Source organism: Trachypithecus francoisi, unplaced genomic scaffold, assembly GCF_009764315.1.
Source record: "Trachypithecus francoisi isolate TF-2019V2 unplaced genomic scaffold, Tfra_2.0 Lachesis_group9, whole genome shotgun sequence".
NCBI classification, from domain to species: domain Eukaryota; kingdom Metazoa; phylum Chordata; class Mammalia; order Primates; family Cercopithecidae; genus Trachypithecus; species Trachypithecus francoisi.
The window spans coordinates 36,958,609-37,435,282 of record NW_022681474.1 but is presented as its reverse complement, the minus strand read 5'-3'; the positions used below and the strand labels follow the sequence as shown (position 1 = coordinate 37,435,282).

The following is a 476,674-nucleotide window of genomic DNA, read 5'->3' as shown; positions in this document are numbered from 1 at the left end:
TTACTATCACAAACTAATAAAAACTAAATATGGCTGGGCATAGTGGTGGGTGCCTGTAATCCCAGCTACTTGGGAGGCTGAGGCAGGAGAATAGCTTGAATCCGGGAGCTGGGGGTTGCAGTGAGCCAAGATTGCACCATTGCACTCCAGCCCAAGAGACAAGAGCGAAACTCCGTCTCAAAAATAAATAAGTAAATAAATAAATACTAAATATACCGTACCCCACTCCAATCCTTTCTTTTCCTAGTGTTCACTGAAGTGAACTAAGGAAGAGGGTGTTACACATTGACTAAAGTAACACATCAGATGATATTGTGCAACATTTTAACATTTTAAATAATAATTTTAAATATATTTTTATTGTTTGTTTTGAAGCTACATTTCTCATGTTAAAAATGGGGTCCAGAATGCCATCCCAGCTCAACTATGAGAAAAAGGTTTCCCCCCATTGCACTTGTGGTACATTAGGTTTATCTTCATTGAGGATTAAATATTGGGTAGAGAAAGGGTGATAGGCAAAAATATAAATGAAATTTTTTTTTATTCCAGTTACCAGGACTAACTGACTTTCACCTGTTTTTCTATTCTGCATCATGGATCCAGATGAGTTATATTTATCCTTAGCACCTTCATAATTCATTGCCCACATATATATTCTCAGGTCAGGTAGGCCCTATACCAAAGTTTCTTTTATTTATCTGTCATTTTCAGTATCCCAAGCCTGTTCTTTTCTGCCTCAGCTTTCAGATATCCTTGGAGTTCTACAGCAAAGTTCTTTTCCCACTCACTACTGAGAAGCAAAGTTCAATGTTGCAGCTCCTGCTGTTAGCCACTCTCATCTTTTCTTTCCCAAAAACACATTAATCAGAAAACAAACAGTTACTCCATGGTAAGTTTGGGAAACTCATAACCAGGAACTCCGCACACTCCCCTTTCTATCAGTATTTTCAGATTGGGGATGTGTACACATGTGCTCACAAACACACCCACATAGAGATAGAAAAGATTGGGAGATGGTAATACACATGGACCCTGAACTGTTTTCTTCTAACTGCAAGATATGAAGAAATCTCAGAACCTCTCTTTTGTGAGTGCTTTACCCTTCTGCATGCTGGGTTCAGCCCAGGTAAAGGCAAGCTGCCAATCTAACAAGACAATCAAGTCCCATCACATATTATCCCTCAACATTTCCTGATGAAGGAAGGCACTTTGATTTCCCCAAAGCAATGATGGTTTGCTGGCTGTGGAGAGAGCAATGACCTTTTAGATCAAAAGGAAATTCAGTGCTTTAACTTTTCTAGTTCTAGAATCTCTTTAGTCCTATGGGACTTTGACGTGTAAATAACCTTAGGGTCTCTGGAGCTTGTGTCTTTAATCACAAATTAGTGCCTAGAATCTTCTGAAGATATGATTATTTCCTCTTTTCAGCAAGACCTCTAACATTTCTCCTGCACATTGCTTCAGTTGTTGCACTGACTTGAAACCTGCCTGGACTTAATTGTTTAATTGTCACCAATAGGGATCCTTTCCCCTACCCCCAAATTCTCACCTTGTAAAATTTTCTCAATTCATAGAACAGAAAAAGACGTCAGAACAAAGGTGTGGACATTTATTTTATTTTCCCCAAATAAACTCTTCTCCCTTATGGCATCATATATGAATGATGAGAAATCCTAAATTTAGTTTATTCCATAAAGTTTAAGAAATAGGTCAGGTTTGGCATCTGTTTATCTCCACCAATCCCTTTGTTAAAGTTAATCAACACATTGTGGATGTGCAAATGCCAGCAACTGTTTTATTTAGGAAAACAGGCATGGCAAAGCGAGAGTCTTTTCCCTGGGTCACAAACTGAGCATGTGACAGAGCTGAAAACAGCAAAAAAGACTTATTGTCTGGAGTCCCATTGAGATTCTACTACCTCAACAGAGCCTCATGGCATCTGATTTATTATAAAGTACTCTGAGTCATAATGACTTAATTATGACTTTTATTTAACTACCATGTACATGTAACTAGAATGCACCTGTACATAAATTTAAAAATATTATACTGTGCTATTTTTCTTAATTCTGTAAGGGTAACAAGTAACTCAGTAATGACTTGAAACTTGCTATATATTTTCAATACTAAGATAAAAGTTTTAACCAAACTTACAACAGGCACATTTTGGCAGTTAGTGTAAACACAACATTAACAAGCCATATGCTAGAAGATGTTTGTTTCCAAGGCCTTGGAGAAAATGACCGAACAAGGGCCTACATCCAAACTAATCCTTCCGCTTTCCCCCTGAGTTTTGACAGTTGACAGCTCATCAGTTTTCTTCTCACACTGGCTTTTTTGATTGCCCATTGGTAGGAATTTCTTCCATTAACACTGCTGATAGAAGTGTCTTACTGTAGGCTCACCCTCTGCTCTGCGCTTCTGAGGTCCTTCTGTAGCTTGTCTTTTGTCACTTCTCCTTTGTCAACTGATCTCTAGTTTGTCCCTCAGGAATACCAAGGAGCGATCTCAGTTACTTGGTCTGGGCTAAGCAGGCAGGGAAGAGCAGGTCTGTTTTTCCACCCACTCCTTTATCAGTTGGTGGGAGATGGCTAACTTAGGGGGCAGCCAGAATGGGAAAGTCCCATTCTGTTGCTGAGTATAGGAGCCCTTTCTCTTCAGGGCTGTGGCTACCTCATCATGACTGAACCAGGCAGCTGTCTCTAATTCTCTCAAGTTCACCTGGATCTGAAAGACAGAAGGAAGAAAAGGATGTAAGGTCAGGAGCTACAAAATTTAGAATACTATGGCCAAAGGTCAGAAAATGATTCTAGAACTAAGCAATCTTAGAAGATAATATGTGGGATCTCCAGGTTAGATGAAAGTCAGTTCTAGGTACTGCCCAGAAGCAAAAGAGGCATAATTAAGAAATGAGAGTTAAATATATTTTTAACATAGTAAAAAAAAAAAAAAAAAGATAAGATACATTAAATAAATCCTGGAAGTACAAATACTAAAATGTTGAGAGTGGTTAACATTGAGAATAAATTATGAATAATACCTATTTTTCCTTGTGTCTCTATTGATTCTATAAATTTTTCAATTAAAAAAGAACATACAAATATTACTTTTTTATTTATTTATTTTTTGAGATGGAGTTTTGCTCTTTTTGCCCAGGCTAGAGGGCAATGATGTGATCTTGGCTCACTGCAACCTCCGCCTCCCAGGTTCAAATGATTCTCCTGCCTCAGCCTCCCGAATAGTTGGGATTACAGGCACCCACCACCACACCTGGTTAATTTCTTTGTATTTTTAGTAGAGATGGGGTTTCACTGTGTTGGACAGGCTGGTTTAGAACTCCTGACCTCAGGTGATCCACCTGCCTCCCAAAGTGCTGGGATTACAGGTGTGAGCCACTGTGCCCAGGCACTCTTTTTTTTTTTTTTTTTTTTTAAAGGATAAGGGTTAACGATAGTCAAAAGCATAGTCTCATCTTTGCAAGAAGCAAAGTAACATGAACTTCATGCTGAGGAAGCTGAAATAGATTAGATATTCTATAAAAGATTCTATAAAAACCAAAACATACAATAGGCAAACTTTGGCAGGCAGAGACCATCGGTCAGGGATGCTAGAGAAGTGCAAGATGAGATTGGATAAGACAATGTCTAGCCAGGCATGGTGGCTTATGCCCATAATCCCAGCACTTTGGGAGGCCGAGGTGGAAGGATCACCTGAGGTCAGGAGTTCGAGACCAGCCTGGCCAACATGGTGGAACCCCGTTTCTAATAAAAATACAAAAATTAGCCAGGCATGCTGGCAGGCACCTGTAATCCTAGCTACTCGGGTGGCTGAGGCAGGAGAATTGCTTGAACCCGGGAGGCAAAGGTTGCACTGAGCTGAGATCGTGCCACTGCACTCCAGCCTGGGCGACAAGAGTGAGACTCTATTTTTAGTTCCCAGCATCCTAACTGACTTGAGCAGTAAGACCAATCCTGCAGTCAGTCATTAAATGATGCCTGATTGTGTGCCTACTATATGTAAGACACTCTTAAGTCCTGACAATAAAAGATAAATTGTCTCATAAAAACTGTTGGGAACATCAGATATCCACATGCAAAAGAATGAAATTGGACCCTTATCTTACACCATATACAAAAACCAACTTAAAATGGATTAAAGACTTAAATGTAAAACTTGAAACAATAAAACTCTTAGAAGAAAACATAAAGGAATAAATTTCTAGACATTAGACTGGGCAGCGGTCTCTTAGATATGACACCAAAAGCATAGGCAAGAAAAGCAAAGATAGACAAGTAGGGATTCTATCAAACTAAAGCTTCTGCAGAGTCAGGGAATCAATCAACAGAGTGAAGAGACAACCTGCAGAATGGGAGAAAATATTTGTAGACCCTGTATCTAATAAGGAGTTAATATCCAAAATATATAAGGAACTCCTACAACTTAATACCAAAAAATAAATAAGCCAACTTAAAAATGGGCAAAGGATCTAAATAGACGTTTCTCCAAAGAAGATATTCAAATGGCCAACAGGTATGTGAAAAGATGCTCGCCGGGCGCGGTGGCTCAAGCCTGTAATCCCAGCACTTTGGGAGGCCGAGACGGGCGGATCACGAGGTCAGGAGATCGAGACCATCCTGGCTAACACGGTGAAACCCCGTCTCTACTAAAAATACAAAAAACTAGCCGGGCGAGGTGGCGGGCGCCTGTAGTCCCAGCTACTGGGGAGGCTGAGGCAGGAGAATGGCATAAACCCGGGAGGCGGAGCTTGCAGTGAGCTGAGATCCGGCCACTGCACTCCAAGACTCCGTCTCCAAAAAAAAAAAAAAAAAAAAAGAAAAGATGCTCAACATCACTAATCATCAGGCAAATGCAAATGAAAACCTCATACCTTCTTTGATGGCTACTATTAACTTATACCTTCTTTAATGGCTACTATTAAAAAAGTACAAAGGACAGCAGGTATTGGTAAGGATGTAGAGAAAAGGGAACCCATGTATACTGTTGGGGGGAATGTAAGTTGGTGCACCTACTATGGAAAAAGATATGGAGGTTCCTCAAAAAGTTAAAATTGAATGACCCTTTGATCTAGCAACCCACTTCTGGATATATGTCCAAAGAGACTGAAATCTGGATCTTGAAGAGATACCTGCACTCCCATGTTCACTGCAGCATTATTCACAATGGATGAATAAAGAAAATGTGGTATATACATATAATAGAATATTATTCAGCCTTAAAAAGGAAGGAAATCCTGCATTTGCAACAGGATAGATGGGTCCAAAGGACATGCTAAGTGAAATAAGCCAGACACAGAAAGACAAATATTGTATGATCTCACTTATATGTGGAATCTAAAATAGTCAAACTTATAGAAGCAGAGAGTAGAGTGGTGGTTGCCAGGGGCTGAAGGGAGGGGAAAATGGCAGGGGTGGCCAGTGGTCAAAGGGTACAAGGGGTCAGTCATGCAAAATAAGTTTTGAAGATCTGTACACCATAAGGTCTACAATTAATAATACTATATTATATACATAAAAATTTGCTAAGAAAATAGATCTCACATCAAGTGCTTTTACCACAAAATAAAAAAAAAAAGTGGGGTGGGAGAAAAATAAAAGGTGGGAGGACACTTTTGTAGTTGATGAGTAAGTTTACGGCATTGATAGTGATGATGGTTTGATAATTTCTTTTTTTTTTTTTTTTTTTTTTGAGACGGAGTCTCGCTCTGTCGCCCAGGCTGGAGTGCAGTGGCCCGGATCTATCTCAGCTCACTGCAAGCTCCGCCTCCCGGGTTCACGCCATTCTCCTGCCTCAGCCTCCCGAGCAGCTGGGACTACAGGCGCCCGCCACCTCACCCGGCTGGTTTTTTTGTATTTTTTAGTAGAGACGGGGTTTCACCGTGTTAGCCAGGATAGTCTCGATCTCCTGACCTCGTGATCCGCCCGTCTCGGCCTCCCAAAGTGCTGGGATTACAGGCTTGAGCCACCGCGCCCGGCCTGGTTTGATAATTTCAAGGGTATATGCTTCTCTGCTGAAGCAGGAGAATCACTTGAACCCAGGAGGTGGAGGTTGCAGTGAGCCGAGATTGTGCCACTCACTGCACTCAGGCTGGGTGACAGAGTAAGCCTCAGTCTCAAAAAAAAAAAAAAAGAAAGAAAGAAATTATCTCATGACTGACATATATGCAAGGGAGAATGGAGATTATCTGCTTCCTTTACTGGTCTGCAAATTCCTTGAGGGCATAAATCATATTTAATTTAATTAATTAATTTATTTATTTTCGAGATGCATTCTCGCCATTGCCTAGGCTGGAGTGCAATGGCTCAATCTCAGCTCACTGCAATCTCCACCTCCTGGGTTCAAGCAATTCTCCTGCCTCAGCCTCCCAAGTAGCTGGGACTACAGGCACCTGCCACCACGCCCAGCCAATTTTTGTATTTTTAGTTGAGATGAGGTTTCACTATCTTGGCCAGGCTGGTCTTGAACACCTGGCCTCGTGATCCACCTACCTCAGCCTCCCAAAGTGCTGGGATTACAGGCATGAGCCACCCGCGCCCGGCCTTAATTTTTGTGTTTTCAGTAGAGATGGGGTTTTGCCATGTTGGCCAGGCTGGTCTTGAATTCCTGACCTCAAGTGATCTGCCCACGTCAGCCTCCCAAAGTGTTGGGATTACAGACATGAGCCACCGTGCTCAGCCCTAAATCATATTTTACAAATGTTTATATAATCTAGATGATGCTGGACTAGACAAGTGCTTAATAAGTACTTGCTGATGAGCAGATTGGACGAAGCAAAATAACTATCACAGCATAAGGGAAACATAAGAACTTACTTCTGTTTGCCCTGGTTTCACAGTTGCATGGCAAGCAATCATGAGTGAGCCACTAGGAAAGGGCCAGTGCTGGGATGCACAGTACTGCAGGCTTTCCACCTCCAATCCCACCTCTTCTGCAACTTCTCGACGGATGGTCTCTTCTACACTTTCACCTACAAGCACTCAGATTAATTCAGGACAGCCCTGTAGCTAGAAGGGTGATACAGACAGCCCATTTGAGAAAGGCACACAACACTGGCTCCAAAGTTTCAATGAAACGCTCTTGGGAGTGTCCTAAAACTCCTCTAACAATAAGAATCAGGTCCAGAGCTGTGTGTTGTACCACAGTGCTAAAGCCTGCTAGGTTAGTTATTGTAATGCAAAGTAAGGGTGACAGTAGGAGGGACTACTGCCCTCAGCTTTCATAAAATTCCACTTTTCACCATTTGCAAATTTGACCCCAGTAGACTAGAGAAAAAAACCAACCTGTAAATAAATACTGAATTTTAGCTAATGTTATGCCTGCTGAAATAGGAAGAAGTGTACTAATATCTTAAATCTGTGCATCAAAAAATAAGATTAATTAACGTATAGATGAACAGCTTTGTGATAAAGTAAGTGTAGTAAAAATTTATGGAATCTAGGGGTGTGCTCAGAGCAGGGGGCCTAAAGAATGGCTCCTCTGTTTATAACACACCCAACAGGAATCTGGGGTAATTGTCATGAGAGGCACGAAGCTTGTGGCCTCCCTACAAACAACTGCCTACAGGTGAAGAGGAAAAAAAATTATAGAATCTGGGTAGTGGGTGTATGGGTGTTCACTGTATAATTCTTTCAACAATCTCCTATGTTTGAAAATTTGCTTAAAAAAATAGTATGGCTCACACCTGTAATCCCAACACATTGGGAGGTCAAGGCAGGCAGGTCACTTGAAGCCAGGAGTTCAAGACTGGCCTAGGCAACACAGCGAGATCCTGTCTCTACAAAAAATTTTAAAAATTAGCCGGGCATAGTAGCCTGCGTCTGTAGTCCTAGCTATTCAGGAGGCTGAAGTGGGAGGATTGCTTGAGCCCAGAAGGTTCAGGCTGCAATGAGCCATGATTGTGCCACTGCACTCCAGCTTGAACAACGGGGTGAGACTCTGTCTCAAAAAAAAAGGAAAGGAAAAAATTTTATATATATGTGTGTGTGTGTGTGTGTGTATAGTGCCAGAAATTTTATATATATATAATGCCAGAAGGCAGTTTTCTTGACATGATAGAAAAGAATGTGCTTGGGAATCCAGACTCCATAGCAACAAGACAGAGAAGATTGTATTAGTAAGATTGTATATCTTCCAGTGTCACCTGTATATCCCCTTAACTCCTTACCTATATCACAAAAACCTGCCAAGGCAGAATACATTCCCTTGGGAAAAGAGCTTTGGCGGGCAAGCAGGCATCGGGTCCCATCTGACACCAGCGTGATCACCACAGGAGCCATCTAGGAAAGGGGAATGGAAACAGATGCTGGCACTTGGAGGCCTGCCAATGAGCTAAAGCAGTGTATAATTAAGGAACTGCACAGGCTTTCTTCCCCAGGACAAGGCAGTGCACAGTCTTCTTGGATTACTGTCCTCTTACAGCAATACTTACCTGTGGATAATAGATGATATTATTGGAAGGGCACACACGCTTGCTGCCAGCCACATTCTTCTTAGTGGGCTGCCCACTTCTGCTGCAGAACTGATGAGCATCATGCCAGCGGAGAAGAGCTTGAGCCTAGGGACACAAAGATGGGCCTAGTTTCATTTGGAGAGAATGCAGGGCTCATCTTTAACAGCACTGGGCCTACTATCTGGAACAACTCACAGGGAAATGCCAATCTCTTTCCAGCCCACATAATTTAAATGGTTACTGTTTAAATTTTAGGACAAGTAAACTAACTGAACATATTCCTCTAGCATCAGAAATCTGAATAAAAGAAAGCATATTTTTAAATGTATTATGATTTAAAACATATGAAGTATATAAGGTAATAAAATGAACACCCATGTATTCACTAACCAGCTTAAAAATAAAACATTCCCAGTATAGTTGAACATCCTAAAATGTTCTTCTCCCCAGTAAAGTTGGAATTTTTTGCAACTAAAAAAATATTTAGAGGTTTCTTTTTAAATTAAATGCACAATCAAAATACTTTAGCAAGTGAAATCTAAAGCTGTGAGGGCAAGTCATTAAAGCAATGTAAAGTACTTTCTCTTAGGGAAAGCATGATGCTGTATATGTCATGCTGTGTGGGTCATTAAAAATGTTTATGAGGCCGTCAGATCCTATTGCCATAGATCTGCATGTCTTTAGGGGACAATGATCTTGACAGTGGTTCTGCCAAAAACAAGGGCAAAAGAAGGGAGAATAAGCAATCTTCCTACAGCACATTGTCCTGCCAGTGTTTGTAGAAAGGACTAGAATCTGCAAAAGAAGAAACCAAACGTCACTGTAGCCTTGGATTTACACATGGATTTACCCACACATACTGCTCTACTAAATTTCCTGCAGAATGAGAAACCAGAATCTACCGTGGACAGCATGGAGGCATCCCTTGCATTGAGTTGAAAGAGAGCCTTTCTCAGCTCAATGAAAGACCCCTTGAGCTCTGTCTCCATTTCAGGTTTGTGTAAGGAGGCTAGAAAATTAGAAAAGATAATGAAATTAAACAATGACAAACTTTGCCTCAGGGTCTCTCTCCAGTCTGTCCTGTTAAAATAGTGTTTCCCAAACTTGCCTCATGAAATTCAGCTGGAGAAAGTAAAATATATCGGGGTTCTCAGCTGGGTGTGGGGGTGTGTGCCTCTAGTCCCAGCTACTCAGGAGGCGGGGGCAGGAGGATGGCTTGAGGCCATTAGGAGTTCCAGGCTACATACAGTGCACTATGATCACACCTGTGAATAGCCACTGCACTCCAGCGAGACCCCATCTCTCAAATTTAAAAAAGGCCAGGCACGGCACTTTGGGAGGCCGAGAAGGGTGAATCACGTGAAGTCAGGAGTTCAAGACCAGCCTGGCCAACATGGTGAAACCCTGTCTATACTGAAAACACAAAACAGCTGGGCTTGGTGGTGGGTGCCTGTAATCCCAGCTACTCAGGAGGCTGAGGCAGGAGAATCACTTGAACCCAGGAGACAGAGGTTGCAGTGAACCGAGATTGCACCATTGCACTCCAGCCTGGGTGACAGCAAAACTTCATCTCAAAATAAATAAATATATACATAAAATTTTTTTAAAAAGCAAGATTCTCAAGCCCCTACCTGGAGATTCTAAAGCAGCTGGCATGGAGTGAGGCCCAGGAATCTCTACTTTTTAACAAGCACCAGGTGATTCTTATATTCAGGCCAGTTTGGGAAACATTAGCACATAGTATGTCTCAAGATCTTCCTCAGGGCAACAAGAACATTTGCATTAGCTTATCCTTGGAAAAGAGATGAAGTGGGACCTTATGGCTCCTATCTGAACCTCATCCCAGCATCACTACATTTATACCTAGACCATTAAAGACAGAAGGAAAGCCTGACAGGAGCCATGAGCCAATAGCAAAGTGGTTCCCAACTGCAGGTCTGTGGAGCCAGAGCTACTCTGTGGAAACATTTTTATTCACCTGTATTCATAAAAGAAATAAGAATGATGTCATAAGTTTTTTTAACATTTCTTATGAAATATTGAAATATACAAAATGTGACCGGGCGCCGTGGCTCCTGCCTGTAATCCCAGCACTTTGGGAGGCTGAGTTTGAGACCAGCCTGACCAACATGGAGAAATCCAGTCTCTACTAAAAATACAAAACTAGCCAGGCATGGTGGCACATGCCTGTAATCCCAGCTACTAGGGAGGCCAAGGCAGGAGAATCGCTTGAACCCAGGAGGTAGAGGTTGCGGTGAGCCGAGATTGCGCCATTGCACTCCAGCCTGGGCAACAAGAGTGAAACTCCACCTCAAAAAAAAAAAAAAAATATATATATATATATATATACACAAAATGTATAGGCCAGGTGTGGTGGCTCATACCTATAATCTTAGCACTTTGGGAGGCCAAGGAGGGAGGATTTCTTGTGCCCAGGAGTTTGAGAACAGCCTGAGCAACATAAGGAGACCCCCATCTCTATTTAAAAAAAAATTAAAAATTAGCCAGGCATGGTAGTACATGCCTATGGTCCCAGCTACTTAGGAGTCTGAGGTGGGAGGATTACTTGAGCCCAGGGGGTCAAGGCTGCAGTGAGTTGTGATTGTACCACTGCACTCCAGCCTGGGCGACAGCAAGATATTGTCTCAATAAATAAATAAATAAAATGTATAACGGTACAGAGACTAATACCATAAATATTCATGTACCCATCACCTAACTTAGAAGGCATTAAAATATCCTTTATTTTCATTTAAATGATGATAGCAGATGACAGTGTTTTTAATGTCCTTTTTTAAAAAATAGAAAGTTGATAACCTTTCATATTCCCCAAATTTTCCTTTAAATTTTACCATTATGTGAAATCCCAAATTCTGAAGACCACTGGGAAGTACCCATTAGGAATAATGTTATGTACCACTTATGGGAAAGGAGCTATCCAGACCTAGATCCAGAGCAAACCATGCCTCCTGCTGCTCAGAGCATCCAATCAACACAGAATCTTCTATTCTTTGTGCATCCTGTCCAAATTTACCCAGGAGCCTTTCCAACTCTAAGAAACAGAAGGGAGAAAAGCAAAACACAAAGGTTTCTATTAAATCACTACAGCCATGTTAGACTCAGGGAAAATCATCTACTTCAGCTTAAAGTAGGTATACTTGGCTTCCAGCTGCAACTAATTAGCTATGTAACCTTGGTCTAACCATTTAACCTTTCCAGGCCTGTTTTCTCCTTAGCAATCTGAGGACTTTAGACCAAAGAAGGAATTCTTGTATAACATTGTATTACTCTATGACTGTATCATGAAAGGAAAATATCCCCTAGATAGTAAGATGCATGATAGTTAACTTATTAAGTCATTGAAAAAAAAATAAGTGTCACACTTAAAATGGTAGAGACCAAGGCTGGGGGGCAGGGAGGATTGCTTGAAGCCAGGAGTTTGAGACCAGCCTGGGCAACACAGCAAGACCTTGTCTCTACAAAAAATAAAATCAGCTGGGTGCAGTGAAGTGCACACCTGTAGTTCCAAAAACTTGGGAGGCAGAGGTGGGAGGATCTCTTGAGCCCAGGAGTTCAAGGCTGCAGTTAAAGACCAATCCAGTTCTGTAATTAACCTCCAGAATGTGCTACTTTTGTGGACCAAAGTAGAGTAAAATACTCATCTGAGATGCCAATCTCTAAGAGATGAGTGCTGTGTAGGGAGAAATCCTATACACTTGTTCATGATGGACTCATATTTATTTGTTCATAATACAACATAACACACAAAAAAATCATAATACAACATAAACATTGCTAAATCTCTAAATAATGTATAGTGCCTTCTGATGGAGTCCTCAGATTCTTCTGCACTGCTAGAAACTACCTATCCAAGTGCTTTAACTTCTGACCTATGGGGGAAATTCACTGGCAATACAGAAATTAGTCAGTATATAGTGACTCATATAAAACTGAAAGTTCACATTTTGTTTTCTGTCTTTGAGACACCACCAGGCTCGACTAATTTTTTGTTCCTGGGTAGAGATGGGGTCTCACTATGTTGCCCAGGCTGGTTTTGAACTCCTGGGCTCAAGCAATCCACTGACCTTAGCCTCCCAAAGTGGTGGGATTACAGGCATGAGCCACGCAACCCAGCCAAAGTTTGCATTTTGAATGACAAATCCCAGTGGCTTAGATATCTTTAGTTATATATGCTAAAAGAGTTCTAGAAGCAAATTTATTTTAATTCACTTTTAATCTTGACCCTTCTAATAAAAATGAAGTTATGATGGAACTCTTTTTTTTTTTTGAGACAAGAGTCTCGCTCTGTCGCCCAAGCTGGAGTGCAGTGGCACGATCTCGGCTCACTGCAAGCTCCGCCTCCCAGGTTCATGCCATTCTCCTGCCTCAGCCTCCCTAGTAGCTGGGACTACAGGCGCCTGCCACCACATCCAGCTAATTTTTTTGTAATTTTTTTTTTTTTTTTTTTTTTTTTTTTTTGAGGTGGAGTCTCGCTCTGTCGCCCGGACTGGAGTGCAGTGGCTAGATCTCAGCTCACTGCAAGCTCCGCCTCCCGGGTTTACGCCATTCTCCTGCCTCAGCCTCCCGAGTAGCTGGGACTACAGGCGTCCGCCACCTCGCCCAGCTAGTTTTTGTATTTTTAGTAGAGACGGGGTTTCACCATGTTAGCCAGGATGGTCTCGATCTCCTGACCTCGTGATCCGCCCGTCTCGGCCTCCCAAAGTGCTGGGATTACAGGCTTGAGCCACGGCGCCCGGCCTTTTTTTGTAATTTTTATAGAGACTTGTTAGCCAGGTTGGTCTCAATGTCTTGACCTTGTGATCCTCCTGCCTCAGCCTCCCAAAGTGCTGGGATTACAAGTGTGAGTCACCTTGCCTGGCCATGATAGAACTCTTAATTAGCATAACAGTGTATACCTCAGTGGAGGCTGGAATTCACTGCTCTAAGGCAAAGATGGGCAAACTTTCTGGAAAGAGATACTAAATATTTTAGGCTTTGTGAGTCATACAGTCTCTGTCACAACTGCATTGTAGTGCAAAAGTAGCTATAGACAATATGTCAATGAATGAGTATGGCTATGTTCCAATAAAAATTAATTTACAAAACAGGTAGCAGGTACAATTTGGACAGCAGTTTTACCAACCCCTGGTTTAAGGCATTAGTGGTTCATTTCATCACCAAATAATATTTGACTGGACAACTAGAGTTCATAAAATAAATTATTAGTTGGCAGAAGCAGTTATACAAGCATGAGACTCAAAAGCTTTTTGAAAAATCTAGACTCCAAAGTTCAAGGATCTTTCTTAGAATTCATTATAGGCTGAATTCTGCTCAGTGGCCACAGGCTGGTCAACACCACTGGTCCACCCTGGACTTACCTAACAGGCTATGTCGGGGGGCCAGGTATTGATGTGCTGAAGTCTGAAGCAGAGGAGCCAGACCATGAAAGAGGTAAAACGCTCCTGTTTGCTGGGCTTTTTTACATGCATCATCATCTTCCTTCAGTTCAAATAAATACCTGTATTTGGGAAATAAACCATTACAAAACCACCCTTAGTTACCTGTATAGCGTTCATCTTTGAGAATGCTGCCGCTGCATCCCTCTCCTACCATGGTTATTTCCCTTTATTTATTTACAACCTAATTTGCTCCAAAAAGGGTTTGAGGTAGCTATAGGTAATCATTCATTCCCTCCTTTGTCTTACTGTGTACCTCACCCATACTTCTGTGGTTGCACTATTGGTTTATTTGTTCATTTGTCTGTCGCCTCTGAGAGACTATGATCTCCTTAAGGGGAATGTATGCTTTACTCAGCTCTGTATCTCTGTAGTTAGCATATTGAATGGCTCGATTCAATAAATATTTATTGAATTGAACTTCAAGGGTAATAAATATTTACTGAATTGAACTTCAAGGTACTCTGCCAATATTATACTGTGAGGCAAGAATTTACATGAGTGGAGTGAAAGGAAAACAAGTACAGTGATAAAACATCAACCACAAAATACCTAGAGATGGGAACAGACTTTTTCACAGCAGACAAAGAGTAAACACTGTATCTTCAGTGACCCTCATTCAATCTAGGGAAGATAAAGAACAAATTTTACCTTCAATGTACCCTTACTTCAAACATCTAGATCCCAAAGTAGATACCATTAACTCCTTATCTCTAGCAAAGGGAGCACCTGGCCGGGCGTGGTGGCTCACGCCTGTAATCCTAGCACTTTGGGAGGCCAAGGCAGGTGGATCACGAAGTCAGGAGTTCAAGACCAGCCTGGCCAATATGGTGAAACCCTGTCTCTACTAAAAATACAATAATTAGCTGGGCATGGTGGCATGTGCCTGTAGTCCCAGCTACTCAGGAGGCTGAGGCAGAAGAATCGTTTGAACCTGGGAGGCAAAGGTTGCAGTGAGCAGAGATCACGCCACTGCACTCCAGCCTGGGTGACAGAGCAAGACTCCGTCTCAAAAAAAAAAAAAAAAAAAAGACAAAGGGAGCACTGATGAAACCTATATTAACCTATTTAATAAGGATAGTATTTTCATTTTCTTTCTTTCTTCTTTTTTTTTTTGAGACAGAGTCTCACTCTGTCACCCAGGCTGGAGTGCAGTGGCATGATCTCAGCTGACTGCAGCTTCTGCCTCCCAGGTTTAGCCAATTCTCATGCTTCAGCCTCCTGAGTACCTGGGATTACAGGCATGCTCCAGCATGCCCAGCTAATTTTTGTATTTTAGTAGAGATGGGGGTTTCATCATGTTGGCCAGGCTGGTTTCGAACTCCTGACCTCAAGTGATCTGCCCTCGGCCTCCCAAAGTGCTGAGATTTACAGGTGTGTGCCACCGTGCCCAGCCATAGTATTTTCAGTAGCCAAAATGAAAATGTGGAAAAAGGGAATACCCTCCTATTCTTGGTTTCTCAAAAAAAGGCAATAGTAATGGGGTAAGTACAAGGCTTTTCCAGTACCTTCATTAAAGGTGGGCTGAGTCTCTCCCTTCAAATCCTTGTGATCAGCAGGGACAGAATGCAGATTCCCCTGGGGCCTTGGGGCTAGCCATTTTTGCCTGTCAAAAGCCCTAAAACAGACGCTCAGGTAAAAACTGGCTTCTTTTGTCAAGTTGGAAAAATAGTTTGCAGATATTTCCTGTGGGATCTGAGAACTCTTGTAATACCAGTAGGCAGAGCTGGCTCAACATGAAAATAAAAAGCAAAAAGACAAATGCACCCAGTGGTATCTTTCAGAATCTATTCTGACTGTGATAAAAGGGGTTACAATGAGCTCTTTATAAATAGAAGACAAAAGAAACCTGATCTTTTAAGACTTGTGATATTTTTAAACTTACTATGAGTCACTGTAGCCTCCTGGGGCAAAGACTCAATGCATGCCAAAGGAGAGACATGTGTCACTCAGAAGTTACCAAATATAAACGATAGAACAAACACTGCTGCCGTCGTAAAAGAACAGAAAGAGTGGTACAACCTGTACTTGCCCTAATGACCCTAAAAAGCAAAACACCTACAAAAACACCCAGGTTAAGGTCTTAGACCCAAGGCCTTACTGGAACTGGAATTGAGATCCAAAAGTTCCTTACACTCCTCTGGATCAGGAACTCTTATTTTCAAAAATTCATTTTCCCTTTTCAGTTATAATAGCATGGAAATTGCTACGATGATCAAAGCTGAAAATATTTAGATTATTTTAAAACAAAGTTTTCCCTTATTTTAACAGTAAAAAATAGTCTTTAATAATCAGAATATACAATTGTCAATTTTTTTAAAAGGAAATCATCAAAATCCCACCACTCAGGGATAATCACTGTTTACACCTTGGAATTCTCTAAGTGATTAATATTATATATCAATACATATATATTTAGAATCCATCAAACCTACTAATTTGTAGCCTTTTTTCTTAAACATACGTAAACATTTTCACATCATATTCTTTATTGATAGACTTTTATTCTTTTCTCTTTTTTTGTTTTGAGACAGAATTTCGCTCTTGTTTTCCAGGCTGGAGTGCAGTGGCGCAATCTTGGCTCACTGCAAATTCTGCCTCCCGGGTTAAAGTGATTCCCTTGCCTCAGTCTCCCAAGTAGCTGGGATTACAGGTGTCCGCCACCACACCTAGCTAATTTTTGTATTTTTAGTAGAGATGGGGTTTTGCTATATTGGCCAGGCTGGTCTTGAACTCCTGACCTCAGGTGATCCACCCATTTTGGCCTCCAAAGTGCTGGGATTACAGGTGTGAGCTACCGTGCCTGGCCTCATTATTTTTATTCATTCTTAAATAGATTTATTTAATCACTTTAACATACTTAAATTTTAGACTCTATTCAATAATCATGTTACTATTCTTGGCTGGGCGCTGTGGCATACTCCTGTAATCCCAGCACTTTGGGAGGCCAAGGCGGGTGGATCACAAGGTCAAGAGATCGAGACCATCCTGGCCAACATGGTGAAACCCCGTCTCAACTAAAAATACAAAAATTAGCTGGGTGTGGCGGCGTGCATCTGTAGTCCCAGCTACTCGGGAGGTTGAGGCAGGAGAATCACTTCAACTGGTGAGGCAGAGGTTGCAGTGAGCTGAGATCACGTCACTGCAGTCCAGCCTGGCAACAGAACAAGACTCCATCTCAAAAGAAGAAGAAGAAAAAAATTCTTGTAGTTAAAGGAGTACAAGCAACCTAAACATCCAACAATATCTGAAACAAGTGTCACAATTTTGTTGTTTGTTCACCCTTGTTCATGTAGGATTTTACGCTTATGTGCTTCTAATTTTTTTTTTTTCGAGACACTCTATCACGCAGGCTGGAGTGCAGTGACACGATCTCGGCTCATTGCAACCTCCACCTCCCAGGTTCAAGTGACTCTCCCACCTCAGCCTCCTGAGTAGCTGTGACTACAGGTGCACGCCACCATGCCTGGCTAATTTTTCTATTTTTAGTAGAGATACGGTTTCACCATGTTGGCCAACCTGGTCTCAAATTCCTGACCTCAAGTGATCTGCCCACCTTGGCTTCCCAAAGTGCTGGGATTACAGGTGTGAGCCACTGCACCCAGCCTTTATATGCCTCAAAATTTTGGACTGGGCACTCATGCTTGCTAGGGCTTTATATGTAGGAATCACTGGTTGTGAGTATATACTTCCTAAGGAGTTTTATATTTGTGTTTACATGGTGCCCCAGGGGTATTTTCAGTCCAAGGTTACTACTTAAATTCATTTATTAGGCTGGGCATGGTGGCTCATGCCTATAATCCCAGCACTTTGGGAGGTAGAGGCAGGAGGATTGCTTGAGCGCAGGAGTTTAAGACTAGCCTGGGCAACAGAGCAAGACCCTAGCTTACAAATAATAAAAAAAATATTGGCCGGGCGTAGTGGCTCATGCCTGTAATCCCAGCACTTTGGGAGGCCGAGGCAGGCAAATCACGAGGTCAGGAGATTGAGACCATCCTGGCTAACATGGTGAAACCCTGTCTCTACTAAAAATACAAAAAATTAGCCGGGCGTGCTGGTGGGCACCTGTAGTCCCAGCTACTCGGGAGGCTGAGGCAGGAGAATGGTGTGAACCCAGGAGACGGAGGTTGCAGTGAGCCGAGATCGCGCCACTGCACTCCAGCTTGGGCGACAGAGCGAGACTCTGCCTCAAAATATATATATATATATACCTCCAAAAATAAAAAAATATATATATATTAGCCAGGCATGGTGGTGCATAAGTAGCTATGCATGTGATGCTAGCTACTTGGTGGGAGAATTGATTCAGCCTGGGAGGTTGAGGCTGCAGTGAGCTATGATCATACCACTGCACTCTAGCCTGTGTGACAGAGCAAGATCCTGTCTCAAAAAGAAAAAAAAGAAAAAAAAAATTATTTCTTAGATTAAGGGTTCTAGGACCACACCACACAGATAGTATAAATTTAAACCCCAAAACTGTATGAAAGCAGTCTAGTGATTTCAAATTCACAGATTTCTAATTTCTCCAGGCTGAGACAAAAAAGTCTTTATCATCTTTATGTGCTATTGTAGATTTTTATTTCCTACTCTACCTTTCACTGAAGTTTAGTTCTTGGGGAGAGGGGGTGGGGTTATCTACCTTATTTACAGGAAACTTCATGAAATATTATTCAATAGTTTTTCTCATCTGAAGTGACAGGTATAGAACAATATAGTTTTAACTTGTTTATTATTCTATTATAGTACCTTAATTTACTTAATTTCTCCCTTACTGTTCATTCATTCAACAGTACTTTAGTGCCTACCATGTGCCAGGCACTGTTTTATGAAGTAGGGGTACCATGGTGGAAAGACAAAGTCTGATCTTAATAGAACTTATATTCAAGTGTGTGAGATATTTTAGATATCATTGGATATTTAGTTTAAAATTTTTTGGCCAGGTGTGGTGGCTCACGCCTGTAATCCCAACACTTTGGGAGGTCAAGGCAGGTGGATTGCCAGAGTTCAGGAGTTCAGACCAGCATGGACAACATGGCAAAACCCTGTCTCTACACAAAGATACAAAAATTAGCCAGGCATGGTGGCATGTGCCTGTAGTTCCAGCTACTTGGGGTTTGAGGTGGGAGGATCACTTGACCCCAGCAGATCAAGGCTGCAGTGAGCCAAGATTGTACCACTGCACTTCAGCCTGACAGAGTGAGACTCCATCTCTAAAAAAATTGAAAAAATACTTTTTTTATGTTTACTGGTTTATTATAAAGGATATTACAAAGGATACAAATAAAGAGATGCATTTAGGCCAGGTATGTGAGGGGAGGGTGTGGAGCTTCCATGCCTCCCTGGGTGCGCCACCCTCCAGGAACTTCCATGTGTTCAGCTATCCAGAGGCTCTCTGAACCCTGTCCTTTTGGGTTTTTATGGAGGCTTCATTACATAGGCACGATTGACAACCATGTAGAAATGTGATTGGACAAAATGGTTATGATTTCATACTAACAGACTGACCGGAAACGCAGCAATGTCTGTCTGTTCAGGTTCTCCTTGGCCTCTCTGTGCAGCCTTCCTTCCTCTGGAGTATGGGGCACAACCCTCTCTGGAATTAGGGTCTTTGGACCCACAATCAGATTAGAGTCCTGCCATGGGCAGGTAAAAGGAGGACAGGAGAAGGTACAAGAGATTTTGTTTCCTAAGGCCTGCTCCTGAGGTCTAAAGTGCCCCACATTATAACAAAAGACTGTAATAAGGGCCATAGGAATTATGAGCCAGAAAACACAGATCAATATATATACACACACACATATACACACACAAATATAATAATATATAATGTATATATAATAATCAAACAATTATATATGTAAAATCATAATATCACAATAATTTAATGGGCTATACAGAATAATCAAAGCTCAGGTTGGCTAAAACTCACCGTGTCTTAGTAACATAGGTTGACAGCGGTCTATAGCACCAAAAAAATTTTCTCCTGCAAGCTATTCCACAATACAGGAACATTGTCAGGTCCTTAGGAAAAAAACAGGAGTTTTAAAAAAAAGTCATAATATGAAATTTAAAGTAATGAATTGCCAAGAGGGTTATATTTTAAGCCAGAATGGGATCACTTTGTAATATTAAGGAAAGACAAACTCAATAGGAGTCAGGTGATCTTGTTTCTAAATTGCATTTCTACCCCTAAGTAGCTATGGGATCTCAGCATTTCAGTACTTCTTTCATCATCTAAAAAACTGAAACCTGTTCTACCCACCTAGCATAAGAATGAAGTAGAAGGAATCCTGTAGATAAGAATATATAGGGCCGGGCACAGTGGCTCACTTCTGTAATCCCAGCACTTTGGGAGGCCAAGGTAGGTAGATCACGAGGTCAGGGGTTCCAGACCAGCCTGACCAACATGGTGAAACCCCGTCTCTACTAAAAATACAAAAATTAGCTGGGCATGGTGGCAGGTGCCTGTAATCCCAGCTACTCAGGAGGCTAAGGCAGGAGAATTGCTTGAACCTGGGAGGTGGAGGTTGCAGTGAGCTGGGATAGCGCCACTGCCCTCCAGCCTAGGCGACAGAGCAAGACTCTGTCTCAAAGAAAAAAAAAAAAAGAATATATAAAGTCACGGCATTAGGAAATTTTTTCAGAAGGCAGCTATGCAAATTCACATGGATCCAAGATATTTTCTATTTTTCTGTAGCTCATTGGGAAAGAAAAAAAAAAACTAAAGAATCCATTCTGGCAGAGATGATCCCTTTAAATTGTGTATCAGTATTTTATTCCCCATGAAAAGTACCTTTCACATTGGCAGTAAAAAAGTCAAGAATTCATTACAGTTAAATAACCAACCACCCTTTTCAGTGTGTCTGAGGAAAGCAAGTTTTGACACTAAATGACTGAAGAACATCTAAAATTTAGTCCTACTTCTTGGTTGCATAATTATGAATCACTGATGATGAATCCTTGGATAGTTTTGGCTACAATCTATGTCCTAGCCATAAGTAAAATATATTTAGCAAATGACATTCAACAAAGTATTTATTGAGTACTGACTTTATTCAGGGTCCCCTAAAGAACACAAAAATATAAAGGAGGGAAATCCCTGCCCTCAAGGAACTCTAGCAGGAGAGAGAAAACAAATAGATAGCCAGCTTTCACAGAAGGCAGTATGCAACATGTGGGTTGCAAAGCACTCTAGGAGGTTGTTAAAAGTATTATTTCTACTTTAGTAACCCCAAAACTAGTGTGATATACTAGAAAAAATGTATTTGAAGTCATTATTTCTGGCTCATACACCACTCAGAATGTAAACTCGTATGATATTTTTACAGGCTGATTTGGAAATATCTATTAAAGTGTCAAATCATAAGCCTTTTTCCTCAGCAATTCCATGTTTAGGAAATTTACCCTAGGAAGGAAAGGATATGTACAAGAATGTTAACTGAAAATTATGATAAAATGGATTAATACGTGACTTAAGAACAAATAGAAGGGCTGGGTGCAGTCCCTCACGCCTGTAATCCCAGCACTTTGGGAGGCCGAGGCGGGCAGATCACCTGAGGTCAGGAGTTCAAGACCAGCCTGACCAACATGGAGAAACCCCCGTCTCTACTAAAAGTACAAAATTACCCGGGCATGGTGGCACATGCCTGTAATCCCAGCTGCTCAGGAGGCTGAGGCAGGAGAATTGCTTGAACCTAGAAGGCAGAGGTTGCAGTGAGTCGAGATCGCGCCATTGCACTCCAGCCTGGACAACAAGAGCAAAACATCGTCTCAAAAAAAAAAAAGAAAGAAAAAGAACAAATAGAAAATAATATAACAGTGAAAAAAATATATATAGTAACAGGGAGAGATACTTACAATATATTATTAAGTAAACAAAAAAAGCAAGGAGGACTTGGAGGAGATACTAGTCAAAGTGTACAAAGTTTCAGTGAGGATGAATAAATTCTGGATATCTATTGTGCTGGTGTGGTAACTATAGTTCATAATGTATTATATACTTGGAAATTACTAAGAAAGTAGATATTAAATGTTCTCAACACAAAAAAAATTGTGAGGTGATAGATATATTAATTTGCCAGATTTAATCATTTCACAATGTATACCTGTATCAAAATATCACATTGTAAACTATAAATATATACATTTTTGGTCAATTATACCTTAATAAAGCTGGAGAAAAAACAAGAACAGTTGGTTAACATGACCTAATTAATTTATAAAGAAAAGGACACAGACATACCAATATACATAAATTGTATGTATTTAATTATATTTTTCTTTCTTTTCTTTTTTTTTTTTTTTTGAGACCAAGTTTCGCTCTTGTTGCCCAGGCTGGAGTGCAATGGCACAATCTCGGCTCACCGCAACCTCCACCTCCCGGGTTCAAGTGATTCTCCTGCCTCAGCCTCCCAAGTAACTGGGATTACAGGCATGTGCCACCATGCCCAGCTAATTTTGTAATTTTTTAGTAGAGACAGGGTTTCTCCATGTTGGTCAGGCTGGTCTCGAACTCCTGACCTCAGGTGATCTGCCTGCCTCGGCCTCCCAATGTGCTGGGATTACAGGCATGAGCCACCACCCCTGGCCTTATTTATATTTTTCAAATGACTAGAAGTATACATACCAACCTGTTAAGAGTGACTAATTTGGGGGAGTGGGATGACGGTAAAGATTGAAAAAGGTGCCGGTAATTTTTGCTTTATTCATTTTTCTGTACTGAAAAAAAAAAAAAGCCATGTGTACTTACTCCTTTTAAGACAAAAGAAAAGCCTAATAAAATAGTAGTTCCTGAGACTAACTGGTTAATGAGGCTACCTCCCATGCCACTGTTCCCCAAAACACCTCACCATATTCCGTGAGCCAAAGGGAATTCATTTGGTGAGTTTCTTGGACCCTGGGAACTGTTGCCAGATGTTTTGCCTAGTTTCTGCTACTAAATTAAGCTTAGCCAGTTGTAGATTATCATGGCCTGCTGATTCATGAGCTGATGGTCACAGAGCTATTTATGTTTTTAAAAGTACAATGTTTGATAGAGATGAAAGGTAATAGCAGTCTTACCCAACTACTAAATGATGAGGCAAGGTGCTTTAACATTAATAGTTTCTCTGAACCCCCCATAACAAATGATTCACACGTTTCTTATCCTGTTCATCTTTCCAGAAGAAAGATTAATTAAGCACTAAGAGCATGACAAAAAAGCTCATCTTGAATCTAGTGGTTACTTCCACCGAGAAGAGGCCAGGTTCCCTAATATTTAAGAAAGCTCTTTTAGGCCGGGAGCGGTGGCTCACGCCTGTAATCCCAGCACTTTTGAGAGGCCGAGGCGGGCGGATCACGAAGTCAGGGGATCGAAACCATTCTGGCTAACACGGTGAAACCCCGTCTCTGTTAAAAACACAAAAAAATTAGCCGGGCGTGGTGGCGGGCGCCTGTAGTCCCGGCTACTCAGGAGGCTGAGGCAGGAGAATGGCGTGAACCCGGGAAGCGGAGCTTGCGGTGAGCGGAGATGGCCTCACTGCACTCCAGTCTAGGCTACAGAGTGAGACTCCGCCTCAAAAAAAAAAAAAAAAGAGATCTTTTTAGAGTCCATTTCTCCACGACTGTGGACCTCTGTGGGATGGGGAAATATGGAGAACTGAGGAACCACGGGAAAACAACTTTGAAGGTCTCACTGACCTGCTTCATAATTTGCTTTCTAAAGAATATTTTTTCCTCCCTTTAAAAAAAAATAAAAATTAAGGCACAATGTGAGAAGTTAGCAAGTTTCATTTTTAAATGACTCTCCAAAAAAGTATCAGAAAATGATTAGCTGTGGTTACTGAGGTAGCTCCACACTTATGAGGCAAAACTATGGTTATATCCGTGGTTTCTGCAAAAAGGAAGAGATTAAGCTAACATGTTAAAATGCTGTGACCACGACCTTTTTTCAAGTTCTGATCATGCCTCCCTGTGAAGTCCTTCCTGCACTTAGAAGCTGAGCAGGTTTCTGTTTCACTGTACTCACTCTGAATTCTTTTCGGGGTACCTTCCTACTCCTCAGGAATCAGCACAAAGGAGGAAACCAACTGTTCACGTTCAAGGGCTTCCGTTCCCCAGAGGGACCATTGCAGCTTCTGCCACACTTCCCAGAATCCTCGTAGAGATGCACTCTGGGAATTGTAGTTCAGTTCCCAGGCATGCCGCCGGGTTCTCCAACTGCAAGTTAACCATGATTGTCAAAAGCATGAACATCTAAGATCTTATTACCAAGAGAACTACTGTATCCTTGGAGAAAGTAAACTAGTATTAGATCCGTTTTTTAATTAAAAAAAGAGACAGTCATTAAGTCCACCCTCGTACACAGAAGGCATATATTATGAGGCTGGAGAGAGGATGAAGTAGGGGTGGGAATCAAATACCTCTCAACCTTAGTATATCTCTAGTTCTCTCTCTGCACACTTTAGAACTAGCTCTAAAATTTCATAAAGTTCTTCCAAGTTAAAAGGATGGGACTCTGTATAGATATGTTTGAACTTATGGTAGGATTCATTTCTTGATCAGAGGAAGAGCATTCCATTTGACTAGAAGCAGTCTCCTAGCAGTGTGTCTGGAATTGGTTCCTTCTGGTGGGATCTTGGTCTCGCTGACTTCAAGAATGAAGCTGCAGAGCTTTGTGGTGAGTGTTACAGCTCTTAAACGTGGCACGGACCCAGAGTGAGCAGCAGCAAGATTTATTGTGAAGAGCGACAGAACAGTTTCCACAGCGTGGAAGGGGACCTGAGCAGGTTGCCACTGCTGTCTGGGGTGCAGCTACTATTCCCTTATTTGTCCCTGCCCACATCCTGCTGAGTGGTCCATTTTACAGAGTACTGATTGGTCCATTTTACAGAGTGCTGATTTGTGCATTTACAATCCTTTAGCTAGACACAGAGTGCTAATTGGTGCGTTTTTACAGAGTGCTGATTGGTGCATTTACAATCCTTTAGCTAGACACAGTGCTGACTGGCACATTTACAATCCCTTAGCTAGACACAGAGTGCTGATTGGTGCATTTACAATCCTTTAGGTAGACACAGTGCTGATTGGCACATTTACAATCCTTTAGTTAGACACAGAGTGCTGATTGGTGCGTTTTTACAGAGTGCTGATTGGTGCATTTACAATCCTCTAGCTAGACAGAAAAGTTCTCCAAGTCCCCACTCGACCCAGGAAGTCCAGCTGGCTTCACCTCTCAGCAGAACTACTTTGGTGCTGCTCTCTTCTCATTTCACTTCTAAGGTTACTTGCCTATGAGAGAAGACACTTTTTTTTTTTTTTTGAGACAGAGTCACTCTGTTGCTCAGGCTGGAGAGAAGTGGTGCAATCTTGGCTTACTGAAACCTCCTCCTCCAGGGTTCAAGCGATTCTCCTGCCTCAGCCTCCTGAGTAGCTAGGATTATAGGTGCATGCCACCATGCCCAGCTAATTTTTGTATTTTCAGTAGAGCCAGAGTTTTGCCATGTTGGCCAGGCTGTCTCAAATTTCTGACCTCAAATGATCCACTCGCCTCGGCCTCCCAAAGTGCTGGGATTACAGGTGTGAGCCACCGCACCTAGCCAAGAGAAGAAGAAGTCCACTCATTCAACATGTGTTTAATGAGTACCCAATGTGCCTAGGACTGTTATAGAGATATAGAGATAGGTTACAGCAGGGAACAAAACATGAAAATCTCTGTCCTCGTGTAACTTACATTCTAGAAGGGGAAACAAGTAAATATACAATGTGTCATGTGGCTATAAAGCTTACGAAGAAAAATAAAGCAAGGTAAGTAGAGGGATTATTTTGCTATTTTATATAGGATGGTCAGCCTCACTGTTAAGATAATATTTAAACAAAGATGACCCTGAAGAAGATGATAAAGAAACCAAGTTTATATCTATGGAAAGAGATTTGTAGACAGAGCAAAATGAGCATATGCAAAGATGCTGGGGTGGGAGTGTGCCTTGCACGTTTTAGGAAAGGTTAGGAAAGAGCATGGTGATCAGAGATCACATTAGGCCAGGTACGGTGGCTTATGCCTGTAATCCCAGCACTTTGGGAGGCCGAGGCGGGCACATCATTTGAGGTCAGGAGTTTTAGACCAGTCTGGCCAACACAGAGAAACCCCACTAAAAATACAAAAATTAAGCCAGGTGTGGTGTCGCATACCTGTAGTCCCAGCTACCTGGGAGGCTAAGGCACAAGAATCGCTTGAACCCAAGAGACAGAGGTTGCAGTGAGCTGAGATTGCGCCACTGCACTCCAGCCTGGGTGACACAATGAGACGTTGTCTCAAAAAAATAAATAAATAAATCAGATTGGTTCATTATCCTTAAGGAAGACTCAGAAGATTGTAGGGAAACAAGATATAAAGTCAACGGATTCTAAGGAGATGGAGAAACACGCTTAGGGGGAAATTGGGGCTCTAATAATTTTAAAAGTCAAAATAACTATTTTTTGTAGTAATTGTTAAGTGCTATAATAATACAAATAGCTCAGACTGAGCATTTGCTGTGTTCTAGGCACTATGCTAAGTGTCCCACATTTGTCATTAATCCTCCCATCCTATGAAATCCTCATTAAAATCTGTACTTTAGGCTGCGTGTGGTGGCACATGCCTGTAATCCCAGCACTTTGGGGTCTGAGGTGGGAAGACTGCTTGAGTTCAGGAGTTCAAGAAACCAGCCTGAGCAACATGACAAAACACCATCTCTACAAAAAATACGAAAATTAGCCGGGCATGGTGGCATGCACCTGTGGTCACAGCTACTCAGGAGGCTGAGACAGGAGGATTGCTTGAGCCCAGGAGTGAGCCGAGATCATGCCGCTGCACTCCATCCAGCTCAGTGACAGAGAGACCCTGTCTAAAAAAAAAAAAAAAAAAAAAAAATGCACATTACAGATGAGAAAACACAGGCTTAGAAAAATTAAGTAGGCCAGGTGCAGTGGCTCATGCCTGTAATCCCAGCACTTTGAGAGGCCAAGGCGGATAGATCATAGGGTCAGGAGTTTGAGACCAGCCTGGCCTATAGGGTGAAACCCCGTCTCTGCTAAAAATACAAAAATGAGCCGAGTGTGGTGGCATGCTCTTGTAGTCCCAGCTACTCGCAAGGCTGAGACAGGAGAATCACTTGAACCCAGGAGGCGGAGGTTGCAGTGAGCCAAGATTTTACCACTAGACTGCAGCCTGGGTAAAAGAGCGAAACTTCATCTAAAACAAAAAAATTAAAAAGATAAGTAATTTGTCCATATTTACACAGCTAATCAGTAGACGGGATGGGATATTAACCTAAATCTGTCTTAAGAAATAATCTGTGCTTTTGACCACCATATTATAGACCTGGATTGTATCTCTGTCTGGGTGTGAGGTAGGGAAATTGAACATAAATATTGGAAAATATTGGAATGGTGGAAAAAATCCCATGTTTATAAATAGGAAGGCCTAATTTGGTTAAAATGGCATATTCCCCTAATTGATCTACAGATTCAATGCAATTTCTATTAAAACCTCATCTGGCTTTTTTTGCACAAGCAACAAAGGGAAAAATAAGACATTATCAAAATTTTAGGAACTTTTGTGCTACAAACAATACCCATGAAGAATATAGAAAGACAACTCATAGAATTGGGAAAAAATTATTGCAAGACATGTATCTGATAAGGGACTTATATCTAGAATATCTAAAGAACACTTAAACAACATAGTCATAAAAGGATAAACAACCAAATTTAAAAATGAGCAAAGGATCTGAATAGATATATCTTCAAGGAAGATACAAAAATGACCCATAAGCACATGAAAAGATTTGCATGGGAAATGCAAATCAAATCATAATGAGATATCATTTTATACCCAATGGATAGCTACAATCAAAATGCAGATAATGACAAGAAGTGGTGAGGATGTGGTGGAACTGGAATCCTCATACACAGCTGGTAAGACTGTAAATGGTGCTGTTGCTTTTGAAAACAGTTTGGTGGTTCCTCGTAAAGTTAAATATAGAATTACCAAATGACCCAGCAATTTAACTGCTGGGTTTATATTCCCAAGAGAATTGAAAACAAACGTCCACACAAACTTGTAAATTAATTTTGGTGACAGCATTATTCACAATATCCAAAAAAAGTACAAACAACCCAAATAACTATCAACTGATAAATGGAGAAGCAAAAGGTGGCATATCCAACCATACAATGATATTTTTCTGGCAACAAAGAGGAATTATATATACTACAATACGGATAAAGCTTGAAAACATTATGCTAAGTGAAATAATCCAGTCACAAAAGAGTACATATTGTATTCATATGAAATGTTCATAATAGGCAAATCTATAGAGACAGAAAGCACATTAGTGATCGGCTAGGAATGGGGGCAATTTATATGAAATATACCTAGGGTTGTGATTGCACTTACGTGAAATAGTCAGAATAGGCAAATCTATGAGATAAAAAGTGCCTAGGGATGGGGACGAGGTAGTGTTCAAAGATGATGAGGAGTAACTGCTAATGGAAACAGGATTTTGGTTTTTATGGGTTTTTTTTTTTTTTTTTAAGTCAGGATCTTGGCCGGGCGCAGTGGCTCACGCCTGTAATCCCAGCACTTTGGGAGGTCAAGGTGGGTGGATCACGAGGTTAGGAGTTCGAGACCATCCTGGTCAATATGGAGAAACCCCATCTCTACTAAAAATACAAAAATTAGCTGGGTATGGTGGCGCATGCCTGTAATCCCAGCTACTCAGGAGGCTGAGGAAGGATAATTGCTTGAACTGGGACCCGGGAAGCAGAGGTATCAGTAAGCCAATATCGTGCCACTGCACAGCACTCCAGCCTGGGCAATAGAGTGAGACTCTGTCTCAAAAAAAAAAAAAAGAGTCTCGCTGTGTCCCCCAGGCTGGAGTGCAATGGCGCAATCACGGCTCACTGCGGCCTCAACCTCCCAGGCTCAAGTGATCCAGCCTCAGCCTCCCGAGGAGCTGGGAACACAGGCACCCACCACCAAACCGGGCTAATTTTTGTATTTTTAGTAGAGACAGGGTTTCGCCATGTTGCCCAGGCTGGTCTCAAACTCCTGCCCTCAAGTGATCCACCCGCCTTGGCCTCCCAAAGTACTGGAATTACAGGCGTGAGCCACAACACCTGGCTTTCGCAGGATTTTTAAATCGGAGTGATGAAAAAATTGTAAAATTGATTGTGGTGATGGTTGCCCAATTCTTTTTTTTTTCTTTTTTTTTCTGAGACAGAGTTTTGCTCTGTCTCCAAGGCTAGAGTGCAGTAGTACGATCTTGGCTCACTACAACCTTCGCCTCCTGGGTTCAAGTGATTCTCCTGCCTCAGCCTCCCGAGTAGCTGGGACTACAAGTGCCCACCACCACTCTTGGCTAATTTTTTAAATTTTTAGTAGAGATGGGGTTTCACCATGTTGGCCAGGCTGGTCATGAACTCCTGACCTCAAGTGATCCACCCACCTTGGCCTCCCAAAGTGCTGGGATTATAGGCTTGAGCCACCGCATCCGACCAAGTTGCCCAATTCTAATTTTTTGGGGGGGATATTTTTAGTAGAGACAGGATTTCACCATGTTGGCCAGGCTGGTCTCAAATACCTGTCCTCAAGTGATCCACCTGCCTCGGCCTCTCAAAGTGCTGGGATTACAGGTGTGAAACACTGCACCTGGCCCAAGTACTAGATCTTATTCGTTGTATCTAACTATATGTTTGTACCCATTAACCATCCTCATTCCCCATGCTGCCACACACACACACACACACACACACACACACACACTACCCTTCCCTGCCTCTGGTAACCATCATTGTATTCTCTATCTCCATGAGTTCAATTGTTTAAATTTTTAGCTCCCACAAATGAGTGGGAACATGAGAAGTTTGTCTTTCTGTGCCTGGCTTATTTCACTTAACATAATATCTTCCAGTTCCATCTGTGGTGTTGCAATTGACAGGATCTCATTCCTTTCAAAGGCTGAATAGTACTTCATTGTGTACGTACCACATTTTCTTTATCCTTTTATCTGTTGATGGACACTTAGGTTCTTTCCAATTCTTGGCTATTATGAATAGTGCTGCAATAAACATGGGAGTGCAGATACTTTTTTTTTTTTTTGAGATGGAATCTCTCTCTGTCACCCATGTTGGAGCGCAGTGGTGCGATCTCGGCTCACTGTAACCTCCACCTCCCAGGTTCAAGCGATTCTTTTGCCTCAGCCTCCCAAGTAGCTGGGACTACAGGTGCCCACCACCATGCCTGGCTAATTTTTGTATTTTTAATGGGGACAGGGTTTCACCATGTTGGCCAGGCTGGTCTCGAACTCCTGACCTCAAGTGATCCACCTGCCTCAGCCTCCCAAAGTGCTGGGATTACAGGCATGAGCCACCGTGCCTGGCCGGATATCTCTTTGATGTACTGATGTGTTTTCTTTTGGGTTAATAACCAGCAGTAGGATTTCTGGATTATATTAACATGATAGTCCTATTTTTAGTTTTTTTTTTTTTTTTTTTTTTTTTGAGACAGAGTCTCGCTCTGTCGCCCAGGCTGGAGTGCAGTGGCATGATCTCCGCTCACTGCAAGCTCCGCCTCCCGGGTTCACGCCATTCTCCTGCCTCAGCCTCCGGAGTAGCTGGGACTACAGGCGCCCGCCACCTCGCCCGGCTAGTTTTTTGTATTTTTTTTTTAGTAGAAACGGGGTTTCACCATGTTAGCCAGGATGGTCTACGATCTCCTGACCTCCTGATCCGCCCGTCTCGGCCTCCCAAAGTGCTGGGATTACAGGCTTGAGCCACCGCGCCTGGCCCTATTTTTAGTTTTTTGAGGAACCTTCATCCTGTTCTCCATAGTGGCTATACTAATTTACATTCCTACCAATGGTGTATGAGAATTCTTCTTTCTCCGTATCTTCACCAGCATTCATTATTGACTGTCTTTTGGATAAAAGCTATTTTAACTGGGGTGAGTTGATATCTTGTAGTTTTGATGTGCATTTCTCTGATGATAATGATGTTGAGCATCTTTTTATATACCTGTTGGGGCAAGGTTTATTTTTTACTACATAGACATGAATACAGAAAGTGGAGAAGAATTGGATTTATTAACGCAACCAATCTGCCACAGTAGTTCCATTAAAAGTATTCCTTAAATTGGCCAGGCTTGGTAGCTCACGCCTGTAATCCCGGCATTCTGGGAGGCCTAGGCAGGTGGATCATTTGAGGTCAGGAGTTTGAGAGCAGCCTGGCCAACATGTTGTAACTGTCTCTACTAAAATTACAAAAATTAGCTGGGCCTGGTGGCACATGCCTGTAATCCCAGCTACTTGGGAGGCTGAGGCAGGAAAATCGCTTGCACCTGGGAGGCAGAGGTTGTCGTGAACTGAGATGGTGCCACTGCACTCCAGCCTGTGTGACAAAGGGAGACTCTGACTCAACAACAACAACAACAACAACAAAGTATTTCTTAAATTGATACAGGATATGAAGCAGTGATGTTTCACTTCTGGATTGACTTAAGAACTAACATTAACCTTAGACTAATTATAGATACCACAAGTATATATCTCTCTCCTTTACTCTTTGCATTAAGATTAGTTATAATTATTTTTTCATTTCATTATTTTCTCACAGTCACTGAAACAGGTCTAAAACTTACCAGCTTTGGCTCTATGATTAACAAACAACAACAAAATAAAATACCACACAATTGTATATCATACAGCATCCAATGATGATTACTCATATTAATCTGGTACTTCATACTTTTCCAAGAAATTTCAAAATAACATCAATTGACTTTTATAATGTCTTTGTGTGGATGGTGAGGCAAATATTATTACGGCCATTTGGTGAATGAAGAAATTTTTGCATAAAAGTTAAAAGAATTCACTCAGATGCCGTTAATGGTGGACTAGAATCTGGGTTCACTGATTCAACTACTATTCCTTCCAAATAAGAAGTTATACTTTCTACCAACTTCTGTAATTTTGTGACTGAATGAACTCTAGGTTCTAAACTCTGTGTTTTGCTTCACCAAAGAAAACTGAGATTCCTGGCATTCTTGCCTGGTTTGTTTGAGCTCTTGATAAGTTCATTTGGGTGGAAGAATGCATGGACCAGCCAAGGTCTAGAAATCTTTCATATAGCCAATTCAGATTCTGTTTGTTTATAAGCAGAAGCAGTCTTCTGAAATGTAGCCTATTGTTTTGAGTAAAATATTCTTAAAATTTATAAATATTTTCTATGGTTGATAGAATAGCTGTTAGATATCCCACAATAAATTATAGAACTAGAAAATATTTACTATTCAGGACTCAAACTATTGATATTGAAAGAATAATGTATAGTGAATATATTACTAAGGAAAGATGCTAGAAAATGGAAAAGGAGAAAATGGAATCTGCTACACCTGTCATGGTATTCATAATTTTTCACAAACCAAAATTAACCAATATAATTCTAATACCTAATACAATTCCTGGCACATTACAAGTGTTCAACAACTATTTCTTGAGTGAATGAACAATATGATATGGAAATCTGCTTCATATGGACAAACAGTAAATTGGAAGATTGTGTTTCAACCTTGTGAGGGCATCTGTCATTTCAAACCCAGTAAGATTCAAAATCAAACTTTTTAGCTTCTCTACAGACTCAGCTCAATTTCCCAATTTTTATTTTAATTTTTTTTGAGGCAGGATCTTGCTCTGTTGCCCAGGTTGGAGTGCAGTGGTGCAATCACAGCTAACTGCAGCCTTCACCTCCCAGCCTCAGGCAACCCTACCACCTCAACCTCCCCAGTAACTGAGACTGCAAGTGGGCGCCACCATGCCTAGATAATTTTTCTATTTTTTTGTAGAGACAGAGTCTCGCCAAGTTGCTAAGGCTGGTCTCAAATTCCTCGGCTCAAGTGATCCTCCTACCTTGGTCTCCCAAACCGCTGGTGTTACAGGCATGAGCCACTGTGCTCAGCCCCAGTATTCTTATTTTGGTTGTTGATACCATTATTTTGCCAATTTTAATTACATCTGCAAAGTTCTTTTGCCATGTATGGTAATATATTCACAGGTTTTTGAAATTAGGATGTGGACATCTTTGAGGGGCCATTATTCTGCCTACCACAGTGAGCATCCTGATTGAGACCACAGGACGTAGGTGGTCTGGCTACCTCACTGCTGCCATCTCCCACAATGCCAGAGTGCCAGCATGTTAGTGACTAGAGTCGTTTCTGGTTTCAGCTACATTCTAGAATCCCTTATGTCTTGATTGTCATGTCCCTATTCATAAGCAAGGAAGAAGTCTTTATCACTTCTACTCCCAAGGCCCATCCACACATCCGCTGACATGGCATTCACAGGTAAATCCATCCTCTTATATTGAGTTTATTCTCTCTTAAAGGTAAATAACATAAGGTTACTCCATTGCTTGAAATACTTTAATGCTTTCCCATTGTACTTGTTACAGTACTTAACAGGTTGGCATGACCTAGCTTTTGCATACCTCTCCAATCTCCTCTCATATGGGTTCCTTCCTTCCTTACTGCATTGCAACCACATTGAGTTTCTTTAGCTCCTCAAATGCACCAAGTTGTGTGTGTGTGTGTGTTGCTACATGGACCTCACATATAAAGATACACAGTAATATTCTCTCTCTCTAAATTCACACACTTCATCTAGCTAATTCAGTTCTCAGTTTAAATGTCATTTCTATAGTGATACTTTTCTTGTGATATCAATCTAAGCCATGTCCCTTGCATTATTCTTTCCCATAGCACCCTGATGGTTTCTTTTTTTTTTTTTTTTTTTGAGACGGAGTTTCGCTCTTGTTGCCCAGGCTGGAGTGCAATGGCACAATCTCAGCTCACTGCAACCTCCGCCTCCAGGGTTCAAGTGATTCTCCTGCCTCAGCCTCCCAAGTAACTGGGACTACAGGCGTGCACCACTACACTCAGCTAATTTTTTTGTTTTTTGTTTTTGTATTTTTAGTAGATACCAGGTTTCACCATGTTGGACAGGTTGATCTCGAACTCCTGACCTCAGGCGATCTGCCCATCTTGGCCTCCCAAAGTGCAGGGATTACGGGTGTGAGCCACCGTGCCCCACCAAACATGCTTATTGGCCATATATATATATATATATTTTTTTTTTGAGAGGGAGTCTCATTCTGTTGTCAGGCTGGAGTGCAGTGGCATGATCTTGGCTCACTGCAACCTCTGCCTCCTGGGTTCAAGCGATTCTCCTGCCTCAGCCTCCCAAGTACCTGGGACTGCAGGCACGTGCCCACCACACCCAGCTAATTTTCGTATTTTTAGTAGAGACGGGGTTTCACCATGTTGGCCAGGCTGGTCTCAATCTCTTGACCTCATGATCCACCCGCCTTGGCCTCCCAAAGTGCTGGGATTACAGTTGTGAGCCACCATGCCAAGCCTTTTTTTTTTTTTTTTTTTAAGATGGAATCTCACTGTGTTACCCAGGCTAGAGGGCAGCTGCATGATCTCAGCTCATTGCAACCTCCACCTCCCAGTTTCAAGTGGTTCTTACACCTCAGCCTCCCAAGTAGCTGGAACTACAGACATGCGCAACCATATCCATCTAATTTTTTTGTGTGTGTATATGTATATATTTATTTATTTCTTTAATAGAGATGGGGGTTTCACCATGTTGGCCAGGCTGGTCTCGAACTCCTGACCTCAGGTGATCCACCCACCTCGGCCTCCCAAAGTACTGGGATTACAGGTATGAGCCACGCCTGGTTTCTTTATTATTTTCACTTGTCAAATGTGTATGTATGTATATTTGTGTGTGTGCGTTTTTTAATGTTGTCCATACATACTTTTTTTTTTCTTTTTTACTCTGTTGCTCAGGTTAGAGTGCAGTGGTGTGATCTCAGCTTACTGCAACCTCTGCCTCCCAGGTTCAAGCAATTCTCCTATCTCAGCCTCTGGAGTAGCTGGGATTACAGGTGCATACCACCATGCCTGGCTAATTTTTGTACTTTTAGTAGAGGTGGGGTTTCACCATATTGGTCAGGCTGGTCTCAAACTCCTGACCTCAGGTGATCCACCTGCCTCAGCCTCCGAAAGTGCTTGGATTACAGGCATAAGCCACCGTGCCCAGCTGAAACATACTTTTTTATGTTGTAGGTTTCCTTCAAAGGACTCCAAATTCTACAACAGCAGGAATGATGTACCCAGCACTTAGCATAGTCTGGCTTATATGGGCAGGCAATTATTTATGGATGAGTGAATTTCTATTGCCACAGTATAGGTTTTAATTCTTTTCAACAAAGATTATAAGCTCCTTAAAAGTGGAGATTGTCTAATTAAAGTTTGATCTTCCACAGCTCAGTAGGCAGTGTCTTTGACACAGAAGGTAGGTGTTCTAGAAATATTTATTCTATGAATCTTGGATTACTAACCCAGACTCTCTTTCTCTTCTAATTCACATAGCATATGTGATTGATTAAAGTTCACAACTCATTCTTGGTAATGTCAGATACATTATTAGGCTTGTTGTCCAGTTTGGAAAAATCTCTAATAAGCTATTTATTTATTTAGACACAGGGTCTCTTTCTTTTGCCCAGGCTGGAGTGCAGTAGTGAGACCACAGCTTGCTGCATCCTATATCCTGATCCTCTAGCCTCAGCCTCCTGAATAGCTGGGACTACAGACACATATCACCCAACTGATTAAAAAAACTTTCTGGCCGGGCGCGGTGGCTCAAGCCTGTAATCCCAGCACTTTGGGAGGCCGAGACGGGCGGATCACGAGGTCAGGAGATCGAGACCATCCTGGCTAACACGGTGAAACCCCATCTCTACTAAAAATACAAAATCTAGCCGGGCGAGGTGGCAGGCGCCTGTAGTCCCAGCTACTCGGGAGGCTGAGGCAGGAGAATGGTGTGAACCCGGCAGGCGGAGCTTGCAGTGAGCTGAGATCCGGCCACTGCACTCCAGTCCCGGCGACAGAGCGAGACTCCGCCTCAAAAAAAAAAAAAAAAAAAAAAAAAAACTTTCTTTGTAGAGACAAGGTATCACCATCTTGCCCTGGCTGGTCTCAAACTTCTGGCCTTAATGGATTCTCCCACCTGGGCCTCCCAAAATTCTGGAATTACCTGGGAGAGCCACCACATCCGCTTCCAATAGATTATTTCATATATGACTTAAAGAGTTCAGGACCCATCAGATTTCTTTAAACTATAGTTTGTTGTGGATGTTCTCATCAACTTCTGAGAAAAAAATATAAATTTCTTTTTGGGGCAGGGCCCGCAGCTCACGCCTGTTATTTCAGCACTTTGGGAGGCCTAGGCGGGAGGATTGCTTGAACCCAGGAGTTCAAGAACATCCTGGACACATGGTGAGACCCTGTCTCTGCAAACAAAACAAAACCCTACAGAAAACCTGGACGTGGTCATGCATGCCTGTAGTCCTAGCTACTTGGGAGGTGGGAGGATTGCTGGAGCCCAGTAGTTGGAGGTTACAGTGAGCTATGATCATGCAACTCCACTCCAGCCTGGGTGACAGAGTGAAACCTTGTCTCTCAAAAAAAAAAAAAAACAAAAAAAAAACTTTTTTGGCTAGGTGTTGATAAATGCTAAATCTTAACAATTTTATACATCCAATAATTGGAATAATTTCCCACAGATTAGCTTCAGGTTCCCAAAATTTCAACCCTGCTTCTCTTCTACTATCCACATAGCTGTTGATGCTAGAACATTGGACACATTAAAATAACTTTAAGAGTTCTGGCCCTGCACCTTTGTTTTACAATGCTGGGTGGATCAGCACAATGGGCAATTGGAGTATTCTTAGAAGCCACTGGGACAGCTGGCAATATCTTAACTACACATGGAAGTGACTGTGGGTTATAAAAATATATCCCAGTAAATTCAAACCAAATGTATTCCTAACTCAACTTCCCTTTAGCTAAATTTCAAAAATGTTTGCTTGCCACTCCAACACTAGACAAAGAGAAACACGGTGGAGGAAAGTCACTAAGGACTAAAGATTGTGGTTTAAAATACATTACTTTTACAAATTTTACAAAAGCATAGGACAGTGTAAACATATTACTAGGGACCCCTCCAGGGACTTGGAAAGGGCTAGTGCAAATGAGGGCCCCTAAAGTTGAAGCCTCCTTAGCTTCACAGTAAATCTGCTTCAGAGTCTATGGCCATTTTAATTACTGAGTAAACTGTCAACTTTCAGAGTCAGCTCCATATAGAGCCAGTGAATATGTTCATTACAGCTCCATCTGAGGCAGTTTTTTTTTTTTTTTTTTTTTTTTGAGATGGAGTCTGACTCTGTCCCCAGGCTGGAGTGCAATGGTGTGATCTGAGCTCACTGCAACCTCCGCCTCCTGGGTCCAAATGATTCTCCTGCCTCAGCCTCCTGAGTAGCTGGAATTACAGGTGTGTGCCACCACGACCAGCTAATTTTTGTATTTTTAGTAGAGACGGGGTTTCACCACATTGGCCAGGATGGTCTCAATCTCTTGACCTTGTGATCTGTCTGCCTTGGCCTCCCAAAGTGCAGGGATTACAGGCGGGAGCCACCACGCACCCTGCCTCTTTGGTCTCATAATTATACTCCTAAAAAGTATTGAGGACTCCAAAAAGCTTTTATGTGGATCACATTTATCAATATTTACTATATTAGGAATTAAAACAAACGTAAAATATTCATTTAAAACAACAATAATAAACCCGATATATGTTAACATAAAATAAATAACTTTTCTTTTGAGACAGGGTCTGGCCATGTTGCCCAGGCTGATTTCGAACTCCTGGGCTCAGGTGATCTTCCCGCCTCGGCCTCCCAAAGTGCTGGGATTACAGGTGTGAGCTACTTCACTTGGCCTAATAACATATTTTTAATGAAAAATAACTATTTTCCAAACCAAAAGAATTTAGTGAGAAGAGTGGCATTATTTTACATTTCTGCAAATCTCCTCAGTGTCTGGGCTAATAGAAGATTCTCATATCCGCATCTGCGTTCAATCTCTTGCAATATCACAGACATATAGTCTCTGGAAGACCTCACTGTATTGTTACTAGAGTGAAAAAGGCAAAGTCTTAGTATGAAAATAATTTTGACCTTATGGATTCCCTGACTATACTTTCAGAACCATTGATTTAGACATTATATCTACTTTTTAGTTGCCTCGTGCTCCCACAGTACTCTCTCTTTCTGTAGCTACGTAATCCACCTCACCTCCTGCCTTTAAGAGTCAAATGTTAATTATTGCTATACTTTTTAGCATACATGGAAAACTTTAGAAACCACAATTCTTAATGAATAACAAGTCTTAGCAACTCATTTTTCTGTTTCACTGACAAGGGAAAAATTATCTCCTTCATTGTATTCTCCCTCATAGTACAGGGAGATATAAAGAAACCCTTGGTTTGGGGTTACTTTATAACTAAGGCAAATGTTAGACTAAGATCAAACGCAACATTGGATGCCTTATATAAATTAATGTTACTGGAAAATCTCATATTTACCAAGTCATTTCTGTGTGTGAGGCATGTGTTAAGTGCTTTACATACATTACCTCATTTTATTCTCACAAGCAGCTTATGAGATGGGTAGTACCATCATTCCTATTTTACAGATGAGTAAATGGATACGGAGACGTTGTTAACGCCTACTGTTACACACAGGACTGAGGCAGGATTTGAATTCAGATAACCTGACCCTATTCAGATAATAGAGCTCTCAGTCTATTATCTACTGATAAGGTATAAAGGTAGGAGATAGAGCAAGGTTAGTATAAAATGAGTGCTGAGATGTGAGAGGGAGTTTAGCAAAGCAAAAAGCCTTTAGGGACAAGACAGCTGAGATACCAAGACAGAATCTCTATTATTTTCCACCCTAGAAAAATTCTGTTTTATTTTCTACACTCCCACGTTCCTCTTCTCAATTTTAAGATACTTTAGGCCGGGCGCGGTGGCTCAAGCCTGTAATCCCAGCACTTTGGGAGGCCGAGACGGGCGGATCACGAGGTCAGGAGATCCAGACCATCCTGGCTAACACGGTGAAACCTCGTCTCTACTAAAAAAATACAAAAAACTAGCCGGGCGTGGCGGCGGGCACCTGTAGTCCCAGCTACTCGGGAGGCTGAGGCAGGAGAACGGCGTAAACCCGGGAGGCGGAGCTTGCAGTGAGCTGAGATCCGGCCACTGCACTCCAGCCTGGGCGACAGAGCGAGACTCCGTCTCAAAAAAAAAAATAAATAAATAAATAAAAACTTTATTGCTGGTGGCCTCGTCGCTTAGGCCTGACGCGGGCCCTGAAATCAAACAGGCAAACTGAACAGGAGCGGGGAAACCCCGTGGTAACTACGGTAACGGTGGCGGGGCGAGAACCTTGCGCAGGCGCGTTACATCCCAGGCCCGTTTACCCACACCACGGCGGCCGGTCCCACCCACTCCTCTCAGCCTCAGACTCCACGGGCCGGCCACGGGTGGGGGCAGCAGGAGGCCCGGGCTTGGCGCCTGCGCAGTCGCCGGAGCGCTGGTGTGATCGAGCTCACGTAGCGAGGGCTGCAGTAGCCTCCTCCCTGGCGCTGCCGTCGCGGCCTAGAGGTTATAAAAGGGCTAACGGGCTCCCTCTGCTGCCCAGTTGCACCGCCAGCGGGCTGAGGGCAGGAAGTAGCCGCTCCGAGAGGAGGCGACAGGACTGAAGAGCGCGCCGCCCTCCTGTCCCACTTTCAAGGTACGACGCTTCCTCGACCCCGGAGACTGAGGCTGAGGCCACGGGGCAGCCGTGGACCTTCTTGGACGGCTACGGCGATCCATTCCTCCCAGCTGTGGTGGGACTTCTGCGCCGGGGGTTCCCCACGTTACCACAGCAGCCTCGGTACCTTCCCCTCGGGAGACTCGGCCCCTCTCCCTGCGCCACGCGACTCCCAGCGACCCTGCTCCTTCCTACCCTCCTTGCCACCTCCGTCCTCGGTGCGCCTCGGATCGCTTGGGCTGCTGCAGCCTCAGTCCCCGCCCCACGGACCAGGACTTTCTTGAATTTTCCTTCCTGGGGAGGAATCACCCTGTTGATTTTTTTTTTTTTTCCAAGTTTCCCTGCACCTGGTCCTCCCTAACGAGGCTAAGGGGAACGCGAGCGCGGGGCGTGGGTTTTTGACCGCCACAGCCGCAGATGGTTCGCATGTGGCGGTGGAGAGCGGATTTTAAGGCTTGGAGCTGAATCCGAAACGCGCCAGGCATTTTTGCCCTATCGAAAGTCGCCGGGAGCTGGGGGGACCTCCCCAGAAAGTTCCGGCTGAACTCATCTGTTGCGCGCAGCGGTGCAGTATTAGCAGCCAGACGTAGCCCGGAGCGCCGAGTTTTGTGCTCCTAGCACCAAGGAAGTAGGCTCTCAGGTCACCTCGTCGCCAGGGAAGCTTCCTTCCCTCTTCTTCCCCACAATTTTTTAAAAAAAGAGATAAGAGCTTTTCTCTCAATCTCTGTCTCTGTGTCTCTCTGGCTCTCTCTCCCGAGAATTTGCTGCTTTTAAAAGTCCACATCAGTCCAACAAATTACATGGTTGTGTGAGGATTTTGAGTTGGATTACATGGCTGGCCCCCGGATGTATGTTTCAATGGGGAGGAAGGACGGTATGATAACTATGAGTCTCTTTCTCCTAAATAATCTAATCTGTTGAATACAAATTCAATGTTTAGATGCTAACATCTTACGCGTTCCGGATTGAGTGAAGACTCTTTGAATTTTGCACTGTTTTCTTTAAAAAAGAGTTAAAGAAGCAGCTAAATCCTCTTGTAGGAATTGATCTAAAAGACCAAAGAGACTTGCCAATTTCCACTTAACTGTTTCTGGTTTCTCCGAGAGCGGTGGTTCTTGGACTTTCCCTTGGAATGCACTCGGAGGGGATGAAATAGCCACTACGTGAAGGGGGGGAGGGGCAAAGACGTGGCAGCAGTGTTCTTTCATCAATTTTTTACTCTCTTTTTTTCAAGTTCTGGTTAGAAACGTATTTCCCCTTTTAGGTTTAGACGTAGCTTATGAATGAGGCTTGTCTTTTCCTAAAATAATCAGATGAAAAATTCAGTCTGCAAAGCAGGAACATTGGAAGTTAATTTAAACATTTTAAAGGGATTTTTAAAATCAAGTTTCTATGGAGAAAATGGGTATCCTAAGAGGGTGTATTCAAGAAGCTGAACGTGAACAACCTCAACTATATTTTATCTTGATTTGAAATGTGAATACACACCCTGTGATTTTTTTTTTAAGCTTGTGAGCGTAATTTAAGAATCTGAAACGTGAACTTCAAATTTTGCTTTTTTCTTTATGTGGGAAACAGATTTTATCACTTACCTTTAATAAAAGTCATAGTCAGTTTTGGTTTTGGGACGTTGTGCCTTAAGTCCTGCCATTGTTTTTGATAGCTGCTGGCAAATGCCTCTTAGATTTACATAGACTAACTAGGAAAAGGATCATTTCTCTTTTAAATGGGTAGTGCTGTTTTTATTTACATTTTGAAATGAGTTTCATTTTGAAGTACTGAAAACCAGGACTTTGGTAGGAGGATAATTACATTGACCATTTTGTGTTTTGGTAACTTAGATGGTAAAACAGATGAAAAATGTGTACAACTTTTAATTATGCCAAAAAAAATTAGTGCAAAAGACAAAAGTTTTATATTGCCTGTGTGGTCTGGGTTGTTGCAGATGAATCTTGGCTTTTCGGCAAGCAGCTGTTACTGTTACTGCAGAGGAAGTTGTATACTGAAAAGCAGTATTTTTCAATAGGGCAATTAAGTTCAGACGGCATTTATTCCAGGGATGCAGCAAGAGCTGGGACAGCCATAAAGCTTGTGAGCCTTCCTTTCTGTGGAAGGAATGCTTTATTTTACTTAGTAACCAGTTATCAACTAGGATATAATTATTGCTCTTTGATTGACCTGTGAGATACATAATAGTGGTTCTCAAACTATTTTAAGGTCATGAAATCCTTTTGGAATCTGATGGAATCTGTGTTCCTAGGTCAGAAAATGCAAATACACCCTTCATGGAATGTTATATGTCACTTCCTGCTCCCCCACTCAAGTCCATCCATGAACTCTATTATAAGAACCCCTAAAAAGTAAGAGATGTGAAGCTACTCTTGAAGGGTATCTAGGTGTCTTGAGGCAGTATTGAATATTTCTGAAAATTGATTTGGGCATGTAAGTCTGACTGGACTCGTATATGTGGGTAACCCTAATACATTTTTGCCAAAAGGGTTTTAGCAAAAGTTAATAGGTTGTTAGAATTGTTAAACTGCTAAATTGTGTAGTCTGTAAAAGTATATCACATTGCATGCTCTCTCCTATATGTAACTTATCTTTGGTTTTCCATGATGAAAGTGGAACAGGCTTGGAAGTAAACAAAAATAAATTGCACAGGCTCTTGGCATTAAGCTTTATTGCTTTTCTTGCAGTGAGATCTTGAATCTTGTAATTAAACCATAATGTGTTGTGTGTGTATAAATATATGAATATATATAAAAAATCCAAATAAAATGAGTATATGTGTGTGTGCATATATATATATTTTTTTTTTTTTTTTTGAGACGGAGTCTTGCTCTGTCACCCAGGCTGGAGTGCAGTGGCGCCATCTCGGCCCACTGCAAGCTCTGCCTTCCGGGTTCACGCAGTTCTCCTAAGCCTCCCAAGTAGCTGGGACTACAGGTGCCTGCCACCACGCCCAGCTAATTTTTTGTATTTTTAGTAGAGATGGGGTTTCACTGTGTTAGCCAGGATGGTGTCAATCTCTTGACCTTGTGATCCGCCCGCCTCGGCCTCCCAAAGTGCTGGGATTACAGGTGTGATCACGCCACCGTGCCTGGCCAAAGCTTTGTGTTTCTATTCAACAGAATTTATTTGTATAAATTGAAGCTGCCCTGTCATTACTTTTTCTCTAGCTGAATAAGTATTATACCTAAACAAAAGCTTTGGCAATTCAAAAGGACTCTCATTTAGGTTACTCCAGCAGTTTTTAAACTCTGTGTGATGAAAAACATTCTTTTTCCTTGTCTTCCATTGGATGATCAGTATGACTGTTAGTATATTTGGTTTGATATTTGCTAAAAATACATTATAGAGATTCAGACTTCTTACCTAGTTGTCAGTGAACAGGTACTATATTGGGACTTCCTCTTCCTCATGTTTAGTGTTTCGTAAAAATGTGTCCATATTTTGTTTGTTTTATTCATTTCTTAAATAGTAATATGTGGAATTAGTACACTCAACCTTTCTCTCTCTCTCTTTTTTTTTTTTTTTTAAAGAGAGAGGATCTTGCTCTGTTGCCCAGGACGGAGTGCAGTGGCGTGATCATAGCTCACTGAAGCCTTAAACTCCTGGGCTCAAGCAATCCTTCTTCTGCCTCAGCCTCCAGGTGTAGCTCGGGGTCCAGGTGCACACCACCATGCCTAGCTAATTTTTTAATTTTTTATAGAAATGGGATCTTGCTCTGTTGACCAGGCTAGTCTTGAACTCCTGGCCTCAAGTGAGTCTCCCATCTGCCCCACAAAGTGTTGGGATTATAGGCATGAGCCACCATGCCTGGTCATCCTTACTCTCTTGTGGACACTTGAGCTGTTTCTCCATTATAAGTAGTGCAAAGAGAGGACTGTAATTTAGTGGTTTATTTTATCAACCTGTATAACTACAGTAAACTTTAACCAATTTTTTAATTTTTAAATTTATATTTAAATTTTTTTTTAGAGACAGGGCGTTACTATGTTGCTCAGGCATGGTGGCTAACGCCTGTAATCCCAGCATTTTGGAAGGCTGAGGCAGGAGGATCACTTGAGGCCAGGAGTTCAAGACCAGCCTGGTCAGCATAGTGAGCCCCCATCTCTCTACAAAAATAATTTTTTTTGGTTAATGGGGCATGAGGTTGCACACATCTGTAGTGTAACTACTTGGGAGGCTGAGGTGGGAGGATTGCATGAGCCCAAGAGTTGGAAGCTGCAGTGAGCTATGATAGCACCATTGCACTCTCGCCTGGTAATAGCGCAAGACCCTGTCTCTTAAAAAAAAAAAAAAAAAAAAAAAAGCATTTACAATATGCCCAGTAGACTGTAGGAGAATCAAGAATGATGAGAAATGTTTCATAGAGAAGTAGGTCATAAAAAGTACATGATGTATCACCATGTGGCTAACATTTTACTAGATATTAAATTTGTAGCACTGAATGGAAATGCATATCTAGATTCACATCCTCTGCAACCACTAATTCATTTATCCCTATTGTAGTATATATGGTCTTATTTTGTCTGTCTTTACCTCAACTTGATAAATTGGATCTGGCATTAGGATAGAGAGAGAACTGAAGGCTAGAAAGAGAAGGGGTAGACTGGGGTAAATAAAAGTGGAATTTTGGCAGAATAGCCTTGGGAGGGATGAAGCTGTGTATACCTGGGCCTCAGAGCAATAATCCATTTGTTAGGAGGAAAGGGACTGCTAAAGCTAGCTTTTGAGTATTTTACTCCGACCTGAGTGGGCTTGGTCTGAATAGCTCATATTCAGAGATAGAGTATATTTGACTTTTTTGTACTAAGAATAGTATTTGAGTAATGTTATAGGTACATATGAGAATTTGGCCTTCATCTCTGCAGAGTCAGTTAAACACAAGTTTCTCTAGATATTTCCATTACAGGAATCAAAGTTCTTTGATTTTTGGAACTTCAGTAAAACCCAAGAATAAATAGCCGAGAACTATCATTGGAGAAAAGATAGACATACAGATCAATTGAACAAAATAGAGAATCTAGTCACACAAAAATTGTCAGTTCGTTTTGAAACAGTGTAAGGGCAATTCAATAGAGGATAGTATGGAACAGTTGAATATTCATATGCAAAGGAAAACAAGAATCTTTGTTTTATTTGGACACCAAGTATCCACTGTTGGACACTGAGCAGTCCCTTGCCCAGGAATTTATATGAATATAGGTACAAATGACATGAATCCACCAATGGATATGAAATAAAGTTTACTTACACAGTAAACAGCAAAAGGATTCCTCAAGGTCAAGGACTTAGGTTTAGTCCAGAATGAAGCAAAAGTGAAACAGGGTGGGAGGCTTTGGTTTTCATTGTGACCCGAAGGTGGAAATTGTTTGATGGTTCCCATGTGTGGTATTTACATGGTTGCAACTTCACACCAATACCAAGGGAGGGAATACCTGGGCTTTCTTAGACTTACCCAGATGTGGGACAAAAGGGAGAGAGGTGTGGGACTTGAAAGCAATCCGCACTCAAACATCAAAATGAAATCTTTTTCTTTATTAGAGCTTTAATCTGTACTTCACACTCTATGCAAAAATTAGTTCAAAATGGTTCATAGGCTGGGTCTGGTCGCTCACATTGGTAATCACAGCATTTTGGGAGGTTGAGGCAGGAGGATTGCTTGAGCACAGGAGTTTGAAACTAGCCTTGGCGATAGAGTGAGACCCATTTCTATTTTAAACAGGTTCATAGATTGTGAAGTAAAATGTACAGCTATAAAATATTTGAAAGAAAACATAGGGAAAAAAAAATATATATATTTTTTGAGACAGAGTCTCGCTCTGTCATCCAGGCTGGAGTGCAGTGGCGGGATCTCGGTTCACTGCAAGCTCTGCCTCCCAGGCTCACACCATTCTCCTGCCTCAGCCTCCCGAGTAGCTGGGACTACTGACGTCCGCCACCACACCCGGCTAATTTTTTGTATTTTTAGTAGAGACGGCGTTTCACTGTGTTAGCCAGGATGGTCTCGATCTCCTGACCTTGTGATGCGCCCGCCTCGGCCTTCCAAAGTGCTGGGATTACAGGCATGAGCCACCGTGCCCGGCCGGACAAAAATACTTTCTTTTTTTGAGACAGAGTCTCGCTCTGTCGCCCAGGCTGGAGCGCAGTGGCCAGATCTCAGCTCACTGCAAGCTCCGCCTCCCGGGTTTACGCCATTCTCCCGCCTCAGCCTCCCAAGTAGCTGGGACTACAGGGGCCCGCCACCTCGCCCGGCTAGTTTTTTGTATTTTTTAGTAGAGACGGGGTTTCACCGTATTAGCCAGGATGGTCTCGATCTCCTGACCTCATGATCTGCCCATCTTGGCCTCCCAAAGTGCTGGGATTACAGGCTTGAGCCACCGCACCTGGCCGACAAAAATATTTTTGACCATGGGTCAGGCAGAGATTTCTTGAACATGATACCGAGAACATGATTCATAAATGAGCAAACTGATAAATTAGACTTCATCAAAATTAAGAACTTCTGTTCTTCCAAACACTCTGTTGAGAGAATAAAAAGACTTCACAGACTGGGAGAAAATATTCCCCATCACATATCTGACCAAAAATAGACTGTATAAGGAACTCAAAGCTGGGCATGGTGGCTCACTTCTGTAATGCCAGCACTTTGGGAGGCCAAGACTGGAGGATTGCTTGAAAGTCCAGGAGTTTGAGACCAGCCTGGGCAACATAGTGAGACCCCATCTCTATTAAAAAAAAAACTCAGTAAGTAAACAACTTAATTTAAAAGAGCAAAAGATTTGAGTAGACACTATGCAGGAAGGTGTATGAACAGCAGATAAACACCCCAAAAGGTGTTAAACATAGACCGGACATGGTGGCTCATGCCTGTAATCCCAGAACTTTGGGAGGCTGAGGTGGGCAGATCACCTGAGGTTAGGAGTTCAAGACCAGCCCTGCCAACATAGCGAAACCCTGTCTCTACTAAAGTACAAGATTAAATTAGATGTGGTGGCACGTGCCTGTAATCCCAGCTACCTGAGAGACTGAGACACGAGAATCACTTGAACCCAGGAGGCGGAGGTTGCAGTGAGACAAGGTTGTGCCACTGCATTCCAGCCTGGGTGACAGAGTGAGACTCTGTCTCAAAAATAAAAAATAAAAAGGCATTAAACATCATTAGTAATGTAGAATTGCAAATTAAACCCATAATGAGATACCACTATATGTCTATTGTGAAAATTAAGATATTAAGAGAAACTAAGGAAAAAACGGCAATACAAAATGCTGGTAAGAATGTGGAGCAATGGAAACTTCCTTCCTTTGCTGTTGGGAGGGCAAATAGTATAGCTACTGTGGAGAAATGTTTGGCAGTTTTTTATGAAGGTAAATATACACTTGTAATATGACCCAACATTCCCACTCCTAGTATTTACCCAAGTGAAATGAGAACTTAGGTTGACTTCCTTTTTTTTGAGATGGAGTCTCACTCTCTTGCCCAGGCTGGAGTGCAGTGACACAATATCGGCTCACTGCAACCTCCGCCTCCTGGGTTCAAACAGTTCTCCTGCCTCAGCCTCCCGATTAGCTGGGATTTACAGGCGTGTGCCACCACGCCCGGCTAATTTTTGTATTTTTAGTAGAGATGGGGTTTCGCCATGTTGGCCAGGTTGGTCTTGAACTCCTGATCTCAAGTAATCTGCCTGCCTCGGCCTCACAGAGTGCCAGGATTACAGGCGTGAGCCACCGCTCCCAGCCTGTTTTCTTTTTAATTTTTAAAAACAGCTTTATTGAGTAGTAATTCTTGTACCATACAATTTTCCCTTTGAAGTATGCATTTCAGTGACTTTTAATATATTCACAGTTTTGTTACCACAACAATCAATTTTAAAACATTTATTTCACTCCAAAAAAGAAACCCCAGACCCAGTAGCAGTCACTCCCATTGTCTCTTGCCTAGCCCTGGGCAACTACTAATCTACTTTTTGTCTCTAGAGATTGTTTTACTTAATGTTTTCAAGGTTCATTTGTGTTATAACATATATCAGTACTTCATTTCCGTTTATAGCCAAATAATATTCCATTGTACGGATAGAACCACACTTTGTTTACCCACTAATGGATATTTGGGTTATTTCCACCCTTTCGGCTATTATGAATAATGCTGCTGCCATGAACATTCATGTACAAGTTTTTGTGTGGACATGCGTTCTCATTTCTTTTGGGTATAGACCTATGAGTGAAATATCTGGGCCATATGGTTACTCTGTTTAGCTTTTTTGAGGAACTAAACTGTTTTCCAGACCAACTGCCTCCTTTTACATTTCTACCAGCAATGTATCAGAGTTCCAGTTTCTCCCTGTCCTTGTCAATACTTGTAATTGTGTGTCATTTTTTGTTTTAAAGAGATGAAGTCTCACTGTGTTGCCCAGGTTGGAGTACAGTGGCCATTCTCAGGTGCAATCATAGTGCACTTACATGCTCAAACTCCTAGACTCCAGTGATCCTCCTGCCTCAGTCTCCCAAGTAGATGGAACTACAGGTGTATGCCACTGTACCCACTAATCATTTTTTACTGTAGCTATCAAAGTGGCAGTGAAGTAGTATCTCATTGTGGAATTGATTTGCATTTTCATAGTGATGAATGATGTTGAACATCTTCTCATGTACTTGCCCCTTTGGAGAAATGTCTATTCAAATCTTTTGCCCATTAAAAAAAAATTACTGGCCGGGTGCGGTGGCTCACAACTGTAATCCCAGCACTCTGGGAGGCCAAGGCGGGCAGATCACCTGAGGTCGGGAGTTTGAGACCAGCCCGACCAACATGGAGAAACCCCGTCTCTACTAAAAATACAAAATTAGCCAGGCGTGGTGGCTTGTGCCTGTAATCCCAGCTACTCGGGAGGCTGAGGCAGGAGAATCGCTTGAACCCAGGAGGTGGAGGTTGCAGTGAGCTGAGATTGTGCCATTGCACTCCAGCGTGGGCAACAAGAGCAAAACTCTGTCTCAAAAAAAAAAAAAAAAAAAATTGAGTTCTGAGTTCTTTATATATTTGGATACTAAACCTGATACTATCAGAAATGTGATTTGCAAATACTTTTTTGTGTTGTCTTCACTTTCTTGAAGCACAGCAGTTTTAGATTTTGACAAAGTTCAATTTGTTTATTTCTTTGACTTCTTGTGCTTTAGGTGTCATATCTAGGAAACTGTTGCCTAAGTGTTATGATTAATTGCCTAATCCAAAGTTATGAAGATAATTTCTTTTTTTTTAGTGAGATGGACTCACTCTGTCGCCCAGACTGGAGTGCAGTGGCACAATCATGGCTTATAGTACCCTCTGCCTCCTGGGCTCAAGCAATCCTTCCACCTCAGCCTCCTGAGTTGCTGGGACTGCAGGAGCATGCCACCATGCCTGGCTAATATTTGTGTTTTTTTGTAAAGATTGAGTTTCACCATGTTGCCAAGGCTGGTCTTGAACTCTTGAGCTCAAGTGATCCTTCCATCTTGGCCTCTCAAAGTGCTGGGATTATACCTCGGTGGCATGAACTACCAAGCCTGGCCAGTTTATTGTCTTAAACTTCAAAATGGTCTTAATGTGTTAATTTTAGGGCAAATTTAAAGTTTTCTTGTTTATTCCCAGGTAATTAAGTGTTGTGTTGCAAATTAGCTTTTTAAAATTGTTTCCTGTGATTGGTTATTGTTTGTATATAACGGTCATTTTCTAAAGAGAATGCCAGTTTTTTCCCTTAAATCATTTTTCAAGTAGTATAACTGCTGTGTAAAATTCATTCTTGGGCTGGGCACGGTGCCTCATACCTGTAATCCCAGCACATTGGGAAGCTCAGGCAGGAAGACTGCTTGAGTCCAGGAGTTGGAGACCAGCCTGGGCAACATAAGGAGATCCCAACTCTACAAGAAATAAAAGAAATTTTAAAAATTGACCAGTCATGATGGCACAAGCCTGTAGTCCAAGCTACTCAGGAATCTGAGGTGGAAGGATCACTTGAGCCCTGGAGGTCAAGGCTGCAGTGAACTGTGATTGCTCCACTGCACTCCAGACTGGGCAACAGAGCTGGACCCTGTCTCTGAAACAACACAATTAGTCTTGAATGAAGTTTCATGAAAACTGCTGAATTTGGAATTGTTTGCCTTACTTCACTTCATAATTTATATTTAAGTTTAAGAAATCTAAAATGCATATTGTACAAACAAAACTTTTTTTTTTTTTGAGACGGAGTCTCGCTCTGTCACCCAGGCTGGAGTACAGTGGCGCAATCTCAGCTCACTGCAACCTCCGCCTCCTGGGTTCAAGTGATTCTCCTGCCTCATCCTCCTGAGTAGCTGGGATTACGGGCACCTGCCACCATGCCCGGCTAATTTTTGTATTTTTGGTAGAGATGGGGTTTTACCATGTTGGCCAGGCTAGTCCTTGAACTCCTTACCTCAGGTGATCCATCCACCTTGGCCTCCCAAAGTGCTGGGATTACAGGCGTGAGCCACCGCACCTGTCCTTACTGTTATTTTTATGGGTACAGAGTCTCTGTCACCCAGGCTAGAGTGCGGTAGCCCATTCATGGCCCACTGCAGCCTCTACTTCCCAGGTTCAAGTGATCCTCCAGCCTCAACCTACTGAGTAGCTGGGACTACCACCACACCTGGCTATTTAAAAATTTTTTTTTATAGAATTGGGGTTTCCTTGTGTTGCCAGGCTGGTTTCAAACTGCTGGCCTCCAGTGATCCTCCCGCCTTAGCCTCCCAATATGTTGGGATTACAGGCATGAGCTACTGTACCCAGTTTAGGCTTAAGTATCTTTGAAAAAGAGAAAGTGAAATGTAGAGGCTTATAGAACTAGAAAATGGAACATGCTCAAAACCTTATATTATTTGTTACTTACTCTTTTGTTAGAGAGTAATTAACTACTTCTTAAAAGGTTTAGGGTATCTTAATATGATAATGCTTTAGGTTTATTATTTTGTATAAAGTTATTTTTTTTGTCACTATAAAAATGTATTATAGGAGGTCTGGAAAATATAGAGATATAAAAGAAAATTACCAGCCGGGTGTGATGGCTCACGCCTGTAATCCCAGCACTTCGGGAGGCCGAGGCGGGCAGATCACGTGAGGTCAGGAGTTTGAGACCAGCCTGGCCAACATGGCAAAACCCCGTCTGTACTAAAACAAAAATTAGCCAGGCATGTTGCCAGGTGCCTATAATCCCAGCTACTTGGGAGGCTGAAGCAGGAGAATCGCTTTAACCCGGGAGACAGAGGTGGCAGTGAGCCAAGACTGCGCTACTACACTCCAGTCTGGGCAACAGAATGAGACTCTGTCTCAAAAAAAAAAGAAAAAGAAAATTATCTACTGTTTTGCTACCCAGAGACAATTACACTTTGGTGAATTTCCTCTGCATATGTTCTTGCATAGTTATGACCATATTATGATGTTAATTTTTTCTTTGTTTTGACCAGTGTTAATTTATTTATAACTTTGTGTTGTGGTAATGAAAACATAATCTTAGTCAGTATAGATTCCACCAAGGTTGTATGATAATTTTTAAATCTTGCTTTTTCATTTAACTCTACAAGTTAAAGGATGTGTTCATTTTAAGTTTCTTGGCATATAACAACATTAAATAATTTTGCTTAATTGTTCACTTGATGGGCAAAAATGATGTCTTATGTCATTAATTACTAACAAGTTTGAGCATTTTTTGTTGAGCTAACAACTTTTCCTTTTTGTGAGTTCCAAATTCTTTATCCACTTGTCTATTAACATCTTAGTGGTTTTCTTATTGATTTGTATGAGCTCCTTAAAAGTGGTCTATTTTCTTTAAATGATTTTCTAGTTTGAGTTTTAAAGGTTTTTTTTTTTTTTCCACACATAAGCTTATTTTGTGTATTCAAATTCCATCTGGCTTTTGATAGGTTGTTTTCTTTCTCTCTCTTTTTTTTTTTTTTTTGAGATGAGGTCTCACTTTGTTGTCCAGGCTGGAGAGCAGTGACAAGATCATGGCTCACTGCAGCCTCAACCTCCTGGTCTCAAGTAGTCCTCCTGCGTTAGCCTCCCAAGTAGCTGGGACCACAGGTGTATGCCACCATGCCCAGCTAATTTTTTGATTTTTTTTTTTTTTTTTGTAGAGATGAGGTCTTGCTATGTTGCCCAGTCTGGTCTCAAACTCCTGAGCTCAAGCGATCCTCTTGCCTTGGCCTCCCAAAGTACTGGGATTACAGGTATGAACCACTGTGCCCGGGCATTTTCTTATTTTTAAGTTTAGAAATTCTCTGCTTTTAGAGATCTGATAACTATTCTGTTGTTGCTGTTTGTTTTACTTTGTTTTGTTGATTATAACTATGTAATCCATCTAGAATTTATTTTGAAACATGTACGGTAAAGATACTTATTCTTTCTATGATTGTTTTGAATTTTTACATAGGCTCTGTCATTCTTAAAATATTTTCATGCTATTTGAAGAAAAATACTATCTTAAGCTGGTTATTTTTAGTTATTTCTGTAGGCTAATGGTTTTTAATTCCTTGTGAGATTTAAGGACAATGAGAGATGACAAAAAACTTTAGTGACAATATATTTTAACAATGGCAAAATAACCTGTTTTCTGACAAATCTAAACTCTCTTATCAGAGTTAAAAGTTTAGACAACATTTGTGATTAGCCTTCTGTTAGTGCAGTGAAAACATTTGTATTTTCTGCAAATAGCATTTATCCATGAAGAAAATTAAAATAGAAATCTGTTCAAATGGAAAATTCTAGACTCTTCAGACAGCTCAGGCTTTTCAGAAAGCCTTGTGCTTTGGCAGGAGCCCAGGATAGGAAGTGTCTGCATCTGCTACATTCTAGAAGCCTTCCCCAAATCACTGTAACGGAGCCAAAAGAGCAGTGTATTTCATTACTTTGTGGTTCTGGAAATATCTGGAAGTTTGCCGCAAACTCGAGGGAGGAGTCTAAGGAGTACTTCCAATTTTTGTGGTGATCTGTTTTTATTGAGATTCAAGTTAGGGGGACGGTGGGGTTATTTTTTAGCTCTTGTAGAATGGGGAGCTTTCAGTTTGAACATGAGCCTTTTGGTTTAGCTCATGTCACATAGGAAGACGAGTCAGAGGGGCCTGCACAAAAGAGAAACAGGTTGACAAGTCAGTTTAACCAATGGGAGCCTGTTACTGAAGCAAACTATATTGTAATGGTAACTTATTCTCCTGTAAAGTAATAAGAAAGACAAAGTTCATGTTTGTAGGGGAGAAGGAGCAAGAGAAGAGTGGTAGCAGGGCATCTGAGAAAGTGAGGTAAAGCCTTTCTGTTGGTTAGTTTATATCCTCATTTGCCGTGAAGAATCCTCACTAGAAAAGACAGTGCTATCATGGATATAGAGCAAAAACACAAATGGGCTTTGCTGCCAGATTTAAAAAAAGAAAGATTCATAGAGGCCACAGACATGTCTTAGGCTAAGTTTTTTTTTTTTTTTTTTTACATAGAACACAGTTGATAAGAGAAACAAAACTGAAGTCTGGGTCCTTTGAGAGAAAATACTTGTTTAAATGGACATGGCTATTTATTCATTTTGGATTCTCTACAACTTAAAAAAAAAAAAAAAAAAAAAAGACATGTGCAGTGGTGCAGACCTGTATTTCCAGCTACTCAGGAGGCTGAGGTGGGAGGATCATTTGAGCCCAGGAGTTTGAGTTCAACTTGGACAACATAGCAAGACCCCGTCTCTTAAAAAACCAAACCAAGAGAACAGTGTCATTGCAATATAATTCATATACCTTATAATTCACCCATTTAGTATTTATGATTCAATGGTTTTTAGTACTTTCACAGTCATTCCACCATCAGTCAGTCACCACAGTCAATTTTATTTCATTTATTCATTTTTTTAAGAGATGGGGTCTTACTATCTTGCCCAAGCTGGCTTTGAACTCCTGGGTTCAAGTGATCCTCCTGCCTCAGTCTCCCAAGTAGCTGGGACTCCAGGCACCTGCTACTGTGCCTGGCCAGTCAATTTTAGAACATTTTATTGCCCCCAAATCTACAACTTTTGATTGAATTTATTTTAAAAAGTTAAGTTATAGGAAAAAGATGGGCTGGGTGCCATGGCTCATGCACCAGCCCATCCACCCAAAGCTTTGGGAGGATGAGGCGGGCGGATCACCTGAGGTCAGGAGTTTGAGACTGTCTCAAAAATACATATATAATATATATATATGAAAAAGATGGAACAAATTAGGAATTTTAAGGATTAATCAGCTCTGAAATCTTTTTCCTTTAAAATATATTCTAACATTTTGAAAATGTATTGGTAATTTTTAATATTTAAATAGATAAGTTGGTATATTTTTATGGGAAATTCATGGGATAGGTCCAAATCACAGAGAAAACTTGTTTTTCAGGCTACACACGAAAAAAACACCTGCTATTCATTTACTCTAATTGTAATAGTGACTAAGGAGAACAAACTAAGCATGAATTTTTAAGCACAAATTATCAGGTGATAACAAACATATATTCTTCTCTAATATGGGTGCAGTGGCTCATGCTTATAATCCCAGTGCTTTGGGAGGCTGAGGCGGGTATATCACTTGAGGCCAGGAGTTCGAGACCAACCTGGCCAACATAGCAAAACCTTTTCTCTGCTAAAAAGATAAAAAGTTAATGAGGTGTGGTGGCACACACCTTTGGTCCCAACTACTTGGGAGGCTGAGGCATGAGAATTGCTTGAACCTGGGAGGCGGAGGTTGCAGTGAGCCAAGATCGCACCACTGGACTCCCGCCTGGGCAACAGAGACTCTATCTCAAAAAAAAAGAAAAAGAACAAAACCACAAAAAAGAAATGTCATGGCAGTACTCTAATTATATGAAAAACAAAATAGTAGCTATTATTAAGTTATTACACAATTGATAACAACTGACATCAATTTTATGGGCAACCTTGGAATCTTTTACTTTTTCATAGAAATAATAGATAAGGAACTTTTCCTTCCCTCCTTTCGTATTTTTTAAGTAATGGCTGCATTTCTCTATTTCTGTTGTAGGTGTGTGATCCTGTAAAATGAAGTGTTCCAAGATGATCTGGTATATATTAATTATAGGAATTCTGCTTCCCCAGTCTTTGGCTCATCCAGGCTTTTTTACTTCAATTGGTAAGTCTTACTACTTGTTGATTTTTTTGGTTTTGCATTTTTTAATTTCCATTTTTTAGTGTTTTAAAATCAGCAAAAACAAATACAGTGTATTCCCAGAATATAGGTTTATTCGCTGCCCCTTTAAAAGGTCCTTTTTAAATAATTTGATATTTTCTTTAATTTTTTTATTATAAAAATGATACATATTCAGGTTAAAATAATTTAATGCGTATACTTAGTCTTTCTCAATGCACAGATATACAAGTAATATACTGCATATGTATCTAATCTGCTTTTTCCACTTAAGAATCTACTGTGAACACCAGTTTTTTTTTGTATTATAACTTAAAAAATATTTTATCATGATTATTTTGAATAGAGACAGGGTCTCACCATGTTGGCCAGGCTGGTTTTCAACTCCTGGTCTCAAGGAATTCTCCTGGCTGGACCTCCAAAGTGCTGGGATTACAACAGGCGTGAGCTGCCACGCCTTGCCCATAAGTATATACTTATGACTCTTGATTCCAATATATAAAATGATGGGTTCTCGCATCCTGTTGTACATAAACAGATTATTTGAAGCTTTTTTAGTGTGGCTTTTATTTATTAAATAAAAATTTAATTCTAATTAGTCTCAAAAACAAAGGTAAAGGGTTCGAGAAATGAAGTAAAGGTGAAGAAACATTAATTTTTGGAAAGTAATGTTGATTTGCAATTAAATAATACATTTGTAGATGTAAAGACAATTTGCCAGCACAGTCTAAAGCTTGCAAAATTAAGTGGCTTGAAAATTAGAACTGGAACTCTTGATTAGAAGTTTTTGGCTTTATTTTGGTTTATCTGGTAAAAAGGAAGAAAAGATCGTCTCCAGCATATCTGATTCATGCCAGTTAAATTGTCTCATAGAATGAAACAGTGTCAATCATTCTTATTCTTAACATACCTGTGTTGAAGGATATGAGTATTTGATAACCTTCTTCCCCTTCTACTAGGTCAGATGACTGATTTGATTCATACTGAGAAAGATCTGGTGACTTCCCTGAAAGATTATATTAAGGCAGAAGAGGACAAGTTAGAACAAATAAAAAAGTAAGCAAAGTGTTTACTTATTATGACTGACTAAACCTGGATGTTTTCTTTCTCGAGCTAAAATATTCTTTAAGTAGAAATGAAACCCATTTTTGAACCTTACAAAGCTGGTTGAAATGGCTAAAATAGGAGTATAGAGAACAAGTTAGACTTGGGCCAACTTTCACATGGAAGAATATGGGTTGAGATAAGAATATGGATAGATATTGGCTAGGTGCAGTGACTCATGCCTGTAATCCAGCACTTTGGGAGGCCGAGGAGGGTGGATCACTTGAGGCCAGGAGTTCAAGACCAGCCTGGCCAACGTGGTGAAAACCTGTCTCTACTGAAAATACAAAACTAGCTGGGTGTGGTAGCACATGCCTGTAATCCCAGCTGCTTGGGAGGCTAAGGTAGGAGAATCACTTGAACCCGGGAGGTGGAGGCTGCAGTGAGCCAGGATTGTGCCACTGCACTCCAGCCTGGGCTACAGAGCAAGAGACTATCTCAAAAAACAACAACAACAACAACAAAAAGGATGGATATGGGAAGTTGACTAATAATTTTTTTTTTTTTTTTGAGACAGAGTCTTGTTCTGTTGCCCAGGCTGGAGCGCAGTGACATGATCTCGGCTCACTGCAACCTCCACCTTCCAGGTTCAAGTGATTCTCCTGCCTCAGCCTCCCGAGTAGCTGGGACTACAGGTGTACACCACCACGCCTGGGTAATTTTTGTATTTTTAGTAGAGACGGGGTTTTGCCATGTTGGCCAGGCTGGTCTCAAACTCCTGACCTCAGGTGATACGCCCGCCTTGGCCTCCCAAAGTACTGGGATTACAGGTGTGAGCCACTGCACCCAGCCTGACTGATAATTTTAAAAGTATTGCTAATATCTTCTCTCCTCCTCTAACCTCTTAGTCAACCCACCTGCTGCTGCAGTTTTCCAATTCTACTTATCCTTTACTCCCATGGTTCCACTGTAGAGATTATAGTGATAAGTATTGTTAGTGTTATTTAATTGATACAGTTTTTCTCAAATATGAATTTAATTGACTCATGTTCATAGTTAATCCTGACCTGAGAATTCCTGTCTTTTATTTAATGGGTAGCTGAGTGTTCAGTTTTTTCATTTTAAAATATAGTTTCTAGAAACTGGATGTAAAGACTTAGTATAAGTTGATTTAAATGAACATGTAATTGAATTTGGGTTGGGCTAATTTGTAGTTTGTAATAATCAGTTATTTGGCCCTGGAACCTATGAGGAAATGAATTTTTAGACTTTTACTAGAGGGATTCAGTCACAACTTTTACTAAGACAGGGAGGCTCCATGTACTGTAACCATTTGGGAGAAACAAAACTAAAACAAAAAGTCCTATAGTTGTATTGATTCTGCCAAGAGGATCTTGCTTTTTAAAGAGACCTTATAATTTTACTTTAAAATTATAGGTAAAAAAGAAACTATAGGTATAGTTTAACTCAAAAAATTCTAGTCATTATTTTTTCTGAGCGTTTCACTAAATTGTGTTTTTCCCTATGAAATATACCTATTCTCAGTTTTTATGTTTTACATCTGTAGATGGGCAGAGAAGTTAGATCGGCTAACTAGTACAGCGACAAAAGATCCAGAAGGATTTGTTGGTCATCCAGTAAATGCATTCAAATTAATGAAACGTCTGAATACTGAGTGGAGTGAGTTGGAGAATCTGGTCCTTAAGGATATGTCAGATGGTAAGTCTGAAGAGATTCCTGAGTAAGGCAATATTACCACCATCTGTAGAAATAATAAAGTTAGTGATAAATTCAGTTCCCAGGAAACCAAGTGTTAAGTGTTGTAACTAGATTTTGCCTGGGTGCGTTTGGTTTGAATAGAGTTAATTTAGTCAAAATCCTGAATTCTTTGACTAAAAAAGAAGTAATTTCATTTATTGTTGACTTTTGTTTTGAAATCTGCAAAACTGAATAGATTATTTGGCATATAGCTTCATTTCTGAGGGTAATCATTTTTATTTTAGGATTACCTTCAAATTTTAAAAAAGTGTGTATCTGCAATCAATTTTAAAAAATGTTGGGAGTGTTACTATAAAGAGAAATATTAACTGTGTTCTATCTAGTATTTTGAAGTTTAGAAGTAGTTTGCTCAATGTAGAAAATCAAACTGAGGCTGCAAACCGTAATAGTGAATAAGTGATACAGTTGTAGTTGGAGTGTTGAAATGTTTTAGATACTTTAATAACAGACGTGGAAGACTAAATCTGGACTTCAGTAAGGAGGTAAAGGGATTATGCACCCCCCCCCAAAAAAAAAAAGAGACGGAAAAGAGCTGAGCTAGTTATGTAGATAAAATACTCCAAAATACTCCAGTGTTTGTAAGCAGTGACTATTATGCACAGGGGTCAGGAAACCTTGAAACAAAAAATATGGCAAGTACTTGTGAATACTTCTTTACTGTGAGAGGGAAGTGTCTGTGATTATTTTCTGTACTATATAACACCTTGGGAACTTTTTTTTTTTTTGGAGACAGGGTCTCACTGTTGCCCAGGCTGGAATACAGTGGCACAATCATGGTTCACTGCAGCTTTGAACTCCTGAGCTCAAACAATCCTCCCACCTCAGCCTCCTGAGTAGTTGGCACTTCAGGCATAGACCACCGCGCTGGGCCAATTAAAAAATTTTTCTTTTGTAGAAACAAGGTCTTGCTATGTTGCCCAGGCTGATCTCAAATTCTTGGCCTCATGTGATCCTTCCACCTCAGCCTCGCACAGTGCTTGGGATTACACACGTGAGCCCTGGTTCCTGGCCCCCCACACATTTTTTAAAGGAAATCCATATATTTATTCTCAAGTAATGAACTAAGTTTTTTATAATGTGAACCTTGGGACTTTGTTATTTTAATCTGTAGTAGTCATTCTATAATGCTATGCTATATATTTTTAATTTTTCTTAGAATTTTGTTTGTAGCATAAGAAATATTATAGCATTCTATAAAATTTGTAAAATTTGCTAATGAAATTTCCTATAGAAATTGAGACTGAGGCTGGGCGTGGTGGCTCAAGCCTGTAATCCCAGCACTTTGGGAGGCCGAGACGGGCGGATCACGAGGTCAGGAGATCGAGACCATCCTGGCTAACACAGTGAAACCCCGTCTCTACTAAAAAATACAAAAAACTAGCTGGGCATGGTGGCGGGCACCTGTAGTCCCAGCTACTTGGGAGGCTGAGGCTGGAGAATGGCGAAAACCCGGGAGGCGGGGCTTGCAGTGAGCTGAGATCCGGCCACTGCACTCCAGCCTGGGTGACAGAGCGAGACTCCGTCTCAGGAAAAAAAATAAATAAAAATTGCGACTGAGAGTTGGTCATAAAACTAAAAATATTGTTGGAAACAGAGCAGGTCAAAACTCCCATGCTCATCTAATAATGAAATTACACCAATAAAGAGCCACTGCACGTCAGCCTGGACAACATGGCAAGACTCTGTCTCTAAAAAGAGACAAAACAGCATAAAAATATGCTTGATATAAACTCTAGCCCTCTTCTAGTTATTTGTTCATTTGTACATTTTCATTTACATAAAAATGCCAGGTCTCAGCCAGGCATGGTGGCTCAGACCTGTAATCCCAGTAGTTGGGGAGGCTGAGGCTGGCACATCACTTGAGGTCGGGAATTCGAGAGCAGCTCAGCCAACATGGTGAAACCCCGTCTCTACTAAAAATGTAAAAGTTAGCCGGGCATGGTGGTGGGCACCTTTAATCCCAGCTACTCGGGAGGCTGAGGCAGGAGAATCGCTTGAACTCGGGAGTCAGAAGTTGCCGTGAGCCGAGATTGTGCCACTGCACTCCAGCCTGGGTGACAGAGCAAGACTGCATCTCAAAAAAAAAAAAAAAAAAGCCTGGTGTCTTGCTGTTCAAAATACTTAGTCAGCTGGACACAGTTGCTCACGCCTGTAATCCCAGCACTTTGGGAGGCCAAGGCAGGTGGATTGTTTGAGGCCAGGAGTTGGAGACCAGCCTGGGCAACACGGTGAAACCCTCTCTCTACTAAAAATACAAAAATTAACTGGGTGTGGTGGCACATGCCTGTAATCCCAGCTCCTTGGGAGGCTGAGGCATGATAATTGCTTGAACCTGGGAGGTGGAGGTTGCAGTGAGCTGAGATCGTGCCACTGCACTCCAGCCTGGATGACAGAGTGAGACTCTGTCTCACAAAAAAACCATATAGTTGATTATAAGTTAATCAGTACAAGAGGGAAGTCTCATACCTAATTTTTATTCACAAGCAATGATACTTACATTAAAATTTTAAACCACTTTTTTTGTTTCTTGAGTGTTTATCATCCATTCTCCTTGGGGTTATATAGTTATCAGTAATTGGTTTGTTAGTATGATTTTTGCTATACTTTATGTAAATCCTCTTTAAGATTAGCTTTATATATTGTAAATTTTAGTGGATCAATACCATGTTTAATAATTAAACTGATCTAAATATATTTTAGTAAACTAGCTGTTGATCTTAAATATATAATTAATATCTCTTCCTTGTCCTTGAAAAATTCCACCAAACTTTATATATTTACATATTTATATAATGTGTAATACATGGAAGAAGAAAACAACATTAAGGGCACACATTTTACTTACATCTGTTATCTGGAAGTATAATTGATTGTCAATGAATGTCATTTTCAGACCCATAAATGTGTTCATTTCCCAAACTTAGTGGATGCACTTTTGTTTTCTTGCTATGTTATATAACTAAAAACTCATAACTATTATGTTAGGTGATCTTTACTTGGTAATACAGATATAATTTATGTAACAGCATTACAGTTCTTAAACAATATTAGGCTTTTATAAGATTAAACAAGTTAGAAGTGTGCCAAGTCTCATTCAATGTATTTAAGTTGTTCTTGTTATGTAGAACTTTTCATGGTATGGTAGAAAATAATAAAATAGTTTTTGAACAGTCCTTATTAAGTCTCTTTATGGGAAGTTAATGAGGTTTTACAGTCTGTTTTTCTTTTATTTATCTGTTTCAAGGCTTTATCTCTAACTTAACCATTCAGAGACAGTACTTTCCTAATGATGAAGATCAGGTTGGGGCAGCCAAAGCTCTGTTACGTCTCCAGGATACCTACAATTTGGATACAGATACCATCTCAAAGGGTAATCTTCCAGGTAAGATCATTCTTCCATTCTATAAAATACCATCACCTAGCTTCTCTGTTGAGTCCATTAAGGCAATGTTAGTATAAAAAAGGCTTTTGCATTTTAAGATTTTAAATTGTAGTTTGTTTCATAGCCTTTGAAGACTAAAGAATCACCTTCCCTTTCTCTTAGGGCTTAATAGTTATGGGTAGGCTTCTAGTTTGTTACTCTGAAATCTTGTATTGATAGAGGCTAACTTAAGTAGGAAATTTTAGTGTGTAAAGAAAAGAAACTATCATTTTACCAAATGTTTTTATTCAGAACACCTAATACTATTTGTAAGGTTTGTATGTAAAGCTATAAGGGAGTCGATAGTCAAAGTTTATATGTTAAATAATTAAAAGCCAAGATGTTTTGGGTATCCACATATGTTTAAAGCGTTCCTAGTTTCTTACCTATTTTTTGGCAAAGTCCTCTTTTTAAGTTACAGTTACTTTCATGATAATTTACTTCTGCCATCCCTCACTTTTTCAAAGTTTGTGACTTATTAACACTACTATCTCCTGTCATTGTCAGTCAGCTGCAGAAATAAAATATGTTGTCTCTGTCTTCATACTGTAATTGATTTTCTTTCTTTCTTTTTTTGAGACGGAGTCTCGCTCTGTCGCCCAGGTTGAAGTGCAGTGGCCGGATCTCAGCTCACTGCAAGCTCCGCTTCCCGGGTTTACGCCATTCTCCAGCCTCAGCTTCCCCAGTAGCTGGGACTACAGATGCCTGCCACCTCGCCCGGCTAGTTTTTTGTAGAGACGGGGTTTCACCGTGTTAGCCAGGATGGTCTCGATCACCGGACCTCGTGATCCGCCCGTCTCGGCCTCCCAAAGTGCTGGGATTACAGGCTTGAGCCACCGCGCCCGGCTGTAATTGATTTTCTCAGCAAGAAAAATCAGTTTATCAAAATATTTTCTTGCTCATCTCCCTTTATTTGAGATGAAGGTATCTGTTGGTAAAGACTAAACATGGTATAATAGTAAATAAAATTTATGTTAAGCTGGAATATAATTCCATTAATTTGAACTTCCAAAAATGTACAAATTTGCAAATTTTATTTTCAGTTTCTACTAATATTATACATTATAACACTTTTGATAAGATTATAACCTTATTTTTAAAATTGGCTTCAGGTTTAAAACACATGTAATAGATATTAAATAATACGTGCCAGCTATTATGTTAGGTACTGAGGACACATAATGAACAAGACATACACTACCCTTGCCATTAGGGTATTTAACATTCTTTTTTTTTTTTTTGAGGCAGAGTCTCGCTCAGTCTCCCAGGCTGGAGTGCAGTGGCCGGATCTCAGCTCACTGCAAGCTCCGCCTCCCGGGTTTACACCATTCTCCTGCCTCAGCCTCCCGAGTAGCTGAGATTGCAGGCGCCCGCCACCTCGCCCGGCTAGTTTTTTGTATTTTTTAGTAGAGACGGGGTTTCACCGTGTTAGCCAGGATGGTCTCGATCTCCTGACCTCGTGATCCTCCTGTCTCGGCCTCCCAAAGTGCTGGGATTACAGGCTTGAGCCACTGTGCCCGGCCTAACATTCTTACAGTATAGTAAGATGAGTGCTCGGATGAGAGAAATTCAGGATACCACCATGTGAGCACGTCAAAAGAAACCTATTGCTGAACCTCATAAGAGATATAAAGGAAGAATTCCTGGAAAATATGACAAAAAAATTGAGATCCGGCCAGGGGTGGTGGCTCAAGCCTGTAATCCCAGCACTTTGGGAGGCCGAGACGGGTGGATCACGAGGTCAGGAGATCGAGACCATCCTGGCTAACACGGTGAAACCCTGTCTCTACTAAAAAATACAAAAAACTAGCCGGGCGTGGTGGTGGGCGCCTGTAGTCCCAGCTACTCGGGAGGCTGAGGCAGGAGAATGGCATAAACCTGGGAGGCGGAGCTTGCAGTGAGCTAAGATCAGGCCACTGCACTCCAGCCTGGGCGACAGAGCGAGACTCCGTCTCAAAAAAAAAAAAAAAAAAAATATGAGATCCAGTGGATAAGGAATTAGCCAGAAAAATGGGGGAGAGGGAGAGAGGAATGGGTGTGGGAGAAGTGTTCCAGACAGAGGGAACATGTAGATAGGTCAAAAGGAGAGAGCATATCATATTCAGATAGCTAACATCTAGTTTGTATGGCTTAATGTAGAGTGCAAGAGGTGAATGCATCAGGTGGATATGGGGGTTTGGCTTTGTGAGAGTAGTGAGAGCTGAGACTAGAGAGGTAAGCAGAAGTCATCTCTTGGAGAGCTTTGTAAGCCATGTGGAAGAGATTGAACTGTCCTGAGTGCAATGCGGAGCTATTAAAAAGTTTGTAAGGGGAATTTATGATTTTTCCTTTTAGAAATACCATTCTGGCTGCCAAATGGAGATTGGGTTGGGGCCAAGGGACAAAGAACCAGGGAGGAGGCTGTTGCAAATATTTAAGTAAGAGGTGATAGTGGATAGATTATCAAGCTACTTATTGGAGTGGAATAGTAGAACTTGATGATGTACTTGATCAGAATTTCTGGCTTCATCAACTGGATAGGTTCCATTTAACAAAATAGGGCTGGCATGGTGGCTCATGCCTATGTTCCCAGCACTTTGGGAGGCTAAGGTGGAAAGGATCCCTTGAGGCTAGGAGTTCAAGACCATCCTGGGCAGCATAGCAAGTCCCTGACTCTACAAAAAAATGAAAACTTAACTGGGTGTGGTGGCGCTTACTTGTAGTCCTAGCTATTTGGGAGGCTGAGGTGAGACGTACTCACACTGCTATGAAGAAATACCCAAGACTGGGTAATTTATTTTAAAAAAGAGGTTTAATTGACTCACAGTTCCGCATAGCTAGGGATGTCTTCGGAAACTCACAATCATGGTGGAAAGCACTTCTTCACAGGGTGGCAGGAGAGAGAATGAGTGCCAGCAGGGGAAATGCCAGGTGCTTATAAAACCATCCTATCTCATGAGAACTCACTATCACAAGAACAGCATGGGGGAACTGTCCCCATGATTCAGTAATCTCTTCCTTGTCCCGCCCTTGATAGGTGGGGATTATTACAATTCAAGGTGATATTTGGGTGTGAACACAGAGCCAAACCATGTCATGGGAGGATCACTTGAGCCCAGGAGTCAAGGCTGGAGTGAGCCGTGATCACGCCACTGCACTGCAACGCAACCTGGGCAACAGAGTGAGACCCCCATTTCAAAAAACAAAAAGCAAAAAAGAAAACATCCCACCTCAGCCTCCCAAATGTGTGGTGGTGGTTAATAAACATTATTTAGATTACTCTATGTGTTTTGTTTAAAACATTATATTCTCATCAAAATGGTCTTGAATATTATTTAACCCTGATTTCACTGTGTTTAGTCTTAGGGGCAATATTCATTCTTTCTCAGCTACTTTTTATCTCCTTGACTTTTTCCCCTCTTTTATCACAGTTTTGGGCTAGTTCTTACTGACTTTTCCTTTCATGCAAATTACTTACAAGTAAAATGACTGAAATTTCTTAATCACATTATATCCTATAAGTGGTAAAAATAATAGCATGAATGCTAGCATAAGAGTTTTTAGGCTCCCCCAACCCAGATTATTTTCTATTGTTAATAGTTAAATATCACAGATGTATTCAAAGGCTTCTTGTGCACTTTCCCTTCTTTAGAGCTAATGACTGTTCTGAACTTGATGTGTATCCTGTCATCTTTTTATACTCTATCATATATATTGTCCATTGTATTGTGTTTTTAAATTTTACGTGAATAGTGCATCACACCCTATGTATCTTTCTACAACCTTTTTTTAACCTAATATGTTTAGTAAATTTATCTATGTTGATCATGTTCATCTTACTGCTAATGTGGTATTGTATAACATTATTTATTCATTCTTCTGGGGATGGATGTACATTTATATTTTATCCGATTTTTTGCTTTATCAAATGAGGTTTGATACATCCTTGTTGAAATTTTTGTGACCATGTACTATGTGCAAGAGTTTCTCTTAGGGTGTAAGAAATCACAGGGTATTTGGTTTTTCATCTTGCTTACCAGATGTGGCCAGATTGTTTTCCAGAGCGTGTATTTATACTCTCACCAGCATTGTATGAGAGTTCCCATTTCTTCATATCCTTGCCAGCTCTTGGTTTTGCCAGACTTTAAAACTTTTAGCATTTTGGGTGTGAAATGGTGGGGGTGAGGGAGGAAGGATGGCATGTATTTTAAATTTTCTTCAAACAAAAAAGTCAGAGAAATGCTTAGTGGATTTATATTGATGCCACATCACTGCTTGATTAGTTTCATCTGTTTCTTTTACCACTTTGGGCCTACCTGTTGAAATGCTTTGTTGATATTTTCATGTAAAATCTGATAGGTTATATGCATTTCGACATCAATGTTGTCCTTATAGTTCTTAAGGACTTCCTTTAGTTTTCAGAGTGTTGGTTCCCAACCCTGATTTGTTGACTAGATCCGTATCTGCCAAAGATATCATGCTTTTTTTTAAAGCTGTGATTTTTGTTTTTTAGGTGGTGGGGGTCAGTAATAGAAAATGTCTTACATATAAAATTCAATTTGCTTCATGTGGAAATTGAATGTTCACCCTTCTGGTCACTTGCATCACTGTCTTCATAAGTTAATAAGGTAACTGCAGCAAGCAGTAGATTCTCCAGACATCTCTGGAGCTCACTCAGCTATGAGTGTACCACACTGCCTCAGAGGTGGGACATTAACTTCTAAGTATGTGCATTTTAAACATAATTCTCCCTTACATATTAAGTTTTGATCCATTGAGTGTTCTTGTGAAGTGCAAGAATTTTTGAATTACATGTCTCTCTCAGTTTAATGGATGAACCATAAAAATTTATTTCTTTTTCTTTTTTTCTCTTTTTTTGACATGGAGTCTCACTCTGTTACCCAGGGTGGAGTGCAGTGGCGCAACTCAGCTCACTTTAACGTCTGCCTCCTGGGTTCAAGTGATTCTCCTGCCTCAGCCTCCCAAGTAGCTGGGATTACAGGTGCCTACCACCATGCCTGGCTAATTTTTGTATTTTTAGTAGAGATGAGGTTTCACCATGTCAGCCAGGCTGGTTTCCAGCTCTTGACCTCAAGTGATCCGTCCACCTCAGCCTCCGGAAGTGCTAAAATTACAGGCATGAGCCACTACGTCTGGCTAAAAATGTATTTCTAAGTAATGTTTTTCCTATAGTGCCTGTGATATTATAGTTTCTTTTTTCTTTCTTTTCTTTCCTTTTCTGTATTTTTTAAATTTTTTCTGCGACAGGATCTCACTCTGCTATTGCCCAGGCTGGAGTGCAGTGGCACAATCACAGCTCACTACAGCCTCAACCTCCCACGCTAAGGTGATCCTCCTACCTCAGTCTCCTAGGTAGCTGGGACTACAGGCACGTGCCACCACAAGCAGCTAATTTTTGTTATTTTTTGTAGAGACAGGGTTTTGCCATGTTGCCCAGGCTGGTTTCGACCTCCTGAGCTCAAGCAATCCACCCCCCTCAGCCTCCCAAAGTGGTGGGGTTACAGGCAAGAGCCACTGTACCTGGCCTGATATTATAGTTTCTACTGTGACAATAAATTAAAGGACTGTTTTTAGTGTTACTTTCAGTTTGGTTTATTATATTCAATTTGGTATGTTAGTGTCTGTCATCCCTGCCTCTTCCTTTGAACTAAAGGAATTTACAACTCATTTCTCATCAAATTCAGTTTGCTTTTTTTTTTTTGAGACGGAGTCTTGCTCTGTCACCCTGGCTGGGGTGCAGTGGCACAATCTCGGCTCACTGCAAGCTCTGCCTCCCGGGTTCATGCAATTCTCCTGTCTCAGCCTCCTATGTAGCTGGGACTACAGGCGCCCACCACCATTCCCGGCTAATATTTTTTGTATTTTTAGTAGAGACAGGGTTTCACCATGTTAGCCAGGATGGTCTCGATCACCTGACCTCGTGATCCGCCTGCCTCGGCCTCCCAAAGTGCTGGGATTACAGGCGTGAGCCACCGCGCCTGGCCCGGTTTGCTTTTTATATGAAGCTTTTTATAGTCTCCTTTCTGCCCATACCAATTTCCTTGTTTCATTTTCTTCTTTGTTTTCTTGCCTATTTACTTCTTATTCTCATGTTCTCTACTTTGGAAACCGTCTTCCTTTTCAAATACTGCATTACTTTTCATTTATTTTAAAAATCAGATTCCCAGGCAGTCTGCCTTTAATATTGTTAATACAGCAGTAGGTAAGACAAGCAGAAATACTTTACCAAAGAAGAATAGCTAAAGATACTCTACTATCTCTGCCATGCTTGTTCAAATAATGTTACCAGAATATCCGGTTATGTAAAAAAATATTACTGGTGTTATCCACATGGATTAATGGCATACTGTTATCTCATGTGTTTTGCATGTCCCTAAGAGAAACATTTATAATTGCTGCATTATGAGCTCATCTTCTCAGTTTACTGGTTCTCGTAACTGAAAAAATAATAGCATTGTCAAAATTTAATATGCATCTTTCGTTTTTGGAACTAAGTCATGTTAAACTATTAAGAGGTTAGTTTCTTAGCATCTGCTATTATTGGAATGTGTCCCTCCAAAATTTAGGTGGTGAAATTTAATGGCCAGTGTGATAGTATTAAGAGGTGGGGCCTACAGGAATGGGATTTAAGGCCCTTATGAAAGAGGCTTTATGCAACCCCTAGCTCTCTTGGCCTTCCACCTTCACCATGTGAGGACATAGCATTCTTTTCCTCTGGAGGATGCAGCAACAAGGTGCCATCTTTGAAAAGGAGAGCAGTCCTCACTAGACAATTGAACTCGCTGGTGCCTTGAATCTTGGACTACCCAGCCTCTAGAACTGTGTGAAATAATTTTTTTTTTTTTTTTTTTTATAAATTATCCAGTCCTCTATTACTTTGTTATGGGAGCACAAGTGCACTAAGATAGTATCCTTTCCTAGAGTGGAAGGCGGGATAGAGACTTATTTAAGGGAAAAACATCAAAATGTGGGTCTTCATCTTCATTTTATGAGTATACTGATAATCAGTTACTGTCTGTAAGTGACTAATGGGGGGCCAGAAAAAATGCAAATGGAGGTGATTGATTTGAATATTTGATTATATTGGGTCATGTGATCCTCCAGTGCATACACCTACAAGCTTGGACTCTGTTTGATACTGGAATTCAACAGCTCATTGTCAGACGAGGGCATGCTTTTCTGTAGTTTGCAAATGTCTGATCATTAACAAAACGTGCCCATAACTTTACTTCCCTTTGATTTATTTCTCATGAATTCCTTTTCTGTTAGCATCTTTTTAAAAACATATGTGACCACTGTTGGATAGGTTATAGCTAAGTCTGGTTCTGGCCATTTTAATGACTCTTTGAAGGGTATTCAATCAAAATTTATTAAAGAAGCCACCAATGTGTTTGTTTCTCCACCAGTTTTCTTTGTGATGTTATCAGACACTTAAAAAATGTGTACGGTTTTATCTGTTTTATCAGAGAAAATGTAGGCTAGTCTGTCTTTGACCAGTAGTTTCTTTTAAAAACTACTCTTCTGGAATCATGACTACTAGTATAATATTGACTTAGTCTCAGAACTGTATATTCTGAGAGAAATATTTTTGGATAAGTAGTATTTTCTTGTCTAGGCTTGTTATTTTTTCACATACCTGTCTTTTTTTTTTCTTTTTTTATAGTGTCCGGGAACTATGTGATTTTCTGTATAAGAGCACAAAAAGAGCCCTGTAGGACATGACTTTCTCCTTTTTTCATTATTTATAAAACTTCTTTTATTATGGAAAATATCAAATATCACACACAAAAATAAAGGTAATAACATAACCTATGCCATCACCAAGCTCCAGACGTTTTAAACATTTTGTCATTCTTGGTTTATCTACTCCTTCCACCCTTTCTTTTTGTTTTTGTTGGAGTATTTTAAGAGCAAATCCTAGACGTCATGTCATTTTATCCATAAATAATTCAACATGCATATCTAACTGATCATGTCTTTATTAAAATTTTTTTTTTCGAGGCAAGATTTCACTCTGTCACCCAGGCTGGAGTGCATTGGCATGATCATAGCTCACTGCAGCCTTGGACTTTTGGACTCAAGCCATCCTGCTGCCTTAGCCTCCTGAACAGCTGGGACTATAGGTGCGTGCCACCACACCTGGCTAATTTTTAAATTTTTTGTAGAGATGGGCTCTTGCTATGTTGCCCAGTCTGGTCTTGAACTCCTGGCATCAAGTAGGTATTTGTAATTTATTTTTAATTTTTTTTAGAGACAGGGTCTCACTTTATTGCTCAGGCTAGAGTGCAGTGGTACCATTATGGCTCACTGCAGCCTTCAACTCTTGGGCTCAAGTGATCCTCCTGCCTTAGCCCCTTAGCCTCCCAAGTAGCTGGGACTATAGGTATAAAACACCTGCGCCCAGCTGGTCTTTTTAAAAAAGTAACATAACCACTTACTGTCACCCTGCTTAACAAATTGACAATATTTCCTTAATATAATTTAATATCCAGTCGATATTGTTTTTCTGGTGATCTCAAAGTTGTCTTTTTTTTTTTTTTTTTTCCCAGAAACAAGATTTAGTACTACAACATTTTATAACAATAGAGATTAGCTGAAAATACTACGTGCTAACACAGACAATACGATACACGACCTCAGGGGGGCAGGGAGCACGTGGCAGAGGCCATAGGTTTAGACTAAGAGCCTTTCAATGGACTGCTGAATGGATTGGATCTGCTGTTTCAGCTGCAAGCCCTCTTTGATGGTGACAGAACAGGCGATGACAGGCCTGGAGACCCCAGGCTCTTCCCAGGGCCTGCTTGGAGCGTACAAACACGTAGGGCACGTTCTTGTCTTCACACAGCAGTGGGAGGTGCAGAATGATCTCCAGTGGCTCGGCGTCTGCAGCCATCACGATGAACTCAGAGATGCCCCTGTTGAGGGTTTTGGTGGCCTCATTGGCTCCTTTCCGAAGCTGCTTATAGTTACATGACTGCTGAACGAGATCCAGTAGTTTCTTGGTGAGGTGGGCATCGGCAAGGGGATAGGCCTTCGGATTCACATGGGCCTCAGTCATGGCTGCTGTTCCGCGGGCTCGGCACTCCTAGGGGAGCACAGCCGACTTTTTTTTCAAAGTTGTCTTTTTACAGTTTTTTTTTTTTTTTTATGTCTATTAAGTCCCTTTTATCCCCTTTTCCTTTTTTTTTCTTTCTCTTTATGACATTGGTTAGCTGAGGAAGCCTAGTCATGTTTTTTTTTGTTTTTTTGAGACGGAGTCTTGCTCTGTCGCCCAGGCTGGAGTGCAGTGGCCGGATCTCAGCTCACTGCAAGCTCCGCCTCCCAGGTTCACTCCATTCTCCTGCCTCAGCCTCCCGAGTAGCTGGGACTACAGGCGCCCGCCACCTCGCCCGGCTAGTTTTTTTGTATTTTTTAGTAGAGACGGGGTTTCACCATGTTAGCCAGGATGGTCTCGATCTCCTGACCTCGTGATCCGCCCGTCTCGGCCTCCCAAAGTGCTGGGATTACAGGCTTGAGCCACCGCGCCCGGCACCTAGTCATATGTTACGTGGAATGTTCCACATTCTGGAGTTGACTACTTGGTGGTTAACATGTTCTTTTAATGCCTATGTTTCCTACACATTGGTTAGAACTTGAGGCTCGATTAGATTCAAGTTAAATTTTAAAGTTAACTCCATAGGTGGTGCTATGAACTTTCTGTTGAACTGCATGAACCAACACCTAATGTCCTGTCCCACTTTTTATGATGCTGATTGATGAGTGGAGTTCAGGTGATGAGAGCTTGATCCCTCCATGTAAAGTTCTCCTTAAGTTTTATCTACTGGTTTTGGCAGCCTTTGATGATCATTGCCTAGAACCACTATTTCATTAGGGGTTACAAAATGGTGATTTTTTTCATTCCATTATTCCTTTTACTTTTATTAACTGGAAGTCTATAAACAGGAACGTTCCTTCATGAACCTTTTGGTTACCCTGAACTGTATATAGGAAAGGCAGGATAAGTCTATAATTAGTCGTCTTTATCAGTTTTCCGAGTAATGAGTTAGTGTCCTAACCATTTTTAGTAGTGATACATAATTTTCATGACATACCATGAACTCATGGATTTTATTTTTTTTTTGTATTTCAGCCTATTCAGTATTACTTCGATCTCAGATTATCCCATTTTAGGTCAGTGGAGAGCATCTTTAGATAGGCTTGTTTCTTTGAATTGACTATGTTATTAATCTTTTGATAGAGAGAAAACTTCCTTGCTTTCTAGCACAGTTTTTTTCCAGGTTTCTTTTCTACTCCAGAGTAGCAACCAGGTATTTCTTTAATGAGCCTTGGTCCTTCCCCCACCACCGCCCCTGAAGAGATAGGGTCTTGCCATGTTGCTCAGGCTGGAGTGTAGTGGCTCTTCATAGATGTGATCGTGGTGCACTGCAGCCTGGAACTCCTGGGCTCAAGTGATCTTTCTGCTTCAGCCTCCTGAGTAGCTAGGACTACAGGTGTGCCACTCCTTGCCTGGCAAGGCTTGATTCCTTTGAACAGGGATGACATTTAAGCTGCAGAGTCTAGCTAGGTTCTAGGGGTGATTATTGCTATCAAGTTTGTCATAAACAGAGACAGGAAATATGAAGTTTATATTGTTCAATTCAAATTGAAAACCACAGGGTTTATATTTCTATCTCTTTTGAAAATTTGGTTCCTAAGAATATGAACATGATTAGTCTTTTATTTATACTATTAACTCATACTATTTTAGTCATACTATTAATAACATTAAGACTACTGAATACAGTTTTTTTGCACTTTATATCCTTAAAATACATGACTCTAGATATGATCAGTCAAAATCTTGTTTTAAAGACGTCTGAGGTAATTCATTTCTCTTTGTGGCTATGCCCTTAAAATGTTACACAGTTGGGTTCATTTATTTCATTTCCTCAGATTTTTAGGGATTGTCTTCGTTTTTTCTTTTGATTCATTGTTTTCATTTGTTTGCTTGTTTTAGAAACAGTATCTTGCTCTATTGCCCAACCTGGAGTGCAGGGGCATGATCGTAGCTCAGTGCAGCCTTGAACTCCCAGGCTCAAGGGATCCTCCTGCCACAGCCTCCCAAAAAGCTAGACCTACAGGCATGCATGTACCACCATACCTGGCTAATTTTTAAATTTTTTTAATTTAAAAAATTTTTTTATTTTATTTTTTATTTTATTATTTTTTTGAGATGGAGTCTTGCTCTGTCGCCCAGGCTGGAGTGCAGTGGTGTGATCCTGACTCACTGCAAGCTCTGCCTCCTGGGTTCACGCCATTCTCCTGCCTCAGCCTCCACAGTAGCTGGGACTATAGGCACCCACCACCATGCCCAGCTAATTTTTTGTGTTTTTAGTAGAGACAAGGTTTCACCATGTTAGCGGTCTTGATCTCCTGACCTCATGATCCACCCGCCTTGGCCTCCCAAAGTGCTGGGATTACAGGTGTGAGTCATAGCTCCCAGCCTTTTTTTTCTTTTCTTTTCTTTTTTTTTTTTAAATGAAGACATTGTCTCATTCTTTTGCCCAGGCTTGTCTTGAACTCCCTGGCTCAAGAGATCTTCCTGTCTTGGCTTCCCAAAGTGTCGAGATTACAGGCTGTAGCTACCATGCCCAGCCAATTTATTGTTTTTAATTATGTAAAACTTTTAAATTCTTTGACAGTCCAAACTAGACTAATAAGATACATTAACAGAAGTCTCACTTTCATTCCTGTACTTTTCAGCCTATTCCCTTCTTTTTTCTATGTGACCATTTTGTTAGTTTTACTATTTCCAGTTTTTTAAAATATAAGCAAATGTATGTGTACTCCTATGTTCTCTCAACATAAACAAAAGATAGCATACTGACAAGGTGTGGTGGCTCACACCTGTAATCCCAGCACTTTGGGAGTCCAAGGTGGGTGGATCACCTGAGGTTAGGAGTTTGAGACCATCCTGGCCAATATGGTGAAACCCCATCTCTACTAAAAATACAAAAATTACCTGAGCATGGCGGTGGGCGCCTGTAATCCCAGCTACTCAGGAGACTGAGGCAGGAGAATTGCTTGAACCCGGGGGGGAGCCACGGAGGTTGCAGTGAGCCATCGCACCACTGCACTTTCAGCCTGGGCAACAGAGTGAGACTCCGTCTCAAAAAAAAAAAAAAAAAAGCATACTGTAAATACTGTTATGTACTTTGGTGCTTTAATTTATTGATATTGATATGCCCCAGTCATTACTTCATATCATGTATAGAAATCCTCATTTCTTTTTATAGCTACATGTTATTACTCTATTTTGTGGAGTTTCTACAGTTTTTTTTTTTACTTATTGTCAGTAAAGGATGATTTATTGGGAAACTTATAGGTGGAAGCATGGTCTTGGGCAGCAGCAAGACAGGTAGATCTCTGCACCATTAGTCCCCAGACCCATGACTTAAATGCCATAGGGAAAGGGTATACATGCTCTATAGGGACAAAGGCAAGCTCCAGAACAGGCAAGAATGCTATGTGTGTCATAGCCTGTAATTTTTGTGATAACATCAAGGTTGCTTTGCTCTAAAGGCAGGATTTATAGTGAGTACATGTTCTTACACTAAGGACAGCAAGTAAAGTAGAAATCAGCAGGCATTTGTGGGACTGAGGTTAATCAAAAGTAAACATGGTAGATTAGCATGCAAGATGGAGTCACTGTTGTCTTCACACCCATCAGTTCTACTTTATTCATCCCATTTCTTTTTTTTTTTTTTTTTTTTTTTTTTTTTTTTTGTTGAGACGGAGTCTCGCTCTGTCGCCCAGGCTGGAGTGCAGTGGCCGAATCTCAGCTCACTGCAAGCTCCGCCTCCCGGGTTACGCCATTCTCTCGCCTCAGCCTCCCGAGTAGCTGGGACTACAGGCGCCCGCCATCTCGCCCGGCTAATTTTTTGTATTTTTTTTAGTAGAGACGGGGTTTCACCGTGTTAGCCAGGATGGTCTCGATCTCCTGACCTCGTGATCCGCCCGTCTCGGCCTCCCAAGTGCTGGGATTACAGGCTTGAGCCACCGCGCCCGGCCTATTCATCCCATTTCTTAATAGCCATCTAAAGATTGCCACCATGCTGCAGCACATCCCGTAACCATCCCCTTTCCTTTTTCCCTTAGTTTCACCCTTATCAATGTTGTCTTTATTCACCCCTAGAATTTTTTTTTCCCCCTAGACGGAGTCTCGCTCTGTTGTCCAGACTGGAGTACAGTGGTGCAATCTTGGCCCACCCCAACTTCTGCCTCCCGGGTTCAAGCAATTTTCATGCCTCAGCCTCCCCAGTAGTTGGGATTACAGGTGTGCGCTACCATGCCCGGCTAATTTTTTGTAATTTTAGTAAAGATGGCCTTTTGCCATGTTGCCCAGGCTGGTCTCCAACTCCTGAGCTCAAGTAGTCCACCTGCCTCCCAAAGTGCTCAGATTACCAGTGTGAGCCACTGTGCCTGGCCCTTTCTTTAATTTAGACTGGCATTTATGTATACCATTTTCATTGTTCATCATTGTTTGTTGTACCTCATTAGACTTTCCTTTTGGAATTTTCCTCCTTGAAACACATTCTTAAGAGGCCCTCAAATGTGCTTTGGCTTGGAATTCTTTGTGTTTCCTGAATCTGAACTTTCATGCATTTTAATTTTGGAAATTTTTCTACCATTATCTCTTTAAACACTATCTTATCTATATTCTTTCTATTCTCTTCTTCTAGAATTCCAAGTAGACATAATTAGACTTTAGTTTTTTTGTCTGTGTGTGTGGTTTGTTGTTGCTGTTGTTGTTGTTTTTTTAAGAGATGTAGTCTCATTCTGTCGCCCAGGTCTAGAGTGCAGTGGCGCGATCTCGGCTCACTGCAAGCTCCATCTCCAGGGTTCACGCCATTCTCCTGCCTCAGCCTCCCGAGTAGCTGGGACTACAGGCGCCCGCCACCACTCCCGGCTAATTTTTTTGTATTTTTAGTAGAGACAGGGTTTCACCACATTGGCCAGGCTGGTCTCAAATTCCTGACCTCAGGTGATCCGCCTGCCTCGGCCTCCCAAAGTGCTGGGATTGCAGGTGTGAGCCACCACGACTGGCCTGGGGTATCTTATTTGTTCATATTTTCTATTTTTAAATTTCTTATAATTTTCTCTATAGCATTGATATTATCTTTCTTAATGAAAAATGCTATTCCATTAAATTGATATATCTGCCTATATGTTTACTTATTTCCTTGCTTTTAGCTTATTACAGTTTTTAGCTATAATATGGTTCAGCCACAAAAATCTTTTATACAGGAAGGTCCCCAATCGCTAGTACTAAATCTCAATGAAATAACTGAAAAATAGTAGTATTGAGTCATAGAGTTTAAATTCTTCTTTTCTCATATTGCTGAATTTCTTAAAAGCAAAGTTGCCAGTTTATATTGCTACTTCCTTCCACTATTAGGTTTTGCCATTTAATGTTATAACATCAGGAGCACAAACTTCTGGAGTTGTATTGAACCGATTCCATTTCTTGCTTTTAAACATGTGACCTTGGGCATATTAGTTAACCTCTATTTTAGTTCCTCATCTGTAGTAAGATGGCTTTGAGGATTAAATAAGTGACAAATACTTGGCAGATAGTAAGACCTCAATAAATCTAGGCCATTATTTTAAAATATTTTTATTTGTGGTGGTTTTAATTTTTTATTTCTTCAGTGATGAATGAGACTAAGTATTTTCTGAAGTGTTTTCTATTTATATTTTATCTCATGTGAACTATCAAATACCTCCTTTTCTTAAAATGGAAGTTTCACTGCAGAAGCGAGTTGACATAATAACACCAAAAGCACAAGTGCTGAAAGATTAATAAGTTGTACTTCATCATCACAGTTTCAAAAGTGCACCATCAAGAGAATGAAAAGACAACACATAGAATGGGAAAAATATTTAAAAGTCATATAGCTGAGCCAGGCACCCACAGTGGCTCACAACTGTAATCCCAGCAGTTTGGGAGGCTTAGGTGGGTGGATCACATGAGGTCAGGAGTTCAAGACCAGCTTGGCCAACATGGTGAAACACCATCTTTACTAAAATTACAAAAATTAGCCAGCATGGTAGCACATGCCTGTAATCCCAGCCACTTGGGAGGCTGAGGCAGGAGAATCACTTGAACCTGGGAAACGGAGATTGCAGTGAGCTGAGATCGCGTCATTGCACTCCAGCCTGGGTGACAGAGCGAGACTCTGTCTTGATAAAGAGCTCTAACAGAGTGCAAGCAGTGGTGCAGTAATAGCTCACTGTAACCTTGAACTCTTGGGCTTAAGTAGTCTTCCTGCCTTAGCCTCCCAGCTAGCCAGGACTACAGGTATGCACCACAATGTCTGGCTAATTTCTAAAATTTTTTTTGTTAGATATGAGGGTCTCATTACGTTGTCCAGGTTCATCTCAAACTCCTGGCCTTAAGCAGTTCTCCTTCCTTGGCCTCCCAAATACTGGATTACAGGTGTGAAACCATCATGCCTAGCCACCAAATTTTTTAAATGGGCAAAAGCTTTGAAAAGATACTTTTTCCAAAGAAGATAAACAAATGGAAATAAGCACACGATAATAGGCCCAACATCATCAGTCACCAGGAAAATGCAAATCAAAACCACAATGAAATGCCTCTTCATACTCACCAGAACATCTATAATGAAAAAGAAGGCCAATAACAAGTATTAGCAAGGATGTGGAGAAGTTGGAATTTCATATCTTACTGGTGGGAATGTAAAATGTTGTAGCCACTTTGGAAAGCAGTTTGGCAGTTCTTCAGAACATTAAGCATAGGGTTGCTATAGGACCAATCAGTTCCACTCATATGTATATACTCAAGAAATGAAAACATGTTCACATAGAAACTTATACACAAATGTTCACAGTAGCATTATGTCCAGAATAGGCAAATTTGTAGAGACAGAAAGTAGATTAGTGGTCGTCTAGGGCTGGGGCAGGGTGGGGAAGGTAATGGGTGGTGACTGTTAATGGTTACAGGGTTTCGTTTTGGAGTGAGGAAAATGTTCTAAAATTAGATTGTTGTGATGGTTGCTCTACTCTGTAAATATACTAAGAACTACTGTAATTTTTCAATGAGTGAATTTCTGGTATTTAAATGATATATTAATGCTGTTTAAAAGAAAGAATCCAGTTGATACATTTACCTCTCCTCCTGTACATTCATCTCTTGCCCGGATTGTTGGTTAGAAGTGAGACAGATATATCTCATATGGTGGCCGGGCGTGCCCAGCACTTTGGGAGGCTGAGGTGGGTAGATTACCTGAGATCAGGAGTTCGAGACCAGCCTGATCAACATGGAGAAACTCCGTCTCTACAAAAAGTACAAAATTAGCTGGGGATGGTGGCACATGCCAGCTACTCAGGAGGCTGAGACGGGAGAATCGCTTGAACCTGGGAGGCGGAGGTTGTGGTGAGCTGAGATTGTGTCATTGCATCCCAGCCTGGGCAACAGAGCAAGACTCCGTCTCAAAAAAAAAAAAATGTATCTCATATGGTAATTCCTAATGTTTCAACTTAATGGATGTTTCGTTTTGGTATGATGGCTGATAACTTCAGTCTTGGGTTCTGTAGGTTCCGTGTCCCCTATTACCAGCTGTGTGATTCTTGTCAGTCTACATTATATTATAGATTGTTCCTTTGTTTATGAAATTAGAGTAATTTTTGCTTATCCAGAGGATTATTGTGAACTTCAAATAGAAGTGAGACAGCATTTTGAAAACTGTGTAGTCCTAAATAAATAGACAGTAGTGTTAAGATTCCTAAAGTTCTCTGTATTTTCTTTTCATAGGAGTGAAACACAAATCTTTTCTAACAGCTGAGGACTGCTTTGAGTTGGGCAAAGTGGCCTATACAGAAGCAGATTATTACCATACAGAACTGTGGATGGAACAAGCCCTAAGGCAACTGGACGAAGGCGAGATTTCTACCATAGATAAAGTCTCTGTTCTAGATTATTTGAGCTATGCAGTATATCAGCAGGGAGACCTGGATAAGGCACTTTTGCTCACAAAGAAGCTTCTTGAACTAGGTATGTTATCTGGGCCTAATTTAAGGTTATAGTTATATTGAGAGAGATATATTCTCTCTTTTTGTGTGTCCCCCCTTTTATATACTTCTGGTATTTTCTCATTTGTTATAAGTCAGGAGTTTCACTTGTTAAACATACATTATCCTCTTTTTCTTTATTCTCAAAGTAAATGATGACAGATTTTTCTCACCTAATAGTGCTGCAACAGTGGTTGTGTTTCTCTGCTCTATATTCTCCAGGAATTTCAAAATTGAAGCTAATGTAACTAAGTCAAAAATGTTTGTTTACCATGTTGCCATTTTAAATGTTAATCAGTTTCCTTTGAAGGGTGTTTTGTTTTATTGCATTTCATACTTTAAAATAAAGTGATTTAAAATAGATGGGCTCAAAATGTATTTATCAAATTCAAATGTTGGAAAAATATATCTTAGGAGAATTTTATCAGTAGTACTTTGAACAAAGATGTAGTGTTTCTTCAAGTATGGCCCAAGCACCACATGCATCAGAATTACTTGGATACTTGTTAGAAATGAAAATTTCTTGATCTCTACCCTAGATCTACTAAACTGTAATCTCTGGAGATGGAGTCCAGAATTTGTATGACAATAAGTTTAGGTGGCCTTTGGTATATAATGAAGTTTTAAAACTTTAAAAATTATTTTTACAAAATATGAAAATATGTGTATGTTAGAATCAAACAGCTCAAAAGGATTGATCTGCTGAAAATGAACTTTGGATAATTGGGTTACTTCTTAGTTGGGTGATAATAAATTAAGATATTGGTTTGAGTAATCTTTTTTCCTTTCAGAATTTTCCAGTGATATTTCCTCTTGATTTAAAATATGCTTTGTACTCATTATAGAAAATTTACTAAAACAGAAAAAGATGCAGAAGAGTCATCTATAAGCCAGTCACTCAAAGACACCTACTACACATTTATTTCCTTTTAGTGTATACTCCTCTTCCCTGCACACACGTTTCCTTTGCTTTTACAAAATCAGGTTAATATTGGATATCGTAACATTTATTGTGAGCAGTTTCTGAAGGACAAGAAATATTTTACAATCTAAGCCTAGGTAGCCTAAACACTTACTTACTGTCACAAGTGAAGTCTCTATATATTCTTCTGCCTTTTTATTTTTATGTGTGTGTGGTTCTTTAGTTTTTTTTTTCCTCTCAGATGGGCAGCTTAGTCTTCTTTTCTTCTACTAAAAGGTAGTTCAAAATTATGACTAGCAATTCTGAGGCAGTTAGTGGATTCTAGCTTATTTGAAAATTGTATCTTTAGTTTCCCTTTTCCCTCTTACTTAGAAATTTGGGACTGAACTTCATTCAGCCCTTAGAAGTAGACTACATTTATAATGTATCTGTGGTAAAGGTTGCTTTTGAATTGCTTATCCCCTGTCTTCCTTATGTGATTATTTTTCAGTCTTAGAAAAATCTTTTTCATTGCTTAAAATAAGTAGGATGAGTAAGATTTTAAAATTCATTTGACATCAAATTGAACTTAGTTCCTTTAGCTGATTAGTAAATTCTCAAAGTAAAAGCACCAGTTGCCACCTTTAAATAAATGAGTGTTTCTGTCTCTAGAACTGCCTTTTTTGAGACAGAGTTTCACTCTTTTTGCCCAGGCTGGAGTACAATGGCACGATCTTGGCTCACTGCAACCCCTGCCTCCCGGGTTTAAGTGATTCTCCTGCCTCAGCCTCCTGACTCGCTGGGATTACAGGCACCCACCACCACGCCAGGGTAATTTTGTATTTTTAGGAGAGACGGGGTTTCACTATGTTGGTTAGGCTGGTCTCGAACTCCTGACCTCAGGTGATCCACTCACCTCAGTCTCCCAAAATGCTGGGATTACAGGCGTGAGCCACCAGGCCCAGCCCAGAACTGTTTTTATATAGGTGACTGTATGTCCTGATTTACTTGGGGGCATTAGTAACTTATACCTATTATTTTGGTATAATAATTTTCATTAGTGCCTCCTTTCACTCACAGAAGCAGCCTGGTTTGGAAGATAAATTATAATGTCTCCTATTTTTATATTACTGTATTCTGATGCTTGAACAAGTGTGAACTTACCCGTGGACATGCTTTGTTTTTCTTCTAATAGATCCTGAACATCAGAGAGCTAATGGTAACTTAAAATATTTTGAGTATATAATGGCTAAAGAAAAAGATGTCAATAAGTCTGCTTCAGATGACCAATCTGATCAGAAAACTACACCAAAGAAAAAAGGGGTTGCTGTGGATTACCTGCCAGAGAGACAGAAGTACGAAATGCTGTGCCGTGGGGAGGGTATCAAAATGGTAAAGTGGAAAAGCCAATTGTGTGTATGTGAATGTGTGTGTGTATGTGTTTGTACACAGTTCTGGAGAGAATCAGTCATTTTATATTTAAGACTATGTGATAAAAATCAGAATGGCTGCATAAAATACAACAGTATGTCAGCTTAGGCAACATAAACCCCATTACAAAAAAATTTAAAAATTAGCTGGGCATGCTGGTGCACACTTGTAGTCTTAGCTGCTCAGGAGTCTGAGGTGGGAGGATCACTTGAATCCAGGAGTTCAGGGGTACAGTGGGTTATGATTATACCACTGCACTCCATCCTGAGCTACAGAATAAGACCCTGTCTCTAAAAAACTTTTTTTTTTTTTTTTTGGGACGGAGTCTCGCCCTGTCGCCCAGGCTAGAGTGCGGTGGCGTAATCTTGGCTCACTGCAAACTCTGCCTCTTGGGTTCAAGTGATTAACCTGCCTCAGCCTCCCGAGTAGCTGGGTTTACAGGTGCCTGCCACCACACCCAGCTCATTTTTGTATTTTTATTAGAGATGGGGTTTCACCATGTTGGCCAGGCTGGTCTCAAACTCCTGACCTCGTGATCCACCTGGCTCTGTCTCCCACAGTACTGGAATTACAGGCGTGAGCCACTGCGCCTGGCCCAAAAAATCTTTTTAAAAACAATTACGGTATACCATTATCTCTCTGTGGGTGCCACATTTAATATGTTCCAATTATTAGTAAAATAGCTTTGAAATAAAGCTTGTGAATCATATGCTATTACATATGTTTGTGCAATATTATCTTTTTCATTTGATCCTTCACCCTGGAAGGATCAGGTAAGGGTGAAGGATCAAATGTTTAAAGGAAGTGATAGTTTTTCTTATATTTAATGCAAGAGAGATTTTAGCAGTATTTATTTATTTATTTATTTATTTTATTTTTTGAGACAGAAACCCACCCTATCACCCAGGCTGGAATACAGTGGTGCAGTCCTGGCTCACTGCAACCTCCGCCTCCTGGATTCGAGCAATTCTTGTACTTCAGCCTCCCAAGTAGCTGGGACTACAGGCATTTGCCACCATGCCTGGCTAATTTTTTTTGTATTTTTAGTAAAGACGGGGTTTCGTCATGTTGGCCAGGCTGGTCTCAAACTCATGACCTCAGGTGATCCTCCCACCTTGGCCTTCCAAAGTGCTGGAATTACAGGCGTGAGCCACTGCACCCTTCTGTTCAGCAGTCTTAGAGATAATAACACTACTCTACGCATCTTATGAGATACAACAGATTCATCTATACAATAATCCCTTGTAGTTTTGCTCCTAGTTAACCTTGACAAGATTGCTTAGTGAAATGCTTTAGTCTATTTAATACTCAAAATGCAGAAAGTTTTTAACAGATTTTGTATTTATCTTTAATTAAATAAAATATTAAATAAATCTTTAATATTTCTTTGTTTATTGTATATTTATATTTATGTATTTGTAACTCAGAATTCCAGTTCTAAAGATCTTAATAGATATTAGGTCAAAAGCAAAAAAGAACAAAATCTGGGAAACATTTGTTAAAGTTGAACGTAGGTTTTTGTTTAGCCTCAAGACTTCTCAGAACCTTTTTATGATAATGTGCATTGTGATATGATATACATTCTTTCTCAATATTAATTGATTATGGAACTTTTGAAAAGGAATTTCATGTGGTATTAGTTTTCAATTGAATGCGGGCATGCATAGAAAGAGTTAATGAATTTTTGGAGTAAGTACTTTTAAGTGTAAACATTTGAAAAGCGTTTAACGTTTTCTTTACTACTAGTAAACTCAAGCTGGGCTTTACATTTTGATATTGATCACTGTTGACAGCTTAACCACTAACAGCAAAGTATATAATACCTATGGGACACTTTTGATAGCTAGATTCATGGAGTCCTAGGAGGATATGCTTCAGCTAATGAGTAAATACAAAGATACAAAGATAGTGACACTGTTAGACTCATTAAATATTTTCTTTTCTTTTCTTTCTTTTCTTTTTTTTTTTCTTTTTTTTTTTTTGAGATGGAGTCTCGCTCAGTTGCCCAGGCTAGAGTGCAGTGGTGCGATCTCGGCTCACTGCAAGCTCCACCTCCCGGGTTCATGCCATTCTCCTGCCTCAGCCTCCTGAGTAGCTAGGACTATAGGCGCCTGCCACCACACCCGGCTAATTTTTTGTATTTTTAGTAGAGATGGGGTTTCACCGTGTTAGCCAGGATGGTCTCGATCTCCTGACCTCGTGATCTGCCCGCCTCAGCCTCCCAAAGTGCTGGGATTACAGGCGTGAGCCACCGTGCCCGTCCCTCATTAAACATTTTCTCTTGTTTTATTTTTTTTTTTTTTTTTTTTTTTTTTTTTTTTTTGAGACGGAGTCTCGCTCTGTCGCCCAGGCTAGAGTGCTGTGGCCGGATCTCAGCTCACTGCAAGCTCCGCCTCCCGGGTTCACGCCATTCTCCTGCCTCAGCCTCCCGAGTAGCTGGGACTACAGGCGCCCGCCACCTCGCCGGCTAATTTTTTATATTTTTAGTAGAGACGGGGTTTCACGTGTTAGCCAGGATGGTCTCGATCTCCTGACCTCGTGATCCGCCCGTCTCGCCTCCCAAGTGCTGGGATTACAGGCTGAGCCACCGCGCCCGGCCTTCTCTTGTTTTATTACTAAATATTTTGGTATGTATCTTTTAAAGATACAAATTCAAAATAACTACAATACCATTGTCACCTAAAAATTCACAGGTTTTGTAATGTCAAATATCTAGTGTTCAAATTTCCATAATAAGCAGAAATTTTTATTGCTCTTAATAACTCTTAGGGAACAAAACTGTAGATATAAAACAAGAGTCTGCTAATTTACCAGTCTGTTAATGTAACACATACTCAACTTTGCCTAAGATCAAAAGAACATTCTTGCTGGGCACAATGGCACATGCCTGTAATCCCAGCACTTTGGGAGGCCAAGGCGGGTGGATCACCTGAGGTCAGGAGTTCAAGACCAGCCTGGCCAACATGGCGAAACCCCATCTCTACTAAAAATACAAAAAGTTAGCCAGGCATGGTAGAAGGGACCTGTAATCTCAGCTACTTGGGAGGCTGAGGCAGGAGAACTGCTTGAACCCAGGAGGTGGAGGCTGCAGTGAGCCGAGATCAAGGCATTGCAATCCAGCCTGGGTGACAGAGCAAGACTCTGTCTAAACAAAAACAAAAACAAAAAATTCTTTTTCTCAGAATAGCTAAATTCATCTCATCGTTATATAAAAGACTTACTAAAAATTAAAGCCTTGGATTTGACTCTAGATAAAGTGCATGGAGAATAAACATAAATCATTATTTGTTTTAGTATATTATTAGTATAATAATTGAAATAAACTACTCATATTCCTGCTTATGTGACATACTTGTTTTGTTTTGTTTTGTTTTTTGAGACAGCATCTTGCTCTGTCACCCAGGCTGGAGTGTAGTGGCATGATCATGGCTCACTGCAACCTCTACTTCCTGGGCTTACGCAGTCCTCCCATTTCAGCCCCTCAAGTATGTGGGACTACAGGCAAGTGCCCTCATGTCCGGCTAATTTTTTAAATTTTTTGTAGAGATGAGATTTTGCTGTGTGACCTAGGCTGGTCTTGGTCTCGTTGGGCTGAAGTGATCCTCCTACCTCAGCTTCCCAAAGTACTGAGGTTATAGGCATGAGCCACCATGCCAGGCCTGACATACTTGTTTAATTAAGAGAAGTAGGCAACAAAATAACTTATTAATTAAAATACATAGATGATTGAGGGGAATTTGTTTTGTTGACTGCTCTATTTTTATACTGCCTAATAAAAGCATCTGGCATCTTTGTTTAATAACTTTTTTCTTTTTCAGAGCTGTCCATTTTTTATTTTGCCCTTAAAATTTTCCTTTTTTTTTTTTTTTTTTTTGCCACAAGCATTTAACTGTGAAGTGTTTAGGAAAACCTAGTTTTTTTTTTTTCTAGAAACTTTTTGTCTCTGGGTGCTTGCCAATTACTTTGTGCCATTTAGAGCAATGCCGGGCATTTAATATTTTCATAAACATGGCATTATTTTTTTCATATTTAAACATTTCAACTTATTTAAGACCTCGCCTCTCTCACCCAGAAAATCATCATTAATACTGTATTTAAAATTCTGAACATCTTGTTTGAGGCACAATATTTGCAGTGTACTGCTTCTTTTGTCTATTTTTCCAGAGATACTCTGTATATGCAAGCATGATTATTGTCTTTTATCTGCATGGGAATAGATATTAAAAGTATTATTCTAATATATTCATCATATTCTTAACTCTAGACCCCTCGGAGACAGAAAAAACTCTTTTGCCGCTACCATGATGGAAACCGGAATCCTAAATTTATTCTGGCTCCAGCTAAACAGGAGGATGAATGGGACAAGCCTCGTATTATTCGCTTCCATGATATTATTTCTGATGCCGAAATTGAAATCGTCAAAGACCTAGCAAAACCAAGGGTAAATAATGTTTTTTTTTTAATTTCTCCTCAATATACTGTACCTTTGTATCAATTTTTCTTTGTAAGAAAATAGGATAATTGATATACTAATAACGCCACAGATTTTTTAAAGATATTGTTGCCTCAGCATAATGGAATTACTAATGATGCTCTGTTTATGCCAGTTTTTCCGTTTGTTATCAACACAAGTAATATACCCTTCAGCTGGGTTTTAAGCACTGAATTATGAAAATTATTGACGAGATTTTTATTCACCGTTAACAAATTTGTGTTTCACTGTCTTCCTGATAAACTTTTCTATATATTTTGGAGTCTTCTAATCTCAGAGGCTACTCAAAGCCCAGCTTCTTCATAACTTCTGTATTTTTATTGAAAGAATACCATGGAAGTATTTTTATTCCCTTTTAGGCACATTATTACTATTATAACAGGATATAATTGGGCACAACCATTATGTTAATTTGAAATGGTGATAGTTTTCTGACTTTAACCCACATAATTTATCTTAAAAGAAAAAGAATCTAATATAAACCCAATCTGTAAGCTTAGTGTTTTGCATGAAAACTCTTCGTTAGTGAGAATGTGGAAAAGACTACCCTTTATGCTCTTGCCTTTTCCCCCATCAGCTTGTTCTTAAAACATATTTGGTCTTCTTGATAGTAAAGTACAAGCTGCCATCACTTTCATAAAGAGATTGTTGAATAAATTCTAGGCATGCCTTGCTCTCTTACTACAAAGGAGTTGGCAGATTTTTTCCATAAAGGTCAATGTTAGATATTTTTTAGGCTTTGGAGGCCATATGATCTCTGTGGTGACTATTTAGTTCTGCCATTATAGTGCAAAAGCAGCCAAAGAAAATATGTAAATGAAAGAGTGTGGCTATATTACAGTAAAATTATATTTCCAGTGACAGACAGCAGGCTGAATTTGGTCTGTGGCCATAGTTTGTTAACCCTTATTATATCAAAGGTTTGAATTATCTGGGATATCTATACTACAAAATGAACTTAGAATTTCTTTTAGAGTTTTACTGCTTCTCCAAATTGGTGGGTTTTTTTTCTTTCTTTTTTTTTTTGGCCAAAGATTACATTATAAATGCAAAACACTGGTCTGACATTAATATGTATTATTGTTGCCATCCAAGGTAATTAATTCATTTCAGCTTGAAGATCAAGTTGTATTCTGGAGATTCCTCAATTTGGATTGTTTTTGGTCAATAAATTTAATGGCAATAAAATTTCATGCTCTTACAACCTCAGAATCATCCTTCCATTAAAAAAAAATTGAAATTATTATCTAGGCTGTCTCCTCTTTCTTACTGTTTTTAACATTTATGAGTTCTTTTCCTCTGCCTTTGTTCTCAGTCCAAGATTATTTCACTATATATGTTAATAAGTGGATATCTTGAAGGGACAAAAGATTGACCTTAAAATGAATTTAAAACATTAACCTTTGCAAACAGTTCCATCACTAAAAAAAATTGAAGTCAGAGATTTTGGAATGGATCATTAATTGCAAATAGCCATTCTTATTTTTTTTCCCCTTCTCTCCCCACCCCCAGATGGTCATTCTTTTAACTGTAAATTAGACTTCAAATTTCAGAAATGTCTCTTTTTCTCACTGTCATGTCCTTTCACGATTGAAAGAAATTTAATTTCCAATCTCTCTTGTTTGTATGTCCTCCATCTATGCAAAACAAACAAAAAATTGAGAAAAAAAAAACCCAAAACCTAAAAAACTAACTGGCATTCAAGGCTCAGCACAAGGTGACTGGAAGTGTATGGAGTTATTTTCTCTTTTTAGCCTCCTTTGTAAAAACCCCGGAATTCTGACTGGTTGGGTAAATGTGATTCAATTTTTTGTCTTGTAATGCAACTATTTTGATGGTTGGCTTCACAGCTGAGGCGAGCCACCATTTCAAACCCAATAACAGGAGACTTGGAGACGGTACATTACAGAATTAGCAAAAGGTAAGAGATGTGTATGCTGCATATTTTGCCCTCTAATGAGTGTTTTGTACATCCTTCAGGAATTATTCATTTAAGGGAAGTAGGTCATTTTCAGTCACCAGCTCAAGTTACCACCACAGGATACGCATGGGTAAACTGCTTTGTGTTTCACAGGTCTTTCTCCTTCACTAGAAGTTCTGTTTTTAATCTTTAATTGGTATGTTATTTTTCTGGAATTAATATGCTTTTTATCTTTCTTCAGATCAGGTGTCAAATATCCAGGAAGTGGCCTGATACTTTCCTTTTTCCCTTTTGTTGCCAAAAGGGGAAATAAAGCAGCAGACTCCTGAATCTGGGAGTGGTAGTCTTCACCTATGCAGTTTTCTCACATTCATAAATACTGCAGTGATTCACATCCTCCTTCATGGTGATTGTGTTGGCATTTGTTCATACATCTTGTAAAATACCGTTGTCATTATGTAGTAATCTGTATTCCTCCTGTTGGAGTTTTTTATTTAAAAAAATTCGCTGACTCAAAAGTTGGCAGTAGGAAGAACAGAATTACACTTCTGAGCTCTGTCTTCCAGAAATTAGTTGTAAACTTAGTTGCCTTTTACTTTGCCAGAAAGATTTGAAAACAGTTTTATCTCAGTGAGAGTTTTAAAAAATGAATTTAAGGAGTCTACTATTTTTTTTTCAAAATATTTAAATAACTTCTAGATCTGAGAAAGTTTCTGTGAAACCCAGTGCTGTAAATCATTTACATACAGCTTCAAATGATTTAAAAAAAAAAAAAAGTGAAAGGACAATAAATCTACAACAAAAATCTGTCAACTCATTTTCTCTTGATTTGGAAGTGGCTGTTCTTACTGCCACCTTTCTAAATGTTTTTGTGGATTTGAGACCATTACCCACCATCCAGACCAATCTGAACCCTTCCAATCACCTGTGGCTTGGCAAAACAAAACAAACAAAAAGCCCAAAATTGCCTGCTACTGGAGTAAGTCCTTGTCCTTTCTCTTTTTTTGTAGCTGAGCCGAGCTACAGTACATGACCCTGAGACTGGAAAATTGACCACAGCACAGTACAGAGTATCTAAGAGGTAAGGGAGTAATGGAGAGAACTTCAGTCATATTTGGACCATTTCTTTCTTGGGAATCTAATTTTCTGAAAACTCATGATATCGTTTCTAAGACCTAGGCGGTTAAGCATAGATACTTGATAATATCTGTGCTGGAGTTTTCATGATGGACTAATAAACATGGTTATGGGCAGTTAATAGAGGTTTTCCAAAGCAACATTAACTTATAAAATGTCTGTTGAGGCTCCCCAAACTTTGATAAATGAAATGTGTTCTCATATTGAACTAAGAGAAGTTCCCAAATTCCCTTCATTAAACAAGGCCTCTTTTGGACTCTGTAGTAAAGCAGGGGTTTAAAAATCTCAGGGTCACCCAGTAGCTGCAGGTATTGTGTAAGTAAGTGCCTTGAATGACTATATAACAAAGCTTTGCAAGTTCCTTGCTTTTAACAATGTTTAAAGAGAATCTTATTAGGTTGTTTGTTGATTGATCACTAAAATAATTTTTTAAAAAGAGTTCACTGTGTAACTTAGAGCTCACAGAATTGGGTGACATTATTACAGTAGAACTCCTTTTCCATCTACTTGTGAAGCTTTCTCGGCTCTCATGAAAATAGAAATATCTTTGTGCTGAATTTTTATTCTAACAATTAGAATATTTATCCACAGACACAATAACTAATGAAATATAACAAACATAAACCCCATCCATCTCATTAGGAACATCTTAATATATTTTCACTTGTGTATATTTGATATTGATTATTTAGTCATGTTATTTAGATTAACATATGTGAATAATAATTATAGTAACAATCCAGAAGATACTATCTTTAACACAGCCTTGTTATAGGACTTTAACGCAGACTTTTTGTTTTAGGAAATTCATATTTTTGTTAATTGTATAAATATTTTTAATATAGAGAAGTATAATGTGATAAAAGATTTTCAGGCATAAAAATGTGTCACTGTAGGACAAGGTTTAACCTTGTCAGTAATACTATTGACATTTTGAGTCAGATAATTCTTGTTGTTGGGGGCTATCTTCAGCTTTATAGGATGTTTAATAGCATCTGTGGTTCACTAGATGCCTGTAGCACTCTTCCTTAATTTGTGACAATCAAAAATGTCTCCAGACATTGTCAAATGTCCCCTGGTAGGTAAAATACCTCCCACTACCTCTAGTGACTCCACCCCTGTTGAGAATCACTGTTCTAGAATAAGAATGGAATGAAAATGTACCATCAAGAAATAAAAAAGAAGTAAAATGTCCAAGTATTTAAAAAAAATTTTGTTCACATATTTTAAGTGGATGATGATGGATAGCAAATCATTATGGTATTTAGACTGCAGTGGATACATTTTTAAAGTAATCATGTTTTAGAAATTACTGACATTTTCAATATGACAGAATTAAATCATTTGAAACTAAATTATGAAAAATTTTAGTTGTCAACTAAAAAAATTATGCAAAGGCGAACATAGATTTTTAACAAGCATTTTAGGAGGTACTCAGAGAAATTTTGAAGAGTACTGCTGTTTTCAAAAAGACAGAAAGATGAGGCTGGACCAAATGCATTGATTCAGCATTTCCTTTTTCTTTTTTGGGCAGAACCATATGCCTTTTATATATTACCCTTAAACATTACTGTACACATGTCTTGGTTTCTTGTCTCTGCTGTATAACACCACCTGCCCTTTTGCCCCAGTAAGAGAGAAAAAGTTTTTTTCTTGCCTATCACTAGCTTCATAGCTGAGACCCCTATACCAAAAGACAGATTAACAAGAGAAAAGCATACAAATTTATTTAATACAAAATTTACATGACAAGAAGCCTTTAGAAATGAAGACCCCAGCCTGAGCAACATGGTAAAACTCCATCTCTACAAAAAATACAAAAAAATTAGCCAGGTGTTGTGGCATGTACCTGTAGACCCAGTTACTTGGGAGGCTGAGGTGGGAGGAGGATCACTTGAGCCTGAGGAGGTTGAGGATACAGTGAGCCATGAGCACAACACTGCACTCCAGCCAGGGTGACAGAGTAAGACCCTGTCTCAAAAAAAGAAAAGACATAGAAAAAAATAAGCACCCAAAGAAACAGGGAAACCTGTGTATTTTTTTTTTTAATGTTTATTGAGAAACTCATATTATTCAAGAATTATGTTGAAAACTTTAGAGTATCCCATTAAATCCTCTCTAGAACACTTTGGGGAGGTATTTGTAATGAACATTTCTAACTTTTTAAAAACCAGGATGAATATAAACTTTCATTTTTCTTTCATTTCTACAAATAAAAGATAGTTTCTAGTTTTAGCTCAACACAAATTGAACTAACAAGAATCAAATTTACATCTGTCAGAAAAATAACAAGTAGATGACCGTTTAGTTTTAAACTTTTTAAAAATTTTTAATTTTTATGGGTACGTAGTAGGTGTATGTATTTATGGGGTACAGAAAATGTTTTGTTACCAGGTATACAATGTGAAATAATCATATCATGGAGAATGGGGTATCCATCCCCTCAAGCATTTATCCATTGAGTTGCAAACTCTCTTTAAGTTATTTTAGAGTTAACTTGCTATTGACTCTAGTCACCCTGTTGTGCTATCAAACAGTAGGTCTTATTCATTTTTTCTTTTTTTAAAAATTATTATTATACTTTAAGTTCTAGGGTACATGTGCACAACGTGCAGGTTTGTTACATATGTATACATGTGCCATGTTGGTGTGCTGCACCCATAACTTGTCATTTACGTTAGGTATATCTCCTAACTATTCCTTCCCCCTCCCCCCTCCCCATAGGACCCAGTGTGTGATGTTCCCCTTCCTGTGTCCAAGTGATCTCATTGTTCAATTCCCACCTATGAGTGAGACATGCGGTATTTGGTTTTCTGTTCTTGCGATAGTTTGCTGAGAATGATGGTTTCCAGCTGCATCCATGTCCCTACAAAGGACACAAACTCATCCTTTTCTATGGCTGCGTAGTATTCCATGGTGTATATGTGCCCCATTTTCTTAATCCAGTCTGTCACTGATGGATGTTTGGGTTGATTCCAAGTCTTTGCTATTGTGAATAGTGCCGCAATAAACATACGCGTGCATGTGTCTTTATAGCAGCATGACTTATAATCCTTTGGGTATATCCCCAGTAATGGGATGGCTGGGTCAAATGGTATTTCTAGTTGTACATCCTTGAGGAATCGCCACACTGTTTTCCACAATGGTTGAACTAGTTTACAGTCCCACCAACAGTGTAAAAGTGTTCCTATTTCTCCACATCCTCTCCAGCACCTGTTGTTTCCTGATTTTTTAATGATTGCCATTCTAACTGGTATGAGATGGTATCTCATTGTGGTTTTGATTTGCATTTCTCTGATGGTGAGTGATGATGAGCATTTTTTCATGTGTCTGTTGGCTGTATGAGTGTCTTCTTTTGAGAAGTGTCTGTTCATATCCTTTGCCCACTTTTTGATGGGGCTGTTTTTTTCTTGTCGATTTGATTGAGTTCTTTATAGGTTCTGGATATTAGCCCTTTGTCAGATAAGTAGATTGCAAAAATTTTCTCCCATTCTGTAGGTTGCCTGATGGTAGTTTCTTTTGCTGTGCAGAAGCTGATCGTAGTTTCTTTTGCTGTGCAGAAGCTCTTTAGTTTAATTAGATACCATTTCTAAATTTTGACTTTTGTTGCCATTGCTTTTGGTGTTTTAGTCATGAAGTCCTTGCCCATGCCTATGTCCTGAATGGTATTACCTAGGTTTTCTTCTAGGGTTTTTATGGTTTTAGGTCTAACATTTAAGTCTCTAATCCATCTCGAATTAATTTTCATATAAGGAGTAAGGAAAGGATCCAGTTTCAGCTTTCTACTTACGGCTAGCCAATTTTCCCAGCACCATTTATTAAATAGGGAATCCTTTCCCCATTTCTTGTTTTTGTCAGATTTGTCAAAGATCAGATGGCTGTAGATGTGTGGTATTATTTCTGAGGGCTCTGTTCTGTTCCATTGGTCTATATCTCTGTTTTGGTACCACTACCATGCTGTTTTGGTTACCGTAGCCTCGTAGTATAGTTTGAAGTCAGGTAGCATGATGCCTCCAGCTTTGTTCTTTTGGCTTAGGATTGTCTTGGCAATGCGGGCTCTTTTTTTGTTCCATATGCACTTTAAAGCAGTTTTTTCCAGTTCTGTGAAGAAAGTCATTGGTAGCTTAATGGGGATGACATTGAATCTGTAAATTACCTTGGGCATTATGGCCATTTTCACGATATTGATTCTTCCTATCCATGAGCATGGTATGTTCTTCCATTTGTTTGTGTCCTCTTTTATTTCACTGAGCAGTGGTTTGTAGTTCTCCTTGAAGAGGTCCTTTACATCCCTTGTAAGTTGGATTCCTAGGTATTTTACTCTCTTTAAAGCTATTGTGAATGGGAGTTCATTCATGATTTGGCTCTGTTTGTCTGTTACTGGTGTATAAGAATGCTTGTGATTTTTGCACATTGATTTTGTATCCTGAGAGTTTGCTGAAGTTGCTTATCAGCTTAAGGAGATTTTGGGCTGAGACAATGGGGTATTCTAAATATACAATCATGTCATCTGCAAACAAGGACAGTTTGACTTCCTCTTTTCCTAATTGAATACCCTTTCTTTCTTTCTCCTGCCTGATTGCCCTGGCCAGAACTTCCAACACTATGTTGAATAGGAGTGGTGAGAGAGGGCATCCCTGTCTTGTGCCAGTTTTCAAAGGGAATGCTTCCAGCTTTTGCCCATTCAGTATGATATTGGCTGTGGGTTTGTCATGAATAGCTCTTATTATTTTGAGATACGTTCTATCAATACCGAATTTATTGAGAGTTTTTAGCATGAAGGGCTGTTGAATTTTGTCAAGGGCTTTTCTGCATCTATTGAGATAATCATGTGGTTTTTGTCTTTGGTTCTGTTTATATGCTGGATTATGTTTATTGATTTGTGTATGTTGAACCAGCCTTGCATCCCAGGGATGAAGCCCACTTGATCATGGTAGATAAGCTTTTTGATGTGCTGCTGGATTTGGTTTGCCAGTATTTTATTGAGGATTTTTGCATCGATGTTCATCAGGTATATTGGTCTAAAATTCTCTTTTTTTGTTGTATCTCTGCCAGGCTTTGGTATCAGGATGATGTTGGCCTCGTAAAATGAGTTAGGGAGGATTCCCTCTTTTTCTATTATAGTTTCAGAAGGAATGGTACCAACTCCTCCTTGTACCTCTGGTAGAATTCGGCTGTGAATCCGTCTGCTCCTGAACTTTTTTTGGTTGGTAGGCTATTAATTATTGCCTGAATTTCAGAGCCTGCTATTGGTCTATTCAGGGATTCAACTTCTTCCTGGTTTAGTCTTGGGAGAGTGTAAGTGTCCAGGAAATTATCCATTTCTTCTAGATTTTCTAGTTTATTGCATTTATAGTATTTTTATACTATAAAAATGTTTATAGTATTTTATACTATTAAAATGTTTATAGTATTTTTATACTATAAAAATGTTTATAGTATTTTTACTATAAAAATGTTATAGTATTTTTATATATAAAAATGTTTATAGTATTTTTATACTATAAAAATGTTTTGTATTTTTATACTATAAAAATGTTTTAGTATTTTTATACTATAAAATGTTTATAGTATTTTTATACTATAAAAATGTTTATAGTATTCTCTGATGGTAGTTTGTATTTCTGTGGGGTTGGTGGTGATATCCCCTTTATCATTTTTTATTGTGTCTATTTGATTCTTCTCTCTTTTCTTCTTTATTAGTCTTGCTAGCAGTCTATCAATTTTGTTGATCTTTTCAGAAAACCAGCTCCTGGATTCATTGATTTTTTTGGAGGGTTTTTTTGTGTCTCTATCTCCTTCAGTTCTGCTCTGATCTTTGTTATTTCTTGCCCCTGCTAGCTTTTGCATGTGTTTGCTCTTGCTTCTCCAGTTCTTTTAATTGTGATGTTAGAGTGTCCATTTTAGATCTTTCCAGCTTTCTCTTGTGGGCATTTAGTGCTATAAATTTCCCTCTACACACTGCTTTAAATGTGTCCCAGAGATTCTGGTATGTTGTATCTTTGTTCTCATTGGTTTCAAAGAACATCTTTATTTCTGCCTTCATTTCGTTATGTACCCAGTAGTCATTCAGGAGCAGGTTGTTCAGTTTCCATGTAGTTGAGCGGTTTTGATTGAGTTTCTTAGTCCTGAGTTCTAGTTTGATTGCACTGTGGTCTGAGAGACAGTTTGTTATAATTTCTGTTCTTTTACATTTGCTAAGGAGTGCTTTACTTCCAACTATGTGGTCAATTTTGGAATAAGTGTGATACGGTGCTGAGAAGAATGTATATTCTGTTGATTTGGGGTGGAGAGTTCTGTAGATGTCTATTAGGTCCGCTTGGTGCAGAGTTGAGTTCAATTCCTGGATATCCTTGTTAACTTTCTGTCTCATTGATCTGTCTAATGTTGACAGTGGGGTGTTAAAATCTCCCATTATTATTGTATGGGAGTCTAAGTCTCTTTGTAAGTCTCTAAGGACTTGCTTTATGAATCTGGGTGCTCCTGTATTGGGTGCATATATATTTAGGATAGTTAGCTCTCCCTTTACCATTATGTAATGGCCTTCTTTGTCTTTTTTGATCTTTGATGAAAGTCTGTTTTATCAGAGACTAGGATTGCAACCCCTGCTTTTTTTTGTTTTTCCATTTGCTTGGTAGATCTTCCTCCATCCCTTCATTTTGAGCCTATGTGTGTCTCTGCATGTTAGATGGGTCTCCTGAATACAGCAAACTGATGGGTCTTGACTCTTTTTTTTTTTTTTTTGAGACGGAGTCTCGCTCTGTCGCCCAAGCTGGAGTGCAGTGGCCGGATCTCAGCTCACTGCAAGCTCCGCCTCCCGGGTTCACGCCATTCTCCTGCCTCAGCCTCCCGAGTAGCTGGGACTACAGGCGCCCGCCACCTCGCCCGGCTAGTTTTTTGTATTTTTTAGTAGAGACGGGGTTTCACTGTGTTAGCCAGGATGGTCTCGATCTCCTGACCTCGTGATCCGCCCACCTCGGCCTCCCAAAGTGCTGGGATTACAGGCTTGAGCCACCGCGCCCGGCCGGGTCTTGACTCTTTATCCAATTTGCCAGTGTGTGTCTTTTAGTTGGACCATTTAGTCCATTTACATTTAAGGTTAATATTGTTATGTGTGAACTTGATCCTGTCATTATGGTATTAGCTGGTTATTTTGCTCGCTAGTTGATGCAGTTTCTTCCTAGCATTGATGGACTTTACATTTTGACATGTTTTTGCAATGGCTGGTACCTGTTGTTCCTTTCCATGTTTAGTGCTTCCTGCAGGATCTCTTGTAGGGCAGGCCTGGTGGTGACAAAATCTCTAAGCATTTGCTTCTCTGTAAAGGATTTTATTTCTCCTTCACTTTTGAAACTTAGTTTGGCTGGATATGAAATTCTGTGTTGAAAATTCTTTTCTTTAAGAATGTTGAATATTGGCCACCACTGTCTTCTGGCTTGGAGAGTTTCTGCCGAGAGATCTGCTGTTAGTCTGATGGGCTTCCCTTTGTGTGTAACCCGACCTTTCTGGCTGCCCTTAACAGTTTTTCCTTCATTTCAACTTTGGTGAATCTGACAATTATGTATCTTGGAGTTGCTCTTCTCGAGGAGTATCTTTGTGGTGTTCTCTGTATTTCCTGAATTTGAATGTTGGCCTGCCTTACTAGGTTGGGGAAGTTCTGGATGATATCCTGCAGAGTGTTTTCCAACTTGATTCCGTTTTCCCCGTCACTTTCAGGGACTCCAATCAGACGTAGATTTGGTCTTTTCACATAATCCCATATTTCTTGGAGGCTTTGTTCATTTCTTTTTACTCTTTTTTCTCTACACTTCTCTTCTCGCTTCATTTCATTCATTTAATCTTCAGTCGCTGATACTCTTTCTTCCAGTTGATCGAGTCGGTTACTGAAGCTTGTGCTTTTGTCACGTAGTTCTCATGTTACGGTTTTCATCTCTGTTAGTTCTTTTTTTTTTTTTTTTTGAGACGGAGTCTAGCTCTGTCGCCCAAGCTGGAGTGCAGTGGCCGGATCTCAGCTCACTGCAAGCTCCGCCTCCTGGGTTTATGCCATTCTCCTGCCTCAGCCTCCCGAGTAGCTGGGACTACAGGCGCCCGCCACCTTGCCCGGCTAGTTTTTTTTTTTTGTATTTTTTAGTAGAGACGGGGTTTCACTGTGTTAGCCAGGATGGTCTCGATCTCCTGACCTCGTGATCCGCCCGTCTCGGCCTCCCAAAGTGCTGGAATTACAGGCTTGAGCCACTGCGCCCGGCCCCATCTCTGTCAGTTCTTTTAAGGACTTCTCTACATTGGTTATTCTAGTTAGCCATTGGTCAAATCTTGTTTCAAGGTTTTTAGTTTCTTTGTGCTGATTATGTAGTTCCTCTAGTTCTGAGAAGTTTGATCGACTGAAGCCTGCTTCTCTTGACTCGTCAAAGTCATTTTCCATCCAGCTTTGTTCTGTTGCTGGCGATGAGCTGTGTTCCTTTGGAGGGGGAGATGCACTCTGATTTTTTGAATTTTCAGCTTTTCTGCAGTGCTTTTTCCCCATCTTTGTGGTTTTATCTGCCTTTCATCTTTGATGATGGTGTCATACTGATGGGGTTTTGGTGTGGGTGTCCTTTCTGTTTGTTAGTTTTCCTTCTAACAGTCAGGACCCTCAGCTGTAGGTCTGTTGGAGTTTGCTTGAGGTCCACTCCAGATCCTGTTTGCCTGGGTATCAGCAGCGGAGGCTGCAGAAGATAGCATATTGCTGAACAGTGAGTGTTGCTGTCTGATACTCACTCTGGAAGCTTCGTCTCAGGGGCGTACCCCACTGTGTGAGGTGTGAGGTGTCGGTCTGCACCTAGTAGGGGATGTCTCTCAGTTAGGCTACTCAGGGGCAGGGACTCACTTGAGCAGGCAGTCTGTCCGTTGTCAGATCTCAACCTCCATGCTGGGAGATCCACTGCTCTCTTCAAAGCTGTCAGACAGGGGCATTTACCTCTGCCGAGGTTTCTGCTGCTTTCTGTTTAGCTGTGCCCTGTCCCCAGAGGAAGAAACCTGTGTATTTTTATGCTAGGTTTGATGAGTGGATAGTCATGCAGAAATATGATGAACAAAGAGGATACGATCTAATGGTAATAAACTGGGGGGAAATTAGCAAAGCCTGTTTGTTCAGATACTTCTTGGTATCTCTGTGTCTCAGGATAAGGATGTTCCTTTCCTCCAGGTAGAGAGAAGATACTTCTGGATTGAAAGCCTTACATTGCTTGAGAGGAAGGTCAGATAATTCTTTTTTTTTTTTTTTTGAGACAGAGTCTCACTCTGTCTCCCAGGCTGGAGTGCAGTGGCACGATCTTGGCTCACTGCAAGCTCCACCTCCCAGGTTCACGCCATTCTCCTGCCTCAGCCTCTTGAGTAGCTGGGACTACAGGTGCCCGCCGCTGCCCGGCTAATTTTTTGTATTTTTAGTAGAGATGGGTTTCACCATGTTAGCCAGGATGGTCTCGATCTCCTGACCTCGTGATCCACCCACCTCAGCCTCCCAAAGTGATGGGATTACAGGTGTGAGCCGCCACGCCCAGCCCAGAGAATTCTTTTGTGGTCTGCTTAAGGGGAAAAGAATAGGAGAAGGTCAGAGAGACTGCTTCTGCTCAAATGATACAGTGCCATATTTTAGGGTAGAGTGTCCTGAACCCCATTAGAAGACAAGAAGAAAATTTAAATTTGCCATAATATGCTTTTCATTTTAATCACAGGAGCAATTATCCTTAAGGAACACTAATAGTAGTAAGGATTTGCAGAAACTAATTTGCGTAGACATGTTTTGATATGTGACTTACAGTGCTTCTGAACATTATAATTAACCCAATTTTTACATTAAGCTAATTTTCCATTCTGTTACAGAACCTAATTCATAGCTACAAAAAAATCCTTTAAAAAAATAAAGAATAAACGGTTATAGATTTTATCAGATTATTGCATGGTTTTACACATTTTTTGTCATAAAGTTTGTAAATAGCTAAATTCTCTAGATTTGCATGCTTCTAGGAAGCATATAAAACAAAATTACGGCTGGGAGCGGTGGCTCATGCCTGTAATCCCAGCACTTTGGGAGGCCAAGGTGGGTGGATCACGAGGTCAGGAGATCAAGACCATCCTGGGAAACATGGTAAAACTCCATCTCTACTAAAAATACAAAAATTTGCTGGGTGTGGTGGCACACCTGTAATCCCAGCTACTCAAGAGGCTGAAGCAGGAGAATGGCTTGAACCCGGGAGAAGAGATTGCAGTAAGCCGAGATCGTGCCACTGCACTCCAGCCTGGTGACAGAGCGAGACTCCCTCTCAAAAAAAAAAAAAAAATTCATGAATTCAGTGTTTTGGAAGACTGTTTTTTGGGAATTTTCTATATATACAATGGCCCTTTTGGAGAAATATCCAGCCCACAGTCAATGGACTGTTGCCAATAAGTCAAAACAAATCACTGTAGGAAAGTGATCTATACACTTAAAAAAAAAAATACTAAATATTTCTAAACATTTCAAACCTATTTTTTAAATATTCTAGTTTTGTAGCTCAAGCAGTTTTATTGAATTTTTGAGAAATGTACAACCATTCTTACATATTATAAATCACAGCAGAAGGTATTTAGCTACTAGCATTAGAAGGCCAGGCATGGTGGCTCATGCCTGTAATATCAGCACTTTGGGAGGCTGAGGTGAGAGGATGGTTTGAGCCCAGGAGCTTCAGACCAGTCTGAGCAGACCTTGTCTCTATTTACAAAAAATTAAAAAGAAAAAAATTAGCCGAGAGTAGTGGTGCACATCTGTAGTCCCAGCTACCCAGGAGGCTTAGATGGGAAGATCACTTGAGCCTGGGAAGCAGAGATTGCAGTGAGCTGAGATTGCACCACTGCACTCCAGCCTGGGTGACAGAGCAAAACTCTGTCTCAAAAAAAGGAAAAAATGTATCTCAGTTGCCAAATGGAAAAAAATTTGTGTTCTGATGTCAGTTAGTTTAATCCCTTGTAGCCTGAGAACATCTGTATTTTGAATGATTTAGAAAGGAATTTCAAATATCTGTATTTAGAGAACTGTCTAAGCGATGACATCACCTTCAGTGGAAGTAATAATTTGTTCCAGCATTTCAGCAAATAGAATTTTTTTGGCAAGATATTTTTGGAACTCCTTTGCTATTTAAAAAACATAAAACAGGCCGGGCACGGTGGCTCACGCCTGTAATCCCAGCACTTTGGGAGGCCGAGGTGGGCAGATCACGAGGTCAGGAGATCGAGACCATTCTGGCTAACACAGTGAAACCCCGTCTCTATTAAAAATACAAAAAATTAGCCAGGTGTGGTGGCGGGGCCTGTGGTCCCAGCTACTCGGGAGGCTGAGGCAGGAGTACAGCATGAACCCAGGAGGTGGAGCTTGCAGTGAGCTGAGATTGCGCCACTGCATGCCAGCCGGGGCAACAGAGCGAGACTCTGTCTCAAAAAACAAACAAAAAACCCCATAAAACAGGCCTTTTTTTTGTTTTTTGTTTTTTAAAATAGAGGCAGGGTCTCGCTCTGTCATCTGGGCCTAAGTCCAGTGGCATGATCATAGCTCACTGCTCCCTCCAACTCCCGGGCAGAAGTGATCTTCCCACCTCAGCCTCCTGAGTAGCTGGGAATACAGGTGCACACCACCATGCTTGGATAATTTTTAAATTTTTTTTGTAGAGACAGGGTTTCACTATAGCCTAGGCTGGTCTCAAACTCCTGGGCTCAAGTGATCCTCCCACATCAGCCTCCCAGAGTATTGGTATTACAGGCGCGAGTCATTGTATCCAGCCAAAAAAGGCTTTACTTATGTTACTGACCATCTGTTAACTTTTGGCAAGTCATCTCTGTCTTTTCCGGTATTAAAAAGCAAATAAAAACTCTAAGAATTTACTACAGCTTGTAAATGGAAAAGCTAATAATTTTGACTAGAGCAGAGAAATGGAATTTGAAGTTTTTGAAATGTAAACATTCAATTTTGTGCCCTGAAAAGATAGTTAAGTGAACTCATAAAGTCTAGTTAAAGTAATATAAATAACAACTTATGCAAATAAACAATAATCTATTTAGAGTGGTAGAAAAACTTTTTTGATTCTGGTGGGGAAGTGATTTTCATTTTTTTTCTCTGAAGTAATTATTTCCTACAATATGGTATTTATGATATCATAAATGTAACATGATATTTATATATGTATTTGTGTATTTTATTTTACTTTATTTTCTTTTGGAGACAGGGTCTCACTCTGTCACCTAGGCTGGAGTGCAGTGGCACAATCATGGCTCACTACAGCCGCCACCTCCTGGGCTCAAGCAGTCCTCCCACTTCAGCCTCCTGAGTAGCTGGGGCTACAGGTGCACACCACCATGCCAGCTAATTTTTGTATTTTTGTAGAGATGTGGTTTTGCTTTGTTGCCCAGGCTGGTCTTAAACTCCTGGCTGGGCTCAAGTGATCCTCTTACCTTGGCCTCCCAAAGTGCTAGGATTACAGGCATGAGCCACCATGCCTGGCCTTAAATATATCATAAATATGATACTTTGGCTTAAGATTTTGTTTACCTTGTTACTAAGGAGCAAATTAGTGTTAAAGTATATATAAACAAATACAAAAAGTTTTGAGTTATTCAGCTTTTTTTTTTTTTAACGGCATAACTTTTAACAACACTGCCCTCTAATGGGTTGAACTGTGGTACTCAGACTGAGATAACTGAAATGGGTGGATGTACAGTATTATGGTATAATTTTCCCACTAAGAAGCAAAGGGACTGGATAAATTCCCAGTCTAGATTATTAGCCTTTGTTAACCAAGCACCTAGAGAAGAATTATTGGAAAATTTGCCCTCTGTTACTGGCATTTTGGGGTGTGACTTATCTTTTGCCTTTGTAAAAAAAAATAAAATATAGTGGTTTTAGATTAGCTAATCATAGAATATTTTTATGGGTGTGTCGGGTTAGAAGAAGAAGGTAGTGATCATGTTCAAATTATATTACTGACATTTTTCTTTTTCTTTTTTTTCTTTTTTTTTTTTTTTTGAGGTGGAGTCTCGCTCTGTCGCCCGGACTGGAGTGCAGTGGCCGGATCTCAGCTCACTGCAAGCTCCGCCTTCCGGGTTTCCGCCATTCTCCTGCCTCAGCCTCCCGAGTAGCTGGGACTACAGGCGCCGCCACCTCGCCCGGCTAGTTTTTGTATTTTTAGTAGAGACGGGGTTTCACCGTATTAGCCAGGATGGTCTCGATCTCCTGACCTCGTGATCCGCCCGTCTCGGCCTCCCAAAGTGCTGGGATTACAGGCTTGAGCCACCGCGCCCGGCCTTTTTTTTTTTTTTTTTTTTTGAGACGGAGTCTGGCTCTGTCTCCCAGGCTGGAGTGCAGTGGCCGGATCTCAGCTCTCTGCAAGCTCCGCCTCCCGGGTTTACGCCATTCTCCTGCCTCAGCCTCTGGAGTAGCTGGGACTACAGGCGCCCGCCACCTCGCCCGGCTAGTTTTTTGTATCTTTTAGTAGAGATGGGGTTTCACCGTGTTAGCCAGGATGGTCTCAATCTCCTGACCTTGTGATCCGCCCGTCTGGGCCTCCCAAAGTGCTGGGATTACAGGCTTGAGCCACCGCGTCCGGCCAACTGACATTTTTCTTTGGAGGTTTTGTAACAATCTGGAAAACCTCCAAAATGGTCTTGTCTACTTCAGTGTGCCTTCCTTACTCACATATTAGAAGTGTAGTCTTGCTGTGTAAGAATGTTGCTCCCTTACTCTGCGCATTCTAGTGATATTTTACAAAATCATAAAGTTTTGTTTTGTTTTTTTTTTTTAACAGCAGAAACTCAGTAGAAAGGAAAAAAGCATAGAAATGTTACTCTAATTGAACGCGCAGCTTTGGCCTCAGGTCCTGCTATTAAGGCCAAAAGGAAGATACTTTGGGCTATTTAATTTTTAATGGAAAAAAAAGGACACATATAAAGTTATCTGAAGAAATAGTTCTTTTTTTCTCCTGGCACTAAATTGTGTTTTATGGGGAAAAACACTGTATAATTAGTTGACATTTTCAATTACAGTTATATGAAAGATAAATGATCTTCAAATGGTTTTTCCTATTAAATGCTATAATGTTAAAAAAAAAAAAAATCCCAACTCAGTTAAAGCACTGAGTACTAGAAAGAAAAACCTCTGGATTTCTTAAGATTTAATCTAACATAGGAGTAGGACTTCCAGGTCCTAGAAGAATGGACAGTTAAAATACATTACAGTATAATGATCTCCATTGAATTTTTACTAATGTTACAATGTAAATTCAGAGCTGAGTTTTTAGATAACCTGATATGTCTATAATAATGTCACTGAAGACAGATTAGCAGTAATGGTTTGTTAAGGATGGGATCCTGATGAATAACTTGAAGATAGTTCTTAAACTAAGGAAAGTCTTAATATATTTTGGGCCAGGTGTGATGGCTCACACCTGTAATTCCAGCACTTTGGGAGGTCAAGGCAGGTAGATTGCTTGAGCTCAGGAGTTTGAGACCAGCCTGGGCAACATGGTGAAACCTCATCTCTACAAAAAATACAAAAATTAGCCGGGCATGGTGGTTCATGCCTGTAGTTCCAGTTACTCGGGAGGCCTGAGGTGGGAGGATTGCTTGAGCCCCGGAGGTGGAAGGTGAGCCAAGATAGCGTCACTGCTCTTTAGCCTGGGTGACAGAACCAGACCCCATCTCAAAAAAAATGGAGTGTTACTATATTTTGGAGGGGATTTTACATGAAAGTCAAATGAAATAACTTCCCATGCATCAGTAGAATTCATTTTCCTCTGTAGTAACTACAACAGAACTACAATTAAGATGACAGGTTGACAGTTTTTTGTTTTTGTTTTTTGTCTTTTAATCTACAATCAACATTGGCTTTAACTGCTAAGACTCAAACCCTTCATTGAGTTTTTTTTTTTTTTTTTTTTTTTTTTTTGAGATGGAGTTTAGCTCTTGTTGCCCAGAGTCAAGTGCAGTGGTGTGCTGTCGGCTCACTGCAACCTCCAGCTCCGGGTTCAAGCAATTCTCCTACCTCAGGCTCTCAAGTAGTTGGGGTTACAGGCGTGCACCATCACACCTAGCTAATTTTGTATTTTTAGTAGAGACGGGGTTTCACCATATTGGTCAGGCTGGTCTCGAACTCCTGACCTCAAGAGATCCACCCGCCTGAGCCTCCCAAAGTGCTGGGATTACAGGCGTGAGCCACTGCGCCTGGCCGAGATATGTTATGATATAACAAGAAATGTGCAAATAAAAACTTAAAAAATTTAAACCATTAAAATATTTTTGCCTTGCTAAGATTGTCAAAGAATAAAAGGATTGAAACTGGCAAGGTTTTTATGAAATGGGTAGGTGTAAATCATTGCAACTGTTTTGGAGGGAAATTTGACATTTATCAAAATGGAAAAGTCATTTAGCAATTCCACATCTAGGAATTTATCCTATAGAGATACTCCCACAAGTGTGCAAAGATATAGACACGGCATTTTTTGTTACAATATTGTTTATAATAGAGAAAAATTAGAAATAACCTATTATTTAACCAGTACTTAATTGGTAGACTTTCATGGCCACTCCTGGAATTAAAGGTTTGTGTTGTTGTTCCATTGTTTTTTTAAGAGATGAGGTCTCATTCTGTTGCCAAGGTTGGAGTGTAGTGGTGTGGGCATAGCAACCTCGAACTCCTGGGCTCAAGCAATCTTCCTGCCTCAGCCTTTAAGTAGCTGAAACTGTAGGCATGTGCCACCACACTTTGCTCGTTTTTTATTTTTATTTTTTTGTAAAGACAGGGTCTATGTTTCCCAGACTGGTCTTGAATTCCTGTTCTCAAGCGATCCTCCTGCCTTGGCTTCCCAAAGTGCTGGGAGGTTATTAGATTTTTTTTTTTTTTTTCCTAAAAGCAGTAGTTTAAAAGGCAGTGAGGAATGGGAATATAAAGTGATATCACTGCTGTGGAATATAGTCTGCGAGCTCCTCAAAAAGTTTAGGGTTACCACGTGATCCAGCAATTCTATTTCTAGGTACATACCCAAAAGAATTTAAAGCAAGGAGTCAGATACACACCAATGTTCATAACAGCATTTATTCACTATAGCCCAAAGTTAGAAGCAACCCAAATGTCTATCACCAAATGAATGGATAAACATATGGTATATATAGATAGTAGAATATTATTCAGCCTTAAAAAAGGAAACAAAATTCTGATATCCTGCTTAGAACATGGATGAACCTTGAAAAAATCATGTTGGCTGGGTTTGGTGGCTCACACCTGTAATCTCAGCACTTTGGGAGGCGGAGGCAAGCAGATTGCCTTAGTCCAGGAGTTCTACACCAGCCTGGTCACCATGATGAAACCCTGTCTCTACTAAAAATACAAAAAATTTTGGTGGTGCACACCAAAATTTTTTGGGACTGGCTGAGTATTATAGAATTCCTCAGTGTAGCAAAAATGGGAAGAATCAAAGTGTTACGGTTACAGCTGCTTAAGTATATTAAGAATTTTCTTCTTCTAATTCTGCCCCAAGTTCCTGGTAGCACTAATCTGGTATATGTCAATGTACCTGTCTTTCCTGCCTGGCACTATTCGATGGATGTCTGAACTTTATAAGCAACCAACCAACTACTGACTTGATTTTTACAGGTAATTGCAATGCTAAATTGGCAAGTATTCTAATAAAGCTTCGAAAAGCTAATAAAGTATTCTAATAAAGTTAGTTTCATGTTGGGTTAGTAAAAACTTCTTTCTTCTCCTAGTCCCAGCTACCTGGGAGGCTAGGTGGAAGAGTCATCTGAGCCTGGAAGGTTGAGGCTGCAGTGAGCCAAGATTGCATCACTGCACTCCAGCCTGGGCAACTGGAGTGAGACCCTGTCTCCAAAAAAGAAAAAAGAAAGCACATGTTAAGTGAAATAAGCTAGAATTGACAAACATTATATGATTCTTATTATAGGAGATACCTAGAATAGGCAAATCCATACAGAAGGAACGTAGAATAGAGGGTTACCAGGGGTTTGGGGGAGGGAGAGATGGGAGTTGTTATTCAGTGGGTACAGTTTTCTATTTGGTTTTGATGAAAAAGTTCTGAAAATGGATAGTGCTGATGGTTGCAAGGTATTGTAAATGTACTTAACACCAGTGAATTGTACACTTAAAATAATTAAAATGGTAAAAATTTCTATTATATATATTTTACCATAATTTAAAAAATAGTCTAAATGGCTAATTTTATGTTACATATCTTTTACCACAAATTTTTATTTTTATTTTTTTAGAGACAGGTTCTCATTCTGGGGCCCAGGCTGGAGTGCAGTGGTGTGATTGTGCTCCCTGCATCCTTGAACTCCTGGGCTTAAGTAATCCTTCTGCTTCAGCATCATGAGTAGCTAGGACTACAGGCACACGCTACCATGCCTGGCTAATTTTTAAACTTTTTTTGTGGAGACAGGGTCTTGCTAGGTTGCCCAGACTGGTCTTGAACTCAAGCGATTTTCCTGCCTCGGCTTTCCAAAGTGCTGGGATTACAGATTTGAGCCACCGTGCCCATCCTGTTTAACTTTCCTGATGTTATTCTTTGAAGCACAAAAGGTTTTTATTTGGATAATGTCCTGTTTATTCCTTTTGTTGCCTGTACTTTTGATGTCATAGCTACACCATTTCTTAGTCCAACGTCACAAAGATTCCTCCTGTGTTTTCTTCCCACAGTTTTTATAATTTTAGCTTTTGCATTTAGGTCTTTGATCCATCTTGAGTAATTCTTTTTAATATAATGTGAAGCAGAAGTCGAGCTTCTTTCTTTGCATGTAGATAACCAGTGTCCCATGATCATTTGTGGAATGTAATAAGCATTTCTTGCTTTTGCAGTTTTAAAGGAGTAAAGTGAAAGACTGGAGTGGTAATTTGCTAGAATGGCTAAAGTGAAGGTATTTTTTTTGGTAGCAGGAGACTTCAATAAGCAAGCATTGACAAGGAGGAGATTAAAGATAAAAGGGAGGCAATAACTGCTGGAGTAAGGCATCTAGAGTTAGGAAGGACAGTATCAAAAGCATAGATAGAAAGTCTGCCTCTATAAGGCTGAAGGACGATGATTCCACCAAAGTACAAGAGGAAATGATAAGACTAGATATTTAAAAGTTGTTGGTAGCAGGGAGGGAAGTTGAAGATATCAGAAGACAGGTTCTCTGTGGGTGATAGGTTCCAGGATGGAATAGGAACAGTTTGTTCATGAGGCATTTAGTTCGAAGCTTTATTAGAATACTTGCCAATTTAGCATTGCAATTACCTGTAAAAATCAAGTCAGTAGTTGGTTGGTTGCTTATAAAGTTCAGACATCCATCGAATAGTGCCAGGCAGGAAAGACAGGTACATTGACATATACCAGATTAGTGCTACCAGGAACTTGGGGCAGAATTAGAAGAAGAAAATTCTTAATATACTTAAGCAGCTGTAACCGTAACACTTTGATTCTTCCCATTTTTGCTACACTGAGGAATTCTATAATACTCAGCCAGTCCCAAAAAATTTGCAAGAGATCACCAAGCAAGTAATTTTAGTAATATAGGATAAACCTTAGATTCATCTAAGAATCCACCCTGTTTGTCGTGTTAGTTTCATGTTGGGTTAGTAAAAACTTCTTTCTTCTCCATGTCTTCCTCCTGTTAAAGAAACGCACACACACTCTCTTTTGCTCTCTCTCTCTCTCACGCTTGCTCGCTTCCTTTGTCTGCCTCTGGAAGCTTTGGCTTCATCTGGCAGGGGGAGAGGTAAAGGAAAGCTCCTCTAAACAAGTGGTAACTAAGGTGATATCCAAAGTCTTAATTTTGCAAAGTGAAAAAGAATATTCTGGGCAGAGAGAAGAGCATACTCGCTAGCCTTAGGGCTAGAGGAAATACGTTCTTGAGGAAATGTTGCTGCGGTCCTGACAGGGAGGCAGAATATAGTGTTGGAGGCTGTAAATTAGGAGACCAAGACAAAGCAGCCTGAGACACTGGAGGAATGCCTGGAGAATGAGTGTTTGAGAGAGTTTCCAAAAGGATGAGTGTTGTCACAAATGTTACCAAAGGAACAAATACAATAAGAATTGAAAAATGTCATTAGATTTAGAAGCACAATAGGGCTATGGGTAACATGATCAAGAGCAGTTTTGAGGGAGTGATATAAGTGACTAAAGCTAGATTACAATGAGTTCAGAGATTAGGAATCTGACAAAGTTAGCTTGAAGAGGGAAAAGAAAGATGGGTAACTGGAGGGATATACAGAGTTGGGGAAATAATTTTTAATTGTAAAGGCATTTATTTCCTCTGAAGTAGGAGATACATTATCTACTGAGTGAAGGGAGAGGCTGAAGTGAGTTAGGGTACAGAGTAGAAGAGGAAGTAAAAGTGAAGAACCCATTTGAAGGTGGTATTCATGAATTTTTAGTGGGACATAGCTGCCCTATTTCATGACTTTCTCCAGTAGGGTTTGGTGACACAGATATAAACTTGGAGAAAAGAGATTTATTCAGGATTGTTTTTGCCAGACAGTTGAGTTTAGACATTTAGAAAGAATGTTGTTATAAATGATGAGCTATAGAATCAAAGCTCAGTGAGAGGAGAAGTGAAGAAAGCAAAGGACTGATTGGTTAAAAGCATATGTGAAAAAGGGATATAGTTGAATTTGGGGGTACCATTTAAAATTGAGATGTAGTTCCCGTATCATAAAATCCACGCTTTTCAAGTATGCATTTCAGTGGTTTTTAGCCTTGTGCAACTATAACCAATGTCTAATTCCAGAACATTTTTGTCACTCAAAAAAAATCCTGTACCCATAAGGAGTCATTTCCCAATCCCCCCCAGCCCCATCCCCTGGCAACCAGTAATCTATTTTCTATTATCTATGGATTTGCCTCTTCTGTATATTTCATAGAAGTGGCATATAACATGTGGCCTTTTTATCTGGCTTGACTTAATATGATGTTCCATCCATGTATGTAGAGACAGGGTCTCACTCTGTCACCCAGGTTGGAGTGCAGTGGTGTGATCATAATTCGCTGCAGCCTCAAACTCCTATGCTCAAGCAGCTCTTGCCTCAGCTGCCAGAGTAGCTGGAACTACAGGTGCATGCCACCATGCCTAGCTAATTTTAAAAATGTTTTGTAGAGTTGGGGTCTCACTGTGTTGCCCAGGCTGGTCTCAAACTCCTGGCCTCAAGTGACCTTTCTACCTCGTGCTGGGATTACAGGCATGAGCCACTGTGCCTCACCAGTACCTTTATTCCTTTTTGTGATACAATAATATTCCAGTTTATAGATATACCATATTTTATGTTTCCATTGATAAATTGATGGATATTTGGGTTATTTCAACTTTTTGGCTATTATATGTAATGATGCCATAAAAAATTCTGTACAAGTTATTGTATGGACATAAGATTTAATTTCTCTTGGATATATACCTAGAAGTAAATTGCTGGGTCATTTGGTAGCTGTGTTTAGCATTTTGAGCAAGTACCAAACTGTTTTCCAAAGTGGCTGCACCTTTTACATTCCCATCAGCAATGTATGAGGGCTCCAGTTTCTTCACATCCTTACCAACACCTATAATTGTCCATCCTTCAGTAGGTGTGTTTGGGTACCTTTTTAAAATTTAGGCAGTAAGCAGAATTTTTTTCTTACAAAATATTAGCATTATGTACCTCAAGCTGAAGTCATGTACCCATGACTTCCACCATAGTCAGTTCCTGTACCTTACCTGGAAGGAACGTTGTTTTGTTTGGTATGGTTTTTTAAAGAATTTTTTGAAGTTCTCAACGTAGGTGGCTTTCAATGTAGCCTCCTTACATCAATCCAACTGTTTTCATAGAAGTGTTATAATAAATTTGATTAGTTTTTTCCTTCCCAACCTCTAACAGTAGAATGTGACATTTTAAAAAAATTACATTATCCATTCATAAAGATGATAGTAAGCAAGAAAATGAACTAAATGCCATCAATAAAGGTTTATTGTCCTATATATTATACGGCTTTCAAAATAACAGCTATTCGTCTCCATGTAATGAAACATTATCAATAAAGCTAATATTCTTCTTATTCTTAGTGCCTGGCTCTCTGGCTATGAAAACCCTGTGGTGTCTCGAATTAATATGAGAATACAAGATCTAACAGGACTAGATGTTTCCACAGCAGAGGAATTACAGGTAGGTAATCACATTATCCTTAAGTCATTTTTACTCTTCAAGAGATGCTTCAGGGGGCCGGGCGCAGTGGCTCAAGCTGGTAATCCCAGCACTTTGGGAGGCCGAGACGGGCGGATCACGAGGTCAGGAGATCGAGACCATCCTGGCTAACATGGTGAAACTCCGTCTCTACTGAAAAATACAAAAAACTAGCCGGGCGAGGTGGCGGGCGCCTGTAGTCTCAGCTGCTTGGGAGGCTGAGGCAAGAGAATGGCGTAAACCCGGGAGGTGGAGCTTGCAGAGAGCTGAGATCCGGCCACTGCACTCCAGCCCGGGCGACAGAGCGAGATTCCATCTCAAAAAAAAAAAAAAAAGAGATGCTTCAGAGGAGATTTCCTTTACACTGAACAGGTAGTCCTCAATTTGCATGATAGTTTGGGACCTTAAAAAGTGACCTGTAAGCTGCAACCATGCAAAGTGATTTTAATAATGGGAAAAATTATGATTGTTCTGTGACTTTTAAATTTCTTGTCAAAACATGAAAACTCTCTCTGTTGAGTATAGATGTCTAGGGAAATGAAAAATACATTATCACTAATATTAAGTACACTGTAATTTTTTTTTCTATCCCCCAGACCTCAGTTTGCCTGTCAAGTGGCCAGGGTGGGTTTTAAAAAATAGTTTTGGTTTTTTTTTTCTTTTTATTCATTTATTTATTTATTTTTAAGCAAATAGTTTTCCTTTATTTGTAATAGTGAAACATAGGACTTTTTATATCACTTCTCTTTTTCTACTGTTACTTTTATGTCTATAAATCATTTGTCATCAAAAGCAGCTGTCTCAAAATAATTCTTCACTCTGTCATAATCACAGCTTGACTCAGAATATCTGTAGTAAACATGTATATATAGGAATGTTAGTTATAGAGAATAAACATAAAATCAATGTATAATAATCTCATTTGGTTTCAATAGTAAAAAATAAATAAATAAAAAAGCATAGGCCTGTAAACCAGAGAAAAGAAACAGCTTAGTCTTCCCCTTTGTCAGCATTATTTCTATTCCTTAGTCTCTCCCTATAGAAAAATATTTTTAAAAATATTTGAGTTCTCTTTTCTGTATTAGATTTTTTTTTTTTTTTTTAATTATCAACATATGCACTAAAAAAAAACCAATGCCTTTATTATAGCCTTTCTGGTTGCAATTTTTTTTGTGTGTGTGATGGAGTCTGGCTCTGTGGCCCAGGCTAGAGTGCAGTGGCATGATCTCGGCTCACTACAACCCCTGTCTCCTGGTTCAAGCAATTTTCCTGCCTCAGCCTCCCAGGTAGCTGGGATTACAGGCATGCGCCACCACACTGAGCTAATTTTGTATTTTTAGTAGAGACAGGGTTTCACCATGTTGGTCAGGCTGGTCTTGAACTCCTGACCTCAAGGAGTTCAAGAACTCCTGACCATGTGCCTTGACCTCCCAAAGTGCTGGGATCACAGGCGTGAGGCACTGTGCCTGGCCTGGTTGCAAAATTCTAAGACAGATACAGTCAATATGCAGCTCATAAATTCATTAGAAAGGTGATACTTTTGCTTTTGCTTCTTTTCAACCTTTTTTGTTTTTCTTTTTTTTGAGACAGTCTCACTGGAGTGCAGTGGTGCAGTCTTGGATCAATGTGACCTCTGCTCCCTGGGCTCAAGTGATTCTCCTGCCTCAGCCTCCCAAGTAGCTGGGACCACAGGCACATGCCGCCACGCCTAGCTAATTTTTGTGTTTTCAGTAGCTATGGGATTTCACCGTGTTGGCCAGGCTGGTCTCGAACTCCTGGCCTCAAGTGATCTGCCTGCCTTGGCCTCTCGAAGTGTTGGGATTACAGGCATGAGCCACTGTGCCTTGGCCTCTTTTCAATTTTAAATAATAAACTGTCATCCGGGTCTGGCCAAAAAGAAGAAGTAGATTGTCTTGGCAGTATGGGCTCTTTTTTGGTTCCATATGAACTTTAAAGTAGTTTTTTCAATTCTGTGAAGAAAGTCATTGGTAGCTTGATGGGGATGGCTTTGAATCTGTAAATTACCTTGGGCAGTATGACCATTTTCACAATATTGATTCTTCCTATCCATGAGCATGGAATGTTCTTCCATTTGTTTGTGTCCTCTTTTATTTTGTTGAGCAGTGGTTTGTAGTTCTCCTTGAAGAAGTTCTTCACATCCTTTTAAGTTGGATTCCTGGGTGTTTTATTCTCTTTGAAGCAATTGTGAATGAGAGTTCACTCATGATTTGGCTTTCTGTTTGTCTGTTAATTGGTGGATAGGAATACTTGTGATTTCTGCACGTTAATTTTGTATCCTGAGACTTTGCTGAAGTTGCTTATCAACTTAAGGAGATTTTGGGCTGAGACCATGGGGTTTTCTAAATATACAATTATGTCATCTGCAAACAGGGACAATTTGATTTCATTTCCTAATTGAATACCCTTTCTTTCTTTCTCTTGCCTGATTGCCCTGGCCAGAACTTCCAACACTATGTTGAATAGGAGTGGTGAGAGAGGGCATCCCTGTCTTGTGCCAGTTTTCAAAGGGAATGCTTCCAGCTTTTGCCCATTCAGTATGATATTAGCTGTGGGTTTGTCATAAGTAGCTCTTATTAGTTTGAGATATGTTCCATCAATACCTAGTTTATTTAAAGCTTTTAGCATGAAGGGCTGTTGAATTTTATCAAAGGCCTTTTCTGCATCTATTGAGATAATCATGTGGTTTTTGTCATGGTTCTGTTTATATGCTGGATTACGTTTATTGATTTATGTATGTTGAACCAGCCTTGCATCCCAGGGATGAAGCCGACTTGATTGCAGTGGATAAGCTTTTCGATGTGCTACTGGATTCGGTTTGCCAGTATTTTATTGAGGATTTTTGCATCGATGTTCATCAGGGATATTGGTCTATAATTCTCTTTTTTTGTTGTATCTCTGCCAGGCTTTGGTATCAGGATGATGTTGGCCTCATAAAATGAGTTAGGGAGGATTCTTTCTTTTTCTATTGATTGAAATAGTTTCAGAAGGAATGGTATCAGCTCCTCATTGTATCTCTGGTAGAATTTGGCTGTGAATCTGTCTGGTCCTGGACTTTTTTTGGTTGGTAGGCTATTAATTATTGCCTCAATTTCAGAGCCTGATATTGGTCTATTCAGAGATTCAACTTCTTCCTGGTTTAGTCTTGGGAGGGTATATGTGTCCAGGAATTTATCCATTTCTTCTAGATTTCCTAGTTTATTCGCGTAGAGGTGTTTATAGTATTCTCTGATGGTAGTTTGTATTTCTGTGGGATCAGTGGTGATATCCCCTTTATCATTTTTTATTGCATCTATTTGATTCTTCTCTCTTTTCTTCTTTATTAGTCTTGCTAGCTGTCTAGCAATTTTGTTGATCTTTTCAAAAAATCAGCTCCTGGATTCATTGAGTTTTTTTGAAGGGTTTTTTGTGTCTCTATCTCTTTTAGTTCTGCTCTGATCTTAGTTATTTCTTGTCTTCTGTTAGCTTTTGAATGTGTTTACTCTTGCTTCTCTAGTTCTTTTTTTTTTTTTTTTGAGACAGAGTCTCTCTCTGTCACCCAGGCTGGAGTGCAGTGGCGCGATCTTGGCTCACTGCAAGCTCCGCCTCCCGGGTTTTACGCCATTCTCCTGCCTCAGCCTCCCGAGTAGCTGGGACTACAGGCGCCCGCCATCTCGCCCGGCTAGTTTTTTTGTATTTTTTAGTAGAGACGGGGTTTCACCGTGTAGGCCAGGATGGTCTCGATCTCCTGACATCGTGATCCACCCGTCTCGGCCTCCCAAAGTGCTGGGATTACAGGCTTGAGCCACCACGCCCGGCCCTCTAGTTCGTTTAATTATGACGTTAGGGTGTCGATTTTAGATCTTTCTTGCTTTCTTTTGTGGGCATTTAGTGCTATAAATGTTCCTCTACACACTGCTTTAAATGTGTCCCAGAGATTCTTGTACATTGTGTCTTTGTTCTCATTGGTTTCAAAGAACATCTATTTCTGCCTTCATTTCGTTATGTACCCAGTAGTCATTCAGGAGCAGGTTGTTCAGTTTCCATGTAGTTGTATGGTTTTGAGTAAGTTTCTTAATCCTGAGTTCTAATTTGATTACATTGCGGTCTGAGAGAGTTTATTGTAATTTCTGTTCTTTTACATTTGCTGAGGAGTGCTTTACTTCCAACTATGTGGTCAATTTTAGAATAAGTATGATGGTGCTGCGAAGAATGTGTATTCTGTTGATTTGGGGTGGAGAGAGTTCTGTAGATGTCTATTATAATGGTCTGCTTAGTGCAGAGCTGAGTTCAAGTCCTGAATATCCTTGTTAACCTTCTGTCTTGTTGATCTAATATTGACAGTGTGGTGTTAAAGTCTCTCATTATTATTGTGTGAGAGTCTGAGTCTCTTTTTAGGTCTCTAAGGACTTGCTTTATGAATCTGGGTGCCCCTGTATTAGGTGCATATATATTTGGGATAGTTAGCACTTCCTGTTGAATTGATCCCTTTACCATTATGTAATGGCCTTCTTTGTCTCTTTTGATCTGTGTTGGTTTAAAGTCTGTTTTATCAGAGACTAGGGTTGCAACTCCTGCTCTTTTTTTCTTTCCATTTGCTTGGTAGATCTTCCTCCATCCCTTTATTTTGAGCCTGTGTGTGTCTCTGCACATGACCTGAGTCTCCTGATGGGTCTTGACTCTATCCAGTTTACCAGTCTGTGCCTTTTCATCGGGGCATTTAGCCCATTTACATTTAACGTTAATATTGTTATGTGTGAATTTGAACCTGTCATTATGATGTTAGCTGGTTATTTTGCCCGTTAATTGATGTAGTCTTTACAATTTGGTATGTTTTTGCAGTGGCTGGTACTGGTTGCTTCTTTCCATGTTTAGTGCTTCCTTTAGGAGCTCTTGTAAGGCAGGCCTGGTGGTGACAAAAATCTCTCAGCATTTGCTTCTCTGCAAACTATTTTATTTTTCCTTTACTTACGAAGCTTGGTTTGGCTGGATATGAAATTCTGGGTTGAAAATTCTTTAAGAATGTTGAATATTGGGCCTCACTCTTTTCTGGCTTGTAGGGTTTCTGCCGAGAAATCCGCTGTTAATTTGATGGGCCTGCCTTTGTGGGTAACCCGACCTTTCTCTCTGGCTGCCCTTAACACTTTTTCCTTCATTTCAACCTTGGTGAATCTGACAATTACGTGTCTTGGAGTTGCTCTTCTTACGGAGTATCTTTGTGGTGTTCTCTGTATTTCCTGAATTTGAGTGTTGGCCTGCCTTGCTAGGTTGGGGAAGTTCTCCTGGATAATTTCCTGAAGAGTGTTTTCCAACCTGGTTCCATTCTCCCTGTCACTTTCAGGTACACCAATGAAATGTAGATTTGGTCTTTTTAGATAGTTCCATATTTCTTGGAAGCTTTATTAGTTTCTTTTTACTCTTTTTTCTCTAAACTTGTGTTCTCACTTTATTTCATTAATTCCATCTTCAGTCACTGATGCCCTTTCTTCCACTTGATCCAATTGGCTATTGAAGCTTATGCATGCGTCACGAAGTTCTTGTGCCATGGTTTTCAGCTCCATCATTTAAGGTCTTCTCTACACTGTTGGTTCTAGTTAGCCATTCGTCTAATCCTTTTTTCAAGGGTTTTAGCTTCCTTGCAATGACTTAGAACATGCTCCTTTAGTGGGGAGAAGGTTTGTTATTACTGACCTTCTGAAGCCTACTTCTGTCAACTCATCAAAGTCATTCTCCATCCAGCTTTGTTCTGTTGCTGGCGAGGAGCTGCAGTCCTTTGGAGGAGAAGGGGTGCTCTGATTTTTAGAATTTTCAGCTTTTCTGCTCTGGTTTCTCCCCATCTTTGTAGTTTTATCTACCTTTGGTCTTTGATGTTGGTGACCTACAGATGGGGTTTGGGTGTAGATGACTTTTTTGTTGATGTTGACGTTATTCCTTTCTGTTAGTTTTCCTTCTAACTGTCAGGTCCCTCAGCTGCAGGTCTGTTGGAGTTTGCTGGAGGTCCACTCCAGACCCTGTTTGCCTGAGTATCACCAGCAGAGGCTGCAGAACAGGTTCCATCCCTGTGACAAGATTACATTCTTATGGCTGAATAAGAATGTCACAGGTTCCATCCCTGTGACAAGATTACATTCTTGGCCGGGCGCGGTGGCTCAAGCCTGTAATCCCAGCACTTTGGGAGGCCGAGACGGGCGGATCACGAGGTCAGGAGATCGAGACCATCCTGGCTAACACAGTGAAACCCCGTCTCTACTAAAAATACAAAAAAAAAACTAGCTGGGCTAGGTGGCGGGCGCCTGTAGTCCCAGCTGCTCGGGAGGCTGAGGCAGGAGAATGGCGTAAACCCGGGAGGCGGAGCTTGCAGTGAGCTGAGATCCGGCCACTGCACTCCAGTCCGGGCGACAGAGCGAGACACCGCCTCAAAAAAAAAAAAAAAAAAAAAAAAAGATTACATTCTTATGGCTGAATAGTGTTTCATTATATATAAGCACCACATTTTCTTTATCCATTCATCTGTTGATGGACACTTAGGTTGATTCCATACATTAGCTATTGTGAATAGTCCTGCAATAAACATGAGAATGCGGATATCTCTTCATCATGTTAATTTCCTTTCTTTTGGATATATACTTGGCATTGGGATTGCTGGATCATATGGTAGATCTATTTTTAGTTTTTTAAGGAACCTCTACACTGTTCTCCATAGTGATTGTACTACTTTACATTCCCACCAGCAGTGTATGAGCATGCCCCTTTCTCTTCATCCTTGCCCAGTATCTGTTATTTCTGGTTTTGTTTGTTTGTTTTTTCTTGAGATGGAGTTTTACTCTGTTGCCCAGGCTGGAGTGCAGTGGTGTGATCTTGGCTTACTGCAACCTCCACCTCCTGGGTTAATGCAGTTCTCCTGCCTCAGCCTCCTGTGTAGCGGATTACAGGCCCCCGCCACCATGCCCAGCTAATTTTTGTATTTTTAGTAGAGACAGGGTTTTACCATGTTGGCCAGGCTAGTGTTGAACTCCTGACCTCAGGTGATCCACCCACCTCGGCCTCCCAAAGTGCTAGAATTGTAGGTGTGAGCCACTGTGCCCGGCCAGGATGTTGATTTTTTTTGAAAGCTCTTTCTGCATCTGCGGAGATGATCATATGGTTTTTAATTCTGTTTATGTGGTAAATTACATTTATTGAACCAACCTTGCACCCCACAAATAAAACCTACTTGATTGTAGTAAATTAACTTTTTGATGTGCTGCTAGGTTTTGTTTTCTAATATTTTTTGAGTATTTTGTGTCTATGTTTATCAGGAATATCAGCCTGAAGTTTTCTTTTTTCATCATGTCTCTGATGAGTTTTGGTATCAGAATGATGCTGGCTTAATAAAATGAGTTAAGGAGGAGTCTTTCCTTCTCAGTTTTTTGGAATAATTTCAGTAGGATTGATACTAGCTCTTCTTTGTATGTCTGGTAAAATTCGGCTGTGAATCCATCCAGTCCAGGGCTTTTTTTGGTCAGTAGGTTTTTGTTTTGTTTTGTTTAATTACAATTCAATTTCAGAACTCCTTATTGGTCTGTTAAGGGTTTCAGTTTTTTCTGGTTCAGTCTTGGGAGGTTGTATGTTTCTAGGAATTTATCAGTTTCTTCTAGGTTTTTTATAAAAGTTTGTCTGCATAGAGGTGTTAATAATAATCTCTAAGGACTTTTTATATTTCTTTGGGGTCAGTTGTAATGTCACCTTTGTTATTTCTGATTGTGCTTATTTGGATCTTTTTCTTTGTTAATCTAGCTATCTTGCTGTTTTTAGAATTCTTTGATGTTTGACAATCTGACTAAAATGTGCTTCAGAGAGGACTTTTTTGGGTTGAATCTATTTGGAGACTTTTGAACTTCCTGGAGCTGGATACCCTTCTCTCTTCCCCAGACTTGGGTAGTTTTCAGCTATTATTAAATAGGTTTTCTATGCTTTTTACCCTCTCTTCTTCTGGAACTCCTGTAATACAAATGTTTAATGGTGTCCCATAAGTCTTGTATGCTCTCTTTGTCCTTTTTCATTATGTTTCCTTTTTTTTCCCCCTCTGAGTGATACCAAACAATGTATCTTCAGGTTCAGAGATGGTTTTGCTTAATCAAGCGTGCTGGTGCAGGTTTTTTTTTTTTTTTTTTTTTTTTTTTGAGATGGAGTCTCACTCTGTCACCAGGCTGGAGTGCAGTGGCGAGATCTCAGTTCACTGCAACCTCCGCCTCCCAGGTTCAAGCGATTCTCCTGCCTCAGCCTCCCGCGTTCATTGAATTCTTCAGCTGCAGGAATTTTGTTTGGTTCTTTTTTATGATATCTTTCTTTTTTGAAATTCTGATTCATATCATGAATTGTTTTCCTGATTTCATTGAATTATCTATCTGTATTTTCTTTTATCTGTTTGAGTTTCCTTAAGATCATTATTTGAATTTTTTTCTAGCTAGGTGTTGATTTCCTTTTCATTTGGGCCTGTAACTAGAGAGTTACATTCTCAGCAGTGTCATATTTCATTGCTTTTTAATGTTTCTTGTTTCCTGCATTGATGTCTTTGCATCTAGTGGAACAATTGGCTCTTTTAAACTTTTCGCTTCAGTTGGACTGTTTGGGAAGGGTGTGGTGACTCTGTTTCCAGGTAGGTTCAGTACTGTAGTCTCTTGTAGCTTCTTCAGCTGTATTCATTGTCAACAGTAATTGTGGGTGCCTCAGCAGCCTAGGCTGGAGAAGTTTGTGGTGGTGGTCGCTGTGGAGTACATTGTTAGTATCTTCAGTGGCAAGAGCTTTTGGAATCCTTCCATTCTTGTTTTCCGCACAATAGGGAGTTTTAGCCAGTGGGAGTCTTCTTGTGGCAGGTCTGACATATCCTACAAGCAGCTGCCATGGTGCTGCAATCCAGGTTCAAGTGTTTGGAGTGGCTGTGGGGCTAGGATCCTGGTCTCAGGGTCTCACATACTACTGTAACACCTGGGTCTTAGGGTACATGGTCACTCTCTATGGCAGGGTTGGATGTAGGCTGCCTATAGTGCCAGGATCTGTGACTCTGAGGCACCCTCTAGCTGCTTGGGAAAAGAGTGTCAGTATGTAGCTGTGAGTCTACCCCTGGCGGACAGGGCACAGCCCTGGCCCAACTCTAGGGAAGAGAGGATGCTCTGGAGGTTTGAGTCTGGGATGCAGGGTTTGGCTATGATTTAGGAGCCTGAGCCAATAGGGTTAGTGGCAACTCCTATCCCTGGGGATGAGGCACCATGTAGTAGTCACTCTAGAACCTGGATTGGTGGGCTCAGATGGATCCCAGACTCTGAGGCCAGGTACAGCAGGAATAAGCACCCCTGAATGGCCAACCATGCCTGTTGTTCGGGCCCTGTGGGGCAGAGAGCAGCACAGCAATGACTTCACTTCCCAGAAAGAGAATTGTCTCAGCAGCGTGGACTCTCCAGGGAAGCAGGGTACTAGAGTTATTTGTCCTGCAGGGCACATCTCTCAGCTTAGCCACTGCTCTGTTTCCCTGGGTCCCTGGGTACTACTTCAGCCCTGGGATGTGCAGCTGCTCAGCTTGGCCAGTGCAACAGTTCCCCAAGGGTGATGTGCTGTTTCAGCTCAGGCTCAGGGGACATGACTGCTCTGGGTGGCCCAGGCATCATTTCCCTGGGATGCAGTGTTCTGCCAAAGTACTGTTCTCTTGGGAGGGAGTACATGGCTCCAGCTCCTGCCTCAGGGAGTTGGAGGAGGGGTGGGTAGAGCAGTTCCATCTCCCTTGACCCCACCGGAAAGGGTGTAACAGCTGCTGGCATCTCTGCTTGGAAATGTCAGGCTTCCAAGTAGGCCTTAGGCCTTCATTCCTGGCTTAGCTTCAGGGATGAAGGGGTGCTGTGGCTGCTGGCCCCCAGAGCAAGACACACTCCAGCAGTAATTCCAGTTTCACCAGTAGCACTCTTACTTATGTTCTCCATTGAATTTGTCAGCATTTTATTGTGTTGTGTGATTGAGGGAAAGAGTTAAGTATCATTCTCCTCATTTTAACAAATAAGAAAACTGAGATTATATCCAAAGTTGAACTCAGACCAAATATTTTTCTTACATTTTGTTGCGTCACACTGGGACATTGTCATAAGCAACTGAAGTTGTTAGGGCCCCTCGGCAGGAATAATTAGATTGGTGTTAACTTCTTTCCTTTTTTAGCAGGGAAAAAATATATCTTTTAAGAAAAGATATTTTATTAAAGTAGATTGCAAGTTCACCAGCATTTGGGGCTTTGGAAAACATTTTTTTATTTACGTTCCAAAGGAAAGTGTTTAGTGAAACAAAATAATAGAAATATCAAATTTTAACTTATGTATTAAATTTTTTAACATTAGCTGGGTGTGGTAGCATGCACCTGTAGTCCCAGATACTCAGGAGGCTGAAGTGGGAGGATCACTTGTGCCCCCAAAGGTTGAGGCTGCAGTGCGCTCTGATTTCATCACTGCACTTCAGCCTGTCTCTGGTGGGGGGGTGGGGAGGGGTACATATATATAAATATAAATATATATAGATCTATAGATATAAAGATCTATATCTATAGATATATAGTAGCTGTCCTTTGTTTTTCATCCCTGTTTTCATAGGAACGCTCATTGATTTTAAATACTTTTCATTTCTCTGTAAATACCTGACCATGGTCTATAAAAGTCCAAAGAATGAGGTTCATAGATTTTTTTGAATAGTAATTTTTATAGTTCTTTTCTTTCATGCTTTGTGTCTCTCCTTCAGGTAGCAAATTATGGAGTTGGAGGACAGTATGAACCCCATTTTGACTTTGCACGGGTAAGTAAACAGGAAATGGAGAAATTCACTGAGGCGTATGCATTAAATTGTTTGTCTCAAAACAAAACAAAACAAAACAACAGAGTCTCACTCTGTCACCCAGGCTGGAGTGCAGTGGCGTGATCTTGGCTTACTGCAACCTCTGCCTCCTGGGTTGGAGCAGTTCTCCTGCCTCAGCTTCCCAAGTAGCTGGGATCAAAGGCATGCACGCCGCCACACCCAGCTAATTTTTGTATTTTTTTTTTTTTTTTGAGACGGAGTTTCGCTCTGTCACCCAGGCTGGAGTGCAGTGGCCGGATCTCTGCTCACTGCAAGCTCCGCCTCCCGGGTTCACGCCATTCTCCTGCCTCAGCCTCCCGAGTAGCTGGGACTACAGGCGCCTGCCACCTCGCCCGGCTAGTTTTTTTTTTGTATTTTTTAGTAGAGACGGGGTTTCACCGTGTTAGCCAGGATGGTCTCAATCTCCTGACCTCGTGATCCGCCCGTCTCGGCCTCCCAAAGTGCTGGGATTACAGGCTTGAGCCACTGCGCCCGGCCTAATTTTTGTATTTTTAGTAGCAACAGGGTTTCGCCATGTTGGCCAGGCTGGTCTTGAACTCCTGACCTCAGGTGATCCACCCACCTCGGCCTCCCAGAGTGCTGGGATTACAGGCGTGAGCCACCATGCCTGGCCGCATTACATTGTTAAAGAAAATATTATTCTTGACACTTGTTAAAGATGGTACAGCAGACTTCATTCAAGAGGGGACCATTGTGATAGGTATAGGGACCACGGCAATTGCAGTGGGATTTCGCAGTAAGGGAGAGAGATTAAGCCCAACTCCAAATACAACAAGGAAAAGTTGGAATTTATAGCCAATGAGCAAGGGTGGGTGTTAGTAAATGGAAAATTACTAAGAGGTAAGGGAGGATTCTGGCTAAACTGACCTAACAAGATCCTTGCTGAAGTCAGGGCAGAGTGATCATCACCCAGGGGATAGTGGAAGATGAAGAACCCAGTTAGATTTTAAGGGTGATCACATGGCAAGGATGGGGGATTCTGGCTAACATGACTTAGCAGGGTTCTTGCTCAAATTTGGACAATGCAGAGATAAATACTAGAAGTCCAAAGTCAGGGCCTACTTGAGAAGAAAGTTCAGAGGAGCCTGAGTAGTTCGGCCAAGGAGAGATTCTTTGTCAACATGTTAATTCTGTTCTTTTAACATTAAAGATTCATAGCCTATTTGGAATTTATGGAAATATGGTGTGGCAGATATTCTGTGAAACCTTTTTAGCAGTTAAAAAAAAAAAAAAAAAACAACACCTAGATACCAATAAAATCACTTAAGATACTTTTAAATGCATTGGCAAAACCTGGAAGAAAGTAAAGGATATTCTAAAAGGAAAACTGAACAAAGGTGATCCCAAACCTGGAGAATTAAAGAGGGGACAAAGCACAGAGGCTGGAGGTCTGTGCCTCCAGGAACTAGAGCTTTGGGAATTAACAGCTCTGTAAGAGGAGGATCTGCCACAGTGTAAGCTGCTGAATTTAAGACCCCGGCATAAAATCTAAATCTCCACAAAGATTACACCTTCAGTAAAGAAAGAATGGGTTTGAAAATAAATCTGTTGTGATGCAGGAGCCTTATGGGGAACTGTCTGTTTCCATCCTGGCTGGGGCATAGTGTGTATGATAGCCGCTTCAGGGAGTACTGTGTGTGGAATTTTCCACATGGGTCATGTTAGCACTAAAAGTTTTGAACTTCAGAGCATTTTGAATTTTGGACTGTTGGTATGCTCAACCTGTATTCCATGTTATGGATATACCACAGTTTAGCCATTCGCACATCGAAGGACATTTGGATAGTTTTTAGTTTTTGACTATTACAAATAAAGGTGTGTGTATGTTTCTGTATGAAAAATACATTTTCATTTTTCTGGGAGAAATGCCAAGAGGTTGTATTGTATTTTAATTTAGATATAAATATTTAGATATTCTCTAGCTTGATTAGAGTGCTGAAAGTCACTTTACTAGCATTATTAGAAAAATAATACTAGGGACCAGGCATGGTGGCCCATGCCTGTAATCCCAGCCCTTTGGGAGGCCAAGGTTGGGTGGATCACCTGCGATCAGGAGTTCAAGACCAGCCTGGCCAACATGGCAAAACTCCATTTCTACTAAAAATACAAAAAAATTAGCCAGGCATGGTGGTGCATGCCTGTAGTTCCAGCTACTTGAGAGGCTGAGGCAGAAGAATTGCTTAAACCCGGGAGGTGGAGGTTGCAGTGAGCTGAGATCATGGCATTGCACTCCAGCCTGGGCGACAGGACAAGACTCTGTCTCAAAAAAGAAAAAAAGAAAAATAATACTGGGAAATATTTCAGTAGGTCATGAGTTCAAAGTAAGTCTCAAAGTACATTAAGCTTCAGGAATGCAGCTAAGAGATGGCTGTCACGTCGTACTTTTTTGGAAGCTAAAATTGTGGGTATTGATTTTTAAAATAATATGTAGTCAGCAAATAATGGCTGTCATTTAGACTCATAAGTCTGCCTTTTATCCTGTAATCTTGTCTAAAGTATCCAGTATATAAGTTCAGTGAGCAAGTATTTGAGGCCAGGTACAGTGACTCACACCTGTGATCCTAGCACTTTGGGAGGCCAAGGCAGGAGGATTGCTTGAGGCCAGGAGTTCAAGATCACCCTGGTCCATATAGCAAGACTCCATCTTTACAAAAATAGTGCCTGATGTTTATAGTGCAGTGGACATTACAAGGGAAACTTTTAGGGTTGTTGGCATATTCTTCAGGATATTACTACTGATGTTTAGTTGCCACTAGAGTATTTGTATTACTGAATTTTTATACCATTGAATTTGCTGTGTTTTTATTCACAGAAAGATGAGCCAGATGCTTTCAAAGAGCTGGGGACAGGAAATAGAATTGCTACATGGCTGTTTTATGTAAGTTGTCACTAAAATTTTTAGGTTAAGTTGGGATTTGATCACATGATTCATTTTAATGTGTTAAGTTTGTTCTGTGTAGCTCTGATTCATCATCCTAGTTTAACATTTTTATAACTGAGTAAAGGAAGTTAAGAATTTTTTTGCATTTGCAACTTTTTCAGGCTGTAATATAGATGTTCATTATAGAAACTTTTGGACAAACTTAAAATTTATAGTGCCACTACCTGCAGATAATCATTAATAATTTGACATATAGGCTCTCTGTTTAGTCACATATAATATGTGTATATAAGAATCTCTCTATATTTGAATTTCTGTACATACACATTATTTCAGTAAACTTCTGAATTACATTTTTTTATTGAAGTAGAAGAGTGCACAAATTAAGTATTGTAACTTGATTAATTTTCACAAAGTGAACACTTCTGGTATATTCATTACTAAGGTGAAGAAATAGCACATTACAGTCCCCAGAAGCCCTATCTCAAACTTTTAAAACAGTATGATCATAATTCAATTTTTAAAATTGTTTATAGTGTTTGTTCTAGTTACCCCAAATAAATCACTCCAAAACTCTCTTTTCTGAGTGGTTTAAAATAACAACAATGATTTTCTTAATGTATCTCTAACAGTTATGAGGTTGACTGGGCTCAACTCATGGTTCCTGCTCCAAATCTGACATGCATTTGCCATCAAGTGTCTGGCAGTGGGGTATCTTGAAGGCTAAGGTTGAGGCTGGCTGTCAGCCAGAATGCCTAGATTCTGGCCAATACATGTGGCTGAGCTTCTTCACAGCATAGTGACTGGATTACGAGAGGAAGCATCCCAAAAGAACAATGCAAAAGTACATGGTATTGTTATGACCTACCCTCAGAAGTCACAGATGTCATCCTGCTATATTCTGTTGCAGCAATTACAAAGGTCTGTCCAGCTTCAAGGAGAGGGCACATAGACCCTACCACTGCAGACGAATGTCAGTGTCACATAAGAATAGCATGTAGGATGGGACATACTGGGATGTATTATATTTGGAAAACGCAATCTGCCATAATGTCATAACCTTTCTTAAAGATATTTTAGGCCAGGCACAGTGACACACGCCTGTAATTCCAGCACTTTGAGAGGCCTAGGTGGGCAGATCATTTGAGGTCAGGAGTTCGAGACCAGCCTGGCCAACGTGGTGAAACCCTGTCTCCACTGAAAATATAAAAATTAGCTGGGCGTGGTGGCACACGCCTGTAGTCCCAGCTACTCAGGAGGCTGAGGCACGAGAATCGCTTGAATCTGGGAGGCAGAGGTTGCAGTGAGCCAAGATCGCACCACTGCACTCTCCAACCTAGATAATAGAGTGAGGCTCCATCTCAAAAAAAAAAAAAAAAAAAAAAAAAAAAACCTATATATATATATTATATCTAGACTTAATTTTGGTTATTTCATTGCTCTTTCCATTCCTTAGCCCTATTTGAATTACATTTTTTTTTGCTGTCTATAGTATCTCACTCCCTGCCAAAATCTCTCTCTGTTCAGTCTATTTTCTTCTTCTCTCCCTGCCACCTTCCCTGTTTCCTTCCTCTCCATATGCCTCCTTTTCTCCCCAATTCCCAATTTGTATTCCTTTCACAATTCCATCTTGTTTCCAAAAGGAGGCAAGGTACATTATAGAAAAGAGAAATATCACAAACGGAAAACCAGGAGAGGGTTAGTACAGTGTACAAATTCATGCTGTGAAGGCTTGCATGTTTTCTAGAGGTGAGTCTCCTTAGAGGTTGTACCAATTTATATCCCAATTTTAAGTGGGATATATTTGTGAAGTATGTTTGTCAGCCTTTTTGATCTGCGTATCTTTCACTTATCAAATTAGCAGTTATTGTGGCTTTAATTTGCATTTCTCTTATTATGGAAGTTCAGCATCTTTTCAGATGTTTAAAAGCCATTAGCGTTTATGTGTTCCTGGTTCTCCTTGTATTTCTTTGTTTTATGAATATTGATGCTGTATTATTTGGTCCACTCTCCATTTCTCCCTCTTAATGTAAACACCCTTCCTGTTTTTCTAAAACAGTTGCATAGCATATTAATTGATTATCATTTTTCCCGTTATTTAAATACCTCCCCAGAGGGGCACATAGAATATCTCAAATTACTTTTCTCTCATGCACAACTTTTTAATATCCTCAAAGTCAGTTTTTTCTTTTCTTTTTTTTTTTTTTTTTTGAGACAGAGTCGCACTCTGTTGCCCAGGCTGGAGTCCGGTGGTGGTGCTATCTCAGCTTACTACAAGCTCCGCCTCCCAGGTTCATGCCATTCTCCTGCCTCAGCCTCCCAGGTAGCTGGGACTACAGGCGCCTGTCACCACGCCTGGCTAATTTTGTTTTTGTATTTTTAGTAGAGATGGGGTTTCACCGTGTTAGCCAGGATGATCTCCTGACCTCGTGATCCGCCCACCTTGGCCTTCCAAAGTTCTGGGATTACAGGCGTGAGCCACCACGCCCAGCCAAAGTTAATTTTTTCATTGGTTAAGTGTTCTTAGTTCTTTATTATTAGTTATATATTTATCATTGTAAAATACCTTTTATCTCATTTAATGCTTTTTACCTTGATTTAAACTGTGTCTCATACTAAGATCATACCCTTTTTTCCTTGCATAGCATTTGCCCCAAATCTTACGTTTTTGTGTTCTGTGTTTCTAAGTCACTTGTTTTAGATGCAGCTCTGATACAACATATAGTTGGGTTTTGCTCTGTGATCTAATCCGTCTATGCATTCTGCTTATGTTGCTTTAAAAAAAATCTTTATGATCCATGTTTCCTTTGCCTTGTTTTATGTGATTCTTCGGTTACTTTAAAAAGTTTCCATATTTTTCCTAGGTTATCTTTATGACCATAACTTTATATAATCCTTTAACTTTCTCACTTTTATTTAATATGTTTGATTCCCTACCATGAGAAATGGCAAAACTGATTTTAGTTTATTTTTCTCGTTATTTTTTACATTTATTTAAATATTTCTTGAGCACCTACTGTTCTTGAGGTACTACTGTTCTAGACACTAATGATCAGCAATGAACAAAACAGATGAAAATTCCTGCCTCCATGGAGATTACATTCTAATACAATAAAATACATATTTACATCTCTGTATTGATTTATTAGTTTTAAGTCATTTCTTTTTCCCTCTGGCTACAGGTTCCTGTCTCAAATTATATCCCCACTCTCCCATCTGACGGTTTTTTGTTAATCATTCCTTTGCTTTTTGTAGTTTTTTTACTTATGTGTATAAACCTAAATGGCATTTTATTCTTTAAAAACTGAGTAGCATGTACCAACCCTGCTATATAAGAACAAGTCCATATGTTCCCAATATTCTAGTATCCAATATCAAGTCCTTATAATGGCGTGTTTTACTTTATTCTACCAGCACTTTCGATAACACCCTCTTGTTTCTTGTAGATGAGTGATGTGTCTGCAGGAGGAGCCACTGTTTTTCCTGAAGTTGGAGCTAGTGTTTGGCCCAAAAAAGTAAGCCTGTTTGGTTTGTTTTTGATTTATTAATTTTTTCCCTAAGGAAGAGATGCACTTGTATTCATGGTCTAATTAATGAATTACATTTTTTTTTTTTCTTTTTCTTTTCTTTTTTTGAGACGTTCTCGCTCTGTTGCCCAGGCTGGAGTGCAGCAGCACAAATATGGCTCACTGCAGCTTTGACCTCCTGGGTTCAAGCCTCAGCCTCCCAAATAGCTGGGACTACAGGTGCATGTCACCATGCCCAGCTAATGTTTAAATTTTCTGTAGAGACAGTATCTCCCTGTATTGCCCAGGCTGGTCTTGAACTCTTGGGCTCAAGTGATCCTCCAACCTCAGCTTCCCAAAATATTGGGATTACAGGCATGAACCCCTGCGCCTGGCCAAATTACATTTTTAGAGGTATTTTTTATGGTCCTTGCCACAAGTATGTAGAGGTAATGAATGACCAGGAATTAGTATTGAAATTTTTTCATTTCTAAAATGGGTTCTGTATTGTTTTCCCCTCCATCTTGCTATGTGAGATATGTTAGCTTTGTTCTGGCAAATACTTTTGTTGTCAAGCATTTTTATGGTATTTTTCATATGATCAAAAACAGTTTTTAAAGTGATATAACCATATTTTCAGAATTATATTAGAGGAAGATAAAATGCTGCTATAGAGGAGTTCTTCCACAGGAACAAAGGAAAAATTAAGAAAGCTGCTGGACACAGTGGCTCACGCCTGTAATCCCAGCACTTTGGGAGGCCGAGATGGGCAGATCACCTGAGGTCCGGAGTTTGAGACCAGCCTGACCACCATGGTGAAAGCCCATCTCTACTAAAAATACAAAATTAGTCTGGCCTGGTGGTGCATGCCTGTAATCCCAGCTACTTGGGAGGCTGAGGCAGGAGAATCGCTTGAACCCGGGAGGCAGAGGTTGCAGTCCAGCCTGGGCGATAGAGCAAGATTCCGTCTCAAAAAAAAAAGTAATCACTGCCGAAAGCGATTACCTGGCATTGTATACTTGGGGATAATTGTGAATTGTTCTCCATAGGGAACTGCTGTTTTCTGGTATAATCTGTTTGCCAGTGGAGAAGGAGATTATAGTACACGGCATGCAGCCTGTCCAGTGCTAGTTGGCAACAAATGGGGTAAATATTTCATATATTCTGTGAAGAGAATGTAATTTTTGTTTTCTATTTTGAAACTATTATCTGTGTCTTAAAAACAAAAGCCCCCACAATGTTTGCTTAATATGATTTTAACATTGTACAGGATTCAACCAAACAAGTGCCTAATCTTAATATAAATTTATAATCAGAATTTTGATGACAGATACATTTTATTTTTAACTCTATTTTCACTTATTCTAAGAAACATTGTCTGACTCAAAATTGAGTAAGACAATATCTTCCCCTCAAAGGGTGAATAATCTGATTGAGACATAATGGATTATAATGTAGTACATATTATTACAAAAACATAAACAGAAGATGGTGACTGCCTAAGTTTGGGGAGCCTTCTTCAAAGCTTTTTCTTGAAATTTGGTCCAAAAGATAGAACAGCAGTTTTCCAAACATGTTAGACACCAGGTTCTAATATGAGGCTCGAGTAGCACCTAATGTGCAAAATTTAAAGACGCACTCACTTTCAGGGACATGCAAGTGCAGGAATGGTCACATTTAAAAAAAAAATAAAAAGAAACAGGTGAAATTAGTTTTAATATCTATTAATTAACCCCATGTGTCCATTTCGATCTGTGTTACTGGCCACATGTTTAGTGGTTACATACAAGACATAACAAGGTTAAGGAGTGAGGCCTGATCAGGATTTTAAAATCTCCCCTCATGATTATAGTGTTTAAGAACCACTGGACTAGAATGAGGAGAGGCTAGTTGGTGAGAGAGAGTTTAGAAAGTTGTTTTCTGTTGTCTAAGTGGAAGATGACAACAGCCTGGATTAAAGCATCAGTGAAAGGGTTGGAGAGCAAATAGATTCGAGAGAGACATAAGGAAAATTGTCAGGGTTTGATGAATAAAGAGTAGATACAAGGGTTGAAAAAGGAAAAAGGAGTTAAGAATTAAGGTTTCTGCTTTAGATATTTTGACTGGGTTCTATGGTACTGGAGACAAAAATAAATAAATAAATAGAAAATTAACTCCTTTTGGGATACATTTTTACGTGGTATACATTTTTTAAAGGTATTTTGGAAACTTAATGAGCATACAATAACAATGGTTGATTAGAGAGTTGTTCCTTTAGAGTGGAAAGTTTGTGTTTATTATTAAAATGTCTTTGTATTTTGGAGGTTGTACTTTGAAAACAGTACATAAATATTCTACTCTATCTGTACCTGTATCTTAAGTCCATTTGTGTCTCATTTCAAGCCTCACATTGAACACTGGAAACTTTAGGAAATGCACATAGACTTGCAAATATACACGTGTATACATACATGTATGTACATAAACACACACGTGTGTACACATATGTATATAGGTATATAAAATCTGTGTTTTCAGCATTTAGCCAAGTTTTTAAGTAGCATCTGCCTTTATCCGGTTTTGGTGTTGAACTTTTATCCCATGTTGAAATTTTGTTATAGACCTAGCTTTTAGAAACTAATTAAATACTGATTAGATTAAGGGGGGAAATTAATATATTACTTTTCTCTCACAGTATCCAATAAATGGCTCCATGAACGTGGACAAGAATTTCGAAGACCTTGCACCTTGTCAGAATTGGAATGACAAACAGGCTTCCCTTCCTCTCCTATTGTTGTACTCTTATGTGTCTGATATACACATTTCCTAGTCTTAACTTTCAGGAGTTTACAATTGACTAACACTCCATGATTGATTCAGTCATGAACCTCATCCCATGTTTCATCTGTGGACAATCGCTTACTTTGTGGGTTCTTTTAAAAGTAACACTAAATCACCATATTGCATATGTACAACCTTAAAGTTCTGTTGCTATCACAGAAGACAAGACAGAGTTTAAAGTGAGGAATTTTATATTTAAAGAACTTTTTGGTTAGATAAAAATATAATTTGAGCATCCAATTTTACTATTTCACTACATCTCAGTTGGTGGGTGTTAAGCTAGAATGGGCCGTTTGATAGGAAACAAATGCCTTACAGATGGGTCTAGGTGTTCTGTTTACCTAGTGTCTTACTCTATTTTCTGGATCTGAAGACTAGTAATAAACTAGGACACTAATTGGGTTCCATGTGATGTTTCATATGATTTTCTAAGTTGATTTTTTTCCTCCCAAGTCCTTTTTAAAGAAAGTATACTGTATTTTACCAGCCCCCTCTCTTTTCTCATAGCTCTTCTGTGGTGAATTAAACCTACTTGAGTTAAAATATTTCGATTTCTTTTTTTTTTAAACAAAGTCCTGCATAACAACACTGGGCCTTCTTAACTAAAATGCTCACCACTTAGTCTGTTTATCCCTTTTTTAAAATGACAGATGATTTTGTCCAGAAATTTTGCTGTTTTTCTTAATGCTAATACCTTGCCTCTTGTTCCTGCTACAGCAGAGTGGTAATATTGGCATTCTGATTAAATACTGTGCCTTAGGAGACTGGAAGTTTAAAAATGTACAAGTCCTTTCAGTGATGAGGGAATTGATTTTTTTTAAAAGTCTTTTCTTAGGAAGCCAATATGTTTGTTTTTTTAAGATTCTGAAATGTGTTGTGACAACAATGACCTATTTATGATCTTAAATCTTTTTTAAAAAAATGTTTGTTTTCTGTGTGGTGTTTTTCGTATTTAAATCCAAATGTATGATGTGGCAGTAACAGGTTAACTTACGTTATTTCTTTAGTATACATAGGGCTTAGGTTTATACTGTTGGTTTCCACTCACACTAATGTCACATGGTTAAGGAAGAAAAATTTGGGCTCTCTGAAGTTTTAGATATTTCATGAGTCAAAATGTGTTTCCTTCAAAGAGAGCTCTAAAATACTTTACTGTGGGGTTATGAAGTTATTACAGGCCAGGCACAGTGACTCATACCTTCAATCTCAGCACTTCAGGAGGCCGACGCAGGCAGATCACCTGAGGCCAGGAGTTCGAGACCAGCCTGGCCAACATTGTGAAATCTCATCTCTACTAAAAATACCAAAATTAGCTGGGTGTGGTGGTGCATACCTGTAGTCCCAGCTACTTGGGAGGCTGAGGCAGGGAAATAGCTTGAACCCAGGAGGCAGAGGTTGTAGTGAGCTGAGACTGCACCACTGCACTCCAGCTTGCGTGACAGAACGACTCTGTCTCAAAAAAGAAAAGTTATTACAATAATGATACTTAAGACTTTCTCCAATTAAAAAATGTGTGGTGATACAAAGCTGTGAGCTTAATGAAGTATGTTAATTGATGCTTTAGACTATTTACATTACTTATGGTGAATCCTACTTCACACAAGGGTTCCTTATCCTTTATGCAGTATTTAAATACTGAAGGAAGAATTTGGTTTGATTCTCTGGGAAAGTGGGTGTTTTTACCCATTTTAAAAGTGAACTCTGAAGTTCCTTTCTTCTGACTAGCCTTTGTTCCAACATAAGTATTTTAGAAATATAGAGAATTAAGTTCAGCACTTTCATCCATTCAGATTTTGTGACCATTGATGATTTTTTAAAAACTTTTTTAGTGAAGTAAATGGAAGCAAAGCTCAAAAATATAGAATATAGGGGTTCAAAGGATATAAAATACCGTTTATTGCCATGTGTGTCATAGAAAGTAGAATACAAGTATCTTTCAGAAGGAAATTACGTATTCCATGTTACAAATTTCATTATATTCAACTTGGAACCCCACGTGGGAATTATTAAATTCTTTCAGAATTAGATCATACAGTACCCTTTAAAGTTTTATAATTACCAATTATTTTTCTTTCCAAATGAAAAGAAAGAGGGAAAAATCCAGTATGAAGCTTTTAGTTCCATTACTACAATTCTTATTTCTTTTAATGCTGAACTTTCACACAAAGGAGGGCTGGAACTACCTTGGATAATGTGGAAAATGTGGAAGCTGTGGTTTCCTCACCAACCCTAAGCCTTTTCTTCCATATTGGAAGTTTCATCATTCATTAATTTTATTCTCATTAAATAGGGAGTTATCACAAATATGGAGTTAACTGAAGTATCCACCAGAACATCTTAACAGTGGGGTAAGCAAATGTGGTAACTAGGTGGTAATAACCTAGTAAGATTATAAAAAGAACAATGAACTGACTTTAGGATTCTTTGGAAAGCTGAATGGTAAATGCAATAAATGAAAGAAGTGATCAATCGTCTACTTCAGTGAAATTATAATAAAATGGTTATTGGCCGGGCATGGTGGCTCATGCCTGTAATCCCAGCACTTTGGGAGGCCGAGGCAGGTGGATCACCTGAGGTCAGGAGTTTGAGACCAGCCTGGCCAACATATTGAAATCCCATCTTTACTGAAAATACAAAAAATTAGCCAGGCATGGTGGCAAGCACCCATAATCCCAGCTACTCGGGAGGCTGAGGTGGGAGAATCGCTTGAACGTGGGAGGCAGAGGTTGCCGTGAGTAGAGAGAGATCATGCCACTGCACTCCAGCCTGGGCAACAGAGCGAGACTCCATCTGAAAAAATAAAAATAAAATGGTTATTATGGTGTGAGAGTGTAGAGAAGTTACAAATAGTAAACCAACACACATATATATGTATATAATTTATAAACTAATGTGTGTGTGTATAAAAAATCTTGCTGCCTAAAAGAATCTAAATATCTTTACATAGCCATGTGTTGACTGCTATATGTAACTTCCATACCACTTAAGTCCATATAGCTGAAAAACGAACAGGTTATATGCAGAGCCCAATAGACTTAAACTATTGAATGACTGGATTGCTGTTAAGAAATATATAGGCTGGGCACAGTGGTGCATGCCTACAATGTCAGCACACTGGGAGGCCAAGGTGGGAGGATCTCTTGAACCCAGGAATTTGAGACCTGCCTGGGCAACATAGTAAGACCCTGTCTCTTACTAACAATCAAGTTACCCAGCTGTGGTGGCATTTGCCTGTGGTTCCAAGCTACTGGGCGAGCTGAGGTGGCAGGATCCCTTGAGCCTGGGAGGTCAAGGCTGCAGTGAGCTATGCTTGTGCCACTGTACTCAAGCCTGGGCGACAGAGCAAGACCCTGAAAAAACTGTGTGATACTAAAACACATACACACACCAAATCATGATTAAGTAATTATAAATCACTTGAACAGACAGAATTATGAAATAAAGATTGCTAGGAGAAAGCAGAATGGAAAAAATGACATCTTAATCCAGATAGCAACACAAGGACCAATCTCTTCTCTTGGCAGTGCTTATTTTTACTATAGTAAAAGTTAGTGTTTTAGAGGGAACAATATTGGGTAACTTAGACAAAAAGGAATGAGTTAATAGAGAACCATAAGTTACCAGATTTATCAGAATAAAATTTCATAATCCTGTGTTCCTAATGTCCTTGGATATTATTCAATCACTTTAATGATGTTTTGCATAATTAACTGTAGTAGAGTTCTTTTGGTTGCCTACTTTCTTAAATTTGAGGATCTTAAAGTTTACTTTCTGTGTAAATGTAGCCTTAAGTTAAACACAAATTTCGACTCAGGAAAACTGGTAAGAATGCCTTACTGTAAGTAACTTATATACAAGCAGATGTTAAGTAAAAGGAGCAACCAAAAGGAGTGGAAGTCCTCCGTCATCTGCTTTTGAGGTCTTGTTGAACTTTCATTGTAGCACTATTCTGTTGAAATTAGTTATGTGTTGCTTAATGAGAGGAAAATGCCTCATCATTAGAAGATTGTTGTTGTGGGAACATCATAGAGGATACTTACACAAACTTAGATGGTATAGTCTGCTACATACATACCTAGGCTATGTGATACAGCATATTGCTCCTAGGCTGCAAACCTATACAGCATGTTATTGTACTGAATACTGTAACCAATTATAACAGAGCTAACAATGTATGTATCTAAAAGTAGAAAAAGATACAGTATAGAGTATTTTAATCTTACAGGACCACCACCAGATAAACAGTCTGTCATTGACTGAAAGGTTAGGTGGCACATGACTGTAGTGTTATACAGAGCAAGATACTCACATATGAAATAAGCTCTAAAATCTGAAAAAGGAAAATTTCTCCAATTTTGTCAGTTGGTCTTTTCAATTCATAATAGGCTTATTTCTAAAAGAAATCTGTTTCAGGCTAAGCACTTCAAATTCAGAATAGAACATTTTAAATATAGATTGATGTACACTTTTACATTTCAGTGCTTTTTAGGGAGAAGGATTGTGTTTCAAGTTAGAAAAGGCATTTAAGTCCAACAAAGAGTCAGAATTATTGTAATACCTACTTTAATAAGTATAGTTGAACTCCATTCCAATGTAGGTTTTACACAGGTTTCGATATATCATGAGTCATATACATAATAACTACATAATGGTTAACTTATAAGAAATACTAATGTCATCTTTTGATACATGCATGATAAATCATTGTTAAGTCTGAGAAAACGAAATAACTTACTTACATAACGGTTGAATTTAATTCTATTTTTACTTTGCTTTTAAAAGGCAAAAAAGTGAGGTTCTGTTACGTGAAACACCTTTTGACTTGTAAGACAGAAAAAAAGTAGTCCGTACTAAAAATAATCAGTGGTATCTTTCCCACATTCTTTTCTTATTTCTGCAACTATGGGGAAAATAGTCCATGAAAAGTTCAAGTAAGGGAATATTGAAAGTGCTCTGAAACAGTGCTAGTCAGTGTGGCTTCTAGATGAGCTGCCATGGGGTTTCTTCTCCACAAAGGCGTTTACATCAAAATAAACTACATCAGTAAGTACCTCTTTCATTTAATTCAGTTGACTTTGTAGCAAGTCTTTCTAGATAACGAAAAGCAGTGTTATTTACATTATAGTATAAACTTCTAATCTCAGTGAAAACCAGAACTTTTCAGTAGTGTTGCTCAATTCCCTCCCTTGAACTGGAGGGAATGGAGCAGAACTTATTTCCAGCATTCTAACTCATCTAGGGGCTTCCTGAAGGAGTGTCTGTTTCACTTAACAGAGCGCTCACATGGGGAAAGGCAACATGTCTGGGAAAAGCTGCAGGACTTGAAGCTGTCACCCCAGGCTGCTCCCAAGGCTCAGAACATGCCTGCTAATTAGTGAAGGAGGGTTGTCCTCATCATGGAACCAGTCTGCAAAAACTGGGAGAGATGATTTTTTTGTTTTGTAATTCCCATTTTTCCAGCAGAAAACCACAAGGCAAAAACAGGAAAACGTGGCCCATTCAAAGGGAGAAAAGGTGACAGAAACTGTCTCTGAAGAAACACAGATATTAGACAAATACTTAAAACACCTGTCTTAAATATCCTCAACAAGCTAAAGGAAAAACATGGACAGAGAGCCAGAAGAAGTTAGGGAAATGATATGTAGAATATCAACAAAGAGACAGAAAAGGAACAAAACGAATTCTTGGAGCAGAAATATACAGTACCTAAATTGAAAAATTCACTTTGACATCAGGCTAGAATTCAGATAGTTACGACATTAAGATGTAATCCTCATAACTGCAAAGAAAATATGTATTGGATATAGACAAAAGGGTATCAAAAATGTGTTTACTACAAAAAAAGGGTGGGGGAAGCCAGTAATAGAGGCCGAAAAAAAAAACTGCCAGGGGCAGGGGCTTACACCTGATATCAACACTTTGGGAAGCTGAGGCAGGAAGATTGCTTGAGACCAGGAGTTCAAGACTAGCCTGGGCAACATAGACGCCATCTTTTCAAAAAATTAGCCAGGTTTGGTGGTACATGCCTATAGTCACAGCTACTCTGGAGGCTGGTGCGGGAGAATTGCTTGAGCCTGGGAGGTAAAGGTTGCAGTGAGCTGTGTTTTTGCCACTGCACGCCAGCCTGGGCAACAGCAAGATCCTATCTGAAAAAAAAATCTTATGAAAACAAAATGGCAGAGAAGTTCTTCCCCATCAGTGACTAAATGGATTAAACCCGCTGATCAAAAGATATAGATTGGCATAATGGATCAAGAAAAAAAAAAAGCTAACTAGCTGCTGTCTATAAGACTCACTTTAGATCTAGAGACACAGGTTCAATGTAAAGGGATGGAAAAACATTCCCTGTGGAAATCCCAACGAGGGTGCTATGGTTTGCATGTGGTTTGTCCCCACCAAAACTCATGTTTAAATTTAATTGCCAATGTAATCATTTTGGGAGCCTAGGTCTTAAGAGATAATTAAGATGGATTAACGTCTTTCCCGTGAGAAGACTGGGTTAGTCGAGACTCTTGCAAGAGCATGTTGTCATAAAGTGGTTCCTCTTCCTGTGTCCTGTCTCTTTTATATACACTTCTTTCCCCTTCCACTTTTCCACCCTGTTATGAAGCACCATGAGGCCGTCACCAGATGCCACCACCATGCCCTTGTAATTCCCAGCTTCCAGAATTGTAAGCCCAGTAAATTTCCTTATAAATTACCCAGTCGTAGGTATTCTGTCACAGCTACAGAAAAGACTAAGAAGATTTTTGCAGAAATAGGAAAATCCATCATAAAATAAGGAATCTCAAGGCATTCTGAATAGCCTGTTATTCTTGGTAAAGAATAATATTGGAAGTCTCACAAGTCCCAACTTCAAAACTTACTACAAAGCTACAGTAATCAGAACTGGTACTGGCATAAAGACACATAGAGACAGAGAGCCCAGAAATCCTTGTAATTCAATAGGAAAAAAACTCAAAAATGGGCAAAGGACTTGAATGGACATTTCCCCAAAGAAAATATACAAACATCCAATAAACACATGAAAAGATGCTCAGTATCACTAGTCATTAGGGAAATGCAAATCAAAACTATAATACCACGTTGGGATTACTACTATTAAAAAATAGATAATAACAGGTGTTGGCTAGCTAGAATGTGGAAAAATTGGAATCTTTGCATTACTAGGGGGAATGTAAAATGGTTCAGGCACTGTGGAAACTGGCATGACAGCTTCTCAAAAAATTACACAGTTAACATATCCAGCAGTTCCACCTCTGGAATCGTATACCCCAAAGAAATGAAAACAGGGACTCCAAGAAGTACTTGTACATCATGGTCATAGTAGCATTATTCACAATAACTAAGTGGATGCAATTAAGTTATACATAGACAGGTGACTGGATAAATGTGATATATACACATACATAATACAATGTTATTCAGCTAAAAGAGGAAGGAAATTCTAAAGTTTCTTTAACATGCATGAACCTTAAAGACATAGTAAGTGAAATAAGCCAAACACAAAGGGACAAATACTGTATGATTCCACTTATATGATGTACCTAAAGTAATTGAATTCATAGAAACAGAAGAATGATGTTTACCTTGGGGGAGGGGAATTGTGAGTATTTAATGGGTACAGAATTTCGGTTGGGGAAAATGAAAAAGTTCTGAAGATGGATGGTGGTGATGGTTGCATAACAATGTAAATGTACTAAAAGCCACAAAACTGTACACTTTAAAATGGTTAAATTGGTAAGTTTTACATTATACATATTTTATTGTGATTATGTATGTATAACATGTACATACATAAATTCTGATTTTTTAATTGTTATTATGTATAATTTTATTGTGATTATGTATGGATACATATAATCCCAATAAAATATGTATCCAAACATAATCACAATAAAAATACATACATAATCACGATAAAAAATTAATCAGAATTACAATGTGGTCCTGCAATTCTGCTTTTCGATTTATACCCTACATAACTGAAAGCAGGAACTTGAAAATATATTTGTACATCCATGTTTGTAGCAGCATTATTAACAATAGCCAAAAAGTGGAAGTCACCCAAGTGTCCATCTACAGATGAAGAGATTAGCAAAAATCTTAAAAGTGAAAAACAGGATAATTAAGAAAAAAAATAGAAGTAAAAGACCTCAAAGAGACAGACATTGAAAATAAGCAAGGCAGGCTGGGCAACATGGTGAAACCCCATCTCTACAAAAAACTAGCTGGGTGTGGGTGGCACATGCCTGTAGTCCCAGCTACTTGGAAGGCTGAGGTGGGAGAATCACCTGAGCCGAGGAGATTGAGGCTGCAGTGAGCCATGATCACACCACTGCACTCCAGCCCCAGGCTGGTTGATGGAGTGAGAGCCTCCGATGGGTCTCAAAAAAGATTTAACATATAGATAATAGGAAGTCCGAAACAAAACCAAGGAAAAGAACAAAGCTTAAAAATTATATTTTAAGAAAACTTTCATAAATAACAGTATTTAAAAACCACATATTGAAGAGCATATTATATATGTAAGAATATTGAGTCAGAATGACCAACACGAATTGATTCTTACAAAATTACCAGATTTTAAAGAGGAGGAAAATCCTGTGGGGATTTAGGCAGTAAAAGTATGTGACTGGGCCAGGCACAGTGGCTCACACCTGTAATCCCAGCACTTTGGGAGGCCGAGGTGGGTGGATCACTTGAGGTCAGGAGTTCAAGACCAGCCTGGCCAACATGGTGAAACCCTGTCTCTACTGAAAATACAAAAAATTAATCAAGCATGGTGGCAGACACCTGTAATCCTAGCTACTCAGGAGGCTGAGGCAGGAGAATGGGTTGAACCCAGGAGACAGAGGTTGCAGTGAGCTGACATCACACCACTGCACTCCAGCCTGGACAGAGTGAGACTCTGTCTTAAAAAAAAAAAAAGCACATGACTTACAAGGAAGAAAAAATTAGATTATCAGATATTGATAGCAACACTTTATTCCAGAAGAAAAACAGGTATGTTTAAGACAGTCAAGGAAAGAAAATGTGAACAAAGAATTTTATATCCAGCATAACTAACCTTTAAGTATAAAGCATACAGACAAATCTATTAACATGCAGGAATTCAGAAAATCTTCTTTCTATAATCCCTTGAAAAGGAATCTACTAAAGAATGAGCTTCAGGCACTCAAATGGAAATTATGAAATAGATGTGAAAGAATGAGAGCATTCACTAGTTATCAAATCTTAATGTTTTTGGTATTATACCATAAACACTACTTAACATAAACTTAATGTTTATGGCATAGTAACAAAAAAAAAAGATTTAAAATTTGTGTATTCTATTAGAAAAACCCAAAGTAGGTTGAAAATAAGTAGTGCTTTGCTGAAAGTTTACAATACTAAATATCCATGTTAGAAGAAACATTCAAAAGTATTTAAGTTTCCACCTTATGAAGCTAGAAAAACCATATAATGGAATGTTGTTTGACTATAAAAAGAAGTGAAGAAATAAGGTAGTCATCATGGACCATGCAGTGAATGATTCCTTATATGTGAGATGTCTAGAAAAGGCAAATCTATAGAAACAGAAAGTAGTTAATTGTAGCCTTGGAATGGAGGAGAGAAATTGGGAGATAATAGCTAAGGGGTATAAGGTTTCTTTTTAGGGTAATGAAGATGTTTTAAAATTATGATAGTAGATGCACAGTTCTGTGAATATACTAAAAGCCATTGAATTGTATACATTAGGTTGGTAAGTTGTATGGTATGTGAATTATATCTAAATAAAGCTATTTTTTAAAAGCTAGAAAAAGATCAAATTAAACCCAAAGTAAGCAGAAGGATGGTGACAAAGAACAGAAATGAAAGAAATTGAAAATGGACAAACCATAGAGAAATAAAACCAAAAGGTGATTTATTTTTTTTTCAAGACAGGGTCTTGCTATGTTGCCCAGTCTAGCCTCGAACTTCTGGGCTCAAGTGGTCCCCATGTCTCAGCCTCCTGAGTAGCTAGGACTACAGTAAAAGTTGATTTCATAAATAGATTAATATAATAGACAAACTTTTAAACTGGTAAGGAACAGAGAGAAGAAATAAATTGCCAGTATCTGGCATGGAAAAAGGGACATTACTACAGAGTCTACAAACATTAAAAGGATGATAATGGAATTTTTAAAAAATAAGAGCACTTCTTTATTTTATTTTTTTGTAGAGATGGAGTTTTGCTATGTTGCCTAGGCTGGTCTCAAATTCCTGGGCTTAAAGAGATCTGCCCACCTCCACCTCCCAAAGTGCTGGGATTACAGGTATGAGCCACTGTACCTGGGCAATAATGGAATATTATTACCATATTTATGCCAATAAATTTGACAACTTATTTAAATGTACAGTTCTTGAAAGAAACTAATTACAAAGTCCATATACAAATTTACTCACAAAGAAACAAAGTCTGAATAGCCTCGCATCAAGTAAAGAAATTGAATTAATAATTTAAAATATTACCACAGAGCAAAGCTGAGGTCCAGATAACTTTACTGGTGAATTCTATCAAACATGTTGAATACCCATTCTATAGAAACTGCTTCAGAAAATAGAGAATGGAAAGCTTCCCACTCGTTTTAAGAGATGAGCATTACACCAATACCAAAACCAAAGACATTCAAAGGAAAAAAAAAAAAACTACCCATCAATATTTCTCATGATCACAGACACAAAATACCTTAAAAAAATACTGGCAGCAGGGCACGGTGGCTCATGCTTGTAATCCCAGCACTTTGGGAGGCTGAGGTGGGCAGATCACCTGAGGTTAGGAGTTTGAGACCAACCTGGCCAACAAGGTGAAACCCCATCTCTACTAAAACAATACAAAAATTAGCCAGGCGTGATGATGGGTGCCTGTAATCCCAGCTACTCGGGAGGCTGAGGCAGGAGAACTGGTTGAACCCAAGAGGTGGAGTTTGTGGTGAGCCGAGATTGCACCACTGCACTCCAGCCTGGGCGACAGGAAGAGACCCTGTCTCAACAACAATAAATAAATAAATAATATAATAAAATATTAGTAATTCTAGCCCAACAATAAACAAATGACTGAGTTGTATTTATCTCAGGCATACAAAATTGGTTTAACATTCAAAATTAAACCTATGTAATTTACCATAGTACCAGAAAAAATAAGGAGAAAAAAAAACACATGATTACTTCAATAGAGGCAGATAAAGTATTTGACAAAATTCAATATTGTTTTTATTGTTATTATACTTTAAGTTCTAGGGTACATGTACACAATGTGCAGGTTTGATATATAGGCAAAGGCAAACATGTGCCCTGTTGGTTTGCTGCACCCATCAACTCATCATTTACATTAGGTATTTCTCCTAATGCTATCCCTGATAGGCCCTAGTGTGTGATGTTCCCAGCCCAGTGTCCAAGTGATCTCATTGTTCAATTCCCACCTGAGTGAGAACACGTGGTGTTTGGTTTTCTGTCCTTGTGATAGTTTGCTGAGAATAATGGTTTCCAGCTTCATCCATGTCCCTACAAAGGACAGGAACTCATCCATTTTTATGGCTGCATAGTATTCCATGGTGTATATGTGCTACGTTTTCTTAAGCCAGTCTATCATTGATGGACATTTGGGTTGGTTCCAAGTCTTTGCTATTGTGAATGGTGCTGCAATAAACATACTTGTGCATGTGTCTTTATAGTAGCATGATTTATAATCTGTAATGGGATTGCTGGGTCAAATGGTAATTCTAGTTTTAGATCCTTGAGGAATCGCCACACTGTCTTCCACAATGGTTGAACTAATTTACACTCCCACTAACAGTGTAAAATCATTCCTATTTCTCCACATCCTTTCCAGCATCTGTTTCCTCACTTTTTAATGATTGCTATTCTAACTGGCATGAGATGGTATCTCATTGTGGTTTTGACTTGCGTTTCTCTGATGACCAGTGATGATGAGCATTTTTTCATGTGTCTGTTGGCTGCATAAATGTTTTCTTTTGAGAAGTGTCTGTTCATATCCTTTGCCCACTTTTTGATGGGGTTTTTTTTTCTTGTAAATTTGTTTAAGTTCTTTGTAGATTCTGGATAGTAGCCGTTTGTCAGATGGGTAGACTGCAAAAATTTTCTCCCATTCTGTAGGTTGCCTGTTCACTCTGCTGGTAGTTTCTTTTGCTGTGCAGAAGCTCTTTCGTTTAATTAGATTCCATTTGTGTATTTTGACTTTCGTTGCCATTGCTTTTGGTGTTTTAGTCATGAAGTCCTTGCCCATGCCTATGTCCTGAATGGTATTGCCTACGTATTCTAGGGTTTTTATGGTTTTAGGTCTAACATTCAAGTCTTTAATCCATCTTGAATTAATTTTTGTATAAGGTGTAAGGAAGAGATCCAGTTTCAGCTTTCTACCTATGGCTAGCCAGTTCTCCCAGCACCATTTATTAAATAGGGAATCCTTTACCCATTTCTTGTTTTTGTCAGGTTTGTCAGAGATCAGATGGTTGTAGATGTGTGGTGTTATTTCTGAGGGCTCTGTTCTGTTCCATTGGTCTATATATCTGTCTTGGTACCAGTACCATGCTGTTTTGGTTACTGTAGCCTTGTAGTATAATTTGAAGGCAGGTAGCGTGATGCCTCTAGCTTTGTTCTTTTTGCTTAGGATTGTCTTGGCTATGTGGGCTCTTTTTTGGTTCCATATGAACTTTAAAGTAGTTTTTTCCAATTATGTGAAGAAAGTCATTGGTAGATTGATGGGGATGGCACTGAATCTATAAATTACTTTGGGCAGCATGGCATTTTCACAATATTGATTCTTCCTATCCATGAGCATGGAATGTTCTTCCATTTGCTTGTGTCCTCCTTTATTTCATTGAGCAGTGGTTTGTAGTTCTCCTTGAAGAGGTCCTTTACATCCCTTGTAAGTTGGATTCCTAGGTATTTTATTCTCTTTGAAGCAATTGTGAATGGGAGTTCACTCATGATTTGGCTCTCTTTTTGTCTGTTAATGGTGTATAGGAATGCTTGTGATTTTTGCACATTGATTTTGTATCCTGAGACTTTGCTGAAGTTGCTTATCAGCTTAAGGAGATTTTGGCCTGAGACAATGGGGTATTCTAAATATACAATCATGTCATCTGCAAACAGGGACAATTTGACTTCATTTCCTAATTGAATACCCTTTCTTTCTTTCTCTTGCCTGATTGCCCTGGCCAGAACTTCCAACACTATGTTGAACAGGAGTGGTGAGAGATGGCATCCCTGTCTTGTGCCAGTTTTCAAAGGGAATGCTTCCAGCTTTTGCCCATTCAGTACGATATTAGCTGTGGGTTTGTCATAAATAGCTCTTATTATTTTGAGATATGTTCCATCAATACCTAGTTTATTTAGAGTTTTTAGCATGAAGGGCTGTTATATTTTGTCAAGGGCTTTTCTGCATCTATTGATATAATCGTGGTTTTTGCGATCGGTTCTGTTTATGTAATGGATTACGTTTATTGACTTGCATATGTTGAACCAGCCTTGCATCCCAGGGATGAAGCCAACTTAATCGTGGTAGATAAGCTTTTTGATATGCTGCTGGATTCAGTTTGCCAGTAGTTTATTAAGGATTTCCGCATCGATGTTCATCAGGGATATTGGTCTAAAATTCTCTTTTTTTGTTGTGTCTCTGCCAGGCTATGGTAGCAGGGTGATGCTGGCCTCATAAAATGAGTTAGGGAGGATTCCCTCTTTTTCTATTGATTGGAATAGTTTCAGAAGCAATGGTACCAGCTCCTCTTTGTACCTCTGGAAGAATTTGGCTGTGAATCTGTCTGGTCCTGGACTTTTTTTGGTTGGTAGGCTATTAATTATTGCCTCAATTTCAGAGCTTGATATTGGTCTATTCAGAGATTCAGCTTCTTCCTGGTTTAGTCTTGGGAGGGTATATGTGTCCAGGAATTTATCCATTTCTTCTAGATTTCCTAGTTTATTTGCGTAGAGGTGTTTATAGTATTCTCTGATGGTAGTTTGTATTTCTGTGGGATCAGTGGTGATATCCCCTTTATCATTTTTTATTGCATCTATTTGATTCTTCTCTCTTTTCTTCTTTATTAGTCTTGCTAGCAGTCTAGCAATTTTGTTGATCTTTTCTAAAAACCAGCTCCTGGATTCATTGATTTTTTTTTTGAAGGGTTTTTTGTGTCTCTATCTCTTTTAGTTCTGCTCTGATCTTAGTTATTTCTTGTCTTCTGCTAGCTTTTGAATGTGTTTGCTCTTGCTTCTCTAGTTCTTTTAATTGTGATGTTAGGGTGTCGATTTTAGATCTTTCTTGCTTTCTTTTGTAGGCATTCAGTGCTATAACTTTTCCTCTACACACTGCTTTAAATGTGTCCCAGAGATTCTGGTACGTTGTGTCTTTGTTCTCATTGGTTTCAAAGAACATCTTTATTTCTGCCTTCATTTCGTTATGTACTCAGTAATCATTCAGGAGCAGGTTGTTCAGTTTCCATGTAGTTGTATGGTTTTGAGTAAGTTTCTTAATCCTGAGTTCTAATTTGATTGCACTGTGGTCTGAGAGACAGTTTGTTGCGATTTCTGTTCTTTTTTTTTTTTTTTTTTGAGACGGAGACTCGCTCTGTCACCCAGGCTGGAGTGCAGTGGTTGAATCTCAGCTCACTGCAATCTCCGCCTCCCGGGATCATGCCATTCTCCTGCCTCAGCCTCCCGAGCAGCTGGGACTACAGGTACCTGCCACCTCTCCTGGCTAGTTTTTTGTATTTTTAGTAGAGACGGGGTTTCACTGTGTTAGCCAGGATGGTCTCGATCTCCTGACCTTGTGATCCGCCCGTCTCGGCCTCCCAAAGTGCTGGGATTACAGGCTTGAGCCACTGCGCCCGGCCGTGATTTCTGTTCTACATTTGCTGAGGAGTACTTTACTTCCAATTATGTGGTCAATTTTAGAATAAGTATGATGTGGTGCTGAGAAGAATGTATATTCTGTTGATTTGGGATGGAGAGTTCTGTAGATGTCTATTAGGTCTGCTTGGTGCAGAGCTGAGTTCAAGTCCTGCATATCCTTGTTAACCTTCTGTCTCATTGATCTGTCTAATATTGACAGTGGGGTGTTAAAGCCTCCCTTTATTATTGCGTGGGCATCTAGGTCTCTTTGTAGGTCTCTAAGGACTTACTGTATGAATCTGGGTGCCCCTGTATTGGGTGCGTGTATATTTAGGATAGTTAGCTCTTCTTGTTGAATTGATCCATTTAACATTATGTAATGGCCTAATTGTCTCTTTTGATCTGTGTTGGTTTAAAGTCTGCTTTATCAGAGACTAGGATTGCAACCCCTGTTTTTTTTTTGTTTTGTTTTGCTTTCCATTTTCTTGGTAGATCTTCCTCCATCCCTTTATTTTGAGCCTATGTGTGTCTTTGCACGTGAGATGGGTCTCCTGAAGATAGCACACGGATGGGTCTTGACTCTATCCAATTTGCCAGTCTGTTTCTTTTAACTGGGGCATTTAATCCATTTGCATTTAAGGTTAATATTGTTATGTGTGAATTTCATCCTGTCATTATGATGTTCGCTGGTTTTTTTGCCCATTAATTGATGCGTTGTTTTCATAGCATCGATGGTCTTCACAATTTGGCATGTTTTTGCAGTGGCTGGTACCGGTTGTTTCTTTCCCTGTTTAGTGTTTCCTTCAGGAGCTGTTGTAAGTCGGGCCTGGTGGTGACAAAATCTCTCAGCATTTGCTTGTCTGTAAAGGATTTTATTTCTCCTTCACTTATGAAGCTTAGTTTGGCTGGATATGAAATTCTGGGCTGAAAATTCTTTTCTCTAAGAATGTTGAATATTGGCCCCCACTCTCTTCTGGCTTGTAGTGTTTCCGCCAGGAGATCCACTGTTAGTCTGATGGGCCTGCCTTTGTGGGTATCCCGACCTTTCTCTCTGGCTGCCCTTAACACTTTTTCCTTCATTTCAACCTTGGTGAATCTGACAATTATTGTCTTGGAGTTGCTCTTCTCACGGAGTATCTTTGTGGTGTTCTCTGTATTTCCTGAATTTGAATGTTGGCCTGCCTTGCTAGATTGGGGAAGTTCTCCTGGATAATTTCCTGAAGAGTGTTTTCTAACCTGGTTCCCTTCTCCCCATCACTTTCAGGTATACCAATTAAACATAGATTTGGTCTTTTCACATAGATCCATATTTGTTGGACGCTTTGTTCATTTCATTTTATTCTTTTTTCTCTAACCTTGTCTTCTCACTTTATTTCATTAATTTGATCTTCAATCACTGATATACTTTCTTCCACTTGATCCAATTGGCTATTGAAGCTTGTGCATGCATCACAAAGTTCTTGTGCCATGGTTTTCAGCTCCATCACGTCATTTAAGGTCTTTTCTACACTGTTCTAGTTAGCCATTTGTCTAATCCTTTTTCAAGGGTTTTAGCTTTCTTGCAATGGATTTGAACATCCTCCTTTAGCTCAGAGAAGTTTCTTATTACTGACATTCTGAAGCCTACTTCTGTCAACTCGTCAAAGTCATTCTCTGTCCAGCTTTGTTCCATTGCTGGCAAGGAACTGCGATCCTTTTGAAGAGAAGAGGCACTCTGATTTTATTTTATTTTTTTAGAATTTTCAGCTTTTCTGTTCTGGTTTCTCCCCATCGTTGTGGTTTTATCTACCTTTGGTCTTTGATGTTGGTGACCTACAGATGGGGTTTTGGTGTGGATGTCGTGTTTGTTGAGGTTGATGCTGTTCCTTTCTGTTTGTTAGTTTTCCTGCTAACAGTCAGGTCCCTCAGCTGCAGGTCTGTTGGAGTTGACTAGAGGTCTACTCCAGACCCTGTTTGCCTGAGTATCACCAGTGGAGGCTGCAGAACAGCAAATATTGCAGAATAGCAAATATTGCTGCCTGATCCTTCTTCTGGAAGCTTCGTCCCAGAGGGGCAGCCACCTATATGAGATGTCTATCGGCCCCTACTGGGAAGTGTCTTCCAGTTAGGCTACATGGGGGTCAGGGACTTGAGGAAGCAGTCTGTTCCTTCTCAGAGCTCAAATTCCATGCTGGGAGAACCACTCCTCTCTTCAGAGCTGTCAGACAGGGACGTTTAAGTCTGCAGAAGTTGTCTGCTGCCTTTTGTTCAGCTATGCCCTGCCTACAGAGGTAGAGTGTAGAGGCAGCAGGCCTTGCTGAGTTGTGGTGGGCTCTGCCCAGCTTGAGCTTCCCGGCCACTTTGTTTACCTACTCAAGCCTCAGCAATGGTGGATGTCCCACCTGCTGCCCAGCTGCAGCCTCGCAGGTCAATCTCAGACTGCTGCGCTAGCAGTGAACAAAGCTCCGTGGGCATGGGACCCACTGAGCCATGCACAGGAGAGGATCTCCTAGTCTGCCGGTTGTTAAGACCTTGGAAAAAGTGCTGTCTGTATTTGGGTGGGAGGTCCTGTTTTTCCAGGTAGTTTGTCATGGCTTCCCTTGGCTAGGAAAGGGAAATCCCCTGACCCCTTGCACTTCCCAGGTGAGGCGATGCCCGCCCTGCTTTGGCTCGCCCTCCATGGGCTGCGCCCACTGTCCAACCAGTCCCAGTGAGATGAACTGGGCACCTCAGTTGGAAATGTAGAAATCACCCATCTTCTGTGTCAATCACTCTGGGAGCTGCAGACCAGAGCCGTTCCTATTTAGCCATCTTGGAATGCCCATCATTATTTTTTTTTTAAATAGCAAGGGACAGAAATTTCCTCAACTTCATAAAAGACATATATAAGAATCTTATTCTAGCATATTTAAACAGTAAAGGACAGAATGCCTTCTCCCTATGTTTGGAATAAGGCAACAACATCTGCTTTCCTCCATTCCTACTTAACATTGAATTAGAAATCCTAGTTAATGCAATAACGTAAGAAATGGAAATCAAAGGCACACACCTCAGAAAGAAAGAAGTGAAATAGTAGTCGTCATTCATAGGTGACATGATGGTGTTGATTAAAAAGAATCCCAGAGAATCTACAAAAGAGTTTTTAAAAATGAATAGAGGTTAACAAGAGTGTGGAATACAAAATCCCTATACAAAAATGAATAAAAGCTGAATTTTAAAAAACAGTATGATAGTCTGAAAAATGTTACACTTAGATTTATATTTAACAAAATACGTATAAGAGCTGTATATTGAAAAACTATAAAACATTACTGAGAAATATTGGAGAAGATCTAAATAAATGGAGATAGATATCATGCTCACAGATCAGAGGATTCAATTTTGCTTTCCCCAAATTAACCTATATATTCAAGACAATCCCAATCAAAATCCAAGCAGGTTTTTTTTAATAGATTCATTCTAAAAAAAAAAAAAAAATTAATTAAAGACACAGGGTATTGATTGCTCTGTTACCCAGACTGAAATGCTGTAGCACAATCATAGCTCACTGCAGCCTTGAACCCCTGGGCTCAAGCAATCCTCCCACCTCAGCTTCCTGAGTAGTTGGGGTTATAGGTATGAACTATCATGCTTGCCTCATCCTAAAATTTATTTGGAAATACAAAGGATCCAGAATAAAGATGACAATTGGGGGGGAAAAAAGGAATAAAGTTGGAAGATTCATATGACCTAATATAAGACTTTTTTTTTTTTTTTGTGAGATGGAGTCTTACTCTGTCTCTCAGGTTGGGTGCAGCAGCATTAGCTCACTGCAACCTCTGCCTCCTGGAATCAAACAATTCTCCTGCCTCAGCCTCCCAAGTAGCTGAGATTACAGGTGCCTGCCACCACACCCAGCTAATTTTTGTATTTTTAGTAGAGATGGGGGTTTCACCATGTTGGCCAGACTAGTCTTGAACTTCTGACCTCAAGTGGTCCACCCACCTCGGCCTCCCAAAGTGCTGGGATTACAGGCATGAGCCATTGCGCCCGGCCTAAAGACTTTTTATAAAGCAATGATAAACGAAGATAGTGTTATTATTCTAAGAATAGACATATAGATCAATGGAACAGAATAGAAAGTCCAGAAAGAGAGAAACACATACACATTCAATTGATTGTCCACAAAGGAGTCAACCCAGTTCAATAGAAAATGGATACCTTTCAACAAGTGTAACTGGAACAAATTTGTTATCTATCACCTATGTATCAAGCCATAACCTTTACTTCATGCTATATACAAAAAATAAGTTGAAATGAATTATATACCCGAATGTGAAAGTTACAAGTATAAAAATTTAGGAAAAAAATACTTTTAACTTTGGGGTAGGCAATAGTTTCTTAGGACCTAAAAAGCATTAACCTCGGCCAGGTGTGGTGGCTCATGCCTATAATCCTAGCACTTTGGAAGGCTGAGGCAGGAGTATCACTTGAGGTCAGGAGTTCAAGACCAGCATGGGCAATATAGTGAGACCGTGTTCTATTAAACAAGCAAACCAGAAAACAAACCAAAAAAAAGCATCAACCATAAAAGAAAAAAATACACTGGAGTTTACCAATATTTGAAAGTTCTTCTTGAAAGTCACTTAAGAAAATGAAATGGCAAGATGCAGACTAGGAGAAAATTGTGTGTGTGTGTGTGTGTGTGTGTGTGTGTGTCTGAAAAAGGACTTGTATCCAGATTGAGACAGTTCAATTTAAAAAGGGCAAAGATTTTAATAGACGCTTTCACTAAAGAAGATACATGAATAACTACAAAGCATATGAAAAGATGCTTAAGATCATTGGTCATCAAGGAAATGCAAATTGAAATCACAGTAAGATACTTACTACTACACACTCACTATACTGGCTAAAATTAAAAAGAGTGACAATGGAGGATGTGGAACCACTGGAACTCATATACTCTTGGTGGAAATGCAAAATGGCACAACCACTTTAGCAAGCAGTTTTGCAGTTTCTTATGAAGTTAAATATGCAGTTAACCCTTAACAACATGGGTTTGAACTGGATTTTTTTTCAGTGAAACACAGATGGAAAATACATATTTGCAGGATGCAAAACCCACATATATGGAGGTCTGACTTTTCAAATATGCATGTTCCACAGAGCTGACTGAGAAACTTGAGAATGCATGGATTTTGGTATATATGGGCGGTCCTGGAGGAATCCCCTGTGTATACCAAGGAATGACTGTGTACTTCTCGTATAACCCATGAATTCCATTCCTAAGTATTTTCCCCAAGGAAATTGAAAATGTGTACATATAAAGACTCATAATATGAGTCTTCACAACAGCATTATTCGTAACAGCCCTGAACTAGAAACAACCCAAATTTCTATCCACAGTGAAATAAGTAAACAAGCTATGGTATTGCCATTTAGAGTAATACTCAGTAATACATTGAACTAGTTATATATCCAATGATATATATGAATCTCCAAAAATGCTGAGTGAAAGAAGCCAGGCATGAAAGAGTAAATACTCTATAGTTACACTGATATGACACTGTAAGAAACAAATTTGTAGTGATTAGAAAGTAGATCACTGTTTGCCACGGGCAACAGTGGGGTGGGAGTAGGCTGGGAATTGACATGAAAGGTGCACAAGAGACATTTTGTGGTGATTAAAATGTTCTATATCCTGGTGGTTCCTCAGGTGCATACATTTAACAAAACTCATTTTATAGTATATTTAAAATGCATGCATTTTATTCTATGTAAATTATTCATTAAAGTCTACTTTTTAAAAATTAGCAAACAACCAGGCAATGTAAACCATGCATCAAAAATATTGTGACCAAGTATCATGTATCCCAAGAATGTAAAGATGGTTCCACGTTTTAAAAATCTGTTAATAAGGATGGGCACGGTGGCTCATGCCTATAATCCCAGCACTTTGGGAGGCTGAGGCAGGAGGATCACTTGAGGTCAGGAGTTAGAGACCAGCCTGGCCAACATGGCGAAACCCCATCTCTACTAAAAATACAAAAACTTGCTGGGCGTAGTGGTGCATACCTGTAATCTCAGCTACTTGGGAGGCTAAGACAGGAGAATTGCTGGAACCCAGGAGGCAGAGGTTGCAGTGAGCCGAGATAGTGCCACTGCACTCCAGCCTGGGGGACAAGAATGAAACTCGGTCTCAAAAAAATCTGTTAATAAAATCCACAATATTAACAGATATATTGTTGGGGAAAAGTATTTGATACCCACTTACTATTTTAAAAATAAGACAAAATACTCTTTGAAAACTAGTAGAAGGGAACCTCCTTAACTTGATTAGTAGGATCTACCATAAACTTCTAACGAATATCACACGTGATTGTGAAACTAATTTTGAAACACTTTAGATAATGCCAGAAATAAAGTCAGAGTGCTTGGTAGCACTACTTCCACTCAAAATGGTTCTAGATGTGTTGATAATGTAAGAAAAAGAAAAGAAGTAGGAGATAATTTAGAAAGCCTCACTCTGCCTATTCCAATTCTTACTTTCATATACCAAAGAGGCTGAAAGTTAAAATATTTGCAAGACTTCCATATCTGTAAGAATCTGCCTAGGCTTCGTCAAGCAAATATACGCCAGAACAATATATGGCATCAATTGCACGAGGAGACTGGATCTTTTGTGGCAAGCCTCCTGATGGTGGCATCTAGTTCTTTCAGAGCTTCTGTGACACAGTTTCTGGCATCTATCTATCTATCTGTCTATCTATCTATCTATCTATCTATCTATCTATCTATCTATCGAGAGAGGAGAGAGAGAGAGACAGGGTCTTGTTGTTGCCCAAGCTGGAGTGCAGTGGCACAATCATAGCTCACTGCATCCTTGAACTCCTGGGCTCAAGTGATCCTCCCACCTCAGCCTTCTGAGTAGCTAGAACTACAGATGCACAACACTGTGTCTGGTTAGTGTCTTAAGTACTGAGTGGCAGCAGTGGTAGGTTGGAAATTTTATTTGTCATCTAGCATCCAAGTCCAACACTCGCATAGATTTTGTGACCTAATTGATCATTTTCAACAAACTACCGGCCGGGCGCAGTGGCTCAAGCCTGTAATCCCAGCACTTTGGGAGGCCAAGACGGGCGGATCACGAGGTCAGGAGATCGAGACCATCCTGGTTAACACGGTGAAACCCCGTCTCTACTAAAAATACAAAAAAACTAGCTGGGCGAGGTGGCGGGTGCCTGTAGTCCCAGCTACTCGGGAGGCTGAGGCAGCAGAATGGCGTGAACCCGGGAGGCGGAGCTTGCAGTGAGCTGAGATCTGGCCACTGCACTCCAGTCCGGGCGACAGAGCGAGACTCCGCCTCAAAAAAAAAAAAAAAAAAAAACTACCTTTTGCTTAAATTGTTGTGTTCTCAGCAGTAAGAGTCTTACTACTTACTATTCTTGGAAATAAAAAGTAAAACACACCTAGCACCAGGCCAGGCATAGAGTGAGCACTCAGTAAGTGGTGGTCACTGTTAATTACAGTTAAGCTAAATAAATTTCATAGAAGAATGAGTGAAACTGAGCCATAAAGGATGCACCAGATTTAACCAGTTAGAAGAAGGCATTTCAGGAGAGGAGTATGGTAATTAAAGACTGTGTAGAAAAGACAGTATGCTATGCTTCTTTAGTCTGGAGGTGAATTTAAGTTACATGAAGCAAAGATAAGGTGATACCTATGAACTTGAATCTTTAAAAAGCCTCAAGTGGTCAGGTTATCTATTATAAACTTATAATATATCTATTATAAACTTATTAAAAACTTAAAAGTATTTTAGTATTTAAGGATTATATGTTCTACTTCCACTTAGGTTTTTCATTTTTTTTGGTAGTGTCTGGCTCCATTGCCCAGGCTAGACAGTGACACAATCTCAGCTCCCTGCAACCTCTGCCTCCTGGGTTCAAACAATTTTCGTGCCTGAGCCTCCCAAGTAGCTGGGATTACAGGCATATACCACCACATCTGGCTAATTTTGTATTTTTAGTAGAGGCGGGGTTCCACCATGTTGGCCAGGCTGGTCTTGAACTCTTGACCTCAAGTGATCCACCCATCTCAGCCTTCCAAAGTGCTAGGATTACAAAGTGCGCTACCACACCCGGTCCCACTTAAGATTTCAATTGAAGAGCAGCTCTGCTGCTTCTGGAATAGAGTATGTGGGGCTGTGAATTGGGAGAGCTGAGTTTTAGTCCCAGCCAGGGTCAGCTTCATGGGTGCCATTCCCCCAGAAGAACCCCATGGTTGGTTTAATGTTCTGCTGTTACTGTCTTGAAGTTCTTAAAATTTTTATCTTTGAACTCGTGTTCTGTACATGAAATCTAATGGGAGAATAGAGCATGTAGGTGAGCAGTGGACACACAATCGGATGTGTGGGCACAGGAGGAAGCTCAGGTACCCCTGGTATGTCTACTATACATACCTCAGGGCTATTCAGGTCTCTGCAGGAACTTGAGGCAGCTGGGATAAGCCTCAATAAGATTATCTTGCCAATTTATCAGCAGAAATCTTAGAGACCAGAAGCAGTGGGATGATTGATTGACTGATTTTTATTTATTTACTTATTTGAGACAAAGTGTTGCTCTGTTGCTCAGGTCTGGAGTGCAGCGGTGCAATCTCGGCTCACTGCAACCTCTGCCTCCCAAGTTCAGGCGATTCTCCTGCCTTAGCCTCCTTGGTAGCCGGGATTACAGGTGAATGCTACCATGCCTGGCTAATTTTTTTATTTTTAGTAGAGACAGGGTTTCACCACGTTGGCCAGGTTGTTCTCAAACTCCTGACCTCAGGTGATCCGCCTGCCTCGGCCTCCCAAAGTGTTGGGATTATAGGTGTAAGCCACCACACCCGGCCTAGGATGATACATTTAAAGTGCTGAAAGGAAGAGGAAAAAAAAAAAAAAAAAATCAACTGATGGCATCTTTGATTTTCTTGTTAAAAAAAAATATATATAAATTTAAAAATTTATAAATTTAAAAACATCAACTGAGAATTATCCAGCAAAGCTGTTCTTCAAAATTGAGAGATTAAGACATTCCCAGATCAATAAAAATGGAGAGAGTACATTTGCCACTACACCTGCCCTACAAGAAATGCTAAAGGGAATTCTTCAGGTTGAAATGAATAAATGCTAGACAGCGACTCAAAGCCACATGAAGACAGAAGGATTTTTATTAAAGGTAAATGCATGGGCAAATAGAAAAGATTACTATAAAAGATTATTATAATTTTGTTTTGGAACTCCACTTTTTATTTTCTAAGGGATTTAAAAGATAAACACCTGAAAAGTAATTATAAATCTATGTTATTGGGCATACAGTGCATAAAGATATAATTTGTGACATTCATAAAAGGATGGATAGAGCTAAACAGGAATAGGGTTTTTTGTATGATTGAAATTAACTTAGTATCAATTTAAGTTATATTATTATAACTTTAATGTGTTGTATGTAATCCCCATGGTAACCACAAAGAAATATCTATAGAATATACACAAATTAAATGAGAACGGAATAGAAATGTGTCACTACAAAAAAAAAAAAAAACACACACACACAAAAGCAGGCAGTATGGAGGAAATAAGGAACAAAAAAGTTATCAAACATATGCAGAACAAATAGCGAAATGGCAAGAGTAAATCCTTATCAATAATTAAATATAAATAAACTCTCCAACTAAAAGGCAGAGATTAGCAAATATGGATAAAAAAAAAAAACATGATCCAAGTGCATGTTATCTATTAGAGACTCCTTGTAGATTTAAAGATAAAGAGGCTGAAAATGAAAGGATAGAAAAAGATATTCCATGCAAACAGCAAGTAACCAAAAGTGATTTGAAGTGACTGTCCTAATTTTAGACAAAGTAGACTTCAAGTGGAAAAAAAAAACTGTTATAAGAGATAAAGGACAGTATATATTGATAAAAGGGTCAATTCATCAAAAAGATATAACAAGTATAAACATATATGCACCTAACACAATGCAAAAAAAAGTAAATATTGACAGAATCGAAGGGAGAAGTATACAGTTCTACAGTAAGAGGTGTAGAATTCAGTATCCCTCTTTTAATAATGGATAGGACAACCAGACAGAAAATTACTAAGGAAATAGAGGACTTGAACAATACTATAAAACAACAGACCTAAATACACATACAGAACACTCCACCTAACAGAATACACATTTTCCTCAAGTGTACACAGAACATTCTCCAGAATAGACCACATTTTAGGCTACAAAACAAGATTTGAGAGCTGAGATTTGACTGGAGTGTTGACAGGAGAGCACTAGAGTGCAGCAGGGGAGGGGAGATGCAGCCGTGGTAATTGGACGTTCAGGAAGACAGCATGGAGGCACCTGGCCACTGCAACCTTGTCCCCTACTCCACCTGGCAACCATTCCCCATATAGGATCTGCTCAGAGTCACTAGGGACTTGGTGTTGTGGGGAAAAGGTAAGCAGAAGATCTCCACCAGCCCCCTTTGCCACCAGAAACACCTACAGTCCTTACAACAGGAGAATCCCATAGGCCTCACAAGCCCTGGGCCCAGTTTGGAGAACTGCCAGGAATTCATGCAGCTGCATTGCCCCAGATTAAGGACACAACGTGTGCACTCCCCACCCCAGCCCTCTGTGAACCAAGCTGCTGCAGCATGGCACTATCTTGAGATGAGAGTCACCTCTGGTGTGCTTCCTGCCCTGGGGGCGCCAGTAGCCACTGCACCTTTCCAGCACTGACTCCCTCTTCATTCCACCAAGGCCACAATGGTAGCTGAATGCCACAACTCCAGCTGTGTGGAGCCTGGGCCCAGGATTGGCTGTGACTCTGACCCTGCATAGCAGGGAAACCAACCCCTGCCAATGCATTTCCATTTGGAGGATCAGCCTGGCAGTCTCACGCAGGGCAAACCTTCCCTTGACCTGGCCAAACTGTGGCATGCTCTCCCCCGAGCAGGAGAGGCCCCTGAGCAGCTGATACACCCCTAGGCCAGCAGAGGGAGCTACGCATATATACGCACACTCAGGACCCGAGAAACAGCCCTGCAGAGCCCCCATCCCCACAGACACACCTGTAGCCTGCCTAAAGGCCCTATTCTCACAATCAAGGCCTGAGAAACAGTCCTACGGGGTGTCCCTAGGAGGCATTCCCCCAGGCTGGCCAAACAGCTGTATGTGTGCCTGTGATCGAGGCCTTTGAAGTAGCCCCATGGACTGTCCCTAGCAAACACATCTGCAGACTAACTGAGCTGCCATGCAGCTGTGTCTGTGGCCTAAGAAAAAGCCCTACAGGCCATCCTAGTTAGGCATACCCCTGAGCCAGCCTAGCAGCCTTGCACCAATATTCCAGATTTGAGAAGCAGCCTCACAGGACACCTTCAGTGGACTCACTCCTAAGCCAGCCAAGTAGCTCTACGCCCGCATCCCAGGCCTACAAAACAGCCCTGCGGGCCATCCCCTGCAAAAATGCCCCCAGGCTAGCTGAGCAGCTGTGCAGCTGTGCCATGAGACTTAGAAACAGTCCTGTACCTGCTCCTGACAAACACGTCCCCAGGCCAGCCAAGCAGCCATGCACTCAAGTCCTGGACAAGAAAACAGTAACATGGGCCACCCTCAACAGACACCACCAGATCAGCCAAGCAGCCTTGTGCCTACATCCCAGGCCTGAGAAGCAGCCTTGTGGGCCACCCTTGTAAGACATATTCCCAGGGCAGCCAAGCAGCACCAAAGTCCTGGATCATAAAAACAGCCCTGTGGGCCACCCCCAGCAAACATGCACCCAGGCCAGCCAAATAGTCATATGCCCACCCCTGAGAAGCAGCCTTATGGGCCACCCCTGACAGACATATCCCTAGACTGGCCAATCAAGCAAGGGCTCATGTCCTGGACCTGAGAAATAGCCCTGTGGGCCAGCCCAGCAGACCTGCACCCAGGCTAGCTGAGCAGCCATGTGATCATGTCCCAAGCCTACGAAACAACCCTGTGGATCACTCCAGGCAAACACACCCCAGGCCAACCAAGCTGCCATGCTATGTCCCAGGCCTGAGAAACAGACCCCAGGCCAGCCAACCAACTTTGTGCCTGTGTTTCAGTGTAACAGCCCCATACCCCCAACCCCAATGAGTCAGACTCCAAGTTGGCTGACCCACTGTGTGCATGCACATGTCTCCAATCTGAGAAATAGCCTGGCAAGCCCACACTTGGCAAAGCTGCACCACAATCACCACAAACTCTCTCAGCCTAGGCCAGTAAGAAACACACAAGTATCATTAGTATGGATTACAGCTGAAGCAACTACATGGAGACTATACTACTACTGCATCCGCCTAGAAATCAATGCACCCCACCAAACCAACAGCCCAAGACTCATTCATACAAATAAATCTTTCCCTACAACACCAACTCCATAAAAATGGAAGAGGCAACTTCTGCATCAGAGGCGTAGAAATCAATGTAGGGATATATCAACCATGAAAAAGCAAGGAAACATGACACCTCCAAAGGAAAACAATAATTCTCCAGCAACAGACTCCAATCATAGAAAAATATATGAAATGCCAGAAAAGGAATTCAAAATAATAATATTAAGGAAACTCACTGAGCTACATGATAATACAGATAGACAATTCAATGAAATCAGGAAAACAATTCATGATTTGAAGGGCAAATTCACCAAAGAGATGGACAGTTATAAAAAAAGAATGAAGCAGATATCCTAGATAATTTAATGAATGACATAAAAATACAATTAAGAGCGTCAACAGTAGTCTAGACCAACCAGTAGAAAGAATTGCTGAAGTTGAAGACAAGTCTTTTGAAATAACACAAAAATAGACAAGAAAAGAAAAAAAAATGAAGAAAGCTTACGGGATTTGTGGGACACCATTAAGCAAACAAATATTTGTGTTATGGGCATTCTAGAAGAGAAGGGGAAAGGTGAGGATAACATATTTAATGAAATGATAGCAGAAAACTTTTTCCAAGTCTTGGGAGAGAGATGGACATCCAGGTCCAGGCATCTCAAAAAATAATATATTTCACCCCAAACAGATAATCTCTGAGGCACACTCTAGTCAAATATCGAAAGTCAAAGCCAAAGAAAGAATTCTAAATGCAGCAAGAGAAAAGCAGCAGATCATGTATAAGAGAGTCCCCATTAGGCTAGAGGTAGATTTCTCAACAGAAACCTTATAGGCAAGCAGAGAATGGGAGGATATATTCAAAGGACTGAAAGAAAACAAACAAACAAACAAACCCTGTTAGCCAAGAATATTATACCCAGCAAGACTATCTTTCAAAAATGAAGGAGAAATACAGTCATTCACAGACAAGCAAAAACAAAGTGAATTCATCACTAGACCAACTTACAAGAAGTGCTCAAAATAGTCCTACATCTGGAAGTGAAAATATGATAATCACCATAATGAAAATATGAAAAATATAAGACTCACTGGTAGTGCTGATATACCAAGAAAAAAGGAGAAGGAATCAAACTTTATCACTATAGAAAACCACTCAATCACTAAAATAACAGAGGAAGTAAGGACCAAAGGATATATGAAACAAAAGAAGACAATCAATAAAATTATAGGAATAAGTCCTCACCTGTCAATAGTAACCTTGAATATAAATTGATTAAATCCCCCCATTTAAAAGATATAGACTGGCTGAATGGATTTAAAAAAACAAGACTTAACTCTATGCTGCCTACAAGAAATTAATCTCACCTTTAAAGACACACAGATTGAACAGGAAGGAATGGAAAAAGATATTCCATGCAATTGGAAACAAAAATCAAGCAGGAATAGCTATACTTACATCAGACAAAAAAACTTCAAGTCAAAAATCTGTTAAAGACAGAGAGAGAAGGACATTATATAATACTAAAGGGATCAATATAGCAAGAGAATATTGTAAATAAATATGCACCCAACACCAAAGGACTCAGAAGCAAATATGAGATCTAAAGGAAGAGATAGACCCCAAAACAATAATAATTGGGGACTTCAACACCCCATGTTCAGCCTTAGGTGAATCATCTAGACAGAAAATCAACAAAGAAACATCAGATTTAAACTGTACCATAAACCAAATAGACCTAACAGACAGTTATAGAACATTTCAGCCAACAGCAGCAGAAATATACATTCTTCTCATCAGGACATGGATTGGATTTTCCAAGACTGACCATATGTTAGGACACAAAATAGTTCTCAAAAATTTTTTTTAAATCAAAATATATCAAGTATCTTATCTGATCACAATTGAATAAAACTAGACACAACAAGAGGTACACTTGAAACTATATAAATGCATAAAAATTAAACAACATGCCTCTGAATGACCAAGGGGTAAAGGAAGAAATTAAGAATGAAAATTTAAAATCCTTGAAACAAATGAAAATAGAAACACACCAAAATCTATGGCATACAACAAAAGCAGTATTAAGAGACAAGTTTATAGAGATAAATGCCTATATCAAAAAAGTAAAAAGGTTTCCAATAAACAACTTAGCAATATACCTCAAGGAACTAGAAAAGCAAGAATAAACCAAGCCCAATATCAATAGAAGAAAAAAAAATCAGACCAGAAATAAACAAAATTGAGACTAAAAATACAAAAGATCAGTTAAACAGAAAGGTTTTTTTTTTTTTGAAAAACTAAAATCAACAAACCATTAACTAGACTGAAAAAAAAAAAAAAAAAAAGAGGGAGAGAAGACCCAAATAAATAAAATAATTAGAACAGGACTAGCATGGTGGCTCATACCTGTAATCCCAGCACTTTGGGAGGCCAAGGCAGGTAGATCACCTGAGGTCAGGAGTTTGAGACCAGCCTGGCCAACATGGCAAAACCCTGTCTCTACTAAAAATATAAAAATCAGTCAGGCATGGTAGCATGAGCCTATGATCCCAGCTACTCAGGAGGCCGAGGCAGGAGAACTGCTTGAACCTGGGAGGCGGAGGTTGCAGTGAGCTGAGACTATGCCACTGCACTCCAGCCTGGGAAACAGAATGAGACCCTATATCAAAAAAAAAAAAAAAGGAAAAAGAAAAGAAACAGAAAAGGAGTTGTCACAACACAACAGATACCACAGAAATATAAAGGATCATTCGAGACTAATATGAACAACTATTCTAATAAATTTAAAAACCTAGAGAAAATGGGTACATTCCTGGACAGATACAACCTATCAAGATTGAACCAAGAAGAAATATAAAATCTGCACAAACCAGTAACAAGTAATGAGATTGAATCAATAATAAAAAGTCTCCAAGCAAAGGAAAACATAGGAACAGAATGCCTCACTGCTAAATTCTACTGAAGTTTTAAAGAATTAAAACCAATTTTGTCAAACTATTTTAAAAAATTGAAACAGAGGGAATTCTTCCTGACTCCTTCTATGAGGTCAGGATAACCCTGATAACAAAACCAGAAAGAACACAACAAAAAAGAATACTACAGGCCAATATCCCTAGTGAACAGACACAAAAATCCTCCACAAAATACTAGCAAGCAAATTCAACAGTACATCAAAAAGATAACACACCATGATCAAGTAGGATTTATCCTAGGAATGCAAGGATGGTTCAACATACACAAATCAATAAACATCATACATCAATAGAATGAAAGATAAAAGCTGTATAATCATCTCAATAGATGCAGAAAAAGCATCTGATAGACATCCCTTCACAGTAAAATCCCCTTTTTCTTGAGACAATGTCTCATTTTGTCACCCAGGCTGGAGTGCAGTGGCATGATCTTGGCTTACTGAAGCTTTGACCTCCCAGGTTCAAACGATCCTCCTGCCTCAGCCCCCCAAGTAGCTGGGACTATAGGCACATGCCACCATACCTGGCTAATTTTTTTTTTTTTTTTTTTGTATTTTTTGTAGAGACAGGGTTTTGCCATGTTTTCCAGGCTGGTCTTGAACTCCTAGGCTCAAGGGATCCGCCTGCTTCAGCCTCCCAAAGTGCTAGGATTATAGCTGTGAGCTACCGTGCCTGGCCCACAATAAAAACTCTTAAGAAATTAGATATACAAGGATATTATTTCAACATAATAAAGGCCATATGTGACAAACCCATGGCTAACATCTTACTGCCACCCAGGCTAGAGTGCAGTGGCATGATTATAGTTCATTGCAGCCTTGAACTTTTGGGCTCAAGTGATCCTCCCACCTCAGCCTCCCGAGTAGCTGGGACTACAGGCACATGTCACCACACCCCAGCAATTTATTTTTTGTATTATTATATTTTTTTTGTAGAGATAGGGTCACACCATGTTGCCCATACTGATCTTGAACTCCTAGGCTCAAATGACCCACCCACATCAGCCTCCCAAATCCCAGCCTCACACCTGGGATTACAGGTGTGAGCCACCATGCCCAGCCCACTCTCACCACTCTTATTCAGCACAGTACTAGAAGTCCTAGCTAGAACAATTAGACAAGAGAAGGAAATAAAGTACATCCAGATTTGAAAGGAGGAAGTCAAATTGTCTTTTGCACAGGACATGATCTTATATACAAAAAAACCTAAAGACTACTAAAAAACTCTTGGAACTGGGAAAAAAATTCAGTAAATTTGCAGGTTACAAAATCAATATACAAAAATCAGTAGTGTTTCTATACACCAACAACAAACTAGCTGAAAAAGATATCAAGAATGCAATCTCATTTGCAGTAGCTACAAAATATAAACACCTAGGAATAGATTTAACCAGGGAAATAAAAGATCTCTCTCTACAAGGAAAACCGAAAAACACTGATGAAAGAAATTGAAGAGGATACAAATGGAAAGACATCTCCATTGTGAAAATGACAATACCATTCAAAGGAATCTACAGATTCAATGCAATCCATATCAAAATACCAATTGCATCCTCACAGAAATAGAAAAAATAATCCTAAAAAGCGTTTGGAACTCCAACAGATCCCAAATAGCCAATGCAATCCTGAGCAAAAAGAAGAAAGCTGGAGAAATCACACTACCTGATACCAAAATATACTACAAAGCTGTAGTAACCCAAACAGCATGGTACCCAAAGAGACAAACAGATCAACAGAACAGAATAGGGAATCCCATAAATTAATCCATATTACAGCTAACTGATTTTTGATAAAGTTGCCAAGAATACTCATGGGTGAAGGATAGTCTCTTTAATAAATGGTGCTGGGAAAACTGAATATCCACATGCAGAAGAATGGAACTGGAACCCCACCTATCACTCTATAGGCAAATCTGTTTAATAATAAAAATGGATCAAAGACATAAATGTAAGACCCCAAACTATCAAACTGCTAGAAGAAAACAGGGGAAACATTTCAGGACATTCATCTAGGAAAACATAAATAAAACCTCAAACGCACAGGCAACAAGAGCAAAAATAAACAAATTGGATTATATCAAACTACAAGGCTTCTGCACAGAAAACCACAAAACAAAACAATCAACAGAGTGAAAAGACAACCTATAGAATGAGATAAAATGTTTTCAAACTACTCATCTGATAGGAGATTAATATCCAGAATATGTGAAGAACTCAAAGAGCTCAACAGAAAAAAAAAAAAAAAACCTCACTATGATTAAATAATGAGCAGATGATCCGAATAGACATTTTTCCAAAGAAGACACACAAATGGCTACAAATATATGAAAAAATACTCCACTAATCATTAGATAAATGCAAATCAAAACCACAACAAGGTATCCTTTTTCCCCCTAGAATGTCTACTATCAAAAAACTGAAAAATAACAAATACTGTCAAGGATGTAGAGAAAATGGAACTCTTATACATCGTTGGTGGGAATGTAAAATAGTTTTGGAGAATAGTATGGAGATTCCTCAAAAAACTACAAATAGAACTACCAAGTGATCCAGCAATCTCACCACTGAGCATTTATCCACAGGAAAGGAAATCAGTATATCAAAGAGATGTCTTCACTCCCACGTTTATTTCAGCACTATCCACGAGAGATAGATTCAACCTAGGTGTTCAACAACAGACAAATAGGTACAGAAAATGATATATATATATATATATACACACACATATATATATATGTATCTCTACTATTCAGCCATAAAAAAGAATAAAATCTCGTCATTGGTGGCAACATGGATGGAACTGGAGGACCTTATGCTAAGTGAAATAAGCCAGGAACAGAAAGTTAAATACTTTCTATTAAGTATAATAAATGAATATGTTCACACTTTTATGTGAAAGCTAATATATGTTTATCTCACAGAAGTAAAAAGTAAAAGAGAGGATACTAGAGACCGGGAAGGGTGGGAGGAAGGGAGAGTTTTATTGAAAGATACAAAATTACAGCTAGACAGGAGGACGAAGTTCTAGTGTTCTATATCACTGTAGGATGACTCTAGTTAATAATATATAGTTTCAAATAGCCAGGAGGGGGATATTGAATGTTTTCAGCACAAAGAAATGATAAATGTTTGATGATGGATATGCTAATTACCCTGATCTAATCACTATACACGTATCGAAACATCACTATGTAGCCCCCATGTATATGTGCAATAATAATTATTATTTTTAGAGATGGAGGTCTCATTCTTTTGCCCAGGCTGGAGTGGAGTGGAACAACCTAACTCGCTGGAGCCTTGAACTCCTGGGCCCCAGTGATCCTCCTGCCTCAGTGTCCCAAGTAGCTGGGACTACAGGTGCATGCTACCACATCCAGCTAATTTGTATTTGTTTATTTATTTATTTATTTATAGATGGGGTGTGGGGTCTTGCTCTGTTGCCTAGGCTGCTTTCAAACTCATGGCCTTACGCAGTCCTCAGCCTCCTGAGTAGCTGAGACCACAAGCATGGACCACCAAGCCTGGGCTATTATTTGTCAATTTAAAATAAAGAAAATTAAAGAATTTTAAAATATTGAAATCATACAAAGTATCTTTCCAACCAAAATGGAATTAAATTTGAAATCAACAGAAGAAAAACTGGAAACTTCATAAATATATAGAAATTAAACAATGCAGTCTTAAACAACCAATGGGTCAAAGAAGCAATCACAAGAGAAATTAGGAAATACCTTGAGACAAATGAAAACATAAATACAATATATTAAAACTTATGGGATACAGTAAAAACAGTGCTGAGAGAGAGATTTATAGTTGTAAGCAAATGTATTAAAAAAGAGGGAAGATCTAAGTAAATAACCTAACTTTATACCTTAAAGAAATAGAAAAGGCCAGACACAGTGGCTCATGCCTATAATCCCAGTACTTTGGGAGACCAAGGAGGGGGAATCAGCTGAGGTCAGGAGTTCAAGACCAGCCTGGCCAATGTGATGAAACCCTGTCTCTACTAAAAATACAAAAATTAGGCATCGTGGCACATGCCTGTAATCCCTGCTACTCGGGAGGCTGAGGGAGGAGAATCACTTGAACCCAGGAGGCAGAGGTTGTAGTGAGCCAAGATCATGCCACTACACTTCAGTCTGGGCAACAAGATTGAAATTCCATCCCAAAAAAAAAAAAAAAAAAAAAGGAGAGCAGGCTGTGTGCAGTGGCTTGTGCCTGTAATCCCAGCACTCTGGGAGGCTGAAGCAGGTGGATCACTTGAGGTCAGGAGTTTGAGACCATCCTGGTCAACATGGTGAAACCCTGTGTCTATTAAAAATCCAAAAATTAGCCAGGCATAGTGGCACACACCTGTAGTCCCAGCTACTCTGGAGGCTGAGGCAAGAAAATCACTTGAACCTGGGAGGTGGAGGTTACAGTGAGATGAGATCATGCCACTGCTCTCCAGCCTGGGTGACAGAGTGAGACCTCTTCTCAGAAACAAAAAAGAAAAGAAAAGAAAAGAAAAAGAAGAGCAAACTAAACCCAAAAGTCTAAGGGGGGAGGAAATAATAAAGATTTGAATAGAAAAAAAAATAGAATAGTAAAACAATGGAGAAAAATCAACAAAACCAAAGATGGTTCTATTAAAAGATAAACAAAATTGACAAAACTTTAGTTAGAATAACTTAGTAAAAAAGAAGACTCAAATCACTAAAATCAGAAATGAAAGTAGGGACATTACTAATAATTTTACAGAAATAAAAAGGGTTATAAGGGAATACTGTGAACAACTGTACACAAGAAAGTTAGATAACTTACATGAAACACACAACTTCCTTAAAAATGCATGATCTGCCAAAACTGAATAATGAAGAAATAGGAACAGACTTATGAAATAGGAACAGACTAATGAAGAAATAGGAACAGAGTATGGGATTGAATCAGTAATAAAAAATTTACCAGTAAAGAAAAGCCCTAGACCACATGGCTTCACTGGTGAATTCTACAAAACATTTAAAGAATTAACACCAAACCTTCTCAAATTTTTCAAAAAACTAAAGAGAGGAGAATACTTTTTTTTTTGAGGCGGAGTCTCGCTCTGTCGCCCAGGCTGGAGTGCAATGGCCCGATCTCAGCTCACTGCAAGCTCCGCCTCCCAGGTTCACGCCATTCTCCTGCCTCAGCCTCCCGAGTAGCTGGGACTACAGGCGCCCGCCACATCGCCCAGCTAGTTTTTTGTATTTTTTAGTAGAGATGGGGTTTCACCGTGTTAGCCAGGATGATCTCGATCTCCTGACCTCGTGATCCACCCGTCTCGGCCTCCCAAAGTGCTGGGATTACAGGCTTGAGCCACCGCGCCCGGCCTCTCACTTATTCTTGAGACAGAGTCTTGCTCTGTCACCCAGGCTAGAGTACAATGGCACGACCTTGGCCCACTGCAACCTCTGCCTCCTGGGTTCAAGTGATTCTCCTGTCTCAGCCTCCCAAGTAGCTGGGATTACAGGTGCCTACCACCATGCCTGGTTTTTTTTTTTTTTTTTTTTTTTTAAGTAGAGACAGGGTTTCACCATGTTGGCCAGGCTGGTCTCGAACTCCTGACCTCAGGTGATCCACCTACCTCGGCCTCCGAAAGTAACTTTCTCACTTATTCTAAGAACCCAGCAAAACTCTAATCCTAAAGCCAGACACACACTACAAGAAAACTACAGACCAACATCCCTCACAAATAAAGACACAAACATCCTCATCAAAATACTATCAAGTCTGGGTATAGTGGTTCACATCTGTAATCCCAGGACACTGGTAGACCAAGGCAGGAGGATTGCTTAAAGTCAGGAGTTTGAGACCAGCCTGAGCAACACAGTGTAAGACCTCTTCTCTTAAAAAATAAAAATAAATAAAAATAAAAATAAATTAGCCAGGCATGGTGGTGTGAGCCTGTAGTCCTAGGTACTTGGGAGGCTGAGGCAGGAAGATCACTTGAGCCCAGGAGTTTGAGGCTGCAGTGAGTTATGATCATGCCACCATACTCCAGCTTGGGCAAGAGTGATACCCTATGTCTATAAACAAACAAAAAGTACTAGCGAATTGCCAGGCTCAGTGGCACACATCTGTATCCCTACTACTCAGGAGCGAGAAGCAGGAGGATTACTAAAGCCTAGAAGTTAGAAACTGTAGTATACACAATCATGCCTGTGAATAGCCACTGCACTCCAGACTGAGCAACATAATGAGATTCTGTTTTTTTATTATTTTTGTTTTGTTTTTGTATTTTTAGTTTTTGGGTTAAAAAAAAATTTTTTTTTGTTTTGAAACAAGGTCTTACTGTCTCCCAGGCCGGAGTGCAGTGGCATGGTCATGGCTCACTGCAGCCTTGACCTCCTGGAGTCAAGTGATCCTCCTGCCTCAGCCTCCTGAGTAGCTGGGAATATAGACGCATCCACTGCATCCAGCTATTTTAAAAAAATTTTTATAGAGGTGGAGTCTTGCTATGTTGCCTATTGTCCAGGCTGGTCTCAAACTTCTGTTCTCAGGTGATGTTCTTGTTTTGGCCTCCTAAAGTGCTGAGATTACAGGCATGAGCCACTGTGCCCAGCCAAGACTCTTAAAAAATACTAGCATATCAAAATCAATAATAAATTTTAAAGGATTATACATCTTGATCAACTGAGATTTATTCCTGAAATACAAGGATGGTTCAATGTATTAAAAAATCAATTAAGGCTGGGTGCGGTGGCTCACACCTCTAATCTCAGCACTTTGGGAGGCCAAGGTGGGTGTATCGCTTGAAGTCAGGAGTTCAAGACCAGCCTGGCCAACATGGTGAAACCCTGTCTCTACCAAAATACAAAAATTAGCTGGACATGGTGGCAGGCTCCTGTAATCCCAGCCACTAGGGAGGCTGAGGCAGGAGAATTGCTTGAGTCCAGGAGGTGGAGATTGCAGTGAGCTGAGACGGTGCCACTGCACTCAAGCCTGGGCGACAGAGCAAGACTCCGTCTCGGGGAAAAAATAATAATAATAATGTAAACCCCACATTAATAGAATGGAGGGGAAAAAACCCACACAATCATCTCACTTTATATACAAACTGCATCAGGCAAATTTCAATACCCTTTCATGATAAAAACACTCAACACACTAGGAATAGACAGAAATCTTCTTAATGTGATAGAGGCCATGTGGGAAGAACCCACAGTTAACACCATACTCAATGGTAAAAGACTGAGAACTTTTTCCCTAAGATCAGGAATAAGACAATAATACCAGCTTATATCACTTCTGTTCACTATAGTATTGGAAGTTCTAACCACAGCAATTAGGATAAAATAAAGCAACAAAAGGCATCCAAATTGGAAAAAAAGAAGTGAAAGAATCTCTGTTCACAGATGACATAATCTGATATACAGAAAATTCTTAAGATACATGTGCATGTGTGCACAGACACACACACATACATACACACACATACACATTGTTAGAACCAAACAATGAATTCAGCAAAATTGTAGGATACAAAAGCAACACAAAAAATAAGTTGCATTTTATACATTAATAATTGGCAATTGATAAGGAAATTAAGAAAATAATTCCATTTATAAAAGCATCAAAGAATAAAATACTTAGGAAGAAATTTATTCAAGGAAGTGAAAGACTTTTTCACTTCAATGAAGTGACAGCCTTGCTCTGTCGCCCAGGCTGGAGTGCAGTGGTGTGATCTCGGCTTACTACAAGCTCCACCTCCTGGGTTCACGCCATTCTCCTGCCTCAGCCTCCCAAGTAGCTGGGACAACAGGCACCCGCCACCGTGCCTGGCTAATTTTTTGTATTTTTAATAGAAACAGAGTTTCACCCTGTTAGCCAGGATGGTCTCGATTTCCTGACCTTGTGATCCGCCCACCTTGGCCTCCCAAAGTGCTGGGGTTACAGGCGTGAGCCACTGCACCCAGTGTGAAAGTCTTATATACTGAAAAATATAAAGCATTGTTAAAATAAATCAAAGAGAATGTAAATAAATGAAGGCATCCTGTGTTCATGGATTGGAAGACTTAATATTGTTAAGGTGACAATATTAACCAAAGTCGTCTATAGATTTGATGCAATTCCTATTAAAATCCCAATGATTTTTTTGCAGAAATAGAAAAGTCCATCCTAAAATTCATGTGGAATCATAAGGATCCCCAAACAGCCTAAACAGTTATGAAAAAGAACAAAGTTGGAGAACTCCTATTTCCTGATTTCAAAACTTGATATGGTGCTGGGCGCCGTGGCTCACGCCTGCAATCTCAGCACTTTGGGAGGCCGAGGTTGGGGGATCATTTGAGGTCAGCAGTTTAAGACCAGCCTGACCAACACGGTGAAACCCCATCTCTACTAATAATACAAAAATTAGCTGGACATAGTGGCGTGTGCCTGTAGTCCCAGCAACCTGGGAGGTTGAGGCAGGAGAATTGCTTGAACCCAGGAGGTAGAGGTTGCAGTGAGCTGAGATCATGCCACTTCACTCCAGCCTGAGTGACAGAGCGAAACTCTATCTCAAACAAACAAACAAAAAAACAAAAACCAAAAAACTTGATATGGGGTGGGGGAGAGGTGTGGAGCAACATGGCAAAATAGGAGCGTACACCATTTGTCCTCTCTTCAGGAACACCAAAGTTTAACAGCTAACTGCACACAAAAAGCATCATCACAAGAACCAAAATCGGGTGAGCAATTGCAGTACCTGGTTTTAACTTTATACTACTGAAGGAGGCACGGGAAAAGGTAGGAGAAGCAGTCTTGAATTGCACCCCTCCCTGCCACCCCACACCCCCGCAACAACCATTCGGCAGGGAGAAATCTGTGACTTTGGGAAAGGGAAGGTACGGTAAATGGGGGACTCTCTCTGTCTCTCTCTCTCTCTCTCTTTTTTTTCTGAAATAGACTCTCGCTCTGTCACTCAGGCTGAAGTGCAGTAGCGCAATCTTGGCTCACTGCAACCTCAACCTCCTGGGCTCAAGCAATCCTCCTACCTCAGTCCCAAGTAACTGGGACTACAGGCACATGCCACCACACCTGCTTAAATTTTGTTATTTTTTGTAGAGATGGGATTTTGCCATGTTGCCCAGGCTGGTCTCAAACTCCTGTACTCAAGTGATCCACCCGCCTCAGCCTCCCAAATTTCTAGGATTACAAGCATGAGCCACTGTGCCAGGCCAACTGGGGGACTTTACCTTGGACTCAGTGCTGTCCTGACACAGCAGAGAGCAAGCTGTGCAGGGCTCAGCCAGTGCCCGTGCACAGAGACAGCATTAGGACCAGCCCTAGCCAGAAAGGAAGTGCCCATGCCAGCAGTAAGAACTTGAGTTCTCGCCACTATGGCCAAAGTGCTCTGGGGTTGTAGGTAAACGAAAGGCAGTCTAGGACACAAGGATTGCAATTCCCAGGCAACTGTTAGAAATCAGGTCGATTTCTAAGGTTTTTGACTCAGGACTGGGCAGGACTCAGAGCCAGTAGACTAGGGTGGCATGTGACTTAGGAAGATACCAGATGGGGCAGCTAAGGGTGGGCTTGTGCCACCCCTCCCCACACCTCAGGCAGCCCCCTCACAGCAATGGAAGTGTCTCCTTCCTTCTGCTTGAGGAGAGTGAAGAGTTAAGAAGGCTTTGTATTGCATCTTGGATACCAGCTCAGCCACAGCAGGGTAGGGCACCAGTCAGTCATGAGGCCCCTGTTCCCAGCCCTAGCTCCTAGACATTTCTAGACACACCCTCGGTCAAAAGGGAACCTGCTGCCTTGAAGGGGAGGATCCAATCCTGACAGGATTCATCACCTGCTTACTGAAGAGCCTTTGGGCCCTGAATAACCAACAGTGATACCCAGGGAATATGCCATGGGCCTTGGGCTCTGAGAAGGGCTGAATTCAGGTGTGACCCAGCACATTCCCGGGTATGGTGTTACAGTGAAAGACTCCTTCTGTTTGAGGAAAGCAGAGGGAAAAGTAAATAAAACTTTGTTTGTACCTTAAGTACCAGCTTGGCTACAGTGGGGTAGAGCACAAAGCAGGCTCTTGGGGTCCTTGAGTCCAAACCTAGGCTCTTGGAAAGCATTTCTGGACCTGGGCCAAAGGGGAGCCCCACTGCCCTGAAGGGTGAGTTCCCAGCCTGGAAGCATTCACCACAAGCTGACTGAAGAGCTCTTGGGCTTTAAGTGAACACTGGCAGTGGCCTGGCAGAACACCCCTTGGGCCACTGATGGTGATGCCCAGAGAGAGGCTCCTCTGCTTGCAGAAAGGGGAGGGAAGACCAGGTGGGACTTTGTCTTGGGGCTGGTACTCTCTTGAGGAGTACCAGCTTAGCTGCAACAGAACAAAACATCAGGTAGATTTTTAAGGTTTTTGACTCCAATCCCTCACTCCCAGACAGCATCTCTAGACCCACCTGGGGCCTGGGGGAGCTTGCTGCTCTGAACAGGAAGGGACACAAACCTGGCTGGCTTTGCCACCTGCTGATCGAAGAGCCCTAGGTCCTTGAGTGAACATAGGTGGTAGCAAGGTAGTGATTACAGCAGGCTTTGGGCAAGACCCAGTGCTGTGCTGGCTTCAGGTCTAAACCAGCACAGTCCCAACAGTGGTGGCCACAGGGGTGCTTGTGTCCCCTCAGCCCCAGTTCCAGGCAGTCCAGCACAGTGAGAAAGGCTTTGTTTGGGAGAACAAAGTAAGAGAAAGGAAGGGGCGGGGGGCGGGGGAAACAAGTGTCTCTGCCTGGTAATCCAGAGAATTCTTCTGGATTTTATCCGAGACCACCAAGGCAGTACTTCTATAAGTCTGCAAGAACCACAGTGTTACTGAGTTTAGAGCCCAAGCCCCTTCCAATACTGGGGAAACTTTTCTAAGTAGGATGGGTACAAACAAGCTCAGACTGCAAAGACTTCAATAAATGCCTAACTCTTCAATGCCTGGACACCCATGGACATCTACAAGCATCAAGACCATCCAGGAAAACCTGACCTCATCAAACAAATTAAATAAGTCACCAGGGACCAATTCTGGAGAAACAGAGATATGTGGCTTTTCAGACGGAGAAATTATTAAAATGAGTCAAGCAGAAATTATAGAGTTGAAAAATGCAATTTAAATACTAAAGAATGCATCAGAGTCTTGTTTTTGTTGTTGTTGTTTGAGACAAATCTTGCTCTGTTGCCTAATGGAGCGCCAACACGTCTGACAGCAGACTTTTCAGTAGAAACTTTACAGGCCAGGAGAATGTGGCATGACACACTTAAAGTGCTGAAGGAAAAACTTTTACCCTGGAATAATATATCTGGTGAAAATATCCTTCAAGCAAGAAGACCTTCCCAGACAAACAAAAGCTAAAGGCTTTCACCAACACTAGACCTATCCTACAAGAAATGCTAAAGGGAGTTTTTTAATCTGAAAGAAAAGGAGATTGATGAGCAATAAGAAATCATCTCAGCTAGGCATGATGGCTCATGCCTGTAATCCTAGCACTTTGAGAGGCACAGGAGGGCAAATCACTTAAGCCCAGGAGTTCAACACCAGCCAGGGTGACATGGTGAAACCTTATTTCTACTAAATCAATCAATCAATCAATCAATCAGTCAGCAAGCAAGCCAGAGTGGTAACATGCACCTGTAGTCCCAGCTCCTTGGAAGGCTGAGGTTGGAAAATTGCTTGAGCCTGGGAAGTCCAGGCTACAGTAAGACATGATTGTGCCACTGCATTCTAGTCTGGGTGACAGAGTGAGACCCTGCATATATATATCTAAAGCATCTGAAGGTATAAACTCACTAGTAATAGCACAAAGAAAACACAGAACATTGTAACACTGTAATCGTGGTGTATAAACTAGTCTTATCTTAAGTAGAAAGACTAAATGAACCAATCAAAAATAATATCTATAACTACTTTAAGACAGTACAATAAGACAAAGAAAAACAACAAAAAGTTAAAACTAGAGTAATGAAATTAAAGTGTACAGTTTTTATTTTCTTTTTGCATGTTTGTTTATGCAATCATTGTTAAGTTGTCATCAGTTTAAATAGAGGATTATAAGATAGTAGTTGCAAGCCTCATGTTAACTTCAAATTGGAAAACGTACAACATGGCCGGGTGTGGTGGCTCTCGCCTGTAATCCCAGCACTTTGAGAGGCTGGGGTGGGTGGATCACCTGAGGTCAGGAGTTCAAGACCAGCCTGGTCTACATGGCAAAACCCTGTCTCTACTAAAAATATAAAAATTAGCGGCCGGGCACGGTGGCTCAAGCCTGTAATCCCAGCACTTTGGGAGGCTGAGATAGGCAGATCACGAGGTCAGGAGATCGAGACCATCCTGGCCAACACGGTGAAACCCCGTCTCTACTAAAAAAATACAAAAAACTAGCCAGGCGAGGTGGCGGGCTCCTGTAGTCCCAGCTACTCGGGAGGCTGAGGCAGGAGAATGGCGTAAACCCGGGAGGCGGAGCTTGCAGTGAGCTGAGATCCGGCCACTGCACTCCAGCCTGGGCGACAGAGTGAGACTCCATCTCAAAAAAAGAAAAAATTAGCTGGGCATGGTAGCGCATGCCTGTAGTCTCAGCTACTCAGGAGGCTGAGGCAGGAGAATCACTGGAGCCTGGGAGGCGGCAGTTGCAGTGAGCCAAAATTACACCGTTGCACTCTAGCCTGATTGACACAGCAAGGCTCCATCTCAAGAAAAAAAAAAGAAAACATACAACAGATACCCAAAAAATAAAAAGCAACAAATTAAATCATGCCAGAGAAAATCACCTTTACTAAAAGGAAGATAGAAAGGAAGGAAAGAAGAAAGAGAAGACCACAAAGCAACCAGAAAACAAATAACAAAATGGCAGGAGTAAGTCCTTACTTATTAATAATAACACTGAATGTAAATGGACTAAACTCTCCAGTCAAAAATGGCTGAATGGATAAAAAAGCAGGACCCACTGATCTGTTGCCTACAAGAAACACACCTCACCTGTAAAGATATGCACAGACTGAAAATAAAGGGATGGAAAAAGATATTCCATGCCAAAGGAAACCATGAAAGAGCAGCAGTAGCTATACTTACATCAGACAAAATAGATTTCTTTTTTTGAGATGGAGTCTCGCCTTGTCACTCAGGCTGGAGTGTAGTGGGGCAATCTTGGCTCACTGCAACCTCTGCCTCCCTGGTTCAAGCAATTCTCCTGCCTCAGCCTCCCAAGTAGCTGGGATTACAGGCACATGCTATCATGCCCAGCTAATTTTTGTATTTTTAGTAGATATGTGATTTTACCATGTTAGCCAGGCTGGTCTCGAACTCCTGACCTCAAGTTATCTGCCTGCCTCAGCCTCCCAAAGTGCTGGGATTACAGGCATGAGCCACCATGCACCTCTATGCCCAAAATAGACTTTAAGACCAAAACTGTAACGAGAGACAAAGAAAGTCATTATATAATAATAAAAGGGTCATTTCAGCAAGAGGATATAATAGTTGTAAATATGTATGCCCCCCACAGTGGAGCACCCAGATATATAAAGCAAATATTAGAGCGAGAGAGAGAGAGAGAGACTGCAATACAATAATAGCTGGAGACTTCAACATCCGACTTTCAGCACTAGATGTGATCTTCCAAACAGAAAGTTAACAAAGAAACATTGAACTTAATCTGCACTACAGAACAAATGGACCTAATAGATACTTACAGAACATTTCATCCAACAGTTGCAGAAAGAACATTCTTTCCTTCAACACATGCATCATTCTCAAGGATATTCCATATGTGGGGTCACAAAACAAGTCTTTAAACATCCAAAAAATTGAAATATAAGCATCATTCTGACCACAAAATGAAACTAGAAATCAATAAGAAGAATTTTTGGAAACTATACAAACGCATGGAAATTAAACAATATTCTACTGAATGATCAGTGGGTCAACGAAGAGATTAAGAAGGAAATTGAAAATTTTCTTGAAACAAATAATGGAAACACAATATCCCAAAACCTACAGGATATAGCAAAAGCAGTACTGAGAGGGAATTTTATAGCTATAAGTGTCAACATCAAAAAAGAAAAATTTCAGACAGATAACCTAATGATGCATCTTAAAGAACTAAAAAGCAAGAGCAGAGCACACCAAACCAAAAGTAGAAAAAAGGAAATAATAAAGATCAGAGCAGAAATAAGTAATTTGAAAAGAATACAAAAGATCGATGAAACAAAAAGTTCATTTTTTGAAAAGATAAATAAAACTTACAAACCTTTAGACAGATAAATAAAACTTACAAACCTTTAAACAGACTAAGAAAAAAAGAAAGAAGATCCAAATAAATAATCAGAGCTAAAAAAGACATTACAACTGATTCTGCAGAAATTCAAAGGATCATTAATGGCTACTATGAGCAACTGTGTGCCAACAAATTAAAAAATCTAGAAGAAATGGATAAATTCATAGACACATATAACCTACCAAGACTGAACCATGAAGAAATCCAAAACCTGAACAGATCAATAACAAGTAACAAGATCAAAGCCGCAATAAAGTCTCCCAGTAAAGAAAAGCTTGAGACCTGATGGCTTCACTGATGAATTCTACCAAACATTTAAAGAAGACTTAGTACCAATTCTACGTTAACTATTCTAAAAAACACAGGAAGAAGGAATACTTCCAAATTTATTCTATAAGGCCAGTATTACCCTGATACCAAAACCAGACAAAAACATTAAAAAAAAAAACTATAGGCCAATATCTCTGATGAATATTGATACAAACATCCTCAACAAAAAACTAGCAAACCAAATTCAACAATACATTTAAAAGATCATTCATCATGACCAATTGGGATTTATCCCAGGGATGCAAAGATGGGTCAATATATGTAAATCAATCAGTGTAATACATCATATCAACAGAATGAAGGACAAAAATTGTATGATCATTTCAATTAATGCTGAAAAAGCATCTGATAAAATTCAACATATCTTAGCGATAAAAATCCTTAAAAAAACCCCAAAAAACAAACAAACAAACAAAAAAACAAAACTGGGGATAGAAGGAACATACCTCAACACAATAATAGCCATATATGACAGACCCACAGCTAGTATCATACTGAATGGGGAAAAACTGAAAACCTTTCCTTTAAGATATGGAGTACAAATAAGGATGCCCACTTTCATCACTGTTATTCAATATAGTACTGGAAGTCCTACCTAGAGCAATAAGACAAGAGAAAGAAATAATGGGCCTCCAAATTAGAAAGGAAGAAGTCATATTATCCTTGTTTGCAGATGATATGATCTTATATTTGGGAAGACCTAAAGACTCCACCAAAACACTATTAGAACTGACAAATTTAGTAAAGTTGTGGGATACAAATTCAATATACAAAAATCAGTAGTATTTCTGTATGCCAACAGTGAACAATCTGAAAAAGAAATTTAAAAAGTAATCCCATTTACAATAGCCCCAAATAAAATTAAATACCTAGGAATTAACCAAAGAAGTGAGAGATCTCTACAAGAAAAACTATTAAACACTGATGAAAGAAATTGAAGAGGACACCCAAAAAAATGGAAAAATATTCCATGTTCATGGATTGGAAGAATCAATATTGTTAAAATGTCCATTACTATCCAAAGCAATCTACAGAGTTAATGCAATCAGTATCAAAATACCAATGACATTCTTCACAGAAGTAGAATAAACAATCCTAAAATTTGACCCAGAATAGCCAAAGCTATCCTGAACAAAAAGAACAAAACTGGAGGAATCACTTTACCTAATTTCAAATTATACTACAGAGCTATGCTAACCAAAACAGCATGGTACTGTCATAAAAACAGACATATAAACCAATGGAACAGAACAGAGAATCCAGAAACGAATCCACATACCTATAGTGAAATCATTTTTGACAAAGGTGCCAAAAACATTCATTGGGGAAAAGAAAGTCTCTTCAATAAATGGTGCTGGGCAAACTGGATATCCACATGCAGAAGAATGAAACTTGACTCCTGTCTCTTACCACATGCAAAACTCAAACTAAAATGGATTAAAGACTTAAATCTAAGCCTCAAACTATGAAACGACTATAAGAAAACATCTCCAGGACATTGGTCTGGAGTGATACCCTGCAAGCACAGGCAACCAAAGCAAAAATGAGCAAATTAGATCACATCAAGGTAAAAAACAAAAACAACAAAAAACTTCTGCGCAGCAAAGAAAACAATCAACAAAGCAAAGAACCAACCTACAGAATTGGAGAAAATATTTGCAAACTACTCTGCTAACAAGGGATTAATAACCAGAATATATAAGGAGCTCAAACAACTCCATGGGGTGGGTGGGGAGGGGAGGAAGTGAATGATTCCATTTAAAAAATAGAAAAATTCTGAATAGCCATTTCTCAAAAGAAGATATATGAATGGCAAAGAGGTATATGAAAAGGTTCTCAACATCATCAGAGAATGCAAATAAAAACTGCAAAGAGATATCTAATCCCAGCTAAAATGGCTTTTATCCAAAGACAGGCAATAGCAAATGCTGGCGAGCATACAGAGAAAAAGGAATCCTCGTACACTGTTGGTGGGAAGGTAAATTAGTACAATTACTATGGAAAACACTTTGGAGGTTTCCCCCAAACAAACAAACAAACAAAAACCTAAAAATAGAACTAACACATGATCCATTCATCCCACTGCTGGGTACATACCTAAAAGAAAGGAAATCAGTATATTGAAGAGATATCTGTACTCCTCTGTTTTTTTGCAGCACTGTTCATAATAGCCAAGATTTGGAAGCAGCTAAGTGTCCATCAACAGATGAATGGATAAGAAAATACAGTACATATATACAGAACACTATTTAGCCATAAAAAAGAATGAGATCCTGTCATTTGCCACAACATGGATACAATTGGAGATCATTATGTTTGTTAAGTGAAATAAGCCAGGCATAGAAAGACAAACTTTACATGTTCTCGCTTATTTGTGGGATCTAAAAATAAAAACAACTGAATTCATGGAGATAGAGAGTAGAAGGATGGTTACCAGAAGCTGGGAAAGGTAGTGGGCATAGCGAGGAAGTGGGGATGGTTAATGGGTACAAAAAAATAGCTAGAAAGAATAAGACAAAGTATTTGATAGCACCATAGGGTGACTTTAGTCCATCATAATTTAATTGTACACTTTAACTAAAACAGTATGATTGGATTGCTTGTAACACCAAAGTAAATGCTTGAGGGGATGGATACTCCATTTTCCATGATGTGATTACTATGCATTGCATGCCTGTATCAAAGTATCTCATGTATTCCATAATTATATACACCTACTATGTACCTACAAAAAATAAACATAAAACACTAAAATTTGATACAGAGCTAATCAAAACAGTATGGTATTGGCTTATACACAGACATACAGACCAATGGAATGGAATAAAGAGCCCATACATATATGGTTAAATGATTTTGACAAGGATGCCAAGACTTTGATGGTGGAAAGGATAGTCTTTTCAACAAATGGTAGTAAGAAAACTGGATATCCACATGAAAAAGAATGAATTTGATACCTTACCTTACACCACATACAAAAATTAACTCAAAATAAATCAAATCCCATATAAATTAATCAGAATTTCTAGGGGCGGGCCTGGACGTCGTATTTTTAAAGCTCCCTGTGTGATCCTAAAGTGAAACAAGGTTTAGAACAAGGTTCTAAACAAGGTTTAGCCGCAGTGCAGTGGAACAGGCTACGTGGCTCCTAAAGCAGTTCCGAAACATTTTTGAGCTATTTTTAACAATGACAACACTGGGCCCCCGAGACAAGTTTTAACTAACTTTGAAGGTCAGTGTTCATTAGCAGATACATTATTGATGAAATTGGTCTCATTACTTTTCATCGTTTCTCATACATAAAGTAAGGGTATTCCGAAAACTTCTATATGGAAATAAAAGAGGGAGGAAAACTTTGTGAAAGAACGAAGACATTTGGAACCCAAGAGTTTGATAAAAACAGATGGAAAGTGTAGCTAGAATTCGTGAGACTGACATTCAGAAATACCCTGTTCTCTTCACTAAATTCCTAACCAAGTTGTTGAGTTAGAAAACCCATGGTATAAAGAGGCTGATTTCTAAAATATGCTATTAATTTAGGTAGTGAATGCTGGTTGTCACATAGAGAAAAGCATCTTGTAAATAAGTAATGCTCAATTTTCCTTTATGTGTTCCAACGATATTCTTCTGTTTCTCACTCAAAACTGACAGCATCTCTCATCATAACGATGGCATGTCAGCAACTGCAGAAGTCAAACGAGACGGGCGGATCACGAGGTCAGGAGATCGAGACCATCCTGGCTAACACGGTGAAACCCCGTCTCTACTAAAAAAATACAAAAACTAGCCGGGCGAGGTAGCGGGCGCCTGTAGTCCCAGCTACTCGGGAGGCTGAGGCAGGAGAATGGCGTGAACCCGGGAGGCGGAGCTTGCAGTGAGCTGAGATCCGGCCACTGCACTCCAGCCTGGGTGACAGAGCGAGACTCCGTCTCAAAAAAAAAAAAAAAAAAAAAAAAAAAAAAAAAAAGAGTCTAGGTAGAAACAACTCAGGAAGGGAATGTGCTATATTCTTTCTCTAGAAATCCATTTGCTTCTTTCTTTACAATTTTGAGAAAAACAATGGGAATCACAATAGGCTAAATTTTCTTTTTATTAAGAGAAAGCTTTGCTTCACCCAGGAGGTGAAGGCTGCAGTGAGCCATGATCAAGCCACTGTCTCCAGGTGACTGAGACCCTGTCTCAAAAAAAAAAAAAAAAAAAAAAGCATGTTTAAATTTTCAAACTAAAACATAATCATTCCCTCCTTACATATTAAAAATGTAATAGCTAACTCTGAAGCTACCAAGAAAGCTGATGAGCATAGAGGTGATTCAAGTATTAGAAGACCTGCTGGACGAGATTAACTTTCATATTCTTGCCAACACAGAAGATCTATAATTCCAGGCCAGGCACTGTGGCTCATGCCTGTAATCCCAGCACTTTGGGAGGCTGAGATGGGTGGATCACTTGAGGTCAAGAGTTCAAGACCAGCCTGGCCAACATGGTAAAACCTTGTCTCTACTAAAAATACAAAAATTAGCTGGGCATGGTGGTGGGTGCCCATAATCCCAGCTACTTGGGAGGCTGAGGCAGGAGAATCGCTTGCACCCAGGAGATGGAGGTTGCAGTGAGCCAAGATTGTGCCACTGTACTGCAGCCTGGGTGGCAGGGTGATACTCTGTCTCAAAAAAAACTATAATTCCAAAGAAATATACTTGTACCTCAATCCTAGCAACATAAATAAAACTATTATTACTATTATTATTATTATTTTGAGACAGGGTCTTGCTCTGTCACCCAGGCTTGAGTGCAGTGGTATGATCTTGGCTCACTGCAACCTCCACTTCCCCGGTTCAAGCAATTCCCCTGCCTCAGCTCCCTAAGTAGCTGGGATTACAGGCGCACACCACCACGCCTGGCTAATCTTTTTGTATTTTTAATAGAGACAGGGTTTCACCATGTTGGCCAGACTGATCTCGAAACCCTGACCTCAGGCAATTCACCTGCCTCGGCCTTCCAGAGTGCTGGGATTACAGGTGTGAGCCACCATGCCCAGCCTATAGTTAGTATTTTAATGGCACGTTTCTCTGCTTTTGGAAAAGGAGCTCTGTATTTGCAGTTTTGTTTTGGTGAAGCCCCACAAATTATGTAGCTGGCCCTGGTGCCAGCTTACCCATTGATAGCCTGTCCAGCTTTGATCAAGTCACTTACCCTCTGCACCAGTTTTCTCACCTCCCAAATGGGAATATTTACCCTGCGTGAACATTTGTGCATATGTGCATGTGTATGTCTCTGTGTCTCTCTGTGTATGTGTGTATGTATGAAAGTGGTTTGAAAAAGTATAGATGCTTTAAAATATTGGGTGGCATTGTTGTGACTGTGAATAATTTTTAACCACTGCCCTACCTGGAGTCTGACTCTTTAGCCAAACACATTTACTGGAAATGAAGAAATTAATTCATTTAATTCATTATTTTCCATGGGGCTTTCTAGACAAACATTTGAGAAAGGAGCTAAATGATTCATGTGGTCCATAAAGGTATCACTTTTATAGACTGGTAATTATTTTATTATTATTATTATTTTGAGATAGAGTTTTGTTCTTGTCGCCTATGCTGGAGTGCAATGGCGTGTTTTTGGCTCACTGCAACCTCTGCCTCCTGGGTTCAAGCGATTCTCCTGCCTTAGCCTTCCTAGTAGCTGGGATTACAGGCAGCCACTACCTCGCCCGGCTAATTTTTGTATTTTTAGTAGAGATGGGGTTTCGCCATGTTGGCCAGGCTGGTCTCAAACTCCTGACCTCAGGTGATCCACACGCCTCGGCCTCCCAGAATGCTGGGATTACAGGCGTGCACCACCATGCCTGGCCTTAGACTAGTGATTTTATAGATGGCATTTCTTCACACGACTAAAAGCAGAGTCTAAACTGAAAATGATGCCAAAACACTAGACTTCAGTCAACAGTCTTAAAAGCCTAAACTGTCAAATACACTATTTGATAAACCCTCTGACTTTTAAGTAACTCAAAGGAAAAACACCAGCAGGAGAGCAGAGTGCCCCCAGAATCGTCCTTGGGCCATCTGTAGATCTTGTCTCACGATTCAGTACTGCTGAGTGTAAACAGAGACACTGCTGTAAATAGAAGCAAAACTGTCCCTGCACTCAGATGGCTGCATCTGGGAGCTCTGCCAAATTAGAGGATTTATGGGTCTGAGAGCCAGGTGGGTTCCAAAGCAGACGCTAGGGTCTCACATCTGAACTTCTACTTAACACACACTTGGTACAAACTCTGACAATATTGTGACCCTTGGTAAAGTGACTATTAATCCCTATCACTGGGGCTTTCATGAGCCCTTTACACATCCTCCTGACTCTCCTTGGAGACCGTGTAGGTAGCTGGCTGAGGGGTGTGGCTAGGACCTTTGGGCAAGCTCTTCTACCAAGAGGCTGGCCCTGAAGAGCCACACTTGTAACTGATCAATAGGTTAACAGGCTGGTGGGGGTAGAACTCTGAATGCTTCACCGTTTCTGCGTCCTCGAAGTTGGTCAACATCTCCCTCCTCCAGGGTGGCAGAATCCACTTTGAAGTGTTCTCTCTCCCTGGCCCTCCCACTCCCTAACCTTTGCCCTCTTTCTAATTGCCCTGATCTCATCCCAACCTCCGTAGCTATGTTTAAAGTCCACCTCTGGGGAACAGACAGATGGAATGTTCCAGATAATCCCTTTCCCAGTCCTGCCTGACATCTGGGTAGGGGGTTTGTCCCTGGACTTCTGGGACACTGGCTGGGGTTTGAGGAGAGAACCCAGTACCTACCTGGCTGCAGGATGAAGCTGGCCAGTGGCTTCTTGGTTTTGTGGCTCAGCCTTGGGGTTGGCCTGGCTCAGAGTGACACGAGCCCTGATGCGGAGGAGTCCTATTCAGACTGGGGCCTTCGGCACCTCCGGGGAAGCTTTGAATCTGTCAACAGCTACTTCGATTCTTTTCTGGAGCTGCTGGGAGGGAAGAATGGAGTCTGTCAGTACAGGTGCCGATACGGTGAGCGTGCGCTTTCTCTTTCTGTGAAAACTGTCGCTGGTGGACCCATGGGTAGCCCCAGAGAGGCCACGATCTGTCTTGGACTTTTTCCTGTTAACCATTTAGAGCTGCCAGCTTTAGCAGATAAAAATGTAGGACACCCAGTGAAATGTGAAATCCAAACGAACAACAAATAAGTCATTAGTATAAGTATGTCCAGTGAAATACCTGGAACATACTTATCCTGACAAATTCTTCATTATCTCAAACTCACATTTCACTGAGCTTCCTGTATTGTATCTGGGTAACCTTCTCTGGGCCATTTTATGAGTTTGTTGTGAGGCTGTTCTTAGGAAAAGGTTACCTGGGGTGGGAAGAAGGAGGGTGGGTGTGAGAGGTCTCTGTGAGGAGTTCCCAGGGATGAAAACTGAAGCTGAACATGGAAAGAAAAATCTGCCACGGGGCAAAACTGCCTCTTCAGTTACTGTGTGCTCAGCTTGGAAACAAATTCTCCCTCCCTGCTGCTGCAGTTCACACCGTCCTCCCAGCTCTCGGTCCCTGACTGGCATCAATTTGCTGGACTTTCCCAAGGGAGCTGTTCCTGCCTGCAATGACAGGCCTGCTGTGGAGAGGAAGGGTTCGTGGCTCACCAGGGATCCCAAGGGCTGTACCCTGGGCTTGGTGCCAGATGTAGAATTGTGAGCTGGCAGGAGCACTTCCCCTACCTTGCCTGAGTAGGAGTGGGGTACACAGGAGCTAAGGTGCACACCTGACTGCCGGTACGGAGTCCCTGGCACCAGTGCTTCCTTCACCGGGCCCTGGAAATTAATGTAATGGGAGCAAAATGTGGAGCCCCAGGCCCTGAAGCTGGGTGGCACCTTGTAATTGCCAATGCGCATGAAAGCATACACAGTCTCAGGTCACCGGTAGCATTAGTTTTATTGTTTAATTTGTCAACTATCTCATCATGGGATTAGAAATGAAAACGGTCAGTTTAGCCTAACAGGAAAAAACATTTGAGAAATATTTCCTCCAAATAACAGAGAAAAAGTCAGCTTTCCAGAGATGCACGAAAAAACTACAAACTTCCCAGATTCACCCCATAAGTCTCTCTATTCGTTTCTGAGTGGGGAAAATCGCTTCCTTAGACACTAACAGTGACTAGGAGGTAATGGTTCATCATTGCATCAGGACCCAAAGTTTTGCAGCATAGATAGTTTAACCATCTATGGTTAAAATCTGTGGTTAAACCATCTATACTGCAGCTTCTTTGTGAAAGCTTCACAGAGAAAAATGCCTGGTCTGTTAGGACCCACCTGGCCCTAAAACCATGTATTTGTCCAAGGCAGTTAGACCAACGCAGAGGCCTTGCCACTGGATTATGCTCACCTCGTTTGCACAGATGGGGCAGGGAAGGGGTTGACTCACTTCAGACGCTGGAATCAACACAGGTGTTTTCCTTCCTCAAGGCAACACAAGACTAGTATCTGTGGTTCAGCAAATACGTAACAGCAGGAACTTTTATTAGGAAATCAAGAACCAAACCCTCTTCTTCCTTCTCTAGCAAAACAGCATTAAAAGACTTCAGCAAATTTTAGTTGCAGAGCCTCTGGCTAGGCAGGGTGGACGCCAGCAGCAACTGGTGGGGGATGGGAAGAGTAAATAGAAGAGGAAGGCAAGTAGCTCTTCTCACTTTGTGTAAAACGGCCTGCTCAATGAGAGGCCTGAAAAACACTTAGAAAAATAGGGGGCTACACCTCCTTACCTTGGAACCCAGTGGAGCCAAAAACCTGTCGGCTGTGCCCGAGAGTACAAAATATCTTCTCAAATTGATTGTGAATCGAGCAATCTTTGGAACAGACAACACCCACTAACAAGTCTGCTCTTCTGTAGTTTGCTCTGTGACACAGCTCTCGTGCACCGTGCTTGCTTTTTAAGTAGTGATTCTCCAACTCGCCTGTGCACTGAAGCACCTGGAGGGCTGATTTAAATAGGGCGCCAGGCCCCACTCCAGGTGTTTCTGATTAGTAAGAGTTTCTGGGCTTAGGAGATCCTCCTGCCTCAGCCTCCCAGTTAGCTTGGGCTACAAGTATGTGCCACCATGCCCAGATAATGTTGTAACTTTTTGTAGAGAAGGGAGTCTCACCATCTTACCCAGGCTGGTCTCCAATTCCGGGATTCAAGCAATCCTCCCAACTTGGCCTCCCAAGTTGCTGGGATTATAGGCGTGAGCCACAGCACCAGCCAGACTTTACCTTTGATAGGTACTAACTACTGTTTAAAACAGTGGCTTTCTAACTTGGGTACACTTCAGATCATCTGAGGAGCTTTAACAACACCTGGCACCAAATCAATTAAATCAAAATTTCTGTGGGTTGGTCCCAGACATCAGTAGTTTAACATTTTTCCCAGGTGATTGCCAAAGCACAGCCAAGGTAAAGGAGTGCCATTCTATGACGTCATTCTTAGAGCACTTCAGCCCACAGGTTAAATTATGCAGGCAGATAAAACTGTGTATGTATCCTGGTAGCCCACGATAGCATGTCAACATTCATATCTAAAGTAATTTGTTCTTGTGCCAACACACAAAATCTGTACTTATCAAACAAGTGGGCTATAAATATGACAAGATCCAGCGTGTGTCAATGGCATACCTAACACAGCTGTCATTAAGGAGTCTGTACCAGCCGGGCGCGGTGGCTCACGCCTGTAATGCCAGCACTTTGGGAGGCCGAGGTGGGCGGATCACGAGGTCAGGAGATCGAGACCATCCTGGCTAACATGGTGAAACCCCGTCTCTACTAAAAATACAAAAAACTAGCCGGGCGAGGTGGTGGACGCCTGTAGTCCCAGCTACTCGGGAGGCTGAGACAGGAGAATGGCGTGAACCCAGGAGGCAGAGCTTGCAGTGAGCCTAGATCGTGCCACTGCACTCCAGCCCGGGCGACAGAACGAGACTCCGTCTGAAAAAAAAAAAAAAAAAAAAAAAAGGACTCTGTACCAATGCAAACAAGATTTCCTTGAGAATCGTTTCCAAAATGTAGATACCCTTTTCTACCTCCAGAGATTCTGATGCAGTAGGTCTGTGGAGGGGCCTTGGTGATTTGTTTTTCTAAGACCACCAGAGCGAGCACAAAAGAACCAGCGAGTAGGCAAGGCTAAAAGCAAAACTGCAAATTTATTCTTTGGTCATCTAGCTCCAGAGAAAAAGGTATGGGGGTGAAGTCTGTTGGCCTCCGGCAAGGAGGCCGAGAGAGTCACCCAGTAGAGCTCTCGGGCAGAGTTCCTAATGCAGTCCCGACAAAGGTAGGGGCTGAGGAAGCCCGCCCCGTGCATCTGCCGGGAGTGGCTTTTCTAGGAGTGGAAGGGCAATAGGCGGGGCACGGACGTGTCAGGGGAGGGGGGAGGAAGGCGCCGCAGGTGCCACCAGGTAAATCTTGATCTCTTCGGATTGACATCACCTGGCGCATGCCTGGTTGGTCTGCACCTTCCCGGGCGCCAGCTGCATCCTCGCGCACACGGGGAAAGTTGGTGATGAAAAACCCGGAAATGCACCATCTTGCCTCCGTTCGTCAAAACATTCCAACCTTTTATTGGTAATAGTGATAAGGGTGCCGTGGTCTGTCTGGCTACTTCCTGCTGTTAAGGGGCGTCGTCGAGGTCGGGGCCCATGGTTGGCATTTGGACGTACGGATGAAGAATAAAATAAGGCACAGTATTAGTATAGGAATGAGGAATGGAAGCATTTGTTGGAATAGGGGCAAAACCCAGAAGGAAGGTCCCAGCAAGGTTGAGGAGTATGAGATAGTTAAGAAAATTTAGTAAGTTTGAGGCAAGTGGGGAAAGCCAAACTGATTTCCACTGATTGCTTTCGGTAGGGGCCCTTTTTAGCTGGGAATGAGGAACGAGTGCGCAGAGTAGTTGTTGGCCAGGCAGCAATGAAGGAGTGGAGTTTTTTTGTGGAGTGGATGGCTTTCCACTTACTCCTACTACAGAGATATTGGATGGAAGGCTAGGTCCAGAGAAGGACGGCAAAACAGAATAGGTAGCCTCGCTGTTGATTAAAAATTGTCTTACCCGCTACCAGGAGAGTTACCCGCGGCTCGGCGAGGGTGATGGGGGTCCCCGAGTCTCGGCACCTTCAGTTGCCGTCGTCGTCCAGATGTAGGAGCTGGAAGGAGCTCCCAGGATCCTGGGAAAGGGGGTCACGTAGAGACGCAGCACCTGTTCTCAGGGTGGGGCAATCAGACTTCCAGTGTCCTCCCTGCTGGCAAGCAGGGCAGGGGGCTGCTGGTGGACGAGGGTTAGGACATTCACTGGCCCAATGTCCTGATGCCTTGCACTTATAGCAAGGCTACGTTGGGGCTGGGGACCTTGCGGACACCTGTTGGCATAGTGTCCTGCCTTGCCACACTTATAGCAGGCTCCTTTCGTAGCCTTGGAGTCTGCGGAGTGTGTGCTCTCTGGTCTGGGGGTTTCCCGTTTGTTTCCTCTTTACTTACACAATGGACACAATGGAAATGGAAATGGATCCCTGCCTGGCTTCAAAGCGTCCTTTGGAACCAGCAGAGACAAACTGGAGGCTCTTGAAGCCAAAATGGAGATTACCTTCAGGCGGACGTCTCCGTCCTGAACGGGTCTCCCGAGCCACTTGGTGGCTCCAAATGGACCTCGGACCTGCGCAGGATTTTGGCCGAGGGAGGTAAAGAGGAGACAAGGGCACTTACCCCAGAGAGGCCGTGAGAGTGAGGGAAGCGGGTCTCAGGTCCTGGTCCGTCTGCCGTGTGGGAGCAGGAGGAGGTTCCTCAACCCTTAGAGGCCTGAGGAGGGGTCTCCTCCCGGGTCTTCGGCACCAACTGATTTGTTTTTCTTAGACCACCAGAGCGAGCACAAAAGAACCAGCGAGTAGGCAAGGCTAAAAGCAAAACTGCAAATTTATTCTTTGGTCATCTAGCTCCAGAGAAAAAGGTATGGGGGTGAAGTCTGTTGGCCTCCGGCAAAGGAGGCCGAGAGAGTCACCCAGTAGAGCTCTCGGGCAGAGTTCCTAATGCAGTCCCGACAAAGGTAGGGGCTGAGGAAGCCCGCCCCGTGCATCTGCCGGGAGTGGCTTTTCTAGGAGTGGAAGGGCAATAGGCGGGGCACGGACGTGTCAGGGGAGGGGGGAGGAAGGCGCCGCAGGTGCCACCAGGTAAATCTTGATCTCTTCGGATTGACATCACCTGGCGCATGCCTGGTTGGTCTGCACCTTCCCGGGCGCCAGCTGCATCCTCGCGCACACGGGGAAAAGTTGGTGATGAAAAACCCGGAAATGCACCATCTTGCCTCCGTTCGTCAAAACACTTGGAACTGCACTTTTTTTTTTTTTGAGACAGAGTCTCACTGTATCGCCCAGGTTGGAGTGCACCAACACTACGCCTAGCTAAATTTTTGTATTTTTAGTAGAGATGGGGGTTTCACCGTGAGCCAGGATGGTCTCGATCTCCTGATCTCATGATCCACCCTCCTCGGCCTCCCAAAGTGCTGGGATTACAGATGTGAGCCACCTCGCCCGGCTGGAACTGCACTTTTAATGGGTAGTCTTTGAACCAGACTTTGAGAAATAAGCATAGTAATGGAAAAATCATGGATTTGAATTTAGGGGAAAATATCCCATTGCTGGTGACCTTGGGTGAGTTATCTGACTCTCTCAACCTTAGTTTCCTCAAATATGTAAAAATAATGTTACTAATACCCACCTTGCAAAGGTGTTGTGAGAATTAAAGATAATATACATAAAGAATCAGTAGTATATAGAGAGCATGGTAGATACCAAACAAATTTTATAAACGTTATGCGAAAGACAGTCTAGTGAACAGGTTAATTGCATTCAGATTCTTCCAGTTTTCTTTCAACATAAAAATGAAAAATCCCAGAAATCCCAGTGGCTGGATAACAGCCTCTCAGCTTCTGGAAGAAGTCCCTCGAGGGAACGACGACTGGAGAGTTATCTGCCTCACGAAGGTCTCTGGAGCTGGGTCAATGGAGCAGAGTTTCTATGATGATGCTGTTCACGCTTTCACACTTTAATAAAAGATCCTGAAAATGAATTTCTTCCTGGATTTAGTTCCAAGAGTAAAAGTATCTTAAAAGTTTCTTTAACCATCAGTCTATTGTAATCCCAGGACTTTGGGAGGCTGAGGCAAGCGGATCATTTGAAGTCAGGAGTTTGAGACCAGCCTGGCCAACATGGTGAAACCCCATCTCTACTAAAAATACAAAAATTAGCCGAGTGTGGTGGCGTGACCTGTAATCCTAGCTACTTGGGAGGCTGAGGCAGGAGAATCACTTGAACCTGGGAGGCGGAGGTTGCAGTGAGCCGAGATCATGCCATTGCATTCCAGCCTGGACCACAGAGCAAGATTAAGTTTCAAAAATAAACAAATAAACAAATAAAAATAAATATCAGTCTATTTTTTAAAGAGAATTTTTATCTGAAGTTTTACAGCAAAATTTTATAAACCTGTGAGTTTGTATCTTTTTCCAGGGAAATAACTCACAGACTTCATCAGATTCTCCAGGGGATCCAGAGCCCAAAAAAAGAAAACAGCCGCTGGCTTAGAGGCAAACAGATTATTCTTGTTTTTGGGTGACTGACCTCCTAGTCTGCTGGGGACTCAGGAGTAGGGGAGATGCTCCTGGGATGTGGGACTTTCAGTACTAACACTGGGATGGTACCAGGCAAACCAGGGCAAGTTGGTCACCCTACCTTATGCAGTAACTTAATCTGTTTTCGCAACTGAAATATAGAGTTCTCTTCAGGAGAACTGCCTCTGTCCTGCTGTGTTCCGTTGATGTATTAGTCATGTTGCATCTGAGTGTTTCTGCGAGGAAGGAAGACATACTTTTCTTTCTTTTTTTTTTCTGGAATTTTGTTTTTCTTGAGATGGAGTCTCCCTCTGTCACCCAGATGGAGTCTCCCTCTGTCACCATCTCGGCTCTCTGCAATCTCCACCTTCTGGGTTCAAGAGATTCTCCTGCCTCAGCCTCCTGGTGTAGCTGGGATTACAGGCATGTGCCACCACGCCCAGCTACTTTGTATTTTTGGTAGTGACGGGATTTCACCATGTTGGCCAGGCTGGTCTCGAACTCATGACCTCAGGTGATCCCCCTGCTGGGCTTCCTAAAGTGCTGGGATTACAGGTGTGAACCACCGCTCCCCGCCTGGAAATTATTTTTTCTCATGTTTGAGACAGCTAGTTGGGGTTGTTGATGAAGCCATGCCTATAATAGTTTAGTAAATACTCTTATTATTCATTTGGCATCATTATCTGTTCTTTATATTAATAGAAAAATCATACTATTAAGTGGAAAATTGTAAAACAAATGACAAAGACATAATATGTATACTACAAAAAGGTTCTTATGAACTGTGAAGAAATAGGCGAAAGGTCTAAAAGAAAAATGAGCAAAGAATGGAAATAGGCAATTGACAGAAAAGAAAAACTAAATGGTTTGCATACAAATAATATGGTTGAATTCAGTATTGATCGGGGCCTACAAATTAAAGTAACGAGATGCCACTTTTAGCCAACAGAGTGGCAAAATTTAAAAGAAGAGTGATAAGAACTATTGCTGCCAGAGAGGAAAAAATCACTCCCGTGAATTTATTTTGGAAATATATATGTTAATCCTTTTTTTAATGTTGATTTTTAAGTTCTGGGGTACATGTGCAGGTTGTGCAGTTTGGTTACACAGGCAAATGTGTGCCACAGTGGTTTGCTACAGATGTACCTTTCAATAAAGTGTACTCACTCCCTGCCAGCACCTCCCGGGGAACCAGCCGGGTGGAGAGGATGGACGCACCCTCCTGAGAAGGCAAAACTCTTGCCCTGGGACACAAAGCCCTGAAAGTTTGTGCTGCTCTTTCCAGTGACAGAGATAAAAGGGTGGGCTCAGGAGGCAGTGTCCACCACTGGCAGGCAGAGCTCTTGGATTCTTGGCTAACTCTCCTCAATCTCCCTCCAGTTTGTCTTTTAAGACTTTTATGGTATTTCACTTTATTCAGAAGCTTTTAAGTTTTATAAGATCAAATCTGTCAGTCTCTTTCTTTATGGCTTCTGAATTTTATGTCTTGATTAGAAAACCATCCTCACATCAAGATTAGAACAGTCTTCTGCTGTTTTTTTCTGTGAAAGCAGCCATAGCTAAATCGTGAGTGTGGCTGTGTTCCAATAAAACTTTTTTTATGAACACTAAAATATGAATTTGAACAGGATCAAGTTGTCGGCCTCTCACTCCTATAAACAGCTCCAGCCAGAAAATAAAACATCTGTGGATATGATACATTATTAATGCCTAGACTTAAAACATCAACCATAAGCTCCTCAAACGATAATTTGAGGATATGGTATCCTTGAATGATTTCAGTTTCTGCCTAGACTGAAACCATTACCTTTTGTCTTAGAACTTATACTTTCAGCTTCATTTCTAAACAGAATTTCTGCAGTTAACATAAAACATTAAATAAAATAAAAATAACCATCATCAGCTGCAGGCTGGATAGGAATTCCATTCCGGTATCTTTCAAACTAGAATAGCAGAGTTTTCTCTTCTGTGAGTTATCAAGGGCAAAAAGGCAGAGGGTAACCCAAGAAACAGAGCCAAGTCTGTAGCGAATGCCCTTTTCAGCAAAGTTGTGAAAAAGATGTTTCATTCTCTGGCTAGGCGCGGTGGCTCACACCTGTAACCTTGGCACTTTGGGAGGCCGAGGAGGGCAGATCACTTAAGGTCAGGCGTTCAAGACTAGCCTGGACAACATGGCGAAACCCTGTCTCTACTAAAAATACAACAACTTAGCCAGGCGTGGTGGCAGGCACCTGTAATCCCAGCTACTCCAGAGGCTGAGGCAGGAGAATGGCTTGAACCCAGGAGGCGGAGGTTGCAGTGAGCTGAGATGCTGTCTTGAGTGTGGGGCCACCATGATGAGACTAGTGTCCTTGTAAGAAGAGAAAGAGAAAGAAGAGAAGACAAGGCCATCTGCAAGCTGGGAAGAAGGCCCTCACCAGACACGGAATGCACTGGCATCCTGATTTTGGAATTCCCAGCCTTCAGCACTGTGAGGAATAAATTTCTGCTGTGTAAGCCATCCAGTCTATGGTATTTTTGTTATAGCATCCAAACTGCCTGAGACAGAGAATGACTGCTGAGTGGGCACAAGGTCTACCTTGGGGGTGATGAAAATGTTTTTGAACTAGTTAAAGGTGATGGTTGTACAACATTGTGAATATATTTAATTGCACACTTTAAGATGGTTAATTTTATGTTATCTGAATTTCACCTCAATAAGAAAAAGAAGGCTGGATGCTGTGGCTCATGCCTATAATCTCAGCCCTTTGGAAAGCCAAGATAGGTGGATAGCTTCAGTCTGGGAATTCAAGACTAGCTTGGGCAATATAGCAAAACCCCATCTCCACAAAAAAATACAAAAATTAGCCAGGTGCAGTGATAGCACTTGTAGTCCCAGCTACTAGGGAGGCTGAGGTGGGAGGCTTGCTTGGGCCTGGGAGGTCAAGGCTGTAGTGTGCGAAGATCACACCACTGCACTCCAGCCTGGGTGACAGAGTGAGAGACCCTGTTTCAAAAAATAAAAGAAAAAAAGAAAATGAAAAGAGGCAGGGCACAGTGGCTCATGCCTGTAATTCTAGCAGCTCATTAACCTGAGGTTGGAGAGCTGCTTGCGCCTAGGAGTTTAAGACCAGCCTGGGCAACATAGCAAGACCCCATCTCTATAAAAAAACTTACAAGTTAGCCATGCATGATGGCATGCACCTGCAGTCATAGCTACGTAGACAGCTGAGGCAGGAGGATCACTTGAACCAGGGAGCGTGAAGCTGCAGTGAGTTATGATTGTGCCACTGCACTCCAACCTGGGTGACACAGCGAGACCCCATCTCTTAAAAAAGAAGAAGAAGAAGAAGAAAAAAAAACAAATAAATAGTTACACCATCAAAAAAGTGAAAAGACAACCCACAGAATGGGAGAAAATATTTGCAGATTTGCCAAGGCACTTGCTTCCAAAATACATAAAGAACACTTACAACTCAATAGTAAAAAGATAAATAACTCAATTATATAGTAGGTAGAGGCTTTAAAAAGACATTTTCCAAAAGAATTTATATGAATGGCCAATAGCACATAAAAAGATGCTCAACATAATCATTAGAGAAATGCAAATCAAAACTACCGTGAAACAGCACCTCACTCCTGCAGGATGGCTACAATAAAAAAGACAGACAATAGCTAGTGTTCATGAGGATGTGGAGAAACTGGAACCCTCATGCAGTGCTGGTGGGAATGTGGTGCAGCCACTTTGGAAAACAGTGTGGCAATTCCTTAAAATGTTCAACAGAGTTACCATATGACCCAGCAATCCTATGGAGGATGGAGAAATGAAACACATGTCCACACAAAAACCTGTCTACAAATATTAGTAGCAGTATTATTCACAATAGCTAAAGGGTGAAAACAGCGCAAATGTCTACTAACCAATGAATGGGCAAACAAAATGTGGTATGTCTATACAATGGAAGGTTTTTCTGGCAATAAAAATAACTTAAGTACTGATACATACTACAACATGTATGAAACGAGAAAACATTATGCTAAGTGAAAGAAGCCAGACATTAAAGGCCACCTGTTGTGGCCGGGCGCGGTGGCTCAAGCCTGTAATCCCAGCACTTTGGGAGGCCGAGACGGGCAGATCACGAGGTCAGGAGATCGAGACCATCCTGGCTAATACGGTGAAACCCTGTCTCTACATAAAAATACAAAAAACTAGCCGGGCGACGAGGCGGGCGCCTGTAGTCCCAGCTACTCGGGAGGCTGAGGCAGGAGAATGGCGTAAACCCGGGAGGCGGAGCTTGCAGTGAGCTGAGATCTGGCCACTGCACTCCAGCCTGGGTGGCAGAGCAAGACTCCGTCTCAAACAAAAAAAAAATAAAAAAAAAAAAATAAAGGCCACCTGTTGTATGATTTAATTCATGGGAAGGAGTTGCCTAGGGCTGGGGGTAGGGAGATGGGAGTGGTGACTAATGGGTACGGGGTTTCTTTTTGAGATTATAATGTTCTAAAATTAGATTATGATGTTGACTGGACAACTCTGTGGATATGCCAAAACCATCGAATCGTACACATTAAATGAGTGAATGTATATGATATATGAATTATAGCTCAATAAAGCTGTCATAGAAAAAATATAACAAAGAGATTAAAATCATAATGGCAGGCCAGGCAAGGTGGCTCACACCTATAATCCCAGCACTTTGGGAGGCCAAGGTGGGTGGATCACTTGAGGCCAGGAGTTCGAGACCAGCTTGGTCAACATAGTGAAACCCCATCTCTACCAAAAATACAAAAAGTAGCTGGGTGTGGTGGTGTGCGCCTGTAACCCCAGCTACTCAGGAGGCTGAGGCAGAAGAATCACTTGAACTTGGGAGGCAGAGACTACAGTGAGCCAAGATTGCACCACTGCACTCCAGCCTGGGCGACAGAGTGAGATTCCGTCTCAAAAAAAAAGAAAAAAAAAATCCTAATGGCAACTGAAACAGTTATATATTATTGAGCAACAAGGTACCTCGAAGCTTAGCAGCTTACAGTAGCAAAGATTATATCACACAGTTGCTAAGGGTCAGGGATCCTGGAGTGGCTTTGCTGGGCAATTCTGGGTCAGTTTCTCATAAGGTTGAGGTCATGTTGCCCAGCTGATGCTGCCATCTCTGGAGATTCAGCTGGGGCTGGAGGATCTCTTGTTAAATTCATGTGGCTATTGACAGGAGGTTTTAGTTCTTTGCCAGATGGGTCTTTCCATGGGACTGTTCATGACATAACTTCCCCTAGAGTGAACGGTGAGAGAGGGAGAGTAAGAACCCAAGACAGAAATTGTGGTCTTTTATAGCTTAGTCTTAGGAGGAACACACCTCCACGTCTGCAGTATTATCTTGGTCACAAAGACCACTCCTGGGGCTATATACAAGGAGGTGAATACCAGGAGGTGGGGATCATTGGAAGTCATCTTGGACCACAATGTTATAACCACATGTATCACAGCAACAAATACCCAAACTGTGGCAGAAACTGCTTAGTGTCCCCTAATATCCATTCTTCCTCTTTTCTACAGTATCAAGCCCCTCTTTCCACATTTTAGCTGGGCTCATGGCTGCCCACTTCATTTTCTAGCCCACCTTTGCAACCAGATTTTGCCATTTGATTAAGGTCTGGCGAGAGGGAAGTATGAGGAAGTGACGTGTATAACATTCTGGAGTGTGTTTACTGAAGAGAGGGGCTGGACCCTTCCAACTCCTCCTGTCCTGTTACAGGTAATATGGATGTTGGCTGAAGCACCATCTTAGACCATGAGAATCAGGGCTACACTCTAGAGCTGGTAGAGTAGAAAGCTGGAAGCAGCCTGGGTTCTAGGAAAGTGCAGATTTACTATACCAGAGGCATGAGTCTTAGCTCCGGATTTTTATGAGATATTCAATCTTGTTTAAGGATCTGAATAATATAGGTATATAGAAAGTATAATACACATATGGAGAAAATTGCAGTGCTCTGTTGAATGACATACAGGCAGACATAAGTAAACAGAGAACTATACCGTGTCTATATTTGGGAAGACTGAGTATCCTAAGAAAGGCAGCTGTCTCCAAATCTATACATTCAATGGATTTTTCAATAAAACTCTTGACCATCTTTCTTATAGAATTTACTAAGTTGGTTCTACAAATTCAAAAAAATTGCAAAATTCTTTGTGAGAGTAAAGGTCCAAGCATAATCAAGACAATTTTGCAGAATGACACAAAGTGAGGGCTTTAAAACATAAACTTAGTGTCTAAAAGTTAAAACTAAATGATGAGTGCAAAGAGGCTTCAACAGCACCCTGAACCTGTACTTTAACTGTCACATTTAATTAAAAAAAAAAAATTTATAGCAAGTTTGGCAAATGTTAACATTTATTATGTTTGTGCATTTGGTACGAGTTCTTTGTTTCTCTGACTTTTCAACAGTTTTGAAATATTTCATAATACGAAATAATTAAAAATTAATACCTGGTAGGAGAATATTGAAGGAAGGAAGGAAGGAAAGAATGAATGAACGAAAGAAAGAAAAGAAAAAAAGAAGCAGAAGAAGAAAAGGAAGGAAGGAGGAGGAGGAGAAGAAGAAGAAGGGAGAAAGAAAGAGAGAGAGAAAGAAAGAAAGAAAGAAAAGAAAGAAAAGAAAGAAAGAAAGAAAAAGAAAGAAAAGAAAGAGAAAGAAAGAAAGAGTGTCTTATGCCTTACTCTAAGGTCTTGTATCTCCTAAAAAGAGGCAGAGATGTGGTGAAGGAGCGTGGGTTTTGGAGACAAACAGGAAATCTGACTTTATATCCTATTTCCCCCACTTTTTCTATGATGTTAGGCAAGTCATGCGACCTCTTAGCTCGAGTTTCTTATCTGGATAATGGGATAAAATACCCACTGCAGATGGCTGTCCTGAGGTCATCTCAGGTCAAGGTTATCTTTACCTGTGGGCACTGCCGTTGATACAACTGATAAAGCTTCTCTCTACACATTTGAAAGATCATAAAAAAGAGAAATTCAAAAGCTGTTCAGATCATTTCTGCTTACTTCTATGAAATAAATGCCTAAGATATCACATCGGGGTGATTTCTTTGCTCTTTGCTCGATCATGCTCTAGGTTTATGGAATCTTGCTTGAATTTCCTGCAAGTTAAAACCCTTTTGTGGTGTTGTTACAATTCTGATTCCTTAAGTGTACGATCAAGTTGTGTTCTGTTTGTTCTTTGAGTGGTGTATGGTCTTGCAGTGGTTAAGGAATGAGGAAGCTTGAGCTTTAGTTGGATTTTGCCATGGCCCTTATCTTCAAGGTTATGCATTTAAAAAACATTAGAAATGTCAGTAAATAAGTGCTCACTGGGTGCGGTGGCTCACGCCTGTAATCCCAGCACTTTGGGAGGCCGAGGCAGGTGGATCACTTGAGGTCAGGAGTTCGAGACCAACCTGGCCAACATGGTGAAACCCTGTCTCTTCTAAAATTACAAAAATTAGCTGAGCATGGTGGCACATACGTGTAATCCCAGCTACTTGGGAGGCTGAGGCAGGAGAATTGCTTGAACTCAGGAGGCAGAGGTTGCAGTAAGCCAAGATCACACCACTGTACTCCAGCCTGGGTGACAGAGAGAGAACCTGTCTCAAAAAAAAAAAAAAAAAAAAAAAACCTCATGAGATTTTTTGAGATCAGGAGAAAAAGTCAAAGTCATCTGAAAGTCGTTATTCTTCTGTGACATCACCATCATCATCACCTGATTTGGATGTGAGGAACAGTGACTTTTAAAGAAAAAGTGAAATATGCTTTTAGAAAATTTTCATTTGATGAATGTTCCCAAATGCTTGATTTCTAAATATTTCTTCTTGCTTTCCTTTCTTCCTCCTGCAAGGAAAGGCACCGATGCCCAGACCTGGCTACAAGCCCCAAGAGCCCAACGGCTGCGGCTCCTATTTCCTGGGTCTCAAGGTACCAGAAAGTGTATGTACTGCCAGCATTACCTTCTTGGTTGATTGGTTTTGACTGAGAGCAATCCTAGAGTTATCCTTGATGGAAGTGATTGTTTCTGGAAAAAAGTTGAGCAATACAATTAAGTATTTTAAATTGGATATGAGGGAGAGAATTTTCAGAGAAGATATGTGATTTCCTTTTCCCAGGGACAGCTGTCCCTCAGATAAACCCTTGGTAGTGGATCAGAACTTTGAAATCACCACTGAAAATGTCAGCTGAGACTTAGGACATCATGACATAACTTAATTTGCGATAGATCTGACAGGTTTGACTTATTGAAATTAGTGGACCATTCCAGTGACGTGCTGGAGCCAGCTGGTGCTGGCCAGTGAGAGCTGATTGTTGCATATTGTCATGACTTTTGCAAGCAGCTGACTTCATGTTAGTAGTGCCAAACTGGCTATGTTTGGAGTGCTGACATCATAGAAATCTGCAAACACACAAACATACCCCATGCCCAGCTAATTTTTGTATTTTTGGTACTTTGTATTTGGTACTAATTTTTGTATTTTGTAATTTTGTATTTTTGGCCAACATGGTTTCACCATGTTGGCCAGGGTGGTCTCGAACTCCTGACCTCAAGTGATCCACCCCCCTCGGCCTCCCAAAGGTGACTGGGATTACAGTCATGAGCCACCACGCCCAGACACATGTGGCATTTTATGAACTTAGTTACACAGTTTATGCCACTACATTTACAGTTGTTTATAGGTTGCTTAGTAAGCATGGGTGTGTGTGAGATGTTGTGTTTTAATTACAGCCCTCTTGTGATCAGGAGCTGTGTGTTCTATACCCACTCTACTTTCCAACACATCCACACACACTCACACATACACACCCTTAAAATAGTGCTGTCTGGGATGCTGGTGATCTCTTGATGAACTGAGGCTGAATTTTTTTTATACTTCTTTTTTTTTTTTTTGAGACGGAGTCTTGCTTTGTCGCCCAGGCTGGAGTGCAGTGGCCGGATCTCAGCTCATTGCAAGCTCCGCCTCCCGGGTTTACGCCATTCTCCTGCCTCAGCCTCCCGAGTAGCTGGGACTACAGGCGCCCGCCACCTCGCCCGTCTAGTTTTTTGTATCTTTTAGTAGAGACGGGGTTTCACCATGTTAGCCACGATGGTCTCGTTTTTTATACTTCTTAGCCGTAGAATCCTTTGCTCACACAAAATCTCATATGGGAATGTTAAGTGTTAATTACATTTAGAAGCCCTGTGGCTCTGCTCTCTTGACTACCCTTCCGGTCTCTATTTTCATTACTGTAAGCTGCCTCTGGATTTTAAAATTATTAACATCTAAAAAAAAAAAAAAAAGGTGAAAAATGGGCCAGAATCGCTTATTGAACTAATAACTAAGTAACAATGAAAACTTGTAATCCTGTGACTGTTGGCATTTTACTGAGTCATTGGTGTTTCCGAATTGATCGGGATATGCAATAGAAATGTGAGAACTGGCTAGTTAATAACAAGGTGGGCAAGGTTGCCTAAGGTCCTTAGTCTAAACGTGGCATTTCTTCCCCTTCTTTTCCCTTCCTTCCCTTTTCCCCAGATGGACTTGGGCATTCCAGCAATGACCAAGTGCTGCAACCAGCTGGACGTCTGCTATGACACGTGCGGTGCCAACAAATATCGCTGCGATGCAAAATTCCGATGGTGTCTCCACTCCATCTGCTCTGACCTTAAGCGGAGTCTGGGCTTTGTCTCCAAAGTGGAAGGTAGGTATCTCAATGGCATGTACAATGCACAGGGAGTTTTGTTCCTGTTTTCACACCGAGATATAGCCAGAACCCCTTGACTCAAAGAGATCATCAGAGCTAACTGAATAATCTTGACAGAACACTGTGGCTGAGCAAGAAATGGTGAAGGAAAGATTCTGGGCACTCCTTCACTAAAGTTCTTGCTGTCCTGCCCGCGAGCTGCTGGCACCACTCCTGAAGGTAAACGACTACACCAAAGCCTTCCCAGAAAAAATAAAAATCTATCATTTAAGGCTGGAGAAGGAATTGCCCAACTGGCTTGGATTATCCATTCCACTGTTAAATAATTTTCCATATCAGGAATATTCCTTATAGGACCACATGGTTTGGCTTAAGCCTTTTTTGTTTGTTTGTTTTGTTTTCAGTCAGGGTAGGAATTCAAAAAACCTTTTCTGTGTAAAGATCTCCATACACTTGAGGACAATTATTTTATTTAAAATTTTAAAAAAATTTTTTGAGACAGAATCTCATTCCGTCACCCAGGCTGGAGTGCAGTGGTGTGATTTTGGCTCACTACAACCTCTGTTTCCGGGTTCAAGTGATTCCTGTGCCTCAGCCTCCCATGTAGCTGGGATTATAGGCATGTGCCACCATGCCCAGCTGATTTTTGTATTTTTAGTAGAGATGGGGGGGGTCTCGCCATGTCGCCCAGGCTGGCCTCGAACTCCTGAACTCAAGCGATCTGCCTGCCTCAGCCTCCCAAAGTGCTGGGATTACAGGCGTGAGCCACCATGCCCAGCAAGGATAGTTATTTTAAACAACTGCTTTGCTACCTAGTTTCTAGCACTGACTATTTCTTTTTCCTAATTTACTTAGGAAGTTTTTACTCTCTCAGTTTCTGAAGCCAGGATATTGCATCCAGGTGTGAATTAGCATTTTCTATTTTTAGAAGACAAGCGTTGAAATGCAGGCTGATAAAGAGCTGGCTCCACAGCACAGACAGTGTCTGCAGTAAAGAGAATGTTGGATCTTTTCATAGATCAATGTTTAGCGTGCAGTCTGGAGGTGAAGGTGTGAGGGCTTGGAAATGTGAATAATTCAGTGTGCTCTATGAAAGGGAGTATCATTCTATTTTGTTTCTACAGAGGGTGAAAAAGTACCTGCTGCTAATCTATGGTCAGGTCAAGTTACTTTCTGCAAGCAATGTCCCATTGATTCATTCTCTCAAATATCTCTTTCATATCCCACTTGCCTGGTTACTGCAAATTAACCCAGTCTCTGTGTCCCATCTAATTGATGGTCACCATTGGGACCAGATATGCCACACAAATCTGATCATCTTGACCCCCTGTGTAAATCATTCAGTACATTCCTCCTTGTGGATTAAATGCACACTCCTCAGTATGCCGTACATAGCCCTTTCTGATTCAGCCCTAGCCTTCCCCTCCACCATCATCTTGGGCATTCCTGGTCTCTCTCCTGACTCCTGCCTCAGTGGGCTCAGAACTGTCCCTTCGTAGATTCTACAAAGAGTGTTTCGAACCTGGTGAATCAGAACACAGGTTCCATTCTGTGAGATGAATCCACCCATCACAAAGCACTTTCACAGATAGCTTGTTCCTAACTTATTTTTTGCACGTTATTCGATTTTTCCTTATAGGCCTCAATGGTCTCAGAAATAACCCTTCTTAGATTCTACAAAAAGAGTGTTTCGAACCTGGTGAATCAAAACACAGGTTCCTTTCTGTGAGATGAATGCACCCATCACAATGCATTTTCAGTAGCTTGCTTCTAGTTTTTATCGCGGGATATTAGATGTTTTTCTCATAGCCCTCCATGGGCTGAGAAATGTCCCTTTGTAGATTCTACAAAAAGCATGTTTCCAACCTGGTGAATCAGAACACAGGTTCCATTCTGTGAGGTGAATCCACCCATCATACAGCATTTTCAAAGATTGCTTATTTCTCCTTTTTATCACAGACTATTCTATTTTTCCTTATGGGCCTCAGTGGGCTCAGAAATGTCCCTTTGTAGATTCTGCAGAGTGTTTCCAACCTGGTGAATCAAACTACTTGGGTAGACGGCCCATTCCTTTCTGCCCCTGTGTGGAACACACTAATCATTCATTTTTTGTTGTTGTTGAAACAGATTTATTAAGTTACAATTCACACACGATACAATTCACCCATTTAAATGCTTTTAAATATGTTCACAGAGTTATGCAGTCAATCCCACAGTCAATTTAGAACACGTTCATCACCCTGAAAAGGAACCCCAGAGCCATTAACCGTCTCTCCCCAAACTCCCCCTGCCCAGCTTGAGGAAATCATGAATCTACTTTCTACCTCTAGAACTGCCTATTCTGGACATTTCATATAAATGGAATCATACAATATATGGTTTTCTGTGACTGACTTACTTCACTTGGCAAGGTTTATCCATGTTGTAGAATGTATCAGTATTCCATTCCTTTTTATTGCTGAATAATATTCCATTGTATGGCTGTAACGTATTTTCTTTTTTTTTTTAAATTCTACTTTAAGTTCTAGGGTATGTGTGCACAAAGTGCAGGTTTGTTACATATGTATACACGTGCCATGTTGGTGTGCTGCACCCACTAACTCGTCATTTACACTGGGTATATCTCCTAATGCTATCCCTCCCCCATCCCTCCACCCCACCACAGGCCCTGGTGTGTGATGTTCCCCACACTGTGTCCAAGTGTTCTCATTGTTCAATTCTCAACTATGAGTGAGACCATGCGGTGTTTAGTTTTCTGGCCTTGTGATAGTTTGCTCAGAATGATGGTTTCCAGCTTCATTCATGTCCCTACAAAGGACATGAACTCATCCTTTTTACGGATGCATAGTATTCCATGGTGTATATGTGCCACATTTTCTTAATCCAGTCTATCATTGATGGACATTTGGGTTGGTTCCAAGTCTTTGCTATTGTGAATAGTGCCGCAATAAACATACGTGTGCATGTGTCTTTATAGTACCATGACTTACAATCCTTTGGGTATATACCCAGTAATGGGATGGCTGAACCAAATGGTATTTCTAGTTGTAGATCCTTGAGGAATTGCCACACTGTCTTCCACAATGATTGAACTGGTTTACAGTCCCAACAACAATGTAAAAGTGTTTCTATTTCTCCACATCCTCTCCAGCACCTGTTGTTTCCTGACTTTTTAATGATCGCCATTCTAACTGGTGTGAGATGGTATCTCATTGTGGTTTTGATTTGCATTTCTCTGATGACCAGTGATGATGAGCATTTTTTCATGTGTCTGTTAGCTGCATAAATGTCTTCTTTTGAGAAGTATATGTTTATATCCTTTGCCCACTTTTTGATGGAGTTGTTTGATTTTTTCTTGTAAATTTGTTTAAGTTCTTTGTAGATTCTGGATATTAGCCCTTTGTCAGATGGGTAGATTGTAAAAATTTTCTCCCATTCTGTAGGTTGCCTGTTCACTCTGCTGGTAGTTTCTTTTGCTGTGCAGAAGCTCTTTAGATCCCATTTGTCAATTTTGGCTTTTGTTGCCATTGCTTTTGGTGTTTTAGTCATGAAGTCCTTGCCCATGCCTATGTCCTAAATGGGATTGCCTAGGTTGTCTTCTAGGGCTTTTATGGTTTTAGGTCTAACATTTAAGTCTTTAATCTATGTTGAATTAATATTTGTATAAGGTGTAAGGAAGGGATCCAGTTGCATCTTTCTACATATGGCTAGCCAGTTTTCTCAGTACCACTTATTAATTAGGGAATCCTTTCCCATTACTTGTTTTTGTCAGGTTTGTCAAAGATCAGATGGGTGTAGATGTGTGGTGTTCCATTGAGGCCTCTGTTCTGAGGCCTCTGTTCTGTTCCATTGGTCTATATCTCTGTTTTGGTACCAGTACCATGCTGTTTTGGTTACTGTAGCCTTGTAGTATAGTTTGAAGTCAGGTAGCATGATGCCTCCAACTTTGTTCTTTTGGCTTAGGATTGTCTTGGCAATGTGGGCTCTTTTTTGGTTCCATATGAACTTTAAAGTAGTTTTTCCAATTCTGTGAAGAAAGTCATTGGTAGCTTGATGGGGATGACCTTGAATCTATAAATTACCTTGGGCAGAATGGCCATTTTCATGATATTGATTCTTCCTATCCATGAGCATGGAATGTTCTTCCATTTGTTTGTGTCCTCTTTTATTTCATTGAGCAGTGGTTTGTAGTTCTCCTTGAAGAGGTCCTTCACATCCCTTGTAAGTTGGATTCTTAGGTATTTTATTCTCTTTGAAGCAATTGTGAATGGGAGTTCACTCATGATTTGGCTCTCTGTCTGTTATTGGTGTATAAGAATGTGTGTGATTTTTGCATATTGATTTTGTATCTGTAGACTTTGCAGAAGTTGCATATCAGCTTAAGGAGATTTTGGGCTGAGACCATGGGGTTTTCTAAATATACAATCATGTCATCTGCAAACAGGGACAATTTGACTTCCTCTTTTTCTAACTGAATACCCTTTATTTCTTTTCTCGCCTGAATGTCCTGGCCAGAACTTCCAACACTATGTTGAATAGGAGTGGTGAGAGAGGGCATCCCTGTCTTGTGCCAGTTTTCAAAGGGAATGCTTCCAGTTTTTGCCCATTCAGTATTATATTGGCTGTGGGTTTGTCATAAATAGCCCTTATTATTTTGAGATATGTTCCATCAATACTAGTTTATTGAGAGTTTTTAGCATGAAGGGCTGATGAATTTTGTTGAAGGTCTTTTCTGCATCTATTGAGATAATCATGTGGTTCTTGTCTTTGGTTCTGTTTATATGATGGATTACATTTATTGATTTGCATTTGTTGAACCAGCCTTGCATCCCAGGGATGAAGCCAACTTGTTCGTGGTGGATAAGCTTTTTGATGTGCTGCTGGATTTGGTTTGCCAGTATTTTATTGAGGATTTTTGCATCGATGTTCATCAGGGATATTGGTCTAAAATTCTCATTTTTTTGTATGTGTCTCTGCCAGGCTTTGGTATCAGGATGATATTGGCTTCATAAAATGAGTGAGGGAGGATTCCCTCTTTTTCTATTGATTGGGATAGTTTCAGAAGGGATGGTACCAGCTCCTCTTTGTACCTCTGGTAGAATTCAGCTGTGAATACATCTGGTCCTGGACTTTTTTCAGTTGGTAGGCTATTAATTATTGCCTCAATTTCAGAGCCTGATATTGGTCTATTCAGGGATTCAACTTCTTCCTGGTTTAGTCTTGGGAGGGTGTATGTGCAGGAATTTATTCATTTCTTCTTCATTTTCTAGTTGATTTGCGTAGAGGTGTTTATAGTATTCTCTGATGGTAGTTTGTATTTCTGTGAGATTGGTGGTGATGTTCCCTTTATCATTTTTTATTGCATCTATTTGATTCTTCTCTCTTTTCTGCTTCATTAGTTTTGCTAGTGGTCTATCAATTTTGTTGATCTTTTCAAAAAACCAGCTCCTGGATTCATTGATTTTTTTTGAAGGGTTTTTTGTGTCCCTATTTCCTTCAGTTCTGCTCTGATCTTAGTTATTTCTTGCCTTCTGCTAGTTTTTCAATGTGTTTGCTCTTTCTTCTCTAGTTCTTTTAATTGTGATGTTGGGGTGTCCATTTTAGATCTTTCCTGCTTTCTCTTGTGGGCATTTAGTGCTTTAAATTTCCCTCTACACACTGCTTTAAATGTGTCGCAGAGATTCTGGTATGTTGTGTCTTTGTTCTCATTGTTTTCAAAGAACATCTTTATTTCTGCCTTCATTTCATTATGTACCCAGTAGTCATTCAGGAACAGGTTGTTCAGTTTCCAAGTAGTTGAGTAGTTTTGAGTGAGTTTCTTAATCCTGAGTTCTAGTTTGATTGCACTGTGTTCTGAGAGACAGTTTGTTATAATTTCTGTTCTTTTACATTTGCTGAGGAGTATTTTACTTCCAACTGTGTGGTAAATTGTGGAATAAGTGCGATGTGGTGCTGAGAAGAATGTATATTCTGTTGATTTGGGGTGGAGAGTTCTGTAGATGTCTATACCAAGAGTTCTGCTTGGTATAGAGCTGAGTTAAAGTCCTGGATATCCTTGTTAACTTTCTGTCTTGTTGATCTGTCTAATGTTGACAGTGGGGTGTTAAAGTCTCCCATTATTATTGTGTGGGAGTCTAAGTCTCTTTGTAGGTCTCTAAGGACTTGCTTTATGAATCTGGGTGCTCCTGTATTGGGTGCATATATATTTAGGATAGTTAGATCTTCTTGTTGAATTGATCCCTTTACCATTATGTAATGGCCTTCTTTGTCTCTTTTGATCTTTGTTGGTTTAAAGTCTGTTTTATCAGAGACTACGATTGCAGCCCCTGCTTTTTTTTTGTTTTCCATTTGCTTGGTAGATCTTCCTCCATCCCTTTATTTTGAGCCTATGTGTGTCTCTGCATGTGAGATGAGTCTCCTGAATATAGCACACTGATGAGTCTTGACTCTTTATCCAATTTGCCAGTCTGTGTCTTTTAACTGGAGCATTTAGCCTATTTACATTTAAGGTTAATATTGTTATGTGTGAATTTGATCCTGTCATTATGATGTTCGCTGGTTATTTTGCTCGTTAGTTGATGCAGTTTCTTCTTCGCATCAATGGTCTTTACATTTTGGTATGTTTTTGCAGTGGCTGGCACTGGTTGTTCCTTTCCACATTTAGTGCTTCCTTCAGGAGCTCTTGTAAGGCAGGCCAGGTGGTGACAAAATCTCTCAGCATTTGCTTGTCTATAAAGGATTTTATTTCTCCTTCACTTATGAAGCTTAGTTTGGCTGGATATGAAATTCTGGGTTGAAATTCTTTTTTTTAAGAATGTTGAGTATTGGCCCCCACTCTCTTCTGGCTTGTAGGGTTTCTGCCAAGAGATCCGCTGTTAGTCTGATGGGCTTCCCTTTGTTTTGTGGGTAACCTGACCTTTCTCTCTGGCTGCCCTTAATATTTTTTCCTTCATTTCAACTTTGGTGAATTTGACAATTATGTGTCTTGGAGTTGCTCTTCTCGAGGAGTATCTTTATGACATTCTCTGTATTTCCTGAATTCAAATGTTGGCCTGCCTTGCTAGGTTGGGGAAGTTCTCCTGGATAATATCCTGAAGAGTGTTTTCCAACTTGGTTCCATTCTCCCCATCACTTTCAGATATACCAATCAAACATAGATTTGGTGTTTTCACATAGTCACATATTTCTTGGAGGCTTTGTTCATTTGTTTTTACTCTTTTTTCTCTAAACTTCTCACTTCATTTCATTAATTTGATCTTCAGTCACTGATACCCTTTCTTCCACTTGATCGAATTGGCTACTGAAGCTTGTGCATGCGTCATATAGTTCTCATGCCATGGTTTTCAACTCCAACCGGTGGTTTAAGGTCTTCTCTATGCTGTTTATTCTAGTTAGCCATTCGTCTATTCTTTTTTCAAGGTTTTTAGCTTCTTTGCGATGGGTTCAAACATCCTCCTTTAGCTTGGAGAAGTTTGTTATTACCAGTTGTCTGAAGCCTTCTTCTCTCAACTCGTCAAAATCATTCTCTGTCCAGCTTTGTTCTGTTGCTGGTGAGGAACTGCATTCCTTTGGAGGAGAAGCGGTGCTCTGATGTTTAGAATTTTCAGCTTTTCTGTTCTGGTTTCTCCCCATCTTTATAGTTTTATCTACCTTTGGTCTTTGATGATGGTGACATACAGATGGGGTTTTGGTGTGGATGTCCTTTGTTTGTTAGTTTTCCTTCTAACAGTCAGGCCCCTCAGCTGCAGGTCTGTTGGAGTTTGCTGGAGGTCCACTCCAGACCCTGTTTGCCTGGGTATCACCAGCGGAGGCTGCAGAACAACAAATACTGCAGAACGGCAAATGTTCCTGCCTGATCCTTCCTCTGGAAGCTTCATCTCAGAGGGGCACCCAGCTGTATGAGATGTCTGTCGGCTCCTACTGGGAGGTGTCTCCCAGTTAGGCTACTCAGGGGTCAGGGACCCACTTGTGGAGGCAGTCTGTCCATTCTCAGATCTCAAACTCCATGCTGGGGGAACCACTACTCTCTTCAAAGCTGTCAGACAGGGATGTTTAAGTCTGCAGAAGTTTCTGCTGCCTTTTATTCAGTTATGCCCTGCCCCGAGAGGTGGAGTCTACAGAGGCAGGCAGGCCTCCTTGTGCTGCAGTGGGCTCCACCTAGTTCGAGCTTCCCAGCAGTTTTGTTTACCTACTCAAGCCTCAGCAATGGTGACATCCCTCCCCCAGCCTCGCTGCCCCCTTGCAGTTTGATCTCAGACTGCTGTGCTAGTGGTGAGCGAGGCTCCGTGGGCGTGGGACCCTCTGAGCTAGGTGCAGGATATAATCGGGTATGCTTTTTGCTAAGACCATTGAAAAAGTGCAGTATTAGGGTGGGAGTGTCCTGATTTTCCAGGTACCATCTGTCACGGCTTCCTTTGGCTAGGAAAGGGAATTCCCTGACCCCTTGCGCTTCCCGGGTGAGGCGATGCTTTGGCTCACACTCCGTGGGCTGCATCCACTGTCCAACAAGCCCCAGTGAGATAAACCTGGTACCTCAGTTGGAAATGCAGTTGGAAATGCAGAAATCACCCGTCTTCTGCATCGCTCACGCTGGGAGCTGTAGACTGGGGCTGTTACTATTTGGCCATCTTGGAACCTCCCTCAACATATTTTCTTTATCCATTCATCAATTGATGGACATTTGTGTTGTTTCTACCCTCTGGCTATTATGAATAATACTGCTATGAACACATTTATGCACAAATTTTTGTGGAAACATAGGTTTTCATTTCTTTTGGGTATGTATCTAGGAGAGGAATTGCTAGGTTAAATGGTAACTCTATGTTTAACATTTTGAAGAGCTGCCAAACTGTTTTCCAAAGTGGCCACACCATTTTGCATTCCCACCAGCAAATTGTGAAGGCTCAGGCTCTTCCACATCCTCACCAACATTTGTCATTATCTGTCTTTTTAATTATAGACCCTACTCCCTGTGAAGTTGTATCTCATGGTGATTTTAATTTGCATTTCCCTGACAATTACTGATATTGGGCATCTCTTTATGTGCTTATTGGCCATTGTATATATACTTGGATGTCTATTAGGATTCTTTATCTCTTTTTAAATTGTGTTGTCTTTTTATTATTGAATTGTAAGAGTTCTTTATATTTTCAAGTCCTTTATCAGATATATGATTAGCAAATATTTTCTCCCCCCTTTTTTTTGTTTTTTTTCCTTACTTTCTTGATGGTATTATTTGCAGCACAGAAGTTTCAAATTCTAAGTCCAATTTATCTATTTTTTAAATCTGTTCTTTTGTCATTTGTACTTTTGGTGTCATACGTAGTAATGCTTTGCCTAACCCAAGGTCACAAAGATTTACTCATGTTTTCTTCTAAGAGTTTCATTGTTGTAGCTCTTAACATTTAGGTCTGTGATTCATTTTGAGTTAATATTTGTATATGGTGTAAGAAAAAGGTCTAGGCCAGGCGCGGTGGCTCAAGCCTGTAATCCCAGCACTTTGGGAGGCCGAGACGGGCGGATCACGAGGTCAGGAGATTGAGACCATCCTGGCTAACACGGTGAAACCCTGTCTCTACTAAAAAATACATAAAACTAGCCGGGCGAGGTGGCGGGTGCCTGTAGTTCCAGCTACTCTGGAGGCTGAGGCAGGAGAATAGTGTGAACCCGGGAGGTGGAGCTTGCAGTGAGCTGAGATTCGGCCACTGCACTCCAGCCTGGGCAACAGGATGAGACTCCATCTCAAAAAAAAAAAAAGAAAAAGAAAAAAGAAAAAGGCCCAATTTCATTCTTTTCTATGTGGATATTCAGTTCTTCTGGCACTGTTTGTTGAAAAGACTATTCTTTCCTACATTAAATTATCTTTGCATGCTTGTCAAAAATCAATTGACCATAAAGGTTAAGATTTATTTCTAGACGCTCAGTTCTATTCCACTGATCTATGTCAGGACCATGCTGTCTGTTACTGTTGTTATGCAGTAAATTTTGAAATCAAGATGTGTTCTTAAACTGTGTACTTTTTTGCCAAAACTATTTTGGACATTCTGGGTCCCTCACATTTCCATATGAATTTTAGGAACTGTTAGTCAATTTCTCCAAGGAATGGCAGCTAGAATTTTGAGAGGGTTATCATTGAATCTATAGATCAATTTGAGAATATTGCCATCTTAACAAAATTATATTTATATCAATGTCCTTTCCATTTATTTAGGTCTTCTTTATTTCAACAATGTGTTTATAGTTTTCACAGTACAAATCTTGGACTTCTGTTAAATTTATTCCTGAGTATTTTACTCTTTTTAATGCTATTGAAATGTAATTGTATTTAAATTTTATTTTCAGATCATTTACTAATAATATATAGAAATACATTTGATTTTTGTACATTGATCTTATATCCTGCAACACAGCTGAAATAACTCCTTAGTTCTAATTGATTTTTTTCATGGATTCCATAGGTTTTTCTATATATGAGATAATGCCATCTGCTTTTCATCTTCCTTTACAATTTGGATTTTTAAAATTTTTTTCTCTTGCCTACTTGCCCTGGCTCGAGCTTCCAATACAACATTGAATAGAAGTGTTGTGAGTGGACATTGTTGTCTTGTTTCTGATCTTAGAGTAAAAGCATTTCGTCTTTCACCACTGAGCATGATTGTTAGCTATGGCTGTCTCTAGACGGTCTTTATCAGGTTGTGGGAGTTCTCCTCTTTTCCCAGTTCGTTGAGTGTTTTTGTTGTTGTTGTTGTTGTTTATTTTTCTTCTTCTTCTTTTTTTTTTTTTTCCTGAGACAGAGTTTCACTCTTATGCCCAGGCTGGAGTGAAGTGGTGTAATCTTGGCTCACTGCAACATCCGCACCCCGGGTTCAAGCGATTCTCCTGTCTTCGCCTCCTGAGTAGCTGGGATTACAGGCGCCCGCCACCATGCCTGGCTAATTTTTGTATTTTTAGTAGAGACAGTGTTTCACCATGTTGGCCAGGCTGGTCTGGAACTCCTGACCTCAGGTGCTCCACCTGCCTTGGCCTCCCAAAGTGCTAGGATTACAGGTGTGAGCCACTGCATCTGGCTGAATGTTTTTATCATGAAAAAGTGTTGGATGTTTTCAAATGTTTTTTCTGCATCTATTGAGATGATCATGTGGTATTTGTTCTATATTCTATTGATGTAGTGTATCATATTAATTGATTTTAGTATAGTTTAGCATTCTTAGGCTAAATCACACTTAGTCATGATGTAAACCTTTTTATATGTTGCTGGATTCAGTTTACTAGTATTTTGTTGAGGATTTTGCATCTATAGTCAAAAGAGATACTAGTCTATAGTTTGTTATTTTTGTGATGTCTTTGGTTTTGGTATCAGAGTGATATTGACCTCGTAAAATGAGTTGGGCAATGATCCCTTCTCTTCTAATTTTTTAAAAAGTTTAGAAAGGATTGATATTAATTCTTTAAATGTTTGGTAAAATTCCCCAGTAAAGCCAAGTAGAACTGGATTTCTTTGGGGAAGTTTTAAATAACTAAATCACCAGCTTGGGTTAGTAATTGTATTTGTATACACTAACAATCTATTCATATTTTCTATTCTTCTTGAGTCAGTTTCAGCAGTTCATGTCTTTCTACAAACTTGTCCATTCCATCCAAGTTATCCACATTTTTTGGCATGTAGTTATTCATAGTATTCCCTTGTAATCACTTTTATTTTTATTTTTTTTGAGATGGAGTCTCACTGTGTCGCCCAGGCTGGAGTGCAGTGGCGTGATCTTGGCTCACTGCAAGCTCCGCCTTCGGGTTCATGCCATTCTTCTGCCTCAGCCTCCTGAGTAGCTGGGACTACAGGCGCCCGCCACTACACCCTGCTAATTTTTTGTATTTTTTGTAGAGACAGGGTTTCACTGTGTTAGCCTAGAGGGTCTCGTTAGCCAGGAGGTCTCCTGGCCTCTGATCTGCCTGCTTCGGCCTCCCAAAGTGCTGAGATTACAGGCGTGAGCCACCGTGCCTGGCCCTAATCCTTTTTATTTCTGTAAGATTGTTGGTGACATTTCTTTCTTATTCCTGAATTTGGTAATTTGAATCCTCTCTTTTTTTCTTGGTTAGTCTAGCTAAAAGTTTGTCAACATTTTTTATCTTTTCAATGAACCAACTTAAAAAAAATTGATATATCATTCACATACCATAAAATATACCCTTCACTTCAGTGGTTTTTGTGTATTCACAGAATTGTACAACCATCACCACAATCTAATTCTAGAACATTTTCATTAGTCCCAAAAGAAACCCTGTAGCCATTAACAGTCATTACTCATTACCTTCCCTACCCCACCCCAGCCCTAGACAATCTCTGTTTTACTCTCCGTATGGATTGCCTATTCTGAAAATTTCATATAAACGGAATCATACAATATGTGGCCTTTTGTGTCTGGCTTCTTTTACTTAACATAATGTTTTCAAGATTCATCCATGTTTTAGTATGCATCAGTACTTCGTTTTCCTGACCATTCTTTAGTTTAAACTTAGGTATCTTACTTCCTCTAAGATACCTCCCCTAATAACCCTTGCTGCAAAGGGATAGAGACCCTTTCTGTGGGCTCTCATACCACCTTGGGGTTATTTTCATCATGAAGTAGTGTAGCTATCTGTTTACCTGTCCACCTCTTTATCCAAACTATGGAGTCCTTAAGTTGAGGATGATGCCTTTTGTCTCTGTATCCTTGGCTCCTAAGACAGTGGCTAACGAACATATCCAACACATGCAAATGTTTTTCCATCAATGAATGGTTGTTCATCCAATACTTGAACAGTGAAAACTATAGGCGAGATTGGGTGTGTTCCGGGTGGTATGTCCATAGATGGGAAAGCTATGGAAAACATAAAAGAGAGAGTCTTCTGCAAAAAATATTCTCCATGGAGTGAGCACGGTGGTGTGGGAGGTTCTGGTTGCTCACCATTGTTTTGACCAAGGGCCCACATGCGAGGGTACCTCCAGGTGTCTTCTGCTTTATTGGATTGGGTGGGAGCTTTTCTGAGAATGTTCTCTGAAATGTATGCTCTTCCTTTGAATTCTATATTTGGATTACTGTCTCTACTTTCCTCTGGGTATCATGTCATCTCTGGAAGTACAGTTCCTCTTCAAAATTACTCAGTGTTAACCTTTCTATCCCTCTTCATCTTTTTCAAGTAGCCTGTGATTCCCTGGTTGACACTGTGTTCAACACCGTGTGGACTTTGGGCTGCCGCCCCTTTATGAATAGTCAGCGGGCAGCTTGCATCTGTGCAGAGGAGGAGAAGGAAGAGTTATGAGGAAGAAGTGATTGCTTCCCGGTTTTGAGTGACACCACAGCTGTCAGCCTTCGAGATGTCAATCTTCGAGTCAGCGTGACTCATTTGTTCTTCCAACAGTTTGGACACCACAAAGCAGGAGAAAGGTAACATTTTTCTACACCTGGAAAGTGAGTCCTATCCTTTGAGGAAAATTGGAAAAAACATGGAGTGGTTTGAAGGCTACTCTTCATTTAAGACTGCTCTCCCCAACCAAGACACGTTGCCTGGAAATTCAGTTCTTAGCTTAAAGACTAAAATGCAAGAAAACCCTGCAATTCCTGGACCTGACAATTATATTCATGAGTGAAATTGTGGGGAGTCCAGGCATTTGGGAGGCAATGACTTTCTGCTGGCCCATGTTTCAGTTGCCAGTAAGCATCTCACATTTAATAAAGTGTACTTTTTAGAACATTTGGATAGAGATGAATGAATTCCATTATCACCAATATGCTTCCATTTCACTTAGAAGAGACCAAAACCCAACCTGGTAAGTTCCACCGATGACCACAGTTATTCCCACTGATGCTAAAAAGAGAAAACAGGTGGGCAGGTTCAGAGGCTTACCTGATTACGGCCAATGGAGGGGAAGGTCAGATGGAATTAGGTCTCTGAGGATTCATTTTTCCCTTCGGTGACCTAACCCTGCTGGTATTCCCAGTTACTAAATGATGTTAGAGTCATGCTAAGATCTGAGATGTACTTGGTAAGAGTTACTAATGGAGCTGGCTAGGAAAAGTTCCTGCAGCCTGTCGGGAGTGAGAGACAAGTAGCCATTCCCTAACTTGCGGGTCACAACCCTAACCATGGATTAGAATCACCTGAGAATCCTTTAAAACAAACCAATAAAGAATACACACTGGTATTTTATAAATGTTTTCCAGGTGATTCTGCTGCACAGCAGGGCTGGGGGCCACTAATCTACAGCAGAAATTGGCCCACTAAGTCCTGTCGACCAAGCCTAGCCCAAAGCCTGTTGTTGTTGTTGTTGTTGTTTGTTTATTTGCTTGAGAGGGAGTCTCACTCTGCCGTCCAGGCTGGAGTGCAGTGGCTAGATCTTGGCTCACTGCAACCTCTGCCTCCTGGGTTCAAGCGATTCTCCTGTCTCAGCCTCCTGAGTAGCTGGGATTACAGATGCCTGCCACCAGGCCTGGCTAATTTTTGTATTTTTAGTAGAGATGGGGTTTCACCATGTTGGCCAGGCTGGTCTCGAACTCCTGATCTCAAATAATCCGACCACCTCGGCCTCCCAAAGTGCTGGGTTTTCAGGCGTGAGCCACCACACCTGGCTCAAAGCCTGGTTTTGAATCCTTTTTTGGAATAACCATGCTCACATTTGTTTACATATTCTCTGTGGCTGTCCTTGTACTACAACAGCAAAGTTGAGTAGCTGTGACAAAGACTGCAGGGCCCAGAAAGCCTAATACATTTACCAGTTGGCTTTTTACAGAAAAAGTTGCTGACTTCTATCTAAATCCTTTTTTCCTTGCCCTTACTTTTGTTAATTTTACTTTTCTACTAAGAACTATTAAACGTAGCATTTTGTTTGTTTGTTTTTTGGGATTTGGGGTTTTCTTTGAAACAAGGTCTCCCTCTGTCACCCAGGCTGCAGCACTACCATGGCTCACTGCAGCCTCACCCTCCTGAGCTCAAGCAATCCTCCTACCTCAGCTCCCCAAGTAGCTGGAACCACAGTGGCACACCACCATGCCAGGCGAATTTAAAACAATTTTTTTGTAGAGACGAAGTCTCACTATGTTGCCTAGGCTAGTCTTGAGCTCCTGGGCTCAAGGAAATCTCCCACCTTGGCCTCTGAAGTGCTGGGATTGCAGGCATGAGCCACTGAGCCCAGGCTGCAGCAACTTTTAAAAACTAAAAGCAGAAAAACTTTTCCGATCTTATGTAAAGGCCATAAAATTAATTGGCATATAAAGAAATTGGAGTTAACTGCAGATAAAATTTATCTTTGTGGTTTATATTTTTATTTTTTGTGGTTTATAAGTTTATTTCAATAAAACTTATTAAGTACCTACAAAACAGAGTATGGCAGAATTGTATACTTTTTTCTATTATCTTATCAACCTGAGGGTACAGAATACCAAATAACAGGGAATATGGTACCAAACTTTAATTCTGTTACATCTCATTGAAGCACTTAAATACATGTTGATGAATTTATTAATATTTATTAGGTAAAAATATTTCACTTAAGGCAATATATTAGAAGCATCAAAAGATGGCTGGGCACGGTGGCTCACGCCTGTAATCCCAGCACTTTGGGAGGCTGACGTGGGTGGATCACCTGAGACCAAGAGTTCAAGCCAGCCTGGTCAACCTGGAAAAACTCTACTAAAAACACAAAATTTAGCTGGGTGTGGTGGTACATGCCTGTAGTCCCAGCTATTCAAAAGACTGAGGCAGGAGAATTGCTTGAACCCGGGAGGCAAAGGTTACAGTGAGCTGAGATTGCGCCACTGCACTTCAGCCTGGGTGACAGAGCGAGACTCTATCTCAAAAAAAAAAAAGAGAGAGAAAGAAAAATAGTATGAGGCAGAAAAACCAAATACTACTTTTAAAATTATATACTGTTTTATTGATAAACTTCCAAATCCCCTATCATTAGTCTGCATTTGAATTGAAATTACAAAGTATAACTATTATTTACATATTTAAGGAGTCACTGGGTATTTAAGTCATAATTTCAGTAACCGTTTAATTTTTCTAGGGTTTATTACTTGAAATATTATACCCGGCTTCTGATTTTATGATCTGATTGCATCGTACATGAGGTATTTAAGTGTAGGAAGGAAATGAGAGAAATGGGGTGAGTGTCTTTCTGGGTGGACAGTTTAGTTTTCAGCCCTAGAAAGATGAAACCCCACCCAGGCCACGTTGTTCAGCAGTGCTGTGGCCTGTGCGGACCGAATGGACCAGAATCAGAGTGAGTTGGTGCTGGGAGCCTGAACTCACGGTGTGAAGTCTGAGCCTAGGGGTTGGCGGTTGTTCTTAGAGGGCCGGGGGGAGAAGCTCCAGAGAGCAGAGCCACCCAATGCAGGGACTCGAGGTGTGGCTGCGAACTAGTCCTCCCAGTCGATACGGATGGGGCCGCCTGTTAGCGTCTGGCTCTGCAGACCGGCTGAGTCCTCTCCTCCTACCCCGCGACGCATTCGCCGGTGGCAACCCTGGGCACAGCGGGAACGCTCATCCAACACTCCACAGACAAGAACCCGGCAGTGCAGAAACACTTCCTGAAGAGAGGATCACGATTGTTAATAAAAACAATAACTGCTGCCACTTGGGGGGCACCCTCAAGGAGCCAGACACAATACTCAATGTTCCCAAACATCATCTCATGTAATCTTAACAAGGACACCCACAAGTAGAGGTTATCATCCCCGTTTTACAGATAAGGAAACAGAGAGGTTAAGGAACTTGCCAAAATGTACACATTTAGTAAAAAATGTGGTAAACAGTTCATTTAAGTCACGTGGGTGATTAAAAAACCCATATTCATAACTCCTGCATGGAGCTGGAACAGAAGAGGCCTTTGTGAAGTAACATCTACTAGAACATCTTCCTTCTTCACACCAAGGTCTGGGGATAGCATTGGCTCCCATGCACTTGTGCTGTCAAATAACTAGTGTTCTCTGCAAGCACCTTTCTGTAGGTAACTGCCTGGGCTTCCTGCCTGATTGAGAGTGATCAGGATCAGCCATCATTGTTAGCAATTGTTCTGTAACCATGGTATAGCTGGAATGGACCCGCGTATACTTACAAGCAGTGTGGAAAAGAATGTTGGTCTCTTCAACTTCCTTTTGTTTAAATGTTTCAACAACTACACTCTAACAACAACGATAAAAAACTTTCAGCTTATCTCACTACAACCTTTTCTATATAGCCCTTTATAACCTCTATCCATGAGTATACATGTTTTTTAAATGTAATATATTTAATATGCCTGTAAATTGTTATGACAACAGTTATTATGTCTGCTTTTCCCATATTTATCATTTTAATAACCTTATTATTGCATTAAATTGATAGACTGTGGCCCTTAGCCCTGTTTGTTTGGGGCTTTTTCTTTTACCCCCTTATAACAATGCTCTACAGACACTTCCAACACACCTTGTCTGTTTTGGCTTAAAAATTTTTTGGGGCCGGGCACGTTGGCTCATGCCTGTAATCCCAGCACTTTGGGAGGCCGAGGTGGGTGGATCACAAGGTCAGGAGATCAAGACCCTCCTGGCTAACACGGTGAAACCCCGTCTCTACTAAAAATACAAAAAATAAGCCAGGTATGGTGGCGGGCGCCTGTAGTCCCAGCTACTCAGGAGGCTGAGGCAGGAGAATGGCGCGAACCCAGGAGGCAGAGTTTGCAGTGAGCCGAGATTGTGCCACTGCACTCCAGCCTGGGCGACTGAGGGAGACTCCATCTCAAAAAAAAAAAAAAAAATTTTTTTTTTTTGTTTTTAGAGACAGGGTCTCATTCTCTCACCCAGGCTGGAGTGCAATGGCCTGATCATAGCTCACTGTAACCTTGAACTCCTGGGCTCAAGTGACCTGCCTCAGCCGCCTGAGTAAGCTAGGACTACAGGTGTGTGCCACTATGCCCAACTAATTTTAAAATTTTTTGTAGAGAAGAGGTCTTGCTATGTTGCCCAAGCTGGTCTCAAACTCCTGGCCTCAAGCAATCCACCTGCCTCTGTTTTGTTTTGTTTTTAAGAAACTGTCAGAATTGGAATTTTTAGACAAAAGAATATGATGATTTTATGATTATTATTACATATTATCAGACAATGTTCCAGAAAATGTACCAATTTATACTGTCACTGTATACTTCTCCCTGTAACCTTGTAAGTGTTGTATTTTATAATTTTCATAAATTTAATATGTATAAAATGGTGTCTTATAATTGTTTTCATCAGCACTTAAGTACTATTTTCAGTGAACATTTCACTATTTGTCTTTTCTGTGAATTTCCTGTCCATATCCCTTGCCATTTGACCAATCACCACACTGACTTTTCAACCATAACTGCCTGCAAAGATTTTAAATTAAATTATGATCCTATAGTATTTTCTTTGAACAGCACAGTGATTTTGGCAGGCAGTGGGGTGTGACATGCATGAAAGGGTTAAACTTCTCGATGGCCAGTTTCTCTGTATTTTTTCTTGAGCCCATGCAGATCCTCACAGTGGGCTCTTGGAATGTCAATATATTGGGACACCAAAAAAAAAAAAAAAAGGCTCAGGTTCAGGGGTTATAAATTAAAGATGTTCAACTTACCGTGTGGTCTTTGCCCACAAACTTGAAGACAGGGACCTGGAAGTGCTTTGCTAGGTGATCCCGGGATGTGTACTGCTTTACCGAGTCATCTGAAACGCAGCTGAAAGTAGGGCAGATAGCACATAAGACTTGATTGCTTCAACAGAGGTGGAAAAACAATCTAGCCCAACATTTTGGCCCAAGGAGAGCCAAAGGGGTGGAGGAGGCTGGACTGTACTCAAGCTTTTTGGGAATGAAAGAAAAATTAAATTTTTCCCTGTGAAGTCCTCTTCAGACCTAGCCTTTTTCACTAATAGCGTCTGTCCCATTTATCATTCACTGTACTCACAAACTGGACACCAGGGCTTCCTGTTAAGTTAATGAATTTAAATGTTGGCAACAGCAACACCATTTATTTCAGATACCTTTTGCTAGTAAGGCTGTCTTTCCATTTGCAATATATTGCAGGAATTCTGCCTCTATGTACCTTAGTATTGATTTGAGAAGGCTTTTCTTTAACAAAATTTATTAACAATGTATTGGACACCGAATAGCAACTGACCACTGAAGGGGATACAGAAGTTATGGAACTGCAGTGCATGCATCAAAGTGACATAAATATCCAGGTTTCTTAGATAATAACTGGTTCTACTGGATAAAAGTCATGCACCTCCAAATTGTTTTTTCTTTTCCCAAATGTAATGTTAAATTGCAGTTTGATAGAGTTTTGGGGTTTTAATCTCAGGTCTACTGCTTAAAGTGAAACACCTAGGTTCACCTCAGGGTTAGCGAGGGGAAAAGAAGCACTCCTGGCTGGGCGAGGTGGCTCACGCCTGTAACCCCTGCATTCTGGGAGGCTGAGGCAGGAGGGTTGCTTGAACTCAGGAGTTCGAGACCAGCCTGGCCAACATGGTGAAACCCCATCTCTATTAAAATAATACAAACAGTTAGCCAGGTGTCGTGGTGCCTGCCTATAGTCCCAGCTACTCGGGAGGCTGAAGTGGCAGGATCACCTGAGCCCCGGAGTTCGAGATTAGCCTAGGCAACACAGCAAGACCTTGTCTCTAGAAAAAAAAGCCAAGTATGGTGGTATCCCCCTGTAATCCCAGCTACTCAGGAAGCTGAAGCACGAGAATCGCTTGAACCCCGGAGGCACAGGCTACAGTGAACCATGCTCGCACTAGCTGAGGCCAAAGTTTTGGATATTCATGAAACTTCTTATAGGCCAAGAATCACCCTCATATTATTTTTCCCATTCTAGATTCTAGAGGATTTTTTTTTTCTGGACATAGTTGCCTTTTAGTGGGTACCTAATAGTTCCTGTCTTCTGGGCCAGGAAAAAAGTGGGGTCAGATATTAAAGCCGATTAAACTGGGTACTTGCTCCACATGCACAGACCACTTTTTTTTTCTTTTGTTTTCTTCTTTTTTTCGTTGTGTTTTGAGACAAGGTCTCACTGTTGCCCAGGGTGGAGTGCAGTGGCACAGTCACAGTTCACTGCAGCTTCCACCTCCCAAGCTCAAGCAGTTCTCCTGCCTCAGCCCCTCAGTGGGATTTTAGGTGTGTGCCACCATGCCGGCTAATTTTTCATTTTTTGTAGAGATGAGATCTCACTATGTTGCTCAGGCTGGTCTTGAACTCAAGACCACTCAAGCAATCCTTCCACCTCGGCCTCCCAAAGTGCTGAGATTACAGGTATGAGCCACGATAGTGCTCAGCCAGACTGCTTTCTAGTTCCTTGCTAACTGGTGTTTTGGTGCACTTAAAAATCCAACAAAATTATTTTAAAATAAGGCATCTTGACTAGTGTTATTACCAGCACCTCATTCCACTGAACTGAAAAGGCTCTAAACATAATGTGGTTTCTGTTATTTCTTGTATTTATTTATTCATTTTTATTTTCCTGAGTTAAAATTCATTTATACCTTCTTCTGATTATATCCTATAGCAAATATCCAGAGCATACCTAATCTATGCAAAACACCCTGCTGGCTGCTGCAGAGGACATAAAGATGAATAATATGGTCTCTGATGTCAAGGAGTTTATAGTCCAGTATGTTAAGATAATAGTAAGCCTTGATATTAAAATAGTACTTTTAATCTAAGTGCCTGAGCGTTTTCAATTTATCTTTATCTCAAAATAACTGCTTTTACTTTAAAAGAAAAAATGAAGCAGAAGGGGTTATTACAAGGTAACACATTGCAGAATGGAAACCAGGACAAATGTTGGCTCTTGATTTGGGGTTTGCTGTGACTAGCCAATGCTAGTTCCGAGCACCAAATTCATGTACTGAAAGAAAGTAACAACGGTATAATGGAATCAAAACTAATTCCTTATCAAAAACTTGTTCAATGCTTGATTTTGGAATTTAGTATGTTTCTTTTTCTGGTGATTAACTTTCTAGCTATATTTTGCTTAGGCTTGTGTTAAATCATTTTGTATTCTCAGAGCACACGCCAACAAAAATTAGAGGGAGATGAATTAGATGTGTTCAATATCAGCGGAGAAGCAACTTGATTTAAATTTAAGCTGAGGACAATGAAAAATCAAAGAAATGAATAATCAAACAATTTATAAATATAAATAAAGTGAGTTATATTTATTTTAGGTTTGTGGACTAGCCCCAAATTATGATTATTATAAAGACTTTTTCAATTATTTACTTGGCAAATATTTAATGACCCTTACTATATGCTAGGAATTAAGGAAGAAGAAAAAGGAAGAAAGATTTTTAGTTCAAATGGAGAAAGGTGCCAGGAAAGGCTTCATGGAGGAAGTAAACTCTCTATGAATCTTGAAGAACCAGTAAGGATCAGACAGGAAGAAAAGGTGGGGAAGAAGATATCAGGCAGAGGAAACAGCGTGTGCAAAGTCAGAAGGATGTTCAGGAGTGACAGTTTGGGAATTGTCAGTAATTCCCTTTGGCAGGAGCAGAAACTGGAGGGGGCTGAGGTCAGACGGTAAGGGCCCATGAGCCACGCCAAGAGCTGGAGGATCTCGCACACATCATTCTTGTACAGCACCACAGACAGGATGATTTGCCTGCTTATAAAGTAGGGCCACACTGCTGTGGTTTTCACATTTTTGCCTATGCTTTTCTTCTTCTAGAGCATATATATTTTTTTCTCTTCTGTATGTGATAAGGACTGGCAAAATAAATAGTGTAGCTTCTTAGAACTGTCTGAAATAAAAGTAAATATGACTGGGCGTGGTGGCTCACGTTTGTAATCCCAGCACTTCGGGAGGCTGAGGTCAGGAGTTCGAGATCAGCCTGGCCAACACAGCAAAACCCCATCTCTACTAAAAGTACAACAATTAGTTGGGTGTGGTGGTACATGCCTGTGGTCCCAGCTACTTGGGAGACTGAGGCACGAGAATCGCTTGAACCTGGGAGACGGAGGTTGTAGGGGAGCCAAGATTGTGCCACTGCACTCCAACCTGAGCGACAGAGTGAGACGCTGTCTCAAAAAAGAAATAAAATAAAATAAAAGCAAATGGTCCTTCACCAAGAGTCTGAATAACACATACATAAATAAGTTTCACAAGCTCTACTAAGTTTGTAGGTTACATGTTTTTCTCAGTGAGTTATGATTATATTCTTATTTTTTCAAAAACTAAATATAAGGGGCAGGGGCAAACTTAGGGTGAGAAAAATGTTTATTATCTTGATTATCATGATGGCTTCATGGGTATACACATCAGAACTTGTCAAACTACATGCTTTAATATGTCTATTTATTGTATGTGAATAGTACTCCACTAAAGTTATTTTTTTTTTAAAGTAAAAAGGAACAAAAATCTATCACTGCAAAAAAAGTAAATCTAGTCCCTGAAAAAATAAATACAAAATGTTGCTTCTTCTTTTCATGTTAAAGCTTTTTAGAAATCACCTTAGCATGGCAAGAAATCCATGTATGTGCAGATGCCCTCTGCTGCTGGTCATCCAGAGTAGCTCAGGATGACAAACTTTCCACATTATGAAAATGAGCTTAAGTAGGCTACAAGAATCTGAGGCTGGAAGCACACCTTCTGAGAAGCAGACTTACTGACCAAAGCTAATAAAGAACCATTAAAAGGTTTTCAGCAGGGATGTGACAAGATCATATTTTCTGTTTGAATGGATCACCCAGGGGCTCTGTGGAGCTGAGATGTGAAAGGTGAGGTTTCGGAGGCTGTGTTAAGAGGCTGCTTTGCTGTCCAGGTGAAAGATAATGCAGATGGGAATTAAGACAATAGGAATGGAATAGAGAGGACAGGGTTGGGGCATCGCTATTTGTTAAAAAGCATCTCAGTTGATCCTATGTGCATCAAGGGATGAAATATCACTGTGCAAGAGATTGATAGCATCTGGTGAAGGTTGGCTGTGGTGAGAAACAGAAGGAGTAAAAGCAGCGTAGTAATGTCCAAGAGCCTGCAGGCCAGCCGGCAGAGGGTAAGCCCTCAAGGGCACTGAGCAGCTCGTACTGGACCGTTCTCTGTTTGGTTAAGCTGCAGTTCCTGACCCCACCTGAGACTGTGTACCACCTGACATGGAGAACAAGGAAGAAGCTCATGAGATACTGCTATGAGTTTGGGTTTGAGTGTAATTTTCCTAGGAATGTAGGCAATGGCTGTGAAAAGGGCTAGGTCTCCATCGGTACCTCAGGACACCTACAGATCCCACCAAGGATCCTTAGGAAATACCATGGAACTCTCTTGTATAAAACAAGTGCAGGGGCCGAGCACGGTGTCTCACACTGTAACCCCAGCACTTTGGGAGGCCAAGAGAGAAGGATCACTTGGGCCCAGGTGTTCAGGACCAGCCTGGGCAACAAAGTGAGACCTTGTCTCCAGAAAAAAAAGAATTAGCTGGGCATGGTCATGCGCATGTGGTCCTGGCTACTTAGGAGGCTGAGACGGAAAGATCACTTGAGCCTGAGGATCGAGGCTGCAGTGTTTGCACCACTGCACTCCAGCCTGGGTGACAGAGCAAAACCTTGCACTGCCCTCCACCCCTGAAAAAACCACCCACAAAACCAGACTGCTATAACTATATCTTTCTTCTAAAATCTACCAACTATTTCTTCTCTGTCCTTGACTACCAAACTTCCTAAAAGAGGAATTTATGTTTGCTGCCTTCTTGTCTGCTGTACCCTCAGCCACATGAATGGGATCTCAGCCCCCACCTTCACATGTGCTCTGTCATCCCCGAGCAGGTTACTCAGTCCTACAGTTTCATCTCTAAATTGGGTGATTGCCTGTCCTTCAGTTCTAGTCCTGACCATGTTCCTGAGTCTAACTGATCACGCATTTCTGCTGAATACTCACTGAATTTCTCTTTCTAGGCATCCTGCAGGTATCTAAAAAATTAAATTATTCAATATATCATTTTGAATGAACAAATTCAGTATTTTTACCTCAAATCTGCTTTTCTATATACATCTTTTCATCTTGGTTAATGGCATCTGGTCAGTCACCTGGGTTAGACCCCTTGGAGCCTTTTTTTTTTTTTTTTTTAAGATTTTAGGAGTTTCGCTCTTGTCCCCCAGGCTGGAGTGCAATGGTGTGATCTTGGCTCACTGCAACCTCCACCTCCCGGGTTCAAGTGATTCTCCTGCCTCAGCCTCTTGAGTGCTAATTTTTGTATTTTGAGTAGAGACGGGGTTTCACCATGTTGGCCAGGCTGGTCTTGAATTCGTGACCTCAGGTGATCCAATCGCCTTGGCTCCCAAAGTGCTGGGATTACAGGCATGAGCCACTGCGCCCGGCCTAGGAGCCAGTTTTGACCCTCCTTTTCTTCACTAGTTTTACCTCCAAAATGTCAATAAGTGGTTCCTGAACTAATAAAGAGCTGACAGTCGTGCCATGCAGTTTTAGTAAATGACTGGGTGTGCTGTGAACTTAGAGGCTGGATGTGAACGAGGGGTGATGAGACCATTCCCGCAGCAGCATTACCCATCCCGGATGAGGTAGTATTTCAGGACCTCGTCGATCTTGGAGGTGGGGGTGGCGAAGCAGCTCTCCACCAAGCTTTCCAAGCCGCTCACGTGCACCAGGGGCTCAATGCCAAAGTAGAGGGAGTCACGAAGCTTGAGGGTAGGCAGAGCTTCCCGGTAAGGTTCCTCAAACTCGTTGTCCTTGAAGATCTCCAGAGTGAATGGGAAGATCCCATGATTTCGGCTCATGATTTCCAGTGGGGAGTTTCTAAGGTTGGGAACGTATCCTTCAGAAATGGTGTACAGGCATGGAAACTCGCAGGTCACTGGGATCAGCAGCTTGCTGGTTCGGATGATGAAGTCCCCACTGCTCCCCGGGGTCTGCTTGGGTAGACCTGTCACGAGGTTGCTGGCCACAATCTTGTCATTCACCACCTGAGCCAGGCCAGGGTGAGGAGAGGAAAGAGATGGTCTGTTTATTTCTACAGAGGTTTTTTTATCTTCCCCTCTCACCTTAACATTCTACCAGCGTCTATCTACCTCAAAACACATTAGAGATTTGGTTGCCTAAGGCTGAGTTTTGTTTTGTTTTGTTTTTTCCCACTGCCCTCCTCTTGTTATCAAGCCATCCTGACTGTTAAGAGTCTTAGCTCTACCAAAACACAGCCAGACTGCTTCTTTAAGTGGGACCCTGATCTGCTCCTTATCTCTGGGGGGGACCTCCCAACTGGGGCCTCCTACCGGCTCTGCCCATATTCTCCAGCAGACAGAGTTTTGATTTCTACCTGCGATGGAGTGCCAAGGGGGAGGGGTAGGCTGTTTGGACAACTGTTTGGACAACTCAGCCATTTTAGCCTGCAGGGAGTCCAAACTGTCTAGAAGTGGAAGCAGTACCCCAGGATGGCATAGCTGCTCTAGGAAAGCATGGCCACACGGCTTCTTTAAGTGGGTCCTTGATCCTGTTCCTCCTGGCTGGGTGAGATCTCACAAATGGGGTATCCAGCCACCTCCTATAGGTGTGTTCAGGTCAGCAACAGGTCTGTACCCACTGGGATGGAGCTCCCAGAGGAAGGGGCAGGCCACCATCTTTGCTGTTTCAGCAACTTAGCTGTTTCAGCCTCCAGGCTTTGGAGAGCTCAACCTGACTGGGGGGTGATGGAAATGGTACCTCAGCACACTTCAGTTGCTCTATGAAAGCAGGGCTAGACTGCTTCTCTAAGCAGGTCCCCGATCCTTTTCTTCCTGGCTGAGTGAGACCTCCCAACCGGGGTTTCCAACCATCATCTACAGGTATGTTAAGACTGGCAACAGGTCTGTACTGTGCAGGGATGGAGCTCCCAGAGGAAGGGGCAGGCTGCTATCTTTGCTGTTTCACAGTCTTCACTGGTGATACCTCCAAGTACTGGAAAATCTGAGGTGACTAGGGACTGGAGCAGATGCCCAGCTAACCACAGCAACCCTACAGAAAGGTGGCCAGACTGTTAAAAGGGGGGAAAAAAGGCCAAATCAGTACACCTGTAATCCCAGCACTTTGGGGGTCCCAGTCAGGTGGATCACCTGAAGTCAAGAGTTTGAGACCAGTAGTCAACATGGTGAAACCCCATCTCTACTAAAAATACACGAAAATTAGCCAAGTGTCATGGCATGGGCCTGTAATTCCAGCTACTCAAGAGGCTGAGGCAGGAGAACACTTGAATGCAGGAGGCAAAGGTTGCAGTGAGCCGAGATTGCACCACTGCATTCCAGCCTGGGTGACAAGAGTGAGGGTTCATTTCAAAAAAAAAAAAAAAAAGTGGGAGAACAAAAACCCCCAAACTCCATCCAAAGATCAGCAACATCAAAGACTGAACGTAGATAAGCCCTCAAAGATGAGAAAGAATCGGTGCAAGAACACAGGGAAAATTCAAAAAGCTAGAGTGCCCTCTCTCCTCCAAATGACCACAGCACCACTCCAGCAAGGGTTTGGAATGGGGCTGCAGCTGACATGGCTGAAATAATAGAAGTGGACCTCAGAATGTGGATAAAAACAAACTTCGCTGAGCTAAAGGAGTATGTTCTAACTTAATGCAAGGAAGCTAAAAATCATGATGAAACATTGTAGGAACTGACAAAGAAAATAGCCAAGATAGGCCGGGTGCGGTGTCTCATGCCTGTAATCCCAGCACTTTGGGAGGCCGAGGCAGGTGGATCACAAGGTCAGGAGATCGAGACCATCCTGACTAACACGGTGAAACCCCATCTCTACTAAAAATACAAAAAGTAGCTGGGCATGGTGGTGTGTGCCTATAGTCATCCCAGCTGCTGGGGAGGCTGAGGCAGGAGAATGGTATGAACCTGGGAGGCGGAGCTTGCAGTGAGCCGAGATTGTGCCACTGCACTCCAGCCTGGGTGACAGAGTGAGACTCCATCTCAAAAAAAAAAAAAGAAAGAAAAGAAAAGAAAAGAAGCTGAGCGTGGTGGCTCAAGCCTGTAATCCCAGCACTTTGGGAGGCCGAGACGGGTGGATCACGAGGTCAGGAGATCGAGACCATCCTGGCTAACACGGTGAAACCCCGTCTCTACTAAAAAATACAAAAAACTAGCTGGGCGACATGGCGGGCACCTGTAGTCCCAGCTACTTGGGAGGCTGAGGCAGGAGAATGGCATGAACCCAAGAGGAGGAGCTTGCAGTGAGCTGAGATCTGGCCACTGCACTCCAGCCTGGGTGACAGAGCAAGACTCCATCTCAAAAAAAAAAAAAAAAAGAAAAGAAAAGAAAATAGCCAAGATAGAGAAAAGCATAACCAACCTGATAGAGCTAAAAAAACACAAGAATTTCATAATGCAATTGCAAGTATTAATAGCAGAATGGATCAAGCAGAGGAAAGAATCTCAGAGCTTGAAGACTGTCTTTCTGAAATAAGACAGGCAGACAAGAATAGAGAAAAAGTAATAAAAAGGAATGAACAAAACCTCCGAGAAATATGGGATTATGTAAAGAGACTGAATATACGACTGATTGGAGTACCTGAAAGAGCTGGGAGAATAAAACCAATGTGGAAAACATATTTCAAGATATCCATGAGCACTTCTCCAACCTTGCTAGACAGGCCAACATTCAAATTCAGGAAATGCAGAGAACCCCAGTAAGATACTCCACAAGAAGATCATCCTTGAGACACAAAATCTTCAGATTCTCCAAAGTTGAAATGAAAGAAAACATGTTAAGGGCAGCCAGAGAGAAAGGCTAAGTCACCTACAAGGGAAGCCCATCAGACTAACAGTGGACCCTTCAGCAGAAACCCTACAGGCCAGAAGAGACTGGGGGCCAATATTCAACATTCTTAAAGAAAAGAATTTTAAATGGCCAGGCACAGTGGCTCACACCTGTAATTCCAGCACTTTGGGAGGCTGAGGCAGGCAGATCACTTGAGGTCAGGAGTTCAAGACCAGCCTGGCCAACATGATAAAACCCCATCTCTACTAAAAATATAAAAATTAGCCAGGCATGCCTGTAGTCCCAACTATTCGGGAGGCTGAGGCAGGAGAATCACTTGAACCTGGGAGACAGAGGTTGCAGTGTGCTGAGATCATACCACTGCACTCCAGCCTGGGAGACAAAGCAAGACTCTGTCAAAAGAAAGAAAGGAAGGAAGGAAGGAAGGAAGGAAGAGAGGGAGGGAGGGAGGGAGGGAGGGAGGGAAAGAGAGAAAGAAAGGAAGGAAGAAAAGAAAAGAAAAGAAAAAGAATTTTCAACCCAGAATTTCATATCCAGCCAAACTAAGCTTCATAAGTGAAGAAGAAATAAGATCCTTTTCAGAGAAGCAAATGCTGAGAAAATTTGTTACCACCACACCTGCCTTACTAGAGCTCCTAAGGAAACACTAAATATACAAAGGTAAAACCACTACCAGCCACTATAAAAACATACTGAAGTACACAATGACAGGATCAAATCCACACATAACAATACTAACCTTAAATGTAAATGGATTAAATGCCTTAATTAAAAGACAGAGTGGCAAACTGGATACAGAGCCAAGACCCACTGGTATGCTGTCTTCAAGAGATCCATCTCACATGCAAAGACACACATAGGCTCAAAGTAAAGGGATTGAGGAAACTTTATCAAGCAAATGGAAAACAGGAAAAAGCAAGAGTTGCAATCCTAGTTTCCAACAAAACAGACTTTAAACTAGCAAAGATCAAAAAAGACAAAGAAGGGCGTCACCTAATGATAAAGGGTTCAATTCAACAAGAGGTAACTATCGTAAATATATATGCACCCAACACAGGAGCAACCAGATTCATAAAGCAAGTTCTTAGAAGCCTTCAAAGAGACTTAGATTCCCACACAATAATAGTGGGAGACTTCAACACCTCAGACAATATTAGACCATCAAGACAGAAATTAACAAAGATATTTAGGACCTGAACTCAGCTCTGGATCAATTGGACTTGATAATTATCTATAGAAGTCTCCACCCCAAAACAACAGAATATACGTTCTTCTCATCACTACATGGTACTTACTCTAAAATTGACCCATAATCGGAAGTAAAACACTCCTCAGTAAATGCAAAAGAACTGAAATCATAACAGTCTCTCAGACCACAGCACAATCAAATTAGAACTCAAGACTAAGAAATTCACTCCAAACCATACAATTACACGGAAATGTAATAACCTGCTTCTGAATGACTTTTGGGTAAATACTGCAATTAAGGCAGAAATCAAGAAGTTCTTTGAAACTAATGAGAACAAAGATATAACATACCGGAATCTCAGGGACACAGGTTAGGCAGTGTTAAGAGAGAAATTTATAGCACTAAATGCCCACATTAAAAGCTATAAAGATTTCAAGTTAACAACCCAACATCACAACTAAAAGAACTAGAGAACTAAGAGCAAACAAACCCCATAGCTAGCAGAAGACAAGAAATAACCAAAATTAGAGGTGAATTGGAAGAGATAAAGACACAAAAAAACCATTCAAAAGATCAACAAATCTAGGAGCTGGTTTTTCCAAAAAAGTTAATAAAATAGATAGACCACTAGCTAGACAAGGAAGAAAAGAGAGAAGAATCAAATAAGCACAATCAGAAATGATAAGGGGATATTACCACTGACCCCACAGAAATACAAACAACCATCAGAGAATATTATAAATGCCTCTATGCATATAAGCTAGAAAACCTAGAAGAAATGGATAAATTCCTGGACACATACATCCTCTCAAGACCGAACCAGGATGAAGTTGAATCCCTGAAGAGACCAACAATGAGGCTCTGAAAATGAGGCAGTAATAGCCTACAACCAAAAAAAAAAGCCCAGGACCAGACAGATTCATAGCTGAATTCTATCCCCTGTACAAAAAAGAGCTGGTACCATTCCTACTGAAACTATTTCAAAAAATTGAAAGGGAGGGACTCTTCCTTAAGTCATTCTATGAGGCCAGCATCATCCTGAACCAAAATCTGGCAGAGACACAACAAAAAAAAGAAAACCTCAGACCAATATCCTTGATGAACATTGATGCAAAAATCCTCAGCAAAATACTGGGAAACTGAATCCAGCAGTACACCAAAAATCTTATTCACCACAATCAAGTAGGCTTCATCCCCAGGGCGCAAGTTTGGTTCAACATATGCAAATCAATAAATGTGATACATTACATAAATAAAACTAAAGACAAAAACCATATGATTATCTCAACAGATATAGAAAAAGATTTCAATAAATTTTGGCATCCTTTCATGTTAAAAACTCTCAATAAACTAGGTATTGAAGGAATATACTTCAAAATAATAAGAGCCATGTATGACAAACCCACAGCCAACATCATACTGAATGGGCAAAAGCTGGAAGCATTCCCCTTCAAAACAAGCACAAGACAAAGATGCACTCTCTCGCCACTCCTATTCAACATAGTGTTGGAAGTTCTGGCCAGAGCAATCAGGCAAGAGAAAGAAATAAACAGCATTCAAATAGGAAAAGAGGAGTCAAACTATCCCTGTTTGCAGATGACATGATTCTATATCTAGAAAACCCTATCATCTCAGCCCAAAAGCTTCTTAAGCTGATAAACAACTTCAGCAAAGTCTCAGAATACAAAATCAATGTGCAGAAATACCAGCATTGTTATACACCATCAACAGTCAAACTGAGAGCCAAATCACAAATGAACTCCCATTTGCAATTGCCACAAAAAGAATACCTAGGAAAACAGCTAACAAGGGAAGTGAAAGATCTCTAAAAGGAGAACTATAAACCACTGCTTAAAGAAATCAGAGATGAGGCCGGGCGCGGTGGCTCAAGCCTGTAATCCCAGCACTTTGGGAGGCCGAGACGGGCGGATCACGACGTCAGGAGATCGAGACCATCCTGGCTAACACGGTGAAACCCCGTCTCTACTAAAAAATACAAAAAACTAGCCGGGCGAGGTGGCAGGCGCCTGTAGTCCCAGCTACTTGGGAGGCTGAGGCAGGAGAATGGCGTAAGCCCGGGAGGCGGAGCTTGCAGTGAGCTGAGATCCGGCCACTGTACTCCAGCCTGGGCGACAGAGCGAGACTCCGTCTCAAAAAAAAAAAAAAAAAAAAAAAGAAATCAGAGATGCAATAGCAAAGACTTGGAATCAACCCAAATGTCCATCAGTGACAGACTGGATTAAGAAAATGTGGCACATATACACCATGGAATACTATGCAGCCATAAAAAAGGATGAGTTTGTGTCCTTTGTAGGGACATGGATGCAGCTGGAGACCATCATTCTCAGCAAACCATCGCAAGAACAGAAAACCAAACACCGCATGTTCTCACTCATAGGTGGGAACTGAAAAATGAGATCACTTGGACTTGGGAAGGGGAACATCACACACCGGGGCCTATCACGGGGAGAGGGGAGGGGGGAGGGATTGCATTGGGAGTTATACCTAATGTAAATGACGAGTTGATGGGTGCTGACGAGTTGATGGGTGCAGCACACCAACATGGCACAAGTATACATATGTAACAAACCTGCACATTATGCACATGTACCCTAGAACTTAAAGTATAATAAAAAAAAGAATAAAAAAAAAGAGAAAGAAATCAGGGATGACGCAAACAAATGGAAATACATAGGAAGAATCAATATTATTAAAATGACCATACTGCTCAAAGCAATTTATAGATTCAATGCTTTCCCATTAAACTACCACTGATATTCTTTGCAGAAAAAAATCTATTTTAAAATTCATATTGAACCAAAAAAGAGCTTGAATAGCCAAGGCAATCCTAAGCAAATAACAAAGCTGGAGGTATCATGCTACCCAGCTTCAAATTATGCTATAGGGCTACAGTAACCAAAACAGCAAGGTATTGGTACAAGAACAGACACAGATCAATGGAACAGAAAAGAGAACCCAGAAATAAGACTGCACACCTACAACTATCTGATCTTCAACAAGCCTGACAAAAACAAGCAATGAGGAAACAGTGCTGGGATACATGGCTAGTCATATGCAGAAAATTGAAACTGGACCCCTTCCTTACACCATATAGGAAAATTAACTCAAGATGGGTTAAAAACTTAAATGTACCCTGGTGTGATTCCGTCCTGTGCAGCTGTTCTCTTGAGCAGTGGTTGTTTATCTCCATCGGCCTTCTCTCCGACCTAAGTGTGTGCTGCCACCCGATGGAAGATTCGATGGACATGGACATGAGCCCCCTGAGGCCCCAGAACTATCTTTTTAGTTGTGAACTAAAGGCTGACAAAGATTATCACTTTAAGGTGGATAATGATGAAAATGAGCACCAGTTATCTTTAAGAACAGTCAGTTTAGGGGCTGGTGCAAAGGATGAATTGCACATTGTTGAAGCAGAGGCAATGAATTACGAAGGCAGTTCAATTAAAGTAACACTGGCAACTTTGAAAATGTCTGTACAGCCAAACATTTCCCTTGGGGGCTTTGAAATAACACCACCAGTGGTCTTAAGGTTGAAGTGTGGTTCAGGGCCACTGCATATTAGTGGACAGTATTGAGTAACTGTGGAGGAAGATGCAGAGTCAGAAGATGAAGAGGAGGAGGATGTGAAACTCTTAAGTATATCTGGAAAGCGGTCTGCCCCTGGAGGTAGTAGCAAGGTTCCACAGAAAAAAGAAAACTTGCTGCTGATGAAGATGATGATGAAGAAGATGATGATGAAGATGATGAGGAAGCTGAAGAAAAAGTGAAGAAATCTATACAAGATACTCCAGCCAAAAATGCACAAAACTCAAATCAGAATGGAAAAGACTCAAAACCATCATCAACACCAAGATCAAAAGGACAAGAACCCTTCAAAAAAACAGAAAAACTCCTAAAACACCAAAAGGACCTAGTTCTGTAAAAGACATTAAAGCAAAAATGCAAGCAAGTATAGAAAAACGTGATTCTCTTCCCAAAGTGGAAGCCAAGTTCATCAATTATGTGAAGAATTGCTTCCAGATGACTGACCAGGAGGCTATTCAAGATCTCTGGCAATGGAGGAAGTCTCTTTTAAAAAAATAGTTTAAACAATTTGTTAAAAATTTTCCATCTTATTTCATTTCTGTAACAGTTGATATCTGGCTGTCCTTTTTGTAATGCAGAGTGAGAACTTTCCCTACTATGTTTGATAAATGTTGTCCAGGTTCCATTGCCAAGAATGTGTTGTCCAAAATACCTGTTTAGTTTTTAAACATGGAACTCCACCCTTTACCTGGGTTTAAGCATGTGTGGAATGTTATGATAGGACATAGTAGTAGCAGTGGTTGGACATGGATATGGTGGGGAGACAAAAATATACACATAAAATAAAACTCAGTATTTTAATAAAGTAAAAAAAAAAAAAAAAAACTTAAATGTAAAACCCAAAACTATAAAAATCCTGGAAGACAACCGAGGCAGTACCATTTGAGACATAGGCACAAGCAAAGATTTCATGAAGAAGATGCCAAAAGCAATTGCAATAAAAGCAAACATTGACAAATGGGATCTAATTAAATTAAAGAGCTTCTGCACAGCAAAAGAAGCTATCATCAGAGAGAACAGACAACCTACAGAATGGGAGAAAATTTTTTTTTCTCTGATGAAGGTCTAATATCCAGCATCTACAAGAAACTTAAATTTATAAGGAAAAAAACATTAAAAAGTGGAAAAGGACATGAGCAGACACTTCTCAAAAGAAAACATACATGTGGCCAACAAACATATGAAAAAAAAGCTCAACATCACTGATTATTACAGAAATGCAAATCAAAACCACAATGAGATATCATCTGACACCAGTCAGAATGGCGATTAGTAAAAAGTCAAGAAATAACATGCTGGCGATGTTGTGGAGAAAAAGGAATGTTTTTACACTGTTGTTGGGAGTGTAAATTAGTTCAACCATTGTGGAAGACCGTGTGGTGATTCCTCAAAGACCCAAAGACACTTTGACCCAGCAATGCCATTACTAGGTATATACCCAAAAGATTATAAATTGTCCTATTATAAAGACACATGCAATGCACATGTATGTTTACTGCAGCACTATTCACAATAGCAAAGACATGGAATCCACCTAAATGCCCATCAATGATAGGCTGGACAAAGAAAATGTGGTACATATACATCATGGAATACTTGCAGTCACAAAAAAAGAATGAGATCATGTCCTTTGCAGGGACGTGGATGGAGCTGAAGGCCATTATCCTTAGCCAACTAACACAGGAACAGAAAACGAAATACCACATGTTCTCACTTATAAGTGGGAGCGAAATGATGAGAACACACTGACACATAGTGGGGAATAGCACATACTGGGGCCTATCAGAGAGTGGAAGGTAGGAGGAGGGAGAGAAGCAGGAAATATAACTAACAGGCAGTAGGCTTAATACTTGGGTGATGAAATAATTTGTATAACCAACCCCCATGACACACATTTACCTGCACATGCTGCACATGTACCCCTGAGCTTAAAATAAAAATAAAAATAAAACTCAGCTTCAAAGACCGTATGGTATATGAGAGTAAGAAACGATCTGTGGTCGGCTGGGCACAGTGGCTCATGCCTGTAATCCCAGCACTTCGGGAGGCCGAGGCGGGTGGATCATGAGGTCAGGAGCTCCAGACCAGCCTGATCAACATGGTGGAACCCTGTCTCTACTAAAAATATAAAAATTAGCTGAGCGTGGCAGCACACACCTATAGTCCCAGCTACTTGGGAAGCTGAGGCAGGAGAATTGCTTGAACCTGGGAGGTAGAGGTTGTGGTGAGCTGAGATTGCACCACTGGACTCCAGCCTGGGCAACAGAGTGAAACTCCGTCTCAAAAAAAAAAAAAAAAAAAAAAGAAATGACCTGTGATCAGGAAGGGACAAGTGTGATCATGAGACTAGAACTCACTAGGGGCTGACATCTCTCCTCATCCATCATTCCCATCTTCATTTACCCATCCTTCAATGCCTCACTCAAACTCATCTCTTCTATGAAGTCCCCCAGGTTTACCATGTACAGTTGATGCCCATTATTCATGCATTTAGTATGTGTGAATTCATCTAGCAGCTAACATTTATTTATAACCCCAAAATCAGTACTCACTATGCTTCTGAGGTTATTCCCAGAATGTGCAGTGGCACATTCCCAGCTGAGGTCCAACAAGGCACCACTGCCTTCTTGTTTTAGCTCTCATACTGTAAACCAGGATCCTTTTTGTGATCTACAGAACGGCATGCTTTTGTATGTTTGTGTTTTGTGAGCAATGTTGCTGTTGAAAGGCACCCACACATGCAGTGCAGATGGGCTGTCTAGTGATCCCAAGCACAAGGAGGCTATGAGACCCTTACAGGGAAAATGGGAAAATAGGCGTTTGATAAACTCCAGACGTGAGTTGCAGTGCTGCTGGCCATGAGTGCAATGTTAATGAATCTATAATGCATGCTAAATAAGGTATCTTTAAACAGAAACACACACAGAACAAGATTGTTAACTGATCGGTTAACAAAAATGTTGTAACCAGAGGATTACAGGAACCTAACCCAGTGTTTCCCCTAGGAGCAATGCTTAATTGCTAAAGAAATTAGCTTCAGTATTCCCTAATTCATTGCTTGTGGCAGCTTTGTAGAACATAACTACTGTGAGTAACAAGAATCAACTGTAACTTAAACTCACATGGCTCGCATTTAGAATTTCTCTCTACCTCCTAATTAGCCTATTATTATACATGACTTAATATCCTAACTATTGGTATTATACAGCCTAGCTCTTTGTTGTGTACTTTTTAATAAATAAGAAAATAAGGCCGGGCGCGGTGGCTCAAGCCTGTAATCCCAGCACTTTGGGAGGCCGAGACGGGTGGATCACGAGGTCAGGAGATCGAGACCATCCTGGTCTACACGGTGAAACCCCGTCTCTACTGAAAAATACAAAAAACTAGCCGGGCGAGATGGCGGCGCCTGTAGTCCAGCTACTCGGGAGGCTGAGGCAGGAGAATGGCGTAAACCCGGGAGGCGGAGCTTGCAGTGAGCCGAGATCGCGCACTGCACTCCAGCCTGGGCGACAGAGCGAGACTCCGTCTCACAAAAAAAAAAAAAAAAAAAAAAAAAAAGAAAATAATACCAAAAAAAAAAAAAAAGGCTGGGTGCCGTGGCTTACACCTGTAATCCCAGCACTTTGGGGGTCTGAGGCAGGTGGATCACCTGAGGTCAGGAGTTCAAGACCAGCCTGACCAACAAGGTGAAACCTCGTCTCAACAAAAATACAAAAATTAACCGGGCGTGGTGGCAGGTGCCTATAATCCCAGCTACTTGGGAGGCTGAGGCAGAAGAATTGCTTGAACCCAGGAGGCGGAGGTTGCAGTGAGTCAAGATTGTACCATTGCCAGCCTGGGCAATAAGAGCAAAACTCCATCTCAAAAAAAAAAAAGAGTTTTACACACTACTTCTCGGGCAGCCCCACACATTCCTTTGGAGTATTACTCATAATACCGGATCTATGCAGAATCAGTGAATCCAGAGCTCTGGTATTTTAGAAAAGGACAGCTTCCGCCCGTTATGTCTCTTTCAGGAATTTTAGACCTGGTGATGCGGCGGCAGCATGGCCTTGTGTGAACTCTTGCACACTCAGAATTTCGGCTGTGGCATGTACCGGCTGGTTTTCAGCTCTTTATCTCCAGATTCCTGTGCTCTGCCCTACACGGGAGAATAGCGCCAACTACCATGCGGCATGTCCATTTGATTATCCACCGATATGATCAACATAACTTGCCTCAAGTGGGACCACCTGCTCCTTGAATATCCCCCACTTACCTCACTGCAAGTCGAATCAGCTTTCTGATTTTCATTTAGTTAGAGTCATAAATAAATATTCATTTAACCAAATGATCGCAAAGGCCTCCGTGCTGATCCACATGCAGGCCCCCTCTGCTCTATCCATCTTGCAAGCTGCTGTCAGCTCATGGCATTCATCACCACAGTCCCTGCCTAAACCCATTTCTGTGGGATCAAATCCAGACGGCTCACCCTAGCACACAAGGCAGGCCTTTGGAAGCTCAGCCCACCCCATCTACTTTTCCGGTTTCATTTTCCAGTAGGAATTCCCGGCCAGTCAGGCTGCACTCTCCACATACCTCCGCAGAGGCCTGCATATCCCCTCTCAGAGACTAGCTCACTTGTTTCCCATCTGAAAGGCCCTTTCTTTTCCTCTCTGCTGTGTAAATCACACACACACTTCCACCTAGATCCAAGTCCCACTTGTCTTGACTGCTCCTGTGTTTGTCCTTTGACTGGACTCCTACAGGACCTGTCATCCGTCTCACTGTTCATCCTTTCCTTACATTTTCTGTGTCGTCATCTCAATTTTGCTGTGCAAGTTCCTAAAAGGCAGGATTTCATACATGTCTGACTCTCCAGCACAGGGCTGTGTGCAGATTTTGGGATGAAAATATAAACCTTTTCACTCAACCTGGTTCAATACTTGAACTCCGCACCACAAATGAACCATCATCTGTATTAGTTACTTTCTTCAAATAAAATAATTGGTCAGAGGTGATGTAGCCAGCCTTCCAGTACCACTGGTACTGATGCATTCAGGAAAATGTCTGCGCATACTAGAGAGATGGGGTATTTGAAAACAGGAATAGCAGAATTCTTCACAGTGCCAGGACCACAGCAGATGCTCAAGAACATGTTGGTTAAATGAATGACATAAGATGTTTTGAGCTCAAATCTTTTGTGCGTAAATATCTCATCGATGACACAAGCCACATGGCATACCTCTGTCCACTACCTCCCAAATAACCAGCTTTTGGCCATTCCCCGAGTGCCCTCCAGGAGGAACCTACATCGACTACTGTACCACACGTCTTGAGAGAGAAGAGGATGTTGACATGGGTGCCGTTGGACACTCCTCGGCAGGAGGTGTTGGTCAGGAAGAGCTCCAGGCCACCAACCAGCTCCCTGGGGATGCTCACTTCAATGGCATTTGATTTGCACAACACAGGGACTGCAGAGAAAAGAGGCCACTGTTAGAGCCAGGAAACCTGAGTGAGGGGAAGGCTTTTAGGAGAAATAATTTCACCCTCACACAACCTGAGCTTTTTGTTCCATCCCCAAGGAAATCAGAGGGGCTGAAAACAAGCTGGTGAATAAAACCACTATTCCTAACTCCCAAGATTATGGTGAAATAATGTTCCTCAAATATATGGTTCTCTGAATTAGGAAATACCAGGTTCGATTTTCAATTCACCAAACATTGGTTTCAAAGTGTAGCCAGCATAACTCTGTGAACTGAAACACCTAAGAGATTAACTTTCAGCACAAACACGGTTTACTGGCAATACAGAAAAAGTGCTGCTTTGATATAGGCCTAGGGTACATAATGATACTGCTGTGACTTTACCATTAATTACTGCCTAGTAAAACAGAGACAATAAAAACAGTGTTAGTGCACTTGGGAAAGGCTTCCAAATTGTCCTTGCATTGCTCAGGAAACCATAAACTCTGACTATAAATTTCACCACTTTAGCTTAATATAAAAAAGATTGCTTTTCCTTAGCATTCCCAGGTTCTTCTCTAGACTCTGCAAATATCCTGAAAAGAAGACTTGAGTTCTGTCAGCGTCTGATACGTGAAGACACATCATAACGATGGTGTAGTGGTGCAAAGAAATCAGACACAGGTGCCCCTTACATGTTTGGTAGATGAATGGATGAATATTCTGGACATCAGGAACTAGATTTCCAGGCCAGGCGCGGTGGCTCATGCCTGTAATCCCAGCACTTTGGGAAGCCGAGGAGGGCGGCTCACTTGAGGTCAGGAGTTCGAGACCAGCCTGGCCAACATGGTGAAACCCCGCCTCTACTAAAAACACAAAAATTAGCCAGGTGTGGTGGCACAAGCCTGTAATCCCAGCTACTCAGGAGGCTGAGGAAAGAGAATTGCTTGAACCCAGGAGGTGGAGGCTGCAGTGAGCTGAGATCACATCACTGCACTCCATCTGAGCAACAGAGTGAGGCTCTGCCAAAAAAAAAAGATTTCCAGAAAATAATCATCAGAGGATTGTTAACCCTTATATCCTAAGTGTAGGGAGAGGAATATGTTCCTCAGGGCTTTCAACTGAGTTCACTTAGTTTCAATCCTGTTAGAAAAGAGAGGAGCTGTATCAATGTCTTAGGCTTCCATATTGAGTATTAGTCATACAACTAACCATAGAAAGTAGTCAAAAACCAAAGGGAAACAGCAGAGGAAAGTTAACTTTCTGGTAATCTTTTCTTAGAGCTCTTCTCTGTTAAATGATTCCACAGTGATGATTCAGCAATACACACTGCTCAAAGAGCCATTGTTCTAAAAGATGAGAACCCTGACACACTTGGGGGAGGAAGACAAACAGCTTTGGGAGAGGAAGAAGTGTAATCAGAGTAGAGACAAGCCCCCCCTCCGCCCCATGTACTACCTTGGCAAGTGTGGTTATCCTCAGACAGCACCAGGCCCCGGGGACATTCGCACTGGTAGCCTTTCTCAGATCCAAGGCAAGAGTGGCTGCAGCCACCATTGTTATTGTGGCATCCTTCAATGTCTGCAGTAGAAACCAACAGAAAAGGGAATCATCTTGCAACCCCAAGAATTCTGGCACTTTGCATCAGGGATTATACTTAACTTATGGCAGCACCCCTGGTGCCTAACCTAGTGACTGAGACATTCGGGCAAGACCTCAAAGAATGTTTATGAAATATCATAGCTACAAAGAGCAATCTTCCAATATCCGTAACTCTACCCGATTAAGCTGGTCAGGAATTTTGTAGCATGTCCTTCAGTTTGGGTTTGTCTGATGTTTTTCTCAATGTTAGTCGGGGGTTATGAGTTTTTAGGACTAGGACCCAAAAGTCATTTATTATTTGCGGTAACATTTAATCCAACCAATTTGACATTTTATAGAGCATTATTGACATAAAAGAGACTGACAGAATACAAATTCACCCGAATTGGCTGGATAGATCTGACTTATTGTGGACTGGCTGGGTCACCTGGCTCTCTCCTCAAATATCTAGGACAAGAGCACTGGGGGTAAATGGCTTTGGGCTGACAGCACACTATAAAAATGAGGCCTGGACAACATGCTGAGTCCATTCAACGAAACTCTTGGTGATTGTCCTCTTATGAGATGGTTTTGTTTAATTTTCCTTTTTTAATGTTTTGCATGTTCAAAAAGCAAACTCAAGCCAATGGACAAAAAGGAAAAATATTCCATTGAAAACTAAAGAATGTATAAGGTGATTTCAAGTTTAACAGAGAAAAAAAAAATGACCTTTGTGGGACTTGGACATTATCTTCTAGGTCAGAGGTTGTCAATTAGCAAATTCTAATCTGCTACACATTATTACAAATAAAGTTTTATTGGCACATAGCCATGTTCATTCATTTACCTGCATGGCTGCTTTCTCACTATAAGAACAGAGTTGAGTAGTTTCTACAGATTCTGTGTGGTCCACAAAGCCTAAAGTATTTACCATCTGGCCTTTGGAGAAAAGTTTGTTGACCCCTGTTCTAGGTTAAAATAAAGAAAGGGAATGTTTTCAAAACATCTGAGATGCTCAGGGAAAGATAAAAGCTGATTTCCAGTTATAGCGATAACTCTCTCAGTTCAATAATAGTTTTTAAAAAGCAGTTATTTGGAACATCAATAAATTAACTTAGGATGAATTAGTTTTCGTGAAATGTATATAGAGAAAAATAATGGCAATGAATTACTCTTTGCAACACATAAAAGAGATTAAGTAATACTAGTTTATACATCTGTATTTTTTGTTTGTTTGTTTTTTGTATTTTTAGTAGAGACGGGGTTTCACTGTGTTAGCCAGGATGGTCTCGATCTCCTGACCTCGTGATCCACCCATCTTGGCCTCCCAAAGTGCTGGGATTACAGGCGTGAGTCACCATGCCTGGCCATTATACATCTGTATATTTTTAAAGGAGAAAAGCACACCTAAGGGCTTTTGAAATGGCTGAAGATTATACATAATACTATAGAAGAAAGCACAAAAATATATTGTAAGATGTTAAAATGAACATTAATAGCAGTTTTTTTCCTTAAAAATTACCTTCCTTAAGTCATTTTATTTCTCTGAGTCACAATTTCAATATCTGTAAAATGAAGAGGTTGTACTAAATGTTCACTCAGGATATTTCCAGGTCTAAAAATACAAAATATAAAAGAAACTGAAAATTTAAATTAGCTTAAAATATTTAAGTCTCTCAGGAAGATATACCAAAATGCTTAGAATGGCTATGTCTGGCAAATGGATTGTGGATCATTTTAATTATTTTTCTCTTGCTCCTCTGTATTTTCTTCTACACTTTTGTGATAAAACAAAACAGGTAGGTGTGATAGCTCACACCTGTAACCCAGCACTTTGGGAGGCCAAGACAGGTGGACTGTGTGAGCTTAGGAGTTCAAAACCAGCCTGGCCAACATGGTGAAACCCCATCTCTACTAAAAATTAGCTGGGCATGGTGGCAGGCACCTGTAATCCCAGCTACTCAGGAAGTTGAGGGAGGAGAATCGCTTGACCTGGGAGGCAGAGGTTGCAGTGAGCTGAGATCGCCCCACTGCACTCTAGCTTTTACAACAAAGTGAGACTCTGTCTTAAAAATAATAATAATAATAATAATAAATAATAAGTAAAACAAAAAAATAAAAATTACTTAAAAACTAACAAGAGCTGAATTAATGCAGGAACAGAAAAATACTGCATGTTCTCACTTGCAAGTGGGAGTTAAACAATGGGTACACACAGGCATAAAGATGGGACAAATATAAACTATATAAAAATAGACACAGGGAGCCTGGCACAGTGACTCACACCTGTAACCCCAGCACTTTGGAAAACCAAGGCAGGTGGATTGCTTGAGCTCAGGAGTTTGAGAGCAGCCTGGCCAACACGGTGAAACCCTGTTTCTACAAAAATACAAAAATTAGCTTGGTGTGGTGGTGCATGCCTGTAGCCCCAGCTTCTCCAGAGGCTGAGGTGGGAGGATCACCTGAACTCAGGGAGGCAGAAGCTACGGTGAACCAAGATGGCACCACTGTACTCTATCTAGCCTGGGTGACAGAGTGAGACCTTGTCTCAAAAGCAAAAAAAAAAAAAAAAAAAAAAAGAAACTGGGAACTCCAAAAGGTGGCAGGAGGGAGCAGCGTGAGGGTTGAAAAACTACCTATTGGGGGGAGATCTGTGGCTGGCCGCAGCTGGTGCGGGGGGGCGGCCAAGAGCGAGAGGTGGATCGGGGCGGTGTGTGGCCGGGGCCATGACGGGCAATGCCGGGGAGTGGTGCCTCATGGAAAGCGACCCCGGGGTCTTCACCGAGCTCATTAAAGGATTCGGTTGCCGAGGAGCCCAAGTAGAAGAAATATGGAGTTTAGAGCCTGAGAATTTTGAAAAATTAAAGCCAGTTCATGGGTTAATTTTTCTTTTCAAGTGGCAGCCAGGAGAAGAACCAGCAGGCTCTGTGGTTCAGGACTCCCGACTTGACACGATATTTTTTGCTAAGCAGGTAATTAATAATGCTTGTGCTACTCAAGCCATAGTGAGTGTGTTACTGAACTGCACCCACCAGGATGTCCCTTTAGGCGAGACATTATCGGAGTTTAAAGAATTTTCACAAAGTTTTGATGCAGCTATGAAAGGCTTGGCACTGAGCAATTCAGATGTGATTCGACATTACACAACAGTTTCGCCAGACAGCAAATGTTTGAATTTGATACGAAGACATCAGCAAAAGAAGAAGATGCTTTTCATTTTGTCAGTTATGTTCCTGTTAATGGAAGACTGTATGAATTAGATGGATGAAGAGAAGGACCCATTGATTTAGGTGCATGCAGTCAAGATGATTGGATCAGTGCAGTAAGGCCTGTCATAGAAAAAAGGATGCAAAAGTACAGTGAAGGTGAAATTCGATTGAATTTAATGGCCATTGTGTCTGACAGAAAAATGATATATGAACAGAAGATAGCAGAGTTACAAAGACAACTTGCAGAGGAGGAACCCATGCATACAGATCAAGGTAATAGTATGTTAAGTGCTATTCAGTCAGAAGTTGCCAAAAATCAGATGCTTATTGAAGAAGAAGTACAGAAATTAAAAAGATACAAGATTGAGAATATCAGAACGAAGCATAATTATCTGCCTTTCATTATGGAATTGTTAAAGACTTTAGCAGAACACCAGCAGTTAATACCACTAGTAGAAAAGGCAAAAGAAAAACAGAACGCAAAGAAAGCTCAGGAAACCAAATGAAGAGGATGTTTTGGGATGTGTACACATTTCTGCTTCTGCACATATTTTCATGGAAATCATTATGTATAAAGAACTTTGAGCAACATCCTAATTGGCTCAGTGCACGTTTGGCGGTAGTGCCAGCCTGTCTTGTCTTTAATGCATGGATTCATAAACTTCTTCCCTACCTGCCTCATGTGCATGTAGTGCATATTAAATGAAAGCGATATTAAGAGTGCTTGCCCAAATTCCATTATTTGACATCGAATCTGAGAACTGTTAGTTTTCTGGATGTGTAACTACCATATGAACCTGGAAAATTCACAAATGATACTCCTTATCTGTAATTTAAATCCTTAAAATTTGCAATTGTCAGATCTTAATGAAACTGGATGTCTTATTTCTTCTCATCATTAATGGAAAAAAAATCAGTATTTCTATCTTTGATATCTGAGTGTTTTGAGGATTTTAAAACTGAATTTTATCTGCTATACCAGTTATTTGAAAAAGTATGATTTAAATGTAAATCATTTAAAAGGGACAAAAGTATAATTTCCAGTGATTTTCACTGCTGTCAGTAGAAAAGTAATAAACATCTCAATTTTATTTTAGTAATTTTTCTTCAAGTGTTTGGGGTTATTTGTTTATGTAGTAGAGAATTGTTTCAGGAAGGTCTTGAGTATATTATGCTTCAAAGCAAAATTTCAGGTTAAGAAGAAATTGTAAATCTTAAAGAATGTTGGTGTTACTCTCAATGGAATACTTTTTCAAGCTCATAAGCTGTATATAAAAAAATTGGAGGTTTGACAGTTCATGCTATCTGCTTTTTTAAAAAGATAGTAGTGGTGATGGGGGATCTTTCTATGCCAATTTGAATAAATTTTGTACAGCCTGCAGTTTCCAAGAGCCATATACAATTTGCTCACAATTAATTTTTTAAAATTGATTTTGGGAGTTGCTTTGTAATAATCTTCTTACTTTTAATCTTCCTTTGCAAGTCAGACTTTAAAGAAGACTTTATAAAACTTTCTTTTTTAAATGAAGTAATCTACTTTTTTCTTTATCAAGAATATTTCTGAGGTTGATACATGACTTTTTAACATTATTTATTGTAAAATAAATTTAGCATAATTTATGTGATTAGGGAGAACGTGTACCCATCTTCCAGTTTCAGCACATGAATTTTTAAGGATTGTTTTTAAGCTTAGTAATTGTGGTATTAAATGACTTAGAATAATGGAGAAAAACCTGATGGGAAATTGATAGAAAAACTAATGAAATATTTTTCATACATAATTTCAGTTGGAGGTAATGAAAAATGTAGTTTCTCAGTTATTTGTGGGTAAATATGTTTTGCTCTTGATACAGTAATAATTATGGAGTGTTTTCAAAGCCATGATATAATTTTTAAAAATGAATTTTTAAGGAAGGCTCATCTTGATCCCATTCATTTATTTCAGCTTAATTTATATATCCTTTCCTATTGAGGCTTAAATTTTGTTAAGCAATGTGAGGATTATTGTGGTAAGTTGTATTTAGTAATCAAAACAATGTGATACTAGCACTAGGATTGCCAAATAAATCAATGGAATAGAAGAGAGCCTGAAAACAGATCAACATTTATATGATCACTTGATTTCGACAAAGGTGGCAAAACAATTCAACAGAGAAGGAAAGTCTTTTCAACAAATGGAGCCAGAATAGCTGAATATCCATATAGAAAAAAATGAACATGACCCCCTACCTCACAAAAATGACTTTGAGATGGATCATAGACCTAAATGTAATATTTTAAGAGTATGAAGCTTTTTAACTGAAAACATGGTTGATTATTTTAGTGACTTGGGGGGTTAGTCAAAGGTTTCTTAGGTCACAGAAAGCAGTAGCCATAAAAGATCCAAAATTAGAGCTCATCAAAATTGTCACTGAAAATGTTAACAAAAGTAATATCAAATGACATTTGAAAAATATCTTTGTAAAACGACCATGTTAATAGATATAAGGATTTTTTCATATTAATCTAACAAAATTCCTTAATAGGAATTTCCATAGCTTAAGAATGGTTTATTTTATCTGCATCTTCTTGGATGATTGCACATCCCTTGTGATACTTCATGATTACTTCTGTCTGTGAATAAAGAAGTATGACTTGTCAAAAAAAAAAAAAAGAAAAAGAAAAACTACCTATTGGGTACTATATTCACTATTTGGGTGACAGGCTCAATAGAAACCCAAACCCCAGCATTAAGTGATGTCTCCATGTAAGAAACCTGTGCATGTACCCCCTGAATCTAAAAAAAAAAAAAAATTAAAAAGGCCATTAAAAAAAAATGAACATATAATTATCAAATAGGTTAGCTAAAGAAACATATATATTTGGACTATCAATAAAACTTAAGGGTTATAAACAGGAATATTAATCCTAAAGTATAACTCACACTTAATTTTCATCTTCTGCTAAAATATTTTTTCAGTTATGGTTATTAGGTTTTAAGATTATATGAGGGAGGATTAACTGCAATCTTTCCAATAAAGTACTCATAAATAATTACAAATGTTTTTATGGAACATTTTATTAGCATTCAAACATGCAAAGATTAGTACATAAAATAATTAAGATTTAAGGAGGACTCTGGATATTACCCCATTCAATAAAGTTTAAAATACATTTAGTCTTATTATAAGGAACAGTAATTTAATATTCCCGTTAACGGTCTCTCAGTTAATAATGCAAAGTTTGTTGCATGGAATAAAATAAGGACACTAGCCATAATTTTTCCCTTTGGCATAGTATTTTGTTATTTTGAATATAGCTAGAATAAAGTGAACTTTTGTAAGTAGTATCACAGCTCGATTATTCCACAAATTTAATTATCCTAAGGAACAAATATATATCCTCTGTAAATAATAACAATTACACCATTTATCTCTCCATATAATCTGCAGGGTGTCATGAGAATTCTGACTTATTAAAGTAGAAGTGATGGAATTTTTTTTTTTTTTTTTTAAGATGGAGTTTCTCTTTGTTGCCCAGACTGGAGTGCAGTGGCACTATCTCAGCTCACTGCAACCTCTACCTCCCAGGTTCAAGTGATTCTTGTGCCTCAGCCTCCTGAGTAGTTGGGATTACAGGCGCCCACCATCACACCTAGCTAATTTTTGAATTTTTAGTAGAGATGGAGTTTTACCATGTTGGCCAGGCTGATCACCAACTCTTGACCTCAAGTGATCCAACCACCTCAGTCTCCCAAACTACTGGGATTACAGGCATGAGCCACCGTGCCTGGCGAATTTTAGCTGTGACAATTTGCAAGGGTAAATGTGCCTTAGAGAAGGTATATTATCTAAGTTTCATATAATAATGGTAGGCAATTTCCATTTCAATTATTTGATATATATTATGAATTCTTTTTTGTTATTAGTTATATAAATGTATAAAGTCCTATAAAATGTCTGCTATTAAAAACAGATCTAAAAGTAAAATTAAATAGATTATTTTATTTATCCCCCCAAACTGTATTCATCTCCCATAAACACAAAGCATATGGGGAGGAGAGGAAATGGCTTAAACTTCCAAGATGATAAAAGTCACCCGTGGAACTTGTTGAAAACGCAAACTCTAAGGCCCCATCTTAGCTCCTCTGAAGCTGAGGCTGCAGGAGAGGGTCTCGGAGGGGCTAAAGTGTAAAAGTCCTAGGTGCTTCTCAGCAGCAGGGAAGTTTGGGAAACACAGCTGTCAGCCAGTGGTTATGCTACTGCCTCTATTACCTGGCTAGTCCAGGTGTGCTCCTTGGACCAGCAGCATAGGTGACTCCTAGAATGTCTTTAAAAATGCAATATATTGACCTGATCTCAGACCTACTAAATCAGAATCTGCATTTTGACAAGAGCCTAAGTGATTCATAGGCACATTAAAGTTTGAGAAATACCGAATATCCCCCCTCATTTTTTTTTTTTTTTGAGATATTTTCTCTCTGTTGCCCAGGCTGGAGTGCAGTGGCGCAAGCATAGCTTAATGCAGCTTCAAACTCTTGGGCTCAAGGCTGAGGATTCTCAGCCTTCTGAGTGGCTGAGACTACAAGCATGCACCACCATACCCAGCTAATTTTTATTTTTTAATTTTTTGTAGAGATAGTGTCTTACTATGTTGCCCAGGCTGGTCTTTCAAACTCCTGGCCTCAAGTGATCCTCCCACTCCAGCCTCCCAAAGTGCTGTGATTTCAGGCATGAGCCACTGCACCTGGCCAGAACACCCTATTTTTATTTCTCGTATCAAAATGTGGCTTTCTGCCTCTTGCAAAATTCGCTCCTGTTGAATCTTAGAGACAAAATCAAAACTGAATCCTGTCCACAGCGTGAGTATTCTCAGTGTTGATGAACACCTTTGTCGTTTCTTTGCACAGCCAGACTGTTGCTCTCTTTGGACACTAAGGCAGTTTCCTGAACATCAGAGAATAAGCCAGTGGCTTCCTTTGGGCTCTTGATTTGGGTCCCTTCTTGCCCATTCTCACCTTCACAAGTCTTGCCATCACTTCTCAGCGCACGGCCAACCCCACACTCACAGCGGTAGGAGTTTTTGAGGTTCACACAGATCTCACTGCAGCCACCATTGTTTTGCTCACATTCATTTTCATCTGCAGAAGAGAAACCACACTGTTTCTATACTGCTGAGTGATTCAGCCTTTCCCAAACCCCCCGGGCAGAGTTTCCACATCTTTTCAGATCCTGTTGATGGACCTTCCACCACCCAGCTCCCACTCTGATCCAGTATCATCGCTCCCATCTACCTGATCTCCTTAACCACGTTATTGGTTCATCTGTCCTTTACTGAGTGGAAGGAACCTAATTGCTTGCCAATCACCTTCTCTTCAGGGAAAAACAATGGGAAAATGAAGTTCCTTTTGTGTCCTGGGTACACCTACTTATTTGTATTGGCGAATTTCACTGTCTTTAATGAGTTCCTGAGAAGTTGCTAAATAAATACAAACTTATAAAGTAAATTGTTTTAAGTCATGAGAGGAGCTTACGTTACAGAAGGAAATAGCTGATAAAATATTTTGTAAGGCAATTTTCTTTTATAATATGAACTATTGCCCTCAAAATCTGTTTTTCAAATTAGTATATTCTCACACTGTACTTAAGCAATGGTTGCTAATCTTTTTAAGAATCTGATGAAGGGTATGGACTCTTGCTGTAAAAAAACGCACAGTTGGCAGAAAATGTCTATGCCTTTCTTTCTACAAACAAGGAAATGGAAGCTTGGGAGCTAAATTTGTCATGGTCCTCAGGAATAACAGGCCCAGATAGGACACAAACCATGGACTGAGGTTTAAACACCCATGCGGTGACAGGAGTCATGACCTTGGCCCCAGGAGAGGAGATAAGCTGTGACTGAAACCCTGCTTAAGTCTAGAACCCCAGAAAATGTATCCCCTCAATGAGATGGGGAGAACTTTGCCCAGCGGCCCAAGGAAACAATAAGGAAACTCTGCCCAAGGCTCTAGGAGAAAGAAAAGCCTTCACAAACAATGGAAGCCCCAAGCCAGGGCTCTGCCGTGGCTCAAGTACGGTTTTACACTTCCCACACGGTATGGGGAATCCTGAAGCTGAGAAATTGATGGAAAATTTGGCCTGGTCTGATAAAGAATCTATGATGCCAACAGAAGCATTTGAAAAAGTGCTCTGTGTAAAACTTCCTCAAACCAGGTGCTGTGGTTTGGATATTTGGCCCCTCCAAATCTCATAGTGAGATTTTTCTATTTTTTTGAGACAGAGTCTCTGTCACCCAGACTGGAGTGGAGTGGCACTATCTCACGTCACCGCAACCTCTGCCTCCCGGTTTCAAGCGATTCTCCCGCCTCAGCCTTCGGAGTAGCTGGGATTACAGGCACGCGCCACCACGCCCAGCTAATTTTTGTATTTTTAGTGGAAACGGGGTTTCACATGTTGGCCAGGCTGGTCATGAACTCCTGACTTCAAGTGATCCAAGTGCCTCGGCCTCCCAAAGTGCTGGGATTACAGACATGAGCCTCCATGCCTGGCCTCATATTGAGATTTGATCTCAATGTTGGAGGTGTGGCCTAATGGAAGGTGTTCGGATCTTGGAGGCAGGTCCCCTGTGAATGGCTTGGTGCTATCTTTGCAGTAATGAGTGAGTTCTTGCTCTATTAGATTAGTTTCAGCATGTTTAAAAGGAGCCTGCCACCTCCCCCTTCTCACTCTCACTTCCTGTCTTGCCATGAGATCTCTGCACATGCCAGCACCCTTCACCTTCCTCCATGAGTGGAAGCAGCCTGAGGCCCTCCCCAGATGCTCAGTCTCCCAGCCAGCAGCATCATAAACCAAATAAACCCATTTTCTTTATAAATTACCCAGCCTCAGGTATTCCTTTATAGCCACACTAAACAAAGATACCAGATGACAAGAGTGGTGTCCTCCAGAAAGAAAACTACAACAGAAGATGGTGTGCCACAAGACACTTAAATGAGGAATGATCCACTGTGAGGCAGCGCTGGCGGGATCATTGGAGGCTTTGAACTGGAGATAACAGAATTATCCCGAAAAGTCCATAATACAAGTATTTTAAGAATTAGTAAAAAGATCAAAGAAAGGACAATAAGCAAAATAAAAGAAGTGTGTAAAAAGACAAGGCAGAACTGAAAACAAACAAACAGAACTTGTAGAAATGCAAAATGTAGTTGAAAATATTAAGAATCTTTATCAGGGCCCCTTCTTTCCCTTCCCTCATTATAGCGCCTGGAAAGTAGACGGTTAGAGGCTCATAGCCTTCCCGGATGTGGACATGGTGACATCCATGCTTGGGTAGGTCCCTTAGAAGCCTCCATTCCAAGCCTGGACTGCTTATCTTATGAGAGAGAAATAAACCTCTACTTTTTAAAGCCATCATTATTTGGGGGTTTATTGTTTATAGCCAATGAAGACACTCTATGCCCCAGCAGTTCCATTCTTACAGGTACCTACTAGAGAAAATCTCACACATTGGGTAAGGTATCATTTTTATGTTAATTCTAAGAACACACAAAACAATGCTATCTACTGTTATGGGTACATACATAAATAATAAAAGCATTAAAATGGGACCAGAAGAACACAGGCTAACTTCGAAACAATGATTACCCCTGGAGGGTGAGAGAAGAAAGCAGGATGGGGTAGGATGGCTTTATTGTATTTACAAAATTTTATGTAAATTAAAAGAAGGCCGGGCGCGGTGGCTCAAGCCTGTAATCCCAGCACTTTGGGAGGCCGAGACGGGCGGATCACGAGGTCAGGAGATCGAGACCATCCTGGCTAACATGGTGAAACCCTGTCTCTACTAAAAATACAAAAAACTAGCCGGGCGACGTGACGGGCGCCTGTAGTCCCAGCTACTCGGGAGGCTGAGGCAGGAGAATGGCGTGAACTCGGGAGGCGGAGCTTGCAGTGAGCTGAGATCCGGCCACTGCACTCCAGCCTGGGTGACAGAGCGAAACTCCGTCTCAAAAAAAAAAGAAAAAAAAAAGAAAAAGAGGGCTGGGCACGGTGGCTCACGCCTGTAATCCCAGCACTTTGGGAGGCCAAGGCAGGTGGATCACCTGAGGTCAGGAGCTCAAGACCAGCCTGGCCAACATGGTGAAACCCTCTCTACTAAAAATACAAAAAATTTAGCCGGGCGTGGTGGTGGGCACCTGTAATCCCAGCTACTCTGGAGGCTGAGGCAGGAGAATCGCTTGAACCCAGGAGGTGGAGGTTGCAGTGAGTTGAGATGGTGCCATTGCACTCCAGCCTGGGCAAAAGAGTGAAACTCCATCTCAAAAAAAAAAAAAAAAGAAAAACAAAAAGGAAGCAAAACTTAACTCTAGTTAAATCTAGGTACATGAGTGTCTGTTATATTATTTTCTTGTATGCTGCCTGAACAAATTATATAATTTAAAATCAATAATTAAAAGTATTACTTTTAAATAAAAACTAAAGGAAAATTGACACATGCTCACAAACACAAAACACTGTCTACAGTTTCAGAGGATTCACCTCCCTGAAGTCCCACAGATCCCACATAGGAACTTGGGGCTTTGATAGAAAAAGATTGTCTAAGATAAATTAAGGGAGAGAAGTGAACGATACGCTACCTTTGATGTTTAAAAATGGCCAATAAGTAAACATATTGATATGATTTGGCTGTGTCTGCACCCAAATCTCACCCTGAATTGTAATAATCCCCACATGTCAAGGGTGGAGCCAGGTGGAGATAATTGAATCATGGGTGCAGTTTCCCCCATGCTGTTCTCTTGGTAGTGAGTAAGTCTCACGAGATCCAATGGTTTTATAAATGGGAATTCCCCTACGCATGCTCTCTTGCCTGCTGCCATGTAAGATGTGACTTTGCTTCTCATTCATCTTCTGCCATGATTGTGAGGCCTCCCCGGCAATGTGGAACTGTGAGTCAATTACACTTCTTTCCTTTATAAATTTCCTTTATAAATCTAGGCTCGGGTATGCCTCTACTAGCAGCATGAGAACAGGCTAATACACATATATATATTTGCATTTTAAAATCTGACTGTAGAAACCCTGGAAGCACATATAAGAAAATAATACAACCGTTTCCTTGGGATGGAGCTGGGGAAGAGGGAAATGGGGCAAGAGGGTGACTGAAAGCTGGACAGCCTGCTGTATACTTTTTCATGTTGTTTAATTTGAGAACCTGTAATCCCAGCACTTTGGGAGGCCGAGACGGGCGGATCACGAGGTCAGGAGATCGAGACCATCCTGGCTAACACAGTGAAACCCCATCTCTACTAAAAAATACAACAAACTAGCCGGGCGAGGTGGCGGCGCCTGTAGTCCCAGCTACTCGGGAGGCTGAGGCAGGAGAATGGCGTAAACCCGGGAGGCGGAGCTTGCAGTGAGCTGAGATCCGGCCACTGCACTCCAGCCTGGGCGACAGAGCCAGACTCTGTCTCAAAAATATAAAAAATAAAAAATAATTTGAGAACCATTTAAATGTATTACCTCTTAAGAGTTATATTAAAATAAAAGCAAAGAAATGCATAAATAACTCCTGGCTTAAAATAAAGCCAAATATTTTTGAACAGGAATACATGAGGGTAGGGAGAGACTTCAGGAACCATTGCCCCTACCCCAAGCCATTTAGCATTAAATCACATACTCAAAATCAACCACACGAGACCCCTAACAACTCCTATGGCAGGGCTGAAACCTGCTCCACAGGATGGTCAGTGGGGTTCATTTAGGAGGTTTTATTTATTGATGTATTTATGATTTTTTTTTTTTTTAAGACAGGGTCTTGCTCTTCTGCCCAGGCTGGAGTGCAGTGACGCAATCAGAGCTGACGGCAGCCTTAAATTCCTGGGCTCAAGCAATCCACCTGCCTCAGCTGAAACTTCAGCTACTTTGGAAGGCTGCCACCATGTCTGGCTAATTTATTTTTTATTTTATAGAGATGGGGGTCTCACTATGTTGCCCAAGCTAGTCTTAAACTCCTGGTCTCAAGCAATCCTCTTGCTTCCTCCTCCCAAAGCACTGGGATTACAGGCATGAGTCATTGCCCCTGGCTCATTTAGGAGATTGAAGAGCAAAAGCTTTTCTAAAACAAGAAGCCACTTGGGCCCAGGATGTTGAAGCTGCAATAAGCTGGGATCACACCACTGCACTCCAGTCTGGGTGACAGAGCAAGATCCTGTCTCAAAAACAAACAAACAAACAAACACCAATAAGCCTTTTATGCTCCTTTCACCTTAATCTCCTGCCTCAATCCTGACCTGTTACTGTTCTTCTTGGGGGACCTGGGTAGGGCAATCTTCCCCTTTCTCTCTAGACTTGTTTTAAAATCTATTTGAGTCTGAATCCAAAACCTTCATAACATTAAAGAGAAAGAGAGATGATATTCAATCTTGGGGTTTTCATCTCTGTTCTCTTCTAGTTATAGACAACATAGTATACAATTCAACAACTCTGGATTTCCTACGGACAATCTGACTCATCTTTCTTGCTACTCAGAATGATCAAAATTATATCAGTGAAGCTAGAGGAGTAAGTCCTTAGATAATTCTAGACCAGTGCTGTCCAACAGAAATATAAAGCAAATTACATATTTAAAATTTTTTAGTAGTCACATTAAAATTTTTAAAAAAGAAACTGGTGAAATTAATTTTAATAATATTTTGTATAATCCAATTATATGCAAAATATTTTCACTTTGATATATAATCAATATTAAAGATATTATTATTATTATTATTATTATTATTAGAAATAGAGTCTCGCTCTGTCACCCAGGCTAGAGAGCAGTGGTGTCATGGCTCACTGTAACCTTGAACTCCCAAGTTCAAGTGATCCTCCCACCTCAGCCTCCTGAGGAGCTAGGACTATGGATACATGCCATCATACTCAGATAATTTTCATATTTTTTGTAGAGATGAGGTTTTTCTTTGTTGCCCAGGGTGGTCTTGAACTCCTGGGCTCAAGCCATCTGCCAGCCTCCGCCTCCCAAAGTGCTAGGATTACAGGCATGAGCCACCGTGCGTGGCCAAACATTGATTGTAAAATTAAAATTAAATTAAATTAAAATTCAGTTTTTCCGTCATACTAGCCACATTTCAAGTGAGCCATGGCCACCTGTGGCTACTCTAGTGGAGGGCACAATTCTCCACTGTCCCTAACCATGATACAAATTTGGTGTGGGGCTTTCAGTCCAGGTATAAACTAAAAAGCAAACACCATTCCAAGTGTTTGGAGACACAAACTGGGAAAATGATGGCGCTCTGAGGCAGGAAGAGTTTTTGATTTGTCCTTTCAATCCTAATAGCCTGATTCTACCTTTGATGAGTTTCTTACCAAAGCATGTCTGCCTGTCAGGGCCTAGCACAGTTCCTGGAGCGCATGTGCACTCGCTGGTATCTGAGCAGCTGCCATGGCAGTCCTCGTCGCAGATGTCATAAAAATCTACGGAAGAATAAAGATTATCTTCATGAGAGGAGGAGACCAGAGGACACTCTTTCATTCTTTTTAGAGATGGTGTGGTGGGGCAGGAGGGGTGGTCTCCCTATGTTGCCCAGGCTGGCCTCAAACCCCTGGGCTTAAGCAATTCTCCCACCTTGGCCTCCCAAGTAGCTGGCACTACAGGCACAAGCCACTGCATCCAGCTGACCCTCTCCTTGAGAAAGCCTCATGAGTGCAGCCTGGGAGATGAGTTTCCAGCCACCATCGAGGGAACTCTCATTGTTCAGGGTTTATATAACCCAATGGAAAACAACAAACTAGGGCATCTTCTGTCTTCTAGATCAATGATTCCCAACTTCAGATCCATAGGCCCTTGAGTGGCCACAGACTGTCTGCAAATCTAAAACCTCACCATACATGAGCTATAGACTAAGAAAGTGTTACGTCTTACTCTTCTAGTGCTCTATTTTTAAAATGAATACAGATCTTGACAGGATTAATAACACAGAAATTAGAAGTATTACTGACACAAAGTAGCTTCTTCCCATTATATATCATTTTAAAAAATCAGTGGACACTAAACACAATCCAACCATATGGGTGTCTGATTATCTATCTATCTGTCTATTTATCTATCTATCTATCTATCTATCTAGAGATCTTAAAAAGGGGTTCTCCATACTCAAACAAGTTGGAAATCCACTATTTAGATAACCTAAATTAATGTTTAATTTTCTTTTCTTTTCTTTTTTTTTTGAGTCAGAGTCTCACTCTGTCACCCAGGCTGGAGTGCAATGGCGTGATTTTCAGCTTACTGCAACCTCCACCTCCCGGGTTCAAGCAATTCTCCTGCCTCAGTCTCCTGAGTAGCTGGGGTTACAGGTGCCTGCCACCACGCCTGGCTAATTTTTGTATTTTTAGTAGAGACGGTGTTTCACCATATTGGCCAGGCTGGTCTTAAACTCCTGACCTTGTGATCCACCTGCCTCGGCCTCCCAAAGTGCTGGGATTACAGATGTGAGCCACCGCACCTAGCCCAATATTTCATTTTCTAATGTGTTGTTTGAATGGAATTCAGACAAAATTAAAAATAACTGATCAAAGTCATAGCTCCTTTCCCCTTCTATTTCTTCAGGAATTTTTCAGAAGTTCTATAAAGAGATCTCAGAAATCACAATCTAGAGGTATCTTTGGCCCCACATCAATGTTGTTCAGATTGAGATATAGTTGTCACTGTAACTGCGTATCCTATAATTGGCACTTTTGGACTCCATCCATGGCCTTGTTGGTGGAGAAAAAGAGCACAGGGAAGGTACTCACGACCACAGTAGACGTGGAAGCAGACGCTGGGCTTGGTCAGACGATATACATAGTAGCCTCCAGGGCAAGCCTTGACCTCCACTGTGGTGTTCCAGAGGCAGCAGTTCCCATTGAAGCTGGCACAAGCCTGGCGTTGCACAATGCCGTCACCTTCTAGGGGGTGGCTGCCATTGAGCCAGACAGGTGCGTGGGTTCCACAGTGGTTTTCTGGTATGCAGAAGGTAGGCATGGCATCTCCTGCCATGCCTGTGAAGCGGTACCACTCCCCATCCACATGGTTGTCACATAGAGGAGGACCTTGAGACTCATCCAGCTGGTGGTCAGTGTTCCTCCAGGGCTCATTCAGGCTGATGTAAGCAGAACAAGGGTCTAGGGCTGGAAATGAAAAAGATACCTCAGAGTACCGAGAGTGTTTCAGATCACAGCACCAACAGCCCAAGTCCACCTTCCTGGTCTTGCATTTGGACATTTTTGAATTCAAAAGAGAAATTAGTTAAGGTCCCAAAAAAATAGTTGTTTAAGATTCCTCAGGTTGATTTAAACATGCTGCATAAATGCCCTTTTCAAAATTATTTCAAACCTAAAATTAAGTGTTAGCTTGAACTGAATTTTTATCTATAGTAATTATTTGATAGAAGGATAGTTGTTCAGACCAAGGGAGGTTAGGATTAAAGACTCACTGAACTCTGAGTGAGTCAGACCATACTCTGAGTATTTTGTTCATACTTGGAAACTGTATTATTATTATTTTTGAGACAGGGTTTGGCTCTGTATCCCAGGCTGGAGTGCAGTGGTACAATCATGGCTCACTGCAACATCCGCCTCCTGGGCTCAAGTGATCCTCCCCACTCAGCCTCTGAAGTAGCTGGGACCACAGGTGTATGCCACCACACCTGGCTAATTTTTTTTTTTTTTTGGTAGCGATAGGGTTTTGGCATCTTGCCCAGGCTGGTCTTGAACTCCTGGGCTCAAGTGATCCTCCTGCCTCAGTCTCCCAAAGTGCTAGGATTACAGGCGTGAACTTGGCACTTGGCCAGAGACTGTATTTTATGAAAGCAATTGACAAACTTCAGAGAAAGTTGACCAGACTTAGAAGGGGTCCTAAAAATTATTTACTGGTGAAGTTGAGAATTATGGTTTTGAAAAAAGAAGACTGAAGAAAACACATATTCGTTTTTAAAAAATCTGGAATAGGCTTGTGGAAGAGGAATTAGCTATTCTGTTACAAGAACAAGAACGAATTATGGGAAAGCACATTTCAGTTCAGCTATCCAGTCATGGGAGAGGCTGTGTCACAGTGCAGTTAGCTTCCAATCCTTGGAAATTTTCAAAAAAGTATTTGGCTGGCCATTTGTAAAGATTATAGGTGGAATTTTGCATTATTAGAAAGTTTGACTTGATCAGGAATGTGTAAAAGCTCATTCCACTGGAAAGAAAAAGGCCTCGGGCACATGTCACCTACTTTGAAATACACAGTATACTAGCATGTAGTTACCAGAAATATTCTCAAAGTGAATTTTGGTATATATTCTACCAGCTTATTGAAAATACCAAGAACTTTGTGTATTCATAGTTAACCATGGCATTATTATCCTAGCTGTCATATAGCCAAGTTTCTCAGGCATACGTGTTTAGTGCATAAATTACAAGGACAAATATCTCAACCAAAACATTTTATCACATGTCATGAAGACATTGAAAAACAACATTTTGACTGGGTGCGGTGGCTCACGCCTGTAATCCCAGCACTTTGGGAGGCCGAGGTGGGTGGATTACCTGAGGTCAGGAGTTCAAGACCAGCCTGGTCAACATGGTGAAACCCCATCTCTACTAAAAATACAGAAATTAGCTGGGCGTGGTGGCATGTGCCTGTAATCCCAGCTTCTTGGGAGGCTGAGGCAGGAGAATCGCTTGAACTCAGGAGGCAGAGGTTGCAGTGAGCCAAGACCACGCCACTGCATTCTAGCCTGGGCAACATGAGTAAAACTTTGTCTTATAAATAAACAAACAAATAAATAAATAGAAAAACAACATTTCAATGACTAAAGACACCAATATCTCCAACATTCCCATTGCTCCCCTTAACTCCAGGGAAGCTAATTAATGAATCAACAGAGGTAAATTGTCCTTATGAAGAATCTATGAAACCAAGAAATTTTAGAAAGGAACATTGGCCACAGAGTACTATATTATCTTTCTTAATGCACATGAGGTTGACTTACGTAACTGGCATCGTAGGCAGGGAATTCACATTAGGGCCAATATATTTCGTGGGCAGGGAATTCACTATTCGCAAACACTGCACAACGATTAAATATGAATCGGCCATGATCACCAAATCTAACTTGTCTAGGAAATACTTTAGATGTTTCCAATCTACATATCCACATTTCAAAGTTAAGTTTACTCTCTAAACTTCAGTCACACGTAGAGAAAAGTGTAGCCCACGCTAATGGCCTCCAAGAAAATATGACAATTTAAGGCAAGAAAGAAGTGGGATATTGCATTTTCTGGAAATAACATGCAGGGATGCAAATGGCAGAAACAACCCTCTTTCTTTAAAATGTCCCTTATGTATCTCAGCTGAGCCCTAGACCATAATCCTTTGAGGGGAAGAAATATCCTCAGATTCTCTCTCTCCTCAAAGGGGACAAATTTCCTCCTTTGCTCTCCCAGCTGTGGTTTTTTCTTACAAACAAGTTTCCAGAGCAGTTTCACAGGTGATTATAGGGTCATGGAAATATTTGGTTCCTCTCCCTGGCTCTAATTTTATAAGAAATGGTTAGATACTCAACTTTTAATGGCTTCTACAGAAACTCCTAAACCTCTCTCAGTAACTATTTCCTTATTTATAAAGTTTTTCCTTCAAGTAAAATGTCATTTCTTGGGCTGTCTGCTAAAATTTCACTTCCTCCCCTGCTGTAGGGGAGATAGGATATGAGGAGGAGAAATTTACCTACCACCTTCTGTAACTGACTAAATAATATATACATATTTTTAACAGTTAACCAGCCAATACTTTCTGACTTTAAATGTACCCATCCCACTCTACCCCCTTGTAAGGCAGCAATCCAATCTAATAATCTGGCTGCTGGTTTTATATCCTGTTTTCAATCTCAGTGTGAAGGCCAGAATCTAGTATTGCACACATTCATCCTAAACTGCTGATCTATATATCTAATTGGGAGGGCTTCAAAAAGAACAGCCCTGTGGGTTCCTTCCTGGCCTGCCAGAAGCTCCTTAATGGTTTGCTAAGATGCCCACTTGCCAGCCACCCCTCTGGCGTCTTCCACCAGGACCACGCAGGGCCAAGGGCAGAGAACCGATGTCTGTGTCCCCACCCTTTCGCCCCAGTGTTGAGTCTTCCAACCCTCCAGGTCCTATCCAACAGACAGCCACCCCTGAGTCACAGCCCCCTTTCGACCCTGTGCCTGAGCTTGGTTGGGAAGCATCCCTTCTTTCCTGCTCCCTCCTCTTCCATCCTCCTCCCTCATCACCCCACTTTGCTTCCCCCTTTCCCATCCCTTCTTTTCCTTCTTCTCTCACTTCCTCTCTCCTCCCAGGGCAAACACCAGCTCCAGTCCCCAAAGTTCCGCCTTTATCACGCCTCTGTCATTGAGCCATATATCATCCTTGAGGAGTTGGGGGTCGGAGGAAAAGATCTGGGAAGGGCGAGGGTATATGGAAAGAATGGGGAATACAGGAGGTACTAGAGGGAGAATAGGTAAGGAGAAGGGTGGGAAGAAAGGGGAGTGGAGATTTTTCAGGAGGACAACTTTCTGAGCGAACCTTGGGTTAGTTACTGGTAGCAGATATGGGGTGATTAATGACAGGTAGCTCAAGCATATTTTTTGGAACAGTTTTGGATTTACAGCATAATTGAGATGATAAGACAAAGAGATCCCACATGCCCCACACCCAGTTTCCCTTGTTACGGCGTGTCACCTTTAGCTGTACACTTACCATACATTAGCATGGTACCTTTGTCACGTTAATGAACCACTATTGATACCTTCTTATTAACTCAAGTCCACACTTATGCAGACTTCCTTAGTTTCCACCTATATCTTTCTGTTCCAGGATCCCACATTACATTTAGGTATCAGGTCTCTTGAGGGTCTCAAATCGCCATTTTTTAAATACATTTTTATTTTTTATTTTTTTGAGACAGAGTCTCCCTCTATTGCCCAGGCTGAAGTGCAGTGGTTCGATCTCGGCTCACTGCAACCTCCACATCCTGAGTTCAAGTGGTTCTCCCGCCTCAGCCTCCCAAGTAGCTGGAATTACAGACATGCGACACCATGCCCATCTAATTTTGTGTGTGTCTGTATTTTTAGTAGAGATGGGGTTTCACCACGTTGGCCAGGCTGGTCTCGAACTCCTGACCTCAGGTGATCTGCCCGCCTTGGCCTCCCAAAGTGCTGGGATTACAGGTGTGAGCCACCGTGCCTGGCCACAAGCTTTTGTTTAATGTGTATCCTTTAAGGTGCTAGAGCAACCATGAAGAAATAGACCAGGGTCAATTAAATACTGAACTACTCAAAAGTGTCAAGAAGGATGGTTCTCTCCATCTCATCCCCACCCTCTCTTCCAGTTAGTACTGATATTCTACTAGAAAAAGAGGCAAGAGAGAAATCTGTTAGTAACTGGAATTGAAACTTTTCTTTGTCTGATTGGCCAGTTTTGCACCAAGCCTGAGGAGGGAGACAATTTAAGATTCACTCGAATTGTGCAAAAAGTATATTCTGATATAAAGACTAATGAGTTTGGTTTATCCAGATCTGTGCCCCATGAGATGGCAACAGAGCTTTCAGTCCCTTGCCTTCATTAAAGAAAAACTCCATGCTCAACTTTAGTTTTTTTTTTTTTTGGCTCTTCAAGTTGGAACTATAAAAGTGCCTAGAACACAAAGAAGACAGAATTATTTTTACACAAACTCCAGGAACTCTTTAGCTAGTGAAAGCTGTGGAATATGGCAGATCCATGGAAATTTTGGACGTCCAGGCAAGAGGTTAAATGGAACATGTAACAGAAATTCTCTGGAAATCTATTTTCAAGGATTATCAGGGACTTTTCTTACAAGATTCTAGAGCTAGCATTTAAGGTACTGGAATCTAGTTCTTAATCATCTGTACATTATAGCAAATTGCCACAACAAAAAGTGCATTGTGCCAAGTTCTTGACGTGAGACTCACCCACGGGTGACACGGAGGTGCCTGTGATGAAGAGGCAGGTGAGAAGCAGGAACGGAGGCATCCTTCTGGACCAACTGCCAGAAACAGTGGAAAATCCTCTTAATACTGGTGTTCCTTTGTCCCCTTCTCTTTCAAGCACTTTTTTTTTTTTTTCTTTTTAAGGCCTCTAGGCTCTCACGAGAAAGACTTTATCAGCACTGGTAGGGGCTTTATCAGAGGAAGAGGATGAGGATGAGTAGGACAAGGTGTCCACAGCTCTGGCCTTGGCCCCAGAGAGAAGCACTGCTTTACACTGTCAACAGGGTTCCTTTATTGATAGTTTTCTTTAGGAAAAAAAACAAAAAACAAAAAACCACAATCCCTCATCCTCCTATTGTTTTCTCTCAAGAATTCCTTGCAATGAAACCTCCAGTATCTTATCCAGAAGGGAATTCTAAATGAGGGACATCCCCTCACATCAAATTCTTGCTTTGTGACTTATAGGAATTGATTTCACAATGTTGCAGCCATAGCATTGCACACTAAACGAGAATGGATGAAGCCAAATCATTGAACCTGTCTTGGTCAGATGGTCAAGGAGCTTACAATAGCACACAAAACAAAGTAGTAAGGACAGGTATGGGACAAGGACAGTATTCTCTTGAAATGAGCTCCTAAGTTTGTTTTATTATGGTCTTTGACCTCAAAACTTCTGAAAGAAACAAGGTTTAAATTGTGTTTTTACCAATTCAAGCAGCAATACCTCATGTTTTTATTGTCTTTACTCCCAAAATTAAAATTGGTTTTATGTTATTTATTTCACTAATTCTCACATTAAGATGGGGTAGGAGCTTAAAATTAGAAACTACTCATTAAATTAACACTCTGGAAAATTAAATGTCAAAATTTACTGAAGTTTCACGTTTAGACAAAGGAGAGAAAATGTGCTTCATAGCACATTTTTTGAGACAGAGTCTTGCTCTGTCACTCAGGCTGGAGTGCAGTGGCCTGATCTCGGCTCACTGCAAGCTCCACCTCCGAGGTTCATGCCATTCTCCTGCCTCAGCCTCCTGAGTAGCAGGGACTACAGGTGCCCGCCACCATGCCCAGCTAACTTTTTTGTATTTTTAGTAGAGACGGGGTTTCACCATGTTAGCCAGGATGGTCTCAATCTCCTGACCTCGTGATCCACCCGCCTTGGCCTCCCAAAGTGCTGCGATTAGAGGTGTGAGCCACCAAGCCCGGCCAATCACTGGTTTTTGACAGTGACAGAAGTACAAATGGTCTCCAGAAGCACAGGGTTTATGGTCAAGCAAGGGGTTTCCATTGATCTAAAATTGTAGTTAGCTACTTTATTACTAACATCAGTGGGACACAGGCAATTTGACCATTAACTTATTAAGCTGTGGTTTGATGGGGGCAGCAATGGATGACCCTGCTGTTTCATTGCAGGATAGTGTTGCTAAGTATTAGTGCTTTAAACAAAAAAAAACAAACCCCCACAACTTCCTGTGTCTAGGAATCCATCTGAGGGCTTCATATGTGTTGCAGAGAAACAGAGGACGTGTGCATGAGATAAACCCAGACTTGTTGCCAGGATTGATTGCTGGAGTCAAGGACTTTCACCAGATAGCTTTTGGTTCTGTAAACAAGAATTCCCAGGATGGTAAAAATTTTTTCCCCCTTATTTTTATTTTTTCCTTTTTAGTTGACCTGCCCTTTCATTTTTTACTGTTTATGATGAAAAATTTCAAATATATATATAAAAGTATAAAGAACAATAATGAACACCCAGCTATAATAATTACTAACATTTTGTCAATCTCATTTCATTTACATACCAGTATGCATTTCTAACACATGGTCTTTTTTTTTTTACATAATCATGATGCTTTTATTACAACTATGAAAATTAGTAATAATTCCTTAACTCATACCCAAACCATATTTAAATTGTTCCAATAGTTCCAAATATTTCTTTTAATCCTGGATTGAGTCAGGATTCAAACAAGATTTATATATTACACTTTGGTTGTCACTTAAATTTATTTTTATTGGCTGGGTGCAGTGGCTCACGCCTGTAATCCCAGCACTTTGGGAGGCCAAGGCAGATGGATCACCTGAGGTCAGGAGTTCGAGACCAGCCCTGCCATCATGGTGAAACCCCATCTCTACTAAAAATGCAAAACTAGCCGAGTGTGATGGTGCACGTCTATAATCCCAGCTACTTGGGAGGCTGAGAAAGGAAAATCACTTGAACCTGGGAGGCGGAGGTTGCAGTGAGCCGCGATTGTACCATTGAACTCCAGCCTGGGCAACAGAGGGAGACTCCGTTTCAAATATATATATTTGGATTATATATATATATATATATATATTTTAATCCATAATGGTCTTCCTCTCTTTATTCCATTTGTTGACGAAACCCCACCATTTGTCCTACAGAATGTTCCAAGTTTTGGGTTTGGTGAATTGCTTTCTTGTGGTGTCTTGTCTCCTCCCCCATATTTAATGTTGATGCTTGGTCATATGTTATAATTTTTCTTAATTATGTGCCATTAGAATTTAAAAACAAAAATACTCTGGTGACACTGAGAGAATTTAATGTACAGAAGGCAATGCTAGAAATAGACCAGTTAGGAAGAGGATAAATCAGTCTATGATCTGCATCTGAGCTAGAGTAACAATTTGAGAGCTACCAATATATAAATGGTAACTGAAATAGGGGAGGGGGGTGAGATCACACCCATGGAAAATGGGGTCCAAGATGGAACCTTGGGGAAGCCTGATATCAAAGATGTGGGCAGAGGAATACAACGCTGTAAAGGAGAACAAGAAGTAATCACAGATTTATGAAAGGAAATGCAAGGGTGGAGTCACAGGAGCCGAAGTTCAAAGAGGAGGGGTTGCTCAGTGTATGATGCATTTATAAAATATAAACATTTATCAAATAAGTATTCTTTTGAGACAGGGTCTCACTCTGTCGCCTGGGGTGGAGTGCAATGGCGCAATCTCAGCTCACTGCATCTCTGCCTTCGGGGTTCAAGTGTTCTCCTGCCTCAGCCACCTGAGTAGCTGGGACTACAGGTGTGCACCACCACGCCCGGCTAATTTTTGTATTTTTAGTAGAGATGGGGTTTTGTCATGTTGCCCAGGCTGGTCTTGAACTCCTGAACTCAAGCTATCCACCCACCTTGGTCTCCCAAAGTGCTGGGATTTACAGGCAAAGTAGGTAATCTTATATTCAGTAGGATTCATTAAAAATGACCTATACATTTATCCTAAGGAAATATCACAAGCACACCGTGGGAAACAAGGAGTTTGGACTTATTTGGGAGAGCAACAAAGGTTGGCAGTGATGAAACTGAATTAAAACTCTGAAGTGTTTCGGTGAAACCGAGCTCTAAAATCTAAGAAGTCCTATTTTTCTGTGAAATCTTTCCAGATAGATTTTAAAAGTCAACCTATTTGTATTTGTTTTTGAAAGCGTCTACCACGTGCTTACCGCTGCACCCTGACAAGCAGGATACCACATTAGCGTTAACATGACCCTTGGTTACATCTTTTCTACTCACCAGTCACCATGCTCAGCAATCCTCCAGTCACTTCGTCTGGTACTTGACCACAGGACGCTCTGAGGAGTTGTGACATAGACGCCATCTCTGTGCCTTCGTTCCTTTCTCTTTAAAGCAATGGTTAGGCTAGATCAAGGGTTTTCATCAGAATCACCAGGAGGGTTTGTTGAACACTTGGATCCACTCCTAGTTTCTGATGCAAGAGGGACCGGAGAACTTGCATTTCTAACAACTCCAGGAGATGACATGCTGCTGCTCTGGGGACCATGTTCTGAGAACCCTTTTACTTTTTCCACTTCTAAAGTCTATGCTCCCTCAGCGAAACTGCATTACTTACACTCAGTAATAGATTTGACACTATCATTATTTGCCTCTAATCCACTATGCATTTTTTATTTCCATTGTGGTAAAATATACATAAAATCTATCATTTTAACCACTTAAGTGTACAGTTCAGTGGCATTAGGTACATTCACATTGTTGGGCGACCATCACCACCACCCGCCTCCAGAACTTTGTCATCTTCCCAAACTGAAACTCTGTATGCATTAAACAATAACTTCCCATTCTCCCCTCCCTCATCCCTGGCAGCCACTATTTTACTTTGTATTTCTATGAATTTGACTACTCATATAAGTGGAATCATACAGTAATTGTCCTTTTGTGACTAGCTCGATTCATTTAGCATGTGTCTTCAAGGCTCATCCTCATTACGGCATGTGACCAAATTCCATTCTTGTATGGCTGAATAATAATCAGCTGTGTGTATACACCATATTTTGTTTATCCATTCATTTGTTGGCGGACACTCAGGTTGCTCCTACCTTTTGGCTATTGTGAATAATGCTGCTACGAACATGTGTGTACACGTCTGTTTGTCTCTTACTTTCAATTCTTTTGGACATATGCCCAGAAATGGAATTGCTGGATCATATGGTAATTGTTTCACTTTCTGAGGAGCCACCATACTGTTTTCCACAGGAGATAAACCATTTTACATTCCCACCAGCAGTGCCAAGGGTTCCAATTTCTCTACTTCCTCACCAACGTTTTATTTTCTGCTTTTTCTAATAGCCATTCTAATGGGCGTGACGTGGCATTTCACGGTAGTTTTACCTTTCCTTAATTATTAGTGATGTTGAGCATCTTTTTGTGTTTATTGGCCATTTGTATACCTTTTTGGAGAACTGTTCAACTCCTTTGATCATTTTTAAATCAGGTTTCCTTTGTTGTTGTTAGGTTCACTATACTTTAAGCTTGTCCTACCCATGGTTCGCAGGCCGCATGCAGCCCAACACAACTTCGTAAACTTTCTTAAAACATTGAGTTTTTTTTGCGTTTTGTTTTAGCTCATCAGTTATCATTAGTGTTGGTGTATTTTATGTGTGGCCCAAGACAATTCTTCTTTCAGTATGGCTCAGGGAAGCCAAAAGATTGGCTACTCCTGCTTTAAACTTCAAATTGTAAGCTCCTTAAAGGCAGGAATCATGTTTTTATTTTCCTTAAAAAACCTAACCAAAACAAAAACAACCCTGCAAAGCTTAACAGAATGTGTGAAGTATGTAGATACTATTTATTGAATGCAAAAAACGACTTAATATTTTCAACCTTGTAAGAGTTGAAGAAAGAAACAAAAAGAGGCTCCATAGTCAAAGACAGGTTTATTTTGGAGAATATTCTGGCTGATTTCGATCAGGAGCATTCTCTTACAGACTATGGGTACTTAAGGGTTTAGTGAGGGAGAGCCTCGCAGGCTCGGAGTATTTCTGGGTGGACGAGAATTTTATTGCAGGGTTGGAATGTCTGTTCGGAGGAGGAGAGGTTATCTCGGGGCTGGGATGTTTCTGGTCAGAGGGGGCTTTATCTCAGGGTTGGAATGTTTCTTGTCTCAGGTGTCATTTGTGGTTTATGGTCATGCTGACATTAGCCATTAGGCTGGTGATTTTGGGCTGGATTGAGGCGGTTTTTAATCAAAGGGAACTTAAAATGGCGGTGCTTGTCCAAGATGGCGATGCTCCTGCTCTGTCAAACCTTAAATTCTTACACCTTACATGTGGGTGAGGGTTGTCTGTGTTAGGCTGCTGTAAGCTGCCAGAAGGCAGGACCACAGCTACAAAGGCTGTTTGAACAGCACCTCATATTGCACTACAGCAACCAGATATTTAATACAAGTTTTTAAATATGCTTGTGGTGACCTTGGCAGCATGTGATATTTCCTGTTTGGCTACCACTGTAAATTTGATACAAACTCTGAAAATAATGAATACTTAATTTTGGTGCATCTTTGAACAATTTTCTTGAGTCCAGGAGCCCACACGGGGCAATCCAGGTGATCTGATACCATGGACATTTTTCCTGTCAATCAGGAGATGAGGATTCAGGCTCACTGAGACTGCTGCTGCTGACTTTATTTATGATTGTAGAGGTCACTCAACCTCTTGGTGGCTCTGGCAAATTAGGAAAATACTATCTTAGGTTCAGGAAGAATTAGTGAAACGCCTATTTTTGAAATATGGGCTTAAGGAAGAGAGCTTAATTTGATAATGATATTTTTATAAAAATGAATTTTAGAAGTAAAAACTTACTACCTAGAATCACAGGAAATGTAGTTTTTCTGGTTTTGTTTTAAAGAATGAGATGCTATCGTTCAAAAATTGAATAAGTATTTATTGTTCCAGAAGGTACATTGCTTTTTATACATATTTCATAAATGATACAGGATTTTACACATGTTCAATAGTTTGCTATTTGTTTAAAGAACTTTCCTCCATGTCCTCCCTCCCTTGCCTCCCACACACCCCGAAAATATTTGCTCATTGTACTGTGCTGTTTCTTCTTAAAAACCCTATGCACAAACAGGATAAATGGTTTAAAAATAATTCACACAACTTAACAAAAATAAATGAGGGAAGGAGCTGACGACTGGGGGTGGTGGAAGGAGAAGGAAGTGGGCGGAGGGTCAGGAAGTGGAGACATGCATCCTTTCATTCCATCATGCCAATGAAAGGGGTGGTGGCAGGAGTAGCAGCAGCAGCAATCCTGGCTGGCCTTCAACCTTTGCAAGGCACCTGGAGTCTGGATTTGTCATTTAAAGTTTTTCTTTTCATACACAATGATCCCAAAGGAGGAAGAAAAAGAGAAAGAAACTCCTTGGCACAATGAGGAAGGATGAATCACGTGAAAGAAAAGGCCAATCAGTGGTGTGGCAGCCCCCACCATCCTTTCCATCCTGCCCCACAGCAGTTAAAAACAGGATATTAGACACAGATTCCTTTGACTCTTCAAGCGCAGATGTCATCTGGAAATATGGTAGAAAGTGTTTTGACAAAGTATAAGATTAATTACCTTTCTCTCAATTTAAGATAAGAAAAAATAGGGTGAAGAGAGTGGGCTGAAGGCAGCCCTAGAAATGTATTCCTATATAAAGATAAATGGCACCGTTTGAGATTCACACACTTGATTTACAACAACTGAAGTTGTGGAGGTGTGAGGGCTCACAAACAGTGTGGAATTGTGTGTCCTTCGAGATGAACAAAGCCTCCAGACAAGGCAGTGCCATCTGGCTGGCCTGGAATGCTGTCACACAAGCAGATTAGCAATAAAATTATTCTGGTTGAAATGGCTACAGAGCCATGATTTTTAGCCAATTTGTAAACCTTACATCTTCCTGATTTGGTAGCACAGCTGAATGTCCCCCTTCCCTCTGATTTGTGTTGTGGAGGGAGAGGGGATTATCAATAGATAAGTATACAAACGAGGGCAATTTTTCCTCCTGTGAAAGACTAACTAATAAAAACAAAACAAAACAAAACAAAACCAACAACCTCATGCAGTGTTGCCAATGATTTTTAGACACTGATCCAGAGCACTGGGATATATAGACATTTAAGAAGGTATTAAGAGATAATCTAAAGTGTCAATTATTAAAACAGTTGTAAGTTGGTTCCAATTATCAAATGGAAAAAATGAGTGTAGCTAAGAGGTACAGGTAGGTGGTCAGTAAAGGGATGCAGGAAGGAGAGATTCCTGGTAACTCTGCAGAGACTGGGTCCAATTTAAAATAAATGCTAATAATATTTTAGCATATCATGAGAATTTGCTTTTCTGGTATATTTATTTACTCCTATATCAAAAATAGGGACAGTTAAATTAAAAACAAATAGAGCAGAGTGGGGTGCTGGTGTGTTACTGTTTTGCTGACTCTGCAAAGATGCAAGAAACAAACACCTCCAGCATCATTTTCTCTTTATGAATCTCTCAACTATATAACTGCATCATTTTCATCCAGAAACTGAGATACTTGGTTAAGACAATATTCACTAAGCCCTTTGAGCTTGTAGTCCACAATGCCTGATCCTCAGGTTTTAACATTCCCTTCTTCCCTCAGATCCTTTCTGTTTTTGTTTTATAATTAAAGGTAAAAACGCTCTACCCCCCCATCACTCCCAGCTTCCACCTGCAATGCTTTAATTAAAAAGGCAAACAGGTGTTCCTTCTGCCAGGATTCAGAGGCTCTTTGCAGATCAATCTTTTTCACCAATTTGTCGGAGAGGCAGATGTACTTGTAATGGGTCTCTCAGTCTCTTAAGGTCCATTTCTGCCTAAAATAGAAACAAAAGGTGAGAAAAACTGGCTAGTGAAGCTTTCAATGAAATTACTCTCTATCGAGAAAAGGAAACTTCTCCATTACTATGAGTCAGAGATCATCTCAATAACTCTCAAAATAAGAGTGCCTTGAAAAAGCATTTTAACTCACGACATAGGACAACAAAGGGTGAATACAAAATGGAAGTCTTCCTTGGCAGTTTCAGCCCTCAACAAAGCCTCCAGAAAAAGCAGTGCTATCAACAGGGTAGGACTCAGAGGCTAAGAATGTAAAGAGCATCTGACACATGCATCTTGATGGTGTTTCTCCAGTGAGAAGCCCTTTCACAAGGGCTAAGAGCCAGGACTTCATGCTACTCAAGATTTTAGTTATTTATCCAGTATCTGTTTAAGTTTTTACTTAGCCAATTGATTTTAAAACAGCGTGTGGAGTCAACCATAGTACTTTCAAAACTCACACATGCTTGGACTTCACCCCAGAGGAGTTGGACTAACGAGCAAGCCTAGGGTGAGACTGAAGCATCTGTACTTTTAACAGATCCAGGGATGATTCTGATGTACTCCCTCCAGTTTAGAACCACCGTACACAGCAAAGGAAGACAGAACTCCACTTAGGCCAAAGCAGGAAGATGGATTAAGCCTATTCAAAGCACAACCCCATCATCAAGAAGAGACAGGAAAGGCAGAGAAGGGCAACTAAACATAAAGAGGATGGAAAAGCTTCTAGAGATTGCTGAAAAATCTCTAAAGTCACAAAGACTACAGAGAAAAAGAATAAGGGTTTATTTACCAAAATCAAAGATAACAGAGTGAAGAAGGCACATCCAGAAATGTGAAAGAGGTAGCTTTTATGAAAAATAAAATATATCAATCTTTTCCAAGTATCTTCCAGTTTGATAGCCTCTAACCTGTCCCTGGCAAAGATTTCTAGCAGTCTTTCCCTCTTACCTGGGTTTTACTTTTCCCCACTGCTACCACACATTTATGTGAAAAATCTTAGATCAATTATTATAGAAATAATCAAAAAGCAGAGGGAAAAGTAGAAACAGACAACTACAAAGAAATAAAATGAAAAAAAAAAAAAAAAAAGTAAAAGTAGGCCTAAAAATGTCAATGTGCTGGTGTTAACAGGATGGAGCGGACACACCATCTTCTCACTTGCTTTTTATAAAACTTTCTAGAGAAATGTCCATGCCTAAAATAGTTACTGTAATCAACTGACGAATAATTTATACAGGAAGAAGGTTGGAACATTCTTTCAGTTTACTCATTTGAAGAACTGTGGCTGTGGATAATAATAATAACCATGCAAGATGGGGCTGGGATTTATTTTAATTTTTGTAATACCTGAGCAATTGCATCCTTGAGTTGATTGTATTTCTCTAGGTCAAAACGTGATTTTTTGGCTCCTTTATGGAAAAATAATAAGTATTGTCTGTCTCTGGCTTCTGGATAAACATACTCCTAAAAAAATGAAGAAATGGAATTATCAGTCCTTAGCATACTATCTTCACAAAATATTCACTAACTGCTGCTTAGATTCAATACATATGTATGCATGTGTGCTGACTGTTAAGTATTTACTACCTGAACATTTCTACTGTGAAACATACAGAGCAGTACACACAAAATGTACATCACAATGAATCAACACACAATGAACATGTTACTCATCACCAGATTTTATAAAAATAGACCACTGCCAACAATCCAGAAACTCCCTCTTGCCCCTTTCCAAATACTCACACCTCTTTCCCCCAAAGTAATCAGTCTCTTGACTTTTATGGTAATTGTTTTCTGGCTTTCTTTATAACTTACCTCCTTAAGCATGCATTCCTAAGTTCCACAACTTAGTGTTACCTGTTTTATGAATTTTATGAAGATGGAGTCACACAGTATATATTTATATGGCTACTTGCACTCAACATTATGTTTGTGAAATTCACCTTTTATGTGTAGCTGCAGTCTATTCATTTCCATTATATTATATTGTATGACTTCATCGTAGTTTATTTAACCATTCTACTATTGATAAGCTTTTGGTTTGTTTCGGTTCTTACTAATAATGCTGCCAAAAGCATTTCTGGATTTATCTCTTCCGCTGGACATATACCTAGGAGTGGAAAATCTTAGATCACAGGGTATGCATGTGTTCAAATGTCAGAAGTGATGTTAAACAGTTTCCAAAATGGTTGTACCTATTACATTCCTATCAGCAGGATTATGAGAGGTACCATCATTCCACATCCTTGCCAATACTTGATATTGCTGGTTTAAAAGATGTTGGCCATTCTGCTGTGTATGCAATACCATCTCATTTTTAAAAAGCTTTAATGAGATATAACTCACATACCATACAATTTACCCAATTAAAGTATAATGCTGAATGGTTTATATATAGTCACAGAGTTGTACAATCATTGCTACAATTTTAGAACATTTTCATCACCCCAAAAAAGAACTCCATACCCTGTGATAGTCAATTCTCCTCTTCCCCCAAACTCCCAGTTCTAGGCAGCTACTAATCTATCTTCTGCCTCTATAATTTGTCTATTCTAGATATTTCATATAAGTGGAATCATACAATACGTGGCCTTTTGTGTCTGGCTTCTTTCACTTAGCATAACATTTTCAAGGTTCATCCATTTGTGGCATGTATCTGTATTTCATTTATTTGTATTGCCAAATAACATTCCAACTATTAATAACATTAATAGTTATGCCACATTTTATTTATCCATTCCTCAGTTGATAGCATATGGATTGTTTCCATATTGGGGCTATTATGTACAATCCTGCTGTGAACACTTGTGTACAAGTTTTTGTGTGGATGTATGTTTTCATTTCTCTTGGAGATACACAGCATTTTCCTGATCCCTAAGAGGCTGAGGTCTTTTCATTTAATCTATTATTGGCCATTTGCATATCCTTTATTAGAAATGCCTGTCCAGATCTCTTGCCATTTTTTCTAGTGGATTCCGTCACCTTCTTACTGATTTGTAGAATTTGTTTTTATATTCTGGATATAGATTCTTTGTAGGTTATACATACTGCAAGCATCTCCTTCTAGCCTGTTTACCTTCTTCATGGTGTTCTTTAATAAACAGATAATAATTTAATGTAGTCTAATTTATCATTCTTTGTCTTTTGTGATATGGGATTTTGCTTTGTTGGCTGGCCTCCAACTCCTGGGTTCAAGCGATCCTCCCATCTCAGCCTCCCAAGTAGCTGGGATTGCAGGTACACACCACAGTGCCTGGCTTACTTTATCATTCTTATCCTGTATGGTTAGTGCTTTTCATTCTGTGTAAGAAATCATTCTCTATAGTCATTAAGATATTCTCTTATAGGAGTTTTATTACATTACCTATCACATTTAGATCTACAATTCACCTGGAATTTACTCTTGTTTATAGTATAAAATGGGGTTATTTCATTTTTTAATATAGGCATTCAATTATCCTAGCACCATTTATTGAAGAAGACTCTCCTTTCTTTGTAGGGCCATCTTTTTTGTTTATTTATTTTTGAGTCTCACTCTGCCACCAAGGCTGGAGTACAGTGGTGCAATCATAGCTCACTGCAACCTCAAACTCCTGGGCTCAAGCAATCCTCTCACCTTGGCCTCCTGAGTAACTGGTACCTACAGGTGCACACCACCACACTCAACTAATTAAAAAAATTCTTTTAGCAATAGGGTCTCACTATGTTGTCCATGCTGGTCGTGAACCCCTGGCCTCAAGTGATTGATTCTCCCACCTTGGCCTCCCAAAGCGCTGGAATTACAGGCATGACCCATCACTATTTTTTTTTTTTTGAGATGGAGTCTCGCTCTGTCGCCCAGGCTGGAGTGCAGTGGCCGGATCTCAGCTCACTGCAAGCTCCGCCTCCCGGGTTTACGCCATTCTCCTGCCTCAGCCTCCCGAGTAGCTGGGACTACAGGCGCCCGCCACCTCGCCCGGCTAGTTTTTTGTATTTTTTTAGTAGAGACGGGGTTTCACCGTGTTAGCCAGGATGGTCTCGATCTCTTGACCTTGTCATCCGCCCGTCTCGGCCTCCCAAAGTGCTGGGATTACAGGCTTGAGCCACCGTGCCCAGCCATCACTTTTTAAAATCGAAAGTTCATTTACACTGGGTCTGTTTCTATACTCTTCTATTCTATAGGTCTATCTTTGTGCCACTGTCATTGAAGTGTTGTAACTAAAGCTGTAGTCTTCATATCTAATAGAGCAAATCCTCTTACTCAGTTTTTCTTCAAGAGTTTATTGGCTTTTCTTAGTCTTTTACATTTCCATATCAGTTTTAGAAGCAGTCTATTCAAATCTCTTCCCCAATCCCCAAATCTGTTGGGTTTTTGACTGACTGGGATTGCATTGAGTCTAATGGATCAGTTGGGTAGAACTGACATGTTTGGATAGAGTCTTATACATTTTTTATACAATATATTTCTAGGGTTTTCCCCCCTTCTTTGCCTTCTATATGTGGTCTATGTATTTTTAAAAGTAATTTTGAGGTGCAGCTTTAAATTATTTTCATTTTCTAACCATTTGTTGCTAGCATATAGATATGCAATTGATTTACATACACTGACCTTGTATCCAATAACCTTATGAAACTCACTCACAGATCCTAACCAATTATCTATACATTTCTTCTGTATTTTTTCATGTACAAAATCTCTAAGTGTCAGTTTTCTTTCTTTCCAATCCTTATATCTTCCATATTCTGTTCTTGCCTTCTGCACTGGCTAGGGCCTCCTCTTCAAAGGTGAATAGGAGTGGTACTTCTACCTTATTCCCAGACAATGAAGGAATATTAGAACATTTTAAGTCTATTTACCTGCTCCAGACATATATGCCGTTGTTGTTGCACATTTAATTAATTAATTAATTTATTTTTGAGACAGAGTCTCACTCTGTCACCCAGGCTGGAGTGCAGTGGCGCGATCCTGGCTCACTGCAACCTCCACCTCCTGGGTTCAAGCAATTCTCATGCCTCAGTCTCCCCAGTAGTTAGAGTTACAGGTGTGTGCCACCATGCCCAGCTGATTTTTTTGTATTTTTAGTAAAGATGAGGTTTTGCCATGTTGGCCAGGCTGGTCTCAAACTCCTGACCTCAAATGATCTGCCTGCCTCAGCCTCCCAAAGTGCTGGGATTATAGGCATGAGACCGGCCTGTTGTTGCATATTTTAATTCTCTCTATATCTTAAATTCCTTAAGAGTTTATTATAATTGTTTTATATATTTAATATTTGTTTAGACTCATCACTCACAGGTTTACCATTTTTGTTGCTCTTTATTCCTTTCTGCTTTTCTGACTTTTCATGTGTGATAATCTTTCTTCTGCCCAAAGAACATCTGTTAGTATCTCCTTCAGTGCAGATCTGATGGTGACAAATTCTCTGTTTGTCTGAAAATGTCTTTATTTTGGAAAGATATTTTTTGTTGAGTATAGAATTCTAAGATGACAGTTATTTTCTTTCTAAAAATTGAAGATACTATCCCACTGGCTTTCACTGCTGCTATTGAGAAGTCAGCATTCAGTCTAACAGCGACTCCTTTGAAGGCAAACTTTTTCTCTCTTTGGCTGCTTTTAAGATTTTTCCATTTGGCTTTGGCTTTTGAAGTTTTACTACCGATATGTCTCAATGGAAATTTCCTTTTTTATTTTTATTTTTATTTTTTTGATACATAGCCTTGCTCTATCACCCAGGCTGGAGTGCAGTGGTGTGATCTCAGTTCACTGCAACCTCTGTCTCTCAGGTTCAAGTGATCCTCATGCCTCAGCCTCCTGAGTAGTTGGGATTACAGATGTGCGCCAACATGCCCAGCTAATTTTTGTATTTTTAGTAGAGAAGGGGTTTCACCATGTTGGCCAGGCTGGTCTCAAACCCCTGGCTTCAAGTGATCTGCCCACCTCGGGCTCCCAAAGTGCTGGGATTACAGGCGTGAGCCACTGCGCCCGGTTTTTATATTGGTTGATACTGGTTGGAATTCTTAAATCTGTAAATGGATGTCTTTCATCATTTTGGAAAATTCTCAGCCATTAACTCTTTATTTAAATATTGTTTCTTCCCATCCTCTCTCTCTTCTCCGAGACTCCAATAAAATTAAATATATATTAGGCCTTTCCACTGTGTCCTGTGTCTCTTCCCCTTTCCTATATTTTACATCTTTCTGTGTCTGCACACTTCATTTTGAATAGTTTCTTGTGACTCACTCAAGGTCACATCTAATCTACTATTAAACTCATCCATTATATTTCATTTCTAAAAATTTTCAATGGGTTCTTTAAAAAAAAATCAAGTTATCTGCCAATATTCTCAACCTTGTTGTTTATCTCCCTGAATATAGTAAGTATATTTATTTTAAAGGCTATGTCTGATGATACCAATATCTGGAGTCCTTGTGTCTGTAATATCTATTGTTTCTGTAGGTATTTGTGTATCTGCTTATTTTTATTGTATGTCTAATTTAATGTTTGCAAAACTGGCCAGACACGGTGGCTCACACCTGTAATCCAGCACTTTGGGAGGCCGAGGCAGGCAGATCACTTGAGCCCAGGAGTTTGAGATCAGTCAGAGTGACACGGAGAAACTACAGCTCTCCAAAAAATGCCAAAAAAAACCTAGCTGGGCATGGTGGCACGTGCCTGTAGTCCCAGCTACTCAGGAAGCTAAGAGGGAGGGCTGCTTGAGCCTGGGAGTTTGAGGCTGCAGTGAGTCATGACTGTGCCACTGCACTCCAACCCGGGAAACAGAGTGGGACCCTGTCTTAAAAAAATAAAATAAAATAAAAATAAAAAAATTAAAAAGCAAAATTATTTGTAGAAATAATTTAAGGTTTAGAATAATGTTATCTCCTCCCAGGGATGATTTATATTTGCTTCTGCATTAAGCCTGTAAGCATCAGCACTTGGGGATTACCAGTATTCCAAGACTACCTCAATCTAATTTACAGGATTGAGATGAATGAAAGATGAGCTACAGTACTTGAGAGAGCCTATAACAGGTTCATCCTTATTCTACAATGGTAGCCTTTACAGGTTCCAAATCAAAGCAAGACGGTTTCTGTTTCACCTACTCTAGTGATCATTAGACACCAATCTCTAAGGCTGTGGTTCCTCTAGGCTAACAAGTGTGGCTCAGCTTCTTGGCCTCTCCACTATACCCTCCTCAATTAGCATAATTCCCAGAGGAAAAAGCACACCTAAATACTAGTCTCATTTTCCTGGGACGACTCTTATTTAGACCCTCACCTAGCAATTTTTGCTATTTTGTTAGTTCTCTAGTATCTTCAAGCAGATGTGTATTGTTTTGTCTAACAATTCTAACTTTTCTTACGGGAGGACTGGTTGATTGCCTAGTATGCTACAACTAGAAACAGAGTAAATATTTAATTATTGATGATGACAGATAATAGATATTAGAAGACTGATAGCTAAAGGGTTTGTGGAAACCTTTTTAAAATGAATAAAATCGAGGTCTGAATTGACTGAAGGGATAATTAGTGGATTAAGAACTTGAGGGAAAGCCCTCTACATTAATCTAACATGCTGTTACTAGGCTATTCACCTATGTTCCCTTAGGATGTAAATATACACACTAAGTTTATTCAAATCTATTCTGTGCTTCCTCTTTTGGGCAACAAGCATTTACTGAGCAACTATGTACTAGACTCTATTCTAAAATTTCTGTGATTGGGCTGGGTGCAGTGGCTCATGCCTGTAATCCTAGCATTTTGAGAGACTGAGGTGGAGGATCACTTGAGTTCAGGAGTTCGAGACCAGACTGGGCAACGCAGGGAAACCGTGTCTACAAAAAATTTTTAAAAATTAGCTGGGGATGGTGGCACATGCCTACAGTCTCAGGTACTCATGAGGCTGAGGTAGGAGAATTGCTTGGGTCTGGGAGGTAGATGCTTCAGTGAGCTGTGATTATGCCACTGCATTCAAGCCTAAGAGACAGAGTAAAACCCTGTCTCAAAAAAAAAAAAAAAAAAATGTGATTTGATAGTAAGTGAGAAAAGATGCAGATAATTTCATTAGGAAAGAAAGTCAGAGAAGGAGAGGTTGAAAACACAGGGAACACAAAAAATAAATTGGAATAAGATACTAGGAGGAAGGAACGGGACTAAGAACATGTGGAGGGGCTAGCCCTAAATAGGAAAATGCCACCTTTTCTTGGAATTTGATGGAAATAGTGTAAAATTCGGTACAGATATAGTTGCATTTACAGTCTTAAGAATTAGAAAGCTTCTATCTGTTAATTTCAATTTTCTAGAAGAAGTAGGAGGCAAGGTTAAGGGTGGGATGGGGATCTTGATGTGAAGTCTTAGAATAACTACTATGGGGATATGAGGGAAGAAAACGTGATTAGAAACACAAGCAGTGGCCCATTCTACACTATGACATGATTTTTCTCTAGCAATATTTAATAGCCTAGACAGAGATAGGATAAAGGGCTAGATTAATCCGATATTAGGAGTTTATAGAGTACATACTGTAGAAAGACAAAAGGGCAGGGATGGTAGGATACTAACAAGAGAATGACAACACAGTTTAAATTGGACAGAAAAGGAAGTGATACAGGAGGAAGGTGGTAGTAAAAAGTTAAGAGAAAGATGCCTGTAGCTTAAAGGTCTGGATGAGGTCAAAGGAATGAGTGAGTGAATAAAAGGTCTAGAAAGAAAATAAATTATCAGAAATTAACATACTAATTTATATTATAAGTGGGACAGTTCTAGGAAAGAAGGCCCTGAACAGCCATTGAAGTGGTTTGCTGGAGTACAATATAAATGACGGTTATTGGAATTGAGGAGGTAAAGGGTATTAAAGGCTAGGTCACTATTTATCAACACTTTTTTCATTATTGCCCCCCTAAGTAGCCTTTTAAGGCATTTTTTCCTGATTACTCCTACTTCCCAAAGGAGGTTTAATATACTGTTTATCTGTTTATGCATTATAATATGTAAAATGTTTTTACTCCCCAAGAATCAATGCTCACTCCCATGAGGCAACATCATCCCCTTCATTGAAAAGGCATGGGCCAGATGGTGGGAGGGCTGGTCCATGTGCACAATGACACAGCTCCCACAGGCAAGTCTTACTGCCCAGCTCCTTTTCTACATAGTAGAAATCAGTACTCAGATTCTACTGAAATATTAATCAGCAACACTCAATATTCCATTTGATTTTATGATTTCAAGGAGCTTGCCATCTTAGAAAGATTCTTTGGAACTTAACATATTATTGGCATATATTTAGATTGCTAACAAGTACAGCAACTCACAGTAACAGCAGTTTAGAAGAGTTTAAATGCCACTGAACAGGCATTTGCTTCGGGGTATTAAGATGGATATGTTAGTAAAAATATTTAATATGAAAACTACATTTTATTTGGTCACTGTTTTCCTATTCATAAGTGAATAGTGACTAAATTGTTTACTACTGCTATTTTGCAACTTGTCACTTGGGGGCAGCAAGACTATTTTGGGAATCAGAGAATGGAGCATTTAACTAGTAGGACAGGTAAGGCATTAAAGATTCTACAGCAGCATGAGAAGGGAGAAAGTGGTAACACTGTATTCAAGTCTAATACAGAAAACATTTACAAAACAGCTTTTTGTAAGCAGTAATTATTTCCCCAATATATTTTTATTTCTATTCTAATTATAATTTTCAAAAGTTACTCCTCATAAATGAACTCAAGGGAAGGCAGTATAATTGAGTACAAAGTGAGCAGCCTACATACAGAGTCACACAAATCTGGGTTCAATTCCTTGTCCTACAGTGAACTAGATATAATGTTTGGGCAGATTACTTATCCTCTTGGAGACTCAGTTTCCTCATCTATGGAATGGGGATATATAAATACTTACAGGGTTGAGGTTAAATATATGAATATAGGTACTTGTGTTACTAGATGTAAAATGCTTGACACATAATTAGGCTTAGCAAAAGGTACTTAATAGTAATGACCAAGCAAAAGGTATGAGTATCTCACAGTGGAAAGAATGCTTCACCTCTTCAGTAATCAAGGAAGTGCAAACTCCGCAGGGAAATACCACCATTTTGTACCCAGTTAATCAGCAAGAGATATATCAAGGGTGATCTTTAGATTTAAGGTATAATTGGAAAAAATTAGTGTTTGGCTGAAAACATGGCTGTTATTTATCTATTTACTTATGACACAGGGTCTTGCACTGTCACTGGAGTACAGGGGCATGATCACAGCTCACTGTAACCTCAAACTCCTGGCCTCAAGTGATCCTCCTGCCTCAGCCTCCCAAGTAGCTAGGACTATAGGCATATGCCACCACACCTGGCTAATTAAAAAAATTGTTTTTTGGTAGAGACAGGGTCTTGCTATGTTGCTCATGCTGGTCTCAAACTCCTAGCTTCAAGTGATCCTCCTGCCTTGGCCTCCCAAAGCACTGTGTCATTTATTTGACATGTTCAGTTCATTTAGTATTTTAGATGTAAGGCACATGTTACACAGTGCCTAAGGGAATGTAGACATAAATCACTGTGTAACATGTGCCTTTTATCTAAAAGACTTAAGTCTAAGTCTTTAGACTTAAAGACTTAAGTTTTAGAAATAAGATCTTAGAAATAAAAACTGAATAAAACCAAATGCTTAACCTCAAAAGATATTACAGTATAGGCTGGGCGCGATGGCTCACGCCTATAATCCCAGCACTTTGGGAGGCCGAGGCGGGCAGGTCACGAGGTCAGGAGATCGAGACCATCCTGCTGAACACGGTGAAACACCGTCTCTACTAAAAATGCAAAAAACTTAGCTGAGCGTGGTGGCAGGTGCCTGTAGTCCCAGCTTCTCGGCAGGCTGAGGCAGGAGAATGGCGTGAACCCAGGAGGCAGCGGAGCTTGCAGTGAGCAGAGATCGCGCCACTGTGCTCCAGCCTGGATGACAGACTCTGTCTCCAAAGAAAAAAAAAAAAGATACTACAGTCTAATACAGAGAAAAAGAGAGCATATAATAATTACAATAAAAGGGAGCACATGGGATGAGTAAAATGAGAGGCACAATATGTTATAGGAATTTAGAAGAGGGAGAGATCAAAGTTAGCTACAAGGAATTGGTCAAAGGCTCATGAAAGATAAACATTTAAGTAAACCTTGAAAGATGACAGGTAGAGATCAACAGGGAGAACTTTCCCAGTTGAAAGAATGATGTGAAGTAAGGAACAAAAGGGTGGAAAACTCAGGTCACTATGGGGAATAAAGAATAGAATTTGGCTTGTTTAGAACATACACAGAGGAGTTGAGAGACATCTGAAAAGGACAGATAGCAACCTGTTATGAATACCCAGGCTAAGGAGTTTGGACTTAAATCAGTAGATAAAAAGAAGCCATTAAAAGCGTGTGTAAATGAGAGAGAAGAGAGAGAGAGCACAAGAGAGCAAGCGCTAAAGATACACACACACACACACACACACCAGAGAGAGAGAGAGAGAGAGAGAGAAAGAAATGTCACAGATGCAAGCCATGCCCAGAGCTGTGATCAGATAAGAATGATGTGACTGTTCAGTTCTGTTCACAGTGACTAGTATGAGCCAGACATGCCACTAGGTGCTAAAAAGTCTGAGCAAGCAATTGTAGGACATAAAACAGTTTACTTTCTTCTCTATTAGACACATTTGGAAGGCCAAGAAAGGTTAAACAATATTCTTGTGCTGTCATTTTCCCAAACACAAATAGGTTGTGACCACTGATCTAACAACAGAAAGAAAATGCATATGTTCAACAGCAGCCATATTAAATATGAGACGCAACTGTCATCTATGTCTTTTATCTACCTCTCTATCTACAGCATTTGCTTGGAATATTGCCTAATACACAAGTGGCACACGTGTGTGTATGCGCATAAAGGATGAGTACTTAAAGAAAACTGGCCTTAGAAAATGAGAAAAAAGAGAAAACTCTTTTGACAATTAAAACTTTATTACTATCTCATAAAAAGTTACTTGAAGAGGAATTCTTACCTGGCGTGTCATTACAAAATATGCATACATTGCCATGGCACTTCCATAAGTGATGAAGTATGTTACTGGCTCCATGATGTCCCAGGAATATTCCCACCAGGTAAGCCGGGCCAAAATGCCAAACTGTGTGGCCATGTAGGCAAGGCCACCCCATAGCACCAAAGTGGTCCTCTTCTCAGCTTTTCTGCTAATCTCAATTCGTACCTATTGGGCACACATAATCGTAAGGCATTTTGACATAAAACCAATTTAAAAAGGTTTAAACTGTTCTATGTTCACTAAAGAAACAGGGCTCATAATCAAGACACAAGTCTCAGTTCTAGTAAATATAGTTTGTCTTCCTAAATAATATCTGCAGTTTTCACTGAATAAAATATCTTAGGCCAGGTGCAGTGGCTCACATCTGTAATCCCAGCATTTTGGTAGGTCAAGGTGGGCAGCCTGCTTGAGCCCAGGAGTTCAAGATGAGCCTGGGCAATCTTGTAGAGATGGCGAAATCCCATCTCTACAAAAAATACAAAAATTAGCAGGGCATGGTGGCACATCCCTGTAGTCCCAGCTATCGGGAGGCTGAGGTGGGTGAATCGCTTGAGCCCAGGAACTGGAGGATGCAGTGAGTCAAGATCATACCACTGCACTATAGCCTGGGTGACAGAATGAAACCGCCTTGAAATATATATATATATACATGTAAGTATAACTACTATTCAGGGCATTTGTATTTTATGTTTCACCCTAGAAGTGGGTGAAAATACGGGCATGAATAACTCAGTTACAACAGGTCTTCATCCAATCACAAGATTATCTTCTCTGAAAGAGGGAAATGCACATGTACCTATATTCTTTCACTGTTGCATACACGATTTAATCTATTCTCAGTTTTAACTCCAGTGATATACTAGGGGCAGAACACGGACTCTGGATTTAAAGCAGCTCAATTCAGAGCCTTGATCTGCATATCACCATTAACTTCATTAAAGAATTGTTCCGAAGACTAAATAAGAAAATATAGGTAAAATACTAGCACAATTCATGAAACATAGTAAATATTCTATAAACGATGAAAATTATTTTTCAGGAATCAGAAAATGCAAACTACTAAGAGTATTTGTTCCCCTCCTTACTCCTTACAATCTGATTTCTTAAAATTGAAATACCATAGAAAAAATAAAGGTAACATATATTCATTGTAAACATTCAGAAACGTGTAAAGAAAAATCAGTCATAACCCGACTACTATACTCGCATTTTGGAATGTATTCCTTCTGATTTCTTTCTCTGTGTATGTATATATATAAATGCGTATAGGTATATATATAACACATTTAAAAACTGGATCATAGTATGCACACTATTTTATAATTTGGTTTCTATGGCAAATTAAATCTATATAGTCCCTTTAATAGTTGCATAATAGTCTATATACAGTTGTCCCTAGGTATCTGTGGTGAATTGGTTCCAGGATACCCCCAAACCAAGACATCAAAACACATAAATGTTAAAGTCCCTTATATAAAATGGGATGGCATCTGCATATAACCTATACATATATTCCCATATGCTTTAAATCATCTCTAGTTACTTACAATACAATGTAAATGCTATGTAGTTATTGTATTGATTTTTTAAATTTGTATTTTTTTTGTTGTTGTTTTGTTTGTTTTTGAGACAGAGTCTTGCTCTGTTGTCCAGGCTGGAGTGCAGTAGTGCAGTTTTGGCTCCCTGCAACCTCCGCCTCCTGGGTTCAAGTGATTCTCGTGCCTCAGCCTCCTGAGTAGCTGGGACTATAGGCACATGATGCCACGACGCCGGGCTAATTTTTATATTTTTAGTAGAGAAGGGGTTTTGCCATGTTGGGCAGGCTGGTCTCAAACTCCTGACCTCAGGTGATCGGCCTGCCTTGGCCTCCCAAAGCGTTGGGATTACAGGTGTGAGCCACCACGCCCAGCCTTATTATGTTTTATTGTCCCCCCACCCCCCACCAAATATCTTCTATCCGAGGTTGGTTAAATCTGCGAATGTAGAACCTACAGATAACAGAGGGCTAACTGTAATATTCCTTCTTAACTTGGCTAAAATCATTATCCACTATACTCAAGAGCCTTTCCTGATCAGCAATTATTCTGATCTTAATTTTAAAGGTGGTAAATCTGGTTAAGGGCGGTACATTCAGAACTGAAAGCTCTTAAGTCCATTATCAAGGCTCCAAATGATTCCTTTTTAAGCCCTTTCTTAGCTGTGACTTAAGCTTTTTTATGGTTCAGTCCCATAAACTAAAGAACTAATTTGATTGACATGACTCAACTGCATAAAACTAACAAGAAAAAACAGAAACATACATGCTCTGGAAAAAATACAGGTAAGGTGAAAAACCTGAGATTTGAAGTTTTACCTTTTCCAGGGGAGCCAGCTGCTCTTTGAGATCCTCTAGTCTTTCAATAAGCTCCCTTTCCTTGTTTAACTGGTGCTGCTCAATGCACAGTGTGGTGTATAGCTGCTGGACCAACGTCTTTACATCATTCAGCGTTGCTGCATTTTCATGACTTAAGAGGTCTGAAACAAAGGAGTTACTTTTTTTAAAAAATGTATGCCTTAAATGATTACTATTCCTAGGACTATCAGATGAGGCAGATTGATCCACTATAGGTATCTCACCTTCAGTGTTAAACTGAAGGAAAGTAATAGTTCTCTTTTCTTTTTTTTTTTTGGAGACAATGTCTTACTCTATCACCCAGGCTGGAATGCAGTGGTGTGATCTTGGCTCACTGCAGCCCCTATCTCCAGGGCTCAAGTAATCCTGAGGTTAGCTTCCAGAATAGCTGGGACTACAGGTGTGCACCAGCCACAAGCCTGGCTAATTTCTGTATTTTTTGTACAGACAAGTTTTCACCATGTTGCCCAGGCTGGTCTCGAACTCCCGGGCTCAAGCGATTTGCCTGCCTTGGCCTCCCAAAGTGCTGGTATAACAGGCGTAAGCCATCACGCCCAGCCAATAGTTTTTGTTAAAACAAAAAAGTTGTCCACAAATGTAAAAAGTTAATTCATGGCCGGGCCCGGTGGCTCACGCCTGTAATCCCAGCACTTTGGGAGGCCGAGGCGGGCAAATGATCACCAGGTCAGGGAATCAAGACCATCTTGGTCAACATGGTGAAACCCCGTCTCTACTAAAAAAAAAAAAAAAATCAGCTGGACATGGTGGTGAGTGCCTGTAGACTCAGCTACTTAGGAGGCTGAGGCAGGGGAATGCGTGAACCCGGGGCGGGGGGCGGAGCGTGCAGTAAGCCGAGATTGCGCCACTGCACTCCAGCCTGGGAGACAGCGCAAGACTCTGCCTCAAAAAAAAAAGAAAAAAAAAGTAAATTCATATTTGGGTAACTAAAAAAATTTGAAACAAATACCTACCATTATATTCTTGGAAGTCTAAATGCTACAAATGAGGGTATGATTAACATTAAGAAAAATAGGGCCGGGCGCGGTGGCTCAAGCCTGTAATCCCAGCACTTTGGGAGGCCGAGACGGGCGGATCACGAGGTCAGGAGATCAAGACCATCCTGGCTAACACAGTGAAACCCCGTCTCTACTAAAAAATACAAAAAAACTAGCCGGGCGAGGTGGCAGGCGCCGGTAGTCCCAGCTACTCGGGAGGCTGAGGCAGGAGAATGGCGTGAACCCGGGAGGCGGAGCTTGCAGTGAGCTGAGATCCGGCCACTGTACTCCAGCCTGGGCGACAGAGCAAGACTCCGTCTCAAAAAAAAAAAAAAAAAAAAAAAGAAAAAGAAAAATAATACAAATAATGATCTTCATTAGATAAAGACAAAATTAAAGCAAATGTTAAAAACTAGTAGAGAGGTTTAGAATCAATCTATTATGCTTATTAAAATGGCGACTATAATTTATCTGTAGTCCTGCCATTTTAATTGATTTTTTTCCCCTTAGTAAGTCCTAAGGGAAAAATATATAGTATTTCAAATTTGCAAATACAAAGGCATAAATAAAAATGCCATCATCCTAAAAATCTTTTTTTTTTTTTTTTTTTTTTGAGACGGAGTCTCGCTCTGTCACCCAGGCTGGAGTGTAGTTGCGCAATCTCGCTCACTGCAAGCTCCGCCTCCCAGGTTCACGCCATTCTCCTGCCTCAGCCTCCAGAGTAGTAGCTGGGACTACAGGCGTCTGCCACCATGCCGGGCTAATTTTTTGTATTTTTTGGTAGAGACGGGGTTTCACCGTGTTAGCCAGGATGGTCTCTATCTCCTGACCGCATGATCCACCCACCTCAACCCCCCAAAATGCTGGGATTACAGGCGTGAGCCACCGTGCCTGGTCCATTCTAATAATATTAACCCTCATTCTTCTTCTCCCTAGTATACCAACTTTTATTCATTCCTGTTGAGGAAAGACAGAGAATAGCTGTAGGGCCTCAGTATCATGGTCTAAAGGGTATGAAGTTATGAGAATGACTGAAAGGGTGAAAGATTAAATTCTTTCATTCAATATCCTCTACTATGAGTAGCATGTATTTCTAGAAATCTAAAAATTATGTTTTCAGAATCAAATAAAAACTCTGCTGATTAAAGCTGTCCATTTTTTTTTAAAGCACATTTTTTTTTTTAGATTCTTATTAGCTTTCAATGTTAGGTACAGCATAAGGGTAGCATTCTTCTAAACAAAACAAGCCACAGTCAGAATTAACCATGTATTTCGAACATTTTTTAAGGATGTGCTTTAGTACAGTTATTATAGAAGTTCAATCAATGAAAAAATTCAAAAGAAGGTAACAAATTGGATTAGAGAAGAGCTGATGTAGTAAAATGGGATATAGCACCTAGCTGGGTATCTTGTATGCCTCAGTAAATGTGTGCTGAATTAATGGGAACATAAAAGGAAGAGCACTTTGAGTTCCAGAAGTCATCTATGTCAACAGTGTCTTCCTTGTACCAAAGCTGCTGCTCACATTTGCATATAGCCTTAAACTGTCCAAAGTTACCAGAAGAAGAAACTGCACTCTAGGAGGCTGAAGTAACTTGTCCAGAACGGCACAGTAAGGGGTAGAGTCCAGGTCTCCTGATTTCTAGGCCTGTAGCTACATTACAGTGATTCTACTATACCAATATTAAATTTCTTCTGCAAGTTCAGTCCCCTTTCATGAACTATTTTATTAGATAAAGCAGATTTGTTCCATCTTCTCCATGTATATATAAAACTCTAGTGTTGGCTGGGCATGACCTGTAATCCCACCAGCACTTTGGGAGGCCAAGGAGGGCGGATCACGAGGTCAGGAGATCGAGACCATCCTGGCTAACATGGTGAAACCCCGTCTCTACGAAAAATACAAAAAAATTAGCTGGGCATGGTAGCGGGCACCTGTAGTCCCAGCTACTTGGGAAGCTGAGGCAGGAGAATGGCATGAACCCGGGAGGCAGAGCTTGCAGTGAGCCAAGATTGCACTACTGCACTCTAGCCTGGGCAACACAGCGAGACTCCATCTCAAAAAAAGAAAAGAAAAAAAAAAAAAAAAACAGGGAAAACACAGCCTGGGCAACATAGGGAAACCTCATCTCTACAAAAAATAAAAAATTTGCCAGGCATGGTGGCATGTGCCTGTAGTCCTAGCTACTTGGGATGCTGAGGTGGGAGGATCTGCTTGAGCCTGGGAGGTCATGGCTGCAATGAGCTGTGATCACGCCACTGTACTCCAGCCTGGGTGACAGAGTGAGACCCTGTCTCAAAAAAATAATTAAATTTAAGATCAAGGAAAACAAAGTGTTTATGGATTTAAAATCATATTGAGTTTCTGTGAGAGATGGTATCTGATGGCATAATCTCACTAGAGAATAACAGAACTAAGAGAGCTATGATGTGTGCATTTAAACATTAAAAAGGTCTTTTGAAATTCTACACCAATGCTGCTATTGAGTTACTAAAGTTCACACACTTAGCCGGGCGCGGTGGCTCAAGCCTGTAATCCCAGCACTTTGGGAGGCCGAGACGGGCGGATCACGAGGTCAGGAGATCGAGACCATCCTGGCTAACACGGTGAAACCCCGTCTCTACTAAAAAATACAAAAAAAACTAGCCGGGCGACGTGGCGGGCTCCTGTAGTCCCAGCTACTTGGGAGGCTGAGGCAGGAGAATGGCGTAAACCCAGGAGGCGGGGCTTGCAGTGAGCTGAGATCCGGCCACTGCACTCCAGCCTGGGCAGCAGAGCGAGACTCCGTCTCAAAAAAAAAAAAAAAAAAAAAAAATAAAGTTCACACACTTCAATTTACGATTATTTCCATGAATTACAGATTTTTGACCCTTGCAAGCTTCATACCCTAATTTACTTCTAGAAAAGCAAGGTAGATAGATATGCCACAGTTCCTGGATACAGATAAAGCAATGGGTTGTTTTAGGCTGCCAAATCACCAGGGAATCAAATACAATCCCGTTTTTTCAATTTCTACCTTTTCTTATTCAATTTGAGAAAAGCTTTATTTAAAAAACTAAACGTTCATTTCTGTTTAAAAAATAGTTATTATCGAAATGGTTAGTATTTATTGATTAAAATACCTTTAGTTTTTGACAACATAATATATGGAAACTCACATCTTAACTTTCCTGATTGTTATACTTTATATAGGAATATATTAGTGAACTTTCAGAATGTTACCAATAGAAAATCTAAACAGATGAACTCTCTAGGTAATTCACACAAAAACACACCTCAGTAAAACAGGACCTGTACTTCTGTTATTTTAAAGAGAACTTCTAGCCCGAGAATCAGGGCTAGAAGAAAAACACATTAGCATAGCTGATATATGGCTAACTGTCCCTGGTCTACATGTTTACTTATTCCAAGTTCATAAAATCTGATTCGATAATGCCTTACTACAGTTGACTCTTGAACAATGTGGTTGGGGCACCACCCCCCTACAACTTTTGAAACCTCAAAAACTTAACTACTAATAGCCTACCTGGACCAGAAGCCTTACCAATAACAAAATTAACAAATGTTTTGTATATGTATTATATACTATATTCTTACAGTAAAGTAAGCTAGAGAAAAGAAAACATTAAAATCATAAAGGGAAAATAAATTTATAGTGCTGTACTGTATTTATTTACATTGTAAGTTTACATTGTCTGTTTGCAAGATAAATCATCTGTCTAAAATGATGGGCAGCCGTAGCTGCAGACCTCAGTCTATGGTACATATCAAGCAATCCAAGTTTTTCTTGCAATGTCATCACTTTTCTCTGCTTCTTGGGAGCACTTCCAGCATCACTGGTAGCACTTCATATGGGTCCCATGGTGTTATTCAAGGTGGACTAAACACACAAAAAAATTCAAGAACTGCAAGAGATCAATTTTTACTGCAATAAACAATTTACTGGAGAAATGAACTACCCATGAGGAGATAATTAGCATCACATAGCATTTTAAGCTGACATTAAAAACACTTGAGTTTACAGCAACAGCAACAAGAGGTGGCTATGAAATTACTAGAGTAGTATACTATGTACTAGAGTCAATTTTATGCAGACATTATTAAATACTGCATCTTTACATTTCTCTTAACTGCAAATGGCATCATGCATGGTCTGTGTTTGCATACATTTTGATAATTTTTAACTTTTTATAATAGATATGTATATATTTTATGGTAGTAAATGATAAAAAATAGGAAGGGCGTGGTGGTTCAGGCCTATAATCCCAGGGAGGCCTGGGATTACTTTGGGAGGCCAAGGTGGGTGGATCACCTGAGGTCAGGAGTTTGAGGTCACCTGGCCAACATGGTGAAACGTGTGTGCCTATAATCCCAGTTACAGGAAGGCTGAGGGAGGAGAATCATTTGAACCCAGGAGGCAGAGGCTGCAGTGAGCTGAGATTGCACCGCTGCACTCCAGCCTGGGGGACAGAGAGAGACTCCGTCTCAAAAACAAAATAAAATGAAATAAGATAGACTTGTATCTACATATATTTCATGCATTCATGACATACTTAACTTTTCTTAATTTTTTGGATATTACTAGGTTATGTGGTTCGTTTGCAAGTTTTTTCAAACCTGTTTTGTTCAACAGTCAACTGTATGTAAAGAATATCTTTCCATTCTTACTATTTAAGGATACTTTTCTATACTTTCTCCCAGCTAGCTCCCTCTCATCTAGCTTAAAGAAAGTGAATATGGCCTCTGCACAATCAAAATGCTACCCAGCAAATACATTTAATTCACTCAATATAGAAGGAATCAATGGGGAATATGAAATCACAGTGCCTTCCCTCAGAGCATCAAAGAAAAGGACGAAGCAAAATTCAGAGAAGATATTTATCATTTTTGGTTGGTCAGGGGTCAGAGAAGGAAAGAGTATGATCATTAAAGGCTTACTGGAAGAGTCAATACTGACAATTTTGACTTGAGAAAACGAGAGTTAGGAAGAAAGCCATCTTAGGCAGAAGAAAGTGAGCAAACAGTGAGATGGAAAACAACGGGGCATAGTTCAGGAAACCATAAAGGAATACACAGTGGAGAAAAAGTAGGGTTGTAGGAGGGAAAGAAAACATTTTAAAAGGTAGATGTGGACCAGATTATAGAGGAATTTAATAACAGGGTTTCACTCAGAACTTTTCTATGTTAGACCCAATTCTTTCTCTTTTTTTTTGTTTAAAGATGTGTTGCCCAGGCTGGTCCCAAACTCCTGGTCTTAAGCAATCCTCCTGCCTCGGCTTCCTAAAGTGCTGGGATTATAGGTGTGAGCCACCTTACCAGGCCTAAACCCAATTCCTAAAAGCAGGATTGAAAAGAAGGAATGTCGGCCGGGCGCGGTGGCTCAAGCCTGTAATCCCAGCACTTTGGGAGGCCGAGACGGGCGGATCACGAGGTCAGGAGATCGAGACCATCCTGGCTAACACGGTGAAACCCCGTCTCTACTAAAAATACAAAAAACTAGCTGGGCGAGGTGGCGGACGCCTGTAGTCCCAGCTGCTCGGGAGGCTGAGGCAGGAGAATGGCGTGAACCCGGGAGGCGGAGCTTGCAGTGAGCTGAGATCCGGCCACTGCACTCCAGTCCGGGCGACAGAGCGAGACACCGCCTCAAAAAAAAAAAAAAAAAGAAAAGAAGGAATGTCCTATAGCAGCGGTCCCCCACCCCTAGGGTGTGAACCAGTACTGGTCAGTGGCCTGTTAGGAACCAGGCTACACAGGAGGCGGCCAGCGAGTAAGCATTACTGCCTGAGCTCCACCTCCTGTCAGATCAGCAGCAGCATTAGATCTCATAGGAGCACAAACCCTATTGTAAATTGTGCATGTGAGGGATCTAGGTTGTGTGCTGCTTATGAGAATCTAACTGATGCCTGAGGATCTGACATGGAACAGTTTCATTGCAAAACCACTGCCTCTGCCCCTGCCACCACTGTCAGTGGAAAAATTATCTTTTTTTTTTTTTGAGACGGAGTCTCGCTCTGTCGTCCAGGCTGGAGTGCAGTGGCCGGATCTCAGCTCACCGTAAGCTCCGCCTCCCGGGTTTACGCCATTCTCCTGCCTCAGCCTCCCAAGTAGCTGGGACTACAGGTGCCCGCCACGTCGCCCGGCTAGTTTTTTGTATTTTTTAGTAGAGACGGGGTTTCACTGTGTTAGCCAGGATGGTCTCCATCTCCTGACCTCGTGATCCGCCCGTCTCGGCCTCCCAAAGTGCTGGGATTACAGGCTTGAGCCACCGCGCCCGGCCGAAAAATTATCTTTAACAAAATTGGTCCCTGGTACCAAAAAGGTTGGGAACTGCTGTCCTATGGCGCTGGTGGAAGGAGTAGTGGAAGGGGCATTAACAACAGCAGTGAGTAACAATGAATATCAAGGGCAAATAGATAAACGGAACCAAAAAAGACACAACTCAAAACGCTATTTTAGAGGGCTACTTAGCATAGTACTGTGCAGAGCCATAGTAGAGGCCAGGATGAAAAGAAATATTAGCAATACTGACTCTGTCTTTATTTAAAATTTTATTCATCATGCATTTTTTGCATTAACTCTGGTTTTTAAAAACAGTACATTAAAATACCATTTATCTTGCTGGGTGCGGTGACTTATGCCTATAGGCATAAGGGAGGCTGAGGCAGGTGGATAACTTGAGGTCAGGAGTTCAAGACCATTCTGGCCAACATGGCAAAACCCCATCTCTACTAAAAACAAAAATTAGCCTGGCGGCTGGGCACAGTGGCTCATGCCTGTAATCACAGCACTGTGGGAGGCCAAGGCAGATAGATCACCTGAGGTCAGGAGTTCAAGACCAGCCTGACAAATACGGTGAAACCCGTATCTAGCTTGAACTTGGGAAGTGGAGGTTTCAGTAAGCCAGTATCACGCCATTGCACTCCAGCCTGGGTGACAGAGCGAGACTCTTAAAAACAAAACAACAATTCTTTATCTTGATTACTGAGTTGTTTGGTGCCCTCTTATAATCTGTGTCTGAGGCAAGCACCTTTCCTTTTCCCATAAAAGCATATACAGGCTGTGAACAGTGGTTCATGCCTATAATCCCAACACTCTGGGAAGCCAGAGAGGGAGGAGTGCTTGAGCCCAGAAGTTCAAGACCAGCCTAGGCAACATAGTGAGACCTCATCTCTACAAAAATAAAAAAAATTATCCAGGCATGGTGGCACATGCCTGTAGTCCAAGCTACTCCAGCTGCTTGGGAGGATGAGGTAGGAGGATAATTTGAGGTCGAGGCTGCAGTGAGCTGTGATTATGCCACTGTACTTCATCCTGGGTGACAGAGTGACACCTTGTCTCAAAACAAACAAACAAAAAACAAACAAACAAAAAACAAACAAACAAAAAAATAAATAAAAAACATGCCTCATGTCAGAAGTTCTTAAGAACTATTATTATTGTACAATAATTGACTTTCAGACTGCTGACCTTGAGCCATAAAAAAAGCTCAATACTTATTACAACGCTTAAGAGAACAGAGAAGCCTACAGCTTATTTTAAAAAGATATCCCCTGTAATGTTATTAAAGTAGTATGACTTTTGGCCTTTATGAAGGGAAGGAGCTTCAGTTATGTAGGACATTCATTTATGTGAAACAGAGTGACAATGTCAGATAATAAAGCATTCTGGCATCTAGGCAGAATCTAAGTGATTTTAGCCAAGGCAGAATCTAAGTGATTTTAGTCAATGTACTAGTCAAGTGCCAAGTACTCAATGAGCTCTTTCAGTGTTCTTTGAATACTGTCTGTTTCTCAAGGTTACCCAAGGAAAAAAAATAAAGTTCTTTCCAAAAGCCCTTCCCACATTTCTGTGACCTTACCAAGGTTACTATTTTACCTCTTTTTGGTGGTCGTACGTGATATGTTAAGTCATTAATGACCAGCTTAAAGTCATCAAGGAGGAGGAGGTCTATTCCTGTTGAAGCAGCAACGCGAACACCATCTGTGAAAATTTCAAATGAAACTTGTCATAGGTCTATAATTATTCAAGAATGGTCAGGAAAATTCAATCTTCAAAATAGTTTTTAAAAATTACCTCCTCCTTTTTAAATTTCAGTTAACTTTTTACCTCATTTCCCAGTTCTATGTAAAGTTTAGGTTGCCTAAAGCTCTGTTTTTAGGACTCGAGTTTGTGAAGATTTAACAACAGCTTCTCCTGTGAACTATATGAGCAAGTGAAATAATTAATGGTCATAGTTCTATAGGTATACATTGGAAATCTAGGGTCACTGGGAGAGCTGTATGGACTTAACATTGTCCATAATGGAAGCTGGTTGAGTCAAAAAAAACCCAATATTTTCTGACATATGGTACTTTTCAGTACAGTCACTGATTAGTTGCCAGTAATTCAGTAGAGACAGATGCTGGGGTTAACAAAGTATTACACATCCACCACGCTGGTCTACTAATTATATTGCCAGATGAGTAGAACTGTGGTAACTGTTAACTGGTGAATCCAGGTGAAGGGTAAATGGGCATTTATTGTACTAATCTTTCAAGTTTTCTGTAGGTTTAAAAAATTTTAAAGTAAAAATGGGGAAAAAAACAATGGGAAAAAAACTTAAAAATGGGAAAAAAATTTAAAAACTTAAAAAATAAATAAATGAAATACATAAAATGGTAATTTTTAGTGCCTTATTTTATATTCTTTTCAAATCATATACTTCTTTATTTTGGCAAACTTTTCTTTCCAGACATGAGGGTTTAACTACTGGAAGTATTTATTCTACACCTAAAGTAATGATAAAAAGTCTCAATAATATAAAATGTGATTGACTGTTCATCCTTGCTCATGGTATTATATGTGAGCTGCTTTTGAATTAGATTCCCTGTGCATACAAATTTGCTAAAATCGATCAATTATACTCTGAGTACTACTGGGAGAGAAATCACTTTCTCTCCTGGTAAGTGCTAAGCAAAAGAAAAAAGTTTTCTAAAGTTAACAGTGTAGGGTTCTTTTGTAGCTACGTGTATGGTATATGTATGTGTCTAGAAATTGGTGTGGGGTGAAATGAGGGGTAGATGGTAATTAATAACGATAGTGACTATACCTGGTGAATAGACAGCAACTCTGTCAATTCCCCGATCCTCTTCTTGCAGTTGTCGTAAAAATACACCAACGGAGTCAGAGATAGGCTTGAGTGTGAACTGACAGCGTTCACGCCGGGATGGTAGCCTCACAGATATCACAGGTAACCCATTTTGATAAACCACTGTAACATCTGAATGAAAAAGACCCAAAAACATATGATAATTGGATTTCAATGTAAGTTAAAGTCACATGATTACTATTCTTGCATGGGGGTCTATTATTAGCATGATTTAAAATGTTTTCAAAGAAGGTTTAAGAACATGCCCTTTAGCTTTAGTTGAAGGTTACTCTGGAAACTGGCTTATAAAAGATCAAATGGATCACACAGCTCATTTTACAGATATGAAAAAACAGGCAAGGAACTGTCTTCTGAGTGGGTCAAGGAGAGGCTTTCCCAAAGATATCAGGTGAAGCTCTTGATATTGGTGAATACAAGCCCTGGATCCATTTAACAAGATTTTATTAAGCAGTCAGAGATTGCTGGGCCAGACTTCATAGCCTATAGGACGTGGCTCTTGGGATCCAGAGCTTTCAAGAAGTACCCTAATAAGTGAGACTCTTACTCCAAAACAGTCCATTCATGTATATATAGTACAAGCTGATAAGTGAGAAACAAAAGTGAAATCCTAAGCCCCTCAACTGACTGAATGGACCCCCTCTTGGCCAAAGGGACACCCAGGGTAAACCTTTAAAGCTAAGGTCTCAGCCATGACAGGATGGGAGGTCAGACACAACTCATTATATCCCCTCCTTGCTAGCCACCATTAGGCACTCTTTCGTAAGGGCTTAAGAGAAACTAGCCCTTTCAAAAGACTCCACCATTGATATTAACCAATTAACTGCCCAACACTGCCCCTCTTTTTTGCCTGATAAGAGGCCACCGACCGTGGAGTGGTTCTGGCCAGTCTACGGAGAATGCACAGTGAGGGTTTTCACACCCTCTGCTTCATCTTTTGACATCAGAGAGCTGAAAACTCCACCCTCAGATCATGCTGATGCAGCCATTTTTTGTACACGGGACCCATGAAGGGGCATGAAGCTCAGTTGTGCATACACACGTTTCTCCTTTTATAAATATGCATGGCCTCTCCTATAATGTACTGAGTATGTATATTTGGCCACTCTGCTCAGCATGCATTCCTGTTCTTTTTGCCTATTCCTCAAAGTGTCTGTTTTTGGCTTCTGAATAGAGGCTACACTTCCCAGACTGTCAGAATGGCCACCCTGCAGGCTGCAACCTTTATGAGAAATATACGTCTCCTTTCCAAATTCATGAACCTCGTCATTCTTCCGTTAGCATACTATCAAAAACAATTCATGTTCTCTTGAATGTCTTCATGAGCTTGGCTAGACAGAACCAAAACTCTGTTGTTTAAGGTTTTATAACAAAATGTTATGAAGGGAAAGTTTATTATGAGTTAAAAAATTGAAGGGATTTTCTACAAAAGTATAGCATAGCATGCCTATTTCCTTATTTTTTCCCTCAGTATTCTTGATTTGTAGGGCCCTAGTAAAACAAACATCAGAATAACTCTCTTTCGCAATAATTTTCAAATACATTTTTTTAAAAATGCATTTTTAAAATCAAAATGTTTTACATAAGCAACTAAGCATTTAAAGATGATATTAGCACTGAGGAAAGAAAACAGGCTTTGGAGTCAAACCTGGGACTGAATCTTGGCTCTGTAATTTTGGGCATATTATGTAACTTCTCTGAGTCTCACTTTTTTCATATATAAAATGGGCTTTGGCCAGGCATGGTAGCTCACGCCTGTAATCCCAGCACTTTGGGAGGCCGAGGTGGACAGATCATGAGGTAAAGAGATTGAGACCATCTTGGCCAACATGGTGAAACCCTGTCTCTACTAAAAATAAAAAAATTAGCTGAGTATGGTGGTGCACATCTGTAGTCCTAGCTACCAGGGAGGCTGAGGCAGGAGAATCACTTCCACCTGGGAGGAGGACGTTGCAGTGAGCCGAGAGCAAGCCACTGCACTCCAGCCTGGGTAACAGAGCGAGACTCCATCTCAAAAAAAAAAAAAAAAAAAAGGTTTAATCCCTAACTCATAGAGCTGTTGTGAGAAATGAGTGAAATACATAAATAATTTAAAACACTTAGCACACTACATGATACATAAATGATAATGTTTCCTTACTAGCTCCTTTGAAGAATCAAAAGTTGGCCAGATGTGGCGGCACGTGTCTGTAGTCCCAGCTATTCGGGAGGCTGAGGCAGGAGGACTGCTTAAGCCCAGGAGTTTGAGTCTACAGTGAGCTATGATTGTGCCACTGCACTCCAGCCTGAGCAACTGAGTGGGACCCCATGTCTAAATTTTTTTTTTTTTTTTTGAGACAGGGTCTTGCTATATCACCCAGGCTGGAGTGCAGTGGCAGGATCACAGCTCACTGCAGACTCGAGCTCCCAAGCTCAAGCGATTCTCCTGCCTCAACCTCCCAAGTTGGTGGGACTACAGGCATGCACCACCATGCCATGCTATATATATATATATATATTTTTTTTTTTTTTGGAGAGACAGGGTTTCACCATGTTGCCTAGGCTAGTCTTGAACTCCTGAGCTTGAGCAGCGACCCGCCTTGGCCACACAAAGTGCTGGGACTAAAGGCGTGAGCCACTATGTCTGGCTTCTAAAAACAATTTTTAAAAATAAAATGAGTCAAAAATTACATTCTATTATGCTTCTAAGGATTTATATCCCTACTAATCAAACAGTTTATAGGAAATGTGTGAGATTAATGTTTCGGAAATCCAAAATGCATCAAGTTTTCCGTAGTTGTAGTTGCAGACATCTACATCTTATTTCCTTGTCTATTCTAGTAATTCATAAGGCCTACATTATACACAAAATCTTCACACTAAAATCTTTCATGATTTGAATTTTCAAGAAATAACCCTAATTGAGACATAGTTTATAAATAACACATTCTTATTTAAAATGGAAATCTGATGAGTTTTGACGTAAGAATCAAAATAAAGAACATTTTTGATTCCCCCAAATTCTCTGATCCCCATCCCAGTTAATCCCTAGGTAACCATTGATCTGATTTTTGTCACCACAGATTAATTTTTATAGAGTTATATATAAATAAAATCACACTATGGACCCTTTTGTATTTGGCTTCTTTCTCTTGGCATGATTATGAGATTCACCTATGTTGTTGTTAGTAGTTCATCAATTAACTAGTTCATTAGTAGTCATTCATTTGTATTCCTGAGAAGGTGTCATTGCATAGACAAACCACAACTTGTTTATCCTGTTGATGAACATCTGGGTTGTTTCCAGGTTTTGGCTACTATGAATAAAGCTTTTATGGTTATTTGCATACAAGCCTTTGCATGACATGTTTTCATAGTGTATCTTTCCCTATCCTTTTACCTTATCCATGTTTTATTTAAAGTGAGTTTCCTGCAGAAAGCTTATAGTTGGGTCTTGCTATTTTATCCAATCTAACAATCTCTTTTAATTAAAGTGTACATATTATTTGTATTTAATGTAATTATAAGTATGGCTGAGTATACGTCTACCATCTTACTACTTCTTTTCTATTTGACCCTACTGTTCTTTCTTCTATTTTTCCTCTTTTCTTGCCATTTTTTAGATTTACTATCTTTTAATCTCTTTAAAAATGATTTTTTCATTTAATCACTATTTATGATAATTTAATCTCTATTTTTTTTCTCACTTTTATTTTTTAGAGACAGGGTCTTAATCTGTCTCCCAGCCTGGAATGCAGTGGCGTGATCACAACTCACTGCAGCCTTGATCTCCTGGGCTCAAGTGATCCTCCTACCTCAGCTTCCTGAGTGGCTAGGACTAAAGTCACATGTAACTATGCCTGGATAATTTTTTTTGGGGGGGGGCAGGGTAGAGACAGGGTCTCGTTATGTTGCCCAGGCTGACCCTGAAGTCCTGGACTCAAGCAATTCTCACATCTCAGCATCTCAAAGTGCTGGGATTACAGGATTGAGCCACAACGCCCAAGCTAATCTCTGCTGTTGACTTATTAAATACACTTTATTTATTTATTTATTTTGAGATAGGGTCTTGCTCTGTTGCCCAGGCTGGAGTGCAGTGGTGTGATCTCGGCTCAATGCAACCTCCACCTCCTGGGTTCAAGCCATTCTCCTGCTTCTACCTCCCAGGTAGCTGGGACTACAGGTACCCATCACCACACCCAGCTAATTTTTCTTTAGTAGAGACAGGGTTTCACTATGTTGGCCAGGGGCCCTTATTTTATTTTTTTTAAGCATTACTCTAGAGCAGGTATTGCTAAACTTTTTTCTGTAAAGGCTGAAGTATTAAATATTTTAGACTCTGTGGGTCATAAGATCTCTGTTACAACTATAAACTCTGTTACAACTATAAACTCTGTTACTGTGGTGCAAAAGCAGCCACAGGCAATATATAAACAAATAGGCATGGCTGTGTTCCAACAAACTTTATTTATAATAAGCAATGGGCTGGCTTTGGCCTGTAGGTCAGGGGGTCGCCAACCCCCAGGACACAGACTGGTACCATGGAAAAACTGTCTTGCACGAAACTAGTCCCTGCTGCCAAAAACGTTGAGGAGCACTGAAGGTCATAGTTTGCTGAATTCTATTCTATGTTATACATCTTTACCATATCACAAGCAGTCTTCAAATAATATAGCATCACTTTAGGTATAGTTTTAGAGAACCTTACAACAATATACTTCCATTCCCCCTGCTTACATTCTTCGTGGTATTGTTCTCACACATTTTTCTACATATATTATAAACCACACATTATTTTTGTGTGGTTTACCTTTTGATTATCTTTTAAAGAGATTTTGTTTTGCACAGTATATATTAAGAGCCTGCGTATATTCTTATCTTTGCTCCTCTATGTCTTTTTTCCTCTGTCTGCCTTTTTAAAACTTTTACTTTTTAATAAAGACACAGTCTCATTCTGTTGCCCAGGCTGGAGTTCAGTGGTACCATCATGGCTCACTCAGTCTCAACTACTGGGCTCACTGGATACTCTTGCCTCAGCCTCCAAAGTAGCTGGGACTACAGGCATGTGCCACCATGCCCAGCTAATTTTTATTTTTATTTTCTTTTTGAGACAGAGTCTCGCTCTGTCACCCAGGCTGCAGTGCAGTGGTGTGATCTTGGCTCACTGTACCTTCACCTCCCAGGTTCAAGCGATTCTCCTGCCTCAGCCTCCCCAATAGTTGGGATTACAGGCACACACCACCACACCCAGCAAATTTTTGTATTTTTTGTAAAGACAGGGTTTCACTGTGTTGGCCAGGCTGGTCTCGAACTTCTGACCTCAGGGGATCCACCCGCCTCAGCCTCCCAAAGCGCTGGGCCAGCTAATTTTTTTAATTTTTAATTTTTATTTTTGTAGAGAAAGGGTCTCACTATGTTGCCCAGGCTGGCCTCAAGTGATCCTCCTGCCTCGGCTTCCCAAAATGCTGGGCTCACAGGTATAAGCCACCATGCCCAGCTCTCTGCCTGCTTTTTAACATTTTCCTTTTATCATTGGTTTTCAACAATTTGACTGTGATGTGCTTTGCTTTTCTCTGTGAATGGTTGGGAGTTGTTAGATTTTTTAGAACTGGCTTTCCTCAAATTTGGAAAACTTTTGACCTTTATTCAACTATTATTTTTTTCTGTCTCCTATCCTTCTGGGATTCCAATTACACTTATGTTAGGCCATGTGATACTGTCTCACAGGTCACTGAGGTTTTCTTCATACATTTCAGGGGCTTCCCCCCCCCCCCAGTTTCATTTTGGATAGTTTTAATCGCAATATACTTCAACATCATGGATTTTTTTTCTTCTGCGGTGTCTAATTTTCTGGTAATTCCATCTATATGGTGTTTTCATTTCAGGCATATTTTTCACCTCTAGAAGTTCTATTTCTTTTTATATCTTCCATTTCTTTTCACATTATACTTACGCTTTTCCTTTTCTCTATGAGCATAAGGATCATATTTATAACAGCTATTTTAACATTCTTGGCTGTTTACTCCATTATCTCTGACATTTCCAGGTCTGTTCATTGACTGAATTTTTGGAAGGTTTATTTTTTGCTTCTTCATATGCCTAGTAATTTTTGATTGGTGGTTAGACATTTTTAATTTTACATTGTTGAGTGCTGGATCTTGTATAGTTAAATTACTTGCATGTTAGTTTGGCACTTTCAAGACTTCAAAAACTTCTTTTAGGAGAGATCTAGAGAATCCTTTATTCCAGGACCAATTTGTCCCTACTTCTAAGATATGGTTCTTATGAGAATGTCTACCAAATGTTCAAGTGTTCAAGTGTATCTCTCTACTGTGGCTAGAGGGAAGCAAAATTATTCATTTTATGTTACTGGCAATAGCTATTTTCTAGGAAGTTCTAGCCTGGTCTTGTGGTTTAGAATTCAGCCAAAGTCTCACAGGATGCCTTTGCAGATTTCCAAGACTTCTCTTTTTCTTCATAGCTCCTTCCTCTGCAAATCTCTGTCTCATAAATTCTAGCTGCCTTGGGATTTACAAATTCTAATCTCTGTTTCTTCATCTTAACTAGATGGCCAAGCTCTGTTTCCCTTCTCTGTGATGCAGTTTAGAGGCTGCCTCAGGCTGTAAACTCAACCAATGCAGGGTTTAACTCATTTGTTCCTCTTATCTCAGGCATCACAGTCCTGTGTGCCTATCGTCCAGTGTCTGAAAACAGTTGTTTCAGATATTTTGTCTGGTGTTCTAGTTGTTTATAGCAGGATAGTAATTCTCACAGCAGTTAATACTTCATGGATGTATGATTTGAATTTTTACATAAAAACTAAAGGCAAAATCAGAAATCCCTATTGCCTTTTTCTGTCCAAAGGAATAGTCTGTTTCCTAAGGAAGAAGAGGTCAAAATAGTCATTTGAATTGAATATATAGCATGTACTATCTAAAGTTTGCAATACCTAAAGATATTTTAAAAATGTGTCATATTCCTTCTTGTTCTAAAAGAATCCTTAGCAATTAATCTACTGTTTCCTGAAGTCAGAACCACTAACATGAGAATATTTCTATCTTTTCTATAGGCAGTAATGATGATGAAGTCATTAAGATTAGTGATTAAATTATCCAATTATCCCCTTTCTACATATGTGAAAAAGAGTAACCACAGATCAAGAAGTAGAGAGAGCTGAATTTAAAAAAGAGAATCTGTGAGTCTGAAATATATCTGGAAGATCTTGAAAGTATCTTTACAAAAATTATGAAAGTGAGAAAATTATGACAGTGAAAGAGACCTAATCTAACCAACCCCATTATTTCCTTTAACCTCCAAACTGCCTTTGGTCATTCCTGGGCTTGGGCCTAGCTAGCTTTGGGAGAAAGTTAGTTTTTTGTTTAAATAATAGGCCTTCCCCAAAATAAACTGCCTTCACAAAACTAACGAAAGAGCACCAGGTTAGGAAGATGGGAGGAGGCTGAATTCTGCTAAGATGTAAGTGTAAGGGATTACCAGCCATTATTCCAGAGGTCACAGATGTGCAACTTCTCCACACCCACTCTTGCAGATAACATCACTGTTGTAGAACCTAAGACTGGCCCTTTGAGATGTCCTTTCAGGCTCCTGTGGCCCCCACCCAGAAGAGGACTCAGCACATGAGGATCATTTTCCACACCCCTGTGACTGCATCCATAACCAATCAGCAGCACTCATTCCCTTAGACCCCTGCCCACCAAACTATCCTTGAAAAACCCTGGCCTCCAATTTGGGGAGACTAATTTGAGTAATAAAACTCCAGTCTCCTATTCAGCCAGCTCTGTGTGCATTAAACTCTTTCTCTATTGGAATTCTCATGTCTTGACAAATTGGCTCTATCTAGGTAGTGGGCACAGAGAAGCTGTTGGGCAGTTACAAATACACTAAAACATCAGTTTCACAGGTAAATGCTTAGGGGTTACTGTTTTAAAATAACTGAGTCAAAGTCAACGGAGAATATGAAGGTCTTTCATACCCAGTTTAACTTCTTCCTTTAAAGAGCATGATGCTTTTTTCAAGGGAATGAAATAAGAAAGCTTTTGAGAAACTCTACAAGGAATAGCGCATTTCAGAGCTGACAAGCCTTTATTATACTGCTTTTGAAATCCCAAGGCCTGCTCTTCTTTCCTACACTGTGGATTGTAATGTCAACATTAGATTTCTTAGTTTGCAACTCAGGAATAACAATTGCCAAGATTCCTCAAGTTTCACAATATAAACAATAAACAGCTGGTTGTAGCAAAGTCACAATGGGTATTCACAAGCTAATGACAGTTGTCAGTTACTATTATCTAGAGACAAAATATTCTTTTAAAGTATACATTGCATCAAGTGGCTGTTTGGTTGGATTTTTTTCTTTTGTTTTGATTTCCATGTGAATAAAATAAGAAATGACATAAGTATGTTCCAGAGCAGTGTGCTTCAAAAAAAAGCCTAGAAATTATGGAGCGCTCAACATGAATACTTCGAGTTAGAACATGATAACAGATTTAGGCATAAAAACAGAAAGCTGTGGAATTGTGCCGACTAAGAAGAGTAGTGCAGGAACTACAAACAATTGCATTTGAAGCAGGAATACATTTTTAAAAATGCCTTTGAGGCATCAGGAGTTGAAAAACAGTCATAAAATACAAATGCTTATTATTTTGTAAAATATTTTTAAAATGATTGTAAAAATATATAGTATGAAGTTTGGCTGGTGTTCAAAATAATGAGTAAAATCTCCACTAAAATATATCACCTGTATATATTTTGAGGGCTTATTATGAAAGGGAACTGGTACAGTAAGGAAGCCCATGTTGGGCTTTTTCTGCAAAGCTACTTGGAGTAGAACTATATATGATGGATGATTTCAGGGGCTTATGATCTCAACGTTGTCGATTTCCTCCCCATTTTCTGTAATACTCTGCATCATAAATGTGAGATATAATCACAGAATTTCAGTGTTAGAAGGCCAGAGAGATCATACAAACTAACATCTTTCTTTTGCAGCTAAGAATAATAGAGTCTAGTAATGTTAGATAATATTCCTGGGCCAGGCAGAGTGGCTCATGCCTGTAATCCTAGCACTGTGGGAGGCCAAGGCAGGTGGATCACCTGAGGTCAGGAGTTCGAGACCTGTCTGGCCAACACGGTGAAACTCCATCTCTACCAAAAATACAAAAAATTAGCTGGGTGTAGTGGCAGACACCCTGTAATCCTAGCTACTCAGGCACCTGAGGCAGGAGAATCACTTGAACCCGGGAGGGGGAGGTTACAGTGAGCTGAGATTGTGCCACTGTACTCCAGCCTGGGCAACAAGAGCGAAATTCTGTCTTAAAAAAAAAAAAAAAGAAAAAGATAATATTCCTAAGATCACATAGTTCAATTCAATAGCAATAGTTCATTTGACTAAGAAATCCTCTTCTAGGTCACACATGACATTAGGTTGCTAAATTCAGTAGAAATTTTAGCTCTTAACTTGCTTGTTTTAGCAGCATCTAATGATGTTAACGACTCCCTCACTTTGTAAAAAAGTTTCCCCATTGGCTTCTATGAGGCTTCTAGCTTTTCTTTCTGTCTAGACCTTCTAATTTCCCCTCATAAGTTATTCTTCCTCTATTCATCCCTTAAAAGTTTCTAAGTGCTTTGTCCTCGGCCTCTCTGCTTCTCAGTTCACACACTCTCTGGGGAATCTCGTGTCTTCCCAAAGTCTCATGTAAATGCTGATGATATCCCAAGCCTATATTCAATTGTCTGCTAGAAATTGGGTCTCCCACAGCCATAACTCAAACTCAAGAGTCCTAAAAGTGAATCCATCTTCCCTAACCACCCATAATCTCAACCAATAAATAACACCACCATTATTTTATTTTTGACCAAGCCAGAAAATTACCTGTTATCCTTGACTAATCATACAGCCAGAATCTGAATCTGACATTCCTCAGATCTAATTAGTCATCATGTCCTTTCATTTCTTTTCTTTTTTTTTTGGAGACGGAGTCTTGCACCATCACCCAGGCTGGAGTGCAGTGGCGCAATCTTGGCTCACGGCAACCTCCACCTCCCAGGCTCAAGCGATTCTCCTGCCTCAGCCTCCCGAGTAGCTGGGATTACAGGTGCCTGCCACCACGCCTGGCTAATTTTTTGTATTTTTAGTAGAGACGTGGTTTCACTATGTTGGCCAGGCTGGTCTCAAACACCTGATCTCGTGATCCACCTGCCTCAGCCTCCCAAAGTGCTGGGATTACAGGTGTGAGCCACCACACCCGGCCCTTTCATTCTATTTTTTAAACATCTCTAAGCCCTCTGATACTCTCTATACTACCACCATTTTAGTCCAGGCCACCACTGTCTTTTTATTCTATCAGCTGCACTGTAATTGGAGTCCTTCATTCCAGCCTTGCTCCAGTTCAGTTTTTCACATTGAAGCAGGGTGATCTTTTTCCAAATGAAGTCACTATCCTGAAGTTGGTAGTTGGTGTTTACCATTTCCATCCATTTATATATACACACACACACACGCAGAAATATATATCTCAATACACAATATTTAGTACTGTGATAGCCAGCCTTCAAGAAGGCTCTCTATAATCCTTGCCTGTAAGTATTTGCTATGGTTTGAATGTCTCCTCCAAAACTCACCTTGAAATTTAATTGCCATTGTAACAGTGTTGAGAGGCAGGACCTTTAAGAGATGATTAGGTCATGAAGGCTCTGCCCCTGTAACTGGATTTTTGCCATTATCATAGGAGTGGGTTAGTTACTGGGGGAGTGGGTTCCTGATAAAACAAAAAAGGTGAGTTCAACTCAGTTTCCCCTCTCTGTCTCCTGTGCACACTTCCCCACAATGTGATGCCTTCTGCGATGTTATAAACGCAGCAAGAAGACCCTCGCTAGATGGACTTCCCAGAACTGTAAGCCAAATCAATCTTTTCTTCATAAATTACTCAGTTTGCAATTGATATAGCAGCAAAGAAATGGACTAAGATAGTATAGATGCCTCTTGACTTATGATATTACCTCTGCATAAACCCACTGTAAGTCAAAAAATGCATTTAATACTCCAACAAATCCATCATAAAGTCAAAAAACCGTAAGTTGAACCATCAGAAGTCAGGGATTGTCTATATTCATGCCCTGAGTAGTGTCATCCACATCAAATCAGGGCTGGTCTGCAGAACCAATATGATACAGCTGAAGTGATGACTGTAAGTTCCAAGACTATGTTGTAATAGACTTTACAGCTTCTGCTTTGGTCTCTTGTACACTTGCTCTAGGGGAAGCCAGTCATCATATCATGAGGACAATCCTGCAGCCCTATGGAGAAGCCCATATGGAGAAGTGGTACATTCTTGACCAAAAGTAAACTTGTCAACATGATCAGAAATCAATATACAGGCCAGGCACGGTGGCTCATGCCTGTAATCCCAGCACTTTGGGAGGCCAAGTTGGGCGAATCACTTGAGGTCAGGAGTTCTAGATCACCCTGGCCAACATGGCGAAACTCCATCTCTAGTGAAAAAGTACAAAAAATTAGCCCAGCATGGTGGCATGTGCCTGAAGTTCCAGTTACTTGGGAGGCCGAGGCAGGAGAATCGCTTGAACCCGGGAGGCGGAGGTTGCAGTGAACCAAGTTTGCACCACTGCGCTCCAGCCTGGGCGACAGGGCAAGACTTCGTCTCAATAAAAATGGAAATGGATACACTGACATCTAAAGTTCAGCTGTCTCCTGGGCCACACTGGGAGGAAGTTCCCCTGGATCTAAGATCTTCTACTTTTAGGTAGAAGATTTTTGGAGGCTTTATTCCTCTCCATTTGGAGTATTCCTTTCCACTCCTTCCCTTCATTGCTTCCTGGTTTCTTCCCAGTCCCTATCCTGGTTCCCTCCATCTGGACCCTAAAGGGAACAATTTTGTTAGCTCTGGCTTTGAGGGGTGGGAAGAGCCTTCCCAGTCCAGTCAAACATTTTTATTTTCAAAAAAGAAGAAAAAAAATTTTTTAAGTTTAATTTATAAATTAGGCACAATAAGAGATTAACAAAAAGAACTAAGAAAAAATTAGAACAATTAAAACAATACATCACTACTCTTGTACATGGGGGGTTAGTATTAAGTAAAATAAGGGTTACTCGACCACAAGTGCTGCAGTACAACAACAGTCAATCTGATAACTGAAACAGCTACTAAGTGACTAATGGGCGAGTAGCATATAAAGCATGGATATGCTGAGCAAAGGGATGATTCACATCCCAGGTGGGATCGAGCAGGATAGCACAAAATTTCATCACACTACTCAGAACAGCATTCAATTTAAAACTTATTAATTGGGCTGGGCGCAGTGGCTCACACCTGTAATCCCAGCACTTTGGGAGGCTGATGCAGGCAGATCACTTGAGGTCAGGAGTTTGAGACCAACCTGGCCAACATGGTAAAACCCTGACTCTACTGAAAATACAAATATTAGCTGGGTGTGGTGGCAGGCACCTGTAATCCCAGCTACGTGGGAGCCTGAGGCAGGATAATTGCTTGAACCTGGGAGGCAGAGGTTGCAGTGAGATGATATTGCACCACTGCACTCCAGCCTGTGACAGAGCAAGACTCTGTCTCAAACAAAACAAAACAAAACAAAACAAAAACTTACTGTTTATTTCTGGAATTTTCCATTTAATATTTTCAGACTGCAGTTGCCTGTGGTACTATGGAAAGTGAAGCCATGGAAAAAGGGGTGGAGGGGAGACTCCTATATATAAAGGATCACGGTGTTTACAACCCTCTAAAACTTGTCTTTTATGATAATCATTGCTTTGAGGTTTGTCTAAATTGAATCATATTTCTGGAAACATTCACTTAAACTCCTATATATAAGGAAGTGGTAAATTTTAAAAAAAAGAAAAAAAACTCCTATATAGAATTTCATTCTATGAATACATTGCTTAACGACAGGGATACATTCTGAGAAATGCATCATTAGGTGATTCTGTCACTGTGTGAACATCATAGATAACATTTACAAAACCTAGATGGTATAGTCTACCACACATCTACTAGGTATCTAGGTATTGCTCTTAGGCTACAAACCTGTATAGCATGTTACTGTGCTGAACACTGTCAGCAACTGTAACACAGTGGTATTTGTATATCTAAACATTTCTGAACATAGAAAAGGTGCAGTAAAAATACAGTATTATACTCTTTTGGGACCAACATCATATAGGTGGCTCATTGTTGACTGAAACATTGTTGTTATTCAGTACATGCATGACTGTATACCATAATTTGTATATTGAAAAACCAGATTATTTCCCCCATTATAAATAAAAATAAGGCTAAGAGAAAGTAGCACTAGTCAATGTTTTTAGTTTCTGATGTAAATTTTTATTTCCTTTTAGAGCCTTGTGTTTCACATTTTACTCCTTAATTCATCTGGAACTTATTTATTTTTGTGATGTTGAGAAGTTGATTGTAATAGCACCATTTATTAAATAGTCTGCCCTTTCTCCTTGGCTTTACAATGCTAATCAATCACATGTCAGATTTCTATATATGTAAGCTTTCTCTAATCTGATCCAACAATCTTTCCTGTACCAATACTTCATTGTTTTGATAATTACAGTTTTAGAAATATGTCTTAGTATGTGCTTAGGTACCACATGTCCCCGTGTTTTCCTATTCCAAATTTATCTTAGTTTTTTATATAGCTTTACTCTTTCATGTGAATTTTTAAGTAAGTTGATCAGCTCCCACTGGGGTTTTGATTAGCATTGCATTGAATTTATAAATTCATTTAAGGAAAATAGACAATTTACAATTGTTGTCTTCATATCTATTAAGATGGTATTACACTGCATTTATTCCTATCTTATGTCCTTCAATAAAGTTTATTATTCTCAATAAATGTCTTACATTTTATTTTTACTAGTTTTATGCCTAGATGCCCTCAAGTAATTTAACAATCACTTCTATATTCCTAAGGATAATTCCAAAAGTCTATATGCTTTGTTAAATTATATGTTAGACAAAATATAAGATTGTCATTTTAACAGAATGAACTAAATATCTATCTACTTTGGTGACAATAAGGAGCTTCCTTATACATTATCGCAAAAACATCCTCAGAATATCTATTCTGAGACAGAGTCACACTCTTGTCACCTAGGCTACAGTGCAGTGGCATGATCAGGGCTCACTGCAGCCTTAACCATCCAGGTTTAAGAGATCCTCCTGCCTCAGTCTCCTGAGTAGCTAGAACTACAGATTTTTGCCTCTATGCCCAGCTAATTTTTTGTATTTCTATTTTTTTACATTTTCTTTGAGCTGGAGTCTTGCTCTGTTGCCCAGGCAACAGTGGCGCACTCTTGGCTCACTGCAACCTCTGCCTCCCGGGTTCAAGCGATTCTTCTGCCTCAGCCTCCCAAGTAACTGGGATTACAGGTGCCCACCACCATGATCAGCTAATTTTTATATTTTTAGTAGAGACAGGGTTTTGCCATGTTGGCCAGGTTGGTCTCGAACTCCTGACCTAAGGTGATCCGCCCACCTTGGCCCCGTAAAGTACTGAGATTACAGGCATGAGCCACCACGCCCAGCCTAATTTTTTGTATTTTTGGTAGAGACGGTTTTACCAAGTTGCCTAGGCTGGTCTCAATCTCCTGAGCTGAGATGATCAACCTGCTCTGGCCTCCCAAAGTGCTAGGATTACAGGCATGAGCTGCTGCATCTGACAGAATATCTATAATTAATATGTATAAACAGAATGTGTTTGCTTCACAATAATTTCAGAAAAATCTACTATGTAAAATAATTAAAATTTTCTTTAAATGTCAAGAGAAGAAAAATGACTGCTTCCACTGAGTTTAACAAGGCGAAAGAGTAAGTTAAACATCAAATGCTGGCAAGGATGTGAAGCAACAGGAACTCTCATTCATCACTGTTGGGAATACAAAATAGTACAACCACTTTGGTAGACAGTTTGGTGTTTTCTTACAAAAATAAACATACTGCTACCAACCACGATTCTCTGTATTTAACCAAAAGAGCTGAAAAATGCCCATATAAAAACTTGCACACAGATGTTTATAGTAGCTTTATTCATAATTGCCAAAACTTGGAAGCAACCAAGATGTCCTTCAGTAGGCAAGTGGACAAATTGTGGTACAGATAACAGACTATTATTCAGTGCTAAAAAGAAATGAGCTATCAAGCCATGAAAAGACATAGAGAAAACTTAAATGTATCTTACCAAGTAAAAGATGTCAATCAGAAAAGGCTACATACTGTATGATTCCAAATGTAAGACATTCTGGAAAAGGCAAAACTATGGAGACAGTAAAAGACTGGTACCTGCCTACCAGGAGTTAGGGAAAAGGGAGATATGAATAGGTAGAGCACAGAGGATTTTTAGGGCGGTGAAACTCCTCTGTATGATACTATAATGGTGGATACACGTCATATATACATTTGCCCAAAACCCATAGGATGTAAAACACCAAGTGTGAACCCTAACGAAAATTAATGGACTTGGGGTTGTAATGATGTGTCAATGCAGGCTCATCAATTATAACAAATGTACTCCTCTCATGGGGAGATATTCATCACGGGGGAGGCTATGCAAGGATTTGGGGGCAGGGAATATATAGGATATTTCTGTACCCTTCTCACATTTGGGATGTGAACCTAAAACTGCTCTAAAAAATAGTCTGTTTTTTAGTATTTTTGGTTAATTAACCTCTTTGAGAATTTGATAAAGCTATGGATGAACTTCTTCCTCAACCCTACTTCCTGAAAAAATCCAAACAGTTTGTACATAAAATTTTTAGATATAATTTATAAAATAAATTATTGTATTTATTTACAATTATTTTATAATTATATTTATTTATAATTTATAAAATTTTATTTTATATAACTACTTTATTTTATATGTAATATGAAGAAAATACGATTTTCTTTGTATTGCCCTATTTTAAAAATCATTGTTTACAAAACCTGAAGGATTATTTCTCTCATTTTTGAACCAAAATTAATGGCCATTTCCTGGTTTTTAAAAAGAAATAAAATATATAAATTAAACAGAAAATAAAAGTTAATTCAAGAGGAAAGAACATGTAAATTATAGGCTGCTATTGTTTGGCTTGACTAAAGAAGTCACATACTGCCCTAGTTTTGGAACATGGTAAACTGAATATTATCTTTGATATCCAAAAGGTTGTGCACTTTCTATTTTGATGAAAAGTGGTACCGAAAATTCCGAGAAAGGTGTATGGTAACAAACAGAATCACAGCTCACTTTGCGAAATGATGCAAGGAAACTAAGAATTGTCTGAGAATTGATTTCATATCACTACTCAATACAATATGAAAAGTGAAAAGATTATAAATCCAAGTTTCAATTGTGAGGTTTTCTGTGTGGAGGTAATCTTTAAGATCTCTGCAGTTTTCCTATATGCCTATGGAGAAACTGACAAAACTTTTCATTCTTGACTAGCCTACAGAGATACTTCAAGGAGTAGAAAATTCACATGGTTGTCCATTTCTACAGGACTATAGGACTGCAGGTGTGCGCCACCATGCCCAGCTAATTTTTTGTACTTTTAGTAGAGACGGTTTCACCATGTTGCCTAGGCTGGTCTCAAACTCCTGGCTTTACCTTACTCAGAGCAATAGTTTGGCTAAGAGTTTATGATTTTTCTGCCAAATCCATAACAACAACTATAAGGTCTTGAATTAGATTACTCATTCATAAAGCCCCAAATATCCCCAAGTAAATCAAGCCACAAATAAACTCCTCCTGTACTAATCTTTCTTTTCTCTCAAAAAGCAAAACTCCTGCCAAAAATTTAATCAAGCAAAGAAGAATTTTAAATTTAAAAATTTTTTTTGATAAAAACTTGTTCTTATGAAATTGATTACTTCTGTGGTAGCAGGCAAAATTTTTAGGCCTGTTGGAAGAGCCTTCAAAGCCAGTATGTGCCAGTGAAAGAAAGAAAAGCAATGCATTATTACAATGGGTGGAGCTGCTTTCTCCTCTGAGGCAGTATAAGTATGCACATTGCTAAGTTTGGAAGATGCGCCATCTGTGCAGAATACTAAGATCTTCATTAGAGTCAAAATTTTTTTTTGGGCCAGGCACGGTGGCTCATGCCTGTAATCCCAGAACTTTGGGAGGCCGAGGCGGGTGGATCACCTGAGGTCAGGAGCTTGAGAACAGCCTGGCCAACATGGTAAAACCCTGTCTCTAATAAAAATACAAAAATTAGCTGGGCAGGGTGGCAGGCGCCTGTAATCCCAGCTACTCAGGAGGCTGAGGCAGGAGAATCACTTGAACCCAGGAGGAGGAGGGTGCAGTGAGCTGAGTGCCACTGCACTCCAGCCTGGCGACAAGAGCAAAACTCCATCTCATAAAAAAAAAAAAATTTTTTCTGGTAGTTATTTTGGCAAAGAAATTTAATAGTCTGTCAGAGACGCTGGTAGCTATTAATATTAACAGCCTTTGTAATTTCCACAAGAGACCTGGATATTAGGAATTTTTCTTTAATTGTGTCAACATGCATGTTAACAGACAAAAACTAGGAACTAACTGCTTTGAGCAGTATCAGTTTTTTCACCAAGCTGCATTCTGGAGGAAAATGAGTTAGTTTCCAATTCCCTCAAAATTCACTTCAAAATATTGGAAAAAATGATGACAATCCTGAAGTGGATGGCATCACCTGAAATCTGACATAAATTTGCTTCTGCTCCAAGCGAAGTAGTTCACTGTCAGCACATAAAGCTTAAAGGTCTTTCCAATTTCATGTGGCTTCTTTTCTTGGTAATATAAAAGTCAATCTTGAAGAATCCTTCAAGGAAAGAGTTCTGTGATGAAACAAGTGCATCCACATTTTGGTAAAGTTTCAAACTGTAATTACTACTTACAAAAAAAAAAAATGAACTGTTGGATATATTTTTAAAATAAAAAAAATAAGGTGCTTCTGTTTTCACAACTTTGTATTTAAGTTGCTGAGAACTCTGCCACATTAAAATACTTGGGCTCTGTGTGCCCTATAATTTTTGGTGATTAAGTAGCTTCAATGCTTCATTTCTTTTTTGTTGTCAAGTCTTTTTAAAGCTGGAATGAAAGATACATAGTGGTGGGGTATAGTGGTTGGGTATGTATGTGCCCTCAATACAATAATGACACAGAATTTCCAACTGTGTACAACAGTTACTAACAAGACTTGACAAAAAGTCATTAATAACATTTGTCCCCTTTCTCTCAAAACTATTTTAAAAACTAACAAGAAAAACTCTAGACTATATAAAGAACTCTTACAACTCAATAATAAGAAGATAAATAGTCAGGCCGGGCGCGGTGGCTCAAGCCTGTAATCCCAGCACTTTGGGAGGCCGAGACGGGTGGATCATGAGGTCAGGAGATCGAGATCATCCTGGACTCACTACAACCTCACCCTCCCGGGTTCAAACGATTCTTGTGTCTCAGCCTCCCTAGCAGCTGGGATTACAAGCATGCACCACCATGCCCGAATGATCTTTGTATTTTTAGGAGAGAGGGGGTTTGGCCATGTTGGCCAGGCTGGTCTCGAACTCCTGACCTCAGGTGATCTACCCACCTCAGTCTCTCGAAGTGCTGGGATTACAGGCATGAGCCACCATGCCCAGCCACAACAATCCATTTTTGAACCGCTTACTTGTTTGTCAGTTGATAGTGTAGCAAAAAAAATTTTTTTTAAAGTTCCCCAGTTCTAATCTTTAAAAAGCAACAGGAGAGAAAACAAAAACAAAAAAAAGCTGGAGCATATATCTGGTTCCCAAAACCACTCACAGACCTTAGGTTTAGAATTTATATATTATCTGTTACTTGGGTTGACTAAACAGATAGATGATTGTTTATTATTAAACAGGAATTTTCAGACACTTTCATTATTAAAATTATTTGCCCACAAACAATTTTTGTAGGGAAATTTTATATCTTTTGTTAAGTACAAGATAAACATAACAACTCTCTAGCGATTCTCACTTTTTTGTGTGTGTGTGAGACAAGGTCTGACTGTCGTTCAGGAGGGAGCGGTGCGGTAGCGGATCCTAGCTCACTGTCGACTTGATTTCCCACCTCGTTGCAGCCTTGACCTCCTGGGCTCAAGCAATCCTCCCACCCCAGCCTCCCAAGTAGCTGGGACCACAGGCACATGCCACCACGCCCAGCTAATTTTTGTATTTTTTGATAGAGAGGAGGTCTATGTTGCCCAGGCTGGTCTTGAACTCCTGAACTCAAGAGATCCTCCCACCTTGGCCTCCCAAAGTGCTGGGATTACGGGCGTGAACCACCATGCCAGGCCCTAGCAATTCTTAATATAAAGCAATTTGAGTAGGGTTACATTTCTGGATTAAAAAAAAAAAAAGCAGCTAGATAAGGCTATTTTTCTTGCTCTTTGTCTAGCTCACTTTTCACACTTTCCCAATAGCTAGAGTGAAGATAGGTCCTGGTCTACACTATTAAAAAGTATCAGGCAGCCAGGCGTGGTGGCTCACGCCTGTAATCCCAACACTTTGGTAGGCTGAGGCGGGTGGATCACAAGGTCAAGAGATCGAGACCATCCTGGCCAACACAGTGAAACTCCGTCTCCACTAAAAATACAAAAAAAAAAAAAAAAATTTAGCAAGGCGTGGTGGTGGGTGCCTGTAGTCCCAGCTACTCGGGAGGCTGAGGCAGGAGAATCACTTGAACCCGGGAGGCGGAGGTTGCAGTGAGCTGAGATTGCACCACTGCACTCCAGCCTGGTGACAGAGCGAGACTCGGTCTCAAAAAAAAAAAAAAGTATCAGGCATCTCCGCATCTCCTTTCATTCTCAAAAGTGTTCTGAGTTGGATGATAAATTATACAAACTGTCTACAGCAGAACTATCCACATCACTGTAACTTCCACTAACATGAAGGGAAACCCCTGAAGGCTTTAAAGACTTCAAGTAAGTATGAACCATATAACCATAAAAATTTTACTATTAGTCATTTTACAGTTGAGGATCTGGGACACACAGAAATTAAAATAAGTCCAAGACCATGTGTTTTAGATTTGAGGTCTTTAACACTACCACAACCACTCCTTACAGAATAAGTACTATTTCTACATTTTTCTGTTGGAGGTGTTAACTATTACTATCTACATTTCACGGATGAGGAAACAGGCTTTGACTTATCACTTACTGGGGGTTATAAGGAGGTTAAGTGGTAGAACTGGGATATAAACCTAGGTCTGCTTGACTTCAAAGCTTGTACTCCTAACCTTTAAGCAGAATGACTCTCATAAAAGGGAACATGGGGGTCAGTATGGGTATGTGTTTGCTCCACGGTTTGGTCTAGGGGAATCTGCATCACTATAACATTGTATGCAAAATTTCCTATGTTTATATAAATTCTTCTAGAGAACGGGTCTAGAGCTTTCAATAGAGCCTCATAAGTATTTACGATACCAAATAGAAAAAAAATCTAGAACCTGTTAGATTGCTTTGTTAGAGTGGTAAGCACTTAAGATAATCTACATATTTTATTATCAGTTGTTACCATCATAACCAGATTTGTCAACTAACATAATTAACAACTACTGAAAAGTAGTATATATAGGTATATTTACTAAGTATATAAATACCATAATTACAGGACATGATATTTTAGACCTTCCACTTATAAAAACTGAGGGTAAAGCCCTCATTTAATACTGAAGATGACCAGCAGTCACAACAAAGAGCAGGGAGTGATGGTAGAAATTTCTGTTACTGGTGACCAAACTCTACTTACTGGAGTAGCTGTGGATTAAGCAGTTTTCTCACAAGCTATACTGACCTAAGGTAAAATTAACTTAGAAGTACAAAATTAGGCCGGGTGTGGTGGTTCACGCCTGTAATCCCAGCACTTTGAGAGGCCGAGGCGGGCGGATCATGAGGTCAGGAGATCGAGACCATCCTGGCTAACACGGTGAAACCATGTCTCTACTAAAAATGTAAAAAATTAGCCGGGTGTGGTGGCAGGCGCCTGTAGTCCCAGCTACTTGGGAGGCTGAGGCAGGAGAATGGCGTGAACCCAGGAGGCGGAGCTTGCAGTGAGCCGAGATCACGCCACTGCACTCCAGCCTGGGTGACTGAGTGAGACTCTGTCTCAAAAAAAAAAAAAAAGTACAAAATTAGAAAGATGTACAATAAGGCCATCAAGCTACATTAAATCAAATAATTTTGTGCTTTTATTTCTTGATAAGTAATATGAATTAGTTTTCTTAAGAAGGATAAATAGTGTTGGTTGGAATTTGGGGAGACACTCTTTTTTTTCTTAAGTTGGTATCCTTTTAGCTTTTGTAAAAATAATATTGCCTTCAAACCCTCATACTGGCAACCTATTAGCATTTATGTCCTTTGATAACATTTGACCAGATACTCCAGTATAACTGTACCATTGTTAAATTACTGAAATATCTCCATATGGATAGAATGTAGGTATATATAACACAGCCTATATATAGGTATATATAACAGGATAATAGTAATGGTAATAAGTAGCAAAATTAATATCAATTCCAATATGAATTTATTAGTTCAAGTTAATTGCCACTAAATATCATAACTGCCAATGGCACTTGACCTTCCTGCTGTAGTATAACATGTGACTTGGTTGATACTCTTTATGAATATATATTGATATATGTGGATATCGAATATATGATAATTTTAAACAATATCATAAAGACTAGAAATTTTTGAATGAAATAGTTCAGCAAAAGCTGAGTGGATTCAGCAATATAAACCTTTTCTTTTCTTTACAGTGAGAGAAATTATTTTTATTCAAACTATCTAATGATGGCACCCTGCAGTGGTAATGGAGTAAGTCAGAACCTGGGAGTGGTGCTGGCATAGATGTGGACAGTCACCATTTGGCTATTTAATGGACCAAGCAGTGTCAGGAGCAAGACAGATACCCACCCACTGCATTGAAGGAGCTTAAGGAGGGAAAGGAATAGGTAGCATAGCCAGGTGGCATTATGGTCCTCTGGCTCGTGGCCACGTAGAAAGTATTGCTTTCTGGGTACATACTGACTCTTGACTGGGGGCAACACAGCTACCTTTCTGGCCACAACACAGTGCTAAGTACTGTTTTTTAATTTATACATTAATTGGTACTAATTTATTAGTTTTTTGTCTTTAAGAGACTGGAAACAGAGAGCCAGCTAATATTTTCCTTATTTTGATTTTGGTCTATTTTCCCCTTTTTTTTTTTTTTTTGAGACGGAGTCTCGCTCTGCCCCGCCCAGGCTGGAGTGCAGTGGCCGGGTCTCAGCTCACTGCAAGCTCCGCCTCCTGGGTTTACGCCATTCTCCTGCCTCAGCCTCCCAAGCAGCTGGGACTACAGGCGCCCGCCACGTTGCCCGGCTAGTTTTTTGTATTTTTTAGTAGAGACGGGGTTTCACCATGTTAGCCAGGATGGTCTCGATCTCCTGACCTCGTGATCCGCCCGTCTCGGCCTCCCAAAGTGCTGGGATTACAGGCTTGAGCCACCGCGCCCGGCTATTTTCCCCTTTTAACCTTTCCATATTACAAACGAGTAATCACAATGGATTTTTCTTCCAAATTTAGAAGATTTGGCAAATATGAGCACACTGTCTATAAATTCACGTAACAGCTTTGGGAGGTGATTCTGGTAACACTGCAAAAATTATACTGACTAAACGTTGGGGATTCTAGTGTTTTCATGATTCATTTTCTGGGCTTTTTTAGTTTTAGGCACCCTTCAGCGGCTGTTGTGCTTATGAATAAATGTTTCTAAGGTTGAAATCAGAGCTCTATCAAACTCAACTTTACACAGAGGAAACATATCTAACAGTCAACCCCTAAACTAAGCAACCTAAACTGTAAATGCACAATACTGGGTAAGAGAAATGGCAGTAAGAGTTGTAAACACATCTCCCTCCGCTACCATAAAAACAACAAAGGTTTGGATCCTGTCACCAGTTTATAGCATCATAGACCTTTACAAAGGATTGCATGTGGCCTCCAAGCATCTGTTTATCCCTTCCCACATCAAAGAAGATTATTATAGTCCTATACCTAAGTAGGGAAAAAGACAAGCAAGAGTAGGAGGTCTCAGACTTTGAATTCCTTCTGTCTAGGCTCTGATACAACAAGAGGCTGGAGTGTTTGATCATTACCCATAATGTGAAGACCCAATGGTTGGAAAACACAAAAGATGGTGCTTCTGTGATCTTCACATTAACTATGTCCCTAGTTTTAACAGATAAATGAGGCCGGGCACAGTGGCTCACGCCTATAATCCCAGCACCTTGGGAGGCTGAGGTGGATGGATCACGTGAGGCCAGGTGTTCGAGACCAGTCTGGCCAATACGGTGAAACCCTATCTCTACAAAAAATATAAAAATTAGTTGGGCATGGTGGTGCTCGCCTGTTCCCAGCTGCTCAGGCGGCTGAGGCAGGAGAATTGCTTGAACCCAGGAAGCGAAGGCTGCACTGAGCTGAGATCACGCCATTGCACTCCACCTGGGCAACAGACCAAGGCTTCATCTCAAAAATAAAAAATAAAAGATATATGATCATTTAATCTATGAAGTCTTAATGGATCTTAGTGTTTCTTCTTGGTTTCTTCTCTAAACTCACTAGATCCTCATCCAAATTTTATTTTCCTTCTCCTCCTTTCTCTCTCTAATCCCTAAGCCCACCTTAAGTGAAAGAGTATGGTTTATAAATTTTTGTGTCAGATAGAGAATAGGAAACATTGAGCTAAGAGGGAAATAATATTAGACATAAAAGGTGGATTTGCTGAAACTCACCATCAGAGGGCACAACAGTACTGCAATAAACAACTCCCAAATTCTGCCAGGAAGAGATCCTTTGGTGTACCTAGACAACATAAAAGATATATCTACTGTCAGAATGGAACAACAAACACATACTTATGTGTGTGTATATAATAAATATATAAATATGATTACTTAAGTAATACGTATGCTTTGTAGAAAACTTTAAAAATACAGATAAAAGAAAATAAAAGTCTTTCAAACTCTTTTCATCCTAAAATAATAGTGGTGAACATTTTGGTGTTTTCAAGATTTATGCAAACACATTTACATATACAAACACAAGTATACATGTTACATTAAACAAAATTAGAATTATACAAATCATGTTTTATGTACTTTGAAAAACACTTAATATAGATTCTAGGTACTATCAGGCCTCAAGTAAACTTTCTGGCTTTTTCTTCCTCTGGTTACCTTTCAGACCTGCATCTCCTTCCTATCTCTTACCAGGTATAAGAGTTATTAAGTAGCTGTATCAATAATTTACTATTATGGAGTAGGTATCTGGGTCTTTATGTTCACTCTCCTTTTTAAAAAACTTGGAGAGGCAACCTCACTACTTGAGTCCTTAATCATGACCGCTTCAGAGTGTTAGAAAAAATCACTCCCACTCACATCCACCTCTACTACTTCCTTGAAGAGCAATGTCACTGTGGATGTGGATCTGGAACTCAGGTTCTCATAACTAAACCATGTTTCAGAATGAATACTGAATACATTTTTCACTTGCCAAATACTTTATTCCTTTGTATCTTTTACTTTCCCAGCCCCAAAAAGTATCAAAGGAAGAGGAAGGGCAGGCATTAACTGAATAAAATCCAATATACCTGCTTCAGGCCTGACATATTCCATTCCATCAGCACAAAGAAAAGTCATTTAGCATCTACTAAGCTGTATTAAGGTGTGCATTGTCACAGAGTCCTAAATGATTTTTCTTTGTGCTGATGTACTTCATATGACTATCATTAATTTCCATCTCGTTTCAACTTGAGAGCATGCAGAAATGTGAGACTGACATTTATAAAAAATCTAAATAAATAATTTAAAAATTACTTGAGACTCGGCTCACAGCTAGTTTAGTTTTAAATCTTTGATTCATTAGGAATTACTCCTAGTCAAAGTTAGTAAGTAGAAATCTAATTTCCCTCTAATGACAACATAGCTGTCCCATACAATGAATAATACATCTTTTCCTTTCTTATTTGAAATGTTATCTTTATAATTTTCCAGATCATTACATGAATTTGGATCTATTTCTGAACTTCTATTCTGCTCATGCTCTAGTAGCCACATTGTTTTAACATTCTAGTCTTATATTTCAGTGTCTAGTAGGGCTAGTTTTCCTTTATTACTTTTCTTTAAGAAATCTCCCAGTTATTCTTATTTGTTTCTCCATGAACTTTAGAGTCAGTTTATCTAGACGCGCACACACACGCACAGCTATTGGTTTCAAAAAAACAATATCATGCAGTGGTTAAAAGCACAGAATCTGAAATAACCTTGCCTGAGTTCATTTTGTAGTTCAGTAACTTTAACTGCAACTCCTGGGCAAGTTATTAACTTCTTTGTGCCTTGGTTTCTTCACTGAAAAATGGGCAAAAAGTGATACTAACATCACCCATGTAAAGTAGTTGTGAGGACTAAATGAGTAATACATATAAAGTCCTTAGAACATGCCTGGCATAGAGTACATTCTCAATAAATACTAGTTATATCTTGTTGTGAGATATTAACTTCATGGGTTACAAAAGGATTTTGATTTTTGCCAAAGAATCTTGTAAGTCTTTGCATTTAAGTCTCTGTTTGTATTTCTGAGAAGCACTTTAAAGTTGTTTTCAAGCAGATCTTGTACGCTCTTTTTCCTCGTGTAATGGTTTTTGTACTAAGTCTTATCCAATATTAGGAACATGATCCCTGCATGTTTGAGTTTGCATATGCCTATTACAGCTTTGCGTGTTCTTTAATTTTGTTATCCTTTCTGAGTTTCTTTGCTTTCATTTTCTTAGTAATCTGATCTGGGAATGTTTTAATAGGAGATTAGCCTATATACTTTAATTAATATAGCATACATATTTAAGCTCTTATCTGTTATGAAATTGTATGTGATGCTTTCCAAAGTAAAAATACTTTACTAGTGACTGGGCATGGTATCTTGCGCCAGTAATCACAGCACTTTGGGAGGCTGAGTGAGAGGACTGCTTGAGCCCAGGAGTTAGAAGAGGCTGCAGTGGTCTATGATCGTGCCATTGCACTCCAGCCTGGGCAACAGAGTGAGACCTCATTTCTTAAAAAACATTAAAATAAAATTACTCCATGATTTGGGCTTACTTTGTTTATGCACATATTCCTTCTGATAATAAAAAAGGTTTACTTTTTTGTTCTAGCAGCTACTTCAGAGTAAAAGTCTGAAGTCTTTTAACGGCCTCTGAAAGTCCAATATTCTCTGATATCCCATTATCTCTGACTTCGTCGCATACCACTCTCCCTCCTATATTACTGTGCTTTACCCCTTTACACTCTTCCCTCTTTTTTTTTTTTTTTTTTTTTTGAGACGGAGTCTCGCTGTGTCGCCCAGGCTGGAGTGCAGTGGCGCGATCTCGGCTCACTGCAAGCTCCGCCTCCCGGGTTCCCGCCATTCTCCCGGCTCAGCCTCCGAGTAGCTGGGACTACAGGCGCCCGCCACCGCGCCCGGCTAGTTTTTTTTTTTATTTTTAGTAGAGATGGGGTTTCACCGTGTTAGCCAGGATGGTCTCGATCTCCTGACCTCGTGATCCACCCGCCTCGGCCTCCCAAAGTGCTGGGATTACAGGCTTGAGCCACCACGCCCGGCCTTCTTCCCTGTTTCTTGAGCCCAGCTACGTTTTTGCTTCAGGGCCTTTGCAATAGCAACTACCTTTGCTTAGAATACTGTCTCTCTAGGTAACTATCTGGCTCCCTCAGTTCCTTCAAATATTTGTTCAAATTTCATTGTCTGACTAAGGTCTACTCACCCACTTCAAAAAAAGCAATCTAATCAATGGGTACTCCTAATCCTTTTATGCTGTATTTCTCCCCATACATTTAACACCTCTTAACAAATTACTTATTATTTTTATTTTGTTTGTCTCCTCCAACCCACGAAGCAAAAATTTTCATCTGTTTTGGTCACTGACAGTGCTTGGCAAATAACAAGTCCTCATCAAATACATGTTAGGCAAAAAAAAAAAAAAAAAACCTATATTTTATAGTTTTTTTTATGTTATAACTATAGTTTTACATAAAATATACTGTAATATATAAAAATCCTATCTCTATTATCAGCAATGATTAATACAGCTATGTTTCTTTTTTCTTTCCCTCTACTACTCGGTTTAGTTTATTAGATTATTTCTCTTAGCGTTTACCTTTCGCTCTAACCAACGTATCTATGTATCAACTATAGACTCCCCTCCACTCCAATCTTAAGATTTTACTAGATTTATTGATTTCAAATGACATCTTTTGACAGGTTGTTATAGAACATGACAACATCATTTATTTCCTCATCGACTTTCATTACTGCACTGTCAAGGTTTTAACGATTCATATTCTGCTCTGTAAATCTAATTTCCACATTTGTTTTAGTCTTAATGTTATAGATCAATGGACTCTATGTTCACTGCCAATACTTTAGCTGTAGTTTCTCCTTTCATTTCTTGGTTGGCTGCACTTCTTCCTGTAGAAGTAGGACTCATAAAAGCTAAATTTCCTGTAGCTTGGCATGTTAATTTCTAAATTAATCTTTCCTTGAGGATTTGGAAGGGAAAGTATCAGTGTTGAATGCTGCTTTGGAGAAGTCTGAGGTCAGCAGCTTCCTTTGGAGAACTGTGCTTGGCTGGCTTTGTTGGGGATCTGCAACCATAGGTGTCATTCCTCAGGGTTTCCCCACACACCTCTATTTGACCTTCACTGGATCTGACAACCTTCCTTTATATAATAAGTGTTTTGGAATTGCAGAGATCTCCCTAGTTGTGCTGAAGATGGGGCTTGTATTTTTGTCTTATTCTCCTTCCTATTCCAGGATGTGAGAAGAGAAGGGAGAAACTGCTGCCTTTACTGGGCCATTATTTGTTTATGTAGTAACTTTTAAATACTGACATCTTCAAACACATACAGTAGGAAGCACAGTGTGAAGAAATCTCATGAACCCATCATCTGCTTCTATATTTATCATCATTTTATCAAATTCAGTTTATCTATATCCACCCAGTTTTTTCCCTTCAGTATATCTTAGAAGGAAATCCCAACCATCATATCATTTCAATATACATACACTGGGCTGTTTTAAAACAGAAATCCTCTGTCCTCTATGATTTCATAAATTATCCTTAACAATAATAAAAGATGTTTTTGTGGGGCAGAGAACCACATCATTACATGGCTGGTTATGAGTAATATTTGTTAGATGATATAGAACATGGGTGGGCAGGCTGGCTGCCAGTTTTTGTAAATAAATTTTATTAGAACATAACAAAACTCATTCATTTACTTACTCTCTATACCCCACTCCACTACTTTCACATCACAACAGCAAAATTGAGTGGTTGGTATACAGCTGCAAGAGTTGAGTAGCTGCAACAGAGACCACATGGCCCACACAAAGTATCAAATATTTACCATCTGGCCCTTTAAGAAAATGTTTGCTGATCCTTGCTTATAGAACAGTTTCTGTAGTTTTGGGATAATTCACTTTCTCAAAGTCCTTCCCACCTACTTCTATAATGACACTGGCAATTATAAAGTACCACATATTAAGTATTTACAAACACACATATAAGTCCTTTTTTTCCTTTAAACCTCCAGAAGTTTAGAGTCTAATAAAGATAACAAAAACAAAAATTATTTTCCTCTTGCCTTTTTTCCTTGAAATATGGCAACAACAAACACAAAACAAACAAAAAAAACCAAGGAAGCAATTATAAGAGCTCAAGATCAAAGAACCATTGCTATTCTAAACTCTTCCATAACTCCCCTAAATTGAAAATATTTCATGGTTTAAATTTTGTATTTTTAACATGTCACAAGAAAATAATAAGTTTTTAAAAGTTTTTTTCCTTTACTGTTTAGGTTTTTTTTTTCCTCCCCCTTTACTTTCCTTGGAAGCTTTTAATAAATATTTGACTGATGCTGAAAGTCTGAAAAATATACCAGGAAGTTAAAAAAGAAAGAAAAGTCAGCAAAAACAATCAGGCAAATGGTATGTGATATTTACATATTTAAAGTTCACAGGCAGATACCAAGATTAAAGTCAATTAAGTTAAATCTTGGCAGACACAAAGATTAAACTTCAGTAAAGTTAATTATTTAGAAAGTATTTCCAAAATTATCAGAGAAAGGGAAAATGTCTAGGATTTTTTTTTTTTTTTCTTAGTGTCTCTCTATTGCCCAGGCTGGAGTGTAGTGTGGCATGATCTTGGCTCACTGCAATCTCTGCCTTCTGGGTTCAAGCGATTCTCCTGGCTCAGCCTCCTGAGTAGCTGGGACTACAGGCGAGCACCAACCATGCCCGGCCAATTTTTGTATTTTTTAGTAGAGACAGGGTTTCACCATGTTGGCCAGGCTGGTCTCGAACTCATGAACTCAAGTGATCTGCACATCTTGGCCTCCCAAAGTGCTAGGATCACAGGCATTAGCCAAGGCGCCCAGCCTCCCTAGAAATATTGGTGCCAAATGAATAAGGTGATTTGGTGCCCCCATAGTTCCTTGAAAAGAAACGGCAAGTTTATTCTTTTGGTACCAGTCCATATCTTTAATAAGTAACTTGAGAACTTTAAGGAAAATCAGGGACTTGAAACTAAAAAAAAGTATAACGTCTGCTGTAGTATTATAATCATTTACCTTTGATCTTAATCCCTAGTGTTATCAATTTAGAGTTAGGCTACAAAACACTGTAACTTTATTTCTCCAAAACGTAAGATTTAAGCCAATAAAAATTAAACTTTAGAATGATAAAAAAGATATTTTATGCCCTCAGAAAAGTATTAAAGTCAAAATTTACTTTTAAATTCCTTACTGTGATCGTAAATTATTCAACTATACTTAATCATCTTTCATAGTTCAAAAGAGCAAACTCAGCAGTATACTCCTTCCAGAAACTTGGGAGGGATTGTCAAATCTAAATAACCTGTCAATAGCCCCAAAATATTCACAGTCAATTAGACATCAGGCTAAAGGAAGGGGAATGGTGAGGGGGAGGAAGGGAGGGAGGGGCGGGGAGGAAGGGAGAGAGAGAGAGAAAAAAAAAAAAGAAAGAGAAGGAAAGTTATTTTCTTACTAACCTAGTTCCCTTTAAGAAAATCTTGGAATCTAATTTCATTAAGAAACAAACACCTACCAACTACATCAAACTAAACTATATTAACTGCATCAAACCGCTTTAGATGGAATAACTGTATCTATGTATTTGTCCATGGCTAAAATCTTATTATAAATAGCCTCACTCTGCCTCAAGTTTGGATATGTCCACTTGTATCTCCCTGTTACATTTCCCTTAGCACAACATGGAATGCTTATAAAATGAACCCCTTTCAATAATGTTCCAAAAATTTCGTTTCTAAGACCAGAGTACCCATATTTCAGCAACTTTGCCAAACCTGTCTCCAAAATTCAGTGCTTGTATGGATACTCCAATTAGCAGTATAAACTATTTCAGTTGGTCTAAAGCAAGACACACCTATAACAGCTTACACAGCTTGGGATCAGTCTTTTTCTATATCCCTGAAACAGCAAAGTTGTTGAAACATCCTATCAGCAACATTTACTACTTCTAATCTACTGATATACTAAATAAGGGCTGTGGCTTTAACCTGGAGATTGGATAGTGGGGGAAAACACTGGAGTGGGAAGACTTGGGCCCACTTCCACAACTCACTATCTTGAATTTCCACTTCTAAGTCTCTGTTTCTTCATCTGTTAAAAATAATGCAACAATGATAACAAAACCATTTCACAAGGCTGGTTTCACTTAAGGAAAGTGACAATATAAACATGACAACACTTGAATGACTAATATTCTACAGAAACAAATGCAAAATAAACCTTCAAAATCCTTAAGAGATTGACTCAACATAAAAAATTTAATTACTATAATACATTTCAAAAACCACAACTATCTCTAAACAGAGATAATATACAAAATAAACATCTTATGATGTTAAAGGTAGAAATCTGAGGTTTTAAAAGAGTATCTCTTCAGATACCAAAATAAAACACATTTGAAGATTTGTTGTTTTACTGCTAAGCTACTCCGAGAAATAAAAGTAATTATGATTTCTGTAAGCATTTTTTGATACAGAGTACAAATTTCTCCCTATATATTAAAGGTCTGTTTTATTTTTGACTGACGTAGGTACTAATGCATTCCATGTTGTACTGAGATGGTCATTGAATGTGTTGTTCATTATTACTTTTTAAAAACTAAAAACCCAAATGCAAAGATCTTTACTTAAAGGATTCACTGGCACATAAAACTTAGCATTTATACCTTTTAACAATCATTTATGCAATTCAAAGCAGCATATAGATTTAGATGTAAGGGAATAAAGTCCAAATGTAAACCCCATGCGAACAGAAACTCTAAGTATTCCCCCGTTATCTGTGAGGGATATGTTCTTCTAAGACTCTCAGTGGATGCCTGAAGCCACTGACAGTACCAAACCCTATGTTTTTTCATATAAATACATACCTATGGATAAAGTTTAATTTATAAATCAGGCACAGTAAGAGATTAACAATAATAAAATAGAATAATTACAACAATATATTGTAATAAATGTTATACAAATGTGGTCTCTTAAAATATCTTATTGTACTGTAAGTGGATGATTTACGCCTTGAGTAGGACAGAGTGGGACAGTGTAGGACTGTGTGAGATCTCACCACACTACTCAGGACAGTGCACCATTTAAAACTTAATTATTTCTAGCATTTTTCATTTAATATTTTCAGACTGCAGCTGACTGTGGGTAGTGAAAACCACAAAAAGTGAAACAGCAGGTGAGGGGGAACCACTGTACTGTATCTGTTAAATGAATAAATGTAGTTGGCTTGTAGAGTTTTATTGAGAGTAAAAATGGAACTTCATTTGGTTGCCCTTTTTGATAGACAGTTCAGTTTGGCAATGGTTCTTTTCATCACCTGAATTCATATTTCCTTACACAGTGCCATTAAAGCCTGTGGAATCTCAATGCATTTGCTGACATAACAATGTTGGGGAACTAGTTGCACATATTGAGATAAAACTTCCTTCTTAAAGTGCCATAAAAGTTAGGAAAATACAAACTTTACAAAATATTTTATTTTGGTTTGGTGATGGATAAACAGGTGTTAGTTACATTTGTGTCTATACCTAATAGAACTAAAAGGGTTTATATTTTTAAGTGTTTTTTTTCCTACTTTGATGATGCCTAGGGCCTGAGAAATCTGTGTTTGTTTTAGAAAATGGTACTCAAGGCCAGGCGCGGTGGCTCAAGCCTGTAATCCCAGCACTTTGGGAGGCCGAGACGGGCGGATCACGAGGTCAGGAGATCGAGACCATCCTGGCTAACACGGTGAAACCCCGTCTCTACTAAAAATACAAAAACTAGCTGGGCGAGGTGGCAGGCGCCTGTAGTCCCAGCTGCTCGGGAGGCTGAGGCAGGAGAATGGTGTGAACCCGGGAGGCGGAGCTTGCAGTGAGCTGAGATCCGGCCACTGCACTCCAGTCCGGGCGACAGAGCGAGACTCTGCCTCCAAAAAAAAAAAAAGAAAATGGTACTCAAAATGTAGTCCATGGATCTGGGGCATCAGCATCACCTGGGAACTTGTTAGAATGTCGATTCTCAGGCCCCACCTCCGACCTACTGAATCAGAATCTGCATTTTAACAAGGTCACCAGGAAATTCACACGCACATTAAAGTTTGAGAAGCACTACCACAGTTCATGCAAATGAGTTCAAAGGGATGCATTAGTTAGCTAGGAACAGTATTGTCAGACCCTTCACTATTCTCATTTATCAAGACCCCAGCATAAGCAACTAGGGCTCATAGAGAGGAAACACCACATAGCAGAAACCGATGCATTGAGTTTCAAAGGCTAGATTCTAGTCTCATCTCTAGTTGCATGACCTTGAATCTTAGTTCTCATCTGTAAAATGCATGGGTTATATAACATACATTGTAAGGCCCTTCCAACTCTGAAAGTCTATTAATTCATGAAAATAAATACAAATACATTCTTTCCTGACACACAAGACACACACTACAAAGTAGTTTAGAGAAACAATTCAACCATATGTGATAGAATAAGAAATTGGGGGCCGGGCGCGGTGGCTCAAGCCTGTAATCCCAGCACTTTGGGAGGCCGAGACGGGCGGATCACGAGGTCAGGAGATCAAGACCATCCTGGCTAATACGGTGAAACCCCGTCTCTACTAAAAATACAAAAACTAGCCGGGCGAGGTGGCGGGCGCCTGTAGTCCCAGCTACTTGGGAGGCTGAGGCAGGAGAATGGCGGAAACCCAGGAGGCGGAGCTTGCAGTGAGCTGAGATCTGGCCACTGCACTCCAGTCCGGGCGACAGAGCCAGACTCCGCCTCAAAAAAAAAAAAAAAAAAAAAAGAAATTGGGCCTACTTAATGCTATGGGGCCTTGTCTATCGATTACTTTGTATTTATTTGGTTTGAAAAATCAACCTCTTTGTTTTCCCACTTGGTTTCTGGAAGATGCAGAGTGGTGAATAACTTAGGAAGTGGGTGGTTGCTATTAATAACTTCTCTCACTGCTTCCTTTGTTCTTGAATACTGATAAAACACAGGTAACAGACAGGATTCTGGAAAAATTAAAAACAAATTTGGAATTGTACAAGAGCAAGAGGATGTTATTGTTCTTAGAAAAAACATGGCTGAAATATTTAGAGGTGAAAGATTATGATGCCTGACACTGTCAGATCAGGAAACAATAATATGCATATGTATACATATACACGTGTGCATGCACATAGGTAGAGAGAAATAAAGCAAATGTGGCAAAAGATGAGTAACTGGTGAATCTAGGTAATGGATATAAGACTGTACTTTGTAGTCTTTCCGCAATTTTTCTGTAGGTTTGAATTTTTTCAAAATAAAAAATTAAGAGAGAAAAAGAGTTATAAATATCTACTGACCCAATTGTGCTCTGTTGTATGCTTCTCTTTTTTAAGGTGAAATATAACAGATTTATTTACTTTTCTGTAACCTTTAAAAGGCATCAGAAAAGCTAGGATAGAAGAAAACAAGATCAGTATAGAATTTCAGTAATGTACACTCCCATGTTGCTACTTTATCTTAACCTTGACTTACAGACTTAACTTTTTTCTCAGGTAACGCTAAAATAAAAGGGGGAAAAGAAATGCTCGTGAGAAGTCATCTCAAATCTTCTTTGTATTAATGAGGTAAACAATTTCAAATCAAGAAGTATATGCTTTGTGTGATTTTCATTTTTGCTCTAGCTTCAGTTAATAACAAAAAGAATGCAGTTACCACTCACAAATATAAATAACTATAGGCCTTTCTTATTCCCCTGCAATGAGAGGGATACAACAGCTGCTATAAAAATCACTCTCTACCCTCCCATGTGTTGTATGAGTGTGAAACTCATACCATGAAAAGAAAAAAATATAAAAAGAGAAAGTTATAGCGAAGTAGCTGGTTTTGTTTTAGAATTCTTTTTCCACTTACTGTAAGTTATTTTACTTAATTACAAATAAAATAAATACGCTACCTACATTTCTAACATAATTGTCTCATTTAGTTACAAACCTCAAAACTGGAATAACAGAAATCATGGGCCAGGCGTGGTGGTTCATGCCTGTAATCCCAGCACTTTGGGAGGCCGAGGCAGGCGGATTACCTGAGGTCAAGAGTTCAAGACCAGCCTGATCAACATGGTGAAACTCCATCTCTATTGAAAAAAAAACATACGGCCAGGCACAGTGGCTCAAGCCTGTAATCCCAGCACTTTGGGAGGCCGAGGTGGGTGGATCAGGAGGTCAGGAGTTCGAGACCAGCCTGGCCAACATGGTGAAACCCCGTCTCTACTAAAAATATGAAAATTAGCCAGGCGTGGTGGCATGCGCCTGTATTCCCAGCTACTCAGGAGGCTGAGGCAGGAGAATCACTTGAACCTCGGAAGCGGAGGCTGCAGTGAACTGAGATCGTGCCATTGCACTCTAGCCTGGATGACAAAGTGAGACTCCATCTAAAAAAAAAAAAAAAAATTAGCCAGGCGTGGTGGCAGACACCTGTAAACCCAGCTACTCGGGAGGCTGAGGCAAGAGAATTGCTTGAACCCAGGAGGTGGAGGTTGCAGTGAGCCAAAATCGCACCACTGCAGTCCAGCCTGGGTGACAAGAGCAAAACCCTGTCTCAAAAAAAAAAAAAAGAAAGAAAGAAAGAAGAAAGAAAGAAAGAAAGAAAGAAAGAAATCATGTACCAGCTGACTAATAAGATTCCTTCATTCCTTCCAGATTTTATCCAGTAGGAATGCCATAAGAACAACAAATCACATTCCATTAATTGGAGATTTTAAAGCATTCATAAAGGCCTTTTTGGGGATAGTATGGAGGGACAGGGTCTCACTCTGCCATCAAGACTAGAGTGCAGCAGTATGATCCTAGCTCACTACATCCTTGACCTCCTGGGCTCAAGTGATCCTCCTGCCTCAGCCTCCTGAGTAGCTGGGATATGCCACTGTGCTAAGTTTTTTAATTTTTGTAGAGATGAGGTTTGGCTATGTTGCCAGGGCTGGTCTTGAACTCCTGACCTCAAGGAATCCTCCCAACTAGGCCTCCCAAAGTGCTAGGATTACAGCTATGAGCCACTGTGCTGGCCCATAAGTCTTACTTGTCTTTAACTCTTTGGCTTCAAACAAATGCACTAATTTTGATAGCCTCTATTCTCTTCCTCTACCTTTAGCTAAGGGGACTTATTTTTATTTGCTTGGTTTTTAAAAATACCCTTAACAAAGCCATGCCAAGGTGTAACTTCACATAATGAACAGATTAAGATTAATACCAAAGAATAACAGTCATTAAAGGTCTTAGTGCAGTATAAAGCGGAAGATCAAATAAGAGAGTTAAGATGATTTTCACATATAATTCAAAACTGAAAACATTCAACCCAGAATGGTCCTCAGCCCACTCTGCCTATGACTCCAGCTGACCTCTCCTGTCTGGTTAGGGATCACATGGGGACCAGTCTCTTAGCAAGCCATTCTAAATCACAACTTTACACAGTTGAGAGACCAGCAGATGCTTATTTGCATATAAAGAAAGAATACCATTACTAACATCACTACCATCTTCTATATTTTCTGAGCATGCACAGGGCCCAATTTGCAGTCTTTTTGTGACTGCCTTCTTTCACTTAGCGTGATGTTTTCAAGGCTCATCTATGTTGTAGCACATACTGGTACTTAATTCCTTTTTATTACCAAATGATATTCCATTGTATGGATATATGACATTTTGTTTATCCATTCATCAGTCAGTGACTGTTTGGGTTGTTTCCACTTTTTAGCTATTATGAATAATGCTGCTATAGACATTCATGTACGAGTTTTTGTACGAACATATATTTTCCTTCTTCTTGGATAGCTATCTAGGAGTAGAATTGTGGGGTCCCATGGGAACTCTGATAACATTGTGAGGAAACGCCATACTATTTATATAAAGTGGATGCTATTTTTATATTACATTTGCATTTACAGTGAGGGTTCCAGTTTCTCTATATCCTTACTGACACTTGATACTGTCTTTTTTCTCTTTTTTTTTTTTTTGAGACAGGGTCTCACTCTGTTGCCCAGGCTGAGTATAGTGGCACAATCAAGACTCACTGCAGCTTTGATCTCCTGGGCTCCAAGCAATCCTCCTGCCCTGGCCTCTCAAAGTGCTGGGATTACAGGTGGGAGCCACTGTACCCAGTCCTATCTGTCTTTTCAATTATACTATCTTGTGGATGTTAAATGGTATCTCATTGTGGCCTTGATTTCCATTTCTCTGATAAGTAATGATGTTGAGCATCTTTTCATATGCTTACTGACCACCTTTATATCTTCATTGGAAAAATGCCTACTCAGAATCTTTGCCCATTTTTACATTGGGTTGTCTTTTTATTACCAAGTTTAGTGTTGGTTTTTGGGAAGTCATGTTACTCTAGGAATTTGTCCATTTTGCATGAAATTTTAAATGAATTGACATAAAGTTGTTCAGAATACCCTCATAACTTTTTAATGGCCATAGAATGTGTAGTGGCACTGCCTTTTTTTGTTGTTCCTAGTATTAGTAAACTATGACTACTTTTTCTTGATCTGTCAGTCTTGGTTGTTATTTCCTTATTTATTTAGAGAAGGAGTATCGCTCTGTTGCCCATGCTGGAGTGCAGCGGCGCGATCTTGGCTTACTGTGACCTCCGCCTCCCAGGTTCAAGCAATTCTCCTGCCTCAGCCTCCTAGTAGCTGGGATTGGTGTCTGGGACGGGTGTCTGTCACCACGCCCGGCTAATTTTTGTATTTTTAGTAGACATGGGGTTTCACTATGTTGGCCAAGCTGGTATTGAACTCCTGACCTTCGGTGATCCGCCCACCTCAGCCTCCCAAAGTGCTGGGATTACAGACGTGAGCCACCGCCAGCCCAGCCGTTATTTCTTCTTTGATGCAGATTTCAAATACCAGAAGATTTTCCAGTGAAAACATAATTTCTATCTTAATTCCACTGTGGTTAGAGAACATACTCTGTATGATTTAAATCCTTTGAAATTTATTAGGACTTGCTTTATGGTCTAACTGTGGTCAGCTGGAAAATGTTCCACGTGCACTTGAAAAAAGCAAGAATCCCATAATACTTTTTGTTGGATTTGATGTTGCCATGGGCTTTTAATACCAGCTGAGTTGAAGTTGACATTTTTGTGTGTATGACAAAGGGCTTAACTTTGTTTCTTCACAGCCTAGAGAGATATTCTATCCCTGTAAAGTCAAGATTTTCAAGAAATTGTTCTGAGGAACTTTCTAAATATAATATGCTGCCACCCTAAACATTGTGGAGTAAAAGTCAAGCAGAAAAGCATGCTTTTGGAACTCAAGCATGGATATCAATCTTATTGAGACTGGAAAGAAAGATTGGACTGGGTCATTTTCATTCTCCAGATTTACATAAATCAATTGGTTTTTAAAGCAGTTTTCTAGAAGGAATACACATTATTCAAAAACTTTCTCACAAATAAATCATAATATTTAAACACCAGATGAAATTTAAAATTTGCTGATTACTTCACTACATTTTATATGACGGGTGCATTTCATTAAGAAAATGTTGATCCTTGTACTTCATGCAGGCCTTGAAGACCAAAAGTTTTAGTTAAAAAAAAAAAAAAATTAAGTCTTACAAGCCTGTTTGACTTTTGTCATGGATCTTTGTTCCCGTTCTAGTTTGTTTCCTACAATATAGGAACCAATCACTTCTCTCAGACAGGAGTAATGATCACAAAGAAGTTACAAAGTTAACAAAAAATGGGACAATGCTTTAGAAATAAAGGAAAAATCAATTCCAGTTAGCAGAATGGGCACTGAATCTAGGAACAGAATTGTATGTACAACATGCAAGTTCTGGTCTCAATACTGAGCTGTTAAAGGGCAGATTATTCTCTGGAGTCTAGTACCATGTCACCACTTGGGGGAGAAAAAAAAAACCAACAACAGAAAGGGAACACGTATGGAAAGTGGTAGGGAGTAACTACTGACCAAAAGCACTGTTAACTTCATTTTGTTATCCCATTAAAAAGTACTAACCAGGTTGGGCATGGTGGCTCACGCCTGTAATTCCAGCACTTTGGGAAGCCGAGGCAGGTGGATAACCTGAGGTCAGGAGTTCGAGACCTGCCTGGCCAACCTGGTGAAACCCCATCTCTACTAAAAATGGAAAAAATTAGCTGGGCGTGGTGGTGGGCACCTGCAATCTCAGCTACCTGAGAGGTGGAGGCAGGAGAATCGCTTTAACTTGGGAGGTGGAGGTTGCAGTGAGCCAAAATCGCACTATTGCATTCCAGCCTGAGCAACAAGCAAGACTCCGTTTCAAAAAAAAAAAAAAAATACTAATCAAACTGATGAAGAAGTCCAGAAGGACACCTGTGTTTCTCTTTCAAAGCAAAGTCAGAGCAATTTTGCCAAATAATTACCTAAATGTTTACCCTACAGCAACTATGAGCATGAGGTCAAAAGTAAAACTGAGAAATACCAAAACTGTCTATTTCCTCCCAACAATTAAGCTGGGAAGTTCATGAGTATAGCTTGTAGAATAGGAGAATGAGAAAAATTATTCAGAATCAAATCTAATAAATAGTTCCTATGGTACCTGGCACATACTACCTTATTTCTTACTGACAAAATTATCTAGAAATGTTTGTAAACAATAATGACAAAAACACAAGGCATGTCAATATATTCACATGCATAGCACAAATGAACTATTCTTTGAGGCAGAAATGTAAATGGATATTTTGTGACACATTCCCATTGATGTAAGATTCTTACTTCTAGCATGATTATTTCTTCCTGCCCTATAACAGACATATACCACTCATGTTCACCGAATAAATCGTACACACTTTCCCCTCAGACTTTTCTTCAATGGACAAAATGTATTTTCCATCGAGGCAGGCAGTAAAAAAACCAATTTTCCTTAACAACTACCTCACTATATTTTTCAATACACTATAATTTATACAATACTATCAACTAAGATAAATTTATTGAGTACAAAAATTGTTATTATGATTATGTAGAAGAATGTCCATAGGAGACACATTATGAACTTTTTATGAATGAAGTGTCAATGATGGCTCAAATGGCTTAGTGCAAAAAAAAAAAAAAAAAAAAAAAGACTGGAAAAATGTTAACAACTACAGAATCCAGGTAAAGGGAATTTAGATGTCTACTGCATTATTCTTTCACTTCTATACAGATTTGAAAATTTTCAAAATAAAAAATAAGGAAGTATTCATTAAAAATCCAAAAATGCTAAGGTTGATGAGTTATTACAGCCTAGGAAATTGAAAGTGATAAATACGGCCGGGCGCGGTGGCTCAAGCCTGTAATCCCAGCACTTTGGGAGGCCGAGACGGGCGGATCACGAGGTCAGGAGATCGAGACCATCCTGGCTAACACGGTGAAACCCCGTCTCTACTAAAAATACAAAAAAACTAGCCGGGCGAGGTGGCGGGCGCCTGTAGTCCCAGCTACTCGGGAGGCTGAGGCAGGAGAATGGCGTAAACCCGGGAGGCGGAGCTTGCAGTGAGCTGAGATCTGGCCACTGCACTCCAGTCCGGGCGACAGAGCGAGACTCCGCCTCAAAAAAAAAAAAAAAAAAGAAAGTGATAAATACTCAGAATATTGTAAGCTCCTTGAATGTAAAAACTTTCCCCTCGCTTTTTATTTAATAAGAATGCTGCTATCCAAAGTTACTGATGAAAAATAAACAAACAAACTTACGGATGAGTATTTAGCATGTTGGGGTAGAGGGAATGGTGGGAAACAGAAGTAGCAACAATTAATGAAAGGGCTAGCAAGTTGTGTCTTGACTGTATGTAGTAGCTGTCTCTTCTCACTCCCCTTCTTTCTCTATTTCTACTCTGCCTTCTCACAAAAATGTCAGACGTGCCACAAAAGCTACTTCCTCAAACTAGCAAACTATGTATGGCCTGCAAGTCATAAGGCTGTTCCTGGCTCACTTGATTTGTCAAAATAAGGAAAATTGAACTAAATCCCTCTCTGCTATTGATTTTTAGAGATGTTGGTAAATTTCTGGACACCATTCTTCATGGACTTCTCCCTTGAAAATTTCAAATGTCATCCTACAAAATATCTTATCTATTGCTTCGTCTTGTCCAGCAGAAGGAAGCATAACAGAGTAAAAACTGGCATCTGTTTATATACTGAATGAACGTTTCTAAAAAAGGAGGATTAAAGTATTAAGAGTTAGAAGTAACTTCTATTTCCAATGTGTAACACTGAATGCCAATATGTTTAACATCATTTAACAGCATTGGCCCCAATGTTGAGTCAGTATTTTTTTTTTTTTTTTTTTTTTTGAGACGGAGTCTCGCTCTGTCGCCCAGGCTGGAGTGCAGTGGCCAGATCTCAGCTCATGCAAGCTCCGCCTCCCGGGTTTACGCCATTCTCCTGCCTCAGCCTCCCGAGTAGCTGGGACTACAGGCACCAGCCACCTCGCCCGGCTAGATTTTTGTATTTTTTAGTAGAGACGGGGTTTCACCGTGTTAGCCAGGATGGTCTCAAACTCCTGACCTCGTGATCCGCCCGTCTCGGCCTCCCAAAGTGCTGGGATTACAGGCTTGAGCCACCGCGCCCAGCCAAGTTTTTTTTTTTTTTTTTTTTTGAGGCAGAGGTTTGTTCTTGTTGCCCAGGCTGGAGTGCAATGGTGCAATCTTGGCTCACTGCAACCTCTGCCTCCCAGGTTCACGCAATTCTCCTGCCTCAGCCTCCCGAGTAGCTGGGATTACAGGTATGCGCCACCACGCCCGGCTCATTTTTGTATTTTTACTAGAGACAGGGTTTCACCATGTTGGCCGGGCTGGTCTCAAACTCCCGACCTCAGGTCATCCACCCGCCTTGGCCTCCTAGAGTGCTGGGATTATAGGCATGAACCACCAAACCCGGTTGAGTTAGTACTATTCTTATGTCTTGACAACACAAGCTCTTTGAGGATGGCTATTGTCTTCATCTTTAGATTCAATGCTACTAAATAATTCACTAATTATCTTCAGTAACAATGGCAATAAATAAAAACTGGTCAGTTCTACAATCAGGGTGTGGTAAAGGAGTTCAGGTTTCCAAAATAGAAATCACAGAAGTCAAGAAGGCCGAAGAACGTCGATGGCTTCTCAGAATAGTACTTTCAGCTTTATTTTCATAATGTGAGTTAGCAAAACACTGTGAATATTATTAACCACAACAAAGCAATCATGGTTTGCTCACACTTAGCCTCTCTCTTCTCACTAATCCTAGCTTTGAAGCACATGAAAATCTGAAAAGTCACAGGTGACCTAGGTTAGAGAGGAACTTTTCATTTTAAATCAAATTTTTCAATCTAACATAGCCAGAAGAGTTGCTTAGTTGTAAACTGTTTAAGCCTTTTAAAGTTTTCTACTCTATAACTTTCCTATCAGCTAATTCTTTTTCAAGAGGGAAATTTAACATTGTTAATTTTGCTTATTTTCAAGCAGCTATTTTCCATTTTACAAAATTCTAAAAGAACAGTACAAGTCAAAATATTTTTCACATTTAGAGGTTAGAGTTAGTACTTGATTGGATTTTGTTATAGTACATGCAAAGTCACTCAATAAATGTTAATTTCCATTGGGACAAAATCTTAGTGCTCTCTGGGTCACTGAAGTCCATTAAAGGCTCTATTATTGTCTACTTATTACTTTATTAATACAAAATAAGACACAGTTTTACTAACATTTAAGATACTTTTCAAACTAAACTGGGTGTGACAGCACACTCCTCTAGTCCCACTTACTCAGGAGGCTGAAGTAGGAGAATTGCTTGAGCCTAAGAGTTCGAGTCCAGCCTGGGCAACACAGTGAGACTCCATCTCTTAACAACAACAACAATAAAACAAAAACTTGAACTAGACTGAAAGCCCTTTAAAAACAGGAACAGTGCATGTACTTCTATTGATGTTCATTTATAGTAACCACTTAATAATTGTCATCTTAAAGACAATAAAATTCTAATGCCCAAGGACAGTGGTCACGGCAAGCAAAGTTTAAAGAACAGATTCACATGTTTATTCAAAATAATATCAGGTTTCCTTATACAGTATAGCAAACTAGCCTACCTCAGGTTACTATTAAGAAGGAGGTAAGGTCAATACAAGAAAATAAAGTAAAATTGGAATTCTACAAGGAAATGACATGTGATGAGATGGAACTGACTAATAGAACTATTACTGTATTGTGTCAATGGTGCCAGGTAGAAGGGTAAAAAACAAACATATCTGAGGAGAGTTTACTCTCTTCTCCAAGGTGGAAGCTTGAAATTACTCTACTTGAAATGTACATAGATATAGGGTATTTGCTTCACAATATAGAGGTCTTATATTTGATACCACAGAAATTCTGGACCAAGAAACAGAAGGTGGAAGGGAAACTACTAACCAAAAATGATTCTCCTGAATGCTTCTGGATTACACTAATTTTAAGGTGTCAGGGGAGGAATATGCAGGAAACTAGCCCAATAAGTAATTATAAATCACTAGTAAAGAAACATAAATACATAAGTAGTTAAGTTTGCTGTAGAACACTTTTTATTAGTCAATTAAGTTGTTAAATACAACTATTTAAATAATGATAGTATGTTACCATTCCTCATCACATTTATATGAACTTGCTTGTTTGCCTGTCTGTCCAGAAGATTCTTTTGTAATGAAGGTCAGCAACCTCACCAGGTTATGTATTCGTTTTTGTTTGTTTTGTTCTGAGATAACATCTCCTGTGTCACTCAGGCTGGAGTGCAGCTCACTGCAGCCTGGGTCTTCTGGACTCAAGTGATCCACCGCCTCAGCATCTAAAGTAGCTGGTGGTGTTTGCCACCACCCCAGCTAAATTTTTAATTTTTTAAATAGAAATTCAGTATTGCTATGTTGTCGATGCTGTTCTCAAATTTCTGAGCTCAAGAGATCCTCCTACCTCGGCCTCCTGAGTGCTGGGATTATGTGTGAGCCACTGTGCCTCGCTGATGTCTTAGTCTTAATCACTGTGTATTAGCTATTTAAAAGTACACACCAATTGGCTGTAAAGGAATAGCTTTCAATTACTGAATTCAGGAAGCCAGAGGAAATTGTCTTTTACTTAAATGATTGCTAAAACTTCTACTGTACAACTGAATAAATCTCATCTTTATGTTTTGCCCATTCCTACTTATTTTTAAAATATTTTAAAGTTTTCACTGAAATAGCTGAAGAAAAAAAATCCGATGTAAAACTAGACTTGTTAATGAGTGTTGAATCATATGACATACCAGTTCCTAAAAGATCCCTCTAGAGTTTATTTTTTTATTTTATTTTTTGAGATGGAGTCTCACTCTGTCTCCCAGGCTGGAGTGCAGTGGCATGATCTTGGCTCACTGCAACCTCCGCTCCCCGGTTCAAGTGATTCTCGTGCCTCACCACCCAAGTAGCTGGGATTACAGGAGCCTGCCACCATGTATTTTTGTATTTTTAATAGAGATGGGGTTTCACCATGTTGGCCAGGCTGATCTTGAACTTATGGCCTCAAGTGATCCTTCTTGCTATGAAGGAATGATATTTACACTTCCCTTCCCCACCTGATTTATTTATGTTATTTTTATAATATCAAGATTATAAACATAAAATCTATTCTGAAAGTATAGTTTCCACTGAGGCATATTAAGTCTGTAATGAAATGAATTTAATTCTTATCACACTATTTTTTATCAGCTTATTTCTGAATTCTTTGATTATTCTTTCGATTAGGTAGGTTTTTAATCATGATGTAATCTGTCTGAAAAAGATCTCATGGGTATTAGATTTGCTGAGCTTTTCCATGCTAGAGCACATTGTGTACTAATATTTATGCTTAAAGTATTTTGCTGGTTAAAAAATCCTGGGTTAACCTAAAGACATGGTCAACATTCCTCTATTGTTTTCTAACATTGTTTCTTGCTAAAGAGAAAGCTAAGGTAAGCCCAAGTTCCGTCCCCCATCCCACTACCTACATGACCACCAAATTCTTTATCCATTTAAGTTCTATATTTTCACCAAAATATGCCTCAGTATCAATTGTTCTATATCAATTATTCCTGGGCCACAGGGTAGTCATCTTTGATTCAAGGTTTTAATGATTTCAGAAAAATTTTTCTATTATAGCTCTAAATAATACTTCAGTTCCATTTGTTATTTTTCTCCACATCGAAGGTCAGCAACCAAGATCAGGCAAAATCCAGCTCACCATCTGTTTTTGTAAATAAAGTTTTACCGGAACACAGCCATATATAGTGTGTATGGCTGTTCCTGTACTATAAGAGGCAGAGCTGAATGCCTGTAACAGAAACTATACAGTTGCAAAGCCTAAAGTATTTACTTTTGGGCCCTTTACAAATTTGCTAATGCCATGCATAGATGTCCTTTGTTTTCCCTTATCATCTTCTCTATAATTTTTATATCTGTATTTTCTTAAATTTATATAATTTCCTCAAGCCTCTTAGCCATGTCTCTGATTACATTTACTCTTTGTTATTTCTGATGTGGTTTTCACTTCTCTAACGCTTTTATTTTTCTTTTATACTTCTTTCCTAAGGTTTTCCCACTGGTTTTTCATCTCCTCCTATTGCCTTATTATTTCTTAACACTTGTGTTGGACAGATTCCTATTTTTTGTAACAGGTCATATCTATAATTTGAGTCTATAAAAAAACTAAATGTCAGAACACTACAATAAAGGTTGACTGGTTAGACCTTTAAAGTAATATAATCCTTACTTTTAGAGAAATTAGTACATTGCTTGGAATTCACAGGAGAGGTTCAGCATCCTCCTATATGTGGTCTAAATTTCATAGTATGTATTTGGCAAGTTATGCTTCATTGTTTGTATTCTGGGGCTTAGCTTTGTGCCTAGTTTCACTAATAATGAACTTCTTTTCTATTTTCCTGTCTTCTTGTTTTTAGTGAGTTTCAAAAAAGAAAGGAAGAGTAAAAATTCCTTTATTCTGCTACTTTTAATTGAAGTCTCTTCCTCACACATTACACTGTAAGAAGAGCTAATCTTTAAAGCAAAAAATTATTAGGCCTGATAGGTTTTAATGTACCAGGGAATGAACGATATATTCAAAAAAACAAAAAAAAACAACATCAGCAGTGTGAAAGAATTGCTCAGAACAAGCCTGTGCCAGGAACAACATTTGTTTGGAGATCCGTTCCAGCAGCCGTGCCAAATCAGTTGTATCACTTGGATTAAAGGCAGTTGCAGAATGCTGTACTATAAAAGACTTCCATGGCACACTTACAAATTAGGTTTTTACCAGTTTACCATGATTAGGATTACCAGTTTCACCTGACCGTTACTAAAGTTCCTGTTGCACTCTTCCATTTGATTTGACCCTCATTTGTTGACATGTATGTAACTGCCTTTCCTTTTCCATCCCCTGCCACTTGGATTCAAATATCTCCTCCAATTTCATAAGGTTAGATTAGGGTGGTTTTTAAGGTTCAAAATTCTTTGGGTCTAGGTGTCAGTTACAAAACACAGTGTGTAGCAAGAACCTAAATTATGTTTAAAAAATACATATGTGGCCGGACGCGGTGGCTCACGCCTGTAATCCCAGCACTTTGGGAGGCCAAGACGGGCGGATCACGAGGTCAGGAGATCGAGACCATCCTGGCTAACATGGTGAAACCCCATCTCTACTAAAAATACAAAGAAATTAGCCGGGCGTGGTGGCGGGCGCCTGTAGTCCCAGCTACTCGGGAGGCGGAGGCAGGAGAATGGCGTGAACCCGGGAGGAGAGGATTGCAGTGAGCCGAGATTGTGCCACGGCCCTCCAGCCTGGGCGACTGAGCAAGACTCCGTCTCAAAACAAAACAAAACAAAACAAAAAATATATGTGTGTGTGTGTATGTATGTATAGACCCGAAGGACATAGACTAAATAGATCTGCAGGTTATAATTTATGTACAGTTTCCATATTGTTTACAACAATCGTGTTGTTTCATTTCAGTCAGGAAAAAAAAAAATCACAAAAATATGCTATCCATAGTGCAGACATCAAGAGAGATGGTATTTGCTGGGCGCAGTGGCTCAGGCCTGTAATCCCAGCACTTTGGGAGGCTGAGGCGGGCGGATCACTTGAGGCCAGGAGTTCGAGACCAGCCTAGCCAGCATGGTGAAACCCTGTCTCTACTAAAACTACAAAAATTAGCCAGGTGTGGTGGTGCATGCCTATAATCCCAGCTACTCAGGAGGCTCAGGCAGGAGAATGGTTTGATCCCGGAAGGCGGAAGTTGCAGTGAGACAAGATTGTGCCACTGCACTCCAGCTTGGGCGACACAGCAAGACTCCCTCCAAAAAAAAAAAAAAAAAAGAGCTGGTATTTAAATAAACAGATCTCTCACAACTTCTTTCCCAAGTTTTACCTGATTTTTCATTATCTTCTATAATTAAAGGGTTAGGTTTCTGCAGAGTTGTTTACCGCTCTGGACGTTACATAACATTGCTGGTTGATGCCTTTGCTCATAAAAAGACACTGACTCTAAATGTTAATTTCCAAGTTGGCTGGTCAGTTGTTGCTCACTAGCAGTCCACAGCTAGCAATATATCATTTGAATTTATGTTCCAATGGGCTCTACCTGCCTTGCCAAAAGCTCTCACTTCAGCTTCCTATGGTGAATCTGTTTGAACGAACTCTTGCCATGAGTCATCCTCACAGCATATACAAAAAATCCAGAATGTTGGGCTAGGACACTGGGCTAGGAACTAGACTGTATTCCAAATGCTGGCAGCAAGGAGCCCTCATGTTATTTAATGTTTAGTACAGCTCAGAAAAGACAGTGAAGAAAGTGATCCAGGAATCAGAGGTGACAGTTAAAGCACATCTTAAAGCACTAAGCCACAGAGATGATTAACTTGTCAAGCTGCGTATTTTTGAATTTACTAAGGGCTAGATACTCCTCTCCATCAACCTCCCACAGGACACTAAAAACCGGACAACATAAAGCCAAAGCATTTGATAAAACATTACATAAAGCAGTAATGGGAAGAAAGCTTACTTCCTCTTTACATTGCTTTGCAACCATTTGCTTCTGTAATGATAGAAAGTTATGTCAGAAAACAGCCCTTCATTTCTGATGCTATTTTAAAGCATATCTCAATAATACTAAAGATTACTCACTAGAGACCATCCCTGAGGTTCCTTTGTCTTTTTGCATCATGTCTTCAACCACTAAATCTCTTCACAGAATTCTGTTCTCTCTGGTCACTTTTCTTCCTTTTGTACTGTCTCTTGCTTGGCCCACTGTCTCCACCTCACATCAATAATGAAGTATAAGAAATCTTGAGGACGGGCACAGTGGTTCACGCCTGTAATCCCAGCACTTTGGGAAGCCGAGGCGGGTGGATCACCTGAGCTCAGGAGTTCGAGACCAGCCTGGCCAACATGGTGAAACCCCGCCTCTACTAAAAATACAAAAATTAGTTGGTCATGGTGGCAGGTGTCTGTAATCCCAGCTACTTGGGAGGCTGAGGTAGGAGTATTGCTTGAACCAGGCAGTAGAGGTTGCAGTGAGCCGAGATCACACCACTGCACTCCAGCCTGGGCAGTAGGGCAAGACTCCCTCTCAAAAAGAAAAAAAAAAGAAAAAGAAAATAAACCTTGAAATTACAAATTAAAAGCATTTTACTTTCCATGTCAAAAAAAAAAAAAAAGCACTGTAAACATCCAAAATGAATAGGTAAATACTATTATTTCCTAAAATACTTTCAATATAGGAAACTGTTTTCAAGTGTATCTAGTACATAAATGACAAGGAACACAGGGTTGGCTGAATAAAATTTATTTTTTAACTGAACAAGAAGGAAGATACAGGGAAATGTTTCTGATTATATGTTAATAAAGGAAAAGACAGCATTCAGAATTCTATGAATATGAAAATAAGACTGAAAAAGACAGTATGGCCTTTTGGTAAAATTCTTTTTAAAACATAGTTATGTTATCTTGAGAAATTATCTTTTATCTTCAAAGATAAGTTAGTTAACATGAAATTTATTTTGCAAAAATTCAAAACATCATTACTTAGTCTCTTAATACAGAGATAGAAGAAAATCATTAAATGATAAGCTCAAAGACAACTTACGCATTTTAATTAAGTGGGCCTTTTCAATCAAACTAAACTGAGTGAAAGATTCCTCTTGCTCTGGAACTCTAATGTGATCATTGAAAGAAAAGCAAAGAGAGATTGTGCAGCTGTTTAGTTAAGAAAAGAAAATCCAATTGTAAGAATAATCTAAAGGGACCCCACAGGTCTTACAAAAGAACTCTTATTATTCAGATTAGTAGAGGACCAAGTCTATTGGTTATATTTGGCCCTCTTCTCATTGAAAAACAGACACAAAAAAATGTTTGTCATAAAAACGTCAACTCAGTTCAACAAAAAACACACACGAACACATTAACAAGTTCGTAACAAATTTTATTTTGGCTCACTGAGTCTAGAATGCAACTATCCTTTAACATTAATAACCTTTTTTCTCAAACAACAGCCACCACAACCAAACTGAAAAGGCAATCCAGACTTAAATCTTATCAATTATTTTACAGTCTATCTTTCCTACATTATAAATCACGCATTTTTGTCTTGAGAAACTGGCAGTAAAAGATTTAAGTTTATTTTAGTTCAAAGGGTGACCCCAGTTGGTAAACTAATAAAGTATACACTGAATAGCTATTTCTAAAGCATGTACTGAGAAGGTTGGAGGTTTCTTACTGGGTATAACCAAAAGAAGTTACCAAGTCTTTTCAATATTCTCCAGGCCTATTGTCCTTTCTCTACTACTATCTCCATACTCAGTATAAGCCTTATTTTAACTGTGTTCTCTAGCATTTTGGCTTTCTTGATCTCCTAGACCTACTGTGCCAATTCTTACCTTCTGGTAAATTTATTTCATCAACTCCTGCTGTGGGATAAAGCAAGGCCTATGAGAAAAAGGCAACACAGGCCAGGCGCAGTGGCTCACGCCTGTAATCCCAGCACTTTGGGAGGCTGAGGTGGGTAGGTCAGGAGTTCAAGACCGGCCTGGCCAACATGGTGAAACCCTGTCTCTACTAAAAATACAAAACAACAACAACAACAAAAATTAGCTGGGCGTGGTGGCAGGCACCTGTAATCTCAGCTACTTGGGAGGCTGAGGCAGGAGAATCACTTGAACTCGGGAGGCAGAGGTTGCAGTGAGGCAAGATTGCACCACTGAACTCCAGCCTGGGCAACAAGAGCAAAACTCCATCACAAAAAAAAAAAAAAAAAAAATGGGCAACGTGACTGTCTTAACTGATGTCACTACAAAATCATGTTATCCAATCTTAGCTAGATGAAAAAGTTTACCCACTAAATGCTTTCACATGTGTCAGTGGACTCTCAGACTTCTTCCCTACAAAAGCTATTTGGAACTGTTTCCTGCCTCTCAGTTGAAGACCTCACCTCCTATTTTTACTGAAACCAGTAAAATAGGAAATTTCTGAAATTCACCCTCACAATTTCTGTCTTCTCCAACACCAAGTTTCTCTCAATTTTCTCTTCTTTCATTCTGACACAGGGAAAGAAGTCTCCCCACTCCTTTGCAAGGTGAATACCTTTACTTCTTCAGTTAGTTCTTCTCTCTTGTATCTTTAATGTCTCCAACTTCAATAGCTCCTTTCTCCAACCTTAAACATGTCTAGTTCTACACTGTGCCCACCCCCATACACATACGTTTGCGCACATGCGTGTGTGCGCGCGCGCACACACACACACACACACACACACACACAAAAGCCTACCTTTACTAATCCTAATTCCCACTGATGTTTTCTCATTTTTCATACTATTATACCTTTTTGGAAACATTTGATACTGCTGACTACCTCCTCTCTCCTGAAATTATTTTCTTTGAATTCTATGACACTCTAGGAGTTCCTGAATTTACTTCTTACTCTACTGTCTTTGACCACTTCTATGTTTCCTTTATTGACTTCTTGCTCTTCCAGCTATCCCCTAAATACTCATCAAGGCTTATTCTTTGCCCTTGTTTTTTCATACTTATTCTGTTTGGAGAGCTCAACCTTTCTTAGAACTTCAAGTTATTATCTCAATGAAAATAATGTCTTGAGTCCTTTCTGTAATGATTTTCAGATTCAAATTTCCAACTGCTTATTAGAATAGCTCTATCAAATATACTTCTAAGTCCCTGAAGTAATATATGTTCCCAAACCTGCTCTACTCTGATGTTTCCTATTTCGATTAATTATAACTCAAACTTTTTGGTCAGTCTCTCAGGCTTTAAGACCCATAGCCATTTTAGAGTCTTCACTTTGTACTCCCAGCCAATTCCACGTCTTATCAAGTCTACCATCACCCTTTTTGCTTCTTTCTGTTCCTTCTTTTTTCTATCAACATTAATATAATTCAGTGGTTAAGAGCACAGGCCCTAAAGTCACAAATGGATTTGAATCCTAGCTCTCCCATTTATTAGCTTTGTGGTTTGGAGCAAGTTCCATTGACTACCTGAAGTCTTAATTTCTGTTTAGATAAATCCAGATATTGTGAGGTGACAAAGGGCTAATGCATATAAAGCATTAAGCACAGTGAGCACAGTGCCTGGCACTCAAAAAAGAACTGTTATTGTCACTACTACTGCAATTGCCTCCAATCTTTTGTCCTTCTAATATATCCATCAGAATGCACCAGTCGCTTTCCAAAAGAAAGGAAGGATGATATTATCATCTCTTCAGAACACTTTCACTGGCTCCTCATTGCTGAAAGGATAAAGACAAAACATCTTATAATTTCCAAGATGATATGGTTTGGCTCTGTGTCCCCACCCAAATCTCATGTCAAATTCTAATTCCCGATTTCGGTAGGGGGACCTGGTGGGAGGTGACTGAATCATGGAGGCGGACTTCCCCCTTGCTGTTCTCATGACAGTGAGCTCTCACGAGATCTGGTTGTCTAAAAGTGCGTAGCACTTCCCTCTTCACACTCTCTCTTTCCTGCTCCACCATGGTAAGATGTGCTTGCTCCCCTTTGCCTTCCGCCATGATTCTAGGTTTCTTGAGGCCTCCCAGCCACGTTTCCTGTACAGGTTGCAGAACTGTGAGTCAATTAAACCTCTTTTCTTTATAAATTACTCAGTCTCAAGTAGTTATTTATAGCAATGTGAGAACGGACCAATGCATGAGGCTTTCCAGAAAATAAACCAATCCTAACTCTCCCTCAAGGTACTGAAAGGATACTTCCTTCTACAAGATGACCTTAAAAAATGTTACTAGGGTCTTATTTCCTTTCATCTAATGGCTATCTACACCATGAATATTAAGAATGTACCTGAAAACTTAAAACAATTTTATGGGTACTTCATTCTTGAGTCAAAACTGTGAAATATTTCTTTGGATTCTGCAATCATTATAAGTTCCATTGAAGCTAGTGTTTCAGATGCCTATGACTGTTCTTGCCTCACAAATTTCTACAGTAGACTTGTCTAATTTCAGGGCAAACATTTACTTGAATCTGTTCTCATTTGGCTGGTAATGAGATTAGTATCAGAAGCCAAAGACAAGAGAAAATGGCTGAGTTTCAAAGATAGCAGGTGGAAGAAAAGGTAAGCCAACTGCTGAATATAATGACAAAGGAAACCTAATATCCATTAGTGGTGATAACATGGCATTGTAAAATGTGACTACTCTTTAAATTCAGGTTATTCTTCTCCTAAAAAGTGTTCCGTAAAGAAATCATCTATTTACCATCAAGTAAAATAAGCTTGTCAATAGACTGCTATAAATGTTCCTATTTCATGTTACTTATTGACTAGATTGCATTTAAGTGACTATTTCTATTTGGAAAAGTAATTAGATGTTTAAGTAAGTAAACAGAATCTGGACAGAAATCAATTATTTTCCTTTTCAGTTTTTTCTATTTCCTGCTAATAATTTGCAGGAAATACATATTACCAGAATATGTTATTTTATGAATAACAGATGTTCTTGGGTAAGAAAAGGAAAACGATTCCCAGTGCCCTATATTCTGTTGGCCATCCCTTAGAACAGCCAGTCAGGCCGGGCGCGGTGGCTCAAGCCTGTAATCCCAGCACTTTGGGAGGCCGAGACGGGCGGATCGCGAGGTCAGGAGATCGAGACCATCCTGGCTAACACGGTGAAACCCCGTCTCTACTAAAAAATACAAAAAACTAGCCGGGCGACGAGGCGGGCGCCTGTAGTCCCAGCTACTCGGGAGGCTGAGACAGGAGAATGGCGTGAACCCGGGAGGCGGAGCTTGCAGTGAGCTGAGAGCCGGCCACTGCACTCCAGCCTGGGCGACAGAGCGAGACTCCGTCTCAAAAAAAAAAAAAAAAAAAAAAAAGAACAGCCAGTCAACACTGAAGTCAAAAATCCAACATCAGGTCTATTTTCTGAGCAAAGCTTATGTGTGTGTGAGAGAGGAGAGCAAGGGTGGGTATGTATATGGTGAAAGGAGTAAAAGGAGGCAAAACAATCAAAGTATTAGATTCACTGTTCCAATGAACTATTTAGAATTGAGTTACCTGGGAGCTAAACTTTGGAGTTTGATTATACTATGATGATTGGCCTCCTTATCTAATAAAAATGACAAACAAAAAAAGAACTCATTGAACTTAAGCAAACTTCATTAGTCTTCTTGGCTTAGACCACATTAAAAGTTGCCATTTCCAAGGAGAAGTGCTGTCACTTTTTTTTTTTTTTTTTTAAGATTTCAGAAGAAGTGCTCTTGGCACAATAGGAAGCCATTAAAAGGTTATCTTTAGGCTTAGGTAATATACTCCAAATTCTCATTTAAGTTTTAGTCCAGCTGACTGTACTAAATAATTAAATTACTGTCAATGCATCTTCTTTCCCCCTTCACTCTACAGATGTACAACCTTATAAAAGTCTTTGTGGCCATCAGGCTTTTAAGCTGACTTAAAAGCTACCTATTCCACATAATAAATGAAAATGCTACTCCTGAGTGTGAAAAGCAATACAATAAATATTGTTTCTCAGTGATTTAAGGAACCACATTTACTACCAAAGCAAATGTCACTCTTTAGAGCTGTGTTATTTTGTGACTGATTCTGTAATATGGTTTAATAGCTATATGTTAGCTATATGCCTCTCCCAACCTTATTTTGTAACTCTGACATCCTCACTCCTTATGTCCCAGGCCAATGTCTTCTTGAACTGTTCCTTGAACTGGCCAAGCTTGCTTCTGGCCTCATGGCCTTACATAATTTCATTTCTCTGCCTGAAGCATTCCTTCCATAGATTTTTTTTTTTTTCTGCATGACTGGTTTCTTCTCATCATTCAGGTTTCACTAAACAACCCCTTCTCAAAAAGGTCCTCTCTTTCCATTCAATCTAAAGTAGCTCAACAATCGCTTTTAACACGAGACTCTGCTTTATTTTATTCTTGGAACTTCACATGTGATTCTTTCTTATTGATTTATTGTTCCCACCCTCTTCCCCACTGCCTATACCACCACTAGAATGCAAGGTCCATGACTAATTCTGTATGTTCCTGGCACCAAGAGAAGTGCCCTGTCACATAACAGACACATTCCCTCAAATAACCATTGCATATCTGAATGAATTAATGAATCAAAGGCCTCCATATAGCTGTCTTTAAAGCTCTTCATGGCTGGGCGCGGTGGCTCACGCCTGTAACCCCAGCACTTTGGGAGACCAAGGCTGGTGGATCACGAGGTCAGGAGATCGAGACCATCCTGCTAATAAGGTGAAACCCCGTCTCTACTAAAAATACACAAACTTAGCCGGGCGTGGTGGCGGGCGCCTGTAGTCCCAGCTACTCAGAAGGCTGAGGCAGGAGAATGGGGTGAACCCGGGAGGTGGAGCTTGCAGTGAGCCGAGATCGTGCCACTGCACTCCAGCCTGGGCAACAGAGCGAGACTCCATCTCAAAACAAACAAACAAACAAACAGATTTCTTCACGCCGGGCGCAGTGGCTTACGCCTGTAATCCCAGCACTTTGGGAGGCCGAGACAGATGGATCACCTGAGGTCAGGAGTTCGAGACCAGCCTGACCAACATAGACAAACCCTATCTCTACTAAAAAAACCAAAAAATTAACCAGGCATGGTGGTGCATGCCTGTAATCCCAGCTACTTGGGAGGATGAGGCAGGAGAATTGCTTGAACCCAAGAGGCAGAGGTTGCGGTGAGCCGAGATCATGCCATTGTACTCCAGCCTGGGCGACAAGAGTGAGACTCCGTCTCAAAGAAAAAAAAGAAAAAGCTCTTCATGGACTATTCCCTACCTATGTCTTTGACTTCATCTCACATCAGCCTTCTCACTCTCTGTACTTCACCACACAGGCTTTTTGAAATTTCCTATATTCTTCATTCTTCTCTGTGGGCTCCAGGCCTCTCCCCATTCTTCTGGTTAGAAAAAGATCCCCCAGGTCATTCCTTCATCTGGTTAATGCCTACTCATTTTTGCAGACCTCATTCAATTACCACCTCCTTGATAACTGGAATAGGTTAAATCCCTTATGAAATGCTCTTAAAGTTTTCTTCAAATCTAAGTGCTTATGAAATTAAAATTTGATATTTAATCGTGAGATTATTAGTGTTTGTTCATCTACTAGACTGTTGCACTATGAAAGCAGAAAGTGCCTGTACATAACAGACTCTCAATAAATATTTATTAGATGGGTAAATATCTAGGGAATGGCTAGCAAATTCCACAGGGACTTTCTATAGCACAGTTGAACTGGTTTATTCAACAAATAAACGGCAAGGGGAAAAAAAGAGGATAAACTGTACACAAAGGATTGGGTTCTCACTGACACCTTATCAAAATGGAAGTTCTCTGTCATCATTAATATACTAGGGCAGCCGGGTGCAGTGGCTCACACCTGTAATCCCAGCACTTTGGGAGTCTGAGGTGGGCGGATTGCCTGAGCTTGGGAGTCCGACCTCCCTGGACAATATGGTGAAACCCTGTTGCCACTAAAATACAAAAAATTAGCTGGGCATGGTGGCAGGCACCTATAGTCCCAGCTACACGGGAGGCTGAGGAATGAGAATCACTTGAACCCAGGAGGCGGAGGTTGCAGTGAGCCGAGATTGCACTGCTGCACTCCAGTCTGGGCGACAAAGCGAGACCCTGTCTCAAAAAAAAAAAAAAAAAAACCACAGAGGGAGAGGGGAGGGGAGGGGGAAAAGAAAGAAAAAGAAAAGAAACAAAGAAACTAGGGTCCGGTGAGGTGGTTCATGCCTGTAATCCCACAACTTTGGGAGGCAGAGCAGAGGCAGGAATATTACTTGAGTCTAGCAGTTTGAGAGCAGCCTGGGCAACCAGCAAATCCCCATCTCTACAAAAAATAAAAAATTAGCCAGGCCTAGTGGCACACGCCTGTAGTCCTAGCTACTTGGGAGGCGAAGGTGGTAAGATCACTTGGGCCCAGGAGATTGAGGCTGCTGTGAGCTGTGATCGTACCACTGCACTCAGCCAATCAATCAATCAACCAATAAGTAAGAAGAAATTTATTGGCTAACACATGGGTGCAATTACAATGCAACATATTTTGTTTTCATTTTTGTTGGGAATCACACAAAATAGAACTGATACTCTTCTGTGTGCATTAATACTACAATCACTGCAGCTGTGTGTGAATTTCGCAGTTTTTTTGCATGTGATCTACAACAAAAAAACAAACTTCAATCAACTGTTAGGAAAAAGGCTGAATTAGGTTTATTCTCTATAAAAAATTATAATAGAAAATCTTTGTCATATGAAGAAGTGATCAAAGAGTATGAAGACAAAGCAGGAACAAAAAGTATTATAGAGGTGTATCAGGTAATTAATTAAAACGTTTTTTCTTCTGGATTTTGTGGTATTCGAGGCATTTGTTGACTTTAAAAATAAGTAAATTGGCCAGGCGCGATGGCTCACACCTGTAATCCTAGCATTTTGAGAGGTCGAGGCAGGCAGATCACCTGAGCTTAGGCGTTCAAGACCAGCCTGGCCAACATGGTGAAACCGTCTCTACTAAAAATACAAAGAAAAATTGCCAGATGTGGTGGTGGGCACCCGTAATCCCAGCTACTTGGGAGGCTGAAGTACGAGAATCACTTGAGCCCAGGAGGCAGAGGTTGCAGTGAGCTGAGATCGCACCATTGCACTCCAGCCTGAGTGAGAGACTCTGTCTCAAAAAAAAAAAAAAAAAAAAATGCAAATTGTTGGCACTGTTATTTTATATATATATTTTTTACTTACATTCCAAAACAAAGAGAATGAACCTATAGATTAAGAAATAATATAATATTTGGTCCTTGTTTGGATTCCATTTAAAATGAGCTAACTGTAAATTTATGGGACAATCAGAAAAATTTAAACAATGACTAGATATTCTATGATACTAAAAATACTGTTAATATTTTTAGATTTGATGATGGCATTGTGGCTGTCCTTACATGTCAGAGAAATATATTGAAGTATATACAGAAAAACAATATAATAAATGATTTCCATAAAACAGTCCAGTATTTTGTGTGTGTGCAAAAAAATGAGTGGGGGTAAAAATGAAATAAGATAGGCTATGTGTTGGTAACTGATGAAGTTAGGTACTGGGTATATGGGATTCATTAAACCATTACTCCAACTTTCATAAAGGTTTTCAACTTTCATAGTAAAATATTAAGAAGAAAATAAAATGGAAGTTTATGCTTATTACAAAAAAATTGGAGAACAGAAACTGAAAAGCCTTTAAAAACACAAGCCTTTTCTCGGACTTCACAGCTTACATAAATAAATTAATAGCAGAGGATGCTACTGCAGAACAAATTAAACAGGCCAGATTTATGAGTTTGTAATTTTTTCTTTGTGGCAAGCATTTGTCAATTGTTTCTATTTCTGCATTTTTTTTTTTTTTTTTTTTTTTGAGGCGGAGTCTCGCTCTGTCGCCCGGACTGGAGTGCAGTGGCCAGATCTCAGCTCACTGCAAGCTCCGCCTCCCGGGTTTACGCCATTCTCCTGCCTCAACCTCGGGAGTAGCTGGGACTACAGGCGCCCGCCACCTCGCCCGGCTAGTTTTTGTATTTTTAGTAGAGACGGGGTTTCACCGTGTTAGCCAGGATGGTCTCAATCTCCTGACCTCGTGATCCGCCCGTCTCGGCCTCCCAAAGTGCTGGGATTACAGGCTTGAGCCACCGCGCCCGGCCTATTTCTGCATTTTTAAGTGAAAGTTCTATAGCTCCTCAGGCTCACTGAGTATCACAATTGGCAAACAGAAGATGGGGGAAAATGAGAGCCAACTGGATGAAGAAATACAAGAAAAATTCAAGGAGAATTGTTGCTGATTTTGTGAAGAAATTATTTCTTTAAAAGAAAAAAAAAAGCAGGAAAAAGAAACAACAAACCATCTACTGTATGAGCTATATTCTCCTCCACAATAATAAAAGCCAAAATGGATTACCCAGATGGAAAAACCCACGTAATTTTGCTCCTGAAAATTATTATGTTTTAAGCCTATCTTCTCTTATAATAAAATCCACAAAGGAGAAGAGGGGAAAAGGAGTATTAGTCTATTTTCGGTGAAATACAGAAACAATGAGTCATGAGTACATGAAATAAGATATAATTCTTTTGGTACACGATCTGATGGCTGTACAGGGAATCAAACCACTGTTGGTTAAGCTATAGTGAAATGCTACTCAACATAATTACTCAGGAGTTACAAATATTTCAAAGTAAGTTTGAGTGGTGATGTTTTTGTAAAGGATTTAACAGATTTACCAGATCACCTTTCATACAGAATAAGGGGAAATACATATAAACAAATATTGCTTTAATGTTCAAATAAAAGCATAAAACACAAACCAGAAAGTAAAGCTTTAAGGATTATACAAAGGAATAGTGTTCTATTTGCCTTTTAAAGCAAAGGCTGAATATTTCACATGTAGATACACACTGAATATATTTCAGCAAGGCAGGCTCCGAGAGCTGTGACTATCCAATGGTCTACAATGGATAAGTATTTACCTTTACCATAAATTTCCTTTTGCTCAGTTTCTGATGAAATTACAAATTTGTCAGCCTTGTTCAGTTCTTGTCAGTTTCACTGGAGAACTTTTAAGACATCGTTCAGTAGTTCTGGCCAGAGTGGTTAGTTCTGAGTCATTTTTTTTTATTTTTTATTTTTTTAAAGAAAACTCAGAGTTTATTTATATTTCACTTAAGTACAGAATTATTTTTAAATGAAAACAAGGCTAATAAAATTTGTCTTGTTTATTCTTTATCCCTACTGAATCAAAAGACTCACTGAAAATGCTAGTTACTTAAGTAATGATAGATGATTGTTTAAAAGGAGGCAGGGAAAATCCTCAGGAACACTACGAACCTGCCCCTCCAGAATCATGTGCCTCTTGAAGAAGTACAAGTTAAACCTAGAAGGAGAGCAGGAAATGCCTGTTGTCCTTCAGGACAGAATGGATGAACCTCTCAATAGTGGGAGCTTCCAGTTTTGTGTTGAACACTTGGTATCACAATTCCTCAAAGGCCACATAAGTGGTTTAAAGGAAATCCCACACAAATGTGTAAAAACACAATTAAGAGTTACCTAGGGCTGGGCACAGTGGCTAGCGCCTATAATCCCAGCACTTGGGAGGCCGAGGTGGGTAGATTGCTTGAGCTCAGGAGTTCAAGGCAAACCTCGGCAACATGGTGAAACCCCATCTCTACCAAAATATAAATAATTAGCCAGGCATAGTGGTGTATGTCTGTGGTCTCAGTTACCTGGGAAGCTGAGGCGAGAAGTTCGCTTGAGCCTGGGAGGTAGAGGTTGCAGTGAGCCAAGATCACACCACTGCACTCCAACCTGGGTGACAGAATGAGACCCCATATCAAAAAAAAAAAAGTTACCTTGAACTAATTACCTAGACTCATCATCAACTAATAGGAAACAGGATGTTTTCTATTATCTACTTTTAGAATGAAATAGCAATTTTCAAGAAAACAAACTGATAAAGAATTATCAAAAATCACCTGAGAAGTCTGTGGGTCAGAGTCAGTCCAAGCCTCCCAAGCAGAAGTAAGGTTTATGGGAAGAACATGAAACTAGAGTCAGAAGGGTAAAGTTCTAATGTTAGCTCCAGTGCTGGCTGGCACTTATATTCACTACACTGTACCTATAAAATCAACAGAACCAATTACTACCTTTTGAAAATACTTTCAGCAAAAAAAAGAAAAAGAAAAAATGTTATGAGTTAACACTATCTAGGAAGTTACGTAATCAATGAGAACCTCTCATCACCTCCATTTCTACAGCACTATAACCGAATAGTTACCTTAATAGGTGATAGTGTATAATAACACGAAAAGTACTATAAATTTTCTAGAGAATACTGCCCAAAGTACTATGAATATGTCCTCTACCTATCCCCACCCCCACAAATTAGTGAAAATATACTAAAATTTTTGGTTTCTCACTTCAGTGAAACTTTAAGAGACAGGGTCTCACTCTATTGTTCAGACTGGAGTGCAGTGGTGTGATCAATCATAGCTCACTGTAGTCTCAAACTCCTGGGCTTAAGCGATCCTTCCACCTCAGCCTCGCAAATACTACAGGTGTGTTCCACCATGCCCAGCTAATTTTTAAATTTTTTTGTAGAGATAGGGTCTTGCTATGTCGCCCAGGCTGGTCTCGAACTTCTGGCCTCCCAAACTGTTGAGATTAAACGTGTGAGCCACCATGCCAGGCCTCAGTGAAACTATTTAAAAAATAATCCAACACCTTAGATTGTGTACTTCATTGTGTGTAAATTATATCAATTAAGAATGCATGACGGCAAGGTTAGAAAAGATCATCCAAACACAAATGAATTCAAAAATTTCTTTAGGAAGGCACAGCTCTCTCTTTTATTCAGTATTCTGTTATAGGATGTTTCCTTTTGTTATCAGTGATTCTCAGCCTTTCAAACTGAAAGAACAATTGAGAGGCTGTAATCTATAGACAGGGCTTTTGGAAGATATATGGACTCATTAAGTGATTCAGTAAATACATCTTGATACATGAGCAAGAGGCTTTTCCATCTCTTTTGCATTACCGGTTGAGTATTCTCTATTCAAAATCCTTGGGACCAAAAGTGTTTCAGATTTCAAAATTCTTTGGATTTTGAAATATTCTCACACACATAATGAGATACTTTGGGAATAGGACCCAAATCTAAACACAAAACTCATTTATGTTTCATATATACCTTATACACATAGGCTAAAGATAACTTTATACAATATTTTAAATAATTTTGGGCAGGAAACAAAATCTGTACACATTGAACCATCAGAAAGCAAAGGTTTCAACTATCTTGGCCACCATGGGGACAATTTGTGGCTGTCTGGCATCATCATCATGCTGTGCTTGGAAAAGATATATCGCAACTGGAGGGCACTGGGGGAGGGTCTTTTTTCCCTTGAGATCCCTGAATAAACTGTGCGCTGTATTCCTGCGTTTTGACTGCAACATGTTACATGAAGTCAGGTGTGAAATGTTCCACTTGGCATGTCACTTCAGCACTCAAGAAGTTTTGGATTTTGGAGCATTTCAGATTTTGGATTTTTGAATTAGAGATGCTGAACTTGTATTTGTCAAGACTGATTATTAAAAAATGAAATAATAGGAACTATAATCATCCAACCAAATGTTGTATGTCTAATATGTTTCAAAAGCAATGCATTATTACTTATCAGATATTATTTGTAATCCTTAAGATATGAATAGGTAATTCATAAAATAAGAAATACAAACGGCCAATGACCTGAAAAAAATGTTTAATCGTAATAATAACGATATTTATTAAAAACAATGACATGAGTTTTGTTTTATCTTTTTTTTTCTATCAGATGAGAAAAGATTAGAGAGATTTAGCAGTATCGAATGTGAACTCTTAGCCCCAACAATTCTGTTTTCAAAAGATGTTGTGAGTTGAGCATAGGGCATGTACCTGTAATCCCTCCTACTCAGGAGGCTGAGGTGGGAGGATCAGTTGAACCCAGGAGTTCAAGTCCAGCCTGAGCAACACAGTGAGACCGCATCTCGTTTAAAAAAAAAAAAAAGTTATATATTGAAATTGTCACAAGTACACAAAGCTAGGGGTGCTTACAGAGAACAGCTTTGTGAAGGCTAGAACTTAGGATTTGTTTACCACAGTTTTCAACACCAAAAATAGTGCTTGGCACACAGCAGGTAATCATTAAATATTTATTAAATGAATGAATGTTCACTGTAATACTATTAATTATAGTGAATATTTGGAAATCATCTAATAAATTATGATATATCAATACAATGAAAACTATCTAGTTTTTTTAAAGGATAAGGTTGAGGCCGGACGCGATGACTCATGCCTGTAATCCCAGCACTTTGGGAGGCCAAAGTGGGTGAATCACAAGGTCAGGAGTTCGAGACCAGCCTGGCCATATGGTGAAACCCCATCTCTACTAAAAATACAAAAATCAGATGGGCGTGGTGGCGGGGCCTGTAGTCCCAGCTTTTCGGGAAGCTGAGGCAGGAGAATCACCTGAACCTGGGAGGCGGAGGTTACAGTGAGCCGAGATCAGGTCACTGCACTCCAGCCTGAGCAACAGAGCGAAACTCCGTCTCAAAAAAATAAAAAACAAAAATAAAAGAATCAGGCTGATCCACATATACAGCTGTCAAAGTATATTACAGAATATTAGGTATAAAAATTAATTTATAAAATTAAACATAGTTTGATTTTATATTCAAAATATACAGTATGATTCTATACTTTAGCTTAAATTATATCCACACATTGTATATGCACAGAGAAAAGTCTGAAAGAATGTATATCAAACTGCTAATGAGAGGGCTTTCACTTTTTGCTCTCTAACACTTCTGTATTATTTTGATTTATAAACATCACATATTACTCAAGTAAGAAAAGATTTCTAAAAAATAAAATAAAATAAAAAACACAACTAAATGCATCTAGGAAAAAAAGTCCCGAGAAGAGCATACAAAATGCTGGGATTATGCCTGTAATCCCAGCACTTTGGGAGGCTGAGGCAAATGGATCATGAGGTCAGGAGTTCAAGACCAGCCTGGCCAGCATGGTGAAACACCATCTCTACTAAAAATACAAAAATTAGCCGGGCATGGTGGCATGCGCTTGTAATCCCAGCTACTTGGTAGGCTGAGGCAGGAGAATTGCTTGAACTCAGGAGGCAGAGGTTGCAGTGAGCTGAGATTAGCTGGGCGTGGTGGTGCACACCTGTAATCCCAGCTACTCGGGAGGTTGATGCAGGAGAATCACTTGAATCCAGGAGATAGAGGTTGCAGTGAGCGGCCGGGCGCCATGGCTCACGCCTGTAGTCCCAGCACTTTGGGAGGCTGAGATGGGTGAATCACGAGGTCAGGAGATTGAGACCATCCTGGCTAACAAGGTGAAACTCCCTCTCTACTAAAATACAAAAAAAATTAGCCGAGCGTGGTGGCAGACACCTGTAGTCCCAGCCACTCAGGAGGCTGAGACAGAATGGCGTGAACCTGGGAGGTGAAGCTTGCAGTGAGCTGAGATCACGCCACTGCACTCCAGACTGGGCGACAGAGCGAGACTCCATCTCAAAAAAAAAAAAGAAGAGGTTGCAGTGAGCCAAAATCATGCCACTGCACTCCAGCCTGGGTAAGAGTCAGACCTCGTCTTTAAAAAAAAAAAAAAGAATAAAACGAAATTATGCTATAAAGTAGAAACAGCAAGGTGAAACATACAGAAATACACTAGTAACAGGAGACTTTTACTTCTTAGACCATCGCAATTCATATAGACAAAAATAATGAGGCTACTTAACCTAGTTGATAAGCTACAATACTGTGGGTGCATTCTGTACCCTGAAGTTAAAAAACAAAACTATTATCAAATGTCCATGCAACATTTATGAAAATTGAACACTAGGTTACAAAGAAAACATCAATAAATTCTAAGAAGTAGCAAATTTTTTTTTAAATCCTTAATCATATTGCAATAAAACAAAATCAGAAAATAAAGTCATTCTACCTGGAAATTTTGAAACTCTGTTAAATAATTCTTGGTCAAGGAGGAAATAGAATTATTTAAATTTATCTGTTAAATCCCTGTAATCCCAGCACTTTAGGAGGCTGAGGCAGGAGGATCACTTGAGGCCAGGAATTTGAGACCTGTCTGAGCAACATAGCAAGACCCCATCTCTACAGGAAAAAAAAAAAACTAAAAAGTAGCCAGGCGTGGTGGTATGCACCTGTAGTACTACCCACTCGGCAGGCTGAGGCAGGAGGATCACCTGAACCTAGGAGGATGAGGTTGCAGTGCGCTATGTTACTCCAACATGAGTAACAAAGTGAGACCTGTCTCTTTAAAAATAAAAAATTAACAAAATAAATTTTCCTGTTTAAGCTCTGGCCTTGTATTCGTTAGGATAGCTCTTTGTTGTTTTAAAGGTTTTTGTTGTTGTTATTGTGGTTTTTTAGAGACAGAGTCTCACTCAGGTACCCACACTGAAGTGCAGTGATATAATCATAGCTCACTGCAGCCTCGAATTCCTGGGCTCTGCCTCCCATGCAGGTAAGACTACAGGTGCATGCCACCACACCTGGCCAATTGTTCTATTTTTTGTAGAGACAGGGTCTCACTATGTTGGTCGGGCTGGTCTCAAGCTCCCGTCCTCAAGCCATCCTCCCACAATGGCCTCTCAAAGTGTTGTGGTTACAGGCGTGAGTCACGGCAACTGGACTGTTTTAAAGGTTTCTCTTTGAGAAATGAAAGTACTGCGTGCAGTTTAAGACAATGGTTCTGAGAGAAATCACTGTCTGAGAGAAATGTTTTGTGAGAAACTCTTGGTGGATCAATGAGCTCTAACAGTTACAGAATGGCATTTTTTTTTCTCACTGAGACAGAGTCTTGCTCTGTCGTGCAGGCTGGAGTGCAGTGGTTCGATCTTAGCTGGCTGCAACCTCGGCCTCCCCCCAGGTTCAAGCAATTCTCCTGCTTCAGCCTGCAGAGTACCTGGGATTACAGGCACGGGCCACCAGGCCCGGCTAATTTTTGTATTCTAAGTAGATACAGGGTTTCACCATGTTGTCCAGGCTGGTCTCGAACTCTTGAACTTGTGATCCGCCCGCCTCGGCCTCCCAAAGTGCTGGGATTACAGGCATAAGCCGCTGCGCCCGGGTCCAGAGTGGCATTTTTAACTACACTGTTTCTTTGTGCCAAGAAACAGACACCACATTATAGATGCCTCATCAGAAGCCACCAACATTTTCAGTCATCGGGAGCTACAATCAAACTGTACCCACACTCCATTTCCCCCACTAATATATTGCTGATGCCAAGTCCCAGAAATTATATCATGTTATACACTAATATTTCAGTATCTCTAAAAGATAAGATTTTTAAAAATCACCATATCATACACATACACATTTCAAATTTTTAGCAGTTTTAATGGAAAAACTTCTAAAATTTACTCATTTTTCTTAAAACATACTGAATATGAAACAATTTTAACTTGATAACCCAGAGTCAATATTACTGGAAGTGGGGTGATGCCATATCAAAAACCAAAAACGTGTGGCAGTGACTGAGATGGGATGGCAGGTGGAGGCAGGGTGGGCCTGAGGAAGGTGATGATGAAAACTTATAGGAAAGTGGGGAAATTTTTATTGGAAGCTAGAGTGGTGAAAAACTTGGTAACACAGTCACCTATGGTAATGTGGAAAATAAGAAATATACCTAATGAGCTCAATGAGGAGATTTTAGGACAGAATTTTGAAGGTACTATTTGTCTTCTTCTAGCTGGCTATAGGTAAATAGAAATGGAAGAGAGATAGTATAAATTTTAAAAACTAATTTTCAAGGAATATTTTAAGAAAACATAAATAACCTAGGATTTTCTGGGTTTGGAAAAATAAACATTTTTTTCATTCAATCCAGAAAGCAAGCCATTCTCAAATGAAGAAATGTATTCTGGGCAAAATATAAAATCCAGAATGAACCTTTAAAATATTTTATTAAGACTCAGGGAGATTTACAAAGGTACTCTATAGACTCTACCAAATGGGAGGTGGGGTAAGCTATTTAAAGATCTTAAGGCATGCCTCACAGATACTCTACATTAAAGAGAGAGTTCTAAGAAGCCTAAGGATCTTGTTCCACAGTAGTCTCAGAGGGAGCTCAAGGTAGAGAGTCTTATCTTAGAAATTTGGGGGTCTCGGTCTGTCTAATTAAGTGAATTCATTAACTGACTCATAATAAACTCACAGAGATTCAAAAGAAATTATATCAGCTTGGACTGAAAGGGACAGAAACAGAACAGAATGAAGGGAGGCTTTTGGACTTCCCAAACTTCTTTCTATAGGCAAGAAATAGGCCAAGAAAACTACTCAGCAATAAAAACAGGCTACTTTTATGCAGAAGCAAGGATGACTCAGCGAATGAAGAGCCCAGAAGGCAGAACCAAGAGCCTTAGGAAACAACCTCATAGGCAGAAAGACTTATCCCCAATCAAGAAAATAGCACCACGTGTCTGGTTGGATTCCAGATCAGTACCTCTATGAATCTCATTTTCCCCCTATTTGAATGGGAGGGTCTGTAGTGGTGATCCTAAGTTTTTCTCACCACTGTATGTTGTGTATATGTGGGGCAGATAACTTATCTCTTTACTAAAAGGTCTTCAAATCAAGAGGAATGACTCCCAAGGAGCTGGCTGAAAGGAACTGCGACCAAGGAGCCTCAATCAAACATGGACTTGATTTATTTCTTTAATTAAAAAAAAATTTTTAACAACACCTGCTAGAATGGGATGGACTTGATTTAGATAATGAGATCCTAGACTTAGAGTTGCTACTGTAATAGAATGTAAATTGGGAGTATTGATAGAGGTGCTGAATGTAATTTGCATATGTGAGGGATGTGAATGTTTTCTAAAGATGGCCATCCAATACATCCCATCTCATGCTCAGCTCACAGTATGATCAAACTGTTATTCCTCCCATCAAGAAGTGGGTCTTGATTCTGAGTACGCCCATGAATATGGAAGAAGTAATGATATAACTTCTGAAGCTAGGTCATGAAAAGCAACACACCTGGATCTTTGGGGATGCTTACTCTTGGATCCCAGCCACCATGCAGTTAGGAAATCTAAGTCACACAGACCACATGTAGATATATTTTGAGCCCACAGCCCCAACCAAGGGCCCAGCTAATAGTCAGCCTCAGTCAGATCCGTGTGAGGAAGTCCCAGCCATCATCTGATTGTGACCATATCAGATATTCCAAGCAAGAACAACCTTGCTGGGCCCCGCTAACCCACAACACTATTAAGAGACAATAATAAAATGATGGTTGTTGTCTTAGATACTAATTCTGATTTGTTACAAAGCAACAGATAACCAGAACCCAGTCTGTTGCTGCTTTAATAAATTAAATCCTCATGGCCACAAAGGTATATAGGACTGTTTGCCTACTCAGTAAGTGGTCCTAAACTACTGGGCTTCTACAAAAATATTTTAATAGTTCCTCCATTTCTTCCTTTTGTTGATTGCTCTCTCTTTTTAAGTGGCTCAACATCTGGCTTCTCAACATCTGTGACTTTATTTTGCCTGAGGATCTGAGGCAGGCTCTTCCTCACCTTGGTGACAATGCTTATTTCTAGGTACCTGGCTATACTGTTGCAGTAAGCCTTAAAAAGCAGTGTAATCAGGCCAGGCACAGTGGCTCACGCCTGTAATCCCAGCACTTTGGGAGGCCAAGGCGAGCAGATCACCTGAGGTCAGGAGTTTGAGACCACTGGGCAACATGGTGAAACCCCCTGTCTACTAAAAATACAAAAATTAGCCAGGCGTGGTGGCATGCGCCTGTAATCCCAGCTACCCAGGAGGCTGAGGCAGAAGAATCACTTGAACGCAGTAAGTGGAGGTTGCAGTGAGCCAAGATCGCGCCACTGCGCTCCAGCCTGGGCAACAGAGTGAGATTCTATCTCAATTTAAAAAGAAAAGAAAAGAAAGGCAGTGTAATCATCATTACCACTAATGTCCATTGGGCATTAGCCCTATAATGCACTGTATCTTACATGCACTGATGTCATTCACTCTACAATGCAAACTCCTGAGGAGGTCTTAACATTATTTAAGATGGAGCAGGCAGCCCCTTTTCGGGAGAGTAGGTGGGGGGGAGGGGGAGTTATTAGGGGTTGGGCAAGCATATAAAAACATAAAGGAAAATCCTGAGTTCCTTTAAGGGAAATTCCAGGCACCTGACCCTGAGATGTAAATAAGTAACTTGATAAAAAGAAGGTGACGGGAAGGTTAGAGATGTTTGGTTTCCCTACAGAGACTGAAGATAACATCTTAACATATATCTCTGAGTTTTTCAAAAACCAGGAGCCCCACCTAGGACTCTCTGGGAACTGATCCACTGGCAGGTAGACCTCAGATACGGAAGAACTGAAGGCTGAACTCTGACCACCTTTCTTTGTTCTAAATTTCTTCCTGAGAGGCCTGGAGGGAGTCATCCCCAGGAAGCAGTTTAACATTCTTTTCCACTGATTCCAAATTTTTAAACAAAGCTTCTCTTCCTTAAGCACAAATCGGAAAATTTTTGACTCTACCTATGACCTGTAAGCTGCTGCTTCAAGATATCCTGTCCTGTTAGGCCAAAACCACTGTGTAACCTCCATGCATTGACATAGGATTTTGTCTGTCACTTCTGCTTTCCTGAAATTTACCCCTGCCTTTAAAAATCCTTACCTGTAAGCTATCAAGGAGGTAAGGATTTCAGCATTAGCTGCCTGGTCCTCCTTGCTTGGTGCCCTGCAAATAAAAGCCTTTCTTTCTGCCACTGCAAAATGTCTATGTGGATATCTGGTTTTACCGCTCCAGGCGAGTAAATCCCAGTTCGGTTTCATAACACTATTTTCATATTCACGTGGAGATACTGAAGGACTTTACCCAAAGGTCAAACAGCTAGGAAGTGGAAGAGCTGGGATTCAAACTTGACTTCAAAATCCCCCCTCTTTAAAATTACTACATGTATGGCTGCTTTTGATAAAAGGAACTGAGGTAGCAATCTCTTCTGGATAGAATCACTTAAAAATCTTTTTAGGTTTTTTTTGGCATTTAGAAAAAATTTCCTACATAAAAGAAAATATGTTCAGCAGGGAAAAAAATTAAAAGTAAGTTCATGTAATTACTATTCTTACATAAAGATGCAGAGATAATTTTAGAACCAGTATACCTGTACTCAATTACTAATTATTCAGATTAGTTGCACCAGTGATTTGTGGCATTTCAATAACTATGGGAAAGCACATTGCGCTGAAAGGCTTCCTGGAGATAAAAATAAAAATAACTTATCCTATATCTAAACAAGCAATATAACTAAGATAAAACCTCAAAGAAAGAGAAAGAAAAGGCATAGCCTTTTCAGCACTGTTTCTTAAAAAGAGACACATTCTCTGAAGATAATTCACCCAAGGACTAGCATAAAAAATACTGACATTCTTCCCCTGAACTGGGGTATAGATAGGGAGGTTGTGAAGAGAGTAAAAATCAAAAAGAAGTGAAATAATGAATACTAATGGTTACAGTTTACAGTCTATACACGACATTAAAATTCAGTTCATTTTGCACAACTTTTTAACTATGGTAAGAGAGAGTCAGCCAGCAGCTGAGCTTCATACATGTGATTTTAAGACACTATAGTCATTCCATAATTTAAAGGATCTAAAATGATAAAAATGATATAATACTCACCATTAATTTGAAACTGTTGGGAACAAGGCAGGGCAACAAAGGTAAAATGTGCCACCACTTGTTACCTCGTAACAATGAGATGATGATTTCACTTTAAATTTTAGTATGTTTGCCACCCCTCTCCCCAACTTCTAAGACTATCAAGAATATAGAATATGAACACTATTCCTTCTGGGGAGAATCAATCACTCTGAAGAATATCCACTAATTATGTACGAATAGAGCAAGGCTTTCAAGATTTTAAAATGCTTCCAAAATATCTGATCTATCTTTGTCAGACCACAATATGTTTCTTTGTTTCTTAGTTCTCTGTAACAAAAATGAAAAGTACTATTATGATTTAAAATAAATACTGGATTTGAGATCCTAGGATATTACATTTCAACTGAAGTGGTGTTATTCACAAAAGAACTTCTGCAATCAAAGCTTTCTGAGCATAGTGGCATAAAGCACACCTAGTAGCTTTTATTATGTAGCACCAGCCTTCCCTAGATACAGAGCTATAAATAAATACCAGAGAATCCCAGGAATATCCAGAGTTATTTAATCAAGCAATCAGATATTTAATTTAATAAGAGATGTACACTTCAACTTTTATATCATACCTTTTATATCATCATCTCCATTCATCCACAATAGAATTCAAAAATAAAATACATCAGAATCATGTTGCAGTCTTTTTTTTAATACCACAATTTCTAAGAGGAGTGTATATGATTCACCTTACATTTCATTCCATTCAAAATCTTTAGATGTTTGTTTAGGCTTCTGGGAGTTATAAAATACATACAACATTCATGTAGCTTCTCCCCCAACCCCCAACTGGGGGTGGAAGAAAGAAGAGGGAAGACACTGGAATTACCTGAGAATTATTTCTCTTCTCTTTCTATAGCAAATTCCAACATTCAGTGGGTACAGATTCAGGGAATGTCTTTTCCCCCATCTTCTTTGGTGAATTTTGCAACATGAAAGACAGATACTAGACCTAGACCAAAATGCTGGTGTTGGGACTTCAATGCTGTAGGGTTAAGAAAGATACACAGAGTTCAGAATTCTGATGTGTACATCTACAGTTTAAATGTTCTATGATGTGCGTGGCATAGAATAAGTTCCACATAAAGTCTGCTGAATCAAACCCCTGTCTGAATTAGAACCAAAGCCAGCAAACATATCCAAAGCGTATAACTAGAAATGGCTAGTGGGCCATGTAGTGAGAAGAGGAACCGCCATCCTTTCGAAGGTCTCTGATTATGCTAGGTGGTTTTCACATTCATTTTCCTGGGCTCCATATTGTATGGTATGATTTAAATGGCTTGAAGTCTGAAATGCCTTTAAAAGAGGAAAACTTTCATGCCAGAAAGGAGAATATTAGAAATACGAATCTGATTTCAGAATCCCAGGAGGGTTACAAAGATTAAGATATTGGTAGTCTTTTTCCTGGGTGAAAATTTGATGGAGAATAATGACGGAACAGGTCTTAACAGGGATTAATGGAAAGAGAAAGGGCCAGCTAGGAATCCTGGAGGTAAACTTTACCAATCTTACATTCGAGGTGAGCAGAATTAATCTTGTATGGCAAACATGGTTTGAACTTTTTTATCTGGATGTAGTATGAAAATGGAGCAGTTTCTCATAAAAGAAAACTGAAGGTTGAAACAAGTTGTTTCAAGAGCTGAAAACAAGATGGTTAGACTATAAGATGACATAAAGCTAGCATTATAAATTCTTATAAGCTCCTATACTTTACACGAAGCTAAAGCTAAGGTAGCTAAACATAACACAGAAACTATAGACATTTTGGGAATGTTATATTATAATTAATACGTAATGGCAACCACTCAAATTCAAGTCATTTGATTCTATTAGATATTAACTTGTACACATGCTACCAACAAGAAAACTTTAATTACATATTATTATTTATACCTAAAACATCTTACTACCTATTGTGCTAAGGTTATATTCTTTAAGTACCTTAGATGTTTCCAAAGTCTCTAGCCATTCAATCTCATTTTCAGAACTGGTCAAGTCACCCAAAGAAAAGGAATTAGAAGTTACAAGCTAACCCTCGAATTTTCCTCATCTAATACCCCAAACCTACTCCTTAAAGGCTCAAGGAATAGACACAAACATTACAGAAAGCAAAAATGAACAAGTTATAGGACTCTAAGTATAGTTTTATCTTTTTCACTTAGGGAAAAAGATAAGTCTTTAAGTGGCTCCAAGACATCACACTCCACACTAGACTATTGTCAAAGGAAGGAAATCAGATATATCCAGCAATTCCTCAGCAAATGTGAGGTTTATTCCAACAAACCACCTGGTTCACTGCAGTATCTTTTAAAATATGGTTTGCTATGGACTACCAAGCAAACACTTTATCAAGAGTCAACTATTCATGATGTGTTACTAGGTGACAATGCAAAATATGAAATGCTTTTTAAAAAGACATTCTCCTGTAGCCATCTCTTAGAAGTATGGATCTGGTGTAAAATTTCCAAATAGAAAGCACAAGATGAACTTCACTCATCACTAGTTTGTGGTTTTTGTTTTTTGTTTTTTTTTTTCTTTGAGACAGAGTCTCGCTCTGTTGCCCAAGCTGGAGTGCAGTGGCCGGATCTCAGCTCACTGCAAGCTCCGCCTCCCGGGTTCACACCATTCTCCTGCCTCAGCCTCCCGAGTAGCTGGGACTACAGGCGCCCGCCACCTCGCCCGGCTAGTTTTTTGTACTTTTTAGTAGAGACGGGGTTTCACCGTGTTAGCCAGGATGGTCTCGATCTCCTGACCTTGTGATCCTCCCGCCTCGGCCTCCCAAAGTGCTGGGATTACAGGCTTGAGCCACCGCGCCCGGCCGGTTTTTGTTTTTTTTAGACAGGGTCTCACTCTGTGGCCCAGGCTGGAGTGCAGTGGTTCATCATGGCGCACTCTGCAGCCTCTAACTCCTGGGCTCCAGTGATTCTCCTGACTCAGGGTTCCATGTAGCTGGTACCACAGGCACACACTATCATACCTGGCTATTTTTCTTATTTTTTGTAGCAACAAGGTCTCATTATATTGCCCAGGTTGGCCTTCAATTCCTGGCCTCAAGGGATCCTCTTGCCTTGGCCTCCCAAAGTACTGGGATTACAGGCATGAGCCACTCATCACTAGTTTGTATGTACAACCATTTATGCCAGCCTACCACCTATGTGTTTGTGTTTTCACTACAATCCCATCATTTCAGCGCTGCTGAAAAGCAGTCATTGAGTTGTTTAATCAACTGAAGTCATACACTCATAGTCAGCAGCTACTTATTTGGGTAAGGACTCTATACCTATTGAATAAATAAGCCAGAACCTCCTGTACAAATTGAATACAGAAAAAAACCTGTTCTTGTTTCCTGACATTGTTACCACTTTCCTCAAGCACCAGGTATCAGCTCAGTGCCTATCACATACACAGCACCACGAGGTATTGTGAAGAAAATAACTAATTCTAGGCCGGGACAGTGACTCATGCCTGTAATCCCAGCACTTTGGGAGGCCAAGGCGGGTGGAACACCTGAGGTCAGGAGTTTGAGGCCAGCCTGACCAACATGGTGAAACCACGTCTCTACTAAAAATGCAAAAATTAGCTGGGTGTGGTGGTGTATCTGTAATCCCAGCTACTTAGGATGCTGAGGCAGGAGAATTGCTTGAACCCGAGGCAGAGGTTGCAGTGAGCCGAGATCACGCCACTGTACTCCAGCCTGGGCAACAGAGTGAGACTCCATCTCAAAATAAAACAAAAGAACAGAACTAATTCTCAGACAAGGTATATATGGCTGCTAAGAGGTTACAATCTAATTGGCAAGGCAGGATACAATAATAAAAATAGACATATACTGGTTTATAACAATGCTTAAGTGCCAAATGAGAGGTAAATTCAATGAAATTGGCTGGCCACGGTGGCTTATGCCTGTAATCCCAGCACTCTGGGAGGCGGGGCGGGGGAGAGATTACCTGAGGTCAGGAGTTCAAGACCAGCCTGGCCAGCATGGTGAAACCCCATCTCTACTAAAAACACAAAAATTAGCTGGTCATGGTGGCACACACCTGTAATCCCAACTACTCTCGAGGCTGAGGCAGGATAACTGCTTAAACACGGAAGGCGGAGGTTGCAGTGAGCTGGGATCGCACCACTCCACTCCAGCTTGGGTGACAGAGAGAGATTCTGTCTCAAAAAACAATACAAACAAAAACTCAGTGAAATTTGTATAACCAAAAGAAACTGCATTTTCAATGAGAAAAAAATTACCATGGGCGGGAGTGGCCAGAGAAGGTTTTGTGGAGATAGGACTTTAGCTGGGTTTAGAAGGACATGTTATTTTGTAAGATGCAAAGGCAGCAGATTTGTCTTTCAAATTATGTTTTGTTTAGCTTACTATGAAAATAATTTATATTACATTATTAAATGGATAGAAATTTACCCTTTAGGCATGAGATTAAAATATGGTCCTTGAAAAATCCTTCTCTTCCCATATATAAATTTTCTTTGCTATTTTCCTATTTGACACTGGGGATGTAAGGATTCATAAGAGAGTGGAAAAGCACAAATCTGGTAATTTGCATAAGAACAAGTGCTATGGGAAATAACCTAAATACCTAATATTCTACCAGTGATGGCACGTTTCCAGGAGGATTAAATTTAGTGAGAAAACTGAAAAAGCAATGCTTTTGTGCTTCAAAATAATTTATTTATTTTTACTTATCTACTTATTTTGAGACATTGTCTTGCTCTGTCACCCAGGCTGGAGTGAGGTGGCACAATTTAGGCTCAATGCAACCTCCGCCTGCTGGGTTCAAGCGATTCTCCTGCCTCAGTCTCCCGAGTAGCTGGGATTACAGGTGCCTGCCACCACACCCTGCTAATTTTTGTATTTTTGGTAGAGACGGGGTTTTGCCATGTTGACCAGTCTGGTCTCGAAATCCTGACCTCAGGTGATCTGCCCGCCTCCGCCTCCCAAAGTGCTGGGATTATAGGAACGAGCCACAGCACCCAGCCGTGCTTGAAAATAATTTAATCCCAACAAATCTGTAAATTAGTAACTTATATCCCAGTTCTTCCAATGAGAAAACTGAGGCACACAGAGCTAAGAATGAGCACAGCCAGGATTTAAAATCAAATATATCTGATTCTCAACCCATCTCTTTTTACTATGTGACTAATTTTAGGTAACAAAAACAGTTAACTTCTCACTCTATGTTGATGTGTTCAAGTATAACACAAGAAACAGGATAAAGACATTTAAAAAACAAACTAGCCAGAATTCCACAAACAGCTAGCCAGAACTACATTAACTAAACTGGATGACATCTCTGGACATCAATCTCACATATAATGAAACGATCTCCACAGCAAATCGGTCCATTACGTATTACCCTATTCTTGAAATTTTGTTGCACAGCATAATACCTTTTTTTCACACAGTGCTTGTTCACTCCCTATTCTATGGACAATCTTCATCTCAAATTGGTAAGCAACACCTTGTAGGCAAGGATATGTTATTCTTTAGAATCTCTAAAGCGCACATACATTCCCATAGTATATATTCAGTAAACACCTATTAAGAGTTGCTGAGCAATACTCCTTTGATTTCCATAAAAATCTCCTTTCCAAAAGGACTTTCTTCATCCATTTCTACTACGACATTGACAACTGACACTAAATTAAAACAAGTAGCTATATGTACATAATAATGTTTTTCTTGCAAATTAAACCAAGATGAAAATTACGGTCCCTGTAAGGGTCTTACTACAGATACAAGTTACAGATGAAGTTAGTGAGCCTTTATTTCCATGAAATGAGCCAGCAGGAGAATTTTATATAAACACTAAAAGTGACAAACTTGCAATTCTGGACTATGTGCCAACACACAAAAGAAGCTCATTTCAATCTGTCAGATAAATGCCTACTAAACAAGCATGACTTCCTGGAATATATTTGGCTATTTTATATTCTGTTTCCTTAATCTGCCACTAACTGTGACAATCTCAGAATGTTTTTGAACTTTAGGATATATTTCTATTATGCACATTTTTTAAAACTCTAAAATGTGTTTTAAAGATGCATGTTTGACTAATTTCTGCATATCACAGGCAAGTTCATTAACCTAAGTTGTAAGGGGCAGCAGGAGGGGAGACAGCGAGACAACAGAAGCAGGGAAAGAGAAAGGAGAAAGAAAGTTGTAGCTTTGGTAAACACCACCACTAACCTTGTTGCAGAGATACCAAGGTTATTAGAAAAGTGATGGCAGTAGCACCACCAGGTTTGGCTGGAGCAGCCACCATTACCATTTGCTTCGCCGACTGTGTAATATATGTGGAAATGTGGGAGATTCTCGTGCTAGATCATGAAACCGCATCTGCATGCTAAATATCTAGAGACAGGAAAAGCCCTGGAAAAGGAAAAGAAGAGCAATCCTTGTGCTATGTGGAAGCCTAAAATCCTTGACCAACAGCAAGATTCTCCTTGAACAGCTCTATCAAGCAAGAAAAGACACACACCAGGAATTGGTTGACTGGTGCTTTAAAATCATTCTCCATGTGCATTTTGCTACTCACTCCAACAAGGGCATTATATAGAGCTGAGAACACATCAGCATTTAGGAATTTCCCAAAATACTCTTGGTAGGAGGGATTCCCCACACCCAAGCCCATGAGAAGGCAAAGCTGCACTGCAACTTACTTCAACCAGAGAGGCAGAGTGCACAGCCAGCCCTCACTCACACACCCACGCACACGTAGTGACAGGCTTTCCCTAGCATCCCGCACTGAAAATGAGGAGATTGTTCCCTTGACTCCCTGCACAGTGCCACATTAACATTTTCAGAAGCTACTGGATACACGGAAGGCTTTTCCTGACAAACAAGGACATCCAGAGATCTAATCCCTGCTGACAACTGCTTTGCGGGACTTTCTGTCCTTTTTAGACATGCCTACTTAAATCTATTCTTTAACGTCTCCTGCAACCAAATGTAGCTAATTTAAAATTGTACTTACCTTCAACAAAATGGGAAAACTACTCACAGCTACAAGGTGGCTTGATTTTAAGTAAATGAATCACATTTATATTAGCTTTAAAAACCACAATTACTATTTGCATAAGAGATATACTTCTAAGAGATCTATTAAAACAGAGCAACATTTTCCAAATGTGACAGTATTAATTTCATGGGATCTGAAAAAACAAAGCCTTTGTACTTTCCTTTTAGTCAAATTCAAAGTAATCTCTCTCTGAATTACACACTCTTTATATTGTTCTCAAGAGGGACCAGAAGAAAATCTTTTGGAAAATGTCATCCCCTGAGAGATCCAGGTAAGTGGGCACTCATCTTTGCACTACAACATGAGGGGTTAAGCAATAAGCTACACCATCTAACAGTGCCTGGCTTTCCCCTGGCTTCACTTGGATCAAGCAGCATGGTTAATTATGTGGAACAGCCAAAAAGGTACAGTAATTGGATATTGACTTTTGGGGGCTGGTAATTTCTACAGTGCCTATGGCTCCAGACTTCCTAATAAGCTTTTCCTTAATCTACTTCTGAAACTAAAGAGTCAAGAACAAAGTAAAATAATTTTTTAAAAAGAAATAAAGAAACAAGCAACATCCTCCCCACCCCCCAACATTTGGAGCTAATGATGGGGAAAATCCTTCCTACAGGCATTTGATTTTAGGGACTTGTCACATTTTCTTTCCCAACTCCACTCCACTCCACTCTATGTGTTTTTCTTGGCATGATCTCTCTCCCTCCTTTGAGAAAATAAACTGCATTAGCTCTACATTAACACTTCAGATACAACAGCTCCCCCCAGTAAAATCCTCCCTTCATCCTAGAAGGTTTAACTTGACATGTTTTTTTCCTCAGAAGAAAACAGGCTAGAAATCCCAACACTGCTCCACTAAGTAAACTCTCCTAGGACGAGAGGATTCACACAGCATATGCAAAGCCTCCTAGATGCCGAAGAGTTGAATGAGTGGCATGTGGCAGTTCCACACCTGAGTCCAAAACACATCCCTTCAAAGAGCCACCAGTGTGATGTTCTCAATAATATTCTAAAATGAATAGCATCACACTGTTTTGGACATGAAGGTGTTGGTTCTGAAAGCATAGGAAGGAATGTAAAACAATCCATTTCAAAATATCTGGAGGCTCTACATAAAATGTAACTAGTTGGTATACCCATGCCAGATGATAAAATCTAATTTGAAAAGTCTACACATTGACATTCTCTAGCCAAGGTGGAGCACATGCAATGTGGTGGTTTCATTCAAACTATTCAATGAAGTACTTAGGGTGAATACTGATTATGCTTAAAGTGCATTCCACAAATACTTCAAACCAATTGAGTCATTTCATTTTTCCATGGCCGGAAACTCCCTTCGCACTTTCCTATAGGAAGCTTAAATATAAGCTCTCGGCCGGGCGCGGTGGCTCATACCTGTAATCCCAGCACTTTGTGAGGCTGAGGCGGGCGGATCGCAAGGCCAGGAAAGCAAGACCATCCTGGCTAACATGGTGAAACCCCGTCTCTACCACAAAATACAAAAAATTACCCGGGCGTGGTGTCACACACCTGTAGTCCCAAATACTCAGGAGGCTTAGGCAGCAGAATGGTGTGAACCTGGGAGGTGGAGGTTGCAGTGAGACAAGATCGCGCCACCACTGCACTCCAGCCTGGGCGACAGAGCGAGACTCCGTCTTAAAATATATATATATATATACACACACACACACACACACATACATACATACACACACATACTCTCATATTTAAGCCTCAACTGATTCTGCAAATCGCTCAGGTTTGCCTTAGGTTCAGTGAAAGACATTACCAGTCACAAATATTTCCAAACTCCTTCTGCAGGATGTTGGCTCACAGTAAGACAGCTGCACTAGAGTCAAAATAACTTCTGCAGCTACTGGCTTTGCGGGACAAGATATGAACAATCCATAAGCCCTATATGCAAGGAACTTAGAAACTGAAAGAACACAAACACATCACAGCCTTGAGCACATCACACCCCCCCATATGCCTCCACTTCCTGAGCCCGACACAAACACATCACATCCCCTCATATGCCTCCACTTCCTGAGCCCGACACAAACACATTCCTCCGTATATTTCAAAGAAAAACAACACCTGGAGAACCTCCGATAAGGTTGCAACCTTTTGTAAAAGCGCAGGAACCAATAAGAAAGCTGCTAAAAGCATAATTTAAAATGTAAACCAATTGTAATGCCTTGTTCCTCTGTAACCTGACAAGTCCTGTTTACCTCAAGCTATAAAGAGCAAGCGCGGGCATTGTTCCGGGCCCTCTTGTATGTTGTAGAACGGAGGGACCAAGTTCGAACTTGCATTAAAGATCCTTGCCACTTGGCTTTGACTCTGGACTCTGGTGGTCTTCTTCGGGGAATAAACGGTCTGGGAATAACAAAACTAATGAGAGGAACTAGACACATCTCTATAAAGTTAAATAAGCAAAATGAGTTCTACATAAGAGGCAGAAATTCAGTTTGATTTTTAAGGATTATGGGCTGGGTGCAGTGGCTCACGCCTGTAATTTCAATACTTTGGGAGGCAGGCGGGCAGCCTGAGGTCAGGAGTTTGAGACTAGACTGGCCAACATGGCGAAATCCCATCTCTACTGAAAATACAAAAATTAGCTGGGCATGGTTGCAGGTGCCTGTATCCCAGCTACTCAGGAGGGTGAGGCATGAGAATCCCTTGAACCCAGGAGGCAGAGGTTGCAGTGCGCCGAGATTGCACCCCTGCACCCCAGCCCGGGTGACAAAAGCAAAACTCCATCTCCAAAAACAACAACAACAAAACAGATTCATGATTTTAAGGATTACATACAAGTTAGAAAAATGGAAAAGAACAAGAGAGTATTTGAAAAAGCACAGAGTGAAGAAATACACACATAGCATGAGGGTATGAAAGTAGTGGGCACTCTACAAGTAGAAATGGATAAGCTTAAGTATCACTCTACCTCTACAAGTACTCCACAAAGGAGTTTTGGGGCAGACTAAGGAAGAATATGGCACATTCTTTTGTATTGCCAATTGCTGTGTTACTCTCATCTGAATGTGTGGTCATGGTATTTTTTGTGGAATCAGCAATGGTGAAGGAGAGCTCTAGGGCAGGGTATAGAAACTCATGATCTGGGGACTGTGGGGAGGAGTCTGCAGTGTCCTGGTAGCATTCGTTGGTTTCTTTCGTGAAAGTGACCCCAAACATCTGATGAAGATGAAAAGGAGTTTCCCCTTGTTGCAGCCTATTCATGGCCACAAATCAGTGTCCTTGTTCTGTCAGAATTGACTATTTGGATCTTCCAGAGAGATCCTGTCACTAAAATGGATTCCAAGATCATTATTCCTTTGGCCAAGTCAAAAAGACCTTAAATATACTGCAGCAACCAAAGGAAGAAGAAAAAAAGAGAAATGACATAAAAGTAGGTTCCTATTTTTCTGACGTATTATTTGGGAACTAAACACCCTGTCACTCTCATTCTTCACCTAGGAATTAGCTCAGGCTCTCATATTTAAGCCTCAACTGATTCTCAGGAAAAACAAAACATCTGTTTAAGTTTTACAGATGCACATGATTATCTATTTCTAAAAACAACCATAAATACTCAAACTCCCAAAGGCTTGTTTTAACCAAACATTGAATAAATGAATGATACTTCAAATACGGTATACTCTGTGTATTTTTGGTTTTGTGGAATCTTTACCACCTATAACCTGACTAGGACTTAAGAGATGACTTTAACTCTACAATGATTCATTTAAAATTAATAAATCTAAGATACTGAGTAAGCTGTAGGAGAAAACAAAGTGTCAGAGGCAAAGTTAAGCCATGGGGAAAAATTCTGAAAGCTTGCAGCCCAGGTTAAGAGTATGATGATTAGTTTATACTTCTAAACAAAGATGTCCTATTGGCTCCAAGTAGCCTCAGCCTCAACAATTTTTTATTTCCAAACTCTGCCCGACAAATTCAATTCACCAGAATTATCCTGATTACCAATAACACACCAGATTCTACATCAAATATTTTCCTACCTAAATTTCCTCCATAGCTCCATCCTCTTTCTCCCCACTCCAGTGTTCCAATTCTTTAAAAAAATTTTTTTAATTTTTTGAGTGTTCCAATTCTTAAAATTCCATTAAGAAGGCAAATACCCCCAAATAAATAAAATATTAATTAAATTATTGTCTCTACATGTCAGTCAGACCAATTAAATGCATATCACAATGTCACCAAATTAAAACACCATTCAGTGTTTCATTATATTTGTGTTACATCTGCAGAATGATTTTAATTCTTTAAGAGTCCTTTCCCATCTAAAACTTCATTTAACTATCACAAATAAGCCTGTGAGTGTAAGGAAGATACTAACATTGGAGAAAACCAGAGATGCACTGACATGGTAAGATCCAGACATCATTCTTCCAAGTCTTTCCTTGCTAGATCTTTCCAGATGATGGGAAGGTTGGGAGAGGGCAGCAGGAGAGAAGCTCTGAGTGATTTCATCTAAATCAAGTAGCCCTGATGTTCCTGCTATGGTAAGAAGTTATGGCAAATTTGTTTTAACAAATGATGACAACAGCATCTCTCTTCCTCTCTTCCAGATTCACCCAACACACGTGCACACACACACACTTAGCCAAAGAATACTTTAAAACATTAAAATAACTGGCAGACTTAATTTTTCATTTCATCCTTCCACAGCTGTTTTTTTTTAAATCCTTTTAAGAAATAATTTACATACCATAAAATTCACCCTTTTAAAATGTACAATTAAGTGGTTTTTAGTATACAGTTATGTAACCATCACCACTATCTAATTCCAGTAATATCATCACCCTAAAAAGAAACTTCATACCCATAAGTAGTCACTCTCCATTATCCTCTACCCAGGCCCTGAAAACCATTAATCTACTTTTTCTCTATGGATTTGCCTATTCTGCACATTTCAAACAAATGGAATCAGGTATTATGTGGTCTTCTGTGACTGGCTTCTTATCATTTACCATAATATTTTCAAGGTTCATCTGGGTTATAGTATGTCTCAGTATTTCATTCCTTTCTAGGCTGAATAATATTCCATTGTATGGATATACCACATTCTGTTTATCCATTCATCAGATGACAGATATTAGGGTTATTTCACTTTTTGGCTATTGTGACTAATGCTGCTATGAATAGATGTACAGGTTTTTGTGTAGATATGTGCTTTTATTTCTATTGGGTATATACATATTTACAAGTAGAATTGCTAGGTTCTATGGGAAATATATGTTCAACATTTTGAGAAGCAAACTATTTTCCTAAGTGGCTGTGTACCATTTTACAATCCCAACAGCAATGAATGAAGGTTCCAATTTCCCCATATCCTCACTAACACTTGCTATTTTCTGTCTCATTATTCTAGCCATACAGTGTGTATAAAGTGGTATTTCATTGTGGTTTTCATTTGCATTTCTATAATGACTAATGATGTTGAGCATCTTCACGTGCTAATTGGCCATTTGTACATCTCCTTATAGAAATGTCATTTCAAACCACCCCGTTTTTGTTGGCATTTTTGTCCCTTGTATTATTGGATTGTGAGAGGTTTTTTAAAAAAAATTCTGGATGCAAGTCCTCTAACAAATAAATGATCTGCAAATATCTTCTCCCATTTAATGGATTGTTTTTTAACTTCCTTAATGGTATCATTTTGCAGCACAGAAGTTTTCAATTTTGATGAAGTCTATTTTCTGTCACTTGTGCCTCTAGTGTTATACCTAAAAGATCATTTGACTAGTCCAAGACCAAGACTATGAAGGTTTATACCTGTTGTCTTCAGAGTTTTATTGTTGTAACTCTTACATTTAGGCCTTTCCCAAAGTGCTGTGAAAATATACTTCTGAGGCCAGGCTCATGCCTGTAATCCCACCACTTTGGGAAGCCGAGGTGGGGGGATCACAAAGTCAAGAGATTGAGATCTTCCTGGCCAATATGGTGAAACCCCGTCTCTACTATAAATACAAAAATTAGTTGGGTGTGGTGGCTTGTGCCTGTAGTCCCAGCCACTCGGGAGGCTGAGGCAAGACAATCACTTGGACCCAGGAGGCGGAGGTTGCAATGAGCCAAAATCATGCCACAGCACTCCAACCTGGCAACAGAGTGAGACTCCATCTAAAAAAGAAAAGAAAAGAAAAAGGAAAACAAAAGGAAAAGAAAGGAAAAGAAAAGAAATGAAGAAAAGATACTTCTGAATTCTCGATTCTATTCCATAGTCCATCCTTATGCAGGCTCCACACTGTTTTCATCACTGTTGCTTTGCAGTCAGTTTTTTTTTCCCCACTGAATTTTTTTTTTTTTTTTGGTTTTCTAGTATTTATCATATACCGAAAAATCCTTTGTTGCTTAGTACATTATTTCAATGTGCACTTGGTCAGGATAGTGATTTTTTATATTAACAGTCAAAATCTAGTTTGACCAGTTAGTCAGATATTCAATTGTTCTCATTATTTCCATGCATGATATTTTTTAATGCCTGTGGGGCATTTTAATCATAACTATTGGTTTATTACAAAACAAGGACAGTGTTCTTGCTAGCATGAATCAATTAAGTTATCAACATGATTGTGCTTCTACTTTATATTCTTTTGTCCTCTATACCGTGCCTCCCAACCTCTCCCCGTTCCCCCCACCATTCCCAGCCTCTGTCTAATGTAATAGACTACCATTCTACTATCTTCATGAGATCCACTTTTTAAGCTCCCACATATGAATGAGAATATGTGATATTTCTATCCGGGTTTAGTTTATTTCACTTAAGATTATGGGTTCCAGTTCCATCCATGTTGCTGCAAATGACAGGATTTCATTCCTTTTTAAGGCTGAGTAATATCCCATTGTGTATATATACCACATTTTCTATATCCTTTCATCCACTGATGGGCACTTAGGTTGATTCCATATCTTGGTTATTATGAATATTGCTGCATTAAACATAGGAGTGCAGATAACCCTTAAAAATATTGATTTTCTTTCTTTTGCCTATATACCCAGTAGTGAAATTGCTGGATCATATAGTAACTCTATTTTTAGTTTTTTGAGGAAATTCCATATTGTTCTCCATAGTGGCTGTAGTAATCTACATTCCTAACAACAGTTTATGAGGGTTCCCTTTTCTAGACATACTCATCAACATCTGTTACTGTCATTTTTAATATGAAACATTTTAACTAGGATGAAATGATACCTCATGGTGGTTTTGATTTGCATTTCTCTAATTATTAGTGATGCTGAGCATTTTTCATACACCTATTTGGCCATTTGTATGTCTTCTTTCAAGAAATGTGTTTGAATCTTTTGCTCACTGTATAGATTATTTGTTATTCTGCTCTTGGGTTGTTTGAGCTCTTATATATTCTGGTTACTAATGCCTTGTCAGATGCACATATTTTCTCCCATTCTCTATGTTGTCTCTTTACTGGGTTGACTGTTTCCTTTGCTGTGCAGAAGCTTTTTAACTTGATGTAATTCCATATCTATTTTTGCTTTTGGTGGCCTGTGCTTTTGAGGTCTAACCCAAAAAATCTTTGTCTAGACCAATGTCCTGGAGGGTTCCCCCAGTATTTCATTTTGGTAGTTTCACAGTTCCAAGTCTTAGATTTAAAGCTTTAATACATTTTGATGTGAATTTTGTGAATGTAGAGAGACAGGGGTCTAGTTTCATTCTTCTGCATATGGTTATCTAGTTTTCACAGTACCATTTATTGGAAAGACTGTCCTTTCCCCATTGTATGTTCTGGTGCCTTTGTCAAAGATCAATTGGCTGTAAATGCATGGATTTATATCTGGATTCTCTATTCTGTTCCATTGGTCTATGTGTCTGCTTTTATGCCAGTATCATGCTATTCGCTTACTGTAGCGTTGACGTCAGGTAGTGTCTCCAGCTTTGCTCTTTTTGCTCAGGATTGCTTTGACTATTCAAGGTCTTTTGTAATTCCATATAAATTTTAGAATTTTTTTCCCTATTTCTATGAAGAATATCATTGGTATTTTGATAGGTATTGCACTGAATCTGTAAACTACATCAAGTAGTACTGTCATTTGAAAAATATTAATTCTTCCAATTCATTAGCATGGAATATCTTTCTGCTTTTTTGTGTCCTCTTCAGTTTCTTTCATCAGAGTTTTATAGTTTTCCTTGATCTTTTACTTATTTAGTTAGATTAACTCCTAGGTATTTTGTAGCTATTATAAGGGGGATTGCTTTCTTGATTTCTTTTTCAGATTGTTTGCTGTTGACATATATAAATGCTACTGATTTTTGTATGTTGATTTTGTATCCTGCAATTGTACTAAACTCATTTATCAGTGTTAACAATTCTTTTTGTGGAGTCTTTAGGTTTCTCTAGGTATGAGATCATGTCATCTGTGAACAAGGCTAATCTGACTTCTTTCTTTCCAATTTGGATGCCCTTTATTTCTTTCTCTTGCCTAATTGCTCTGGCCAGGACTTCTAGTATTATGCTAAATAACAGTGGTAAAAATAGCCATCCTTGTCTTCTTCCAGTCCTAAGAGAAAAGGATGTCAATTTCTCCCCATACAGTATGATGTTAGCTATGAATTTGTCATTTATGGCCTTTATTATTTTGAGGTGTGCTCCTTCTATACCCATTTTGATGAGGGCTTTTATCATAAAGGGGTGCTGAATTTTATCAAATGATTTTTCAGCATCTGTTGAAACAATGATGTGGTTTTTGTTAACTTTGTTAATGTGACATATCATGTTTATTGATTTGCAGGTGTTGAATCATCCTCTTATATCACTGGAATGAATTTCACTTGATCATGGTGAATGATCTTTTCGATGTGTTGCTGAATTTGGTTTCCTGGGGTTTTGTTGAGGATTTCTGCATCTATGTTCATCAATAATATTGGCCTGTACTTTTCTTCTTTTCTTGGGTCCTTTCCTGGTTTTGGTATCAGGGTAATCCTGGCCTCATGGAATAAGGTTGGAAGTATTATCTCCTCTTCAGTTTTTTTTTTTTTTTTTTAAGAAATAGGGACTCACTCATGTTGCCCAGTTTGGAGTACAGTGGTGCAATCATAGCTCACTGCAGCTTCAAACTCCTGGGCTCAAGTGATCCTCTCACCTTAGCCTCCCACATAACTGGGGCTACAGGTACATGCCACCAAACACAACTATTTCTTAAAACTGTTTTTGTAGAGACAGGGTCTCACTATGTTGCCCAGGCTGGTCTCAAATTCTGAGTCTCAGGGGATCCTCCTACCTCAGCCTCCCAAAGTGCTGGGATTACAGGTATGAGTCACTGCACCTGGCCCAATTTTATTACAGCTTCAATTTCATTACTCATGGTTGGTTTGCTGAGGTTTTATATTTCTTCATGGTTCAATCTTAGTAGGTTATATGGTATCCAGGAATTCATCCATTTCTTCTAGATTTTCCATTTTGGTGGTGTATAGTTCTTCAAAACAGTCTCTAACCATTCTTTGTATGTCTGAGGTTTCAGTTATTATTCCTCCTTTATCATTTTTTATTTTATTTGGATCTTCTCTCCTTTGCAGACTAGCTAAAGATTTGCTGATACTGGTTATCTTTTTAAAAACCCAACCTCTTGTTTCATTGATCTTCTGTGGAGCTTTTTTGGTCTCAATTTCATTTATTTCTACTTTGACCTTTATTTCCTTCCTACTACTAATTTTGGGTTTGGTTTGGTCTTCCATTTCTAGTTCTTTGAGGTGCACTGTTAGGTTGTTTACTTAAATTCTAATTTTCTTTTTTGATAGAAGTGTTTATTGTCATAAACTTCCCTCTTAGTAATGCTTTTACTGTATCCCATAGATTTTGGTATGTTGTATTTTCCATTTTCATTTGTTTCAGGAAATTTTTAAATTTTCCTCTTAATTTTTTCATTGGCCCATTGGTCATTCGGGAGCATGATGTTTAATTTCCATGTGTTTGTGTATTTTCCAGGGTCCTTGTGTTATTGATTTCCAGTTTTATTCCAGTGTGGTCAGAAAAGATACTTGATACTATTTCTGTTTTTTAAAAATGTCTTCAGACTTGTTTTGTGGCCTACGGGATACTCTATTCTAGAAAATGTTTGATGTGCTAATGAAAAGAATGTGTATTCTGCAGCAATTGGGTGAAATGTTCTGTAAATATCAAGTCTATTAGATCTAGTGTGTAGTTTAACTCAGATGTTTCTTGATTTTTCTATCTAGACAATCTGCCCATTACTGAGACTGTGGTGTTAAAGTGCCCCACTATAGTTGTGTTGTAGTCTGTATTTTCCTTTAGATCTACTAACATCGGCTTTACACACTTAAGTGCTCCAGTATTGGGTGCATAGATATTTATAATATAATTTGTATATCTTCTTGCTGAATTGATCTATTTATCTTATATGGTGCCCTTCTTGGTTTCTTTTTACAGTCTTAGACTGGTAGTCTATATTATTCAATGTAAGTATAGCTACTCCAACTCTTTTTTGGTTTCCAGTTGCATGGAATGTCTTGTTCCACCCTTCACTTTCAGCTTATGTGTGTCTTTATTAGTGAGGTGGGTTTCCCGAAGGCAGCATAGAGTTGGGTTTTGTTTCTTTATCCATTCAGCCACTCTATGCCTTTTAATTGGAGAATTGACAATACTACTTTCAGTATTATTATTAATAAGTAAGGACTCAAGACTGCCATTTTGTGGCTTATTTTCTGATTGTTTTGAACCACTTTTCTTCCTTTCTCTCTGTCTTCCTTTGTGGTTAAGTGACTTTCCCTAGTAATTTGTTTTTAATTTGTTGCATTTTTAGTGAGTCTATTATAGGTTTTTGTACTCTGGTTACCATGAGGCTTACAAAAAACATCTTAGAGATATAACAAGTTATTTTAAAGAGATGAGAACTTAGATCAAAAATACACAAACAAAGGTAAAACAAAAAAACAAAAAATTCTATGCTTTTAACTCCATCTCCTCCATATTTTGACTCAATTTACATTTTTAATATTACCTCCATTACCTATCTCTTAACAGGTCACTGTAGTTATTATTGTTTTTGACAGACGTGATTTTGGGCTTCATATTAGAGTTATAAGTGTACTGCACACCACAATTGCAGTAATAGAGTATTCTGTATTTGCCTACGTACTTAATTTTACCAGTGGATTTTATACGTTGAAAAGGCTTCTTTTAGCACGTTACTGGTTTGTTGGTTTGTTTGTTTTCTTTCAGACTGAAGAATCCCCTTTAGCATTTCTTGTAAGATATGTCTGGTGGTGGTGAATTCTCTCAGCTTTTGTCTGTCTGGGAAATGCTTTGTTGTACCTCAGTTTTTGAAGGATAATTTTGCAAAATATTCTTGGGTGGCAGTTTTTTCCTTGAGAATTCTGAAAATGTCATTACACTCCCTCTTGGCCTGTATGGCTTCCACTGAGAAGTCTGTTGCCAGACTAATTGGAGTTCCTTTATATGTTACCTGCTTCTTTTCCTTGCTGCTTTTAGGATCCTCTTTTTGTTCTTAACTTTTGAGAGTTTTTTATATGCCTTGAGGTAGTTTTATTTGGGTTTAATCTGTTTGGCACAGACTTTCTTGTAACTGGATATTTCTATCTTTTTCAAGTTTTAAAAAGTTACCTGCTATTATTTCCTTGAATAAGCTTTCTATCTTTCCTCTTGCTCAGCTCCTTCTTGAACACTAATAAGTCTTAAATTTGGCCTTTTGAGGTAATTTTTTATATCTTATATACAGTCTGTTCCTTTTCATTTTTTCTGCACTGACTGTATATTTTCAAATAGCCCATCTTCAAGTTCACTAACTATTTTCTCTGCTTGGTCCATTCTGCCATTGAGAGCCTCCATACAGTTTTTCAGTTAAGCAAATGTCTTTTTCATTTCCAAGATTTCTGTGGGGTTTTTTTTTGTTTGTTTGTTTTTATTTCAATCTCTTTGTTCAATTTCTCTGATAAATTTCTGAACTACTTTTCTTTGTTATTTTGGAGATTGCGCAGTTTCCTTAAAACTGCTATTTTGTGCCAGGTATGGTGGCTCATGCCTGTAATCCCAGCAATTTGAAAGGCTAAGGTAGGAGGAACACTTGAGCCAGGAATTCAAGACCAGCCTGGCCAACATGGTGTGACCATCTCTACAAAAAACTCAAAAATTAGCCAGGTGTTGTGGCATGTTCCTGTAGTCCCACCTACTAAGGAAGCTGAGGTGACAGGATTCCCTGAGCCTGGGAAGTTGAGGCTATAGTGAGCCATGGGTGTGCCACTGCACTCCAGCCTAGGCAACAAGGCGAGACCGTGTCTCAAAACAAACAAACAAACAAACAAACAACAACAACAACAACAAACCCTGCTATTTTGAATTCTTAGAAAGCTCATAAACTGCTATCTTGTTAGAACCAGTCACTGATTTTTTGCTTTGTCCTTTTGGGAAGGTCATGATTCCCTGTTGTTTCTTATGGGTATACCTTCTATGTCTTTGCATTGAAGGATTTGTTATTCTGGTTTTCTCTATCTGGCTTGTTTTTATTTTGTTTTGAGACAGAGTCTCACTCTGTCACCCAGGCTGGAGTGCAGCGGCATGATCTCAGCTCATTGCAACCTCCACCTCCCAGGTTCAAGCAATTCTTGTGCCTCAGGCTCCTGAGTAGCTGGGATTACAGGTGTGTACCACCATGCCCAGCTAATTTTTGTGTTTTTAGTAAAGCCTTGCCATGCTGGCCAGGCTGATCTTGAAGTGCTGGCCTCAAGCAATCTGCCTACTTTGACCTCCCCAAGTTCTGGGATTGCAGGCGTGAGCCACTGCACCCAGCCTTGCTTTGATTTTTATTAGATGTATCTGCTTAGTGAATCAATATTGCTAAGTCACTGCCTCCTTTTCAGTTCTAGGGGGTCCCAAAGGGATTGTCCCAGCAGTGTGTCAAGGCTGGCTAGGAGTTGGTGCCCATGGGACTTGGGGAACCTAACCCCTACAGCATGGTGCTTGCTGCCCAACAGCCACTGACATTTTCTTTGACTGAGTAACAGCAGTTTTCAGGGCTGAGGATGGTAATCCCACCTCTCCACTTTGTCTCTGCCTGTCCTCAGGCATTTTCTCCCTTCAGGCAGTCACTGTGCTTCCCCACAGGTTAAGGCAAGGACAAGTCTCCCAACAGGGAACCCAAGATGGTGGGGAAGTTCATTGACTACCTTAGCCTCACTGTTTCCAGTGTAGAAGCCATGAGTTGGAAGGATATTTTACAAACTCTTGGTCCTGGGTAGAATGGGGTAGTGGGGCAATGAAGATGTGGAAGTCTAATTCTCCCACCGTCTGCTTAAAATTTTTCACTACTCTGTGGCCCTAGGATTCTCTAATCCTCATATTTGAACTCTGGGTTATTACTGGTTAAAATCTTAGTGCTGTATATTAATTTTTGTGGTTCTGTGGTGGGGGGTTGTGGGGCAAGGGGTCTGGGGTAGTTAAGCCAGTTTGCTTCCACACTGTCATTTTGGAACTAGAAGCCTTGTAGTAAGTTTTAAGTGTGAGTCCTCCAACTTTGTTCTCATTCTTCAAGATTACTTTGCCTGTTCTGGGTTCCTTGAATATCCATATAAATTTTAGGATCAGTTTATCAAATTATGCAAAAAAAGGAGCAAGAATTTTTAGAGTAGTTACGTTAAATATGTAGAACAATTTGAGAGTATTGCCATCTCTTAACAATATTAAGTGTTCTGATCTATAAGCATTGAATATCTTTTTTCTTTTTTGGGTTTTCTTTCTTTCAATGTTTTATCATTGTCAATGTATAAATCTTGTACTTCTTTTTATAATTCCATAGTTATTTTGGTCACAGAGACACAGTAGAACTGATATTCATTTCTGACTAGGTATTTTAATGGGCCTCACTGTATTTGGTTTGAATGTGTATATACAAATTTATTCTCTTTCATTTTTTTTCACCCATTATACATTCACATTATTTGAAACGTTATGTAATCTGCAAACCTGTAAAAACCAGTAACCCATGACGACCACACCTGCTCCTAGCCCCCACATCACCTCTTCTTATCCCCACAGGAATCACTCTGAACTGTTGCTTTGGGTGTTTGCTTTCATAGTTCTAAATAACACACTTATAGTACCGCTTCTTGACTTTTCAGGTTCATGCATTAGCTACTGACTTCCTACTATAAAGGGAAATAAAGGTTAGCACTCTCTGATATGTATACCTTCCCACTGACTCCACTCAGCTTGTCTTCTCTAAAGAGTTATGCCATCATTCTTTGTTGTGAGGGGCTGACCTGTGCATTAAAGTATGTTCAGAAGCACCCCGGCCTCTACTCACTGATGCCAGTAGCACTGCTCTGGCACTGTTGTCACCTCCCGCCAGTTGTTGACAACTAAAAAGGTCTCCAAACATTGCCAATATCCCCTGGGAGGCAAAATCTTCCCCATTTGAGAACCACTGCCCTACTGCAATTAGACAGTATGACTGTTTTTAGTTTCCTGTTTAAAAGGTACTCTAATTTCATTTAACTTCATACTTTTTCCTCATCTAAGATAGTGAGACACCCTGCAATGTGTATATATACTTGCTGCCATCACTTACAGGAATAGCTTCCTCGTCATAGAGTCATGGTAGAATCTTAGTGATCTAGTTAAGAGTTCTCAATATGGATCACTGTTCAGGTCTGTGTTTGTATACTCAACAGTTTAGGAGTACTCAATAAGAAATTTTAGGCCACACTAAAACTAAAAAAAGCGTGGTGGCTCACACCTGTAATCCCAGCACTTCAGGAGGCCAACGGGGGTGGATCACTTGAGGTCAGGAGTTCGAGACCAGCCTGGCCAACATGGGGAAACCCCATCTCTACTAAAAATACAAAAATCAGTCAGGTGTGGTGGCAGGCACCTGTAATCCCAGCTACTCGGGAGGCTGAGGCAGGAGAACCACTTGAATCCAGGAGGTAGAGGTTGCAGTGGGCTGATATCACACCACTACACTCTGGCCTAGGCGACAGAGTGAGACTCAGTCTCAAAAAAAAAAAAAAAAAAAAGGCCAGGCGCGGTGGCTCAAGCCTTTAATCCCAGCACTTTGGAAGGCCAAGACGGGCGGATCACTAGGTCAGGAGATCAAGACCATCCTGGCTAACACGGTGAAACCCCGTCTCTACTAAAAAATACAAAAAACTAGCCGGGCGAGGTGGCGGGCACCTGTAGTCCCAGCTACTCAGGAGGCTGAGGCAGGAGAATGGCATAAACCCGGGAGGCGGAGCTTGCAGTGAGCTGAGATCTGGCCACTGCACTCCAGCCTGGGCAACAGAGCGAGACTCCGTCTCAAAAACAAAAAAGTTTTAAATTTCAAGCCTTTACCACCTTTGAAAATTTGGGTAATCCGAATGAATACTTCATAACTGAGTTCCACCAGGATATGTGTGTGCCTACATGTGTATTTGCCAGCACACAAAGTCATCAGATTCCCTCACTTACCTAAGCTAATAAGAAAAGCAGAGAGGTATTACAATTAAGATATTAAAGACCCAATGATATCATGCTGCCCTGAGTAAAAGATTTACAACAGATTTAATAGAAACACAGTGGTAGGAGAATTAAATTACCAACTCATACAATGATCCACTTCCACTTAATTAACAGTAAATATATTTTCTCTTCCATTGGTTTTCTTAGTAATTTTATTTTCTCTAGCTTCAGTATATAATACATACAGCAAGACTCTATCAAAATAAATCCATATATATGTTATCAGAAAGGCTTCTGATCAATAATAAGCTGTTAATAGTTAAGTTTTGGGGGACTCAAAAGTTATACGCAGATTTCCAACTATGTGGAGGAGGGTCAGTGTCCTAACCCCCACACTGTTCAGGGTTAACTGTATTTCACCTTCTGCTACCTCATGCTCAAAGGCTTTTTCTATTTGATAAAAAGTAACAGCAATAAAAGGTTGTAACTTCATGTGCCAATGTTGGTATAAGCTAATCACAGATTCCCTGGATCCAAAAAATACTTTATTGCATTCCATATCCAATAAGGCCCAAAGACAAATGGCTACCTATTTTCAGTATTTTCCCCTGTAAATGCGTAGCGGGAAACAGTGAATTACATACTCTCTCAGTATTTGCTATATGTTATTCACCATTCATCATAACATATATACTAACAAATAAAAGAAAATTGAGACTGTTCCCATCTTAAACTATGCTGATATTACTATGCATTTTGGCAGGGGAGCTAGATAATAACAATGCATCATTATACTACTTATAAGTAGGCTATATAATTTAGGTTTGTAAATAAATTGTAAAAAACCAGAGATACTATCAATCCATCTTTCCTCAGGCCAGTCAAAGCTGTAGTACTACTAGCAATATGATTTAAATTGAATTTGAACTCTCTTTCTCCCATGACAACTACCTTTATCCGAAGACAAGGATTCTGGAAATTAAGGAAAATTTCTTTAATCCCAGGATTTTCAAACACATTGCTATATGCTCCACATGAACTAGCACTAGTTCACATATGCAAAATGTCCTGAATGGTATCAAGGAGTACTTTTGTTATCACCAATACTTTAGACCAGATAAGCTAAAAAGTGCTTTTACAGCCTGGCACAGTAGCTCACACCTGTAATCCCAGCACTTTGGGAGGCCAAGGTGCATGGATCACCTGAGGTCAGGAGTTCAAGACCAGCCTGGCCAACATGGTGAACCCTCGTCTCTACTAAAAATACAAAAATTAACCAGGCATGGTGGTGGGCACCTGTAATGCCAGCTACTCAGGAGGCTGAGGTATGAGTATCACTTGAACCTGGGAGGCAGAGGTTTTACTGAGCTGAGATCGCGCCACTGCACTCTAGCCTGGGGAATAGAACAAGACTCTTGTCTCCAAAAAAAGAATAAAAATAAAAATAAAAATGCTTTTATCACAAAACATGGAGAAATGCTGGATAAAAATATAACAAAGGGCTGGGCACAGTGGCTCGTGTTTGTAATTGCAGCACTTTGGGCCAGGTGCGGTGGCTCACGCCTGTAATCCCAGAACTTTGGGAGGCCGAGGCGGGTGGATCACGAGGTCAGGAGATGGAGACCATCCTGGCTAACATGGTGAAACCCCGTCTCTATTAAAAATGCAAAAAATTAGCCGGGCGTGGCGGCAGGCGCCTGTAGTCCCAGCTACTTGGGAGGCTGAGGCAGGAGAATGGTATGAACCCAGGGGACGGAGCTTGCAGTGAGCCGAGATCGCGCCACTGCACTCCAGCCTGGGTGACTGAGAGAGACTCTGTCTCAAAAAAAAAAAAAAAAAATGCAGCACTTTGGAACAACGCCAAGGCGGGAGGATTGCTTGAGCCCAGGAGTTTGATACCAGCCTGGGCAACACGGTGAAACCCAGTCTCCACAAAAAGTTTTTTAAAAAATAAAAATTAGCCAGGCATGGTGGCATGCAACTGTAGTACCAGATACTCGGGAGGTTGAAGTGGGAGGATCCCTTGGGCCCAGGAGGTTGAGGCTGCAATGAGCTGTGATCACAGCACTGCACTCCAGCCTGAGTGACAGAGCAAGACCTTGTCTCAAAAATTAAAATTAAAAATATATAACAAGAGCTGAGTGCATTGGCTCACACCTATAATACCAACACTTTGGGAAGCTGAGGTGGGAAGACAGCTTGAGGCTGAGGTGAATAGATCACTTGAGGCCAGAAGTTTGAGACCAGCCTGGGAAACACAGCAAGAAGCCATCTCCACAAAAAAAAATTTTTTTTAATTAGCCAGGTATGGTAAGGAGTTTGAGGTTATAGTGAGCCATGAATGCACCACTGCACTCCAGCCTAGGTGAAAAGTGAGACCCTGTCTCTTTGGGGGTAAAAAAGCATAAAGCGTAACAGAGCACATAAAAAAAATAAGAAACATTCCCATGGACCTATAATTGAGAACTGAAAACCAGAACCGTGGGGAAAAGTTCCTTAGTCTAGGTAGTATACAGCCTGGGATTTTAAAACAGGGACTCAAACAGGTTATTTGTACGCTTGTGCTCACAGCAGTATTATTCACAAAAGTCAAAATGTGATAATAACCCAAATGGCTATAGACAAATGAGTGAATAAACAAAATATGGTATATACATGTATATACCATATTTTTAAGATTGAAATATTATTCATGGATGAATAATACAACATGGATGAACCTTGGAAATGTTATGCTAAGTAAAAGAAGTCAGACACAAAAGGATAAATATTGTATGATTCTACTTTAAGGAGGTAGTTAAAATTAGTAAAATTTATAGGGCAGAAATAACAGTGGTTACCAAGGACTCAGGGTAGGGGTAAAGAGAAGTTACTGTTTATCGAGTATAAAATTTCCATTTGAAATGATTAAAAAGTTCTGGAGATGGATTGAGATGCAAAGACTGGTTAAGCCTGGGAGATGGAGGTTGCTGTGAGCTGAGATTGCACCACTGCACTCCAGCCTGGGCAACACAGCAAGACTCGGTCTCAAAAATCAATCAATAAATAAGTAAATAAATAAAAATGGTTAAAAGTTGGGCACAATGGCTTGGACCTGTAATCCCAGCACTTTGGGAGACCAAGGTGGGAGGATCACTTGAAGCCAGGAATTTGAGACCAGTCTAGGCAACATGGTGAGACCTTATCTCTACAAAAATAAAATGTTAAAAAATTAACTGGGCATGATGGGGCATATTTGTAGTTCTAGGTACTCAAAAGGTCAAGGTAGGAGGACTGGAGTTTGAGGCTGCAGTGAGCTATGATCATGACACTGGGCCGGGCATGGTGGCTCACGCCTGTAATCCCAGCACTTTGGGAGGCCGAGGAGGGCGGATCACGAGGTCAGGAGATCGAGACCATCCTGGCTAACACGGTGAAACTCCATCTCTACTAAACAAATACAAAAAATAAGCGAGGCGTGGTGGCAGATGCCTGTAGTCCCAGCTACTCGGGAGGCTGAGGCAGGAGAATTGCGTGAACCTGTGAGCCAAGATCGCACCACTGCACTCCAGCCTGAGTGACTGAGCAAGATTCCGTCTCAAAAAAAAAAAAGAAAATCATGCCACTGGACTCTAGCTTCTAGCCTGGGTAACAGAGCAGAACTCTGACTCCTAAAAAAAAAAAAAAAAAAGATGGTAATGTTTGTGTTGTGTATGTGTGTATATATGTGTACGTATATATACATGTGTGTGCATATGTATATGTTTGTGTATATATATGTACATATATATGTTTAATTAGAATGACACTAGTCTAATTACTCCAATATTGAATTATATCATCAAAAGACTGAGATAAAATAACTGTCAAGCTACAATTCCATATGCCACTAGGCTATCATTAAGGATAAGAAAAAATGAAAACATTTTCACAAAAACGTAGTATGAGAGAATTTACTACAAACATACCCTAAGAGAAATTACCACTAAATATGTAAAAAAAAGAAAACTGAACCTGAAAGAAATGGTCAACAAAAAACAAAAAACTGGTAAAACTTGTGATAAATCTAAACCAGCATTACATAAAAACCAATAATGACAACAACAACAACAATTATTTGGGAAGAATAAGTAGAATTAAAAGCTAGATAAAAGAAACATTTTGCACTTTGGGAGGTTGAGGCGGGAAGATCACTTGAGGTCAGGAGTTCAAAACCAGCCTGATCGGCCGGGCGCAGTGGCTCAAGCCTGTAATCCCAGCACTTTGGGAGGCCGAGACGGGTGGATCACGAGGTCAGGAGTTCGAGACCATCCTGGCTAACATGGTGAAACCCCGTCTCTACTAAAAAAAAAAAATACAAAAACTAGCCGGGCGAGGTGGCGGGCGCCTGTAGTCCCAGCTCCTCGGGAGGCTGAGGTAGGAGAATGGCATAAACACGGGAGGCGGAGCTTGCAGTGAGCTGAGATCCGGCCACTGCACTCCAGTACGGGCGACAGAGTGAGACTCCACCTCAAAAAAAAAAAAAAACCCAGCCTGATCAACATGGTAAAACCCATCTCCACTAAAATACAAAACTTAGCTGGGCGTAGTGGTGCATGCCTGTAATCCCAGCTACTCAGGAGGGTGAGGCAAGGAATTGTTTGAACCGGGGAAGCAGAGGTTGCAGTGAGCCGAGATCGTGTCACTGCACTACAGCCTGGGTGACAGGGCGACACTCCAGTTCAAAAAAATAAATCAGTAAAAATTTAAAAAATAGGCTGGGTGCGGTGGCTCATGCCTGTAATCCCAGCACTTTGGGAGGCCGAGGCCAGCGGATCACAAGGTCAGGAGGTCGAGACCAGCCTGGCCAATAGGGTGAAACTTCATCTCTACTAAAAATACAAAAATTAGCCAGGCGTAGTGGTGGATACCGGTAGTCCCAGCTACTCGGGAGGCTGCGGCAGGAGAATCACTTGAACCCAGGAGGCAGAGGGTGCAGTAAGCAGAGGTTGCTCCTCTGCACTCCAGCCTGGGCAACAGAGAAAGATTCCATCTCAAAAAAAATAAAAATAAAAAAAAAAATAAAAGGAACATTTTGTATTACAATAGAAATGATGGTAGTAAAAGCATACTAAGGTTTCTGAATTGTATGAAAGAAAAGTAGAGATACAGATTGACTTTAGACTTTAAGACAGAAATGCATGTTAAAATGGTACAGGTAGAGCCGGGAACGGTGGCTCATGCCTGTAATCCCAGCACTTTGGGAGGCCGAGGCGTGTGGATCACAAGGTCAGGAGATCAAGACCATCCTGGCTAACACGGTGAAACCCCGTCTCTACTAAAAGTACAAAAAATTAGCCGGTCATGGTGGCAGGTGCCTGTAGTCCCAGCTACTCGGGAGGCTGAGGCAGGAGAATGGCATGAACCTGGGAGGCGGAGCTTGCAGTGAGCCGAGACTGCGTCACTGCACTCCAACCTGGGTGACAGAGCAAGACTCCATCTCAAAAAAAAAAAAAAAGGTACAGGTAAATATTAATAAAATATATAAAGAACATATAACTTCTAAACCCATGGGGGAGGAGGGAGGGAAATGGCCACAAAGAATACATTTTCAGTAAGAAGCAGCAGGAAAGAAGGAAAGTACAAGAAAAATAGCAGAGAAATAGTAATTAGAAGTGTAAAATAAGATGATGAAAATAAATATCAATGAAGACAACTTCTAGAATGAAATTGTGAGGATGTCTGTGCACCATTTACCAAGCAAAACAACCATAATTGTGAAAATTCTTAAGAAAAAAAAACAACAAAATACATTTAAAGTCTGGAAATTGTCCTAAAAACATGCAACAAATGAAGTAATATGTATTCAAGAAAATCTACTAAATTTCTGTAAGAAGAGTGAAAACTCGTATTTGAGCCACAACCTGCTCCCTTCTCCCACTGCCTCCCACTTCGATGTGATATAAATTCTACTCTTAGGCAGGTGTGGTGGTGGACGCCTGTAGTCCCAGCTACTCGGGAGGCTGAGGCAGAAGAATCGCTTGAACCCAGGAGTGGAGGTTGAAAAAAGAATAAAGAGCTCCTCCCTCAACTCCCAATTGAGAACTATCATCTCTTCCCAGGAGGGGCAGGCCACACCCACGTTTCTCATACAACCATCTCTATGTTGCAGAAACTCTGTAACAAGAGTAACTGAGAAGTCTGGGACTTCTCTACCCAGACCTAGTCATAGGACTGAAGTTCTACCCTGGCAAGGTACCAAAAATACTGGCTCTCAGCTGCCTTGCCCCAGCCCACTCATTAAGTGAAATTTCCACAATAAAAGAGGTCCAGAAAACCAAGCAGGGGTGTCATTCTGAGAGAAGCAGGTCACTATCCTCACCCCCAGCTTTAGGGTGTGACAGAGGTTTGGCCCAGGGTTCGATGCAGATCATAACAAGAGAAGAGCTCTAAATCTCTCCCCAAAGAAAGTGACTTTATTTAGAACACAGTGTAGGGAAGTTCAAGCTTAAGGGCACTGTACAAAACAATAAAGACTTTGGTGGTAAGCAATTAACAAGAGACTGGTAGCTAGCTCTACCAGAATAGCAAGCTAAAGCATAGATCAGCTAGAATTCTACCAGAGACCACGCCTAGGAAAGAGAAGACTAAAAAGAGTATTCCTGAGTTCAGAACAAACCACAAAGGCTGGCCTCAAAACTACTCCTGTAATGAAGCCCAAATTTAATTGCATCAGACTGTGAAAGAATTTATACCATTGGCATCACTGGTAACAACAGAGCAATCAACTAGCAATTAGTAGAGGCTAATAACTAGGTGTGATACCTACATATGCAAACAGCTTAAAAGAGACCAAGGACAGAGACAGCTAGAGAGCCCTGCTAAAACCACCATCATCCCAAGGTGACTCTGCACATGCCAAAGACTGTAACCTCTGAGGAACAACATTAGAGGCTGCACACTGCAGGGAAAATAAACTTTATCAAGATGGTCCAACCAAGCCACTAAACAAATAAACAAGCAAACAACAACTATAACATCCAGCTGGATGGAGAAGTTAGGGGATGGACTCAGTATCCTCAATTACTATAATGTTATCTAAAATGTTCAGTTTTTGCAAAAAATTATAAAACATGCAAAGAAACAAGAAAGTATAACCCACACACAGGGGGAAAAAGCAGGCTACAGAAACCGCCTTTGAAAGAGCTCAGATGGGCCGGGCGCAGTGCCTCACGCCTGTAATCCTAGCACTTTGGGAGGTGAAGGCAGGTGGATCGTGAGGTCAGGAAATCAAGACTGTCATGGCTAAAATGGTGAAACCCCATCTCTACTAAAAATACAAAAACTTAGCCGGGCATGGTGGCATGCACCTGTAGTCCCAGCTACTCAGGAGGCTGAGGCAGGAGAACTGCTTGAACCCAGGAGGTGAAGGCTGCGATGAGTCATAATCACGCCACTGCACTCCAGCCTGGGTGACACAGCCAGACTCCGTCCCAAAAAAAAGAAAACAGAAAAAAGAAAGAGCCCAGATGTCAAATAAAGTAGGCAAAGACTTCAAAACAACTGTTAAAAATACATTCAAAAAATTAAAACAGCACTTTAAAAAGTAAAGGAAACTATGAGGACAATGTCTTATCAGATAGAGAATATCATTAGGATATATAAATTATCTTCAAAATGGAAATTCTGGAGTTGAGAAGTACAATAACGAAAATAAAACATTCAGTAGAGGAGCTGAATAATAGATGTGAAATGGCAGAAGAATCAGCAAACTTCAATATAGACTAATAAGAGATTATGGAGTCTGAAGAATATGGAGACAAAAAGGATGGATTATGAAGCCTTGGAAAAAGTAGAAACCCATTAAGCATAACAACATATGCATAATAGGAGTACTTTTTTTTTTCACAAAGTAGAGAAAAAGGATCAGAAAAAAATATTTAAAGAAATAATGACTAAAAATTGCTCAAATTTAGTTAAAACAATCTACATATCCAAGAAGCTCAACAGACTCCAAGTAGGATAAACAAAAAGAGATCCACATCAAGACATATTCAGTAAAAATGTTGAAAGTTCAAGACAAAATCTTGAAAGCAGAAACAGAACTCATCATTTAATAAGGAAATTTTTAAAAGATTAGCAGTAGACTTCTCATCAGAAATTATAAGGGCTAAAACTAAGCTTCATAATCAAAAGAGAAATAAAATCCTTTCCAGACAAGCAAATGCTGAGGGATTTCATCACCACCAGGCCTGCCTTGCAAGAGCTCCTGAAAGAAGCACTAAATATGGAAAGGAAAAACCGGTACCAGCCACTGTAAAAACACACCAAAATATAAAGACCAATGACACTCTGAAGAAACTGCATCAACTAGTGTGCAAAATAACCATACAGGATCATGACAACAGGATCAAATTCACACATAAGAACATTAAGCTTAAATGTAAATGGGCTAAATGCCCCAATTAAAAGACACAGACTGGCAAGTTGGATAAAGAGTCAAGACCCATCAGTGTGCTGTATTCAGGAGACTCATCTCATGTGCAAAGACACACACAGTCTCAAAATAAAGGGATGGAGGAAAATTTACCAAGCAAATGTAAAGCAGAAAAAAAAAAAAAAAAGCAGGAGTTGCAATTCTAGTCTCTAACAGACTTTAAACCAACAAAGATCAAAAAACACAAAGAAGGGTATTACGTAATGGTAAAGGGATCAATTCAACAAGAAGAGCTAACTATCCTAAACATATATGTACCCAATACAGGAGCACCCAGATTCATAAAACAAGTTCTTAGAGACCTACAAAGAGACTTAGACTCCCACACAATAATAGTGAGAGAACTTAACACCCTACTGTCAATATTAGATCAATGAGACAGAAAATTAATGATATCCTGGACTTGAACTCAACTCTGGATCAAGTGGACCTAATAGACATCTACAGAACTCTCCACCCCAAATCAACAGAATACACATTCTTCTGAGTGCCACATGGCACTTATTCTAAAATTGACCATACAATTGCAAGTAAAACACTCCTTGGAAAATGCAAAAGAACTAAAATCATAACAAACAGCCTCTGAGACCACAGTGCAATCAAATTAGAACTCAGGATTAAGAAACTCACGCAAAATCACACAACTACATGGAAACTGAACAACTTGCTCCTGAATGACACCTGGGTAAATAATGACATTAAGGCAGAAATCGAGAAGTTCTTTAAAACCAATGAGAACAAAGAGACAATGTACCAGAAGCTCTGGGACACAGCTAAAGCAGTGTTAAGAGATAAATTTATAGCACTAAATGCCTGCATCAGCAAGCTAGAAAGATCTCAAATCTATACCCGAACATCACAATTAAAAGAACTAGAGAAGCAAGAGCAAACAAATCCAAAAGCTGGCAGAAGACAAGAAATAACTAAGATCAGAGCAGAACTGAAGGAGATACAGACACAAAAAACCCTTCAAAAAAAAAAATCAATGAATCCAGGAACTGATTTTTTGAAAAATTAACAAAACAAGCTGCTAGCTAGACTAATAAAGAAGAGAGAAGAATCAAATATACACAATAAAAATGATAAAGGGGATATCACCACTGACCCCACAGAAATACAAACTATTCATCAGAGAATACTATAAACACCTCAGGATACAAAATCAATGTGCAAAAATCACAAACATTCCTACACACCAACAACAGACAAGCAGAGAGCCAAATTATGAATGAACTCCCATTTATAATTGCTACAAAAAGAATAAAATACCTAGGAATACAGTTAACAAGGGATGTGAAGGACCTCTTCAAGGAGAACTACAAACCATTGCTTAAGAAAATATGAGAGGACACAATGAATGGAAAAAAAACTCCATGCTCATGGATAGGAAGAATTAATCGTGAAAATGGCCATACTGCCCAAAGTAATTTATAGATTCAATGCTATTCCCATCAAACTACCATTGACAAGTCTTCACAGAATTAGAAAAAACTACTTTAAATTTCATATGGAACCAAAAAAGAGCTCGTATACCCAAGACAATCCTAACCAAAAAGAACAAAGCTGGAGGCATCACACTACCTGACTTAAACTATACAACAAGGCTACAGTAACCAAAACAGCATGGTACTGGTACCAAAACACACATATAGACCAATAGAACAGAATAGACGCCTCAGAAATAACGCCACACATCTACAACCATCTGGTCTTTGACAAACTTGACAAAAACAAGCAATAGGGAAAGGATCCCCTATTTAGTAAATGGTGCTGGGGAAACTGGCCAGCCATATGCAGAAAACTAAAACTGGACCACTTCCTTACACCTTACACAAAAATTAACTCAAGATCAATTAAAGACTTAAATGTAAAAACCAAAGCCATAAAAACCGTAGAAGAAAACCTAGGCAATACCATTCGGGACACTGGCATGAGCAAAGACTTCATGATGAAAATGCCAAAAACAACTGCAATAAAAGCCAAAATTGACAAACGGGATCTAATTAAACTAAAGAACTTCTGCACAGCAAAAGAAACTATCATCAGAGTGAACACACAATCTACAGAATGGGAGAAAATTTTTGCAATCTACCCATCTGACAAAGGTCTAATATCCAGAATTTACAAGGAACTTAAACAAATTTACAAGAAAAAAACAAACAATCCTCATCAAAAAGTGGGCAAAGGATATGAACAGACACTTCTCAAAAGAAGACATTTATGTGGCCAACAAAACATATGAAAATAAGCTCAACATCACTGATCATTAGAGAAATGCAAATCAAAACTACAATGAGATACCATCTCACGCTGGTCAGAATGGCGATTATCAAAAAGTCAAGAAATAACAGATGCTGGAGAGACTGTGGAGAAATAGGAACATTTTTACACTGTTGGTGGGATTGTAAATTAGTTCAACTATTATGGAAGACAGTGTGGCAATTCCTCAAGGATCTCGAATCAGAAATACCATTTGACCCAGCAATCCCATTACTAGATATATACCCAAAGGAATATAAATCATTCTACCATAAAGACACATGTACATGTATGTTTACTGTAGCACTATTTGTAATAGCAAAGACATGGAACCAACCCAAATGCCCATCAATGATAGACTGGATAAAGAAAATGTACACACATACACCATGGAATACTATGCAGCCATAAAAAGGAATGAGATCATGTCCTTTGCAGGGACATGGATGAAGCTGGAAGCCATCATCCTCAGCAAACTAACACAGGCACAGAAAACCAAACACTGCATGTTCTCTCTCATAAGTGGGAGCTGAACAATGAGAACACATGGACACATGGAGAGGAACAACACACACTGGGGCCAATGGTGGGGAGGAGGGCAAGGGGAGGGAGAGCATTAGGACAAATAGTTAATGCATACAAGGCTTAAAACCTAGACGATAGATTGGTGCAGCAAACCACCATGGTACATGTATGCCTATGTAACAAACCTGCATGTTCTGCACTCATATTCCAGAACTTAAAGTAAAATTTTAAAACATAAAAAATAAAATAAAAAATGAAGCTCCCAAGGCACTGGGATGACATTCTAAGTGTCGAAACAACAACAAAAAAAAGTGTTAACCAAAAATCTTATATTCAGCAAAGTGGACTTTAAAAATGAAGGTAGATTATAAATCATTCTACTATAAAGACACATGTACATGTATGTTTATTTCAGCACTATTCACAATAGCAAAGACTTGGAATGAACCCAAATGCCTATCAATGATGGACTGGATAAAGAAAATGTGCACATATACACTGTGGAATAGTATGCAGACATAAAAAAGGATGAGTTCATGTCCTTTGCAGGGACATGGATAGAGCTGGACATGAGATAAACCATTATTCTCAGCAAACTACACAGGAATAGAAAACCAAACACCGCATGTTCTCACTTGTAAGTGGGAGTTGAACAATATGGACACAGGGAGGGGAACATCACACACCAGGGTCTGTCGGGGATTAGGGAGCTAGGGGAGGGATAGCATTAGGAGAAATACCTAATGTAAAATGACGGGCTGATTTTTGCAGCAAACCACCATGGCACATGTATACCTATGTAACAAACCTGCACCTTCTGTACATGTATCCCAGAACTTAAAGTATAATAATAATTTTTTAAAAAACATGAAGGCAGATAAAACAGCCCAAGATAAAAACTGAAAGAATTTCTTGCTAGCAGATCTGCATTACAAGAAATTGTAAAGAAAGCTATTCAGGCTGAAAGAACATGACCCTGAAAAGTAATTCAAATACAAAGGAAAAAAAAAACGAAGAGTTCCAGTAAATGTAATTACAGTTATAAAAGACAGTATAAATGCATATTTCTATATTAACTATTTAAAAAGCAATTATATAGGATAATATGCATATAATTGTACTACTGAGTCTACAACATTTAGGAATGTAATATATTTGAGGATATCAGAACAAAGAAAGTAAGAAGCAAACATGAATTGAAGTAAGGAAACAACACCAAAAGGTAACTTGAAAGCACAGAAACAAATGAAGACAACCAGAAATGGTAAATAAGAAGGTGAATATTAACAAACTCTACAAAAATTCCTTGCTCTCCATATTTCTCTTGGTTTCTTTAAAAGGTATAAAATTATGCAAAGTAACAATTATAACATTGTTAGGTTTGTAACATATATACCTACAATATTTAATAACAGCACAGAAAAAAATGTAATAGCACAAAAGAGAAAGAGGAAATATGAGACAAATTGGAGCAACTTTTTGATATTTCACATGAATTGAGTTAGTACAAATCTGAAGTGGATTTTGGCAAATTAAGATGTATATGATAAACCCTAGAGCCCAGTAAAAAAAAAAAAAAATCTTTTAAAATAGTGGGAAAAAAATCATTAGAGGAATTTAAATGTTACATTAGAAAATATTCATATAATGCAAAAGAAAGCAGTGAGGGAAAAGTGAGGTATAAAAATATAAGACATCACATGCTAGGCCATAAAACAAGCCTCAATAAATTTAAAAGGATTGAAATAATAAAGTATGCTCTCTGATCACAATGAAATAAAATTAGAAATCAGTAACAGAAGTACATTTGGGAAACTCAAAAATATGTGGAAATTAAACAACACACTACCAATAACTAAGGTAAGAAAGAAAAAAACACAAAGGAAAAATTGAAAACATTTTGAGATGAATGAAAATGAAGACACAATACAACAAAACTTATGGGATACACTAAAGTGGTGCTCAAATGGAAATTTATAGTTGTAAATACTTATATTTTAAAAGATCTCAAATCAATAACCTAAACACCTACCATTACAGAAATGTCCACAGTAGGTAAATCCACAGAAACGAACAGTAGATTACTGGTTGCCTAGGGCTGGGAGGATTGTGCGGAAATGAGAAATGACTGCTAATGGGTATGGGGTTTCCTTCTGGGGTGATGAAAATGTTCTAAACTTGATTGTGGTAAAGGCTGTACAACTCTTGTGATTACACTAAAAACCACTGAAATGAGTTACATTTTAAATGGGTGAATTGTATGGTTTGTAACTGTATTTTATAAGGCTGTTAAAATCAACACACTTCTACAGCCAGGCACAGTGGTGCATGTCTGCAATCCCAGCTACTCAGGAGGCTGAGGTAAGAGTATCACTGGAGCCCAGGAGTTCAAGACCGGATTCAGCAACATAGACACCTCGTCTCAGAAAACAAACAAAAATGAAAAATAAATAAAATAGTATGTTCCATCAATATTAAAACCTTTCCTCCCCATATTTTAACATGTATGAAACCAAGATGCATCCACCTGCAGTGGAATCTCTGAGAGCAAAGCAGCAATTGTAACACAGTTGTCATTGTTACTGTGAGCGAGAACTCGGTTTTATTCTTCATGGCATAACTGGTTACCTAAAACCCTTTGACAACAAACCACTTAAGGTTCATTTTAGGAGGAAATAAAAGTCCTGTTGCTCAGACATTCCACTGACACTAAGAAAGTTCCAGGACCAAAAAGTACAAAACGGCTGGGCACGATGGCTCACACCTGTAATGCCAGTGCTTTTAGGCAGAAGGATCACTTGAGCCCAGGAGGTAGATACCAGCCTGGGCAACATACCAAGACTGTATCTCTTAAAAGAAAAAAAAAAAATGGTTGGGCATGGTGGTGCATGCCTGTAGTCCTAGCTACTTAGAAGGCTGAGGCAGAAGGATCACCTGAACCCAGGAATTCAAGGTTACAGTGAGCTATGATCACACCACTGCACTCCAGCCTGGGCAATACAGCAAGAAGACGCTGTCTCAAAAACAAAAACCATGCATAACATGTGTCAGCGGCTTGGAAGAGAACTCCTGAGACAATTTAAATGTCTAAAAGTTGTATCTAATTTATTTTTTTTTAAAACTAACTTTTTCAATAAGCATAAAATAAGAAATCACATGACGAAGCATTGTCATCTTAACTGTAATTTTTCTTACTGCTAATAAATAACGGTGTCTTACAACTGATGGCATCTTAGAGGCAATGAAATATGGAACAGTATATTAGTAACGAGAATCAAGGTGAACGGACTAACCTCACCATTTAAGGCGCTGAAACTATCATCTTGCTAACTTAGTTCTATGCAACCTTCTGAACCTCTTTTGCAACCACTGTATAGATGCACAATATTACAAAAGAGGTTTGATAACTCCACTACGTAGCATAGCGTTCCAGACTGATTTGCCTAATTCTAATTTACTAGAATTCTAATGTGAATATTAAATCCTAAATTGATTGAGATTATATAAATGTTTTTAAAAACAAGAAATAAATTTCCAGAAGCCTTTGTGTAGAAGTTCTTCAGAATCTTATTATTGACTACAAACCATACGTCTATCTCAAAACCTAGGCAAAATGGATTAATAAAATACCAATGACTTCATAGTCAGTAGTTCCACCTAAAATTCCAAGGATTGCAGAAACAGAATTTAAGATTTTATGACAATTTTATTTTATGCCAAAATTAATGCAACTTTTTTTTTAAAAAGTCTTTTTGTTTTTGTTTTGTTTGTTTGTTTTCCCCTCTAGTTCAAAGATAACTGCTCTTTGTTTCATGATCCTTTTTTATCCCCCTTGGAAACTCTTCATCTTAATAGATAGTACAAGTCATTTTAAGAATCTTGACATTTTCTATGTTCCCTCAGATACTGTTTTTCCAAGTTGATCGGATCATCTAAAATCTGCCTAAATTAAAAGAGCCTAACAAGATGAAGATGAAACAACCAGTAAAATTGATCCCAAAATTAAACTCCTGTCTATTCATACATTCTCTTTTCATTCCTATAAGACTGCGAATTATTATTTCATTTTACAGATCAGAAAACTAAACTTCAGAAATCTTAAGTGACTAAACCTTTTGACCAAAGTCATCCCCCCAAAAAAGTGAAAGACTCAGCACTCAAACACAAATCTTAAATCCTTAATTTCTATCCTTTATAAATTCATCAGGACCTAATATCCCAGAGACAAGAGAGCTGAAACGGGTTGGGTGCAAAGACGTGTGCCTATAATCCCAGCACTTTGGGAGGCTGAGACCAAGGGATCACTTGAGCCCAGGGGTTCAAGACCAACCCAAGCAACATAGTGAGACCTCCTCTCTACAAAAAAATTAAAACAAAGCTAAATTAAATTAAATACAAAAGAGCTTAAATTAACCAATTTGATAGTAAAAACCATAAATATAGTCAAATCAAAATATTTTCATTCTCCTCATAAGACTTCCAACTGAGTCCTTTTTCAACAAGCAAGAACTCACATAGTCCTATGTAATCTCTGAGCCTCTATAATATCTGTTTTCTTAACTATGAATTGCAGTTAAGACCTTTCCTAGGCAACTTCAGAAATGAGAAGATCATGACAGACAGCAGAAGGGAAATTATTTTAATTTGGAAACTCCTGAAGTCTTAAACCAAAGTAATCCATTAAAATAAAAAAGAAAGACATAAAATAATCCTTTTCACAAAATAATGAAAAGACAAATAAATAATATTTCTTATATACAAACTCTAAAATTAATTTGTAACGACAGAAGACAGGTAACTTTGCAAAGAGCACAAGGGAACTTATGCAATGATAAAAATGTTCTATATTTTATTGTGGTAGAAGTCACATACAATTGTCAAACTTATTAACTTGTACACTTAAAATAGGTTTAAATTCATTAAAGTTGACTTTAAAAAGATTGAAAGATACAAAATCAAAGCTAGATCCTGTAGAAGCATTCTCCCCACAAGAACAATCTCTTCTATTACTTTTCATACCTACTCATCTTAGGGAAATGAAATTTATTTAAATCAGAAGGAATAAATAGTTTAATAAATAAAAGTTCATTTGAAGACTGACAGCATTAAACAACCTGGCTTTCAATCATAATTGATCAATAAGTATCAGAAATACAGCATCAGAAGTCTATGAAGTACTAATTTTACATAGAGAGAAATGCAAGTACCAAGAAATGGGCTATGACCTTGAATGGTCAGTTTTAATACCCTTGCCACAAGATTCTGCAATCTCCTAAAGTAGAGATGAGAAAGGAATTTTTTTTAGTGAAAGGTAAAATTGAAAAATATTCAAGGGTTCTAGTAGTCCAAGCAGCTCTAAGGTACAGATTTCTAATTCATGACTTCAATGATCTATGTGTAATGAATAAATATAGGTTGTCTTTTTCTTGAATATTTTGTACTTAGCAATATATAAAGACCATTAAAAGAAAAGCTGATATCTGAACTTCAGAGACTGTGGCAAACCTTGACTTTTGCCATAAATTACTAATGCTAATTAAGATAGGTTGGGTTTAATCTGAGATTCAAGAAAATCTAGTCTTCTCATACTTATACTATAAAAAGAAAGACAAGAAAAAAGAGCTACACAAAAGGTACTCGAAATTTGCAACTTTCTCTTAACTTTATTCCAATTGATATAAATGTCAAGAAATGAAAAACAGTGATTCACACCTACAGTCCCAGCACTGTGGAAGGCCATGGTGAGAGGACTGCTTGAGGCCAGGTGTTCAAGACTAGCCCACAACATAGTGAGACCCCCACATCTCTACAAAACATTTAAAAATTAGCTGGGTGTGGTGGCACACGCCTGTAGTCCCAGCTACTCAAGAGGCTGAGGCAAGAAGATCAATGGAGCCTGGGAGGTCAAGGCTGCAGTGAGTTGTGATCTCGCCACTGCACTCCATGTCTTCCAGCCTGGGCAACAGAGCAAGATTCTGACAGAAAGAAGGAAAGAAAGGAGGGAGGGAGGGAGGGAGGAAGGGAAGAAAGAAAAGAAAGAAAAGAAAGAAAGAAAGAGAGAGAGAAGGAAGGAAGGAAGGAAGGCAGGCAGGCAGGCAGACAGGCAGGAGAAAATAGTCATCTGAATTGTTTTTATTCTGTCAAGTTTTAGAGCTACTGTAACTCATTGGTGAGAAAAGGGATTTCTTTTTTTTTTTTTTTGAGACAGGGTCTGGCTTTGTCACCCAGGCTAGAGTGTAGATCACAACTCACTGCAGCCTCAACATCTTGGGCTTAAGCAATCCTCCTGCCTCAGCCTCTGGCGTAGCTGGCACCATAGATATGTGCCACCATGCCTGGTTATATTTCTTATTTTTGTATAGATGGAATCTTGCTATGTTACCCAGGCTAGTCTTGAACTCCTAGGCACAAGCAATCTTCCTGCCTTGGCCTTCCAAAATGCTGGGAACACAAGTGTGAGTCACCATGCCCAGACTGATTCTTTATTCTTGCTGGAGGTATTTGCCTTAATAATATCTATAATAGAAAGCCCTACAGATTATTAAAACAATAATCTTTGAAATATAAAACATGACCTAGGAAATAACAACTTTGCAGGAGGAGCTAGCATAAAGAAGAACAAAAGGCTAATAAAACCTTTCCCTTCTACTCATTACCCTCTTCTATCATTTCCTCTTTTATAGTACTTATGAAATCATTTATAGATTTTGCAACATTTTGTGGCAAAACTATTTTAATTAATACATTTCTAAACAATCAAATAGTTGTGAATTAACTGCACTATGCTATCAACAACTGAATTTATAAACTGAGGTTAGGGCCAAAACACAAACATCTTTTCATTACAACTCTTGTTCTATTTGCCCTTTTTTTTTTTTTTTTTTTTTTTAAAAAAAGATGGGGTTTGCTTCTTGAACTCCTGGCTCAAGCAATCTGCCCACCTCAGCTTCCCAAAGTGCTGGGATTACAGGCATGAGCCATTACTCCTGGCCCTCTAATATTTAATTCTTTATAAGGGCAAACATCACATCAATATAAGTCATATGTTTTCCAATTCTATAAATATGTGGTCTTTAATGAACCTATTTAGTGGCTTTCTCAAAGTATTTACAGTTAACTTGTGCTATAGAAATTCAGACCATTTCCTGATAAACCCTATTCTCTTAATATAGCCAAAAGTCATATACATCTACTTAGAACTTCACGGCAATTACATTTCTTACTCTGAGTAGACTGTAGCCCATATCTCAATTAGAAATATTAAAATTATAACCCCAAATCTGTTTAGGGGAATGTAATATTTTAAATTCAAATTATAATTCTTCCCTACTGCATAGTCTTCCTAATGAAAAATTATAATCACCATTTAAACATTTTATAGTTTTAGCAGTGTAATGTAAGAACTCTTAATTCAGCGGGTAAGCAGAACATATTTGAGCACATGTGCTCAAATGTTATGTTACCTTTCAGCTACCGGACCAACCACAGAATCATTCTTTCAAAATAGCTAGAATTCCTAGGTATGCAATACATTAGAATGCTGCGAAATCACAAGGTTTTTTTAACACCAGGTCTACACGCGAATTCCACTCCCAACTAGTAACTATGCCCCTGGAATTTTTTTGATATCTTCAAATACCAAGTTCCTTCTTCAGACAAGATTATACTGTCCATTAAATTGAATAATGGGCTATTTGGCAAGCCAGAAACTGGCTCAATCACCACAGCAAAATGAAGGAGAAGAAAGTAAACTGGAATTAACTTGTACAACGCCTTAATTTATTAAATCATTTCGTGGAACTGAAAGCCACAGGGCAAGGAAAGACAAAATATGTGTCCAGTCAACATTATGTAAATGTGAAGGGGATGCTAAAGGGAACAAAGTCAGCTCTTAAGAAGGAAAAATGTAACAGTTCAACCTAAACTGTTCTGCTTATTTACTGACGGTAAATGGCTATTTTTAGAGAAAAAAAAATAGGAATTTAGGTTGACTCTAATCAAGGTTCATTCTTTCGTTTTGAGCGCGAGCGTATGTGTGTGGGAGGGGAGTGTGAAGGGGAGAGTATTAATATTACCTTACATCTCTCATATCTTTCTTTCTGTATTTTCCTATCTCTGATGGCATGACTCAGTCACCTAAGTCAAAAACTTAATCAGCTGAATTATATATAAAGATACCTGAACTATAGTAACAGCCTTTTCAGTCTCTTTACTGCCAGCCTATGCTCCCTCCAGACAGCTGAAAATGATCTACCTAAAGTGAAATCTAACCAAGTCACTCCCCAGTTTCAAATCCTTCAATGACATGCCACTGTCTACAGGATAAACCGAAGCTGTGAAGCACAGTATGCAAAGTCCCACCACAATCAAACCTTTCTCTCCATCCCTACCCATCCCCAAGCTGCCATTTCATACTACATTTTTACTAATTTGTGATACTTTAAAAAATAAAAATTTTAAAACCCATTCTTTTTCACACCTCTATATGTACTCATGTAGCTCCCCCTAGCTCAAATGCCTTTCCCTCACTCATTTGACACCCAGCCAGCAGCCACTCACACTCCCGCTTCACTCAGTTTGAGACCCAGCTGATCTGCTCCTCGAAGCTTTTCCTGGGCTCCTAAACTGGGTTAGGTGCCAGACTCTTTCATATTTCCTTAGCATGGTAGGCGAAATAAGGATCCCAAAATGTGTCCATGCCCTAATCCTCAAAATTTGTGAATATATTAACTTACATGGCAAAAGGAACTTTACAGACATGGCTAAGGACTCTGATGTAAAAATGTAAAAGTTTGCACTCAGGATTATCCAGGTGGGCCCAATCTAATCACAGTTATTTTATCAATTAAAATCAGAAAACCTGTTCCAGCTGCAGAGCGCCAGAGAGATGGCAGACTGAAAGGAAATGAAAACACTAGCTTTGAAAATGGAGAAAAAAAATCATGAACCAAGGAAATGTGGGTAGTCTCTAGAAACCAGAAAAGGCAAGGAAACAGATTCTGCTCTCACAGGTCCAGAAAGGAACACATCCCTGCAGACACCTTGATTTTAGCCCAGTGGGACCTCTGTCAGATTTCTGACCTACGGAAATGCAAGATAATAAATTTGTTATTTTAATTTATTACTGCAGAAAAAAAAAAAAAAAAAAAAACCACCTAATACACTTGGGAACAGTTTTATGACATTATACTATCACTATCTATGCCTGCTCCCTGACTAAACCTTAACAATATCGAAGGCAGAAACTCTTACTTAAAACTGCATTCCCAGTACCTAGCATAGTTCCTGTACATAGAGATGCTCAATAGTATTTTAGAACTGACACATGTTCATAATTTCAAAGATTCTATTACTATAATTAAAACATTTTTCTTCAATCCAGAATCTTAATTGCCAATATGAGTTCCTTTCACATTTCCTCACCAGTCCTTCCAGTTTACTACTTCTCACATGCCTCTTTTTATTAAGACAAGGATTCACTGTGACCCAGTCTTTCCATGGAACTTGCATGTATGTAGTTAAAAGAAAAAAACTCCCTGTTCCTCTGTTATATCAAATACCATGTATTTTTTAAAATCATAGTATGTATTGTCATTAGGAATGATTTAAGGAGGATTCCCTCTTTCTCAGTCTTTTGGAATAGTTTCAGTAGGATTGATTGGTACCAATTCTTCTCTGAATGTCTGGTAGATTTCAGCTGTGAATCCATCTGGCCCTGGGCTTTTTTTGTTTTTGTTGGCAGTTTTAAAATTACTGATTCAATCTCACTGCTTGCTATTGGTCTGTTCGGGGTTTCTTTTCTTCCTGATTTAATTTAGCAGGTTTGTATGTTTTGATTTTAGAGGGTTACGAAATGGTACTTTGATACTTTCTGAAGATTTCTAAATCCTTGATTTAAGGACTGAACTTCCAGTACTAATATATTTTGTCAGATATTCAGGGGGCCTAAGGAGCCTAAGGACAAAGCACTTCAGATAAATAAAAATAGTTTTTAACAGATCTTGGAATTGTTAGAACTAAAAATATGTTCCTAAACATTCTCACTTATAAGTGAGAGCTAAGCTCTGAGTACACAAAGGCATACAGAGTGATATAATGGACTTTGGAGACTCAGAGGAGGGAGTGTGGAATAAAAAAACTACATATTGGGTACAATGTACACTACTCAGGTAATGGGTACACTAAAATCTCAGAATTCACCATTATATACTTCATCTATACAACCAAAAAACTATGTAACCATCTATGTTACAGGTGGTTGTAACTAAACCACCTGTAGCCCAAAAGCTATTGAAATTTAAAAATACTTTTTAAAAAAGAAATTAAAAGTAAATTTCTTACATCAACATATGTATCATTCTTTCCACTAATCAAATGTGGAATTTGGGCAAAGTCATTCATCACAGTTGAGAAAGAACTTGCAAAAAGCCAGGTCCCCATGAAGGCATAGCAGTGCCTATCATAAAATACCAAAAAGTACCATCATGTGACAAGGTGAGAAAAGGTATTCTGGCCATAAGATAACTTCAATTTCTTTGTACCTCAGAATAAATTTTCCAAGATGAAAATAGGTCTGTAAATTATATGACAGCCCTATCTTTCTTATCAACTGTTACTTCCATTCTTTGGGAGACACAAAGTAGAAAGATTACATACAAATGTAGGCTCATTTGGTGGCTTAAGATTGGTTCCATATACAACTCAAACCTTTTGTTCAACATTTTCTGATGCTTCTCGTTACTAATGGTTAGCATTTACACAGGCTTAAAAATGGACTGCAAAACATTAGCAATATTGATCTTCACACTTCAGTAATTAGCTGTAATCTTCAGTCACTTCATTAACTCTCTGGACCTTAGTTTTCTCATTCATAAAATGAGAAAGACAGATTAGATGAAGTCTACAATTTTTTTCTGACCTACAACATTCTAAGGTGGCATTAACCTTTGTATCCTGCCTGGCATTCGACTGAGTCCAGTACAACTAGAAGAAACAGAAGGAATCAGGACATAATTTAAAAGCTTCTGAGAGACTATGTTTGAATTTCAGCCCTATCATTTACTAATTGTAAGATCTTGAGTTTTAGCTGCCTTGTTTATTGAATAGGAATGAAAATATCTATGGGCCTGGCACAGTGGCTCATGCCCGTAATTGCAGCACTTTGACAGGCCGAGGTGGGAGGCTTGCTTGAGCCAAGAGTTCAAGACCAGCCTGGGCAACACAGTGAGACCCTGTCTCTGCAAAAAAAAAAAAAAAAAAAAAAATTAAGTAACCAGACATGGTGGCACACACCTGTAGTACTAGCTCTTCAGGAGGCTGAGAAAGGAGGATTGCTTAAGCCCAGGAGTTTGAGCCTGCAGTGAGCCAAGATCACGCCACTGCACTTTAGCCTGGGTGATGGAGTGAGACCCTCTCTAAAAAGAAAACCAAAACATTTATGACCTTTTGAGGACCAAATTATAAAATACATTTTTAAATGCATCTAAAACAAGCCCTGGTGTTAAGTGCTCACGAAATATTCCTTTCTCTTAAAGTGTGACTTTTGAGCATTATAACCCGGTTTTTCAGGGAACCACTTCTTGAATAAAGATTTCAAAATTTGGCTGGGTGAGGTGGCTCACACCTGTAATGCCCATACTTTGGGAGGCTGAGATGGGAGGATCACTCGAGCCCAGGAGTTCAAGACCAGCCTGAGCAATATAGTGAGACACTGTCTCTACCAAAAATAAAATAAAATAAATTAGCCCAGCATCATGGTATATGCTTGTGGTCCTAGCTACTCAGGAGGCTGAGGTAAGAAGATCACTTGAATACAAAAGGTCGAGGCTACAGTTAGCTGTGATCACGCCACTACACTCTAGCCTGGGCAACAAAGCTAGACTCTGTCTCAAAAAAAAAAAAAATTGAAGTTTTATAGAATTTAAAAATAATGTAGCATCAGGAGTGTCTCAGTCTGCTCGGGCTGTCAAAACAAAATACCAAAGAGAGGATGTCTTCAACAACAGAAATTTATTTTCTCACAGTTCTAGAGGCTAGAAGCTCCAAATCAAGGACTGGTTTCTGGTGAGGGCTCTCTTCTTGGCTTGCAGACAGCTACCTTCACACTGTGTTCTCACACAGTAGAGAGAAAGAGCTCTGGCATGTCTTCTTAAACAGGCACCAGCCCTATCGGATTAGGGTCCCACCCTTATGACTTCATTTAACCTCTGTCACCTCCTCACAGGCCACTATCTCCAAATAGTCACATTGAGGGTTAGGGCTTCAACCCTATAATGTGTAATTTTGTAATATCAATTCGGGGGGAACAAACATTCAGTCTGTAACAAAGAATATTTATTTTTGTACTGAGAGTCTCTAATTTTAAAGCAAATTTCATAGACTTAATTTAAACTTCATGCTAAGTTTGTAAGATGAACATAAGTACTATTACCCTACATGCAGACTTGAGGAACAGACATAAAGAGGTTCAGCAACATAACCTTAATAATACAACTCAATAGGTACAGAGCTACAAACAGAACTAGAGCCTTTTTATCTTGAAGCTCATCCATTAAATATACTGCATTTTCAACTTTTCTAAGTGTATTATCATTGTCTATTCCATACTATCTTAAATCTGTCTTTTTTTGGACGGAGTCTTGCTCTGAGGCTGGAGGCAGTGGCCAGATCTCAGCTCACTGCAATCCGCCTTTATCATCTCCTGCCTCAGCTCGAGTAGCTATACAACTGGCTAGTTTTTGTATTTTAAGTAGAGACAGGGTTTCACGTATTAGCAGGATGGTATCGACTGATCGTGATGTCTCTTCCAAAGTGCTGGGATACAGGCTTGAGCCACAGCCAAATCTGTCTTAAAACTGTGTTTCCAACAGAAAATTTAAGTAACATTATGGAAAAGGGAGATTTTTTTAAAAGCCTCAAACACTAAATTTCTCAAAGCCAAGAAAATAAACAGAGTCATGAAAACCAGCGTTTAATTAGCTTAATGATTCTGTGATTTCTGCTTTTAGGGAAAGCCAAAAAAAAAAAAAAAAAAAAAAAAAACTGGCACATTCAGTAAAAGCATTGGCTTATTTCTTGACCAATACTCATCAATTAATCTCATCCACCCACAAGCAGGCTGAAGGAAATTATTTCTAGTAACTGAAAGTTGCATATTCATACTTTCAGAAAAGAGAAATAGACTGCTTTCATAACTACTTCCCTTTCTCTGGCTGGCAATTTCTCTGAGGTTTCATACATACACCATCAATTATCTGAGATTTTACACACTGTCTCTCTGTGTACCAGTATAAAACTGTATCTGTGGACATGATATAGCACAGAGGGCTGTAAAGGAAGCCAGACTATGTCACCCCAAAATATTTCTCTTTAACATAAGTATTTTAAACTGAAGAAGCAGGTGCAATGGCATGTGCCTGTAGTTCCAGCTACTTGGCAGGCTGAGATGAGAGATCACTTGAGCTCAGGTGTTTAGGGCCAACCTGGACAACATAGCTAGACCCTCTTAACCAAATAAACAATCTGTGAAGAGGGAGTTGAGAAAAATAAATGAATAAAGGAAGAGCTCTTTCTATCCTCCTCTCCTACTTTTCCACCTAAAGATATAAATTCTCCTTTACTGGAGACAATTTATCAACTCAGATATGGCACCAGAGGGATCACAAATCTTACTCCACTAGTTTACTGCCATATATTTACCTTTCCTTCCCATAGTTTCCCACCTTTGGAAGTGTTAACCTGCTTTCCTTTGTCTTGTCACTTCTGGAAAATTCATTGCTCTTTGTTGAAGATGCTACATAGGCAAGTGTTCTAAGCCACTGCTTTCAATTACTTCTCACTGAGGTTTCTCCTGCATCATGTGCACTGCACACATGAATATACACCTGCTTGTTTTTCGCTTGTTAATCTGTCATTTGTCACAAAGGTCTGTTCCCAAATATGAACTTATGAGGGTTAAGGAAAAATTATATTTCTTCCCTGACAATTGCTTCAAAGAACATTCTCATGGGGGAGGGGTACAGAATTATTTAGCTGGGGAAAAACACTGGTTTATATTATCAAATAACTCTTCAAATTATCTCTTCAGACCACTTCAGCTAGCTAGGCATAAATTCTTTCCCTCTTTAGAGATTGAAAAAAAACTGTAAGAACTAGGTGATGTTACTCCAATTTTTAGGGTCTTTTAAAAAACTACTTTTATATTTTAGCACTGACACACAGGCTGGCACCTCTTAGAAAAAGTAAAAATCTTCCATTCAAAAAATAGCAATTTTTACAGAGCTTTCTGTATGTTCTTTGGGTGGGGGGTGGGGAAGTAGGAGGAAGAAGGAGATGACATACTACACTTGTCCCAAATTATATTTTCCTTTTTCATGTTTTTCCCTGAAACAATGTTTGTACTCCTTATACAATAATGTCACATCTCCCTTGTTTCTTCAGCTGAAGGAGGTGGTGGTGGTGACTTCCTGTTGCTAATCTCTACATTACCTCACCATCTCCTATTTGGCTCTCAGCTTTTTCACTACCTGCGTTATAATTTTCCTCATTGAATTCCTTCTGTTGTAAATGCCTGAAATGGTTTGTTTTCCTTGTGAGACCCTGACTGATAAAACCACTCACCTGACAACGTGTCATTTACTGCTTTTTGAAATGTTAAGTAGTTTTTTCATATACTAATGTACTTTCATATGGTTCTTTTCTTTTTCGAGATGGAGGTCTCATTATGTTATCCAGGCCGGACCCATACTCCTGAGTTCAAATAATCCTCCTGCCTCAGCCTCCCAAGTACCTGGGACTACAGGTGTATGCCACTGAGCCCAGCTTCACATGGTTCTTTTACAAATAAAGAGCAAAAGCTTGAGTTCGTGGACTCTGAGATCAGAACTCTAACTTTTCAGTGCTAAAGAAGATGGCAGCAGGGGGCAGGGATTGGGAGGAGGGGAGCTGGACACGGGGCAGTGGGGGGGCATAAAACGTCAACAAGGAAGGTCAGGGAACAAAATGGATAGCAAATGCTAACTTACGGTAATATGCTAGCTATGCCAAAGTAAGGTCAAAACAAGGAGTCTCCTCAGATTGAGCTCTTCTTTGAATATGGCAAAACTATTGCTAAAAACAAATCAGAAGGTGTACTGACCATGAATACAGCAAGCAATGATTATGCTATCACAGCCTCCAAGAGCAATAAACTTGCATTCACCCAGTGAATTATGCAGTTTCTCCTGAGAGGCTCCCCAAACTGGCTAATGACTCAAAAGAAAATTTTTATGTATAAGTAATTGTTAGTGGCTTTAATAACCTAGAGCAATCTACCAAAAAATGTAGTCCTTAAATGCTAACAATCCAAACATAGATTGATATCACAACACGGTACAAATAGTATTGTTTCCAAAAAAGAAATAAAATATCATACGGCCATGTAAACCTCTTTTAAAAACTGGTTTTGGCCAGGCTCACACTGTAATCCAGTACTTTTGGAGGTCGAGGCAACAAGATTGCTTGAGCTCACGAGTTCAAGACCAGCCTGGGCAACACAGTAAAGCCCTGTCTCTAATAAAAACACAAAAAATTAGCCAAGTGTGGTGGTTCACACCTGTAATCCCAGCACTTTGGAAGGCTGGGTGGGAGGATCCACTTGAGACCTGGGGTTCGAGACCCACTTGGGCAACAAAGCGAGACCCTGTCTCTACAAAATATGTAAAAGAAAACAATTAGCTGGGCATGGTGGTACACACCTGTAGTCCCAGCCACCCAGGAGGCGGAGGTGGGAGGACTGCTTGACCCTGGGAGATTGAGGCTGCAGTGAGCTATGATCACACCACTGCATTCTAAGCCTGGGTAACAGAGAGAGACTCTGTCTCAGTGAAAAAAAAAATGGTTTCAATTGGGCTAATATCCCTAAAGTAAGCACTCTGCACAATCTTTGAAAACTCTTGTAGAAAAAAAAAAAAAAAAAAAAAAAAGAACAACAACAAAGGATGAAGAGATGCCATATTTAGATGATCATTTATCTATTTATGCTTTGGCCATTCAAATTGCTTTGAATTATAGGCTACAAGTGCAAACTCATAGTGATCTAATATTAATAACAATAACAACAACGGTTAGCACTTAAATAGTACTTAATGTATTTACTATATTTATGTGCAAGGCACTATTCTAATTGCTTCATGTATTTAACTCATATAGTACTCACAACTCATTGGATAGGTATTAATTGTTCCCCACTCTACCATCAACATTACCCACCAGGCTTAAAGACATAAAGTAAATTGCCCAAGCTGGCCAGGCCGGGTGGCTCATGCCTGTAATCCCAGCACTTTGGGAGGCCAAGGCGGGTGGATCACCCGAGGTCAGGACTTCAAGACCATCCTGATCGACATGGTGAAACCCCGTCTCTACTAAAAATACAAAACTAACTAGGCATGGTGGCGCATGCCTGTAATCCCAGCTCCTTGGGTGGCTGAGGCAGGAGAATTGCTTGAACCCGGGAGGTGGAGGTTGCAGTGATTGAGATCACACCACTGCACTCCAGACAAGGCAACAAGAGCAAAACTCTGTCTTTAAAAAAAAAAAAAAAAAAAAAAGGCAGCCCAATTTCACATATCTAGTAAGAAATAGCTAGATTTTGACCCCAGGTAATCTGAGTCCACCGTCCATGCTTTTAACCACTATACTTATTATATTCCCTTCCTAACTTGATCAAGGTCACACAGCTAAGTAGGTGGTGACACCAGGAATTCAATACAAATCTTGAGCCGCATAAAAACACAGCTGGTTATGAAATATGTGAGGTTACTACCCTTTAAGTCCTAAGAAATCTTTAACATCATCCGCAAAAAAGGTCTGCAAACTGGGCCCAGAGCAGTACAGGACTTCAGTGTCATTTGTTGGACTTTTTGTTGTTGTTGTTTTTGAGTCAGTGTCTAGCTAAGCCCAGGCTGGATGGAGTGCAGTGGTGTGCTCACGGCTCACTGTCACCTCAACCTCCTGGGCTGCTCATGACTGTAATCCCAGCAGTCTGGGAGGCCAAGGTGGGTGGATCACTTGATGTCAGGACTTCAAGACCATCCTGACTAACATGGTGAAACGCTGTCTCAGCCTCCCAAAGTGCTGGGACCACAGGTGTGTGCCAACATGCCTGGCTAATTTTTTAATTAGTTGTAAAGACAGGGTCTGTGTTGCCCAGGTTCATCTCCTGAATTCAAGTAATCCCCCTGCCTTAGCCTCCCAAAGTGCTGAGATTACAGGTGTGAGCCAGCATGCCCAGCCTCCAGAGTCATCTGTAATTCAACCAACCTGCATGATACATAATAGAAAGAGGAAAACACTGATGGTTAGAAAATCTGGCTGAAGTCTTAACTTTGCCATTAATTGGCAGCATGCTATTAAACAGAATATAAGCTCTGGACTCAAACAGACCTGGACTGAAATCTGGGCTTTAAGATCTTTAGGTAAGGGTGGCTCAGTTTGTGCACAGTACAAAGGCATCAAGGAAGCAAAATAAGGCTGAAATTCTGCCCATGTTCAGCTCACAGATGCTGAAATAAGTGGTATCTAAGCCCAGGTCACCAAGTTACTGCTTGGGGTGGTGTGCCAGGCCAGAAGAAGTTTGGCTTCCTCATTGGTTCACCACAGGGGGTAACTTTCCTAATTCAAACAGAAGTCTCTCATAGCTAGTAGTGGCTCTGCTTTCTCTGCTACTTACTATATAATAATTGCTACTGGCAATATAATCTAGGGTAAGTTACTTAATCACTCACTCTAAACCTCAGTTTCCTTATCTGGGAAATATGGTTGAAAACAGTACTTGCTTCATAGTGTGTGTGTGTGTGTGTGTGTGTGTGTGTGTTGTTTTGTTTTTTGGACAGAGTCTTCTTGCTCTGTCACCCAGGTTACTGTGCAGTGGCATGATCACAGATCACTGCAGTCTCAATCTCCCAGGCTCCAGTGATCCTCCCACGTCATCCTCCCAAGTAGTTGGGTCCAGAAGCGTATGCCACCATGACATCCAGCTAATTTTTTGTATTTTTTGCAGAGACAGGATTTTGCCATGTCACCTAGGCTGGTTTCAAACTCCTGAGCTCAAGCGATCTACCAGCCTCAGTCTCTCGAAGTTCTGGGACTATAGGCATAAGCCATTATGCCCGGCCCATTATGTGGTTTTGAGTATTACACGAAATGATGCAAGTTAAGGTGACAGGTACTTAATAGGTTCTCAATAAACTGTAACCATTAATATCATAATTTCTCTCAGCCTCAGATTCCTAATATGCTAAAAATGAATACCACCTACTGCACTAGACATTTCTGGGAATGTTGAATGAAATTTGATAAATGAACAAGCAGTTTATAAACTATATCGTACAATGTAACAATGAGTAAATATAAAGGGTTCTTGGTAACTAGAACTTAATGTATTAATATGATGGAGCATCAGGTAATATTTTTGCAGCTGGTATTAACTCTTTAAAATTTTTACATCATATATTCTTATTTTGGGTGTTACTTATTTTAGGGAAGATAATCATGCTCATAGATCACTTTAAACTGCAAGAAAAAAATTATTTCATTAGAGATATATGCAAACAATACAAACCTAAGAGGTCTAAGGGTAACTGGTATCCTCCATGAAAGAAAAATTCTTCACTCTATAATGTTTGAAGCAACTTTAAAAAGTCACCACAACCACTGAACTTTCTTGCTTAAAATTAGGGCCTCTCAATAGAAAAGATGTTGTTTTATATCCACATGTTGTGCAGAAATCAGCAGACTGTTATGATGTTATGATGGCATAACTGCATCTTCTCTGAATTTGGAAATGGCATTCTTCAGAGACTGCCTGTTGATTCATTTCAACTTCAAAATGAATATTTGACCTTGCTTCTTTACAAAGGGCTCCTTCCACCTTTACTGCAATGTTTAGAATATTTAAAGCTTCTATTACCATAAATTCCAAACTTACAATCACACAGCAGACATTACTCTGCTATAAGAAACACACGCCACAGGCCTACAAATGAGAGGATTTTAATAGGCCTCCAGTTCGGTAACTGAATGTTTCCTGTGACCCATGCAGCAGGCAAAACCCAAAACAAAACTAACACCAGATCCTATATTGTCCTTCATGTCTCTTTGTCTTCCAAATGTGCCCTCAGTTTTGTTATTGCTTTGTTGTTATTCACGTTTATTACTACCACCAAAAAGCTACCCACACATTTATCAATACAGTACTAAAAGAATGTTTTCAACTTCATTAATGCCTATATGTTCTTAGCATTTAGACACAAAGCACAGTCTATATTTACTGTGGATTATTTTGCCCATTCAAAAAAACATTTGGAGGGTGGGCATGGTGGTTCATGCCTGTAATCCCAGCACATTGGGAGACTGAGGCAGGCAGATCACTTGAGGCCAGGAGTTCAAGACCAGCCTGGCCAACATGGTAAAACCCTGTCCCAGTATTAAAAAAAAAAAAAAAAAATCTGGACCTGTCACTTATGTCCTCAGCAGACTGATCTGCTCTGAGATAATGCATGAAAAGTATTATCTCCTAAGGGTTGACTTCAAATAGACAAATGAGTTAAAGATATAAATGTATGCGGCCGGGCATGGTGGCTCAAGCCTGTAATCCCACCACTTTGGAAGGCCAAGGGAGGCGGATCACAAGGTCAGGAGATCGAGCCCATCCTGGCTAACATGGTGAAACCCCGTCTCTACTAAAAACACAAAAAATTAGCTGGGCGTGGTGGCGGGTGCCTGTAGTCCCAGCTACTCCGGAGGCTGAGGCAGGAGAATCACTTTAACCCAGGAAGTGGAGGTTGCAGTGAGCCGAGATCACGCCACTGCATTCCAACCTGGGCAACAGAGCAAGATTCTATCTCCAAAAAAATAAAATAAAAAATAAAAATGAATTAAAATATCAAACTATTGATACATGCAATAACATGGATGAACCTCAAAGGCATTGTGCTGAGTGAAATAAGCTAATCTAAGCGAAATAAGCTAACATAAATGTTGTAAACTATTTGATTTCATTTATATGACAATCTGCAAAAGGCAAAAGTATAGAAACAGACCAAATGAAAGGTTGTCAGGGGTTAGGGATGAGAGGAAGAACTGAATTCAAATGGGCAGCACAACAGAAATTTAGGGACAATGAAACTGTTCTGCATTCTGATTGTGAAGGTAGTTACATAAATCTATGTAAATTCATAGACATGTACATCAAAAAAAGGTCAGTTTTATTAAATATAGACTTTAAAACTCTGAAAAACATCAGTATCTCCTCCAAACGATGCATATCTAAGACCATGACATCAGATGTATCACATACTCACTTCTTGAAAATGTAAAAGCCTACTGGATCATGCAGTTAGACACCCATCCACATAAATGCCTGGATATCTCCCTCAAAGATGGTTAACAAAAAGCCTAAATAAGGATACTGAATAATGCTCTTAAAAATCAAATTTGTAATCAATGCCTTGCAACAAAGTTTTCTTAGAGCTCAATTTTGTACCTATTATCTTAATCTAGAATTTAAAAATAATAATATTACACAATTAAAAGGAAACATCCTTCTGTCACATTGGTTTTCACGCATGTAAAACCTTCTGGCAGGGATGGGAGAAATTGTTCGTCTATTAAATTAAAAGTATTTGCCTTTTTCCTCTTACTCAGTCTCCAGTTCAGTGTTCCCTGAATAAAAAGTGTTCTAAGCTCTGAGATGAAGGAGACCTCACTCACAGATCAGGAACTTTACACTGATGAATTCTGTGACTTCACTTTCTACAGCCTACCAGGATTCTCCAAAAAGAAGGTAGCAAAGGCTGGGCATGGTGGCTCACACCTGTAATCCCAGCACATTGGGAGGCCAAGTCAAGGCAGGTAGATCACCTGAGGTCAGAAGTTCAAGACCAGCCCAGTCAACATGGTGAAACCCCATTTCTACTGAGAAAAAAAAAAACACACCGTACAAAAATTAGCTGGGTATGGTAGCACACACCTGTAGTCCCAGCTACTTGTGAGGCGGAGGCAGGAGAATCACTTGAACCTGGTGTTTGGGTGAGGGAGAAGGGACAAAATGAAGGAAGGTGAACAAGATGGAGCAGTACCTGTTGTTTCCGGGTTCTTCATCACCAACTTTCCCGCGCGCGGGAAAATGCAGCCCGCACCCGGGAAGATGCAGATCAACTGAGCATGCGCCAGGTGACGTCAATCCAAAGAGATGGAAACTTACCCAGCCACACCTACGGAGACGCCCCTATCACGCCCTTATCCCACCCACTGCCCTCCCCCTTCCAGTACCAATGCACAAAAGTCCACCACCAGCAGGAGCCGGTGTGACTTCTTCGGCCCCTCTTACTTGTGGACCAGAGAACCTCACCCAAGAGCGCCAGCGCAACTTCCCTGGCCCCATACCTGAGGACCGGAGAACTTCGCCCAAGAGAGTGTGCATATTTGCAATAAAAGACTGCCCCTTTCTTACGTACTTTGGCCTCATGTTTAATTATTTACTTCTCCTAAATTAAATTAAGACACCTGGGAGGCGGAGGTTGCAGTGAGCCGAGATCACACCACTGCACTCCAGCCTCGGCAACAGAGTAAGACTCCGTCCCATTAAAAAAAAAAAAAAAAGAAGGAGGTAGCAAAGCTGCAACAGCACCCTTTAACTCGGGTGACCATATGTCCCAATCTGCCTGGGATAGTCCAGCTTAACACCTACTCCTGTAACGTACTTATTGTCAGCACTCTTTTTCACTCAAAAGGCACTGTAATTTAGAGGTGACTTACATGGCCATCCTAACCCCCTTTAAGAACCTAATCTTTAATCCTTATCTATCACCAAGACATAGAAAGCAGTCCTTATAAACAGAAATCCCTATACTAGGCCAAAAAAGGCAGAAAAATTTAATTTGATCAACCTAATGTGTTGTATTTATTTTGTAATTATAAGCTAATAAAATTCTATTCTTTGCATTATATAATTGCATATAAATAGCTTCACACTCTAGTAAATACCTTATACCTTAGAAGAAAAGCTCCTATCAGTCAGGTTGAAGAAAAATAAATCACTCATTTAAAATCTCTACCCATGTCACCATTCTCAAGTTGGTTTTTGTTTTTAGAGGCAAGGTTTCACTCAGTCATCCAGGATGAAGTCCTGTGGCATGATTATGGCTCACTGTAGCCTTGACCTCCTGGGCTCAAGCAATCCTTCCACCTCTATCTCCCAAGTAGCTGAGACCACAGACATGTGCTGTGACCAGACATGACCAGAAAAAAAAAATTTTTTTTTTCTTTTTTTTTTTTTTTTCGAGACGGAGTCTTGCTCTCTCGCCCAGGCTGGAGTGCAGTGGCCAGACCTCAGCTCACTGCAAGCTCCGCCCCCCGGGTTTACGCCATTCTCCTGCCTCAGCCTCCCGAGTAGCTGGGACTACAGGCGCCCGCCACCTCGCCCGGCTAGTTTTTTGTATTTTTTAGTAGAGACGGGGTTTCACTGTGTTAGCCAGGATGGTCTCGATCTCCTGACCTCGTGATCCGTCCGTCTCGGCCTCCCAAAGCGCTGGGATTACAGGCTTGAGCCACCACGCCCGGCCTTTTTTTTCAATTATTGGGAGAGATGAGATTTCACCATGTTGCTGTTGCCCAGGCTGGTCTTGAACTCCTGGGCTCAAACAATCCTTCCACCTTGGCCTCCCAAAGCGTTCGGATTATAGGCATGAGCCATCATAACCCAACATTCTCAAGTTTTACAGCTATTTGATAGTGTGGAAGAGTAAGTGCTTTTCATCCCAATTTAGGATGCTGCGTGGCAAATTCTAGAGAAGCTAAATGACCCTAACATCTTAATCCTCAGATGGAAAGTTTACTTCTGTTTCCTTAAAGTAATACCATTGTCAAGGAAAGAACAGGTTTCAAATTATAATTATTTTCTCGAGACTGTAACAAACATGGACCAGGATGTCCTTCCTGGTTTATCTTTTTTTTTTTTTTTTTTTAAACAACGAAGTATTTCTTCAGAGAATGAATTAACCAGACTCCTTATATCTCCTTTTTAAAAATTCATTATTTGCCGGGCGCGGTGGCTCAAGCCTGTAATCCCAGCACTTTGGGAGGCCGAGGCGGGCGGATCATGAGGTCAGGAGATCGAGACCATCCTGGCTAACACGGTGAAACCCCGTCTCTACTAAAAAATACAAAAAAAACGAGCCGGGCGAGGTGGCGGGCGCCTGTAGTCCCAGCTACTCCGGAGGCTGAGGCCGGAGAATGGCGTAAACCCGGGGGGCGGAGCTTGCAGTGAGCTGAGATCCAGCCACTGCACTCCAGCCTGGGCGACAGAGCGAGACTCCGTCTCAAAAAAAAAAAAAAAAAATTCATTAGTTGTAGAGACAGGGTCTTGCTATGTTGCCTAGGCTGGTCTCAAACTCCTGGGTTCAAGTGATTCTCCCCGCTAGGCTTCTCAAAAGAACCAGGATTACAGGCATGAGCCACCTCGCTCAGCCATTATATCTCCTTGACATTCACTTTGGATAGTTCACTAGACAGGAAAAAAGTTATTACTTATCACTCCTTGTTAATGGATCTGATGGGGAAAAGATAATAAAATGCAGATCTACGCTGTTCAATATGACAGTTACATGCTCTATTGAGCACTTAAAATGTGTCTAATCTAATGATAATTAAGACAGTTTGCTGGCACGGTGGCTCACGCCTATAATCCCAGCAGGGTTTTGGGAGGCCAAGACGGGTGGATCACCTGAGATCAGGAGTTCAAGACCAGACTGGCCAACCTGGTGAAACTGTATCTCTACTAAAGATACAAAAATTAGCTGGGCGTGGTGGCGGGCACCTGTAATCCCAGCTACTCAGGTGGCTGAGGCAGGAGAATCACTTGAACCCAGGAGGCAGAGGTTGCAGTGAACTGAGATCGTGCCATTGCACTCCAGCCTGGTGACAAAGCGAGACTCCGTCTCAAAAAAAAAAAAAAAAAAAAAGATGGTTGTGGTAAGATTCTTGAAGATTAAGTACGAAAAAAAGAATAACTCATTAATAATTTTTATATTGAATACATAGTGAAATATTTTTATGTTAAATACATTATTCAAATTAATTTTACTTGTTCTTCTCACTTTTTAAAATATGGCTACTAAAATATTTTAAATTAAATATATGGCCATATTATATTTCCATGGTTTGGTTTGGTTTTGTTTTTTTCTGAGACAGGGTCTTGTTCCGTCAAGCCAGTGGCATGATCATGGCTCACTGCAGCTGCGACCTCCCAGGCTCAAGTGATCCTCCCACTCTGCCTCCAGAATAGCTGGGACCACAGGCGCGCGTCACCACATCTAGCTCTTTTATTTTTTTTCCCTTCTTTTTTTTTTGGTACAGACAAGGTCTCCCTGTGTTCCCTTGACTGGGCTCAAGGGCTCAAGCGATCCTCCTGCCTCAGCTTCCCAGTATTGGGATTACAGGCAGGAGCCACCATGCCTGACCTATTTCTATGTTTTGATGTGTTTCCAAAATAATTTTCGTATTACCAATAGCAGGCATAACAACGATTGCAGCAAAGTGCAAAAGTCACGAAATTATCTGTAACAAGAACGGTCCTTATTACCTCATCATAACAAGCACTATACATTCCTTAACAGATTTTTTAAAAGAACAAAAAGAAAAGAAAACCAACAAAAACTCAGAAAGTTTTTAAAATGCACTACTCCTTACTTTTCTGGTTCAGAATGTATCCTCTAAGAATGTATTAAGTATCTATAACATTTGTATAGACAATGTGTGATCCCTGAAATACCTGAAAACAACGCAACAGTGGATTTTGGAAGACCATTATGCCAGCTTGGGAAACCCATGGCAATAGAGAAGGAATGCAACAAGGAATGAGGAAGCAAAACATGGACACTGAACATGGACTAAAAGCAGCAAGTGGAAGCAACCAGAGTTAAAAATCAGCACCTCTGCCCTGCATCTAGTCCCTAAACTTTTCCTTATATTTTTAGTTTATATTTTTAGCTGGTTTTGGTCACATTTCCAGGGTTAGGCTGAAAGGCCTAAACAGTTTCACTGTTAGGTTCAGATTACATTTATATTTCCAAATTTCAAACAGACTAAATTCATGCCTAGCAACCTACTACTAAGTGTTTACCAAACTTCTAGATAGAGATCATAAATTAGTCACCTCCTCAACTCACTACATAATAACTACATGTCTTGATATCTCAGAGTTGGCAGGGATTAAAGTCCAAATAAGTTGTTTTTTTTTTCTGAACCCTGGGTTACCTTCCATGGAAGCAATTATAACAAATTTGGTATTAAGTTTACATTTCAGATGGCTGCTAAACATTACAATTATGCAATTAGCACAGAATTCCCAAACACATAAGGGCTACCGTAATATCTATTTGGAGACAATTTCAGACATTTCAAACACTGAAGTCTTATTACATACCCTAGAACCAGAAGAAGGCCTGAAATTAAGTGTCTCGGGCTTGCTGCTTAGGAAACTGTTCTAATAGATACAATTCAAACACTTAACTTAATGAGAGCATTTAAGTCAGATTTATCCAACTGAAAAGGGAGGTAGTATTTACATACACACAGATGACATTTACGCCTCTACTTAAAGTTAAAACGCCTGTACAAAAAATTTTTGTTTTTTTTTTTACAACCACAAAAAACTTCTGATTCTCCAGATATGTGATGTGACTTGGAGGTTCTGCTCAAATTTTTTTCATTTTAAGCCTGACTATAATTCGAATATTTCATGGAGGCCTTTTCTTTTTGGTTTCTTAAAAATTACTGCAACGCCAGTGTGGCTGGTATCTTATATTCGAATACTATAACCATAGTTTTCCACTAGGTTTCACGTTATACTGTACACACAAAAGATGCTCAACAAATATTTCTTGAGTGAATAAATGAGAAGAGGACAAGTATGTCCACTATCACCAAACTGCAAGAAAAACTGGATGCACGGAAACAAAACACAGGCAGGAGCAGCTGGGATGCTCTTCCACCTAGAAACATTAAAAATAGCCACTCAGTACAAAATAATGAAGACATTCTGGAGGTGAATAGTGGTAATGGTTCACCAACTACATGAAAGTACTTACTGTCAATGAACTACACACTTAAAAATTATTTAAAATGGTAAATTTTATGTTATGTATACTTTACCACAATAAAAACAAATTTTTTTTAACAGTTAGCCAAGTGTGACATCTGACTATGCTTTCACAGGAAGACACTGAGACTCTGGTGAGAAAGCCTGGCCATGCAACGATATGTAGTATACTACCACATAATGGTAATATATCATTTTATGGTAATGATATATGATAATATACCATATTATAATATATGGCAAAGGAAAAAATAAACAAGAAAAAAGACTCTCGGTGAAAACATTGTACTATGAGAAAATTCTATGTGTTTGCCATATCCCTATGATGAAAGTAGCATGCTATAGTAGCTATTTAAGCATAAAATACCAAATAGTGGCCGGACACGGTGGCTCATGCCTGTAATCCCAGCACTTTGGGAGGCCGAGATGGGTGGATCACCTGAGGTCAGGAGTTTGAGACCACTCTGGTTAACATGGTGAAACCCTGTTTCTACTAAAAATAGAGAAAAATAGCCAGGTGTGGTAGTGTGCGCCTGTAATGCCAGCTACTCAGGAGGCTGAGCCAGGAGAATCGCTTGAACCTGGGAGGCAGAGGTTGCAGTGAGCCGAGATCACGCCATTGCACTCCAGCTTGGGCAACAAGAGTGAAACTCCATCTCAAAAAAAAAATAAATTCTGAATAGTATTCCACTGGAAGAAAAACTAACTTTAGGTAAATGTAAAATCTGAATCTTTAGAAATAAACATGCTTGCTTTAAGAAAACTGAATTGTTTTGATCTAAGTTGTCCATAAGCCTTGAGAGTTTATAAATAGGTTTTTTTAATGCATGTAGACTAACCCCAAAACAATTTTATAATATTAAAAGGAAACACTTATCTGTGGGCCTTATTATACAAATCCAAAAGAAAAGCTGAGGAGTAGACCATATTAAGGGGAAAAACCAAAACCAAAAAAGCAAAAACAAAAACAAACCTCTATCTTATACTAAACACCCAAAGGTTTAAAAAACAAAAAAATTAAATCTCAACTGGTGATACAGGGATTATCTGCTGACCCCAGAGGTTTATCTAACCATTCCTTTAATGATCTCCAACTCAGAAACAGGTCTGGCAGTAAGAAGTCTGCATGGTAGCTCAAAGAGAGCTGGCAGAACCAGATGTTTTTAAGAAAGGAGAGCAGACCTACCCTTTTGAATAACTACCAGCTGTGCTGTTTCATGTTCTGTACCAAAGCTGTGACCTGTTGGTATTTTCTCCTCCCTAAACTCCTGAATTTTGAGACAGAGCTTGTTCTTTCACCCAGGCTAGAGTGCAGTGGCGCGATGTTAGCTCACTGCAACCTCTGCCTCCTGGGTTCAAGCGATTTTCCTGCCCCAGCCTCCTGAGTAGCTGGGACTACAGGTGCGCACCAATTTAAGGAACTAGTTAACAAAATGAAGTTAGTCTACCCTTGCTGTTTTGTGTTCTGCTCCAAAGCTATGGCCAGTGAGCCAAAAATTCTAGCACTTTCTCCTCCCCACCAAACTCCTCTGCATTTAAGAAACTAGTTGGCAAAATGAAGTCTATGAATCAAGCCTGCATTCAGTCTGTCACTAAGTAGGAATAGCACATTACTGCTAAAGTTCTCCAAAACATTACCCACCCAAAAATCTTTAAAAAAAAAAAGCATCTTCAGATATCTGAAAAATGAAGCCAAAAGATCAACTATATAGTTATATATAGTTATTCCATAATATAGAGTAAGAATATAAACTATATAGAAAATACCTCCTATATTAAGAGTGGGTTAACAGGGAGATGCATGTATATTTTATTTATGTATATAAATAACATATATGTGTTATAATACATATAAATACACACACATATATATAAACTATTAAGGGAGCGACATGAAAATGATGAGCTACAGCATAACCTACAAAACACAAATGGCTGGATTTCTGGAAAGAGGGGCAGAGTTTAATTATACCACAGAACAGTATCCTCCTCAGCTTCTCAGAATCAGCTGCCGTCAGGCACCAAGAGAATTTCATATAGAAATATACGATGCAGAACTAAGGTTATTTTCAAGTCTAATTAGTTGGTCTCAAATTCCATCATACCCATAAAAATCTTCCATGACTTCCTCATAGCCACTCATCCACCCCTCTAGGTGATAAAGAAAAATTAATCTGTATTTGTTGAAGTTTCTTTCATTTGCCTCTAAGTTCATAATACACTAATCTGCATAACTTGCACAACCTTCTAGAAGTAGAAACATGACTTGCATAGCACCTTAATTGTACAAGTACAGAAAAAAAGCTTCTAATAATTAGAACAGTGTCTCATATACAGTAGGTATTCAGTAAATGAATAAAGGAATTAATTCTAATGAATATTACTATCTCCCCCCATAAAGATACATATATTAAAGGGGCTCCAAAACCCCCCCTTTTTTTTTTTTTTTGAGATGGAGTCTCATTCTGTCACGCAGGCTGGAGTGCAGTCGTGCAATATGGGCTCACTGCAGCCTCTGCCTCCCAGGTTCAAGTTATTCTCCTGCCTCAGCCTCCCGAGTAGCACCCGCCACCATGCCCGCATTTATTTTTTTATTTTTTTTTGTATCTTTTACTGGAGATGGGGTTTCACCATATTGGCCAGGCTGGTCTCGAACTGCTGACCTCAGATAATCCACCTGCCTCAGCCTCCCAAGGTTCTGGGATTACAGGTGTGAGACACCACATCTGGCCCAAAAACCCTCACTTTTCTCTAGACAGCTAATGACAGGGCAATGCCATAAATACAACATGATGGTCAAGTCTCTTCCTCTCTCTCTCTCCCTCACCTTCTCTCTCATACTCTCTCACTGCTCTCTCTCACACACTCTCATGTGTCCATTCGATACCAAAACCAAATATAGAGTACTTGTTTACCCCCTTTCCCTGACTTTCTACCTTGAATAAAACCCCTAGCAGCATTTATAGCATTGCATCCCCCTAGAAATCACCTCAGGAGCTGCCCAAAGAGCAAGTTGCCATTCTAATTACATCTTCAGGAGAAAGACGTTTCCTAACTTGGGTTCCCTGGTGTTTTCTGTCTCCCCTAAGGGGTATAATCAATCCCTGCAATTTATCTATAGTCCAGCCCCTGCCCATAGGCCACATACTCTTAAAATTAATAGCTCTTCGTTATTAGGCACACTTACATGTGTGAAAGTTTGGGGGCAAGACATGTTTAACTTATCTTCCACTTTGTCCTAATTAAATACTACTAGACAGGATTTTCACACAATCACTCTCTCCAATAAATATGCAAGCATCCAAAGAACACATGAAAACCAAGGCTATAAGAATCATATTCGTTTCCGAGCATTATTTACTTAAGTCTAAAAAAATAGCTGGATGATATATAAAAATGTGGAGAAGCTCTAGGGGGAAATGGCAACACAACAGAGTATAAATAAAATAGAATTGCAAGTCTGAAAAAATCCTGTGATGACAAAGATGAACAGAGTGCAGTCCTGTGCTCCTTCACAACGGGGATATACTCTGAGAAATGCATTCTTTGGCAATTTCATCATTATGCAGGCATCACAGTGTACTTACACAAACCAAGATGGTACAGCCTATTACATATCTAGGATATACGGTATGTCCTATTGCTCCGAGGCTACACACCTGTACAAACTGTTCCTGTAACAAATACTATAGGCAACTGTAAAACAATGGTAAATATTTGCATATCTAAACATAGAAAAGGTACAGTATTCGACATTATAATCTTATGGGACCATCCATATATGCAGGTTATGGTTGACTGCAATGTCGTTTTGCAGTGCATGATATACACAGAAAAGGATAGAAGACTAATCAGACATAAGTTTTAGATATACATAACCTACAAGCCATCATCAGCTTGGCAGCATAACACAGGAAATGTCACCGCTAGTGGCCACTAACCACAGGGAACATGGACACTCTTCTCACTGTTAAGATGCCTCTTGCTTTACCTGGCATGGAAATATCTTCTACTGTCAAAAGAAGACTGTCTCTCTATGTTTATCCTTTTCAGTAAATGCCAGTAAATTGGACATATTTTTGACATAATTTGCTTATGCTTATTGAAATCTGTATTTAGTTATGGTCAAGAAAATGCTACTCTCACCAGACACGGTGGCTCACGCCTTTAATCCCAGCACTTTGGAAGGCCAAGGTGGGCAGATCACCTGATGTCAGGGGTTTGAGACCAGCCTGGCCAACATGGTGAAACCCCATCTCTATTAAAAATACAAAAAATTAGCCGGGTCTGGTGATGGGTGCCTGTAATTGTAGCTACTTGGGAGGCTGAGGCAGGAGAATCACCTGAACCCAGGAGGCAGAGGTTGCAGTAGGCTGAGATGGTGCCACTGCACTCCAGGCTGGGGGACAGAGTGAGACTCTGTCTCAAAAAAAAAAAAAAAGAAAAAACGCTATTCTGTCAAGACTCAATTATAAAATTAACTACTGTATCTGAGAAAAAAAAAAGATTGTTAATTGTTTACAATTAAATATATTTATAAGTAAATGGATGACTATTAATATTTTGTTAATAACTATTAAAATACAATGGAAAAGCCTATATTACGTTAAACACAGCTAGAATCTTTTTATGTATCCAAGAAGTCTCTGCCTATGAGATTTAGAAACTTTTTCTCTCAGAACCATGCTCTCATCTCCCCTCTGTCACAATTGGATTAAATGGATCTTTCCTGAGAGCTGAGACACAGCCACACTTAACAGCAGCACACTGGCTGCCCCAGCAAAGGAGCAAATGACTCATAGCACCTGCTGGTTTGAACTCAACCCTTGTACTACATTAGCTCTTATGACCTACTGGAATCAAAATCAGAAATCAGGAAAACAAACAACATGTAAAATATAAATAGGAATATGAGTGAGAAGTCAGAAGGAAATACAGAAATAAAAATCACAATTCTGAAGCTTCATTGTTCAAGACATTCCAACAAAACTGACAAATAAGTTCAATTTCGGAAACTATTTCTAATAGTACATTCTAGTCATTTCACTATTAATGTTTCACCCATTAACAAATTATGGGGCTTCCCATCTTGAGATGATGGAAGAGTCAGGTTCACACTAGAAGTGAGAAGATCATGAAGATGACACTCTTTTTTTTTTTTTTTTGAGACAGAGTCTCGCTCTGCTGCCAGGTTGGAGTGCAGTGGCGTGATCTTGGCTCACTGCAATCTCCACCTCCCAGGTTCAAGCAATTCCCCTGCCTCAGCCATTCAAGTAGCTGGGACTACATGCGCACCCCACCACGCCCGGCTAACTTTTTATATTTTAGTAGAGATGAGGTTTCACCATGTTGGCCAGATGATCTCCACCTCCTGACCTTGTGATCAGCCCACCTCAGCCTGCCAAAGTGCTGGGATTACAGGCGTGAGCCACTGCGCGATGGCACTCTTTTTACAGCTGGCCACTAGAACAGTAAGCAAGAGAGCTATTAACCAACACACAGTAAGGAGAAAAGACAATGATTGATGGGATCATAAGAGAAGAAAATAACAATCTTAATTTTCAGATGGACACGGTGGTTCATGCCTGTAATCCCAGCACTTTGGGAGGCTGAGGCGGGCATATCACCTGAGGTCAGGAGTTCGAGACCAGTTGGCAACTACGGTGAAACCCCATCTCTACTAAAAATACAAAAATTAGCCAGGCATGGTGGTGCGCATCTGTAATCCCAGCTACTCAGGAGAATCACTGGAACTCAGGAGGCACAGGTTGCAGTGAGCCGAGATCGCACCACTGAATGCCAGCCTGGTCTCAAAAAAAAGAAAAAAGAAAAAAAAAATCTTAATATTCTTCATTGGCTAACTTCATATACCAAGCCTACTTTTAGAGGAAAGAGGCTGAATAATCACGTACCTCTAAAGCAGTACCCCTGGAAAAAGTCAGACTTTGGGAACATAAGAAGTTGGCTTTCTTTAAAATGGAAAATGTTTCTCTGTTTCATAAACAAAAAAGGCCTGAAACACTACTCCAAGGAAGACCACTAAAATGCTGGATTCACCTAGAACTAAAATTAACATTTTTAAGCTGGAATTCAAAGGAAAAAAAGCACATATATAGTCTGACTTTTATCGCTTTTCCAATTCCCAATACAAGATTTTTTAAATCCTATTTGATGCAATACAATGTAATGAGATTCCAGTTGTGGTAAATATAATTCCAAATGTTACCTTTAAAGTGCATTGAAAGGAATGGTCTAGCACAAATTCGAATATATGAACTTCACAGTAATGTAAACTGGTCATTCCAGCCTTTTCTTTTTTGAAGATTAGTCACTAGTAGTCAAAAAAATTTTAAGGTACATTACACCTAGTCTCTCTCAATTCATAGTTTCTACTTCAGTAACTTAATTATGATTTACTATACATCTATAATATATAGCACATTACTGTGGCATGACATTTTAACCACAATGTTCACTTTGTATAAGTGCGCATAGCTATGTGTCTTCCCATATATACCCAAATATGTTTTTGGCTCTAGTTGAATATAATAATGAGAAGAGTGTCCTAATAATCGTATAAACAAAAGAGCTGGAGCCTTAAAAACAAAAAACAAAAAATGAGCATTTTGACCAGTAGAAAAGGAACAGGAGGATATCCCACACAGAAAGATGTGAACAAAGTCAGAGAACCATAAGGCACATCTCAGGAATCTAGCACAGCAAAAGGCTCCGTTGCAAAAAGGAAAGGAGAAAAAAATAGCCTAGAAGGCTAGGCTGAGTTCAACCATCAAGGGCTTTCAATACCAAAGTTCACAGATTTTAAGCTTCATTCTCCAGGCAACAGTCAACAGAGGATTTTAAGCAGAAGGAGTGACCATTATAAACTGGGTGACAAATATGGCATTTCCACAGATAAGAAACTGTAAGTTTTACATAACATTTCCTTTGGCTTTGCTATTTATAACTCTTAACTATTAAAATACGGGCTGGCCGGGTGCAGTGGCTCACGCCTGTAATCCCAGCACTCTGGGAGGCCAAGGCAGGTGGATCACGAGGTCACGAGATCGAGATCATCCTGGCTAACATGGTAAAACCCCGTCTCTACTAAAAATACAAAAAATTATCCAGGTGTGGTGGCGGGCGCCTGTAGTCCCAGCTACTCGGGGGGCTGGGGCAGGAGAATGGCGTGAACCCGGGAGGAGGAGTTTGCAGTGAGCCGAGATTGCACCACTGCACTCCAGTCTGGGTGACAGAGCGAGACTCCGTCTCAAAAAATAAAATAAAATAAAATAAAATAAAATAAAATAAAATAAAATAAAATACGGGCTGAGATGTCAACATCATGGCTATCAGCATTCAACATTTCTTTTCTCAAGACAATTAAAAATCCACATTTCCTTGCTTAGCATAAACTTTCTAGAAAGACTCTTTGTCTTTCTGCCCCATTTTATCTAAAATAAATAGCACAAACCAGAGGAAAAGAGTCTTTTCTAACATTTGTTCAATCTAAAAGCTAAATCCAGCATGTGGGATATACTTACTTTATTGCTATACATGATTGGCTCTCTTCTTCACTCCAGGAAGCTATTTTTGATTTGTTGGACATATAAGCAAGGAGGAAAGAGTGGGAACAATTTCTCAGAGCCCCCAGGATACTTATTCATATAAGTTTACTCCAACTTCCCCTTCACTTTTCCCAAATAAATTCTTCTTGACTACTATAATTATTAGTTTTGCTATATTAACAGAATTTGAAAGCTTTTTCCAGTGGTTTTTACTTAGACTGTAACTCTGCTCCAGTGTCCAGTCTAGGTTTTCTCCTTCGTTTAAAATATTTATCCAGCTGCATTAACTCCCAAAAGCCTGTAAGTCCTAAAGACTACTAAAGCAGCAATTGTACCTAAAGATAACCCCAACAATACCACTGCTCATCCCTGCTCCCATGCCAACTTAAAAGTGGAAAGAATATGGAGTTCCTAGGAATATAATAAACATCTTGTTGCCCTGGTGCCTACACAGCTCACTCTTGAACTTCAAGTCAAAGATAAGAAACAGAAAAAGGGGAAACAGGCCAGGCGTGGTGGCTCACGCCTGAAATCCCAGCACTTTGGGAGTTGGAGGGAGGAGGATCACTTAAGGCCAGGAGTTCAAGACCAGCCTGACCAACATGGTGAAACCCCATCTCTAATAAAAACACAAAAATTAGCCAGGCATAGTGGTGCGCACCTGCAGTCCCAGCTACTCAGGAGGTGAGGCACAAAAATCACTTGAACCTAGGAGGCGAAAGTTGCAGTGAGCTGAGATCGCATCACGTCGATCCAGCCCAGGCAACAGAGCAAGATACCATCTCCAAAAAAAAAAAGAAAGAAAAGGAAAGAAAAAGGGAAAATAACACCAACTTTCCTACTAAGAAATTCATATACAGCTGCTTCCCTTACCCCTCCCTTTACATTTTAAATTATCGATCCATTACAACTAGACTATATGCTCTTTTAAAGTCCAGGGCCCAGGCATAGTAATGGGCATTTTACACAGAAGGTACAGAATAATAATTTTTTGAAACAAGTATTTCTTGAATTAAGGTTTCCGCTCATCTATTATTACCACTTTTATTCCTATAATGTTGAAGTTTCTGCTATTAACATTAGTGACTTCTGTTCTTTCTTCCTGACCTCAAAGACACTAACATATCCAAGAATGAAAACTCATGACTGGTGAGTTTGAACTATACAACTACTATGGTACCAATAACTACTACATATCAAACTGAAGTTTAGAGAAAGTAAGTTAAGAGTCATATTAAAGAAAAATATTTGTGGCCATTTAGAGTTTAAACCACAATTCATATGTCCCACATGCTTCAATAACAAGACTAGGAAGCTTTTGGGAACACTGTAGTGAAGTATAAACAGTTTTATATAAACTTTTTTTAAACATTGAAAGCGACCAGCCTGTGAAAGCTCTTTTAGCAAATGCTAACACATTTTTCCTAGCACTACCATCTCAAACACCAAACAGCTTTATGTTGACAGCAAGCAGCAATGTCCAAGATTGTCCACCATTTAGACTGCTAAATGCCTGGCTCAAAAAATCATCAAAAGGGCATTACTGAGCTAAGGCAAAGGAAGCATATTAATACATCTCTTTACTGACAAAATGTTATAGATTTTTTAAGTACATGAGAGAACTACAGCATTTAAGTAATCAAAATCCTAAGCAAACATTTACTAAGATAATAATGGCAGGAGGAGGTGTGGCTCAGTTTTTGTTTACGATCTATTTACTAAAGCAGCTTAGCAACATTTATCCTAAACATATCCAGGAGGCAAGTGTTGGTCATAATCCTTCTTTCCTAATAAGCATAAAGGGCCAACCCTTGGTCTCTGGGGGATATAACAGAACGATCTGGGGAAAAACAAAAGATGTCTGGGTTAGAAGGAAATATTTTCCTAAGAATGCAACAATTTTTTCCACTCTCATTTCCTTTTAGGACTAAGCCTTTAGACAAGGGTACTAGGCAGCAGCGGTCAGGGCCTTACTGTTTAATTATCTGATAATCCAAACCGTGGAGCTGAAGGTAAATCTTACTGTTTAATTACCTGATAATCCAAACCTTGGAGCTGAAGGTAAATCTGAGCATGCAGAAGGATCTGTAATAGCCCCGCTAACTTTCACTGTCACCAGCCACATCAACTACAGAAAAGAATAAAGGCTCATGAAGCAAATCAGTCTTCCAATGGCAAAAAAGTCCATATATCCAACGTCCATGAATACACAAATCTGCCAATACAGACGGTTTTCTTTTTTTTTTTTTGAGACGGAGTCTCACTCTGTTGCCCAGCCTGGAGTGCAGTGGCCGGATCTCAGCTCACTGCAAGCTCCGCCTCCTGGGTTTACGCCATTCTCCTGCCTCAGCCTCCCGAGTAGCTGGGACTACAGGCGCCCGCCACCTCGCCCGGCTAGATTTTTGTATTTTTTAGTAGAGACGGGGTTTCACCGTGTTAGCCAGGATGGTCTCGATCTCCTGACCTCGTGATCCGCCCGTCTCCCCGCCTCCCAAAGTGCTGGGATTACAGGCTTGAGCCACCGCGCCCGGCCTGAGGGTTTTAAACACTTAAATTGTTTATACTAATTTACTAAGTTACTTTTGAAAAATTTTAAAGTATTAATTTGTGCTGATTTACAAAACAAGAATTTTTTTTTTTTTGCACCAATGTCACTAGCCAAGAAACAAGTGCTTACAACTGTTTTAATAGAGCAATATATACTCATTGTAGAAACTAAAATTAAATAAAGAAGTACATAACATGGGAAATGACAGTCTCCTATCCCATCCCCTAGAGACAATCACTATTAACACTTTAAACCCCAGTATCCTGCAATGTTCTGTGATTACAAAATATTAATATCAAGGTTGAAAATCCACAAAGATATTCTATATAATTAGGCACCTTTTCCACTCCTATACCCAACTAGTGAAACTAAAATAGTCTACAATGTCCCTGCCAAGTGTTCATCCAGCTTCTGCTTGAACAAATCCTGTGACATAGATCTGATTAACTCCCAAGGCAGTCCACTCTACGTTACAACAGCTTTATTTTAATACTAAGTGGCTAGTTACCTTCCCATTAGATCATTCTGGTTTCTCTCTTGAATATGCCTTTGTTTTTAAATGTTTACCATTAAAGTAAGGTACCTAGACATGAACACAATACTTTGGGATAATCACAGTCCTCATTCTGGACACCATGCTTCTATGAATAGAGCCCAGATCGCACTGTGGACTCATGATGAACATGCTGTCAAGTGAAACCCTCCAGGTATTTTTCATATTACCTGCTATTAAACCACATCACATCCATTTACAATAACACTAACTTTTTAAATCATATATGGGATTTTGCATTTATCAATGTTGAATACATTTTAATCAATTAAGTCAATTCTTTCAGTCTGATAACTATTTTCAATCTCTAGTCTGAAAAAAACCCCAAGACACTTCAACAATACAACTTATTTTCATTGCCAATTCCAGGTCGTATATGGATTTGCAAAGCAAGTCTAAATATTCTATCCATGTCATTAATAAAAATGCTGAACACTGAAATACTACTCAACTATCAAAAAAAAAAAATTCTGATACATGATACAACACAGATGATTTTTTTTTTGTTTTTAAGACAATCTCTCTCTGTCACCCAGCCTGCACTGCAGTGGCCCGATCACAGCTCACTGAAACCTCAACCTTCTGAGCTCAGGCAATACAGCCTCAGCTTCCCTAGTAGCTGGGACTACAGGTGTGCATCACCACACCCAATTAATTTTCTTTTAATTTTTTGTAGAGACGGGCTCATGCCTGTAATGCCAATACTTTGGGAGGTCAAGGCGGGAAAATAGCTTGAGCCAGGAGTTCAAGACTAGCCTGGGCAACATAGTGAGACCTGTCTCTACCAAAAAAAAAAAAATTTTATTAGCTAGGCATGGTGTCACACGCCTTTGGTCCTAGCTACTTGGGAGGCTGAGGTGGGAGGATTGCTTGAGCCTGGGAGGTCAAGGCTGCAGTGAGCCATGATCAGGCCACCAAGCTCCAGCCTGGGTGACAGAGTGACCCTGTCTCAAAAAAACAGTTATTGTTTATAAGGAAATTATTAAAACCTTGGTTCACTATCCAGTATCTTAACTTTAAATTTTCAAATATTTCAAAATTAGTATTACTATGCCTAAAGCACAGTGCAGTCCAACAGAATATGTGAGCCATATATATAATTTTAACTAGGCCAGTAGTCACATTCATAAGAAAAAGATAAAATTAATTTTAATAACATTTTACTTAACACAATATACAGGAAATATTATTTCAACACATAAATAATCCAATGTGTATTTTATACTTGCAGTGCATAGCAGTTTGGACTATACACACCTCAAGTCACATGTGGCCAGTGACTAAATGTCCATTTTAGATCTCAGTGAAGCAAGGAAGAATTTATTTATTTCTGTTTTAGAAACAGGATCTTGCTCCATCGCCCAGGCAGGAGTGCAGTGGCTCGATCATGGCTCACTGCAGCCTCGAACTCCTGGCCTCAAGGGATCCTCCTGCCTCAGCCTCCCAAAGTGCTAGAATTACAGGTGTGAGCAACCACACCCAATCAGGAATTTCTTTTGTGGTATTCATCAGTTTTTACAGACTCTGCTTCTAGTTCTTACTTATAATTTCCAATTAACATAATTATTATTCACTTCTGAGGAATTTTTCTTTCCTTCTTGGACCACATTCCCTTTAAAGTTTCTGTTAACAGACTCCTACTATAATTATCTGAATTTTAAAAAATACTACTTTTGAAATAATTTTTCCAAATTTTCTCCAATAAGCATATTGTACCATCATAATAAAAAGTTAATTCTTTAAAACAAACAAAAAAAGCAGGCCCAGGTTTACTGTATCTACCTTCTGTGAAATTAAATGACCAGAAAGGCTTGTCAAGACTGAGTAGATGCTGCAAGTTAAGCTATATAAGATTATCTAAATTTTCCTTAAAAAAAAAAAAATACATATATATATGTATGTATTTGAAACATATATATCAGGTACCACCAACAGAGTACTCGTTATGTGCCAAGCACTGCCCTAAATGCTTTTCACACATTGGTTCATTTTATCTTCACAACAACCTTACAAGATTTCCCTTTTTTTAGACATGGGGGTCTGGCTGTGCTGCCCAGGCTGGACTCGAATTCCTGGGCTCAAGCAATCCTCCTGCCTCAGTACGAGATAGTTCTTTTGTTGTTGTTGTTTTTGAGACAGGCAGAGTCTCACCCTGTCACCCAGGATGGAGTGCAGCGGCACGATCTCAGCTCACTGCAACCTCTGCCTCCCGGGTTCAAGCAACTCTGCTGCCTCAGCCTCCCAAGTAACTGGGATTACAGGCATGTGCCACCACACACTGCTAATTTTTGTATCTTTAGTAGAGATGGGGTTTCACCATGTTGGCCAGGCTGGTCTTCAACTCCTGACCTCGTGATCCACCCGCCTTGGCCTTCCAAAGTGCTGGGATTACAGGCGTGAGCCACCGTGCACAGCCTCAAGATAGATTTAATCCATCCCATTTTACAGATGGAGACTGAAGTTTACAGAGATTAATTCCCTTGTCCAAGGTCACTCAAAGAGGAAATGGAGAGTTAAAATTTGATCTGAAATTCAGTCTGGCACCAAAACCTGTGCTTTTTCCAACCCTCTCTACCTTTCTTTCAGCACTATTATTTTCTTCCATTTAATATTAATCTGACATAAACGCTCTTACTGAAAGATTATGTTAACCTCATTAAATGTAGAAAAAGCATTCAAAAGAGCCATTTTCATCTCATGGATGCTCTCGTCTATCATTTAATCAAAGTAAGAATATATTCAATAGCTTTCATTTGCTGCTACAAAAGTTGGTACACCATAGCTACATGATCTAGTTAAACCAATTATGAATTCTTTAAACCCAAATTCCTGGTGAGGAAAGGTAAAACAAATACATAATCAAAATGTTATGTACAAAACCTTACAAAACTAAGCACAGGTGTTTCTTATATTCCTGATGAGGAAGTGTGCTTAAGGAGCATACCAGAAACCAAGGGCAGTTGTTTGACACACTTAGAAGTTGTAAATTACCTGCTCAATCAAATTCCCAGAGGAATTCTAGAGCTTTAATTTGGTTCACCAGATCCCATCATGTTTGATCTACATTAGCAGTGCTTTATAATTTCTTTCACATATCTGTCTGTTCGCATCAACAGTCTCCATCTCATTTTCTTAAGAATTATAGTTCAATCACTTGCTGACCAGCATTTAAAATAACTGAAGGACACTGAAAAAGGCACAAAACTGCCTTGCTTGAAAAAAAAAATTCTAAGAGTTATCAAATAGATGAACTAAATGAATAGATGCCAGATTCATAATGAATTAAAAAGGAGCTTTAAAAAGGCATCCTTACTCTTACAACAACAGAAAGACAACCCAATTTAAAAATGGGCTAAAGTGCTGAATAGGTATTTCTCCAAAGATACACTGAACATCATCTGTCATTATGGAAAGCAAAGCAAAACCACAATGAGATGCCACTTCACATCCACTAGGATGGCTAAAATAAAGAAGACATGAACAAGTGCTGACGAGGATACAGGGCAATTGGAACCCTCATACATTGTTAGTGGGATTCAAAAATGGTAAAGCCACTTTGGGAAATGTTAATAGTTTAGCAGTTCCTCAACAAGTTAACCATAGGACTACCCTATGTCTCAGCAATTCTACTCAAAGGTATATATACCCAAGAGAAATAAAAATATTTGTCCAAATATCTGTCCAACCTGCACACAAATGTTCATAACAGCATTATTCATAATAGCAAAAAAAAACCACCCAAATGTCTATAAACTGATGAATGGATATTTATATCATTATTGTTTAGCAATAAACAAGAATAAAATGTCAAAACATCCTACAACATGAATGAACCCCAAAAACATTATGTTAAGTCAAAGAAATCAGTCACAAAAGGCCAAGTATTATATGATTCCATTCAAATGAAATGTCCAGAAGAGAAAAATCTATAGAAATAAGAAAGATTAGTGATGGCCACAGGCTGGATGTAGAGGGGAATAGACAGTGATTGTTAAACATGGGTTGTTGGGTTTTTCTTTTTTTTTCCTGCAGTGATGGAAACATTCTGGAATCAGATATTAGTGATAGTTACAGTTGCAGAATTCTGTGACTACTTTAAAACCACTGAATTGTATACTTTATTTATTTTTATTTTTATTTTTATTTTTTTGAGACGGAGTCTCGCTCTGTTGCCCAGGCTGGAGTGCAGTGGCCGGATCTCAGCTCACTGCAAGCTCCGCCTCCCGGGTTTACGCCATTCTCCTGCCTCAGCCTCCCGAGTAGCTGGGACTACAGGCGCTCGCCACCTCGCCCAGCTAGTTTTTTGTATTTTTTAGTAGAGACGGGGTTTCACCGTGTTAGCCAGGATGGTCTCAATCTCCTGACCTCGTGATCCACCCGTCTCGGCCTCCCAAAGTGCTGGGATTACAGGCTTGAGCCACCGTGCCCGGCCTGAATTGTATACTTTAAAAGGGTGAATGTTATGCTATGTGAACTGGATCACAATAAAGCCATTGCTTTAAAAAAGGAGATTCCTACTCTTTAACACTGAAGTTAAGGACAGCTACAGCTTTCCAATATCCATTCCTTGGGCACTCAGTGACAAGATATCTACAATAAAAGGATCTAAATCTGAACAAATGGAGTTAGTTTCTATTTTCTCACAGGCTTGATCTCTACACATCTTTTTTTTTTTTTTTTTTTTTCTGGCCACTTAAAAAGAATGAGGCAGCCAGGTGTTGTGGCTCTACACCTATAATCCAGTGCTTTGGGAGGCTGAGGATCACTTGAGACCAATTTAAAACCAGCCTGGGCAATATAGTGAGACCACATCCCTACTAAGAAGAATTTTTTTAAAAAAAATTAACTGGGGCCAGGTATGATGGCTCACGCCTGTAATCCCAACACTTTGGGAGGCGAAGGCAGGTGGATCCCTTGAGCCTAGGAGTTTGAGACTAGCCCGGACAACATGGCGAAACTCCATCTCTCTAAAAATAATAATAATTTTTAAAAAACCGACTGGCTTAGGCTAATCAGAACTCACACCTGAAACCTTCAGAAACCATACTGCTGCTGCACAATGGGGAAAAGTTGTTGCAGAATCAACTACTGCATGGCTCACAGTGCATTGCTGCATACTTAATCTTATCTGATCTTACAAAAGAAGTATTAGAAAGATCCAAATGATATACACATGGGAAAAGGGATTTTTGTCTTCTCATTTTAAAACTATGTTAAAGCTTTCTGCCTATTTAGGATAAAGAGGTCATATTCAGACACTGTTCACATGTATGCATTCTCAGCAAAACATCTACAGAGTGTGGTCATCAGATATTATTTAAAATGACCAATAAGCCAGGCGTGGTGGCTCACACCTGTAATCCCAGCACTTTGGGAGGCCAAGGCAGGCAGATCACCTGAAGTCAGGAGTTCGAGACCAGCCTGGGCAACATGGTGAAACCCCGTATCTACTAAAAATATAAAAATTAGCTGGGCATGGTGGCATATGCCTGTAATCCCAGCTACCCAGGAGGCTGAGGCAGGAGAATCACTTGAACCCGGGAGGTGGATAGGTGCCGTACTCTAGCCTAGGTGACAGAGTGAGACTCTGTCTCAAAAAAACAAACAAACAAAAAAGGACCAATATGAGAACAAATTGTAAAAGAATGCTAAAGGCTGGGCATGGTGGCTCATCCCTGTAATCCCAGCACTTTGGGAGGTCAAGGCAAGTGGATTACTTTAGGTCAGGAGTTCGATACCAGCCTGGCCAACATGGTGAAACCCCATCTCTACTCAAAATACAAAAAATTAGCCGGGTGTGGTGGTGAACACCTGTAGTCCCAGCTACTAGGGAGGCTGAGGCAGGAGAATTGTTTGAACTCCGGAGGCAGAGGTTAACGGTAAGCCAAGATCACGCCACTGCACTCCAGCCTGGATGACACAGCCAGACACTGTCTCAAAAAAAAAAAAGAATGCTGAAGAGAGACACAGCAATGGTTCTTAAGCACAGGCGATTTTGGTAAAGTCTGAAGACATTTTTGGCTATCAGCTAGGGAGGAAAGCGCTACTGGCACCTAGTGGGTAGAGGCCAGGGATGCTACTAAACATCTTACAATGCACAAGAGAGCCTCTCAACCACAAAGAATTATCTGAAACAAAGTATCAGTCATGCCAAGGTTGAGGAACTCTGAGTACTACCACCTACAGTCCTGTTAGTGCATCTAAAGTCCAAATACCACTCCACAGTATGAAAGTATTAATCTATCTGTTCTAGTGTGAGAAGCTGAGTTTCGCAAATGAAAAAGAGTGAGCAAGAAGCAGAAACCACTTTAATCAGAGTGGTTACTGTTCTAACATTCCAAAAGCAAATTTATCTCATGTGTTTGTGGGACTTATTTCTTTTTTAAAAGGAATATAAAAAAGCAGTTTTCTTTTTTTCTCTTTTGAGGCAGAGTCTTGCTCTGTCACCTAGGCTGGAGTGCAATGACGCAATCTCGGCTCATGGCAGCCTCTGCCTCCTAGGTTCAAGTAGTTCTCCTGCCTCAGCCCCTTGAGTAGCTGGGATTACAGGCGCATGCCACCATGCCCAGCTAAATTTTTTTTGTATTTTTAGTAGAGATGGCATTTCTCCATGTTGGTCAGGCGGGTCTCCAACTCCTGACCTCAGGTCCAACTCCTGATCCACCCGCCTTGGCTTCCCAAAGTGCCAGGATTACAGGCATGAACCACCACGGCCGGCCTGAAATACAGTTTTCTATCACTTTACTATATAATGCTACTCTTTAATAGGAAAGATCTATCAGTGTACATCTGGGTTTAGAGCCTTTTGGTATTTTGAAGCAGTCCTAAAAGCTAGCACAATACAAGTAACTGCAACCGTAATACACTGTTTCTGGATACCAAGGTAAGAAGAATGAAGAAGCAATTCTTTTCAAGGCCCACCAGATTTGGACACTAGAATAAAAACAGGCTTCATCCCTCTACTCACTAGAAACATAGTCTTTCTAGTATTTATCTTTGCTAGATCCCTCATGCTATTCTCCTCCTAAACAAATATACAAATAATTTTAGTCCCTGCATGGTATCCAATAGTTCATGGGGTTTAATAACACAGGAATGCCTTTCTTATCCATATACCTATAATTTCATCCCTATTTTCAACAAGTCATTCTCAGAGTAGGAAAGGAAATAAGCAGAGTGTCCTCAAACTTATGTTAAAACAGAACCTTCTCCCCAGTGTTATCTCATACTATACTCCCTCTCACTCCCACACTCCCACCACATTAGCCATCCTGCTACTCTTTCCTGTTGTAAGTATAAGACCATATAATATCCATGCCCTAAACCCCCACCCCAATCTCAAACCAGGGGCTTTTCGTTTGTTCCCTCTACTGAAATACTCTCCACCCATATCTTTTTTTTTTTTAATGTAATACTGTTTATTTAACTTCAAAAACATTTCAGCATTCTAAACACACATACACAAAAAATAACAGAACGTTGCAAATCATGTTCAAGTACAGGAGGTTCTTGAACTTTCATTGATGGAGTGGCTCTTTGCTGACAATGAAAAGTTCTACAGTTTGTTTAAAAACAAACAGTTTTAAAACTACCGCACTTAAAAAAAAAAAAATTATCATGCCAGCTGACCCCCCTTTGTCCACAGCTAAGATGGCAGCAGAATGCTATGTCACTATATACAGAAACAAGACAACCTGAAGCTAAATGGATGCCCCCTGCAGAGTCAACAGGTTCAGCCTCACAGTGCACACCCTGAGCTACAGCCTCTCCAAAAGGCATCTTCCCCACAGCCTCAACGCTGAGCAAGGAGCATCAAGAGTTTGTCTCGATTGTTCTGTTCTTTTTACAAACTATAGATATATACAGTTGAAAACTCAGGATTTCTAGCCAATAACCATAGTTAACACCACCTTACAAACTAAAAAAAAAAAAAAAAAAAAAAAGCCAGAAACATCTTTAAATGCCTTGTCACACCAACAGCAAAGTGCACAGAGTGAGGAGAACAAGAAGAGGGTCTTTTCATTTTAAAAATGTTTGGAAATATGTACAACAGTTTCAGGGTGCTCCAGACACCCATGGCCACTTCATGTAAACCAATGACAATTTCTAGAGCACTGAGAGACTACAATATGATAGTGATCAAATTTTGTAATTAAACCTAGCGAGGGCAACAGACACTTCTCAAATAAGAGATGTGTCAATTACCGTGCTCCCCTACTCTAAGTATTCACAAGGAGACAGATAAACAGTTTCTTTATTCATCCTCCTCCTCCTCCTCCTCTTCTTCTTCCTCCTCTTCTTCATCTTCCTCTTCCACCTTTTTCCAGGCAACTTTAGCAGGACCCTTTGCACCATCAAACTTTCCTTTTGATTTACAGTCAGCAACATCCTTCTCATAGTTCTTCAGCTTTGCTGCCTTAGTGATGTAAGGCTGCTTTTCACTGTCATTTAAATTCTTCCACATCTCACCCAGCTTTTTTGCCACGTCTCCAATAGAGATGCCGGGGTTTGTGGATTTGATCTTGGGGCGGAATTCTGAACAGAACAAGAATAATCCAGACGGTGGCCTTTTGGGAGCATTAGGATCCTTCTTCTTCTTGCCTCCCTTAGCTGGTCCATAATCCTTCATTTCCCAATCATAGCGCACTTTATCCGCCTTTGCCATTTCATCAAATTTAGATTTCTCTTTCCCAGACATCATCTTCCACCTCTCAGAGCACTTCTTGGAAACTTCTGCAAAATTGACAGGGACCTCTGGGTTTTTCTTCTTGTGTTCTTCTCTGCACGTCTGCACAAAGAAGGCATAAGCAGACATCTTGCCCTTTGGTTTCTTGAGGTCACCTTTAGCCATCCTGACTGTATTGTTCCTCTTCACCCATATCTTTACATGGATTTCTCCTTGTCATATATGTCTCAGCTTAAGTATCATGAACTGCCGGGCACGGTGGCTCAAGCCTGTAATCCCAGCACTTTGGGAGGCCGAGACGGGCGGATCACGAGGTCAGGAGATCAAGACCATCCTGGCTAACACGGTGAAACCCCGTCTCTACTAAAAAATACAAAAAACTAGCCGGGTGAGGTGGCGGCGCCTGTAGTCCCAGCTACCTGGGAGGCTGAGGCAGGAGAATGGCGTGAACCCGGGAGGCGGGGCTTGCAGTGAGCTGAGATCCGGCCACTGCACTCCAGCCTGGGTGACAGAGCGAGACTCCGTCTCAAAAAAAAAAGTATCATGAACTTAGAGAAATCTTCTCTGACTACTCAAACCTAAATTAATCCTCCAGTCACTCCACTGTATCAAATTTCCCATAGTTTATTAATAATCAACTAGTTAAGTATTCAGTACCTTTAAACAGCCTTTCTTGTTTGGCGAATTTCTCATCCCTTAAGTCCTGCCTCCTCAAAATAAAAGTAATTCAGGCCGGGCGCGGTGGCTCAAGCCTGTAATCCCAGCACTTTGGGAGGCCGAGACGGGCGGATCACGAGGTCAGGAGATCGAGACCATCCTGGCTAACACTGTGAAACCCCGTCTCTACTAAAAAATACAAAAAAAAAAAAAAACTAGCCGGGCGAGGTGGCGGGCGCCTGTAGTCCCAGCTACTCGGGAGGCTGAGGCAGGAGAATGGCGTGAACCCAGGAGGTAGAGCTTGCAGTGAGCTGAGATCTGGCCACTGCACTCCAGCCTGGGTGACAGAGTGAGACTCCGACTCAAAAAAAAAAAAAAAAGTTAGTAATTCAGTTACCCATCCTCTCTTGCAAACCGGGAGCAGGTAATTGACCTATATTATGCCAATAAAACACATTCACATGATATTCATTAGGAGGCAAGTGATATAATGGAGACACCACGTGAAATCCATTCTAAAGAACATTTCAGAGTTATATCAGCATTCTTTCAGAAGCAGAAATAGCAGAGGTCCTAGCAGTGGCATCTCACACTCAGCACAGACAGTTACAAGTTCTAATACCTATTCCCAGTGGCAAAAACAGTAGTCTCCAATGATTTGGTCCAGTGGTATAATTTGGGCATTTTTCCTAGCTAAGTAGATGCCAAGACTGATTCTCTGGCATCCGTGAAGATTCTGTGAGCTATCTTATTAGATTTAAAAAAAAAATTTTTTTTTTTAATTCTGCTTAAATAAACTACTGGGCTTTGCCGTTTCAACTAAGAGATCTGATTCATTCTTCATACATTTTTTCATCAGATTCTTACTGATATTTTCTTGTTAATTATTTATTAGCTGTCTCTCCCCACAAGAATATAAAACTTCTTAAGGACAGGGACATTATCCGTCGTGTTAATTCCTATAAACCCAATATTTAGCATAGTGCTTCCCGTACAAGAGGCACTCAAAAAAAACTTGCTACTGCTACACAAATACATACTCGGGAACCAATACGAAGAATTCAAAGTATCAGTACTCTAGGAGTTAAGAGATAAAAAGGATCAATGTGGTCTAGAGAAAGCAAAGAGGCTTCATGAAGGCGATGACACTTGAGTGGAGTACTGAAAAGACAGATTGTAATCAGGAATGTAGAAAGGCAGAGATGTATCTTCGAAAGGATAAAACAAGTGTCTGGCACTAGGAATGAATGTAGCAGGCAGAGAGTAAAGTGGGATTAGGGAAAAATATGTTGGGCTCGATAGGAGATATTATCAGACATGCAAGATGAGCAAGATTATGAATGGCTCTGAATGCTAGGCTTGGGGAATGTTCCATTTGATGATGTTTCAAGAACACTAATCCTCAATGAGTATTTTCATCTGTTCTTTATTCTAGATGTTATCTGCTGTGTAAAACTACAGCAGCTACCCACACGTTGTCTACAGCATTCCCTCTCTGAGCACTGGTGCTCTATATTTATCTGTTCAAGCTGAGAGACTACAAGAGGAAGAGATTCCTATAATTAATCCTCTTGCAACCAAGTGGATACTCACTTTAAAGATAAAAATCTATTGCCAAAATGGCCTTTATTTTCCAACCGCCATCCCCAAAGCCATACATTAAAATTCGTCTCAACTCAATTTACCTTCTAGTCTATTAGAATAATTTCCAGATACTAGGCTGAGGTGGGAGGATCCTTTGAGCCCAGGAGTTCAAGACCAGCCTGGCAACAAAGCAAGATCCTATCTTAAAATATATAAATAAATAAAAACAGATAGGATAATCATGCAAGTATGAGGAAAAATATGGAAGGATATATATACGACATGGTTATCTTGGAGCAAAATGGGAAGGAGAGAGAACCAGGCAAGAAAGGAGGAAAGAAATTTGATTTTAGTTATATGAAAGGCAATATGTATGAACATATAATTTTTTTTTTTTTTTTTGAGACAGAGTTTCGCTCTTGTTGCCTAGGCTGGAGCACAATGGCGTGATCTTGGCTCACTGCAACCTCCGCCTCCTGGGTTCAAGCAATTCTCCTGCCTCAGTCTCCTGAGTAGCTGAGATTACAGGTGCCCACCACCACACCTAACTAATTTTTGTATTTTAGTAGAGACGGGGTTTCACCATGTTGGTCAGGCTGGTCTTGAACTCCTAACCTCAGGTGATCCACCCATCTCAGCCTCCCAAAGTGTTGGGATTACAGGTGTGAGCCACTGCACCTGGCTTACATTTCATTTAAAATATTTTTTAAATGAAAATAGTATGAGCCAGGCACATACGTATGTATTATATGTATCACAGATACATATACGTATCTGTGTACGTACGTATTATATGTATCACAGATATTTTTGTTTCAAACAAAATGAAATGATTCTTTTTAAGTTTCAACAACAAATATAACCATTATCCCCATCCACAGATGACACTGCCTAGAAATAGCTGTAATGCATCACTACAGCAAGGCACTAGACGAGTACAAAAACACTGTAGTGTATACTAAAATCATCTCAGAACAACCAATAAAACAAAAATTTCATGTAGGGAGATCATGGAAGACCTTACTGAGAATATAAGATTTGAGCAGAGACTTGAGAGGGATAAGAAATAAGAAAACCTGCATATATTCAGGAGAAAAGCATTCTAATGATAGAAAACTGCAATGCAAAAATCCTATGAGGTAGGTGCATGTTCAGCATGTTTGAGGAATAGCAAGGAGGTCAGTATCACAAACTGGAGTGGGCAAGAGGGAAAGTGGCAGCAGATGGGAGTCAGACAGGGAGCCAAATGTTCAAGAGCGATGTGCTCAAGCCAATACTGGCTGGAGAGCAGATTGCTGTACATTCTAGAACTTTGAATCAGCCAGAGTGGGAGTAATTTTACCAGTAAAACAGGCAAATGCTACAAATCAGAACCTTTTCCCCTTCCAGAGAGCCAGTTTATCGTCACTACCTGTAGGCCCCTTGAAGAACTTTGTCTTTTACTGAGTGAGATCAGAAGCAACTGGATAAGTCTCCTCCTGCCTGACATCATCATTCCCACTGCTGAGTTATGACCACAGGTAAGAAAGAACAAAAGCCAGGAGACTAATTAGAAAGCTATTAATATAATCTAGGTGAGATACATTGTTAGCCTGAACCAAAGAGCCAGTGGTGAAACAGTGAGAAGTAATCAACTCACTGTCTCACTACTGGTTCTTTCGTTCAGGCTCTGGATACAAAGAACTATTCTGATTTGGATCAGTATGTAGCAACAATTACTAAGCTTCCTATCTAGAAATCAGTATCTAACTCTAACCTAAACATGTCATTCCTGGTTCTGAATTAAGACTGTTAGTTGGATGTATAAAGTACTTCAAGAAGCTCAAATAACCAGGAGTCTTAGATGCACGCTACATATCTTCAGTTATTAAGGGTTCTATTATCATTTCAACTGATCAACATATACATGTATTGAACATCTATTATAAGACACTGCAGAGAACACAAGTAAAATCTGTAATCCAAGCCCCTTCCTCAAGGAGGTTACAATCTGAAGTTTAAACTAAAGCATCCGTATATAAAAAGATAGATTCAACACAATGAAAGTATAAAATGTGTGGCAGGGCGAAGGAGTATTCTATAAATTGGAAAGGAGGAGGAAGAAATCACTGAACAGATGGGACTTGAGCTGTGCCTTGAAGGATGGATAGAGTGAGATGATGAGAAATGAACAAACGGAACAAGTAAGGGCCTAATAGTCAGTGGATCTGCAAAATGAAAGGGCTAAGACAAAGGTGGGAATGCACTTGGTGATTAAGGAGTAATCTACTCATGGCATTTAGGAGCGTGGGGAGACAGAGGTTACAACTGGGAACTATGGAGACATATACCTGAATTCCTAATTTCATCACTTACTAGCTTGGGCAAGTTACATAGGACCTTCCTGTCTTTATTTCTCCAGCAGTAGAAATTATAGTACCTACTTTATAGGACTGGTGCACAGAATACATGAAATAAAATCATATATGTATGGTATGCCACACAACCTGAAAGTTAGTAAGCAGTCACTGGTTAGCAAAACCATTTCTGGCCTTTTCCAGCCCCAGCTCCGGACCCTGCAGCCACCAAGATGTTGATGCCTAAGAAGAACCGGATTGCCATTTATGAACTCCTTTTTAAGGAGGGAGTCATGGTGGCCAAGAAGGATGTCCACATGCCTGAGCATCCGGAGCTGGCAGACAAGAATGTGCCCAACCTTCATGTCATGAAGACCATGTAGTCTCTCAAGTCCCGAGGCTACGTGAAGGAACAGTTTGCCTGGAGACATTTCTACTGGTACCTTACCAATGAGGGTATTCCAGTATCTCTGTGATTACCTTCATCTGCCCCCGGAGATTGTGCCTGTCACCCTACACCATAGCCGTCCAGAGACTGGCAGCCCTAGGCCTAAAGGTCTGGAGGGTGAGCGACCTGCAAGACTCACAAGAGGGGAAGCTGACAGAAATACCTACAGACAGAGTGCTGTGCCATCTGGTGCCGACAAGAAAGCTGAGGCTGGAGCTGGGTCAGCAACCGAATTCCAGTTTAGAGGTGGATTTGGTCGTGGATGTGGTCAGCCACCTCAGTAAAACTGGAGAAGATTCTTTTGCATTGAATAAACTTACAGCCAAAAAACCTTAAAAAAAAAAAAAATTACTGGCCAGGCACAGCGACTCATGCCTGTAATCCCAGGCCAAAGTGGGAGGATTGCTTGAGGCTAGGAGTGCAAGACCAGCTGGGCAACCTAGTGAGACCTCGTCTCTCCAAAAACAAAATTTTAATTAGATAGGTGTAGTATTTTGCACCTGTAGTCAGTCCCAGCTACTCAGGAGGCTGAAGTGGGAGGGTCACTTGAGGCCAGGAGCTCAAGACCAGCCTGTGTAACACGGCAAGACTCCCATCTCAATCAATCAACTAACCAATCAATAAAAATGATTGGGAAGTGGCAATGGTTAATGGGTACAATAATTAAAAGAATAAGACCTAGAATTTGATAGCACAACAGGGTGACTATAGTCAATAATAATTTAGTTGTACATTTTAAAATAACTAAAAGAACATAATTGTATTGTTTGAAATACAAAGGATAAATGCTTGAGGTGATTTATCTTCAAGTCACTGGAAAAACCAAAAGTGACAATAAGAAAAGTCACAAAAAGGGCTTTGTTTGGGAAGAAGATTCTACATTCTGGTTATGTTAAGTGATACCTTAAAAGCCAAAAGAACATGTAAAATACACACACAACCAAGACTGCAGCTCACTCGCTGATGTAACAATCAGGGAAGGAACACATACCAGCACTCACAAACACACAAATATTCCAAAGGCACAACTATTTGACTGAACATTCTTTACTGTAGTGAAAGAACAAATGAACGTTTTGACTTGGTGACCCAAAACAGACCAAAAAGAAAAGATGTCCTCCTTTGGGGCATCTCAAAAACCTGGTTACAATAAAAAGAGATCATTAACATCAGCTACTTTATTCTTCTTATAATACAAATAAGACTGTAAAGGTTCCAGTAACATAATGGTACCTTGATAATGCTATAATTCTGACAGCATATATTCTAAGATAAAAGGTTCATTTGTTCAACTGGTTCTCTATATATCCTGTAAATGTTAACAGTGAAATGTTGTGTTTTTTCCAGAATTGCTAATACTTTTAATACTTTTTGTATATACTTTCTGAATAACATGTAAATGAAAAAGTATAAACTTGATAATTTTTCACAAAATGAACCCACCCATGTAACCAATGCCTAAACCAAGAGACAGAACATTACTAGCACTCCAGGAGCCCCCTTCATACCCTCTGTCACTTTCCCCAAACCCCCAACAAGGGTAATCAATCTCCTGACTTCTGACACTACTGATTAGTTTTACCTGCTTTTGAACTTATATAAATGGAATCATGCACTGTTAGTGTCTGGCTTCTTTCGTTCATCACGTTATTTGTGAGAACCATGCATTTTTATATGTAGTTGTAACCTGTTCATTCTGATCACCATTTAATACTCATTATGTGGTTATGTCACGAATTATATACTTACTTTACTGCTGATGGGCACTTGGAAAATTCCAGTTTGGACTATGAGTCCTGCCATGAACATTTCTGTCCATGTCTTTTGGTGAATACAGACACATAATTCTGTTTTGTATAAATCTAGAAATGGAACTGCTGAGTCACAGGGCATGCATGTGTTCAACTTTTGTAAATAACTAATGAACTTTTAAGGAAAAACTATTTTTAAATCTTCATGGGGAAATATGAATGATTAATAGACTCATCAGAAAGTATGGACTCCAAAATTACTTTCAGTAGGGAAAAAACTTATTGACGTAGGATAGTTGATCCACATCATTCCCAAAAGAGGCAATTTACTTTAGAATATTTTCACCACCAATTTAGCATATGACACTTAATAAGAGAAGTAACCAAATCCATCTTGCCCATTCTGAAACTGATGATGCTAAAATTTAGAAACAATTGAAAAGCCATTACTATCAATAAGATAAAGTAATAATTTTTTTCCCCAACATGTAACAGGAGAATATAAACACAAGTCCGAACTTTGCCTGTTGTACTCATTTAAATAGACTCTTGGAAACTGAAAGGGATTTCAGAACTAGCTAACCTTCACGTGATCATATAAAGGTCTCCTATTTCAATGAACATGCTAATAAAAATTCCTTTAATCCAAGAACAGAAAAAGAATACTAGGCAAAAACTAAGGGAATCTGAATATAGTATGGACTTTAGTTAATAATAATGTATCAAGATTGGTTCATTAATTGTAACAAATGTACCAAAGTAATGTAAAATGTTAATAATAGAAGAAGGTGAGGGATATATGGGAATTCTGTGTCTGATCTTTGCCATTTTTTTGTAAATCTAAAATTGTTCAAAAATAAAATTTTTTTAAAGTCCAATTAAAACTCTGCAACATAATCTGCAGATTGCAATACACCTGCTAAATTCCTTTCAAAATGCAATCCAGATGCACTTTTAAAGCTGTTAGACACACATACCCACATACACATACATAAATATACTTTCTATCTATGGTCTTAGATACATAGATATATGAGGAAAGCATTCTATCCATGCCAATTTTAGTGTTGCTCCTAGCTTCAAAATTATGAACAAGGCTCTAACTTCTTTTTTTATTCCATCTAAGCCAACCTTTCTGAGTATATACTATAAGCACTTAGTGACTCATTAAGAAGCAACCCCAGCCGGGAATGGTGGCTCACACCTATAATCCCAGCACTCTGGGAGGCCAAGGCAGGCAGATCACCTGAGGTCAGGAGTTTGAGACCAGTCTGGCCAAAGTGGTGAAACCCCGTCTCTACAAAAATTAACCAGGCATGGTGGTGGGTGCCTATAATCCCAGCTACTCAGGAAGCTGAGGTAGGAGAATTGCTTGAACTCGGGAGGCAGAGGTTGCAGTGAGCCGAGACCGTGCCATTGCACTCCAGCCTGGGCGACAGAGCGAGACTCTGTCTCAGAAAAAGAAGCAATCCCCTAGTTATCGTCAAACAATAAAAGCATCCAAATTCCAAGTAAGACCGATACTCTAACAACCATATCTTTGTGGTTTAAATCATTGAGTCTTTGCTTTTACTTCAGGGGCCAAAAAAAAAAAAAAAAGAGAGAGAGAGAGAAAGAAAATAGACTGTGCACCTTTCAACTAGTAGGGAAAACAAGCATCCCCTAATACGGTGTGAGACCTAGCAAAAGGAACTCTAGGAAAGGAAGCAGGAGACCTACCCTCTGGTTTCAGTAGTAGAACACTGATTTGCTCTGTGATCCTTGAATAACTCTCGTCCTCAATTTCCATTACCCTGACTGGTATTTTAACTATAATAATTCTTCCATGAATCTGGAGGTCCTTTCTTTCTTTCAAGGAACAGAGTCTTGCTCTGTCATCCAGGCTGGAGTACAATGGCGTGATCACAGCTCACTGCAGCCTCAAATTTCCTGGCTCAAGCGATCCTTTCACCTCAGCCTCCCAAGTAGCCATAACTACAGGGGCATGCTACCATGCCCAACTAATTATTTTTTTAAATGGGGCCTCACTATATTGCCCAAGCTGGTCAGGCACTCCTGGCCTCCAGTGATCCTCACACCTCAGCCTCCCAAAGTGTTCAGATTACATGTGTGAGTTACCATGCCCAGCCTATAAAACCTTTAGAGAATCCAATAATTGTAGTAACATCCTGCCACTGAATGAATGCCTATACCCAGTGAGAAAGCAAAAGAGAAAGAGAAACGAGAGTCAGTGTGAAAGAGGAAGAATAAATGAATGAAAGAAAAGAAAAGATAAAGAAGCTGGACTGCCATTATAGCTTTCCATTTCAGTAACCTTGTATTAGTAATCAATCATACCACTATACATACTGCAAATATTTACTTGCTAGTCAGCATTATGGCACAGGTCTTGGCTTTTCTGGTTTTCTCTTTAGAAGCCTATTTGAAAACAACTGTGGTTCTGGCAAGCCTATTTCTAAATACAATTTGAAGTCTGGTTCACCTATAGTAGCAGTTGGCAAACTTTTTCTTAAAGGGCCAAATAATAAATATTTCAGGCTTTATGGACAATATAGTCTCTGTTGTAACAACTAAACTCTGTCCTTATAGTGCCAGGGCAACCACAGACAATCTGTAAACAAATAGATATGTCTGTGTTGCAATAAAACTTTGTTTACAAAATCAAGCAACCATTTATGCTACAATTTGTCAAGGCCTGTTCTATAGTAACGGGGGCAGAAAAATCAACTGGCAATATAGATCACATGAGTTCACACCGAAATTAACTGTTCTGCTTGCAGGGAAAAAATGCTTATGAATCATGATCTTCACATACCTGCAAGTGTTCAAGTTTCCCCTGCGTGAACAGGTCACATCACCAATACCTAAGACAGAGCAGGAAAACACTCTCCCTTACATGGTTGTTATGACATACAGGGGATGTGTTAATTTATATAGGCAAAATTTACAAGATGACCTGCAAAAGTAAGATACCAGGTTTTAGCAACTTTAATGATAAACATAGAAACCCACACCTGATTAACCTCAACCACTACTTCTTCCATATAATAAGCTAAATTAATTAAGATAAATGCCAAGGTAACTGGCTTTCCTAGGAGAGCTGCCCTGTTTCCATGCAATCTAGTTGGTTTATACCAGCAGACCCTTGGTCATCCATAACCTATTAAATTTCCAAGAGGCCAGAGTAACTGTTTGAGGTAGCACAGTTCTGATTTATTGGGGTTGTTTACCAATATGGTCTAATCAGGCTAAGATCAGATCTATTATCCCTTAGGGTGTACCATAGTAAAAATATTCTATTGTGCAACAGTCACCTCACTAAACTCATCCCCATGTTAGCTACCAAGTGTTCAATAGCAGGCTGGAGCAAAGAGCCAGCCCACAAGGATCAAGCAAGTGCCTTTTTAAAAACTAATCTTAAGAAGTTCCTCTACATGGCTTTGCAAAGCAAAAACCATGCCAAATAGTAAAAAAGGCACTTACTTGACTCCCACAGGCCAGCTCCACACTCTAGCAGCTAAGATGTCACTGGCATGGTACATGGAGAGTGAGGTGGAAACGATATCTTGCCAATCACTGTAGGAATGGTAGTGAAAGACCTAAAAGAATAGAAAAAAGTAAAGTAAATGTCAAAGGTAAAGGCCCTCTTGAGCCTGCTAATGTGGGTACCTTAGCATATAATGCCAAAGAAGAAAGAAAGTCTGAAAAGACCTTGTTTAAGTCATTCTTAGCCACTATTTATTACAGTGACCCTTAGGACAAGAGAGCACTTTTTAAAAAAATGACTTGTAACCTAGAATAAATCCAGATTGACTGTAAGAAACTCTGAAATACTTTTTTCAGAAATAAGGTATTACATATTTGGGTAGGGCGCGGTGGCTCACACCTGTAATCCCAGCACTTTGGGAGGCCAAGGGGGGTGGATCACCTGAGATTGGGAGTTCAAGACCAGCCTAACCAACATGGTGAAACCCTGTCTCTACTAAAAATACAAAATTTGCAGGGCATGGTGGTGCATGCCTGTAATCCCAGCCACTCGAGAGGCTGAGGAAGGAGAATTGCTTGAACCCGGGAGGCAGAGTTTGCTGAGAGCCGAGATTATGCCACTGCACTCCAGCCTGGGCAACAGGAGCGAAACTCTGTCTCAAAAAATAATAATAATAATAAATATTTGATAATCACATAAGCTCAACAAATACAAAAATTGGGAGTTAGCTGGCTGTGTTGGTGTGTGCCTATAGTCCCAACTATTCAAAAGGCCAAGGCAGGAGGACTGCTTGAACCCAGGAGGTCAAGGCCAGCCTGGGCCTGGGCAACAAGCAAGACCCCAACTCTAAAAAACGCTGGGGTGGTGGGGGGGCACTGAAGTAACAGCTTGTAAACCAATTCTTTTAGAAATATTTTTAGATTAAAGAAGAAAAAAATTGGCCACGCGTGGTAGCTCATGCCTCTAATCCCAGCACTTGGGAGTCCGCGGTGGGCGAATCACGAGGTCAGGAGTTCGAGACCAGCCTGGCCAACATGGTGAAACCCCATCGCTACTAAAAATACAAAAATTAGCCGGGTGTAGTGGAGCGCACCTGTAATCCCAGCTACTCGGGAGGCTGAGATAGGAGAACTACTTAAACCCGGGAGGCAGAGGTTGCAGTGAGCCAAGATCGTGCCATTGCACTCCAGCCTAGGCGACAAAGCGACACTCCAACACCATACACACACACATACACACAAAAAAAAAAAAATGAAGAAAGAGGAAAAAATTTTTCACCCCATCTCTGTGCTTCCAGAATATAAAAAACTGACAGAACCCTAACAAATAATGAAGAAATAAGAAATATTTTTTAAATTAAAAAAGTCTTAGGCTATCCACTAGTTTCAGGCTTTCACTAGTTTCAGAAACAAGTTTACAAACTTTAGAAACCTTGGAGCACTAAATTTTAAAAAATTCTGGTTCATTTGCCAAGTCACACAACTCTTTGGGAGGGGTTCTCTTTGAAAATGATTGGAAATCATTCCAAAACAAGAAAAATATAAAAGGCCCTTTCATATACCACTATCTCCTCTCCTCATACCTATACTTTTCACAGGTAAAATAATTTGTGAAAATTATTACAGAAGTATAATTTGTGTAGTTAGTGAGAAAACCAGCACTAACAAGGCAGGCAGATCACCTGAGGTCAAGAGTTCAAGACCAGCCTGGCCAACATGGTGAAATCCCATCTCTACTAAAAATACTAAAATTAGCCGGGCCTGGTGGCAGGCATCTGTAATCCCAGCTACTCGGGAGACTGAGGCAGGAGAATCCCTTAAACTTGGGAGGCGGAGGTTGCGGTGAGCCGAGATCGCGCCACTGCACTCCAGCCCAGGGAAAAAGAGTGAGACTTCGTCTCAAAAAAAAAAAAAACAAAAAACAAAACTCTTCCATTACTGGAGGTCCATCCAGCACTCTTTCCCTTCAGAACCATGGAAGAAACAAATAGGCAACTAAGTTCTAATCATTCCTCAGGCACTGGAATCTATCAAATAAAAGAGGCAAAAGTATTTTTTCATTCTAATTAAGTTTTAGCCAAAAGACTATTGTACCACCCCTAACTAAAATATGCTTAAAATTGGTCACCATTTGTAACAATCTTCAATTTGTACAGATCTCAAATAATTTCATGAGAATGGAAGATGCACTGTTAATAGCATATCTGGCCAGACTTATATCCTGGGTGCCTAACTAACATTTTAATTTTGGCTTGTGTTTGCTTGCCTTAGCTATAGTACCTGGAAACCACCCAATTTATTAGTGTTTCCCTTGCTGCCTCAGCATTTCTCGTTGATGCACTATAGCAAATCATTTGGAGGGACAACCTGAATGAAGCTCTGCCCTGTGTACTCCGCAAAAATGCTCAAACCATTATCAAGAATGTTGGAAATGAAAGACAACAGCATGAAATTGAGAAGATAAAAAATGTTATCAGAGATTGTCTTTTTAAAACAACGACTTCAAAGTAAGAATATACAACATTGACTAATACATACAGATTTCTTATTAAAACAAATATTTATTTCATACCAACTACCTGTCTCAAAAAGTATGCCCCCTCATTTCTAGACCTTAATTTTCTTTTGCTTGCCCCATAAAACCATGACACAATTCAAGAACAGCCTTTTTACCATAAAAGGCGCACCTCCTTTTACAAAATAAAGCAGATAGTACCCAAATTGCAGATAATTCCAAACACACAGAAAAGAAACAATGAATTAATGCCAACAAATTTCCACCCACAGCTTTTCTGCACTTGAAAAATCTGAGAAATTTTAGTAACCCAGGCTTTTGCTGCAGCAGCTCAATCCCCCATGAGTTCACTGTATTGTGGCAGATGCTGCTCTGCATTTCGTACAAGACATGTTCATCTGTGTAATAAAACATTCTTCTTCTCTGCCTTCTCTCAGGAAGTACAAAGGATTTTCCCAGGAATATGATAAACGAGGACATTACACACCAAAAAAGGAAAACTGGCTTTTTTGAAAGTCAAAACAGCATTCCTAGTCTAACTTTAAAAATGACATAATAAATTCCTCTTTCCTGTCCCCCAGAATATTCAGCAAAAAGTCTGTCAGTCAACAGAGGTTTAAATATATGAAATAGAGACAGAAATGCCAAAGTAGTTAAAAATGAATGAACCAGAACCACATGTATCAACTAAATAAGGTTTTTCTTGCTTTTTGTTTGTTTTTTTTTTAAGAAACACAGTCTTGGGCCGGGCGCAGTGGCTCACGCCTGTAATCCCAACACTTTGGGAGGCCGAGGAGGGCAGATCACGAGGTCAGGAGATGGAGACCATCCTGGTTAACACGGTGAAACCCCGTCTCTACTAAAAAATACAGAAAATTAGCCGGGAATGGTGGCGGGCGCCTGTAGTCCCAGCTACTCGGGAGGCTGAGGCAGGGGAATGGCATGAACCCGGGAGGCGGAGCTTGCAGTGAGAGGAGACCGCGCCACTGCACTCCAGCCTGGGCGACACAGTGAGACTCTGTCTCAAAAAAAAAAAAAAAGAAAAGAAAAGAAACACAGTCTTGCTCTACCCCCAGGCTGGAGTGCAATGGCCCAATTATAGTTCATTGTAACCTCAAACTACTGGCCTCAAGTAATCCTCCCACCTCAGCCTCCCAAAGTGCTGGTATTACAAGTATGAGCCACTGTGCTGGCCTAATTTTTTTTTTAAGTATTAAGAGAAAAAAAAAAAAAAAAAAGGCCAGGCGTAGGGGCTCATGCCTGTAATTGCAGCACATTGGAAGGCAGAGGCAGGCAGATCACTTGAGGTCAGGAGTTCAAGACTAGCCTGGCCAACATGGCGAAACTCCGTGTCTACTGAAAATACAAAAATTAGCTGGGTGTGGTGGCGCAGATACTCAGGAGGCTAAGGCAGGAGAATCACTTGAACCCAGGAAGCGGAGATCACAGTGAGCCGAGATCACACCACTGCACTCCAGCCTGGGTGACAGAGGGAGACTCCATTCCAAAAAAAAAGATTTGCAGAAGGATACATACAGTGTAATACCTTTTTTTTTTTTTTTTTTTTTGAGACAGAGTTTCGCTCTTGTTGCCCAGGTGGAGCACAATGGCATGATCTCAGCTCACTGCAACCTCTGCCTCCTAGGTTCAAGCAATTATCCTGCCTCAGCCTCTCAAAAAGATGGGATTACACACACACACACACACACACACACACACACAGACATATATAGAGAGAGAGAGAGAGAGAGCGCGCGAGAACGAGCACAAAAAGATAAAGACACTCATGGGATGGTAAACACCAAATTTAAGAGAATGTTACTTTTGGGAGAAAGGTCTAAGGAAGGGTACTTGGGGGCAGTAATTATAATCATAATATTCAATTTCTCAAGCTAAAGGTTGTACATTATATTATTCTACTTCTTTTTATAGACATGACACATTTCATAATTTAAAAATAAAAGATTTTTGTCCTTGTACATCTGATTGAACATAATGTAACTTCCTTATAAAGGACCACCCCACCTCCACCAAAAAAGAAAAAAAAAACCCTCAGGTGATGGAATGGCCTTTCCAAGTGAGCTCCTTTGACAGCACTCCCATCAGTTTACCTTCTGCCTTTTCTTCCATTAGTGTTACGACTTTCTAACACTGGCTGTGATGTGACCTTCGGATCCACAACTCAAAGGTCTCAGCTTGTCTCTACTTTTCATCTTACATAGAATACCCATTTTAGGCAAGAAATCTATTATAGTTTCCTTTCATTTTCCACTTTTTCATGTTAAAAGCTCTAGAAATCATTAAAAAGAAAGCCATTAGCCAGGCGCTGTAGCTCACACCTGTAATCTCAGCACTTTGGGAGGCCGAGGGGGGCAGATCATGAGGTCAGGAGATGGAGACCATCCTGGCCAACATGGTGAAACCCCACCTCTACTAAAAAATACAAAAAATTAGCCGGGTGTGGTGGCACGTGCCTGTAGTCCCAGCTACTTGGGAGGCTGAGGCAGGAGAATTGCTTGAACCTGGAAGGTAGAGGTAGCAATGACCTGAGATCGCACCACTGCACTCCACCCTGGGTGACAGAGCGAGACTTCATCTCCAAAACAAAACAAAACAAAACAGAAAGCCATTATATATTCAAAGTTTACCCAACTTTGTGGCAGTTGGCCACACTAAGAACTCGAATTCATTCTGAATCAAACACCAATGCAGGATGAGATATTAAACTTAAAGAAAGCACTGACTAGAGTTCAGCTCTCCATTAAGTAAATGAATATTCCAAAATTCTGTAATATGTTACACTAAAATTCTGTTTTACTATCTCAACTGTGCTTAGACAGCATTTTTAACGTTTAAGTCACAGCTGAAAATAAAAAGAAAACAAGATTTCATTTTCTTTGGGGTTAAAACAATAAAGAAACAAAATCAAACTATTAACATCTACATCTATATCTAGTCAGATATTCACACAAAGTACACCCTAGGGGCCCTCTCAAAAAAGAAAAAAAACACCAGAAAATCCATTTTTCCTGTCTGTTCAGCAAGTGTCTAGCACCAGCACTCACAGATGAGGAAAAAGGGGGAAAGAGAGAGAAATAACAGATCAAGACAGATATAACCTGGTATTCTTCTGTTTACAAAAAATGTAATTGCATCCAAAGCAAATGGAAAACCTTCAATCTTCTCATTAGGTTTTTACTACTTCTTCCATTCTACTCTATCTTTAAATACTTCTTTAAAGTATTCTGACATCTGTATTTTCTGTTTTAAAATGAAAAATAGTTTTTTATCACACTTGGCCACTTGCCACAGCCCTGCTTCATGGCAGCTATCAGAATTCTGGCAGTATAAAATACAGGATACAGTGGGGACAGAATGGAAAATACACAAGATTAGTTCCAAAATAAACACTTCCAAAAATCTGCCTTCTTTGGAAATATATATATACAGAAAGAATCTACAGTTGGCAGCACCTCTTTGAAATAGTTCCTTTCTCTCTTCTGCAGTGTCCAGCATGGCCCACACTCCCACCAATCATGCCAGGTAGATGCCACTGTATCAATTTCTCAAATTTTTTTTTTTTTTTTAGAGATAGGGCATTTCACTCTATCACCCAGGCTGGAGTACAGTGGTGCAATCAAAGTTTACCGTAGCCTCGGCTCAAGCGATCATCCTGCCTCAGTCTCCCAAAGTGCTGGGATTACAAGTGTGACCAACTGAGCCTGGCCCCAAATTACTTTTAACATAATAGCTCTACAATCTTCTTTCATTACTATTTTTACTTAGCATTTTATTTAGTCCTGCTTGTTCAGCACAATCGGAACTGTTTTAAGAGTATTAGCTGCTTCATGAATCAAAGAGAAGTCATTCCGTCTTGACATTCCCATAATTCCATCACTGTAGTATCTGGGCACAGAGAACAAGATGATCTACAGCTGTGTTACCCACAGGGTTGAAGGATTTAGGAAATAGTTTCTAGGACTATTTGACTCTCATTCACCCAACATGGACTGAATGTCTATGTGACTGATACTACACTAGGCTCAGTTCACAGAGCTGGAAGAATTTAAGGGCTACTATGCCTATTGACTCCTGCAGGCAACTAACCACTTAAGGATTTCACACCCAGGATTCCTACAGTGTTACTACAAAATAAAACACTTTCTGCTTCAGGCTGGCAAGGTACAACTCAGAATTAATAAATTACTAGTATAGTCCCATCTTACTTCAGTACTCTGACCTTAACTGCTTTCTTCCTTCTCTCAACTCTCCAACTCTCTGGGCTTTCCACATCTTCACCTCTTCCTCCACTCCCTTCGGCAATTTGGATTAGAGAAAAGAAAACAAAGGTGAAAGATGAGACTACAGGCATAATGAACTGTTTAAGGGGAATACAAGGTAAATTGTTCATGAAGATGTCAGAAATAATTATGAAAACTGTCCTAAAGAGGAACTTGAAGGCTGTTTTTCTTCATTTCAAGCTCTTGGCCCTTGTGAGAATAAGCAAATGTGTGATACCTGAGTTTATGATTTTACACAAGCCATCTAATGAAATAACATAATTAATTGTAAAGTACTGTATAAAAATACAACACGTTTTATAATTTTAAGTTGTTTTTTTTTTAACTGAACATGGTGGTGCGTGCCTGTAGGTCACAGCTACTGAAGAAGCTGAGGCAGGAGGATCACTTTAGCCCAAGAGTTCAAGACCAGTCTGGACAACATAGTGAGACCCCCCACCTCAGAAAAATAAATAAAATAAAAATTAAAAGCCCTTTAGGTTCACCTAATCAAGCATCCTTATTTAACTGACAAAAATATTAAGACCAAAGGGGTTAAGTCACTTGTCCAAGAACAAACAGCAAGTTAACAGAACAAAGAAGAACAGACCCAGGTCCTATTATACCACTTGGCACCAAATTCTCTTCAATTACTTTTGTTTTGGTGGGAAATACACACACACCCCACTCACCACGACCACCTCTTCATTTATTTAACTATCTCAGAAAACTAGTAATAAAAATATTTTGTGATGGTATAGCAATCCTTGGCTCCCATAAGATTTCAAAAGGCGAGTCAGGTGCGGTGGCTCATGCCTGTAATCCCAGACTTTGGGAAGCCGAGGCGGGTGGATCACTTGAGGTCAGGAGTGCAAAACCAGCCTGGCCAAAAAGGTGAAACCCCACCTCTACTAAAAATGCAAAAATTAGCCAGGTGTGGTGGTGTACCCCTATAATCCCAGCTACTCGGGAGGCTGAGGCAGGGGAATAGCTAGAAATCAGGAGGCAGAGGTTGCAGTGAGCCGAGACCGCATCACTGCCCTCCAGCATGGGCGACACGGCAAGGTTCTGTCTCAAAAAAAAAAAAAAAAAAGGCTCACCAACAGCATTACAAATATAATCTCTCTTCTGGTAGAGAAGATATGGTAGTCTGGAGAGGTGTGGTGGCTCACACCTATAATCCCAGCACTTTGGGAGGCCGAAGCAGATGGATCACGTGAGGTCAGGAGTTCAAGACCAGCCTGGTCAACGTGGTAAAACCCCACCTCTACTAAAAATAAAAAAATTAGCCGGGCATGGTGGCAAGTGCTTGTAGTCCCAGCTACTCAGGAGGCTGAGGCAGGAGAATCGCTTGAACCCAGGAGGTGGAGGTTTCAGTGAGCTGAGATTGTGCCACAGAACTCCAGCCTGGGCGACAGAGCAAGACTCTGTCTCAAAAAAAAAAAAAAAAAACAGGCGCTGTGGCTCATGCCTATAATCCCAGCACTTTGGGAGGCCAAGGCAGGCAGATCACAAGGTCAAGAGATGGAGACCATTCTATGGTGAAACCCTGCCTCTACTAAAAGTACAAAAATTAGCTGGATGTGGTGGCACACGCCTGTAGTCACCAGCTACTTGGGAGGCTGAGGAAGAGAATCGCTAGAAACCAGTAGGCGGAGGTTGCAGTGAGCTGAGATCGCGCCACTGCACTCCAGCCTGGTGACAGAGCAAGACTCTGTCTCAAAAAAAAAAAAAAAAAAAAAGAAAGATATTGCAACATCTCTAAAAAATTTCATAGTTATCAAAGAAATAAATACCTACACTTTTGTACTGTAATAACTGGAAAACCAAAGAATGTGTGTTGTCTAAAGCAATCTAGTAAGATACCTAGTCAATCAAAATGCTATAATCACTCCAAGTAATGTTTTCAGTTATATATTTTTATACCTTCTGAGTCACTGGAGCAGCAGAAGCAGCAGGAATCTCATATATCTGTATTTCTAATGTGGAGGGGAAGGCTGGTACAATTTTACTATGAAAAGGTTTCATGCTTAGTAATGATTACTTTAAAAAAAAAAAAAGATAAGACTATCATACAATGCTCAATAGTCCCCAAAGGAGATCAAAACAAGTTAAGGCCATTAGAAAGCTCTTTATCAACTTATATATTATAGAAATGAAAAATTAAAGAGAATAAAGTCAAAGAAAATTACTCAAAAGTATTCTTCTAATTAACAAACATAAAATTCAGTTATAGCACAAAGCTTCAGAGAAGTATAATAAACAGAATATACTCTTTTTTTTTGTTTGTTTTTGAGAGAGTCTTGCTCTGTTGCCTAGGCTGGAGTGCAGTGGCTCGATCTCAGCTCACTGCAACCTCCACCTCCCAGGTTCAAGCGAGATACTCCTGCCTCAGCCTCCCAAGTAGCTGGGATTACAGGCATGCGCACCCACACCTAATTTTTTTTTTTTTTTGAGACAGAGTTTTGCTCTTATTGCCCAGGCTGGAGTGCAGTGGCTCAATCTCAGCGCACTGCAACGTTCCCATCCGGGTTCCAATGATTCTCCTGCCTCAGCCTCCCTAGTAGCTGGGATTACAAGCATGTGCCACCACACCCAGCTAATTTTTGTATTTTTAGTTGGGATGGGGTTTCTCCATGTTGGTCAAGCTGGTCTCAAACTCCCGACCTCAGGTGATCTGCCCGCCTCAGCCTCCCAAAGTGCTGGGATTACAGGCGTGAGCCACAGTGCCCAGTCTTTTTTTTTTTTTTTGTATTTTTAGTAGAGACAGGGTTTCACCACGTTGTCCAGGCTGGTCTCGAACTCCTGACCTCAAGTGATCCGCCCACCTCAGCCTCCCAAAGTGCTGGGATTACAGGCGTGAGCCACAGCGCCCAGCCCAGAATATGTCCTTTCAACAAATATTTTCATACTGCTATGCAAATCATTCAAATTCTATGGAACAGAGTAGGGGAAGCAGGCACATGAAAATAAAGTAGGCATCTGATTTTTGATATATAAATTTTAAAATAAAAAAATTTTTTTGCATGGCACATGTATACCTATGTAACAAATCTGCACATTCTGCACATGTATCCCAGAACTTAAAGTAAAATTTTTTTACAAAAATTTGTTTTGGCCAGGCACAGTGCCTCACATCTATAATCCCAGCACTTTGGGAGGCCAAGGCAGGAGGATCACTAGAAGCCTGGAGTTTGAGACCAGTCTGGGCAACATAGCAAGACCCTCACCTCTACAAAAAATGTAAAAATTATGCAGGTAGCTGGGTGTGGAGGCTCATGCTTGTAATCCCAGCACTTTGGGAGGCTGCAGCAGGCAGATTACGAGGTCAGGAGTTCAAGATCAGCCTGGCCAACATGGTGAAACCCCATCTCTACTAAAATTACAAAAATTAGATGGGCATGGTGGCGTGTCCATGTAATTCCAGCTACTGGGGAGGCTGAGGCAGGGGAACTGCTTGAACCAGGACCCAGGAGGCGGAGGTAGCAGTGAGTCGAGATCGCGCCACTGCACTCCAGCCTGGGCTACAGAGCGAGACTCCATCTCAAAAAAAAAAAAAAAAAATTATCCAGGCATGGTAGTGCATGCCTGTAGTCCCAGATACTTGGGAGGCTGGGGCAGGAGGATCCCTTCAGCTCAGGAGTTCGAGGCAACAGTGATTTATAATGGTGCCACTGGACTCTGGCCTGGGTGACAGAGGAAGACCTTGTCTTTAGAAAAGTTTTAATTTAATTTTTTTTTTTTTTTTTTTTTTTTTTGAGATGGAGTCTCGCTCTGTTGCCCAGGCTGGAGTGCAGTGGCCGGATCTCAGCTCACTGCAAGCTCCGCCTCCTGGGTTTATGCCATTCTCCTGCCTCAGCCTCCCGAGTAGCTGGGACTACAGGCGCTCGCCACCTTGCCCGGCTAGTTTTTTGTATTTTTTAGTAGAGACGGGGTTTCACCGGGTTAGCCAGGATGGTCTCGATCTCCTGACCTCGTGATCCGCCCGTCTCGGCCTCCCAAAGTGCTGGGATTACAGGCTTGAGTATTTAATTTTAAAATTTTTTTAAAATCACAAATTTTAAATCAGGTCAAAACTTAAAATGTTAGCAGGTCAGCACAGTTTTAAATACAAAATTAGAGGCATAGAAAAAAAAGCATATTTAACATGATTGTAAAAAGGAACACTCAGCGAAGGTCAAGAAATAAAGTTTCAGTGCCTGAGTAATAAAGTCAGATAGACCTTGAATTGAATGGCCTTTCTACTGGTAGTAAGTGATAGTCTACATTCAATCACCAAGTTCTGTCAGTTCTACTTCCTAAATCTCTCTTCTCTCTATTCCCTTTTCTGTATCTACAATGCTACCGTCCTAGTTCAGGCATCTTTTCCTTGGTTCAGTGAGACGCTCCTTACTGGTCCTTCTACCTCTCTGGTCCCATTCTTTCCAGATGGCCTTCATACTGCTGCCAACATTACCTACCTGATCATCTGATTCTCCCACTTGAAATTCTTCAGAGGCTCACCTATGGACAAGCAGTATTTTTTCTAACTGTGGCTTAAGATGTAAAATCAATTTAGGTCTCAAACAGTATTTCTTTAACAAAACAGAACAGAAACTATATAAAATACATAGTAAAAATATTATTTCATGAAACTTTTCTTTAGGGTTTTTTTTTTTTTTTTTTTTTTGAGACAGAGTCTTGCTGTCACCCAGACTGAAATGCAGTGATCTCTGCTCACCGCAGCCTTCACCTCCTGGGTTCAAGCAATTCTCATGTCTCAGCCTCTGGAGCAGCTGGGATTACAGGTGTATGCCACCATGCTAGGCTAATTTTTGTATTAGGCTGGTTTCACCATGTTGCCCAGGCTGGTCTCAAACTCCTGGCCTCAAGTGATCTGCCTGCCTCCACCTCCTCAAGTACTGGGATTACAGGCATGAGACACCATGCCCAGACACTTTTCTTTAGTTTTATGTGTGTACAATGCATACACATAACTGGGTCACAGTGTAAAATGTACTTCTACTGTGGGTTGAGTTAAAAACAAGACATAAAAACACTGACCTACAGAATAAAATTTCAATTTCTTTTCTTTTTTTTTTTTTTTTTGAGACAGAGTCTCGCTCTGTCGCCCGGGCTGGAGTGCAGTGGCCGGATCTCAGCTCACTGCAAGCTCCGCCTCCCAGGTTTACGCCATTCTCCTGCCTCAGCCTCCCAAGTAGCTGGGACTACAGGCGCCCGCCACCTCGCCCGGCTAGCTTTTTGTATTTTTTATTAGAGACGGGGTTTCACCGTGTTAGCCAGGATGGTCTCGATCTCCCGACCTCGTGATCCGCCCGTCTCAGCCTCCCAAAGTGCTGGGATTACAGGCTTGAGCCACCGCGCCCGGCCAAAATTTCAATTTCTTCAGAAGTCCCTTCATAGTCTGATCCCTCATCATAGAAACAGCCGTTAAGAGACAGGATCTGAAGCCACTGTTTGGGTTTATATGCTAGGTGTGACATCTGCTAGCTGTGTGATCATGGGTAATTCATTTACAGTGTGTCACTTAACAGCTGTGACCCTGGGCAAACTTAACTCAGTAGGTAACTTAGTTTCACTACCTATAAAATGAGGATAAAAACAGTACCTCATAGTGTATCACAAGAATTAAATGAGATAATCTACGTGAAATTCTTGGCACATGATATACTTGAAAAATACTATCATTGGCATAAGTACTATTGTCCAGCCTAATCTCCAGCTATTCTTGCCCATACTCCAGTTGTAACAAACCAATGGCTGCTTCTCAAATACATCTTACTCGCTCATGAGGTCATGTCAGATTGGTGCTGCCCGGAATGCTGACCATGCTTTTCCGGTCACATTATATTTCCAAATGCTTGCTTTTTTTTTTTTTTTTCTTTTTTTGAGACAGTCTCGCTCTTGTTGACCAGGCTGGAGTGCAATGGCACCATGTCGGCTCACTGCAACCTCTGCCTCCAGGTTCAAGTGATTCTCCTGCCCCAGCCTCCTGAGTAGCTGGGATTACAGGCACACACCACCACGTCCAGCTAATTTTTGTATTTTTTTAGTAGGAATGGGGTTTCCCCATGTTGGCCAGGCTGGTCTTGAGCTCCTGACCTCAGGCGACCTGCTTGCCTCAGCCTCCCAAAGTGTTAAGATTACAGGCATGAGCCACTGCGCCTGGCCCCAAATGTTTCCTCTTAAGCAAGACCTCTTCTGTGAAGCCTTCCTCAGCTCTCACAGGTAGGTCCTAAGTGCTCCCGCTTAACATTCTTTAGGGAAAAAAAAAAGGAGCACAGCCACTTATAGTCTGTTTCTACAATGTCTCCTGGCCAGACTGTGAACTCGTTTAGGACCAGCACAAAGGCATTTCTCTCTCCAATGCTCACAGCAGTGCCTCACAAAATGCAGGAGTTCCACAGATATTTTCTGAATATCTCCAAGTTACCAAACCTTTCTATGTCTTCATTTTCCATCTGTACAATGGGAATACTATTTTGCCAGAAGGACTGTTGTAGAGTACACTAGAGAATGTTATAAAAGCATCTAGTATAGAAGCAACTCAATAATTACCAGGTTAACTGGGTGGGACTTATTTTTTTCTTTTTCGTTTTTTTTTTTTTTTTTTTTGAGACACAGTCTTGCTCTGTCGCCCATGATGGAGTGCAGTGGTACGAACTCGGGTCACTGCAACCTCTGCCTCCCAGGTTCCAGCAATTCTCCTGCCTCAGCCTTCCAAGTGGCTGGAATTATGGCACCCCCCACCATGACTGGCTAATTTTTTTTTTTTTTTTGTATTTTTAATAGAGATGGGGGTTTCACTATGTTGGCCAGGCTGGTCTTGAACTCCCAACCTCAGGTGATTCCCCCATCTCGGTATCCCAAAAAGCTGGAATTACAGGCACGAGCCACAGCACCCAGGTGGGTGGAATATTTTAGAAATCCAAACTAAATTAGGAATATCTCCAAGAGGCAAATATCTCAGACCTCTAACAGCTAACACCTGGAGGGGAGGGTGAGGAAAGAGATTTAAGAAAGGTAATCAGTGGGAAGGATGTCAAGATCTCGTGAAGGAAAACAGCAGCAGATGCTTGAGGAAGAACATGCTAAAGGAGCAGAAATGAAAAGGAAGGATGACCCACACTGACCCCCAGAACAGTACAGTTTTCATTCTAGCCAGACTTAGGCTTAAATCCAAAACATGTGTGCTGGCTTTCAGTGCATCCCTAGCACTAAACCAGTTTATGACACTTAAACTATACAACTGGGATAATACCTCTCATAGGGTTATGGTAAAAAATTAAATGAAGTAACAATGTCCTCAGGTCTTAGATGGTTTCTTCTATGTCTATTCCTCTGTCTGTAGAAACCAGGTGGTTCAAGCTAACCTATATGCTCTCTTATTATCTGACAACTTATCAGTCACACTAACTTTCTCTGAACTAAAGTTTAAAGCAGATATTAATACAGTGCCCTTAAACATCCTCTAACATTACGTACCATAGAAAAGAGGTACAAAGTAGGCCTGTCTCAGCAGGCAAAAAAGAAGTTTAAATGAGACTGATACCTACAAGGCAGTAGAGTTCAGGACTGTACATTTCTAACTGTCTTCTACACAGTCTCAAACACCTAATAGACTCCTCAGCAATTTTCTGATGATTATTACAAACACTCCCCAAACAATAAAGTGGAAAATAAATAGCAAGAAAAAATACATAAAAACTGAAAACTTTAGGAACAAAGCATAAAAATTAATACCCACTCTTCTGGATTAATAAATAGTATTAACGTCATTAAAGAACAATTGGAAAAGGCTCATATCTTTGAGATGTCAAAATGCAATGTCATATCATCAAATTATTCCAGAACTGCATTAGAAAAAGTTCACCTTTAGCATGCTTTAGACCCAATTGGTGATAAAATTTATGAAGCTATATTTTTATCAATATAAAAGATTCAAGTGTGTACACAGTTTATGGACCAATAATTCACTAAACTTATTAAAATTAATTTGCTTGAAGTCAACTTTCATTTTTACATAGGCTAACTGCAAGCATTTAACAAAGTGCAATGAAATAAATGCATTGTTTCCCTTTTGTGTTCAATCTACAGAGGAAAGATTTTTTAACAGTTATTATCAAGCTTAATCTAAATCAGAGGGTAATTATTTGAGACTGACTTTGAAATTAGGTACTTCAAGAATTTGGCCGGGCACAGTGGCTCACACCTTGTAATCCCAACATTTTCAAAGGCTGAAGTGGGGGGATCACCTGAAGCCAGGAGTTCAAGACCAGCCTGGCCAACATGGTGAAATCCTGTCTCTAATAAAAATACAAAAAAATCAGTCCAGCGTGGTGGCAGGTGCCTGTAATCCCTGCTACTCAGGAGGCTGAGACAGGAGAATTGCTTGAACTCTGGGGGCAGAGGCTGCAGTGAGCCGAGATCACACCATTGCACTCCAGCCTGGGCAACAAGAGCAAAACTCCATCTCCAAAAAAAAAGGAATTTGACCCCAATCCGCTTTTCAGAACCACTCTCAGCTTAAGTGTTTTAAATGAAACAAAGAATTGTGTAATTTAGTAGGAAAACTAATTGAACAGGAAAATGAGAAGATACGTGGCCCATTTCCAGTTCTGTATTAACATGCTGAGCTACTAAGAAAAAAACCATTTCGGCTGGGCGCAGAGGCTCACACCTGTAATCCCAGCACTTTGGGAGGCCAAGACGCGCAGATCACCTAAGGTCAATAGTTCGAGACCACCCTAACCAACATGGTGAAACCCCCATCTCTACTAAAAATACAAAAATCGGCAGGGGGCGGTGGTGCACACCTGTAGTCCCAGGCACTCAGGAGGCTGGGGCAGCAGAATCACTTGAACCCGGGAGACAGATTGCAGAGAGCCAAGATAGCACCACTGCACTCCAGCATGGACAACAGAGTGACTCCATCTCAAAAAAACCAAAAAGCCATTTCACCGCTCATACTCTTGTTCCCTCAATATAAGGTCTTACTGAACTCTAAACACTAAGGTTCTTTTTTTTCCTTTTTTCGGGACGGAGTACTGCTCTGTCACCCAGACTGGAGTGCAGTGGCATGATCTCGGCTCACTGCAACCTCCGTCTCCCAGGTTCAAGCAATTCTCCTGCCTCAGCCTCCTGAGTAGCAGGGATTACAGGTGCACGCCACCACACCTGGCTCATTTTTTTGTATTTTTAGTAGAGACGGGGTTTCATCATGTTGGTCAGGCTGGACTCAAACTCCTGACCTCATGATCCACCCACCTCGGCCTCCCAAAGTGCTGGGATTACAGGCGTGAGCCACCGCGCCCGGCCAACTCTTAAGATTCTTTAAAGTGCACAACTTCCACAGTAACAGTTTTCCTAACATGTTATCCTAGTAATTCTAATATATCCACGAGCCATGGTATGGCATTAATCAAAGAATAAAGGGTCCGGGCATGGTGGTTCACCCTCTAATCCCAGTACTTTGGGAGGCCAAGGCAGGAGGACTGCTTGAGCCGAGGAGTTCGAGACCAACCTGGGCAACATAGTGAGACTTCATCTCTACAAAAAATTTAAAAATTAGCCCAGTGTGGTGACTTGTGCCTGCAGTCCTAGCTATTCGAAAGGCTGAGGTCGGAGGATCACTTGAGCCCAGGAGTTCAAGGCTACAGTGAGCTGTGATCACACTACTATACTTCAACCTGGGCGACAGAGTGAGACCTTGTCTCAAAAAAAAAGAATAAAGGGCTGAGCATGGTGGCTCACGCCTGTAATATCAGCACTTGGGAGGCCGAGGCAGGCCAATCACCTGAGGTCAGGAGTTCAAGACCAGCCTGGCCAACACGGTGAAACCCTGTCACTACTAACAATACAAAAATTAGCTGGGCGTGGTAGCGCGTGCCTTTAGCCCCATCTACTCGGGAGGCTAAGGCAGAAGAATTGCTTGAACCCAAGAGGCGGAGGTTGCAGTGAGTCAAGATTGCGCCACTGTACTCCAGCCTGGGCGACAGAGTGAGGCTCTGTCTCAGCTATCCTGAGATATTAAAAGGTAATCTTGACCTTAATCACAGGAAAACAAACAGTAATTTTTTTTTTTTTTTTTTTTTTTTTTTTTTGAGGCGGAGTCTCGCTCTGTCTCCCGGACTGGAGTGCAGTGGCCGGATCTCAGCTCACTGCAAGCTCCGCCTCCCGGGTTTACGCCATTCTCCTGCCTCAGCCTCCGAGTAGCTGGGACTACAGGCGCCCGCCACCTCGCCCAGCTAGTTTTTGTATTTTTAGTAGAGACGGGGTTTCACCGTGTTAGCCAGGATGGTCTCGATCTCCTGACCTCGTGATCCGCCCGTCTCGGCCTCCCAAAGTGCTGGGATTACAGGCTTGAGCCACCGCGCCCGGCCAACAAACAGTAATTTTTAAGAAAATCTATAGGGATGCAAAGCTAAAACGTAAGAAGAAATAAAAACATCCTAGCGGTTGATAGCAAATCATTTTTTGTTTTAGGGCTGCCTCATGTTTGAAGTTGAAATCAAATAGCATTTCATTAATAACATCATCTGAATGATTTCCTACCAATGTATTGCCTTTGACTTACACCACTCTTGATGCTGTATTTTCTATTTAGATTTCATGTTAAAGAAAAGAGTTACACGAAGCATAAAGAAAAGCCACTTGGGACTTAGAAAAGTTCAAATAATCAGAATTTTAAGATATCCAAGATCATTTATTCAGATATTTTATGAGTTTTAAAATAAGCAAGTTTTTTTTTTTTTTTTTTGAGACGCAGTCTCGCTCTGTCACCCGGACTGGAGTGCAGTGGCCGGATCTCAGCTCACTGCAAGCTCCGCCTCCCGGGTTTACACCATTCTCCTGCCTCAGCCTCCCGAGTAGCTGGGACTACAGGCGCCAGCCACCTCGCCCGGCTAGCTTTTTTTGTATTTTTTTAGTAGAGGTGGGGTTTCACCGTGTTAGCCAGGATGGTCTCGAACTCCTGACCTTGTGATCCGCCCGTCTCGGCCTCCCAAAGTGCTGGGATTACAGGCTTGAGCCACCGCGCCCGGCCTAAAATAAGTAAGATTTTGTGCTGGATGTGGTAGCTCATGCCTGTAATCCCAGCACTCTGGGAGGCTAAAGTGAGAGGATCTATTGAAGCCAGGAGTTAAGAAACCAGCCTGGGCAACATAGCAAGACTGTTTCTAAAAAAAAAAAAAAAAAAAAAAAAGTCTTTATGAGCTAGGCATGGTGACACATGCCTATATACACAGCTACTCAGGAGGCTGAAATGGGAGGACTGCTTAAGTCCAGGAGTTGAGGGCTCCAGCAAGCTATGACCATACCACTGCGCTGTAGCCTGGTTAAGAGAACAAGACTGTCTCTAAAAAATATATTTAAAAAAAAAGAATGGTTGCTTCCTTAAAAATAAAAGAAGTCGGCCAGGCGCGGTGGCTCACACCGGTAATCCCAACACTTTGGGAGGCTGAGGTGGATGGATCATGAGGTGAGGAGTTCAAGACTAGCCTGACCAACATGGTAAAATCCCGTCTCTACTAAAAATACAAAAAAATGAGGCAGGTGTGGTGGTGTGCGCCTGTAATCCCAGTACTTGGGAGGCTGAGGCAAGAGAATCACTTGAACCCGGGAGATGGAGGTTGCAGTGAGCCGAGATCATCCCACTGCACTCCAGCCTGGGCAACAGAGTGAGACTCTGTCTCAAAAAAAAAAAAAAAAAAATAGAAGAAGTCTGGCCTGGGTGTAGTGGCTCATGCCTTTTATCTCTGCACTTTGGGAGGCCGAGGCAGGTGGGTTACCCGAGGTCAGGAGTTCGAGACCAGCTTGGCCAACACAGCGAAACCCCGTCTCTACTAAAAATACAAAAATAAGCCGGGTATGGTGGCACGCACCTATAAGCCCAGCTACTTGGGAGGCTGAGACAGGAAAATCACTTGAACCTAGGAGGTGGAGGCTGCAGTGAGCAGAGATCACGCCACTGCACTCCAGCCTGGGCAACAGAGCAAGACTCCATCTAAAAAAAAAAAACAAATAGAAGTCTGTTCTTAAACATATTTATCCAGAACTCTCAAAATCTTAATATAGAATAAACCAACAAATGTGGAATCTGATTCAAACATATACTTGTAATAATCTGGGTAATTACTATACTTTTGCTGGCTATTGTCAGAAAGCTAGTGACCACTGCTGAGCTACTCCAGTGGTACCAACTCTTTCCATCAATCCACCATAAAGAAGTGTAATACACAGCCAAAGACAGCACTGGCAATACTAAGCTTAAAGCAATTCTCCAAATGTGGTTACCTAAGGAAGGCTACTAAGCAAGCCAAACCAGGGGTAGGGGGATAGGAAGAAGAGATAAAGGGCATATCTTTGCCCCAGCAAGCAGAAAAAGGGGTACATAGCTAATTAATGCTTGTCTGAGCATCACCTATGTACCCAGCATTGTGCTAGAGTCTATGAGCCACAAAAGTAATAAGATACACATCACTGCTTTATCTCCCCAGTAAGATCAGATGCCCACAAATAAAACATTTAGAAAACATGTCGGTGTCAATCTGTGTCCTAAAGATAATCTCATCAGAATTCAGAGAGGACAGAATAAAAATAGAAAAGGGTTAAGAATCAGGTATTACACAAATCAAGATTCAAACTAGGAATTTTTTTTCTCTACACATTTAGAGAAATTTTTCTAGTAATGAACTATAGAAATTATCCCTGAAAGTATCATCTTCACACTAGGAATTCTTGAATCCATCTCCATTGAAAAAAATTTTAGGCCAGATGCAGTGGCTTACACATATAATACTAGCTCTTTGGGAGGATGAGTCCAGGAGTTCGAGACCGGCCTGGTAGAAATACCCTGTCTCTACCAAAAAAAAAAATTTTTTTTTTTTTGAGATGGAGTTTCGCTCTTTCACCCAGGGTGGAGTGCAGTGGTATGATCTTGGTTCACTACGACCTCCACCTTCTAGTTTCAAGTGATTCTCCTGCCTCAGCCTCCCGAGTAGCTGGGACTACAGGCACCTGCCACCATGTCCGGCTAATTTTTGCATTTTTAGTAGAGACGGGGTTTCACCATGTTGGCCAGGCTGGTCTCCAACTCCTGACCTCCTGATTTGCCCGCCTCAGCCTCCCTAGTTGCTGGGATTACAGGTGTGAGCCACCGTGCCCAGCCAAAAAAATTTTTTTAATTAGCCGGGCACAGTGGTGCACATTACTTGGGGAGGCCGAGGTGGGAGGACAGGTTGAGTCCAGGGGTTCAAGATTGCAGTGAGCTGTGATAGTGTCAATGAATTCCAGCCTGGGTAAGAAAGAGAGACCTTGTATCAAAAAAAAAAGTAAAGGAATTTTAATCCTTGGTCTGTTCGTAACCACAAACATAACTTAACAGTCACTTTCCTCAGTTTATTAGGTTTCCTCACGTGTAAAGTGAGAATGTTAGATTCAAAGGGAATTATACATCACAGTCTGTAAGCTGAAATGAACCTTAGAGGCTAGAGGAGTGATTGGGGTGATAAAGGCTGAAATTCAGCTACAAAAAAATCCATAAAGGTTTAGTATGAATGTATGGGACAGTGCAGAGACTAGTTTAAGTACAATAGAATATTTGTGCTGGGATGAATCCGGCATAAGATTGGGCCAGACCATGAGGAACTCAATTAAAGAATTAGGACCTGCCTCTGTATCAGGCAATGTAACCTGTTAAAACTTTCAGGTTAAGCTGAAACAATGTCACTGCCAAAAGAACTGTGATGTGTGAAGTAGAGCAAGTCAGTCACAAACTGTAACAGGACAATGACAGACTTAAGTAAAAGATGTAGTAATTCAGCATAGCCGTTAACTGTTAGAAAATGCCAACAGTGGGGCTGTCATAATCAGACATGAAACAGTTTGTTTTAGCAATGGAATTACACAGCTCACAGTGAAAGGCAGTTCCTCTTCGAAGAACCATCCTTAAAAATAGCAGCCACCTTCACTAACCATACAGAAAAGCAGGCAACAAACATTTTACATCAGTTTTGGTTACAGTCACAAGCTGGAGAGAAGGAAAAAAATTACACTAGATGGTGCTAAAAATATTGAATAAGCCCCTGTACCTTTACTCTTATTTACTCAGCTGAAAGATATAATGGAGAAGGGGGAGGGGACGAACTAAGTTTATAACTTCATAATTGCACTTACCAGCTAGCTGAGCTACTGTATTGCTTTGGACTCATTCTCGAAACTTGGAAAACATGAATTTCTCACTCAAAAAATTAGGTAGTGCTGTAACTGGTTATGCCCCCTAGTTGTAATTTACCATACCATACAGCAGAACAAAAGTGGCACAAACTGACTTGTGATCCAGTCCAATGCAGACTGCCATCTGCTGCACATACACAGGATGTCTCCCAAGCAAGATTCAACCTTAGCGTCTCTCAGGGAACTTTACCAGAACATCTGTTCTTTCTGGTAAGCTGTTTGCTCCCATATTCACCTAATATATGTACTCAAATCAACCCTACTTACAGGAGAATTCCCATTCATGGGGTTTTGAAATAGCAATACTTTCCTAACGGATAACAGTACATTTTACAAGGTAGTAGAGAGATGTAAAGGAGCATTTGCACTTTACAATAAAAGGAACACAATAAAGGGTGAGAATATCTCAGATGAGTGAGAGTCCTAAAACTGTTAAGTATTAGCTAAGGTAACCTTGGCTAAGTCTCTCTCTGTTCAGGGCCTCAATATCTTTTAAATGGAATGTCTTGTAAGGAATCACAGACTATCCTATGGAAACAGCTGTATATATGATGGCTTCAGAAGAATTGTAGAAAAATTAAAAGTCTGTTTATATATTTTAAATAATCAGGTTCGATTTTTTTCAAAATCTTACAATTCTAAACTCATGTACAAGTCACCATTCCCGTAACATTCCTGCCCTTTAGAAATAACACTTCATTTTAATTGTGCTTTCAGTTACAAATTCAGCACTTCATTTTTACTCACCCTAGAATAGTACAGAGAACACCTTCATGAAGCATCCCCACAAGGGAGACACTCACAGCCTGACAAATTTGCATAGCGGAAAATATACAAGGCACAAATTTTTTAAAACGCTAAATGAATATCACACCCAAACAGTCTTAAAAACTGTGCAAAGTCAGAAGATGTCTTATTAAAATATGGACTTAAGGACAACTTGGGAAGCCTTTAAATAGTTTGAGGAAAAGGGGAATGCAATCAAAATTTGGAGTGGCCTTATGTTTTTAAGAGGACAAAACACATAACTGGAGGCTACGAAACAAGCAAATTAAATTGAACTGTGGAAAAGCTCGGCTCTCACCCAAAAGCTTCAGCAAAGCAATATGCCAGTATGCCAAATAAAAAGAGGTACAATCTTCTCACAAGAATGGGGATAGAGTCCATACCTATGACTAATAATAACAATACCACCTTGCTTGTGCAGAGCATTAGGTCTTTTCATAGCTCTTTCACACACTTCATTTTGATGTTGTCATTGGCCTTAGGAGAATCCTCTCTGAAGAGCTCCAGTTCAGTTTCCTCTTAAGAGCTATGATCAGAACAAGGCAGGCGACGTGTTTATTGAGGGTTGAAGGTACTATTGTAGTTTCTATCAGGCTGTTTACAGTGATCCTCTAATAACCACACTATACAACTTGGCCCCAGGAAATAAAACCTACATTCTTTCCCTCAGAGGTGGCCAGAGACCAACACATACAGGTCTAGAAAGTCCAAGGGAAGGAAACCTCCTGACTTGTTAGGTTAAGAACTCCATGCCAAATTCATCTCTTGCAACTGAAAAAAGAAATCTCTCTCACACTGTCTCTCTCTCTCACACACACACACACACTCACCCAAGAGTGTTCAAACAGAAATCCTCTTTTTCTGCCAGCCAATGAAACCCAGCAACAACTGGTTAATGCAATCACCAAATCTCTGCCTCTGTCAATAACTTGTCATATTCGCTTCTCCTGTGCCTGCTGCCCACCCTTCCCGCTCAGGCACGCGTGAACACGCTTATACAGTAGCCCTCGAAAGGACCCCCAAAAGCACCTTTAAGAACCCGAGAGGATGGAGCTTGCCTCCTGAAGCAATGCAGCATCCATCTCGAGGGAGCTGGTTCCCCATGCATACACACACACAGGAAGTCACAGAGGGGGATAAAGTTTGATTTTCCTTCTTGCCCGACCCCTCCGGGACGAGAGAGGACGAGGGGCGGCCCCGCCGGGGTCCTGGGCTGCTCTCCGGGGCAGCTCCCAGCAGCATGGCACTGCCACTCTCCTGGCACACACAAGGCGGCCGCGGCAACTCAGGACTCCCCAACCCGCCCAGAGGAGGAGGGAAAGGGGACAACTTCCACGGGCTCCGTTCGGGAGCCTTGGGGCAGGGCTGTTAAGAACGAAGAAGGGAGGGACCGAGATTGGGGGCGGGTCGGGGAGAGGTTCCAGTCCCGTGCCTTCCCCGCCCTGGTGTCCCCAGTCCTGCGGGAACATCCCCGCCGTCGCCCCTCCTCCTCCTCTCGGCTTCCTCCCGCCCGCCCTCCCTTCCTGGTCGCCGCCGCAGGCGCCTGAAGGGCACGGCGGCTCCTCGGTGCCCGGCAACCTCGGGAGCGGCCGGGAGTTGAGGTAACTCGCCTGCTGCCCCGGCGGCCTGCCCGCCGGCAGCTCCCACACGCCAGCGCCGCCCCGCCCTCCCCGGAGCCTCCGGGCGCGCTCGCTCACCGTCCGGTGGTGCTGCTGCTGCCGGTGGCGGCTGACGCCCAGCCCAGGGAAGCAGCCGGCAGTGAGCGCCCCGCAGCCGCCGGCGCCCCCGCCGCCCCGAGAGGAGAGGAGCAGCAGGAGCGATCTACCTGCGGCGGCCGCCATCTCTCAACTGGAAACGGCGCCGACCCAGGCAGCGCAGCGGACGGCCGGGGCGGAGCTAAGACCCGCCACTCACCGACGCCGAGCCAACTAACGCCCTTGACTGAGTTGATAAGGCGGGGCTTCCTGCAAGGCCCAATCGACAGGCGGGAGAACCACATTGGAAGCTGCCTGTCACTTCCAGAGTTACCTATAGTGGGACATAGTCAATTACGGGCAAATTCTAGGGAACCGGTAATTGGCACCCAAGCCCGTGAAAATAACAGCAATAGAGATGGCATGTTCGGTTCAGCTAATCTTCACCAACGGTAGAACTATGATAAGGGTAACGGGGGATATAGATATTTGTGAAAAGCTTTGTTCTAAGTAGAGTTCTAAGTGAGTGTTCTAAGTTGGCAAAATAGGCACCAAATTAATAACCATTAACTGTATGCTGTAACTCTCAACTACACGCCCAGAGTTATCATTCATAACTGATAATATTTAGATATGCTGAAATTAACCCTGCATCACAGAGTGATCTAATGACTGTGATGTGTAGCATAGTATAGGAGGGGTAGAACGATTACAATATCAAAGTCCCAGAATGAGTACATGCCATCAAAGTGAATTAATAGACCTGTATACATCTCAAATACCCAATTCATTTTTACAGCACCTTTATACTGATATTCTTACACTCTACAGAAACAGCACTATTTTACCATATTTGACCTTGTGTGCATTTACAGAAACAAAACACAATAATAACGTAATAAAAAAATCATATAAGGCCGGGCGCGGTGACTCACGCCTGTAATCCCAGCACTTTGAGAGGCCGAGGCGGGCGGATCACGAGGTCAGGAGATGGAGACCATCCTGGCTAACAGAGTGAAACGCCGTCTCTACTAAAAAATACAAAAAAGTAGCCTGGCGTGGTGGTGGGCGCTTGTAGTCCCAGCTATTCGGGAGGCTGAGGCAGGAGAATGGCGTAAACCCGGGAGGCGGGGCCTGCAGTGAGCTGCGATCTGGCCACTGCACTCCAGCCTGGGCGACAGAGCGAGACTCCCTCTCAAAAAAAAAAAAAGAAAAAGAAAAAGAAAAAAAAATCATGTAAAAGGCTATTTTAATGATGTTTCATAAATTTGCCAAAATAGCTCTCAGAATACACTTTGGAATAACAATCACTTTCTCGCGAAAAATACTTATTTCCACTTAAACTCACAATGAGGGCTCCTTGAATACTGCCTAAGAAAAATTTTGGGTCCTGAATTTCCTTAAAAGAGGATTTCCTTGCTATCTGTTTATTATTATGAGCTGATTAAATTCTCACACCTCTTTTTAAAATCTGGAGCAGGAAAATAGTTTGGGAAGCAAATACAAGCATTATTTTAAATTTTGGAAAACATCTTTGTAGTGTATTATAGCCTTAGATGATAAATTTAAAACCAAAACAAAACACACACATAAATACGAAGAAAATATTATCACTGTTCTAAGAATATTCTTTAAAGTTTGACTGAAACGGTACCTTCTTGGCCAAGAATAGCTAAAAAATTATGTGGAAGTTTTTGTTTGTTTAATCCTTATGCCCCACCTACCCCAAAACAGTGAGATGATTGGCTTCTCCAGGTGAGATATCACGTCACTCACCCAAAAGGCTTTATTACCCAACAAGTGGAACTTGAGACCTCAAGAATGAGCCGCCATTCAACAGCTGCACACAATAATCCCCCTCATTGGAAATCCATGACATTCCTGGAACAATTTCCCTTGCAATCATTTTCCACCCATCTATATTTATCCTAAACTGCTTTTGATGTACTTACCCATGCTGTGTCATTTTCTCTCTCACCCCTTCACACCTTCTTACAGAGATCACCATGGATTTTAGATTTGTTTCTATTTTCTGTGCCTTCACCAGATCTAGCTATGAATCAGGATTGCTCCTTTCATTTCCACTTTCCACTTTAAGGAATTTTACTAGAATTGCCTTTACTCTATTTTTCCAAGTATGAAAATTAGATGTGCATCCTGCAGTGAGATTTACTCATGTGCATTAGCAAAAGAACTAAGTAAATAATATTTTTAAGTCACAAACATGAAACTGGAGGTATTAGCAAAAGTTTTCTTCCTACCTATTTACCAAAATGTGTCATCTTTTATCTACTAAGACAAAACCACTGATGCACCAGAGAGAGGTAGGCTGTATAAATCTGAAGATTAACTGACTATACTCAGTTCTGGGTATTAGTAATCCAAGGCCAGCAATTAATTGAAACAAATATCAATTATCTCATCACAGAGAAAAACTTCTTCATAGCTGCAAAGGACATATCTCACATGAGCTGGTTGGCCAAGCCTGATAAGGAGAAAGTGTAGATAGCTCAACAGAAAGTCATTCTCAAACCTAAAAAAAATTATGTGTGTGTACGTGTGTGTGTGTATATGTGTGTGTGTGTGTGTGTGCGCGCGCGCGCCTGTATATACACACACATTATATAGAGAGAGAAGGAAAGGGAATTAACATACGTGCTACGTGCCAGAGATTGTGCTGATCACTCCAGAGATACTATATTAAAAAAGATGACAAGACAACCACAGAAAACTTTTAAAAATTGTAACTTTCATGAGAAAGAAGTTGAAGAAAACCTCAATGTCTTCCAATAGGGAATTGGTTAAATACATTAGACATTAACTTTGTAACAGGAAAGTATTCAACCATTAAAAAATTGAGGACCAAGCACAGTGGCTCATACCTGTAATCCCAGCTCTTTGAGCGGCTGAGGCAGGAGGATCACTTGAGACCACACGTTTGAGACTTGCCTGGGCAACATAGCAAGACCCTATCTCTAAATATATATTTTTTTTTAATTAGCTGGGTGTGGTGGTGCATGCCTGTAGTCCCAGCTACTCAGGAGGCTGAGGCAGGAGGCTTGCTTGGGCCCAGGAAATTTGAGGTTACAGTAAGCTATGATCATGGCACTGCACTTTAGCCTGGGTGAGAATGTGAGACCCTCCCTCTTAAAAAAATTATTCTATCTATACTTTCATATATATATATATATTAGATGAAGTCTCACTCTATCGCCCAGCCTGGAGGGCAGTGGCACGATCTTGGCTCACTGCAATCTTTGTCTCCTGGGTTCGGAGGCGATCCTCTCACCTCAGCCTCCTGAGTAGCTAGGAACATAGGTGTGCACCACCATGCCCAGCTAATTTTTGTATTTTTGGTAGAGTTGGGGGTTTCACCACATTGGCCAGGCTGGTCTTGAACTCCTGACCTCAAGTGATTCACCCACCTCAGCCTCCCAAAATGCTGGGATTACAGGTGCTATCT

The 476,674-nt window shown here is 40.2% G+C and overlaps 8 protein-coding genes, 1 non-coding gene and 2 pseudogenes across 20 annotated transcripts; 6 read left to right on the top strand and 5 right to left on the bottom strand.

Moving 5' to 3' along the window:
• Nucleotides 1-1,598: 1,598 nt before the first annotated feature.
• On the bottom strand, nt 1,599-24,115 carry NUDT13 (nudix hydrolase 13). 5 transcript variants are annotated; one of them, XM_033209604.1, is made up of 10 exons: nt 23,930-24,012; nt 22,554-22,641; nt 19,853-19,944; nt 13,846-13,985; nt 11,385-11,519; nt 9,370-9,476; nt 8,447-8,572; nt 8,183-8,294; nt 6,831-6,985; nt 1,599-2,727 (listed from the first exon to the last, which is right to left on the bottom strand). In XM_033209604.1, exons 3-10 carry the CDS (start codon nt 19,933-19,935, stop codon nt 2,527-2,529), a joined length of 1,059 nt encoding a protein of 352 aa, XP_033065495.1. In that variant the 5' UTR covers nt 19,936-19,944; nt 22,554-22,641; nt 23,930-24,012; the 3' UTR covers nt 1,599-2,526. The 5 variants fall into 5 exon arrangements, 4 of the variants coding, with proteins under 4 accessions (XP_033065495.1, XP_033065494.1, XP_033065496.1 ...); XR_004436734.1 differs by lacking the exon at nt 22,554-22,641 and having other exon boundaries at nt 6,831-7,022; nt 23,930-24,115; XM_033209603.1 differs by lacking the exon at nt 22,554-22,641 and having other exon boundaries at nt 23,930-24,115.
• Nucleotides 7,456-7,583, top strand: LOC117082914. Its single transcript, XR_004436837.1, has one exon. It is a non-coding gene; the product is annotated as a small nucleolar RNA SNORA11 (small nucleolar RNA).
• A 15,208-nt stretch (nt 24,116-39,323) lies between the features above and the next one.
• Nucleotides 39,324-130,203, top strand: P4HA1 (prolyl 4-hydroxylase subunit alpha 1). Of its 4 annotated transcripts, none has more exons than XM_033209592.1 (15): nt 39,324-39,636; nt 54,691-54,798; nt 55,773-55,869; nt 57,425-57,576; nt 60,881-61,018; nt 77,874-78,113; nt 80,227-80,423; nt 84,727-84,903; nt 87,886-87,956; nt 109,094-109,193; nt 119,961-120,014; nt 122,887-122,952; nt 126,402-126,470; nt 127,511-127,607; nt 129,136-130,203. In XM_033209592.1, exons 2-15 carry the CDS (start codon nt 54,708-54,710, stop codon nt 129,204-129,206), a joined length of 1,620 nt encoding a protein of 539 aa, XP_033065483.1. In that variant the 5' UTR covers nt 39,324-39,636; nt 54,691-54,707; the 3' UTR covers nt 129,207-130,203. The 4 variants fall into 4 exon arrangements, with proteins under 4 accessions (XP_033065483.1, XP_033065484.1, XP_033065485.1 ...); XM_033209593.1 differs by lacking the exon at nt 87,886-87,956 and adding an exon at nt 86,805-86,875; XM_033209594.1 differs by lacking the exon at nt 39,324-39,636 and adding an exon at nt 51,784-51,876.
• Nucleotides 69,612-70,160, bottom strand: LOC117082687 (NHP2-like protein 1). Its single transcript, XM_033209596.1, is given in 2 exon segments — nt 69,612-69,839; nt 69,841-70,160. Coding segments are annotated over 2 exon segments (384 nt in total). The 5' UTR covers nt 70,116-70,160; the 3' UTR covers nt 69,612-69,730.
• Nucleotides 130,204-180,722: 50,519 nt separating the features above from the next.
• On the top strand, nt 180,723-211,086 carry PLA2G12B (phospholipase A2 group XIIB). Of its 3 annotated transcripts, none has more exons than XM_033209266.1 (4): nt 180,723-181,074; nt 195,526-195,602; nt 197,192-197,357; nt 210,535-211,086. In XM_033209266.1, exons 1-4 carry the CDS (start codon nt 180,864-180,866, stop codon nt 210,654-210,656), a joined length of 576 nt encoding a protein of 191 aa, XP_033065157.1. In that variant the 5' UTR covers nt 180,723-180,863; the 3' UTR covers nt 210,657-211,086. The 3 variants fall into 3 exon arrangements, with proteins under 3 accessions (XP_033065157.1, XP_033065156.1, XP_033065155.1); XM_033209265.1 differs by having other exon boundaries at nt 195,526-195,614; nt 210,538-211,086; XM_033209264.1 differs by having other exon boundaries at nt 195,526-195,614.
• A 2,162-nt stretch (nt 211,087-213,248) lies between these two features.
• On the bottom strand, nt 213,249-258,596 carry OIT3 (oncoprotein induced transcript 3). The gene is made up of 9 exons (XM_033208778.1): nt 258,061-258,596; nt 252,866-253,240; nt 251,441-251,548; nt 245,098-245,220; nt 236,770-236,892; nt 235,160-235,320; nt 221,875-222,290; nt 215,961-216,060; nt 213,249-213,922 (listed from the first exon to the last, which is right to left on the bottom strand). The coding sequence occupies exons 1-9, from the start codon at nt 258,119-258,121 to the stop codon at nt 213,752-213,754; spliced, it is 1,638 nt and encodes a 545-aa protein (XP_033064669.1). The 5' UTR covers nt 258,122-258,596; the 3' UTR covers nt 213,249-213,751.
• On the top strand, nt 229,434-230,411 carry LOC117082192 (annotated as a pseudogene).
• On the top strand, nt 239,545-242,739 carry LOC117082191 (ubiquitin carboxyl-terminal hydrolase isozyme L5-like). The gene is given in 2 exon segments (XM_033208780.1): nt 239,545-240,027; nt 240,030-242,739. Coding segments are annotated over 2 exon segments (987 nt in total). The 5' UTR covers nt 239,545-239,618; the 3' UTR covers nt 240,608-242,739.
• Nucleotides 258,597-264,260: 5,664 nt separating the features above from the next.
• On the bottom strand, nt 264,261-473,398 carry MCU (mitochondrial calcium uniporter). Of its 2 annotated transcripts, XR_004436772.1 has the most exons (10): nt 473,215-473,379; nt 449,699-449,814; nt 449,031-449,079; nt 314,591-314,660; nt 290,738-290,908; nt 289,525-289,629; nt 280,615-280,775; nt 278,223-278,426; nt 267,567-267,683; nt 264,261-266,215 (listed from the first exon to the last, which is right to left on the bottom strand). XR_004436772.1 is itself a non-coding variant. In XM_033209775.1 (8 exons), the coding sequence occupies exons 1-8, from the start codon at nt 473,356-473,358 to the stop codon at nt 266,138-266,140; spliced, it is 1,050 nt and encodes a 349-aa protein (XP_033065666.1). In that variant the 5' UTR covers nt 473,359-473,398; the 3' UTR covers nt 264,261-266,137. The 2 variants fall into 2 exon arrangements, 1 of the variants encoding a protein (XP_033065666.1); XM_033209775.1 differs by lacking the exons at nt 449,031-449,079; nt 449,699-449,814 and having other exon boundaries at nt 473,215-473,398.
• LOC117082785 (high mobility group protein B3-like) lies at nt 437,383-440,164 on the bottom strand. Its single transcript, XM_033209776.1, has 2 exons — nt 439,988-440,164; nt 437,383-439,685 (listed from the first exon to the last, which is right to left on the bottom strand). The coding sequence occupies exon 2, from the start codon at nt 439,602-439,604 to the stop codon at nt 439,008-439,010; it is 597 nt and encodes a 198-aa protein (XP_033065667.1). The 5' UTR covers nt 439,605-439,685; nt 439,988-440,164; the 3' UTR covers nt 437,383-439,007.
• On the top strand, nt 444,234-444,812 carry LOC117082787 (annotated as a pseudogene). The gene has a single exon (XR_004436773.1). The product of XR_004436773.1 is annotated as a 40S ribosomal protein S10-like (transcript).
• Nucleotides 473,399-476,674: the final 3,276 nt, after the last annotated feature.

What these genes read in the sequence shown, in the direction of transcription:
- NUDT13 (XM_033209603.1), bottom strand. Translation starts at nt 19,935, where the DNA reads ATGTTCCTGTATTGTGGAATAGCTTGCAGGAGAAAATTTTTTTGGTGC. An exon ending in ACCTATGTTACTAAGACACG is followed by an intron (nt 13,986 to 19,852) that starts GTGAGTTTTAGC and finishes TCCCAAATACAG; the next exon opens with GTATTTATTTGAACTGAAGG. An exon ending in GGCAGGTTTTTGTGATATAG is followed by an intron (nt 6,986 to 8,182) that starts GTAAGGAGTTAA and finishes GAGTGCTTGTAG; the next exon opens with GTGAAAGTGTAGAAGAGACC.
- P4HA1 (XM_033209592.1), top strand. Translation starts at nt 54,708, where the DNA reads ATGAAGTGTTCCAAGATGATCTGGTATATATTAATTATAGGAATTCTG. An exon ending in GTGGGGAGGGTATCAAAATG is followed by an intron (nt 80,424 to 84,726) that starts GTAAAGTGGAAA and finishes TCTTAACTCTAG; the next exon opens with ACCCCTCGGAGACAGAAAAA. An exon ending in CCACAGCAGAGGAATTACAG is followed by an intron (nt 109,194 to 119,960) that starts GTAGGTAATCAC and finishes TCTCTCCTTCAG; the next exon opens with GTAGCAAATTATGGAGTTGG.
- PLA2G12B (XM_033209264.1), top strand. Translation starts at nt 180,864, where the DNA reads ATGAAGCTGGCCAGTGGCTTCTTGGTTTTGTGGCTCAGCCTTGGGGTT. An exon ending in TCAGTACAGGTGCCGATACG is followed by an intron (nt 181,075 to 195,525) that starts GTGAGCGTGCGC and finishes TCCTCCTGCAAG; the next exon opens with GAAAGGCACCGATGCCCAGA. An exon ending in CTTTGTCTCCAAAGTGGAAG is followed by an intron (nt 197,358 to 210,534) that starts GTAGGTATCTCA and finishes ATCTTTTTCAAG; the next exon opens with TAGCCTGTGATTCCCTGGTT.
- OIT3 (XM_033208778.1), bottom strand. Translation starts at nt 258,121, where the DNA reads ATGCCTCCGTTCCTGCTTCTCACCTGCCTCTTCATCACAGGCACCTCC. An exon ending in CACCTCCGTGTCACCCGTGG is followed by an intron (nt 253,241 to 258,060) that starts GTGAGTCTCACG and finishes TTTCATTTCCAG; the next exon opens with CCCTAGACCCTTGTTCTGCT. An exon ending in GGATAACCACACTTGCCAAG is followed by an intron (nt 235,321 to 236,769) that starts GTAGTACATGGG and finishes TTTTCTCTGCAG; the next exon opens with TCCCTGTGTTGTGCAAATCA.
- LOC117082785 (XM_033209776.1), bottom strand. Translation starts at nt 439,604, where the DNA reads ATGGCTAAAGGTGACCTCAAGAAACCAAAGGGCAAGATGTCTGCTTAT.
- MCU (XM_033209775.1), bottom strand. Translation starts at nt 473,358, where the DNA reads ATGGCGGCCGCCGCAGGTAGATCGCTCCTGCTGCTCCTCTCCTCTCGG. An exon ending in TACTGTTGTGCCCTCTGATG is followed by an intron (nt 290,909 to 314,590) that starts GTGAGTTTCAGC and finishes TTTTTCATTCAG; the next exon opens with ATGTTACAGTGGTTTATCAA. An exon ending in AGCTGGCTCCCCTGGAAAAG is followed by an intron (nt 278,427 to 280,614) that starts GTAAAACTTCAA and finishes TGTGCCCAATAG; the next exon opens with GTACGAATTGAGATTAGCAG.